We start from the raw sequence: 576716 nt of genomic DNA, 5'->3' as shown, positions 1-576716 counted from the left end.
AGAGTCTTGTACTTCGTGTCCCAAGGTGGGTGGGCGGTATTATCATTGTAAAGTGTTTAGGCTCGGCTAACCACTAAGCAATAAGCGGGCTGCAAGGGAGTCTGCCCAACAAGAACCACATGAACAAAAGTCGAACAAATAAAATTGGAGAAACTAAAACAATTTAAATTCGTAATAAAAGGGTCTATTGCTATAAGAGGGTGGCGTTTGGCTTGTTCAAACAATAATGAGATATGAATCGGACATGCTTAAGGTATGTCAGAAGCAATTCTCTGACACCTGTGGATACAGATAACAAAAACTGCGAGAATGTAAATGAATTATTTAAAAAGAAACATTTAAATAGAAATCGAAATTATTTCAAGAAGGTGATGGTAGGACCTCTTGTGAGTCCGCGCGGGTAGGTACCACCACCACCACCTGGCCTATTTCTATGGTGAAGCAGTAATGCGTTTCGGTTTGAATGGTGGGGCAGCCGTTGTTAATATACTTGAGACCTTAGAATTTATATCCCAAGGTGGGTGGCGCATTTACGTCGTAGATGTCTATGGGCTTCAGTAGCCAGTTAACACCAGGTGGGCTGTGAACTCGTCCACCCATCTAAGCAATAAAAAGAAAAGTTGCAGTGAATTTTTTGTATCCATTTTTGTTATGCTTAAAAACATGTGTAGCCGACTTAACCTAATAAGGGTATGGCTCTAATAAATAATAATAAAAAAATTAAAAAAACATGTGTGTGTCTTTAATAAAGGAAGTTTGTTATTTATTTATTACACGTACTTATGGTCATTTTATTTAGTTTATTTGGCATGTAGCACCGTGCCCTTGGCATGGCTGATCTCCATGAGCAACGGTAACCACCGTCATTGTTTATGATAATCAAAATTTTAAAAAGATTTCCGGCATCGGTTTTCAGTATATGCGCTGTTTTCTAGTTTAGATTATTAGATTTGATGTACGACAAGATTAAAACATTTAGAACTAATACAAAATAATATGGACGTGTACATAATTAAAACTAAATTTAGGGTTCAATCACGCATTTTTATTATAATTTTCGAATCCTTTACAGGCTCTGTAGTCGCTTACAACGATCCGTCTCTTAAATTATGTCTGCTATCTGTAAAAATCGAAACAAATTTACCATAGAACGCATAGTTATTTTACTATTTACAATACGAAAATTCACAGGTCCTTATCTTTATAATATTGAAACAGAGAGTGCTAGATCAAATAGACATGAGATACAGATCGCGTTTCCGAGGTTCATGTTTGTACAATTGTGTCTTGCCTGCGGAAGTCGAGGGCGGAGCGGATGTCAAGGAATCACGATGGGAAATTGGCTCAGTTTGCTTTAGAAATTTGAAAGGTCATGTTACTGCTCTCTGTCAAGATTTTTTAAAATATTTTATAAAAATATGTTTGCCACAGCATATACAGAACCTTTGCAACCCTATTAATTGAATTGTTAATTTCAAATGTATCGAAATCGTAAGTAGGTTTTTTTATTGATTAGGTGGATGGCTCACCCGCCCATCTGATGCCAAGCGGTCACAGCAGCCCATAGACATCGACAACATAAATGCGGCCGACCACCTTGAGACATGAGTTCTAAGTCTTATTTTTTTTTATTGCTTCAATGTGTGGACGAGCTCACAGCCCACCTGGTGTTAAGTGGTTACTGGAGCCCATAGACATCCACAACGTAAAATGCGCCACACACCTTGAGATATAGTTCTAAGGTCTCAGTATAGTCACAACGGCTGCCCCATCCTTCAAACCGAAACGCATTACTGCTTCACGGCAGAAATAGGCGGGGCGGTGGTACCTAACCGTGTGGACTCACAAGAGGTCCTACCACCAGTAACTACGCAAATTATAATTTTGCGGGTTTGATTTTTATTGCACGATGTTAAGTATTCCTTCACCGTGGAAGTCAATCGTGAACATTTGTTAAGTACGTATTTCATTAGAAAAATTGGTAACCCGCCTGTGGGATTCGAACACCGGTGCATCGCTCGATACGAATGCACCGGACGTCTTATCCTTTAGGCCACGACAACTTCAAAGTTTTTATAGTACAACAGCTTCTCCACCCTTCAAACTGAAACGCATTACTGCATCACGGCAGAAATAGCCAATGTGGTGGCACCTTCCCGTGCGGACTCACAAGACGCTCTACCAGCAGGTGTCTCGATTTTATTTACGTAACAATGACATTTTTACTTTTTTCTTCTTCTTTCTTCATCTTTTTCTTTTGCCAGAATCGCTAAATAACGTTTAATACGACAAAATAGTGAAAAAGTAAAAGTTTTACCATAATAAAATAATTTAAATCTCCCCTTATTATAATTAATACAAAAAACAAACTCTCAACAAGGAAGTCAGCGTCAAATTTTTTCCCACTTCCTCAGAACCCTTCTGAGGAAGTGGAAAAAAATTATACCACAAATCTTATTCAACAATACGGTAGCCACATGCCTATTAGTATAAATAGAAACATAACAAATGTAATGAACGTAATTCCCGTATAAAAGGGTTACTTAAAATAAATGGGATGAACAAACAGTCTTATTCTGGTGCATGTATATATTACTGTCTTAATTTATTATAGGTTTTATCGGTTTTTATATTATTTGGGGGTTTCCTCTTTTTTTAAATATACCAAATAAATATTACCTAATCGTAATTAATGGACCAAAGGTAATAAATTTTTATCTGTGTTTTTTTCCTCTCACTAATTTAATTTTTAACATTTTTTGGTATCGATAAAATGTCTGATTTCATAATTTTTAAAATATTTCTATGTATATTTATTTATATTTTCTTATTTTTCTAATTATAATACGTTTTGAATTTTTGTAGTGTCGATTGTACCTATAATTGAGATGACATCTGGCACGTAGTTCTTGTCAATGATTTATATTGATGATCACTTTGCTGGTGCAACTAAATAAATATATTTCAATAATCAACATACTTGATTCTAAGTTAAACGGGCTTACAAAAATTGTTTTTTTTTTTGGCTACCTATCTGTCAGTAGCCTAAAAGGACTGAGGAGGAGGAAAGGACCCATAGACACAGCCCATTGAGTTCCTCGCGGATCTTCTCTCAGGGTCGCGTTTCCGATCCCATGGTAGATTCTGCGAAGCATTGCTCTTTCTAGGGCCAGTGTTGGCAAAACTTCCGGTTTGAGCCCCTAGAACTCACCTACACGCTAGGGTAACGTGGTAGTAGGTAGGTAGAGGATCAGTAGAGGTAGGAGAAAAAAAAGGACTATTCTGGCTTCGCCGTGACTGGTGAAGGAGCTCACAGGGCTCAGCCTGAAAGAGTGTGCTAGCATCTGCCTAAGCGAGAACAGTGCTTCGCTGAATCTACCACCGGAACGAAATCACGACCCGCTGAGAAGATCTAGCGAGAAACTCAGTGGGCTGTGTCCCCGTAAACCAAATACATATTGTTAATGTGGATGCTTACTTGGACCGGGATAGAGCTCGAATCCCGTGGTACAATAGTCACGAACATACTTGAGACCTTAAAACTTATATCTCAAGGTGGGTGGCGCATTTACGTTGTAGATGTCTATGGGCTCCAGTAACCACTTAACACCAGGTGGGCTGTGAGCTCGTCCACCCATCTAAGCAATAAAAAAAAAAAAAGAGCACTTACCAAACGGTTCAATGATGAATATCGAATATAAATTTTAATATTTGACCAAAATTAACTGGTATTTGTGCATTTCATGTTACTACTCGTATTTGTTGATTTGGTGAGCTGGTTTATTTAAGTACAGTAAAAAGGGAATAAGCGTAGTTATAGTATTTTCATCGGTGCTCGCGTGTGGAGACATAATTAGTACTACCTTTAAGGTTTAATTTCGCGTGTATTATTTTTATTTTCTTATTGCCGACTTTTCGATTCAGCAGACACCAACTCACCCATTACAGTCCGGCGACTCGTGAACGCCTCCCAATCAAAGTTTTATTCGGTTACAAATCGATACGTGGTTAGCGCATCCGCGCGAGTTATTGTCTATTGAAACATTGATTACGATTCGTTTAACAGAATAAGCGCTTGTTCGTTCGCTCGACTGTTCTATTTGAGGTATGTATGATTTATTATTAGTCGGACTTTTGTTTATTTCATTATCGGAATATTGTTTGAAGGTGTCCTAAATTGATGTGATAGTTTTTGTAGTGTTCATTAAAAATTTTTTTTTTTTATATTGCTTAGATGGGTGGACGAGCTCAAGGCCCTGGTGATGTGTGGTTACCGGAGCCCATAGACATCTACTACGTAGATTGAGATATAAGTTCTAAGGTCTCAGTATAGTTACAACGGCTGCCCCACCCTTCAAACTGAAACGCATTACTGCTTCACAGCAGAAATAGATCGGGCGGTGGTACCTACCCCTGCGGACTCACAAGTGGTCCTACCACCAGTAAAGTAAGTAAGTTGGTTTAGATAAAAAAAATTAATGAGTAACTAAGTAATGTTGATTGCATGTACTAAAGTTCTGAGTTCAGATGAAATTTAGACATGTTAGAATACTAATTTGTGCAGCTCTTCACCATTCAATCTCAATGTACGCACGCGAACAAAATTTCCTGACACGAATTGTATTTACTCATTTCAAATAAAAATGTATTAGTATTTTTTTAAGGTTCGATGTGTCGGTGTTAAGTGCTTCCAAGATCTCAGAGAAATTATTAACTAAACAGGATTTCGATACCTATCTTAATCAGAACACGTCAAACAATTTGTAATAAACATCTAATTCAACTTTGTTAGAATACAATCATAAAACAACGCAAAAAATTAATATTGAGACGATAAGGCACAATCACAAATAAGAGCCTAAAACAATATACCTACCTAAACGACCTTCCCACAGAAACTCATCGTCCAGATGTTCGAATTTTTTATAAAATAAAACGGAAACGGAAAGACATGAATTACGTCTCTCTCGTTCTACAATTTAAACATAGCTCTCGCTCGCTTCTTCCTACATATTTTTTTTCGCAAAGCACAGATTGTTGAATCGTATGCCACCTGCTTTATGGAAAAAACACTGGCAACTGACGTTCAAATGGTGCACCAGATATTGCAGGTTTATTTGAAGTTCAAATTTCGAAGGTGAATAAAAATATTTTTTACGTGTGGAATTTTTTAATTGACGGCATCTATATAGGCTACTATGTAGATACACCATCAGTTTATTTAGATTTATCCCTAAAAGGTTCTATTAATTTTTCAGGTTTATACGAAAAGTTTGTCATTTCACCAATTGTTTCTAATTACATACACCTGACGTTCATATGTTTAGTTGGTAGAAATTCCTCGTTCTTTTTGAATGGTACACAATGATAGTGAAATTCTACTGACAGTATTTCGTCACGAATTAGGCGCGGTAACTTCCATTCCGCCATCAAAATATTTGCCCAGTCCATACCGTGGGTCTCCAAGGCCAAGTAACTGGGCGTCACTCTCGATAGAGGGATTAGATTCAGTCCCCACATTCAGTCAGTACACGACTGAGCCGCGTCGATTCTACCCCAGTCGACTCTACCCCGACTCTAACTCAGTCGACTCTACCCCAACTCTAACTCAGTCGACTCTACCCCATAATCTCTAACGAAGTAAATTGTCAAATTCTTCGAAATAAGGTGACAATCTACAAAACTTGCATGCGTTCCGTCATGAACTATGTAAGTGTAGTGTTTGCTCAGGCGGCCCGTAAATACTTAAGTATATTATATGAACTGTTTTCAGGTCATTCAATCTTGTTTCTGCAGGATAACCGTTGGGTCACCGAGGTACGTGAGGATTGTCGATGTTCACGATGATCTAAATTTAGAATCCATACCTACTTACGGTATCTTAAGGTAGCGTCAGAACGTTACTTCGACAAAGAGGCGCGACACAATAACCGTCGTCTTATCGTGGCCGCCGCTATTTACAACTTCGACTCAGGCGACGGGGCAACGCAAAGCTGCCGAATAATGTTTTGTCGGATCCCTCAGAGCCACTCTCGATCCTTTTGGGCTTTTCAAACACCGGTCACTGCCCTTTTTTTTCATCTATCTATATCTATATCTATACTAATATTATAAAGAGGCAAGATTTGTTTGTTTGTTTGTTTCGAATAGGCTCCGAAACTACTGGACCGATTTGAAAAATTATTTTGCCATTAGAAGCCGACATTGTCCCTGATGAACATAGGCTACTTTTTTTTATTATTTTTTTTATTTTTATTTTTTGGTTTCATGTGTGTTTTAATGTTTCCGAAGCGAAGCGAGGGCGGGTCGCTAGTTGCTTATATAGGTGTACGAGCTCACAGCCCACCTGGCTGTTAAGTGGTTACTGGAGCCCATAGACATCTACACCGTAAATGCGACACCCACCTTGAGATATCAGTTCTAAGGTATACCGAGATAGTTACAACGGCTGCCCCACCTTTCAAACGCAAACGCATTACTGTTTCACGGCAGAAATAGGAAGGGTAGTGGTACCTACCCGTGCGAACTCACAAGAGGTCCTGCCATCAGTAAATGCGCAAATTTGCATAATTTTGCGGGTTTGATTTTTATTACACGATGTTATTCCTTCACCGTGGAAGTCAATCATGAACATTTTTAAGTACGTATTTCGAACGGGATTCGAACACCGTTGCATTGCTAGATATGAATTCAACGGACGTCTTATCCTTTAGGCCACAACGACTCACATAATCCTCATCAAACAGTTTGACGAGCGAACTAACCCATAGACACAGCCCACTGAGTTTCTCGCCGAAACTTCTCAGTGGGTTGCGAATCCGATCCGGTAGTAAATGCTGCGAAGCATTGCTCTTGCTACAGCTAGTGTTAGCAAATTCTCTCAAGTTGAGCCCGTGAACTCGCCTACCTGTCCGCGCATAACTAGAATAGTCCCTTAATGAAATTCTAATGATTCGCCATTATTGCCTTATGATAATGCAAGTAACATACTATTCGTAACGTACCTAATCATTTGTCCTCGACAAACCTACTTAGAACCGAAATAACATTTTAAAGATTTTCCTTAAAAGTTAAGCTTATTCTAACAAAGCGATACTAAATTTATGCTTATATGTATGTATTATGTTTCGGAGTCTTAAGATTGTGATATTTTGCTTATAGAACAATTTATATAATAAGACAACTTCTGAGCGAAGAATTGGTATATAATAGGATGGAATATGGATAGGTATGGAAGGAGAAAAGATGTTGCGCCGACCCCAAGTGACTGGGAAAAGGGCAGAAGAATTATGATGATGATGAATGATGAATAAAACAACTGCTTAAAACGGTATATTAATTCATTACACTTTATCAACCCTAATTTCTTCAGATAAAATGACATAGCTTTCACGCATTTTGAAGCCCTAATAAAAACGTCGCGAGCTCCTTGATGAATCAACCTATCTCGCTTGTCTTAAGAAATTCACAAATACATCGACATCCGGTTTCGCCGTGAGAGCGGGCGGCACAAACAAACGCTGTTGTCTGATGTCACCGTATCTACGTGATAGATCACTTGCAGTCAACGACCGAACATCGAGACCCACTAATATTTAGGATAGGAACACATCAACTCATATTCTCACTTGTTTATGACAAGCTATCACGTGTTAAGAGTTCGCATTTTCAGCAAGGGACTAAAGCGGTTAGGAAAACAAAAGAAAATAGCAATGATGTTGACATCTGAACATTTTATTTGGCTGCTTCTCTACACAGTTCGTCAGTTACGTGAACTTTGACCCTCAAGGACTTTGGACCATAGATGAGACAAACAGCCAGCATTGGTCAGGGAGCATGGCATTCCCCCCGGTGAAGGTCAAGACGGTCGAAGTTTCAAAGCCTTCGATTCGCCTCGAAGGCTCCGTCGGCTGGGCGTCCTTGGGGTGAGCTGCGCTGTCTGGTTGCAGTGTTGACCGCGGTAGCCCCCTACCTCATCCGGGCTCTGACCTCAGAGGGGATCGGACGCTTGGGCGAAAAGTGCAAGGGAGTCGTTTAGTGGGTGGGCCCTAAAATTCCTTGGGCCCGCGGTCTGCTCCCAACATCTTACAGATCGTCAAGTCCCATATACCCCGCGCGCCTCCTAGGCGCGGGGACCTCGTAGGAGGTTCGGCCTCCGGCCAGAAAAAAAGGGATCATGGCATTCCACCATCCGGTTGTAATGTAGGGAAAATACACAGCGCTAACTTATTATTTATTGGGAGACCTCATCCATTACTAAACTGAAAATATTACCGTCATTGCTTGACTCACTCTTGTTAGAGGAAGAGTCGTGAAATTCTTCCAGCACCCGATTCTGGAAAAATAGAAAACGTTCTTCTGCACTGATATTATAATTACAATGATCTGTAGATACAATTTGGTTCTTACGTCGATTAAGACACGGCTTTGCTTCTCCTGTGGTAGATAAAGCTAGAACGTCTGTCTAAATTACCTGCAATTCTTTCCCTGCTTACCTGTATCACCTGCGTCACCAAATTCACTCGGACTGCGAGCAAGCATACATTGTGCCAGCCGCATTTCACAAATGTTGCCATATTTTGAACGTTAAATCTAATTAAAACCATATGACGCCTTTAAAACATACATTAAAATATTCGACACGTCTCTACCAACCCTTTGATGTTGAAATCATAAGATTAAAAAGGGTAGTCTGTCAGTTTGTGTATGATTTATGTTTCAGTACAAATCAGTTCTACGTACCGTTAATAGGTGAAGACAGGAACTGAGCTTTGTCTTAAAATAAGTATTGGTGATGGCTTTTATTAGAAAATATGCAGTACATTTTAATTTACATAGATTAACTAAGGCCGCTACGGTTTTCTGTGATCTTGTTTGACATTAACAGCATCCCTATTTTAATAGGACTTCGTTACAATTTTATTTATTCATTTAATTACATTTTGCAAAACACTCTTTATTGTTTTTATAAAATAGAAAGCGTAATAAAATATAAAGCCTAAGTTGAGTACTTACAGCGTTAGCTATCTGCCAGTCAAAGTTCCTTTCAAAATTGGTCTTGCCATCTCCGAGATTGACAGGAACAAACAGACATTAAAAAAAGGGTTGTTTTATAAATAAGTTCCAATTTCGACTTTCACATGCATTTCTTAAAAAAAACTGTTATTTTGACATTGCAAATGTACACTTCTATTTTATTTATTTGTTCATAGTACATTAACGTCATCTAGTGAGTCCGGTGTGTGTTTCGTCGCCTTCGTTGTCCACATACAATTCTTTTTTTTGTGCCGGGGACGATGCTTCTACGAGGTTCCAGCGCCTAGGGGGCGCGCGGGGTATGCGGGACTGGACAATTCGCAAGATGTTGTGAGCGGACGGAATCATCATATCGAAGTATTTTTTTAATGTTTGTTCATTGTTACGTAAATGCATTTTAATTTTGTAAAATTGAATATTTTTGTGGCGGGTAGCCATCATACAACGCAAGATAATTGACAGATGCCTGAATCTCGCTTACGACATTTTCAAGATAAAGCGCATATATACAAGTTCCGAACAACAACATTCGGACCGTCGGTCTACCGAGCAATGTCACCGGCTCGGTGGAAGATCTTCCCTTCGTCGTTAAGTATTTCCAAACTGGTGACCTGCGACGAGATATGAACACGCAACCTTCTGATTCATCATCAGCGCATCAAGAACTTCGGCTACCACAATCCCCGCATTCTCGCAGATAAAAACACGTCATTGACAGTCGTCCCACAGCAAGCCAGCATCGCAGCCTCAACAGGACCATCGCAGCCGACTCACCGCGCTTCCTGGTCCTACGGCACGCAACTTCACTGCCTCAACACGCCGCTACAGTTCATCGCAGCCCACGACCGGATCATCAACGCTTGGGGTCACACATCTCCGGCGTGGCAGCTCTGCATCACATGGACTACGCACGACACGCACGCAACATTCAAGCTCAGTCTCGACTCACCGCAGACTTCGAGCAGCACTGGCGACAATCACGCAGCATTCAGCTCAGTTTCGACTCACTGCAAACTTCGAGCAGCACTGGCGACACGCACGCAGCATTCAAGCTCAGCCTCGACTCACCGCAGGCTTCGAGCAGCACTGGCCCTTGCAAGCTAATCTCAGCACGGACAACGCTAACTAAAAAAATGACACGACCTCCAGTCTCGGAGGGGAGTGATGTGGCGGGTAGCCATCATACAACGCAAGATAATTGACAGATGCCTGAATCTCGCTTACGACATTTTCAAGATAAAGCGCATATATACAAGTTCCGAACAACAACATTCGGACCGTCGGTCTACCGAGCAATGTCACCGGCTCGGTGGAAGATCTTCCCTTCGTCGTTAAGTATTTCCAAATTTTTATTATTTGTGAATTGATTTGCAATTGTCCTTGAAGGCACACGAGCATACGGCCCACCTGATGTTGGTGATGAGTGGCTACCCATGGACTTCAGCAATGCCAGGGACAGAGCTAAGGCGCTGCCTACCGTTAAGTACTCTCCACAAGCCTCGTTTGAAGATGGACATGTCATAGCGCTCGGGAAACATCGTGGAGGGGAACTCATTCCAAAGCCGGATGTTACGTGGCAAAAAAGATCTCTGGAAACGCACTGTGGATGACCGCAGTGGCTCCAGGTAGTATGGATGAACTCTACTCTGATTGCGATGGTATTTTGAGCATGTATTCATAGATTACAATAAGTGCTTATTTATAAGTATGAACGTATATTAAATTTACTTATCCATAGCTTTCTCTGCATCACCTTCGGCAGATTGGTAGGGAGCGTCTCAGACCGCGATTCTTTTTAATAAACTTATTTAAAATGCACAGAGTGTAAACCGAATTTTTTTTGTTTAATTGAGAGCGGTTACTTGATATTTTCCTTCTGATTTTTGCTTGAACATATTTTCTTCGATTGAACACACTATTATCTATATTAGATAGCCATAACATAGAAAACTAGTTAGCTGTATCCTTGGAATTATTGAGGTCCATCGGCGACACTAACCATTCACATCAGAGCTACGATAGTAAAAAACATAATGATCTACGCGTTAGCTATCAATTTAAAACATAGTAAATGTCCATTTGAAAAGACTTCGTAAGTTTTGATTTACAATAAAAAATTTACAATGAGAAATAAATGTAAGTGAATTCGCTTCTCCCCTTATTTTGTGTAACACCTGTTGCGACAGATTTGCCAAGCTTTTAAACGAGGGGGTTTCGCGAAGGTTGTTTTATGCAAAGCATAGATAGCGAAGAAACGAAAGTTTAATCCTCAGTTGCTGAAAACATAATGACTGATTTTTGTTAATTGATTTCCAGTCTCGACTATATAAATTTAAAGATATTTATATAAAAAAAATGTAAAGTAGACGTGTTTAATTCTATTATTAGGCTCCTCGACAGCCCACTGAGTTTCTCGCCGGATCTTCTCAGTTGGTCGCGTTTTCGATCCGGTGGTAGATTCTGCGAAGCACTGCTCTTGCTAGGGCCGGTGTTAGGAATACTCCGGATTGAGTCCCGTGAGCTCACCTACATACACGTTAGGGTGAAGCTGAAATAGCCTCTCAAGGCTATCAGCATAGGTAGGAAAAAAAAGGCTCGTCTATTTTTAACATTGAACGCTTTTTAGATGCTATACGAGTTTATACGTTGATGAAAGTATATTAATCATGATAGAAAAGGGTTGTTTATAAATAAGAATACTTAAAGATACAGGGAAAGAGGGATGCTCGTCAGTGTTTCCGCCGTGAACGGGTTGCAGACACATGCGCCACAGATTTCCGGTAAAGACGTTCCGATACCGAAGCACCTGGCCGAAAACAACTTAAAAACCGACCCCTTTAAATACTTTTTGTTAATAAACCCTTTCAAATTGTACCAAATACGAGACCCCTTTGCAGCTTAAAGAAGATTCCTTTGCCCCTTTAATTTTTTACATTCGATTCATATGACGCGTTCTATTTTTAAAATCATTGCGAAGTTCAAAATGGACGCCGAATTAGGTCTTCGGTTTTTTAGCGTGCATATGGTAGATTATTTTGGGTTATTTTTAGTTTATCATGTGCCGCGACGCTCGCGACAGACGCTGATGTCATTGTTTTTACATGTTTACTTTGGAAAGAGCTTACGATCCGATCCAATAATAGAAAGTATATTTTTTTTGTTTAGAATGAAAACTTTATTGATAATTATTATGCAATAAATATTGAATTATCCGGATATAATTTATGCAATCTAAAATATTGGTGCGTCAGAATACATACTTATTAGTCATTGAGAATCAATGATTCATGCATTATCAAAAGAAATCCATTTCGATGATGGAGTGTGATGTGTTTAATGTATTAAAAAAAAATCGCGTTTGTATGTTATTTGACTGAGACAGATGCGGTTGTCTGGCTAATGGATTGGCGATAGGTGAAAGTGATGCGAGAGGTTGTTTTGCACTTTGACCCGGCCTTAGAGTCTAGCGGGACTATTCTGGGAAATAAATTTTTAAAGTATTTAATTTTGGAATAGTCAATGCGAATGTACGGAATTATTAAGCAAAATATGCATATGTCGGTCAACTAGGACTACGGAGTAAGAATGATATTAGTATCATTGCCTTGTCTTTTTAGTCCTACCCTGCTTCCTATAACAGGTATGGGCGGCGCTGTTAGCTCAAAAAACTGGGTTTTGCCGTCTTGCCTATTTCTGCCCGACAACAGTTAAGAATTCTTACAAACACTATTAAACACGGAACAACATACGGAGAAGCTCAAAAGTGTTACGGCAAAAATAGATAGGACAGTCATAGCTATCATCAGAACAAAATATAGTGTTCTACCACCGCCCAATTTGGGAATTCTAAGAAAAACAAAGTAAACAGGCCTATCTTGAATCATCGTGTAGCGTTGTTATTTCACTCGAACAGTAATAAGTATCATTGTGTATTTACAAACATCAAATGAAAAACCCTTCGTAATTTGTATACAAATTCTCATATGTTTATAATTTCTCGGGAGCGTTTCAGTGCGTCGATTTTATTATTGCCAGTTTTTTCTGCCGCGATCGGATTTCCCTCAATCGATAAAGATTATTTGAATTGTAAAGTTTTAGGTATAAAATGTTACTTCTAAACCTTTACTGTTTGACTAGTAAGTAATCATACACAAAAATGGAACATCGTATTGTAGATTTGTTTTACTGACAATCTTTGTTGAAGTGAAAACTTCTTTAGAATCGTTGTGATTTCAAACCGGATGCAACGGAAAAAACGACAGGTAAGAGACACAAATACAAAAATGTGTAGGATGAAGCCAGCAAAGAATGAGACAGAAATATACATACTATTTAATACAGCGCCATCTGTGAGATTTTTTAATACTAACGTGTGTATGAAAGCTCTTGTTAATTTAGGATTATACGTGAAATTAAAATATCAATTCACAGAGGGCGCTACCTTACAATTATTTACTAATGACAAAATTTTACATATACTTAAGACGTTTAGGATAATTTTATTTTAATTTTGGAAGGTTTCACTTCTACCACGTGTGAATTGCACACATTTTTTTTTTTTTTTTTTTTTTTTCAAACCTTTATACGGTTTCTGTTGTATTTGAAACTGTGGATATTCACGAAGAATAAATACAGTAGGCGATTGATGCCTGAAAATACGACCACAATTACTTCAGAGTTCGAATGTTATGGCCTCCGGAATGAACGCGTGGCGGCTGACTCGTTTCTAAATCGAGAATATTATAAATAAAATGTGATTCAAATGCATTCATTCAATTTTAGATGACACTGATATAGGACGGTAACTTCGGCTTTTTATTTTCGTTTCGTAAGCGGTTAGGCTTAAAAGTGAGATTGAAATAAATCTAACAAACTTACACTTATATTTTTCGTAATAAGCACAATTTCTTTAACGATTGTTTTCAAATTAAAACGCATGTACATAAACCGGCTGAAAATCGTGACTCGTGTTACTGAACTCATTTTTCAAATAATGAATTTACCTTTTGAAGTTATACTTCTTTAGGCGCGTTATGAAAAATTGATGAGAGTGAAATTTTACGATGCGCGCGCACCGTGACACAAAATTAACAGAAATGAAGTTGCCCAATAAATCGCTCATTACAATACGACCGACGTAACTTGGCGAGTCTGAATATAGCCGCAGGTGAACTTTCCGAACCGTACCGAGAATTACCGAATTTATACGATGTCAAGAAAAGGGATGTCCAATATGCGTGTTTGAGGATGTTGTTTAATTGATTTTTTTTCAAATTGATTAAAATTGAAAAATAAATAAATAAATTTAATAAAAATAAAGTATAACTTCTTACGCGCGTACACAAGTACACGCACCCTTTTTAATTCTTATAAAAGATTCGTTCGCAAACTAAATCACGTTCACAAAAATTATACATTCGTTTGTCGTTTTAATTCGCTATCAGAATAAGGACGCAAGTTATAAACGTATATTAAAGTGCAGTTATAAAACTAATAAAAGATATACATCTTAAGTTTGATCAAAATCAATCTGTAATCGTGAACTGTGTCCGTTGTAATGATATTCAAATATTAACAAATCGTTTTCCACATAAGAGAATGAGTAATCACAGAATAAACGTCTATGTTATTTTTTAAGATTGTAATTCTATAGTTATTCTAAGAAGGATGTTCTGAATATGCGTAAAAAATGAGTATGAGATTGTCATAACTACATTTCGTTTAAGGCTTAACAGTATATTAATAACATCTATTTTTATTCTATTAGTTCATATATAAGCTGTGTGTGTGTGTTATTAATATTAACGTATTTAATACTACGATAATCTACTAAATACTACATACACACATGTGTAATAAAATAATGTGTGTTATTTTGATCATATATTATATTGCAAAATAATACAACGTGGACTAATGTTATTATAATAAATAGTAAATACGTTATCATAATAAATATTATTAGTGTATTAACCACATTTAATTTACAAAATACTGTCATTAACGCGATAAATACCTAAGATGTTAATGTTGTATCATACATGTGTATTAATATAATATATAGTGTACTATATTGTCAATTTAGTAAAATAATAAAATTATTTAATACTGTATTACATAATATTGATCATTAAAAACTAGCGTAATAACTATACTTTATATTATTACTATACTTTATATCCTATATTACTTAGTAGTGTTGTAGTAGTGCAGTGTGAAGCATTGCTTTTATTCCAAATATTATTGAAACTTTGTCCTATGTGACCGCCCTACTGCCTGATGCTTATGCTTATGCTTACTATAAAGTCAATGATTATCTATAAGATTGCACAAAGTGGGAATGAGTTGCTCGCTCCGGGCATTTCAATATTGTAATAATTGTTATGTTATAATTACTTATTGTAAAAATGAATGTTTAAAAAATGTAATATAAAAAAAAACTAATATTTAAAAAAAAAAAAAAGACATGCCCGCTGAGTTTCTTGCCTCAGGACGGAGGCTAATTCTTGTGAATTGGTGGTAGTTCTTTTGACGTTCAACAAGTATGTACATTCATTTATGTTGAATAAAACTTTTTTGATTTGATTTGATTTGATGCTCAGATTAACTTCGTGACACTTTACATTCATTTGACGTAAATTTCAGTTTTCGGTGTATGTATGTAACGTTTTGTTGATATATATAAGGCCGTCAGTACCGAAGTGGCCAAGCTTACCATATCCATAGTATGGAGGTAATGAGGTATGAATTTACTTTTACACTGTTTCGTAGGCAAAGACAATGCGCGCAATAATAATGTTTACAAATTCATCTGTTATCTATGGGTTAAACTACGGACTGGCCGGTTTTGCATCAAATCTTTTTTATGTTTTTAATAAATTACAATATTGCACGAATATGAAAAATTGTGGGTTAGGCTTTAGTACTTTTGCGCTGGCGGCCTCATATGTACCCAGATGTGTGTGGAAAATCACTAAAAACCATTTTTATCACGGATATTATCGATTATACATATGTATTTGAACGATGTTAACTTCGCAATAACGATTTGTTTAATGCGAGTGAAGCCACAAGCGCCCATTAGGTCGATACGTACATTAGACATACTCTCTACAACTTTTGTATCGATAGCTTTGCAAAACCGTTGGAACGAATCGTATTGTGTTTATGCCTGTTTTAATTGGTGAAAGCGTTCGCACAGGTCCGTAGTAACTGCGGACTAAAAGTTTCGATTTTGCATCGAAACCTGGATTCTTGTGAATTGCAATGAAACGTTATTATTATTTGATGTTTTTTTTATGAACTGTGATGAATGAATTGTATTTCCCTTTCGCTGAGGAGAAAGCACAACTTTTTTTATTATTATTATTAATCAAGGAGCTGGAGGATCGTAATAAAAAATTATGAGTTAAATTTGTGGATTTTATTATTTCAGATGTCTGTAATATTTCGAATAACGCCATTACTACTCAAGAAGAAGTAGCTCACATGTACCCGGTAAATGTGAGTTACTTTTGATGGGGTAGGCAGCGGTTTGGCGCTGTCCCTGGCCACTCACCATCAGGTACGAAGTATGCTCGTTTGCCTACAAGGGCATTAAAAAAAAAGGTGCAACCTGCCGAATTAACCAACTGGTAAGAAGTGCTAGGTAGGTTACCTGGATGGCATTTTTTTTTCCTACCTGTGCTGATAGCCTTGAGAGGCTATTTCAGCTTCGCCCTAACATGTAGGTGAGCTCACAGGGCTCAAACCGGAGTGTTGCTAACTCTGGCCCTAGCAAGAGCAGTGCTTCGCAGAATCTACCATGGGATCGGAAACGCGACCCACTGAGAAGATCCGGCGAGAAACTCAATGTAAAGGCAAGGGTCGCAGACGTACTATCTGATTATGAATCGGAAAAGCAAGAACACTCTAGTCTAGTCAGTGAAGCAGACATTGCAACGCATGGTCGTATTCCATTACAATTGGAATTCAGGAGTTTTATCAATGATATTCAGTATGCGAACCAGACGTATTGGTTCATGTTTCATACGTAGCCTTCCTGTAGTATTCCTGATAGCTATAACATTGGAGACAGTGCTGATTTGGGTTAAGCGGTTGACTTGAATGCGATATTTTAGTTCAAGTTCATCCTGTATTCACACAATAGTACATATGAATGCAGAGCTTAAGGTACAGTTATTCGATGTTCTGACCTCCGACCTATCCGCTACACACGTGTCAATAATAATTATTAAACCGCTATTTACTTCTAAGTAATAAATGATTCGAAGGTTACGATTGTCGAAAACACATTCTCTGGTTCGATGATGAAGATTAACGAATTTTTATAATTTATATTATCGTTGGGCGGTGGAGCAACAAACAAAGGAGGAGATTCCGGTAACTATTATTATCAAAGATTACTACCTTTCCGCATAAACCTATTTTAATATATTTTATTATAAATTTACTAGTGGTAGGACCTCTTGTGAGACCGCACGGATTGGTAACACCACCCCGCCTATTTCTGCCGTGAAGCAGTAATGCGTTTCGGTTTAAAGGGTGGGGCAGCCGTTGTAACTATACTGGGACCTTAGAACTTATATCTCAAGGTGGGTGGCGCATTTACGTAATGTACTTGAAGTTATCTTCACTATTAGAATAGTTTATAAGAATTACAGCTATTAAATCTATCATTATCAATGCATCGTGTCACCGGTTATCATTTGCCTACGATACCGACACGTGCTCTCACAGCTGCCTCCACAAAAGCCGGGAAGTGCATTAGAATCTTGCTTCCTACCAATAGCAGGAGCAAGTTCGCTTTATAGTGCACGTGTTCGATCAGGGATAGCCTTGATATTTTAAATACACCATTATTTCGAATGACGAAGGCTTGACGAGGCATTATAGTTTGAAATTGTAATTCAAGTTTAATTGGTTGGTTGTTTTTAATTTTTTTTACTCACATTACTAATGGTAGGATTTATTGTGAGCGAGCAAATGTAGGAGTTGCTAACCTGTTTATTCCTGCTGCGATTAAATCTTTACTTTCGGCTTGAAGGTTTAGACCACAGAAATAAATCAAGAAATAGAATAGAAATAAATCACGAAATAAATCTTGATATTATTTCTGCGGCTTAGAGCATCGGTGGGATGGGGGCATAGCAATTGAAGCTTTGATTTCATTTACCAAATTGGGTAGTGGTATTGACGTTGCGATGTCTACTGGTTTCGCCAACCCCTGAACACCAAACGAGAAGTTTACTGTAGATAACAATCCAAAATATATTTTATAAACATATTAAGTACATATGAAATATAAATTTAATTAGAGTAAAATGTTTTTTGCATGCAATGAAAGCAGGAATTTGTGGCTCAGTTTAGAAGTATTACTTCTGGTTTAAAGGTAGGGGTTGCAGTTTCTCAGCGCGTAGCTTTGTATTATACCTAGTATCCTCGCGTGCTTGTAATGGTTGGTGGTAGATACGATTTAGAATAGCTGTAGAGACATTCGCGTAAAGGTTTTGAATAAGCCAATGAAAAATACATAATAATTGGAATAAAAGAAATAAATAAATAAACATAAGTAAGTTTGGGCTAGCCCTAAACATAATACGTACGACTTCATTAAAAAAAATGAATTAGAGAAACACAATCATAGCCGCACGTGTTCAATGGCACATGTGCAGCGAAAATTCTTTTTAATATCAAAAGGACGAATCGGAAATCCTATTCGTGAATGAACTCTATACAATTCTTTGCATCACCTTTCATCCAGTTTGATTTGAACCCGATGATACAATTTCCCGCACAATTTTACGGGTCCAAATGTAATGGTATACCAAAACGTACACTTCCGTTAGTGAGTGCTCATTTTGAGATTTAGTTATGTTGGTATCAAAATTGTTAATATCAGTGGGGACCAATCTAGAGAGCCGGGTAGTCGTCAACCCATACCGAATGCGTTTTTTTCCTACCTATTCTAGTTACCTCATGGGGTTATTTTAAATTCACCGAACTAGTAGGTAAGCTCACGAGGCTCAAGCTGGAAGTGATGCTAACACTGGTCCTAACAATAGCAGTGCTTCGCAGAATCTACCATCGGATCGAAAACGCGACCCACTGAGAAGATCCGGCCAGAAACTCAGTGGGCTGTGTCTATGGGCTAATTCACTCGTCGAGCCCTTCGTCGTAAGCGGTGGGTTCGGTAAGGACGGTAACCGGCTAGTGGCTCCAGTGACAAGACACAGAACAGACAAGATTGGTCACATATTATATAAGCGTCTAAATAATCACACAATAGGGCACGTAAGAAACTGTACCAACAGTAGGATTCATTAAATTAAGTGTAATATGCCTCGGCAGGGTCTGTTATCTATAAACTGGGCTCCCTCATCATTATGCGTGCACATGACCTTGTCGATATCCAATAGCGGTAACCAACACTAACCATAAGTCGGAGCTTAGCGCTATATGGTCTGTCATGATGTTGTTGTTGCTGTAGTCCCAGGGTACCCCGCTGGTACATAGCGCCCTCACAAGTTGTCTCCACTTGACCCTGTCTTGGGCTTGCTCCTTGATATCACTCCAGGTCACGTTGGCAGGCCTCATCTCACTCTACACGGTGCCCGTCATACCTTTTAAAAATAGCTACAAAAGTATAAATATGTGAAATATACATGTAATTCCAAGATAATAAATCCAAGGAAAATAAATCACTTCCTACATAAGCATAAGTGTAATTATTATTACAGTAGTCTATTTTAATTATCGATATGTTTAAATAACCGTACGATACGAGCATTTTAATTGAAATAGCAATCTAATTCCGCACATTGAGTGCTCGACGTTTTGTAACAAACAGCTATATTGAATTGTAAATAAAAACCAGTGCTTATTCGATTTTATTCTAGAATTTATACCAGTAACTATGATTGATTTATAGACTGGCAAAATTAAACATTTTCCAGTTATTTTAAATTTATTTCCTTCAAGACTCACGGCTCAGAACATTAATAATAATATAATAATAAATATTTACTAACAATCACGCCACGTTAACTGGTCCCGTGATAAATTCGTAAAGAACTTGTGTTACAGGTACCAGATAACGGATATAAATGTAAGATTTTTATTATACACATACAATATATATTTAATATACATCCATAACCCTGGAAAATACATTTATATTTATCATACAAATATCTTCCCTTGGCGGGATTCGAACCCGCGACCCCCTTGTGTAGTGACCATGTCACTTACCACTACACCAGACGGCCGTTTGTTGTTGTTGACATTGTACACTTAAACTTTATTCGATGTTTTGTCGACGTTTATACATAATAGCAAAGGGATAATGAAGCATCTTCCTAGTAGGACATTTTGAAAATTTAATGCAGAATTTCATCCTGTATTTTTTTTCACTTTAGATATGTATCGTGTATTGGTCATAAAATTATGTGAAAATTAATTTCTTTCAGTACTATCAAAGCTAATGTATAAAAACAATATTTTAACAGAGAAGCAACTATAAGAACCCAAGGTCCACAGCATATTAAAAACAAAAACACGGTAAGGAATTCATAGTCACAAAACTACTATTATTTAAAAGCATAGTGATCTAATCATCATCAATATCATCATCAACAGCCCACAGTCGTCCACTGCTGGACATAGGCTTCTCCCAATCTACACCACTGAGCCCGGTCTGCGGCTCTCCTCATCCACTTCTTGCCGGCCACCGTGCGGAGGTCATCGCACCATCTAGCCAGGGGGCGTCCCACGTTACGACTTCCGCTGCGCGGTCTCCACTCGGGAACCCGTGTGCTCCAGCGATCGTCAGTCGTACGGCATATAATAATATGATCTAATACCCCCATCCTAATATAATTCAATAGCTGTCTTAAAATCCAATACTTCAAAGCGCATGCGGGATTAGATTCGAATTTCACTTTTTTGCAATTAACGAAATGCAATGTTTTTTTTTTTTTTTATTAAAAAATATTAGAAAATTGTGAAAAAAGTCTAAAAAATGGAACATATGGGATTCGATACTGCGTCCGCTGTCGAGACAGCCTAAGGCGTTTTGTAGGTCGATCGCAAATCTTGATACATGATATAATAATTATAACTTTAACTGCAGCCAAATAGACGATAGACAGTCAGACAGAAGATCTAGAATTTACCGCCTATTGTACTGATTACCATTGTGTTGCAAATGATGTGGCAATAAAAACCAGCAGCGTAACGACAAGTTCTTTTATTTGTGCAAGAATGCAGAAAAGTAGTTAGAAATGGCTGGCATGGCTTGTTTTATTAACACTATCCCCCCTTCGTTGGCTTTGGCTGGCGGCGGTGGCGGTGGCTATGGCGGAAGGGGGCGTGTTAATATGGCTTGGCGGCTTGGCTGGCGGCAGGGCATGACAGCTGACGTCACGTCCGTTACATTCGGCCATCCTGCAACAATTGCTCCCGCAATGGGGAACACACAAAAACATTTAGTTCTCAAATAAATCAATAAGGTCTTCAGTTTCGAGCTGCTCATCGGAACTACTAGCGCTATCGGACACATGGGCTATACTTTTATAGGGCTTTAATGAATCTGTTGATACCAGGCCAGTGAAGTTTTTATAACTTCGTAAACCTTTTAGATATACTTCTAATTCGATAACAATTGTTACCTACTACTTTAGTTACTACATACGGACCTGAGTACAAATCGTCTAATTTGGTATTAATCCTAGCGGCGCTACTAACCAGTTGGCGCCTGTCTCTATGATACAAAATGCCTTTTCTTATAAACATGAGCTTTTTTTTTATATTAATGTTGTGTGTACTCGCTTGTTTTATCCTAGCTGCAGCTATCTTACGCCGTGCGTCAACAGTTTCTGGTTCGAGACCAGGAATCGAAACATCACATATTGACCTACCAGAGCGCGCAAAGATTAAATCACAAGGCTTGTAGCCGCTGTTACTTTTAATTGTGTTGTTTGTGCCTCAATTAATGGAGTTCACTAAATTATTTGAAGCTTCACTAGGATCAGTTGCCCGCAACACAAAATTGTATGTTTAGTTTGTTCAACCTGGCCAATTAGCGCGCGGACAAGCAATACCGTTTAACGTATGCCTAAACTGTTTATCTTCTGATATATTTTTTTAAAGTACCTACTCGTAAAAGCTTTCCCGTAGTCTGTCACCACGTGATTCGGGTATCTGGACAAACCCTATTAATATATTTTTCAATGCACGAATGGTCCCGATTAAATTTACAGTACGCGTTAGTTCAGCTATCACAAATTTAGACAACGCATCTTTCATTACGATCATGTACTGGTTGGTGCCCTTTAGATGTCCTACAGAAGGGCATCATGTTATATATTTGTACCATGCGCATAGTATCAGATGGTTTAGAGATCGGATATAGACAGTCTTCTTTTTTTTAACATAGTTATCCTTCTCATGTGTACAATAAAGACATGCTGCCACGTATTTCCTAATAAAGCGTGTCATTTTAAGAAACCAATATTGGCTTTTAATCAGAGCTAAACGATGATTTAGATCCACGTGACAAATGTCGTCATAGTGCATTTGTACAATTTTCCATTTAGCCGAAGGGACTGCGAGTCTATTTCCCTTAAAAAATTTTCGAACTAGTTCATTCATAATTATCTTTAACATCAGCGCGACTTCGTCCGCGTGGAATATAGTTCACAAAGAATGCTTTATTTTAGTACAAATTGATTAGCATAAAAAAAACGTTATAGTGAGCCAACCTTAACATATGCTATCGCGGACATTTTTTTTTTAGATCTTTTAAAGGGGTACAATTCTGTCACATTATTTTAGCGAAACTTTAACAGTTTCTGCAGCGCACTCACCGGAAGCTCTCAAAAGGGAAAATAACCCGATTTTGAAACATTACTTACTGGTACTTCGCTTGTATTGGTCTTAGCTGACCCAGTGATGGTCTTAGCGGTGCTAGCGTTATATAGCCTATAACCTTTCTCAATAAATGGGTTATTTAACACTGAAAGAATTTTTCAAATCGGACCAGCAGTTCTTGAGATTAGCGCGTTCAAACAAACAAACTCTTCAGCTTTATAATGTTAGTATAGATTGCTTTATAATCGAACTAAGCTTTTCGTCCTGACATTGCACAGTACAGAATCAATCAGTAACTAAGACGATTCACGTTCATCATGTCAACAGGATGCCTATTAAGCGCGTCTACAAATTTTCCATACGTTCACCAGGTCTATACTCAACACTAATGTCATAATCTTCTTTCAAAACTCACCATCGCGCAATGCATGGTATAATGTCGCGTTTGGTAAGCGTAGCACAAACCACAGTACAATCAGTTTCTACTATATCATGTTTACCTACTTCATAAACACGGAACCTACGTAGCGATTGTATGACCGCCAGGTTATGAGCTCTTAACTATGATACACATTCTTCCTTCCTAGTAACCCGGCTAAAATAGTATAACAGGCCGCAGTGAGTTGTCAGTTTGTTTTTGTAATAGTATACCAGAAATTCCTAAGTTACACGCATCGGTTTGTATTTCTGTAGGAAGCATAGGATTATACAGAGCTAGCACAGGTTTGAAACGTAAGCTGTTTTTCAGTTGTTCGAAATTCGCGTTTTGTTCACGGCCCCACACCCATGATTTATCTTTTTTTTTTTTTAAACCAATAAACTGTCGCACACTATAAGCATTATTTGGCACAGGACACTGCGAAACGGCCGTCAATTTTTGTTGCACCCGGCTGTATACCGTCTGAAGATATTTCATGACCTAATAAGTGACTTGTTCCTCCAAGAATGAGCATTTACTCATATTTAATTTTAAGTCTCCACCATAAAATTTCCCAAGTACTTTCTCAATAATTATTGAACCCGATTTTATACCAACTGAGGGTAGATGTAAATCGTTTAAAATTGCTAGTATCTCGATTTGACCTACATTTATTTTTACCCATTTCTTTTCTACCCACAGACTCAATTATTTTATTTATTAAACGCATTTAACTACCCCACCTAGTGGAATAAGGTGGAGATAAAGAAGAAACGCATGAATACAGATGGCGCATTTGCTAAACCAAAAGGAATTCTAGTGTACTAGAAATAATGACCTTGCGGTGTAATGAAAGCAGTTGTGTGTCTGGCACAATGCTCAATTGATGGTAGCCCTGGGCTAAATCTAAACTCGTGCAGTACTGTTCGGTGGATACTTTTATATTTTACCATAGCGTTTAACGCACGATAATCAACGCATAGCCTACTGTCGCCGTTCTTTTTCTTAATAAGACCACTGGTGAAGCATGACTAGATTCAGATTATTTTATAATGCCGATGTCTAAAAGTGGCGATACACGGGCTGATCACTAGTAAGCTTAATTTGCATTTGAACTAAATTGGCAATACCTAAATCATGTGTATTCGTAGCAAAGCAATGCTTATACTGTATTTTTTTTAATCTGAATGACTCCTAATATTTAATGGCTCCTTTTAATTTTTTTTTATTTCTACCCACAAATCTCGAAATATTTGTAATGGCATGGCTATGGCAAGTAGAAATGCAACACACCTGGCTGTTTGGCTGTGGCTCCTCGCAGCTGTTGGCCCTCAGCAGGACCTCGCCCGGCGGCCACAGGATGGTCTCCGAGCCCATGTTGATGTCTTTGATGTAGCTGTCTTCGCCGTTCAGCAGCGTCGCAGGCAGGGAGAAGGAAGCTCGTAGCCGTGAATCTCGTGAAGCGCCGTGAAGCTCGTAGTGCCGCAGTGGAGTAACCACGTTGCTGCTCTTTTAGTTTCCCTCTACGTGAACCAGAATGATGGAAGGACAGGGCGGCAGGCGCTTTTGGTCCGACTACGTCGAAGTCCCTTTGATTTGATTGTTCCAGGTTCTTCATCCTGTAGCTCAAGTATCGCCTTGTGGACCTCTTTCTGAAGCAATTTTTCAACACTTTCCTCGCCAGTGAAATAGGAGCTTCATCTTCTTCAAACTTGTCAGAAGACCGAGACATCTGAGCGTGTATATGACGTTGTTTCATTTCTTTATCCCACTTCTGATTGTTGCAAATGATGTGGCAATAAAAACCAGCAGCGTAACGACAAGTTCTTTTATTTGTGCAAGAATGCAGAAAAGTAGTTAGAAATGGCTGGCATGGCTTGTTTTATTAACACTATCCCCCCTTCGTTGGCTTTGGCTGGCGGCGGTGGCGGTGGCTATGGCGGAAGGGGGCGTGTTAATATGGCTTGGCGGCTTGGCTGGCGGCAGGGCATGACAGCTGACGTCACGTCCGTTACAATTGTTTGTTGACTGACATTCAATGCTAACCATACTTAGTGTGCAAAGATGGATAATCTATCTATCTCTCTCTCTCTCTCTCTCTCTCTCTCTCTCTCTCTCTCTCTCTCTTTATAAATGAAATAATAAATGAAACAATGCATAAATAAACAAACTCTATATATGAAATTAATAAGTCTTAAGACATCTTTTAGAACAGATTTTAATTACTCTAATCGAATAAAGCGAAATAAAAGGTTATGATGTTTTCATTAGTATACGGAGTACACGTCGCATAGACATATCGGCTTCATAAATTTCTAACCCGGTATGCGTGTAATACCCGTATGTTAACACACTTTACGTTATTACACATGACCCAGTCACGAACCTGCGAATTCTTGAATAAGCATGATCTTGAAAGTCGATGCTACTTGGGCCGCAGACTGTAATAAATAATGGGTTGTAGCGGTAAAATTCTCACAGTATGCGTTACTGCGTACATTTAGAGGTCACACTGCAGCTCGCAAATCTTGGAAATAAATATGCTTTCTAGATTTTCAAACAAGTTTTTTTTTTATCTAATAACGATCTAAGTTTAGTTTTGATACATCTATCAAGTCTCAAAACCATTTGTTCCGTGTTTAATCACACAGTAGTGACAGCACGACAGAATCACACATGTTTTGATTTTTTTTTGTTGGCAAAAACACAAATATTTTTCGGAAATCCATTAAAAAGCTCAACAATAAATCATGTTGCATCTGCCGTTGGTATGTCGTTCTTTTTAAAAACCTTTTGTTTTCAATACACGTATAGACTCGGAGTATATTCACAGATCATATATCTTCGTGTATTTTTGTAATTCATTATTTTGTTTTGACCAATTCTGTTACATTACATGAACTAGGTGTTTTTTTATTTAAAAAAAAACAATACTTAAAGTACTCTTAAGGCAACCTTGAAACAGCACAGCTGAAAATATAGAGAAACGTAACTCCCAGCTCTTGATTGGTTTAAAATAATTGATAGGATGTTGAAAACACCAGTTTATATTTTCTCTCAGGAATTCGCAGCCATTTACTGAAAAAGTTTTACTAACTCACAGTATTCTCTATTTCTTGTTACGGTAGGAAGTGGCTTGGCTCTGCCCCTGGCATTTCTGACGTCCAGGGGCGACAGTAATCCCTCAGCATCAGGTGGGGTCTATGCTCGTCTACCTACCCGGACAATAAAAATAAATCAAGAATACCTACTGACGAAACAAGATTATTCCAAATCTTCAAACCGCTTTTTTTTCCGAACTAAGTTACGAGAGGCCATTTCAGCTCACGGGGTCAAACCTGACGACGTTGCTAACACGAACCCCAGCAAGAGCCGTGCTTCGCAGAACCTACTACCGGATCTGAAATGCGACCCACTGAGAAGATCCGATTAGAACCTCAGTGGACTGTGTCTGAGGGTTAATTTACTCGTCGAGTCCTTCGTCACAAGCGACGGGTTCGACGAGAACGATGACTGGTTCTTAAGGTACCTAAAAGCACCTTTAGTGGATCGGGAGGATCCGAAATTACGTGTTTGGGGCGACGTCGACTGCTTTCCATTCTGTCCGCAGGATCGAGAATGTCTTCAAACCATTGCGCGTTACTGATTCGCGGTACAAATGAGTAGGAAATAGGTCGGTGGTACCGTAGTACGAGTCAGTACGGTCGTAAGAGCTTAGAAGACTAAATCGCCCAAAAAACCTAGTTAACCATTCGATTACCCAACAGTCAGCTCGTTACTGGAGTCAATGTAACCGAATGGTTGAGGGATTGAGTTTGGATATGAATTAAAACTGTATCAATAAGAAAATTTATTATATTGTACTTTTCTACCCACCTATGTAAAGCTCACCCTCTTTAAAAACGGTTAGCTGGTAGATAACTCAATTGTTGAGTTAAGCTCGCCATTTTATAACTTTTCACAATTATTATATTTTATTAACTGTGTGTACAATAAATAATAATGAAAAAAAAACAGTAGCTAATAATATCCAGATGTCTATTGAGTTACATGAGCTAAATGAAAATTGGACGTTTCAGATAATAATATTAAATTTCGTTTCGATAATAACTGTAGATTTTGTCTCCCAAAATATTTTTTTTCTTATGTTTGTGAACTAGCTTACAGCCCACCTGGTTGTAAGCGGTTACCGGACCCCATAGACATCTAAAACGTAAATGCCGTCATCTACCTTGAGATATAAATTCAGTATGGTTCTCAGTAAGGTCTACCCTTAACTTACTGCTTCACGGCAGAAATAGGCAGAGTGGTGGTACCTACCCGTGCGGACTCACAAGAGGTTCTATCACCAGTAAATTAAATAACCACTAGGAAATAAACTTTTACAGTATTTTGAGGACAGCATTGACGTTGAGTAGCCGTGAGTATAGTCCCCCTGATGTTCAGTGATCACCGTCCTCAATCGACTCTACCAATGACAGAAGCACGGCCAGGCCTGTCGTAACGGATTTTTTTTTTGTAAACGCACTACATCAAAGTACACTAATTTTTATATTAATTGATTCTAATTACATCTCTAATTGCAAGTGCGCGGGAAACGCTCGATAGAAATAATTTTGATACAAACAAATAAGGTACGTAATGATACTGTAATTGTAATATTTTATATTTTAAGTTTAAAATTTTTTGTCTTCACTTCATTCGTCTCGTGAGAATTATGATTGGTTTTTTTTTTTTTAATTTGTGCCCATTTCGTGTGATACAATTTACTAATGTTCCATAAGAACCTCAATAGATCTTTTAGCACCAACCTATAAGTAACGAATGCTTTTAAATATTATTCTGTAAGCGTTCGAACTTTGAGAACCTGTCAAAATGAATAGTGAGTCAGTTTTTTGTTTTTGCTCTTATACAGAGACGAGCATACGGCCCACTTGATGGTGAGTTCAGTCAGTAAGTATCTACAGTCAGCATCATTGCGCCACTTTGAGAAGGCGGCACGACATGAAAACCCTGTTGTCGTGGCCGCTGCGAATTACATACCCGATCCTGTAGACCGAATGGTCAATAGTCGACGTCGCCCAAAACAAGTCATTACGGATCCTCCCGATCCCGCTTTTAGGTACCACAAGCACCGGTCACCGTCCTCGTCGAACCCATCACCTGCGACGAAGGGCTCGACGAGCGTATTAACCCATAGACACAGCCCACTGAGTTTCTCGCCGGGTCTTCTCAGTGGGTCGCGTTTCTGATCCGGTGATACATTCTGCGAAGCACTGTTCTTGCTAGGGCCAGTGTTAGCAGCACTTCCGGTTTGAGCCCCGTGAGCTCACCTACATTTTAGGGCGAAGCTGAAATAGCCTCTCAAGGCTATCAGCATAGGAAGGAATAAAAAAATATTTAAAAATGGTGAGGAGTTACCGTCGCTCATAGACTTCAGCAATGCCATGCAGAGCCAAGCCGCTGCCTAACGTTAAATTTTCCATCTTCAAACAAACCAGCATTGGCGCACGTACCTATAAATAATATTTCTAAACATTTGTGACTTCAAGAAACACTCATCTCGGTCACAGAATATCTATGTGATATTCCCACGAGCGGAAGAACAATTACCCAGTGTATAAACTTTAAACTAAAATGTGTAATGACCTCAGAAAGTTTTTGTACATACATATCGACGCTTGAAACGCAAACGTGACTAAGCGACAATGCGTGAACTTTACAGTAGAATAATTTCAAGTTGAATTACCTGAAAACAAAATTTATTTTAATGAATCTAGCTGTAGTAGAATCTAGCTAGTAGCTGTAGGATTGAAATGATTTTAATAGACCTAGAAATATATATTTTTTGCGCATCGAATATAGTTATTGCCTATCATTTATGTACAAAGCAGTTATTGTCGCTTAGTCACGTTTGCCTTTCAAGCTTCGATATCTTAAAAGCAAGCAAGCATAGCATTTTCTTCGGTCTTCGCGAATCGAAGATATAATTAAAACTACTTTTACGATTTAATCTCGCTTTTTTTTTAATTGCCATTACTTTATTTACGCAGTTCGCATACTTTACGGTTTTCTTGCTCACGGACGGTCATGAGCCTTCTACGCTTTTTAATTAAGCATGCTATGTGTTTAATAATATTATAGAAGTCTGCTAATATGCGCACATCGCGCAGAAACTATACGATTGATTTCGATAATATTTTGGCTTTACATATTGCTCGCATATTACATTTTAGCTTCTCATACTTGGCAATTATTTAAAAAATATAGATATCTTTATTTAATTAAAAGAATTATGAACCTTCATCTAGAATATCCTTAACAAGATGCGCTTATTTAAGTAGTTCTATACAATAATTTGTTAACTCGGTTTTTTTGTTTATGTTATCTTTCATTCTTCTTCTCTCTTTCGTCAAGTCTTTTCCAGCTTCCTGCAAATAATTTGAAATTGTTTTACCTAGAGGTGGTGATAGCCATATATCTTATACCTTTAAGCGAGCAATTCTTGTTTACATATATAAAGCTATATATAATCTGAATCTCGGAAACGACTCCAACGATTTTCATAAAATTTAGTATACAGGGGATTTCGGGGGCGATAAATCGATCTAGCTACGATTTATTTTCAGAAAACGTTGTTTTATTCGTGTTTTCAATAATCAACTCTTCCCGACATCTATTGGCGAATAATAATACTACCTTTCTTAATTGAGGGCAACTAACCGCTTTGAAGACACAACAAGATGGCGTGATCAAAAAACAAAAATCGAGCAAAGTCGGTCATCATCTAGTTATTCATATAAATAGCGTAAATTATTTTCCAGTTCGCACTACAGTTATCTTATAGTAACTACTTAATAACTAATTTAACTACTAAAGAAGAAAATAAACGCATGCATAACAAATTTTTTAAATAAACTGTTTTTTTTGTATTATAAAACTTGAGCAGCAATTGTTTCCGCTTAGCACACAAAAAAATGTTGACAAGTAATTTTAGTCACAATTACCCTCGTAATTGCAAGTTCAAGATGGTTCAAATTTTCGGCAACACGAAAAAAAACAAGTAATTTAAACAATCGCTAAAACAATGAGAAAATTACCTTCCGAAACAATCGTCGCTTGAGAATGAATCGAGAATTTAGAAGTATTTACTATTTAGAAATTTATTTATCTTAGTAATTATAGTCGTCTTATATAAAACACTAAATACTATTTACCCAGAATTTTGGTAAAGATTCCGCATTTTTATTTTAGACAGACCTCAATCTTTCGCTCCTTAATTTTAAATATTAAAAGTAATCTCACCTATATACGTACTCGTATATAGTTAAATCTGCCACCAATTTATTTTGTGAGTATTGATATTGTTTCGTGAACACAAAGCCTACCTGTTTCTGTCAATAAGCAACCGTGCTTTCAACATTAAAAATGTCAACCGACAGGCATCTGATTTTGATAACATGTGTACAATCACTTTTTTTTTTCTCCTACCTAAGCTGATAGCCTTGAGAGGCTATTTCACCGTAACCTTAATTAGTATGTGAGCTCACGGGGCTCAAACCGGAGTGATTCTAACATTGACCCTAGCAAGAGCAGTGCTTCGCAGAATCTACCACCGGATCGAAAACACGACACACTGAGAAGATCCGGCGAGAAACTCAGTGGGCTGTGTCTATGAGTTCATTTACTCGTCGAGCCCTTCGTCGCAAGCGACGGGTTCGACGAGGACATTGACCGGTGCTTGTGGTACCTAAAAGCACCGTTAATGGATCGGGAGGATCCGTAATGATGTGTTTTGGGCGACGTTGACTGTTTACCATTCGGTCTACAGGATATCATGCAAAACTATGACAGGGCGTTGAGATGCTGTTTAATTCTTGTCTGGATATTTTCTGTAAAAGTAAACCTTTAAAGTCTTGATCAGAAAGATCGAATGAAACCTAACAATCAAAATACAGCTCTATGACACCGTTATAAGATCAATAAAGAGTTCGATTCTAAACCAGTGTCAGCATTCATGAAGCTTTGACATTTTTATATTTCAAAAACATTTCCCACGATTCACCCAAGGATTGTTTTATAAAATCATTGTAAGTTGTTCGAAGTGATTCACGAATTGTTTAGGTAATAAGACGTCTAGTTGAGTAATGAGGATTGTTTGGCAAACAAATATATTTGGTGGGAACAAATTATTGAATCAGTAATGTGTAAATTATTTTTTATTTAAAGAGAGTGTGATAGGTATTTCTATGACAGTATTTTCTATTTTTTTGTTTTCGTCCTCAATTGTTCTCTGCACTGCCAGCGAGCACTGCTAAAGAGCAGATAAGGGGATATGACATGTCTTAAGTAAAATAGTTTTAGGCAGTTTTAAAATTTTACATTAAGCAGATAGACATTTTATTTTATATATGATCTCATAAAATTACATATCGAGAGGTAAAAAGTTATTTGGTTTAAGTGACATTTTTGCAACTTTACAAGAGAGCTATTTAAAGTTTAAAATTCCATTGAAAGCTCTTTGCATGGGGTAAACTTAATATAAGTTCAATTAAAAACATCGAATAGTTGATGCTAATCTATATATATAAAAATGAATTGCTGTTCGTTAGTCTCGCTAAAACTCGAGAACGGCTGGAGCCACTTGGCTAATTTTGGTCTTGAATTATTTGTGGAAGTCCAGAGAAGGTTTAAAAGGTAGATAAATATGAAAATGCTCGGAATTGTCTCGGAATCGTTTGTTTTAAGTTTATTTTATACAAAAGTTTAGGTCTTTTATTTATCGATTGAGGCACCACGAAGTCTGCCGGGTAAGCTAGTACCAAATAAAATGTAACTTGACAAAGACAAATTCTCGCGTATTAAGCGAAATGTCGCTTAAGACTTAATAGTCTTTAACCCCTCGATATGAAACAAGCTGCTAGAGTATTTACAGCGAACTTTTTCACGCAACACTCTCGCGATAGTTGCTTCTATAAAACAACGAATTGTTTTACGATCCTTAAAATCGGAACGAGAAACGAAAGCTAGTTCTTTATGCCCGAAACGAATTAAGAACTTTCTATTTATTTTATGATATTTTACGAACGTTTACCTGAACAGACCGAGATCAGTTTTCGTATACAAAAGAAATTGTTATAGTATTCATTATGAAAGTTTTTATTTTTATTTTATTTTTATTGCTTAGATGGGTGGACGAGCTCTCAGCCCACCTGGTGTAAAGTGGTTACTGGAGCCCATAGACACCTACAATGTAAATGCGCCATCCACCTTGAGATATAAGTTCTAAGGTCTCACGTATAGTTGCAACGGTTGCTCCATCCTTCTAACCGAAACACATTACTGCTTCACGGCAGAAATAGGCAGGGTGGTGATACCTATCCATGCGGACTCACAAGAGCTCTTACCACCAGTAATTACGCAAAATATAATTTTGCGGGATTAATTTTTATTACACGATGTTATTCCTTCAGCGTGGAAGTCAATCGTGAACATTTGTTAAGTACGTATTACATTAGAAAAATCTGTACCCGCCTGCGGGATTCGAACACCGTTGCATCGCTAGATACGAATGCACCGGACGTCTTATCCTTTAGGACACGACCACTTCATTTTGGGTGGACCACCCACCTTGAGATATAAGTTCTAAGGTCTCAAGTATAGTTACGTTACGTAAGTATAGTTAAATATCGAATATCGGAAACAAATCCATTCACCAGATTTTGTTTTACGCAAAATATATATTTTTTTCATTGCAATAACAGTAATTTGAAGATTTGTGACACGAATATTTTGATTTGATAATAAGGACAAAAAATGTATATTCTCCGAAAAAATACATAGGAGTCTATAATATTATTAGTTCGTTCGTCACTTAAGTTTCCTATTAAGCAAGAATTACATTATTAAAAAATATCTTGCTTCTTATCATATTTTCCGTTAAAGTAGAAATTGCATTTTTTTTTCTCTATACAAAAATTATCAAATCATTATTATTCAGAACTTTAGCGTAATAAAAACGAATATAAAACTACGATTATTTATTCATAGCAAATAATACAGATATAAAAGTTGGGTAGTTGTGGGCTAAAACGATAGTTCAATGTACTTTACCATTCAGATTCATGTGCCTCCACGGTGACTCCGCATTCAGTTTTTCAGTAAGGAAAGGTTAATATGGATGCTCGCATTTTATTAGATAAATCATAATAAATGAATATATTTGTATTACAAAATCATATTTGTTAAAGGTGGGCACGAGGTGGACCGACGATCTGTTGAAGGTCATGGGAATCCGCTGTATGGAACCAGCGCGGGACTGGTCGTTGTGGTGAGGGTAGGGGAGGTCTATGCCCAGTAGTGGACGTCTTTGCGAAACACTCCTCTCAATAGAACTAGTGTTAGCAAACGATCTCAGATTGAGCCCGTCCTCACCTATCCGTCTGGGCGTAGCTGGAATAATCTTTTAAGCTACCAGCGGTAGGGAAATAAATGACGTTTTTAGGCTGAAAGATAGTAGACGATTTGTAAGAGCAATATTTTTCATTGCTAGCTTAAGCTAAAGTGGAGCGATCATAGAACACTTTGAACATATTGACCGATCCAATTTGGATTGGCATTGCAATATTGGAATAATCACAAATATAGCCGTGCTATTGCTTATACAAAACGTGTTGTCTTGATTAGAAATACATCGGAGAACATAGAATGCCCTGATTTCTTCAATTTTAAGCGAATTCTTTGGCTTAATTTTTTTTTAATAGTTTAATAGCTGTTTGTAAAATTTAAATTTATTACAGTTTAATCTCAACTCAACGCAATTGAGACAACGACATATTGGGGCTAGGGGGCGTTATTTGGTCGTGAGCTTCAGTAATCACTTAATACTAAGTAGAGTTTGGGTCCATCTGAGGTTATGAAGCTAATGAACTATATCAGGCTTAACCATTAACAGTTTTTCATTGTTTTGGTTGTTCATGTTATAATACGTAATATAATATGTTGTTAAATATTTTTTCGAAGATAAACGTCTACATACGTTTGTAGATTTAGATTTCGGCCACAAATAAGATCATTCTTCAGCAGCAGTTATAAGATTTGTAACTCACGCATTCCTATTTTTGATGATTACAATCAACACCCCCACATTTGAATATATAAGTAAGTTTCTCATAATACGGCGTGTTCTGACGGCGGCCTGCGCGCTTGAAGTCGATTTTCAGCTCAATTCAAAACCAAAGCTATTACTCACCTTTGACAAATCGGCATTTTGTTAATGTATACTTATAATATAACCGTGTTTTGATAACATCTAAAAAACATATACGAATAAAATTAAAATTTCATAAATGTGTCCGATTAATGTGACGGGGCATATCCTGAACTCGCTAACCGTTTCATCCCGAATGAACTCCGACCGTTTGGCTGCGACCCGAATGCCATAAATCTTTGCGCTACTTCCATTGTACCCGTCACGACTTCCAACGAACAGAATTCACGAATATGACATAATGGAGATTTAAGGAAACCTATTCAATGTTCTCAATCTTACATGATTTTAGCCAATTAGAGTATTGAACTAATAGAAAAAACTACATGGGTGGAGCACAGAATAAGAACTTTGCCCAAATAAGTGAATATTAACTAAGCGATCTACATAGAAGATTAAAACTATTTTTACGGCTTAATCTCATTTTTTTTTCAATTTCATTATTGCGGCAGTGACTGCATCAGTGTCTATGAAACCTGTATAACTAATATAGGCAGAAATAACGTAATGATAATAAAAATGCGATAGTAATTAGTAAAAATAGTTTTAATTATGTCTACAACTTGTAAAACCTAACCAACAAAAAATAACATCTACATAGATATTGTTTCTTTAACATATTTTGAATTACAGTGCTGTGAAGTTGGAGAATTAATTGGACTGCCACAGAGAGATGCCTTTTTTTTATTGCTGTAGGTCATGCGAACTTACGAGTTACAGTGGTTAATGGAGCTATGTACATCGTAATGCTGCCATCTACATTAAGAGTTGGGGAGCAACAATTAATTGTACTGCATTAAAAATACCCCATCCTTAAAACCGGATCGAATAATTATTTTGCGGAAAAACTGCTCATTTCCTGATGGCTTTTCTCACCGCTTCGAACGCACAACGCGCTCTAAAGCGTCGAACGCAGTATCTTGGTATAATACTCAAAGAACGCTATGGTCATCGTCCTCGCCGAACCCGTCGCTTGCGACGAAGGGCTCGACGAGTAAATTAACCCATAGACACAGCCGGCTGAGTTTCTCGCCGGATCTTCTCAGTGGGTCGCGTTTCCGATCCAGTGGTAGATTCTGCGAAGCACTACTCTTGCTAGGGCTAGTGTTAGCAACACTCCGGTTTGAGCGCCGTGTGCTCACCTACACGTCAAGGAAAAGCTGAAATAGCCTCTCAAGGCTCTCAGCATAGGCAGGAAAAAAAACACTGTTATAAGCTCTCCGTTGAATCCCTTGATCGTATCATTACGGGTAGAAAAAGAGTAACGTCATAATAGACCTATACTATTTATGAAACAGACTGGAGCAGACGGGTTCTCGAGTGGAGACCGCGCAGCGGAAGACGTAACGTGGGACGCCCTCTGGCTAGGTGGTGCGATGACCTCCGCACGGTGGTCGGCAAGAAGTGGACGAGGAGAGCCGCAGACCGGGCTCAGTGGTGTGGATTGGGAGAGGCCTATGTCCAGCAGTGGACGACTGTGGGCTGTTGATGATGATAATGATTATGATTTATGAAACAAAATGTACCTACATACGCACATACTTGAAAGATTAAAGTCATACTCACATCAAAACATTATTTGAGAATTACTTTCGTAGACTTCAGATTCGGAAAAAATGTTCATCTTCATTTCTAAACTGACAACGCGAATCGTTGATAAATAGAAAACCGTATCGCATTATTTGCCATATCAATTTACAGTTACAATACAATGGATGACATGTTTGTTCGTACGTGATTTATTTCCCTGACAATAGCCGTGTACAGACATATAATACAACTCGCAACCGAACTAATACGCTTTGGGATATGTCTTTGTATGAATATGAATAAGTTTAATCCGTATACAAAATTTATTCTCCCTTATAGACAGAAGCCGATTTTAGTTAAGCTTATACATATATTTCACAGATGCTAGTTTTAATTTAATATTTTTCTGAATAAGTATAAAGAGCAGATTAAAAAATAAAACTAGATTCGTTAAGTAGGTACTTGTGAATCGAAAAAGAAAATTGAAATAAGTTATTGTGAAAGAGTTTTCAGGTTTGATTATTTTTTATATATGTATATGTATAGATTTTCAAATTTTTTGTACCTGCTCAAATCAAAATGGCCAAATGTAACGAGGAAACCAATTGCAATTTTCGTTGAAAATAAAAATAGTCATAACATTTGGGCTTTATCAATAAAAAATAATTCATTGATTTACAAAGTAATGCCACAACCTCAATAAAGATCGTAAGCTTTTTCTTATCAGGTTGCAAAGCTGAAACAAAGCACAATGGATATTTAAAAAGGGCAGGATGCGAACAAGTGACCATCGTACAAACACACAAGGTGACAGGAAGAAGTAATAACCTACAAAATGTTTTCGCAAATCAAATAAAATCAAAACGTTGTTTTGCGACAGGTGGCGCTGTAAAAGAGGGGAGTGAAATAGGGTTGTTTGTTTAAACCACAATAAATAAAGTACCGAAGGATCAATTCGATCTTTCTACTGTCAATGTACATACAACAAATTTTGATCGGAAAAACGAAATATTTTTTAAAGCCTCCTCCTCCTCCTCCAATCGATGGCTCATTGCTGAACTTTGTGATGCGTCAGTCTGTGATCCTCTTGTAACATAAGATCGAAACACGAACATAATATACCATTTTGACGTTCATAACCCGATATACTGATTTAAAAAAAATTGGCTAATCAGTATAGATCATTCGGCCTTCATATAAATACTAATTGAAACATCTGTTTGTTCCTTGACTTGTGTTTAACCGGACAAACAGACAGATGCGGGCTTTGTTATGGTTACCTGCTTGTTTGTTCGTCTTGTATCAGTGCAATATCCTGGACTGGTACGCTGGACTGGTAATACTTGTGTGAGTTCACTTGCATGAGCTCTGCGGTCTGTGGCGAGCAGTAAAACTTTTTATTTCGTTTACACAATTACAGTTGTTAATTGATAGTATTTAAAGTATGGACTCTTTACTGGAATACGAACGTGGTAAAACCGTTGAATATTTACTGGCTTACATCTGAGCCACCTTTTAATTAAATCCGACAGTCGATCGCATTTTACACTTGGATATTAACAATTTCAGGATATATTTTAAAGAGAATAACTTCTTTGTTATGGCCTCCGGTGATTTTTACTGGTGGTAGGACCTCTTGTGAGTCCGCACGGTTAGGTACCACCACCCCGCGTATTTCTGCCGTGAAGCCTAATGCGCTTCGGTTTGAAGGGCGGGGCAGCCGTTGTAACTATACTGAGACCTTAGAACTTATATCTCAAGATGCGTGGCGCATTTACGTTGTAGATGTCTATGGGTTCTAGTGACCATATCACACCAGGTGGGCTGTGGGCTCGTCCACCCAGCTAAGCAATAAAAAAAATATAGATATTATAAAGAGAATAACCTCTTTGTTATGGCCTCCTTCGATAACTTAATACCATATGAACCACCAGATATTCCGCTCATGTAAGCTTATAGATTTTTTTATCTTGCATATTATTGCTTAACCGCTAAAACTGCATAGTTCGATTACTTTCACAGCATTCCATAAAAAAATATTCCCATTGTTTCTTTCGTCCATTACATGTACGTACTTTTGACAAGCGTTATTCATCTGCATTTTGCCATGGTATCGCCTTGAACTGATAGTGAAAGTTTGAGAACGAAATCTGTGGGTAAAGATTCGCAAAACGCGCAAAGACGGAACGCGTGGGAAACAACATCATAACATCCGTTCCTAATAATTTTGTATTTATTAATAAATATGCACTTTTGATTTAATATTTGTGACAAAAACATATATAATATTCCTATTTCCTTCTTAGAGAAACTGTCACGTTTGTAAAATATGGACGCTGCTTAAACAAAAAATGACATTAGACTTTCAAATAAATTTAATTTCCAGCATATCATGTTTCCTGTCAAAACAAAAATCCAAATCTATATTATCGTCGTATTTTTGGATGTTATACCTGGTCGATTTTGTTTTGTAACAAAACCCGACCTATTCGCGTCATCGGTTTGCCCATCAAACATATAATTACATAAAGCAGTGACAGATTAATTCGCCAAAAAACGAAACATAATTAAATGCAAGATTCTAATCTGGCAAATCGTCATCACGTTTGTATTGTACTGTTTTGAATTCAATAAAACTCATCTAATACCAAATAATTTAAATGCTATTTAGTGTTAAACTTAGAGAAAACAGTAACAAAATCAATCGTTAATAACTTAAATTAGCGGTTTCTATGCCTTCTCTTCTTCTTAGTCGAATACTTCGTTGCTGAAGGTCGTGTCCTTGAAAGCCCTTCGTGGCTCTTTGTACCCTCAGCTTCCATTAGCTTCGGTTTTCGGCTTCTCTCAGGGCGTTCGCAACAGAGAGTCCAGTGAGCGCAGTTATCTAATCCGACCAACGGTTTGGTGGCCGGCCGGCGGGTCTTTTCCCTTCTACCTTGCCCACCACAATCAATCTTTCAAGTCTGGTGGCCGCCGAGCCATGTAACCAAAGTAACCAAGAGCCTTCTGGTAGCAAATCGTCGACAGTCTCGTTTCTATACGAAGTTGCTCGAGGACAGATTTGTTTGTTCTCTTGGCCTAATTCGACACAATTTATTTTTACTGGTGGTAGGAGCTCTTGTGAGTCCGCACGGGTAAGTGCCACCGCCCCGCCTATTTCTGCCGTGAAGCAGTAATGCGTTTCGGTTTGAAGGGTGGGGCAGCCGTTGTAACTATACTGAGACCTTAGAACTTATATCTCAAGGTGGGCGGCGCATTTACGTTGTAGATGTCTATGGGCTCCAGTAACCACTTAATATCAGGTGGGCTGTGAGCTCGTCCACCCAACTAAGCAATAAAAAAAATCATGATAAATGTTTTCATTTACTTGAAGCGATAGATATTTTGTTCGGAAAGTGGAACTAATTAGTTTTTTTTATATTCTTAATATATCTTCAGTAAACACAGTCTGATTTGAACGTGCAAAATAGTTTACGAACAGACAAAATAAACAAGCTTGCAGTCCGGTGTACCTTGATTTAAGCAAACCATTTATTAATCGCTCACTAGACATAATGCACCGCCTTATAATTACCTCAAAATTATAAATCGTTTTTCCTTTTAAAATAATCTCTATGACATTTTAACGTAATTTATCGTCAATATTATGACTGTAATTGTTTTTTTTCTCTCTTATTTGTCTTAATGTACAAAATGTTCCTTGATGTTTATTTCGTGAATGTTGTATCTTGTTTTTTTCGTATAAGCGTATAAACAAATTTCATTTTGGTATGACAATTAACAGTTTAACTATTTTCAATGAACGACATGCTGAAAATTTTTCAGAGACATTCGTTTCTTTCTCCTGATGTGCACAACTTTTAATTACTACCCAGCGGTGGTGTAATCCGATAGTTATGTCCCAAATACTACAAAATCAACGTCACCGCATATTTTAGCTGTTTATTTATCCACAATACTATTGTCTCTTTATGTTTATGAAACATTACATTCCAATATGGCGGCCAATGACGTCGCTATGATGAAACGATGACGTCACCTTCACGGAACAGCCGCGTGCGCTGAAAGATTTAGTTCTTAGTATGGCAACACTATGCGTGTTACGAAACCTAAGCAATATGCATTCATATGATGGATTTTAATCTATGTTCAAACTATTTATTCTCAGACTCAGAAGGAATTTGTAAAATACCTTTCTAAAGCTTTAAAGCCTTTGCGTGACATAATACTATGGTGTTCCCTCATCTTCAGCTATAGACTCATTTTCAGGATGTAGATAAATTTTTTTCTTAGCTAGGTAGACGATCTCACAGCCCACCTGGTGTTAAGTGGTTACTGGAGCCCATAGACATCTACAATGTAAATGCGTCACCCACCTTGAGATATAAGTTCTAAGGTCTCAGTATAGTCACAACGGCTGCCCCACCCTTCAAACCGAAACGCTTTACGGCAGAAATAGGCGGGGCGGTGACACCAACCCGCGCGGACTCCCAAGAGGTCCTACTATCAGTAAGATACCTATATATTACTTCGTATCTGTTCCAACCAGCGCATTAGACTTCTGAAATACGCCATACTCGCAGCACTTCAGGTCACTTTGTCATCCACACAGACGAGGATAGGCAGGAGTGACGCAGGATAATCGAGGAGAAAGTTATTAGAGGAGGCCACGAGACTTTTAGCATTGAGGATTATTGACGCAAGGAGGATAGTACTTAGTTGTGGACTTTATGTATGTCCATATCACTACATAGTATAAAACAAAGTCGCTTTCTCTGTCCCTATATCTGTCTATGTATGCTTAAATCTTTAAAACTACGCTACGGATTTTGTTGCGGTTTTATTTAATAGATAGAGTGATTGAAGAGAAAGGTTTACCTATATGTATAATAACATCCATTAAATAGTGGAGAAATCAATAATAAATTACAGTTTCCGAAGCAAAGCGAGGGCCGGTCGCTAGTCTATACCTAATAAAAATGAATTGCTGTTCGTTAGTCTCGCTAAAACTCGAGAGCGGCTGGACCGTTTTGGCTAATTTTGGTCTTGAATTATTCGTGGAAGTCCAGAGAAGGTTTAAAAGGTAGATAAATATGAAAATGCTGGGAATTAAATAAAAATAACAATTTTGTTTTTCCTTTGATGTGTCCCCGTCGGGCGGATTTCTTTTGTTTGTTTTAAGTTTATTTTATACAAAAGTTTAGGTCTTTTATTTATCGATTGAGGCACTACGAAGTCTGCCGGGTCAGCTAGTATTTTATAAAACTAAAACCAATGATTTTTCAAAGATGTCCATGCTCGATTTGATGTTATTCCTCGAACGTGTAAACACGAGATCGCTATCAGCACACTGTACACGTTATCTCGTACAAGCACTGGCAATAGCAGCTGCCAATACAGCTTTATTATAAAGGTGTTTGAAGGCGTACGTCTGTCTGGTCGTCACTTGTGCTTACGTAATACGATATTTACAATCTGAGCTCAGTTGCAATGTATGTGCTTGGTAAAAAAAAAAAGTTTTTCTACTTGTCTCGCTAGGAACTTTTTATTGCACTATGTGATTGAAACATCCCATAGAAACGAGACTGTCGACGATTTGTTACCAGAAGGTTCTTGGTTTCTTTGGTCACATTGCTCGGCGGCCACCAGACAACCTTGAAAGATTGACTGTGGTGGGCAAGGTAGAAGGGAAAAGACCCGCCGGCCGGCCAACAAACCGTTGGTCAGATCAGATAGCTGCGCTCACTGGACTCTCTGTTGCGACCGCCCTGAGAGAAGCCGAAAACCGAAGGAAATGGAAGCTGATGGTACAAAGAGCCACGAAGGGTTTTCGGGGACACGACCTTCAGCAATGAAGTATGCGATTAAGAAAAATGTGATTGAATGTGTTAAGGAACCCACAAAGTACTGGTGGTAGGACCTCTTGTGAGTCCGCACGGGTAGGTACCACCGCCCTGCCTATTTCTGCCGTGAAGCAGTAATGCGTTTCGGTTTGAAGGGTGGGGTAGCCGTTGTAACTATACTGAGACCTTAGAACTTATATCTTAAGGTGGGTGGCGCATTTACGTTGTAGATGTCTATGGGCTCCAGTAACCACTTAACACCAGGTGGGCTGTGAGCTCGTCCACCCATCTAAGCAATACAAAAGAATAAAAAAAAGTAAATGCCCCCACTAACCTTGAAACGTGACATCAAAATAACAATTGCATTGTATATCAGATGTTCCACCCTTCACACCATTGTGGTGGGAATAGGCAGACTAGTGGTACCTACTCGGTCGCATTTGTAATACGCTCAGCCACTAGTAATTCCATTTTCATGCATACTAACATGAAGTGAGTTATGAGTTAAGAGATTAAGATAAAGACAAGAAGATTAAGAGAGAGAGAGAGAGAGAGAGAAAGAGGTTAAGAGATACATCAAGTGGGCCGTATGCGCGTCGGTCTACAAGGGCAATAAAATTAAAAAAAAAACATTTAGGCCACTAGCTTAAAACCACTGAAGTCATAATATACGAGCGTAAAGGCCACCGGTGTTCGAATCTCGCAGACACGTACTAATTTTTGTTATGAATATGTATTTAATAAAATTAAATGTTCGCAATTATCACACATAATTTGCGTAATAACTGGTTGTAGGGCGTGTTAAGGGCTCGTACGGGTAGGTACCACCGACCTGCCTATTTCTGCCGTGAAGCAGGAATGCTATTCGGTTTGAAGGGTGCGGCGGCTGTAGTACTGTGAAACAAAGATTTAGAAGTCATGTCTGAAGAACGATGGCAGCATTTACGTTGTTGGTGACTATGGGCTCCGACGACCAATTAACACCAGGTGGGCAGTGAGCTCGTTAACCAATAAAAAAGTGAAGATTTCTTTAATTAACACAGCCCAATTAGCGGTTTGACGTCCAACCCCAAGTAATTGCAGCAGCATGCATCGATAGAGCTGAGTACATTAACGATTGGATGTCTATGGGATCTGGTAGCCTCTTAAACACCAGGTAGACTAAACACACAGTAGATGCACTGGTGGTAGGACCTCTTGTAAGTCCGCGCGGGTAGGTACCACCACCCCGCCTATTTCTGCCATGAAGTAGTCATGCGTTTTCTGTTTGAAGGGTGGGGCAGCCGTTGTGACTATACTGAGACCTTAGAACTTATATCTCAAGGTGGGTGGCGCATTTACCTTGTAGATGTCTATGGGCTCCAGTAACCACTTAACACCAGGTGGGCTGTGAGCTCGTCCACCCATCTAAGCAATAAAAAAAATGCACATCAAAAGCAAAAACTAGCTTTATGTATACGCTACGTCACTCAATGCGTCGAAATATTAGAATCTCAAACAAACTTATCACTAATAGACACATCGGCAGCTGTCCATCATAACAACCGTTATAAAGGTGTTTGAGGTAATGCGTTTCCACAATAATGCTTGATCCGACACTATCTTATTGTAGCATCTCTTTATTTTGTTATATCGAATTTATAACGCTGTTATTGAATGTACAGCTCGCTAGAAAAGTGTTTTGTTTTAATAGATATCTTTAAAAAAATGTACACGACAAAGCACAAACAATTAAAATAATGTTGCGGTTAATTCAAGAATTACAAACATAACAATCACAATTATTGATGGATGTTGCAAATTCTCAATTTCTGGGAACACGAGACATACACTTGAACATGCTTCGGATATATTAGAGATATTGATAATTATTTACATTATTGTGTTACCTACATCGTTTAGAATATTATTTTTTTATTGCCCTTGTAGGCAGACGAGCATACGGCCCACCTGATGGTAAGTGGTTACCGTCGCCCATGGACTTCAGCAATGCCAGGGGCAGAGCCAGGCCGCTGCCTACCGCAAAATATTCTAAATTCTATTCTAAATATTTCTTATTCAAAAAATTTTGGATATTTTGTAAATTTTAAAAGGATTAGTGACCTTTTAAAATTGTAACCATGTACATACGTGCTTGTGATTGACGCCATAATTGCAAATTAGTTTTGAATATCGATGATAAAGAACAAGAAAATTTAGTTTTAATACCTCTTTTAATACTTTTCTCTATTGTTTACAAATGTATTTTTTAATTGAGATTTTTATTTGCCTACACTGATTTGACGTTTGAAATCTATATTATTAAATGCAATGAAATTTTAAAATGTTAACACGCTATTCCTAATACCGGAATAAGTAAATACTTAATTCACCTAAAACTTAGTAACCGTATTTTATACTTGTCTGTACTTCTAAAGCATTTTTAAATTGATCTCTCCATTCGAAAACAAAGCTGGAATGAATTGCAATTCGCATGATCAACAATTTTTTTTATTAAAATTAAATTTTTACTGACAAATAACGGATTCTTAATGAAGTTATCATTTCGAGATTGGATAACTGACGCGGGTCAATCAACTTTACGATGTGGCGTGGCTGAATCGTATCTGGGCGGTTTTTTGAGCCTTGACCGTGGCCTGCTAATCATGACAGAGCTATTATTACCCCTACCTGGTATTCCAGGGTAACTCTTTTTTTTTGCTTAGGTGGGTGGACGAGCTCACAGCCCACCTAGTGTTAAGTGGTTACTGGAGCCTATATATATCTACAACACAAATACGCCACCCACCTAAGTTCTAAGGTCTCAAGTATAGTTACAACGGCTGCCCCACTCTTCAAACCGAAACGCATTACTGCTTCACGGCAGAAATATACAGGGTGGTGGTACCTACCCTTGCGGACTCACAAGAGGTCCTACCACCAGTAAGTAAGTACCTCACGCATATATCTATCTAACTAATCTACCTATCTAATCACATGCAGCCTAAGAGGGTATTCCAGCCACGCTCGGTTTGGTAGCTGAGCTCACGGGGCTTAAACTGGGAGAACTTCCTAACCGTAGCCCAAAGAAGAGTAATGCTTCGCAGAATCTACCACCGGATCAGAATCGCAACTCACTGAGAAAATCCGCTGAGGAGCTCAGTAAACTGTGTCATTGGGCTTGTTTTCACGAGGAACCCTTCGTCGCATTCGACAAGTTCGACGAGAACGCTGACCGGTACTCGGAATGCCTAAAAGCATCGATAGTGGATTGGGGAGGATCCGAAGTGACGTGTTTTTTTTAATTGCATAGATTGTTGGACGAGCTCACAGCCCCGGTGTAAAGTGGTTACCGGAGCCCATACGGGTAGGTACCACCAAGACATAGACATCTACATATCATACAGATCATAGACATCTACAACGTAAATGCCGCCACTCATCTTGAGATGTGAGTTCTAAGGTCTCAGTATAGTTGCACCGGTTGCCCCACCTTCTAACCGAAACGCATTACTGGTTCACGGCAGTACCTATCCATGCGGACTCACAAGAGCTCTTACCACCAGTAATTACGCAATTTGCGGTTTTCATTTTTATTTCATGATGTTATTCCTACACCGTGGAAGACAATCGTGAACATTTGTTAAGTACGTATTACATTAGAAAAATTGGTACCCGCCTGCGGGATTCGAGCACCGTTGCATCGCTAGATACGAATGCACCGGACGTCTTATCCTTTAGGACACGACCACTTCATTTTAGGCGACGGCTATTGTTTACCCTTTGGAACGAATTTTACGATGCCCTACTATCTCTGCCCGTTCGAGGCTAATAATCTACTATGGCATTACGGCCTTATTTCTCCCGACTCTGTCTGTGGTCTAAACTAAAATGGGGACTTAAGCACCACTACTAATTATCATTATGAGCTAGCTAACACTAATTAAACAGGATTGAATTTGGTAATTGTGCCCGCAATTATGCTTCTTAAGACAAGATATGTAGAAGAAATTGCAGGACAAAAGAGTTTTCTTATTCGTGAAGACACGAAGTGAGTTTTGTTCCCATAAAGCACATCGTTAGTGAGATCACCCGCCAGAACAATATAGGAAGTCGTCGCTTAGCCGTGGCCTGGAGTTGGCTAGTGGAACGGTCGTTTACTTGTTTCAATACAGATTTAAAGATAAAAATTTGGTAAAAAAATCTTTTTTCGTCACTGAACCATAATGATATTTTATAAATAACAAAAAATAAAATGAAATAAGTTGTTTGTAAATTACTAATATAACGGTATTACAAAATTCAATTTTATTGTATTCTCGATACATCAATTATTATTCAGTTAATTTTACTGGTAGTAGGACCTCTTGTGAGTTCGCGCGGGTGGGTACCACCACCCTGCCTATTTCTGCCGTGAAGCAGTAATGCGTTTCGGTTTGAAGGGTGGGGCAGCCGTTGTAACTATACTTGAGACCTTAGAACTTGTATCTCAAGGTGGGTGGCGCATTTACATTGTGGATGTCTATGGGCTCCAGTAACCACTTAACACCAGGTGGGCTGTGAGCTCGTCCATCCATCTAAGCAATATAAAAAAAAAAAAAAAAGTTGTGAAGTTTTTGAACGAAACACAACATCTCTGTAGCTTTATCTGTTTAGGCCCATAGACACGGAGTTTCTCGCCGGATCTTCTCAGTGGGTCGCGATTCCGATACGGTGATAGATTCAGCGGAGCATTGCTCTTTCTGGGACTGGTGCTAGTAAGTTCTCTCAGGTTGATTCTGTGAGGCCACTGACCCGTCCACACGAAGTTGGAATAGCGCCTTAAGCTCCCAGTGAAAGAAGAAATGTTTATTATAAATACAACAAAAAAAACTTCAGAGGTGTCAAGGGACACCCGGGTGGAACGAAGTTCCTTTCGATTAATTTGTGAGGGAATTGTAATTTTTTTTTTTAAGTTATAATAATAAATTACGGCATTATGAAGAAGAAAAAAACAATACTATGAACTAAATTACTATTGTTGAAACGCTATCTCGAGAAACTGTACTCATTACGCGGACCAATCGGTTACGAGCAATGTCACGCGATAAGCGCCTACACGTTGATTGGTCAGAATGACGGATCTAAAAAGTGTCGTGACAACTTTTCGTAAGAATTTTTTCCGTCTAGCCCCCTTTCACAACGCGCGATAAGGAACTTCGTTCCAATACTCGACAACGCCTTATTTCCACAATTTTTCTTCTTCTCAGTCGTTTGTACTCTTGATAGAATGGTCGTGGCCATCAGTGTGCTTAGTGCGAGTTTTTTAACGTGCTCGATAACGTTAAAGTTAACTCAAATGCATACAACTTAGACTTAACTTTTACGCTATCGAGAACGTTAAAAAACTCGCATTATACGACACACAATTCGGATGCTAGTTCACAAGACGTCGCCATTCCATTTCCACAATGCGATCGGTAAATTATTACTTAATGGTAAAGTCCTCTTCACTCGCCAGTTACTTGGTCACGGATACTGCTCGGCGCTCGGTGCACGCTCCAAGGAGTCCAACGTTGTTGACTTCGTTCGCTGCCTAGCTATTTACATTCTTACGATACGATGTACATTATTTACTAAAATGCCACCGAAAATTTATTTATGAATTCGTCTCTTTGGTGTAAACCAAAAACATCTTATGTGACTGGACCTCCAATCCGTTAAGCTACAAATTACTTGGTCTAGTAAATGTTATTTTCTTTTTTGGAACGAAGTTCCTTATGGGACGATGCGGAGGGGTACCCTAACCGGGAAAAATGTCCGTAGCATCATCGTCATCATCATCATCATCAGCCTTTATCTGCCCACTGCTGGACATAGGTCATAATGTCCGTAACGTAAGATTTTTATTAGTAATGCACATAGTGTACGACTTAACTTTGTAATAACGTACAAATTAGTAATGCACACAGTGTACGACTTAACTTTGTAATAACGTACAAATTAGTAATGCACACAGTGTACGACTTAACTTTGTAATAACGTACAAAAAACTACATTTTTTTTTTCATTTATTGACCTCGATCTCAGAGCGTTCGTTTGCGCAATACACTAACTCTTATGCAAACAACCGTGAATTAAGTGTACCACAATAAGTTCGCACGTTACCGAATGACCGTGGGTTGGTGCGAAACCTCCAGTTTTATATTCTTTATACCTAGAATAGAACTTAAAATTAATATTTTTATAATAAGAAAATTCGTTCCTATCCGGTGTCCCACGAAACCACACATCTTTTTTTCTCTAATTTACGAAGACGGACCGACGAAGTACATGGTTCAATTAATTTATTTTTCTCTATTACCTTTTTTTCTTTTGAACAGACACACGTATATTGCAGTATATGCATGCGAAAACCGGCCTAAAAATTATCCCGAGCTATGGTCGTAAAAATAAACACGAGACAAGATAAATATACCCAGAACACGAATACCACATAGATTGCGGAAACTTTACTGTGACCGGGAATCGAGTTTGGAACCCTAGAATAGCAGTCCAGTACACTAAACAATTGACCATGCTCGTCATATCGCACGCATTAAACACCCAGAATGGATTACGTAAATAATACCTACTGTCCTTGAATATAGAACATGAATCAAGCTCACGAAAATAGCTACATTGTATACGGTACACTATCTTCGAAATACAAGATGGTAAGTATTTACTGGAAACGCAACTTAGCTGTTTTAGACACAAATATTAGTTTTGATTGTACATTTGGTGGATAAGGGTGCGGGATTACGTGAGGTGTCGGCGTGGCGCGTGCCCTACACGTGGTCAAGCGCGTGCTAGAGATGACCACGAGTGCTCAATATAATATACATTAATTTGACTATCATAATTACTCAGTTGTACAATTTCTTTAAAATACATTCTTAATAACGAGCTCAGGATGAGTCGATATACGTATATAGGGACATGTTAGATTATAATTGCATATTGGTGTATGAACAAAATGAGGTAATAATTAGGAAATTAACGATCATATTGAAGCATACCATCACAATACAATATTTTAGCGCCATAAATTAATATAAATGCCGCGTAATATGATACACCGATGATATATCGAAAGATAAATCGAGTTAAGATCGTTTTAAAAAAAAATCCTTTAAATAAAACTATTAATGATAAAAATTCAGTGACAAAATGAAATCAATTAAGCGCTATGCGACAAGGCAATAAAGTCACGAAGCGATGTTAAAATATAGTGACGTTTAAAAATTATGCAAAAGCAAACAAAACTGCACATCACTATCTGTGACGGGGGCCGGCGGAAGGGAGGGGTACCTAGCCTTGGATGCGCACGCGCAGCTGCCCTGCTATCACCTGCCTCCCGCCATATTGGACGAACAAGTACGAAAACACTCAAAACTCTTATTTTAATTTGAATAAAGAACGAAAAGATTTTTTTTTTTTTTTGGAGCCTTGTAGTATTTAAATCATTAACACAATGTCTTAAATCTTTTAATCAAACACGAAGAAGATTTCCACATTAGCGAAAAAACAATGTTAATTTTGCGTGGAAGCAACCTGACATCACTAATTTTCAATACAATTAATCACAAGATAATCAATTTCGGACAATGTTACTGAACATGTCAACAAAAGCATCAACGTATGAATAGCTCTCTAAACGGTCCAACGTTCGTTCAAATGAGCTTAAACTGGTTGGACAAATTGGATCTCTTTCATTAAATTAATAATCACATTAGCAGCAGCAAAGTAACGACGACCATTGAAACGAATGCACTTGACAAATGGCGGGAAAGTTTTGAATTGATTGTTCCATTAGACGTTGGATGTGTTCTCGTTTTAAAATTGAATAATACAATAACATGATGGCTGACTTTCGAATTTTATTTAATTTGATAATCTTTAGATTCATTTTATGTATAAGTTTCTTTCTTTGTACACGTTTTCAAAACTTAATAATTCTGTAATTAATAATACCTTACTGTAAACAATCTTCAATGGTTGCTATTCAAGACATTTAACTGAGTTTTTCGGGAAACCTACCCAATTGTTTTAATGTTCTACAGATAATTTCATTACGTCATTACTATTGCGAATGCATCTCATTTAAAATAACAATTTTGACATTCCCAAAGCAACAAATCAATAAAAATCTAAATCGTCTCTTACTACTTCTATAATTGATTAGAAAATGAAAAGCACGCATATTACAGACGCATTACCATAATATATGGATTTTAGTCCTAATTGAATATTTCTCAAATGTCACCAATAAATAAGTAATTAGATGCCGGAAATGTTTTTTTTTTATCCTTTAATTTAAATTTTAATGCGCGGGATTGCACTTTTGACATATCTAGCGTTCCAAATTCGAAGTGCACGGAACACCTTGCCAGAAACAAAAAACGAAAATATATAGGCCACTGCAAATGGCAGGTGCTCGATTTTTGTTATTGAATGCTTTTTGGTACTAATGCGTTTGTATAAAATTTGGATAATACTAAATTATTGTGAGTCATTTGTAGATAACACTTAAATTGTGTATTCGTTTTGTTCATTAAAACAAGAGGTCTCTTTGAAGCTTCATTTTTACGAGTTCCATTTCGAGATCTATAATCGATCCAGGTAATTGATCAGTTTGATATTTATAGCGCATTTTTTCCCCGTCATCTACTAAAGAAACTTATTACTTACAGCAACACTCGAGGATATCTTCAGAAAGATAACATTATAGGTATGTAGACACTATAGGTAGGTGCGTCACAGAATCTATATATTAATACTTGAAGCAAAAACTTTACTCACGAAAACTACGCGGACGGAGGAAAATTATTTTTTTTTTGCCCCTTACATAACATAGAGGAGTGCAGAATGCAATTTTTTTTTAATTATCCATAAAAAATACATTAAATCAATTAAAAAAAACATTACACATACTATGTATTTGTCACACACACGCATAAATACTCATTTGTTTTTAGTCTGTGGTCAAATTAAGAATAGATTATATTGATTGTCTTTATTATTATTTGTCTATAGTGTAGCGAAATCTGTGATTAAAGAAGTTATAGTCTTTGACTATATATAATTATTGTCAAACTTATAATTTCAATTAAATAAACTCGTAGTCGAATTTCGACTACTGGGGGCTACTAGTTTTGGTAAAAAGTCTTCCTATTCAATCCCAATCCCTTAAACTTTCTATATCTGCAGATCGAAATAAAACCAAGAAAAAACTTACAATTACTTTAAAGAATTAACTGGTTGTTATTGCGGAATTTCCTTTTCAGATCCAATCTGAACATTTCGTTGTAAATCGTAGCTGATTAATCAATAATTCTTGTAAGTAATGTGAGTCATTTTACACATGTTGAATCCCGCTGTTGATATTAAAACGCGGAGTTGGTAAAGTAAATCTTTGAGATATTTCTTTATATCTTGGTTTTTATTGCGCTTGTAGGCAGATGAGCATACGGTCCACCGGATGGTAAGTGGTTACTCTCTGAATAGTGCATGCTAAGTACTGTCCGTAAGATCTTCGGAGACGCGCAGTGGATGCTAAATTAAGTTAAGTTTGGTGGCAGCCTAAGGGGCTATTCCAGATTCTCAAGGACAGGGTAGGTGCGCTCACTGGCCCAACCTGAGAGAATTTGCTAACACTAGCCCAGTGCTTCGTAGAATCTACCACCGGATCGGAATCGCGATTCAGTGAGAAGTTCTGGCGCGAAACTCAGTGGGTTCTGTTAATGGGTTAGATGAGGTCGTTGTTGAAGACTATATCGACGCTTAGGACAAATGTGACTAAGCGACAATGCGTAAACTTTACAGTAGATTAATTTAAAGTTGAAATACCTGAAAAAAAATATATTTTAACGAATCTAGCTGTAGGCTTGAAATTATTTTAATAGAACTAGAAATATATTTTTGTTGCGCATCGAATATGGTTATTGCCTATCATTGATGTACAAAGCAGTTATTGTCGCTTAGCCACGTTTGCCTTTCAAGCGTCGATATGCTCTTTAACTTTAAGGCTTAGTTTGACGACTCAATTGCAGTAGTCAAATATTAATTTGTTAAATGTTTTTTTTTGTCATAGACATTAAATACCGCCGCCGAATACCGTGCTATTGCCGGATTGGACCCATACCTTCCCGGGAAGATCCTGAAAGGCGAATAATGAATTTATTGTATCTACCATCTTAGGCCAACGTTCCCAAGGCGCGTTTACGTCAAACAGGTGTCCGGTCGTAGCATGATATGATCTAATAAAACATTGTATAGATCTGAAAAGTTAACGTCAAGCAATGACCCGGTTAATAGCGCTGAACCAGCCACGGCCTGATCGACTGACGTGTGCGTTAACAAAGAACGCAACAAATCATTCTATTCAGTAACTAACTAACATAAAAATCGCGTACTATTTTTAAAATTCTTTTTATAAATCAAGCTAAGGCAGTAGAAAACTTTAAAGGGGTTGAGGAGCTTAATTTTTTTTTTTTTAAGAAAATCTCTTTTTTTATCGAAGGGTTGGAGGCAGATGTCTCGGGACAGATGCGTTAAAACGGCTACCGATTTAACACTGTACTTCGATTACAAAGACAGGTCTGTTTTACATGTCCGTGTCTGTTACAAGAAAAAAAAATTTGACAGATCGTGACAGTACATTAGGTCGTCAACTTCAAACTGGAGCAATCTCAATGCATTTCTCACGTGTACGAGAAATAGCAGTGGTTTGAATTAGAAATGAAATGAAATTAGTTTATATGCTTAAGCGGCACTACAAACAACAGTTGTCTCTGTTTAATGTTTTAATGAATCGACCGGCAGCGGCAAAAAATGAAATAAATCTTTATAGAGTTATATGTGAAATTATAATCTGGTGTTTTTGTATTGACGATTCGAATTAGATAGATAGTTTAACTCTTCCAGGTAATTACGGGTTTTCATTAAGCATGGTTGGTGCTAATGGTGCGCCGTAATTAAATGGCAATTAAATAAGACACATTGTGATTCTAAACAGGTGCGTATCAAAATTACCGCCTATTTCGGCCGCGATTGAGCAATGCATATGGATTTAAATGGTAAGGTACAATCAAGCCAGACTTGGATCTCATGTCTCAAGATGTTAGGCCGCATTGCCCGTGAGCAACACTGTACTGAATAAAATCCTTTCATACTATCTATAATCAACGAAAAAATAAATAAATAAATCTAAAAAAATCACACCCTGTACGCACGTGACTGCACAATTATCAACGACCTCTACGTAATACGTATTATATTTCGATGACAGCAATATAATTTACAGTGGCCACTCTTTACGAAAGCTCGTGCGGACACGCACCAAGTCTTCGCACCTGTATACGAACTAACGGAACGCAGCTTCGAAAGCTCGACTTGTAATTACTTAAAAAATAATTTATCCAATTAATTAAAAACGGACGACACCGGATCCGGTATGCGCATAGATACGCGAAGAATTCCTTCGTAAGGTACGTTTAGGTGGCACGCCTATTGTGCGCGGTTGGCCGGAAAATTAGCCTCGCTTCTTAGCTCACTAGATCCTGCAAACTGCCGGAAACTTGACGGATAGTTCGTTCTTTTTTAACACCCACTTTGGAAAGAGAAACTCGCCTGAACGACGGGGACGTGCAATATGCACTCGGACTTATGCCAGTGTGTGCGACGCCATCGCGAAGGGAATATTAATATAAATAACGTTCTCAATGGTTTTTTTTTTTAATGAATATGGATTGCGAAAGATAAAATTAACGTAGGTCTGTTGAGTTATTTTCTTCTTTTTGGAGAATTAACTCAATGCAACTTTGTATCCGAATAAGTGGTTATGTCTTGTATAATGGAATTTTATTATTTTTAACTGCATTTGTTATTCAGCCAGAGTGTTTTATATGTATTTATAATATGATCGTTATCTTAGCGTTTTTATTTTAGCTAATTATAGAATGAATTATTTCTGCAAGAAGCATAGAGGTTAAATTTAACCGACTTTAGCGTTTTTCTAATAAATTAAGTTTATTTATAACACGCTCCGGCTCCGCTCGGGTCTTTAACAAAAATTTCAACGATATTTGACGTTGTTTTGTTTTTAAAAATAAAAGAGCACTTAATGCGGCATAACTATAATAGTTAGACATATGCTGCCGCGACGCTTTTTGTAAATAATAATGTGCTCTACAAAGTCGTAGTACATTATTTTATTCTATAATCAATAGTTTTCGCAGGGCACGCGATGTAAAGAATATTTTAGGTAATTTTTTTACACCTTGGGTTACATTATTGGAGTTTTAGTAAGGATCCCTAATTTGTTTCAAAAAAGATTTATAGCCTATGCCTCTCGGGAATAGTGTAGCTTCCAAACAGTGAAAGAATTTTTCAAATCAGTTCAGTATTTTCGGAGCCTATTCAATACAAACAAACAAACAAATATTTCCTCTTTATAATATTAGTATAGAAGTATAGATTAGAGGGTAAAATTGTAGTCATGCGAACGTTTTAACGTTGGGCAGTCTTTATGCAATAGAATTGATACTTTTATCATAGTGGTGAGTTCACAGTGTGAAGTTTCCGACAGTCAGATGGACCATAAGATCATCTACACATATAAAGGAATTTGTTATTATTTAACCTTATATTTTTAAAAGCATGTTGCATTTAGGTGCAGACGCTAACAATCAATTGACGACAGGATTTTTTTTTTTATTGCCCTTGTATGCAGGCGAGCATACGGCCCACCTGATGGTGAGTGGTTAGCGTCGCCCATGGATTTTAGCAATACCAGGGGCAGAGGCAAGCCGCTGCCTACCGTAATTTATGTTAACGCGCGGTATTGCAGCATAAAATGGACAATTTCGATCAATTAACAAAGGTACAATAATATTTTGGAATGCAGGCAACGATCGTTTTTTTTTTTGCAAGACGCACACATACTAACACGTTCAAATGACTTACAAAGTTCTCTTTTATATTACAATTTTATTATAATCATAAGCATTACGTAGCTCCTTAGTACAGCTGTTTATGTTTTGTCAACAGGTTATTGAACTCGAGATTTTAAGACATAAAGTTTCGCGATTTAGCAATAATACTTTAATAAATTCTTAACAAAGTAGTAACGTGCTTAATAGAGACATACTACTGTGAATTTTCAGTCGGTTTAGTAGCAATTTTTTATACCTCATCGTTGGTAAAGAGTTGTTCCAAGTACGCGCAGACGGAAGTAGCAAATTCTTTAAAATGTCAATAGACTGAGTTGCGTTTAGAAAATCTATTACTGGTGGTAGGACCGCTTGTGAGGCCACGATGCCTTCATAGATATACGTATCCTTTGATTTTACGAGCAAATTGAAGATACAATATGAAGTACAATTACAGCAGGATGTTGTTCCGTGATATCATCAATCGGGCGCCCTCATTACCAAATATTGTATTGTTTGCCAACACACCGAGGACGGTGGCGATGAGTTGCCCTGGGTGGTCTCACCCCCCAAGTCGACACGTGCTGACGAGCAGTGCTCTGTCACATCCTGGCTAATTTTATCAAAGTAAGAAAAATCGTTTTAATTTTTTTTATTGCTTAGATTGGTGGTCGCGCTCACAGCCCACCTGGTGTTAAGCGGTTACTGGAGCCCATAGACATCTACAACGCAAATGCTACCACCTACCTTGAGATATAAGTTCTAAGGTCTCAGTATAGTTACAACAGCTGCCCCACCCTTCAAACCGAAACGCATTACTACTTCACGGTAGACATAGGTAGTGTTGTGGTACCTATCCGTGTAGACTCACAAGAGATCCTACCACCAGTAAACAATAATATAACGGTTGTCCTGTCCCTTTAAACCACAAAAGATTCGCTTCGATTATTGCTTCAGAAGTAAGCAGAGTAGTGGGTACCTATATGAGCTGGCCTACAAAACTTCCTACCACTAAATTGGGCTATATTAAGCGCTTAACATAAGTAGGCCGTGAGAATGCTCACGTATTTATTGCACGCTCCTATTTATGTCATCAAACAACTAGAAAACTCTTTAACATCTCATGAGGAAACTAGAAATTCTACAATAGTCTTAACGTGTTTCGAATATTCGAGAAACAGTTTTGTTCGTGAAAAGCTGCGCCGCCTCAAAAAACAAGTCAAAAGCTGCACAATAAAATACGACATCGACGCGCATCTGTCTAAAACTTGGCTAATCTGCACCATCTATTCACGGTAGTGCCAAACAAATCATGCACGCCACAGTCTATTTTTTTTTATCGCATCAATTTTAAACAACTTGTACCCGCATGCGATTTTTTTCCTTCTAACCAGCACGTGCTATATGCGCGGCTTCCTTGAGCCGGTGGTGCCCATCTGTCGCTCAAGCTGTGGCTTCAGAGCGAATACCTGACCGAAAACCGCACACCGCCGCAGCCGAAGTAAAGCGAAACATCTTGGCGTCTCCCAAACTTATCCGGGTAGTGTAATTTGCAATCCGATGCTGTGTACCTGCGGTGCACATGGCGCGTTTCTTTCTATACAGTCGGCTAATGTTTCCAAAGTGTTGGAAGCAGCTGAGAAATACCAAGGTCTGCGCCGGCACGTAGGTACTACCGCCACCTGAATTCGCGGACCGTCGATTCTTGAATTGAAATTGTGTCAATGTTTTATACTAACGTCCTTGTAAGTCACACATGTCCCTGACGAAAATATATCCTGAGACTTATCTGGTTCACGTGCGTACGTATGTGAATGAAATTTATGTAACTGCTTTAGTTTTGTCAACAGTACAATCTTAGTTTATATTCATGTTTCGGGACATTGTAGCGTTGTTTATTTGGAAAGGTGAAGGTCTCTCGACGAGATCGCTGGGAACTTCGATTAGAATATGTAATGAAATCTGTATTTATCTATGTATTTAAAGGCGCGTGTATTTTCTCTGTAGACTCGGATTGTTTTATTATTCTCAGACCTAGCAGGTGATACTGTGAAGTTTGAGAACGATTGGATCTAAGTGAAATCAAATAAGTCAAAACAAAGTGGACCGGGTTTGGCTAATACCTACTCATATAAAAATTTAGACGGATATTTCGCGTGAAGAATTACTAATGATTTCATTTATTTAACAAGAATGCTCTTGCGGTATTGAAATTTGAATTATTATCTTCAATCTGTATTGCTACATCACACATGAAGTATTTCGCTGATAACCCCAGCATCACCTACCCAAACGGCGGTAGCTGGAATATCCTCTTAGCACTTTGAGAAGGCGGCACGATATGAAAACCCTCTTGTCATGGCCGCCAGTAATACGCCAGTATTACATACCCATTCCGGTGGACCGAATGGTAAACAGTCGACGTCGCCCTAAAAACGTCATTACGGATCCTCCCGATCCATTAACGGTGCTTTTAAGTACCTCAAGCACCGGTCACCGTCCTCGCCGAACCCGTCGCTTGCGACGAAGGGCTCGACGAGTAAATTAACCCACAGACACAACCCACTGAGTTTCTTGGCGGATCTTCTCAGTAGGTCGCGTTTCCGATCCGGTGGTAGAATCTGCGAAGTACTGCTATTGATAGGGCCAGTATTAGCAATACCCCGGCTTGAGCCCCGTGAACCCACATAGCTCGGTGAATCTAGATTAACCCCTCGAGGTTACCAGAATGGGTAGAAAAAAAGCCTCTTAGCTTACCAGCGAATAGGTAGGGAAAAAGACTCCAGCACCTTTCCAATATCGACACTATGAGTATTCGGTAGTATATTACAAGAAAAAAAGCATGAAAATGAAGAAAATTTTAGTAGCACCACGTGTATTTACCAAATTTATCAAATAAACGTTCGTAAATTTTGAGTTAGTTACACGGAGGTGCTCCATACAACGAAACCGCATTATTAATTCCACTTCAAATGACAATAATGCTTCTCATACTCAAAAACCACCGTTACGCTATACAAATTGTTTTTTTTTTCCATCAGCGCATCCTGCGCGTTCACAATGCTTCATAAGATCACGTGAAAACGATACCATCTTGGGTCAACAATCGATTGTGGTCTACAGCCGTATTGTGGATACCGAGATATCGATCGATATTGAATCGAGCAACAACAAAAAAAACGATTTAGTTTATTGCGTTTCATTTGGGAGTGTCGAGTGACATCTGATCAACTCCATTACAGTTTCGTCCATTACAGTCTTATTTATGATCAACATTACAATTACATGCTATTAAAATTGTTGAGATAACTATTATGACGTCCAATGTTCGCTTTGAAAAAATATCCTTTTTATTACACCTATTAGCAGTCAAGAAATCGCTTACAAATCTGAAGCTTGTCGATTTAGGGATTAGCCAACTCATTGACGCAAAGACCACTTGAACTTTGAGACTACGTTACGTGCTCGATTGATTAGTTTCCATGACTACTGTACAAAGCAGTGGATTTTACTGGTGGTAGGACCTCTTGAGAGTCCGCGCGAATAGATAGGTACCACCACCCCGCCTATTTCTGCCGTGAAGCAGTAATGCGTTTCGGTTTGAAGGATGGAGCAGCCGTGAGACCTTAAAACTTATATCTCAAGGTGGGTGGCGCATTTACGTCGTAGATGTCTAAGGGCTCCAGTAACCATTTAACACCAGGTGGGCTGCGAGCTCGTCCACCCATCTAAGCAATAAAAAATTCAAAAAACTGGATATATTGTCTATATATTCTTCCTGCAAGTCCCTTAGGTCTATATACGTATATACCGTATTATGAAGACGAAAATTTAACTTGGAGCAGTTAAATTATAACGTTTATTATATGTTTATTAATTTATTGTTCCTTTATTTCTCATTTTACGACACTGACAGCTAATAGAACTCTGAAGGTAAATTATTATTATAATTAAATAACTAAGCCCGTAATGGCACTACTAGAATCCAGCTTATACCATTTTAGAAAATAAAATGATGTAATAAACAACATTCATATGTAATTTGTAGTGTAATTACTCATATAAATTATTTAGAAGCACAATCGATAGCCTATTTTTAAAACTGGCAACCGTTCACTCGTTTACCATTATGGAACTGTTTTATCGGACCTCAAATAAACATTATCATTGCACTCGAAAAAAAAAAAAATACAAACACGGTGTTTTAAAAGAGTTTTCATGGAAATGAGTGGTCTAACCCCATTTATGAATATACGTAAAAGCCCAGGAAAGTAATTTGTGATTATAATTTTAAAAAAATGGTCTACTGCAATTATAAACAAGAACCCTGGTAAAATAATTTAGCTCAAAGGTTGACTGCAAACCCAAAAAATATTTTTTTTTTACAATAATATCATTCTTCCTTTCACTATATTTAATTCAAATTTATTTTCTATTCTTTAGTTGGATTTTCTATAAAAGCGTATTTTGTTAGTTTTTTTAAACTATTATTTATTTCATAGATGCGTTGAGGAGCCCCCCTGGTGTTAAGTGGTTACTGGAGCCCATAGGAATCTACAACGTAAATGCAGCCACTCACCTTGAGATATGCGTTCCGAGGTCTCAGTATAGATACGCTGCGGTGGAACTTTCCGGTGCGGACTCAAAATTATTATTTTATTAATATCATTTATCATTATAATAATAATAATTATTATTATTTTCGAAATTTTAAAACCTTTACATTTTTTATCGATACCGACGACTACGACAATCAGTAAGCCATAAAAGTAGCTTTAATTAACATCTGTATTCAAAAATACGGCTACAATTAATACTCAATACTTAATAAATGTCTGTAATTCCTCTAACGCATCTCTGAAATCGGATAAAGTAAACTCCGCTCGATTAAAAATGTTAATTAACATACAAAAACATGTAATAGCTTCATTCATTCAGAAAATATCATTTAATACATTGATAACGTAATCGAAAAATAATAATTACACAATTAGGTTCTTAAACCATGTAAAACCTTAAACGCTAGTGTATAAAGGCTATAATTGAAAATATAAATAATATGAGAATATAGCGTGACATGAGGCAGTTTTTTACACTGATTCGAAGAAAAACGTTAACTTTTGGTTAACTTTAAAACCTATCGATATTTGGTAAATTTAATCACAATGTAATGAAGATCCAGTAGTTCAAGTATAACTCATTATAAATTAATTTCATTTGAATAAGAAACACAGATTTTATGAAATGTTGTAAATATTATATGATAGGAAACATAGCAATGAGAAACGTATTAAATTTTATGGATTAAATTTTTTATTACACTATGTTATTTGAAAACAAAAACGGTAATAATCTGTCGTTAAGGATATAAACGTTTTAAATCAGTCTGTGCAAACATTACAGTCTGCTTACATTCGGTCAATACACATAGATAAACGTTAAAAAAAAAACTACTTACAATACTGTTCATTCATTACATTGCATTATTTCAAACAAAACCACGTTGGTAAGCACGCGACGCGGCACGTTGCTTCAATTTTTCGACAGACATTCGACAGATCGCCATGAATCCAATTGTTTAACCGTTAAATGTAACGTTATTTTACAAATTACAATTAGTTTAATTGAATTCGTTCTGCCGATGAAATTTTGGAGCAAACAACTAGATTTTGGTGCGTCAAGACTTGTTGCGGATACATTATTTTTTTAAATCTCTAGTATTACGTTTTGATTTTCGGGAATTTTAGATTTTGGTATTTTTTTTTTGGCTTTCTCTTGTTTTTGTTGTCATAATATTACGAAAGTTTTACGGTTTTCGTGGCAACGGACAACTTACAGATTGTATTATAATCCGCGCGGGTGGTTACCACCACCCTGCCTATTTCTGCCGTGAAGCAGTAATGCGTTTCGGTTTGAAGGGTGGGGCAGCCGTTGTAACTACATATATGTATTTTTTTTATTGCTTATATGAGTGGACGAGCTCACACCCCACCCGGTGTTAAGTGGTTACTGGAGCCCATAGACACCTACAACGTAAATGCGCCACGCACCTTGAGATATAATTTCTAAGGTCTCAGTATAGTTAAAACGGCTGCCTCACCCTTCAAACCGAAAGGCATTACTGCTTCACGGCTGGAATAGGTAGGGAGTTGGTACCTACCCGTGCGGACTCACCTACCACCAGTAATTACGCAAATATGATTGTATCGCAAAAAATTCGTATTAAAAAGGTCGAATGTCATTCGCAAAATAGTATACTCGTAGTAATAGTACCGAGTGACATGAGAAATCGAATAGATTTAAAAGCTTCAAATAAAATGCTACAATTGCGATCCCTTTGCGTTAAGACTTTCTAAAAAAAACTTACGCAACTCAGGTAAAATCCTTGAGGCACGTGGTACGCTGTTCCCACGATCTTGCATAAGCGCAATAAAAGATTTTTTACGCGATAATCCTTATGGAAAAAAAAATCGCAAAATCGACCCGCACACGTGTGCTAGGCCTTGGGAATCAGCTGATCGAGAGTACAATTGAAAAGTGAAGCTCCGTCTTTTGTCATTAAGGTTAAGGTTGAGAATTGAATGAAGGTTTTGATTACGAAATCTCACATTTGATTTTATTAGGAAACTGCACAGTGCCTTGTACGTTTGTGTAGGTAATACACGTGCACGAAAACGATAGGTGAAAATAGAATTCTATACCAATCGCTTTTTTTCCATTAATTTCCTTAGATTCATTTTAGGTTTACCATTATTAGGTTGGTAGTTCGTCTAAGCTTAGTCACCGGAGCCCATAGATGTAAACAATGTAAATACCGCCACTCGTCACGAGACTTAAGTTCTAAAACTCAATTTTACAGTACAGTACTCTTCCACCCTTTTCTTCTTCTTTTTCTTCCCCTTATCCCACTTAGTGGGCTCGGCATAGCAAATTTTTCTCTTCTATTCTCTTCTATCAGCCGTCAGCTGAACACTCACTGCTCTCTCTCTCATATCGTCAATCACACGCTCCGTCCATGTCTTCTTGGGTCGACCTCTTCCCCCTCTACCTTGCACTACCATTTCCATACATCTACAAGTCACACGCATCTTCTCTCTACTTATCACATGTTCACAAGGCTCTCCCACCCTTTTGACCAAAATATAATAACTCTATAAATTTTGTAATCAATGAAATCAAACAAATTTCAATTTATGAGTCTCCCTGAACAATGTCACTCCTTCTCAAGTCGTGCTGCTTGATGTCTGAGGATTGTGACTATACCCAACCATGATGGAGATATCCTGGCGATGTTGTGCCATCTCATCGTGTCTTCGGCTACTCGGAGAGCATCACAGACCATGGAATCAAGGATAGTGCGAATCTGACCAGGTCAATGCATTGGACTGTGCCTCCGCGATCTTTCTCTTCTACTTTACCAGTAACCACCTGTTAATCAAAATGGTCTTCTTTCCTGGAAATGTATTGGAAGTACCCTAGGATTCTTTTGAAGCAGATGCTAGAAAGTCTTGTTTGATTTCGGGTTCAACACGAACCTTAGCAAGAGCCGTGCTTCGCAGAATCTACCACCGGATCGGAAACGCGACCCACTGAGAAGATCCGGCGAGAAACTCAGTGGGCTGTGTCTGTGGGTTAATTTACTCGCCGAGCCCTTCGTCGCAAGCGACGGGTTCGACGAGAACGATGACCGGTGCTTGAGGTACTTAAAAGTACCGTTAGTGGATCGGGAGGATCCGAAATGATGTGTATGATGCAATGAAAACGTTACACACCCATTGTTTTACACTCAAACAAAACCGAATCACGTTGTTTATTGATGGTACTGATCTCATTACACAGTCGGTCTCTGTTTATTATCTGCCTCGTGATGAAACTATGTTTAAAAATAGAGGAACCCTGAATATTAATAAAGCAGGAGAAGTGGTGTTAGTGGTGAAAGTATTTAATACAAATAGACATTTAGCAGGATATATATATTGGAACTTTGAATGTAAATTATGACTGATGTATATTAAACCACCATGCATTTTTTTTAGTTTTAGTTTTTTTAATTATTGTAAATAGAATGCTCGATGTTTTGAAGTAAGCTTGACGTTTAATCGATTAGCAAAAGCATATGAAACGTTGTGACATATTTTTTTAAATCGAAATTCTAGAGTCTACATAAAAATTGACCCATTGTACTGACTCGTAAGCATTATCAATCAAGCAAACAGCCGTTTCTTAATTTTTTCTTCACTATTTCTCAGGTTATCATCGTAGATAGAGAAAGATATAAATTTATAAGCACGCTAGAAAGAGACATAAAACAGGATCGATTTAACTGATGCAGCTGCTGTATGCAGTCAGGTAGTGAGGCTTTATGTCTGTGGGAACCTTTGCCTTCTGGTTTAAAGAAGTTTTTGTAAAGGAGATATTAAGAAAATATAGTACCTTGTGAAATACGTAGGAATAACAGACTTATTTCTGTTATTGATTTTCGTATACAGATCCCTGAATTAAATCGTGTTAAAGCGGGTTCTTGACACAAGAAACTACGTCTACTTTAATCAGAAAAAGATGATGAAGACATTTAAGTATTCTTAAAATACAATAGCAGCATAGAACTCCGTGCTCTTAGACCAACTAAAAACAGATCTGATGTCTTTAACGAATGAAAATTGAACAATATTGTAATGTACAAGAAAGTTTCCGCAACAAACTCCGAAACTGTAATTAATCAAAATGTTCTCGACTCGTAAAAAAATGATAATTTTTGTTTATCTGACTTTCGCAAAGTAAGGCTTCGAATGTTTGCGATGGCAGTAAGCTATGTATGTACATATATGTGTTTATAAAAGTCCATGTATGTGTTCGCTATAGATAAAATGTGGATGAGCTCACAGCCCACCTGGTGTTTAGTGGTTACTGGAGCCCATAGACATCTACAACGTAAATGCGCCACACACCTTGAAATATAAATTTTAAGGTCTCAGTACAGTTACAACAGCTGCCCTACCCTTCAAACCGAAACGCATTACTGCTTCACGGCTGAAATAGGCAGGGAGGTGGTACCTACCCACGCGGACTCACAAGAGGTCCTACCACCAGTAATTACGCAAATTATAATTTTGCGGGTTTGATTTTTATTATACGATGCTATTCCTTCATCGTGGAAGTCAATCGTGAACATTTGTTAAGTACGTATTTCATTAGAAAAATTGGTACCCGCCTGCGGGATTCGAACACCGGTGCATCGCTACATACGAATGCACCGGACGTCTTATCCTTTAGGCCACGACGATGTCTGATACAAACTGAACTGCTAATTCTATTAAAGATGTTATGAACAACCAAGCATGCTAACTGTACCTCCTCCTCCTTGCGTCGGTTTCCTCATTACTGAGGGTCGTGGTCATGGCCTTGAAACAGATTGTTTTTTATAGTGCACCGCCAGCTGTTCCTATCTGCAGCTGAGTGCAGAGCATCGTGCACTGTGGTATCCAGGGCTGCACGAATCTGGTCCGTCCAACGGGTCGGGTTCCTGCCTCTTAGTCGCTTGCCCTCGACCTTTCCAGTGACCATCAATTTCTCTAAGTTGTCACTGTCTTTCCTTGCGATGTGGCCAAAGTATTCAAGAATCCTTCGCATGCAAATGGTGGAGAGTCTAGTCCGGATCTTCAACTGAGCTAGGATGGATAAATTGGTGCGGCGTGCGGTCCAGGGAATATCCAACATCCTCCTCCAGCACCACATTTCGAAGGCATCAATCCGATTGCGGTCAGCTTTCTTTATAGTCCATGTCTCTGCTCCGTATATGAATATTGAAAACACTAGTGTGCGGACTAGGTTGCTCTTGGTGTTCATAGAGATATTTTTGTACTTCCATATTTTGTCCAGCTGAGACATGGCACCTTTTGCCATCCCAATCCGTCTACGAATTTCCGGTTCACAAGAGCCATTGTTGCTGATGTTGGAGCCCAGGTAAACAAAGTTGTCCGTTACTTCTAAATTAAGTGTACCGCTGAGCTCCAGTCTGCCTGTGCGATCAACGATCATGACCTTTGTTTTAGATCTGTTTATCGCGAGTCCGAGGTCTTTGCTAATGCGCTCCATCCTGTCCAAGAACTTGCTCATCTCGATTTCGCTGGCTGCCAGGAGAGTGGTGTCGTCAGCGTAGCGTAAGTTAGAGATTTTACAGCCTCCGACGGTAATACCAGCATCCCATCCATCGCATGTTTTCCTGACGATGTATTCGCCGTAAATATTGAACAGGATGGGTGACAGGATGCAGCCCTGCCGCACGCCCTTGTGAAATTTGAACGAGTCAGATGCAGTCCTATCGATTCTCACTACTCCCTGGCTGTTGTAGTATAATGACTGAAGGAGTGCAGTAAGGTGGCGAGGGACCCCCAACTCTGTGAGGACATCCCACAAGCAGTTCCAGTCAACACAGTCAAAAGCCTTACTATAGTCAACGAAACACATGATGACCGGCGTGTCGAATTCGTAGCACTTTTCCACAATCTGTCTCACGTTCAGTATTTGCTCCCTCGTGCCCTTGCCTTTTACAAATCCAGCTTGTTCCTGCGGGATCTGCCAGTCCAAATAGTAACGAATCCTGCTGTTTATTACATGCAAAAGAACTTTGCTAGCGTGAGAGATGAGGGCCAGGGTGCGGTAATTAATTAACTGTACCTAGTCAGGTCATAAATTCTGTCACATGTTTAATGTAAAATAATTGAAACAAGTTTATTCATTATGTAACCATTCATATACCAAAATGAACTTAACAAAACATAGATTCTTATGACTTTAAAGTTTATTCAAAATGACCTCCGTGATTTTGAATACAGGCCTTCAATCTGCGCGGTCAGTCGTCTATCGCAGCACGAACGAGGTCCATGTCAATATCGGCGGCTGCCTTAATCAAGGATGTCTTTAGTGACTCCAAATTGAGATGAGGCTTTGAGCACGCCTTTTCCTCCAAGTGTTGCCATATCTTGTAATCTAACGGATTCAAATCTGGACTGGAGGAGGGCCAGTCTTCGTGCCGGATGAAGTCGATTTCACGCGCCGCCAGCCAGTCTTGTGTGCTCTTCGCTCTATGAGCTGGCGCCGAATCTTGTTGGAATACCCAGTGCCTGTTATTGAACATGGTATGAGAAACAGGTTCCACAAGGTTCGTCAGGACTGTATTTTGATACACAACTGCATTCGTTTTTACACCTTTCTCACAAAAATGTACCTCTGTTAAGCCCCAATAAGAAACTCCCAACCATACCATGAGCGAGGATGGAAAATGACCTCGTTGGACACGCGGAATACGGTTGCTCGCTTCTTCACTACTGTGTGCGTACACCTTATCATTTTGTTTGTTGTAGCTCTCTTCTATGGTAAAATTTTTTTCATCCGAAAAAAGAATTACCCGATATTTTTTTCCCGCGTACCGCTTCAACAAAGCGCGGCATCTCTTCAGTCTCAGGTCCATTAGACGAGCATTCAAACGATGTCCTGTTTTTCTTCGATATGCCCGAAGCCCTAAGTCTTCATTTAACACCCTTTTCACCGTGGTTCTGCTTAACCCCATCTGAAGGGTCAACAGTTTCTGCTTACGTTTGGGATTTCTTTGAATTCGCGCCTTCACAGCTTCTATCACTGCTGGAGTCCTAACAGACCGAGGGCGACCACTTCTTGACCTGTCATCTACACTAGAGTCTTCATTGTATCGTTTGATGGTACGATAAACGAATCTTTTGGTTATATTAAAATTTTTCAGTATGTTAAAAATTTGAATTGGCGCGTAACCGCAACGATGCAACGCAATAACTGCAACACGGTCTTCTTTAAGCGTCCACTCCATATTTAAAAATGAGTAAAATTCTAAAAGTATACATTTTTATTTTCATGAACAATTCGAAATTCGAATTCAATAAACTTTTTTGTGGCCAGCATTCTAAAAGAAAAGTTTTTACTGTGTGACAATACTTATGACCTGACTAGTTATATATGATTAAGGTTGATGAGCACTATTAGGTACCCATAGGATAGGATAATACCGGGATAGAACAGATCGGATCGAGGTTAAATCAAAGATCGGCCAGCAATTCGGGCCGGGTGTAACTATATCGATAAATTATATTCTATAAGTTAAAACAGTTGGTCGTGGCACTCGCCAGCCCATTTTGTTTTGTCTCAATCTTCAATAGGATCCAGCGCAGTATGCAAAATTAGGACTAACAAACATTTAAAACACAGGGGTACATATTCGGTAGGCAGCGGCTTGGCTCTGCCCCTGGCATTGCTGAAGTTCATGGGTGAAGGTAACCACTCACCATCAGGTGGGCCGTATGCTCGTCTGCCTACAAGGGCAATAAAAAAAAACGTGTACACATCTACGTACGTACATACGTACGTAGATAAGGGAATGTAATTGAAACGACTTTTATGTTTTAATCTCGTTTTTTTTGTTTACTCTCAGTCGTCCAATGACCACGAAAACTTATAACATTCGATACTTCCGAAATAGTCGAATAATAGAATAGTAATAGAAAACAGAAGATCTTGTTTTCAAGGTGAACTTTACTTTAAAGGCGATTGCGCCAAACGGATGCCACATACAAATGATCTTCGAGCTTAATCGCTCAATCAATTAACATCGCTCATTATTCATTCCGAGGAAACAATAAAAAAATAAAAGTGAAACAAATTCATTAACAATAGAGACCGAACTTTCTAATCACCCATCATCAGTCAACACATTAACGTCTGCTAATCAAGGAAATGAAATACCTATTAAACAGGTTATAAAAAAAAGGACTAAATCAAAAACAAAAGACTACGTAAAAGTGTCCGGTCCGCGCGAAGTTGGAATATTCCCTTAGGCTATCAATTAAGTAGGCAAAAAAACAAAGTAAAACTGAAATAACTAGGGTTGAATTTTACCTATGAACTTGAAATCTCGTGGCCGTTATTTTTAATTTACAAGGATAAGGGATTCATATATCATATGTACAGTCATAAGTCATGTTCCTTATCTGTTTAAGTTGAGCTCGATACAGAAACACCTTCGGCCAATCAAAGCGTAACATCTGCCGTAGCGCGTGCGCACATCGATCGCAGACTTGCACTAGTGTGTGTGTTCCTTACATTTTTTTTTTTGTAAATCTATTCCTTTGTACGCTAGCTTCTTAGATTTGGCAGATGGCACGTGCTTCTTTTCGTACAGCTGTCGTTTTGAACCATTTTTTCTTGTTTTTTTTTTTAAATCTCAAGATTTTTTTCGGTTTTCCCGTATGCCAGCGACATGTGTCACTAGGATGCAAATATGACTATGAAAAAGGTAGATTCGGAGCACATGGTGTATGAAAAAAATAAATCGTTCGGCACAAGTGCTTTGTTGAACGTTCACCATCTGCCGGCACCTTATTGTGTTCGTCTGGGATAAACATCTTCGAAATTAAATCCGATAAGACGAGATGAGTCTCGCGGCTGCTGGCTGAAAATGACGGGTCAACGCAGAGCGGCCTTAGACTTTTCATTTCGGATCCTCCTCCATCCACTCTCGGCTCTTTTAGGCATTCTAAGCGTGTATCACCGTTGCCATCTAACTCATCAATGCGACGAAGAGTTGGGCACACTACCTAATCCATAGACACAATCCATTAAGTTTCTCGTCGGACTTTCACAGTAGGTCGCAATTCTAATCCGGTGGTAGATTCAGCGAAACACAGCTCTTGCTAGGGCAGATTTTGGCGATCTCTTTCAAGCTGAGCTTACCAGGCTTACCTTGGCGAAGCCAGATTCACTCCTCATGGTTACTGTCAATTAGTTAGTTCAAAAAAAAACTTTAATGAAGTTCTTAACATCATATTTAGTATGAGCGATATAGACTTACAGGAAGCCAGAGGTATCAACTTTACATCCTGATATTGACCATTATATTCAATATATTATGCTTCCATCAATCAACTTTAGTAAACAAAGTAAACTCGTACTGTTCCGAGTCACAATAGTATGATTTAGCTCAAGAATATTTAATAGTATTTACAAATTAATAGACTCTTTTGAGACACTTAAATTCGAATCAGTGTGTAGTAAAAAAAATGGTAATATAAAATTAAAATATTTGGCTTAAAAAGGCCAGCGACTTTAATATATTATATTATAATGAGTAACGAGGTAACCCTTAAGAATTGAATCGATTGTAGAGTCTTCCGTGATGTGTATGTAGTATTAGTTTTTTATTATTATTAATATATAAAAAAACATTTAGTAATTTTGCATTAACCAACCATTATTATCACGGAAATATTGACTCATACTCATAATACCACATAACTACCACATACTAATAGCAAATAGTACTACATAATATAAATTAACACGTATCCGGATAGGTCCTTACACAAAGGAGAGTTAATTAAACATTGACTAAAACGCCACTGAGGATTTGTGACAAGAGCCCCACGTGTAATCTGACCCCAAGGTCACAATGCACCATCATTCGCCAAGTGCCTGAGACAGGAAACGCCACAAAGCGGCTATTGCGCAAAAACCCAATCTCTTCTGCCTACTTCCGCCGGATACGGAACCGCTTGCTCGCGAGGAAGCGAAAAAAAGTTTGGCAAAAGAAAAAGTTCGCAATGGGTACTGGGACGCAACGCAACGCAGGTTGCTTTGTGTGGTTCTGATTGGTATTTTCTTAATTTGTAATCTATATATTCTACTTAATAGTTTTATTTTGCTTTCAGCTTTAATTATTGCAAGTCTAACCAGGGCGTAATATAAACCATAATGGGTAGCTGCCTACCTATTTCCGAAGTGAAGCAGTCATGTAATAATACTTTTTGAAGGACGGGACGATTATTACATTATAATTACATACTTAACTTAATTTACTGGTGGTAGGACCTCTTGTGACTCCGCACGGGTAGGTACCACCACCCAGCCTATTTATGCCGTGAAGCAGTAATGCGTTTCGTTTTGAAGGGTTGGGCAGCCGCTGTAACTATACTGAGACCTTAGAACTTATATCTCAAGGTGGGTGGCGCATTTACGTTGTTGATGTCTATGAGCTCCAATAACCACTTAACATCAGGTAGGCTGTGAGCTCGTCCACCCATCTAAGCAATAACAAAAATTGTGATTTGGCCTTACCTCAAGCAGAGTGGTGGAATTCAGGCAATAAGGTAGATTATCTTCTTATTTAAAAAAACACTTCTATCGAGTGTTTAGTGATTTATGTGAAGTTTTAAATATGACACATTTAACACTAATTAATCTAGCCAATAGTTACTAAAATCCACAGAAGTAATTTAACCTATCTAGAAGCGACATATTGTTTTTTTTTTATAATTTTTGAACCAAATAAAGAATTAATCTGTAAATCTTCCTTTTCTCTGTTATTACACTTGACTCCTCACAATTTGTTATTATTCTTCTCTGTCAACCGGCTTGCTGGTACACTCCTGGTGTGAATAGTCACTGTAAAAGAGAATATAAGGAAGAGCTAATGTTTTCAATTTGAGTCCTCCAATAAGTCATTTATTGGAAATTTCTACCATTGTGAACATTATAGGTTCACTTAAACCAAACATTTCAGATAATTAATTCAAATTTATGCTTCAAATTTATGAACCGTTTCTTTTTACTTCATTTTATTTCGTTTTGTAAGTATTGCACTCACGAATGCATTACATCCGCATCCAATTTCAAAGCGTAATGTAATGTTTCCAGCAATAATGTCAATGTAAATTATTACGAAATTACGCAGTTATGAAAATAATATTTGTTCGACAATACCATAAGGCTAAAAGGAATACGTATACAGCCCAATCGGCTGACATTAAAATCCAATTTTAAATATGGAATGCGATCGTCTCGCGGTAACGACGGCCGGTGTGCACACGCGTCTGTCCGCCATATTTGGACGACAAGAGCCTTGTAAAAAAATACCTACTAAAATATTCTTGTGAACACATCTCTAAAGACTCGCTAATGTTCACTTTTAACAGGGTTTCAATATTGCTTACACGAACACGTATGTACATATATAAACATTCATTTACAATAAATTTAGCTGTCTCCATTGTATTTATTGTTTCGGTGTGGTTGTCTTTATACGTGTAAAACATTTAAGATATAAACTTAAGTATAATGTTTAGTTCCCATGGCAAAGGGAATCGAAATTTCGGAGCAAGACGACAGTGTGATTTATTCCAGATTATTTACAATCGTTAATGGATGATAATCAAAATGGCCGTGATCCTGAACGCAAAAATTGTTCATGAACATTCTATTTTCAGAAGCAAGTTTTTTCTTCGCGAACTTTTCAAAATCATAGACGGTCGCGAGTGGAAGTCTTTCGTGAACGTGTCTTGTAGAACACAGGATTAGAAATAGCTACGTCACTCGGTACAAATCACCTTATGCGAACACGTCCTAATATTGAAAGTATTGAAACGTGAATTAATTTTATTAATAACCGCTACGGAACCTTTCACTTCAGCAATGTTCCAATATTTTTTCACTTCACTCAATCTCTATGTACGTGACACTGCTACGCTTAATTCGAGTAAATTATACTATAGTGGGAGTTTTTACTCAGCCAGATTGAACCGGTTTAGTTTTTGTAGACATTACACGATTATCTATGCACGCGGTGGGCTGTTTCTACTTGTTCGTTTTATTAATCCTTAGATACTACTAAATTATAGGTCCAAATTAATTTGAAAAATAATGCCACTAATACGAAGGTTCTTTGTTAAAAAACGGACGCATCGAGTTATGATGTCTATAATGATCAATAACCCTTCATCGATCGTGAGGTAGTGATAAAAAAAAACAAATTACCGCGTCGTGATTCTACCACTTAATAATCGTAGTATAAACCCCGGTATCTCACGACTACTTTAAAAAAAAAAATAACCCATCGAAACAGCTATAGGTGTCCGTTCGAAAAAGGAACGCACTGATTTTTTTATAAAGCTGCGAACGGCCAGCAGGTGTATTAAGGATTTGGTGAAGGAGTTTCGAACAGAAGGCCTTTTTCCCACGCCCCCGCTCGTATTTGAATTTGGAATAGCAGCTCGAAAACCGGTATTAATGTGATGTTGGTAAAAATGGTTCTTTGCATTGTCATCTGTTTAAATAACTTAAGTTATGATTGCAAATTATAGTGTTCAAAAATTACATATTACCTAGACGTAATCTTGAATCTCGTTTATTACAATAAAATATTCAACAAACACAATTATATTTGATCTTAACCCAGGAAGTACATACTTGCTACGTACGCAATGTCGAGCCTTGGTAACAGTTGTTTTAACATTCCTTTAATGAAACGAAAAATACCATACCTTATTTTTAAATAAACTCCTCTACTAGCTGGCTGTTTCTTGTGAGTCCATCCTTAATTATCACAGACAATAAAAAAGTTTGAAAGCATAATTTACCGTGTGTATTTTCGAATAAAAATTAATTAAATGTACAAACAATTAGCTCAACACGCTCGATCTCATCTACAGCACTTTATTTTATCAACTTAGCGAAATTTTTATGTTTATATTTTTCTTGTTTTATCTCGGCGAGTTTTGCCTTTACATTCAAGTTGGAATTGAAGTCACTAAGTAGAAGAAATATGGATGATTGATTATAAGGTAAAATGACTTAAACTAGGCTAATGACAATTTTCGTCGTCGCTGTCGTCGCCGAACATACTGTGGAAGAGCAACCCGGTCGGCGGTGTATCGCGTTCCGACCCGGCAGGCTGATTCTGGCCCAGCGGGGTATCCCGGAACATCAGTGGCATCGCCCGGACGGCCTGGTAGGGCCGCCGTACCGCGAAGACCGGCATCGCTGGTCGTCGACTATCGCCTCGACAACCCGTCGGTCGGGCGTCCTCGGGGTGGCACCGCGTGTCTGGTTGTAGTGTTGACCGTGGGAACCCCCCTACTCTGACCGGGTTTTGACCCCGGACGGAGATCGGACGTCGGGTGTAAGAGGGCAGGGGAATCGTTTAGTGGGTGGGCCTTAAAATTCCTTTTGCCCGCGGTCTGCTCCCAACACTTTGCAGATCGTAAAGTCCCACATACCACGCGCGCCCCCTAGGCGCGGTGACCTCGTAGGAGGTTCGGTCCCCAGTCCGAAAAAAAAAAGGCTAATGACAATTTGTCAAGTACCACATATCCCGCGCGCCCCCTAGGTGCGTGGACCTCGTAAGAGGTTCGGCCCACGGCCCGAAAAGAAAAAAAAGAAAAAAAAAGCTAATGATAATTTATACAACATATAATATATACATACTCGTATGAGAATTATGTTTATAATGACAAAATAAGTATTTTAGATTAATCGCATAACATATAGCTAAAAAACTTAAAAAATATATATAAAATATATATATATATGTCGGCACACGTCAGTGATGGCTGAGCGGTAGTTTCGTCATCACTCGTATTCGATTGAACTCAGTTTAGTCAATAAAATTTTTCAATAATAATTATTGAAACTCAACACACACAACTTTCACAATGACAGGATAAACCGACAGTTTCGTTGCACATACCGACAGTCCGACTGACTGACTGACTGACTGTCAGAGACTCACTGCTGAGACGGACGGAATCACTGTCTGACACGAATGCCACGACTCTGTCCACGTACCGCCATTTTATACTGTGGCGTTACGAAGTCTACCCTTCATTTTGTGATATTTATCAAAACAACATTTCATCATTTAAAATAATAATCAAAACCACCGTCTTAATATTACTAAAAGTCGTTATCCACGACAACTAAAAGTCGTTATCCACGACAACTAAAAGTCGTTATCCACGACATATATAATATTTAAAAAAGTCGTCGTGGCCTAACGTGCATTCGTGTTGAAGCGATGCACCGGTGTTCGAATCCCGCAGGCGGGTACCAATTTTTCTAATGAAATACGTACTCAACAAATGTTCACGATTGACTTCCACGGTGAAGGAATAACATCGTGTAATAAAAATGAAACCCGCAAAATTATAATTTGCGTAATTACTGGTGGTAGGACCTCTTGCGAGTCCGCACGGGTAGGTACCACCGCCCCGCCTATTTCTGCCGTGAAGCAGTAATGCGTTTCGGTTTGAAGGGTGGGGCAGCCGTTGTGACTATACTAAGACCTTAGAACTATATCTCAAGGTGTGTGGCGCATTTACGTTGTAGATGTCTATGGGCTCCAGTAACCACTTAACATCAGGTGAGCTGTGAGATCGTCCACACATCTAAGCAATAAAAAAAATATATGCATAAGGAACAAAAAGATTGCTTCTTTTTCATTAAGTTCATCTCTCGTTTTAACCTATCGACACCGGTCAGGATAGTCATAGTCAGAGCGAAGTTATAAAATTATTGTAATGTCGTCGGCCCTTGATGCGTGTGCAAAGATTTGACGACTCGAAAACGGAGAAAACTACCTTAAAGATCCGGTTCCATACAAATAAACATATTATATAAAGAGCTAAAAAAGAGTGCTGGAAAAAAAAAACAGTTACAGTTATTTTTTTTTTTTTCCTACCTATGCTGATAGCCTTGAGAGGCTATTTCAGCTTCACCCTAACGTGTGTAGGTGAGCTCGCGGGGCTCAAACCGGAGAGTTGCTAACACTGACCCTAGCAAGAGCAGTGCTTCGCCGAATCTACCACCGGATCGGAAACGCGACCCACTGAGAAGATCCGGCGAGACACTCAGTGGGCAGAGTTGTTATGTCGCAGTCAATTCATTACTGCTTCGCTTTCAGCACTTACAGTTAAACATAAATACTGTTTACTATTATCATTTCCATACTGGAGCAGAATAGAAAGGATCATAGTGCGGGACTATCGATACGTTAATTTCATAATTCGCTCTCTACTAACAAAATGTTGGAAGGCAAAGATTTTGGTGTGCAAGGCTGCGCGCCAAGTACGGCGGGTCACCTGCGCCCGCGCCACCTGCCACGCATCTGACACAGATGCCGCACAGTGACTGTATAATATCGATATTAAGATATCGATAATTTTTAATCCACCCGTAAAACAATCGAAACGTTCAAATAAATAAGTTTTTTTTTATTACCCGTTGTAGGCAGACATGGACCTCAGTAATGCCAAGGGCAGAGCCAAGCCGCTGCCTACGGTTAAAGTATAGGCATCTTGTAATATAGTTAGTTATGCATAATGAACGATAGTGAAAAATCTCAATGTGTTCAATTACTGGTGGTAGGACTTCTTGTTCTACTGGTGGTAGGACCTCTTGTGAGACGGCACTGGTTGGTACCACCGCCCTGTCTATTTCTGCCGTGAAGCAGTAATGCGTTTCGGTTTGAAGGGTGGGGCAGCCCTTGTAACTATACTGAGACCTTAGAACTGATATCTCAAGGTGAGTGGCGCATTTACGTTGTAGATGTCTATGGGCTCCAGTAACCACTTAATATCAGGTGGGCTGTGAGCTCGTCCATCTAATAAAAAAACATAAAAAAATATGTATATGCTGTAGATCGATTTATTATTTTGGAATTCTTCCTAATTTATTATTACTATATTTCTATGCTTATTGATGAATAAACCAAAACACTTTATTTTTATTTTCATTTTTATTAACATTTAGAACTCAAAAAATATAATCATAAACTTTTATCTCTGCACAAACTATAGGTATTTTGTAATATAGTTGTGCAAGTAAACAACGATAATATAAAAACTCTATGGTTTCAATTTTTTTTTTTCTCTTTTGTTTTAGTGTCTCGTAGCGATCTGTTTCAGTTAACAATGAGCTATTCCTTTGGCTGATTTTAATCTTAGTAGTAATATATACAGAATCAGTTGTCCAGTGACATCTTCATCTTTTGTTGTATGATTTAATTTCTGTTTCAAATATTGAACCAGAATATAGATAGCTGCAGAATAGACAATAAATTTATTTGCATTAGTAAAATAATAAAATAATTAAAAACGAATGAGAAGTTATTCTGAATTCTTGCACAACACTAGTTACCGCTTCACGCATCTCGAGGCACATGATGAATGCGCTTTACGCTGCACGAGTTGCCCTAATGGGGTTGGCAACTGTCAAAGTGGCGCTGGTGTGCATTGTTCCCATAACATTCAATATTTGTATTGGAATTTTTTATTAAAAATTATTTTAAGCACAATGACGCGTTGTTTTGTACCAATATGCTCAGAAATTGGAGTACATCAATTCCCGAAGGACAAGAAAATTAGAAGACTGTGGTTAAAGGCCATTTGACGCGAAAAAAGTACTCCCACAAAAAGTTCGAGGTTATGTCGTAAACACTTTGTGGAATCTGACTATGAAAACATTAGTAAATACACAGGTATGCTTCTTTCTGTCAAATATTTATAATGCATGACTAGGTGTAGCACACATCTTTGTTCTCTTATTAAAAAAATCCAATAATAATTAGTTAGGCATACTATTAGTTGCTAACATATTTTGCATGTAGATTTATGCTGTAAGGAACCTTTTAACAAACACAAAATCAGACTGGAGGAAACACATTCCTCATGAGCTGTTGTTCATTACCAGCTGTTACTATTGAAAGTTCTATCTAAATCGCTGCATCCATTGCAATAACAAATATTTTGAAACTATGGTCATGTTTCCTTGTGATAGTATATTTAAATGTTATTCTTTGTGTTGTAGGTGTCAAACATTAACATAAATATCTGAAGAAAGGTGCTGTACCATCTATATTTTCATGGAATATGAAACCAGTTTCTGAAGAAACAAAAAGTAGAGAAGTTACTTATGTAATATTAGAGAAGGAATAATCAATAAAAATAATTAAAAATATTCCTGATTTTTTATTTCGACAAGTGTGTATAGTTATAATACAGATGTTTTTCATACAATGCTTCTTTGAAAATATTTTCATAAAAGATATCTAATTTATTTAACATATTAATTATAAAATTATTGTCTTTTTCAACATAAATCACTTTGATGTCCTTGTAGGTGTAAATGACCAAGTTGCAGTATGTTTTGCTTGAGCAGTATAACTGTCCTTGAATTTGATAATAATATGGGCAGGTTTTTTTTTGAGACAATATCCCGTTACATTGTTCTAAGTAAGGCACCGTTGTTATATTTATTTCATGTTTTCTGCTAGCGTATGGACATTTCACTTCAATTATAGCTTCTTCGCCCAACACACCATCAGGAGATGCAGCAAGATATGGGCGATCTTGGCTATTGAAAATGCCACATGGTTCCACTAGCAAATCATATATATTAGCATATTTTGCTAGAGCATTTTTTTCATTTTGTTTCAAAATTAAAATTTTGGTCATGTAGCTCTAATCTGAAAAAAGCAAAATAATACATTAGTTGGTAGGTAATGTGTGTAATATGAGCAATTCTTTTTGCACATGCTACAAGGAATAAAGTTCCTAAGGTACACAATTTAATATTATTATTATAATAGCTACCGGAAACAGTTTGAGAGAAGTTTTCTAAGTTAAAATAAAACATCAACATTGTACCTTTCGACAAAATCCACTTTTTTTCTTCGTAAAGATGCAACACGTTTTCTCAACTCCTCCTTTAATTCTTTAACTATCCAGTTGGAATACATGTTGTAAAACTGTTTAGCACTACTTAGAAAGTAATAAGAACCGTATCAAAGTCACAAAATGCCGAAATATCACGAACGCAAAACACACAAAATGGCGGCTCTCTGTGACAAGGGAACAAGCTACGCTGGCGACATCTGAGAAAAGCTTTAACCGGCCAACCCCATTATTGTGTTCAGTCGAAACGTCACCGATCATAAAGCGCTTGAAGGCTGTGTTGTTATACAGAACGATTGATTAATTGAGGAAAATACAACAAGTGATCGTTTTTAAGGCAGGTACATTAATGTCCGTTCGCGCGTAAATTTAAAACATCTTGAACAGATAATAAATACTTATTACATGTGACCTATTCTACAATAACTTTATAGTTGTAATCTTTGTTACGTACCTATTCGATTTATTGATTTTTACTGGTGTTCGGAGGGCTATTTTTGCTTTCCTTAATACAAATTGATATTACCGAATCAGAAAATTAATCATTATTAACATTGCAATTAATTTCGAATTTATCACGAAAAGATTAACTCCATATTTAATTTGAAATAAATAAGATATAATCTATGATTCTCATTTCAAAAACCTCTATGGAATCTTTCGAAAAAAGAACAGTTCAATCACCTCCATTCATTGCACGCGATTACGAAACAAAACTAAAATGTGAATTGTCAAAATTAATTAAGTCGTATTCACACGTATTCTTTGGAACTATTGACAGAACGGTACGTTGTCAGTAAACGAGGAGTGCGTCCGGCTGAATAAATACGTGTATGTAACGACTTAATATTTTGAACATGGAATTTAATTGAGATGTTTCATTTTTGCGGTGCCGGTACATTCGTTAGTGGAATGCGGGTTAGTATGGAATTTTTCGAACACAGTTTTTGTTTAAATAAGTTTTTTTTTTTTATTTCATTTCGAAACTATTTTAAATTGCTTCTAATAATGTATGTATACATGATAATCTTCTTTTTTTCGGTAGATTCTCAAATATAAATCACAGTTTTTTTATATACGCAGCCAGTTCACATTTATCAATTTCTAAATGCGATTGGTCTCCCAGTTTTTATGAAAAATTCTAACATTTGTTTTTCTCAAAACTATTACTGCATACATTTAATTTATCCGTGGTTCGCGATCTGGATGTATGAAGTTCTAATATCATATTTGTATATTTCCGAAATAACAGTTCAGTTCAATCTTCACGTGTGATGTTCCATTATACTTTAATAAACAGTTTTCGGCCAATAAATCTCATTTTTACGATTTTTCTAACTATTATGGGCAGACCAACTGATGTTAAGGTTTTACTTGGTCCATAGACACCACGTGAAGTCTGTCTCGTGTCTGATCTTGTAGTACTGTTACCATCCTTTATTCCGCTCTTCAGATTCACAACCGAAGTGTCGCAATATTATATGTCGCAATTACTGGTGGTAGGACCTCTTGTGAGTCCGCACGGGTAGGTACCAACCACCCTGCCTATTTCTGCCGAGAAGCAGTAATGCGTTTCGCTTTGAAGGGTAGGGCAACCGTCGTAACTATACTGAGACCTTAGAACCCATATCTCGAGGCGGGTGGCGGCATTTACGTTGTAACCATTTAACACCAGGTGGGCTGTGACCTCGTCCACCCATCTAAGAAATAAATAAAAAATTATCAAACGGCTAACTATAATCGAAAATAAAAATTCCTCGCCACAACAAATGGACGACACCGATCGAAGATATGTGTGTTTAAATATAGGATAGTGTTGAGGGCATCTATGTTGTAACATATAAGTTATCGATCCTATAAAGATATTTATGTAACGGCCGTCTGGTGTAGTGGTAAGTGACATGGTCACTACACAAGGGGGTCGCGGGTTCGAATCCCGCCAAGGGAAGATATTTGTATGATAAATATAAATGTCTTTCCAGGGTTATGGGTGTATATTAAAATATATGTATGTGTATAATAAAAATATTGTATTTATTTCCGTTATCTGGTACCTGTAACACAAGTACAAGTTTATATTATGTAAGGACGGTAAGTGTTTGCGAGCGCTTGTAATTGAATGTGAAGCCTTGAACATCCTTGATACGCCTGGAGCTAGATAGAAAAGAATTGCGTACACTGTTTCAGCTATGATATTTAGTAACTATGCAAGTCCAAACTTACATCGGTATGTAATGATAGTGTTTTTTTTTGTAATATTCGCTCAGATTCGTACGCTATTGAGCTTTTTACATTCCAAAATTCAACGAACCAAATCTACGATTTTCTCTTGTGTCATTATAGATACCGGGAACACATTCGAAACACGAAGAGTACATTAAAAATCCGAAAATCAAATTAATTAGTTTTACAAAGATACCAACACCGATAGACTATTGAATTCACCTAGGGGTAGGTACAGTAGACACCTGAACATTTAGTTTGCAAATTTGTCTTATTAGGAGGGGATGAGTCGAAATTAGTGACCGTATCAAATATTTTTTCAGTGATAACAACTACTAAAGCTCGTCAATGTAACTAAACAACACAAAAAACCGCTTAACAAACACAAGAGAAAAACGGTACTAAACTATTTTGTATTTGCCCGCCTAAATTTTAAAAATTACGTGTGAAATGCTCCGAGGTAATATTCGAGATGATACTTCCATTTCCTTTTTACCATTACACTCCCGCCAACGAGGCAGACTTCATCCATACTATGTAGAGCCTCAATTGTAATCCACAACGCATTTCCAGATATTTTTGTCAGGTATTTATATTTATTAGAGATATTTTTTTCTAGAATGAATTCTCACCCGTGATCTTCCTTGAGTGCTATAGCATGTCCTTCTTCAAACGAGGCTTGAGAAGAGTTCAGGCGGTGACTGTTTTGCCCGTGTGACTTAACACGTCCATAAGCAACGATGACTGTTTACCATCACATCGGTCTCATACTCTGTTACTCTTCTATATCGCACATTTTATATTTAAATAGATACTTACTAAAACCAGTGGTAAAAATGCATATAGCATTTATTCTCAAGACACACTTCAAAATCCAGTTTTTTTTCATAATCATATAAAATAATATTATTAGTCATTAAGCATGTCCTGAATACGTTATATGTATGCTATTAAAATCTTAGCTTATCTTGAGTTGTTCAACAAGTTTTACTATGAACGCATCATAAAATACATTCCGCTATAAAGTTAACTTTAAAAACTTAAAGGAAGAGACTAATTGCATAAAAATAAACCGTATTCCATTTACACTGAAGTAATTTATGTAAATTAGCATCTAAAATTCAATGCTTTCTTTAACGATATCTTGAATGAGAATAATTTTTAATTATTAATTAATAAATTAAACATTCAGTGTTAGATCCCACGGATAAAATACGAGGGGATTTTTCGGCCAATATAGACTGTAAATCATTCAGAAGAGACCTGCCGTTGACCTAGTATGAACCTAATTTAAAATGTTTCGTAACGCTAAAATAGTTCGTTATTAATTAATAAGATCTATGTATCTGTGAGCTACGACGTATATTTATTAATGAGTCGACGGACCCGGACCCGGTCTGGACTCACGGACTCTATAGGCGTCTGGACTCCCGGAGATGTCGGAAAATGATTAGCGCCACCCACAGCAAGCCACCAGTCTTAATAGCTTACAAATACTGGCTATCCAATCCTTCAAACCGGAACTTATACACTCAAAGTTAGAAATCGAGGGAGCAATGGTACAGATCTGGGTAAGCTCACACTTAACCCACTTTCAAATATAACGCAAGTTGATATATTTGATGTGTTTGTTCAATGTTCCTCCTAGACGAAAGACGTCCGATTTTTTAACTAAATCTCTAAATTAAAGGTTTATTGACTTATCTAACATTTTTTATTATAATTACATTATAACTGACACTTTGACATTTCAGGCTTTGACGTAATCACTGAATTTGCTGATGTGCAGCTGTGACCACACGTGACCTGTGACGTAGCGAGATGGTCTGTTAGCATAATGTTTACAAGTTGAGGTTCAACAACAAACGCCTCAGTCACCCGCGTGACCAAGAAAACTGTAAAATATGTCATGCCAATGAAAAATACGAGATTAAATTGTAAATTTAATTTTAATTATGTCTGCGACACGCAAAAATCGAAAAAAAAAAGTGTGTGTGTCCGCTCCGACGCACGACTGGAGTTTACTGGATATAAAAAATTAAACGAAACAATACGAGAAATAGTTCTATATTACGACAACACGATACACTACAGATTATTAACAAATTAACGAGACACAAAACAAACGACTAACAAATATATGAAAATACAATAATGAGAGAAACGCGCGATCAGTACGAGGCTTTGTGGCGGACTGCCGGCGCATGTACTAGCATGTCACACGAAATGCGCATAACGCATTTCGTGTGACATGCTAGTACGATTTTGGTCCCCATAATTTTCATACCCCGGGCCTATATATGTAAATCGATTCTAAAGGAGTAAACTCCAATAAATTCTATCTAAATTATATATTTTTAAAGCAATCTGCTAATAAAATACTTAGAATACCGAACGTATTAGAAGTCATTAGAAATCAAGTTCAATCATTAGAAGTCAAGTATTAGAAATCATTACTGGTGGTAGGACCTCTTGTGAGTCCGCACGGGTAGGTACCACCGCCCCGCCTATGTCTGCCGTGAAGCAGTTTATAATGCGTTTCGGTTTAAAAGGTGTGGCAGCCGTTGTAACTATACTGAGACCTTAGAACTTATATCTCAAGGTGTGTGGCGCATTTACGTTGTAGATGTCTATGGGTTCCAGTAACCACTTAACACCAGGTGGGCTGTGAGCTCGTCCACACATCTAGGCAATAAAAAAATAAAAAAGTACCTCAAAATAATATTGAAAATTACGAGACACGTTTAAATTCAGATTCGAACGGAAATCAGCAGGTTTGTAAAAAGTTATCTTTGAACAAGACGATAACATACTTATTTTATTATATACGTATGTACATATCTATTGGCAAACACGAGACATTTTTTGATCATTCCACGGTAACGTGTTACCAATGTTTGGTTTTAAATATGACAAGTCACTGAGGCTGTCCGGGCTTTTTTTAACTAAGTCACACAGGGAGTAATGGAATCTATTTTTAATAACGAAACTGGAATCATTAAACTACCTTAATAAATATAAAAAAAAAAACAACTGCTTAGAGTCGATATAGAGCTTTCATACTTCGCGAGTAACAATAAAAATATATTTCACACTAGTTTTGACAAGATTCAGTTCTCTTCAGTAGAGTTAAAAAATGTTTGTATACATTGCGAGCATTCAGAAACTAGCATTGATATGTGAATATTGTTTTCTCATTATGTAATTATTTAAATTTTCTTCACTGTGGTCGAAAAATATGTATATTTAAAATGTAAATTACATTGTCTTGATGATATATTGTCATTACCACTTTCGCTTCGGAAAGCGTTATTTCAATGACTGACTATCGTAATTAGCACGCTTTTAAGAGCATCAAACAAGTCTTAATAATCCTCAGGACAGGGTCTTGTCTATGTCCTTTTACTGATAACAAAATCGAATAAGCGATCCTCGCTCTCGATGGCAATAGAAAAAAAAAAGCTACAACAAAATGATGACGATTTTAGTCTCCGGTAAACGCTTAAAACCAGAGCTCATTCACCCATCTAATCAATGCCATCTCAACGTAAAGAAAATACGTTATCACGAACCGAGATAATGTACTCGATAAAACAAATCGATATAAAAATGAGAAAATAAATTACTTTCTACGGTTTTCGGGAGTCATAGACGTAATTAAAACTACTTTTAACCCTTTGACCATGAACCGTCGATAGATCGACTCTCTATTAATTTGTATAAAGTGCGGAACGTCGGAATATCGACTATTGCGCAGTTTGATTATAGGCATTAGTATCGACCTGTTCGGACGTGTTTTAGCGCGCGCATGTTTAAGCTTTTTAATAAGCTTAAAACATTTATAAATATTATAATTATTTAAAAATATATTTCCGTGAATTTAGTATTAATTTTTGTATTTATTTTTAATTATAGCTTTTTATAACCTACTTTTTTTCAAAAATAATTTGGAATATCTGAAAAATATGTGAAAATAAAATCAGCACTAAAAGAGAGCTAATCTGCCTATATGTACTAAAATTTTAAATCAAAAGACTAAGAGATTATGTGATATAATATTCCCTTATAGCATTAACTAATGTTAAAAAACTAATTAACCTCGTTTAATATGAGACAATTTATGATACAAAATTACGCAGTCCTATTGTTTTACATTGTTTCATACCCCAATAACGACGTTACTTAGTTACGCGAGCAATCTTTCTAATTAAAAAATGTTTATCAGATAAGTCCCAAGAAATTGCATTCAAGCCACCCTAAGTTTTACTTTACGACAGGGGGCGGAGCCGACATCCGGTCTTATCACTTCCTGCGATTATCGGCCACTGTTTAATTACACGAATATCTTGTGATTGATAAAACTTTTTTTTCATTATTGATTATCTGTGGTAAGGAGGCCAAGTGCGGAATCACCTGGGTTGAAATGTTTATCTGTCATAAATCGATAAGAAGCGATAATTATTTAGGTATAGGTACATACATTTGATAATTTTAAATCAGGTGCTTTTGGTGTCGGGTGTATTATGCAATTCCATTAAAACTTATTCATAGTCATCATATCCAGCGTCATTGCAATGATCGCCTGCAGTGCTTCTAGCATTTCTGATGCCCATGAGCGAAGTGACCACTCGCCAGCAAGTCGACCGTACCTGTTTACAAATTAAATAAAAAAAATTAAACGAAAGCAGACTGATTAATCTTTTAATCATCATCATCATTATCCTACCCGTCTCCCAGTTACCTGGGGTCGGCGCAACATGTTTTCTCCTTCCATACTCTTCTATCATATACCATTTCTTCGCTCAGTCCCCTCTTACCCATATCGTCTTTCACGCAATCCATCCATTTCTTCTTAGGTCTACCTCTTCCTCTATATCCTCCCACATTCATAGTTAACATTTTCTTACCAACCTCATTTTCAATTCGTCATGTGATGACATGTCCATACCATCCCAAACGCGCACTTCTCAGCTTCTCTGTCACAGGTGCCACTTTCAGACTTCCTCTAACATATTCATTCCGTATTCTATCCATTCTCGTTACTCCACACATCCATCGCAACATTTGCATCTCTGCTGCATGCAATTGATTAATCACTATGCATGCAATTGATTAATTGAACAACTGATTAATCTTTTAATATGATCCCAAATATAGTTTAGGCCGTTTGGCGGGAATCCGAGAAGTGAGGTTATGTGTATTATGTAATTTGAAATTAAATAGTTAATTTACGGTCGTTCCGGTTTTAAACGAAGCCCGTACATATCATAATGTGAACGCTTCCTTCGAATTTCTGATATGAGTTCTAAATCACAATTATACAGATTTGCGGGTCAACCTACAAATCAGAACCGGAGAAATAGGCAGTGTGGTACCTAGTAGCTTTTTTTTATTGGATAGATGGGTGGATCAGCTCATAGCCCACCTGGTGTTAAGTGGTTACTGGAGCCCATAGACATCTACAACGTAAATGCGCCACCCACCTTGAGATATAAGTTCTAAGGTCTCAGTATAGTCCAGGCTGCCCCACCCATCAAGCCGCAATACTGCTTCACGGCAGAAATTGCCGGGGTGGTGGTACCTACCCGTGCGGACTCACAAGAGGTCCTGCCACCAGTAAAAACCTACCCGCATAAGAGGCCCTACAATCCCTACAACCAATAACCCCGTCTATTAGTAATCAAATTGCATTGTGAAACATTCTCAGCAAAGAGCTCTGTGACATCACACAATCATGTAGGTAAGTGCCGTTGAAAAAATCAGACAACGAACAAAAATCACATCCGTGAAACAGAGATAAAATCCAAATAAAATTGCTCTTATCCTAAACCCCTTGACCTCAAAGAACGTTTAATAAATAAAGTATAACAATAATTCGAGCCACACTTGTAATGGCGTGTCAGTGTGACGGAGTTAGAAGGTTGTTACTCCGAACCTTGAACTTTAAACGTTAGGTACGTCCAGATTTTTTATTAACTTAGTTTTTACAAGTACAAAAAATACAAATAAAAAGTTTTATTCGCGAATTGGGATTTCCTTGAATGCTAAATTTATTTTAGCTGCTAGCGAATCAACAAAATTCATGTCAGCATTTCTATGGCAGATCTTTCAGAAAAATTTATAAAACCTAAAAATAGTCAATTAAACAAAATTGACATTCCGAATAAAATGCACTATAATTTTCCTGATGTCTGTTCTCAAAATGGCGCACGCTTAACCGTGCCATAGATAAGTATTAAATAATATTTCAAAACTACACTTAACACTACTACTTAGCAGATGGATTCAATAACAAAAAATAAAAATTTTAACGATATTACAGCAGAAAAAAACGATAAAGTATTTGCAACAATGTATTTTATGTATTCAATTATTATTGAAATCGTTATCATAATAACCAGTTTTTGAGTACTATCCTACCACGTATAACCTTTACATCAACTTATTTTCATTCATGTCAACGAAACATAAAACGTAAATCAACCTCATAATGTCTCAGCTCACCAATTAAGTTCAGGAGAAAAATGAGTCACCTAGCAAATTAAAAAGGTTATATGGTAAAGATATTTCTTACTTAAGAATATCTATATATTGATACGTGAAGCAAAAACTTTGTATCCCTTTTTACCAAAATTGCGCGGGCGGAGGAGCATGAAATTTCCCACACTTATAAGAGTACTAGCGACTCGCCCTCGCTTCGCTTCGGAAACTGTAATTTATTATTGATTTCTCCACTATTTAATGGATGTTATTGTACATATAAACCTTCCTCTTCAATCACTCTATCTATTAAAAAAACGCATCAAATTTCGTTGCCTAGTTTTAAAGATTTAAGCATACATAGGGACAGACAGATACAACGACAGAGAAAGTGACTTTGTTTTATACTATGTAGTGATACAGAGAAGGAGTGCAGAAAGCTAATATTTTTTTTAATAATGCATGAAAAATACATTAACTCTATAAAAAAAATTACACAAACTACCATGTATTTGAGCCAACACATATACTCTTTATTTATTGTCAAACATTTGTTATTGCTTAAAGTCTGTGGTCAAATTGAGAATAGATTAATATTGTTTGTCTTTAATGTAGTCTTGGCGAAATCTGTGATTAAAGAAGCGGTCATCCACAGTGCGTTTCCAGAGGTCTTTTTTGCCACGTACCGTCCGGCTATGGAATGAGCTTCCCCTCTACGGAGTTTCCCGAGCGCTATGACATGTCCTTCTTCAAACGAGGCTTGTGGAGAGTATCAAACGGTAGGCAGCGGCTTGACTCTGCCCCTGGGATTGCTGAAGTCCATGGGCGACGGTAAGCACGCACCATCAGGTTGGCAATAAAAAAAAACTGAGATGTCGTTTAAAAGAATTTAAGAATGCTTTTAATATTTAAAAAAAAAAAACATCACGTACGGTGTGTTCACAAACAGTAATATTGTTTTGACGATTATTAAGACGATAAAAATTCAAATGGAATAATTACAATTTATTAATACTGTTTTCATTGCATATAATGCATAATTTAACAATATATCTACGTAGTTTTAGACGAAAAACATGCTAAATAGCAGCTGAACAATAAATTAAGACTCTCTTTTTTTTCTTGGCGATGCTGGTCAGAAAGTTAAGCCAAAGTAACAAAATTGTTGTATTTTCAAACAGTATTTTATACAAATAACAATTTTCTAATCAACTAACTAATTTTCAAATCAAAAAAAGCTCGTCAAAATTATGTTGCAATTTTAGACAGATCAAGCTAGTAAAACAAATCGACTTCAAATAAAGCCACAAAAAATAGCACTATTGACCATAGCATATGACGGTAAATTTCTTACCTGGTATCTATCCCAAACAACATTATGTACAGTGAGGTCATCAAACACACATGAATAATGGTTATTGACTCTGTAATTGCGATTCTTAATTAAATTGTTATGCTGTATGTACATGTAATGAAGTTACATTTAAGAAGATTTTTTTTTTGCTTTTCTTTATATTGTTGAAATGTTTTTATTTTTTATTTTCATTGAAATTAATGAGCGATGAACTGCGTTAAGGATAGTAACGCCATCTAGCGGCGAATAGCGTAAACAAAATCAAAGTTAGATATACTCCAAGTTCTTAATTTCATAATTAATTCCATAAAGAAATTCACCTTCTAAAAACACAATAACAATTTGAATTGTATGCATTTAAGAAGATGCTGGTCAGAACTAACCACGAACGTCCTTATCTTTTTTTTCCCTTTAAATCATAAAAATATTTAATGTACGTATTGTTAATTCTGAAATTTCATGGCTCCGGTTAATATGCTATTAATTTACGAACTCATAAAACTAATTAGACGGTAGCATTTTTATTTTAGAATAAAACTGTAATAATTTATCAGCTCTAGCAGCGGCGGACCATCACAAAACATTAGAATCAGGCTACATATTGCATTTAAATAACTTAAGCTCTCCCACCTGCCAACAGCTCCGATCATAAACAATTCAATTAGGTGAATTAAAGAAATCTCTAAACACTCACTTGTCGTATCATCGGCGTGTCGCAGTACGCAGGTGTGTATGCAATCTGACATAATACGCCAGCTGGTACTGAAACATGTTTATCTGTTTTGTTTAAAAATGTGTACATAGTTCTGTGGACGAACTCACAGCTGACCTGGTTTTAAGTGGTAACCGGAGCCCATAGACGTCTTACATCAGACAACGTAAATGCCGCCACCCACCTTGAGATATGAGTTCTAAGGTCTCAGTATAGTTACAACGGCTGCCCCACCCTTGAAACCGAAACGCATTACTGCATCACGGCAGAAATAGGCAGGGTAACGGTGCCTACCCGTGCGGACTCACAAGAGGTCCTACCACCGGTAATTACGCAAATTATAATTTTTGCGGGTTTGATTTTTATTACACGATGTTATTCCTTCACCGTGGAAGACAATCGTGAACATTTGCTAAGTACGTATTTCATTAGAAAAATTGGTACCCGCCCGGGATTGGAACTGGACGTCTTATCCGTTAGGCCACGACGACTTTTAAAGGTTTTTATTGAAGGCCGCTGCGGTCGTCCATTTTGAGAGTGAAAAAAAAGAAAGCAACGGATAGGAGCTGCGTCCACCAGTGGCATTAGAAGAAGAGTATCATCCTCGGGAGAAGTACAGATCCGAAGTAGAAGCAGAAGCCAGACCAGCATATATCGACAATCAACAAACACATCATCCTTGCTTCGTCAAGCAAGGAACCTACGCCTGAGGACCGATCCGTGACTCCGTAAGGGGACGCGAGAACCCGACGACCATATATTTTACAAGTTGTAACGTACAATATCTTAAATACAGCGTTCATTGAACATAGATTATTTTAAAGAAAATATTACGTGAACAATTATAATAAATTTAATCGACAAACTGATTTCGACCGTTACAAAATTAAAAAAAACAACTGTTAAACATATAACTATCAAATCAATTGTAATACAAAGTAATCAGTCATCGTAAACTCAACCCCACTGTGAATTTTAAAATAATCATAAACATATCATCTGACCATTTGTAACGACTAGTGGTTTTTTTGAACAAATTGTTTGTTCCGTCTTCGAGCCGAAAGGGTTGGACGTTGGCTCACCAAATTGCAACTACCCATGTAATTAATTTTGGATACATTTATGCAGTCGACTGTCAGTCATTATATTTATGTTTTAAAATTAATTCAAGCATGAGGTACTAATTCCAAGGAGTTATTTCAAAAATCTATGAGATGAAATTAACTTAGTAAATAATGTAAAGTTACCTCCACATCTTTCGTCACGACTAAAGCTCACTTTGTTTCCAGCAGATTTACCGCCAGAGGAAATAATCGTTCTGGACGTAAGCATCAAGTTTCCCGAAGTGCCTATAATTTTAGCCATAGGAATTCAGAATAATACTGGTTTAACTTGCGATTGTGTACATAGAATTTATCGACATTATCCTAAATGTGTTATAAGAAAGGTTTTGTAGTAATAAAACGTGTACTTTCTGTTAGTTAATTAGGAATCCTGACGCAAAACATTGACTTGACACGGCACATTATTTAATCAATAAAAAAAAACACTCATAATTAATATCAATATGTAAATTCAATATCGAAACAATTAATACGGTGGTTCCTTTTCGCATAAACATAACTCGTGTCCAACTGGTTGATCGGAATCTTTTCTTTTTGTCGCCTTAATAACGGACGTGTTTCGGCCATCAGCGATAGGGGTGAATCTTGAGAGTTATTAAGGGGTGAATTCTGTATGCATGACTGCATTTACTTCCGATGTACCTACAGTAATTTTGTGTACTCGCGTGACTGTCTGTGCATAATTTATATGCGTGTTGATGTAGTTTTTTTTATCATTACATTCTGGGATCTCATGATCTCTCTTCACATGTTATGTAGTTGGAGTCCATAAGCATGATCGATCCACGTGTAAAATGAGATCAAATGCTCAATTTTTGGAGTTTACTCCTTTAGAATCGATTTACATATATAGGCCCGGGGTATGAAAATTATGGGGACCAAAATCGTACTAGCATGTCACACGAAATGCGTTATGCGCCTGATTGGCTCCTGATTGCGTGATGCGTGCGCGCGCCAATCAAAATCGTACTAGCATGTCACACGAAATGCGTTATGCGCCTGATTGGCTCCTGATTGCGTGATGCGTGCGCGCGCCAATCAGGAGCCAACGCGCGGCCGCGTTATCGCAGGTGACGCCGGGCTGCTGCGCCGGCAGTCCGCCACAAAGCCTCGTACTGATCGCGCGTTTCTCTCATTATTGTATTTTCATATATTTGTTAGTCGTTTGTTTTGTGTCTCGTTAATTTGTTAATAATCTGTAGTGTATCGTGTTGTCGTAATATAGAACTATTTCTCGTATTGTTTCGTTTAATTTTTTATATCCAGTAAACTCCAGTCGTGCGTCGGAGCGGACACACACACTTTTTTTATTCCACGACGTTGTCCCACCCTATATACCGGAATACATGACTGCTTCCGAGTAAAAATAGGCAGGATACCGGTGTGACGGATAGCCCACATACAACGCAAGATATTTGACAGATGCCTGAATCTCTCTTACGACATTTTCAAGATAAATGAATTTAATTTTAATAATTTACATTTCTGAAATGCATTAAGTAACTAATTTTATTAAATAAATAATTTAATTACTGGTGGTAGGACCTCTTGTGAGTCCGCACGGGTAGGTACCACCGCCCCGCCTATTTCTGCCGTGAAGCAGTAATGCGTTTCGGTTTGAAGGGTGGGGCAGCCGTTGTGACTATACTGAGACCTTAGAACTATATCTCAAGGTGTGTGGCGCATTTACGTTGTAGATGTCTATGGGCTCCAGTAACCACTTAACACCAGGTGGGCTGTGAGCTCGTCCACACAACTAAGCAATAAAAAATAAATAAAAAACTAAACACGCATAGTAAAAATTATTACACCTGTGTTTTTTTTATATATATATTTGTATATAATATTCGCTTAACCATTTCATTTTACTTGTATATTGAGCACCGTTAATACTAGTTTTAAGATACTCCTGTAAAAAAACTCTCCACGAGACAGGCAGTGCCTAGTGTAGAGAGTTTTTAGCAAGCTGTTATGTGTAAATGTTTTCAACGTTAGTAAATAAATTATTATTATATACAAGTTACGAGCAACAACATTTGGACTTAGAGGCGCTCGGGTAGCTATTAGCAAATCCTCACGCTTTTTTACAAAAAAAACATTTTTTCTTACACTATTTTTAATTCAAATTTATTAAAATTTATTTTCTATTTTTAGTTGAATTTTCTATAAAAGCGTATTTTGTTAGTTTTTTTTAATTATTATTTATTTTGTTTTTATATTGGCGCGTCGTCTTCGAGAGAACGGTTCACGTTCACCCTGTATATTTTGATGTAAGGACGGACTACACCACGTGTACTTACTGAGGCCGTGACGACCGGCACTTCTAACGTCGTCTAACAGCCGCTCAGGGCACACGACACAGTAGCCTGCGCAGGGCCGAACTGTGATCCTTAATATAAAGCTATTTTATAAATATAAAGCTATTTAAAGATTCTCAATATAAAGCTATTTTGGATTGTTTGTTAGAGCTATTTAAACCTCTATTTTGAAACATTCTTTATTGGTGCTCCACTTGTATTGACCTTACCGCGATATTATATAGCCTATAGACTTCCTCAATAAATGGGCTATCTAACACTGAAAGATTTTTTCCAATATTATCCAGATATTCGTTCGCAAACTAGCACAAAACAACCGTAGGCATACACACTCACACACGCAAAAAGGCAATAAAAATGTTCATACACGCTAGTGCTTGATAAAATCGATATTCTTTATCGATAAATTATCTGATGAATGAATGGAGAAAATCAAACATGAAATAAATATTGAAAAAAAAAACTATTTTACTTTTATTAATTACAAATAGTCACTGTCGCTGGAATAAAACGTATTTGTTAAGCAGTTGGCGCTTGCTATTAATTGCGAATGAATTTTTCAAAACTAAGTGTATTCTGACTTTTTTTATGGTAAAATCATTTTCAGTAAAAATTTTAGGGCAAATAGTACTCGTCTTTGTCTCCAGTTTCCTCTACCTGTCACGTCAATCCATTGTTCCCTGGTGTTAGGTTCTTTAGGAAACCTAAAATTTTTAATTTACTGCATAAGTCAAATAGCATTTTACTTAGATTTTAATACGTCTTAGACAATATAGTAAATACCCGCAAATGAGAGGTCTACATGTCCCTTTATATTATACCTTCACTTTAATTCAATGATAATAATTCAATAATAATAATACATATTTATTTTACTCAAAATACGTCTCACTAAGAATATACTAGGTATCATTAATTAAATATAAAATAATGCAAAAATTATCCATGTCAAATGTAAATATAGTCGAGAATTCTGTCGATGATTTTATTTCACCACATGGTCACCTCACTATCGACAAACTGCACCACGGCCAATCAGGGCAAAGGCCGAAATTTCAAAGATTGAAGTGTAGAGAGCACAATGCATGTAGTACATTGGAAGCTGACTTGGTCATTGCGTTCATTGGGCGAGTACACATCGCGCAATGTATGCTATTTATAACTTGCTGCAATAATATTGTTAATGTTTGGAATTTCATAATGCTCAGTATATTTTTATGTTTTAGACAAATAATATTGTAATTAAATGGTAATTTCGACTTACCGATCGAAAGATATACCTCCTCGCTCTATACTTGAGGTCTGATTTTTTGTTTTATAAGTTATAAATGCACAACACGGCATTATAAAGCGGAGATCTGTTCGCCAAAGTAGTCCGAAGCGCACTAAACGCGGTGAATGAAGGAATCGGTCGAGTTATGTTTGTACAATCATAACTGTGGCACGCTTGCCCCGCCTACATTACCATTCCAACCTTATTTATCTATTCCGTGGGTATTACAGTACTCACGATTAGAACTTCATTACTGAACCGGTAGATGGCGTTGAAGAAGCTAGATTTCGAGATTTTTTGACAAACAATTTTTTAATTTTTCGTAAAAAAAATTTTTTTTTTTCTTAGTAATCTTCTAATACCTCCAAGAATATGTGTACAAAGTTTCATGGTGATCGGTTGAATAGTTTTCGCGTGAAAGCGTAACAAACAAACTTACATTCACATTTATATATTAAGTAGGGATGTTGATGTACATAATAATATGTGCGTATTGTGTTCCTTTTTTTTTGTTTTGTTATTTTGTGTAAACTTAAATTACTAAATTTCTTACATATTAGGTTTACTGTTTTAGCTATTTTTTTAAATATTATATGTTTATTTTGTACTGTTGGTTTCCCAAAATAAATAAATAGTTTTTAATGATAATTTTAATAATTAGTTAAAAAGAAGTTTCAAGCTACTTAAAAATTGCTGTTTGTTGTCCTTCAGACTTGAAGTGTAGAGTGCGAAAGACAATCTCAATCGCAACTGACATTTCGTACTACCCTCTTTCGTGCTTCAAAATAGGGTTTGTGTTTTGAAGAAAGATCTAAGAAGTCAGTTATTTTTTATTTGTTTTCTAGTCTTAAAAAGTAATACACATACATCGTACGGTAAGTAAATATTTGCTCTAGGATTATTATTCTAGGATAAAACTAGAAAAGACTATTGTAGAGATTAAAAATTAATTGCTTATCATCCTTATGCGACATAAAGTTGTATACAATGACGTAAACGCTACGTTTCGATCATCGCTAAGACTCTATCTTCAGCAAAAAAAAATAATTAATCCTAATAAATGTAACCTAACTCTTTTTCTCTTAGCCCATTAAGTCCGGTCAACTAAAGCTGCCATATTATCGAATAACTGCTAGGGAAGCAGCGTAGGGAAGTCCCCTGGATGGTTGCGACACGCATCGTAACAGCGATCGAACATTTTCTTTTTGCCTACCTATTCGCTGGTAACCTAAGGGGCTATTCCAGCTACGCCCGGACTGGTAGGTGAGCTCACAGGCTCAACGAGAGAATTTGCTAACACTAGCCCTAGCAAGAACAGTGTTTCGCAGAATCTACCGCCGGATCGGAATCGCGACCCACTGAGAATATCCCGCGAGAAACTTTTTTTTATTTTTTTATTGAAGGATTACTGGTGGCCCGGAGGCCTTTCCAGTTTCACCAGGACAGGTGGGCGAGCAAAGGCTCAGCCAGGAGTGGTGGGATTTGCTAACAGCTACCCGAGCGCCTCCAAAGGAGACCTAACAGCTCAAGAGTAGCTGCTTCGCGAATGAATCTACTACCGGATCGGAATCGCGACCCGCTGAGAAGATCCGGCGAGAAACTCAGCGAGCTGATTCATGGGTTAGGTTCCACGGCGAACTCTTAGTCGAGTTCGACGAGTACGGTTACCGAGGTCCCTAAGCCTGCTCCTAGTGTTAGAGCTGAAGGCGTGTAATGCAAAGGTTATTGGATCTGATGGATCCGTAAGGACGTGTCTAGGGCGGCGAGAAACTCAGTGGGTTGTGTCTATAGGTTAATTTGCTCGTCGAACTGTATAAGCCGAATAACAAAGACGCAATCGAAGACATGTTATGGAATGTGTATATGTATGGAATGTGCATATGTATGGAAATTTAAGTACGATCACGATAGATTCCCAAATCCGTCCCCCTTAACAATAAATGTAACAGATCGCAGCAGGCAAGTTTTTTCACAACTTGGACAACAGTACAATAAGCCGGTAGGTGTCAAACGCAACCCTTTCCAGACATATGCCGCCCGGTGCATTTCCGATTGCGTTACGACACCGTGGATGCGCTTTGAATAGAAAATAGTTTGTACAACGCACGGGCTTGTATAATTTTTAATTGAGGCCGTTTGAAATATCAATTGAAATTAGGCATAAAACAAAAACCAAAAAAACTCTTCAAAATGTTCCGTCTAAGTAGTATAATGTGATAGGTAATTTATCTTTATGGCGACATGAGGGATGGCAGATATCTCATTTCCTCATCATCGGGTTACGTGAAAATTACAATTGGTTCACTGTAATGAGTCTTTTATCTATATATTAATACGTGAAGCAAAAACTTTGTATCCCTTTTTACGAGAATTGCGCGGACGGAGGAGTATGAAATTTTCCACACTTATAGAGAAGAAGAGTACAATGCTAATATTTTTTTTTAAATAATGCATAAAAGATACATTGAATCAATAAAGAAAACATTACACACACTACATACCATGGATTTGACGCACACACGCATGCATACTATTTATTGTCAAACTTTTGTTCTTGACGTCTGTTGTCAAATTGAGAATAGATTAAATATTGTTTGTCTTTGTTAATATTTTTTATAGTGTAGTCTTGGCAAAATTTGTGATTATAGAAGTATAAAATACAATCATAATAGTGTACAAACTTACAATTCCAATTAATTATAGTCAAATTTCGACTACTGCGGGAACTCTAGTTTCTATTATTTTATTTATTTCTTTTGCGTATATTTAACTACATATAACAGAAATATGTTAGGTCTTTTGCATTACCTGTTAGTTTGGATTTTAACTGAGCTCTGTTGATTCTGGCTTAAGTTAAGCTATAATTTGAACTTACAAAATAAAGAGCAGTGAAAAATTTTTTTTCGAACTATAGTTGCACGAAACCATTATCGAAAAGGTGGACTTCCGCGACATCGGTCTAAACGCAATCTGTGGTCGATTGCACATTTGCACTACAATGATGCATTGGCACGTTTTGGACAATTCCAACAAAATGTGTTCAGGAAATCGATCTATATGGCTGACTGGTGCATTGTTACATAATGGTTCACAGACTGACAGTGATTTTGTGTTTATGAATGTAATTAGACAGTTGGTAGGTAAGTAATCGTGCCATCTGGATTTGTTGAATTGTGTCAAATGTACTGCAAATGTTTTCATAATACTTGTAGATTTAAATTCAAAATGTTCGTTACTTTTTTATTTATATCTGTTTGTAAATAAACTGAATAAAAGATTATCCCAACAAATTCTATGTAATCTTTTGTTTATAAATATGTAATTCTATATTTAAATTTCAATGGCCTTCGAAGGCAAACGAGCATACCACATAATGGCGAATGATAACTGCGGTCCATGGACATCAACACTGCCAGGACCATTATCTACGGCGTGTTTCTCATAATGTGAATCATGAGACTATATATAGAGTTATAGCACTCAACTAAAAAAAATCAGCCATTTGAGAAATTGAATGATATTACGAAAACATTAAAAAAACTTGCTTAGAACACGCCAATTGTTAAGAAAAAAAAAAGTATTTCTGACAACACTACAGTGTCATAGTAACCGCAAATTGTCCGACGAAAAACCACAAGCAACTAACTCATTTCCCAGACGAACCTAATTATTCTGCATCGTCACACAAATGCCATTACGTACGACAGCCGTTCGAATATTAGGCCGCTAACGTATCTAATGTCGCAGTCTCACTATGGCCCCTAATTACAAGGCCAAGGACTCAACGCATAACGATCCCAGTGCGGGGACACTCATTACCGAACATCGATAATTAAGGTATCGATAAAGAAACCTATGAATAACAATGAGATTCTGTGACATTAAACATTTTAGTTTTTGTAAAAGAAAAAAAGACTTTGATTGACCTGCGTGATAGTTGTTTACGTTGTAATTATGTATGTGATTTTAGAAAGTTTTTTTTTTTTGGTAATTTTGATATGGGAATGTTTTTTTTCGTTGTCTTATATTGTGACATGTAAGTAGTTGAGTCTTCGAAATTGTTTTACATCCTAGCCGGTAAATTGTTAATATCTCGTTTACTTTTTACCGGGCTTTTAGTGAGAGAGTTATGACAACAATCTTGGGCGTCGATGCGGGTGGCTGCATATTTGAAATGATATAACTATATATGAATTGCTGTTCGTTAGTCTCGCTAAAACTCGAGAACGGCTGGACCGATTTGGCTAACTTTGGTCTTGAATTATTCGTGGAAGTCCAGAGAAGCTTTAAAAGGTGAAAAAATATGAAAATGCTCGGAATTATATAAAAACAAACAATTTTGTTTTTCCTTTGATGTGTTCCCCTTCGGACGGATTCCTTTTGTTTTTTTTATTTATCTTTTCTATTTCTTTTATTTATCGATTGAGGCACTAAGAAGTCTGCCGGGTCAGCTAGTTTGAAATGAAAACGAATGCCATACGGGGCGAGCTGTTACCCGAAGGTTCGAATAGGTTGTGTGATTAATTTCGTGAGACCTTATGACCCTATGCCCGTTTCTAAAAACCCCGTTGATTACGTATGCAGATGATATGTATATACGAACGACATGAGAAAATCAAATGTTTGCCCGGACTTTTTTTTAAGTTTGAGAGATTACTGGTGGCCCGAAGGCCTTTCCTGTTTTACCAGAGCAGGTGGGCGAGCAAGGCCTCAGCCAGGAGGGGTGGGATTTGCTAACAGCTACCCGAGCGCCTTCAAAGGAGACCTAACAACTCAAGAGTAGTTGCTTCGCGAATCAATCTACTACCGGATCGCAATCGCGACCCGCTGAGAATATCCGGCGAGAAACTCAGCGGGCTGATTTAGGTTAGGCTGCACGTCAAACTCTTTGCCGAATTCGACAAGTACGGTTACCGGAGTCCCTACTCCTAGTGTTAGAGCTAAAGGTGTCTAATGCAAGGGTTATTAGATCTTGCCCGGACTATTGATGAGATAAAGCAATTAGCATGATTTGACGAACTGTACAATCTAACATTTCTGGTATAAGGTGAATAAAATTAGCGGGTAATTTTATCTAATGAACCAGTCATGTTATAAATTTCGTCTTATTTTATATTATATAAAGAGAAAACATTTTAATTTATTCTTCAGTGTTCGCAAGTCCCAAGTGTTAATTAAGTCGTACCCGTAATTAAAACTACTGTTACAGTTTAATATTGGATTTTAATTGTCGTTATACTATTCCCGACGTTTAGAATAACTTCACAGTTTTCGTGGTCACGCACGAAAGTTATCAATCAGTAACACGTCATAATAAGAACAAAAAACGCAAGAGAAAACAATTAGCAACAATACAACTAATTAATGTTACAGCTACCCGCTTATTTACAATTTCCGATAGCATGAAATCATTACGATTGTTAAATAATGTGGGGGACAGTGATCATTCAAATCATCGCAAAAAGAATATCTTAATTCATTGGAGAAAATTTAGTACAGAGACTTGTAGTCCAAGGTCAAGTAAAAAGCAGATATTTGTACCGTCATTCACTAATAATCTTGACAGATCTTGTTAAATTTAAAAAAGTAAGCAAAACTATCGATCGAAGTAGATGGAAAATAGCTAGGAGGTTCGTCAACCAAACACTAACCACCAAGCGCTACCATTATGAGCACCATGATCAAGAATATATCACTGAAGAAACAAAAGTCTACCAAAACTATATCCGCACGAAACTGTCGAGGTATCGATTTAACGTATCGCATCACTACATAATGACGCAAAGGGGTAGTGATTGTCACACGTGCTAATACTAACATAGTTAGGCACTCAGGTAGGGTCATTACGGGTCACGGCACATTTAATACGTGACAATTGCATGGAGACAAAATTGCCTCATAAAAACTCTTAGCATTTTCATGTTGTAATTTACCTAATATTTTTGATGTATAATATTTTTCATTTTAGTGGTTTTTTTAACCAACTTCAAACAGAACGAGGTTAGCAATTCGACTATATTTTTTTATGTGTTTCTTCAGAACCTTTTCTAGGTGAACCGATTTTTATAGTTATTTTTCATTTAAAATCTGGTACTTCATGCAAGTACTGGTGCAAAATTTGACCAACAGTTTTTTAAATTAGGTACCTATTCTTAATAATGATCATTTCATATGACTTAAAATTCTTATTTTATTTTGTAGCAGTCGGTTTTTGTTAAAAGTTTGTATTAACCTGTTCAGTAGTAACATTGATATACGTGCAATTTTGTTTTTTTTATTTTTTGTATATTTATTTATACACTAAATGGCCACCTACATGGACATTAATTTTTTTTAATGAATATTCACTATTTTCATCATTTTTGTTACTTGTTCAGTAACATTTCAATGTAAAATGAACTAAGGCAGTAAAGAATAAAATATAATTCATGTTTTTTGTACTTAAAAAAATCGTCCTTGAAGAGGTTAAGTAGACAAAGGAGTTATATACGTTTTCACAATATGAACACAACGATTTTGAAATACTCCGAATGTTTGAACAGACCGAATCGCAATTTACGTCTTTCGTATTTCGGATAACTTGATTAGTCTTCCACCGAATACCAAAGCCTTATCTAAAACTAAAGGAAGAGAAGCAAATGTAAAGGGATCATTATGCTGGTTCGTTTTGTCTTAAGACTTGTTGATGAAATTAAACGCGGTTCTGATCCATGTATATCTTCGGTGAGCAGAAAAAATATGAGAGTCGGAACAGTGATAATGACAAAGACATAGCTGTAATAGAGTTTTTAGATAAATATAAAGATAATTTTAGAAATATTTTATCAAAACAAAACAATCCTTCAAAAGAATGTTTTGAGACGATTGTTCCGATTCCTTTGCGTTAAGCTTTTCGATATGCTTTTAGAGATCATTTTCTATGATTATCCAGTGGTGGGATGAAATGCTCTTGATTCAAACGAAGATTGAAAAGAGTAATTAGCTGTGGGAATATCGTATCCCTGACACAAGCGATAAACAAATCAACTTTTTCACATTAATTAATTTAAATTGTTAATGGGACTCATTCTTAATTCCAAGGTAATAAAATACATAATATGAACAAATCACACCAGAAAATATAGCGTTATCGTACTAAAGAGTATGATAACGCTATATTTTCTTCAACCTTGACTTCAAAAGCTCACAATGGTAGGGTTCGTGAACGAATCAACTCGAGGCCATTGTTCAGACTAAATATAACGTAGGTGAATCTAATCAAGTTATACAATTAGTTAATTAGACCTTAATTGTAGGTTCCACGACTCGGTGTAGGTGGCAGGTGCCTAACTAAAGCTAGGAGTATACTATTAAAAGTTATTATTATTGGTTTTGATGGATCGCGGCTTATCCAAGACGGTTTTTTCTTTATTGCTTAGATGGGTGGACGAGCTCACAGCCCACCTGGTGCTAAGTGGTACTGGAGAACACAGACATCTACGACGTAAATGCGCCCTCCACCTTGAGATATAAGTTCTAAGGTCTCAAGTATAGTTACAACGGCTGCCCCACCCTTCAAAGCGAAACGCATTACTGCTTCACGGCAGAAATAGGCAGGGTGGTGGTACCTACCCGTGTGGACTCACATGAGGTCCTACCACCAGTTTGCGAACTACAGCGCTCAGTCAGGAGGGGATGAATTTGCCAAGAACTGCCTGAGCGTCCTTACGATTTCTTGCTTATCGTTATCTAACTATCATCCCACAGACCTCCACTGCTAGATGTAGACCTCTTCGAAGACTCGCCACAACGACCGCTCCTACGTTGTCCACATCCAGCGAATTCCTCTGCCCTCCAACAGGTCCCCTTGCTGCTTGTAGGAATCCTACCCAAGTTGCATCTTCGGCTTCTCGTTAAGTCAATTAAATTGTAGATTTGTGTTACATGTTAATTGCATTTTAGTGAAGGTCTCTCAATACGAAACCACAACTATTACGCTGCATTATATAAACCTGTTGTAGGTGTTTCATTCTGACACAACCCATTACTGTGCTTTGTCGGGATTTGATTTGGACTGCAATTAAACAAGCGGCTTCCTTTGTGACCTAGCTCTGCTCATTACAAAGCTTGGCTGGGCATGTCAGGATACAATTTAATAGGTCAAGTTAGAAAATAAGGTTTTTGTTTTTCATTGCTTTAATCGATGGACGAGCTCATTGGCCACTTGGTGTTAGGTGGTCAATGAAGCCCATAAACATCAATCACGTCAATGCCATTACTCACATCCAGACATGAGTTCTAAGTCTCAGTTTTTACAGTCCAACCTCTGCCCCACCCTTCAAACCGAAACATAACTGCTTCATAATCCTTGCTCGATATAGAGACTCAACAGCATTAACAGCAGGGCGGTCGTACCTACATGCATAATAAAACAGACGTATGATGTGGAGGTAGCTCTCATACGTGGCCTTTTTTCTGATTAAGTTTCCCTGAAGCCATGTCTTTGCTAGACCATATGTCAATAAATATATCATTGATTTGATAATGAAGAGTTTGAATGAGGTATCACTATATAGTATAAAAGTCGCTTTCTCTATCTGTATCCCTATATCTGTATGTCCCTATGTATGCTTAAATCTTTAAAACTACGCAACGGATTTTGATGCAGTTCATTTTAATAGATAGAGTGATTGAAGAGGAAGGTGAATATGTATAATAACATCCATTAAATAGTGGAGAAATCAATAATAAAGTACAGTTTCCGAAGCGAAGCGAGGGCGGGTCGCTAGTCTACCATAATTTGAAAAAAAATTATTTTCAACCACACATGTGTCCTGAGCTTAAACTATCATGGGACGAAACAAATACATTTTTTTAATATTATCATTTAAATTAGCCGTTTACATGCTGATCGGTCGAGTACTCACGACAGACTCGTAAACAATAAGGCACGCGACACACGCACGTGCCTCACGACAGTGTGGTCGTGCCCTTACGTCGTGAAGTGCGTGTGTCGCCGATTATTGATAAAACAATCGTTTTCATAGACATTTTACTAATAAATAATTTATTAGTACAATGTTTATGTCAACGTTAGATTACAATTCGTTGGAGCAGAATCACAAGAATCTATTATATTTATAAATACATAGTGTGTGACGCTAATAAGGAAGTCACCGGAATCCCATTGCCTAAAATAAGAAAATGCCAACATCAAAATGATTTCAATTTAAAACAAAATCTAATTTAGAACTCTAAGGGTCGGTAATAAAGTTTAAATCACTAAAAGAGTTGTTGATCTAAAGCTGCTAGAGTACAAATAAAAAATTAACCTAATTAGGCAACGAACACGTGAGAAGTGTGAAGAGACGAATGTCATCTGTCATCGCCTTTATACTTTAAAAGGAAAGTAGTGATTTCAGGAAGCATGTTGACTGTACGAACATTTAGATTTGATTTGAAATGTAATTATTACTTTTCTTTGAAAGCGTTTTATGACCTGATAACTAAGACCTTTAGGTCAAGGTATTTATTACAGGGAGTTGCACTGCATGCTTAGTGTTGCCAATTAGTGTGTGTGTGTGTTTTTTTTAATATTGACACGTTTTTTAAATATGCGATAGATACATACATGGCGAATGTAATTATTATAATAAATTTCCACGAGCCATAAACATGCTGTTTCACAACAAACAAAAATGAATGTAGATAAAAACTACAAAAATCTTAAATGGGTCGTTTCAATATAAAAGGCTATACAAATGTATAATGTTAATTTATATTAAACATATTTCATACTCACAAATCTTAGTAACAAAAATACGTATTCTGTGACAACTGCAAAACCGCTCGTACATTTCCCATTTCCGCTCCAATTAACACTTTGTTACGATCCACTAAGCTTCGCGTAACAATAATTAACAACCGACAACATTGTTTACGACGGCCAAACGACATCGAAGTGTAAACACGTTGGCTCCGGACCAATTACGGGGGATGTCGCCAAACTAAATCACAGTTTATGAGATCAAATGCTTTGTCTATGGTTTGCACATGAGAAGCAACAGACACTACACAAATTAAACAGTACCTTTCGTGGAAATAAACGCCCACTTTTCAAACGAGGTTTATTACTTCTTTACAGTATGCTATGGCTTGGCTATGACTTAGCTATTGCTAAGGCACGGAAACCACGCTGACTACTCATCATATGGGCTGGATCGTGTGCTCATCTGCGTTTGAAGGTAGTAAAAATAACGAACTGGCATTTAACATGCGCAAATTTATGTAGCAAAATAAATGATTTATATTTACTTCTCATCACTGAATTAAATCACTATTTTTTTATGATTGAAAGATTACTGGTGGCCCGGGGGCCTTTTCAGTTTCGCCAGGACAGGTGGGCGAGCAAAGGATCAGCCAGGAGGGGTGGGATTTGCTAACAACTGCCCGAGCGCCTCCGAAGGAGACCTAATAACTCAAGAGCAACTGCTTCGCGAATGAATTAAGTCACTAACTGAACTGTATTTTACATCCGATAGCTTCATACGAACAAAACACATAAAAATAGCAAAGTAGCCGCTTCTTATTTAACAATGCCACAACAATAACAATAGCGGCTTAAAACTTTCCGATACCTACTTGTAAATGTACATTTTTAAACGTTGAGATTACGTAGAACAGATAAGACGATGTGTGTAGGGCAAATTATGTGCCACACTATTTATTATTATGAGGTAAAAATACACAAAGATCACACGCGACAGGCAGATGTGTTTAAAAACCCCAAACCCAAATTAGTCTTACGTAATGCGAATACATTAATATTACTTAAAAACCAACCGCAAACCGACGAGAAACGCGATTTTTCACAGTCGAAAAACAAATATGGCGTCCGTGTATAATCTGCGGTTTTTTGCTGCGCTGTACCACCCAAGCAAACAAAGAAAGGCACGGAGACATTTGTTTTAAATTAAACAAACACATTCTATTTTTGCGCTTAAAAAAACGATAGATTTGTACGAAGAAAATTATTTAATACGCAATATAAAAAAAAATAGTTCTTATGATGTTTTCATCTTCTTTTTATTTTTAAAATAAAGCTGTTGTTGTGAGATTACTTTTTATATGTATTTTATATTTGTGTGTATGTGTCCCATCATTCAGTACAAATGAGTCAGTAATACAATCAGTTTGACTACGGATTTATCGTAAAAATAAAAAATCTAACTATGTAAATGGGATGAAAAGAACCGATGTCACATTATGTATAAAACGCACCATTCAAAGTCTCGCCCACAAAAAATTGTTTTACAATTTCATGCAGAGCCCGCAATATACCTAATTAAATAAACCATTAAACGAATAAATCTAATTAAAAAAACCAAAACCACCTCAAATAATATTAATAAAATAAAATAAACCGATTAATATAACTGAAAGGTAGAAATTACATTGTTGCACTTTTGTATAAGTAAGTGCCAGTCTTGGGATACCAAACCCAAAAACAGTTAGTCAGTAGCACCAGTCTGTCTCAATTGTTATTTGACAGAAATTATAATAAGTGTACGTGATTCAAAAATAACCTTTAATACCCTTCACCAAAATGCTCAAGTGTTATTATTGAATGAAACCTCTACATACATTCTGCTTGTATTTTTCACTTTCTGCAATTAACTTAGCGTTGCCAATTCTAAGGGAATTTCAAATTGTCAATATTATGTAAAAACAAATAAGAATAGGTTATAAGTTGCAGGAAGCGTGACTGTGGCCCTGAATAATGTAAGTGTTCCGCCGAGAGAGACCTTATAAACTGTTTCCAGAAATAAATGCCTCCTAGTTCTGTTTGAACTATAGTTCCGTTCGTGCGAATTGACCGTGTGTTTTTATGACGTCCCAAACCTTTTAGGAAATACATGTTGATTATTTCTTTAACAGAAGTTATTATTACTATTATTATTACCGCTGTCCACGACGGAAGTTAGAAAAAAGCTGTTAAATAAAGGTGTACTTAAGGTTAGGTTTTCACACTCGCGAAGCAGCTGCCCTTGAGCTGCTAGACTCTAAACGGAATCACTTCCTGGCCGGATTCAAGATAATGAAACTATAAAGGCGTTAAGGATATAAGCAACCCCTCCAGCGTAAAAAAAAGAACTGACTAACATATTTCCTATAGTAATTTCCATCAATACTCTATTCTCTTTTTTTTCTTTTTTTTCCCTACCTATGCTGGTAGCCTTGAGAGGCTATTTCAGCTTCTCCTTGAGGTGTAGGTGACCTTACGGGGCTGAGACCGGAGTGTTGCTAACACTGATCCTAGCAAGGGCAGCGCTTCGCAGAATCTACCATCGGATCGGAAACGCGACCCACTGAGAAGATCCGGCGAGAAACTCAGTAGGCTGTGTCTATGGATTAATTTACTCGTCGAGCCCTTCGTCGAAAGCGACCGGTTCGGCGAGGACAGTGACCGGTGCTTGAGGTATCTAAAAGCACCCTTAATGGATTGGGAGGATCCGTAATAACGTGTTTAGGGTGACGTCGACTGTTTACCATTCAGTCCACAGGATCGGGTATGTAGTTACCGGCGGCCACGACAAGAGGATTTAATGTCGTGCCGCGTTCTTGCAATGATGCCGACTGTAAATACTTACTGACTGAGTCAAGCTCCAGGTCATCATGGAGATCCACATTCCTTAGGAACCACGGTGCTCTGACGTTTATCCTGCAAAAACGGGATTCTTTTGCCTAGACTTTACTATTAAAGGTTTGCGTTGTGGATTGCCTATCACTATGAATCACGATACTATTATAAGTATAATAAATACCTTGTAATATATTAAAATTCGTCAACATCCAATACGCATTATGCCTTTTATAATGTAATCCCGAGAGTTAGCGATAACATCGACATCGTCTGAATGGAAAGGGACACGATACTTCTCCACATTGTAGTCTGTACGCTGCATAACTTAGTGCCGGTGATTCAGGACGCAATCGAAAATACTTCATACGGTGATCCAATTAGAAATATGTACTTGATTTTATTCATATTCAGCTTCAGCATATCGCACCTTTGCAATTTAAATTCTAAAAACTAAAGAATTTCATACCGACATCTCGTTTTTACCATCGCACCGCCCGCCACCGGAGTAGAGTTCATCCATATTAATTGGAGCCACTGCGGTCATCCACAGTGCGTTTCCAGAGGTCTTTTTTGCCACGTACCATCCGGCTATGGAATGAGCTCCCCTCCACGGTGTCCCGAGCGCTTAGACATATCCTTCTTCAAACAAGACTTGTGGAGAGTATTAAGCGGTAGGCAGCGGCTTGGCTCTGCCCCTGGCATTGCTGAAGTCCATGGGCGACGGTCACCATCAGGTGGGCCGTATGCTGGTCAGCCTACAATGGAATTTAAAAAAAAATTAAGAAAATTAATTTTATACTTCGAGTGGCTTATAAACATTTATTCTATCAGTTTATAAAATTTAATAGTCTTTTTTAGTTTAGAAAAAAATCTACGTACTTTTTCCATTTATTAAATCTGATGAAATTAAGCACATGCCTTAATACATTAAAATACTAGAAAAACCAATTCTAAGGGTGCGATATATACAACAAGAATGTATTTTTTTTCCTACCTAAACTTATAACCTTATGGGCTATGGCAGCGTAACCGAATGAGTAGGTGAGCTCATGGGGCTTTAATCTGAGGACAAGAGTGTTATATTGATATTGACGCCTTTGACATTCCCGGTTCTGCGGACAGAACGGAAAGCAGTCGATGTCGCTCAAAACACGTCAATTCGGATCCTTCCGATCCACTAACGGTGCTTTTAGGTACCTCAAGTACCGGTCACCATTCTCGTCGAATCCGTCGCTCGCGACGAAGGGCTCGACGAGTAAATTAACCCTCAGACACAGCCCACTAAGTTTCTCGCCGGATCTTCTCAGTGGGTCGCGTTTCCGATCCGGCGGTAGATTTTGCGAAGCACGGCTATTGCTAGGGTTCGTGCTAGCAACGTCGCCAGGTTTGAGCCCCGTGAGCTCACCTACTAGTTAAGGTTACGCTGAAATAGCCTCTCAAGGCTATCTGCTTACGTAGGAAAAAGAAAAAAAAAGATGCCTTTGACATTATTTATTTGTTCCCACATATTCGTTGGTAGCCTAAGGGGCTATTCCAGCTTCTCGCGGACTAGGTCTAACATTTGGTCAGGGAAACAGAGCCGCGTCCCCGGGCACCCGAAATCAGCACACTTCCTTCATAGTTGTAAGTTATCTTACGCGAAATAGTATCTTGTTCGGTTTACGAAAGTCTCAGAGGTAATTAAATTACTTTTTCGGTTTATTCTCGCGTTGGTTATTTTTTTTCTGTCATTTTATTATTTTGGACGTTAGACGTATGTAACACTTAAAGTAGTTTTAGTTATATCTATACATATAAATAAAATTGGATTGTCTGTTTGTAATATTGAAATAACCGCTTTTTACTACATGCATATGAATATTTATACGGTACATACACCAAAATAACATTTTTTACAATTTTTGTCTGTCTGTCTGTTTGTTCCGGCTGATCTCTGGAACAGCTGGACTGATTTTGACGGGACTTTCACTGACAGGTAGCTGATGATAAAAGGAGTAATTTAGGCTACTTTTTTTAGACTAGCTTCGCCCCGCGACGATAATAACCGCAGGTAACATCGCGGGACTCAACTATCAATAATAAAATTTAATGTTTCCGAAGCGAAGCGAGGGCGGGTTGCTAGTCTATACTAATATTATAAAGAGGAAAGATTTGTTTGTTTGTTTGTTTCGAATAGGCTCCGAAACTTCTGGACCGATTTGAAAAATTGTTTTTCCATTAGAAGCCGACATTGTCCCTGATGAACATAGGCTACTTTTTTTTTATTTTTTTATTTATTTATTTATTTTTGGTTTCATGTGTGTTTTAATGTTTCCAAAGCGAAGCGAGGGCAGGTCGCTAGTTTAGAATAAAATTGATAAAATGTGAAATCGATTTCATGAATTTATCGAAAATGTTATTATCCTAGAGCAAATTCAATTAAAGTGACATGAAAGATGATTAATTCATGATTTAAGGACGTACTTAAACAAAAATCTCAACACTTAACGAAATCATTCTAGGGGCGCCTGGTACGTGAGATATTCAAAATTGCATGGATCTGAACCGATACGATCAACCCTAAACAAAAATAAACTTTGCAGCTTTTACATTAAATACGAATTTCGTTTGTTTGTTAACTTTTAGAATTGAAAAAACTATGAGATTTCTTTCGAGAAATTTAGTTTGTATTTCTATATCGATAAGTTTCAAAACCGCGTGAAACTAGTTCGTTCATTAATTTAATTTTAAATAATTTTGAAACTATGTTATTAATGCACGTACACAGCACGGTGACAGATACGGATTAAGATATTTTATTGTTTGAATAATGTTTGCAATACAGATCTTATATATACAGACATGGCAGCAAAGAGATAAAATTAGTCAGCTATATATGAACTAAATACCGAATAACATTTTTTGTTAGACTCGACGTAATTATATTTATTGGTCGACCACAGAAAAAGTTTTGACATTTTAAAGATTTAAATTCAACAAAAAATACTAGCGTTTTTACGGATAAAAAGTAGCCAAAATTAATTAATTAGTGTGATTAAAAAATAAACTACCGTCTTAAAAAATTAATATTAAATTTTTTATTTTAAAATATATTAGTAGAGTAAATATGTTTATATAAATAGATACAAATATAAAGAACAGAAACATCTGATTCCACTAATTTAAAAATAAATTAAGGCTTTTTTTGACAGCACATTCTAAATCTTCTGACGTCTAAATTAAAATATGACATTTCTATAATTCGATAACCGAAATCAACGCACGTGACCAACAATACCATATTATGCATTAAATACATTTGCACAATACAATACACGTATCACGATTTGTGATAATAACTGAATATTTATTGAAACGACACTAGCAGATGTCATGTATAAATCTTTTGTCACTACATATAATGTTCATGCAAAACGTCCGTGCGTATGTATGTATGTATTCCCAAAATTAATGTGTCTGATAACGTGTTTAAGATTTTAACTGTTGATTGATGATGAAATAAATTTATTACAGTAATTAATTTATATTATAAGCGTTATTGTAAGCTACGACAATAGTCGAAAATAAATGACAATGAGTGCATATCATATAGCATACTGTAGAGTATATTATGCTCAGTTAAATATATTATACATTATTGGATTGTTCATGTACACTTTCAAAGCCATAATCATAACGTTATTAAGAAGATAAAGTTCTAATATAATATTATATATCATCTAATATGGTGCACTGACAGAAGTAAAACATTAATCTGAAATTAAATTAGAAGCACCTTCAATAATTGGTAGAAAAACACAGATTGAAAACTTGAGGTCTTAAGAGTTTTTCTCTATTTGGATTTGCTCGTACATTTCAGGAACCAGTCTCATTTCAATTGAATAAGGAAAATGTTGTCGCATTACCATAGATTTAACACATGTCGTTACAATTTTGACATTATAGTATTAAAAATATACCTTAATACCACTAAAATATTTCGTTTAGAATTTAAACTAAAAAAAATCGGTTGTCTGTAAAGTCGGTTTACTGACGATAGTCGAACGTGACAACGTCATAAGAAAATACTGACGGAATGGTTTCATTTTTCAAAAGAAAATTTTAATTTTATTTGTTTGATAGATATTTTGTATGGATATAGCGAAGAAGGTAAATGGAAATGACTCACTGAACTTCATACTTGACGAAAACATGTAAATGTATTATTGTATAGCAGCTGTCCACGCGGATGCATCGCTCACTCAAGTAGGAGAGAGACAGATGTCGAACGTTGCCGAACGCGGAGGCCGATTGTGCCTCTGACGCTCGTTGCGCGCTCTCGCTTGCACTTCAAGCCTTAAATGGAACGCCTCAGAGCGAGGTAACGCCGCATGAGTCATATTTTTTCGTGCGTGCAGCCGGCTCCATCGAATTATAAGACGTATTCACGTCAAAATGTTTAAAAAGTTCCTAGTATTATATCCTAGTATTATATTCCTACTATCATAAAACTTTACACTAATGACAGCGTTACGATTATAAGTAGCAGCTCGAAATATATTTTTTAACGTAAAAACCTAATCGAACTTCGGGATCTAAGTACGAAATTCGCAAAACGATTTGACATCATCAATTAACTGTTTAAATTCATATTTTATCTGCAAACATCCGTCTTTGTTTATTAATATAGTATTTCGGAACATCATGAACATGTTAGTGAAAAAATAAATTTTAAAATAATTTATATCTCCGATAATCCATTACAATGGCGAGCGCCACCGCAGGCACACGTGTGGCTGAAATCGCGCGACAAAAACGTAAAGGGTTAGTTGTATTGGAAGACATAAGCTATACGCTATCAGAGTGAACTTCGTGACGTAAAAGAATTCGATGACTGTAAAGCTTAAGGTCGCTTCGTAGACGTATATTCGGTCGGTATCTTTAATAATTGTTCAGCCAAAGCCAATCGACAAATGAGTAGGTTAGTGATTTTAGAATATACTATATTTATTATAAAACATTGTATTATTTAAAAAAAAATCCAAAAATCCAAGAAATACGAATACAACCAGCCATCAAGAAATTTGTTATTTATGTTAAAACAGATATTACTATTATTTCATGGCCAGATCTTAAAAACCACACTGTCGTGAAAAACTTAAACTTACACTTGATAAGATATCCTTAACTACCCATTGCTTTGCTGGGACAAGTGGAATAAAACTTAATGACATTATTAACTGCCATTTTTAGTGCGTTCGTAAGGACCACACGATAATGACAATGTCCGTGGACACTACAACGCGAATTCCGTACAGAAAATGTACAAGATGGCGGCGGTAACATTTAGATGGTGGTATTTATTTATTTCTAGAATAATGGGTAAATAAATAAATTTAATATCTTTCAGTACGACAGTGAGTGCTCCCGGCCGCTAAGCTGTACCATGGGATGGGCGGTCGTTGACCTCGACTGAAACAGTCAACCTTGACCGTTTTGTTTACTCGTACTCCTTGCGGGATATCCGTGCTTAGAACCAGATAATATGCTCGTCACATAAGGTGTTATTCAGTTAGTAGACAAGTCGTTCGAGCCGTGTACAATTTAATGTTTTCAATAATATGTTTTTTGATGGTTGACTGTATTCAATCATAGTGTTCCTTGTGTGTCATTTCATTAATAATATCGATAATAATAATAATAATAATATACAGATAAAAAAATCGAGTTTTCGACGTACTTGCAAGTACATACCTCGTCGGCGGGTTGTTAAGAGCTTATTCAAACTTCTGTTCGACAGAGTATTTTATTAAAATGCTTAATTTAAAGAAGTTACAAGTAAACGTGACGCCTATTAAAATAGTTTTCATAAAATTACGCATTAATTGTCAACTACTTACACGATATCTTCCCTAAAGGACCGATACCAATGGTATCGAGTTACAATAATTAAATAGGTTAAAAATATTTCACTTCAGGGCAAATGGAAATTTAAATTGTATAAGATTTAAATGCGTTTAAGTATCCACTAAATTAGATTTTGAATTTTTGTATTTAGAATTTAGATTTAGAATTTAAAATCCACCATTTAGATCAAGGAATTTTACTTGATCTAAATTATTTAAAATACACGAATGAAATAACAAAATCATAGGTAACCCAAATATTTGGCATGTCTGGTAAACATATTTACGTTTTATTGCAAGTGGAGGTCGCGTCCGTGATTGGGATCCCCCACGGACCGTGGGAACCTGCCCACGTGGCGACCACCGCGGCCTGAGTCCTGTTTAGACCAGTCGCGAATACAAGACCTCCTCCACAATACTTTAGATAAGAGGATAATGACATCTATAATCTCTTGAACAACTGAACTCCACATTAGCACATGTTAGTGTGAATTGTAGAAGTCGATCGATAAAAAATACTTAATTTTTATTAGCGTTTTAGTATTGTTACGCCGGTAAGAGTAACGCCATCTATCGCCGAATAGTCGAACGAATGTCGAAGGATCTAGTAGCATCTAGAGCGCTCGAGAAATACAACGCCTTCTATTGTCAGATAGCGGAAACACACAATACTCGACTTTTGTGGAATATTCTCGACGATTATAGGGATTTCGTCTCGACTATAAAAGCGTTGCAGTGATGGCACGCAGTCAGTTAGTAATCTAAGTGCTAATCCAGTGTTAACTTTTAATTCGGTAGAATTTTTTATTTATTCCGAACCCCAGCCCGTAGCAGTATCATAGTCAGATAAATGTACGGTCCATCTGATAGTAAGCTAGCATGCCCTCATTTTATAATGTTAATTGGCCAATTTGCAACTTGCGAGTTGTGAGCTCATTTGTCCTCAATTACACGTGTAGAAAGTTAGAAAAAAAAAACTTGCACACTAAACTTATACTTTGAAATCATTGAAGAAATAAACACATGTGTTCCAACGCTTTAATAGTTTCTGACATCTTGACAATCACAGCACATATTTCCAACGCTTACTCCAGACAAAAGAAAATAATGTTTACAAAAATGTCTTCTAAGCCAAATTCTGTAGGTACAACTTTTCGTCTTTCTGTAAAGACTGTTAAATGTTTTAAATAACACATTTGTGGCAGATAATATCGCTAATTGTTTGAAAATTATCAATAGATCTTCTAAAAAACTAATAATCATACAACCCTTGTCTTAACAATATCGAATATAACTTAAAAAAAGTAAAAAAAATCGTTAAATTGTTGACCTGTTGTCCTTAAGTGATTCTCAGTCATAAATGGCCGCGGTTGATATTCATATCAATCTACGCATCGAAGTGTGATAGACTATTTGGTTCAAGTGACATTTCTCTTTATAATTAAAGGTCCGCTTTATTTGGTACTAGCTGACCCGGCAGACTTCGTAGTGCCTCAATTGATAAATAAAAGACCTAAACTTTATTTGATTCCGAGCATTTTCATATTTATCTACCTTTTAAACCTTCTCTGGACTTCCACAAATAATTCAAGACCAACATTAGCCAAATCGGTCCAGCCGTTCTCGAGTTTTAGCGAGACTAACGAACAGCAATTCATTTATATATATATATATATATATATAAATGAATTGCTGTTCGTGAATGAATTGTATATATATATATATATATATATATATAGATTAGCATCTACAACTCGATGCTTTTAATTTAACTTCAATTAAGTTTACTCCATTCGAATAACTGAAGAAGTTTTTTTGTTAGCATATTTTTTCAAAATTTTAATATTTCAATGAATCTACTGTAAAGTTGCAAAAATATAAAATAGCCTTGTACCCCTCGATATAAAAGTAGATGTTAATTTGTATATTCCCTATAGACTCCGAAACGGCAGAACCGATTATAATAAGCTCTCCTCCACATTGTTTCCCGAGCGCTATAACATGTCCTTCTTCAAACGAGACTTATGGAGGCTTGTGCTAGGCAGCGGCTTGGCTCGGCCCCTGGCATTACTGAAGTCCATGGGCGACGGTAACCACTCACCATCAGGTGGGCCGTATGGTCGTCTGCCTATAAGGCCAATAAAAAAAATCGTTCTAACGTTCGGATATAAATCAAATCATAGATCGGCCAGCAAAGCGTGCCGGGCTTAAGTAAAGTTTTTAAATACAATAAAGCCAAATTCTAATGTTAAGTTTTAACTCACCATATACCTGTACTGTCGGAAATATTTTGCCTATACCTCGTAAATTCTACTAAAATAGTAATCTTAGTATCCAAAAACAATCCAAAATGAAGATTATGTTAAGATTACCGCTAACGCAGTAACGCTCAAGCAACCTACTTAATTGAATTCATCCAAACAAATATTCTAAATCCAGGAACCTGAATTACCCTCAATACTAAATCCTTGATACGTTCAAGCAACTATACCTAATGTTAAAATAGTGCTGTGAAACGATATTTATTGTTATTGTTGGCATTTTGATATAGCTTTAGATGTTATTTAAATTGAGCCCCTTATATAAGATAAATAGCAAATATTTGTGTTAGTCGTGTTAATGGGCTCCAGTTAGCATTTAGCACCAGACGAACCGTGAGCTCATTCAAGGTAATAAAATCATAAGAAATTATGAATTTTAAAACAGAAATTTATATTTTAAATGTATCGAATTTGATAAGAAAATTCTAGAAACGGATAGTGGTGGTATTGGGTAAATTCTATGTCCAATATCTTATGGTCGGTAATGGCAAACCAAGTATTTAACATAAGTTATCAGAAAGAGGTCGCGGTTCACCTCTAGTGGAAAATCATAGCTCGAAATCACATGATGAAAGGTTATTACTACAGTTAGCTTTCGTATAATAAATATAACATCCATGCTAACATTTATGTAGACCAGGAATCAAATATCTGGAACATATTTACATAGTTAGGTATAGTTAGTAAATAACAGAAATCTGAAACGATAATAGAACTAACGGAATTCAGAGAGTTTTGTTAGTGTTGAAATCCTCACATAACAATGTTTCATAAAATAATTTGAACTTGAATAGTCGATAAACTTTAGTATATTTCATCTTACCAGTTACAGCTTAGCTAGAATAGCCCCGTAGACTACCACAGAATAGGTAAGAAAAAGAATCTACATCAGAGTCGCACGTCCCCTGTAGGTGGCGGCTTCCCCCCGGTGAAGGTCACGGGTCGACCTGAGGGCGTCGATGTCGCGCGTACCAGAATCTAGCTCGCCCCCGAGGAGTAACAGAGCAACCGGTTGGCTGTGTATCGCGTCCCGACCCGGCAGACTATTTCTGGTCCAGCGGGGTATTCCGGGACACCAGCAGCACCGTCTGGGTGACCTGACGGGCTGCCGTACCGAGACGGCCGACGTTTCAGAGCCTTCGATTCCCCTCGAAGGATCCTTCGGCTGGGCGTCCTTGGAGTGAGCTGCGCCGTCTGGTTGTAGTGTTGACCGCGGTAACCCCCTTACCTCATCCGGGTTCTGACCTCGGAGGGGATCAGACGCTTGGGCGAAAAGTGCAGGGGAGTCGTTTAGTGAGTAGGGTCCTGAAAAAATCCTTGGGCCCGCGATCCCGCAGTCGCGGACAAGACCCGCATACCCCGCACGCCCCCTAGGTGCGAGGACCTTGTAGGAGGTTCGGCCCCAGTATAAATAAAACATTTCGTAGAATATAATTTCGTTTCCCTAAGAAGATTATTATAATACAATATTAACATGTCACAACTAACGCCATCTTTTAGCGAATAGATCAAATTCATGTGCTGCTAAAAATCGAGACCGGTAAAAGAACATCGTACGGCAGAACTGTTGTCCTAATGAGTCACGATCTCCCAATTGGCTAATTAACGCAAGGAAGAATATTAATTTAAATTTCAAATAAACATTCTCATAAAAACAACTCGCATCTGCTAATAATTTACTTTATCATTTTTATAACTTTCCATTTCTTAAAATAGGTAATGGAAGTGACTGATTTAAGTAACTGTTAAGTGCGTCCTTACAGAATACGCAATAATACATTTTAAGTATACATCAAACTATTTTAGATTAAATCACGCCTTCTCGATCCTACGAGACTATAAATAGGTTAAGCACAGACATTCGTCTAAAAATACGTATGGCAGTTTTGTCCGATGCTCCATAGCAGTAGTCTTGTTCCTAATTTGAATTCTACTGGTAACTCTATAATAATAGTGTTCTGTTGGCGCGAAAACTATTTTTTAATTTCTTCATTATCTTCTAGAAGTCACAAAGTTGACACATCGAAATTTTAATAATTTAATTATTATTTTTATCTAAATGCTACACTATACCAAAGTCATAAAATAGTCCAGTGTGCTTAGTGCGAGTTTTTTAACTTTCTCGATAGCGTAAAAGTTAGCTCATGAATGGGATCGTTTGCGTTTGCCGCTAGGGGCGCTGTTCTAACTGCATATAAAATTGAATTAACTTTTACGCTATCGAGAGCGTAAGAAACTCGCACTAAGCACACTGAATCCAATTTGTTAACAGTCTTCGACTGCGTACAGGTAAAAATAAATTTACCATATTTGTATGTTCATATCATAAGAACTCACGGTTTAAATCTACCGCTTTCCACGATAATTTTATTAGGACATTACTCGTATGTCCTAGGTTTGTTTTGTTTGGGATAGTGACCGTTTCCAATGAACTTTCGAAATTTAATGATAATCTTTAAGATTGGCACAGGTGTTGCGCCACTGAAATTGAGATTTCAACCTTAAGACAAGGGGTAAGGGGCAACCGTAACACAAGTATTCACATTGCTGCATTACAGGGTTGAGATGAGCCATAAGATTATCAACTTAATCATAGGTGGTATTTAAGGAAATATACAAAACTGTATTCTTAATGCCGCATTTTTAGTACGCGTGTATCATCTTGTAAATTGCACGTCTGTCTAAAAAAATTATTATAACAATGTAACAAAAACTTAACACTCTAATTTCGTGTTCACTGTTTACGCGATCACCAAAACTAAGTAAAGTACTCGAAACTTAGAAAATTATTTAATAACAATAGGAAACCCGAGATCAAACCGTAAAAGTAGTTTTAATTATGTCTACCACTCGCCAAAACCGAAGATAACACTCTTTTTTTTTTTTTTGTCTGGAGGAAATCGCCGGACTTCCGCCCTTCACTGAGGATGGAGGGCGGAGCATGTCGGAGTCGAACCGACTAAAACCTCCTGTCTCTCAACAACCAACGTCCAAACTTCGCATGAGACAAAACTCATGAAAAGGCAAAGGGGGGAAAGTGAAGCGTTTAGTGCGGAGCACATCTCTCCCATCACCATCCCCCTCGGGACGCCGGACTGGCGGTCGTCGGCGCCACGACCACCAGCCCTCTCGGTAAGATAACACTCTAATAACAAGATCACAATTATGCAAGATTTAAAGCTATCCAATGTAATTTTCTAAGAGAACTCTAAAAGTAACTGTCCAATCTTTGAATCGTCAAGAAACTCGTATGTCATTGGAAACACACATCAACTGCATTAGTATGCAGGAGCGTCCCGCGAAGACACGACCAGGATTTACTGTTATTCCGACCCGCGGATCTCGACCGACTGCTGTTTACATCTCTACGATTTAATTATAAACACTGAAATTTTACTTTTACATTAACAATGTATTATGGAGTTACACAAAACGTTTCATTGTACAGAAGTCTAGGTTGTTTCTGTTACATGCTTACACGAAGTCAGTGATGTGTCAAAAAAAATACGATAACAAAATTAACCCCAATTTATACCGACCCGCTGATCTCGACCAACTGGTATTTACATCTCTAGGATTGAATTATAAACACTGAAATTTTACTTTTACATTAACAATGTATTATGGAGTTACACAAAAAGTTTCATTGTTCAGAAGGCTAGGTTGTTTCTATTACATGCTTACACGAAGAGTCAATGATGTATTTTAAAAAAAATACGCTAAAAAATGAACGCCAACACATATTAATGTTATAATAGTGTTGGTCACATTTTGAGTGCCTTCTCAATTATAGGTTTTTTTTTTTTTTTTATTGCCCTTGTAGGCAGACGAGCATACGGCCCACCTGATGGTGAGTGGTTACCGTCGCCCATGGACTTCAGCAATGCCAGGGGCAGAGCCAAGCCGCTGCCTACCGCTTAATACTCTCCACAAGCCTCGTTTGAAGAAGGACATGTCATAGCGCTCGGGAAACACCGTGGAGGGGAGCTCATTCCATAGCCGGATGGTACGTGGCAAAAAAGACCTCTGGAAACGCACTGTGGATGACCGCAGTGGCTCCAGGTAGTATGGATGAACTCTACTCCGGTGGCGGGCGGTGCGATGGTAAAAACGAGATGCCGGTATCATCTCGAACAATTCCTCAGAGCACTCCCCATGGAACAAACGGTACAAAATACAGAGGGAACCGAAGTCCCTCCGCAGACCCAGAGGTTCCAAACGATCCGTGAGACCGGGATTATCGACAATCCGAACGGCCCTCCTCTGTATGGAGTCAAATGGAAGAAGCTGGTATTTGGGAGCCCCGGCCCAGAGATGGGAGCAGTACTCCACGCGAGGCCGGACTTGTGCTTTATAAAGCAAAAGCCTTTGTCCAGGCGTGAAGTACCGCTTCGCTCTGTTGAGGACTCCCAGCATTTTGGACGCCAACTTGGCTTTGCCTTCCAAATGACTCCGAAACTGGACATCGCTCGAAATGTCGACCCCAAGTATCCCAATACTCTCGGAAGGTTGCAGGGATACTCCTTGGAATTGCGGCGCCATGACAAAGGGGTCCTTCTTCGCAGTGAACGCGCAAACTTGTGTCTTTATCGGGTTGAATTGAACCAAGTTCAATTCACCCCATTTGGAGACTCGCCCCAGAGAGTTCTCCACTTCAGACACAAGTTTTGATCGTCTCTCTTGCACCAAGCTCCGAGAGAGATTCTGATGGCCGATATATCGCGCATCCCCCGTGCTGTCATCCGCATAGCAATGCATGCCATCAATAGACAGCATGTCATTGATATACAGGATGAAAAGCGTGGGGGAGAGCACCGAACCTTGTGGAACGCCAGCGTTAATGGTCATGGTATCAGAACAGTCACCGTCTACAACGACCGTGATGCTCCGCCCATCCAAAAAGCTAGCGATCCACTTGCAGAGACCCTCGGGGATTCCGTAAGATGGTAGCTTCGACAGAAGTGCCCTATGCCAGACCCTGTCGAAGGCCTTCGCGATATCAAGGCTCACAGCAAGGGCCTCGCCCTTGCTCTCCAAGGCTTCAGCCCACCTGTGAGTAAGGTATACAAGAAGATCGCCAGCTGAGCGACCGTGACGGAAACCGTACTGTCGGTCACTGATCAGCTGGCGATCCTCCAGATACTTCAGGAGCTGTATATTAATTATTCGCTCCATCACCTTGGAAAGCAAGGAAGTTATCGCGATAGGCCTATAGCTCGATGGGTCCGACCGGTCACCCTTCTTGGGGATAGGGTGGACATGGGCAGTCTTCCATGAAGACGGAACCCTGTTAGTGCAATAAGAGAGGCGATACAAACGCGTTAGCGCAGGCGTCAGCTCAGGGGCGCACGTTTTCAGAACCACTGCAGGGATGCCGTCTGGCCCGCTCGACTTGTGGACGTCCAGGAGTCGGAGTTCCCGCCTGACTGCACACTGTGTAAAGCAGATCTCCGGCAGGGAACTATCACACCGGAGGATGTTCGGTGGTGTGGCACCCCCGTCGTCCACAGTCGAGTTTGAGGCGAAGAGTTTGACCAGAAGGTCAGCCTTCTCTTTCGCACTATGGGCCAGACTGTCATCGGACTTGCGTAGTGGTGGGAGACTAGACCTGCAAAAGTTACCTTCTGCAGCTTTGGCGAGCGACCAAAAAGCACGGCTCCCAGAGGGATAGCTCTTCAGTCGCTCGCCAATTCTAGCAACGTGCTCCGATTTCGCCCTGGCAATAACCTTCTTGTAGGACCTGGAAGCGGCGTTATATTTCCGCCTTTCCTCTGAGATGTTAGGATCCCGACGTCTCCTAGCATCATCCCATGCAACGTATGCGGACCGCTTGAGGTGTGCAGCATCCCTGCTGGCATTGTTATACCAGGGTCTGCTGCGACCCCAACGGGCACTTCAGAGGAGGGGATAAACAATTCCATCCCCTGGAGCACCACGTCTTTAAGACGGTCCGCACAGACGTCAGGATCAGCAGAGGAAAAGCAGAACCGCCCCCATGGGTAGGATGCGTAAAACTCACGCAATCCATCCCAATCTGCTGACAAATACTGCCAAACTCTTCGATACCTGGTCGTCGTTCGACGACTAGGACGAGAGAGTGGTGTGGCAGCACGGATAAGGCAGTGATCAGACGATCCAAGTGGAGCGTCGACCACCACACTGTATCCGGCTGGATCGGTGGTCAGCAGAAGGTCCAACAGAGAAGGCTCGTGCCCCTCAATATCTGGGACACGGGTGGGCTGTGTCACCAGCTGGGAGAGGCCGTAGGCCAAGGCGAAATCGTAGGCAGCCCGACCCGGGAGGTCAGTGGTTCTGGACCCCAACCACTCTTGGTGGTGAGCGTTAAAGTCTCCAAGAACCACCACCTCCGCAGATGGGTACTGCTCAAGCACGCGGTTAGTCCCCTCTTGCACATGCTCTATCAGAGCTGAACCTTCATCACTGCTGTGGGACCTGTACAGGCACGCGTAGACTCGGGTACAGCCCCCGTGATCTACGCGCAGCCACAAGAGGGACAGGTCCCGTTGTTCGAGGCTTCGTAGACGGCGACAACAGACATCAGCCCGGACGAATACACACACCCCGGCTTTACGCAGGAAGTTGTGCTCCAATACGTAGCCGGGGTATTCAAGGTACGAAGTATCATCCGGAGCAGATATCTGCGTCTCCGTCAGAAAAAGGAGGGCAGGCTGCGCCGTCTCAAGATGGTGGTGTACGGCGTCGAGGTTGCTATGTAGACCCCTTACATTGCTGAAATCCACATTAAATGTGGAATGGGGAATCGCCGAAAAAACCCTTTTCCTTTTTCGAACTTTCATTTTTTTATTTTTTTGTTTGGAGAGTGGGATTGGGCGGGGTAGGATGTTCGAGGCGAAATCGTGACAATACCTGAATAAAGCGCGGAGCACAGTACGTGCTCGACCACGGGTTGCGTGAGCGACTGACGCAGGGCATGGAAGGGCCCCCAGTCCACCCTGCGTGCGATCGCCGGGATCCACTCCGGTCTCCGACTCCGGCACGACGACCGCACGACAGGATTTTACACCGGTTGGCGGGACAGCTTCCCGGGGCGGAGTTTAGTAGTGACACCCGGGTTCAGGTCCCCAACTGACCGGCGGGCGGCGGCGAACACCGTTTCACTGGGTCTCCCTATACCCCCGTCAAACAATCACGTCCCGCGAGCTCACACGCACGTCTACTCCGCATGTTCCAGGTATCGCCAAGATTCACCCCCAACAAGGAAGAGGAAAGGGAAGGAATAACACTGGCTCTCCAACCCACACGCCGGAACACAGCTAAGCTATGTGGCGGCGGACTCTAGTTGGAGGGTGGTCGCCAGCCAGTCGGACAAGTCCTACCACCGATTATGTATTCGGCTCCCGTTTTGCACCACCCAGGGGTCACTTGTAGGGAATCGCGGGTTAAACCTACGGAAGCGGGAAGCAATCAACCCCCATTATATATTAATACAGTAAATTATATACAGGTTCTGTCCAATCATAATAATCATCAACCAGCAGACGTCTGCTGTTGGACACAGGCTTTCCCAAAGCTCGGCATTATGACCGGTCCTGTTGCATCCAGTGGATTCCCGCGAACTTCAGCAGGTTGTCGATCCATGACCAAAGTAAGACTAAGAAGCATAACTACATACAAAGTAAGACTAAGAAGCATAACTACATACAAAGTAAGATTAAGAAGCATAACTACTAAGAATTAAGAAACTATAAATGTCAAACTGACACACACCATTAATAAATTACATCAAAAACAGCCTAATGGATGGGTATCGAAGTAACAGTCATTCATTCAGTCATGAATCGTTGCATAAAAAAAAATACACCGCCAATGAACAAAAAGGAAACAAGACTAACAAGATTCACGTCTCGCAAAATTCACATCGCCTTGATAAGACACAATAAAACCTAACCTAATTTCTTTCAAACAGATGTGAAAAATTTTTCACCACAATAACGAAAATTGAGTTAGTAAATTGACCGTACCAATAATGGTGACCTCGTGTAATTAAGTCATTCAGTGCCAGACAGACGGACAGACCCATGGGAACCGGTGGGCAGCCGTTCACACGGATGAATCATGCATAGCGTATTACTGTGTCATTTTAAATTGATCTATTGTTATGTAAAAAAAACGTAATTTTCGTTTTCGAATGTTTGAACGCAACGAAATTTTTATTTCGTAATCATTTTACTTTGACACTAATAATGGAAAAGTGGCCGGATCTGTCTTAGTTATAACGGCTCGTGACTTAATGGAAATCGAAAATTTAAAAAAAACCGCAATTTTTATTCCCTTTTTAGTTGGATACTAATATGATAATGGCCTCAATGAGTGCATCTCACGCTTCAAAAAGAAGAGAACGTAGAGTTCATCCATACTACCTGGAGCCACTGCGTTCATCCACAATGCGTTTTCAGAGATCTTTTTTGCCACGTACCATTCAGCTTTGGAATGAGCTCCCCTCGACGGTGTTTCCCGATGGCATTGCTGAAGTCCAAGGGTGACGGTAAGCACTCACTATCAGGTCGGCCGTATGCTCGTCTGCCTAGAAGGACAATAAAAAATTATAAAAAAACTCTATAGACAAGCTAGATAAGCTCCAAATCGTGTGATCCTACGATGTCCTTTGATGTTTACTTGATAACGGTGACACTGAATACGAGTACACCGTACATCTTATCCTTTAAGGAACAATATACATTAATTAGTATTACATCACAAAAATTAGTACCTGACTAAGGGATAAATACCGGTAAGAAATACGGCAATAACCCTGTCTGTTATTATTTCAAGCCACTTAAGCATAAAAATTGTATTATCCTCAGCCTCATCATAGCCTCAGTGACCGTTATGTCACATAGCAATTATGCTATGGGATTGGGATCACTACATAGGCACCTACATATACAAATCTTTGATACACAGACCTTGTTTTATTTTTTCGATAGGTACATTGGAAAGACAAAGGAAACTTAGCCCATTTTGCCATTTGCCAAGACCCAGGGCTGTCTCTGTGTTGGGAAAACTTTATTACATTAAACTAATCTGATTATCAAAATGACATTGAATGAAATGAAGTGGAGTTTATCGAGGATCGAAGAGACCGCAGAAATTGGGTGAGATATACTAAAATTACCTTGAGAGCTATGATGGTGAATATTTTTACAGACCGATCAATGACGCGTTTCTCAAGCTCATCATAGTGGATATTGACGAAATTCAGTATGGAAAAGTTTAAACCCTGTAAAAGAATATAGGTTTCCATACCACTGCCAGGCGGTCTCCGCGTCATAAAGTATAATGCAAGAGAAATTACTAGCGGAAAACTTTCTACACATACTGTTTTTGTCTGATCAATATATTTTACGGTTCAAAAATCTCTTAAGCGATTGATTTGAAATTCTGCTGCTGTTATAACAAGCATTTCTGTGAAGGTTTTCCTAATTTATGAACATAGTTAATTAAAGTATTCTTCACGCAAATTGTTTCAGTTGTAAAATGGGAGAATTCCATATATTCAGCGTTAGTAACAATAATTTTGGTCGGTGTTCCAACTAATATACATTATTTTACTTACATATTATATTTTCTTTATTATCTTCGTATTTCCTCCAGTTTTCGCGATTCTTATAGACATTGAAAACAAACAGTTTCATCTCGGATATAATTTTATTAATACTGTAGTACTAATACAATTGTACTGTAGTAATAGTACTAATTTTACTGCTGGTAGGACGTCTTGTGAGTCTGCACAGGTAGGTACCACCACCTTGCCTATTTCTACCGTGAAGCAGTAATGCGTTTCGGTTTAAAGAATGGGGCAGCCGTTGTACGGTAAAAACTGAGACCTTAGAGCTTATGGCTCGAGGTGGGTGGCAGCGTTGTAGATGTCTATAAGCTCCAACGGCGGAGCCAGGGGGGGGGGGTCATGGGGGTCATGACCCCCCCCCCCTGAGCTAGTTCCAGGACTTGAACTAACTTGGACTAATTGAAGAACATCATGATTTATATATTATCTATTGTTATCAAAATTAAATTATAAGTTCTTAACTTGCCCACGACTATGTGACCCCCTCCTGGCGCCAAAGCTGGATCCGCCCTTGATAAGCTCCGGTATCCACTTACCATCAGGAGGGCCGTCGTCCGCCTATTTAAGCAATAAAAATATATATTAAACGCAACAACATAGAATGTTGACACAGGGCAACAAGTTAAGATAGTGTCCAAAAAGTGTTTTGAATGCAGTGGCCGGATTAGGGCGTGAGAAAGATCTTTTACGGTCGATTACCGAGTTGACGTGTACGCCCACACATGCCTACGTAACGTTGAGAGCATGCAAGTAACGTCCGTGGCCTAATGAGTAAGATGTGAGTAAGATGGTCTATGAGTATTGCTTTGGTCTTGTATCTAACCGGTTAGAGTTCATGCGTTCACGTCGAAAATCAACTCTATTGTTGGCTCAATTTCTCGTTTTTATTTGTCATGCTCACGCTTCAGTGACGATCGTCGTAGTACCATCATCATACCTTTAGAATTCAAGTAGCTTAATCCAAAATTCTTCTTTTTTGATAAACGCCAAAAATATGATTAAAATAATGTAGGATTGGTAAGAACGGAACGTATGAAAAGAGTGTGAAACGGAACATTAAGATGTGAGTGAGAGAGAACGGAAAGAAAGGGAGAAGAGAATGACAGAGAAAAAGGAAAATGGCGAAGACGGTTAAAAATGAGCAAAGGCGTAATAAAAGTGTTAATTCATTTTTAATTATTATTATAACAGAAGATTTTGGAACACTGGAAGTTTTATTTTATGCGCTGCAATCCCTATTCTACAGTAATGTAATATTTTGTTTTGAGTTTAATACTTTAAGCCTTAAAGCGCATAACTTAAAGCTTAAGATATGCGCTTGATTCAAAAGAGACGGAAAGTGTACTTAGTCTTTTTCTAACTAAAATTTTAAATTTAAAAAATTAATTGTAACAACTAATATAATACATGTTTATAAATTGTTCAAAGCTTAAAACTCATTTTCTTAAAATTGTATATGAAATCTTGCACCTTTAGAATTGAAATGGCTAAACTATTTTTTTTTAGGAAATGAGTTTTATACTTCGAACGTCTTATGAACGTGTATCAGTTTATTAGAATTAAACAGTCTCTTTTAGTCCAGAAGAGGACAAACGTACTCTTTCCATCTCTCTCTCTCTTTGAAATCAAGCGCTTATCTCAAAGTAACAATTATTTCATTACATTTTTGGCGTTTCCCAAAAAAGAAGATTTTTTGTTTAAGCCAATACAATTCTAAAGGTGTGATTTATCATCGTGGTGTATCAACAAATGCTTAATTTCATACGTTTATCGACCGTCACAGCGATTGAACTGAACTTATTATTAGGTTACAAAAAACGAAGTCTTATTTATCAGACCATTAAGCAGTGATAAAGCACTCAATTCATCATTGTGAACAGAAATGCCACAGCTAATTCGACGACAGAAGCACAATCGTGCTTGTAAAGCTTTTGTGCGTTGTCACGGACCGTGCGAAAAATCTTTTTCATTTGATTGTAATTCAGCCGATTTCAAAAATGGACGCAATTTTAAATATATGACGTCATTTTGGCAAATTACCTGAAAAATATCATCAGAACGTACATATCTAGTTTATTGTTAATGATATTACATTTTCACAAACAACGTTTTCTCTTATTTTCATGAAAAAATTACCATGACCCACATAAATTAATGAAAATGGCCTCACGGAAGATTCAATTTAGATTCAGCTGCTTAAGGCTAACCGGTCAACAAACAAGTTCATGGCCACGTGGTTACTGGAGTTCATGTGCATCAAAAGTGAATTTTGTCGCCCACTTTTTTTTTTTTTTTCCTACCTTTGTTGATAGCCTTGAGCAGCTAATTCAGTTTCGCTTTGACGTGCAGGTGAGCTCACGGGGCTCAAACCGGGCGTGCTACTAACACTGGCCCTAGCAAGAGCAGTGCTTCGCAGAATCTACCAGCGGATCGGAAACGCGACTCATTGAAAAGATCCAAATCAAATCAAAAAAGTTTTTTTTTATTCAACATAAATGAAAGTGCGTACATACTTGTTGAACGTAAAAAAGAACTACCGCCAATTCACAAAAACTAGCCTCCGTCCTGAGAAGAACTGGCAGGAAACTCAGCGGGAATGTCTTTTTTCTTTTTTAAATATTAGACTTTTTTTTAAATATTCACTTTTACAATGAGTAACAATTATTGCAATATTGAAATGCCCCGAGCGAGCAACTTATTCCCGAGATTTCCCGATTCCTCATTCATTCAACTCATCCGGCGAGAAACTCAGTGCGCTTTGTCTATGGGTTAATTTACTCGCCGATCCCTTCCGAGGACGGTGACCGGTGCTTGAGGTACCTAAAACACCGTTAATGGATCGGGAGGATCCGTAATAACGTGCTTAGGGCGACAGTCGCCCACTTTAACGTGACTTTGAAGTCCGAAATGCATTCAAACTACCTACAACTATTCTACCAGTCAAACCGGCGGCGCGGAAACTGAAACAGCACATTCGCGGGAAATGGCTCATGCGTCATAACTAAGAAACTTTCTAAGCGGAAATATTTTAATGTTAAAGCAACATTGACCTTAAACTTAGTTTTAATTACGCGCTCGTGAAAACTTCCGTGTGAACTGCATTTTAACTTGAAAAGAAAGTGCCCTTCTTAATGACAAGCGAAGGCATAACAGTTGTTAAAAAAAACCCGACCCAAACACAGATTCACGCCATACACATATTCTGGTAGGCAGCGGCTTGGCTCTGCCCCTGGCATTGCTGACGTCCATGAGCGACGGTGACCACTTACCATCAGGTTAGCCGTATGCTCGTCTGCCTACAAAGGGAATAAAAAAAAATGTTCTTCTTCTTCCCAGCGTTTTCATTAGGGTTCGCTTTCCTACCAAAACTCCTCCACACTAAAACTTCACGCGATACACTACAAAAATCAAAATAAAGAACAGAATTATTACATTCCAACATCGACCAGTTGCGTTTCATAAAGATTCGAATTACAAAATGTATGCATCATGTTAAGAATAAAAACGGTAATCTTCGCGTTCGAAGACACTAGAACGTTCGCAATACGACGACCGTTCCCAGCGAACGACGCAACCTCGCATTTACTTACATAATGCAATTGCAAAACAGCAATCGTTCTAAACAACACTCGCACTAGCGGTCTGCTAGTGCTAACTGGCGACGCGACAAAAAATCATCTATCGAAACCGTACCTTAAATCCTTGAAGGGCCCATATTATTGACTGCACGTAGCCGATCTTGAGCATTCCGACAGACGAGCGTGCGATAAAATCACCAGTGAAGGAAGTAAACGCAAAAGAAGATTAAATGAACTATGGCTTGCTATGAACAGTTATCGATTTTAGTGCTGTGCATTTGTTTACACCGTTCTCTACAGTTGATTCCGTTGCGTGAGTATCATTCAATTAACTTTGCGAGCGTCTATCAAATATATTTCGTTGATTCCCAAATGCGGGTAAGTGTAAAAACTTGACATACAAACTTGACATACAACGACTTCAAAAATCGAGATATTTTTAATATCATTTTTCTAATAATAATAACAATACTCGTAGTAAGAATAGTTGTACTAAATTTCATCAAATCTGCAATACAGTTGTATTGACATAGATAAAATATTTAAATTCAAAAAATGAAACGTCATAAAATCACATTTATACAGCCATAAAATCGATTTACAGTTCTCGTGGTCACAGTAAACTGTCTATGAAAATCATCTAGGGCTGAAGAATGTTTTACTAATTTAACACTGGTAACATTTCAATAATTAAATCGACTTGTTGGTCCTGTGGTAGGTACATGTTACTTTGAATAGTGATTTAGGAACAACTTTTTACTGGTGGTAGGACCTCTTGTGAGTCCGGGTAGGTACCACCACCCTGCCTATTTCTGCCGTGAAGCGGTAATGCGTTTCGGTTTGAAGGGTGGGGCAGACGTTGTAACTATACTGAGACCTTAGAACTTATATCCCAGGGTGGGTGGCGCATTTACGTTGTAGATGTCTATGGGCTCCAGTAACCACTTAACACCATGTGGGCTGTGAGCTCTTCCACCTATCAAAGCAATAAAAATAAAATACAAAAAACGTAATAATATCAAATTGCCATTGTCTTCTTAGCGGAATACATACATCCTTGCGCTGAGCTGAGCGACGAGTGCTTCACCAAAGCGACCCTCGATGCCATACCAGGGATAGTCAAGGGCATCCCTGAGGCTGGGATCCCGCCACTAGATCCCTTATACTTGGACAAAAACATCAGTATTGTTCTACCGGGCAATTTGAGGATGACCTTTCACAATGCAAAACTCGTTGGACTGAGTTCGTGTGTGCCAGATAAAGTGTCGTAAGTTTTTCTGGTATTGTTTTAATTCTTATAAATCATCTTATGGTTCACCTGATGGATAGTGGCCGTTGCCCCTTTTTTTCTACTTAATCTTACTAGATTTAGTATTCGTATTTTATTTATACGAGGTTACTACCTCGAGGGGTTATTCTAGATTCACCGAACTAGTTGGTGAGCTCACGGCCCGTGAAAAGATCCGGAGAGAAACCCAGTGGGCTGTGTCTGTGGGTTAATTTACTCGCCGAGCCCTTCGTCGCAGGCGACGGGTTCGGCGAGGACGGTGACCGGTGCTTGAGGTATCTAAAAGCACCGTTAATGGCGACGTCGAATGTTTACAATTCGGTCCACTGGATCGGGTATGGCCGTTGCCCGTGGATATTAGAGACACGTGACCTCCAATATCCCGAACCAAAAACGAAGTTGCCCACCTACCTGGAAACACAAATGGTAATAGCCATTATCTTAGTCTCCGAAGCGGTCTTTGATATGTCGCATCATAGCATGCTCTACTCAATTGTTGAAAGTTCAAAACAGAAAAGTTCATTACTGCCCTGTCTAATTCAAGCGCTGTACAATTAATTAATTAAGCTTCGCCTCTTCCGAACTTTGACCTGAAAGCTTTGTTTACATAAATCTATTGTGCATTTGTTTATTTAAATAGCTGCGAATACCTCCAAACTATCAGGTACATGCAATTATTACTAATATCAGATTTAGGACAAAAAAGTCCTGCTTGGAGACTTTTGCTTGGCTTGACTTGTAAAGGAGCGAAATTTTTCACCATAATCAAAGACATTAATTTTATAAAGACATAAATTATTTTGATTATTCTGGCCGAATAACCAGACTAATATCACGAAAATGGAAAGGATGATTTTATTTTCTAGTTTGGTTTATTATTAAATTTAATAATGTTTGGTTTATTTTTCTTAGTTTTAAACGACTTGCAATTACTATTTTAATTATTTACGTTTGGCTTATTTCGAATTTAGGAATGTAATTCTGCGACCTTGTACATTGAACCGTTTAATCACTAACACTCAATCATGTACCACCATCAAAATATTTAAAGTCAAACAAAGCAAAAAGACCTTCCGACTGAATAAATATTAGTACTACATATTTTGTGGACGCGAATAATTATTAACTTGTCAAAGATTGCAAAATCAAGCACACGAACGCACTCATTGCACCTAATAGGTTTCGAAATAACTCAGGGCCATTGACGGAGTGAAGGAAAACTCATGTCGCTTGTGACAGACTTATTATGAGCCTTTTGACCTACGAGTATGCCTCTACAATTTTAGCTTAAGCTGGAGGTTTGGCAATTACAGGACGAAAATTAAGTACATAGACATCACACAAAATAAATGCCACTAGACACCGCTTACTGCCATTGTAGGTAGACTTACATACGGCCCAGACGGTGAACGGTTACCATCGCCCATGGACGTCAGCAATGCCATGGGCACAGTTAAGTTGTTGCCTAACGAAAACCGTAATCAAACATTTCACTAAGGGCGTTAAGTTTAAAATAATTACTCACAAGTCCTTACGGATCCATCAGATCCAATAACCCTTTCATTACCAGCGGGTCGCGATTCCGATCCGGTAGTAGATTCATTCGCGAAGCAGCTACTCTTGAGTTGTTAGGTCTCCTTTGGAGGCGCTCGGGTAGTTATTAGCAAATCCCACCCCTCCTGGCTAAGCCCTTGCTCGCCCATCTGTCCTGGTAAAATTTTAAAAGCTTCCGGGCCACCAGTTACCTTTCAAACATAAAAAAAAACAATTACTCGTTAATAAAGGCTATTATAAAGACTGCTATAATAAAGACTACGTTAAAATTTACGAACGCGGCCACTGTATGCAATCCTTTCGTAGTGCATGCGATATTGTTGGGGATGGTTTTCCAATAACCATCAAACAGTGTGAGTGCATTTTATGGCCTCGTAAAGAAGTTCATACGTCGCATTACTCAACCATTAAACTTGTCACTCAACTAAGGTACTTTTTATAATCATAAATTGGAAAGAATTATATTAAGTTGACATGAAAACTTTGAGTGAAATCTGACTGAGTTACAGTCTTGGCCGCCCCAGGCCCCAGGTTACGTAGTAACAATAATACAGTATATTTTATTTATAAAAAGTACAAAAGTGATTTTGCAAGATTATTGTATAAGAATAATTGCGTACTTTAAGTTATTTCTTGTTATCATTATTGATTTTTTTGTCACGATTGACCGTCCCTAACATCTGGACGCTCTAGGCCCGGCCTCCTGGGCCTTAGGGCAAATCCGCCACTGGAAGGCACGCTATGATAATCCATCATTGAAGTAAACCTTTTGAATACAGTTCTCGTCGGGACAAACGCTTGTTCATATTTGACATGCACTGCAACTTCACCATACGCGGAGTCTACAGTCTGCTCGGGAGGCTGCTATTGTTCAATCTTGACACTGAAGGGGGAGCTAAGGTTAAAATCTGTGAGTTCTTTTGCAATCAATACTTAAGTACATATTGTGTAGTTCATTTGTTTGTTGGTTGTGAATGTATGTGACATTGAATTGGCGATAGATCGCGTGTTAAGCGAATATGTCGCACCAGTTCAGCAAATCAGTAAAACGTTATGATTTGAAGCGGACTTCTACCTATTCTCTCAAAAGTGCTTATGTCAGCTTTGTTACGCTTAAAAGCTAAGGCAGCTTAATACCTGTTAAGTAGAGAGAACGCTCCGTTGGTCCGATCAGATCCGCACCGCTTTAGACAGTACAGTGTACGGCGCGCTGCATGACGCCGTGGACAGGGGAAAGTGGAAAAACATCTTAAGATTGAAGCTCATGGGTGATGGTGGTCACGACCCTCAGACACGAGGAACACGATTCGAGGAGGAGGAGAGAGAACGCCTGTCCATTCGCAACAAAAGACACAAAATACCAAGATGAATTTAGGCATTTCCATCTCTTTTTTTTATTGCCCTTGTAGGCAGACGAGCATACGGCCCACCTGATGGTGAGTGGTTACCGTCGCCCATGGACTTTATCAATGCCTGGGGCAGAGCCAAGCCGCTGCCATCTATACTATATTAACATTATAAAGCTGAAGAGTTTGTTTGTTTGAACGCGCTAATCTCAGGAACTACTGGTCCGATTTGAAAAAATTTTTCAGCATTAGATAGTCCATTTATTGAGGAAGGCTATATATAACATCACGCTAAGATAAGAGCAACAATAAAGAATGCTTCAAAATCGGGGTCTTTCCCTTTTGAGAGCTTCTGCTGCGTGCGCTGCAGAAACGGTTAAAGTTTCGCTAAAATTAAATTTAGCGTTATGCCAAAGTAACTACTCCACGCGGACGAAGTCGCGGGCAAAAGCTAGTATATGTATAAGACATGCTACCGAACGTGGTAATAGTTATTTATGTAGCTGCAAATTGTAGACACCGGACCTGTGTAAGTATCCAGTGACTTCAAGAAGTCTGTTTCACATTTTCGTCCCGCGATTTTGTATTTGTTACAGGGAACCAACATATTCGTTTAGAGGTTGCTGAGAGAGTTGTGATCAATGAAGAAGGCGTGGGGCATTACAAGATCAACTCGTACCAATACAAGGCAGATTACGGCACCGATCTCAAACTGAACTTGACGAACTTAATTCGAGGGAATCCTGAAATAAGTAAGCCAATACATAAGAATCGGCACCGAAAAAATATTTCAATGATTATACGTGAATAAGTTTTTTTTTTATTGCTTTGATGGGTGGACGATCTCTCAGCCCACCTGGTGTTAAGTGGTTACTCGAGCCCATAGACATCCACGGCGTAAATGCGCCACCCACCTTGAGATATAAGTTCTAAGGTCTCAAGTATAATTAATTACATTAGATGAACTCCCTCGAGAACAGTACTTTCTTACTAGATAAAAGGTAGCCTATCTTATTATCGGTACCTTTTTTTTTTTATTGCTTAGATGGATGGACGAGCTCACAGCCCACCTGGTGTTAAGTGGTTACTGGAGCCCATAGACATCTACAACGTAAATGCGCCACCCACCTCCAGATACAAGTTCTAAGGTCTCAGTATAGTTACAACGGCTGCCCCACCCTTCAAACCGAAACGCATTACTGCTTCACGGCAGAAATAGGCAGGGCGGTGGTACCTACCCGCGCAGACTCATAAGAGGTCCTACCACCAGTAATTACGCAAATTATAATTTTGCGGGTTTGATTTTTATTACACGATGTTATTCCTTCACCGTGGAAGTACATCGTGAACATTTGTTAAGTACGTATTTCATTAGAAAAATTGGTACCCACCTGCGGGATTCGAACACCGTTGCATCGCTAGGTACGAATGCATCGGACGTCTTATCCTTTAGGCCACGACGACTTCCCGACGACGAAATGTTTCCATTTTACTGTCGCACGACATTAATGAACTAATGTAATATTTTCTTTAGGTGCGAACATTTTGAAAGTCTTGAACTCAGACTCGCAAGCGTTCGCTCAAGAATTCGGTGGCCCGATCCTTGATTACGCGATAGACTACGCCATGAACGTAACGCAGCGATTCTTCGACGCATTCACATACGACCAACTGACGCAAGTTCCATTAACAGATGACTTCTTCGAGAAAGAATAAAACAAATAAATACCAATTATACACGTTTTTTTTTTTAATAGAATATGTAGGATTGGTAAGAACGAAACGTATGAAAAGAGTGTGGAACGGAGCGTTAAGATATGAGTGAGAGAAAACGGAAAGAAAGGGAGAAGAGAATGACATACAGAATGACAGAGAAAAGGAAGATGGCGAAGACGGTTGAAAAATGAGCAAGACGTAATAAAAGTGTTAATTATTAATTATTATTAGAAGAGAAGCTTTTTATTTTTTTATTGCTTAGATGTGTGGACGACCTCACAGCCCACCTGGTGTTAAGTGGTTACTGGAGCCCATAGACATCTACAACGTAAATGCGCCACACATCTTGAGATATAGTTCTAAGGTCTCAGTATAGTCACAACGGCTGCCCCACCCTTCAAACCGAAACGCATTACTGCTTCACGGCAGAAATAGGCGGGGCGGTGGCACCTACCCGTGCGGACTCACACACAGGACACAAGAGGTCCTACCACCAGTAATTACGCAAATTATAATTTTGCGGGTTTGATTTTTATTGCACGGTGTTATTCCTTCACCGTGGAAGTCAATCGTGAACATCTGTTGAGTACGTATTTCATTAGAAAAATTGGTACCCGCCTGCGGGATTCGAACACCGGTGCATCGCTACATACGAATGCACCGGACGTCTTATCCTTTAGGCCACGACGACTTCATAAGCTTTTGGAACAGGGGAAGTTTTATTGTATGCACTGCGATCCCTATTCTACAAATATTGAAAACTGTTAATTTACAATCTGAAACGCCTAAACTAACTTAACTACAACACAATACCATAGTTCTGCCCTGAATCAAATGTGATTTTCGTTTATGGTTGATTAGCCATTACATCACGTCCAAACCAAGACCACGCAGACGAAGGTACGGGCGGCGAAAGAAAGAAAGAAATAAACATTGCATTTCATTGAACAAAACTCTTTACACCCTGTAGGAGAGTCGAAACTCATCATTAAACAACACGAGAATAAGGTCCTAACATTGAACAAAAATCTTGCGACGGAGGTCGTATTGCTTATAAGAAGAAAGGTTGCAAAGTAATCAGAATGGTTGATGTCAATCAATACTAGAAGTATTCGCAATTTGTGTAACAATACATCATAGGTATAGGGTTATATACTTAGACAAAATATCTCACATAGGTTTTATGGAATTTTGCCGACTTACCTACCTTATAAATCTATACATGTAAATAAAATTGGAGTGTCTGTTTGTAATATTGAAATAACCGCTTTTTACTACATGCATATGAATATATATATGGTATATACACCAAAATAACTTTTTTTACAATTTTTGTCTGTCTATCTGTCTGTTTGTTCCGGCTATTCTCTGGAACGGCTGGATCAATTTTGACGAGACTCACTGATAGGTAGTTGATGATATGAGGAGTAACTTAGGCTACTTTTTTTAGACTAGCTTCGCCCTGCTTTAATTTAATGTTTTCGAAGCGAAGCGAGAGCGGGTCGCTAATATTTTATAAACATACGAGACATAAAATCAGTTTTCCATTTAAATACTTTTTTTAAGTTACATGTTTACGAAGCAACTTTTACTTTCGGTTCAGTCAGAAATTCCATTTAAACAAAATTTAACATCGGATTAGAACAACATGCATTTTCAAATGGAAAAATGATGTAAATATTAAAATTTGAATTTGTGATTTTTGTTTTAGAATAAAGTTCGAAGGATAATGTCTGCGCGATTGCCGTAGAGGAAGAGTCACGCGACCGAAACTCCAGTTGTTTTGACAGTATCTATTATAACCACGTTTAAATTATAGTCTGCGCATTACAGACTTTGACCTCTTGCTTCAAGATCGGTGCGATATTAATTTTGTAGAGGTTGCAGTTATTACGATTCAATAATAAACTAGCTGTACCCGTCCGTTTTGCTGGGCATTTAAAATTAACATTATTATTTCTCACCCCCACAAAGATTCTCATCATTAACGTCCCCGCAACTGGGGACGTTAATGATGTGTACGAAGTCCAACACTCATACAAATATTAGCCTATCCATTAAGCACATGTATTTTCTACATGGATACCAAGTTTCAAGTCAATCGGATGCATGGTTCAGTAGTTATAACGGAACATCCTTAAAGACCACTGTAGATTTATATACCTATAGTACGGCATCATGCAGCGCGCTGTACACTGTACTGTCCAAAGCGGTGCGGATCTGATCGGACCAACGAGTATGGCTGCGGCCTCTAGATCTGTTGCCTTCAACTTTCCCTGTGATCATAAGTTTTTCCAGGTTATCGCCGTCTTTCGCCGTGGACAGGGGAAAGTGGAAAAAGATCCTAAGATTGAAGCTCATGGGTGATGGTGGTCACGACCCTCAGACATGAGGAACACGACTCGAGGAGGAGGTATTAGTACAGAAAAAAAAATTTAAATGCCTAACCGATGGGACATCCGTTATACTCTTCGTGTATACTGCTTATATAAGGAACATTGTGTACAAATTCAGCGCTGTCTTGCTTAGTCGTGCGCACATGGCTTATGTTGCAAGCCAGATTTTGTTTCTTTTTACTCTAATAAATAAATGAAATAAAATAAAAAATAAATCTAATCCCGTATTTTGCTAGTCGGGTATCGGTTTTTGTCGACAAACGATATCAAATTAAAAGCGTATAGTTAATATCAATCCAACTTGTAGAATTTATTAATTTGTTTAATCATCAAGGGAATGGATGTTATTAGGACTAATCACGCGTAGCCCCGCCCGCCGCGCCGTACTCATTCTTTCCCCGAATCATTATTGTTTTGCGGTCCGAAGGTGGGTCAGTCGCCATAAAACTCAGTTGCTACTTTAACCTCATTTCCCGACTTTTGTGAAGGCATTCGCATTATGACGTGATATGTGTATGGATTCTAATATGACATGAGGTACATTATAAGCCCGGCCATCCTTAAATATTTATATACGACATCAATTAGAATCTTCGGATAAGTACATAATCACAAAAAAAAATTGATCTTAATAAGTTAATACTCTGACACTCATAAAAATAATAAATCGAAACAAAAGAACAGTCACTTAGGAAAGGTGCAAAGTAATTCTCGAATTTTGGGTATGAATATAATTAAGAATCGCGAAACAAATGGGAATTGGTAAATATTGAACTTGTTTTAACATTTAGTACAAAAAATAGTAGTGTTAATAATAATTGATACTAGATAACTTGGGAATAAACTTCGAAAACAAAAATCAAAACAAAATTTTCGAGAAACTACAGAGCATTACTGGTGGTAGGACCTCTTGTGAGTCCGCGTGAAGCAGTAATGCATTTCGGTTTGAAAGGCGGGGCAGCCGCTGTAACTATACTGAGACCTTAGAACTAATCTCAAGGTGGGTGGCGCATTTACTTTGTAGATGTCTATGGGCTCCAGTAACCACTTAAAACCAGGTGGGCTGTGAGCTCGTCCACCCATCTAAGCAATAAATAAATAAAAAATAACATCAAGACTCTTAAAAAAATAGTTCAGAAAACAAAAAAGTATTCGTATCAATCTTTATTGTTGCCGCCATTCAATCAAGTTATTCATTTGTAATGTTATTGTTACATAGCACTGAACAAATCCGGTGACCGTCCTCGTCGATCCCGTCGCTTGCGACGAAGGGCTCGTCGAGTAAATTAACCCATAGACACAGTCCACTGAGTTTCTGGCCGGATCTTCTCAGTGGGTCGCGTTTCCGATCCGGTGGTAGATTCTACGAAGCACTGCTCTTCCTAGGGCCAGTGTTAGTAACACTCCCAGTTTGAGCCCCGTGAGCTCACCTACACGACAAGGAGAAGCTGAAATAGCCACTCAAGGCTATCAGCATAGGTAGGAAAAAAAAAACTGAACAAATAAAGCTAACAAAACAACAATGTAAAATAAAAAATTATTCGAACAAAACAAACAAAAAAATTCACAAAAACAGAAAATGTAAATAGAATTTTTACATTAATTGGACCGTATAGTCACGAGGCTAATTACGTGAACACATCGAGTGAAACAATTCAATTAGAGTGGTACTGCACTCCAGACAGCACCTGAATTATTATTGTATAGTGGCTTCGGTACTGGTGAGAACGAAAATCTTTACAAACTTTCACGAAACAATAATGATATATTATAATAGCAATAAAAGTTATAGCTTATAAAAATGTATGAACAAGTAGGCCGATTCTGAGAGTAGCTTTTTTTTCAAATGGCAAAACATCGTGAGATATAATTATTAAAATATTACAAGGCGTAAACGCGAAATGCTTTGTCCTCGTCGCAAAACTCAGTGCCGACGATTCTTAGCGGGCACTGCTCGACTTTTGTGATTTGATATTACAGAAATAACTTGCGGAGAAATAACCCGTTGCCTTCGAGTCGAGAACACAAATAGTTATCTCGTGCCAATTCTGGTTCCCTAAGAGTTTCAGGCTCTCTGTATGCCGATTAGAGAATTAGTGAAGGAGACCCTAGAATATAACTTTTAAGCTGTTCTATACGGGTCTTTTGAATGAGCAACTGGATCATAGACAACCGCTTTCCCCGACCGACACCGATTCTGACCCAACAGGACTGGAGGTAGGTACAATTTGCAGTACCGTCTAGACTGGCGTTGCATACTTCGCTAACCGTGAGGCTAATTGGTCGTAGCACCAACGACTTCGGTTAGGCATTCTGTGGGAGTACGGCAGCAAGGGCTCATTGGCTCGGTCTAAAAACTGTCGCCAACTTAGCTGCTTTCCGCTTAGACACGGCCTATTTAGATACTAGAGAATGGAATCTTCCACTCTAACATTTGCCCAATGCGTAATCCAATTCAAGCGATTTCCACCTGATTAAAAAAATCTGCACTAAGCACGTCGCTAAGAACGACAATCGTTCGGTTTCCGTAAATTCAACAAAATTAATAACACCAGAAATTTAAAACGGCCAAACACTTTTATTGTCAACTGCACAGAAGCCATTAACGAGCCCAGACTCTAGTTATTGATCTGGCTAAATTTGCAGTAGCGCCAACAGCCGCCCGACTTGCCGGGGATAATGGAAAATCCATATTCCACGCTGCGGGTGCGCTATTATATTAACGCTATTCTATGGCTGTCATAGCTTTATAACAATGCTTAATTTGGCTAGGCATTGCAGCCTGAAATTCGCGATGTGATGTTAATTCCACAAATACTTTTTTGATCTTTTTTAAATAATTTTAAAGGGTTTATTTTATATACTGGTTTATAACAATATCTTTAACCCGCAGGAGTATTTAGCAGGACCTGCCATTTCTGCCTTCTTTTTAATCCTACCTAAGCTGATAGCCTTTAGAGGTTAGCGTAACCGAGCGAGCTCACGAGGCTCAAACCTGACGTTGTTGCTAACACGAACCCTAGCAAGAGCCGTGCTTCGTATAATCTACCACCGGTTCGGAAAAGCGACCCACTGAGAAGATCCGCCGAGAAACTCAGTGGGCTGTGTCTGTGGGTCAATTTAGTCGTCGAGCCCTTCGTCGCGACCGATAGGTTCGGCGAGGACGCTGAGAGGAGCAGAGCCAAGTCGTTGCCTACCGCTAAGTACTCTCCACAAGCCTCGTCCGAAGAAGGACAAGTCATAACCCCTCGGGAAACACCGTGGAGGGGAGCTCATTCCAAAGCCGGATGGTACGTGGCAAAAAATATCTCTGGAAACGCACTGTGGATGAACGCAGTGGCTCTAGGTAGTAGTATAGTGGTCATAAAAGCTTACCAATTAATTCTCATAAAGTAACATTAAAATGTAATCTTGGGTTTTTAAAGAGGTTGTTTACACCACTTATTAGCGGACAAAGCTAATATTATGATTATGATGAATAGCGGGTCCAATCGTGCAAATTAGTGGTACGACGTATTCTGACCTCTTACGGATAGGTACCTCGGTCCTTTAAAGGATAGGATAGCCGTTCTATTGTAACATCTACCAAATCTCAAGCTTGGAAGCTGCAACTACGTTATATTTGCTTTCTATTTGTTCCGGTGACTACCTAGCAGTAGACCTAGCACCAGTTCCGTCGTAAATTTAACCATTTATCATAATAAAAAATAGCTTATTGTGTTAAAGAGTACTCCTTATAACAGTCGATATTTCGATTTCGTGTTCCACGGAAAGAAGTGCTTGGGTCGTAACGCTATCTATGGACTCCGTTGACCTCAAACCACCACAGCATCGTGTGATTTATAACAGTCTTCTGTGGGACAACATAAAAAAAGATGCTAAAAAAAACTCGTGACAAAACTAGCTATCTAGCCGCGTATTTTTAAGCCCTCTATAATAACAGCAATCAAGCGATCATCACGGCAATCGTAAAACACACCCCAACGACAATTAATCTTCACTACATTTTCGCACCCTATGTTCCGTTTAAAAAATAGTTTTCCAGGATATGTCTTTCGTGATGTGCTAAATTTGGGGCTGCGATGACACACGCTCATGAAGATAGCGTACTTTAATGAATTTACTAGAAATGTCACCTCATCGTATAATAACGCAACTATTTATCGAGCTCTCGTCATCGCAGTGAGATAACAAAGATACTCTTTCTTAACACAAACGTTTTCATCAAAAAGGCCTGCATAATCTTAATCAAATAAAAAAAATCCATAAATAATGTTACATACGTATAAAAAACAACACATCTGAAATATTTTTTGAAAATTGTAAGTACATCACTATATTTTAAATTTTACTATTTTAAATAGCGACTTAACCTAATAGATGTAAACTCTACTAAAGAAAAAAAAACAAAAAAAAAAAAAAACAATAGCGTAGCGTTAACTGCAGGCTGTGTGATATTCTGTACTCTGTGATAGACTGAATTGACGTACCCAACGTAATTAAATATTAAACGAATAAAAAGTTTCTGTTTAGTAATATATATACGTATACAGTGAATAATATTATCCGTTTACCTGTAATTTTAAGACATGCATGCGGTCATCTCAATCGTACTTTTCAAAGACCTATCCATGAAAACAGGAAAATATCTAGGATTTCTATTTATTTCAAAACGATGTACCGCCAGCAATAGCCAGTAGAAAACCAGGAACCGACAAATACCAAAAGGTACGTAATGAAATAGAAGAGACTCATATTTTTCAGTTCAGTGTAGATTTTTTCGTATAATGTAAATATGTTTTCTTATTTAAAAAAAAAAGAAAATATTTGATAAAATCCAAAAAAAAAAAAAAAAAAGCCCGCTCAGTTTGTTTCGCCGGTTCTTCTCAGAACTGTGGCTTTTTTTGGAACCGGTGGTAGAGTTAACATTTTCTTTTACATTTTGACATTCAACAAGTGTGTTTTTGATGACATCCAAGTTGAAATAAATGATTTTGAATTTGAATTTGAATTTGAATCAATCGTAAACAAAATGCATCTATAAAGGATAAAATCGATACGAGAAATGGGAAGTCTTCCAAGTATTACAGTAATTGCTGAAGCCATAACTATGAATTGACCTCTCCATCAACAGCCATCCTCTCTGATGCGTATACTACAAATATTATTGATACTGCTTTTAGGGTTAGATCATACGGTTTTTTTTGCAATTTCTTGACCACCAAGATTTTTTTGATGGGTTTTTATGACCTGGTAACTAAGACCTTTAGGTCAATCTTATTTTCATTTTAATGATTTAAAAAAAAATGAAATATGATATTATGAAATGAAATGACGTTGATTAATGTGAAACATGGCATCAAATGAAAAGAAAACGAAATGATATGAAATAAGATGAAATGGTGGCATTTACTGATACTTTTTCAGTGGGCTTTTTGGAGGATCCCGAGAAGCTACGTTCAGCGGCTTTGTTTCATTTTCCCACATTTGTGCTCTTTCACAAATACTCAACAGTTAATAAACCACCGTTATTACACATTTAAACCTGAAGAAACACTAAATACACAAAATAAAACAAATCACACAACTTCACTCCACGCATTCCCGCCAAAAAGTCGACCACGAAGATGTAATTTGAACACAGCGGATGTGTATGTGTGTGTCATACCAGAACTCAAAACGTAAAAAATTTAAGATTGTATATTACAGGAATGTTTCTTCTTTTCTTCTTCGTCGTTCTCTCATTACTGAGGATCAGTGCCGGGTTAAGCAAGCGCGGGGCCCGTAGCAAATTATTTCAAAGAGCCCTCGATCTACTATGGGTTCTTAAGTATAAAGTGGTAAAAAAACAAATCAATAGTCTATACGTTTATTTGCCATCTATAGGTTACAATTTTGTGGGTATTTAGTAAATTACTATAGGCGCTGTTAGGCTCTGACAAGTACAAAAAGTCAGAGATGAGATTTTCTGGCTATATAGAATATTCTGGCTGGCTATATATCCGGCACTGCTGAGGATCGCGACCACACGTATGCAAATATTTCTATGAATATCGATCCGGTACGAGGTGGACCGCTTGTTAGATGCTGCCTTCAACTGTCTTCTAGTGTCAGAGTATTTCGTTGGCGCCCTGCCTTAGGTTCGTTTCCGCTCCAAGACCAAGACAGCTTTTCCAGACTGTACTTTGGAGACGGCAGGATATGTCCGGAAAAGCTGAGTGTTCGAACTTCAGTAAAGTTTACAATTCCATGTGTATTGCACAGCAGCTTGAACAGGTTTGTACGACGAATCGCTTATTTCTTCCTTAGGGCTTTAAAGCGTTTTAGTTTCAAAGTTAACGTAATCTTAATTTCAATTCAAACGAATTATGAATTTAAACGAATTTATATATTACCGAAAGGAATGAGTTCCGTACTACGCTAGGCTCTAGAGTCTAGAAAATACATTATGCCATATACATATCTTTCTTATATCTTTAAACGAGCAATTCTTGTATATATATAGATATAATATCTGAATCTCGGAAACGGCTCCAACGATTTTCATAAAATTTAGTATACAGGGGATTTCGGGGGTGATAAATCGATCTAGCTACGATTTATTTTCAGAAAATGTTGTTTTATTCGTGTTTTCAATAATCAACTTTATCGATAATTTTGATTTTTTCTTTAAAAAACCAGTTCATTTTTTGGAACGAAGTTCCTTATCGCGCGTTGTGAAAGGGGGCTAGACGGAAAAAATTCTTACGAAAAGTTGTCACGACACTTTTTAGATCCGTCATTCTGACCAATCAACGTGTAGGCGCTTATCGCGTGACATTGCTCGTATCCGATTGGTCCGCGTAATGAGTACAGTTTCTCGAGATAGCGTTTCAGCAATAGTAATTTAGTTCATAGTATTGTTTTTTTCTTCTTCATAATCATCATCAGCCTTTATCTGCCCACTGCTGGACATAGGCCTTCTTCATAATGCCGTAATTTATTATTATAACTTTAATAAAAATATTACAATTCCTTCACTAATTAATCGAAAGGAACTTCGTTCCATCCGGGTGTCCCTTGACACCTCTGAAGTTTTTTTTTTATTCTGTCGGTAAGATCGAAAAATATTATTCATATTTCATCATTTAGCAATATTAATTCGTATTTAAATATAATTTCTAAAAAACACAATTTCTCAACCAAAAAAAAAAACGCGCAAAGCTCGGTCATTATCTAGTGTATCTATTAAACGTGGGTGAGTAAGAAACACCGACGTAAAATCGTCCAGGCGCGTCTTTCGTCGGTCTTATTTTCGATGTCTTGGATTATTGGTTGAAATCCTTGTCACAACGACTTAGTTATTTTCTAAAAGTTAATAGTGCTGAAAACGTAGATTGGGTACATAAAAAACTATATTATGGTACTGTGAGAATGTACATTTATCATTTTATATCTTTTCCCTCTCACTTTCAAAAGACAACTTCGAGTCGACGCAACACATGTGATACACAATACACAGGTATCTATTACGGAATTCTAAAACTGTACAAAGAAAAAAAACATGTCACGGAACACTTCATAAATAATTTTTGTCATAACAAAATCGTCACGTAAATGAAACGCACGTTTTTTGAGTTACGCTATTTTTAACGCTTTGTCGGCTTGCCACCCCAGCATGTAGAGGGCAACACTACTTAAAAAATATCCCCGTGTTTGAAATTGAGATGTTTTAAAAAGTCTGACATAACCTAAGCTCAATATTTAATAGTGGCCTGAATGATTAGTCTTAAAATTCTTTTTTTTTTTTGCGTATAAATATAAACTTAGATGACATAATTGTCATATTTGTTGAACTCAAAACTAGATCAGCCCACCAGAGAGTAGTTGTAGAGAAACAAATAGATCTTTCTGTCACTAGGTAGTCTTAGTTTAGACCAGGAAGCGAGAAAAACTACCTGTGAATATTTCGCTTCCACACTCCCTTAGCGCTACTGTTATTTCAAATTCAGTAAAACGAAAAAGCAAAAAAATAAATTATAATAATATCTGTGAATGATGGCCCATAGACATCTACAACGTAAATGCCGCCACCCATCTTGAGATGTGAGCTCTAAGGTCTCAGTATAGTTACGAATGACAGCTTCGCGGCATAAATATTCAGAATGCGGATTTACAATACGCCTTTTTTTTGTTTTTTTACAAAGCAAAATCGACTACCGATGAAACTTCATCGAGCTCCACCACACCGAGTCCACGAAACCTACGGTACCGCATAATACGCGCCGCCTTACCATTAGTCAAATACAATGACTACTAAAGCATTTCATATTAGAACATAGTAGTCATCAGCTTGGCTCTGCCCCTGGTATTACTGTCGTCTATAGGCGACGATAACCACTCACCATCTGGGCCGTATGCTCGTCTGCCTACACGGGCAATAAAAAAATCCTCTGGCTGTCTGGAACCCTCAAATTAGTCTGTACTTAAATTGCATGCCGTGAAATGATATACTGGCATACAATAGACTTCATTGAGCAACGTTTTAAACGTAATGCGATTATATGTAATAAAGTACCTACATCCCGAGACTCCCGTAATTACCGGCAAGGTGAACAAACTTAGGTAATCGCACATCGCTCGTAAGCAATGCGGGAATGCAAACATTGTATGTTTATGGCATCCATTTAACATTAGATCTACTTCTTTTTCCTACCTATTCTAGTAACTTCAAGGGGCTATTCTAGATTCACCGAACTAGTAGGTGAGTTCACGGGGCTCAAACCGAAAGTGTCGCTAACACTGGCCCTAGCAAGAGCAGGGCTTCGCGGAATCTACCACCGAATCGGAAACGCGACCCACTGAGAAGATCCGGCGAGAAACTCAGTGAGCTGTGTCTATGAGTTAATTTACTCGTGGAGCCCTTCGTCGCAAGCGACGGGCTCGACGAGAACGCTGACCGGTGCTTGTGGTACCTAAAAGCACCGTTAATAGATTCGAAGGATTCATAATAACGTGTGTGTTTAGGGCGACGTCGACTGTTTAGCATTCGGTCTACAGGATCGGGTATGTAATTCCCGGCGGCCACGACAAGAGGGTTTTCATGTCGTGCCGACTTTTCAAAGTGGCACAATGATGCCGACTGTAGATACTTGCTGAGTGACTCAAGCTCCAGGTCATCATGGAAATCCACGTTCCTTAGGAACTATTGTGTTCTGACGGTTATCCTGCAAAAACGGGATTGAATGATTTGAAGGGGTTTCAAGTTGGTGCGAGCCGCGTGAGCGAACACTACAGTTGCTTAAGTCATGACGGGGCGTATGCAAGTATTATTAGAAAAACGTATTATATTAAAATTTATACTCGTTTTGTTGAAACATTCAACTTTACTTCGTTTTTAAAGTACATATTATATTGTTTCGTTGCCATTTATTATTAATCGTATCGTCGTTATCGTCAGGCACAATTCATATTTTTGAGCACTAAAATATTCTGAAGTTAATAAAGGAGACCGAACCCTTAACAGTTTTTTTGACAATTTCGGGAAGCGGCACGTGGGTAAGACATTCGATACACTTTTTTCGTTTTTTTTAGACGTGTTATCCCTTAGCGAAGCTTAAATTCCTGTTTCATAAATTAGGGTGGGATACACTTATCTTTCTGTAGAACGATACTTCATATCACTCACAGGACAGTGGTACTCAAAGTTCTATTAAATATCTATCTACCTTCTATCCTATGTATTTAAAGTTTACGTTTTTTGGATTCCGATAGACTCCGCAACGACTGTAATAATTTCGATTTCAATTTGAGGAAATCTTCAGATTATAATATCGAGTAATTCTGTGAAGTTTGGTAGCGATAGAATCAAAGTCAAATTAAATAACAAAAAAAATTGGCCAGATTCGCTAGTTGAATACTTTACTTTAGAATTTAGAATTATAGAGGACTATGATTCTAAAGTACGAAGTCGTCGTGGCCTAAAGGATAAGACGTCCGGTGCATTCGTATGTAGCGATGCTCGAACTCGACCGGTGTTCGAATCCCGAAATACGTACTCAACAAATGTTCACGATTGACTTCCACGATGAAGGAATAACATCGTGTAATAAAAACCAAACCCGCAAAATTATAATTTGCGTAATTACTGGTGGTAGGACCTCTTGTGAGTCCGCACGGGTAGGTACCACCACCCCGCCTATTTCCGCCGTGAAGCAGTAATGCGTTTCGGTTCGAAGGGTGGGGTAGCCGTTGTAACTATACTGAGACCTTAGAACTTATATCTCGAGGTGGGTGGCGCATTTACGTTGTAGATGTCTATGGGGTCCAGTAACCACTTAATACCAGGTGGGCTGTGAGCTCGTCCATCCATCTAAGCAATAAAAAAAAAATAAAAAAAGTACTTTAATAATTTAATACTCAATTTACTTTTTACTTTCATTTAATACTTTACAGTAGCACTTTACTTTTATACCTTACTTTTAATACTTTAGAATACTTTAGAATATTTCAAGGTTATGTCCGTCAAAGAGAAAAACTTTAAATAAATATTAGCAGTAGTGATTTTTATATGTAGATAAATTTTATTATCCAGAAACAATACCCCCTCCTTAATTTTCTCGCTTTATTCAATAAAAAACTTGTGTTTTCTTTTATTTTTTATAAATATTTAAATTCTATATTATAATACAAACGTTTGAGCTAAGTTTAAGAACCTCATACAACATCCCTCTGACAACGCTTCCATCTTGTAAAGACATCCGTCATTCCTCGCTTCAAGACGATTTAGCCACCCCGATGTCTCACCTACCCTACTTTATTATTCTCCATTTAAAGCAGACCTTCGGGAATGCCGTATTTTATATGACGAAACGGTTTTAAGGGAAGTTCATTTTAAAATTGATGCATTTAGCTGTGTAATGTGCCATTTCCGATTCCGATTTTTACGTTCATCTCTTTTAATTCGATGTTTTTTTATGATTTGTTCAAAGTTATTTTCTTTATGTTTTAGTAGTGAAATTTGTATCTTATATGTAAGTTCTAAATAGGGTGTTATTAAAGATAGAGTAGATAATTGGAAAATCATGGATGTTTTCACGAAGTAGTCGTGGCCTAAAGGATAAGACGTCCGGTGCATTCGTATCTAGCGATGTAACGGTGTTCGAACCCCGCAAGCGGGTATCAATTTTTCTAATGAAATACGTACTTGACGAATGTTCACGATTTACTTCCACGGTGAAGGTATAACATCGTGTAATAAAAATCAAACCCGCAAAATTATAATTTGCGTAATTACTGGTGGGAGGACCTCTTGTGGGTCCACACGGGGCTACCTCCACTCCGCCTATTTCTGCCGTGAAGCACTAATGCGTTTCGGTTTGAAGGGTGGGGCAGCCGTTGTAACTATACTAAGACCTTAGAACTTATATCTCAAGGTGGGTGTCGCATTTACGTTGTAGATGTCTATGGGCTCCAGTAACCACTTAACACCAGGTGGGCTGTGAGCTCGTCCACCCATCTAAGCAATAAAAAAAAAATCTTTATATGCTGCAAATGATCCAACGGCCACTTTGCTGGTACACGGTTACCGTCGCTCGTGGACACTATCAGTACCAGGGGCACAGTAGGATGCTGCCTACCTCGGAGGACTCTTTTCAAACTTTGTTCAAACTGAGACGTGCTGTAAAACTCAGCTTGTTCCAGAGTCAGTTGGTACGCTGCAAGTATTATCCCTTAAATCGCACTGACGAGGAAGCCTTAAACTCTGGCTCTGGCTAAAAGAAAATGACGGAACATTCTCAAATAGTTCCTTAAAGCATGGCTCAATATGAACAAAAGCTTTAATGTTGACGTGCCTTTAGAATCCAGTATCCGCTTTTCATCACATAAGCCACATTAGTTAACAAAAAGTATTTTAATCAAGAAAGAATATTTAGTGTATCTTACTAATTGCCAAACGCACTTCTAACGAGTAACACGGCACAGGAATGTCGTTAACCATTGCAAAAACACCGGAAATCGAATTCCCGTTCGACAATCCAGAAAGACGTTAGGTGATGATGTATGTCCACAAAAACAGTTGTCATCGGTTTTTGTTAATGTCCCACGATGATGTACGAGCCGAGGTGCGAAGGTGGAAAATCACATCGTTTGATTTATTTAACGGAGGGTTGAGTTTTAAAATAGATATATCGCAATTCGTTTGATAGGTGAATGTAGCCTGGAGAGGCTATTTCAGCTTCGGCGTAATATGTAGGTGAGAAGGGGCTCAAACCGGAAGTGTTGCTAACACTGGCTCTAGCAAGAGCAGTGCTTCGCAGAATCTACCACCGGATTGGAAACGCGACCCACTGAGAAGATTCGGCGAGAAACTCAGTGTGCTGTGTTTAAGGGTTAATTCGCTCGTCGAGCCCTTCGTCGCAAGCGACGGGTTCGACGAGGATGGTGACCAGTGCTTCGAATGCTTATAAGCACCGAAAGCGGTTCGGAAGAATCTGAAATGACGTGCATAACTTACAATGCTCAAAGCAAATTGCTAAAACATCACACACACTCCATCTATGTTTTTTTTTATTGCCTAGGTGTGTGGACGAGCTCACAGCCCACACCTACAACGTAAATTCGCCACACACCTTGAGATATAAGTTCAAAGGTCTCAGTATAGTTACAACGGCTGCCCCACCCTTCAAACCGAAACGCATTACTGCTTCACGGCAGAGATAGGCGGGGCGGTGGTACCTACCCGTGCGGACTAACAAGAGGTCCTACCACCAGTAGTGTCTTCTTCGGTCGACCTCTTCCCCCTCTACCTTGCACTACCTACCATTTCCATACATCTCCTAGTCACATGCATCTGTGTTAAGAACCGATATGCTCTTTATGGTACTAACTACAATTACGGTAAAACAGTCTGAATACGTGAAAATTGTTAAAGGTCACAAATATTGGGCAAATAAATTGGGCATTAAAGCCACAATAAACAACACTAGATTTATGTTAGATATCATTTAGCTACCCGTTATGCGTTCTAGCGAGTCTGTCGCTTATTAGTATGGAACATTAGTTGACGGTGATAATGACCGCTTGTTCGCCTGTGTACGTGACGAAGACGAACTCGAAGCTTACAAAGTATGGAGAACACTTTTATGCTATTAACATTGTATTAAATCGCTTTCGTATAACGCTCTCTGTAAATTAATGTACTTCATTTTGTAACTTAACTTAAACATTTTCTGGTTTCGATCATGTCGCGATTGTAAGATACATCCAGACCAATATGTAACAGAAACTGTGATAGCCTTTCTGCGGTTAATAATTTCCGGTCTGAGCTCAGAAAATTATTACACACTCAAAGTAGATACCGTTGGTATGCTGTAAATTAGACTCACTACTGAACTGTCTATTAGTCACTGTCTACAGGAATAAACTCCTCATAAACATGTTTCCGGAGCACGCACCTCTAAAAAGGTTTAGTATAGTTTTAATTAGATAACTCTGCGTTTCACATATTGATTTATGTTATATATATTTTTTTTTAAATCTTTGGTTTTTTTTAATTAACTACCTATTCGCTAGTAGCCTAACGGACTATTCAAATTACGTTCTGGCTATCAGGTGAGCTCGCGAGGCTCAACTTGAGAGTGTTTGCTAATACTGGCCCTAGCAAGAGAAGTGCTTCGCAGAATGTAGCACCGGATAGTAATCGCGATCCACTGAGAAGATCCGGCGCGAGACTCAGTGGACTGTGTCTATGGGCTAGAGACTGTATATAATAATAAATTAAAATGTACATTAACAATGCATCTCTGTACAAGCTTAGCCGGTGCCGAGACGGCGCGGGGCGTGACCGCTGGTAACGGGGCCATCGCGTTAGCTCGGTCATCCGCACACTCGCCGTTTTCAGTTCACTGAAATGCACATCGCAATATTTACATGTATAATCAGTTTACTCATTTACGAATTGTTTTATTTACATAGCCGAAGCCGAATGCGATTCGGGAGAAGCCGAATGCGATTCGGGAAAACCCGAAAAACAGGGCTGCCACTGCCCGAAATTCGAGGTCCAAATTTAACCTTGAATAACCCATTTAAATTAAAGACATTTGCGTATCTGTATATCGTCACAAACTAAAGACTACATTTATGTCGTAGGATATCATAATAGCTACGTATATGTCAATGACTATTAATTCCTGAATGACTCCCATCAACGTCCATTGATAAACAGACATTAACAATTCTAATATGGCGCCCTCAAGACTTGTTTGATTGCAAATTTTAGTACTCTTGTACGAACTCATTAGAATAAATTATCGTAAGCGATTCTAAGTTGTAAGGTTAAGCCATACGCTTCCCGCATAATTAATACAGGTGGTACAAAATATAAGATTTTCAGATTTGAACATTTAATTTTGATGGTGCGTTGTGCTGTCTATTTGAAAAATAAAGCGCACGAATACGTAATCGACGACTAATCCACACATTCGGCACAAGTTATTTTGAAGTGAATGGAAACTACATCGAAGGATTTCGTTACACAGATAAATACAGACCAAGTTAATGAAAGCGTGTTAGTAAATAGACGCGTGAAATCAACGTATAGGTGGAAACTCGAGGAGCGACTGCCAGCTACGTCCTGATTCATGAAAAAATATTTAACACAAAATGTAAAATGTACCGTTAGTTAAGTATGTTCTCGAAAGAAAAACCAAATAAACCGCCAAACAAGAAGCCCGATGATCGTCGAACCGGTAGCTGCCGATCTGTGAGTCTCTCTTCCTACTTTCTATAGGCATAAAATGTCGATGTAATCCTAAAATGCTTAGTTTAGTAACCGAATATTGTTTTCCTTGTTATTTTTAAATTTTAATATAAGTAGTTTATTTCTTGTTTGGCATAGTGAACGATCTCTTTACAGATATAATAATTATTATCATCTTGTGTCTTCCACTCTTGCTAGACCGGAAAAAACCTGATCATATTCAAAATAATGACTAAAGTTAATTTGCTTGATTGAAAAATCAAATTTGTTAAAAAAAGCATCGTAATTTTTTATTGTTTCGTTCTTGTACCATACACGAAAGCTAGCGAATTTCTCCACGTCCGTCCGTGTTTGAGGAAAATGTGGTTCACACGATGATTCACACGCCTTTGAGTAATCATCGCGAATGTGAATCAAATTTTAATTTTATTAACAGCCCGTACGCGAAATTAGAACTATAATGTTGCAATGGAGACCTAAAGGTATTGGTTAAATTCATCCTTATTAGGAAACAACCTACCTTTAAAAATTTCAAATTGTGAAATAAAAAATTACTAGAAATTTGAACTACAAAATTAGTCCGTATGTAAGTAGTTAATATAGGCAATTTATATATTTTTACCTTCATACTTTTCCACATTTTACGATGGGATACAACAATTAAAAGCTATCTTTAAAAATAAGGGCTCATATCCTCGTTGCATCAAAGCTATAGAAAGATTTTTTGTTTATGTCCATACCATGGTGATGAGTTAATAATGTTTACATTTTATTAGTTAATAAGTATTTTCGTTATTACATTAATAACGCAACCAACATCCGTACCCAGCAAGCTACAGAAAATTGAATCAAATTGAAGTACTCTATCTATGGATGTAAGGTACATGCTTCTAATAAACGTCAAATGAAAACAAAAGACGTCAGCGGCGGATGAATAAAGCACTTTTTATAAAATGTACCCGCATTGAAAAAAAATATCGGTGTCATAACGCAGCGTGTTGTCGCGAGGATATGGTAATTATGTTTAGCGGCAACTAGAGACCTCCCTCGACGTTACACGCTCTGTGGAGATGTCGTATGTGACGAGATATTCGAGTTACAGCAAAAAGTTACTTAAACGTGTTTAAAAAGTTATGACTTTTTTGCAAGATTTAATCGCTTAATTCATTTTTGTAAAAGAGGAAAGGAATTTTAAATTCTAATCTTAAGAAATAATGATTAATCTATACTAATATATCAATTTACAGTGGTTTTTACGGATGTTCCGTTATAACTACTGTGTGCTTAGTGCGAGTTTTGTAACGTTCTCACTAGCGAGCCAGTTTGCTCAAATTTGTATGCAATTGGAACAGCGCCCCTAGCGGCAAACGTACTCGGTGTTATTTTGTGAGTGCGAGTTCATATTAACGTTGTGATCTCGTAACCGAGTAATTTTACCGAAATGAGTACTACGAATGACATTTGTGCGAGTGCGTGTTACAAATTAGTGGATTTTAACGTTTCGATCGAGTATTTCTTTAGTAGTTTTATTTTTCCAACTAGAGAAGCAAAAGTATCATGCCATAGAGCCTAATCTTTTTTTATGAAAAATGATAATATGGAGTGAAATGGATTTGATTAATTTGAAACATTAATCAATTGGCATGGAATGACATGAAATGAGATTAGATAATATGGGATGAAATATAATATCAGTAAGATGCTGATTATTTACTGAGATTTTTTTCAGTGGAGTTTTTCGAAGACTTCGAGAAGCTACGTCCAGCGGTTTTGTTAAATTTTTTTACATTTTCGCACTTTCACAGATACTAAACAGTTAAGAAACCAACTTTATTTTGTTATTGCATAGATGGGTGGACGAGCTCCCGGCCCACCTAATCTTAAGTGGTTACCGGAGCCCATAGACATCTACAACGCAAATGCCGCCTCCCGCCTTGAGATATTAGTTCTAAGGTCTCAGTATAGTTACAACGGTTGTCCCACCCTTCAAACCGAAACGCATTACTGCTTCACGGCAAAAATAGGCAGGGTGGTGATACCTACTCGTGCGGACTCACAAGACCACCACCAGTAATTACGCAAATTAATTTTGCGGGTTTGATTTTTATTACATGATGCTATTCCTTTACAGTGAAAGTCAATCGTAAACATTTGATAAGTACGTATTTCATTAGAAAAATTGATACCCGCCGGCGGGATTAGAACACCGGTGCATCGCAAGATACGAATACACCGGACGCCTTAACCTTTAGGCCAGGACGATCTCAAAATTACACTTATACACGAAGAAATATTAAATACGCATTAACTAAGAAACATTAAATAGACAAAATAAAACAATTCACACAATTTAGTTCCTCGCGGTCCCTCCAAGTTGTCTTTTCATCTTTTTTTCCTAGTTGTTCAATTGTAAATAAATAAATCAAAATCAAATCGAGTTTACGTTCTATACGGTGAAAAATGAAGAATTGTGAGTGCGAGTTGAGATATGCTACTCGATGCGCAGGACGTTTATTCACCGAGAGCAGCAATAATATTATTTCTCGTATATTGGTAGCACGTGGTGTTTTGGCATTAGACCGTCTAAATGAAATACAACGTATTTTAACAGTATTTTAATGGGAACGTACTACTTTCAAAATTATTCGGGTAATGTCACGTGTTCAATACTATTTTGTACCTTTAGAATTAAAGTGGCTCAACCCAAAATTCTTAGTTTCTGGTAAACTTCAATATTGTAATACAATAATTGTATTTTTTTAGTTTTTCGGTTTAAACAGGCATGCCATTTTATTTGAAAAAGGCAGAAAGAGTACTTTGTCCTTTTCTAGACTAAAAGAGACTGCTTAATTTTATAAGCTGATAGAATAATATAGAAAAGAATAATAGGATACCCTCTAATCGTCACATTGGAAAAGGTATGGCTTTATCATTTTATCATTTAAATTATTTTTTATTGACTTATAAAACTATTATAATATTGTGTTCTTTTTTTTATAATAAATAAATTTAAATTAAACTTAAAAAAATAAATATTTACAATATGTAACTATATCTATAACTAATCCGTACTTGTCAAAATCCTCATAAATTGTCAATATTCTTAATAAAATTCCTATTAATAATATACAAGTGCAAATGTTGAGCTGCTTGCCAGAAATGATATAATAGTGCTTTGTTTTTTTGTTGTTTCCTTGTAGGCTGCCTGTAATAATCTAAATCTGTGTGAAAGGCAATAAATGATTTTATTATTATCTACTAATGGTAGTCCAGTGGTTGAAATTAGACCATAATTTATTTAAATTTTAAGTTTGAACATTATTATAGTTCTATTGTCACCTTTCTATTATCATAATTTCTATAATAATCATTGCTCTATGTCGCTAAGGCTACATTATAGAAAAATAATATTAAAGACAAAAAATATTAATCTATTCTCAATTTGACCACAGATTGATAAATCAATAAACAAAAAAAGTATAAATGCATGTGAGTGTGTGTCAAATACATGGTATTGTGTGTAAGGTTTTTTTATTGATTTAGTTTATTTTTTTATTGTTTATGCACAATTAAAAAAAAAGGTAACAATATGCACTACTTCTCTATATTCTCTATAAGTGTGGGAAATTTCATACATCTCCGTCCGCGCAATTTTCGTAAAAAGGGGTACAACATTATTGCTTCACGTATTAGATAAAATGTAGGTTCTTAATAATAATACATAAGTGTTTTGAAATATAAAACTAATCTTAAATTTTTTAGTTATACCACTTCCATTCTAAGGGTGCTATTTCGTAAACAAACTTTGCCGTAATACGTAACCTTTAAAATACACGGAAACTGCCCAGCATAAACATAATTTTTTAGTAACTTTAATAGAAGTATTAGAATTAGAAGTTTATTATAGAATTTATTTAATTGTAATTACATATTTAGACATACTTAACATAATTAATCCTGGAATAGGTAATTATTTCAGCTTTTTTTAATTAAAGAAATTATGTTTTATATAGGTTTAATCATTTACCCGTTGAACGTTTATAAAATGATTGTATTTACGGTAATAGTGTTAATGATCTTCATTAGGTGGCCCAAATATACTAAAATTATTACGAGCATCCATCCTTACTTATAAATGTGTAAAGAAACAAAATTATTATTACATTATTCAAATTTCTACATAATTTATAAATTTATATCTGTATATATGTATGTGTAAATATGTATATATGTGTGTGCGCGCGCGCGCGCGCGTGTGTCTGTGTGTGTGTGTGTGTGTGTGTGTTTGTGTGTATATATATTTCAATAGATAGGTATATACACAGTGTGCAATTAATTTCGAAATTATTCTTGCCCATCTAATGGTTGTCTGGAAGAGATCACTCTTAGTGATAAGACCAAGAATTGTACTCTTTTTTTTTGTTAATGTTGTTTCGCAATATTTATTCATTTTGTGTACAATAAAGAATACTCTATCTCACTCTCTCTTTCTCTCATCAAACAATTCTTTAAAAAAAAGCAATGATTTAATAAGAATTAAATGAAAATGCAAAGAATTCATATGTATTTACAACTAGCTAGACGTCTATAAAATTTTCTAAACGAAAAAATATATGTGTATAAACCATTAGAATAGATAAAACCTTAAAAAACAATATTATTATTAAAAACGAAAGAAAAAATCTTGAAATTGTATTGGTTTCACAGCAAAATTTTTAGTGACTACTTAACTTGCTTGAAAGTGAAGAAATACTCTCAAAATCCATTAATTTGTAACTCGCACTCGCACATACAATAATCGAGAGGCTCACTTCGGTAAAGCTATTCGATACATGAGACAGCAACATAAACAAACCTTCTCTCTCCCACAAAATGGGATTCATAAGTTTACCACTAGGTGGCACTAATACAACCTCACACAAATTAAACATAACATTAACATCGACTGAGTAATTAAAAAACCTCGCACTAAACACAGGTACATTACCCATTACCCGACTAACTATAAATATCGTTAGAAAGCTTGGCATTACAATTAAACGCCTTAAAAAACAACCTTGCGTGCTACCAATATAAGAGAAAAAATTATCGCTTCTCAAGATGAATAAACGTCCTGCAAATTGAGTAACTCACACTCAGAGCTCCGCACGTTTCACCGTGAAGAGCGTACACTCGATGCGAGTCATTCGATTCGATTTTTGAAACTCGCACTAAGCCCACTGAACCATGCATCCGATTGACTTGAAACTTGGTATCCACGTAGAAAATACATGTACTTAATGGATAGGCTAATATTTATATCTGTGTTGGACTCCTTGATAATAATGACAATAAATAATAATGTTAATTTTAAATGCCCAGCGAAACGGGCAAGTACGGCTAGTATTCTTATAAAGTGAGATTTAATTTTTTTTAGAGGTCCCGTAATTTACTTTTATATTCATTCCAAGATATTCACAGAATAGCTTCTCTCTCGACCTCTTGTAATAAATCTACGTTGCGCAATAAACATGGAAGATTGACGTATTAATCGCAACGGGCAATTAGGAAACAATGGTTAGATACACATGTAGTCTGTAGACAGGTAATCACAGCTATTGTTACATCAACTCAGCCTTGACCCAGAGACGACTCACTTGTTGCTTTTTGTATCACGTAAGAATATCTCTGTGCGTATTATGACGCAGGTTTAATTTGGTTGTTTAGTTAGGTTTATGTATGTGTATGTCTTTATCTTTTTTTTTATTGCTTAGATGGGTGGACGAGCTCACAGCCCACCATAGACATCTACAACGTAAATCCGCCACCCACCTTGAGATATAAGTTCTAAGGTCTCAAATATAGTTACGACGGCTGCCCCACCCTTCAAACCGAAACGCAATACTGCTTCACAACAGAAATAAGCAGGGCGTTTGTACCTACCCGCGCGGACTCACAAGAGGTCCTATTTGTAGGCAGACGAGCATACGGCTCATCTGATTGTGGTTGGTGTCCGTCGCTAATGTACGTTAGTAATGTCAAGGGTACAGACAAATCGCTCACTACCGTGCCTGCTTTAAAGGGCTGACTGTCTTAAATGGCCTGTTACTCAATCTGCAAAGGGTACAAAAACATTTTTTTATTTATTCTAATAGGTTTTTTTACAAGCGCTCAGGACTTAGTCTGGGAGAATGAGATAGAAATACTTTTGAAGGCTTTACTACTACCGCGGACTTAGCCTGGGAGAATATACATAAGATAGAAATACCTACTTTTGAAGGCTTCACCGAAGGCTACCGCGTGCAAACTGTGCATTTTTTTTTCCACAAAACATCGTTTTAAGCAGTTTAGTCAATTTTGCCGGTCTAAGTGGTTACGGTGGGATCCATAGATATCACAATCAGAATGGCGCTACCCAACCTGAGCTATAAGTTTGAAGAATCTACTACATTAAAACCTGTTTTTTTTTCAATTACTTAATCCCCAGGCGTTTTTAAAGCATCGTGAATTTATCACCGCGGAGTTTCATCGCATTTGAGAAGTATCGACAAGAATATATAGGATTACTCTTTCTTTTTTTTGCATAGACGGGTGTAATAGCTCACGTCAATCTGGTATTGAAATTACCGAAGCTCGTAAACGTCACAAGATGAATACCGTCTCGACCTTGAAATATGAGATCTGTCTCATTATATAGTATAACGGCTCTCGTACCCTACAAATCGGAACGCATCACGGCTTCGCGTCAGATATAAGAACAAACGGTGGTACTTGCAATAGGTATACCTAATAGGTTGGGGAAAAAGTCTTTTCGCTTTATATTGGTATCATTAAGTTTAAATTTTAATGAAGATAATTCCAAATTCAAATTAGGAAAATGTGTGATTTTTATTTATTTTTAGTCCTGTCAAGATGAGTGAATCTAATGAAGAAATCCGATACATTTAAAAATTTTACTACAAAAAAGATAAAAATGCAACGCAAGCCGCGAAAAAAATTTGTGATGTTTATGGACCTAGTGCAGTGTCTGTGAGAGTAGCACAAATTTGGTTGAAGCGTTTTCAATCCCGAAATGTTGATGTCACAGATACACGTCGCTCTGGTCGCCCTATTAATGATAAAATGGATGCCATTTTTGAAAAAGTGGAGCAAGATCAGCACACTAAAGAACTGGGAATTGACCACAAAACAGTTTTGGCGCATTTGAAAAAAACTGGGTTCACAAAAAAGCTCGATATCTGGGTACCTCACGAGCTCACTGAAAGAAACATAATGAACCGTGTACTCATTTGTGATTCTTTATTACGACGTAATGAAACCGAACCATTTTTGAAGAAGTTGATAACTGGAGATGAAAAGTGGATCACGTACGACAAGAACGTACGAAAAGGGTCGTGGTCAAAGGCCAGTCAGCCTTCACAGACTGTGGCGAAACCCGGGTTAACTCGCAACAAGGTGATGCTGTGTGTGTGGTGGGATTGGAAGGGCATTATTCATTATGAGCTGTTACCACCAGGCAGGACCATCGATTCTGAACTCTACTGCGGACAACTGATGAGATTAAAGCAAGAAGTTGAGAGAAAGCGGCCGAAATTAATCAACAGAAGGGGTGTGGTTTTTCATCCTGATAACGCTAGACCTCACAAATCTTTAGCAACTCAGCAAAAATTAAGAGAGCTTGGCTGGAAGGTGTTAATGCATCCGCCGTTTAGTCGTGAGCTTGCACCTTCAGATTTCTACCTGTTTCGGTCTCTTCAGAATTATTTAGGCAAGGTCAGGTTAACATCACGAGAGTACTGCCAAAACCAATTGTCGCGGTATTTTGATCAGAAGCCCCAAAATTTCTATAGCAATGAGATCATGTAGGTAGGGACCTACAAGATGGCAAAAAGTTATCGAACAAAATGGTACCTACATACTTTAGTTAAATGTAAATAGACTATATTAAAAAAATTTGTGAATTTTCTTAAAAAATGCGAAGAAACTTTTTCCCCAATCTATTATGAAGTTGCCATTTTTGGATACTGGCCATTTCAAAGCTAGTTTATGTACATATAGCTGATACCTAATTAAATTTAAATTCAAATAAAAAATTTAAAAAATTCCATTTTTAAATTCAGTCATTTGTTTACTGATTCGTTTTTGGTTTTTTCGGCACATTTGTATATATTTCATAAATACTAACACTATAAAAATACATGTAATTAGAGAATACGAGTTCCGATGCGGTACGTAGTAATGTCCCTACGTGACTTCTTCAAGAAGGACATTGAAAAATTACCACTGCGCTAGCAGTAATGCATCGTTACCATCGGTTCCTATTTTGATTAATATAAATAGAAATTATTATAATAAAAATTATACATATTTGTTTATACTAAACAGCAATTTCGTAGGTAAGCCCTTGATTTAATATGAACATCACTAAATGATCTATCCGTCCGTTAATCTTAGATCTTAGACCAATATCTTAGATCTTTTTTTGTTATTTCAATTCTTTTAGAGTACGTTTTAATAAAACCGTTTTTTCAGTACCCGAACTAATTAAGAAAATAAAAGTCATCCACAATTTCAACACGGTCGTTTTATTAATACCTGCATATTAAACATATTTGCGTAAGTAATCTAATTACTATATTATTTACATAAATATTTTTTTTACACGTAAAACTTCAATCTTCGTTGATTCGTTTTGTTATACGAATACAAAAAAATATATATTCTAAAGTTATTGTGGTTTCTTCTTCTTCTTCGGCTATCGCAAATTTTAGACATGAATTTCTTTAACACATGCATGCCCACGTAATGTAATGTAATTTTAAACTTATTTTGACCCCAATATTAAATCTAAGGCGAAAATAGTCGACCATAAGAATTGGCGTTTCCAGATTTCGTAGCCAAACGTCCTCTGGTATAGTAGTCAGTATATTTCCCTTGTTCAATTTTCCTCAAGAAGAAATCTCCTGTTTCCCACTTTCCTCCTCCCCCTTCCCTTCCCTCCATCACCTTGATGCTGAAGGCTGCGACTCAATGCTCAAGTTAACTCAGTAAAGAAATGATGTTCTATCTACTCGCGCTGTTTGATTCTCTTACTGTCTCTTTCACATTTTCTTTTTCTACCTAATCTGAGAGCCTTGAGAGGCTATTTCAGTGTAACCTTAACTAGTAGGTGAGCTCAAGGGGCTCAAACCTGAGGAGGTTGCTAAACGAACCCTAGCAATCCTTTACAATATTGATTACGATCACATTAACTATATAAAGATTATTTACTACTGACATTTGCTTATGGGAATATAAATTTTTTTTTTCATAATAAAACCATTTCACATTTTAATGAAGAAAGTTATTTAATTCCCAATCTATCTATCTATCTTTTAGCCCTGAGATGTCCCATGCTGGACATTGGGGTCTTCCAAACCTTGCCACAAGGACCCGTCCTGCGCTGCTTGGACTGAGCGGATTCTCTCAAACCTCAATAGGTCGTCGGTCTACCTTGTCAGAAGACTAATTACCAATATTCTTAATCAAATATGTTTGACTTTTTTCTCAATTGACGTCATCATCGACTTTATTATACTTTATTCAAACAGATACTTTATTAATCTATATTTTTGTATAATCTGTATACGTGAGTTTTTGTTTGATGACTTTTTGGCGGGAACGCGAGGAGTGAAGTTGTGTGATTTGTTTTATTTTGTTTATTTAGTGTTTTTTCGGGTTTAAATGTGTAATAATGGTGGTTTATTAACTGTTTAATATCTGTGAAAGTGCACAAATGTGGGAAAACGAAACAAAGCCGCTGGACGTAACTTCTCGGGATCCTCCAAAAAGTCCACTGAAATAATCTTAGTAAATGACCACCATTTTACTGAGATTATATTTCATCCCATATCATCTCAATTCATTTCATTTAATTTCATCCCAGTTGATTAGTGTCTCAAATTAATAATCTTCATTTCATTTCACTCCATAATATCATTTTTTATAAAAATATGAATAATATAAATTAAAATAAGACGTGACTTAAAGGTCTCAGTTACCAGGTCATAAAATCTCTTAAAAAAAATGAGTTTTTGTTTTACTCCTAATAATAACCCCAAAACAATTTTCACATTTCGACTCGAAACATGAAGGCAGTAATGACTTGAATATTTTTAAGACTATATTATGCGGTCTATAACAATCCAAACATGTTTTCAGAGATCTTTTTACAGAGATTGAACGGGTGATATAGGCAATGGCTACCACTTTTTTATGCCATTGATGACGTCACTACGTTGAAAAGCAATGACGCTTTCAATTAATTATTAAAAAATAACCAAGGTGAGCTTTTAAAAAAAAAATTGAAATTACATTTTTAAATTAGTCTATATTAACTAGAATTTTTTTAATAACACAATTTACTTAATATACCTATTGATTTTCAATCAAGCAATTTCACTCGTGTAAGTGAAAATTCGAGTTCACATCTCTCAGATCAAGTGGCTGCATTGTGACAACTATGACCTCTAACTACATTCAACTCAAAAACAAAGTTCATAGCGAAGTTTTGGTATCAAGTACATTACGCATGTTGCACATCTCTAGCATCATTACTAAGCTTACCGTTCTGATCAACAACACCAATAATACAACAAGTCAGGGTATGTTAAGTTATAATTTATGAGCGCGTTATTTCATTAAGCTGTCGCCGGGGAGGGCGGCCGCGTTTGGACAGGAGCCGGAAGCGAGCGAACCCTCATCCGACACCGGACGCTCCTGAAAAACAAATGTATAGTGAATGTTTGGTAAAATGGTGGTCATTTACTGAGACTTTTTCAGTGGACTTTTTGGAGGATCCCGAGAAGAGGTCCAGCGGCTTTTGTTTCATTTTCCCACATTTGTGGACTTTCACAGATACTAAACAGTTAATAAACCACCGTTATTACTACACATTTAAACCTGAAGAAACACTAAATAGATAAAATAAAACAAATCACACAACTTCAGTATTCGCGTTCCCGCCAAAAAGTCCCCAGACACGACTAGATGCTATTGGTTAGTTAGCGTTAGTGGGGGAGGCGGTTGTGGTACGTACCGGTCAGGGTGGCGGCGCGAGCGGCACCAGCAGGGGCTCGCGGGGGCGGCGCGGGCGGCGGGAGGGACCACGCGGCGCCGCACTGCGCAGCCGGGGACGACCTGCAACACGCCCACGTCACGTGCAATGAAAATATATCGATCTCTCTCTTTTTCTCTCTCTCCCTCTCTCTTTTACGATGACGATCGATTATTTGATAGCTAACAATAACATTAAAATGAGTATTCGCGAGTCATAAACAAAATCACAAGGTAGTCTTACGGTTCAATCTCGCGTTGTTTATTGTCATTACTATATTATTAGTTGGCACAATATTCAAAGGTCGATGAATAATAAATAACAACTAAGTCGTCCGGTGATAATCTAAACGACGAAAATAAAATAATTAAAATGTAACATTGTACCGTTAAAGTAATAAAACAACGAATTAACTTCACGATTACTGTGTAAATCTATATATATAAAAATGAAGTGCTGTTCGTTAGTCTCGCTAAAACTTGAGAACGGCTGGACCGCTTTGGCTAATTTTGGTCTTGAATTATTTGTGGAAGTCCAGTGAAGGTTTAAAAGGTAAATAAATATGAAAATGCTCGGAAATAAATAAAAATAACAAATTTTGTTTTTCCTTTGATGTGACCCCGGCGAACGGATTCCTTATATTTGTTTTAAGTTTATTTTATACAAAAGTTTAGGTCTTTTATTTATCGATTGAGGCACTACCAAGTCTGCCGGGTCAGCTAGTAAACAATAATTATTAAGATCTTCTCCCACAATTCCCCATGTACAAGACAAGCAAATTTTTTATTATTGATTACAACACTATAACGATATTACCTGGTCCACGTCGACCGCGACTTGGTTCGACCGGCACCGGTACCTCGGGCTCGAGGGGCGCATCGGACTCCAACAACGCTGCTCCTGTACGAAATAATGATTCCTTTATCAATTTCCTATTCAATACATTTTTTGAAGTGAAACTTCTAATGTGACTTCCAACAAGGTTGCTTTTTTTTATACTTATTTTAGCATGAGGATGATAGTTTGAGGATGACCTTTCACAATGCGAAACTCGTTGGACTGAGTTCGTGTGTACCAGATAAACTTTTTTTTCTGGTATTGTTTTAGTTCTTATAAGCCATGTCATGGTTAACCTGATGGATAGTAGCCATTGCCCCTTTTTCAACCTATTCGAGTAACCTCGAGGGGTTATTCTAGATTCACCGAACTAGTTGGTGAGCTCACGCGGCTCAAACCGGGAGTGTTGCTAACACTGGCACTAGCAAGAGCAGTGCTTCGCAGAATCTACCACCGGATTGGAAATGCGACCCACTGAGAAGATCCGGCGAGAAAGTCAGCGCGCTGTCTGTGGAACAAAGTTGCGTTAAACGTTTAACGCTACCATACTAGAAAGGGACAGAGCGAGAGTGAATGTGCGGCACTCGAACACATGCGCATAGTGTACCTGTTACAGGCCATCGCGAGCGTTAGCAACGAGTAGCATCCAATATTCTAATTAAGTATTTAAAAAAATATATACATTTATTTTTCTATCTATAATTTTAATAAAATAATTTAAAAATGAAGAAAACCATAGAAATCGAAAAATAAATTTCACTTCATTCACGTACACCAAGTTGCACGCGCACCGTTTTTTTTTATTGCGAAGACGATTGAACAATTCCGTGAATTTCTCGTCGATTCTTATCGGTGGTGAAGCCGTGAAGACTTAAGAGCACCAATTCGATTATTTTTTTAATTTTTGGAACTAAGTTCCTTATGGGACGATACGGTTAGGGTACCGGGAAAAAACGTCCGTAACGTAAGATTGTTATTATTTATGTATAGTCTTAGTATGATGTCTATACAATGTTTAATGTATAGTCTACGTGATGACGGTTATTATTATTATTATTTTTTATAAATCATTGTGAATAAAATAAAGTTGATAACTTTGTAAAGTATATTTTTTTTTATCTATAAAAAAATCATAATAAAAAATGTATACCCGAATAATTATTTTCTTTATACCTCGAATGGAACTTAAAATTAATATTTTTATAATAAGAAACTTCGTTCCTATTCGGTGTCCTAAGACACCACACATATTTTTCTTTTGTTTTGATGATACAACACCCTGTATAATGATTTACACGTACCTGCGGCGAGCGCGTTGTTGTCGGGCGCGGGCTGCGGGCGGCGCGAGGCGCAGTGTCGGGAGCCGCGCGGGCGGCCGCGCCGCGACCCGCGACTCCCGCGGCTGCCCGACCACGACGGACGGAACGACGGCGAGTATGCTGACAAATGACGTCACAGATTTAGTACCAAATAGGGGTTCGTAAGTTTTCTTAATAATGTAAGAGGTCAAACGAGTCAAACGACATTACGATGCAGTCGTCGTGGCTTAAAGGATAAGACGCCCGGCGCATTCGTATCGAGCGATGCGAGCAGAAAGGTACTAAATTTTTCTAATGAAATAAGTTAAAGTCCACGGTTAAGGAATAGCATCGTCTATTTCTGATGTGAAGCAGTAATGCTTTCCGGTTTGTAGGGTGGGGCAGCCGTTGTACTGTTACAAGTGAGACCTTAGAACGCATATCTCAAGGTGGGTGGCGGCATTTACGTTGTAAATGTATATGGGGTCCGGTAACCACTCAACACCAGATGGGCCATGAGCTCGTCCCATCTAAGCAGTAAAAATAAAAAAACTTCAACTATAAAAAAAAATTCATATAAGTATATCGCGTCGCTGAGTAAAAAAGTTGAGAGCCGCTGGACTAGAGTATTTAAAATTAAAATTTGTTATACATATCGACGCACGTGACTAAGCGACAATGCGTGAACTTTACAGTAGACTATTTTAAAGTTGAAATACCTGAAAAAAAATATATTTTAACGAATCTAGCTGTAGGATTGAAATGATTTTAATAGACCTAGAAATTTTTTTTTTTGCGCATCGTATAATGTTATTGCCTATTATTTATGTACAAAGCAGTTATTGTCGCTTAGTCACGTTTGCCTTTCAAGCGTCGATATGTACTTAGAAAGGCATGTCAGGTAGTGATATGTGTGGGGGGGGGGCAACTCACAGGTGGGGGTGGGGGGCTGCGAGGGCACGTCCACTACCAGACCGTCGCTCTCGTCGTCGACTTGCAGGGGGCTGCCGGGCTCCGACGCGGAATCCCTGGGCCGTTTCACTTCCACCGGCGGCGACGACTGCACAAACACGAATCAAACTGTATTCGATACCACTTGAATAAAAGTTAAATTTCCTTTTTACACTTAAAATAGGAAGCATGAAAATAAAAAATAAAAAAAAAGATTACGAAGATCGAAGATTACGAAGAACACGCAAGGTTATCCAACCCCAATTTAGGATTCTCTGTGTTATCGGTACCGCAGACTGATAAACGTATGTATATATGTTTAAATATAAACATTTATTACGGTAGGCATCGGTTTGGCCCCTGGCATTGTTTAAGTCCATGGGCGACGGTAACCACTTACCATCAAGTGGGCCGTGTGCTCGTCTGCCTACAAGAACGATAAAAAAAATGTATTTCTTAGTTGGCTAAACGAGCTCACGGCCCACCTAGTGTTAAGTGGTTACCGGAGCCCGTAGACATCTACAACGTAAATGGCGCCACCTACCTCGAGACATAAGTTCTAAGTTTTAACAGTACAACGGCTACCCCACCCTTCAAACCCAAACGCATTACTGCTTCACGGCAGAAATAAGCAGGGTGGTAGTACCTAGATACCTTGGGCTACGCAAAATTAAAATACAGATAATAAACATTCAGACAAAGAGCAAACAAACCTGTTCATCGAACTAATGTCTGCCCGATGTGAGAATCGAACCCACGACCTTCGGCGCAACAGTTAGAGCGACTAACCACTGCACCAACGAGTCATAAGGGATTTTTCTTTACTTCCCTTGATCTTGGTCCATATGTTAGGTTAAAGTAATAAAACTATTTTATTATCACCTGGTCTTGAAGTTGCCGAAATATTCGTTGTGCGACTCCGTTAGGTAGGTGGATAATTGAGCTGATAAAAAGCGAGACACGAGCGACATTATTGTGTACTTACAATAGCACTGGGCAGGATTCCGAGCTTTCTCTTGCGTTCTCTCTCTTCAAACATCTTCTTCTCTTCGGACTTCTGTCGATCTGAACGGAAAAATATTTAATTTAACATTGAAGATACTATAAACTGTTTTTCCATGGATTTTTTTAACTTAACTTTTGTTATTTCTCGACATGCGATATAATATTGTGTACTAAAAAATGTTATTACGTTGTTCTACCTATGGACTCCGGTGAACGCTTTAGGTATTTTTAATATCCTAAGCCTGCTAGGTCTACTCTAATCTAGGTCCCTAAGCCTGCTCCTAGTGTTAGGCAAAGGTTATTGGATCTGAGGGATCCGTAAGGACGTGAGTTTAACATCTGTGAAAGTACACGAGCGTGGGAAAATGAAACAAAGTCGCTGGACGTAGCTTCTCGAGTTCTTCCAAAAAGTCCACTGAATAAGCCTCAGTAAGTTTACGGAGACTTTATCTCTATCGTTTCATTAATTAAAGTTTCGTTAAGTCTCTAATTAACCAACATTATCATAATTTTTCATATAACAGAACATAAGAAATAAGGCTTGGCTTAAAGGTCTCGTTGCCGGGTCATAAAATCATTTAAAAAAATGAGTTTATATATATATACCGATCCTCACATTTGAGTTCAATTTCCTCGTCGTCCAACAGCAGCGATACAACTTCCTTAGGTTTCAAGGTGTCCGGTTTGAAATTGCCACCGCTGATCACCATTCTTTGGATCTAAAGCAAATTATAACGCTTAGTACATGTACACTGTCTAAAAATCAATCACAGTAAAACCAAAGTGATGATTGTGGATCGAACCAACAGCCTTGAACTAACGGGAACGCTGAACCTTGACATCGTGAGCGACTTCGTCTACCTAGGGTCTAACATTAATAACACAGGATCATGCGAAAAAGAGATAAGGAGACGTATAGGGATGGCCAAAAATGCAATGTCCCAGCTGCATAAGATATGGAGAGACCGTAACATCACGCGAAAAACTAAAACCAAATTGGTGAGTTCGCTAGTTTTCTCCATATTCAGTTATGGCGCGGAGACCTGGACAATGAAGAAGGCCGACAGAGACCGAATAGACGCTTTTGAAATGTGGTGTTGGAGAAAAATGCTACAGATTCCATGGACCGCCTTTCGCACCAACGTGTCTATTCTGAGAGAGCTTCATATCAAAGCCAGACTCTCCACTATATGCCTTCGTAGGGTGCTGGAATTCTTCGGACATATTGCTCGTAAAGAGGGTCACAATCTTGAACAGCTGATGGTGACAGGAAAGGTAGATGGCAAACGTCCCAGAGGACGCAGTCCCACGAGATGGTCGGACCAAATACGATCTTCTCTGAGCATCAATTTCCATAATGCCCTTCATGAAGCAAAGGATCGCGGCAGATGGAGGGAAGTCGTATGGGAGAAACTGATGCAGCGGGGGAGTCTCGACCCTCAGTAATGAGGAAAACGACGCGAAGAAGACATGTACACTAATAACATCGGTAGCCGCTTAACGACAGCCGGACAATGAGTTCGTTAGCTACAGTACCCAATATAATAAATGCTTACAATTTGTATGTATTATCTATTGTATTGTATTACGTCTCATGCACTTTACTAACATGACCGAAATAGACAGATGGTACCTGCATTTTTCTATTGTTTCGTATCTAGATTTCCCAGCACTAGTACCTACCTACGTTTCCTTTCTAGGCATATCAAGATTTCCCATCACCAGCACTTACCTACGTTTCGTATCTTATATCAAGTTTTTCCAGCACTAGCACCTACTTTGGTTTAGTACATACCTCACCGCGGCGTTTAAACATTAAATTACCTCACTCTTCTCCCTGGCCCGTTGCATTATTCTCTCCTCGATGGTTCCTTTACAAATCAGCCTGTAGACTGTGACCTGTTTGGTCTGCCCCAAACGATGAGCCCGGTCCATGGCCTGCTGATCAACTGTCGGATTCCAGTCCGAATCGTAGAATATAACCGTATCGGCAGCCGTCAAGTTGATGCCCAGACCTCCGGCTCGAGTGGACAGAAGGAACACGAATATATCCGTCCGGGCCTATAAGTGAAATGCTTTCTTATGATAGTGACGATACTTGAATACAACATGCATCACTAATATTATGATCTTCTTCGACTGGGTTGTTCCTTTCAAAAGATCGGTATCGTAATTTGGTTTTTAAATCAATTGTACTAGTATTTTTTGATCCAAGTAAACAATATTAGTTAGTTTTTAGGGACTTTAATTAATATATTTTACTGTTTATATCTATTTTTATAAATATTTATAAATATTTTAAAAGAATCTCAACCCATGACGTCACGTATGGCTAGTTGTGGGACTAGTCTATTATGGCATAACTTATTTAACGCATCGAGCATTGTGACCACAAATGACGTCACAGATAATGAAGGTTCATTCAGACGCGTCCAAGTTTCATTATAGTTATATTCATACCTGGAAATCAGCCACCATGTCCCGTCTGGCGGAGATCTTGCTGGAGCCATCCAGCCGCATGTACTTGTGTTTACGATGCCACATGTATTCCTGTACACGAACAATATTTTTCACATCTTAAATCTTATCACAACAAAAGTACATTTTGTGTATTTCACCATGTATTTGACACACACACACGCATGCATACTATTTGTTCATTGTCAAACTTTTCTTATTGCTTATAGTCGTCAAATTGAGAATAGTTTCAATATTGTTTGTCTTTATTAATATTTTTCTAAAGTGTCTAAATCTAAAGTGGAGCAGGAGCTAGGGGTCTTGGGCATGACGTGGGAGGAGCTAGAACAGACTGCCCAAGACCGATGTAAATGGAAAAATTTGATTAGAGCCCTACACCCCAGCAGAGGGTAATAGGAAAGAATGATGATGATGATGAAAGTGTAGTCTTGGCGAAATCTGTGATTATAGAAGTATAATAGACTTTGACAATAGAATCATAATAGTGTATTTATAATTTCAATTAATTATAGTTGAATTTCGACTACCGGGTGACCAATAGTGTTTATTAACACAGAACTTATTACCTCTAACAAATCAATCATCTTCGTCATTTGACTGTAGATGAGAACGCGATGGCCGCGCTCCTTTAGCCTCTTCAGAAGCGAGTCCAGAACCGTCAGCTTTCCAGCGTCGCTCACCAACTGGTTCTTATCTATTGGAGCGGAATTTAATGGTAGACGTAGTTGTAATTCACACAATTTTTTTATTGCTTATATGGGTGGACGAGCTCACAACCCACCTGGTGTTAAGTGTTTACTGGAGTCCAGACATCTACAGCCCCTTTTAACGAAAATTCCACGGACGAAGGAGAATGAAATTTCCCACACTTATAGAGAATATACAGGAGTGCAGAATGTTAATATTTTTTTAATTGACAATAAATGGGCCACTAAATCAATTAAAAAAAACATTACACACACTACCATATATTTGACACACACAGACGCATTTATACTCTTTTTTTTGTTGTTACAGTCTGTGGTGAGAATTGATTAATATTGTTTGCCTTTAATATTATTTGTCTATAGTTTAGTCTTGGCGAAATCTGTGATTATAGAAGTGTGATGATAGTCTTTGACAATAGAACCCTAATAATGTTCAAACTTATAATTTCAATATATAGTCGAATAAATTCAATATATAGTCAGTATATCGATAAATAGTCAGTATATCGATAAGTCAAAATAAATCCAGTTTTCTATCGACCAAAAACAAAATTTATAAGAAATCACTTGCTATTTTAAAATGTTTGACATTCGTGCTAGTATTAGTATTAATAAATGTTAGTTGATGTATTGGTAACTGATAAAAATTCAAACAGCTTAATTCAATACACTAGCATTTTGTTTAATGATTTTTTTGCAGTTAATTCGGGATTTTTTTAAACAAAACGAAAAATATTCAATATCTCGATAACGATACACTTTAGTATTAGGGACATTCGGGTTAATTTTGTTGGAAATTATATGTATTATCACATCCGAAGAGGAATACGTCGAATTACAAGTCACCCTGTATAGTCAGTATTCAGTATATCGAATAAATTAAATATATAGTCAAATTTCGACTACCGGGGGTCCACTAGTTAAATTAGTCTGCCATACCGGGTACTTGTATAGTCGCCCATCCGTAGGGCGGCCTGCTCGCCGCGCACAGCCGGCCCAACGTCTCGCACCCCGCCCTGCACTCGGCGTGCCGGTGCCGCGTCATGTAGTACGCGAAGCTGCGCGACGACGCGAACGGAGTCAGCGTGCTCGCGCAGACCTGCACCCAACGTTCTCTCCATTTTTTAATACGCTTTTATTAGCTTCAGACGTATGTATGTTAGTATGTAACGGAATCTTTGAACGTGATTTTGACCCCCTTCAAAACGTCGGATTAGCTCGAATTTTGGTATACTTATTAAGGACCGATGACAGTTCAATATTAAAAAAAATTGAAAAAATAAGTTGAAAAAATTTTAATTCAACTAAAAAAGGAAAAATAAATAATAGTTTAAACAAACTAAAAAAATACACTTTAAAAATGGGGTAATTTTCAGGATATTAACAAAATAACCCTTCTACTCACATCTGTTCATAAAATATTTATAACTACTGATACCAGGGCTTGGCTTGGCTCTGCCCCTGGCATTGCTGACGTCCATGAGCGACGGTGACCACTTACCATCAGGTGGGCCGTATGCTCGTCTGCCTACAAAGGCAATAAAAAAATAATAAAAAACCATACCATGCACCCCACGCTTTTTTTTACAATAAAATCATTTTTTCTCACACTATTTTTAATTAAAATATATTAAGATTTGTTTTCTATTTATGAGTGGGTTTTTCTGTAAAAGCGTATTTTTTTAGTTTTTTTAAGCTATTATTTATTTTCGCCTACCTATGCTGATAGCTTTGAGAGGCTATTTCAGCATCTTGACGTGTAGGTGAGCTCACGGGGCTCAAACCGCATGTTGCTAACACTGGCTCTAGCAAAAGCAGTGCTTCGCAGAATCTACCACCGGATCGGAAGCGCAACCCACTGAGAAGATCCGGCGAGAAACTCAGTAGGCTGTGTCTGTGGGTTAATTTACTCGTCGAGCCCTTCGTCGCAAGAGAAGGGTTCGACGAGAACGATGACCGGTGCTTGAGATACCTTAAAGTACCGATAATGGATCAGCAGGATCCGTAATGACGAAACATTCTCATCATACACAGAAAGCACGTACGACAAATGAAGACATGAGTGGATGAAGGGGATTCATCGCATGCAATTTCTAAAAATAGTCTTTAAGCTTAGGAGTTTTAAGGTATAAATATGGTTTATAATAACACCTTCATTCAAAGTAAAAACATTTTTTTTTTTAAATTGTACTTAACCCCTTCACCCACTCACGTCTTCAAATATGATAGTTTCAAGACGCGGCAGTCAGTGTTGCCAAACACAAGAAATCATAAACAAACATTTTACTAATTCAAAATAAAGAACTAACACTAAAAAATTAATTAATCTGCATAAAGTTAACAGCTCTGTCCAATGGTGTTGAAGAAACGTGCATTAAAATTTAACTGTCAAATTACCTTCTGTTGAGCAGCGTACAAGAAAGCGGGCATCGGTGTTGCCATAACAGGGAAAACTTCAGGTGGCCGTTCCACGTGCTCGAATTCTGGTATTTCCTCAGTCTTGACTGCCACAACCCCTCCGTCTTCTGTCTTTATCTCACTCAGCATATCTGACTGAGATAGGGAATAATGAAATTATATTATAGTTCCTGTTTTTGTGCACTGCTTTGCTAAGTTGTTTAAAGACAAAAAATTAACAATTAATAACAATTACGATGTCGAGATAAGCGAAGCGGTATTTCAGAGACATTCAAAAGAACGAGCCCTGAGTTTCTTCCCGATACCTCTCACTGGTGGTAGAACCTCTTGTGAGTCCGCGCTGGTAGGTACCACAATCCTACCTATTTCTGTCGTGAAGCAGTAATGCGTTTCGGTTTGAAGGGTGGGGCAGCCGTTTTAACTATACTGAGATCTTAGAACTTATATCTCAAGGTGGGTGGCGGCATTTACGTTGTAGATGTCTATGGGCTCCGGTAACCACTTAACACCAGGTGAGCTGTGAGCTCGTTCTCACATCTATGCAATAAAAAAAATTATGTAAAATCGTCACGATTTAAAAGTCCCTTTAAATACTTTAAAACATTTCTAACATTCACATCGTCTGTGTATCACTAAATTTCGGAGATCGCTTGACATCAGACATTCTGATCATTTACGAAAATCAATAAACGCTAGACACCTCACTAAAAACCAGTGGTACTAAAAGTCTCGAACCTGTGTCCGCTTAACATTTCTTCGGAGTCGTAGACTTGATTAAAATACATTTTTTACGAAATAGTGAAGCGCAACCGCTGACTATCGCTAAATACAATACGGTCGGGTAATGACGCCATGAGCGTCATCTGTCGTACATTATTACTGTTAAGAAATGACAATCGAACATCACATGAGATGTCACTGCCAACGTTGTGGCAAATGTCATTGTCATATTCATGAGTGAACGCTCTGAGTAAGATATATAGTCTGCAATTGTAATTATCTATTTCTATATCTATATACAGTCAAACCTGGATAAGCGAGAACTGGATAAGTGAGAAAACTCTATAAGTGAGAGTAATAGCCAGGACCCGTCATTTTAAGCTCCCAAAACCTCAATTAGAGAGAAACAGAAACCTCTGTAAGAGAGAGTCGTTTTTCCCTCATGTACCTCCGTAAGTGAGACTGCTAGTTATCTATACCTCTATAAGCGACAGTCGAGCTTTATTTATTTATATTGATATTATTTAGGAGGAACTAATGAAAAAACAAATTACAAATTTAACATCTACTATTTTATGACTCATTCTTAACTTTTGTGGAACTTCTTTCTATTGTTTTTGAATTGTTTTCTCGTCAATATTGATCCTATTCTATTTCGTGGAACTAAATAACGTTGTTATTTTATCGCATTCTTTCCGAATGGACACGTGTGCCTCTGTACCGTCCTGTTTGCCGGACTTACTTAGTTTATCGTTAATCAATTGCGAAGGAAAGTTCTGTTCTGCATCATGTCAAAACGGAAAATTAAAGTACTGTCATTAAGTGAATAGTGAATGCGTTTGAATCCAGAAAATCGCGAAATGAAATTCAGAGGGAGCATTAGTGAGAAACTCGGGTTAGTGAGAAACCTCTATAAGCGAGAATGAGATTGTGCTCCCTTGAACTCTCGCTTATCCAGGTTTGACTGTATATAAAAATTAATTGCTGTTCATTAGTCTCGCTAAAACTCGAGAACGGCTGGACCGATTTGGCTAATTTTGGTCTTGAATTATTTATGGAAGTTCAGAGAACGTTTAAAAGGTAAATAAATATGAAAATGCTGAGAATTAAATACTTTGATGTGTCGTCGGACGGATTCCTTTTGTTTGTTTTAAGTTTCTTTTATACAAAACTTTTGGTCTTTTATTTATCGATTGAGGCACTACAAAGTCTGCCGGGTCAGCTAGTTTTAAATAAAAACCAGAATTAAAGAGGTCCAGTTAAAAAACTTGCCAGATTTTCATTAACGACAGAATACCACTAATTGGTTTAAGATCCAAACAAATAATTCAACTGTCTTTAAATTGCGCGTCAATTTGTTACATCACAGATTTCTAATACACACCTGCCCGTTATCTTTCAAGTTCCTCAGACGCATCGTCCTGTGCTCGACCGTTTCCGGTACGTAATGCAACACGACATCCGTGTGTGCGAAGAATGGACCACCTAAAATTGTAAATAAATCAATAGTTTTATTGATGAAAAAGTCACACTGTATAACAATACCTATCTATATATTAATACGTGAAGCAAAAACTTTGTACCCCTTTTTACGAAAATTGCGCGGACGGAGTTTCCCACACTTACAGAATACAGAGGAGTGCACAAAGATATTTTTTTAAATTGTGTTTAAAACATGCCTTTAATCAATAAAAAAACATTACACACACTAACATGTATTTGACACACACACATACATATAATTATACTCTTTGTTTATTGTCAATTTTCAAACTTTGTTAATGTTTAAAGTCTGTGGTCAAATTCCGAATAAATTAATATTGTTTTTTTTTTTTATTGCTTAGATGAGTGGACGAGCTCACAGCCCACCTGGTGTTAAGTGGTTACTGGAGCCCATAGACATCCACAACGTAAATGCGCCACCCACCTTGAGATATAAGTTCTAAGGTCTCAATTATAATTACAACGGCTGCCCCACCCTTCAAACCGAAACGCATTACTGCTTCACGGCAGAAATAGGCAGGGTGGTGGTACCTACCCGTGCGGACTCACAAGAGGTCCTACCACCAGTAAAACTTTTTTAATGTTATTTATCTATACTAATCTATAGTGTAAGTTTTGGCGAAATCTGTGATTATATTATAGAAATATAATAGTATTTGACAATAGAACCATAATAATGTTTAAACATACAATTTCAATTAACATTATAGTCGAATTTCGACTACTGTGGGACCACTAGTATAGACTAATTCTCTATAGATATTCTTATAAAGCACTAGCGGCACGCTCCGGCTCGGCTCGGGTCTTTAACAAAAATTGCAACGATATTTGACGTCTTATTTTTTAAAATAAAAGAACACATGCTGTCGCGACACTTTTTGTAAATAAAAATGTGTTCGTATCGTAGTACATTATTTTATTCTATCATCAATAGTTTTCGCAGGGCACGCGATGTAAAGAATCTTTTAGGTATTTTTTTACACCTTGGGTTACATTATTGGAGTTTTAGTAAGGATCCCTATATTTTTTTTAAATAACTCGGGAATAGTGTAATTTCCAAACGGTGAAAGAATTTTTAAAATCGATTCAGTAGTTTCGAAGCCTATTCAATACAAACAAACAAACAAACAAATCTTTCCTCTTTATAATATTAGTATAGAAGTATAGACAATTAATTTGGCTACGAACCTTCGACCCACAGCGGATCGGTAAACAGCAACTCCTTCCACAACAAACTGTCTTCTTTTCTCTTCTTCAACACATCTCCGTTGGGACATATCAAAAGCATGTTCTTACTATTAACTCTATAATAATCAGACGTGGTCTGGGCGCTAATGTTTTCGCTGTACCACCAGTCTTGTCTGTGTCGGAGTTTTTCGTATTTCTCTAGACATTGCTCGATGTGTAGCATGCTGAAAATTTAAACTAAAATAATGATGTTGATTTTTTAAAGTATCCCATATTAGTGTGGTATTTTAGGTATTTAAAAAAATAATGAATTAGTTGATAAAATTGATGCACTTTATGCTTTGTGATATCAGCGCCACGCGAACGAGAGAAACGTTTACACCACGCTCTCCCTTTTTTAATACGTTTTTATTAGCTTCAGACGTATGTATGTTAGTATGTAACGGAATCTTTGGACATGATTTTGACCCCCTTCAAAACGTCAGATTAACTCGAAATTTGGTATACTTATTAAGGACCGATGGTAATTCAATATTAAAAATTAAAAAATAATAATACTTTAAAAAACTCACAAAATACGCTTTTATAGAAAATCCAACAAAAAAATAGAAAAAAATAATAATAAATTTGAATTAAAAATATCCTGAAAAGCACCCCACGCTTTTTTTACAATAAAATCTTTTTTTCTTACACTATTTTTAATTCAAATTTATTTAAATTTATTTTCTATTTTTTTATTTAATTTTCTATAAAAGCGTATTTTGTAAGTTTTTTTAAAACTATTATTTATTTTTCTTTAGATAAACTAAAGTGTTACGTCATTTTAAACATAAATACTCTCACAAAAGAACTTTAATGACCATTGCGCGCGAAGTAACATACGAAAGAAAGCACTAGAAACATTTTTGTTCGCAGCTCTGTTGTTGACATTAACAATGAAGGGGGTTGGGGGGGGAGGTACCACTCACGCGTGCAGCCAGCCGCATGACGTCAGCAAGTGTAAGTCCCGCGGCGACACGTCGACGAGCCGCGTGAAGCCGAAGCAGCCGCCGGCGCCGACCCCGCTCTGCACGTGGCCCGGCGTCAGTATCGACAGCCGGTTGTATAGGAGATGGCGTTTTGAGGGCGTCGAACGAATCAGGATGCAGTCTTCGACCACGAGCTTCGGCAGGTGGTAATCGTCCAGGAGCATCGTGAAGGGAGACCTCACGTCGCGCCGCTCGAACAGCTCGGGGTGATTGCACACCTGCGATCGGTAGCAAATAGGTTTCGTTCTATTTAATAATACTACGTTCAGCGGAATATGCGATTGCAACTTAAGGTAGTTTTCCAATTACAGAGCATAATGCGACTCAGTGACGCACAATGCCGAATTATGCTGAAGCTTAATTGGAACGTGAGTTAGTTTTCAAATGCATCAGCAGAGTGCGCTAAGTTAGCACAGTTTTAATTAACATTGATTATTTCTAAGAAACTACGACGAAACGAAAGCCTTACAATTTTTTTCAACATTAAAAAATATTACTAACGATAATATAAACGAAATTTCGATCAATGCCAACTTAAAGAAAAAACACTTGTCAATTTTCTGTCACTGAGTCGGTATCGATTGCACGCATCACGCGAGAGCAGTACTTTTGAGTGCTCGATTGTGCGAAGCGTTGCTGTAGTTGGAACATTCAACGTTGAGCATTATGCCGCATAATGCGCTCTTGTGCTGTAATTGGAAAACTACCTCAGTATGTCGTCTACATATCTAGTAGCGGCACAGATGTGATCATTTTTATAGGTAAGGGGCGTCCACTAATCACGTGACTTGTTCTAGGGAGGAGGGGGATCAAGCTAAATCTTTCCAAATATTTATCAGGGGGGAGGGGGTCTTAGCAAATATCGCGTAATTTTTTTTCTAGCAGAATACGGTGTAAGCTTGCGTAATAAACTATTACTAAAATAAAATATGGCCAAATCTGCTCTACAGGGCAACGTCGTTAATATATTTTAAATTACGGTAATTTTCACAAATACTAGTATTTGCTAGTCTTCAATAAAAGTAATAGAACAAGTTCTGTTTTTTTTTTCAATAATCTAACACGTTTACAGCCAAAACATAAATTTTAAAGAATCTCGCGTGAGATTAGGGGTGAGATGAGGGAGTTGAGGAAAAAAATCTTAAGAAATCTCACTAAGGGAGAGGGGTTCGAAAAATTCTTAAAAGTGCCTCACATAATTAATGGACACCCCCTAATCAGAGTAGACACAAAAGTCGAGAAAGTCAATTAGGTTAATTTAACTCATTTTTTATATTAACTCAGTACTTTACTTACCTTCCTGAACTGCATAACCAAATTCATCAGATTCGATGTGAAATTTTTATCAACATTGTGACCGGACTCAGCACCCACAGAGAAATGTAATAATTCTTCGATCTTTATTTTCTTCTTCAGAGCTGTATAAAGTGATTCATTGTATGAAATTTAAACAATAACAGTAATTTTAAGACCTGAATCTTACAAAGTTTTTCTTTTAAATTTATGTAATTTCTCTAATTATATAGCAAATGTTATGAGTTATGTTATGAGTTTATTTGTAACTTAAAAGACTCACCTATGTACAACAGTTTCTGCCTTATAGTCAAAGGGCAGTGGACCATGATCTCTATTTTATCAGACAATTCATTCTCCACATCCTTCTTTATTCGACGTAACATAAACGGTTTCAAAATCATGTGCAGTCTGGATAGATGTTCTGAAAGAAAATAATCTCTTCAAATTACGGGTTTTAACTCTATTACAAAATTGACACTATCCATACATTGAAACAAATCTGAACAAGTTTATTTATTTATTTATAACTTCATATACTAGAAAGTATAAAGGCGGACTTAATGCCATAGGCATTCTCTAACAGTCTACCTTAGGGGAGTGCAGAGATGAAGCTTGGTTCTGACTGCTGTTAAATATATGAAATACGGCCATTTATTAACATGATTGGCGCGCCACCTACGGTACCTACAACAGAAACTCTTCTTTGAAATTGAAACTATGGCCGTTTTCCAATTACAGCACAAGAGCGCATTATGCGGCATAATGCTCAACTAAGCTTCAGCATAATTCGGCATTGTGCGTCACTGAGTCGCATTATGCTCTGTAATTAACCATTACTTAATGGTAGTTTTCCAATTACAGAGCATAATGCTGAAGCTTAGTTGAGCATTATGCCGCATAATGCGCTCTTGTGCTGTAACTGGAAAACGGCCTATAACTGCGTATTAACTCGATCAGATAAATGAAGAGTGAATGCATACAACACTAACAAGCCCGACAAATAATCACGTTTAATTACATTAAGATGATTTAAATTAATTTATTTCATTACAAATGAAGTAAATGAACATTGAAAAAGCAGCCTGTATTCGTTTATATGGCAAAATTGTTTAATGTTGTCACAAAAAAACACTTATGTTAAAAATACATTAAAAATGATTTGCTTTTTCGAATAAATTTTAATATGTGTAGATTTGGACACTTACTTTCATCTATAGTGCTTTTATTTTCTGCATGACTTTCAATGTCTTTGGAGAACCATTCATTAAATTCTTCATGTGAGTCAAATAATGTTGGCATTATGAAATGCAATAGAGCCCATAGCTCGGCCATGCTGTTTTGTATCGGAGTGCCTGTTAGAAATTAAAATTGTCAATTTAGTAATTCAAAACACATTATAAATATAAAATTTTTAGTTTTGCTCAAAGACATTTTTAAATTTTAAGTTTTCAAAAAAAAAAAAACATAGAAGCTTAATGCAGTTTATAGTTTGCATAAGTTTATCCTACTATATTGACGGGAGGCATAGCCTGCGACGCGTCGGGTTGATCACTATAGCATTGTTTTACTAATACGTAACTTGAGAAGAATTCTCAGAGGCAAACTGCAACTTGCCTACTTTACTCAAGAAGACAATCTGAGTCCACCTGGTTTTAAGTAGTTACTAGAGCCCATAGGCACACATAAAGTCCAAATCTAAATTGTATAAAAATTACGGAAATTATAGGTAATTATTACGAGTTTTTTTCATTACAAGATGTTATTACTTCATCATGAACATGTACATATTTTATTTAAGTAAGAAAATTGGTACCCGCCAGCGATATTTGAACGCCGGCACTTTCGCTTCGCTCGATATGAGAACACCGGGAGTCTTATCCTTTAGGCCAACAATTAGCGTCGGTAAGCCATACAGCTACATCATCGTCCGCATCAATCAAAAGACCTGGTGGTGGTGGGACGTCTTGTTAGTCCGCACCCTAACGCCTCCTTTCTGCCGTGAAGCAGTAATGCGTTTCGGTTTGAAGGGTGAGGCAGTCGTTATAACTATACTGAGACCTTAGAACTCATATCTCAAGGTAGGTGGCGGCATCTACGTTGTAGATGTCTATGGGCTCGTCCAACCATCTAAGCAATAAAAAAAAACAAGATTTGTATTTACCGGATAATAACAATCTGTTCCTGCAGCTGAACCCAAGTAAGAGCTTCCATCGCATACTCGCCGAGCTTTTGATGGCTTGGGCTTCGTCCAGTATCATGTACTGCCAGGACACGCGATTCAAATACTTGAGATCGGAGACGACTATTTGGTATGACGTCACGACCACGTGGAAAGCGGCCGCTTGCGTGTGCAGGTCCTTACGCTCCCAGAACTGACGGAGGATTTTCCGTTCGCTTGGACTTCCCCAGTACGGGACCTGATTTAACAAAAATAATAGCCTCAGAACATCATTTTATATCGACATTAATAAAAATATAATAAACGCGAACATATATCATTCGAAGTCGTCGTGGCCTAAAGGATAAGACGCCCGGTACATCCGTATCGAGCGATGCGGCTGTGCCGGTGTTCGAATCCCGCGGATGGCTACCAATTTATCTAATGAAATACGTACTTAACAAAAAATTTCACGAATAACTTTCAGGTGAAGGAATAAATAAGGTAGGACATGTTGTGGGCCCGCACTGGCAGGTACCACCACTGCCTATTTTTGCCGTGAAAATTAATGCGTTCCGGCAATTTGTTTGAACAGCATTAGAATTCAATCATCAACATATTACAACATATACAAAATATCTCAAAACTTACTAATTTTACAGAAGATTGTTTTAAACGTTTAACATGTAATATTTTTAATATTAATCATATTTGCAACTTTTATTTTTTATTTGTTAGCAGTTACATTATCTGTCTTTTAAAATAAGTTAAAATTATGTATTAATTTTGTTAAAGTAGTCAAAACATAGATAAACAAAAAAAAAACTAAAATACGCTCTTTTGACAGTATCTATGAGAAAAATACTGGTGATACCAAATGTTTACGCATATTAACTGAATTTCGAATATTTTGGAAATTGTACAGTTTTAATGCGAAAAGGCGATTTGTTTGTAAACTTACTACTTTAAAATCTGGCACGAATCTCTGCATCTCTTGTTGCCAGTTGTGGAGCGTGGAGGCGGGAGACACGACCAGGAACGGGCCCCACACGCCCAGGCGCTCGGCCACGTGGCACAGGAACGCTATGCACTGCACCGTCTTGCCGAGGCCCATCTCGTCCGCTAAAATGCCGCTGATGCCCTGCCATTATTAAATAGCATGTAGGGACCACAAATGTCCCCATAGCAACTAACAATTATATGTATGTATTAGCGGTAATTATATTGCAATGATGCTTTTCTTTATTGCTTAGATGGGTGGACGAGCTCACAGCCCACCTGGTGTTAAGTGATTACTGAAGCCCATAGACATCTACAACGTAAATGCGCCACCCACCTTGAGATATAAGTTCTAAGGTCTCAAGTATATTTACAACGGCTGCCCCACCCTTCAAACCAAAACCCATTACTGCTTCACGGCAGAAATAGGCAGGGTGGTGGTACCTACCCGTGCGGACTCACAAGAGGTCCTACCACCAGTAATTACGCAAATTATAATTTTGCGGGTTTTATTTTTATTACACGATGTTATTCCTTCACCGTGGAAATCAATCGTGAACATTTGTTGAGTGCGTATTTCATTAGAAAAATTGGTACCCGCCTGCGGGATTCGAACACCGATGCATCGCTCAACACGAATGCACCGAACGTCTTATCCGTTAGGCCACGACGACTTCAAAACCAGTCTCGGGATTGTCGGGCTGTCGATAGCACGTTAGGTTGTAATCCCAATATACGTTAGTCACTTAACTGAACACGTGTCTTATTAATCCTTGCCCGATATAGAGACTCAACAAACACATTCATCTTTCATGTATTTTTAGTTGTTATTATTGAAGTCGTCGTGGCCTAAGGGATAAAGACGTCCGGTGCATTCGTGTTGAGCGATGCATCGGTGTTCAAATCCCAGACGGGTGGGTACCAATTTATCTAATGAAATATGTACTCAACAAATGTTCACGGTTGACTTCCGCGGTGAAAGAATAACATCTATACTAATATTATAAAGAGGAAAGATTTGTTTGTTTGTTTGTTTCGAATAGGCTCCGAAACTACTGGACCGATTTGAAAAATTCCTTTTTCCATTAGAAGCCGACATTGTCCCTGATGAACATAGGCTACTTTTTTTAATGTTTTTTTTTTGTTTGTTTCATGTGTGTTTTAATGTTTCCGAAGCGAAGCGAGGGCGGGTCGCTAGTCGTGTAATAAAAATCAAACCCGTAAAATTATAATTTGCGTAATTACTGGTGGTAGGACCTCTTGTGAGCCCACGCGGGTAGGTAACACCACGCTGCCTATTTCTGCCGTGAAGCAGTAATATGTTTCGGTTTCAAGGGTGGGGCAGCCGTTGTAACTATACTGAGACCTTAGAACTGATATCTCAAGGTGGGTGGCGCATTGACGTCGCAAATGTCTATAGGCTTCAGTAACCGCTTAACACCAGGTGGGCTGTGAGCTCGTCCACCCATCCTGCACCCCACGCTTTTTTTACAATATATTTTTTTTTACACTATTTTTAATTCAAATTTATTAAAATTTATTTTCAATTTTTTAGTTGAATTTTATATAAAGCGTGTTTTTTAGTTTTTTTAAACTATTATTTATTTTTCATTTTTTAGTTGAATTTAATTTTTTTTTTATATTGAATTGTCATCGGTCCTCGATAAATCTACAAAGTTTGATTTAATCTTGCCGTTTAAAGTGGATCAAAATCGCGTCTAAAGGAGTCAGTTAGAAACATACATACAAGTGAAGCTAATATAAAGCGTGCAATAAATGTCAAGGTCGATTTCCTAAGGTCTTCGGCAGGAGAGACGGCGGATACCTGATCGTACAAGTTGGCCAGCCAGTTCATTCCCTTGAGCTGGTAGCCCTTGAGCGTCCCGCGGAAGATGTGCGGCTGGTCGTGGTCGCTGGCGCGGCGGCGCGGCTCGGCGGCGCGCGCGCTCGCGTCGAACAGCTCGGTGCGGGCGCGGTCCGCGCGGAACGCCTCGCGAGCGTTGCGGGACGCGCGCGCCTTCATCTCTTCGCTGCCAAATTAAATTAAAGGCTTCGTCAAACAGAACGCGTACTTAGCGCGCATCAAAGCGCTAAGCGGACGGCGCGCTATGACGCCGAGATGTGTTGTACTACTATGGTAATATACTGTCAAACAAAGCGCCAGCGCTAGCAGTACGCAACGCTCTATTGCGTCGTTAGGACGCATTGATGTCAGGCGTTGTAATTTTTTACAAATTTTATTTTAGGGTCCGAGTGAATGTGTATTAAAATACTGGATAATGCCCGAAAAATTTATAGAATTATAGTCGGATTTTTAATTAGACGAAGCCAGCTGACAGTAGCTAATGTCACTTTGTGAAATAATGTTGCTATATTTAAAGTAATAGTGATGCGTTCAGTTCTCGTTCAATCACATGAATGAACAATGAGTGTGAAGAGTTAATCATTAATTTCAAACTATAAAAGAATATTATTTATATTTTACAATAAAATTGTATTAAAGTGCTCCAATATATGTTACTAGTAGTATGTAACTACAATCAGTTTTTTTATTTTCATTACATACCTATAATTGTTATATTTTATACATCTATAATTTCAACTATATAATGCATTGGAAATAGGACAGTCTTACAAGCTTCCTCGCAATGTTTTTCTTAATGTTTAAAACACTCGGTATTCAGTACAGGTAGATACTATAGGAACATAATATTTCGTCGAAAACTCGTTGGTATGTACAAAGCACGCCTAAAATACGAACCCCGTACCCGATATCGGCAATTCGGCACACCACTATTCACTAGACAATCGAGGCAATTTCAATAATTCAGGAGTTTTTTCAATCGTTCACTTTGTCACAACACTATTTTTATTTCATCAAAACCTGACAACACAGTAAACGTCAGTTTACTTCGTCTAATAAAAAATCCGACTATAGTTAGGAAATACCCATGTTTATACAATGCCACATCTGAATCACTCGAACACTTAAAACTTTTTAATTTTCACACTGCTATCGAAAGGCACTATGATTTGGCGTTACGTTGCATCAAGGAGCGTTGGGCTCATCTAGTCAATTTGTGTGACATGAAAAAAGCGCGACATTAAAACGCAGCGCTAAGTACGCGTTCTGTTTGACGAAGCCTTTATAATATTATATCTTTATAACGACGACAAGATTGATTATAAGATTTTAAAACGGACACGTGTTGGGACATCATTGTGAATTGTTTTATTTTATCATCTTTCAATGATTTACGTTGTCAAAACGTCAACAGATAAAGTACGTTGCAAAGTATATCCTATAGGAAATGTAACCCAAGGAGGGTTGACGTAAAGCAGGCTACCGGTCAAAAATCTTAAGTAAAATACTTGTGCCCCATGATAAGAAACACGCCCGACTCCACATAAGGTGGGGTATGGGCCAGAAGGAGACACATGATCTAAAAACTACTTATAGAAAATCTTAATTAAATTAAAACAAGCGTTTTAAATAACAAACAAATATCATAACTCAATATTTTTTTACGTTAAACTTATTATTATGTTATTAATGTTATTATGTTTATAATACATATAATTCAATATACAATGTAAATCATTGTTCATTTATAACTAATCGTAAATTTTTGTGTAAAATATTTTCATTTGCAAACAAATTTTTGTTATATTATAATAATGGTTTTAAGAAATTATTAGGGAATGGTTGTAAGAATAAACGATTTTTTTAACATTTAAAATATTCCATTCGTATGTGTCAAAGAGATTATATTATTGTATTACAGCTTTCAATCTCACCTGTCATAACAATCTATAGAAGCCAGCCTGGGATCTCGATCTTCGTCCAGTTGCCTGAGTATATGATCGGCTCCCGTGTCGCTGTCCTCCACTGCACTCATCTTCCGCTGCATGAAGTGAGCGTACAGCTCGGTTTGTGTTATCAAAAAATTCAACTTACGACGTTGACGCTTTGCTTCCATCAATTCTACGTCCATCTGTGAAAACAAGCACTTTTGAGGATCACTGAGTCAACCGAAGACCAGGTTTTTTTTTTAATACTTAGATGAGTGGTCGAGCTCACAGCCCACCTGGTGTTAAGTGGTTACTGGAGCCCATAGACATCCACAACGTAAATGCGCCACCCACCTTGAGATATAGGTTCTAAGGTCTCAAGTATAGTTACAACGGCTGCCCCACCCTTCAAGCCGAAACACATTACTGCTTCACGGCAGAACTAGACAGGATGGTGGTACCTACCCGCGCGGACTCACAAGAGGTCCTACCACTAGTAAAAAGTAAATAAGTAAGTTGTCCGGGGCTGGACGGCGCCCGCGCGTGCAGACCTTGCGTTGTTCTTCGGCTTCTTTTTCCATCCGCCTCCTGGTCTCTCGCTCGGCGCGGTCGTACCTGCGCCAGTAGGCCTGCATCTCGCGACTCAGCCGCTTGCAACGCCACACGGTCTCTTTCATGTTCTTCTGACTCTAGAATTTTTTTTTTGCATTTTCAAACCCCTTATTTAGGTAACTAGGTCTGTACATTAGAATTAAGAGATACACCAGTATAAATCACTACATAGTATAAAACAAAATCGCTTTCTCTGTCCCTATATCCCTATGTATGCTTAAATCTTTAAAACTACATACCGGAATTTGATGCGGTTTTTTTAAATAGATAAAGTGATTGAAGAGGAAGGTTTATATGTATAATAACATCCATTAAATAGTGGAGAAATCAATAATAAATTACAGCTTCCGAAGCGAAGCGAGGGCAGGTCGCTAGTAGATATATAATAGATAGATAATAAAAGTATACAGACATAATTTGTCTTGTTGTTTGTTTTTAGAGGACCAAGAAAAAATAATTTATCTCATATCTATTCCTTATTGTTTAGGACGATTCACAATTGATGATTTCGCCATGTAGTTGTCGATTACGATTTATTGCTTAAATGCTCGATACTACACTTTTTAATGTTAAAGGCGAACTTTCCAGAAGACATCATCAAATGAGCCAGCCATAGGCAAATGATAAATTATGAAGTTTTTCCATGTGTTTATTTTTGCCAAAACCGAACACAGGTCCAATCTGATTGATTGGACCTGTGTTCTGATGATCAAATTTGTTAGTCAACAGGAAATAAAGATACAAATATTTGCTTTGTATTCTCAGACTAATATCGAATGGGTCGAAAGCTTATCACTTCATCTGAACAAATAAATAAATAAAGTACATAATTACCTGCATAGCAATATGCCGCCAATGCTTACAACACAAAGTAGCTAATCTTTTCCTCTGAAGTGTAACTTCTCTATGAGTGGCCGCTCTTGCTCTTTGTACTTTACCCAATTCCTTCTTTACGAGTAAAAGCCAGTGTCGACGCCTTCGTGCTGTTAGCGCTTCGGGACTCTTCAACGTCGACAACTTTTTACGACCCCTATGTAACATATATTAAAAAATCCCTTAAATTACATAGTATAAAGGAAGAAACTCCACTTTTTTCAACATATCATGTCAATTTTGTGATATTTTTTGCATAAAATTAGGATTAACTTTACATTTACAAAATATATATATTACATTGATATTTATATATATACATTATTTAGTAAATAGTATATTTTTTACATTGACAAATCTTACCTGGCCCCCTGTTTATCATTAGCTATGCTAAAATCATCTGGGTCATTCTCTTCCTTCAGATGCCGTAACTGTTCCTCCCAATCAACTCCATCTGGCTGAAATTAATAATATCTTTGTTTTATGAAAAACTTAATTATGAAATACAAGATTACTATTAGACTTATTATTGTCTTTGTAGACAAACGAGCATACATCCCACTTGATGATAAGCGGTTACCGTCGCTCATGAACGTCTTAATGCCAGCGGCACAACCAAGTCAAAAAGAATAATGCTATGAGCTTTTTTTATTGAAGTGATCTATAGAACTTATGAAGTGACTATATCTTATGAAGTGACTATAGAACTTATGTATATAACCAAGTAAAGGTAGTAGTTATTCATACAAGTTCTATTGCGTTTTTTAATTTTTCATTACTTCGTTTTATACACATAATACTACTACAAATAGTTGATTTTTTGGTGGTTAACTACAAAGGGAAATTCTTCCACTGAGAGGGTGAGATTGCTCAAATCAATGCAAAATCAATGCGACAGTCCAAATGCTTTGGAGCTTGTATATTATATCCCAGCTTATCTTAAAAATTTTGTAAGCAAGATTCAGGCATATGTTAGATATCTTGTGTTGTATAATAGCTACTGCCACAATTTTTAACCCAAACTTGTCTTGAACTACTGCAGAGACAAATGGGTTTTGGAGAACATTTACTTAATTTGTTATAATAAATTGTATTTGGATATTAATAAATTGGATTTTAAATTAGAATAGCCATTTTGGCAGGTATTGTTACTTAACTCACCAAATCATTACTTTCATTACACCGTGCATCTCGAAGTCTTCCCCTTCTAGATTTACTAAAGCCCCTAGTAGACCCTCTCTCAGATGGACGACCTCGACGGCCTCTACTTCCCGGTAGTTGAGGCATGGGTCGACTGACACGGCGTTCAGGGTACCGATCCACAGTAGACAAAACACCAGCCCCATAGTACATGTAGCGGGTGTTCTAATTAAATGAAAATTTTCGACACTTTGTTTATTACTCAACTTGTGAGAATGCTTTCCAGCTGCATTACTTCTATGGCAATTTGATTTAAAATTATAGACAAATTTTATTGGTAAGACTTGCATATTAAACAGTTTAGGGTTCTATTTATTCTTCAAGGTCAGCATCATTCACTTAGTGGTTTTCGTGTGAAATGATTGCAGATGTTTAACTCTCAATGTGTGAAGACAAAGGACTATAACAATATTTATCGGTCTGGTTTAAGACCATAATGTTCTATTTTAAAACTAGCCTTGTATTTTTTTCTACTTATTTCAATTGATATTCATCCATTGATAGAAACAAGTGCCATGGTAAGAGATGATGTAGGCCCACACTGGTAGGTCTTAGTGTGCCTCTTTTTACAAGAAATAAGGTAATCACTTATCATCAAATAAACCTTTAGTTTCTTTTATTGGTTTTATTAAGATTATTGAGCACCTATTTTACCTGCTTTTTGTTGTCATCACTACTATTTTTTTAGAGTAATTATAAAAATAGTCACATTAAATATCTATAATAGTACTAATTATAAATAATTCAGAAATAATTGAAATCATAAATATCTGTCATAGAGGTTTATTTAGTGATGTCTTTATTTTAAGTGCTGTCTTGTCTTAAAAAAATCTTTCACTTACTGTAGGATCTTTATAATAACGTCTAGCATATCTGTTATGGTATCTCCTTTCTTTCAATATTCTTTTTAATCTAAGCTCTTTTGACTCTGTTGTTTCATCATCTGTACTTGTTTCGGATTCAGAAGAGAGAAGAACATCTCTTATCCACTGTCTTTCTTCTCCAACGGAAGAGAAATTGTAGAGGCGAAGTCGGTCACTTTGTCGTTCTGTAAAACATTTAATTCGGTTTTCACAATTGATGATTTTGTGTGAATTGATTTATTAGGTTTGTAGTGCTGTGTATGATTAACACTGACCTGGTTTCGTTGTGACAACACCGTGCAGAATTCGGTCATTCCTGGATATTTCATTAATTAAAGATTTAGAATCGTCGTCGCTGTCGGATTGATCATCAGAATTCAGTATCCTCTCTACTTGACTAACGAACGAGCGTATATCCAGTGCAGCCTCTAACCGCTGTATATGTACGGGCCGAGCAACCTCATGTTTCTTCAGCACTGTATTCCTGGCGAGCTTTTCAGACATTGCACTTTAATATACAGGGAAACAATAAATGCCGTGAACCACAAAACTTACGATGACCTTCCCTTATTTAGTTTAGTCATTGGGATAACTGAAAATTAGGAAATATTACGCCTATAGTCGGATTTTTAATTAGACGAAGCCAGCTGACAGTAGCTAATGTCACTTTGTGAAATAATGTTGCTATATTTAAAGTAATAGTGATGCATTCAGTTCTCGTTCAATCACATAAATGAACAATGAGTGTGAAGAGTTAATCATTAATTTCAAACTATAAAAGAATATTATTTATATTTTACAATAAAATTGTATTAAAGTGATCCAATATAATAATATGTTACTAGTAGTATGTAACTACAATCAGTTTTTTTTTTATTTTCATTACCTATGTACCTATAATTGTTATATTTTATACATCTATAGTTTCAACTATATGATGCATTGGAAATAGGACAGTCTTACAAGCTTCCTCGCAATGTTTTTCTTAATGTTTAAAACACTCGGTATTCAGTACAGGTAGATACCATAGGAACATAATGTTTCGTCGAAAACTCGTTGGTATGTACAAAGCACGGCTAAAATTCGAACCCCGTGTCCGATATCGGCAGTTCGGCACACTAACTATTCACTAGACAATCGAGGCAATTTCATTAATTCAGGAGTTTTTTCTTTCGTTCACTTTGTCACAACACTATTTTTATTTCATCAAAAACTGACAACACAGTAAACGTCAGTTTACTTCGTCTAATAAAAAATCCGACTATAGAAGAAGTTATACTACTTTTCTAAGATAAGACGGAGAAGAGCATATATTTTTAATATTACATTTTACACAGTATTTCTAGTTAGTAGGTATTTAATATTTCTTATTGATACGTGCTGAAGCTGGGCAGACTGACATTTCTTAAAAAATAGCTAGAGTTGTACCTTTAGCTCCTGAGTGAGTGATTTAAAAGAGCTATATCAGTACGGACTACGGATTACGGATGTGTGACGACGGGAACATAGGATGATTACGGATGTAATGTGTCACTCACCCGAATATAGCACCGAATTTATCAAAGCTCATTGACGGCTTCATAAGGAGCATGGAATGTTGAAGTCGGCGTGGCTAATAGGCTTATTACACTTGGCTGAATTCAGACGACTGAATTCAGTCGCTACTGAATTCAGTCAAGTGTAATAGCATTAAGTAAGTTAGTCTACTGAATTCAGTAGCAAGGATGGTTTCTGACTGAATGAATCATTTAGAAGCCTAATTAGAAACGAATTAAGGAAGGTGTAATGAAGTGTAATCGCATTTAGTTACTAAATGGTTTCATTCAGTCGTCCCATAGCTCTCCGGGCGTAAGGACGTTTTAGTTTGTTTTTTTGCTTCCGAATAAAAAGTATGAATTTCGGTCGCCTTTATTTAATGTGCCAGACATTTATAAATAGCCCGACATGTTTCAGGGATAGTTTTTGTCATCAGGGGATGGGATATTGAAGAACTAAATTTTAAATCTTGATACGAATTTCCTGTTGCAAGAAATCTTAATGTTACAACCAATCTTGCTTTTGGACTTATACTATCGGAGGATTAGATATGTAATAGTTATATAATAGATAGATAATAGACTATCGTAGGATAGTATCCTGCTTTTGAATAAACGGTGTCACAAGGTGTAATATTAAGTCAAACGATATCAAATCCATTTATAGATAATTTTTGAAGTCTTTTGAAGTCTGCTGGTTCTAAATCACTCATAATGTTCATATTTGCTAACGTTCTGCACAGCAATAAATATTTCTTCGCCGATATTCTTGTTTTATTTTTTTTTATTTTGAGAAATTGAAACAAAAAACGAAAACAAAAATGATGTGGTATCGTGGGACACCAGGTAGGAACGAAGTTCCTTCGGCTAATGTGGAATCCACACAATTTGCAAAAAAAAAATCGTGCTCAATTTTATGTAGGTTTTCTTGATTTTTCTCTTAAATTTTGCTGATTAGTTTTTATTTAAGTACAGGAAAGTATTTAGGAAATTCAGTATTTTAGGAAATAATAAATTACGTAAAATAAAAAAAAAATCGTAATTCAAATTATCAATTAAAATAACAAAATATGTCTCTTTATTTTTGTTTGACAACATAAAATTACATAGAAATAGAAATAATTACAAAATATTTTTTTATAAATAAACTAATACTTATGTACGTATTTAATTCTTTTGCACTGAATAATTTCCCACTATTATCGCTGTCAATTGTATTCCAGTCACTTGTTAGTTTACTTGCCATTGTTACTATATTTATTATTGTTTTGACGATTTGAAATTATATGAAAATAAACGTGGCTACTCACGAGTAAAATGTATCTATAATGTGAGTATTCGCCACGTGCTTGTCCATGAATTCATGAGTATATACTATGCATTGGCGGGGTGGAGTGGTAATAGAGAGAGAAGGGATGAGAGAACGAAAAGAAAGAAGGAGAAAGAGAAAGGTATTTTGGGAATATACGACGAAAGGAAAGATCTTCCACCGAGCGGGTGATATTTGCTCGGTAGACCGACGGTCCAAATGTTTTTTTTTTTTTTTTTTTCCTACCTAAGCTGAGAGCCTTGAGAGGCTATGTCAGCGTAACCCTAACTTTTGTAGGTGAGCTCACGGGGCTCAAACCTGATGACGTTGCTAACACGAACCCTAGCAAGAGCCGTGCTTCGCAGAATCTACCACCGGATCGGAAACGCGACCCACTGAGAAGATCCGGCGAGAAACTCAGTGGGCTGTGTCTGGGAGTTAATTTACTCGTCGAGCCCTTCGTCGCAAGCGACGGGTTCGACGAGAACGGTGACCGGTGCTTGAAGTACCTAGAAGCACCGTTAGTGGATCGGGAGGATCCGAGATGACGTGTTTTGGGCGACGTCGACTGCTTTCCATTCTGTCCGCAGGATCGGGAATGTAGTTACCGGCGGCCACGATGAGAGGGTTCTCGTGTCGTGCCGCTTTATCGAAGTGGCGCATTGACGCCGACTGCATATACTTACTGGTGGACTCTAAGTCCAGGTCGTCATGGAGGTCGACGTTCCTGACGAACCACGGGGCTCCGACGGCTATCCTGCAAAAACGGGATTGAATGACTTGGAATGATTTTAAGTGTATGCGGGCCGCGTGAGCGAACACTACACTTGCATAGGTCATGACGGGGCGTATGCAAGTTTTGTAGAGTGTCACCTTATTTCTAAGGGACATTTTACTTCGCCTACATATCATCGGGTAGAGACGTCCTAGAATGAAGGCGGCACGGTCGCGTACCGTCTTGATGTGGGGGCGGAATGTCATCCTACTGTCGAGGGTGACGCCTAAATATTTGACCTTCGGGGCCCACGGTATGGGCTGGTCGAACATCGTGATCGGGCGAACGGCGGGGGCGGGGGTATTGACGCGCCTAGTCGGGAGAGGGATGCTCAGCGTGGTGTTCGGAGGGCGACCCCTTTTGAAGAGCACCGCTGTGCTTTTCGTGGGGTTGATGTCGATGCGCCACTTCCGGAACCCCTGTCCCATGGTGGTAGCTGCGGTCTGAAGTCGTCGATGAAGCAACGCCTTCTTCCTACACGAGTAGTAGATGGCGGTGTCATCGGCGAAGAGCGCCAGATGGGTCTCCGGAGACCGGGGTATATCATTGATATACAAACTAAATAGTAACGGGGAGAGGGCGGAGCCTTGCGGGACTCCGGCTGTGACGTGACGGGGTCGGGAACGCGTTCCCTCGACTCGATATCGGAACGAACGGTTCGACAAGTCTCGTATGATGAGCACGAGTCTGTCTGGCACTCCCATGTTATACAGTTTGTATATCAAACCGTTGTGCCAGACTTTGTCGAACGCCTTCGCTATATCGAAGAAGAGGGCTCCTGTCGGAATGGGGCAAATGTTGTTATTCGGAACTTGTATATATGCGCTTTATCTTGAAAATGTCGTAAGCGAGATTCAGGCATCTGTCAATTATCTTGCGTTGTATGATGGCTACCCGCCACAGTATTATACACTACTCGCTTGTGTATACGACTGTCGCGCCTGCGCACGTCTCATTTAACGGTTTTATTCCATGGACTTTTTCTTACGGTTTTACTATCACATTTTTTTCAGTTCGGTCGCGCAGCAAAATCCCTGTCTCCTCCAAGCCTGCCGTAAGGAACTTCGTTCCAACAAAACAAAACAATTTTTTTTGTTGTTGTCTAGACAATACTGGGGCCATCCTCTTACGCACACTACACGTCTTACTTCGTCGCGCTTAAGCTGACAATTGATTCTAAATTTGCTTCTGAATTCAGTCGACTAAATTCAGCCAAATGTGATAAGCCTTTAAAGGATAAGACGTCCGGTGCATTCGTATCTAGCGATGCAACGGTGTTCGAATCCCGCAGGCGAGTACCAATTTTTCTAATGAAATACGTACTTAACAAATGCTCACGATTGACTTCAACGGTGAAGGAATAACATCGTGTAATAAAAATCAAACCCGCAAAAAATATAATTTGCGTTATTACTGATGGTAGGACGTCTTGTAAGTCCGTACGGGTAGGTACCACCACTCAGCCTATTTCTGTCGTGAAGTTGTAGGTAATGCATTTCGGTTTGAAGGGCACGGCAGCCGTTGCACTGTTAAAAGTGAGACCTTACAACTTCATGGCGCATGGTGGGTGGCGGAATTTACGTTATGGATGTCTATGGGCTCCAATAACCACTTAGCATCAGGTGGGCCGCGAGATCGTCTACCCTCCTAAGCAATAAAAAAAAAAAAATTAAAGTCTTCAGTTTAAATTTGTATTCTCAAAATAAATTAATAGTTTTTTTATATCTAGTTTTTGTTTTAAATCATGGTTTCCAAAACCTTAAGATTAATAGTATATTAATCATCTCATATGCAAATAAAGTGCTCATAAAATAAAGTGCCATTTTTTTTCTGAAATTATATTTCGATTGTCTTACATGACATTACAAATACTCATTTAATCCAAATTATACTGTCATTAAGTTAAATTTAATAAAAATTATACTACTATTACGCTGGCGCTATGACCCCGAAGTGGGTCTTGGCCTCCGACAATAAACTTTGCTATTCATCTCAGCGCTGCGCAGTACCTTGCCAGTCCGACAATTGGACCTCAGGTAATTTTCCTTCCACAGCGTCAGACCAGCGGTACTTGAAAAATGTGACCATTCGCAAACATAATAATATATCCCATGCTCGTTAACGGTGCTAACTATTCAGTCATTTTTTACTGCTTTATATAGCATCTTGAGACTGCACTGTATTGTTGATAGTTATGGGCTCCGGTAACCACTTAACACCAGGTGGACCGTGGGTTCACCTGACTATACAATAAATGATACAATATGCAATATATATACGATATACAACTTTGCAGAAAAACTTTGTAAGGTCTAAAAATTCTTCTATAATATGAAAATAGCTTTTGACTATTAATTTAGTTTCTTAATTTAGAAGAAGGATATCAATTTTGGACTGTATTTCGATTTATCAACCAGTGAACTTTTTGGCGGGAACAAGAAGGGTAAATTTACTTGTATCGCTTTATTTTCTCAATCCAGTGTGTATTTCAGCTAAGCGCTAATTAATTCTGTAACTATGACAATGCGCATATATGGGAAAATGATACTAAATCGCTGGACGTAACTTCTCGGGTTCTTTCAGAAATTTAAAGAACTGTTTAATTTCCAATATGTTAAATTTGAATGATATTAAATCACCTACAAAACTACATACAGGTACTACTACATATAGGCACTTCATTATATTTTCGTAGTTGCAAACTGTTTCAAGTCGATTCACAAAAGATCTATGGATTTTACCATTGCCAACCAACTTCACTAACATCAATTGGCATAGATAACCATGGGTGCCAACCAATTCAAATGAAACAGTACCATTCCAAAATTGAATGATTGAAAATCTGACAATTCGCTCTAAACGAATTATTTATAGAAACACTTTGAAAAGTTGTATATTTACTAATAAAAAATATACAATAAATTAATAACGCAAAAATAGAATTATAGCATATTTATCCATGTAATACTACTATAAAAGTTTCTAACCTGACTATTCATGTATGTCCGCAACTATTTAACCGAGCAGGAATTGGATATAATCCAAAATGGTTGCCATTTGTTGTGCTTTCAAGTGATTTTTGACTTAGTGTGTTAGTAAGTGATGTTATAAATATGTGTTATTAAGTTGTATACGAATAGCTCAATTACTTACTCTCAAAATAATAAATTACGTATTGGTGTAAAAGTTTTCAAGTTTTTATTGGTGTAATTGCTGCATACAAAGAAATATTACAGACAGACATCCTTGTGTTAAAAAATATGAAATATTCTTATTGAAGTTAGAGTCGTCGATGTTTAGTGAAAGGACATGTTTCTTTATGTCATGAATCCTTCGAAGACTAGTGGATTCTGATCACTGCAACAAATTATAAACTTTGACACGAAATAAGCGCGGGATTCGTGTAGCTTGGTTTGTTTGGCGTCATAAACAATTAAATTTACTTTTTCTAAAAGCAATATTATTTCTGATCCCTTCGGATGGTCACAATGACGTATTCAACCTAAATATTACATAGAATTGCTTATTGAATTTATGATTTAACATCGGATACCTACCCATATAACTACATAACCTAAAAACCAATAAAGCCGGCTGTTTTGTCGCAATTTCTATCAAGCTATCAAAGAAGTTTTCAAGTATGACGTCTACGTTTCAGATAAATGCTGTATAACAATATAATTTTTCGAAAACATGGATGATAATAATAGTGCACAAAAAAAATCAGATGAAGACATCACGACGGGCCATGGGGATGAAACGGAAGAGGCCAAGTTTGCTAACCAAAGCCCTAATAGCCTTGAACAATCTAGTGAAAAAACCGAAAGTGAAGTTAGTGCAGTGAAAGACATTGAGTTACAAAATCATGTTGACCACAGAGAAAGTACTGAGGAGAATGTTATTAAAAATGTTAGGAGTGATGCAGAAATGACTAAAGATGAAGTTGGACTTTCAGAGGTTGATAGCCAAGATGAGTATAAAAGTGGTATGTATTGTGTTAATCAGTAATAAGTAATAATTTATTTACATGGCAAACGAATGCCCATTAATTTGTTAATATTATTGTAATTATCCATCAAATAAATTCATAGAGAAAGGAGACACAGGAGATACACTCAAAGAGGAATCTTTGAGTCAGGATTCATTAAGTCTGGAATCTAAAAACCACCATAACCAAAAGCCTGAGTTCCACAAGGACGATGACACTGAACCAGATAACAAGGACAAAGAAAGTGATAAGGATGATGATAAAAATAAGGAAGATGAAATTTCACCAGAGTTTGAGAAAGCTCCTAATGTTTCTATGGATGAACCACAGGAAGAAGACCACACACAGGTAAATTGCTTTAAATATTTATGGACCTTAAAAATTTTGTTTTGTTTATTCTGAATTTTAGTTTGCTTTTATTTATCTTTTGCACTTCTTGGGTAGAGCAACCAGGACTTGACCTTGACTTAATAAAATTAATTTAAACAATCTGCATAATAATTAATAAATATTAAACATATACAGTATTGTATAGAAAGCAGTGTGGCTCAATTCCAAAAAAAAGCACACATGGTTTGTGTGTTTACATCTGCTGCTTTCACAATTCATTATACTCAAACAAAACATGAACTTAAACAGTCAGTGATATTGGTTTCTCGTTTCTAGTAACAGGTAATTAACTATCAGATGGGCTGTGATGCTATATATCTGTTTATGATAATAATACAATAAATATATACTACATAAAGTTATGGTGCTAAGACGTCCGGTGCATTTGTGTTGAGCGATGCACCGGTGTTCGAATCTCAGGCGGGTACCAATTTTTGTAATGAAATACGTACTCAAAAAATGTTTACGATTGACTTCCACGGTGAAGGAATAACATCGTGTAATAAAAATGAAACCCGCAAAATTATAATTTCCATAATTACTGGTGGTAAGACCTCTTGTGAGAGCGCGCGGGTGGGTACCACCACCTATTGCCTATTTCTGCTGTGAAGCAGTAATGCATTTCGGTTTGAAGGGTGGGGCAGCCGTTGTAACTATACCTGAGACCTTAGAACTTATATCTCAAGGTGGGTGGCGCATTTACGTTGTGGATGTCTATGGGCTCCAGTAACCACTTAACACCAGGTGGGCTGTGAGCTTGTCCACCCATCTAAGCAATAAAAAAAAATAAAAAAATCATAAGTAACAATTTTGTATTACAAGACCTTTCAATATAAAATAAACTAATATATAAAATAAACTAATAATAGAGAAATAACAGGTAAAATAGAAATTAGGAAAATCTCTGTTCATAAGAGGTTTGAATTGACAATGACACAAATGGTTATCTCTTTTGCAGGCATTGGATCCATTTGATGCTCTTCTCAAAGATACATCTTCATTACCTGAGAAATCAAAGACTGCCAGTTTAGATGCATCTATTAACATTGATGATGAGGATGATGATATCAATGCTGATGACATTGATGGGGACTTAGGAAAGGAAGCTGAAGATGATCATGCAGGTAAAAAACATATTTTGTTTCCCTTGAAATTAAATGTTCATTCCAAAAAATATTAGAAGATTGTGATGAATTTGCAACATAAACTTTAAATATAGACCGTAGTTTGTGTTTGACCTCTGTAAGAAAATATTTCTTAAAATATAAATATAAAAGAAAATATGAAAGGAATCTGAAAATCTGAGGTTCATTTTATTGTATTCTTGATTGAATGAACTCATGGTCCATATGACTTGAGGGATGAGGTTAAAGTCTCAATTATATTGCTTCTGTAATGTTTCACTCTTCAAACCCAAACACATTACTGCTTTGCAACAGAAGTAAACAGCATTTGTGCTACAAAATTTGAAATATGCAATTTTGTAATATTTGCAGGATTCCTTTATGTTATTTTTAACTGTAGGAATTACATTATGTTATACCTTCATTGCGAAAAACATTTGTATAAAAGTAGATAAGTATGTATTTCCTTAGAAAAACGATTTTTTTTGTTAAATAATCTTATTGAATAAAATCATTTAGGGCAATCAATTGATGACAGCAGTGTGTCAGGAATAGCTGAAGAGCCTGGTGCTGATGAAGAGGTCTGCTTATTACCAGACACCGAGCGGGAAATCTCAGAAGCAGACAAAGCTGAAGCCGAAAAAGTATTAGCAGAAAAGAGGAAACAGGCTGAAGGTAAATCAATTGTTAAAAAACAATAAAAATCTGAGAACAGAATATCCTGGGCTGGCTGAATGCCGAAGATTCCTGCACTCAAGGGGCGCGCTTATTAGTCCGCGGGAATAGTTAACTACCAAACGAACATCCTGCAGTCTCGTCCGATGCAGGACCCAGAGAGGCAAAACGGAGTTACCCCAGTCAACAATACAACTAGATGTGTGAGTCACCCCAAGGAGGCCTGGCCAGTCTAGCGAAGCTAGGACGGTCGCCAGCGACAAGTCCGCTTCGATCTGTGCGACGAGGACACGGCGCTGCCCCCATCATGGCGGGGCAGGCCTGTGCTCCGCTTTCATTGACATAATAGTGTTACAACATGATCGGCTCCGTCCCGGAGACTGTGCAGGCATTGACCGAAATAATAGTGGCCAATTAACACATACCTCAGCTGAGAATCCTGCCTATTTCATCATTCAGCAATTTTAATTCTATTTAAAAAAAATTATTAGCCATTCGTACAAAGCAGTGTGATTTCTACTTTGTGGTGTGAAAAATAATTTGCTGTTATGGGTCGTCCTATCTTCTACATCCACCAAAAAATATTAAAATAGGACTTAAGTTATCATATTACACTGAAATCAGTTTATTTTTAAAACGCATGTACCAGCGGTTACCATTTGACTCCATACAGAAGAGGGTCGTTCGGATTGTCGATAATCCCATTCTCACAGATCTTTGGAACCTTTGGGTCTGCAGAGGAACTTCGTTTCACTCTGCATTTTGTACTGTATGTTCCATGGGGAGTGTTCTGAGGAATTGTTCGAGATGATACCGACATCTCGTTTTTACCATCGCACCGCCCGCCACTGGAGTAGAGTTCATCCATACTACCTGGAGCCACTGCGGTCATCCACAGTGCGTTTCCAGAGATCTTTTTTGCCACGTACCATCCGGCTATGGAATGAGCTCCCCTCCACATTGTTTCCAGAGTTGCTATGACATGTCCTTCTTCAAATGAGGCTTGTGGAGAGTATTTAAAGGTAGGCAGCAGCTTGGCTCGGTCCTTGGCATTGCTGAAGTGGGCGATGGTGACCACTCACTATCAGGTGGACCGTATGCTCGTCTGCCTATAAGGGCAATAAGAAGAAACTGTGTTATATTAAAATGAATTATTTTAAAATTAAATATAATATTTTAGCTGAAGCTGCATCACTAGCAGTACCCAAACAGGAGCATGAACCTAATGCTGAAGCGAATTCTGATGAAACACCTGCTGATAATGCGGATCAAATTGAAGCAGCTGAAGATCCTGCACAGGAGAATGGAGGTATATTGAAAATTAATGATTGAAAGAAAAGTATTTCTTTTCAACTTTTTTTAATTTGGCTGCTTTAAGCAATTTTTACTATAGAAAATTGTATATATTGTAGTAAAAATTCCGGTCACCGTTCTCGTCGAACCCGTCGCTTGCGACGAAGGGCTCGACGAGTAAGTTAACTCTCAGACACAGCCCACTGAGTTTCTCGCCGGATCTTCTCAGTGGGTCGCGTTTCCGATCCGGTGGTAGATTCTGCGAAGCACGACTCTTGCTAGGGTTCGTGTTAGCATCGTCGTCAGGTTTGAGCCCCGTGAGCTCACCTACTAGTTAAGGTTCCGCTGGAATAGCCTCTCTAGGCTACCAACTTAGGTAGGAAAAAAAAAGTAGTAAAAACATATATTGCAAAATGAATTAATGATTTAGTGAACATTGGTTCAGTGATCAATTGATTGAATTAAGAACCTCTAAACCAGGTGGGATGCGAGCTCATCCACCCATCCAATTAATAAAAATAAAAAAAACAAGTGTTTATTAACAGTATATTACTTTTTATAGATAAAGACAATGAACATGATGAAAGTATAGATACAGAGGAATCCACAGTTACTAATATTATTCAGGAGAGTGCTCCCACTGAAGGGAAATGTGTTCAATGCACTACAGTAAAGCCATGCTACTTCCGATTTACAAAAAAAGGAGATACTATGTTGCTGTGCAGTGAAATGTGTGAATCAAGATATGAAACTCAAAATCCAGGACAATATAAGATAACCCAAAAAAAATATTTAATTGAAGAAATAGTTCCTAACTATTTATCATGTTCAGAGTGTGAGGAAATGAAAGTTTGTTATTTCTATTACAATTACGACGGCGAAGACACGAATTATTGTTCTCTAAGTTGTTTATACAGTATGATGGCCGATGAGAGAGAAAAGTATACATATAAACGAAGAAAAATAGTCGCACAAGAGGTTGAACCAGTTGAAGGTCAATGCTGTGTTTGTAATCAGATGAAAAACTGTAAATTCACGATAACTAAGTATGGGGAAAAACTTTTAATTTGCGAAGCAAATTGTATTCACACTCTGAATTCAGAAGAACAAGGCAGGTATATTCTTAAAATGCTTAGGCCTGTTAGAAAGCAACCAACAAGAAAAAAAGCAAACCCACCTCTGTTAAAATTGAAGGTTATCAGCAATGCCACAGACAAGTACTTAGATGAAGCATATAAAATTCAAGCAAAAACACCTGCCATGGTTCAAGCCGCTAGGGAAGAAAGGGATAGAACATTTTTACGTAAATGTACCTATTGTTATATGTTACTTGATGTAAATGAGAAAATGTTGGTTTGGGAGACAATGGACTTTTGTGGTGAAGTGTGTTTAGGACGATATCAGAATAAAATTGGATCTAGATGTGCAAACTGTAAGAATCCAGTGCTGCATACAAGCTTGGGAAAATATTGTGTCAGATTTGGTTATGACATCCGACAGTTTTGTAATTCGGCATGTTTAGAAGAGTTTAAGAAAGGATTGAAGATATGTTGTTATTGTCAAAGAGATATCTCTTCTGGTCACCAAGGTTTTTTGGCTCCTGTTGGTGATAAAGGCCAATTCAAAGACTTCTGTTCTCAAAACTGCATGGGAAAGTTTGATCAGATGAGTAAGAATCCAATACCGCAGGCGGTGTGGGCAAAGTGCGCCGTGTGTTCTTTAGAGAAGGCCACAACGATTGAGGTTGAAGTTTCCGAAGAAGTAACACAGAGATTATGTTCAGATCCATGTTTTGCTGCATTTAAATTTGTAAATAATATATTTCCAGGTGTGTGTATATCCTCTTATAAATATATTAAATAATCACAGTTTTCAATGTTGCTACCAATGTGGTTTTCTATTTAAAAATATTCCTATTTACAGATCAGTGTCGATGGTGTAAAAAGTACTTTGAAAGAAAATTGACAAAATGTTTTTCGATATATGACGACACAGAGGCGATATGTTTTTGTTCAAAGTCCTGTCTAAACGTGTATATAAGTAACACTCGACACATAGTTCCCTGCAGTTGGTGTAAAGTGAAAAAATACAACTTTGATATGATAAAGCGGATACCGGCAAGCGGACAAGCAGTGTTGATGTGTTCTCTTAATTGTTTGAATCTCTACCAAGTTTCCATAAATGCTGTATCATCGAGAAGGTGAGCTCTTACTGTATCCAGATTTTTAAAAGATACCTTGAGAAAATTACCTGTCAATGAGATCAGTTTGCTTAAAGTTCCTTATTGTCCTTTACTCCTGTGCTTCATGGGCTTGATAAAAGGTGCTAAGAAATTCATCGAAGTCTACGTAAAAGCACCTGTCGGCGAATAGAAGTGTATCTGGTGGTAGGATTGGTAGTGTTGCAGTCAATACTCATATATTTGTATTGATATCAGCTTCAAATTCTTCTGTGGGCACTAATTTCTAAAACCAAATATGTACCTTACTCGTGTCCACGAACGTCGGAGATCTTGTTATGAATATCTATGAAAGTATGATGATTGCAAAATTGCGTTATTACTGAAGGTAACCACCCACATCACTTGCCTACTCACTGCAGCAGTCATGTGTTCCGACTTATGACAATACGATTTATGTCTAAAGGTTAGCGATATTGATAACAACGCGGGCCCTATACTCTTCTGCCTATTGGTAACAACAAACAAAAGAAACTCAATCCTTTAATTTAATTTTCAGAACCAAATGTGACCTGTGTAAAAGAACGTCATTAGCTCAATACCATTTGACAATGTCTGATGCGACAGTTCGAAACTTTTGCACGTATCAATGCGTCATGTCATTTCAGGTAAGATTTAAAAGTATATGCTAAAACAAGGATGCTGCTTGTTTCCGATTACGTCATTAACTCTCTGTTATCATGTAGGGTCAGTACTCAAAGCACACACCTCCACTACTCCCCGGCGAGTCAATCGATCAACAGAAAGCGGTCCCGACAGGCGCACCGAGGCGAAATTACAATGCTTCTGGAAAAATAATAGTAAGATAATAAGAGATTTAATAACAAAACACTGCAATAATCACAAGATATCAGAATTTTTACATTATAAGCGAAATAAAAAACCTAACAAAACTTATTACAGCACAACGAACAGCCAGTGAAGGTTTACCAGTAATCTCAAACGTGCAATCTCTGGCCAGTCCGAGTCCCTCTGTGGCCATCACCCGCGGCAAGTCCAAGCGGCTCGCCCAGCCCCCGCCCGCAGCCGCGCCCCCCGCCGCTCCCCCCACCCCGCCGCCGCCTCCTGCGCCACCCACACCGCCGCCGCCGCCCCCGCCCAAGGTCTACAACCACGTCATCGTCAAAACGCTACCTCCTCGAGAGGTGGCCAACAAAGGGACCATGTCGAAGCCGATGATGGTTTCCAAAGGTGTCTCATGTCGACCCCATCCCTGTACGAAGGAGTGCCAGACAGACTCGAGCTTAGAACGAAAAGTTTTGATCCCTGTCCCGGTTCCGATATATGTGCCGGTGCCGTGCGTAATGTGGTCTCTGCCGTTCCCTGTCCCCGTACCCATTCCCATTCCGGTACCCACTCCGGTCTTCATTCCGACGACGAGGAACTCCGCTAAAGGAATAATGAAGGAAATAAACAAGATACACGACAAGATGCCCACAGATCCATTTGAAGCGGAGTTGTTGATGATGGCTGAAATGGTAGCAGGGGATAAAAGAAAGATCAAAGTGATTCAGATACTGATGACGATAATGGTACGCAAAAAATCATTTAATTTTAAATACATAGGGATGAATTTGAAATGCTTAGAGATATATTATCATTTATATATTGAGACATTAATGTACTATTAAAATTCATGATTCCCATTTAATTTTCTAATATTTATTTTGTTTATTATTTTGGTCTCACTTTTATAATTTACTACAATTTTTATCAACAATGCTACTTTATATTACTTTACTAGAAATAACACAAAAATGTCAATAGACAGTTGATGATATGCTTTTTGAATTTGAAGCAGAGTTCAATTACCATGTTTTGGTCAAAGATACAAAAAAAAGGTTTTTAATAATAAATAAATTATTTTGATCAGCGGAAGAAGGATTCAGCCCCGTAGCAGGCATGGACGGTAATAACGCTTTCGGAGAGGACATGCTGCAGATGGCTTTAAAAATGGCCACGGAGTACGAAGATCAACCGGTCGACTTAGAATCTGCAATGACAGCTAACACGATCACTCCGAGCTCACATCCCGGAATGCCTGGTGAGTGCTACACTATGAAATTAAACTCTTCACAAGTATGGGATGATGGCAGTTGTATATTAAACAAAGAACGCGAATGCGTCACCCTCGTTTGCGCCAAGTAATTTATTAACTGACTTTGTAGGAAAGAGACAAAACGATACTTGCTCATTTGAGAATTGTTATCGTCCGATTTTCATAAATATCTGTGGCATTTTCAAGCATGTGTTTGAGTGTACACTTGCATATGGCCTGTTTACATTTTTATTAATGTGAGTGGTGTCATGTATTGCATAGCAGTTTAAAACAGCTTATGAAGTGAAAGGATGTCTAAAGCTGATTCATTTGATGTATGCTGAAAATCATGGTGAAATAAAAAAGTGTATCATGATATTTATAAAAATAAAGGCACTATATGACATACACTAATCTGTAATAACATGAACGAACTGTGTACATATATTAAACGCCTACACTAATCACTTCTAATAATCATTTGGATTAAATTGTTCCAACCTACCACTCATCACAGTGGACCATCACTTGAGAAAAATGAGGGCAAGGAAGGAAAGAAAAAAGAAAGTAAATGAAAGTTAAAAAAATTATAAGAAATTCATTGGGTGTCTTTCATAGTAGTTATTCTAGAATCTTAGCGTTTTGAAGTCTGAATAAGCTTATCAGTATACCACATTAACTGTAATTCATAATTCTAATATAAGAATTACGAAGTACAACAAACATAGACATATCACTAGCCGCGTTAAGAGATAAGGTCGTAATGGAGGAGCCTCGCCCTGGGGGAACAACCTACTTGATCACGGTATCCCCTACGCCAGGCCTTTGCTTCCTGGCTGAGCCTTTGCTCCTGGCTGAGCCTTTGCTTCGTGGTTGAGCTTGACCTTTGCTCGCCCACCTGTCCTGGTTAAGCTGGAAAGGCTACCGGGCCACCAGTAATCTTTCAATCATAGAAAAAAAAAGATAAGGTCGAAGTGTGAATCGTAAGGAATAATTTTACTAGTGATAATAATTGTGGTTACAGGTCTAGAGGGTGACGGCATGCACCACCACCACTTGATGGTGATGGAGCAGCAGCGGGCCGTGGCGGCGCTGCGTGCGGCGGGGGGCGCGGCCCGCAAGCGTGTGCCCGCGCCCGCCGCGCCCCCCGCCGCGCGCCCGCAGCGCTCCGGCAAGAGGCGCCGCGCCGACCCGCCGCCCCCGCAGCCCGACCCGCCCAGGGAACCCGCAGAGAAACCTGACGCCAACATGTGCCTCAAGGTCCGCCTGGTGCATTCTTAGATATCTCGATTACAGATCTTCGACAGATTTGTGCCTTTTTTTTTAAGGTTTGAAGGGTGGGGCAGCCTTTGTAACTATAATTGAGATCTTAGAACTTATATCTCAAGGTGGGTGGCGCATTTACGTCATAGATGTCTATGGGCTCCAGTAACCACTTAACACCAGGTGGGCTATGAGCTCGTCCACCCATCTAAACAAAAAAAAACAAAAAACTAAAGTATTTAGGCAATTTTTCAACAATTGTAAAATGATTGAACTATAAATTAATAATAGATTTTGACGAATTATAAAAAGTATATGTAAATAAATCGAATAAAATTTCAGTACACGTTCGGCGTGAATGCGTGGAAACAATGGGTGATGACGAAAAATGCCGAAATCGAGAAAAGTTCGATACGACGGAAACCTTTCAAATCGGAGATATTGCAGCTGACTGCAGATGAACTGAACTACTCCTTATGTCTGTTCGTGAAAGAAGTGAGGAAACCGAACGGCAGCGAGTATGCTCCCGACACTATTTATTATTTGGTTTTAGGTAAGAAACTCTTGAACATGCTCTGCTAATGGATTTCTAAATCATCGTTTTTTGGTTAGAATGTGGTAAAAAAAAGATGTGTGGTGTCGTGGGACAACGGATAGGAACGAAGTTCCTTATTATAAATATATTAATTTTAAGTTCTATTCGAGGTATAAAGAAAATAAAACTGGAGGTTTCGCAACGACCCACGGACACTCGGTAACGTGCGAACTTATTGTGGTACACTTCATTCACGGTTGTTTGCATAAGAGCTAGTGTATTGCGCAAACGAACGCTCAGAGATCGTGGTCAATGAATGATAAAGAAATGTTATTTTTTGTACGTTATTACAAAGTTAAGTCGTACACTGTGTGCCTTACCAATTTGTACGTTATTACAAAGTTAATTCGTACACTGTGTGCATTACTAATAAAAATCTTACGTTACGGATGTTTTTTCCCGGTTAGGGTACCCCTCCGCATCGTCCCATAAGGAACTTCGTTCCAAAACTATAAAATCTACATATAAATGGGTAATGACAAAACACACTTGACTACTAGTTTCTCATGTATTTGTCAAATTAAATTCTTATTCTTGTAAGAGACTTGTAACAGATGCAGTTTGAAAAATGCAAAGCTTGATGGTATGTGTGATTGTACTGATTAAGCCACGACAGAGATAAATTGTTATATGTTAGGTACGTAATAAATTGAGATAAAAAAAAAAAGAACAGTATGAATCATTCAAATGAGTATTTAATATATTGCAATTGTTAATTGGTTTTATTCTCTTTTACAGGTATACAGCAATATTTGTTTGAAAATGGTAGAATAGACAATATATTTACGGATCCGTACTACGAAAAATTTACGGATTGCTTAGACGAAGTCGCTAGGAAATTTTCAGTATTGTACAACGATTCACGTAAGTACATCCATTACTTGAATGTAAACATAGACACGCCAATGAAGAACGTAGAATCAGATGGGTTATATGTAAATGCCATGATTGAAAACATATATAATAACAAATTTGCACGTCGCTTCACGTATTTCGTCTGCCCATTGTGTGTTTGTTGAGTACGAAGATATAAGTATTTGAAAAGTTGAAAAAGTTTACAATGAAACTTTAAAATGTATAATAAATAAAATATATAAATCCTAGAACAAATATATACGATTTTTTTTTTAAATGAGACTACTGTTTTAATACAACTGTATAATATATACGGAGTATGTTTGTTTGGTCTTTTTTAAAGTAGCAACGGATCATGATTCTTTGCATGATCTTAGAAAGAGATTTTGTTCCACAGCATAACTTACTTTTTGCCCCAAATAATATTGTCGATTTTAGTATCAAAATTTTTACGCTACTGAAGTCACGATCACACCTAGGATTTCAAGAAAATGATTGATAATGTCTATGCTTTTTATTGCAGAATACATAGTCACACGTGTAGAAGAAGAACACCTATGGGAAAGTAAACAGTTGGGAGCACACTCGCCCCATGTACTGCTATCCACATTGATGTTTTTTAATACGAAACATTTTAATTTAGTGGTGAGATTTAAATGATTTTTATGTCTAGTTTTCATATAAACATGTCACTAAACTTTGTTATAAGCAAGCAATGATCCGTGTCCAGCATGAGCCTAGATACATCTTTGATCTGATTTATGAAGTAAAGTTTTTTTTTGCGGTAGGCAGCGGCTTGGCTCTGCCCTTGGCATTGCTGAAGTCCATGGGCGACGGTAACCACTCACCATCAGGTGGGTCGTCTGCCTACAAATGCAATAAAAAAAAAAAAAAAAAGTAAACAATTGAATCTTGTATCATTTTTAAACTGGAAACTAGGCTATTTTTGTAAAGATTACAAAATCTATTTAATAAATATCTAAATACTAAATAGGTTATACAATGTCACCATAAATGCTATGTTTCAATATTGTTCCATTGCCTGTAAAAGGCTACTAGGCTAAATGTATTAGCAATAAAACTTAATTTAACAAGGTACATTTATATCAACTATTAAATAAAACCTTTAGAAATGTTTCTAAACATTGTTCTTACAGTGTTTATTGGAATCCGATCACTAGCGTTTTCAAAAGTCTCGCCACGTTGTCGCAGATGGCCTGTGCAAATACGCCATCGCCTCCGCACACCAAACACACACCAAAGTTTAAAATGTTCATGATTATCTAAGTTGTTTCAAGTTGAAGACTTCTTTGACTCTAGTCTTTCAGGATACCGTAATATTGAAATTGACAAATTCTAAAGAAATAGTCTAGATATTTGTACAGATATTTCGAGCAGTACAAAGTAAAAGGTCCATGATAATTCATATACATTGTTGTGATGACTTACAGACCGTAGAGGAGCACATGCAGCTGTCATTCTCTCATATAATGAAACATTGGAAAAGAAATCCTAACCAACCTGGCCAAGCAAAGATACCGGGCTCAAGAAACGTGTTATTGCGTTTCTATCCTCCACAATCAGCATTAGGTAAGTTGTAAATTTGTTTCTCGGAAATGATATGAGAGAAACTAAACCAGTAGGCGTATTGTTTATTTGCAGGACTATATGCTAAGGCTGTCACAATTCCGAGAATTAGTGTTAGATATATTGACAAATTGCAATCATCGTCATACGATCTTGTCTAAATTATATCTGTTAGTTATGTTGCGATCCATGCTAGTGTTGTTATGGTCATACTGGTAATAACTAACCTGATATCATTATAATAAACAAGTACTTATTTATAGCTATGCTCAGAAAATTAACATAATTTTCCATTATTTATTGTTTCAACTTTGTAAACGATTAACAGAAGCCCTGTATTTTAACTTTACAGAAGCAAATTCAAGAAAAAAGAAAGTATATGAACAACAAGAAAATGAAGAAAATCCACTTAGATGTCCTGTAAAACTATACGAATTTTACATTTCGAAATGGTACGTTTTGCTTGAACACATTGATTGTGACGTAGCATCGCGTATAAACAGTGATCACGTCTCTTACTCAGTTTTAACTTTAAATTTAGACATAAATATGTATATTTAATGCCTCCTATGTCAGACTTATAGTCCAACCGATGGTATAATGTCGTTATCGTGGCTCATGGACATCTGTAATGTGTGAATCTCTGGAGACGTCACAGCGTCCAAGGTAGTGGTAAGGTTGAATAATATGTGGAATCATGAGGCATTAAAATTCACTGTCAGTGAGCATTGTGATTCTAATTATCATCTCAAACAGTTCCTCATAGCATGTTTTGGCTGTGAATTAAAGTTTGTTTTTGAGGAGTTACTATTGACAGGCCGCAGTAAGTTACAAAGTGATTGTGTTTAATATCATGGGGTCGCTTCCTGTTCTGCCGGTTTAATGAAATATAAAATTATATATTCAACTATAAGTAGGCTTTTTACATCTGTGATGAATGCCAGTAAAACTTACGAAACAAGTAAGCACAGTCTCGTCCAAACACCATGAATGTTCATATAGATTTTGTCACTGACTGGAAATCCAGCTTGAAACCTGTGGATGTCAAAGAATATTTCAGAATTTGTAAATAATCGAAGACTAAAAAAATTTAAAGAATTCATTTGCTACAGACATTTTGAATTGAAATAATTTCAGCCCAGAGTCGGTGCGCACGCGGAATGACGTATTCTACCTGCAACCTGAGAGGTCCTGCGTTCCTGACTCGCCAGTTTGGTATTCCACGCAGCCGCTCGGAAAGAACGCCCTCGCTAAAATGCTGCATAGAGTGAAGATGGTCAAAGAAATCAATATTGCTCTTCTCACTAGCTAAGGTATAATTTTTTCTTTAATTTTTATAAGTTTAAAACTATACTTGATCTGAGAGTCCGTATTCTGTTTTGACGACCCAAATACACCACTCGCATTAGCGATATATAGTGAAATATTAAGAGTGTAACTAAATACGTTTCTGTCTATCTAAGAAAACATAAATCTTAATCTTATTAACATTCCACATTCTCTTAATATTCTCTTGCCCTTTCTTTTATTTCTCATTTTGAACAATTTTAGTAACATATGCTGAAACTGCAGATTTAAATTATTTTTTTAAAGGAAGAACTACAGTTGACCTGAAGGCCTTTCATAGTTTTACTAGAACAGGTGGGCGAGCAAAGGCTTAGGCTAGGAGGGGATTGAATGATGTAACTGGCATTGGAGGCCCTGTCCATTAATCAGGACGGCTAAACCCGAGGCCTCAGTCGAGTGCAAAAAAGTGACGTAACTTTAATTTAATATAATATTTGTTGCAGACCATATCCGACAATACAATTCTTGGCGTACCATAGTGCTCCGATACAATTCGGCGACATCTCTGCATTTGGTTCAGTGGTCGTATCTCTCTCTGGAACCCTGTGTTGTGACAAAATCGGGACTTTGTACATTTTTACATTTTTTATATCAATCCAACAATGACTAGCAAAAAATACGGTATTAAGTTATGTTTTTATAATGTTGGAATGTTTTAGATGTAAGATATACTGCGCGGGACTGTTTTAATATGTACAGTTTGAATAGAATAAAATAATATCACATTTAGTTTTGTTTAAGTAATTTTAGTTTCGTGTAAGATTATTGTTTGTCTTCACATTAGGATTCTGTTAGTTGTCTGTCAATTTAGGTTCCTTTAAAACTGTATATACGCATAGCGGTTTCATGAATCATGTGATTTAAAAGGGAGGTTTTTTTTTTGCAATGTTTTTCTTTATCCTTCAGTGCCAGACGAATGAATTCTACTAAAATTAATATTACGAAATTGTAATGTCGGTATATACTAATATATATGAATAGTTTATAAGCTAAAAATTCCATATTTTTGTGTTTAGGAAATTACTTTTATTTTATTTTAGCGTTCATTCTATTACGGGAATAATTAATTATCTTAAAGTTCTCGCAAATAGGAATCTTATTAAACTAATATTATAGTTTAGAGAAAGAGTCAGATTCGTATTATATTTTTAAGTAAAAATGCGTCAGCTATTATTTAGGTTAACTGCTGTGTAAAAAGAGTATTGATTCTATATATAAAGCTTTGTTTTATTTGTCCTTTTAGCTTAGCCCACTGAGTTTCTCGCCGGATCTTCTCAGTGGGTCGCGTTTCCGATCCGGTGGTAGATTCTGCAAAGCACGGCTCTTGCTAGGGTTCGTGTTAGCAACGTCGTCAGGTTTGAGCCCTGTGAGCTCACGCTGAAATAGCCTCTCAAGGCTCTCAGCTTAGGTAAAAAAAAAGTCATTTTAGTTTACAAAAGAATAATGTTCAAGTGCTGTTTCAAAGTGCGTAGCTTAATTGACTATGAAGTAGTTTTCCTAAGTGCTATTCTTCTAAGTCGCTGTCTTCATTGCTGAAGGTCTAATTTGAAATGTGGACCACTCGATGCACAATGCTTCCCCATGTCTTTCAGTCCTCTGCGGTCTTTATAGCCTCGGTTATTTGCAGGCCGGTGAGCGTCTTTACCAGATCAGACCAGCGGGTAGGTGAGCGTCCGCGTGATCTTCTTTTGTCAACTTGACCAAGTGCTAGTGCTATTAACTGCCTCCTAATGAGGACCGTCTTGTACAGAGAACAAAATGAAAAAGTGTCCACCTACCTGTAAACAGCACGTTATTGTTTGAAGATTCACCGAAGTAGTGTTGCTGTAGAAAATGGAAATTGTATGAATATAGCAGTTTTAAACTGAAGTTTGCTGGGTTGAGATATTTAATATTCTTCGTCACTTGTGTAGTTAAAAAATAAGCAGGATTTAAAATCTCTGCTAATTAATACTATTTAAGTAGGCAGTGTTTGTCTTTTTTAATATAACACCCTATTCTAATAATTTATGACGCTGTTTTTAAAATCTCTCCAATTGCTTCTTTGGCGCCATCTTATTTGGCTATTTTTCAGCGCTCCAATTTAATACACTGAGCTGGTCCTCGTTAATTGGTAGGATTGGAGGGTAGTCTACCGGCTGCATTCTGAATTTTGTTTTACGTTAATTTAGTCATCTAAAGCAAAGGGAATATAGTCCTCATACCCAACCCAAGTGATAAAGTTAAACGCGAGCCTTCAATGTTAGGCGCTAAAGTCATAGGGAGTCGTAAATGATAAGACTTCGGTAAACTCGTAAATAAGCGATCTCACTACGATCAAATCAACGGGTAGGTGCTGTTTTTTTTCTAAAGAAAGGCTTGCTTAACTTGTGTTCACGAGTAATTTCTCGAGTAAATTAACTCTCAGACACAGCCCACTGAGTTTCTCGCCGGATCTTCTCAGTGGGTCGCGTTTCCGATCTGGTGGTAGATTCTGCGAAGCACGGCTCTTGCTAGGATTCGTGTTAGCATCGTCGTCAGGTTTGAGCCCCGTGAGCTCACCTACTAGCCACGGTTATGCTGGAATAGCCGCTCCAGGCTAGCAGCTTAGGTAGGGAAAAAAAAGTAATTTCTACGATGACAATAACTGTAATAAAAGTGGGAGAAAATCACAATTTATAAAATTTCAGTATTGGGTAGTGCGCCTTGCACGGACAAGCGTCATACTGTATATTTATCGCAAATTAGTCATGCGTTTTGAATTAAAAAAAATACGACCTGCAACATGCTACTAACGACAACTGTTTTTGTAAAGAGTACCCCATTAAGAGTTGGTAATCTTTCATGTAAAAATTTCCAATTTTTTTCAATTTAGTGTAGATTTCTGATTCTTATCTCGGGATAAATGAGCAATATAACATCGGCCCTTTTGAAGCTCAGCGGCTACAGCAATCCATAGACATTATGACTGGCGAGAGTTTAGGCGAAAGCCAGCGTGCGGTAAAATATTATCATCAATTTCTTTACATATTTATTATTACGTTATTTGTATAATTCGAAAATATTTATTATAAGACTGAAGATTACACTGTAACGCAAACTCATTAAGAAGATATTGATTCAGAAAATAATAAACCATTCGCTGAGATTAAAATTAGCACAATGCACTATTCTTCAGAGCAAATTGACACTATTGACAGTTGGTATTTTTCTGAATGAGTGTAATGAGTGTATACAATGTTGAATGTACGAAAATTTACAAAATAGTACGGTCACCATTCGCCATCATCAAATGCGTTTTGCCTTTCCGTGTTGAAAAATTAACGGTTTGTGATTAACAAGCACTTTAATATTATGCAGTTGACATGAAAATTCCTCCTAATAATAAAGAGGTAGTTCCGTTTCAATTTTGGCGGGACTATCATCAATCACATCGTTTGTCGAAGAATAGTTCAATCTGTCACCTGTCGCCCCTGGCCTCGAATTCTTATTTCTTACATTTTAGCCGTTCAATATAAAATTAGCAGTAGAATTGGTGGTGACCATTAGATGTGGACATTGAACGATGTGTTACTTGTAAGGTTTGATATGGATAGGCGAGTTTACTCTGATTACGAAGCAGACGTGTGCGATCCTTTGGGTTCAGTTGTTGAGTGGTCAAGACAGGGGCCGGCCCGCATCCTGCGGCGGCGCTGTCGAAGTGAGGGTGTCGACCGTTCACCGTACGAGGATGTTAGTCGCGAACGCCGCTCCGCCGACGGAATACCACGCCAAAACCGGCAGTCTAACAAAAGCTTCTTCACGCTGAACGTTGCTGATACGTACCACGATAGATTTCGCCACGAGTGCTCTCCCACTGCTGAGAACGGAGACTACATGGCGCACGATCAGGACAGATATCATAGGTGAGCTAAAAATTTATTTCAATTTATTTCCGATTTTTATTATATTTTGGTTCTTTCTAACCTAAAAATATTTATTATTTCTTGTATGATTATCTTAATATGGTAAAATTACACAGTCACTTTAATTGTAACTAAAATATTGTCGGAAGATTCAATGATTCACACACATTAGTTTGTACTCAAATAAAAATGTCTTTACTGAATCTTAAATATTGATTGAAATATGTTTTGCTGACAATACTTTGTCCTTAGGAACATTACATTTACTCTAACCTACAAACAATATGTTACTGGAATACTAATGAATCAAACATTTATTTTTAGCTATCAACCATCAAAATCAAGATTTTATAGAGCAAGTCCAACCAGACCATTATTAGTAACCACCTTATCCAATACCAAAGTAGATGACAGATTGCCCAAAGTCGAAGAATTGTTTGAGAAACTTGACCAAGATATGATGGATGTCCACAATACAAAACAACCATTAAAGTCAATATTAAACAATCCTTTTTTAAAGTCACCACCTCAGGGTATACTAAAAAAACCAAAAAATAAGGTTTATCAAGATTCAAAAACTAATCTGGAAGGTCGCAGAAGGCAGCGAGCATCAAGTGAATCTGATAATTTATATTGTAACTATCATGTGGCATCTCCTATACCTGGATATGATAGGTAAATTAAATTTTTTATTGACTTTCACAATTACTTTCAGGCATCAATAATTATGCAAAATTCAGTTGAATATCTTATCTTTCTCCGACTAGTAATCTAGTTGGTCTCATGTATTCATTCATTCGGCATTAAATTAAAATTGTTGGTATTGATTGTTCTTAAATGTGAATTGAAAATTTTAAATCTAATGCTGCTTGAAAATGTAAATAGTACATAACTTAAAGAATCCAAACAGGAATTTAAGTAGATTTGTTATTAAAGTAATGTTCCACTTAAATTTGTTTTACAAACAGTTACAATGAATTAAAATGATGGATGCTGGTTTAATTTAAATCTTAGGGTTGACATAGTGATGACAATCAATACAATTTGTAATTAAAATATGTAGCTGAAAAAAGCACTTACTTAATTGTTACATATTATACTATTGTATATTATACTAGTGACAATTACTTTGAAGCAATTGCTTTTGTTCAATTCAATAATTTAGATGTCAGAAAATTAAAGAGATTGTCATGTAAATAAATATGTTGAATTTATTACAGTCGCCTCGGGTACATTTCAAGCAATGTGAAACGGGCAAAAGACAATTCTGGAACTGGTTACTCTTATGGTACTGCTGTAGCGAATGCAGGTCCTCGCTGCAAGAGTCCCACATACTCAAAGAACTTGAGGTGTAGCTGCAAAGATAACATGTCAAGAGATCATGTGCAAGTGTTGAGGACTACTGCTATTAACAGCGACACGGTTGACGTTCAGCCCATTATTGAATTGGTGAGATTTTAGTTTTTTAATTTCATTGTAGATGATTGTCAAGTTCCCACAGGTGGCGTTTTCTCATGTTGTTTCTTTTATGTTTTTTTAAATTAATTTATAATTTTTAAACAATCTCCTAAATGACATTTGACATTTGACTTGTATTTGACTTTTGCTACTGTCTAAAATAACTTAACCTGAGTTACAAGAAACATACAGAACAAAAGAATACTAATCTAATAAACTGGAGCTTGCTATTTTCAATAAGCGAAGTATTGGTTGTAACTTATTATGAGTCAAAGTATTTACTACCATTCTGCCCATGTCTGTCCCAAAGCAGTCATACATTGCAATTTTGAGAAAATAATGCCTGTATTACAAAAATCATGTCTGGAGGTTAGCGTTGATATAAACTTTGCTAAGCTTCTGCTTAAACTCTGGTAAATTAATCAGTTTGTTTATTTGCACATCGACTATTTAAAAAAAACGGAAGTACTCTTAACTTTACATCATAAGTACATGGTATAAAAATGTCATCAATATTCTGAAGTAATGACTAGGAATATGATCTGATAGGTATAATTAGAGTTCCCAATTATATATTAGCATGGTTAGCAGAAAGTACATAAAATGTAATCAACAACATGTCATAATTAGACAAAATGCTTGAACATTAAAATCTTGCATAACGTAAGGTTTTTTATCGAATCATCATGTAAGGTGTCGATGTAATCTACACATTTCTGCAGATTTTAGTTGATTCAGGTTTTTGTGTATTTTGTGAATAATTCTTACTCAAGAAATTGTCTTCATCTAAATCAGATTTTATAATTAATAATAAATTTATACTGCGCATGTTGACTGATACTTGTATGTTTTCATAATGGTTCTTATCACAGAAAACTTAATTTAGATCAACATAGAGTAGCAAGCACTATATATAATAATAACATCAATCCTTATGTTGGCTATATAAGATTGAAATGAATTACTATTTTTTGCTAAAAATCAATAATTGTGGTGATAATAGATAAAATGATGTGAGGAGTGTTCAGCCATCATGAGGGAAAAAGTATACACATTTGTCAGAACTTTGCAGATTTATTTCATTGATCTCTTATAAAACATTTCATACCTATTGTATTCTTCACTAAGCGTATTGCTTATAGTATGATTTTAATGAACATGTACGCAATTGTGGTTTGTTTCTCTCTCTAACAATATCTTGCATTGTCACTTCAAAGAATCTGAATAAATTTAAAATCCTATTTTCAGCTGTACTCTAACAAATCACATCAACAATTCAAATATTTGAATAACTAAATATTACATGTAGACTGTAGTCTGCTGTTAGGCAATGGTTAGATTAACAATTTTGACTATAAATCAAACAAGAAAATAATAATTCTGAAATGTATCATTTACTTTACATGGTTTACTGTTTTCTAATACTGTACGAGATGCTTATTATTATTAAAACTACTTTAATCTACTTTACTATAATCTACAGTTTAATCTCGCGTTTTGATGGTTGATTTTATAATTTTCAACATTTTGAATATATTTTAACTTTTTTGATCACCATTCATTAAAATGGGTTTTTTTTGGGTAATAAGCCATGTGTGGATTCGTTGACATCTTTGAATTGTGCATAATATAGTCCAATCTATTTAGTTATAAGAATAAAAATTGTTTATATGCGTCCGACCTAGGCAACGAGGTAACGCAGTCTTGTCGGATCCCCCGGATCCACTCTTGGTTCCTTTAGATCTCTCAAGCACTGGTTACCGTTCTTTTCGAATTCCCACATAGACATAGTCCACTGAGTTTCTTGCCGGATCTTCTCAGTGGGTCGCGATTTCGATCCGGCGGTAGATTCTGCGAAGAACTGCTCTTCCTAGGGCCAGTGTTAGCAACACTTCCGGTTTGAGCCCCGTGAGCTCACCTAAAAATTAAGGCATAGTTGGAATAGCCTTTTAGGCTACCAGCGAATAGGTAGGGAAAAAAACACTGCTTGTCAGGGTTATGCTCTTAGCACTCTAGCGCGCTGCCGTGGAGTGAATAGAGCGACCGGTCGACGGTGTATCGCGTCCCGACCCGGCAGGCTGGTTCTGGTCCAGCGGGGTATTCCGGGACACCAGCGGCACCGTCTGGGCGGCCCGACGGGCTGCCGTACCGAGACGGCCGACGTTTCAGAACCTTCGATTCGCCTCGAAGGCTCCGTCGGCTGGGCGTCCTCGGGGTGGCGCCGCGTGTCTGGTTGTAGTGTTGACCGCGGGAACCCCCCTACTCTGACCGGGTTTTGACCCCGGACGGAGATCGGACGCCGGGTGTAAGAGTGCAGGGGAGTCGTTTAGTGGGTGGGCCCTAAATTCCTTGGGCCCGCGATCTGCTCTCAACACCTGCAGATCGTTGAGTCTCACATACCCCGCGCGCCCCCTGGGCGCGGGGACCTCGTAGGAGGTTCGGCCCTCGGCCCGAAAAAAAAAAAAAAAAAAGGACTTAATCGCATGGCATAAAATGTCTCTTACGTCAGAGATTGAAGTATAAACGCTGGACATGTATTTAATTTTTGAATCTTGTGTGAGATTGTCCGTTTTTAGTATTTTTTGCTTTCTTAAGACTTGCATAATGGAGCTTACTTTTGGAATTGTCAAACTATAATGTAAATGTCCATGAAAAACTGCTGTCTTATGACATGTATATACAATGTATTTGTATGTATCAAAGTGTCGTTTAAAGGATAAAGCGTTGCATTATGCATGGTGGTAGGGCGTATTTTATATATTCAGTACCCACTGGTAGATGTCACCAAGCTGTCTATTTCTGCCGTGAAGTGGCTATGCATTCCTTTTTTAAGGTAAAGACAATCCTTATCACACAATTAGGACTTCGACCTTTTATCTCATGGAGGCATGATAGTAGGACCTCTTGTGAGTCCGCGCGGGTAGGTGCCTCCACCCCGCCTATTTATGTCGTGAACCAGTAATGCGTTTCGGTTTGAAGGGTGGGGCAGCTGTTGTAACTATACTGAGACCTTAGAACTTATATTTCAAGGTGGGTGGTGCATTTACGTCGTAGATGTCTATGGGCTCCAGTAACCACTTAACACCAGATGGGCTGTGAGCTCGTCCACCCATCTAAGCAATAAAAAAAAGGCATTCAGGTTGTGTTTTATCTATGTGTTCCGGTAACCACTTGTCAAGTGGCCCGTTCGCTCATTCACCCGTCAATGCGATAATAACAAAACAATTATTGATTAATCCGCAGCTTAGATTAAAATCGTAATGCATCCAATTAACTTCTGACTAACGGGGATTCGCGTGCACAAAGTTGTTTGGTTCAGAACTGAAGTTTCATAACTAAGCTAACTGGGTCAAACGATGTCAGATTTATGTTTTGTATTCGTAATTATTCAACAGGAAGCTTGCATTTGCGATAAATTAATAAATTTTGTTTATTTTAAAAGATATATTTATATTTATTATAAAACTAGCTGACCCGGCAGACTTCGTAATTAATGCCTCAATCGATAAATAAAAGACCTAAGCTTTTGTATAAAATAAACTTAAAACAAACAAAAGGAATCCGTCCGACGGGGGGGACACATCTAAGGAAAAACAAAATTGTTATTCTTATTTCATTCCGAGCATTTTCATATTTATCCACCTTTTAAACCTTCTCTGGACTTCCACAAATAATTCAAGACCAAAATTAGCCAAATCGGTCCAGCCGTTCCCGAGTTTTAGCGAGACTAACGAACAGCAATTCATTTTTATAGATTAAAATTAAATACTAAATACTATTTACGCATAAAACAAATTCTTTTCCAATTAAGTTCTATATTGTGTTCTGTTTATTTTAGGAAACGTGGTGTGTTATGTAATAAAATTGTTTTTTTCCTTTTATATTTTCGCAAAGCGATAAAGCTATTGATCATGCCACGATACAAAAACATAGATCAGAAATTCATCGTAAAGATACTTAAAATGTTCGCTTGTTTGGAGCGCGGCGTCAGCTAGTTGACGAAGATTTAATCGCCCGACAAAATTGTAATGTTTCAAAACACGTAACAATTTGTAGGCGCACAATAATAATTAAATTATAAATCGCGGAAGCCGTGGAATTTTTCACTAGATATTTTCGGGTTTCGCTAAGAGGTGACGATGATTTTATTACGGTACCGTGACGTGTACAATAGTTGAGGCGTTATGCAAAAGTGAACAATGAATGTGTGTCCGTTTACTTAATAACACATGTGCTCGGTGCACTACTAGATCACACCAGACAGTTAGACGCTAGCGACGGAACGAAAAAGTTGTCAACGCTAACGTAATGTCGTAAATATTACAAAAAAACAATTGGATAAAAATGGGAATCATTAAGCAGTTATTCAAGAAATTTTATGAAAATGTAAGTATAAAAAAATGCCCTCGATATTTATTACTTTAATACTGTTCAATAACACTTATTGAATACACATGTTGTTTTTATTTTTTTTTATTCTGATTTATGTTATCATTAATCTTACGATAACACACTTTTGTTTGTTTATGTGTATACTCGTGATACGCGAAAAAAAAATATATATTTGAAAAAATTGTGTATTTATGGAGCGCGTGCATGACCTAGTTTACAAATATAAAGAAAACGTTATCTTTGATAAGTTTTTACTTTATTGTTTTGAAATATTCAAGTAGCAAATATTAAAATAGTAGCAAGTATTCAAATATTCAGGTACACTAGACAGCTGTTACCATAATCGTTGCGCGCTAATGTGTAGATCAATTCAAAATTCGTCTTCAAATAGCGAAGGTCGTGCAGTTCTACGACTTACGACCCTATATAAATGCTCACCACTAAATATAATTCTTAAGATCGCAGGAATTGAATTTGTTTCCATTGCGTTCAACTATACATGGCAGTAAACGACAAATCTTTACGAGTAAATTAAAATTGTATTTGAAAAATTTTATTCTGTCGCTTTGTACTCGCGTTAATCATACAATAACATACGTTCTTGTCTATTTCCGAGTATCGAATAGTTTAATATTTTACAGCGATGGCTCTATCTGGAGTCTGTCGAGAAACTTGTTGTTTAGGGTAGGGCCAATGGTAAGGGATCTCGAGGACGAATCCCCATGCGCTGGACTGATCAGATGAAAGGCGTTACTGAAACCTCACATAACGAGTGCGTGCGCCACGCCTCAGTTCGCAAACTATGGAAAACATTGTCAAAAATAATAAACAAGAATTCCACATGACCACGACTGCTCTTCCAAGAGCCACTATGATCATGTCTCTCATTACCATGTAGTTCTAAGCGAATACTACGGTTAGTCTGTGTCTCCGGTACATTATCAACGAATTGAAAATTCGCGTAAACACCAGAACCTCGATACTATACCTGGATAGCTACGTGCAGTATTTATCCAGCTTGAACTTTGGCAATTTAGTATTTTATTGATTCAAATTTAATTGCTGAGAGTTATGTGAATAAAGTAACCATCAAATTTTTTTTTACGCACCTAATCCCTGGTAGGTGAGCTCATGGACTCAACCTGAGAGAATTTGCTAACACTGACCCAAGTAAGAGCAGTGCTTCGCTGATTGTACCGCAGGAGCGGAATCGCGATCCACTAAGAAGATCCAACGAGAAACTTAGTGGTTTGTGCCTCTATGGTCCAGTTGGTATGGCAAATGGATATTGAGTTTGTGTTCCTCTAAATCGAGTTTGTATGTAACTAATGGTGTTAAAATAAAAAATAAAAACTTATATTATCCTCAAAGAGCACAAACAAAAACGTCATCGTAATTTCTCAACTCATTTATACATTTTTAAAAAGAAATGACACGAATAAATCAAGATCAGAATGACGACCTTATTATATCACTGGAAATTAATATTAGTCATCTAACGCACACTATGAGTCGTCTCGCAATCAATTATTTTAAAGAAAATTTCATTCTGAATTCAAAACAATAGAGCTGATTTTCGGAAATCTCAATTTTCATATATATTTTTTTAATTTGAGCTTGAGTTTTACATAAGTGCCAGTAACGAACGTGGGCGTGTGATACTAGCGGTTACTGGTTACATCTCGTATGAAGACATCATAGTACGTTTAATTTCGTGTACTTTAGTTTTTATTGTACCAACGGTTCAAAAGTTTTGGCTTAATGCCAGTAAAGCAAATGTCAATACAATGCATTATCACTGTAACGCGCGCGCCGATTTGTTCTTGTACCTATTAATTGTTTTGAAATTAAAATCTCATAATATTCCTATACTGTTCTCCTTAATATGGATGTGTTTCTTAAAAGGTGCTGTGGATTTTTTAGTTTGCAAAGTGATTTTGGAAAAAATATATATTTCCGAATAGTGTTAGTATAAAATGTTTTTTACGAATCTATATTTGATTAAAAAAAATTAAATAAGAATTAATTAGTAAAGCTTATGGTTTATCCATATTATAAACAGATTTAGAATATTGAGAACATTGTAATATTTAAAAAAAAAATTTTTTTTTCTTGACTTTAAAAACACGTTCCTGAAACATCACGAAACTTGACCTATAAGTTCACCCTTGACACGTTTAGTGTAATTTAAAAAAGATACAAGTGTGGGGGAACAAGCCAGAGGCGCGCATACCGCAATGGCTGCCAACTCTCAGGACACTCCAGCTAAAATTCACCGGTAAATTACTCTGTACCACGTGAATAACATATATTTCTGTCGACCCATTTACATGAGCGCTATCGGATTCCTTTTTGCCGTTATTTCGGTCTCACCTGTCACGTGTGTAAATCGTGAAATGAATAAATATCTATAATTTTTTTTTAAATCAAATTTTCCGTGACTTAACCCTCATATATCGTACGTGTTTCCATACATAGACTTGTGTGGTCGCGTGTTGTCTAATGTCCACTCGTCTGACATTGTAGATGTTTCTAGTGTTGTCCACGTTTTGAAGCCGTAAGTCGATAATGTTTTTAGAGGAAAATTCCGTTGTTTTCGTAAAAATTGGATGTCACGTGTTGTTATTGCGATTTTTAAAGCGCTACATAAACACGTGGGCCGTCTACCTGTTGACGCATTAGATGTTTTCGTAAGCTATGCTCTCGAAAAGAAAACACTACGAAATTATCTGACTTATAGTAATTGAAGACATCAGTGACGGAAGAGCTTAAGTACCGTTTTTAAGTTTTTTGAGTTTTTACATTGAATGAAGGTGTTATGTGCCTGTAAGCCATATTAGACCTTAAAACTCCGGGTTTAAAGGCTATTTTTAGTAATAGCACGTGACGAAGGATTTTTGTACGAAAAAAAAGTACAAGTAATAAAAGTTTTGTAGGTATACGACAAAGGGAAGATCTTCCACCGAGCGGGTAATATTGCTCGGTAGACCGTTGTATATATGCAAGCTTATCTAGAGAATGTCGTAAGCGAGATTCGGGCATCTGTCAAATATCTTGTGTTCTGGCAGCGCCAAAATTGGTTGCCCGTTTTCTCAAAATCAACAAATTGTATCATATCCCCTACATCCGCTCATGTCTTCAATTGTATGTCTATTAATTCTGATATCTATTGATTTGTGTGTTTTGTCTCCAGCCCGGCCAAGACACGCCGACCCCGACTTGCCCGACGGTGAGCCCAGCCTTGCCCGTCAGCTCAGTCACGGCGATACCAGTTAAAAAATCAATAAAGACAGTCAAGAAGAAAGTTAAAGCTAAAATTAAAGTACCCAAGATGAAATCGAACACTAAAGTCGAATGTGCCGTTATCGGAGGGGAGATGGAAGAGTGAGTAATCTCTTTTGTAACTAGTCTCTTTTTTTATTACTTAGATGGGTAGGCGAGCTGACAGCCCACCTGGTGTTAAGTGGTTACTGGAGCCCATATCTACAACGTAAATGCGCCACCCTCCTCGAGATATAAGTTCTAAGGTCTCAGTATAGTTACAACGGTTGCCCCACCCTTCAAATCGAAACGCATTACTGGTTCACAGCAGAAATAGGCAGGGTGGTGGTACCTACCGGTGCGGACTCACAAGAGGTCCTACCAACAGTAAAAACAGACAAGTATTTCCTAGAGTTCCTATGTACATTGATATAAGGGCGATTCCAACTTTGAAACGTAAACGACCGATTAATTCACGGTAAAAATATAATGGATATTAAGTTCCTTACTGCCGTTAAAACCCACTACATACACTACTGTTCATAGTAAATGATAATGGTAAGAGTTAGGTAGAAGCGTAGGATGAAGTAGGGTGTGATTTGATGTCAGCAGCAATCGCTTTAATGAGGCTGAAATAAATTCCCGTGTCTTTTTAAAGGATCATATTATTTTCGGTTTTTGCAAGTCGTAGAATAAATTAAAGCTACTTTTACGGCTCAATCTGGCGTTTTTCAAATCTCATAGTATTATTTCCGACTTATCGATACTTTACGATTTTCGTGGTCACGGACGATATTCCTATATGGCGTTATCTGTTTATGACACGATGAAAGATTCACCACGGTCACCGGTAATATGAAGTTCAAACTAAACCGGAAACGTACGTCATTGAGCTGTAAAATTTTATTCTAAAACGATTCCAGCGTGTTATGTATTTAAATGCGGGTGCATTACGTATTCGGCTTCTGCTGTCATACCATTAATACCCAAGCAGGGTTGACGTCAGGTAGACCGCCGGTATAATTCCAAATCCCTAAGCAGCAATGATAAGAGAACACGCTGAGCCAACCCTAAGTAAAGTGGCATAAGGGCAAGAACAAGAAGATACCTTTAATATTTTGTTGCCGTAGTAAACAAAATTCGTGCTTTCGGCAAACAATAATGTTGCACCAATTATGTACTGATACGGAGTGATTAATTAGTTTATTGTTGACAATTGCTTAAAGCCTTGGATCATCACAGATTGTATCCGTGGTTTGTGTCATTTATAAAAATGTTAATGCGTAATTAGTAAAATGAATACGAGGACGATGGATATGAAAAAGATTGTGTAAAAGAGGATATGCGAGTGAAGGGTTTGCCGAAGGACCGCCGTTGTGCAGTTTATCTACAGCTCACTGCCGTTTCGATAAAGCGGCACGACACGAGAACCCTCTCATCGTGGCCGCCGGTAACTACATTCCCGATCCTGCGGGCAGAATGGAAAGCAGTCGACGTCGCCCAAAACACGTCATTTCGGATCTTCCCGATCCACTAACGGTGTTTTTAGGTACCTCAAGCACCGGTCATCGTTCTCGTCGAACCCGTCGCTTGCGACGAAGGGCTCGACGAGTAAATTAACCCACAGGCACATCCCACTGAATTTCTTGTCGGATCTTCTCAGTGGATCGCGTTTCCGATCCGGTGGTAGATTCTGCGAAGCACGGCTCTTGCTAGGATTCATGTTAGCAGCATCGTCAGGTTTGAGCCCGTGAGCTCACCTACTAGTTAAGGTTACGCTGAAATAGCTTAGGTAGGAAAAAAAAAGCTCACTGAGTTTCTCGCTGGATCTTCTTAGTGGGTCGCGTTTCCGGTATGGTAGTAGATTCAGCGAAGCGCTGCGCTTGCTAGGACAGATGCTAGCGAAATCTCCAAGGCTGAGCTCCGTGTGCTCGCCTACACGTTCAGTGAAATTAGTTTAACCTCGGGAGGCTACTAGCAGTGGCAAAAAAAGAAAATTACAATTCAAACTTCATGTTCGGAAGACGAACGACGCGGCGACGTGAATCATACGGTAGTGACAAAAAAATGTCCGTTTAACGAACTGGCGTCTGCTATTCATCATTTCTTTCGCGAAACAGTCATGCGTTCTGGTTTAGGCGGAAAAACCGTTACAGAGTATAATTGAGACTTATGTAACTCATGTCTTGGGGCGGCTGGCCATTCACGCTGATATCTATAAGCTCAGGCCATAGCCCATTTCTAAAACTATAGACAGATGGCCAGAACAACAGGCCACGGCTTTAGAAATCGGCACACGCATCAACAAATATATGAATAGCACCATAAAAATGCTGCTTTAGTTGAACGATTGGGAATTGGCTTAGCGAATAATATACAATTCCATCAACAGTGCACTCAGTCGATCGCCCTCCCCCGACATAGAAGTGTGGCATATGGATACAGACCCGATACCTATAGAGATAGGTGATATAGAGAAAGTCGTACTGAACAAGAATGAGTCACTCGAAGAGATCTCAGTCAACAAACTGTCCACAAAGCTAAACGGAACTGTCGTTACTCCTAAGAAAAATCCATCAAAAGGTAAGCTTTTTTTAAATTTTTAATTGCTTAGATGGGTGGACGAGCTCACAGTCCACCTGGTGTTAAGTGGTTATTGGAGCCCATAGACATCTACAAAGTAAATGCGCCACCCATCTTGAGATAAAAGTTCGAAGGTCTCAGTATAGTTACAACGGCTGCCCCACCCTTCAAACCGAAACGCATTACTGCATCATGACAGAAATAGTGGTGGTACCTACCCGCGCGGATTCACAAGAGGTCCTAACACTAGCTTCGACTGTCTATTTGCTTGTGTCCCTGCAACAGTTTAAATTTCACTATCCAAGTGTATTAAATAATACCTGATGTTTTAACTAATCTATACAAATATATAAATCTACAGTGGTTTTTACGGATGCTCCGTTATAATTACTGACCCATGCATCCGATTGACTTGAAACTTGGTATCCATGTAGAAAATACATGTACTTAGTGAATAGGCTAATATTTATATGAGTGTTGGACTCCCTACACCAGTTGCGGGGGCGTTCATGATGAGAATCTTTGTGGGGGTGAGAGATAATAATGTTAATTTTAAATGGCCTGCGAAGCGGACGGTTACAACTAGTCATTGAATATAATTGAATTAATCTTGGTTACATCGTTTCAAAAATAAAACGTACTAGCCTGTTTAGCGTGCCAACGAGCAGTGATAAAGTATACATTCATAAACTAGTAACAATTTAATGCACCGAAAAACGTTAAATTGAAAACGTTCCAATGGAAAATGTAATGCAAACGAAATCTTTAAATCCACGATAAATTATTGAACGCGTCACGAACGCGCAGCGAGCGACACAGCACAACCGACGTTAGATTTTAAATATTCGTATTTTTTTTATTTTTTTTTATTGCTTAGATGGGTGGACGAGCTCACAGCCCACCTGGTGTTAAGTGGTTACCGGAGCCCATAGACGTCCACAACGTAAATGCGCCACCCACCTTGAAAAACTTTCGTATGTATTAAATACAATTTTGTTGAAACCGTTTACTACGCATTACAGAGAGGATGAGCAAGGAGCAAAGGTTTCTGACTGCTTTGCATACGACAAATCCGTTTAAAACGATACCGTCACGCAAAGGTTAACCGCCCTAATTCGTATTTAACATTATTTACGTAGTCACTAAGCATTATAAATGTTGAATTTTCTATAAATTTCATTTGTCGGCGTGATTAAAAAATATTTTCGTTTTGAGACAGACATATCTAGTTTTTGATCACATTTTCGAATTTTGCAAAGTCGTAGTGTATGTAATTTTTGTTTTTTTTTTTTATATACCTATGAAGCTTGTAATTCGTTACGTGAATAGTATTGATTGTTTGTTAAAAAATATAGTTGTATGTTGTATAGTTTTGTTTTAGTTTATTATATTGTTGTGCTGTGAAGTACTATGTGATGCTCTTAATCATTTTAATTAATTTTAGTACTTGATATTCCTACGCACTTGTGTTACATAAATTGTTTTCATCTATCAAATTTCCCTTATATTGGTTACTATAATGTGAATTGAGAATTTTAGTAAGGAATTATTTAAAAAAAATTCGAATGTTCTTATACTCATTTACACTTCTTTAACTGTCACCCTAGTGTTAACTTTCATTTTAAAAAAAAAACTTTTTAAAGTGCAGTGACTATTATTATTCGCGTCCATATTAATTATAACATAATTAATGCTTACAGAATTGCCATTAATCATCCCAGAATCGATCTCAAGCTGTCTCCGACCGTCTCTCTTCCCGCGAGTCCCGCCATATCTGCGATTCATCGGACACGAAGACTGCACTCCGCTGAAGGTTCCAGCTCCCATACAGAAGCATCTGAAATGGAAGCTCACCACGATAACGCCTTTAGTCGTGAAGAAAACTTTGACTAATTCTGGCTTTAGACTGGTTAAGAGCGAATGTGACACGTCAGAGTGTCCGCAAGAAGGTATGTCTTCTATTTGCTATCATTAGTTCAAAATTTTTCATTTTAAATATAGGTATTGAAATGATGAAAAAACAAACATTTCACAAAAATAAATATAAAATAAGAATTAAACACTATCTGCTACATTGGCCGGTCTTTGATCCTACTTCGATCTGATATCTGAAAAACTTAACAGGACCATTCGCTTGCCCAATCTGAAAATTAACTTAAGATTTCATTGAAATTGGTTCAGCCGTTTTGAAGTCTATAGGGAATATATAAATTATTTCTAGGAAAATAAATAACCTATATACCGACTGTAGCGCCATCTGCCGGGCTAATTTGTGAGTCTAAACCATCCAGGGTGCCACCCAAACGCATACAAAAAAATCATTCAAATCAGTCCAGCCATTTAGGAGTTTAGTGACAAACACGCACAGAAGAAATATATACATAAAGATTGATATATACACATTATCGGCTATATATATATATATATTTGTATGTTAATAGAATTAATGTAACATTTTCAGAGACCGTAGAGTGGATAGGCATATGGGGCAAACATATGAAGTCAATAATGTTTAGAGCCATAAAAGATGGACAGAAGATGAATCATTTCCCTGGTACCTTCCAAATCGGCAGGAAGGATCGATTGTGGAGGAACCTTCACAAACTTTGCACTAAGTATGGAGTCAAAGAATTTGGTATTATGCCGAAAACTTACGTACTGCCACATGATCTCAAAATGTTGAAGCATGACTGGGAAAAGTATGCCGCTAACAATGAAAGGTGGATCATAAAACCGGTAAGTTGGTTTTGTACAAAAATGGTGCACGGAAAGTAGAAAAGCTATTTATCAAAGATTATAATATCTTGTATGTGATATCGCCCGAAATTTTTAAATTTCAATTACAATAAGATAAGAGATTTGACGGTTTCTTATTGTATGGGTACGGTTAGCAGATTTCCAGAGTCGATTTGAAACACTCATCATGTAAGAAATTTAATAAAGTTCTCAGTAAAGCCGCGACAATTTTCTTAGATTAATGGCCTTTTGTAGAAACCCCCGAAGTCATATTTTGTAATAATTTTCCTGTATTTTTACAGTTTCCAAACACACTACAATCACTTTTAAAATTTCTTCCAAAAAGTTATTTTCAAATAAACCTTTTTTTTTAGCCTGCATCAGCCCGAGGCACCGGCATCAAGGTGGTGTCCCGCTGGACGCAGATCCCGAAGAAGAGGCCGGTCGTCGTCCAACGCTACGTCTCTAAACCGTATCTAATTAACGGAAGCAAGTTCGACATGAGGCTGTACGTGCTCGTCACGTCGGTGCACCCGCTCAGGATATATCTGTACAAAGACGGCCTTGCCAGGTTCGCGTCGGGTAAGCATAAAAAACAATTTCTTTTTTTTTCTATATATATATATATATACACCATTATTTTTTAACTAGTACAAAAATTTTAAGGACATATTAGGGAAGACATTATTATCACATATGTGATGGAAGAATCTCATAATACCTTTAAATAGCAAAGTTATTATCATTTGTTTATTGTAAAAAATCTCACTGAAATCATGGACATATTATTTTACAATCCATTCATTAGTTCATTGAACTTCAGCGATGATATTCCATCCTACTCATTCGCATTCGTACTGTCGCACTTGTGACGAAGGTAGCCTTAGACAATAAAATGAAACAAAAGAACATGTGATGTAGATACCTACTTTATTTAATTTTCTAAATTCTAACCTCTCCTTCATATTCATCCGGGCTTAGGACCGGCAAAATTACCTTTCTACAATTAATTAAATACGTATGTGATTAGAAAACAATAAACAAATATTAAAATAAAAGAAGGTATTCTGTACTAAAAGAAAAGAGAAATTTTGGCATATTTGTGAAGTTAGAATCAGGTGCTATTTACAATAATTATTTACATAGGTATTATTTGCTAAACTTACAAGTATTTCAATTGTCCTTCGAAATGTCCACCACCATTGTCAACACACAGATGGGCTCGTTTCATTAAATTGTTTTTAACGAGAGAAGTACGCTTCTCTGTCTTTTCACTTCCTGAATAGCGTCCAATATGCGCTGTTTAATCATTCGAGCCTAATTGGCTCGCTTCTGTACACACGTCTCTTAATTTCACTCCACAAAAAGAAGTCCATGGGCGTTAATTCTTGAGATTTCCTGTAGTGATATGGATGTAATCCAGCCTTATTAATAATCTTCCAGGCACAGGACTGGCTGATGTTAAGCCGTCGATCAGCGTCATTTGTACTCCGCTGGGGATCCTCTTCAAAATACGCTAGTACGATATCGTCGTACAGATTTTGTTACAAAGCCGGTCTTCCTCGTTCTTGACTATGTGACCGTGCGTGGAATGAACCGTGATCAAGTAAACGCTGGTAATGTGGCTGTCGAGCGTTCGGGTGTCTTCCCTGTACATACGTACAGCTGCACTCGCGTTTTCTCCACTCAAAAAGTACGCACGAAGCATAGCTACATACTCCCGTGATGTGAACTGATAAGCCATCGCGTCAGGGAAAACTTAAATAAACAACTGTTGCAACGTAAAAAAGCATGCGCGCACTTCCGCTAACAATTTAGCACTGTTTTTGTCATTGTTGCGTCGGGGCGCGGCGCGGGCGCAGAGGGACAAGGGGTGGCGGGCTTCGACTTGAGTTTCCCGGAATTTATCAATGGAGCAGCGCCCCGTAGGTACCCAAACCCCGCCGCACGTACCTACTATCGGTCATGGATTGATTTCTTTATAATTATTTAGCGTTTACCAGTTATTACGTATTTTTGTGGACAGTTTTCAGACTTAGTGTTTTTCATTTTTTAACTACACATATATGATTAGTTAAAGGTACTTATAGCCCAGTTAAATTTTTTGTACTAATTAAAAAATAGGGGTGTATATATATATATATTTTTTTTATTGCTTTTACCTAAGCTGATGGTCTTGAGAGACCATAGCAGCGTCACCGGGCGAGTAGGTGAGCTCACGGGCTCAAACCTGACGATGATGCTAACTCTAGCAAAAGCCGTGCTTCGTATCTACTACCGGATCAGAAACGTGACCCTCTGAGAAGATCCGACGAGAAACTCAGTGGGCTGTGTCTGTGGGTTAATTTACTCACCAAGCTCTTCGTCGCAAACGACGGGTTCGACGAGGACGGTGACCGGTGCTAGAGGTACCTAGAAGCACCGTTAGTGGATCGGGAGGATCCGAAATGACGTGTACCACATTATTTTGATGGCGCATCATTATTATATGATGATTGAGTGATGAGGAAAATGATTGTAATCAATATTATATTAAGAATTTAAATTATTTATTAAATATAATAGGTAAATAATGATTGTATTTTATTTTGCTTTCAGTAAAGTACAACGATGAGTTGACATCTCTGAACGATAGGTACATGCATTTGACTAATTACTCAATAAACAGGCTGTCCAAGAATTACACACCAAACGAGGATTTCGCTTCTTGCGAGGGACACAAATGGTAAGTGTTTATAGTTTTATTTACAAAACCCAACAGGTTTTATTTCTTGAAAATACCGCGGATGCTACTAAAATAATTTAGTTGAACGCTACTTTAATCAAGTACGTGTAACGTCATTCGGGGCTAAAATAAAGTGACAAGTTAATCAGAGATATATACTAAATATATACTAAAACTACTGAACTATTTGGTGTTTGACATTATATCGATCAAACAGTTAGATTTCAGTTAGAAATCATACTTTGGCTTGAAAAGTAGGACAGCCGATATACAAAATGATTTATCCACTTTATGTCTTGAGGTAGGGAGTATACACATTTGTGATCACTCTTACCCTAAAAACCCACTTAACATTAGGTGGGTTGTAAAGTCGTCAGGCCATAAAGTGCATTTTATTTTATATTCCACATGATAATGTATTTTTTAGGACATTACAAACTCTATTCCAATACTTAAAGACTGAAAAGGACGTTGACACGGAAGCCCTGTGGGATTCCATGAAGGATCTCGTTATAAAAACCATAATATCGGGCGAGGCGAGCATCAGTTCGCTGACTAAAGCCAACATAACGTCGCGGTACAACTGCTACGAACTGTTCGGGATCGACGTTCTGCTGGACGAAGATCTCAAGCCCTGGCTCTTGGAGGTAACCTCACACCCCGCATACTATTGCTCAATATATCTATCTACAGTAGGCGCGCGAGTTCATGTCCATCCTGAGGAATGCGGTAGTGCTGTGACCTAGTTAAATATGGTAATGTCGATAATAACTACCGATTTAGTCAACAGCTTTTAATTTAGTTTAATGTATTGTAACTTAAAGTAATTTTGCAAATTATGAAATAAATGAATAAATAAATATTTACTAACAATCACGCCACGTTAACTGGTCCCGTGGTAAGTTCGTAAAGAACTTGTGTTACAGGTACCAGATAGCGGAAATAAATGTAATATTTTTATTATACACATACATATATTTAAGATACATCCATAACCCTGGAAAAGACATTTTATATTTATCATACAAATATTTTCCCTTGGCGGGATTCGAACCCGCGACCCCCTTGTGTAGTGACCATGTCACTTACCACTACACCAGACGGCCGTTAAATAAAATAAATGTGATAAGTAATTACTTATTTATTTCTAATAGAGATTTTTTTTTTTAATTCCAATTCAATCACTATCAAATGAAAAGACAACCGACAGATCAGACTCGGAATCAGTATGTATCTTTTTTCAATAGGTTTTTCTTTCTACCTGAACTTGTTGGAAGCGGAGTAGTCATGGTTAAATAATACAATAGCTTTTGCGTTTGTCAAGGACAACACGACGTCAGACAAATGCGGGGAGGCGGGCGAAGGTGGGGCGAGCTGTCCCCCGCGGGTCGCCTCGGGCCCAGATGGACATAAAATCGCGCGCATACTGTATTTATTTTGTTTGCATTTAGTACTACAAAACTGAAGCATAGAACACGTTTTTCACTGGTGATAGAACCTCTTCTGAGTGCGCGCGGGTAGGTACCACCACCCTGCCTATTTCTGCCGTGAAGCAGTAATGCGTTTCGCTTTGAAGGGCGGGGCAGCCGTTGTAACTATACTTGAGACCTTAGAACTTATATCTCGAGGTGGGTGGCGCATTTACGTTGTAGATGTCTATGGGCTCCAGTAAGCACTTAACACCAGGTGGGCTGTGAGCTCGTCCACCGATCTATGCAATAAAAAAAGAACAAAAAAGTCCCATGGATGCTGTCCCTTTCTTCGTCCATTTAACTTGACCTACCGGCTATGGTTGCAGGTGAACATCTCGCCGAGCCTGCACAGCGCGTCGCCGCTCGACATCCACGTGAAGGGGCCTCTGGTCTCCACGGTGCTCAACATCGCGCAGTTCCAAGTGCCCAACAAAACCAACTTGGAAATGTTGGTTAAGGATAAACCACACCAACTGGTAAATATTCAGATTTACATCAGTCACTCGTGTTATACATATATATAGTCTATCATTATTGTCGGCTATCGACCGACAATCCTTGACAAAAATTGTAAAACTAGATATGTCTCGAATGTCCTATGTCCTATGTATATATGCCCAGATATGTCCATTGTAGAGAATGAGCAATTGATCCCAATTAAATTGTATATAAAAATGATTTAAAATTTTGTAATTTCGAACAATTAATTATGTCATGTAGCATTAGCACTCAATGTAGTTCTTAATTTTATTCTCGCCGGTGCACTACATAATGAATGTAATTAATCTTAATTCTTAGGCTGGACTACCATACGATGGCAGATTATACACGGTGTATTTATCCAAAGAAGAGAGAGACAAGCATATAATCTATACTAATATGGATGACAGAGAATTGGTAAGTTTATTTAATGTGCAACAAAAAAAAACTAACAATAATTTATAATATGTATTATCTCATAATATTTTTAATAATTTTTATTTATAATTTTCATTTATGTTAATGAAGAAATTTTTCCAAATTCAGAACCACTATTATTTTTAATAATGTGTCTGTATTATGGGGATTAACGGACATAAGTACAACTTCAGATAAATTGTAATGTAAATTGTGTTATAGTTTTTGTTCTGTTGTTTTGTTGTATCTTGTTTATTTATATGAATATAATCATGTATGAATAAATATATGCTTTCAGTAAATATTATATGCCTTTAGTATTTGATTTGATTTGAATGGACTCACAAGGGAGGAGTTTATCCACCCCGTCCCCGTTGCTGGGTCCCTGTTGTGTAACGGCGGAGTTGTTGCTTGCAGTACCTGCGCGACATCCTGTCGACGCTGACGCCGGACGACGTGCGGCACCTGGTGCAGGCGGAGGACGAGCTGACGCAGGGCGGCGCCATGGAGCGCGTGTTCCCGACGCGCGACTCGCACCGCTACCTGCCCTACCTCGCCGGCCCGCGCTACTACAACCGACTCTTCGACGCCTGGGAGACCAGATACGGGCACAACAGGACCGCCGGTGAGGAACCCTGCGTACCTTTTTATTCATTTATTGCTTAGTTGGATGGAAGAGCTCACAGCCCACCTGATGTTAAGTGGTTACTGGAGCCCATAGACATCTACAACGTAAATGCGCCACCCACCTTGAGATAAGTTCTAAGGTCTCAGTATAGTTACAACGGCTGCCCCACCCTTCAAACCGAAATGCAGTACTACTTCACAGCAGAAATAGGCACAGTGGTGGTACCTATCCGCGCGGACTCGCAAGAGGTCTTAACACTCCACTCCACTTAACACCAGGTGGGCTGTGAGCTCGTCTACCCATCTAATAAAAAAAAATGTTTTGTGATGTAGTATCTACTAGCGACCTGCCCTTGCTTCGCTTCGGATACTATAATTTATTGTTGATTTTTCCTCTATTTAATGGATGTCATTATACATATAAACCTTCCTCTTCAATCACTTTATCTATTTAAAAAAACCGCATCAAAATCCGTTATGTAGTTTTAAAGATTTAAGCATACATAAGGATATAGGGACAGAGAAAGCGTCTTTGTTTTATACTATGTAGTGATAATGCGGTTATAAGAGGCATGATGACTAATTTTCAAAATCTATTCTATGATATTCAGAAGTATAAATTATATCAAAAATATATCATATTTCTGTAGAAAATAAAGGTTTTCATGCAATAAAATGAAATTTAAATTTTCTATTTCGCGCTAAAACAGGAGACATCTAAAATTCTGGAATGTACCTTGCTTAAAATTACAAAGAGCCCGTGATCTTACATTGAAGTTCCCAAAAGCTGTTGTAGAAAAACATACTAATATTCTTGCTAACAAGATACTCATGTGTCTAAAGAAAATTAGATTAAATAACCAATTTAGAGAGCTTGCTGATGGATTTTGTGGAACTTCTGTTTTGAAAATGGTAAACTACGATTATAAAATGTATTTTAGCGACCGGTAAAGCGAAAACAATAGTTTTTTTGTTAAAATTGCAGTGATCGCGCGTAAGCTCAAACGAAACAAGATGACGTTTACTAAGGCGTGACGTAATTCGCTCTGATTGGTGTTTAAGCTATCATGGCTGATTGTTGTATTTTGTAGATTTATTTTAACAAATAAATCATAAATCTCGTCATTCATATGAAAATAAATACATTTTTCAAAATCCTTGAATCCTGTTTCATTAGATCAGTTAAATATTTTGGCGATACTTGACTACTGTCATCATGCCTGTTGTTTGGTTGCAGGCATCGAGCTGCTGCGCAACCTGTGCGACATCGGGTACCACCTGGAGGTGCCGCCCGTCCCGCTAAAGGTAACAGTGAGCTCGAGGTTCGATTCTGTGCGCGTTCGCATCGAGCGCTGGGTGCACGCGGTCTTGGCTTTCGTCTCGCTCCTGCTCGCGCTGTGGCCCCGGTAGGGGAGGGGGGGGGAGCTGTCGTAACTGCATCAACAACCAATGTACCATTGTTCGGTATATACAAATTACTTAAAGGCTCGACGGTAAGCACTCGGACTTTTGAGTCAATTCCCAGCAATCTAGAAAAAAACTGTAAATAACAGTTCATTCTAAAATCGACTGGTTTCGTAAAATGGCGGGAAACGGGACACTTTTTAAGTTCGACATTGATTTTTATCATTTGTTTATAGGTCCGGTAGTTTAAATTTTAATTTATAATGCATTAAGGTATAGCTTATTAATGAATAATCGTAAAAAGCTACAAAAACTCGCTTGTCCCTGTTCACCCAGGCGTTGGGTGAATCTAGTCGCTTAAGGGGGCAATGGAGTTTTTCGATAGGGCTGGCGCTATTTAGTTGTTAAGTAGGTATCTAACTTTAGGTAAATTAACTTTGTAATATCTTTAATGAGTTACAAAACCTTGATGACTAAACTATTTAATATTTTTAAACACTAAATAAGTAATTTTCAGTTCAGCAAAGTTAAATCTAACAACTCAAAAAAAGTATTGTGACATCCCAGATTTGTCCCTAACCTCTAGTCACTATTTCTCCCCAATCTATTGTACGCAGTAATAATAATGTCCAGACACGCGCAGTCAATAAGTGCACTAGTAGGGGAACTCTACCTCGGTGAGGGGTATAACTTCTCACGTCTCAGATAACTCCCAATTAACAATAACTATATAATTAGCACAAGTTAAATTGTGTAATATTTGACTAAAAAACGAAAAAAATGTTAAAAACTATAAAGATAGGTTATTCATGATCGATAGCACGCTTTAGGCTTAAAAATAATTTTAACGTAAATTGAAACAATGAGTTTCTCGCCGGGTCTTCTCAGTGGGTCGCGTTTCCGATCCGGTGGCAGATTCTTTTTTCGTTTTTTATTTATTGCTTAGATGGGTGGACGAGCTCACAGCCCACCTGGTGTTAAGGGTTACTGGAGCCCATAGATATTTACAAAGTAAACGAGTCACACACCTTGAGATGTAAGTTCTAAGGTCTCAATATAGCACAGCTCTTGCTAAGGTCTTATGGTCTTGTGTTAGCAAATTCCCTCAGGATGAGCCCGTAAGCTCACCTATCCGTTCGGGCGTAGCTAGAATAACCTCATAAGCTACCAGTGAATAGGTAGGAAAAAAAACATAAGGTAATATGAAAAAGAAACTTGTTCTGATGGTGTTTAATGTAATGCCAGTAACCACAACGTGAATTTGGTTTAGTCGGTGTTGAGCAGTTCCGACAGCTCGGGTTAAATTATCACACGTTATTTTTTATTCGCCATTATTGTTCACTGCATACGTCTCTTGTCTCTGGTGTGGGTTTACGAGTTGATATCTCGTTCTGGTTGTCTGTGGTTTATGAGATAAAAACAAAAATTTGCGAAATGTATCGTAATATTCTAACGGATTAAAACTAGAACGAAAGATCACATGTAATATTTTCGTTTAATATTTATCGAAACATTGATCAGGTTATACTTATGCGTCAATTGTAATCTTGACAATACGATGTATTTTAATACTAAACACAATAAGTCTATAGTCCATTTAAAGTAAATAAATATAGAATTATAGCAAAATAAGCAAACAAAAAAATAAATACGGAATTTTTACGAAATTCTTACAATTCTAAATCTCAATGTATTAACTATGTAATTGGAAATCGCAATATTGTGAATATTGTTAAGGTTATAATTCTATGACGCTTTCCTTAAGTGTATTTACCCATTTATTTATGTATGTATAATATAAACACTTTGTTTTTAACTATTAAATAGGGAATGTTACGAATGTAGGCATTTAAAAGGAATACTATATTACATTGCCATTTTAATAGGTTATAAAAAATATAGGAACCATAAACAATTCGAGTGTAATGCTGGTCCGACGTGGAGAGCTTTTTAAATGCATCCAATAACGACTATACCTTAATAATACATAGAATCTCGTAAATGAAAAAAAAGCAATGCTTTTGTGTTCTTGTTTTTCATTGTCCTTTAAAATGAATACGTTATTAAATAAAGAATTAAACTTAACATTTGTGGGTCCAGGGAAAAGTGACAAACGCGCTCAGGCGAGCCTATTTCGGTTGTAAGCACGTCGCTCACAGTAAGTGTGTAGTATGCAGGCGGAGGGTGGCAACACTGAGCCGGCGCCGTGCTCGAATAGACTTTTGAGTGATTACGTCATAGACAATAGAAACCGATCAAAATTGTGTTTTTGGCTAGAGACAATAATTGTTTATAGATTTTATCGCTAATGTTATAGAGCTAGATAGATATATAGTGATGTTCCAATGAAATAGGAAGAGACGTTTATTTTTATTATGAATTTTATAAAATTAAAATAACTAGTTTTGTTGTTTTTATACCCTTAAATCCGAATTAGCAATTATTGAATTCGCATGGATCCGAAATTTGAGAAATTATCAAATGGTTTTATGAACATTCTAAGTGAATATTTGTCATTGTGTAGAAAAAAAATAAAATCGAATCTCACACAGACACGTACGTGCCTACTGTATTTCGGAAGGTACCGTTTAGTTGTAGTTACTAATATTTTTGTAAATTTTTTATTAATAGAAATTCTGAAATATTAGTTTTAGATTTTTTTAAATGATGACTTAGGTTTAATGGCGTATGAAAATATTATACTTTTATTGATCAAACCTTATGTGTTGAAGTTAAAGTTTTAATTCGTAATTCAAACAGTAGTGTAATTGTGTAAAGCTATAACTATTTGTCATGTAAAATTTTAAAATATTGGCAGTGCTAAGAACTATATATATTTATATATTTATACACGTTTATTTCTTTTAACATATTTAATTATTGTAATCATACGTATATCTGTGTTATTAACGAGACTAAACATCTAATCATGGCATGATATTCTAATCTATATACTAACACAAATTACTTTTGGTTTTAAAATTTTAATTCATACAGTCATTACTATTGATTTGTGTGCTTAGTGCGTGTTTTTTAACGCCCTCGATAGCGTAAAAGTTAGCTCATATATTTTGTATGGGATGGGATCGTTTGCCTATGTTTGCCGCTAGGGGCGCTGTTCCAAACTGCATACAAAGTTGGGTTAACTTTTACGCTATCGAGAACGTTAAAAAACTCGCACTAAATACACTGGTCATTTTAATCACAACTACTGACTTCACAGAGTAGTTAGTCTTCAATGTTGGTCTTCTTCTGTGGCTAGCTTTGTTGCTTTTTTGCATATATTTTTTTTTATTTTCATTACTTCATTACCATTTTCACTTCACAAGAACGGCGACATAAACCACTCGGCGGTGTGCTGATTGAGAAATCTGGAATTTAAGTTCAACTATTATATACCCTAATACTTATTAAAAAAAAATTTGAATTCTGTTCATACCATCAATGCAATTAGCAAAATATATTTCCACTCGCGTTATTATATTACTTTTTCAAAAAGTAGTTTAAAACAAAAAAAAAAGGTTAATATTATGATTTTAGTGCAAATCATTAATTTCACACAAATTCAGTAATAAGTCATATTATTAGAAAAGCTTCTAACCATTAACCGCTTGAGCAAGTAACTCCCGGTTAAGAGAGAGAGTAATATAGTCATTTTCTTTTCAAACTGTTATAAATATGTTTTTTAAAATAAATCATTTGTTTTTCGTTTATTCTTATTTTTAGAAATAAATCACTATATCATATATAAACATCAACAGCACACTTATATTTTAGTTTCGATGTGACGATTCACAAACCACTTAACTACTTTTTTTAACTTTTAAAATTTAAGATTGTGTTTAGTTAACAACAGTTTGCATACATTTTTTTTTAACTTAAAACGCCCCACATACTGATCAAAACTGCTAAATGTAAATATTGCTTCAAACAGAAACATCTTTTCGAAGTAACTTGATCAGATAGTCTAAAACGGTTTTTACCGAACTAATTTACTATATTAATAATACGTTTCAAAGAGTCTTGAAAGTATTGGAAGCATTGTCAATATGAAATAGATTAAACGAGCGTGAGATTATAATAAATGAGTATTCTTAAAAGAGTTCACGATTTTAGGAAGATAAAGAAATTAAAAGTGGTTTATGAGACGTCACAGTTTAAATCGAGTGAGTAACGTTGCCCTCTCCTCCGTCCCGTCCCGTCCCGCTCCCCCCGGCGTCCCCGTCCCGCCCCGTCCCGTCGCGTCCCGTCCCGTCGTCGGTCCGGTTGTGTAGCGGGCGGCGGCCGAGCTGAGCGCGTTGGATCGTTGCAGAATGACGTGGATGCGCCGTCGCCGCCCGTATCGGAGCGCCAGTCAGCGGGCTCCGTCTGCTCGGCGGGCGCGGGCCTGTCGCTCGCGGCGCCGCCCCCGCTCGAGGCGCGCGCCTAGCGCCGGCGCCGCTGCCTCCCCGCCTACATGATCATCATCAGCTGCGACGAATGAACAGCCCGCGCCTCCAGACCGTACGCCGTCTGCGCGCTCAGTCTTGTTGCTGACGTCACTCGTTAATAGACAACACACGGCACAGATAATCCTACGCAAACCAAAATAAACTAGTTTTGGCGTTGAACAACTTTTTAAATGAACTGTGGTGTCTGAGCAAGACTGAGCGTGTAGAATGTGCTTTTATATTAGTGCTTCTCAATTAGTTTGATGAATATTTCAAGGTCGATGGCTTCAACTTGAAGAACGAAATAACATCATTACGTTACCTTTTATTTTGCTTAATTGGTATCCTCGAAGTGTTATCATTGATTGAGAAGCACTGATCTATATTATAAACCATTGTATCGACGATGTTACCGTTCGAAGTAACGATTTCTTTTTTGTCATGCGAAACATTACGACCTGAGATTTTTTTTATCGATACTATATTAATGTTTTGTGACAACAAAATTGTGTTGTATTTAAATATAATGTGAATAAATAGTAAATTTTTTGTGTGTTCGAGAGTAATTTATATATAAACAAAAAATGCAGAGAAGTTTGCTCATCGTTACTCATGTGGGATGGCCAACGAAAGTACGGTTAAGTTTGGTAGAGTGAGCGCTGAAAGCTATATCGATATACGCAAAGAAAGATCGAATCAATTTTGGAATAGAACACATTAATATCACATGTTAAGATTAATATTGATGTATCGATCTTTCTTTTAATGAAATCGATTATAGAATAATCATGAGCGGATATCGGCAGTGGACAGATCGAAATCGATTGTGACGTATGGACTAGCAGAGAGCTTATTTTATAAATAAAAATTATAAATTATACGATTAGTAATTTAAAATGTGAAACTCGAACAATTTCGACGTCCCTAATTGAGATAATAAATAACATTAGAGTTGAGGAAATATGTTGGCCGTCTATCGAAATTACTGGTTAAGAAAAAAAGTACAAAAACAAAGATTGAACAGTAAGAATTGCTTTTATGCAAATTAATAAATTGAGACTGTCGAAATTGACGATTAATACAGTAAGTAAATTAGAAGTCAAATATAATGAGTTGTTAAGAGCTTAGAGCTTTTATACAGAATATACACATTCCTGGTCACCCTTGTTTAGTCTAGAGATTGGTAAAAGTGTTAAATGTATCAGTTAACGAAATATAAAGATTACAACGTAGATACGTCCGAAAAAATGTAATTATACATAATAATAAAAAATTATTTAAGTATTTGAACCAAATGACTTAAATTTTTAATTTTTACAAATTGGATTGTATGTTTATTTATGTGCGTGTAATCTGATTTAAAAACTCAAAATTGTATTGATGTTAACTATAGAGCTTTTTTAAAAATTGAACTAGAAACCTTCGAAACTAGGATAAACGGACAAATTCAAAAGTCTACATACTACATATACATTTTTAATTATCGTGCAAGAGACACACCTAAATACTCACAGTCATTTTAAAGTTAATAACTAAGTTTTTTTTGTAAAATCATTAAGTATCTTCGTAACTCATTAATTCTAATGGATCTGCTCATATTACAAATAAATAAATTATTTAGTTGATGTTTTAGCTATTAAAGTTTTTGATGTGACTAATAAAACACGAGAGGGTTTTGTGTAATGTGCGCTTAACGTGTGGACTGTAATTAAGTAATTGAACAATACACACATATTTAAGTCTTAGTTTTTTTTTATTGTCCTTGTAGGCAGACGAGCATACGGCCCACCAGATGGTGCGTGGTTACCGTCGCCCATGGACTTAGCAATGCCAGGGGCAGAGCCAAGCCGCTGCCTACCGTATTGTTTAGTGAATACAGTAATACATTTATTTTAGTTTGAAATTTTCATTTAGCTTAAATATAAAATAGTGTGTTCGAATGAGTATATTTGAGAATGAGTTTCGTAGTTGTGCGTATAATTGAGATCCTAAACTGAATGTGAAACTTTGTTAGGTGTGTCCCGAGTTACAATGTGTTCATTGTATACCTAGTGTTGCTAGAGTAGAGGTTAATGCTCGTGTCTTTGAATCGTGTTCAAGCGTCGATAACTAAATCGATCTAAATCTGATGTAAATATTTTAAATTACTTTTTAAATGGTAATCAAATAATATTGATTGTTTTCATTCCTGTGCGTTGACGAGATCTTTAAATTAATAAGTTAAGATTCTCAGAATTACTTTTGAATTATCTATGGATATCGATATTTTAAAATAAAATTAGTGTAACGAAATATTTTTCAGTGTAAACAATAAATATGATTGAAATATGAACTTATTGTATCAAGATATTGCTGAACTTTTTAATACCATTTTTTTGGTTGTTTTTATTTTTTTATTTCCCTTATTGAACTTTCTAATCCATTGTGTATTTTATTTTTATTTTTTGGTTAGGTAACAGATTTCAAGGAATAATAAAAAAAAAACATGGATGCAGCGCAGCCTGAAATATATTTCACATGTCTTCTACTGTGTAAGGGAGACCTTGTTGGAAGCAATAAACTACCGCTTAAACGTAAATGGAAGACGATATTAATTTATTTAAAATTCATATTAAAAAAAAGTATTGTTAAGGCATTATGTGAAACCGTAATGTAAACCATAGTTGATATTTTTACACTTACAATGTTGAAGGACGTAATCGAATATCTATCTCAGATGTTTTGGTATCAAGTAGTATTTTAAAAATAGGATTCTTTGAAAAAAATAATGCAAAAGTTGGAGATGCCGGGGATCGAACCCGGGGCCTTTCACATGCAAAGCGAACGCTCTACCACTGAGCTACATCCCCGTACAACATATTCTTCTAATATTCTCATCTAATACTTGACCTCCGCTTCATTTTGATTATTAGACTGGTTTGAATGTGATATTCCTTAGCATCTACCTTCGGTACATGAAAGTGTGCCGTTTAATTTATTTAACGCACGATCTGATTGTAGTCTTACTTTCATGTAAATGTCGTGCAACAAAACAAAAGTAATGGTAACCGTAATTGCTGTTTTCTCGCTTTGAATAGCAAAACAGTTTTTCTCTTTGAACAAATGGTTTTTTGTTTCTATTTCAATCAATATGTACATACTAGAAGGGATCCGTTTATAGTATTTTCTGAGCATACAAGGTCTCGTGATCTTGTTACTGATAAAAAGGCATTAACTTGTAAATATTTTAACGATTTGATTCTGCAGTTTGTGGTCGTATTTATGGATAATTACGAAGTTTTGTCTGATCTATTGATTTTGAAAAAAATACACGTGTAATTCTTAGCTTTTAAATTCAGAGCTTTACTACGAATATCGGTTTTAAATTTGCGTTTAAATAGATAAATGAGCTCATTCCTTAGGTGATCTTAAGTGGTTATCGGGATCGTTTGCTTTTTAATGTAAATGCGACCGTCCATGTCGAAATATAAGACTAACATAATATTTATTCTTACATTTTAAACCGATTGCTTCGTGATAGGTATAGGTAGCCTAGAATAAGTATCACATTAAATACCGTTGTTCTTATTTAATGCATTCTAAAAAAGTTTTATTATCACAAGACGACAATTAAAAACACGAAGTCAATTTTACGTTCGCAATCAAAGTATGTGGATCATGATCAAGTTTTTGTTCAGCTCTAGGTTCCCAGCATGTGTTCTATCTTTGATCTGTGCAGTATATCTCACATCGTTCGTTTTAACTAGGTAATAGCGCGTGCCGTTTCAGTCTAGGCACTTAATCTAGACTGGGGATCGGTTTGACGGAAATATCTGTCTGGTCTTATATCCTATTCGAGAATATCGTAAAAAAAAGCGATGATGTTATACTTCTTCCCATGGATCTTACCTTTATTAAATTGAAAGTAATCATTAAATTAGTAATCGTTAATATCAATCATTATGTTTAAACTATTCACCAGGATAGAGTATATTTTTCATTGATGTAGGTAAGATTTGTACATTTAAAAAAAAAAAAATTAGTCTATCGGACTATTTCAACTAAACTTTCAGCAACATTAAGATGTCGTTCGATTTAAGAATTGTACATGTATCAAGGATCGATGACAGTACAATCACTTTATGTACCTACCATCCAGCAACAATTTTGTTCGACTTGCTGTTTAAGCGTATTTGGGTCGACTATTATCAAAGCCGGCAATCTGACTTTTGGACAATGATTGGTAAATCAGAAAAACGAATTATTGACTTTGTATTCCATTGGCAGTCACAAAACTCTTCGGAACGACATCTTAGATAAATAACAGGTTAACTATTAACCTTTATTTAATGCAGGTTTTGAACCGTATTCTTTGAAGGAGACGATTATATTAAAATCAATCTGTATTGACATATCAATAAAATTTTTTTTGTTCAAATGCACAGATTGCTTTGATAATAGAAGACTCATTTTTTTAAGCTTTAAACTACTTACTTATTCTTAAAATGCTTCGATTGCAATATTCTTATTATCTTTGTTGTAAGCTGAGCGAAGGGCTCACTTGATGGTTAGTAGTCAACATTACTACTCATGGACATCAACAATGCCAAGGGAACCACTACCCACCCCGGCGTCTAAGAAAAACTTTGAATAGAGCCATTTCCTTAATCACATCAGAATGCATGACAGATAAACCTTGTTATGTGTTTAAGTGACCAGAATGTTTCATAATAATCATAATAGGAAAGGCGAAATCAAAAAAATCAACTTCACTTATTTACACAATTTTATTTAAATGAAATTTCATTTTAACAGATTATACTTATCTAATGATTAAAATAAACATCTATGATAATTAAATATTTAATCAACATTTTAAATATTCGTAGATCTTTCGATAAGACTAGTAGTTGTTATTATAATACTGTATGTATGTCGATTATACAGTTAATAAAAAGCACATTGATACATTTCATACAACGCAGAAAATAATTTTATTATCAGCGCAGCAAACTGCCCCCATCGATAACATAAATGGATCCTGTAATACTTTTCGCTTTATCACTGGAAAGGAAGGCGATTAACGCAGCAACTTCATCGCTTTCAACAGGCTTTTTTAGAGGCATGTTCCCTACAACGTTTTTTACGAACAACTCTAATTGATCTTCAGTTAATCCGATTCCTTTCAATAAGTTCGTTTTTACAAATCCCGGGTTAACAGAATTCACTCTAATGCCATCTGGTGCTAATTCTAACGCAACACATTTAGTAAAGTGATCTAATGCGGCTTTCGAGATGTTATAGGCTAAAGCCATTGTACTGGGCTTTGTACCCGCTATACACGACAAATTCACGATACATCCTTTAGTCTGTATTAAATGCGGAACCGCCAGCATTGTTAATCGATAAACCGACCTCAAATTAGTCGACATAACGTCGTCATAAGTTTCCATTGTGGAATTTTTGATGCCGCCCATACCGATCACTCCGGCGTTGTTTATCAAAACGTCAAGTTTTCCATAATGTTCAATGGTTTCATTAATTATTCTTTGGGTGTCGCCGTCATCGGTGACATCAGCAGTGATAGTGAAAGGTTTGATTCCTTTCGATTTTTCACAGTATAACGCGATTCGACGTAAATTATTTTCTTTTCGACCGACAAGTACTAATTGTGCCGATAATTTCGAAAAGTGAATAGCTGTGGCCGCACCTATACCCGAACTTGCACCGGTTATCAACACAACTTTTTCGCCAAATTCCATGATTAACAGAAAAAATGCTTGTAGTTTCAAGGTCAAACAGCTGAGTAAAGCGTCGCGTTTGCGCGGTCGGAATGAACGACAGAGTAAACTAAAAAAAATTTTCGGTGTTGCTAGATATTAAAAAATATTAATTCCTGTTTAGTTTAATATTATTATTCTTTAAGCACATAGTATTTGAATAGTCTATATAGTAGTAGTATATTTGTAAATGCTCATATTTTATTTGTTAGGTTTACTAGAGTAATTAAGCGATGTGCAAAAAAAAATGTGTGCAATTCACACGTGGTAGAAGTGAAACCTTCCAAAATTAAAATGCAATTATCCTAAACGTCTTAAGTATATGTAAAATTTTGTCATTAGTAAATAATTGTAAGGTAGCGCCCTCTGTCAATTGATATTTTAATTTCACGTATAATCCTAAATTAAATTTCACTACAAGAGCTTTCATACACACGTTAGTATTAAAAAATCTCACAGATGGCGCTGTATTAAATAGTATGTATATTTCTGTCTCATTCTTTGCTGGCTTTATCCTACACATTTTTGTATTTGTGTCTCTTACCTGTCGTTTTTTCCGTTGCATCCGGTTTGAAATCACAACGATTCTAAAGAAGTTTTCACTTCAAAAACTAATCTAAAAACAATTAATTACTGTATCTAGCTGACTGAGTACGGTTCATAGTTTCTAATTCATTACCAGGATGTGTACTTATATGATAAACATGTTACAGATGAAAATATTTTTCTACAGTTTTCTACCAGTTGGTACAATTTGCTTAGAATCTGGTATACTTTTTGTAAACAGCTGATTCGACCATGTGATAAGATTCGGACAATTCGGTCCTCTTGTAAACAACCTTACGGTTCACCATTCATTATGAAGCTATTTTCGAAGTTCTACAATAGTTTGTTTTACCTTGGGAATTTAGGTTGAAATCTGTTGCTTATAACGACTATGCCGTGTTTCAGAATGAAACACGTTACGAGTTCGCTGAATATTAGTGATTTATGTGTGTGTCTTTAAGCATGATCTCGATGACTGGCTGACTGCTTTAAATTTAAATAGACCTTGACACGCAGTAGCCGAACTCAGTATCCATTAACCACGCAAATTTACAAATTTTGCGATTTTTATTTTTATAACATGGTGCAACACCTTTATCGCGTTAATCATTCTCGATGCTAAGTGTGTTTTTCCTTAGAAAACTTGTAACTGTTTGTGTAATTGGAACTTCGGTGGAGTCGTATTGTATTGTTAGTATTTTGTAAGAGCACCTGTCGTCTTTTAGGGATGAAGATTTCCATCATCAAGACTTCAAACTCTAATGTTTTAAATTATTAGTCTGAGAAGACTGGTGGTAGGACCTCTTGGGAGTCCACACGGGTAGGTACCACCACCCCGCCTATTTCCGCCGTGAAGCAGTAATGCGTTTCGGTTCGAAGGGTGGGGTAGCCGTTGTAACTATACTGAGACCTTAGAACTTATATCTCGAGGTGGGTGGCGCATTTACGTTGTGGATGTCTATGGGCTCCAGTAACCACTTAACATCAGGTGGGCTATGAGCTCGTCCACCCAACTAAGCAATAAAAAAAAAAAGAAGAGCTATTTGATTAATTAAAGAACTTAATTCTGCTTCAAGTAGTTTAAGACTTGAAATTTAAACTGAATTGATTTAATTGGTTCTTTTTAAACAAAGCCGATGATAAGATGAATTTCAATAATGCACCTGTTGCACAAACTCGCATCATGCATCATCGATGACATTAAACAGTTTTAAAATAGGCAATGTATCATGCTCTGTCTTTGAATAACCGATAGGGTCGTGTGCCCTCCGAGTTGACCTCACTTGAAGCAACGAAATCGTTTGGTAAAATATTGTCTAAACAAACGTGACTCAAATATATGGGAATAGAGAAATTGTATTGAATTGTTTCAAATAAAACCTTTCGAATCCGCTTTGTTGAATTTACTAACGAGATACATTTTAGCGATGATATCGTTATATTGTATGTTTGTGTTGATTTTTAATATTTGTTTTAGTGCGTATTAACCTGCCTATTATATTTTAATTTTTTTGTGAATTACGACTAAAACAAAATCGATTAATCTATATATAAATAAGTCTATGTACCACGTTTTCTCAGTGGGTCGCGTTTCCGATCCGGCGGTAGATTCTGCGAAGCACGCCTCTTGCTAAGGTCAGTGCTAGTAACACTCCCGGTTGAGCCCCGTGAGCTCACCTACTAGCCGGGTGAATCTAGAATAACCCCTCGAGATTACTAGAAAAAGAAGAGTAAAAAAAGTACCACGTTACACCATTGTCAATGTAATACAATATCTTCTGTTTAGTAAAACCGTTTATTAATTAATTCGGAAATAATTTTTATTCTTTCAAATAAGACAAAAAAAACAACAATTTAGTTCCTAATCTCGTTTGTTAACCGATGTTTGTAGCTTTAGTGTCAGTTTTTTTTTGGCAAATGAAAAAATGTAATCAGGTACTAATATAATGAAACTAAATGTGTGCAGTGATTATTATTTGAATTTGAATGTGAGAATTTCGATTAAGAGGCGAACTCTAATTTGTATGAATGTTTTTGAGATTGGTTAGGTGCTAGTAATTTTCGAAACTTCCTGATAGTTTTCTGATATTCCTGGACGTTCCAATGACATTGAGACTTCAAACATAAGTTTTAATGGTATTAGGCGGCTGACATTTGGTTTGTGAGCTGGCCCGTGAACTCTCCTGCTAGCCTTACCTAGTAAAAATAATACAGGCAAAGTCCGGGCCAGGCATTTCTTAAAGTTACGTAACTCATACAGTGAAAATAGCCCGTTAATTTCTTTGTTACTTATCCGCGTGCCTGCCTTAGAACGTTTGCCTCATTGTTCAAGCTAAGCCTGCGTTGTAATTTATTTTTAATGTATGTTATATTTTTTTGTGCAGTAAAGTATCGTTATTCTTGTCTAAAGATTCGTAGCGTACATCTAAATCATTTAAGATCAGTTTCTGGGCCAACCCATTCCTTTTAGAACGGCATTTGCATATAAAACATTCCAATATATCAATTCGGCCACGAATGCAATTTGTGAATGGTGCCCATAAATAACTATTTCCTGTTTGACACATGGCGACCCCTTGGTTGGGCTGGCAGCTCCGCGGTCTATGTTTTCCCGCCGTTATTTGACAGATGCGTTCCGAATTTGAAAACCGAAAGGATTTCTCGAGCGGTCCCACCAGGCCGCTCAAATCAACTGTGAAATTCAATTGTACGTCCATAAATTTTGCCGTTTTGAAAAATGTTTTAGTTTTCCTTTTTTAGTTTCGTCGTGCGCAATATATTTTCCTCTATACGCGTTTGATAAGATTTATTCGTGTTGTCGATTCCGGTCGCCGTGAAGTATTGCAGGATGAAAAAAACGATGCCTAGGATAATGAAGCCAATAAAATAGTACTTAAATTGTAAAATATTGCAGGATGCACTATTGTTATGTCCATTTAGTTATCAAAAAGTTTTGTGTCCACATTGACTAATAAAATCTATGGTACGTTGACAAAATTTAAAAGTACTTTTTATACGTGCATTATTACATTACTTAAACTAGTTTTGAATCGATAGTATTTTAATTAAGTCACGAATGCAGCTGTGCTGTTTTTAAAAAGAGTGTTATCTACCGTGTACGTTAGTATAGATCTAAAATTTGATGTGACATTTTTTAAGGAGTTTTTACCTAACTTTGTGATACATATTTACTTAGATATATGCCACTAAGTAGTAGAAATGAAATTAAGTACGTTCCTACTCGAATAAGTGTGATTAGAATTTACGCAACGACTGATCTACGATTCCCTTATTAATTACCTATCGATTACAAAATATTTTTTTTGAATTAAACAAACAATTCGACTGTTTTATAAGTATGGAGAATAAGGCGTAGACATAGCCTAGCTCCACAGTATCATTTATTACCAAAATAAATATCAATCGTGCACTGTGTAACTACAATATATGTAATATTATAACAACAAAAAAGGATTTTATACAAATAAATTTCTTTCTTTGCCGTCTTCTTAGATTGAAGATTGCTCGGTTTAGTAAGTTGCCGTATTTCTAATCCAGATATAACATGATCATAAGTTAATACCGTAGAATTTATCTACTTATGCAGAATGTAGCCCATAAATAGATTTTATTTACTATTTATTTATAACGGTAGGCAGCGGCTTGACCCTGCTCCTGGCATTGCTGAAGTCCATGGGCGACGGTAACCACTCACCATCAGGTGGGCCATAAGCTCGTCTACCTGCAAGGGCAATAAAAAATTAGTATATAATCAATAATTCCTTTTTATAAATATTTGCGCGGGTATTATATCTAAGTAATACCGTATAAGTAATGAGTGGTAAAAACGTTTCTCTTGTTTGGCACTCTTACTCTTCAATATATTCAGTTATATTCATTTTTTTTATTAAATCACAAACAACTACTGGTGGTAGGACGTCTTATGAGTTCGCACGAGTAGATACCACCACCATGCTTATTTCTGCCGTGAAGCAGTAATGTGTTTCGGTTGAACGGTGGGGCTGCCGTTGTACTGTTAAAACTGAGACCTTACAACTCATTTCTCAGGGGCTCAGGTTACCATTTAACACCAAAGATCCGTGAGCTCATCTACCCATCTAAGCTACAAAAAAAAAAACAATTCAATCAATTCCCGATTGATGATATCAACGCCATTTTTCTTCCTAAACCGAAGGTACGCTTCGGGGCATTACATAAAACATTCAGTTTTATGTGCTTCGGCGAGAGATGGCGCTATTAACGCAATGTATGGAGACTCCTCGCTGATGTATTCGCAATCCCGCAATTGCACTGTTTATACATATTTAGCACTACACTTTAGGTTTATTTCGTGAAACGTGGATATTACTTAAAAAAAACCGCTTAAAGCAATTTTATTGTTGAATAACTTGTTATTAATATATAATATAATATATATTTTTATTGGTTAAATGGGTGCACGAGCCCACAGCCCACCTGGTGTTAAGTGGTTACCGGAGCCCATAGACATCTACAACGTAAATGCGCCACCCTCCTCGAGATATAAGTTCTAAGGTCTCAAGTATAGTTACAACGGCTGCCCCACCCTTCAAACCGAAACGCATCACTGCTTCACGGCAGAAATAGGCAGGGTGGTGGTACCCACCTGCGCGGACTCACAAGAGGTCCTACCACCAGTAAAATATAATATAAAACACTTCGAATAGTTCGTAGCTTGTCTCGATTTATTTACAGATATTTTTACAGTTTTTATCATTTTTATCATGTCGGCGACTCATAAAAATCTTCGAGAACAGTATTTACAATTAATTAAACTATTTGTAAAGTTAACAGTTGTTCGTGACATCCTCAATTTCCGAATGAGTTCGTAAAACACACAGGGATGTCCAGACACTTGACTTTAAATTAAGAGTTCACTAAGAAGGAAAAGTATTTAAGCATAAATTAACAATTGAATATTATTCTCCTGTTGTTTTTTTAATTTTTTTTATTGCATAGTTGGGTGGACAAGCTCACAGCCCACCCGATGCTAAGGGGTTACCGGAGCCCATAGATATCTACAACGTAAATGCGCCACCCACCTTGAGATATAAGTCTAAGTCTAAGGTCTCAGTATAGTTACAACGGCTGTCCCACCCTTCAAGTCGAAACGCATTACTGCTTCACGGCAGAAATAGGCGGGGTGGTGGTACCTACCTGCGCAGACTCTCAAGAGGTCCTACCACCAGTAAAATTGTGTTAAAGTCCTGTGATTTCGTTTTCAGAAGGGGTTAAATGGCATTTCTGTTTAGTAGTTTTAATTCTACATAATTTAACGGAAAAATCTTAGTTATTCGTTTATTTTTGCGAATTAGTTTCAATACTCAACGAAAACTCAATAAAATAAATGTAAACACTTTGTAATTAAAACAGAGTACGTGAATTTCTCTCAATTTTCGAGCGATCCAATAAAGAAATTCAAATGAGTTACGCCCAAGAATAATTGCTTGAACGACCACCATAGTGTTGGGAACATATCGATTGCTCACATAAGCCCGTATCGATGATAATAGTATTTAAATAAATAAAACTCATTACCAGCTTATTTAAACATTTGTAATTGTAAATAATAATGTAAATTTAATTAAACAAACTGCGTTAATCTTATAAAAATCCTGAAAGTTTATTTACTCCCGATCTCAATGTGCATATGGAGCATACAGTTTATGTCTTAAAATTAGACACAGTTTCGAATGATTTCATTTTTCATTATAAATAAAATCAAACATCTCCCATTTTCCTAAACAAAATATCACATAAACTATTTTTATCCCTACCTATGCTGTAGGTGAGCTCCTGGGACTCAAATCGGAGTTGTTGCTAGTACTGGCCCTAGCAAGAGCAGTGCTTCGCAGAATCTACCATCGGATCGGAAACGTGACCCACAAAAGATCCGGCGAGAAACTCAGTGGTCTGTGTCTATGGGTAAATTTACTCGTCGAGCCCTACATCACTATTCGCACGTAGTCCCCGGCGCGGCTATTGTAAAAAAGTTTTTATTGCTAATTCCTCCCGTTCCCGGGCTCACCTTTCACATTACGGTCGCACTGTCAATCTGTTTGTCGACAAACTTCGAGCAATTCGTGGCTGTGTTTTATTACGTATTCAGAAGTTTATATTGTTTGTTGAATTAACACTACGGAGAGCGAGTACACTGTGTAATAAAATTATAGTAAAATATATAAAAAAAAATTGACCCTTATTGACGGCAGGCAGCGGCTTGGCTCCACCCCTGGCAATGCTGAAGTCCATGGGCGACGGTAAACACTCACCATCAGGTGGGCCGTATGCTCGTCTGCCTATATGGCAATAAAAAAAAACCTGTAAATATATACTAGAAATAAAGTCATAAATATAAATTTATTACATTAATATTTGATATAAGATTTCATAAGTTTTTTTTCTGACACTTGTGTCAAAATCTAGCATATAATATTTTTTATTTCACACTAAAATGCGCACACATATTTTCAGTGCAATTTGCACGATCCTTACCTATATTCCTACCTAACCCCATAATTCCTAACCTTCGAGTATTCAGCTAAATATCTTAACAGATGTTGGAGAGATACCTACTTTACAAATTAATATCATATAAAATAGCTTTTATAAGTGAAATTTAGTATAAACATAATTACATATCATGCCGTGAAGCAGTAATGCGTTTCGGTTTGAAGGGCGGGGCAGCCGTTGTACTGTTAAAACTTATGTTTCGAAGTGGCAGTTAAGTTGTAGATGTCTATGAGCTCCGGTTAACACTTAACACCAGGTGGGCAGTGAGCTCGTCCAACCATCTAAGCAAAAAAAGTTAGTTTATATGAATAACTTAACTGTTTTAACTGCTCAGTTACCAATTACCAATTCCAGTTACATACTGATATAACTGTCACGTACTCCTGAGGATACCACAGGTTCGAAATAGCTGATCTAAGCTAATGAAAAAAAAAGTATTATAGTGAAATTTTCATTGAATACATATTTATTACCAAAATTTTACTGTAAATCAATTTTATTATTGTAACGAAATCCGAACGTAAAATGGTATCTTGTTGCTTAAAGCGATTTGTGCCAGACAGCCAGATACGGAGTTGAAAAAAACGCAAAATTGATGTCCCAAAGAACTGTCTGCTAAATACTTAAAAACTTGGAGATGCTGGGGATCGAACCCAGGGCCTTTCACATGCAAAGCGAACGCTCTACCACTGAGCTACATCCCCTCATACATGTCCTAATACAAAATTACTTTTAGATAAGCAACATTGTAGATGTATGTCTAGAACAAACGTCGTCATTACTTTAGATTTTTAATCCACATCAAGAGTAGGTTATTGTTTGGAATCTAAGTTTTAGGTTTTAGTCTTCAATGCGTTCGCGCACTGTTCTCTCCAGTTGATACTCTGTTACATAGGTGATCGCGTTTACTGTTGTTGGATGAATATACGAAATGATCTTGAGGCGGGGCCGATAGTGAGTTAAATGCCTTTCAAATTGGTATCAATACTTCTATAAAATTACGAAGCACTGCATAATAAAGACAACAAAAAAAGAGCGCAACGTCGGAGGGTAGGGCTGAGCTTGAAAGAGAGGATCTGGAGGTTCCAATCGGACCTGTACAGGGTGACGTCACAGACCAAATGGTATCTCCATCGGATCACACAGTTCAGTATGCACTACTAGAAGCTATTTTGTTTTTCAACTTGAAGGGTGGGACAGGTCTCAAGGTAGGAGACGGGTTTCAAGCACTTGATAACTGCCAGGAAAATCGAAATTAAATCGAAACCAGGAGAATTCTTCTCTTTGACGTCGTCGTGGCCTAAAGGATAAGACGTCCGAAGCATTCGTGTTGAGCGATGCACTAGTGTTCGAATCCTACAGGCGGGTACCAATTTTTCTAATGTAATACGTACTTAACAAATGTTCACGATTGACTTCCACAGTGAAAGAATAACATCGTGTAATAAAAATCAAATCCGCAAAATTATAATTTGCGTAATTACTGCTGGTAGGAGCTCTTGTGAGTCCGCGGGAGTAGGTACCACCACCCTGCCTATTTCTGCCGCGAAGCAGTAATGCGTTTCGGTTTGAAGGGTGGGGCAGCCGTTGTAACTATACTTGAGACCTTACAGCTTATATCTCAAGGTGGGTGGCGCATTTACATTATAAGTGTCTATGGGCTCCAGTAACCACTTAACACCAGGTGGGCTGTGAGCTCGTCCACCCATTTATGCAACAACAAAAAAAAGCTTTTATGACTAAATCTCAATTTTAGTTTATTTATTTGTTTTTTATGCTATTGATACATACTGACCGAGAATTGAATCCGGACCCCGTACCAATGTGGCGCTAAGTCAGGGCTACTAATCATTCGACTGAAAAGACCATCGAATAATGCTTCAGAAAAAATGATCACTATTGCTCAATGTATTCCATAACAATGAATAAAATATGTCTAAGTGTTCATTTTAATACGCTTTTATTAGCTTCAGACGTATGTGTGTTAGTATCTAACGGAATTTTTGAACATGATTTTGACCCCCTTCAAAACGTCGGATTAACTTGAAAGGCATACTTATTAAGGACCGATGACAATTCAATATTAAAAAAAAATTTGCAAAAATTGAAATTCAACTAAAAAATGAAAATAAATTTTAATAAATTTGAATTAAAAATAGTGTAAGAAAAAATGATTTTATTATAAGAAAGTGTGGGGTGCTTTATCAAAATAACCCTTCTACTCATATCTGTTCATAAAATATTTATAACTACTGATACCATACTGGATAAAAGTGTTTTTTTTTTTGTTTTTTTAATCTATTTTTTATTATACTAACAGATATTGCTTTCAAAGTTAAAGTGTCAAAGGTAGACAGTGTAGTTAAAAAAAAATTAGGACTTTGGAGATGCTGGGGATCGAACCCAGGGCCTTTCACATGCAAAGCGAACGCTCTACCACTGAGCTACATCCCCGCATATAACTTTAGGCAAAACTTACACTTTTCCACAACTTTTGTTTCGTCAAAACAAGTATCATACAAGCTGTGCAAACTCATTAGTGAATCAATTCATACAAGCAAAAGTACACGATAGGTTTTTAAAACGAACATTGCTTAATACGGATTTTTGCTGGAGATAGGCGGAAGATCAGGATCTCGTTGGTATTAATTAGTCATTAAGGCCCATGGACATCATATAAGGGAATGTCTCTAAGAAACTTTAACACTTAAATAGTTGTGCCACAATGCGTTCCACTAATGAATTCTGTCAATGTTGGTATTTTAAAGATACACTAGAGGTCCTTCGAAATTCGACTATAATTAATTGAAATTGTAAGTTTGTACACTATTATTATTGTATTTTATACTTCTATAATCACAAATTTCGCCAAAACTATACTATAAAAAAATATTAATAAAGACAATCAATATTAATTAATCTATTCTCAATTTGACAACAGACGTCAAGAACAAAAGTTTGACAATAAATAGTATGCATGCATGTGTGCGTCAAATACATGGTATGTGATGTTTTCTTTATTGATTTAATGTATCTTTTATGCATTATTTAAAAAATATATTAGAATTGTGCACTTCTTCTCTATATTCTCTATAAGTGTGGAAAATTTCATGCTCCTCCGTCCACACAATTTTCGTAAAAAGGGATACAAAGTTTTTGCTTTACGTATTAATATATAGATTTCGTTTTAGTTACTTGTGGCCCATAGTCATGTAACAATGCCACCGAGATTTCGACCTCATGTCTCAAAGTGACCGTATTCACGTTGTGATGTCTATGGACTCCGAAAATTACTTTATGGTCATTAGGTCGTGAGGTCGGATGTTCAATCAGAGTAATAAATTTATTTTTTAGTTCACTAACACTAATCGAATTTACTATTTTTGCTTGGAGAGTAACGAAGAACAGTTGATATTAAAAATGAGATTTTTTTTTTGGAAAAGGACATCTTTCGTTCGTAAAATAAAACACATTTAAGAAATGGTACCAAATATATAATATAATGCTCACCAAATAAGATGATGATATCCGTTACGTATTTACGCAAATCCAGTTAAGCATTAAATCATGGAAATGTCAAGGGTTCGACTTCATTGGGAAACTCATAGCATTCCTGGAGCACTATAAAAATATCTTCACGTTCATGATGAGGGCTTTAACCCTATTAGTCAGCGTTTGTGTCGTTAAAAGGGGATGTTAGGGGGTAATAAATAATAATTATTTGAGTTTCCTTTCATAGATGGACCTTTTTTGGATCGACGGTGAGCTTGGCCTGGTCTTAGAACTATTGGGGCTTTGTAGGCTGCAGATTCTGTTTCTGGATTGCTTCCTGTATACATAGTGTGAGTTTTTTGTCTTCTCGATCACGTGAAAGTTAATTAAAATTTGTATATTTTTATTTTTTTATTTTTTATTGCTTAGATGGGTGGACGAGCTTAGGGTAAAGCTGGAAAAGCGCCCCTAGCGGCTAACGTAAAAACACTGTCCGAGTCCATACAAATTTGGGTTAACTTTTACGCGCTCGAGAAGTTAACTCGCAGTAAGCACACTGGTTCGAGGGCATCACCATTGTGGGCTGTAACGCAATTGATACTACAATTTTTCGTCAGATTAAACCGATGAGTTGTGAGTTTCTCTGTCCATTTTAGGCAGTAAAAAATATTATGGTCATATACATGTTTTTTTTTATAGCTTAGATGGGTGGACGAGCTCACAGCCCAGCTGGTGCTAAGTGAGCACTGGAGCCCATAGACATCTACAACGTAAATGCACCACCCACTTTGAGATATAAGTTGTAAGGTCTCAGTATGGTTATAATGGCTGCCCCATCCTTCAAACCGAAACGCATTACTGCTTCACGGCTGAAATAGGCAGGGTAGTGGTACCTACCCGTGCGAACTCAGAAGAGTTCCTATCACCAGTAAGTCCTACCACCACATGTGAGTGGGTGGTTCATTTTTTGGTTAGGGATGTGTTTGTTTGTGTTCCGGGAATTGATAATAAAGCAGCTGAAACTGTCACCTACCGCATAAAGTATTTTAATTAGACCTCATTTGAAAAAAGAGCATAAACACCGTTTCAAGGAAGGACTTTGTGTCTTTAAGTTTCTAGGGTCATCGTTTTCGATTATATGCGCGTTTTAATTTGAAAGGGTAACATCGGGTGGAAAAACCGTGTCTGAATTAACGTACGATATTGTTAATAAAATAAAAGCGGTAATGGAAAACGTGCAATCACTTTCATTACGCAATAGACGCACAACCTAGCATTGAATTATTGTAATTAAAAAAAATAGTTTTTTTTTGTTATTTCGCGATCTAAGCAAGTTTATTTATAACGGAAAGGGAGAGATGCGATTAGCGTACGAACGAAACCCGACAATTTCCAATTTCTAATAGTAGTAAATTCCAGTCATTTTATTTACCAAATGATTAATTTTTTTCATTCAGGTTACAGAACTATCTTTGTTCCTCGAAATTTTATCAGAAGTAAACAAATTGTTTAAAAATACAAATACATCAGTAATAAGAATTTATTAGTAAAAATAACTGGTGGCTTGTAATGTCTCTTTAAACACTATTCTACGATTCATGATTGAAGCCTACATTTTGTTAACCGACTTTAAAAAGCAGGTTAAAGCTCTCATTTCGACTGAATTTTTTTGTGTCCTTACCACAGAATTTTTTTCTAAATCTGACTAGAAAGTTTTTTGTTGTCCTTAACAATGCACTTTTAATTTTTTTCCTTAGCTATTCGCTGGTAGCCTAAAGGGCTATTACAGCTACGACAGGACGGGTAGGTGAGTTCACGGTCTCAACCTGAGAAAATTTGCATCTATGACGTAAATGCGCCACCCACCTTGAGATATAAGTTCTAAGGTCTCAGTATAATTACAACGGCTGCCCCACCCTTTAAACCGAAACGCATTACTGCTTCACGGCTGAAATAGGCAGAATGGCGGTACCTACCCGTGCGGACTCACAAGAGTTCCTACCACCAGTAACCATTGACAGTCTGAGCTATTGATGATATTTTCATTTTATTTTTCAGAAGCTGCTTTTCTTTTCTGTTAAATTTCTTTATTATTTCTTGGATTATATCGCGAATCTAATTGCGAAGGTGTATTATGCTAATTAAGTCGCACTCCCGCGTAGCCTGCCGAACTTAGATCGATTTACACAGCCAGCCGCGTTTGGGGTGACTCCGGACGGGGTGGTCACGTACAAACACGTGACTAGCATTCTCCTCCACCGACACACGCGGTATATCCTTCGTGTAGGAAACTTTGTGTTTTGGGTGCGCCGGAGACAACGAAAACATTGGAAATTTCATGGTAATGTTAAGTTTTTCAAAGATGTTACTGGTGGTAGGGAATCTTGGGAGACCGCACGGGTAGGTACCGCCGCCATGCCTATTTCTGCGGTAAAGCAGTAAGGCGTTTCGGCTTAGAGTGGGGCATTAGTTGCACTGTAAAAACTAAGACTTAAAAGATACTTTGTTGGTATATATGGGCTATGGTGACCACTCAACACGCTTGGTGTTAAGTGTCCATGGTGGCCATGAGCTCGTCCACTAATCCAAGGAATAAAAAGTATGATTCGGTTTACGGAGAGTACGGGGTGGTAGGCAGTGGATTTGTTGTGCGCCTGGCATTGCTTACATCCATGAAAGACGGAAACCACTCACTATCATGTATGTGCCTGTATGTACGTCTTCCAAAAGGGGTAATTAAAATATAATACCTGCATATTAAACTATTCTTTACCCTGTATGATATTTACTTGAAACTATTTGGACCAGCTCTGTACAGTTATCAAATCGTTCTGTCTTTGTGTTCGTACTTTCTTTTTAAAATAAAACTATTCATTGTACATAATTTTTTTTACTAATTAATCTTAGAGTTCCAATTTGTTAGCTAAACGAATGTATTAAGTAAAACCTCACGAAAATAAATATCTAACTCCGCTTACACCAGAAGTTCTAAACAACAACACGAAGTAATGTTTCTAATAAAACACGTACACGACTCCCAAAAAAGGCCTATTATTTCCACAAATTCAATATTAAACGTATAGGTAGGTACGTATACGTAGGATTGTGTTGTAGTCGTCCGTAGCTCACGTACAGTCTACGTGATCGGCATCGGGTTGGCTTTATGACGCCGAGCTCCCGGCAAACTCGTGAAAAACTCAACAAATTATAAGTTTCTACTCGTTTTAATTCGACTTCTTTTTCGTTTACAGGCACAAAACGAGAAAAGCGCATTTAAAAACGTTAATGTAATCTAAAACCAGTTTTGGCACAAAAGTTACCTGTGGTTATTACGGGCAGAAGATAGGCAGAGGCTTGGCTTGCCCCTGGCATTACTGACTTCCATTACCACTTACCACCAGCTTGGCCGTATGCTCGACTGCTGCTGAGCAAGGGTAAAAAAAATAATGGAAAATAGCTGTGCCATCAGCACATAATTTATACTTGAAAACAGCTCAATAGAATTTTCTAAAGTTAATTAATTAATAATACGAAGAAAGACGAGCATGTTGTTTGAACGTTACTGGAAAAAAATTATGAAACGAATTAAATTATAAATAATGTGAATTTGGCACCGATGAAAACGTTCATACTTTAAACATACATACTTTTTTATTTTACTGAATAAACAAGACCGAAGAAGCCATGAATGGAGTGTGTGAATGACGATATGAGATATAGAGGAGGGAGTGTTGAGATGACGGCTGATAGAAGAGAATGGAATAGAAAAATTAGCTGTGCCGACCCCACCTGGTGGGATAAGGTGGAGACAAAGACGAATAGAGATGAAAATAAACAGAAAAGACTTAGGGTCATTGGAAGTCGTTTGGTGCTCTAATGTCCTAAAAATATCCTTGGGCCCATGGTCTGTTTCCAACATCTACAGGCCGTCAAGCAAGTCCCACATAATCCGTGTGCCCCCTAGGCGTGGACACTTCGTAGGAGATTCGGCCCCCTGCCCGAAAAATAAGGTCATTGACAATACAAAGCTCGAGATTAAGCCGTAATGAAAGTTTCAATTTTGTTTACGACTTATGAAAACCGAAGAAAATACAATATCAATAAAAGCAACGGATCCTGTAAGTACAATTTTAGCATGAAAGTTTCATAGCCGATAAACATGTTAATTGACGAATAAGGGTCTTAAAAGTCGAATTTTGGTAAACATGTTCGTTCCTAAATACTTTTTACTACAAAATTTACTTTAATTGTACGGCTTATAACATAATTTAAAATCAAATGACGCGCGGGGTCAGCGGCCTTGAGGGAGCGCGGGAAGCGGCTGTCACCTGACTTCGCTTTACAATGAGGCTTCGGAAATTACCTTACCAAATTGTATAGTAAGGTCATTTCATATGTTGTATTTAGTACGTATAACTTATTTTTATTTTTTATTTTTTATTACTTAGGAAAATCAACACGAACTTAAATAAGCGGTATTATACTCATCATTCTACATTGTATGACGTCTCACAAAGAGTTTAAAGCACTTCATAGACATTAAACTAAATTGAGAAGGCACTGTTACGTCACGGAAGCCGAGTTTCGGTGACAGTAAAACTTTTAACAGCAGATTCCTACCCTGACATAGAGGGGTAATGTAGGTGTTACTATGCAGGGCGCGTGGCCAGGTAAACGGGGGCGCAGGGTGGTTATTCCATTACCACCCCACAGCTTTGAGTTCAAGACGAGGTTATGTTTCGAAGACGTCTTTTTGGTGTCTATTGACAGAAAGCAGATATGATTTTATTGGTTATAATTTGAATTCCCTGAATCTTACCGTGAAGGCGAAGATAGGTTTGTATTTTTCAAAATTTAATTTGTTGGTAACGAAACTGGGTTACCAACGTGAAGTTAAAAAAAATGCTATGATAAAATTCTTCCTATTCGTACACTCTTGACAGAGTGGTCGTGGTCATGCATCAGTCGGATCCTGCGATACCGATGCTCTCGCGATGCGACGCCGTGTGGCACGATGATAAAATTAAACGTTGCTTAATACATTGGGTAAATTATTAAGGATGATTTTAAAGTTATTATAGAAATGATTTCGTTTACAATCATTTAGAAAAACAAGATCAATAAACTATTTAATAAACTGTCCCAGTATTTTTTTACTTTGAGCTAGTCTATAAAATAGTTGAATTGATTCTGGTCGAATTTTAAATAGGTAGATAGTTTATCAAATTATACTTCAGTCTCTTTTTGCTCCGGAAGTAATAAGATTCGAGATAGAAAACCGGAAAAGGAAATGTACAAGTCACCTACCTATGTATATTTATTCAGTTTTAAGGTAAAGTTCGTTTATAAGGCACTTTGAGGATTTTTCAAGGATTATGGTACTGTAAGCTAGTTTTTATGCCGCAAATTTGAATGATCCCTATTGTAATACTATGTAGCAAACGTTTGTGTTACAGATTAAATGCGACTTCGCAGCGAGGCACATCGAGTATAAAATTACAACATAAAAACATAACATTTTGGATATCCAAGTAACAAGCTAAGACAAAAAACAGCGTAGCTAACCGCGGACAACAAATTGTTTTTGTCCGAACCAGGGGTGGACAGTGGGTTATTTTTGCGGGGATTATTATTAAAAAAGCTACGATGTAAGTGCCATACAATTGAAGAGGAGTGACGCAAGTGACGATAGTTCTACGGGCCATTAAAATAGCGTTTTCAGATTTTTTACTTTCAGAAGATGGGAGACAGAGCTTACGGCTGCTATCTGGTGTTTATTGAATACTAGCGACCCGCCCTCGCTTCGCTTCGGAAACATTAAAACACACATGAAAAAAGTAGCCTATGTTCATCAGGGACAATGTCGGCTTCTAATGGAAAATCAGTCCAGTAGTTTCGGAGCCTATTCGAAACAAACAAACAAACAAATCTTTCCTCTTTATAATTAGTATTATAGTATAGATCAATTTAGATGGCGGATCGACATAGATTCGCTGTTGCCCTGAACATGTCATTTCGGATCCTTCCGACCTACCATTCGTGCTTTGAGACACACTAAGCACCGGTTAGCGTTCTCGTCGAACCTGTCAACGAAGGGTTCTTCGTGTAACCCATCACAGCTGCTTGAGTTTCTCGTTGAATCTTCTCAGTGTGGAAGATTCAGCGAAGCACTGCCTTTGGTCCCTACCTAGTGTTAGCAAATTCGTCAAGATGAGTCCCATTAGCTCGCTTACACGTTAGATGAACCTATAACCCTTCGACGTTACTAAGATAGGTAGAAACACAAAAAGGTGTTCTTCAAACAAAGCTTGATCCTTTTCGATACGTAACATCCGTTGTTAACGGTGAACACATATTACTAGAGGGGCTGTGTGTCTTTATTTAGACCGTGAGCAATAAATGAACTTTGAAGTAAAAAATATAGTACATTTATTTAATATACTTTGTACACACAGCTGTTAGAAGAAACACGACAATAAGGATACAGAGTACAAGGGCACTACTTATTTCATGTTGAAATCTCTTCCAGTAGGCTTGCAGGAGGAAAGAAGAATTAGGAACACAAACCTAGCGCATACAGTAAACATTACATTATATAATTATATATAGTATAATTCAATTTTTCAATATTTTCCGATCGCTTTTTTCGTTGGCCGATCTAATGGCCACTGAGAGTGCAGGGCTGTAATGGTAGAAAGACATTTGCGGAGCTACTTACTCCTGCCCGTCCATTTCGGCATTGTACGTCGTAAATCATTACTAATCCCGGCCGGAGAGTTTTCAACGTTTCTTTATTTTGATCAGTTGATACATCTTTACTAATGTCGGCTGTTGTGACGTTAGTGTGATGTTATAGAGTTTTTGAGAAGTTACCTACTGGCCTTTATCATTCCGCGAACCCAAGAAGCGTTCGGTTTGAAAGGTGAAACAATCGTTATAATAAATACAATTTACTTAAATTTAATATAACTAGAGGTCCTGCAGTAGTCGAAATTCGACTATAATTAATTGGAATTGTAAGTTTGTACACTATTATGATTGTATTTTATACTTCTATAATCACAAAACTACATTATAAAAAATATTAACAAGACAAACAATATTTTTTTTTTTTTTTTTTTGGTCAGGAGGAAATCGCCGGATTTCCGCCCTTTTCTGGGGATACTGGGCGGGGTATGTCAGAGTCGAACTGACTAAAACCTCCTGTCGCTCAACAACCAACGTCCAAACCTCGCATGAGACAGAACTCATGACAAGGCAAAGGGGGGAAGGTGAAGCGTTTAGTGCGGAGCACATCTCTCCCATCACCCTCCCCCTCGGGACGTCGGACTGGCGGTCGTCGGCGCCACGACCACCAGCCCTCTCGGTCGGCAGACTGTCCGAAGCCCGCCTAGATGGCGCCGGTTAGAGTGGGTTACCCTACGGAATACCCCGCTGGGCCAGAACCAGCGTGGGTCGAGGATAGCCGGCCTTCCATCACCCGGATGCTCTTGCGTAAAACGCGTGCAGAGCAGCTTGCACGTCGTCTTCTTAGGCCCCCTCGCCGGTCCCCAGACCGACATGTGAGGGGACCCGAAACACTTAGAGGGCCAGGGCTTGGGCGAGATCCGCCTCCCTGGCCCCCGCTCGACGGCGGCGGGATTGTGCGTCTCTCACGCGCCCCGCCGCCTCCTTCTGCGAGATGGTGCACTCGCAGAAGTCGAGCATCGCCTTCCACGACTCGTCGTCGCCGAGCATCGATGCCACAACACTCGGCAACGACAAGTCGGTTCCTATTTTTGCGACGAGGACACGCCGCCACCCCTCCCATGCGGGGCAGGCGACGAGCGTATGCTCTGCCGTGTCCAAGTCGCAACCACAATGGTGGCACTCTGCCGTCGGCTCGGCTGTGATCCGGTGCAGGAACTCACCGAAACAACCATGCCCAGTGAGCACCTGCGTGAGCCGGAAAGTGAGGCGTCCTCTGTCACGATTCACCCAATCCACAAGGACCGGGCGAATCGCCTCGACGGTCCTACGACCAGCCGAAGGATCAGCCAGTCGTCTGGACCATGACTCCAGCACGGACCGCCGAGATTGGCCCCTCCGCGCTCTGACCACACTGGGGCTGGGACGCGCCACGCCCCGGGCACGAAGGTCAGCCCGCCACTTATAGTCAGCGGCGAGCGCCTCTGCTTCCAGAACCCAGGGCGGCGTCCCAGCCAGTACACACGCCGCCTCAAAGGAGATGGTGCGATAACCGCGATGGTGCGTTGCGGCCGTTGCAGCAGCTTCGCCACCCCCACGGCCAGGGACTGGCCCCACACGGGCGCCCCGTATAGGGCCATTGATCGCACCACCCCCGTATAAAGACGGCGCGTCACCTGGTCAGGCCCCCCGACGTTGGGCAGAAGCCGGCTTAACGCGCCGGCCACCCCCAACAAACGAGGGACCAGGTTCTGAAAGTGAGCACGGAAGGTCCAACGACTGTCCAGAATGAGGCCGAGGTACTTCAACTGCACCCCGACCCCGATACGGACGCCTCCAACCACGATATGGGCATCGACAGGTGGCACTCTCCGGGGCCTGTGGAACCACATGGCCTCGGATTTACTGAGTGCCACGTCGAGGCCCAATCTCCTAATTTTGCCGACGACATGCGCCACCCCAGCCGTAGGAAGACGGGCAGACTCAGCAAAACTCCCCCCCCGGGCCACGACCAACGTGTCGTCTGCGTAACAGATTACGCTCAGGCCCGGGAGGAGGGCACCTCTCAGCACCCAGTCATACCCGATATTCCACAAAAGGGGGCCGAGCACCGACCCCTGTGGAACACCGCGCACGACCGGGAACCGGTGCAGGATCCCACCGTGTCCGGTACACGTGACCGATCTGTCCTCTAAGTAGGAACCCACCAGCCGGCGAAGGTAGGGGGGCACTCTATGTCGTTCCAGCGCCCCCCCTATCACGGACCAGGGCAGGGTGTTAAACGCATTGGCGATATCGAGCGACACCGCCAAAGCCACCCCACCCCTGGAGACGGCCTCCTCCGAGAGGGCCCGCACGCGAAGGATCGCGTCTACCGTTGAGCGGCCCTCTCGGAAGCCATACTGCTCCGCCGACAGATCGGGTCCCACCCCGACTAGATGCTGGATGATGCGGGCTGCCAGAATGCGTTCCAGCAGCTTGCCCACCTCATCCAGCAACACGATGGGACGGTACCCGGCGGCAGTATCCGCCGGGCGCCCCTCCTTTCTCAACAGCACGAGTCTGCCCGTCCTCCACGATGAAGGAAACCGTCCCGACTCGAGGCAGGAGTTGTAAAGTCTCAAGAGTCGGTCCCCTAGGGCACCAAGAGCCAAGGCCCAAACCCGGCCATGGACGCCATCCGGGCCGGGTGCAGTGTCCTTCGCGCACATTTTGCGAACGGCCACACGGAGCTCCGCCCCCGTTATATGGGGCACCTCAGCAGGGGCTTCGCCGTCGTAGTCCGGCGGCGCGTCCATAGCGGGAGCGACAAATCCCTCCCGCTCCTGCGGGAACAGCGCCGAGACGATGTCCCGCAGCTGCTGAGGCTGGAGACGCTCCGTGATCGGGGGGGCCCATGGGCGCATTTTATTGCGCACCATATGATAGGGCCGCCCCCACGGATCCTCATCCAGCGTCTCCAAGAGACCCTCCATGTGTTGGTTCTTGGCTCTTCTGATGGCCAGCTGCAATGCCCTCTGCGCGACGCGAAATGCACCGTGCAGCCGGGCCTCTGCTGCCGCGAACGCAACCGGATCGTTGCGCCGCGGCAGGCGGCGGCGGCGATGTCTGGCGCACTCGCGCCTCGCCCGAACGCACTCCACGCGGAGTTGCGCAATTTCGGGCGACCACCAGTACGCCTGGCGATTAGGAAGTCGAGGGCCGATCCGGGGCATCGACGCATCACAAATGCGACGCATCGTGTCCCGGAACCACCCCGCCTCGCCCTCGACCTCGACCGGGTGTGGACGCATGGGCGCCCACGCCGCCACTATAGAGGCTTCCATCAGGAGCTCCTTATTCAGGCGCTTCAGTGCCCACTTGGGGAATGACCGAGACGCACTACGGGGGTGGTCCCCGTGGACGTCCGCGACTGTGGAGCGGGCGGAGAGATCAAACCGAATATATCGGTGATCTGACAGCGTCTCCGCCCCCTCCAAAACCTTCCAGTCGCAGATACGGCGTGCGATGGCTGGGCTCGCGAACGTAACGTCCACAATAGACTCGCCCTGCCACCGCACGCACGTCGCAACCGAACCTCTATTCAACAAACAGAGGCCGGCCGCGTTCGCCCACCTCTCCAGTAGCCTACCACGAGCGTCCGAGCGGGGGGAGTCCCATGCGACAGACTTCGCGTTGAGATCCCCCGCGAGAATCACTGGACGGGGAGCGAGGCGGCGAGCAATCGCCCCGATCCCGCCCAGGAAATGCCCGAACTCGACAGTAGGCCTGTTCGGAGAGAAGTACGCCCCGATCACGACGGTCCCTTCCAACTGCACCGCGACGAACCCTTGGCCCCTGGTCACCATCGCCAGGGGGGGGATCGCCGCGTCTCTTCTTATGGCTATGGCCGCCAGGCCGCCATCGTCCCCGAACCAGCAATCATTTGCCGGGGGAACGAAATATGGCTCGGCGACCACAGCCACATCTATAGACCACTCCGCCATACTCTGAGACAGCATGTCCTGAGCTCTGGCGGAGTGGTTCAGGTTTCCTTGGAGGAAGCGATAGGTGCGGTCCATTACTGTTGGACCACATCCATCGCTCCCTCCCCTTCACCGCTGCCCCCACCCTCCGGCACCGGCGCCGCAGCGGGGATTACAGCGTTGGCCAGTGCTCCTCTGGCCAACTTTCTCTTCTGCCGGCGCTTTGACTTCCGGTGCCGGTTGCGTTCGGTGTTATCACCGGACGGGAGGCACGCCTTTCCTCCCGCTCGGTGGTTAGCCCCGCGCCCGGCCGCAGCGCACAAAGCGCAGTGCGGGGCGGCCGCGCAGGACGCCGCTTTATGGCCCGGCTGGCCGCAGCGGAAACACAGACCGCTGCGGTCAACCGAGCTAGTGCACCTGGCGAGACCGTGTCCGGTGCTAAAGCACCGGAGGCATCTCCAGGCGCGTGGTTCAAGCAGGCGAACGTGGGCCGCCATCCAGCCCACGCGCAGCCTGCCTGGATTCCCCGACGGTCCCCCGGGCGGAGGAGCAGCCAGGGAGGCAGCCGTCTCCAACGGGCAACGCACCCACACTGAGCTGGCCCCGGTATAACCACGGCGCAGCTCACCCACGGTCACATTCTCCGGTGCACAGTTGCCCTGGGTAGCGACGGCTGCTCTCACCTCATCCCTGGTGGTGCAGTCGTCCAGGCCGGTCACTCTTAATTCCGCCATTTTTACCGGCCTGTGCACCCGTACCTCCTCTTCAGGCAAGACCAGACGGAGCTTCGCCGCCAGACGCTCCGCGATGCCGGGACTATCGGCACCGGGACATTCTAACAGCTTGGCCCCATTGGCCGTCTGCCTGCTGCGGAGGCCTTCCTCCGCCCCAATCTCGTCCAGGTTGATTGCTTCACGCGCCCGGGCCATCACATCATTATACGTCATGCCCTTGGCCTCAGCGGCAGGCAGTAAAGTTATAACCACGGCCGCTGATCGCGGCGCCCGCGACGACTTCTTCCCTTTTTTAGTTTTATTCTTTTTCTTGACGGCTACAGGTGCTCGACCCTGTTGGGGTGCAGCCTGAGCCGCCATGGCCACTAGCGCTCTACCCATTTGGGGAGCTCCCAGTGAGGCCTTTTTGGCACCCCGCCGGGCCACCACGTTCCACCCCTCGTCCATGTTTGACGGGGGCGGAGGCAGCGGACGGGACTGGGGTGCTTGTGATGGAGGCTTCGCGTTAGCACCGCCCCCTTGTTTGGTTCGATCTCGTCCCGGGCCCGACCTGGTGGCCGGAGCCCGTACGGGAGCGGAACGGGTGGCCAAAGCACCCGACACCGCCGGTTGTCTAACGTCGGCCGAAGCAGTCACTCTCGCCTCGAGAGCCGCTAGCCTGCCGCCCAGCTTTTCTACTACAGCCTGGACGGTGCGGTTGATGACCTCGTCCAGGCTGAAGGTCTTCGGTTCTGGCGGAGCCAGCATCCGTGGCCCCGCGAGTGCTTGCTGCCGCTCGGCGGCGGTCGTCTCTCTAGAGCGCGGCGACGGGAGACGCGGACGCTCCTGTGCCGCACGCGGTGGTGGCAGCACAGGCCACTGATCACCAGTCAGCGCCGGGAGACGGGAGCTCCGAGGGGCTCCAGCGACCCAGGACGTCGCTGCTCCATCATCGGGCCGTTGCCGAGCTTGGAGCTGTGCTCGAAGTCTCGAATTCTCCGCCATCAGCTGTACCACCTGGTCATTGGCAGAAGCAACTGATGGCAGAACTTTCGAGACCTGCGAGACCACTTCTCGCAGTTTACGGCCAGCGGCTTTGGTCTTGGTGCCATTGGCCGCGTATGATTTCACGGTCTTCATGGCCCTGTCTATGACCATGGCAGGATCCTGAAGGCCGCTCTCTTCCTCCTCTGTCGTCTGCCCATCCAACGAGGCGACAGACATTGACACTGATGATGGCGCCGGTGACGGCGCGCCCCTTTTCCGGGCGGGTCTCCCTCTAGGGGGCGGCATCTCCTCCGCAGCAGAGGCTGCATCGGAGATTACCAACACCTTTTCCGGCGGGGCATCTGCGCCAGAGGATGACGCTGGCTCCCCTACCCCCTCACGAGAGGAAGCTCGCCAAGACTTCCTCTTCCGCCTAATCTTCTTGGCGGTTGTCCCTTTCGGACCAGCCGCCTCGCCTTCGCTGACGAGCGCAGAGCGCGTCGAGCCAGCGCTGTCACACCTCGGTTCGACGGGTTTTCCGCTGCCCGTCGCACAGCCCCCTTCACCGTGGCATGCTTTGCCCCCCCCAGAATACGCGGGGCAGCATGCTTCCACCGAGGTGGAAGCACGGAGGGATTCTCCACCTAGGGTGGTACCCTCCTGGGGTAATTTTGTTTTAAAGTGTGCCGTCATTTTTTGGTCCTTTGTTATTTAACCAGGGGTCGGTCCCCTGGGACGGCCCTTACGACTGGACTCCCTCCAGCCACTCATCTCATCACCGGGCACGTCACAGGCTTAAGATTAGGGCATTTTTTATAGAGGTACACATCCTCGCGGCCCCTGCTAGGCAGCGGCCCCCGTCCCCTACTCGGTAGGGATTACGGTATGCTTCTACGAAGCCACGCCGGTAAACCGGTACCCCCCTCTGGAGGGCCTTCCCCTGTAGCCGCCAAGAGGCAGCCGGGGACATGGCAACCAGCGACCGGAAGGGAGTGCCCTCCGGTTCACTTCTCATCCACGTGGGGTCTACCATTACTGACAGACCCACACGTCTGACCACGACGTGGCCACGCCGGCGTACCGGTACCCTCCTCTGGAGGGCCTTCCCCTTTAGCAGCCAAAGAGCTGCCGGGGACATGGCCTAGCGTCCAAGAGGTCTCCAGAAGGGAGCCCTCTCCCGCTTCACGCACCCTTTGTCCAGCAAAGGTGGGAAAAGGGAACACCGTGTGCAGTCTTCTTAGTTCGCGGCACCCCTGTGCAGACAACGCTGCTCCACGGTATCGGGGTGCACACTTAAGCCCCACCGCCGCGACAAGGCGAGACCACGTTGTGTGGGGTAAACAATATTTAATCTATTCTCAATTTGACAATAGACGTCAAGACAAAAAGTTTGACAATAAATAGTATGCATGCGCGTGTGCGTCAAATACATGGTATGTAGTGTGTGTAATGTTTTCTTTATTGATTTAATGTATCTTTTATGCATTGTTTTTAAAAATAATAGCATTGTGCACTTCTTCTCTATATTCTCTATAAGTGTGGAAAATTTCGTACTCCTCCGTCCGCGCAATTTTTGTAAAAAGGGATACAAAGTTTTTGCTTCACGTATTAATATATAGATATGTATATAATATGAATGTATATATTATATAGTTCAATTAAAATCGGATTCACTTAAAATCGAATTGTAATAAAAATTGTAGTGTTTTTATTTTAGTCTAATCTTAGACTTGTATAGCTCTACTAATGTTTGTTCGTGAATTATCTTCTTATCTATAGATGTGAGTTGGTTTTTACGTTGTTATTATGCATACTACATTGAAGGTTGGAATACATATACGAGAAAAAGTGTTTGATTAAAATTTGTCGTTCAAGGTCAGTTAGTACGTAAACAAAGGGACCACCAAACAAATAAATATATTGTTCTCAACAGCTTTCTTCCGGACTAGTATGAATAAACTAAACAGCGACTTAGAACTTTATAAACAAAAATCTGCCTAATTCCCTTAAACCAGAAATTTATGTTTGTACATAAATAGGCAAAGACAAAATATTTTTTGTAAGGTGCCATTTTCTCTTTCTTCTTTTGCTTAGTAGCTATTCACGACCTATCATAAAAAAATACGTAAAAGCATAGCTTTTATTAAAAAAAAGTCAATAACACCTCCTTTTGTCTTAACTCTTATTGACATAAATCTAATACATAAAATAAATCTGAATCTTGATACATTTGTGAATAGGTACGCTAGATACTACACGGCGAACACTAGTAGATAAATAATTATGTATTGGAAACGTCTGTAACGATTTGAATCAAGTTGTGTACTTAGTTTATTGCTTGGGTGGGGGATGAGCTCACGACCCACCTAGTGTTAAGTGGTTACCGGAGTCCATAGACATCTACTAGCCCACTGAGTTTCTCGCCGGATCTTCTCAGTAGGTCGCGTTTCCGATCCGGTGGTAGATTCTGCGAAGCACGGCTCTTGCTAGGGTTCGTGTTAGCAACGTCATCAGGTTTGAGCCCCGTCAGCTCACCTACAAAAGTTAGGGTTACGCTGATATAGCCTCTCAAGGCTATCAGCTTAGGTAGGAAAAAAAAAAAAGACATCTACAACGTAAATGCCATCATCCACCTTGATATAAGAGTTCTAAGGTCTCAGTATAGTACAACGGCTGCCCCGCCCTTCCAACCGAAACGCATTACTGCTTCTCGGCACAAATAGGCAGGGCGGTGGTAGCTCTGTTAGAAATTTGCCTTAAAACCTAAAAACAACGTGAATTTACGCAAAAAACATTTCTTATAAAAATGATTTTAGATTAATAATTATATACGTCAAATCATAAATGCCTGTGGTACTTGAGTTATCTACCTTCTAGCTACTATAAAACTGTATTTTTTATAGGTGTAATAATATAAATAAATATACAAAGTTCAAATATTGCAAATCGATAGAGTAACTCAGCAAGCTCGGGTATTAAGAACAAAAGCCCAGAATTGGCATCTTTGTCAACTTCGCTTAATAACGCTTCTGGCTCCCTTTTTCATCATCACTTACTTTTTACATCAACAATTCTAATAATGCCGCACAAAGCAATGTAACACTTGTGTTTGGTAGCACAGAGGTCTATTTCGTTTGAAAAATATTGATTGCCATCGCGAAAATCTATCAAGCTGAAATTATTCTTATGAGTATCGAATTAAAGTAGAAAATTGATTTGTATGATTCAGATCAAAGAGCTGAATGATCAGTAGAGTGACCAGTTCTTGTATGTAGTTTTCTACTCACTTATTTTGTCCATACTAAGACAATATATTCGATGAATCCGCGGATCTTTTGTAAAAACGCACGAGTTACCTATAGGGTTGTCATGTTCTCAATTTCAATTAACAACATTAAATATTGATTTTTATTTTCACTGTCTCATAAAAAGCAAATAATCAATACAGCCAGTCAAAGAAAAGGAGCTATTTTATAGAATAACATGAGGCCATTACGAATTTTCAGACGCAGAGTCAATTTTCTACAAGTCGTGGTACGGGAGAGAGTATTCCCGCAAAAAATCTTTAAGCAAAAGCCTTTTATATCTCAAGTTGGATGGCGCCATTAACATTGTTGATGTCTATTGAAACCGGTAATTATTTCCACCATTCTGAAGTTAAGAAACTTTGATTTTTATCTCTAAAAATCCTAAATCGAAGCCAAGAATCAGTTAAAAATAAACTACATGCGAATTCGTATAAAACTAACCTTTTTTATTTAAAATCGAGTGTGATCCGAAACCTTGTGTTTATAAATCGACAATTTCAGCAGATATTTTACATGTTGATACTGGTGGTAGGTTGAGAGTCTTTAGCTTGGACTCAAGTACCACTAACCTGCTGCTTTTTGTTGTGATGCAGTAAAGTGGGAAAGTCGTTATAGCTATTTACTGGTGGTATGATCTCTTGTGAGTCCGCACGGGTAGGTACTCCGCCTATTTCTGCCGTGAAGCAGTGATGCGTTTCGGTTTGAAGGGTGGGACAGCCGTTGTAACTATACTGAGACCTTAGAACTTATATCTCAAGGTGTGTGGCGCATTTACGTTGTAGATGTCTATGGGCTCCAGTAACCATTTAGCACCGGGTGGGCTGTGAGCTCGTCCATACATTTAGGCAATAAAAAAAAGTAAAAAAAGATGGCGGCATTCGCGTAGTGATATTGTTACGCGGTAACCATTTAAGGCCAGGCGCGCTTTGAGCTAGTTCACCTATTAGTATAATTTCAATTCAAAACAGACTAAAATGAATTTTACGTTCTCGACAACCCTATAATAAAAATGCAAGTTATACACCTTGGATATAATGTTAAAAATATGTTCGCTTAATGTACATATGATTAAATCACATTTAAAATTCGAATCTCTCTCTCTCTCTCTCTCTCTTTAGTTATCGACGCGTCTTCAACATATTCATAATTCATATTCAGTTTTTACACGGTTATGTTATCTTATCGAAAACAGCTTCTTGAAGTATGTACTTTTGACTAATTAAACGGTCGTGGTTATGCAGAATGTAGTCAGGATCGTAGTCGGACACAGGGTGGGCTATCCCAATAATTCCGCTGATTCACGTTTAAATGGAGGTGCTTGGAGTTATTAAGGGCCTCACTCTACTACACTCACACTAAAACTCCAAAAATAATATCTAAACAATAATTTTCTACTTAACTGAGCATACACCATTATCGTTATCATTTTAACTTGTGATGATGAGTGTTATGAGATCGCGCGAGTTCTTATCTTACAATTTAGCGGTAGGCAGCGTCTTGGCTCTGCCCCTGGCATTGCTGAAGTCCATGGGCGACGGTAACCACTCACCATCAGGTGGGCCGTATGCTCGTCTGCCTACAAGGGCAATAAAAAAAAATCTAATTGAATTTTTTAACTTTTTTTTTATTGCTGTGATGGGTGGACGGGCTCGCAGCCCACCTGGTGTTAAGTGGTTACTGGAGCCCATAGACATCCACAACGTAAATGCGCCACCCACCTTGAGATATAAGTTCTAAGGTCTCATCTCAAGTATAGTTACATAGTTAACCATCGAACTATCGAAATAAGCAGTCCAAATCAGCAAATTTTTGAAGTCGTCGTGGCCTAAAGGATAAGCACCCGATTTATTCGTGTTGAGCGACAGCGCCGGTGTTCGAATCCTGCTGGCTGGCACCATTTTTTTTAAATGAAATACGTTCGTTAACTAATGATGAAGGAATAGCATCGTTCAATAAATATAAAACCCGCTAAATTATAACTTTTGTAATTACTGGTGGTAGGACGTCTTGTGAGTCCGCACGGGTAGGTACCACCATCCTGCTTATTTATGCTGCGAAATAGGAATGCTTTGTGCCTTGCCTTTCAACAAAATAATCACCTTATCATGAAGATGAAATAGTAAGTCAAACCAACTGTCGAAAACCAGGACATTGCTATATCTGTGTGCATAGACACATCATGCGGTCTCCCAGACATGAATTAGAGAAGCTTGACTTTTGTGGTCGTCGTGGCCTAACGGATAAGACGTCCGGTGCATTCATGTTGAAGCGATGCACCGGTGTTCGAATCCCGCAGGCGGGTACCAATTTTTCAAATGAAATACGTACTCAACAAATGTTCACGATTGACTTCCACGGTGACGGAATAACATCGTGTAATAAAAATCAAACCCGCAAAATTATAATTTGCGTCATTACTGGTGATAGGACCTCTTGTGAGTCCGCGCGGGTGGGTACCACCACCCTGCCTATTTCTGCCGTGAAGTAGTAATGCGTTTCGGTTTGAAGGGTGGGGCAGCCGTCGTTACTATAAATGAGACCTTAGAACTTGTATCTCAAGGTGGGTGGCGCATTTACGTTGTGGATGTCTATGGGCTCCAGTTACCACTTAACACCAGGTGGGCTGTGAGCTCGTCCACCCATCTAAGCAATAAAAAAAAAAAAAAAAACATAGTTTTAGGTCGCATAGAGGGCAAGCGCGCCGTGGGCAGAACACCAGCCAGATGGCCAGATCTAGTAAGGGAAGGACTTGGTGGTAGCCTGTACTATGTGGTCCATGCCACCCATGATCGAACACTGTGGAGGTAAGTCACATGTGGTCACGATCCTCAGCAGTGAGGGAACGATGAAGAAGAAGTGTGCATAGAAATGTAAATGGCATAATTTATACAATAAACAGACGGTTTCTACACTATTCAAAATTCGACGAATAAATTAACTAAAGTATAGTTAATTGAAACCTAAATATTTGAAACGTTGGAAATTAAATAATTCTACTAGTGAACGTGGGATTTAGGGTAAGTGATTTATTTATTTATTGTGGCTGATAGATAATAGTAAAATAGTTAATGATTAATCAGCTGTGACGCTAATCTAAGCCAAAATCTACAGTAATGTTATTAATATATTGAACAGTATTAGTAGACTTTATAGATTCAAATTTGGAATGACAATTCTTTCCAAAATGGACGTCAGACTTCATTCTAAGCGGGCATTAGAAAAATTGTAATTCACGAAATATTTGACACCAAGCGTCAAGCAAAACGTCGGATTCCTGCGATTTCGGTTCTGGGCCCAAACTTTTCGTTTCATTGTTAAACTTTTTACTCACACAAAAGCAAAGCGATCCGGCCCGTCCGGCATCCGATCCGGTATCGATCTGCCGGAATGTAAAGACAGAACGTCACATAGTAATTGTATATAATTGGTATTTCTCAAGAACAATGACACGAGATTACTGTATGAGTCAAATAATTACGTTAATGTTTTTTTTAGGCTGCGCGCTTGTTCGCTTTGACAAAAGCCGTTCGATGTTTTGTTTGGTCGCGAATCGAATTGTTTGAACGGCCATTGTGACTCGATGAGTTTAAATGGGACCGCCTTTGTAATGTGTGTACTTGATTTAAGCACTTTAAAAATCAAATACGTATTGTAAGTTTTCTTCCGGCTTAAGTTATATTACTAAGATGATGTGCCGGCTGAAGTTAGCTTATCATGCATTAGTAAGGTTATATCTTTATCTTTGTAGAATTTCTGTAAATAAAACTGTTGTTGAAGAGATCGCTTTTAGCGATAAGACCGCCTGTTGTATAAGTATATATGAGAGTAGACAGTTTTAAAAAAAATGTTAATTGTGTTTTGATGTGCATTAAAGTGTATTCTTTTTCCCTCTCTATGGTTGCAAAGTATCGAGTCATTACAAAGTAAGGCAGTAAGTACCGCTACTATGTAATAACCAAGTAAGCCACTGTTCAGAAAAAGTGATTTTATTTATCTCTTAACTTAAAATTAATAAGGTATTTAATAATAAATAAATAAATTCATAGCGTATATACTCGACATTAACTTACAACGACATACAAAATATAGTAACTAAAACCCATACGTCAAAATGAATTTGACACAAAATTTTTGGCGGGAAGGCGAGGAGCGCTATTGTTTGAATAGGTCTATTTTATTAATTTAGTATTTCGTCAGGCTTAAGCGTGTAATAATAGTGGCTTGTTCGACAATTAGCATTCGTCACAGTGTATATAATGTGTGGGACAACGAAATAAAGTCACTGGACTTAGCACCTCGTGTTTTTTAATTCTCCTCAAGCTTCCACTGTTAATTTCAATTCATCTCATTACGCATCATATCGTTTTATTGTATCTCATTTCAATTTCATTCCAATTTTTTTATATTTTTCAAACACAATATTTTTTATATTTAATACACATCACTTAACAAACTCACGTTTAATACACAATAACACCCCGAGATTGCCATAGTGAAAAAAAAGAAAATGAAGACATTTGAGTGATTAAAATTAAAATGTAAACTTTAAAATTAATTTTATTATTTTCAGAATCACAACTTTTAAATTACGTTGAAGTATTTCAGATTGATTCGACAAAAATGTGTAAAATTATATTATGATTAATTAAAAGCCATCCTCACCAAAGAGGATGTATTACGATGAAGTTTTTTTTTAAATGTAGAATATTTATGCATCTAGAATGTAGATCTATAATGCCACAACTTCCATCCGAAGCTATCCGAATCTCGGAAACAGATCTATATGTTTTCAGATCGCATTATCGATCCGTTTTTACGTGATCACGTGAAATGTCGGCGTTCTAGTTTTTGCGTTGGAACTGTTTATGTCAGAGCCCACCCGAAGGATCGTTTCCCACTTTATTTAAAGAATTAATGAATAAGAATTAACCTAGAAAAAGCATTGTTTGAATTAATACATGTCTTATCGGAGAGATTTCAGAGATAACATCAATAATGTAGTGTCGGTTTGTGTTTTGATTTATTGGTTTGTCTCTTTATAGCGTTGCCGGCTTCGGTACGGTGTGCGCGTCTTTGGATTGTTCTGTGACGTAAAAAATTGGTACGTCAGTGATTTTCTATTTGGCGAGTTCGTTGCTTTTAACGATCTATCAAAGTAGCTGTTATGGTATGAGTAATAGAATGTTCGGAGTAAGGATAATCATGAATTATGAAATAAAATGATAGTAATAGATAGACGAAAAATAACATAGATAGATATACATACATAGTTTTACGAAACCGAAATTTGTCGAAAGCTTTTTTCATCTTCTTCTGTATATACCTGTTTACTGGTGGTAGGACCTCTTGTGAGTCCACACGGGTAGGTACCACCACCCTGCCTATTTCTGTCGTGAAGCAGTAATGCGTTTCGGTTCGAAGGGTGGGGTAGCCGTTGTAACTATACTGAGACCTTAGAACTTATATCTCAAGGTGGGTGGTGCATTTAAGTTGTAGATGTCTATGGGCTATGTCCAGTAACCACTTAACACCAGGTGGGCTGTGAGTGCGTCCATCCATCTAAGCAGTAAAAAAAAAAGAAAGTAGGCCGTGAAGTCCGTTTAAATGTAAAATTTTACCGTTTAATTGTATATTAAACAAACCATCTCCCTTGCAGAGTATTAAATTCAAATGCTTTCCATACAACTGTCTTATCTTCGTACATAAACACATCAAAACTTCATTACAATATGATCGGTAAGCTTGTGCCGGTAAATAGCATTAATTGGTGCATCAATAAGGGGCATCGGACTATCTGATCGGTTTAATTAGTGGGTACATTTAATTACATTATAATTACGATCGGACAATGCCACCTGTCGATCGGATGCCGAACTAACGATCGATCGATACAAAGTTCGAACCATTGATGCATTCAGCTTTTTGTTGAGTGGTTAAGGCGTGTGTCGCGCTACTTGTGTTTGGATCAGGAAAATAAATGATGAGTTTTTATTTTGGTGTTGCTTTGCGTGCATATTTTGAGTACTTTAGTATTAATTATTATTTAGAACTACGTTTTGCAAACACATTGTGTTAACTCAGTACTAAAGTACAAACGTAGGTATGATAGGAAGTTAGTGGCAGTGAGAGACGGTCAATTCGTTTCGGAGCTTAGCTAGGACTTATAAAACAAAAACAAAAAAAAAACAGATCAAAATAAAGTGCAAGCTGGCATTTGCTTAGAAAAAATGATATTATAATGTGCAGCATGTGCAACAGGCGTTGCCCTGGAGCGATGGTGACTGACTATCGATGGATACCATAGATGGATATTTACCATCAGTTGAGCTGTATGCTCGTCCAACTACGGTATTAATTTTTCCTACATAAGCTGGTAACCTAGAGGATTAAGTAGCCTGGTGACGTAAGCCTGGTGACGTTGCTAACAGTGGTCTTAGTAAGAGCAGTGCTTCGCAGAATCTACCACCAGATCGGAACGTACCCGCTGAGAAGATCCGGCGAGAAACTTAGTGTTTTAGTCTACTGCGTCCAAAAAAAATAACTACTTAATTTAAAATCAGGTTAATAAAATCATTGTAAGTATTTAAATATGAGTAGGTACTGCGGAGCTTGCTTGAACTTTGACCTTGAGGGTCAGGGAAATTAAAATAAATTTCACAATCGCAAATGCATGAAAATATGTCAAATTATTATGAAAAAAAAACAATGAAATAATTGTACTTTGTATTGGGTATGAGCGTCCTCCGTCGTGGTCAACGCCATCTGTTGATTCGATAAAAAAATCGCCTCGCCCCTATTGATACGACATTGACGGATTCGGGAATCGTTAGGGTTGTTAACGAAAAGTTTTAAAATTGAGATTATTATAAATTGATAGTCAGTAATTCGTTAATTTTCGCGAAACGTTTTAAAGCATACATAAGAAAACTATTATGCATTATGTGTTTCAGCTTGAAGCCGTTGTACTGTAAAATTTTAGAGCTTAGAACTCATGTCTCAAAATGGATGGCAGCATTTACGTTGTTGACGTCTATGGGCTCGAGTAATAACTCAACATTAGATGGGCCGTGAGCTCGTCCACTCATCTAAGCAATAAAATGGATTTGTCTTTTGTTCAACATTTCGCCGCAACTCTATATCGAGTTCCATATAATAGTCCCCGTTTCTATATATCATTTCCATAGAGTATAAGGTAGCCATACCCAAAACTGAAAAGAAAATAAGGTATTAAATCACCATGAACGGGAAAAAATTCATTGCTAAACCATAAAGAAAGTTCATATTCCTTGAACCCGTAATGCACGTCAGGTGAATTCAATTTGATCTAATAGGGTTGGTTCCTACCATGATGTGTGAATGATGATATGAGAGAAAAAGGAGTGAGTGTTGAGATGACGGCGATAGAGGAGAATGGAATAGATAAATTTCGCTGTGCCGACTCCACTCAGTAGGATAAGGTGGACATAACGAAGAAGATGGGTTGGATCCTACAACACTCTTCTACTTTTTCAAGTGCCATCTTCTGATATATGGCAATCATAAACTTAAAATATAATATAACGGAATTAAATTGTTATTGTGTAGTCGTAATGTCTCCTCAACTCATATCAAATCCCTATGAAGCGTGGTAAGACGACATGCTGAGCTACCCCACATAACTGGAGTAAGGACAAGAAGTGGAAGCAGAATAATAAAGAAGGGGTGTTTTTATTACAAGATTATGTAACGGACGTGACGTCAGCTGTCATGCCCTGCCGCCAGCCAAGCCGCCAAGCCATATTAACACGCCCCCTTCCGCCATAGCCACCGCCACCGCCGCCAGCCAAAGCCAACGAAGGGGGGATAGTGTTAATAAAACAAGCCATGCCAGCCATTTCTAACTACTTTTCTGCATTCTCGCACAAATAAAAGAACTTGTCGTTACGCTGCTGGTTTTTATTGTCACATCATTTGCAACAATCAGAAGTGGCATTAAGAAATGAAACAACGTCATATACACGCTCAGATCTCTCGGTATTCTGACAAGTTTGAAGAAGATGAAGCTCCTATTCCACTGGCGAGGAAGGTGTTGAAAAATTTGCTTCAGAAGGAGGTCCACAAGGCGATGCTTGAGCTACAGGATGAAGAACCTGGAACAATCAAACCAAAGAAATATCGACGTCGTCGGACGAAGAGCGCCCGCCGCCCTGTCCTTCCATCATTCTGGTTCACGTGGACGGAAACTAGAAGAGCAACAACGTGGAGTAACCCACTGTGCGGCACTACGAGCTTCACGGCGCTTCACGAGATTCACGGCTACGAGCTTCCTTCTCCCTGCCTGCGACGCTGCTGCGCGGCGAAGACAGCTACATCAAAGTCATCAACGTGGGCTCGGAGACCATCCTGTGGCCGCCGGGCGAGGTCCTGCTGAGGGCCAACAGCTGCGAGGAGCCACAGCCAAACAGCCAGGTGTGTTGCATTTCTACTTGCCATAGCCATGCCATTACAAATATTTCGAGATTTGTGGGTAGAAATAAAAAAAATTAAAAGGAGCCATTAAATATTAGGAGTCATTCAGATTAAAAAAAATACAGTATAAGCATTGCTTTGCTACGAATACACATGATTTAGGTATTGCCAATTTAGTTCAAATGCAAATTAAGCTTACTAGTGATCAGCCCGTGTATCGCCACTTTTAGACATCGGCATTATAAAATAATCTGAATCTAGTCATGCTTCACCAGTGGTCTTATTAAGAAAAAGAACGGCGACAGTAGGCTATGCGTTGATTATCGTGCGTTAAACGCTATGGTAAAATATAAAAGTATCCACCGAACAGTACTGCACGAGTTTAGATTTAGCCCAGGGCTACCATCAATTGAGCATTGTGCCAGACACACAACTGCTTTCATTACACCGCAAGGTCATTATTTCTAGTACACTAGAATTCCTTTTGGTTTAGCAAATGCGCCATCTGTATTCATGCGTTTCTTCTTTATCTCCACCTTATTCCACTAGGTGGGGTAGTTAAATGCGTTTAATAAATAAAATAATTGAGTCTGTGGGTAGAAAAGAAATGGGTAAAAATAAATGTAGGTCAAATCGAGATACTAGCAATTTTAAACGATTTACATCTACCCTCAGTTGGTATAAAATCGGGTTCAATAATTATTGAGAAAGTACTTGGGAAATTTTATGGTGGAGACTTAAAATTAAATATGAGTAAATGCTCATTCTTGGAGGAACAAGTCACTTATTAGGTCATGAAATATCTTCAGACGGTATACAGCCGGGTGCAACAAAAATTGACGGCCGTTTCGCAGTGTCCTGTGCCAAATAATGCTTATAGTGTGCGACAGTTTATTGGTTTAAAAAAAAAAAAAAATAAATCATGGGTGTGGGCCGTGAACAAAACGCGAATTTCGAACAACTGAAAAACAGCTTACGTTTCAAACCTGTGCTAGCTCTGTATAATCCTATGCTTCCTACAGAAATACAAACCGATGCGTGTAACTTAGGAATTTCTGGTATACTATTACAAAAACAAACTGACAACTCACTGCGGCCTGTTATACTATTTTAGCCGGGTTACTAGGAAGGAAGAATGTGTATCATAGTTAAGAGCTCATAACCTGGCGGTCATACAATCGCTACGTAGGTTCCGTGTTTATGAAGTAGGTAAACATGATATAGTAGAAACTGATTGTACTGTGGTTTGTGCTACGCTTACCAAACGCGACATTATACCATGCATTGCGCGATGGTGAGTTTTGAAAGAAGATTATGACATTAGTGTTGAGTATAGACCTGGTGAACGTATGGAAAATTTGTAGACGCGCTTAATAGGCATCCTGTTGACATGATGAACGTGAATCGTCTTAGTTACTGATTGATTCTGTACTGTGCAATGTCAGGACGAAAAGCTTAGTTCGATTATAAAGCAATCTATACTAACATTATAAAGCTGAAGAGTTGTTTGTTTGAACGCGCTAATCTCAAGAACTGCTGGTCCGATTTGAAAAATTCTTTCAGTGTTAAATAACCCATTTATTGAGAAAGGTTATAGGCTATATAACGCTAGCACCGCTAAGACCATCACTGGGTCAGCTAAGACCAATACAAGCGAAGTACCAGTAAGTAATGTTTCAAAATCGGGTTATTTTCCCTTTTGAGAGCTTCCGGTGCGTGCGCTGCAGAAACTGTTAAAGTTTCGCTAAAATAATGTGACAGAATTGTACCCCTTTAAAAGATCTAAAAAAAAAATGTCCGCGATAGCATATGTTAAGGTTGGCTCACTATAACGTTTTTTTTATGCTAATCAATTTGTACTAAAATAAAGCATTCTTTGTGAACTATATTCCACGCGGACGAAGTCGCGCTGATGTTAAAGATAATTATGAATGAACTAGTTCGAAAATTTTTTAAGGGAAATAGACTCGCAGTCCCTTCGGCTAAATGGAAAATTGTACAAATGCACTATGACGACATTTGTCACGTGGATCTAAATCATCGTTTAGCTCTGATTAAAAGCCAATATTGGTTTCTTAAAATGACACGCTTTATTAGGAAATACGTGGCAGCATGTCTTTATTGTACACATGAGAAGGATAACTATGTTAAAAAAAAGAAGACTGTCTATATCCGATCTCTAAACCATCTGATACTATGCGCATGGTACAAATATATAACATGATGCCCTTCTGTAGGACATCTAAAGGGCACCAACCAGTACATGATCGTAATGAAAGATGCGTTGTCTAAATTTGTGATAGCTGAACTAACGCGTACTGTAAATTTAATCGGGACCATTCGTGCATTGAAAAATATATTAATAGGGTTTGTCCAGATACCCGAATCACGTGGTGACAGACTACGGGAAAGCTTTTACGAGTAGGTACTTTAAAAAAATATATCAGAAGATAAACAGTTTAGGCATACGTTAAACGGTATTGCTTGTCCGCGCGCTAATTGGCCAGGTTGAACAAACTAAACATACAATTTTGTGTTGCGGGCAACTGATCCTAGTGAAGCTTCAAATAATTTAGTGAACTCCATTAATTGAGGCACAAACAACACAATTAAAAGTAACAGCGGCTACAAGCCTTGTGATTTAATCTTTGCGCGCTCTGGTAGGTCAATATGTGATGTTTCGATTCCTGGTCTCGAACCAGAAACTGTTGACGCACGGCGTAAGATAGCTGCAGCTAGGATAAAACAAGCGAGTACACACAACATTAATATAAAAAAAAAGCTCATGTTTATAAGAAAAGGCATTTTGTATCATAGAGACAGGCGCCAACTGGTTAGTAGCGCCGCTAGGATTAATACCAAATTAGACGATTTGTACTCAGGTCCGTATGTAGTAACTAAAGTAGTAGGTAACAATTGTTATCGAATTAGAAGTATATCTAAAAGGTTTACGAAGTTATAAAAACTTCACTGGCCTGGTATCAACAGATTCATTAAAGCCCTATAAAAGTATAGCCCATGTGTCCGATAGCGCTAGTAGTTCCGATGAGCAGCTCGAAACTGAAGACCTTATTGATTTATTTGAGAACTAAATGTTTTTGTGTGTTCCCCATTGCGGGAGCAATTGTTGCAGGATGGCCGAATGTAACGGACGTGACGTCAGCTGTCATGCCCTGCCGCCAGCCAAGCCGCCAAGCCATATTAACACGCCCCCTTCCGCCATAGCCACCGCCACCGCCGCCAGCCAAAGCCAACGAAGGGGGGATAGTGTTAATAAAACAAGCCATGCCAGCCATTTCTAACTACTTTTCTGCATTCTCGCACAAATAAAAGAACTTGTCGTTACGCTGCTGGTTTTTATTGTCACATCATTTGCAACAATTATCTGTTCTCCACTTCCCTAGTAACCTCCATTAGATAATAATCTCAAAAATAATAGTATATATTTGTACAGTTAAGTTTTTTGATAATGATATTCTTGTTATCGTGGAATCATGGAGATGATCACGGGTCTTTGATTTCGGTTACGAAACATTTGTTTTATGAATGATAGATTACTGGTGGCCCGTAGGCCTTTTCAGTTTCACCAGGACAGGTGGGCGAGCAAGGATTCAGCCAGGAGGGGCGGGATTTGGTACCCGAGCGCCTTCAAAGAAGACCTAACAACTCAAGAGAACCTGCTTCGGGAATGAATCTACTACCGGATCGGAATCGCATCCCACTGGGATGATCCGGCTAGAAATTCAGCGGGCTGATGCTTAGGTTAAGTTGCACGTCGAACTCTTTGGCGAGTTTTACGAGTACGGTTACCGGGGTGCCTAAGCCTGCTTCTAGTATTGGAGCTAAATGCATCTATGCAAGGGTTATTGGATCTAACGGATCCGTAAGGACGTGGCTACAAAATTGTGAAGGCGACAGTTCTCAAGACAAAGAGGGTTTTTAAAATCCTTATTCCTTGTAGACGTTTTGGTTGGAAAAGGGCTTAATAGGTTTGCTGTAGGTTTTGACTATGAATCTGCTAATTATTATTGTTATATTTAAGTAATTCGTTCAAAAGTTATATACGTTCTTTATAGAGCCAACCCTAAGATAATATACATGACAGAGACGCCGCACTGACATGTTTACGGGCCAATTATTTGTATGGATTCCGTAGCAATAATGATTTCTTGCGTCGGACCGTCCGTCTGTCTCCGTCGTTTCATACATTCAAACTTTTTATATTCATTTTGTGCTTTTCGATTTTACTTTCGTGTGAGATTCGTATTTGAATGAACCTAATTATCACCTTTAAACTTTCATTTTTGTTTTTTTTTTTTGTTTCAGTTAGCAAGGAAGTCCGGTATAGGAATTATGAGACATTATGCCCTTGATTTTTTGAAATTTCGTGTAAAATTTAATCCCTAGCATGTCCAGAACTTTTTTAAAGACTCATTTAGAAAAATATATGCTTTTTTATTGTGTAGTCGGATGAATGAGCTCGCAGCCCAGCTGGCGTTTAGTAGTTATGGGAGTCCATAGACATCTCTTACAGTCGAAATCTGAATTATAGTGAACATAATGATTCTATTTTTAGGAATGAACTCTGCTCACGTTGCGATTGCTCGGTAAGTCGTGATGAAAGAGTAGGTATTTTATAAAAATATTATTATTATTCCCGGAGAAGTTTCAAAATTATCTTCGTATGAAATTTTTAAATTGATTGGCTTTAGCTTTTGGAATTATAAAAATGGAGATGCTGGGGATCGAACCCAGGACCTTTCACATGCAAAGCGAACGCTCTACCACTGAGCTACATCCCCGTATAAGCTGACGAAAGTAAAAATTACAATATAACATTTTAATAGTTTATTCATTTTAAATTAATAAAATATATTTTATACTTTATTTATAAATTTCTCTGACATTACTTCCCGATTATGTTTCTATTACCTTTTATTTCTCGTCAGAGAATTATAAAATTGGATCTTCATTTTTTCAACTGTTATTGTTGTTGCTGAAGTCCTAGGGTACCCCGCTGGTACATAGGTCCCTCACAAGTTGTCTCCACTTGACCCGGTCTTGCGGTTGCTCCTTGACATTACTCCAAGCCATGCCGGCAGTCCTCATCATAGATAATACACATAAATTAGTTGTAGATAAGTAACTCAAGCACTCAACAAAAATGTTTACGGGCGTCGGCCACTAGATGGCTTCGCTTCGATTAGTTTTTCATTACTCCTGTAGATGGCAGTAACATATTACCTATCCTATATTTTATTTTTAATAACTGATTTTGTATATTATCAGATATGTACCACAAATGGATAAAATTTAATCAATTTGTCTATAACAAATAAAAACTTGTATGATTTATTATTTTTTTATTTTCTGTGTTTAGTTATACAATAATTAAATGCCTTAACTTTAACAACATACAAGTTTAGGGGCGTCTGCTACAAGACTTCGCTAGTATCGCAGTTTCAGGGCCCTGGTCCTCATGACGGTCTCCACGGTGCGTCGCCAAGTGTGTACAAGGCAACCAGGTCTTCTGCCATGCGGTTGCCAGTCAGTCATCATGCTAAATTTTTTCAAGTATCGCCATTGAACATTTATTTTTATTTGTAATTAGTTATTATGTGTCCATTTTAAAATACTATTCCCTAAAAAGCTATAAAAAAATTTAGATATCAATCTCAAACTAGAGAGAATTGGATGATGCTTGAAATATAGATATAAAGTAGAAAGAGATGTTCCGGCCTAGGTTTCACTAAAAATGCAAACTATTCAATTTGGCTTCTCTAAAAAACTTGGAGATGCTGGGGATCGAACCCAGGACCTTTCACATGCAAAGCGAACGCTCTACCACTGAGCTACATCCCCACTTATATTCATTGTTTTATATAGGCTTTGTATAAAAAAATAATGTGACAATTATACAAAATAATATCGAATCGATCATCATCAAGTAAACTAGTCTGATTAGTTGCAGTCTATGCAAGTGTTGTGTTCGTTCACACGGCCCGCATGCGCATAAACACCCCCCCAGGTCATCCGTTCCCACTTTCGAAGGATAGACGTCAGAGCACCATGTTACGTGAGGAATGTTGATTTGAAACTTAGCACCGATACGTCAGAACGGTATTTTAACAAGCGGTGCGATACGTTGACCCTATTATCGTGGTCGCCGCTAATTACGTATCCGACCGAGGGACAGGAAACGCAAAGCTGCCATCGCCCGAAACATGTCTTATTGAATCCCTCGGATTTACTCTCGGTACTTTTAGGTTCTTCACGCACCGGTCATCGTCCTCGTCAAACTCGTCATTTACGACGAGTCACGTCCGTTACATTAAGCGGGTCGCGATTCCGATCCGGTGGTAAATTCTGTAAAGCACTTGGCAGTCTAAGGCAGTTGCCAGTATTAGCAAACTCTCTCAGGATGAGCCCCGTGAGCTCACGTACTAGTCGTAGCGTAACTGGAATAGCCCTTAGCCCCCCCCCCCCCAGCCATCAGAGAATAGGTAGGGGAAAAACTAGTCTAAAGCCGCCCTAGTCTAATAATTAACATATTGAATTCATGTGAAACCTGTGTAAGGTCACAAGCTGCCACCTACTTTCTAAGTCTACTTACTACCATAATCTGTGCCATAATACTATCGGTGTACTGTAAAAACGGAGACCTAAGAACTCATGTCTCGAGGTGGGTGGCGGCATTTACGTCGTAGGTGTCTATGGGCTCCGATAATCACTTAACACCAGGTGAGACGTGAGCTAGTCCACCCATTTAAGCAATCAAATAAAAATACTACCAATCATTAAAATTATAATTTTTAAGGTTAGATTTTCATTACGCTATATTGTTCCTTTATTCTGAAAGTCATACATAAAAATTACTTAAGAACATATTTCCTTGGAAATATTGGTGTTTGGTAGTAGAATTCGAACACCGGCAAGGTCGCATCTCTCGATATACGGTAAATGCATCGGGCGTCTTATTCTTTCGGCCACGACGACTTTACGCGCGATCTCTAGAATCACTTTTCGAAATTTAGTTATAACTTAAATCGAATACCACTCGATCTTTTTGAGGTGTTTTCATATTATTTGGAACCGCTGCGTTCATCCACAGTGCGTTTCCAGAGGTCTTTTTTGCCACGTACCATCCGGCTATGGAATGAGCTCCCCTCCACGTTGTTTCCCGAGCACTATGAGATATGCTTTTTCAAACGAGGCTTGTGGAGAGTATTAAGCGGTAGGCAGCGGCTTGGCTCTGTCCCTGGCATTGCTGAACTCTGTGGGCGACGGTAACCACTCACCATCAGGTGGGCCGTATGCTCATCTGCCTACAAGGGCAACAACAACAAAAGTGATACATCAATACAGTAGAGAACTCCCAAGCTCTGCCGTAGAAATAAAAAAAGAGTGGTCGTGATAATGGATGAACGAGGTCGCGGACTGGTGCTTAGTGGTAACTGGAGTCAGTAGACTGAGATTTGAAACTTAACCTCGAAATCTCAATTTGCTGTTTGAAGTGTTACCTTCATACAGGCTATTTTTTCATCGTAAAATCGTTCCTAGTAGTCTAAGGGGCTATTCCAACTTCACGACGAAGGGCTCGACGAGTAAATTAACTCTCAGACACAGACCACTGAGTTTCTCGCCAGATCTTCTCAGTGAGTCGCGTTTCCGATCCGGTGGTAGATTCTGCGAAGCACGGCTCTTGCTAGGGTTCGTGTTAGCAACGTCATCAGGTTTGAGTCCTGTGAGCTCACCTACTAAAGTTAGGGTTATGCTGAAATAGCCCCTAGGGCTATCGGCTTAGGTAGGAGAAAAAAAAAAAACCAACTTCACGCGGACATGTAGGTGAGCTCACGGGCTCAACATGAGAGAATTGCTAACAGTAGCCCTAGTAAAAGCAGTGCTTCGCTGAATCTACTACCGGATCGGAAACGCGACCCACTGAGAAGATCCAGCGAGAAGCTCAAATTATAATAAAATTAAACGCTAATTTTTACTGGTGGTAGGACCTCTTGTGAGTCCGCATGGGTAGGTACCACCACCCTGCCTATTTCTGCCGTGAAGCAGTAATGCGTTTCGGTTTGAAGGGTGGGGCAGCCGCTGTAACTAAACTGAGACCTCAGAACTTGTATCTCAAGGTGGGTGGCGCACTTACGTTGTAGATGTCTATGGGCTTCAGTAGCCCCTTAACACCAGGGCTGTGAGCTCGTCCACCCTTCAAAGCAAGAAAAATAAAAAGAATATTCATTTTACAAGCCTGTAGTTTATTTATACATCCAGCGTTAAAATAATTTGGTGTGCTTTTTCGAACTCGAATCTACCACAAATTCCCAATACACTTTCTAGACTATTCTTCGAAGAAAACGTATTTTCAGTTCGTTTAAAATAGTAATTAAATTTATAGTTGAAACTTAAAAGATCGTTTCATTTTGTTTGATATTTAAGTCAATGTCACCTTATGTTTTCATTCTTAATGAAGTATTCATTTCTAATTACTAAACAGCTGTCATGATGCCACGTAATTATAACTATTTATTCGTAAGTTTGTACAAATGTTATGTTTTTTTTGCTTAACTTTTTTTACTGTAATGGCATAAGGGGATGTAGCTCAGTGGTAGAGCGTTCGCTTTGCATGTGAAAGGCCCTGGGTTCGATCCCCAGCATCTCCAATTGAGTTTTTTCATTTTATTTCTGTGCGATCTAATGATTTAAGTTACCAGAGTCAGAGAAAATGCTGCCAACCAACATTGAATTGTAAAGCAATAATTCGTCCATTCTGACGTATTTCCAATCCGTGACCCAAATAGACTGGCAACACCATTGGCTCTAATACATTTTTTATGCAAACAGGCACTAGGTCTTCCGTTAACATAACGAGTGTCGTCAATTCATCCGCCCATGTGTGATATTTTATAGCTTTTGTTTATATATAAAAAAAAAGGTTTCCAAGAAAAACACCTAACATATTTAGGCTCAATTTCCTATTTATGAGCGTCACGTTATAGTCTAAGAAAGAAGTACTTCTTTTTCTCCACCTGATCCCACTAGGTGGGGGTGGCACAGAGAATTTTCCTATTTCATTCTCTTCTATCAGCCGTCAGTCATCTCAACACTCAATTCTCTCTCTCTCTCATATCGTCATTCACATACTCCATCCATGCCCTCTTCGGTCGACCTTTTCCCCCTCTACCTTGCACTACCATTTCCATACATCTCCTAGTCACATGCATTTTCTCTCTACGCATCACATGTCCATACTACGCTAACGCAAAATCAAGCTGTCAATCAAGAGAACAACTGGACCGATTTGGCTAATTTTGGTCTTGAATTATTTGTGGAAGTCCGGAGAAGGTTTAAAAGGTAAATAAATATGAAAATGCTCTGAATTAAATAAAAATAACAATTTTGTTTTGCCTTTGATGTGTCCCCCGTCGGACGGATTCCTTTTGTTTGTTTTAAGTTTATTTTATACAAAAGTTTAGGTCTTTTATTTATCGATTGAGGCACTACGAAGTCTGCTGGGTCAGCTAGTAAATAATATTTTCTTTCCGGAGTGTAAGTACAAACCCAGCTTCTCCGACAAAATCGTGAAAAATACTTCAGAGTTATTTCAGGAACACCTTCGGCTATGAGTCGCGCAGGATCGATCGATATTTACGTGACTGGTGTACAAAGTCGACGCTACTTACGCTACCGACTGTACTTCGATTAGGGTTGTCCGTTTTTTTTTTTATGATGACGGAATTAAATTTTTTACGTACGCATTTGATGCTGCTGATCGACTTGGTGGTGCTGTAGTTAGCGCCCCTGACGGTTGCGTTGAGGGTCGCGGGTTCGGTTCCTACATCGGGCAATCGTTATATGATGAATAGGTTTGTTTGCTCTGTTTCTGGGTGTTTGTTGTCTATACATGTATATATTTAAAGGTATATAAGTATGTTTGTCAGTCTCTGGTACCCATAAGACAGGGAATTCTAAACAGGACCGGGCGACCGTATGTGAGTTGTTCCCAATTATGAATTATTATTATTATTAAAATTATATTATGATATGCAAAATAAAACTTTTTGGAACAAAGTTCCTTATGGAACGATGCGTAAGGGTACCCTAACCGGGAAAAAACGTCCGTAACGTAAGATTTTTATTAGTAATGCACACAGTATACGAAGTTTTGTTTATCATTCATTGATCACGATCTCAGAGGGTTGGTTTGCGCAATACACTAACTCTTATGCACACATCCGTGAATGAAGTGTACCACAATAAGTTCGCACGTTACCGAATGACCGTGGGTTGTTGCGAAACCTCCAGTTTTATTTTCTTTATACCTCGAATAGAATTTAAAATTAATATTTTTATAATAAGGAACTTCGTTCCTATCCGGTGTCCCACAACGCCGCACATATTTTTTTTATAATATAAATTAAAACAAGTTGATGCTCACCTGGTGAGAAGTAAGTGGGAATGGATATAATGCCTGTATCTGTCTTCACACCTTAATAAATTATTATTATTTGTTATCGAAATATCGCTAATCTTCAGAATATAACGTGTGTTAGCTCTAGCTTAGCTGTATAAATAGGCAAGGTACTGATAGTACTGCTAAATACGTCACGAAACAATCATCTGGTTTAAAAGGCCGGACGATCGACATATAATAGAATTGAAACATTAATCCCATATCTTAGAATTGTCTTAGGATAGGTGCGGGCTTTTACGTTACCCATGGGCCTTGGTAGCTACTTCTTACCGGTATACTGCTCAGTGGTAGTCATATTAAATGATAGAAGATCTTATATGATGGCAATCTGCTATACCGTCAATCACAAGACACTATTAAGCATTCCCAGCTACTTTCTGATACTATTTCTTGATTCTATAGTAGTGTGAATGCCTTTGTTTTCCTACCAAACGCCTACGCGTCTTCTCTTAATTTCTATGAACAATCGGTTCGACCTCAAATCTTAAGATGGGTGAATGTATATATGTTGCCATGTAAATGTTGTAGTCGTTGTGGCCTAACGGATAAGACGTCCGGTGCATTCGTGTTGAAGCGATGCACCGGTGTTCGAATCCCGCAGGCGGGTACCAATTTTTCAAATGAAATACGTACTCAACAAATGTTCACGATTGACTTCCACGGTGAAGGAATAACATCGTGTAATAAAAATGAAACCCGCAAAATTATAATTTGCGTAATTACTGGTGGTAGGACCTCTTGTGAGTCCGCGCGGGTGGGTACCACCACCCTGCCTATTTCTGCCGTGAAGCAGTAATGCGTTTCGGTTTGAAGGGTGGGGCAGCCGTCGTTACTATACTTGAGACCTTAGAACTTGTATCTCAAGGTGGGTGGCGCATTTACGTTGTGGATGTCTATGGGCTCCAGTAACCACTTAACATCAGGTGGGCTGTGAGCTCGTCCACCCATCTAAGCAATAAAAAAAAAAAAAAAAAAAAAAAAAAAAAAAAAAAAAAAAAAAAAAAAAAAAAAAATGAGCTTCAAGCTACTTAGCAAGTTAGTACTGGATGGATCGTGAGCTGGTCACAGTAAAAAAAACCTGAAAACGCTTTGGTGTCTTAAAATAAATCACTTAAAAGAGAAACTATATAGTTAAAATCTACCTTGAGCACGCAAAAAAAATATATGTATTTTGTACTGAGTTCCGAAAAAGAATAGATTATCTTTGTGAAAATTATAAATACATTTTAAAATTCTGAAGACAGCAACCCTATTTTGTAGCTGTAACACAGGAAATAGGGTTGCCGCGAATAATTTTAAATACGCTTTAGATTATAATATGAAAATATATTTGGAAAGTTTGTGGTAAAATAGGTGGTCTCTACAAGTGGTCTCTACCATATTACCTAGTGTCATTGGTGGGATAGCACGTCGAATCTGAAGTAGATACTTAGTGTGGCTGTGTCGCTGACATTATCTGAACTTATTAGAGGCGGTATTCCCTTACGATCAGCTGATAGGCATATACTGGGCGCACTACATCTTCCAAAGGCCAACTGGTAACGGATTCAACATGCTAGATGGAACTCAAGATTTTGCCTTTTTTTTTTTTTATTGCTTAGATGGGTGGACGAACTCCCAGCCCACCTGGTGTTAAGTGGTTGGTTAATGGAGCCCATAGACATCTACAACGTAAATGCGCCACCCACCTTGAGATATAAGTTCGAAGGTCTCAAGTATAGTTACAACGGCTGCCCTACCCTTCAAACCGAAACGTACGACTGCTTTACGGCAGAAATAGGCAGGGCGGTGGTACCTACCCGTGCGGACTCACAAGAGGTCCTCTCTCGTCTAACACAACTAACTCGGGCGAATTACTGGGAAAACTGAAAAGTGCTCTATAATATAGATCTATATCTCTCTGTAATATAATATAGAGTCTATATAGTACTATTTAGTTTTAGCTCCTGTTTAAGGTATAAGTCCACTCGGGCAGATACCATTCTTCTTCTCCTTCGTCGCTTTCTTCATTACTGAAGGTCGTGTTCCTGAAAAATTACCGTGACCTGTCTCGTGAGCTGTTTCCATCTCGTCCGGTCCTCAGCTTCTCGAATGGCGGTTGCGACTGGCAGCCCAGTTAGGGCGGTTATTTGATCACACCGGTGGCTGGGTGATCGGCCGCGGGGTCTCTTTCCTTCTACTTTGCCCATCACAATCACTTTATCCAAGTTATCTGAGTGTCGGCGGGCAATGTGACCGAAGTAGCTGAGGATCCTCTGGTAACAGATTGTTGAGAGCCTGACTCAGATGCGAAGCTGATACCATTACAGATACCAGATTGCAGATACCATTACCATGCCCATTTATGTCGCAAAGCAGTCTCGGATTCAGTCTTGAGGGTTGGGAAAACCGTTAGATACAATTGAGGCTTCGTCGTTGCTTCAACTTACTAGCAGCTTTCGCGTTGTCATGTTTATGAGCTCTAATAACCACTTAACACCAGGTCGTAGCTTCACGAGTACGAGATTACGCGGTAGGCAGCGGGCTGGCTCTGCCCCTGGCATTGCTGAAGTCCATGGGCGACGGTAACCACTCACCATCAGGTGGGCCGTATGCTCGTCTACAAGGGCAATAAAAAAACAGATTATCTATGAAACCATTGAGGTACCTTTAAAGTACTCAATGATTTCTCTGTAAAGTTTTTCGCTCACAAAGCCTTTCAGTGAAGTACTTTTCCTGTATTCATTTCGACCCCTGCTTAATCGATCGCCGAGAACGCAAGCTGAATCCTAAATGTCTTTATTTAACAAGCTGTATTTTGCTATTTGATTGGAACTTATTGCCTAGTATTAAGGTTGATTTTATGTATACGCATAACGTTTGTAAGTTGGTCACGGTCATGGTCTCCTGAAGGCCAGTCAAGGACAGCTGTGATATTATTTAAGACGGATATGTAAAAATAAATAATTGATGATCTGTTTTATTTTTAATCATGATGATTAAATATGAACCAATTTTTATTGTGGGTATTTTTCATGTGTTCATTTTGTGGTATGTAAAGAATGTGTTTAGTAAATATAATTTATAAAATGAATTTATTTTAGAATATTACGTGAACTAAAATTTTCTTGTGAAACTAAATATATCTAATAATCAGCTTTTTTTATAAAAAAAAGTTGTATAGATCATAGTAAATTTTAGTGTTTAAAACGTATTTAGGTTATATAAAAATTATTAAATTGGGAAAATTACATTAACCTAAACCTTTTCCTTGCTTAAAGACAAAGCTGTAAGAAATAATCAAAGTTTAATCACGCGATTATTTTAATCATTCGAAATAGTTCTGGGAATATTTTACACTTTTTCTAGTTACGTTCTGCTGAATCAACGTTTTGAAATGGACGTACAAGTAGACAGCAAAAAATAAAGCGAAATATTTTTTTTATTTCAAAAGGAATGAGAAAATTTAATCACGTTTGATTAAAATAAATCATCAAACTTTAATCACTCTCGTAGCTCGTACGTCGTAGCCGCTCTACGATCGTAAAGCATATTGTAATATGGTATTAAACTACTTTATCTTTATCGCTTCGAGTACGCCTACACGCCTGATAATGGCCACGCCTTTCAAACGCGCCGCCACCCAATCGCGCCGTGGGAAAACGAAGCTCAAAAGTCGGAGCCGACTTATATCCGTTCCTTTCGCACTCATGAATGCACATTCCAGTATTCTGTTTAATATTTAAAAAAAAAAAATTTTGTTCGTATCTTAATTCGAATCGAAGAATATCTCGTGTTGGTTCAATTTAGTAAAATTAGATATCTTTGCTAAGTTTGTGTTTTTAAGTTTTTTTTTTTAAGTGTGTGCCTCGGTTGGCAAATTATGGAAAACATCTGTCAAGGCTTTAATAAGCAAGAATTCCACATGACCACGACTGCTCTGCCAAGAGCAACCGATTATCATGATGATGTTAAGTTTGTTGGAATTTTGATATGAAATTTTGAATACGTCGCGTTGAGTCGTATTAGGTGTGAAGTTTTTGACCTTGAAAACCAGCAGCTGGCAAATTTGAATGTCCAGTGCACAATTAGCTTTCACCTATATCCTGTGGTACACTTTTACTAAGCATCGTGGTGGATATAATGTGGATGTGTTCTGTGAAATAGAAAAATCTATTTACATAATTATAATTATCCAATTATGTTCGTATTTTTTTATTTAAATGTTCATCCATGTGACGTCATCAACAAAGTGTCGTTTTTGAAACGGAGAATGCTTTTTGAACAAAAAAATTTTTTTTTTTACATTCAAGAATTTTTCATAAAAATTCTCAAGTTGCATAATGACTGATGATATGATTTGCAAATCCAACTGTCGGTAAGTGACCTCGTCCATAATAGTACTGCCGTGAAGCAGTAATGCGATTGATTCAAGGATAGGAGAGAAGCACCATAAAGTGAGTGTTCTACGTACTTAATGTTTAATTCAAAATTTTCAAAAAGTTACTTTATAAACATGACCCTCCTTCTGGAAAAGTCGGGAAAAAACATAGAATTCAAATACTAAATCATGCTTTCAACGTTTTAAGATGATGAGAAATTATCCAATATAACATAGCCTGTTTGTCACTATATGTTCTTAGTTAGCGGAGATCAAGTTATTCTGGGTCGGACCCTGACGTGCGGGAGTTTTGAATCTTCGTGGTGAGTTTGGTAAGTCAGAAAATGAATGCTTGGACACGAATATGCCAAAGAAAAGGGGTGACAAATACACAAACAACAACAATATCCTGTGCCCTTTACGAAAAAAAAAATTAATGCCACTACGTAAAATTAAATTTGTTCATAAATGGCAGTGGAAAAAAAACGCATTTACCATGAGAATTATAGTTTTCTTTCGAAACTAACTAGATTAGGTAAAATATTACCAAAACAAAATATCTGAGAAAGATCGTGAAAAGAGAATTTTAAGTTCATATTTTATGTTATGAATATTTATGAAAATATACTTCAACTTATTTATTTAACTACTTAAGTTTCGGTTCCCAATTAGTCACTTGCAAATAAAACTAATTAACATCAAGTCAATGGGTAAAGATAGTATATTTCTTATAAAAAAAACTACATTAGATGAAGATATATTGAAAAAAATATGCAAAAGTAAGTTAAGTAGATAATTGAGAAAAATTCTAAAGTGTCAATCAACTCTGACAACGTATTTAAGAGAACCGTTACGATCTTAGTCATACTGCTATTTCAGTGCAATTAACTTAACCATTCATGAGACCTTCAACTACATGTGGTTCTTCATCTCGATCACATGAGTTTAATAGTGCTGAAGGAGGCGAGGAAGGTCAAGTTTCGTTAGCCATGTATGTGACAGTTAAGGTTTTGAGGTTATGTCACAGCTTAGAATTTTAATCGTGGGAATATCTGTCATTTTCCGAGCACGTAATGGTATGTGAAATGAGGGCTCGTTATTTATTTAGGCTGTGAATTTATGCTAGTTTAAATTGTATGAAGCCTCAATTATTTTTATAACATATTATTTTTCTAATTTTAATAGATTTTTGTACACTTAAAAATGACAAATAATTCGATGTAGGTTAGTTAAGATATTCTGTACATGTTTGTAAAAATGTTCACACCGTGCGACTGAGTAATAAAAATCGTGCGTAATTAGGGCACACCCCCAAAGCGGGACCGTGTACGTGACACGGACCGGCATCACGTAAACGTAACCCAATTACACGGGACGTGATGTACGGGAATCCGACAGCCGGTCTCGCTGGCTGCTCGCTATTTCGTATGCTCGCCGTATGGCCAGGCCGGTTCGACGCACACATCCACGCGGTATAGTTTTGATACCAGATCCTCTCAATGACCGCTGGACCGACAGACTCGGCACACGTGTCCTCGTTACGATTTCACCGAAACGCATGTAAATAGTGGAACGTGCGCGCGTTTCGGAACTCGTGCGCGCGGGAAAATTTTTTGACAGTTGACGTGCGCTATTTTTTGTGGCAGTGACTCCGCGGGCCGTTCCAGATTCAAATTACGATTGTGCTCGAAATACATACAAAGTGAGACATTGTGCTAATAAATATTTAAACAAAAATAGTGATTTCACCGGGAAACCTAAAAAGGTTTATAGATATGAATGAAAAAAGTTTTAATGTGAATAAAAAATTTTATACAAGAATTCATTTATAATAAAGCTGTAGGTACTTCTAGCGATTTATTTTTGGTTCGCTTGTTTATATTATACGTATGCAAAAAAGAAAATAAAGTATTTACTAATTTTCGCAATGAAATTTTTTATATTCTATTCGATTTTTTTCCACAAATGTAAATGTTTAAATACATAATTATCAGTCCGACAAAATTGTTACGTTTTTCTAAATTAATGCTCATTTCTGTTAGAAGGCTGTTCTAAAATAACCATAGCTTTACCGACATCATAAAATCTTTAAAAACGTCAAATTCTTGCGCGTTTTAAACAAGATCAAACAAATTTATTAGTTAACAAACAACTAAAACCTGTAGTCCCTTGAGGTTAACACAACATTAACGTAATGTTTTAGAGTTGTACAAACACAGACTAATAGGTGCCGATTTGACGGACGAAAATAAATGATCAACATGCGTACACGCATTTGTCGTAATATGGAAATAATAATCTTGATGTTAATTTTGAGTCATATCGATTGTTAATCATTGAACGAATAGTTTTGATCCCTATGCTTTTTTTACTTTTTTTTGTGTTCTAAGAAAACAAAGGATATGAAATTTAGTAATTGGATAAAACGGTATTGTCTGTGAAAAAAAACGGTAGCAGTAATGCTTTTGCAATCGCGATAATTAAGAAAGGGAATCATTTAATGACAATAATAAACGTAAAGATAAAACCGTAAAATATCTTTAAGTTTATTGTTGTAATTGTATCGAAAGAACTACGAATAAGAAATTTAACGATATTTGATATTATTATGTTTTGTTTGCACAATAGTATACAATAGAAGAATATTTTTCGATTAATAACCGAAATTGACTCTTAATTACTGAAGACTTAGATTCATTTTATGTAATAAATTTTCTCTTTTGTCATTGGTTTTTAGAAAAAAAAACTGAATATATCAATAGATTTTTTATTGATGACATAAAATACGAGAAAATTAACTGCTTTATTTTATTACTATTAATTCAGGAATTTAACAGTTAGAAACTAGGTTTTTTACTTATTATATAGAGAGTCGGATATATTGGCGTACGGGACAATCTCTAATGAATGAAAACATGATATTTACATGTTCATTCTCTATGCATACTTAATACATTCATCCGACTGTGACTCTGCTGTTGGTACTTATAATTTACGATTGGTGACGCACTTTTGGGTTAAAGACGTATCTCATACAATTAGCTTTATCGAGTTTTAGGATAACCGACAAATCGTGAGGTATTTTATTTTTTATTTTTTTTATTGCTTAGATGGGTGGACGAGCTCACAGCCCTCTACAAAGGAAATGCGCCACCCACCTTGAGATATAAGTTTTAAGGTCTCAGTATAGTTACAACGGCTGCCCCACCCTTCAAACCGAAACGCGTTCCTGCTTCACGGCAGAAATAGGCAGGGCGCTGGTACCTACCCATCCGGACCTACCACCCAGTCCTACCACCAGTAATTACGCAAATAATAATTTTGCGGGTTTGATTTTTATTACACGATGTTATTCCTTCACCGTGGAAGTCAATCGTGAACATTTGTTAAGTACGTATTTCATTAGAAAAATTGGCATCCGCCTGTGGGATTCGAACACCGGTGCATCGCTAGATACGAATGCACCGGACGTCTTATCCTTTAGGCCACGACGCAAATAGCAATTACACCGATATGAATAGCATTATTATTATTGTAACCAAAAAAATACACTATGCTGTTTGTTCGTCGTTCCTGCAGGAAGCCCAGCAACGGATCTGCCGCGGAGTATTGTAGGATAGCCGTTGTACTGTAGAACTGAGGCTTAGAACTGATTTCTCATGGCGGGTTTCGGCATTTATATTATTTTTATATTTATATTAGCTTCGGTAACCTTAATATCAGGTAGGTCCACTGAGTTTCTCGTCGGATCTTCTCAGTGGGTCGCGATTCCGATCCGGTGGTAGATTCATCGAAGTACTGCTCTTGCTAGGGCTATTGTTAGCAAATTCTCTTAACTTGAATCTGTGAGTTCACCTACCCGTCTGGACGTAGCTGGAATAACCCTTTAGGCTAGCAGCTAATAGGTAGGAAAAAAACTAGGTAGGTTGTTTGTTCGTTAAATTTTCGAGATTTTTTTTTCCTACCTAAGCTGATAGCCTTGAGAGGCTATTTCAGCGTAACCGTGGCTAGTAGGTGAGCTCACGGGGCTCAAACCTGACGACGTTGCTAACACGAACCCTAGCAAGAGCTGTGCTTCGCAGAATCTACCACCGGATCGGAAACGCGACCCACTGAGAAGATCCGGCGAGAAACTCAGTGGGCTATGTCTGAGGGTTAATTTACTCGTCGAGCCCTTCGTCGCAAGCGACGGGTTCGACGAGAACGGTGACCGGTGCTTGAGCTACCTAAAAGCACCGTTAGTGGATCGGGAGGAGTCGAGATAAATAAAAAAGGATTTATTTATATCTTTTATCTGGAAAAGAGACACGTGGTACATTTTTCTTAAATTATACTTTCAATACAGGTGAATCTACAGGTCACATCTAGTCTTATTTATGACTGAAAAAATAAATACAATTTATTCAAGTCACAGTCCAAAGTGGAACCTATTATGTACTCTTAAATTATAGTGTAGGTACACACGTTTCAATGTTCGTTAACTAATTAATTCAAATCCAGTCTAATGGGTCGACTAAGTTGTAATTTAAGAGCTAACTAGAGAACCTTGTAATGTGGATAATTGTTCGTAGGTACATTATAAGTTGATCGAGGCCAATCAAATTAATTTTGACGTTTGTAGTGTTAATATTTTATTCGGATTTCGCGAGACTTTGAATTATTTAAGATCACTTTTACGTTTTAGTTCACGCTTTTAATTTACAACTAGCTGACCCGGCAGACTTCGTAGTGCCTCAATCAATAAATAAAAGACCTAAACTTATCTATAAAATAAACTTAAAACAAACAAAAGGAATCCGTCCGACACATCAAAGGAAAAACAAAATTGTTATTGTTACTTAATTCCGAGCATTTTCATATTTATCTACCTTTTAAACCTTCTCTGGACTTCCACAAATAATTCAAGACCAAAATTAGCCAAATCGGTCCAGCCGTTCTCGAGTTTTAGCGAGACTAACGAACAGCAATTCATTTTTATACTTACCTATAGATAACGTGATATTGACTATATTCAAATATCGACAAATGTCCCTGTTAGTCGACAATTACACAAAAACTGTAAATTGTTCGAAACATCACCAATATAATAATAATAATAATTGTTAACAAATCACGCAAGGCCATCCAGCACCAAATTAGGATTCCCTGTGTTATAGGTACCAGAAACTGGTATAAATACTTACTTTTTAAATATATACATAAACACTCAGACAAAGTGTAAACAGACCTGTTCATCACACGAATGTTTGCCCAATGTGGGAATCGATTCCACGACCCTCGGCGCAATAGTCAGAAGGTCAGGAGCGCTAAATACTACACCACCGAGTCAGTCAATAATATGCATTTTAAATAGAAAACGCGACATTAAGCTGTAGGTGTAGTTTTAATGTTGTTGAATTACTTACGGCGTATGAGTAGATTTGTTGTTAAATTATAATATTTTTTAAGTCATGACTGAAAAAGGTTTAAGCAAGCCACCCCTCCATACCAGTGTCGGTGTGCTTAGTGCCAGTTTTTTAACGTTATAGGTAGCGTTTTTTTTTCCTACCTAAGCTGATAGCCTTGAGAGTCTATATCAGCGGAACCTTAACTAGTAGGTGAGCTCACGGGGCTCATACCTGACGACGATGCTAACACGAACCCTAGCAAGAGCCGTGCTTCGCAGAATCTACCACCGGATCGGAAACGCGACCCACTGAGAAGATCCGGCGAGAAACTCAGTGGGCTGTGTCTGAGGGTTAATTTATTCGTCGAGCCCTTCGTCGCAAGCGACGGGTTCGACGAGAACGGTGACCGGTGCTTGAGGGTCGGTAGCGTAAAAGTTAACGCAAATTTATATGGAATTGGAACATTAGCTTACGTTTGCCACTAGGGGCGTTGATTCAACTCCATTCAAATTTGAGTTAACTTTTACGCTATCGAGAACGTTAAAAACTCGCTCTAAGCACACTGTATGTTTACCGACGCTTATAGAATATAGTGAATGGGCAGATCTGTTCACGGTCCGACTAGCGTTTAACGGGGTCTACGGACGTCAGCGCGATTCTCTTTTTTTTTTTGCTTAGCTAGGTGAACGAGCGCACATCTCACCTAGTTTTAAGTGGTCACCGGAGCCTATACACATCAACAACGCAAATACCACCACACATCCAGAAGACATTACTTCTAAGACAGTTTTTACAGTACAACGGCTGCCTCACCTTTTAAACCGAAATGAGTTACTGTTTCACGGCAGATGCCGGATAGCGGCACCTATTCTTGCGGACTTACAAGACGTCCTACCACTAGTAAAAAAACTTCCGATGCAATATTCAAGTCTCAGTGGTTACAGTAGAAAGGTTATCCGAATATTCCAACCCGAACATATGATTGTATTGCAACATAAATAAAAAAAACCCTAGTAGTGTGAGGGCTTAAGTTATGAGATTTATTTGTTTTCAACATTACTTTTTTTCCTTTTTTTTGTTTTCAACATTATTATTTTTTACTTTTTGAAGTCGTCGTGGCCTAAAGGATAAAACGTCCGGTGCATTCGTGCTGAGCGATGCACCGGTGTTCGAATCTCAGGCGGGTACCAATTTTTGTAATGAATTACGTACTCAATAAATGTTCGTGATTGACTTCCACGATGAAGGAATAACATCGTGTAATAAAAATCAAACCCGCAAAATTATAATTTTCGTAATTACTGGTGGTAGGACCTCTTGTGGGGCAGCCGTTGTAACTATACTTGAGACCTTAGAACTTATATTTCAAGGTGGGGGGCGCATTTACGTCGTAGATGTCTATGGGCTCCGGTAACCACTTAACACTTAAGCAATAAATAAATAAAACCTCTAACGACAATATTATACTTTTATAAATTCGCTCTAATATCGTGAACAGTATTAACAGGATAAAAATTTTAAAAGTATAAGATTAATGATTAGTTCCTTTTGCTAATTAAGCGTCCATTTTTAGTTTTTTTATCTGTATTTATTATTATTAATACTTTTATAAACACGATCTAGGCTGTCGTTTGTGTATTTAGTCGAAGGGGAGTTATGTAGAAAGATGTTATATAGGTAGCTGACATCATTGCTACTATGGACAGATAAAGGTAGCAGTAGGAGATAGGGCGCATACTAATGTATACTGATTGGTAAAAGCATTATAATCCGATGCCATGTTTAGTAATTTTTAATAGTATTCATAGCTTAGAGCAATCTGGCTTCAAAATAAATATCAATGCCGATAAAATGCCGATAATTTAGTAAGAATAATTATCCGAATGCCAAAGGAGAGTAATGTCTTTTTATGCCACAATGTCTAATTCATCTCCTTTTCTATTGATTTCCTACAGAAGTAGCCTTACCTGAAGGTATTACGGGTGGTAGGACCTCTTGTGAGGTACCACCGCCCTGCCTATTTCTGCCGCGAAGCAGTAATGTGCTTCGGTTTGAAGGGTGGGGCAGCCGTTGTAACTATACTGAGATCTTAGAACTTGTATCTCAAGGTGGGTGGCGCATTTACGTTGTAGATGTCCATGGGCTCCAGTAACCACTTAACACCAGGTGGGCTGTGAGATCGTCCACCCATATAAGCAATAAAAAATATATAACAAAAAGGTAGAATTACCGTTTGCCATAGACATTGCCAGGATCACTGGGCTGTTTATTGCTCAGGACTCTTCACAAACTTCATTTGAAGAAGGACATATCCTAGAACTCTTAAAAGACCGCGAATTTATTTATAGAGTCGGATAGTACGTGGCAAAGAAGATTTTTAGACACGGTCTTAATACCGAATACTCCTTATGATCGTTTGGCATCGATGCTAGTAATAGACATGAACTTTTTGTATCACACGTTATAACCACTATTTGATTATTAAGCTACGTTAAATGCGGAGAGTTATTAGTTAAAACATACAAAATTTAACGCGCTTAAGTGAAACGAGTTTACAGTTTGGTGCAATATCAAACATTTGTTGATCGTTTCCAGAAAACTACGTTCTGAGTGTGAGCTCTACATAGAGACAACGCGTTCCCATCGTAGAGTGCTTGGATAGGGTTATGCGGTAATGTGACAATTAAATTTTCAAAATATATTTTTTTAACGCCTGTCTGGTGTAGTGGTAAGTGACATGGTCACTACACAGGGGGGTCGCGTGTTCGAATCCCGCCAAGGGAAGATATTTGTATGATAAATATAAATGTATTTTCCAGGGTTATGGATGTCTATTAAATATATGTATGTGTATAATAAAAATCTTACATTTATATCCGTTATCTGGTACCTGTAACACAAGTTCTTTACGAACTTATCACGGAACCAGTTAACGTGGCGTGATTGTTAGTAAATATTTATTTATTTATTTATTTATATATAATATTAGTTCACGTTACTCGAAACGAATAGAAATAATAACAATATTGATTTGGTCAATGCGAGTTTTTCATAGACACTGGTCACTGGTCAATACACCCGGCGCCTTATCCTTTAAGCAACAACAAATCTATATATTAATACGTGCAGCAAAAACTTTGTACCCCTTTTTATGAAAATTGCGCGGACGGAGAAGTATGAAATTTCTCGCACTTATAGAGAATACTAGCGACCCGCCCTCGCTTCGCTTCGGAAACATTAAAAAACACAAGAAACAAAAAATATAAAATAAATAAAAAAAGTAGCCTATGTTCATCAGGGACAATGTCGGCTTCTAATGGAAAAAGAATTTTTCAAATCGGTCCAGTAGTTTCGGAGCCTATTCGAAACAAACAAACAAACAAATCTTTCCTCTTTATAATATTAGTATAGATAGAGAAGGAGTGCACAATGCTAATATTTTTTTAAAATAATGCATAAAAGATACTTTAAATCAATAAAGAAAACATTACACACACTACCATGTATTTGACACAACACATACATAAAAATATATTCTTTGTTCACTGTCAATTGAGAAACTTTTATTATTGTTTAAAGTCTGTGGTCGAATTGAAAATAGTTTAATATTGTTTGTCTTTAATGTTATTGCTCTATAGTGCAGTTTTGGCGAATACTGTGATTATATTATCGAAATATAATAGTGTTTGACAATAGAACCATAATAGTGTTTAAACTTATAATTTCAATTAATTATAGCCGAATCTCGACTACTGCGGGGCCACTAGTTCATGAATAATTGACAAGACAAGACTGCAGCTATGTAGGAACGGAGAGATGTTGCCGGGGTCATTTATCCATGTCCCCTGATGAGTAGTAGAAGGACAGAAAATCGTCAGTGTAGGATTATATAAGTAGTAAACTCAAACTCTATTAGGTGAGTTGCATTAGTAATTCCTGTTTTTGAGTAGCCGTACCCAGTCATAGCCTTTATCTCATAATTTCATCTGTTTACTGGTTTTTTTTAAATGCTTATATGTGTGCACGAGCTCACAGTCCACCTGGTGTTTAGTGGTTACTGGAGGCCATAGACATATACAACGTATGTGCTGATACCCACCTTGAGATATGAGTTCTAAGGTCTCAGTATAGTTACAACGGCTGCCTCACCCTTCAAATCGAAACGCATTACTGCTTCACGGCAGAAATGGGCGGTGTGTTGGTGCGGACTCACAAGAGGTTCTACAACCAGTATATATGGTTGATTGTACTATTATCAAATTTGTTGACATGTTGAGTTTGACACTAAATAGAGATTTTTTTTAATTTTGCGTACTTTATTTACAATTAATTTCAAAACAGATTTTACATATTATCATATAGTATTAATATAGTAGTTTATCGATCGTCCGTGTTCACGGTAACTGTAAAATATTTGGAAATAATATAGTGATATTAATAAACGCGAGATTAATCAGTAAAAATATCTATAATTATTTTTACGATCGAATGCCGAAGAAAATACAGAATATATAATAGTATGTATAATAATATAGTATAGCTTCTTGCCTCTTCAGTAAACAAGTTCTCCTTGGTCCATTTCATTTTTTTTGTATTATTTGAATATATAATATATAGCATATATCTTGACTCAATCTAACTTTTCTATAAATCACGTATTTTATGGATCAACAGCACTGAAGTATAAAACCTACTCATTATGACTGGATATCACTAATAAACAGGTCAATAATTATGTAAGACAGCTCATAATATTAAAATAAAGGTCTATGATCAACATGGTAAATATATTATAATTCAATTTGACAGTTGACGACAAACTTTATGCATGTTTCAGATTGTTCAAATTTTTTTTATAAATATTTAGCCATTATTTTGTATGGTGCCGCTTCTCGTACAATAATCACAGAAATTCAAAACCAGTTTCCATCAGATGCAAAGAGTGAATGAAAAAAAAACGAAGAACAAAAATAGTACGTCATAAATTTAAAATGGGGTGAAACCAAACTCTATTCTGTTGTGTGTATTTAAAATTCACAATTCTTCAATAAACGTTCCATTGTTTTTATATATGTATAAATAAATAAATAAATATTTACTAACAATCACGCCACGTAAACTGGTCCCGTGATAAGTTCGTAAAGAACTTGTGTTACAGGTACCAGATAACGGAAATAAATGTAAGATTTTTATTATACACATACATATATTTAATATACATCCATAACCCTGGAAAAGACTTTTATATTTATCATACAAATATCTCCCCTTGGCGGGACTCGAACCCGCGACCCCTTTGTGTAGTGACCATGTCACTTACCACTACACCAGACGGCCGTCTAAATAATAAATGTAATAAAAATGAATACATAATGCATAGAGCCATCGAAGTCATACGTTTGATTAAACACTAGGCCGTTATGATAATACTCGTACTAATAGTTAACATATTAATCGCATTTTAATGTGTAAATATGGGGTTTACATTAGGAATACGTGCAGTACGTTGGAATTTAAGCACAAAGGGTTTTTGCTCTAAGAGTCAGTTAAAGGTTTGGAAGGCAATCTTTTTTGCTCGTAATTTCCAAAAAAAATGAACAAAGTCTATGTTTGTCATTTTCTTTTTTTGCTCATTAACATTTTTCAAGTATTCATGATTGATAGAATTTTATTTGTTTTGAACAAATGTTTCTTTAAGCAAAATAAATCTGATTAAATCTATTTATTCTTTTTTTTATAATGAGTAAATATGATTAGAGTTTGAAATATTATTTGGTACATTAAAATGTGATGATAAAGAATTATAAAGTTATCTTCTTCTGTTCTTCCAGTTTTACGAATTACCTAAGACGAGACTATCTCCATTCCATTTTGTATTCATCATCGAAATGCCCTCCGGTTCTGGTTCATAAATATTTGAACTGAAAATAATGTTGGAACTAAAGTGACATATATTTTAAAACGAACAAAATGAAATTATCACGTAGACGTTGCAATTAACAAGAAATCTTCGAAATGAAGAGGTGAAGTTTAACATTGACTAAGCAAATAATGAAACTGTGAAGTAAGTGGTATACGATTTGAAATTATATAAAACATGAGACAGTGAGTGCCATGGAGCATCCTGGTGGCTTTGCGTCATCTCCGTGGGCGGCCATGCTGGGACACGGCGTGCATGGCATGATGCAGCATGACTACACCCATGCGCATGCGTCTATGCCTATGGACCTGCACGTGCCACAACCATTCCCGTATTATCGGTGAGTGATAACTTTCAGCTTCTTTTTTTAAATTTAAAGTCAAAAGTTCTATATAAGTGACAATAAGGTAGGCAGCGGCTTGACTCTACCACCAGCATTGCTGAAGTCCATGGGCGACGGTAAGCACTCACTATCAGGCGGGCCGTATGCCCGTCTGCCTATAAGGGCAATAACAAAATTGGATTGATTTAAAAAAAAATAGACCGAAATCGATGAGGCTATTTAAGTTTAAGACAGGCTGTTAGCTCAGCTGCTTTTGATGACAGCAAAAACATAATGATACCATTAAGTTTTGGATACGTATCCAATCTCAAATCTTCTACTAGACTAGAAAAAATGTAGAACAATTTTCGAAATGTCGATTTTAAATTTCGAAAATAAAATCACTGAATTTTCACGGAAGCAATTCAAGTTGTACTTAAATTGTTAGTTTATTGACGTAGCTTACAAACGTTGAAAATAACATCACGATTGACCAAAATCAAAGCAATTAATGCTTAATTAACAATTATAACACCACCCGATCAGTTTAGCACATTAGCATGTTCTGTAAGGACCATTTTCCCTTAGCATCCTCGTTAAAAAGTTGTACAGTTCGATTATGGTTCGTTATTAAGGTTGGATGCTGCTGACTCGCGTGTTTTTGTACTCAATAAGATACAAGGCATAATGTTCCAACGTATGTAAGGACATCGGTATCAGATGGTTCTTATAAAGAATTCATTTTATATTTCTAATCAGAAGGAATAGATACAATCGTATCAAACAAGTATCATGTAGATTTTTCAGTGACTATGAAACAGTTTATTAAATAATTAAATTAATAAATAAATTCAAAGAATGACTAAGAAGACCATCTGTTTAAAAAAAAAAGTATATATACACATTTTATCTTTGTTATCAGGTATAAAGCTTATACTTTTGGAACATAACGTGACCGTCAATAATATGTTTCAAAAACAAAACTTGCAGTAAAATGTCAAATAAACATTTCATAATTAGTTTTTCCAGAATCAGGACTGTTATAAGAAAAAAATATCTCTTCTCACAGCCTTTTATGCCCTAATACAAGATATCTGGCTTCCAAATAAAGAAACTAGCAAAAAGTATTTCCTTCTACATTTTCTTGTATTATTTCATTTCTATTATTATCTGTTGAAAGAAACATTAAATTCTAGAGTCAATTAACGAAACCTGTATAAGTTCATAACTAGACATAGGACAAAAAAATCGATATCCCTTTCAAATTATCTGGATTCGAATTGATTTGGTCTGTCTCCGTCTCGGCTAATGTCGTTCGCACTATAATCTTGCGCGTGCACATTGGAATTATCGATCAAAATGGCGGCGACCATGTCATTTGCCGCGTTCGATCGACGCCACAATTTTTGCCCAAAATTTAATTATAAAGATCTCGATATGCGGTTTACGATATGCGGTTTACGATCTTAGTTTTTTGAATGGCACGATTGCAAATTCTTTTTTCACGCTTGCTTTTGGTTTTACTAAAGTAAATGAACGGAAATGACGCATAAACATTTTGGTTCAGTTCGTGTAGGTTTTTATTGAATCATAATATTCTTATTTTTTCAATTTATGGACAGCTACTATAGAAATATGTTCTCAAAGTATTAAACATGTACATGAATGATTAACTTTTCTTGATTGACATTGTATTTTATCGAAAGAAAAAGATCAATAAATCACATTTTCGCGAAAATCGATTGCAAACAAAACGATCGATTTAATCATGGCATCGAATTAGAATTACAAAATCGGTTCTTATACTGACGTCTGTATTCGGTATTGAATTGAGAAACGTTTCATTAGTTCCTGGTGTCGATTGGTCCGGCCAGACTGTATTTTCTTAGCCCTTTTCTGTTTATCATCAATAATTAATGATCAAACCGAATTCCCCGGCCAAGATTCGACGGCATATCGAATTTTAAAAGCATCGGAAAGAAGGAATTTTGGAAACGAAACATTCTAGTTGGTTTCCAATTGGTTTTTTGCGTTAATTCCCTAATGGTCTGCATGAATTTACATATTAATGTGCGGTGTTTCTTTTAAATGCAATTTGTCTTTTGTATGGTGCCTTAAAGGAATTACAACTCCTACTATGGTTGTGAAGATACATCAATTAAGCATACCAATATTAAAATTTTGATTTAACAGCAAAACAACTATGTTGCTGACAGTTCGATCTTCCCAAATGACAGTTGGTAATAATTGGTATACAATACAACAGCTTAGTTCTTCGAAAACAATTAATGGAGTTTTTGCGTTCGTTCCCCGTGACCACACATTTGCAGTAATTTTAACCGAGCTAAATACACAGTACAACCGAATACGGACCGTAAAAGGCCTTGAGAAGACTCACAGCCGTCATAAATCGATGGTCGACTTAAAAAACCGCTCTATCTGCAATTGCCGCTTTAATTCCCCTCACTGTGCTTCGATCGTAAAATACGTCACAATTAGTCAGTTAAAGACTTGTTTTATTTATAGTAAAAAGTTTTTCGACTCTAACATATGGATCGAATTTCTTTCCAAATGAGGTCTTATATGTGTAGATAAAGGTAGTGTGCCACGTTGATTTTCGTTTTAATGCCAATTTGCAGAGTGAATCGATTACGTCGAACCTAATTATCGGTGTGGATATTTCGTAATTTGAATCGATAAAAAATCGATACGCGCCGAGAAGAGGTTATACCGGTCAGTTACTAACCACCGTCCACCCGGTATGGAGTTGCATGTGTTATTTTTATCTCTAGTCTCGATTAATGGCAATAAATGAGTTCTTGTTCGGTGCTTGAAATATATAGAGAAACAGAGATGTGAAGTATGTACTATTGAAGTTCTTTTTTTCAAAATTTATCTTCACCTTAAGACTTTGTTGCCCATATTAAAAGGATACTTGGTCAACGAGAAGTGCTCTATAGGCTTTGTGTGTGTGCGTGTGTGTGTGTGTGTGTGTGTGTTTTGTGTGTGGTGTGTGTGTGTGTGTGTGTGTTTTTATTTATTCATTTATTGCATAGATGAGTAGACATTCTCACCGACACCCACCTTGAGATTATGAGTTCTAAGGTCTCAGTATAGTTACAACTGCTACCCCACTCTTCAAACCGAAACGCATTACTGCTTCACGGCAGAAAATGGGCTGGGTGGTGGTACCTAACCGTGTAGACTCACAAGAGGTACCACCACTAGACAAATTTGTGTGAAAAAATATGGCAATATCTTTTGATCTAATTGACTGAACGTTTGTACTTTTGTGACTTTCTTCCACTGTAGACCTTAGTATTTGACACTAACTTCAACTTAATACCTTTTCCTTTACCCAAAATTGTTGAAGTGTTGACAGATAAGACTACAAATTTTTATTATATCAGCTCCATTTGAAATCTTTAAATCCGAATTATCAAATGAAAATCGTTTATAAATAAAAATATGTTTGTGTATATAGACATATAGATTTATAAATGTAGTCAATGCTGACAAATAAGTGTTTAATTTTTAAAGATCAGTTTTTTTATCTATGTTTATGCATACTATTGGTCCCGCAGTAATCGGAATTCGACTATAATTAATTGGAATTATAAGTTTGAACATTATTAGGATTCTATTGTCAAAGACTATTTATTATACTTTTATTATCACAGATTTCGCCAAGACTACACTATAGACAAATATTAATAAAGACAAATAATAATTAATCTATTCTCAATTTGACCACAGACTGTAAGCAATAAGAAAAGTTTGACAATAAACAAATAGTATGCATGCGTGTGTGTTTCAAATGCATGGTAGTGTGTGTAATGATTTTTTTTAATTGATTTAATGTACTTTTAACACATAATTTAAAAAAATATTAACATACTGCACTCCTTCTCTATATTCTCTATAAGTGTGGGAAATTTCACATTCCTCCGTTCGCGCAATTTTCGTAAAAAGGGGTACAAAGTTTTTGCTTCACGTATTAATATATAGATGAGTATGAAAATCCACGTAAAGCAAAATTAGAATTTGCGATTGTAAAAGTTGGCTGACTAAGAGCGCTAAGCAATGGGTGACGTAACAGGCTGAGCGCAGCAAAATAATGTACCTAGCTAAAATCGTGAGTTTAAATACAACTTCACTTAGCAAATAGCATCGTGAATTAAAATCAATGCTATAAATATGTGTGGATAAATACTGGTAGGTGTATTTGAAGTCGTCGTGGCCTAAATGATAAGACGTCCGGTGCATTCGCATGTAGCAATGCACCGGTGTTCGAATCTGCGGCGGGTACCAATTTTTCTAATGAAATACGTACTTAACAAATGTTCACGATTGACTTCCATGGTGAAGGAATAGCATCGTGTAATAAAAATCAAACCCGCAAAATTATAATTTGCGTAATTACTGGTGGTAGGAGTCCGCGCGGGTAGTTACCACCCTGCCTATTTCAGCCGTGAAGCAGTAATGCGTTTCGGTTTGAAGGGTGGGGCAGCCGTTGTAACTGTACTGAGACCTTAGAACTTATATTCCTTCTGCCCATTTCTATCGTGAAGTAGTTCTGTGTTTGATGGAGTGAGGCATTGGTTCAATACTCGAGACTTCAAAGTTGCTTATCATTAGGGAGGTCGTGCGCCGATTCACCTGCTGCATATATATAAGTTAATTAGTCTTATTTAACGATATGTAAAGTAGAAGATAATTGTTTGAGATTTCAATACTTACTAGGTATAGTAAATCAATTTCAATGAGAGTGCGTCGGGTAAAATTCTTATAGTTAGGGTTGTCAGAATTTAACAATTTTGTTTGGGTTTAGTTTAATTTATTTTATGGACTTATGAAATTTAACCGTATTATTTTTGAAGCCCACCTGATGGTAAGTAGCTACCGTGGCTTATGAACGTAGTCAATAAATTTTTCGAAAACATATGTACATGTGTGGTCAATAGAAATTGTAGTTATTTTATTTCTGTCGCGGTACGACTTTTTGCCTGTTTGCTCAGTATACGGAGTAGGAAGAATGTTTTTTTTTTATTTCCCTTGTAGGCAGACGAGCATACGGCCACCTGATGGTGGTTACCGTCGCCCATGTACTTCAGCAATACTAGGGGCAGAGCCAAGCCGCTGCCTACCGTTAAGTACTCTCCACAAGCCTCGTTTGAAGAAGGATATGTCATAGCGCTCGAGAAACACCGTGGAGGGGGGGTTTATACTAAAACCGGATGGTACGTGGCAAAAAAGATCTCTGGAAGTGCACTGTGGATGAACGCAGTGGCTCCGGGTAGTATTGATGAACTCTACTTCGGTGGCGGGCGGTGCAATGGTAAAAACGAGATGGTGGAGATTTACTGTCAATTTACTAACTTTTTGTTACTCGATTATATTCCTCGTCCGTTAATATCCGAAATTGTTTTAAATATTGCTTTATTGATAAACAGCATTAGCTATGACCCTGTTACTAAGCATCGCGATTACGCCCGCCATATGTCAATAGCTTAATTGCTCCATAGAAATTAATTTCACCATATCGCGAACTGTCCCCTTAGCGGATTGCCACTGAATCGCGGGAGTGATGGCGCTAGATATTGATAATATGGTAGCCCATTCAACCGGGCGATAGTCAAGCTAATTTATTATGTACCTTATCTATGTGGAAGTGGTTTGGAATTCAGGTGGCAACATAGAGCTTATCTGTTTCGTAGAACATTGGCGTGAACACAGGCTGCAAAAGGCGTCAATATATACATATTTTAAAGTTTGTTTCCAGCTGTTTTATTAAGCATAGTTTCAAGTTTCAAGAGAAAGAGGTTCTATGTTTGATGTTAAATTCCAAAAATGCAATTGTGGTTCTGTGACGTATAAATTTAACTCTAGAGGGACGACCGATGGAATTCCATCAATTAAACGCAGAACTCATTTTGTGACCGTTTTTTTCGAAAAGAGCGCATTGTAAGTAAAGACCATTTTTATCTGATAAAGATGTACATACATACGCTAGCCGTGGTCAGTTATTTTAATTGTTACATCTCTTTATCAGATTATTAAAATGCTTCGCTAGTTTGCATTAATGAATTTTAAATACCCATTATTAAGTTTTTTTCTTCGTTTAATGCAAAGCAAAAATGATGACTTCATCATGATGATTTTCCTGATGGCAGGACACGTTGTCGGTGAATATCCACTGCGATAAAGCGGCATGACATAAGAATCCTCTCATCGTGGCCGCAGGAGACTACATAGCCCATCCTGCGGACCAAATGGTAAACAGTCGACGTCGCCCAAAACACGTCATTTCGGATCCTCCCGATCCACTAGCGGTGCTTTTAGGTACCCCAAGAACCGGTCATCGTTCTCGTCGAATCCACCACTTATGACTCAGTGGGTCGCGTTCCGATTCGGTGATAGATTCTGCGAAGCACGGCTCTTGCTAGGGTTCGTGTTAGCAACGTCGTCAGATTTGAGCCCCGTGAGCTCACTTATTAGCTCGGTGACGCTGATATGGTCTCTCTAGACCATCAGCTTAACTAGGAAAAAAAGTAGGCTGCATATTTTTAAGCATAAGCAGTAATGCGTTTCGGTTTGAAGGGTGAAGCGGCTGTTGTATTATAAAAACGGAGACCTTAGAACTCCTGTCTCGAGACGGGTGGCGGCATTTACATTGTTGATACCTATGGCCATAGCTACAAAAAAAGAAACGTTAAGTGATTCTGCGGCTCATGTTTAAAAAAAAAACAATCTGTAGTTCGACATTAGTATATTAAGAGTTTTAATGCCAAACTAAAAGACAATAGGCAAATGTTGGAATCTGTCTTCAACTGTGATGTGGTTTAAATTCAATTGGTGGAACTTATATCTCAAGGTGGGTGGCGCATTTACATTGTAGATGTCTATGGGCTCCAGTAACCACTTAAAACCAGGTGAGTTGTGAGCTTGTCCACCCATTTAAGCAAAAAAAAAAAAAAAATTTTTCGTTGCTTAACATTCTTATTGAAAGTCAAAATAAACCATCACATGTTCCAAGAAGAGACACAGTACTGAGAAGAACCGGCGAAACAACTCTGAGAGTATTTCCCTTTTTATTTTTATGAATTAACTATTATTACTTTGTCGATATAATTAAAATATCGAGACATAAAAAACGATACTTTTCGATTCTCGGTCGATGTCAGTCAGTTGTTATAAATATTTAATGTTCTAGTTTCGGTTTTATTTCTTCATATCTCCTATAAGTATAATTTCTGTGCCCATAACACAGGAGAAATTATTGTTGAAAATGCCCAAACATCTAGCACTAATAAGACCTCTATAATTAACTCCACATATTTTACGCATGTCATATTAACTTAGTTAAGTTAAAGGTAAGTTAAAAGAGGAAATGAGAGTCTTGGTTCACAGTTAACTTGGACTTGCTTGAACCGGAAAACATTCTGTCGATCTCTGACTAAATTTTTTTCCAAACGCACTCGCACCACACAACTCACTCATGCATACATAACCATACAACCACCCACACAAACAGCACATGCATACAAATGTGCTGGTATAGTTTTGTATATTTATTGTAATACAATATATATTTATTTCTTTCTATTTTGTAGTTGTAGGTCGCAAATAATATCTATGTGTATTAGAAAATTTGATGTAATGATTTTATGTGTTCCACGGTTACATGTGTCATAGGTGAAACCGCCGGGAAATTCTTTGTTGGAAATAAATGTTCTTATTCTTATTCTAATAGTATTATGGGTATACAGAAACAATTAAGCTACATAATATATAATTTTTTATTTTAGCATGCGCTATTATGACTTATGTTTAGTAAGTTCTTTGTGGTGCTTATCTGAATTGAATTGTACGAAGAAATTCTGCGTTTTCACGTTCGATACTAAAATCTGAAAAATAATTTAGATCATTATCGCTGCTTTAATATAAAATTCGCCCGTTTACGCTAATTAATTGGAGCCATCTTCAAATAATTCCAAATCTTCATAACCTCATATTTGGAACACATATATGTATCTTGAAATCATCCCCCATATCTATACTAATATATAAACCTACAGTGGTTTTTACGGATGTTCCGTTATAACTACGGAACCGTGCATCCGATTGACTTGAAACTTGGTATTCAGGTAGAAATACATGTACTTAATGGATAGGCTAATATTTATATGAGTGTTGGACTCCCTACACCAGTTGCGGGGGCGTTAATGATGAGAATCTTTGTGGGGGTGAGAAATAATAATGCTAATTTTAAATTCCCAGTGAAGCGGACGGGTACCGTTAGTGTATATACCTAGTCAGGTCATAAGTATTGTCACACAGTAAAAACTTTTCTTTTAGAATGCTGGCCACAAAAAAGTTTATTCAATTCGAATTTCGAATTGTTCATGAAAATAAAAATGTATACTTTTAGAATTTTACTCATTTTTAAATATGGATTGGACGCTTAAAGAAGACCGTGTTGCAGTTATTGCGTTACATCGTTGCGGTTCCGCGCCAATTCAAATTTTTAACATACTGAAAAATTTGAATATAACCAAAAGATTCGTTTATCGTACCATCAAACGATACAATGAAGACTCTAGTGTAGATGACAGGTCAAGAAGTGGTCGCCCTCGGTCTGTTAGGACTCCAGCAGTGATAAAAGCTGTGAAGGCGCGAATTCAAAGAAATCCCAAACGTAAGCAGAAACTGTTGGCCCTTCAGATGGGGTTAAGCAGAACCACGGTGAAAAGGGTGTTAAATGAAGACTTAGGGCTTCGGGCATATCGAAGAAAAACAGGACATCGTTTGAATGCTCTTCTAATGGACCTGAGACTGAAGAGATGCCGCGCTTTGTTGAAGCGGTACGCGGGAAAAAAATATCGGGAAATTCTTTTTTCGGATGAAAAAATTTTTACCGTAGAAGTGAGCTACAACAAACAAAATGATAAGGTGTACGCACACAGTAGTGAAGAAGCGAGCAACCGTATTCCGCGTGTCCAACGAGGTCATTTTCCATCCTCGCTCATGGTATGGTTGGGAGTTTCTTATTGGGGCTTAACAGAGGTACATTTTTGTGAGAAAGGTGTAAAAACGAATGCAGTTGTGTATCAAAATACAGTCCTGACGAACCTTGTGGAACCTGTTTCTCATACCTTGTTCAATAAGAGGCACTGGGTATTCCAACAAGATTCGGCGCCAGCTCATAGAGCGAAGAGCACACAAGACTGGCTGGCGGCGCGTGAAATCGACTTCATCCGGCACGAAGACTGGCCCTCCTCCAGTCCAGATTTGAATCCGTTAGATTACAAGATATGGCAGCACTTGGAGGAAAAGGCGTGCTCAAAGCCTCATCCCAATTTGGAGTCACTCAAGACATCCTTGATTAAGGCAGCCGCCGATATTGACATGGACCTCGTTCGTGCTGCGATAGACGACTGGCCGCGCAGATTGAAGGCCTGTATTCAAAATCACGGAGGTTATTTTGAATAAACTTTAGTGTCATAAGAATCTAGGTTTTGTTAAGTTAATTTTGATATATGAATGGTTACATAATGAATAAACTTGTTTCAATTATTTTACATTAAACATGTGACAGAATTTATGACCTGACTAGGTATAAATTCGAACACGTTAGCATATGAAGTAATTGAGATATTTGGTAATCCACTTAATGTCACATATCATAAGGACAACATTAAGGAAAACACAGATATTATTCCGTTAGACTTATTTAAGTCTATATGTGTAAGATTGTTTATTATATTACATTGTTATAATACAGAAGATACTCATCAGAATAAGTATTATAATGATACTAAATTCGCAAACAAGGAAATCGAGGGAGTCACTTTATGACCGCAATGTCAACAAGACGTGTATTTGCGTGACTGTGAGAAAACGCGCAATTTGCGTTTACATATTCTGTGCGGTTCATTTGCAAAACTTCCTTGTTTATTTTATAATAAGATTTCATTATCATTAGGCATTTGTAAGTTAGTGAGCGGAGAAGGCCATTTTTCTTTTCGAGATGCTAAGGCTTGGCACGGGAAATATTCTTTCATAGATTTTCAATGACATATTCCAATTCATTTAGTCTATCGACGATAGATACTAACTGTCTTTTTTTTTAGTAAGTAAGAGTTTTACATAGTTTAGACTATTAGACTATTGTAGAAGGTTTATGCCTATTTCTCTTGCAAAAAATCCATGCAGTCTGATTTGTTTGCAAAAAAAAACGAATAATTCCACCTCGTATTTCGAAGTAGGAAGGATTCCCATCAATTAGCGGTTAAATTAGTCGACTCGTCTGAAAAATATCTAGTCTGTATATTGTTCTGCCTATCTGTGACGGTTATAAAATTCAAAATGGATGATGTTGAGATGTCACATTGACAGAAGCCTTGTAAATAATGTACAAATAGATCGTGTTGTAAGTTTTTTAAGTCTAGTTCTTTTAACAGAAAGAAAAGCAACGTAATAGATGGCGCTACGTTAAGAGTAATTTTATAATTTATCCAATTATAATACTTGAGAGCTGTTAATCGGCAAAGGAATTTTCCTGTAGGGGATCGAAAGAAAAAAAGTGTAAATAAAAGAAATACGAAAAAGGGATGCAGGGCAATTGAGTACAAATGAAAGGGCACCGGACTGAGCACGAAATTAGGAAAATATTTGGAACAAAACATACCGTAGAGTTGCGTGTAATAACTACATTTCTCTTTGTTTGTGTTTTTTTTTTCTTGTTTGTTGATTGAGTTGTATTTCCATTATATTAATAGACTGTTTGAGTATTTTAGTACAGGATTCAGTATTTTATTCAACTATATTATCTATCTATCTATGTATAATCAGACAACAAGATTTACATAATTTTTTCATTCGCCTCACATCATCAAAATACTAATAGAAAAAATACTTATAATACACAATACAATGGAGAAAATGAGTACCCACGGGTAGTTGTTAAATGAAAAAAAAGGATGTGTTATGTCGTGGGACACCGGATAGGAACGAAGTTCCTTATTATAAAATATTAATTTTAAGTTCTACTCGAGATTTAAAGAAAATAAAACTGGAGGCTTCGCAATAACCCACGGTCGTTCGGTAACGTGCGAACTTATTGTGGTACACTTCATTCACGGTATAAGAGTTAGTGTATTGCGCAAATGAACGCTCCGAGATCGTGGTCAACGAATGATAAAAAAATATGTTATTTTTTGTACGTTATTACAAAGTTAAGTCGTACACTGTGTGCATTACTAATCTGTACGTTATTACAAAGTTAAGCCGCACACTGTGTGCATTACTAATAAAAATCTTACGTTACGGTCGTTTTTTCCTGGTAAGAGTGCCCTTCCGCATCGTACCATAAGGAACTTCGTTCCAAAAAAAATGAACAAAAATATCTAAAGTTACAATGTCGACTCCGCTACGTTTCCGTATTCCGATTTGCAGAGACTGCAGCGCCCCAACAAATGGGCTGTAAGAATTAAAAGGTGCTCAGCACGTCGGTGCCGTGTCGGAGGCGTTACGTTCCCGTTTCGTCTGTCGCCCTATTACCTATTTGCTTATTACGGCACTTTTCATGGTAAAAGGCGCGGACTGCGTTTGATAAACATAGAAATGATTTCGTTGATTTTTATTAGTCGAAGAAGTCATTAGTAGACGAAGAAGAAATCTAGAAGTCAAACTTTTCATAATAAAACAGTGCAAGCTACGATTATGCGGACTGTGTTTTGTAAACATAGAAATGATCTCGTTGATTTACTGACATTAGTAGACGAAGAAGAAATTTAGTTGTTAAACTTTTCACAATAAAACAGTTGAAGCTACGACTTTGCAGACTGTGTTTTGTAAACATAGTCTGCAAGGATAGTCTGCATAGATCTCGTTGATTTACTGACATTAGTAGACGAAGAAGAAATCTAGGTGTTAAGCTTTTCATAATAAAACACTGCAAGTTACGAGGAACATGGCTATGACAAGCTTTTATCAAAATCATCGAATGCTTTCAGGGAAAAATCCATCAATCCATCAGTTCAGGTTTCTTGAAGAATCTCTTCTTTGGTATCATTTTCGAAGTACTCGTGACCAGAGTCGATTCAGCTCATCTGAAATGTCAAGAGAGTATTTTCATGAATATACATTGTTCAGTATAAAATAGAACATTAACCGATGCCATTAGTATGAGAAAGTAAAATTTTATATACAATTTTACGGTTTTCACAATTTGCGGGATTAAATTTTTGTCGTCATAATCGAATAGCCTTTCCCTTATAAAATGATGAAAAATTGGATCATTATTATTTTAAAGGAAAATCGTATCTTGTAAGCTACGTGTTCTATGATAAATATTATTTAGGATCGGATTCCAATAAGATCCGAGTAGATAATATTAAATCGATTCATAAAGCGAAATCAAATTATATTTATGTTTAACATTACTCGTGGCGAGGTAACAGCGACAAAAGTCACACATTTATTTAACCCTATTTGTTTTATTGAATAAATAATATTATTGTGTACGACAGAGCCGAAGTTAGGTGGTTTTTGTGGGACTCTATTTAAAGGTTCCCCCTCGTCTATGCTAATATATAGTAGTAGGTACATTGTTTCATTATAGTAGTTTATTCAAATCAAAATCAAAAAAGTTTTATTCAACATAAATGAAAGTACATACTTGTTGAACGTCAAAAGAACTACCGCCAATTCACAAGAATTAGCCTCCGTCCTGAGTAGAATTGGCAAGAAACTCAGCGGGCTTGTCTTTTTTTTTTTTTTAAATATTAGATTTTTTATTTTATTTAAAAAAAATTTTTTTTTTAAATATTATGTTTACAGTAAGTAATTATAACATAACAATTATTACAATATTGAAATGCCCGGAGCGAGCAACTCATTCCCACTTTGTGCAATCTCCTAGATAATCATTGATTTTATAGTAAGCAGTATATTATTGGTTAACCTCACAAATTTCATTTAAATTATTTGAAATGCTGTTTTTTATTTTCCAAGAGCTCGAGTTTTAGTCATTGTGTATGTTTTCCGACTCTTTAAGGTCTGTTATTTTATTCCAACATCAATATTATATACACAAACAAAAATATGTGTTTAAGAACCTCGTCATCATAAACATAAGTAATGTCATTACTCTGCTATAATATTATTCTGCTGAATATTATTTCAATTAATCATAGAAGGATTGCTTTTACTAAAAAAAAATTTATTTATTGCTTACATGGGTGTGGACGAGCTCACAGCCCACCTGGTGTTAAGTGGTTACTGAAGCCCATAGACATCTTACAACGTAAATGCCGCCACCCACCTTGAGATATGAGTTCTAAGGTCTCAGTACCGTTACAGCGGCTGCCCTACCCTTCAAACCGAAACGCATTATTGCTTCACGACAGAAATAGGCGGGGTGGTGGTACCTACCCGTACGGACTCACAAGAGATCCTACCACCAGTAAAAATAAGTCTATATCTACAACACACTAGAAATTACTTTAATGTTTAATTTGTTCAAGAGCATGCTATATCCAACCTTAGTGTCAAACTTTTAGTGTCAAAATATGTTACGTGTTATCTCCTAATTAGGTTTTGGAAATATATAGTACAAAAAATATGGCACATATTTTTTTATATGTGATTACGCGCCTATTTGAAAATTGTTTTCGGCGGTAAACATTAATTTCTTTAGCGTTACGTATCATTTTGTGGATAAATCGAAATGTTACTAAATATCCTCTGATTATCAACCTATTTTTATTCTTCTTTTGTTTCAATCATTGGGCCAATATTAGTAACAATTGAATATCAATTTTAAAGTGCAACAAATCACCAGTGGTATTTGATTTATTAGGACATTTTCAGTTTACAACTTAATTACAACAATAACAATTGAACTTGTAAAGCCATACACATTTATATTGCGGCCCTGGTGTTCGACTTTGGGTCTCGCAATATGATTAAAGTCCTTTGCCTGTGTAAAGACAAATAGCCTAGCTGTGGGGGGCGGCGCGGAGCCAACACGAAGCCATTTCGCTATTTAATTCGTTTTATTAAGAACACTTGTATTATTTTAAATTTCGATCGTCAATTGATGTCTTCAAGTAATACTATTCATGTCGGGATTTTGAGATGACATCCAATGTTTTTAGTACATGTAAGTGAAGTGTGGGGATGTGACCAATTTTTCTGTTTATACAGCTTCAGATCTAAATCTATCCTTGAACACAATGTAGGTATAACGTGTTAGATTAAAATTACTATTAAGTATAGGTACGTTTCGCTGGATACCCTTACACCCTTCAAATACACGTACAGACATATAATAATGTTGGTATCTTATTCAATGGTTTTTAATTGTTTACGAGCTAACAACCCACCTTTTTTTTAACGCTGGTGAATCCATTTACGGATACCCGGTCGAGGGGCTTAACAGACCGGGTTCGGATTCCGGCGCCTTCAGAGAGGATGAGGGGGAGAGGAGAAGAACTAAGATCCTCCACCTCCCGCAATTTCTCACAGGAGATTACGCCTTGAAAAAGGCACGCGAGGCACTTGCCCCTTGTAAGTCGTCGTTGCCTAAAGCCGGTGCATTCGTGTTGAGCGATGCACCGGTGTTCGAATCTCAGGCGGGTACCAATCTTTCTAATGAAATACGTACTCAACAAATGCTCACGATTGACTTCCACGGTGAAGGAATAACATCGTGTAAATAAAAATCAAACCTGCAAAATTATAATTTGCGTAATTACTGGTGGTAGGACCTCTTGTGAGTCCGTGCCGACCGTAGGTACCACCACCCTGCTTATTTCTGCCGTGAAGCAGTAATGCTTTTCGGTTTGAAGAGTGGGCCAGCCGTTTTAACTATACTTGAGACCTTAGAACTTATATCTCCAATAACAACTTAACAGCAGTTGGACTGTGAGCTCGTCCACTCATCTAAGCATTAAAAAAAAAGAACCGACTACCGACTAAACCTCATCGAGCTCCATCACACCAGCAGTTGATGATACCAGACAGAGAGTGTTGCTAGCCACTTTAAGATAAGAAGTTGATGCCTTTTTCATATTTTTTACCCTTACTTATTCGCTGGTAGCCTAAGAAGCTATTTTAGGTACGCTGCGATCAGTAAGTTAGCTCACGGGGGTCAACCTGAAAGAGTTTGCTATCACCGGCCATTGCCTTGCACTGGCAAGAGCAGTGCTTCGCTGAATCTACTATCGGATCGGAATTGCGACCCACTGAGAAGATTCGCCGAGAACCTGAGTGGGTTAACGACGTCTATATTGTTATATCTTGTACCTCGGCCTTCGAGCTAACGTCGTGGCTTTCAAGAGATTATTTTTATTCTTTCTGTGTATGTTTACAGCTGTACCATATTATTGTTTAAACGAAGCTAAAGAAACTGAAGTTCTTGTTATTGAAGCAATTTATTTTAGTGAACAATCTACGAGAGCTTTTGTGGTTTAGAACCATATACATATACGACGTAAATGCGCCACCCACCTTGAGATATAAGTTCTAAGGTCTCAAGTATAGTTACAATGGCTGCCCCACCCTTCAAACCGAAACGCATTACTGCTTCACGGCAGGAATAGGCAGGGTGGTGGGAAGGCTGCGGGTAGGTTGTGCTCCTGGGATCGCGGACGTCCATGAGTGACGGTACCCACTCACCATCAGGTGGGCCGTATACTCGTCCGCCTAAATAGTCATTAAAAAAATATATCTATCTACAGCGTTTTTTTTTGTTTTTTGTTGAAATAATGTCCGTATAAAATGTTTAATTCAAAAACAGTTGCAGTCGTTAATTAAAATAACCACACAGATAATAAATTACTTTCGCCTTGTCTCAACAGATAGCGCTTCCATTCACAAATTATTCAAAATTACTCGATAAAAATATCACTGATTAATTGAAGCCACTCTGCTTGGAAGCCAATCGTTAACTCTCCAATTCTACTTTGGAATCCCGGCAAATTATTTTAAGCAATTTTGAACTTTAAATTTTTTATATAAAAACGAAGGTTTCGTTATTAGGTGTAAAAAGATGGTCGGAATGTGTGAAATGCTCTACCACAACAAAACGGCATAACTACCGATTATTTGACAGGATATAATCGTCTTTATGACGTTTGAGGTAAGGTTTGTAAGCGTTTGATGTAGTTTTTAAGGTTACATGTCAAAATTTTGAGGCATTATGGCGCGCGCGCCGCCCGCCAGCAGAAAACGAGGGGAATACGTTACGTTCGGTTTCACGCTGTGTTTGTCTCTCGCACTGCTTATTTATTCGTCCTTGCCTTCGCAAAATGAATCTACATTGTATTAAAGAAATGATATCTCACTGCAAGTTTTGTTTTGATAAATTTATTTTCGGACCGATTTCTAGTTTTTTTCAGTGGAATTAAAAATTCGTTTTAATTATCACGTGATAAAATTTAACTTGGTTTTTTTCACACTTCCTTCGTACGATTGTATTTTTTTAAGGGATTTTATGACCTGGTAACTGAGACCTTTAAGTCATATCTTATTTCAATTTATATTCATATTTTTATGAAAAATGATATTATGGAGTGAAATGAAATAAAATGATATGATATGGGATGAAATATAATCTCAGTAAAATAGTAGTCATTTACTAAAAAAATTTCAGTGGACTTTTTGGAGGATCCCGAGAAGTTACGTCCAGCGGCTTTGTTTCATTTTCCCACATTTGTGCACTTTCACAGATATTAAACAGTTAATAAACCACCATTATTATACATTTAAACCCGAAGAAACACTAAATAGACAAAATAAAACAAATCACACAACTTCACTCCTCACGTTCCCGCCAAAAAGTTCCCGTACAATTGTATAAGTTTGCTGTTAAAGATACATCACATCAAGGACGACAATCAAAAAGAAATTGTCATTGTCAAAAAGAAAAAAAAAGCGCTAATGTCACATAGTTGTCTGGGCAAAAGTAGGTTTCCCTATACAATGGGAACAAAAGACTGATAAACATACTTTTAACGTTTAAATATATAAGACATAATTTAATAACAGAATATTATTCATATACCTACCGGAATTTTGGTGAGAAATTTATATAATAAAATAACTATTTTAAATCTAAAAGCAAGCAAACATTAAACGCTATTGTCACATAAAGGAGTTTTAAAAGTTCGAATCATGTCATCATTAAAATAATTGTAAGCATTACCTACAAATTTTTCTTATTATATTACAATTACAATAAAAGTGAAATAATTAAAAAAAAACGAATTAAACATGCCATAGACATAATTAAATTTTTACGGCTTAGTTTCGAGTTTTTGTAAGTCATCCATGACTACGAAATCCGTAAAATTTTAAAACGTCAGAATGAAAAGAATGACAACAATAAAAGCGAGATTAGATCGTAAAAGAAGTTTTGAATATGTTCACGAATCGCGAAAACCGATGAAAATATTATTCAATAGGAAGGTGCGTATAAATACGATCCCGCTAAGATCGTGTTATTTATGTCTCGTAAGGTATCAGATGCGGATAAAACGAACACAGAACTTACATACTTAATTAGTAATCTTAAGTTTATGCGCCAAAGATTGTTATGGTAATAACCCTTTTGTACGTAGCGCCTTAAGTGGCGTCCTCTTCGATTTGTTTACGATTAGATTATTTATTAATTAAGTTTTATTTATACCTCGTTTGGTAATTAACGACCTGTTAATGATAGTGGCCGTTTGGTTTCAATGTGAGCGGATGTTTTATTGAATGTTGAATTTTGGTTGTATTTTAAATTTTTCAGTAACCCCTAGTTTTTGTTGTGGAAATAAATATCGAAGGAGCTTATTAATAAGTACCTACATATTCGTATTTTATTAATGTAACTTCATATTTAATCACCGAACGTAATTTCAATTCTCCATAATATCAATAGTTTTTTGTAAGATGTAAGCAGAAGTGAAAAGTTTGAAGAAACTACTTTATTCTACTCACTGTAATTTCAAAGATCTCTTCGCCTCTGTATATTAGTGGGCTGATAACGGTTGCCATTAGATATATACCGTTAGCAGGTCGATTTTTGTTCGAAGAAAATTAACTTATTATAAATCAATAACTAGTAAGTGTTGCGGGTTCTAAAAAAAAACCAATCTGTCATTCGTATCGAGCGCCATTACGGAACAATTTCGCCACCCGCAGCCAATCAAATGGTGCGATGAGATTCTACACGTACGGCCGCGGTTTTGTTGTGAGCGTTTAAATATTAAAATATCATTTGTGCGAATGGTAACATTGTGTTATGTATTCATCGATTTTTACAATGTAATATATTTTTTATTTATTGCTTAGATGGGTGGACGAGCTCATAGCGCACTGGTGTTAAGTACTTAATGGAGCCAATAGACATCTACAACGTAAATGCGCCACCCACCTTGAGATATACGTTCTAAGATCTCAAGTATAGTTACAACGGCTGCCACACCCTTCAAACCGAAACGCATTACTGCTTTACGGCAGAAATAGGCAGAGTTGTGGTACCTACCCGTGCGGACACAAAAGGTCCAGTACCACCAGTAAAGGTATGTATATACAATATGTACATACATGCTTTCGTATATTGTAGTTCATACAAGTTTGGTTTAAATGTTTGTATTATATGCTTATATTACAGTTATTTGTAAGAAATTTATTTTGTCAGCTAAAACGGCGTAACAAAGTCTAATGAACATAACTTACCCAACCGAGATCAATTGCTTCAAGAATATATATTTAAGATGCTGGAACCGACACGTAATGGATCGTAATAAATCTTTATCTAATATATTAATTAAAGGGGGAAGTACAGACTCCGATAACAATGGTTTTGGAGCGAGATTTCTCATCACCGGCAAAGTGGAAGGAAAGAGGCCTAGGGGGCGTAGTCCCATGCGCTGGTCCGATCAGATTAAGACGACTTTGGAATCCAGCATCAATGTCACTATCCACTGCCCGGAGGATAGGAGTGAATGGAGGAACATAGTCCTAACAAAAGTGCTCAGTAAAGGTCACGACCCTCAGAACTGAGGAATACGACGCACGGGGGAGGAGGATCGAGATGCAATCTGTTGAAAATTATAATTTACTGCTCTTAACGTATGGGCCTATGTATATATGTAGCCCGAGTAAATAAACAACGATAGTTTATATTTGGGTTCAGGGAATGCTATATTTATACCCTGAATATCATATTTCCCGCTGTAAATGACACCGTAACCCATTCGATATAGAGGCAGGAACGCACCGCCCTGTAATTCGAATGCTTACGAACATTACCCGGTATGGCGACTATTATAATGTATTAAGGAATATTATTTTATGGCCATAGTCATGGTGCGCATTATGGGATGATTCGATGGCATCTCGAAGAACCACGCACCTCTGGCTTTCTGACTAAACATGCCAATATTATGATGAGTATTTAAAGTTTTGTTCATGTACAACGAAACATTCGCTTTGAATTTAGCAAACATTCTATTAATAAAATAATATAAAAGATGTTTTTTTTTTCAAATTATTTTAGTATTTTTTCCAGTTATTCTTAGAATAAAATAGACGAACATTAAAATGTTAACGAACTTTCTCGAACACTACGAAATTAAATCTTGTATTTCCTACACAAAGCGTTTCACTAGCCACCGCGTTCTGGTCCTAGAGTACTGATAACTGTAACAATACGCTTCACTTACCACATTTCAAATGTTCCGAAAAACTTGAACCCTGACCTTTAAAAAGCATTAAAATAAGTAATAATATTAAGAAAAGTAATAAATTCGCGTGTGAACGCACTCATTACGGTACCGAGGTGTGATTCAGTCGTGACTGACCGTATAATGCCGGCTATTTGATTGTACGTGTCATTATTATTAAGGCAATTATGTATGCGGCCCGATGTTTGATTGTACCTAGGTTTATCAGCTTGTTTTGATTGAAAATTGAAGGTGTTGACGGAAATAGCGGTCGTGGAATTCGTAATAAGGCTCTCTGTACACGTTGGATACGGTTTGTTTGTTTTTAATCAAGTTAAGATTAAATTGATAGCTACAAGCTACAAGTAATAATCGTAATAGTCGAACATAGGTGAAGATCTCTTCAAGTGGGTGTCGTAAATACAAGTAAGGTTCACCAGAGAGTGGGCAGCAGCGTTCTCTAAGTAATAAGCCAACGTATTGCGATTATCAACCTGTACTTGTTGATAGTACTGTAAATATGCCATTGCTGACGGCCATGGGCGACAGTATCCACTCACCATCAGGTGGGCGGTATGCTCGTCTGCCTACAAAGGCAATAAAAAAAAGAATTTATACCACCGTTTTGCCCATTGATGCCTCGATCACATCTATCTTTATTGTTTTGAAACGCGGTTAAGCCGTTATGCCTCGCACTTGAGACACATTGACTTAAATTGGGTAGTGATATCCATGGATTTCGCTAATAACTTAATAACAGGATCCCCAGAAACTTATCGAGTTTGATTTAGAACTTAATTCAGTAGAAAAAGGTAGAAAGTTTAGACTTCGGTAAGAAAGACGTAGGGCGGTTTTGGTATTGTATGCGATATCAATGATAACAATAATAATAATAATAGTAATGGATTTATTATATTTTACATTTTAAACTAACAACATCAAGAATTAAAAAAAAATTGTATGAAAAAAAAAGAAGAGTAAAAGCTACACTTCTACTACAAAATGTCTCTTGTCTCGGTGTGCGCTTCGGCAAAAGCCTCCTGCAACTCTTTCTACTGCTTTCTGTCTGCTGCTATTCTAAACTAAAGGGGTCCAGAGGTAATTTTTAGTTCGTCCTCCAATCTTCTTGGTTTGCTTTCTTCTTTTTTTTTCCTACCTAAGCTTGAGAGGCTATATCAGCATAACCTTAACTAGTAGGTGAGCTCACGGGGCTCAAACCGGACGACGCTGCTAACACCAACCCTAGCAAGAGCCGTGCTTCGCAGAGTCTACCATCGGACCGGAAACGCGACCCACTGAGAAGATTCGGCTAGAAACTCAATGGGCTGTGTCTGAGGGTTAATTTACTCGTCGAGCCCTTCGTCGAAAGCGACGGGTTCGACAAGAACGATGACCGGCTTGGTTTGCGACCTCGGTTCCTCGCACCATCCCTTGGGTACCATACTGTTACCTGTTTGCTCCATTTTTCCTTTTTGAAGCGGAACTTATGCCTTGTCCTTCTCCATTTGAGTTGATCAATACGTGACAGGATATCTGTTAATTTCGTTTTGCGCCTGATCAATAAGACATCTTTAAATATAATATATAGGGCTTTAGAAATAATAAACCGATTCCGGTGTAGGCTTTTATGTTATTTATCGCGCGGTACTCATACAGTATCTACAAAGATATTTCAATCTCGGATTACGTACCGGTGTGAGAGGTCACGTTGAGAGCGCGAACCGTACCGATTATAAGGTTTATATCGACTGTGATTTTACGATTGATGTTGTAAGGGCTGTTGTGGATATGCCTTTTATTAAAATTACATCACGAGACAGCTGCAAGGCGAAATTTTATTACTTTTGTTAAGGAACGAATTTTAGATATAAATATTTTTTTTATTGCTTAAGCAGTAGCAGTAATTAAGTAGCTATGAGAGACCATAGACGTTTACAATGTAATTGCCACCATTCGCCTTGAAACATGAATTTAAAGACTCAGTTCTATAGTACCAAGCCTACTCCACGTTTCATACCAGGTTGCATTATTGCTTCATTAAAAATAGGCCGATTGGTGATTCCTACACACGCGGGGTAATAAGACCTACCACCTTTAATTACGCAAATTATTATTTTTGCGGCTTCGATTTTTAATCCACGATGTTATTCCGTCATCTTGGAACTCATTGACTTCAGGTACATAATAATATGTTCAATATAAAATTTGGTAACTGGCTGCGGGATTCTAGCACCAGCACAGATCAGTCAGTTTATTGGTTCGGTTATGTATAACCTAATTAACTAACCTCAAGACGTCCGTTGACTCGAAAGTTTGTATACGTATCAGGAACCGATGATAATACCAAAATTATAACTTGGCTTTAAAAATCTGAGTGATATCAACAGAATTAAAAAAAAGAATATTATAAAGAGGAATAAATAAAAGAAGAATAATAAAAGTCAATTGTTAGTTCGGTTTGCTATTTAAGCATGTTTTCTAGTTTTTAAACTACATACACATATATATTATTATTTAAAATATTTTTTTTGTTTATTTTAATTAATAAATGGCAACTTCAGCCTCACGCCTCAAGGTCACAAACCAAACGATCCTTAAGACGAGAGGAACAGTAAAATTGTCTGCTCATTGACATTTAAAAAATACTGTAATTTTTGTAATGCACATCCACTATAAGCCATTATGATCAAAAACGTATAATTTGCAACGCAATTGTTATTTTCCGAAGCTAAAAACTACGTTACACATGTGCGGTAATTGGTGGAAAATTATTGATTGCTAGTAGAAATCTTCGGGTATACGCGATAATTTGGGGCTCGATGAGAAATCGTTGTTTGTAAATAACTTTTCACTTTTGTTTTTTATTCTAGGAATACGGAGGCTTGACACTGAAGTCAAGAATAAATATTTATTTTGTTTAATCCAAATACGCAGTCAAAGTTACGGCCCGTTTGGAGTTCTTTTTCTTAAATTGATAGCCTTGAGAGGCTATGTCAGCGTAACCCTAACGTGTAGGTGAGCTCTCGGGGCTTGAGCCAAGAGGCGTTGCGAGAATGGTTACCGGTGCTTGAGGTATCTAAAAGGACCGTCAGTGGATCGGGAGGATCCGAAATTACGTGTTTAGGGTGACGTCGACTATTTACCATTCGGTTGCGGTCACGACAAGAGGGTTTTGGTGTCGTGCCGCCTTGTCAAAGTGGTGCACTGATGAAGACTAAATATGCTCGTTTGGAATTACATACGTGGATAGCGACATATACATAATAACATTACAGGCTTTGACAGATGAGCTTGTAGTCTCAACTGTGTAACTGCTATTCTACCTTACAAACTGAAGACCTGTGGGCTTAGTGTTCGTTTTTTAACGTTTTCGATGGCGTAAAAGTTAACTCAAATTTGTATGGAGTTGGAACAGCGCCCCTAGTGATAACTGAAGAGAACGTATTTTATATACACTTGTATTGCGGCACAAGCAAGTAGGGTAGCGGTAATCGCTCACAATAAACACTAGCAGCACTGACTCTAGAATAATTATCTAGATTTTTTTGACAACCCTACGATTTCTTTATTAACCTATCGTATCTATTGGAAAAAAATTAAGTTCTATTTACATAACAAAGGTTTCGTCGATGCTCAATATCAGATAGCCCGTGAACTTGTCGGCTTATCTAAGCTGATAGTAAAAACTTAGGTGTCATGTATCATCCTCTGTATTTATTTATATCTTATCTCGGTTGAGGTCCACAACGGTAATTGGCGGCTAATTGCTTTCCCGTGTAATCATATACAGTGTAACACTTAGCTATTGTTGGCTCGGGAATGTTTGCCTTTGAAACGTTTGCATTGTACAGTATTAATAACATTGCTCAAGATTAAATCTGTAATTAATGTTAGATTTTCTAGTCTCTGTCTATAATGTCTTTGTTCGTTGGAGAGTCTGCACAAGTACCTACGTTTTAGTTTGAAGTTATCTCCGGATCGTGTTTTTTTACCGTTTTTTTTAACCGCTTATGGCACTATAATTAACTTTTATATGTAATAATGTGATGACAATAAAAAGACGCGAGAAACCGTAAGAGTACCTAATTAAAATGTAAAATTAAAATTTTTAAAAAATAATAATGTAAATAAACAAAACTTAATAATAACCACTACGCTTCATTAAACCTTTATTATCCATGTATAATTATATTTTGTCCCAAACTTTCATTTCCCATATTTTATCTTAAATTGTTTTGGACATGTCATGACATAAATTATACAGTAAAGAGCTTGATAATTTTATTTCGTGCCAAATTACATGCTCGTAATTTTCACAATCGTAATTATGTCATTGACAAACTGGCAATGAAATAATGAAGTGTGCTCATAGTTTCCAATCGCTCTAAAAACAACTTAGCTTCCGAGAGTTCTGAAAAATATGAATGAGAAATATTTTTATTTTGTTATTGCTAATACGGGTGGATGAAATCACAGTTAAACCTGGTGTTAAGTCACCGGAGCCCATAGCCATCGTCAACGTAAAGGACGCCACCCACCTTGAGATGTGAGTTCTAAGGACTCAGTTTTAAGACGGTTTTTTTTTTACTACCTAAGAGAGTCTGAGAGGCTATCAATTGGCTATCACTGGTGGTAGGACCTCTTGTGAGTCCGCACGGGTAGGTACCACCACCCCGCCTATTTCTGCCGTGAAACAGTAATGCGTTTCGGTTTGAGGGTGGGGCAGCCGTTGTAACTATACTGAGACCTTAGAACTTATATCTCAAGGTGGGTGGCGCATTTACATTGTAGATGTCTATGGGCTCCAGTAACCACTTAACACCAGGTGGGCTGTGAACTCGTCCACCCATCTAAGTAATAAAAAAAAAACTATGTTACGATATTCATTTGCGCTATTTATCGTGAAAATTATGTTCCTAGTATTTTAATAGTTGTATTTCATAATGTAACATAAATTAATTTAAGACGCATTGTACGTGACCCTGGTCACGGTCAGTCCACAATGATCTCAAGAAGCCTTTAATATGTTTGTAATGTCCGACATCAAAGTCTGAAATTCCTAAAAGCCGAAAAGTGACGTATACAAATATAAATATATCCGTAACATTAAACGCTGTTAGGGCTGCACCACTGCAAGATACACAATTTGTTGTTTAATCCTTGATATAAATGTAAATCTTTTAAATAGGTAAATAATGTGTCCAGTTCCCAGCGTTGTAACGTTATAAATTGTCGTTGTTAAATCAATATCGGCTCTGTGCACTTTCTCTTATTCTTTTCTCATTCATTATTATATTTTTTCATCTAATATTAACATTAGTTACTCGGTGATTTGGAAACAAACTGAACTTCAATTGCTTTCTTTTAGTGTTGCTAAGCTTTATGGGATAAAATTTGGGTATTAACAACCTGCTACTAGTCTGTTTTCGAGTGCATATTATGATTTGAGAATCTTTTTTTTTTCTGTTGGTATACGAGGTCACTGCTGTCATTGATGGTAAACAGTCGTTACACAAAACACGTCCGCTCTCGGTGCTTCTAGGTACTTCAAGCACCGGTCTCCGTTCTCTTCGAGCCCGTCGCTTGCAAAGAAGGGCTCGGCGAGTAAATTAACCCACAGACACAGCCTATTGAGTTTCTCGCCGGATCTTCTCAGTGGGTCGCGTTTCCGATCCGGTGATAGATTCTGCAAAGCACTGCTCTTGCTAGGGCTAGTGTTGGCAACGTCCACACGTTAAAGTCCCGTGTGCTCACTTACTCGTTCGACGAATGTTGCACGACGAGGTGTAACTAGAATAGGTAGAAAAAAAAAAACCTCTTTGTATAAAGTCCGTAGACATCATGACGTGAACGCCGCCACCCTTAGATATGTTATTGAAGTCTCGACAGTGCTACGTAACGGTTCTCATCATTCGAACTGGAATGCACGAGCGCCGAACTAAACATGATATATATTACTAATACAAAATGGAGTAATAAAAAACGTAATAATTATTTTATATTAATTATTGCCAACCCTACCGGTCATGTTCCACAGAGCTCAACACACTGTCCCAAGCTGGCTGCGAATCGCTATACAAACATTACGATAGTTTGCTAACACAAAACTTGTTTCGAAAACTGGCTAATTGCTACGAAACTTAAAAGTCATGTTTTAAACACATCATTACTTTTTGGAAAAATTACCAGAGTTCCTTATTTATTCATAGATGATTTTTATGTTCGCTAATATCAAAATAGAAGTAACCAGTCTATTTGCTCCCATTGTTTTGGGTAAGATTATATAAATTATATTACCTATAAATTATTATATAGATTTTACTGCTCGATATCAATGCGTTTAAGGAACAATTCTTTAGACCACAACGACTGATTTTTTTTTTATAAAGTAACGCAATTAAATGAAAGAAAAAACACAAATTTTCGAAGAAACGGTTCATATTTAAATGATATATTTAGTTTACTAGGTTAATATTTTTTATTTGATGCATTTCATAATCGATATTTCTTAATAATATTTATAATAAGCGGTGACGTCATGTCATTCTTCTACATATTTTTATATTATGTAGATACTTACTTAATAAATCTTCACATCAAGGAATAACATCGCGTAATAAAATCAAACCCGCTAAAATTATAGTTTTCCGTAGTTATTGGTAGTAGGGCGTCTTGTGCACCCGCACGGGTAGGTAGGTACCCGTATATTGCCTATTTCTACCGTGAAGCACTAATACGTTGGGTTTGAAGGGTAGGGCAGCCATTTTGTTGTGTTAAAATCCCGATCCTACCTACGGACTGAATGGTAAATAGTCGGCGTCACCCTAAGCACGTCATTTCAGATCTTCCCGGTCCACTAACGGCTTTTAGGTACCTCACGCACCGGCCACCGTTCTCGTCGAACCCGTCGCTTGCGATGAAGGGCTCGGCGAGTAAATTAACCCACAGATAGAACCCATTGAGTTTCTCGCCCGATTTTCTCAGTGGGTCGCGTTACCGAAGCGGTCGTAGATTCTGCGAAGCACTGCTCTTGATCGACTGCAGGTATTTGTAAATAAGTGCTTGAGGTCGATACTCCGCATATTCTGGCCAGTCACTATCTCTAATAAAGACCTTTGGACTAAATGCGACCAAAATCCCATCGCGCAAGACATTGCTCATCGGAAATGGCGTTGGATAGGACACACTCTACGGCGCAGCGGAGTCAACGCAGCATCAATCGCGTTTGAGTGGCAACCGCTTGGCAGGAGAAGACCTGGTCGCCCTGTACACACTTGGCGACGCACCGTAGAGAGTGAGATGAGGACTGCCAACGTGACCTGGAGTGATGTCAAGGAGCAAGCGCAAGACAGGGTAAAGTGGAGACAACTTGTGAGGGCCCTATGTACCAGCGGGGTACCCTAGGACTACAACAACAACAACAACAACTGCTCTTGCTAAGGTTATTGTTAGCAACGTTATCAGGTTTGAGACCCGTGAGCTCACCGACTCGTTAGGTTACGCTGGCATAGCCTCTCAAGGCCTCCAGCTTAGGTAGAAAAAAAAAACAAATTAAAAATAGTCCTCATTCATATTTTTCAGAACTCTCAGAAGCTAAGTTGTTTTTAGAGCGATTGGAAACTATGAGTACACTTCATTATTTCATTGCCATTTTTTTTTAATTTAATATGTTGGCCAAGCACGTTCCTTGTGTCAATGGTTGTTCGTTGCTTCCCTCTCGCGGTAAGGATGTGTGTTATTGTAATATTATGCAATAATATGTACGCGCGTGCTATAAACGCGTCAAACGTGTTGTGAATTTGTAATAATTTAAATTCGCTGTCATATTATGATGTGGTTTGTTCACCTTTTTCGATTTTTTTTTAAATTAAACTGGCGTTGGTCGGATTGAAGTTTTGCGAACTCAATGTCTATAGGCTGATGACGACGATGAACAGAACTTTTTATAAATCTATATATTAATACGTGAAGCAAAAACTTTGTATCCCTTTTGACGAAAATTGCGCGTACGGAGGAGTGTGAAATTTTCCACACTTATAGAGAATATAGAGAAGAAGTGCACAATGCTAATATTTTTTTAAAATAATGGATAAAAGATACATTAAATCAATAAAGAAAACATTACATACACTACATACTATGTATTTGACGCACGCATACTATTTATTGTCAAACTTTTGTTCTTGACGTCTGTGGTCAAATTGAGAATAGATTAAATATTGTTTGTCTTTGTTAATATTTTTTATAGGGTAGTCTTGGCGAAATTTGTGAATATAGAAGTATAAAATACAATCATAATAGTGTACAAACTTACAATTCCAATTAATTATAGTCGAATTTCGACTACTGCGGGACCTCTAGTATAAAATAAATTGACATCAATATTGAGTACGGTAAGGTTTTTGAAAATATTCGATTATCGACTAGGTAATTCAGTACGGTTCTTTGTTTTTGCTGTGTGTGTTCAAATAGTGATTGAAGATCAACACATTAAATATGCGAATTAATTGTTCATACACTTTAGATTAGTGTTTAAAGTCATGCAATATTTACTTGTTAAGTAAATTCTTTTATGGATCGTAGAACGAAATTTTAGTAATATAGTAGATAAGATATAGATGAAGTAGAGAAGAATAGTAGGTAAGATCGCGTTAGAAGATTATTTTTACCATTATTTTTACCTTTCTTTAACAGGTCTTCTTAATTTTCCATTAATATTACCAATTTTATTGTTGAATGTACGGAATTGTATAATGTTATAATATAAATGTTTTTTATTTTTTTTTTCCACATTGGGTCATTTTTTTCATTTGATAACACGAAGACAAAAAATTTATTAAGTCATAGACGCAACCAAGAATATTCTATAATTTTTTTCATATCCTTTCTAGACAGACACGCATACGGCCCACCTTATGGTGAGTGGTTACCGTCGCTCATAGAGGTCAAAAATCCCAAGGACAGAGGCAAACCGCTGCCTATTTTACTGCTAAATTATCTAAAACAAGATACCAGCCTTCTCACGAATATCACAATATTGACACAGTTTTATTTGCAAAATAAAATTTGTAAAATGCCTTTTGAAGTAAGAATTGATGTGAGCGCCCTAAAAATTGATAGGCCTCATTACCATGTCAACTAAAGGCGAGGGAAAATCTCTGCTCGCGTTATAAAATGCAAAATGGCGTCACCGGTGTTGACAATTGCAATGTTCCTTTTGGAACGAGCTCCGTAAACCGAATTCGATTAGCTTTTATGGCGTTTAAGTTTCGAACGCGTTCTAGAATCGCACGTTCTTAGTTTAAATGTGTGAAATTCAAAAGTAGATTACATGTTCCATTTTCAATTTACACTGTACATTCGAAGCAAATGTTCGCTTTTTAAAATTATAGGAAGTAATGTTAGAGCTCTTGTTCGTGTTGGCAGACTTTAATACCTTTTTTATATTTGTCTGAAATATATATTAAGGTTTGAAATTAAATATAAACAGTTCGATTTCATTCGACATTTTCGTTGATATATTATGTTCTTCCTTCGCCAATATCCTTATATTCACGTTCTTTCATAAGGCGTTTTGCGGGGATGTAATAAAGAAGTTTACGATACGCGTCGGAACTCATAAGGATCGCTCCACATTTTTCATTCGACAAATTTATTAACTCGTACGATGTAGGCAACGATGTGTTTTATTAAAAAAAAATCTATGAAGTGCAAATTATTAGGAGCATGTTTTGGATGTGGTTTGAACGTTATTTTATTAACAAGGTCTTCGATATCGAAATTAGCCCAATTATCGGTTTTTCGAGACGCCTAGGTTATTTTATCTGGACCTCTAGGGCGACCTCTAAGTGAGATCAAACTCAGAAGATAAAACTTTTTCGGTCCGCGTTTTCTCATTAAAATAATAAGAAGCACGGTTATGGAAATCCTTCGGACTGCGTTGTGACTGTTCGAAAGACGATGTGTCGGTGGTAATGATGACGATAGATCTTCCTTAATAACTCTATCTATTTGAGAACTTTGTGGTAGTATCAGCCTAAAGAATATAAGTTTATATGCTACATTTTTTAAGGGATTTTTAGACCTGGTTACTAAGACCTTTAGGTAATGTCTTATTTTAATTCATATTCAAATTTTTATGATAAATGATAATATGAAGTGAAATGAAATGAAGATGATTAATTTGAGACATTAATCAACTGGTATCAAATTAAATGAAATGAGATGATATGGGATACAATATAATCTCAGTAAAATGATGGTTATTTACTGAGATTTTTTCAGTGGACTTTTTGGAGGATCCCGAGAAGTTGCATCCAGCGGCTTTGTTTCATTTTCCCACATTTGTGCACTTTAGCAAATATTAAACAGTTAATAAACCACCGTTATTACACATATAAACCTGAATAAACACTAACACTAACGTCGTCGTGGCCTAACAGATAAGACGTCCGATGCATTCGTGTTGAGCGATGCACCGGTGTTCGAATCTCAGGCGGGTACCAATTTTTCTAATGAAATACGTACTCAACAAATTTTCACGATTGACTTCCACGGTGAAGGAATAACATCCTGTAATAAAAACCCGCAAAAATTATAATTTGCGTAATTACTGGTGGTAGGACCTCTTGTGAGTCCGCACGGGTGGGTACCACCACCCTGCCTATTTCTGCCGTGAAGCAGTAATGCGTTTCGGTTTGAAGGGTGGGGCAGACGTTGTAACTATACTTGAGACCTTAGAACTTATATCTCGAGGTGGGTGGCGCATTTACGTCGTAAATGTCTATGGGCTCCAGTAACCACTTAACACCAGGTGGGCTGCGAGCTCGTCCACCCATCTAGCAAAAAAAAAAAAAAAATAGAAAAAAAAAACAAATCACACACTCCTCGCGTTCCCGCCAAAAGTCCTTTAAGCTACATTCAATTCGTTGACCACAGATTATACAATAGCTAATCTGTAATTTTTCGTGATCACAGAAATCGAAAAATAAAAATTAATGATAATAAAATATAAGCGCGAGATAATACCGTAAAAATTATGTCTGACTCGTGAAAGAAAACCTATGAAAGCATTAGATAATATATCGGTTTTTGTTTAATTTAATGGGTTTTGTTCAAAATACGAATTCGCGGAATATGAACAGCAAGCACCACAGAGTAAAGATCTTAAAGATATTCTCAGTTTCCGGTGCACGCAGAGTCGAGTTCCGCTTTAATATCGGAAGAGGCACGCGTCTCGCATACTGATGGGGTATTACGCTGTAATTTGTTGGAGTGGCCCGACGCGTCCGATTCCGCCATCTTTACTATTTTAAGATATGTACATTCAAATTCTTGAAATGTTTTGTTTGGTACCCCTTTTACTAGTTCTTCGCTTTTTGTCGCCTTGCTTGTATTTGATTAATCGGCTTACAAAAAAATATACGTTCCATTGATTATAGAGGTTCATTGATATAATAAAATTCTGTCTAGTCATATAATGTAATCATACCTATAATGTTCAATTTCATAATCTTGCTTGATTCACGATAAAAATATTGTGCGCGTGCACGAAAACTCAGTACACGTGAAAGAAGTGAAACTTCTTTTGCGGTGTGTATTATTGTGGTTTTCTTCATTTTGCATCCTTAAATCAAATTACTATTGTAATAGGGCATGCTGTGTGTAAGAGATACGACCTAGCTCATTTTGTCCTTTCCCTCCCACCATGGTCGAGCGGTTCGCGAGACGATGTCTATTTTCTCACTCTTCATCATCATCATCATCATCAGCCTGCGGCAGTCCACTGCTGGACATAGGCCTCCCCCAAAGCTCGCCACTGAACCCGATCTTCGGTTCTACGCATCCAGTTACTTTCTCACTCTTACTCTTTCTGAATTGTATTTTTTCTCTCTAGTCAAGTCTAGTCGTAAGGCAACTGTCGCCAGTTAAAAGAATTTTCACTTCAACGATATATTATATTGTACTAGGAAACATATCGACGCTTGAAAGGCAAACGTGACTAAGCAACAATAACTGCTTTATACATAAATGATAGGCAATAACCAGATTCGATGCGAAAAAATTCTTTTTTTCTAGGTATATTAAAATCATTTCAATCCTAGAGCTAGATTCGTTAAAATATAATTTTTTTCAGGGATTTCGACTTTAATTTAGTCTACTGTAAAGTTCACGCATTGTCGCTTAGTCACGTTTGCCTTTCAAGCGTTGATATTGTTATAATATTATAACGCTTTAGTTTAAACGTAGGATAGAATTCCGTAATGGCGGGAAGGGAATTTCGGCAGATTCGATATTCGACTTACAGCGTATATAGGTAAACGTAAATGCGACCACACATCTCTAGAAATGGATTCTAAGTCTCGATATCTATACTGACTAGGCAGTATACACGACAAGCACCGGTCACCGCCCTCGCCTAACCCGTCGCTTGCGACGAAGGGCTCGACGAGTAAATTAACCCATAGAAACAGCCCACTGAGTTTCTCGCTGGATCTTTTCAGTGGATCGCGTTTTCGATCCGGTGGTAGATTCTGCGAAGCACTGCTCTTGCTAGGGCCAGTGTTAGCAACTCTTCCAGTTTGAGCCCCGTGAGCTCACCTACATATTAAGGCGAAGCTGAAATAGCCTCTCAAGGCTATCAACATAGGTAGGTAAAAAAAAAAAAAATACGACTGCTTTGCACCCGAAATAGGCAGGTTGTTCGCAGCCGTCTATGCGAGCGAACAATACCATTAGTGAGATTGGGTTTTGTTCAATTGCTTGAAGCTCATTATTATCACTGGAGATAAGTTTTTAACGTCCTAGATGAGAAGACGAGGTCAAGGCGTACCTGGTATTGATGAAGGTTACTAGAGGCCGCAGATCCCTCACGGTGCTTCTCGAGGGTATGTCCTTGTTCAAACGTGTTTTGAGGAGAGTTTTTAGTGGTAGGCAGCGGGTTGGTATTGGCAGTAATGATTTCCATGGCGGTAACTAATTCACCATCAGGTAGGCGGTATGCTCAACTGTACGTGTAGTATATATAGTATAGAGCTAATACAAAAAAAGAAAAAAAAAAGATTTCAAATCACCAACTTGCTACTTCAATGGTAATTTTGTAATTGGCCGTATGATCGGATATTGAGAATATAGGCAATACTATATATGGTATAATACAATAATATGGTTACACGTGGGCTCACACAAGTCTTTACCCATAAAAATGTAATACATTTTTCTTTGTTTCAGATATCGGGACGAGGCTCTTTGTTGGTCTGACAGGTAGGTAATTTAAGTTTCTATAAGAATTTATTTTAACATATGAACAGCTGTTGGGGAAAAGTTTGTCAAACATAACTACCGGGGAATACGCGTTATATTCGTCAAAAGTAATTCTAATCTACCCACACAATTGACGAAAAACTGCAAGCCAATTCTCGAATTCGACAACAGATCCCCTTTCAAAAATCCAATTGAACAATATTTCTATATGTATTCCTAAAGGCAAAGCCTTTTATAATTAATGCAAACAATATATTTCCACTACGATATCGTAATCTGGCGGTCGAAGTGTAAATATTTGTATAGAAAAGGGGTCCCTTATAATCCGCAGTGGTCATCTTATTAGTTTTGATGATTCAGGACTTTGGGGATTATCGTGTTACTGTTTTTCGTTGTTGAATACATAAATTACCAAAGAAATTTAGAAAAGAAAAAAAAAGCGAGATTTTCAAGGGATTTTTTACCGGATAATTTATATGCGAAGTGATATCTTGTTCACGTTCCTTCTTGTTCGTTGCCAGTTTAAAGCTAAATTTTAAAACATAGTGTTAAAGTCTAAATTAATCAGAATTAAAATCTAAATTGAACCAAAAAAACAATAAAAAAAACTGAATCAAATGGTGGGTTTAAACGAGAACCATATTGAGTTATGGAGAAATGCATTCAATTGTGCGGTGCCTTTATTGGAGCGGTCAGTGGCTTGTGGCGTGGCTCGGATAACAATAGGGATGGGAATGGCAGGGTTGCTTGACCGATAAACGCTATTTAACCGAAACTGGCTATCAAGTTTTTTAAGCTTTACTTAATCAAATAATCTTTAGCGAAATATCAATCTAAAAGTCTTCAACTACGAGTTCTAGCACCTTCTTTGAGGTCGTGGGCAAGGAATCAGGATTCGGAAGATGCAATAAGCTACTTTAAAATAATAACCAAATACCATATGTTATAATTAGTTGTTGTACAGTTGTTAGGATGTTTTCGTACACCCAAAAGTGCTAATAGGGCTGAAGACTAATAAAGCGGATAATTTGGACTCAGTACAGAATTCTAAAGTGGTGAATAAATTGGTTAGTGGCTTGCTCAAGCTTGTGGGGAAGGAAGTAGTGGCCTTAAAAAACGTGATGACAGAGACACGTCAAATGAAAGGCGAATTGATAGAAAAATTCGGATTAAACATCTTCAGTAGCAAAGAAACTGAAATGAGAAGTAGAGAAATAGGGAAGGAATGAAACAAATTGTAATATTTCGGACTGTTCGTGAACGGAGAGGTTTCACGGGTGTCCATGAAGTTAGAGATGAATCAGAGAAAAAACTAACACTAATACAGACAGATAATAGCAGAACACTAATAACGGATAATTTTGACTCAGTACAAAATTCTAAAGTGGAAAATAAATTGGTTGATGATTTACTCAAAATAGTGGGGAAGGAAGTCGTAGCCATAAAAAACGTGACGACAGAGACAGGTTAAATGAAACGCGAATTGATAGAAAAGTTCGGTTTAACCCGGCTTCAGTAGCAAAAATCACAATAAAAAGGAAGAAGCAGGGAAGGACTGAAACAAATTGTAATATTTCGGACTGTTCGTGAAGCGAGAGGTTTCACGGGTGTCGATGAATTAGTGAAAAAACTGTGGTGTATTGTGACATTTATTCGGCCCAGGCATTGTTTCTAAACAAATCATCGCAACCCTACAACGCGGTCAAAACGTCCTCTTCCGAACTTAGGGTTAGGGTAACCACAACGAGTTATGTGACCGGACAGCGCGGTTAACCGGCAATTACCGGCGATCCGGACATAATGGCCGACCGTTGCGCGGACTCTGATCGTTGTTTAATTGTTTTCATGATTTTGTACATGTATTGTAATGTAGTTCTTTTAATGATTTGTTGCTTTTATTAGTCAAGAGGAAGAAGAATAATTATTTAAATGTGAAGGACTATTTCAAACAGCTTTTTACGATAAAATGCTTATTTTAACTGGAATTAAAAAAATAACTACATACTGCCGTTACACTAATTGGGATGAAGATGAATTGATTGTGCTTCTTTATAAATTATTTAATTTTTTAAGTAAATATTAAAAAAAAAAACATCAATATAACGTTGAAATAAGCTAATGGTATTAAGCATAATTGAATAAGATAAAAGAAAAAAGTTTTAGCACATATAATTTTTTTTTTGTGAAGGAAGGATTTCTGGCTTGGCTTGAAGTTGTCGTGGCCTAAAGGATGAAGACTTCCGGTGCATTCGTGTTGAGTGATGCACCGGTGTTCGAATCTCAGCCAGGTGCCAATTTTTCTAATCAAATACGTACTCAATAAATGTTCACGATTGACTTCCACGGTGAAGGTCGTGTTTAAAAATCAAACCCGCAAAATTATAATTTGCGTAATTACTGGTGGTAGGACCTCTTGTGAGTCCGCGCGGGTAGGTACCACCACCCTGCCTATTTCTGCCGTGAAGCAGCAATGCGTTTCGGTTTGAAGGGTGGGGCAACCGTTGTAACTATACTTGAGACCTTGGAACTTATGTCTTAAGGTGGGTGGCGCATTTACGTTGTAGATGTCTATGGGCTCCAATAACCACTTAACACCAGGTGGGCTGTGAGCTCGTCCACCCATCTAAGCAATAAAAAAAATAAAAAAAAATCTGGTGATCTGGTGGCCCTTTCCAGTTTCACCAGGATGGGTGAGCGAGCAAGGGCTCAGTCAGGAGGGGCGGGATTTGCTAACAGTTACCCGAGCGCTTCCAAAAGAGACCTAAAAATCAACAGTAGCTGCTTGAATGCGAATGAATCTACTACCGGATCGGAATCGGAGAAACTACTAGTTTTATTATGTTGGGAGAAATGCAAATACATTCTAAAGAGATATCCATTATGTGTTAGGCTCCTCAAATATTTAATGTTTCAAAAATAATAAAGTTTGATTGTGCAAAAGTGATTTTACAAGATTCGGGTCGCTAACGTCTTGGTTTTGTTTGTGCATGCGCAAGTACTACTTTAGTTAAACGAGTTAAACGTTCCGAGCTGACGGTAATTTGCGGGATCTGAGTAAGCTATAAATCATGTTAAATTTATTTTTCATTGCGCTTTCGGGGTACGTAGACTTGTCTAGATTATAGAGGTTCTAAATGACAGAATTAGAATGACGAAAAATATGACGTTTTATTATTAGAACAAAACTTAAAGAGTGTTTTTTTGTATTAATTTTAACTTAATTTACAAACGTAGTGTAGTTCAAATGGTATCAGTAGTTATAAATATTTTATGAACAAATATGAGTAGAAGGGTTATTTTGATAATATCCTGAAAAACACCCCACGCTTTTTTACTATAAAATAATATTTTCTTACACTATTTTTAATTCAAATTCTCTTTCTATAAAAACGTATTTTGTAAACAAAATTAAACTATTGTTTTTCAATCTGAAGAGATACTGAATACAGTAAAAGCTTTTTATTCGCGGGGTATATGCTCCGTAAATATGCCGCGAATACAGAAACCGTGAATATGGAAAGGCGAATTTACAAAAGATATTCTAGATGTTTCTTGGTCTGTGACATTGATCTTATTACCGGAGATCTCAGTATGTTATCAGATGGTAAGAAATTAGCCGCACGTCCTCCATTATGGGACCCGCAAGCGCACCGAGCAGACTGCCCACAGTGTATTATTGTTATTAACGAATCCTTGCAAATATTTTCTGAACTTCTTTCGAAGATACTCCCGATTTTAGGATGTGGATTTTTTTCAACGCTTCTTATATTACTTTGAGATAGCGGACCGGTGTGCTTAGAGCGAGTTTTCTAACGTTCTCGTTAGCGTAAAAGTTAACACAAATTGGTATGCAGTTGGAACAGCGCCCCTAGCGGCAAACTTAGGCAAACGTTCCAACTCCATACAAATTTGATATAAACTTTTACGCTCTCGATAACGTTAAAAAACTCGCACTAAGCACACAGATCAGTACCGGATCGGATTAGATGTCGATTATTATTTTTGTGCTGATTCTTTATATTAAGTAGTAGAAAATCGGGGATTTCGAAGTGCTATTTGCCAGAAAATGGTACATTTTCAGTTTAAAATTGTTGAATCAAGACCCTCGAATTGTTTGGGTGGCTATCGTGAGGTTCGAGGCTGTCAGGATTAAGAAAACGTATTGAGCCGCGGCGATTATTGCCTTTGGAGAAATTCATGTATGCATGGCTACAATAGCATATAGAGATCAGCAATGCTCTACCTGCGCTTACGACGAATAAATTAACCCATAGACACCGCCCATTGAGTTTCTCGCCGGATCTTCTCAGTGGGTCGCGTTTTTTTTTTGTTATTGCTTAGATGGTTGGACAATCTACAACGTAAATGCGCCACCCACCTTGAGATATGAGTTCTAAGGTCTCAGTATAGTTACAACGGCTGCCCCACCCTTTAAACCGAAACGCATTATTGCTTCACGGCAGAAATAGGCGGGGCGGTGGTACCTACCCGTGCGGACTTAAGGGGTCCTACCACCGATTGTGGGAGCAGATCGAGTTGAGTGCTACTTGCTTGACTGGCGTGTTTTGAATGTGCGATATTGTAAAAACAACTCTAAGAAGCACATTGTATAAAACAGAGGCACAACTAAAATCCATGGGATAAGCACAGTTCCTCCATTCACCCCATTCCCATAGTATGGGCTCAAATAGGAATATCAGATATTAGCATAGAATAGAAATAAATTGTAGCTGGAAAAAAATATGTCGAATTTTGTCTTGAAAGACAAAATACGCGAATATACACATTTTTGATGGAGAAGATGCCGTCGGTAACTCAAAATTAAACACTACGCGGGCCATTTATCAAGCGGACATTAATTATGATTGATACACAATTTCGTAATTAATAATTCTAGTGATGGGCATCAATAGTTTTTGCGGTGTAACCTTTTATGAGCAATAATCGATTCATAATATCGATTTCTTTTTAATTTTTTTCCCTGCAAATAGCGCTAATTATTGACCAGGCTACCAAGACCTTAGCTATTAATTATAATGCCGTAGAATATATGTCTTTAATTGTTGGAGATCAACAGGTGTTAAGAGTACTTTGACGTTTTACGATCCATCAATATTCAACCTTCAATTGTTAGTGTTTAATTGCATTGCTAATCTCATAACTATGTTTTTTTGAGTGAATTAGATGAACTAGAGGTCCCGCATTAGTCGAAATTCGACTATAATTGATTGGAATTGTAAGTTTGTACACTATTATGTGTGTATTTTATACTTCTATAATCACAAATTTCGCCAAGACTACCCTATAAAAAATATTAACAAAGACAAACAATATTTAATCTAAGGCGTCAAAAACAAAAGTTTGACAATAAATAGTATGCATGCGTATGTGCGTCAAATACATGGTATGTAGTATGTGAAATGTTTTCTTTATTGCTTTAATATATCTTTCATGCATTATTTTAAAAAAATATTAGCATTGTGCACTTCTTCTCTAGATTCTCTACAAGTGTGGAAAATTTCATACTCCTCCGTCCGCGCAATTTTCGTAAAAAGGGATACAAAGTTTTTGCTTCACGTATTAATATATAGATTTGGCTTAAAATAATAATTTTATAATTTAAAAACTTTGATATGGGCCTTTCCCTTATGGGTGTTGTAAATATAGACACGTGACAGAAGCTTTATTTTTTCCCTACCTATTCGTTTATAGCCTAAGGAGCTATTCCAGGGTAAGTGAACTCACGGGTTCAACCTGAGAGAATTTTCTACCACTACCCCTAGCAAAAGCAGTGCTTCGTAGAATTTACGACCGGATCGGAACCGTGACCCACTGAGAAGATTCGGCGAGAAACTCAGTGGGCCGTTTCGATGGGTTAGTTCGCCGATTACGATGAAGAGTTCGACGAGGACGGACGGACAAGAAAGCAAAATAGCTTTTAATAGCAAAAGTTACAGATATGGAGAGAGAGAGAGAGAGAGACAGAAAGAGAGGGTGAGAAAGAGATAGAGAAAATGTCAATTCTGATGAACTGGATTTTTAAGTGGCGCCATGTTTAGTCCCGAAGCGATTGTTTATGAGACGAATGAGACATCAATTCTCATTCAATTTTTTAAAGTTGAAATGAGCTGTTTTGATCGGTGTTCAAAGTTTTACAATTAATTTATGTGCTAATGAATTACTAAACGTGTAATATCAAGTGAGATACTATAAAAAGGGCATTGAGTTTTAATAAAGGAGAATACTTGAATTGGTAAATTTATAAAATGTCGCAAAAAATGCACTTACCGCACCTATGGTTTGTTAAGCACAGTTTCGGGCTCGTGTGGAGTACTGCTCCCACCTCTGGACCTGGGCTTCCAAAAGCCAGCTACTTTCATTTGACTTCGTACAGAAGAGGGCCGTTCGAATTAGCGACAATCGCGTTCTCTTGAATCGCTTGTAACCGCTGGGTTTATGGAGGAACTTCGGTGTTTTGTACTGTCTGTCCATGGGGAGTGCTCTGATGGATTGTTCGAGATGATCCCTCGATCTCCTTTTTACCATCACACCTTCCGCCACCGAGCAGTGTTAATCTATATTATCTGGAACCGCTGCTGTTGTTGTTGTTTTCCTACCTAAGCTGATAGCCTTGAAAGGCTATTTCAGCGTAACCTTCACTAGTAGGTGAGCTCACACCGGGCTCAAACCGGAGTGATACTAGCACTGACCCGAGCAAGGGCAGTGCTTCTCAGAATCTAGCACCGGATCGGAAACGCAACCCACTGAGAAGATCCGGCGAGAAACTCAGGCTCAGGGCTGTGTCTGTGGGTCAATTTACTCGCCGAGCCCTTCGTCGCAAGCGACGGGTTCGACGAGCACGATAACCAGTGCTTGAAGTACCTAGAAGCACCGTTAGTGTGTGGTGTGATGTGGTGACAGGTTCATGAGTGGAGACCGCGCACCGGCAAACCAAACGCAATATGAGATGCCCTGCGGTTAAACGATGTCATTATATCATTATCCTGCCCTTCTCCCAGTCACCTGGGGTCGGCGCAACATGTTTGCTCCTTCCATACTCTTCTATCATATACCATTTCTTCGCTCACTCCCCTCCTACCCATATCGTCTTTCACACAATCCATCCATTTCTTCTTAGGTCTACTTCTTCCTCTGAATCCTTCCACATTCATAGTTAACACTCTCTTAACAACCTCATTTTCATTTCATTTAACGCTGTCATTATCATGACCACAAAAAACGAGTTTGTACTGTAAAATTAGATTCAATTTTGCCTACGACCCGCGAAAGCCGAAAAAAAACATATAACTCATTTTTAGGATATGTAGTTTCGACTTTATGAGCTCTCTCTTCTTTTTCTCCACCTTTTTCCACTAGGTGGGGTCGGAACAGCTAATTTTTTTCTTCGATTCTCTCCTATCAGCCGTCATCTCAACACTCACTCCTCTCTCTCTTATATCGTCATTCACACACTTTATCCATGTCTTCTTCGGTCGACGTCTTCACCCTCATCACCCTCTACACCCTCTACTTCTCTCTACTCTCTTCTCTACTCCTCTCCTCATTTGTATACTTGATTTGTATATCTACGCAACTCTTTTAATAATGAGAAAATACTGGATCGAGGTGTTATTAAGTTTGTTTAAGATTACCTTTTAGATGGTTTTCAAATTGTAGTTTACTTGCCTAGTGTCGTATTTGTGTACCTACGGTGAACGGACGGTATAAACAAAATAAAAAAACTAAATTCAAAATGAATTTCCATAAGCTGTAATAATAATTGAAGCAGATGTCCAGCGGAAAATAAATTTGCCCCGACATAAACACGCCAATTTACAAGTAATAATAGCTTTACCCTGTCCCACCTACGCGAATAACATATCTTCTGTCCTTGTCAAACGTCCACAAGGCTCGTTACTCAAAGAACTGATAATTATATTAATTTTACTTCATATGCCTATTATGAAATGATTGTAGTCCACAGTATTGTTGAGCTCTTGTAGATTTTATTGCAATATACGATACATTATGATTTTAATAAGCTGTTCTACCATATGGTCTAAAGATTGCTTGTTTGACCTATGTAGTTTGCCAGCAATCTGGTGGCTACAGTAATTCATGGACATAAATATTATCAGGGTGACAAAATAAATACTACTATATACGTATCAAGTATATAATTCATTCATAATGCTTCTTGTAATAATAGACGGACCGACGATCTATTGAGGTTCGCGGGGATACTTCAAACGACGAGTAGCTAAAAATAATTAAAACCGAATCGAGAAGCTCTGTACTTATATCCCTATACGTTTTTTTATATTATTGCATAGATGGATGGGCGAGCTTACAGCTCACCTGGTGCTAAGTGGTTACCGAAGCCCATAGACATCTACAACGTAAATGCGGCCACTCATATTGAGATAAAGTCTCAATATAGTTACAACGGCTGCCCCATCCTTCATATCGAAACGCATTACTGCTTCACGGCAGAAACAGGCAGCGTGGTGCTACCTACCCGTACGGACTCACAACAGGTCCTACCACCAGTAATTACGTAAGTTATAATTTTGCGGGCTTCATTTTTATTACACGACTAGCGACCCGCCCTCGCTTCGCTTCGGAAACATTAAAACACACATGAAACCAAAAATAAAATATTTTTTTTTTTTTTAAAAAGTAGCCTATGTTCATCAGGGACAATGTCAGCTTCTAATGGAAAAATAATTTTTCAAATCGGTCCAGTAGTTTCGGAGCCTATTCGAAACAAACAAACAAACAAATCTTTCCTCTTTATAATATTAGTATAGATGTTACTCCTTCACCGTGGAAGTCAATCGTGAACATTTGTTAAGTACGTATTTCATTAGAAAAATTGGTACCCGCCTGGGACCCGAACACCGGTGCATCGCTCAACTCGAATGCACCGGACGTCTTATCCTTTAGGCCACGACGACTTCAAATAAATTAGTATTTTCTGTCAATCTATCCTTGCCCCCTGTCTACCATAGAAAGCCTTGCATTATAATATAAACTGAGCCATGTTTTAGATAAATCGTGTGCAGAAGCGCACGCGCTGTACCTGCAGTAACTGTATTGAGATGATATTAGTGTGTCTCGCACTGAGAACTTATGACTAAAATACTCATATTGAATTCTAACCTATTCTTGTATTACCGATTATATTACCTCTTATACGAGTAGACTCTAAGTTTATACTGTGGAATGCCTAATATATTGAAGACATGCTAGTAATAGCCTTGTTTCTAATGTTTATGCGTTATCCGTGTGTAGTAAGAGTCCGTCTAATCCTAGTTTGAAAAGATTTCAGTCAAGACTCAACCCACTGAGTTTCTCGGTGGATCTTCTCAGTGGGTCACAATTCCAAATTCGGTGGTAGATTCTACGAAGTACTGCTCTTGCTATGGCTTAGTGTTAGCAAATTTTCTGGGGTTGAGCTTTGTGAGTTCACCTTACCAGATTTTGACTGAATTGTGGGAATACTTTTTTACCTCAGCTTAGATTTGTGTAGAGAACAAAATGCATTTGGAAATTTTATTCATTTCATTTTATTGTTCATTTTCTTCTTATCTGATGTTATTTTTTAAGCTCATTTCTGTAATTACGCTACGTAGATTTAGAAAATGAAACAATGAAATTACTTAGAACATCATAATCAAACCATATCGATTCTTATAATGTTGATGTTGGTAATACATCGTTAAAAAGTGTAAGTATCAGCTCTAGATAATTTATGTAGCACTCCACTTGTACGGCTGAATGCTAGACTAGACTATTGTTCGAAATGAGACACGATTATGTCAGACCAGGACAAGCTTGTGGGTCATTACGAAAATGAATCATCAAATACATTTTTGTATGAACACGTCTGATCTGGTTTTAAAAAATGTCGGCATTGTGAAACTTGTATTGGTATAACATATGGAAACGGTCTGATCCGTGAACCTTACATAGTCATAGGAGATTCATTAATTTAATATTTTTTTTAATTCGTAGACAGGTGAATGAACTCTCTGCTTACTCGATGTTAAAATAATTCCGAAGCTCCTGGACTTCACAACATGAATGAGGTCACCGAACTTTAAACTTAAGGTCCAACTCTAAGTGTTATTGGTTGTCTTACCTTTCTTTTTTATTGCCTAGATGTGTGGATCACAGCCCACCTGGTGTTAAGTGGTTACTGGAACCCATAGACATCTACAACGTAAATGCGCCACACATCTTGAGATATAACTTCTAAGGTCTCAGTATAGTTACAACGGCTGCCCCACCCTTCAAACCGAAACTCATTACTGCTTCACGGCAGAAATAGGCGGGGCGGTGGTACCTACCCGTGCGGACTCGCAAGAGGTCCTACCACCAGTAATTACGCAAATTATAAGTTTTGCGGGTTTGATTTTTATTACACGATGCTATTCCTTTACCGTGGAAGTAAATCGTGAACAATTGTTAGTTACGTATTTCATTAGAAAAATTGGTACCCACCTGCGGGATTCGAACACCGTTGCATCGCTATATACGAATGCACCGGACGTCTTATCCTTTAGACCACGACGACTAAACGACTTACCTTTTTTTTAATCTTTACATTATTAGCATCAATAGAGTGGCGTTACATACATCTCTATGCCGCTTTGACTACACTAATGCCCCACAAAGGCCTATTAAATAGTTCAAGTGAAACGTAATTACTGTGAGCCGTCAATGCAAGTTACATAAAATATTCCGATCAAGGTATTGCACATGTCGTTTACAATACAACAATCTTAAATCGATCATTCATTTAAAACAAAAGTCGAAAGGCGACCTGTTCAAGAGTTTAGCAAAAACGCATTGCTCTGAGACAGCGGCTCTAAACTTTATGACGACGACGATTTTCAATAACGCGCTGTATTAATAATTTGATTTTGGTATTTTCCATATAATTTTTCATCATTTTCATTTTTAGTGATGATACCAAAAAAATTTTATTTTCATGCTAACGCAACAGGTTTTGCCTGTCGTGAATTATCTGACTATTTTTAAGCCTATTGCGGTTTTTTGAATAAATAATTAATATGACTACTTATCTGGTCAAAGGGGCCCATTTATATGGTACACCACAACTTTAAAACATTGCGCATTATAAGTTGAAGTCTCCATTAATTCAGTATCGCGGCTATCTCGTGTTTTAGATTGGAAGGCATTATTACCTTCTTACAGAAATAGGTGAAACATACCAAAACAATACTAATACAAAAAATATTACCGATTCGCCTGATCTGTTGTTCAAAATAGGAATTAGGGGCAGGATTAACAGATGCTTAGTAGGGAAATAAAGGGATCCCCAAAATAGTACAATAATGGAAATAGTAGCACGAAGCTGCCGGGCTGCTTTAACAGAGTCTTGTGAATAACAGTAGGGCATATTGTCATCATTGAGCAGAAGTGCATAGAACTTTTACTGGTGGTAGGACCTCTTTACTGGTGGAAGGATCTCTTACTGGTGGTAGGACCTCTTGTGGGTCCGCGTGGGTAGGTACCACCACCCCGCCTATTTCTGCCGTGAAGCAGTAATGCGTTTCGGTTTGAAGGGTGGGACAGCCGTTGTAACTATACAGATACCTTAGAACTTATATCTCAAGGTGTGTGGCGCATTTACGTTGTAGATGTCTATGGGTTCCAGTAACCACTTAACACCAGGTGGGTTGTAAACTCGTCCGTCCACCCATCTAAGCAATAAAAAAAAGTGTTGTATTGAGCGTTAGAAACAATTTTATTTGAAATGCTTAATAAGGTACTTTAAGAACCAGTAACCACTTAACACCAGGTGGGCTGTGAGCTCGTCCACACATCTAGGCAATAAAAATAAAAAAAGCTAGTAACAAGTAGCTACCAGACCCCATAGACATTACAACTTAAATGCCATCAACTGACCTAAGACTTAGATGTGGGGTTGATATCTCAATTCTATTATATTATGCTTGTCTTGCTCTTCACACGAAATGCTAGCTTCGTGGCATAAATAGACACGATATTGATATCATTCCAAGCCCAATATACGCCCTGTTAAGCATAAAATATCGATTGATAATCGCAGTATTATGATAAAGCACCCATAAAATGTTACTGTCCGTTTTTCAACGAATTCCTAAGTTGCCTTTTACGATTCCCACACGATGAGACAGGGTGCTGTTCTGCTGGTGCTGTCTAGGCCACATGGTTAAAAATACTGTTTTAGTTTGACTGACTTAATATTAAATTATTAGCATAATACCAAGATTCCTGACAAAAGTTTGCGAAGCGCTGACCGAAGTCGTGCGTCATGACAACGTTCGGAATCCGTCCGCATCAAAAACCGGGAATGCAACAATAGGCGGATAGTATCAGTATTTACTGATTTTTCGGCTTAGGAACTGTGTCCGTTTTGCGACTCACCTTAATTGATTATTTGAAATTTTTATTGATAAGGCTCCGAATGCCGTAAAGAATGTATGTGTGCTTATGGAATGGCTAATGCGATTTTAATTTACATTTATTTATGTTTTTGAAAGTGAGTTTGATTCTCCTTTTATTGATTGAATTCTCCTTTTATTGATTGAATTCTCCTTTTACATCATTTTGATTTGTAGATCGATAGCAAAATGCAATTACGAGGAAATGGTCGGTGCATCATTTGTGTGTATCTTTCGTTATTAGCAATTTGAAATTTTGTTACGAGCTATGTGACACGGTCATAAGAAGAACGTAAAATAACTTAAAAAAAAAATGTCACAGCTATGTACTATATTACAACAAAATAATAAATAGTAAAACAATAATTTAAATTTATCTAACTTCTGCATATAGTAGCTTTAAGGTCTGCTATTATCCCCTTTAATTTATTGTTCATGAAAACCTGCAAATTCTTTAAAGAATAATGCAAAGGACAATATTCCCGACAGTGCAATCGCAATACCTGGAAAATAATTAAAATCGATACTTTGAAACTAATCGATTCGATGACATCCAAGTGAGACTTACATTTTTTTCTGAACAATAATAGAACCTGTCATGTGCCAATCTACAAACACAATAGTGCTTCAGTTAAAGCTCTTATGTCTTTGGCTTAAGACAGAATATTCTATAACGTAATGTGGAAAAAAACCTTTTGGACGCTCGCTTTGATAAAATGACAAATTTATATCTGCAGACGCTCGCGATGTTACGTGAAAGCAGTAAGGTTGTTTTTCTTCTTGTTCGCAATTAATTTTAAGATGTATTTTGTAAAGGGTTAAAGCATCTTATCCGGCAATTATCTGGTGGTTGATTCTGTTGATACAATGACGATTTTCATCGGCAGTTGATCGCAACGATTCATGTTATTATTAAGCTTTGCCGTGTTTATTAAGAGTCGACGATTACAGATAAAAATATATTTGTAATGTATTTATTGAATCGTAAAAGGTTTTTCAAACGTTATAGGTTCTTACAAACTCTGTTAAGCGGCGTACTGTATAAGTTTGGGCTAGAGAAAAAACGCGGTTTATTCATAACCAGGGAAGCTTGATAAATTAAAAATAATCAGATGAAAGGAATATTTTTGAAACAAACAAAAGAGCAGCAGCGGCTTAGCTCTGCCCCTGGCATTGCTGAAGTCCATGGGCGACGGTAACCACTCACCATCAGGTGGGCCGTATGCTCGTCTGCCTACAAGGGCAATAAAAAAAAACTTAATTTTGTTTAGAGATACATTGTTATATTACATTATTTAAATTATATATTTTCCTTTCGGCTTTTCGAAAATCATCTGGCCAGAATGGTCTGGAACCCATGAGTTCGGAATATTTACTATTTAGCCAATATTAATTATTTTTGTTTTTTAATTTCAGATCTAAAATGACATGTGTTTTTGTAACGGGAGTTCAAATAGCGTTTGAAATTTGTCTTGTCAAATAGTTCAAACTTAATCTTATGATAAAACACAACAAAAGCTAAAGCTCATTAAAATAAACATAAAAATGACACATCCAACGGTTAGAGGTTCGATAATTCATGTTTTAGTGCAAATGGCAGTTGCTATACTTATTTTTTTTTTTTAAAAAGCACACATTTCTAATTCCTAGAAAACAGTTCAACGAGCACACGTAATAACGTCTCGCTATATTTGTCATTTGTTGTAACCGGCGTCCGTCTATCATTAACTGAACTTTAAGAGAAAGAGCTGTTTTAGTTCCGCGACGTAAAAGCATTCGTGGTATCGTTGTGTCATTTAATGCCTTTTATATTTGTTTTTTTTTATTCTTTAGATGCGTGGACGAGCTCACAGCCCACCTGATGTTAAGTGGTTACTGGAGCCCATAGACATCTACAACGTAAATGGGCCACCCACCTTGAGATATAAGTTCTAAGGTCTCAGTATAGTTACAACGGCTGCCTCACCATTCAAACCGAAACGCATTACTGCTTCACGGCAGAAATGGGGGGGGGGGGGTGTACCTACCCGTGCGGACTCACAAGAAGTCCTACCGCCTTATATATTTTCAGATTCTTTTTGTGCTAAGAAATTTCATTTTACTTTTTAATCATGCTACGGACATTTTCAAGATAAACTTGTCTGTGCAGAAGTTCAAAGAACATATGGTCCATCGGCTTATCACACGATTTAACTCACTCGGTGGAAGATCCCTGTTGTCGTATATTTCCAAAATCTTGTGCTGCGATGTGACAACTGAAGTTTTTAGAGGACAACCTCAACGCGTTAATAATGACACTAACACAGTTTGGGTGGGGTAAAGTTTTGATTGTCTCAATAACCGCTGTCCCATCATTTCATCCTAGTAAACGTGACTCCTTCCTTACTTTTACTAAAAGCCCTACTACCCGTGCGCTAGTGAAATATAAAAAAAAAAAACACATTCCATCGGCGTAGATTGTGCAGATGTATGTAAGTTATAATATAGACTAATACCGGAATCGTTTTTAAGCTATTGCATAGCTTTTATCGCGGGCTTTGAGCGCGGCGACCGAATCAATAAATTTCGTAACGAAAATAAAACCTAACTACGCCTACCATGTAGCTCGCGTTCAGCACATTCACACGTTGCTCTTGTGTAGTGTTTGTGAATAAGCATGACGTCGCATGCGCATCATGAAAAGCCTGCCCATCTCTTTCTCGCGCAGTCTAGCTTATGAATGTGAGGGTGATAGTTAACGTTTTGCTTTTGTCAAAGTTTATAAATATAGCGTGGTCTAATTTCTTTTTTTTATATTAAATTATTTTTGTCTAATTATAACTGCATAAGTTGATAAAAAATGCTATGCAATAGCTTTACCGTGGCATTCCCCGTGGCACACGTGTTTTTTTTTGGTTCTTTCACAATGCATTGACAAAGAAACAACATGAAATTAAGTTTCGTTTCCTAACTTTAATTATATCTAATTAAACACGTAAAAGGGACATGTAACCAATGCAATGCAAAAACTGCACTAAAAAATAAAAAAAAATAAAAAAAGGAAAAATCATTTCGTTTTAGATAAACCCAACAAAAAAAAAGCAGACAGTTTTGTTACGTAAATAATATAGAATCTAAAGCGGCTACATCAACTCGAGTGCCCCTTTGTTTCGGGCGTCGACCGTCGTTTTCACACTGTACCCCGTCTCAGCCGCGACGCACAAAGACGTACCTGTACAAATGTAAATTTCCATTATACCCAAACGCTTAACATGCAGATTGGGAACGTTAGACCGATTGAAGGTTTCAAAATGTCCGAAACACAATGAACTGTTTTTAAAGAGGGTTATTAATGTTCCGCAATAAGTTTACTGTGTTTGGGTCGGTTTTATATTGACGTGTGACATGTTAGCCGCGTTATTTGCATGTTTGCATACAGTTAAGTTTGTGTTAATGTAACTTGGAAATGCGCGTGGGAAACAATTAAATGAAAACATTGGTGATCTTTTCTATGGAGATTTATTAGCAATTTTTGAGCGATATTAAAATACTTTATTGCTTTAAATCAAAAAGAACCCTTAATTATTTGTAAATTAACTATTACTTAATCTAAAATCGATTTAAAGTTATACAACAGTTAACAGTATTTACAGCAAAAAGTATGTTTACATTCCGTAGCATCCTATAAACGTCATAACGGCCCTCCCCAATAGAAAAGAGTATAGATTACAATAGTCTAAATGGTCCTTATCATTTCTGCAGTCCTCGGAGATATATACGAGCATAGGTCCCGTACATCAAGCGCGTAATATAATGGCGTTGAGTGACAGCTCTCGTCCCAACCGAACGTTTTGCATTTCAAATTCTGCCATTGTATGCACATTTTTACCAACTTATTACTTCTAGGTACGGTCGACATGCGAGTATTTACCGCATTATTTTTCTCCGCGTCTGATGAAAATATAATAAAATCTATTAAATACTTAAAATTGAATACTTAATTAGAATTAAACTTGAATATATTGTAAACCAGTACGTATTAAATTCAGCTATCAGCTTTTAATTCGATTTTATGCTGATAATGTGTGCTTCATCTCCTGATGATTGCAGGTAGTTGATGATTGTAAGTAAGCTCAGAGGTTACAACCTAGCAGGACTATTAAGAGCAATGCTTAGCTGAATTTACCAGCATATCGGAATAGCGTCTCTCTGAGAAGATTCGGCAATAAGCTCAGTGTTATGTGTGTGTTTATGGGCTATGTTGCCCATCGAAGTTGCACCCCGCCTATTTCTGCCGTGAAGCAGTAATGCGTTTCGGTTTGAAGTTAAAAAAGTGAGACCTTACAACTCATGTCTCAAGGTGAGTGGCGGCATTTACGTTGTAGATGTCTATGGGCTCCGGTAACCACTTAACATCAGGTAGGCCGTGAGCTCTTTCACCCATCTAAGCAATAAAAAAAAGTCGTCCAGTCCCGTCAAATGCGTCCAGTAATCCAGGATTCGTTCTGGATGTCCTGTCCAATATACCTACGCTGTGACTCGCACTATGGGCTCACGAGTGATGTGTGAACACTGAACACTATGAAAGCTGAGTGAAAAATAATATTGGCGTTCTCAGCTTTGATGATTACTACACGTTACATTGCAATGCTGCTAGTAACTTAATGTCTATTTTATAGAAATTAATGTTTATCCAAAGATTTGGCTTCATTGTATATGTTTTATTTCATTATCTTTTTTTGTGGTACTTGATTTTTATAAAATAAACAAACTAATTATTTGCAAACGATGAAGGCAATCAGATAATTCGTCTTTTTTTTTCTCCTACCTATGCTGATAGCCTTGAGAGGCTATTTCAGCTTCTCTTTGACGGGTAGGTGAGCTCACGGGGTCCAAACCGGGTCTGTTGCTAACGCTGGCCCTAGCAAGAGCAGTGCTTCGCAGAATCTACCACCGGATCGGAAACGCGACCCACTGAGAAGATCCGGCGAGAAACTCAGTGGGCAGTAATTCATCATTTTTTTATTCAGTACTTATTGAGATTTTGGTATTTATGTAGGTATATAGGTATTTTGTTCTATACGTATATTCTCAATGATAGATAGAAACTGACGAACTGAGGGAAAATATTTTTTTTAAATAAAATTGTCATTATTTTTCAGTTAAGCTCATATGTTGCTATGAACTTCGAAAATATTTTCTGTTGAGTGAAACGGATTTTAAGGATAGTTTATTTATGTAGATATAGGTAATTCTTATGATTGATCTTAAAAAGCAAATTTATTTAAGATAAAGTAATGGTTTGATGCAAAAAATAACCACTAATTATTTTAGATCTCAACTTTTATGAATTTGTTATTTTTATTATATAAAAATAAATATTATATTTTCTCTACTGGCTGTACCACTGTGTAACGAAGCGAGTGCGTACGTATTAAATTGTCGTGATGCCTATTTTTGTTTAAATTGTGACTGATACGTACAGTTATAGGCGCGCTTCGACTAACGAATGGCTCTAAACTTCTCACAGGATTACATTTTCATCAAAGTTATATTATGTGTTTTTGTTAGCGCCTCCGAATGGGAAGCTAAGTTGGTTGGTTGAACTATATAGTTTAGTTTATAGTGTCTCAATTTGGAAGGTTTATACTGGTGGTAGGACCTTTTGCAAGTCCGCGCGGGTAGGTACCACCGCCCGGCCTATTTCTGCCGCGAAGCAGTAATGCGTTTCGGTTTGAAGGGTGGGGCAGCCGTTGTAACTATACTGAGACCTTAAAACTTATATCTCAAGGTGGGTGGCGCATTTACGTTGTAGATGTCTATGGGCTCCAGTAAACACTTAGCACCAGGTGGGCTGTGAGCTTGGCCACCCATCTAAACAATAAAAAAAAGAGAGGTAGAGCCCACCTGGTATTAAATGGTTACTGGAGCCCATAGACATCTACAACCTAAATACGTCACCCATCTTGAGATATAGGTTCTAAGATCTCAGTATAGTTACAACGGCTGCTCCACCCTTCCAACCGAAACGAATTGTTGCTTCACGGCAGAAATAGGCAGAGCGGTGGTACCTGCCCGTGCGGACTCACAAGGTCCTACCACCAGTGCCCTTGCCAAAACATTCTACTTATTTCAATCTTTTGACCTCCTTTGAAGTTTCTTTAATTACTGCAAAGAATCAAATATGACGTAAGGGTTAGGGTTTAGTAAGTTTACGGAGTGAACACTTATAATTATGATAAGTTCAATAGCACAAACATGGCATGCAGAGAAAAATATTAACTTAAAGCCAACTTAAGTAAGATCTCGAGTAGAAACTTCAATCCCGGGGACAATAAGCCGCGTGTTAAAAGTTTCAAGCTTAAATTTTAAGTGAGAAACTTTGGAATTTGCTTAATACTTTAACGAATCGGGTCGCTTCCTGAGAAATGCATGGGATATAATTATGCTATGTTAAGTTTTTAATGTTTGAGAACATTCTGACGTAGGTTCGATAATATTAAGTTGCGACCGGTCATTCTGTATAAATAATTTCAGTCTTTTATCGATAATGAACCTAAACTAAATGAACCTTAAGTATTGTTTATTTTAACATGAATTTTCTACATCCCGACTCCTTTTGTCAACGAATTCTTAATACTAATAGCTACTATTTGTTTTTGATTATGTTGTGATACTAATAATCGCATGTAATATAATAATATCACATCGCGAACATCTTAACAAAACCACAATGTGACAATGGTGTTTTTTGTGGTCGTGTGATGTACGCATTGGAAAATAAAGTTGCGGTGAAAAAACAATATAAACATCATTGTGGTTTAAGTTCGCGGAGTTAATGTTGGATGTTGGGAGCGTTGAACTTTTGTGATCGCGATGTAAGCAAAACAAAAAATAATCTTCTTGTTTTTTTTGCTTAGATGGGTGGACAAGCTCACAGCCCACCTGGTGCTAAGTGTTTACTGGAGCCCATAGACATCTACAACGTAAATGCGCCACCCACCTTGAGATATAAGTTTTAAGGTCTTAGTATAGTTACAACGGCTGCCCCACCCTTCAAACCGAAACGCATTACTGTTTCACGGCAGAAATAGGCGGGGTGGTGGTATCTACTCGTGCGGACTCACAAGAGGTTCTACCACCAGTAAACCAGTGATACAGTATGTACTCTTTTTTTACCCAAAAATTTCTCAGCAAGCTTTCTATTGTGATGTCTACAGCTATCACAAAGCGTATGATTTTTTTAAATTACCTTTGTTTTTTTACCGGCAAGTGAATGAGCTAACAGCCCTTCTGATGTTAAACTATTACTAGAGCCCACACACATCAACAACATAAATGCCTTCACCTACCTTGAAAAGATTGTTCTAAGTGGGAATACATGGGGTTACGCAAATTACAATTTTTACGGATTTTTATTACATCTGTTATTTCTCCGGTGTTTGTCTGTGTATTTAATATCTATTTATGTATAATATATATTTAAAGGCGTATGTACATATGTACATTAGTTCTCATAGTACAGAGAATCCTAGTATGTCTCCATTTTTATCTATATATATAAAAATGAATTGCTATTCGTTAGTCTCGCTAAAACTCGAGAACGGCTGGATCGATTTGGCTAATTTTGGTCTTGAATTATTCGTCCAAATATATAAGTCCAGAGAAGGTTTAAAAGGTAAATAATTATGAAAATGCTCGGAATTAAATAAAAATAACAATTTTGTTTTTCCTTTGATGTGTCCCCCATCAGACGGATTCCTTTTGTTTGTTTTAAGTTTATTTTATACAAAAGTTTGGATCTTTTGTTTATAGATTGAGGCACTACGAAGTCTGCCGGGTCAGCTAGTTATTATCATAAATAATAAAAATTATTAAGATCAACGTTTTTAGTAGGTTACCTAAATACCAGACTTAATAATTTAGCACTTGTAAACAAATTCGATTGATAAAGTTCATTGCGTGTGGGCGTTCGATGTATTGTGTTTTTAAAGTAACATGGCCTTGTCGTAAACAAGTCTGAAGGTATTTAAAGTTCTTTGTTATTGTTATTAAATAAAAATATTCCGATGTCTTTTTTATTTTTATTGCTTAGATGGGTAGACGAGTTCACAGCCCACCTGGTGTTAAGTGGTTACTGGAGCCCATAGACATCTGCAATGTAAACGCGCCACCCACCTTGAGACATAAGTTCTAAGGTCTCAGTGTAGTTACAACAGCTACCCCACACTTCAAACCGAAACGCATTACTGCTTTACGGCAGAAATAGGTAAGGCGGTGGTACGTACCCGTGCGGACTCACAAGAGGTCCTACCACCAATAAATATGTCTCTTCGTGTTAAGTCGAAACTTAATTTCTTTTTAAATCTATAGATATAGTATGTATTTTCTTCGATTTTCACGAGTCGGAGGAAAATTAAAACTACTTTTTTGGTTTGTTTTGTTCTTTTTTTCATTTTATGTATTTCGCTTTTTTTATAAATCATAGAGCATTTGTAATTTCGGAAATAATATAATGATAATAAAAGACGTGAGATTAAACCATAAAAGGTGTTTTAATTAAGTGTACATTGGATTTATAAGGATTATAGGACGGAGTTGATTTGTGTATTTTTTTGGAGTCTTGAATTCTTTACTTCTGTACTATATTGATATCACGAATGACCTTATGTCTCTGTTGAGAATTATTTGTATAAATAAATACTTGTAGCACCAAAATCAAAGTTAACCAAATGAAAAAATTGTTTTCGTGATAAAGATGCAATATATACTACATATTATTTTGTTTTGATGGTATTCAAAAGCCGTCGGTCTATCTAATCTCGTTACTACTATCGTCATTCACTGCGGCTCATGAACAATGACGTCAATACCCGCTTCTACGCCAACTGTCGCCAAGTGCTAATTTTGACAAACTATCATCGGAATTAAGGATAATGACGCAACAATTCAAATTCATCCTGGAAGCGTCTTGCTATCTCGCTCACACGTCGGCACTTTACCAATAGTCTTGTGACTCCAATTGTGTTCGACAACAACCATTGCCAATCAATACACTATTATCATCGACCACTATCATTTCAAATGTTTCCAATGTTATTATTCCTAAACGAAGATAAATTTTTGATGAAAAATTAATTCAGCTCGTCGCGCTTATGTAACTTACAAAAGCGTTAAAACTTTAATAAATTTTAATTAAACATGAGTCAAGATTGTCGAAAAAAAAAAACCTGACGTTCAGAGTCCAAGCACCGGGTACATACATGTCTCATTGAATGCGTAAATCCTCATTAGTCGCCCCCCAAGGTTTACGAGCCCTGATCCCACGGCGACAGTAAACTCTCCGCAACTACACTCCGCGTCGCGTCACCCCTGACTTTTGTTTGAGAAATTTCATTTCAAGAAGATACCCCGTGTGCCCAAAAATATGTTTTATGCGAAAATGATCGTTTCTTTAGCTATCTCGTGCCATTACGAAAACGTGTAACAATGTTTTTCTTTTTTTTAAAACCACTAGATGATGACCGAGCTTTACTCGGTTTTTTTTTGATAACGCCATCTTGTTGTGACTTTAAAGCGGTTAGCTGCCCTCAATTAAGAAAAATAGTATTATTATTTGCCAATAGATGTCGGGAAGAGTCATAAAGTTGATTATCGATAAAGTTGATTATTGAAAACACGAATAAAACAACATTTTCTGAAAATAAATCGTAACTAGATCGATTTATCGCCCCCGAAACCCCCTGTATACTAAATCTTATGAAAATCATTGGAGCCGTTTCCGAGATTTATATATACCTATACAAGAATTGCTCGTTTAAAGGTATAAGATTTAGAACGAGACGCTTAATGTTTGTCATGAAAAAGCGTACAGTTAAACGTCTTGCTCGCAAGCTCAATCACGATCGATATCAGATGGACGTTCATAATAAACGGGTCCGTTATGCCCAGATTAGACGCCAAACATAAGCTACAGATGCTGTGTGAATGCCGGCAAAAGGGAATATGCGAATGAAGACGTGGTTTAGGAAACGGGAATCCAAGAACAGACTTGACCTACCATCGCTAACATTTATTAATAATAATATTATAATCATAATAAAGGCGTGATATTTGAAAACAACGTGCATTACTAGTAAGCATTAGAGACCACTCATTAGAGACACAGACAGAGAGAAAATCATACCCGCAAATTATGCGCAAATTATAATTTGCGTAATTACTGGTGGTAGGACCTCTTGTAAGTCCGCATGGGTAGATACGACCACCCGACCTATTTCTGGCGTATAGCAGTAATGCGGTTTAAAGGGGGGGCAGCCGTTGTAACTATACTTGAGACCTTAGAACTTATATCTTAAACTGGGTGGCGGCATTTCCATTGTAGATGTCTATGGGCTCCGGTAACCGTTTAACACCAGGTGGGCTGTGAGCTCGTCCCCTCACCTAAGCAATAATAAAGTATAAAATAAAAACACTAAAAGAAGAAGATTACAAATTGTTTTAAGATTATTTATGTGCTCTTCTTGTATTTCATTCGACTTTCGCCAATCGAAGACGAAATAAAACTTACATACGACACTCGGCTGTGACCACGAAAACTATACATTACAGAGAAGAAAGATTACAGAAGAAGAAAATAATACAAATTACAGAGGCTACAATAGGTCACAGTAGTACATAATTCAATATCGGGAATGACTGTTGTTCCTATCAAATTATCGGTTAACCCGCCTTTAGAACCGGAATTTAATCACATAATTACTTTGCTGTAGGATTTAGGCATGATAGATATTTGCTTTACACTTAATTCGCAGTGGTCGGTATGTTTGATATCATTAAAATGATTAATGACTCATTTAGTCCCGCATGTTTTTTCTTCTTGGATGCATTCCATTCAGATGGAACCAACAAGAGGTGGGCCATGGCCTTGGTGTTTGATTATTAGCTGATATCAACGCTTCGTGAGAACAGGTGGAATCGGAAGTAGGGGGTCGGTGAGCGGGGAAGTATCATGGGTAGCTTGAGGCAGCCAGATTCTTGGCTTTTGTTTGATACCTGTAGTGCTAGTATGTAAGTTCGTGATGTTTATGAAAAAAGGGTAAGAGTTTTTGTTCGTCCGCCTAGTTCCACTAATCTTGCCCTTTCCGAATTCTGTCTCATTAAGAGTATCCGGCACAAACCACATCTCCATGATGGCTGATGATCCAGAGATTCAAGGAAAAGGTCCGATAGAAAATGAAGCACCTAATATATGTAATAATAAACTTAATGTACGACTTCTCAACACTTTTCACAAGTCGCAGAACTAATTAAAACACTGTTGGCTAATTTTAGACAATATAAAAAATCTTCAGCTTAATGTATTTAGAACATTGAAGTTTTGTTTTTCACTGCTATTGTAGGTAGACGAGCATACGGCCTACCTAACGGTAAGTGGTTCCCATGTCCGAGTCGCTGCCTACCATTGAGTACTCTCCGCAAGCCTCGTTTGAGGTAGGACATGAATTTGAAAATAAAAATAACGAACACGAGGTGAATCCATAAAAGTATTTTAATTGCTACCGCCAATTTTCTTTAGGGATTTTAAAGCCTCATTATTCGGAAAACGGTCAACAATTTATTGAAAAAAAAAAAATGTAAATTTTGTTTTACATCGAGCATCTTATTATAGTGGTTCAAACTTCAAACCTCATCGCCGCGAGGCCTGCGGTACTATCGATGTTTGCTCAGATAATATGAGAAATTGACAAAAAGAAAAAACTTAATTTCATTTAACAAGGACAATTTGCATATCAAGCTCGGAAACTGGTAATTAGGAGTAAAGAAATTTAACATAATAACGCGAATATTATGGTTAAGGTTTTGTTTAGTAATTTTATAAGTATTGAGAGCATGAATTTTTTGAATGCAAACTTAAAACTATATGTAATATGTATTACAAAATCGAACGAAAATTAAAAAAAAAACTTTTAATTTTTGTTGTATCATACTTTCATTCATACATACATTCACTACATAAAATTTTAGTAGCAATTATTTTAAAAGCTATTTTACTGGTGGTAGAACCTCTTGTAAGTCCGCACGGGTAGGTACCACCACTCTGTCTATGCCTGCGTGAAGCAGTAATGCGTTTCGGTTTGAAGGGTGGGGCGGCCATTGTAACTCTACTTAGTACTCATATCTCAAGGTGGGTGGCGGCATTTAAGTTGTAGATGTCTATGGGCTCCTGTAACCATTCATAAATGCAATAAATAAATAAAATATGACCTATGAACATTCCTTCGCAACACTCGGCGACTTTTGTCCACTACTAAATACGGACATCATTGGCGGAATAATTAAAATTTTAATCATAACTACATCAATTAATTGAGGTTAATTGAAATATGAAGTTTTTTGTGCGTATGAATTTTTAACGAAATAAAACTTCATAGTTAAGGATTAGTTAAGGAGGCGTTTAATTTTTATTTACGTCAAGTTAAATACAAATATTTCCTCGTCTCAATGTGGAATTTAACCACGAGTTACTTACATAATTTGCGTATAAATAATTGAGAGTACGCGTGTCGCTCATCGCCATTACATTTATTATTCACGCTGTGTTGCCCGCCTTCTGTCATATTATACCCCATATTGGGGAAATATTGGACGTTTGTGACGCGAATGAGAGCTTTCCTTTTGTTTTTTCTCTGTAATGTTGTTATTTATTTGTTTACATTTACGTTAAAACTATAATAATTTTATGGTTTAATATTGCGTTTCTATAGTAACTAGTGGTCCCGCAGTAGTCGAAATTCGACTATAATTAATTGAAATTATAAGTTTGAACATTATTAAGGTTCCATTGTCAAGACTAATAATAATTCTATAATCATAGATTTCGCCAAAAGTACACTATAGATAAATAATATTAAAGATAAACAATATTAACCTATTCTCAGTTTGACCACAGACTTTAAGCAATAACAAAGTTTGACAATAAACAAATAGTATGCATGCGTGTGTGTGTCAAATACACGGTAGTGTGTGTAATGTTTTCTTTATTGATTTAATGTATTTTTTATGCATTATTTAAAAAAAATGTTAGCACTGTGCACTGCTTCTCTATATTCTCTATAAGTGTGGAAAATTTCGTCCGCGCAATTTTCGTAAAAAGAGGTACAAAGTTTTTGCTTCACGTATTAATATATAGATTACATTATTTTTATCGTTTCGAACACTACAGTTTTCGTGGTCGCGGCGGACTGACTCGATCAGTTTAATCCGTAAGCATGTAGCAACGTGGTCAGCGTCCATGGAGTTCTTACTCCTTCTTAAGTCAGTCTCCTTCTTCAGTCGTCGTCGTGGCCTAAAGAATAAGACGTCCGGTGCATTCGTATCGAGCGATGCACCGGTGTTCGAATTCCGCTGGCGGGTACCAATTTTTCTAATGAAATACGTACTCAACAAATGTTCACGATTGACTTCCACGGTGAAGGAATAACATCGTGCAATAAAAATCAAACCCGCAAAATTATAATTTGCGTAATTACTGGTGGTAGGACCTCTTGTGAGTCCGCACGGGTAGGTACCATCGCCCCGCCTATTTCTGCCGTGAAGCAGCCGTTGTGACTATACTAAGACCTTAGAACTATATCTCAAGGTGTGTGGCGCATTTACGTTGTAGATGTCTATGGGCTCCAGTAACCACTTAACATCAGGTGGGCTGTGAGCTCGTCCACACACCTAAGCAATAACAAAAAAAAACTAATCTTTACTCTAGACTAATCTATTCCAGCATTAAGTAACAGTTCAAATACAAAAATCAGTTTCCATTGAATGTCGTTAGCGTTACAGAGCAACACGTTCTAATTCCAAACTTGGTCAACAAGTCGGAAGTCAGCTGTTCCAAACTCGAACTCCTTTTAATTAATCATTAGTACGTCCCTCGATTGTTATTTGATTACGCACACATATTCGATTCTGCGCTTGTGTTCCGCTATGGAATGATGCAAAGGGGAAGTTCTGAATTTTCCGGCACCCATGTGCAATGTCACCGCACTAACACGTGACGCGTCGCGACGAGCGCAGGCCTACGCGTTCCGAATTCGAAAAAAGTTTCGCGCTCACCGAAAAAGTTTGCTAGTTGTAACAGACTTGTGCTCTTCAACGTTTGAGTCGAGAGTCATAATTAATCTGTGGCAACCCAACATCAACGTAGGACATACGTACATGTACTGATAATACTTGTTTTTTGTTCTTTTCTATAATTCGTTCGAACTTATTTTACAAACAGGAAATGGCACGCGCAATATTAATTGTTTTACTTAATAACTTTCATTACAACTCTTGAAAATTTGTCGAACTATTCAGTTCGGAAAATGTTTATTTACAAATTGATATCATTACGATGGGAGATAAATGTTTGTTTACTACAATACTTTCGCCAAACAATCTTGTTAGTGTCCGGGCATTAGGTGAAGTTCATTGAAATACTCGTACTCATAAGAATCAAAGATCATTAAAATGAATTAAGAGTATTCTATGTTTGATTTTATTAAGTTTTCAGTTTAACAACGTCATAGATAATCGGGCATGATATAAAAAAAATGTTTTTTTAAAAAGTTTATAGGGCTTCGCGAGGGGAACATTGATTTAAATGTAATCACGATACAATCATTAAAAAGATACAATTAACAATTATGTATTTGCTGTTTCGAATGTTTAAGAGAATAGTTTTATTGCTTCGTTTATACTCTGGTAGGGTTTCAAATAAAGAGTGCTCTATCAAAAAACAATAGAACAACACTAAATTTTATAATTCGAATTATTTCAAAAAAGTATCGTAAAGTTGTATAAAGCGAATCGATAATATATCGGCCCATTTCGTCTAACTTCGACCGTGGTGGACTCGATTTAATATCATTCGATTAGTCGCGGTATTTGTCGTTTCGGGAGAGTTTTCTTGGAAAGTCTCGATGTGGGGGTTCTGGCTTTTTGTTTGCGTGCTTCGTAATTAATTAAGACATTTGTATTTGAAGTGTTGAATCATTTTTTTTTTCTTAAGAATTCGACTTATTTAATAGGACGCAATTTTCAAAATCTAAAAAGAACCTTTATTGTAAAAAGTGGAACACTATTTCGAATATCTCAATAGACATGACACTATTTGATTGAATGTCTCGACGGTTATGCCGACATTTACATTAAGATGTCCACTGTCGTAACCATTAGCAGCAAACAGCGCGTGATGAGCTAATCTTTTTTATTTCAAAGAACAATCTCACGGCCCACGTGATCTAAAGTGGTTACCTTATATCTGAAGTGGTTACATCTTGATGGACGTTACCGAAATTCAAACGGGAAAGGAACAATGCTCCGTGTCACAAATACTGGTGGTAGCTACCCAGTTAGAGTATTGGTCAATTTAGTGTTATTTTTCCCTACCTATTCTTTGGTACTCTAAGGGATTATTCCAGCTACGTGCGGACGTGTAGGTGAGCTCACGGGCTCAACCAGCGAGAATTTGCTAACACTAGCTCCAACAAGAGCAGTGTTTTACATAATCTACCACTGGATCGGAATCGCGACCCATTGAGAAGATCCGATGAGAAACTCAGTGGGTTGTGTCTATGGGTCAATTTAGTGAAATATATGCATTTAGAATTAGAATTTAAATTTTAAAATTGGATAAGGATTTTTATAATAGACATTTTCAGAAAATTTACATTTTCGTAATTCGTAATTTTGGTGATGCCTATTCTGTTTTGATACTAGTACCCTTAGTTACGATAACAGCCCCTCACAAAGGCTCTCGTTTTAAAAGGTTTTCTGAAATTAATACTCCTTACACCGAAACACAAAGGTTATTTGCACCGAAGAAAGATTCTTTGTCAAAACGATGAAGCACTGCTCTTGCTAGGGCTAGTGGTAGCAACGTCCCTAGCTTAGCTCACATATTTGTCAGCTGAATCTGATATGACCCCTGAGGTCATTAGAATAGGTAGAAAAAAAAAGACAACTCCCTAAATACGATTTGACCGTAATATTCATTTGATAACAAATCATGTTCAACAATCGGGTTATACAAATCAAAGCACCACGGTAGCATTTCCATGACGAACGAAACCGCGTGCGTCCGTTTGAAAGGAGCCGATAGGAAGAGGCAGGACACAATCATATCGAATCAGAATCGAGACGAATCGTTAGCTTAATCGATACGGTCTACATCATCGATTTGTCGTAATGTGTAAGGCATAGTCGCGCTGATCAATTTTGATACTTGTTCGATTGATAGACGCGAAATAATAGGTTTCCAAGTACTTTTAACCGTGCTTTGAAAGCATTTTAATACTGGGTTTTTTTTTTTTTTTTTTTATTGCTTAGATGGGTGGACGAGCTCACAGCCCACCTGGTGTTAAGTGGTTACTGGAGCCCATAGACATCCACAACGTAAATGCGCCACCCACCTTGAGATATAAGTTCTAAGGTCTCAAGTATAGTTACAACGGCTGCCCCACCCTTCAAACCGAAACGCATTACTGCTTCACGGCAGAAATAGGCAGGGTGGTGGTACCCACCCGCGCGGACTCACAAGAGGTCCTACCACCAGTATTTACGCAAATTATAATTTTGCGGGTATGATTTTTATTACACGATGTTATTCCTTCATCGTGGAAGTCAATCGTGAACATTTGTTGAGTACGTATTTCATTAGAAAAATTGGTACCCGCCTGCGGGATTCGAACACCGGTGCATCGCTTCAACACGAATGCACCGGACATCTTATCCGTTAGGCCACGACGACCACTAATGGGTATTATTGTAATACTCTATAGTAGTATTATTACTGTAGTATATTGAGTGTTTGCACATCAAATAAAATTGTGACTTTATTAAAGAACACTGAGATGATCCTGATCACTTAATTTATTGGTGGTAGGACCTTTTGTGAATCCGCGCGGGTAGGTACCACCACCCTGCCTATTTCTGCCGTGAAGCAGTAATGCGTTTCGGTTTGAAGGGTGAGGCAGCCGTTTTAACTATACTGAGACCTTAGAAATTATATCTAAAGGTGGGTGGGCCCATTTACGTTGTAGATGTCTATGGGCTCCAATAACCACTTAACACCAGGTGGGCTGTGAGCTCCTCCGCCAATCTAAGCAATAAAAAAAAAACTGGCGAGAAATTCAACGCGTTATCAGTGCAGGCTCACATTACGCCCAGCCATAAGTAACATCCTATTGGATTTGCTTTGATTTAACAAAATAATTTGTTTAATTAAATACATTTGAAAGTTCACTCAGAAAATATATTATTATTTTACAATAAAACATGTAATAGGTATGTACAATATAATAGGTAGACACATAATAGAATATGTGTATTTTCTCGTAATCGAACTAGCGGAGGCCAATCAAAGGCAATTTCATTATGTATCAATGCGCGTCGCAGAGCGCATGCGCAGCAGGCGCTAACGACATCTGTGAGCCGCTAAGTGGAACTATTGTCAGATTCGTCTCGCCCCTCGAACGGAGCGGTCGGCTTTTCTGTCAACTAGATGTTATTTAGTAACGGTTTCGGTTTATTTAAATGTTGGAATGCGAACGTTTGGCGGCATCGAACTTAAAAGTTTTTGTCATCAGCTACTTTGTTAGTTTGTGTGATTGTTAATGGGGTGATTTGAATCGGTGAAACGAGGGCTATCGTTAATAAAAAATAAATAAAAGTAATGACTGTTACATTGATGAGCAATATTTAGAAGTTGAAGTCTGTTAGAGAATGTAACTTGAGTTAAAACATTTTAATAGGCAATACTAGAAAATCTACCAGACTTACAATTGTCGTATTAAGCTGCTGCTTTATATGCACTATGTCACTTTATATAATATATGCATTTGGCCTATGATACCAGTCCCTACTTTAGTTGGCGATTAGATAAAACAAATAAATATTAACTCAGGCAATTACAAGAAAGAACATATAAGACAGTTGCTCGTGAATATGCAGTAGGAAACAGATACAATTATATTTCATTGCATAGAAGTATAGAGAGATACGTGGAACAATAAAATGTATGCAGTACCGATGATGAAGTATTACAATCCTTATCACTTGGGCGCAGGGTCTTATTTACCTCACACGTCTGATCCGTATTGGATGTGAGTATACAAAATGTTTCAAGTTTAATTATTTCTAGATATTGTATTCGGAAAATAATATTGTATTAATTATGCATAAAATTGATTGTCCGAGTGAATGCATGATTTTCAATAAAACGGGAATCAACTGTGTCAAAATGTTACATTTACAAAATTACAATAATAAATAAATTTGCTGAAGTCATTCTGCCGAAATCCAAGAAGAATGGTATTAAATAGATAGTAAGTAGTAGCAAGCAAAATATTATATTGTATTTTGGCAGGAGTGAGCTCAAGTTTATTTGTAAATCATGTGTTCGAATCAAGGGAATATCATCATAAGGCAAATCTTCTTAATTTTAATGTCATTGTCATTGTCAAGCAAATTGACGCCCACCATATATAAATAAATATGGTATCTAGTAGTCACGGATAAATGACATGAAGGGCATAGAACACGAACAAACAAATAAAACATACGTACGTAAGCATAAACATAGCCATATACAACAAATATACTTCTTCTATTTCCCTATCAGCTGTAAACCTTGCATACAAACATATGATAACAATAATAAAAATTCTAAATAAAAAGAATATATATGTACGTAAGATATACTTACGTAAACTTGATCAGGTTCTGCAATTTCATTTAGAGAGTATATAAATAGCCACACAGTAATATATTATAATATAAAATAAATGGTACATTTATTGATTTGATTTTCTTGGTGTTGGTTTTTCTGTTTGTCCTCATGTTTCAAACAAAAATGTTAAAGTTATCGTTAGAAACAATACACAATTCGGAATTTTAAACTACTATATATTTATTAAATTATTATAAATATATGATGATATACAAATGAGTCTTATATCTTACGGTTTCAAAATAAAATAAATATTTTTAGTTATTTTATTTTTAATTCCAAAATATTTTTTCATTCGTCATAATACTAGAAGACATAGTATTTGAGAATATGAGATGATTACACGGATTACGTAACAATCTACAAACGCGTAGCTTACGAGTATATCTATCATACTAGGTAGAAACTAGACAATGCACAACAATATTATCTCACGCTTCTCGCACACCTCAATGTGCTTAGTGCGAGTTTTTTAACGTTCTCGATAGCGTAAAAGTTAACTCATATTTGTATTCCAACTACATACAAATTTTGAATTTACTTTTACGCTATCGAGAACGTTAAAAAACTCGCACTAAGCACACTGTACACGCACACACGCAACCTATACGAACAGAACGTTGATTTCCCTGCTCGCAATCCCCGTAGTTTTTATACGTCGACTATAATTTTAGGTATTCATAAGAATATCGTTAAAAAAATATAAAATCTAGTACTGTTGTTTCAGGAAGCCGTCCGTCGATGGCATCGGCAACGCGGCCTCAGTAAACAGCCGGTAAGTTCAAACCCACAAAATAATATTCATGCAAAAAGAAAAGAAAAAAAAAAAAAAAAAACGTTTCCAAACACCGCCCAAAGCGTGTTACCCTAAAACCAATCTACATCGCGGATCGCTCCCGAAATCGATTCCGACGAACGAATATTTTCAAAACAACCTCAAAATCTCGATACATAATCCAATCACTAAAAATGGTAATTTCTGGTTCTCACGAACGAAACAAAGGGCTTAATAGTGTAAAAAGTCGGGTTAATATTAAAAAAAAAAAAAAAAAGAAGCAAAAAGACAATTTCGAATCGCAATTACGTCGGTCGCGGAGGTATAATTTTGTATCGCTTCGTATAAGAATCGAGTTACGGAATAAAACACTTTTGTACATTGATAGAAACGATTTGCCGTGTGTCGAAGACGAAGATCGGTAACCTATGATTTGTCGATGTGATTGCTAGCCGATGTCTTTTTAATCGATTTTATATTCAGATAAATCGTATGCATCCGGTGGCTTATTTCTGATAATCGTTTTTCTGGACATCGTTGTAAAATTGTAATAAAATTTTTGAACATTAATTACAATTGATCGGTACAAATCTGAAAATCGAAAAAACATTGTTTGTGTATTTCGACTAATTTATTGCTAACTAAATGCACTGTTTGAAGATTATTACAAATCTTATTTTAGAATTTCTTTTATTGAGTTCACACATTTACCCCGTATTAACCGTATCTTATAGACATTATACACGCAAGTGCGCTGCCATTTACCTTCAGACATGAGATGGTTGTTATATTCCATATCGGCGGACTCTTTGACCAAACAGGAACAGATGTTTGCTTTGCGGCAGAAATAGGCAGATTGGCGGTATTCACCCGTTCTGACTCTACGATCTACCAGTAATAACACAAATTTAACGAAAGCGTGTCAAATACGCATTTCCGAAATGCCTTCGGCATTTTAGCTTTAGTCTAGTTACCTCTCTGGAGACAAGTGCACCAATCCTTCAGACTTCAAATCAGTATTACCTCACTGCACAAGTTACGCTAACACAAGAATATTAACATGAAAATTCTTTTTTAAAATTCGAATTATATAAAGAATTAAATGAGATTAATTATTAGTCATGTTTGTCACAACCCTAATCATTACCGATACAGATTCTTGCTACTTAGAATGGTTGTGCTTCACTGTAGTTCACTTCCAGATATTATTTTTGGTTTTTTTTTCTACCTATTCGCTGGTAGGCTAAGGGGCCATTTCAGCTACGTCCGGATGCGTAGGATTTATGTATCGTCTCTTTTTAGATGAACTCCCACGGTGTCGCTGCAGTATTAGAACGTTTGCCTTTTCAAACATTTTTAATGGGTTCCTTGTAAATAGTGAGGTGTTTGGTTTTGTTTTCCTGACAGTGTCCATGTAAGCTCGTCTACCTATAAAGACAACAAATAGTTACCATCGAATAGGCAGGGAAAAAAAACAACAAATAAAAAAATCCATAGATGAATAAAAATAGTACTTTAATATCAAAAATATCAATAATCGAAAAGTTGTTGTTCATAAAACAAATAATGGAAACGGGTTCCGCATTAAATTCCGCAGCCTACCATAATAAGAACTTTTAATTTGTTCGCATTAATAATCTTAAATCTAAATTTGTTCCTCTGATGTGAGATAGAGGCTACCTTTTTATTTTCGGTATACATTTATGCCGACACTTAGTGCTGTGTGCATTTTTATTTAGAAATGGTTGGATCGACACATCTTTAAACGACTTTTGAAAAGAAACTTGAGCGATAGGGAGTGCTTAATTCCATGATTAATATTTTCTGCGTGTGAGACAACTAAGAGAGAGCTCTCCGTGCCTTTTCAATTCAAACGGAAAAAAAATGATTATAAATCCTTTTTTCTAGTCTACGCGTAAGTGATCTGTGACTAGCTCATACTTTAGATCAGTGATAATCTGTGATTTTAATTGATATTTCGTAATTCATCCATCGTGTACAATACGGTTTCAATTTGCATATCTCATTACAAATTCACTTACTAATTTGAATCAATTTATAAGGATTTATAATCGATATTAAATCTTTTATACAGTACTTGTACTACGAATGTAATTACGCGGTGCCTAGTAAGGGACAATCGATTACCGATTTGAATCGAGACATCGATCGATGTCGATTCCTTTTATTTATTAATTGTTGTAACAATTGCGATTGTAAGGTTATTATTTTAGAATTTTTCTTATTAGAATTTCACGGAATACAACAATATACTTGCTAATGTATTTAGACTCTTGGTTTGTACCTACGTGTATTGAAGTTTTAAATTGGAATTTATATCAACTTATATCTCTAGGACCTACATTATGTTTCGATAACCACTTAACATCAGCTACCCACAGATAATCTATATACATAAAAATCATTGTTGTTATTTATAATACATATGTTCCATATAGACTATGAAATGGCTTGTCCAATTTCATCAATCAGAAATCATCAGAGTGTCCTTTTTTTATTGCTTAGATGCGTGGACGAGCTCACGGCCCACCTGATGTTAAGCGGTTACCAGAGCCCATAGATATATACAACGTAAATGCGCCAACCACCTCGAGATATAAGTTCTAAGGTCTCAGTATAGTACAACGGCTTTCCTAAGGGATTGTTCTTTGAAATGTTGGTAACCATTTGGTCAAAGTCAAATCAAAGATGGGCCAACAAAATCGGCCCGTGTTTGAGTAGTCAGAACATAATAATTTAGTAGTATATAGACCAATTTTGTATCACCTATGAGCTAGTTCTAATTTATACCCAAGCAAGTGAATGGACAAGATTACCAGGTACTGCAATCAGGATTCAGGAGGATTCGCAGTGTTTTTTTTATAGCTTAGACGGATGGACGATATCACAGCCCACCTGGTGTTAAGTGGTTACTGGAGCCCATAGACATCCACAACGTACATGCGCCAACCACCTTGAGATATAAGTTCTAAGGACTCAGTATAGTTACAACGGCTGCCCCACCCTTCGAACCGAAACGCATTACTGCATCACGGCAGACATAGGCGGGATGGTGGTACTTACCTGTGCGGACTCACAAGAGGTCACACACACGTATTTCATTAGAAAAATTGGTATCCGCCCGCGGGATCCGAACACCGTTGCATCGCTAGATGCAAATGCACAGGACGTCTTATCCTTTATGCCACGACGACGTGTATTCGTTAAAGTGAATAATAAAAATAGCAGTTTTTTTTTTAAATATTTAATTCCGTAACATAATCAAGCAAGGTAACTAACTAACTACATACATTTTTGCGAATGCGCTGTACTTATAATACTTTTATATCCAAGAAACTCATTTGGTAGCGGGCCAGGTAATTTTTCACGGGAAATTGCCATAAAGTAGGGAAAAGTTCGGATGCTTGTAGTCTGATCACGTGCCCTGGAGATGGAGTGAGACGGGAACCGCGAATTCGGGATTAGCATGGCCCCGAAAGAGACAGAGCATACAGGGCTATATTTCTTGACTGGGTTAAAGATAGATAACCTTTGTATTTATTATGTGTATCGCTGATTTGAGATCGATGTAGGATGTTGATAGTTTTTTTCAGTGTTACATTGAAAATCTTTCACATTTACCAAATTAAAGGCTACTTTTAATTGAAATTGTATTAAAACTTATGATTACTGGTACCAGAAATAGGTGTCAGCCCGGAATAACACCACCTCATCAATTACCGTGGGTGTTGTCAAAAGCACGTTTTCTCAGTACAAGGGTATTACAATTGCCGGCCGGTATTTATTGTTCGAAGGCTGAATTTTAATGGCATTTTATTCCTACCTATTCGCTGGTGGCCTAAAGGGCTATTCTAGATTTGCGTGGACGGGTAGGTGATTTCACGGGCTCATTTGGAGAATATGCTAAAACTAGCTCTAGCAAGAGCAGTGCTTCGCAGAATCTCCCACCGGATCGGAATCGCGACCCACTCGGATGTACCGGCGAGAAAGTCAGTAGACTGTGTCTATGGGTTAGTTTTCTCGCCGAAAGTCATTCCTCATTTTTAATTAAAATTGAAGTCGAAAATCTTGTCGTACTGTCATACCCTTTTAAATGCAACACATAATTCATTCGGTAGAAATAGTGGTACCTGCTCTACCGTGGTCTCAATACGCCCTAGAACCAGTAAATACGTAACGAACATACTAGTACTGAGCGAATGCTGCTGTCCAATCTCCAGTCAGCCCCTAAAGTCAGCGTTACGACAAACTCGCAAAAATATCGGGCGATACCACACAGCCGGCTTAAGTTCGAAGTACACTTTCGGATCTGGGCATCTTATCAGGTCATTCTAGTTCTTCTGACCAGTCTCCGTGCGTCATCATCATCATCATCAGCCTGCGGCAGTCCACTGCTGGACATAGGCCTCCCCCAAAGCTCGCCACTGAACCCGATCCTCGGTTCTACGCATCCAGTTACCGCCAGCTGCCTTGTGCAGGTTGTCGCTCCATCTGGCAGGAGGGCGTTCTACGCTACGTTTGCCGGTTCGCGGTCTCCACTCCAGAACGCGTCTACCCCAACGGTTATCGGTTCTGTGACATATGTGACCAGACCACTGCCACTTCAGCTTACTAACTTTAATCTCCGTCTAGTGTCCGCGCGTAGAAATACCTTTTCATCCGTCCAGAAGGAACTGAAAACAGAGCTATGCACGTTTAGAACCGGGCCCCATATAAGCCGAAAAAGAATGAACATTTCTCATCCGCGCCAACGGTTTTGTGTACGAGTTTCGTCCTCACGGAATCAGTCACGGCACATCAAACGGATCTATTACAAAGCGAAACGGCGGCGAAAGCGAAATACCTACACAAAGACACAATGGAGCCAGTTCATTCGTATGCAAATACCTACTTATTGAAGGAGTATAGTGGTATTTCAAAGTCTTTTCACTGATTCTATTTCGAGTTTTTAATAAGGATCTCGTTGACAGCTTACGTTTTAGGTTTATTTTAGAGCTGGTTCGTCGAGTCTTATATATCACTGTGTTGTGAATATTTATCTTGTTATCTGTTCTGTAAAAGTAAAAATCAAATGATAGAGAGGTTTTTTTACGCGCGCAAAACCCCCTAAACTGATTTGATTTCAATAATAAAAAATCGTATCAAAAAATTGGTCCTTAAAAAAACAATATCTTCATTTAAAATTAAGATATTACAGCTAATAATCGCGTTTACAGAACTAATCGATAGATGGCGTTAGTCGGTATGCAGTCGCGGATAGAATATTACGGAGGCGAACTTAAATTATTATTACATAGCACACTTTTGTATTACTCTAGCTGTATAGAAGAACTTACAGCTGATCTGTTGTTAAGCGATAACCAGAACTCATACACGTTGCCAAGGTGAATGGAGGGGGACGTGATCCCTTCTCCTCGTTTGAGACAAGAAATCCATCATTAATTTACCCAAACAATTAGAGACTGGCACAAGCAGAGACTGGCGTTCTTTTTTTCCTACTTATTCTGATATCCTTGGGAAGCTATATCAGCGTTACCCTCACATGTAGGCGAGCTCTCGGGGCTCAAACCGGAGGTGTTGCTAACACTGGCGCTAGCAAGAGCAGTGCTTCGCAGTATCTACCACCGGACCGGAAACGCGGCCCACTAAGAAGGTCCAATGAGAAACTCAGTGGGCTGTGTCTGTCGGTTATTTTACTCGCCGAGCTCTTCGTCGTGAGCGACGAGTTCGGCGAGAACGCTGACCGGAGCGTTCTTTGAATATTATTCCGGTATACTTCGATGGGCTGTCGGTAAGTTTTCGTTATAGGTCGTATTGTGAGGCCATAAGTATAGCTACCACCACCATTGCTGTGAAGTGATCATGTGTTCCGGTTTGATAGGCGAGATCGCTGCTAAGCTATTGAGTAATCTACATCTTGATATATGTATGTTGGCACCACTAACCAAGGGGTCGTGATTTCATTCACCGCGCAATAAAAATGAGGTGTCAAAATATATGTAAAGAAAAACCTTTATTATTTTAAATTATTTAGTTTTTAAAAGAGATTAGGATTAGAATTTAGGATTTTTCTTCATGTCCTTTCAGTGTCATGGGGTGAAGTATCTATCATGGGGTAAAAAAAACGTTCAGTTTTATATAGTTATATAGTTATATACTGTTTACTGTTAAATTTTTAATATTCATTTTAAAAAAGATTAAGTGCTTTAAATGTTGTTTCCTTATTATATATTACATATAATAGAATACGCAGTTAAGCCTTTTATTATTTATTCATTCTGAAGTACTCCATATCATTATATATAATAATATACATACATACTTAACTATTATACAGAATTTAGTTGATGTATACATGCGTATATACATCAATTAAATTCTGTATAATAAAAATAATAAAATACACATAAATAAGTTAACAGAAGATTTATGGAGTTCTTTATTAAGAAGTTTGACCCCTCGAGTATGGACTTTAATTTTAAAAACTTTCAAGTGATAGTGCATATATGGATGTACCTCTTTATTTAAGCTGTTGATTTGATTAGTGTAGCTAACAGTTTTTTTATTACTCTGTAAATGCTATTAAGGTTTTAATGTGTTTACGGGACCTCTTAGATCAGGAGACAAATGTCTTGAGTGGTGAGTTTGTAGTCTCACACACTGCCGGATAATTTTGTTTGTCCTCACCAGTCAAAGCATAAAATTATGTTGATCGGTTGTGATGCCTTTTATGCAACCTGATAAAAATCCCTCTGTTATAAGCGACATTATGAATAACAATTCCTGATCAAAAACAATAAACACACACAAACACACTAAAAACAATAAATATTTTGTCCATGAAACATTTGGTCATAGCAAATAGCAATAAAAGAAACGAAATAATAAAAAATTAAATTAAGTATATCCACAATATCCTCTCGTTTAATAATTAAAACACAGATTCGTATTTTGGTGGATTAATTTATGCGTTTTTTATTTTATTTTAAAGGCAGCGCTTTTAATTTGTCCGCGTCGAGTGTTTTGCATAAATTCCTTTGTTTTTTCGCGTGAAATGAACGTTTTAAATACCCAATTAGAGGGGGTGGTAATTTACGCTCCCCTAATAAGGAAATTTTGCGATTTTTTTCTTGTTTCGCTCAATCGAAAGTCAATTTGAATCCAAACTACTGCTTGTATGTATATTGTCTACAGCTAATTGTACTGTGTAATGTTATATACCGTGAATAAGATTAAAGTGAACTCGAGATTTTTATTATTAACTAGCTGACCCGGCAGACTTCGTAGTGCCTTAATTGATAAATAAAAGACCTAAACTTTTGTATAAAATAAACTTAAAACAAACAAAAGGAATCCGTCCGACGGGGGACACATCAAAGGAAAAACAAAATTGTTATTTTTACTTAATTCCGAGCATTTTCATATTTAGCCACCCTTTAAATCTTCTCTGGACTTCCACAAATAATTCAAGACCAAAATTAGCCAAATCGGTCCAGTCGTTCTCGAGTTTTAGCGAGACTAACGAACAGCAATTCATTTTTATATATAGAGATATATATAAACTTTTAGCTGTCATAATTTTCTTTAAAGCTTGAATTGTGGATAGGACTTATTGAACTTTTAACTCATGTCATATTGGAAAATATGGATATTCGAAACTGAGATTTAGTACTCTTGTCTTAGGTGTTGGCATTAATGTCGTTAACGTCTAAGGGTCTGGTAATTAGTTAACACCAGACGGGCTGTCGATTCTTTCACTCATCGCAACACGCAAAGTTGAAGACATGACGGAACATAACTGAATTACGGATTTACTATTGTTAATATAATAATAAATAGGATACAAAAATCAAACTCTAAAATTGATTAAAGGTTGCCTATTTTATTTGCCTACCGTAATAATCATCGACTTTTCCTTTATAGACTACCGTTGACAATGCCATTAACAATGCCACTAACGTTAACTATTGTTGATTATTACAAAAGTAAGTTTATCTAAAGATTCGGTACTTTCAGAAATTTGTTTTAGCGCTCATGTGTTTGAACTACGCAGTGATCTTCTGAAATAGTATTTTGAGTACGGGCTTGATTTTTCATATCAACATAAAAAAAATCTTTTTTTTTTCCGTAATAAATGACCAACAGAAACTATAAAATCTGTCAAGCGAAACCTATAACTTAAACAACAATATTAATAACATAATCTTACAACGAAATGCTTTCACATTTCAAACAGCCCGCTTTCTGGCACCCTCAAAAATTATTTTCGCAAAATACCTCGTCGAGTTAGAGAAACTGACCCGTAGAGGTTTGAGTATAAATATCAAATTGCCTTGGTGCTGTCGTGTTCGGGAAATTGCAGAGACCTCCGGCTATTAGTCCGGGATTAGCGGAGTGATCCCGGGATATGATGACCAGGGCCATATTAAAATGGGATTTGGTCGGCCGCAACGATTCATATTCGGTATTGTACAATTTGACTTCGAATGGACCGAATCAGTTTTGTGGTGCAACAATAAATAAAAACCAATCATCGATCGGTTTTTTTTTCTCTTTTTTTTCCCTACCTATGCTGATAGCCTTGAGAGGCTATATCAGCTTCGTTCTCATCATGGTTACAAACCAGCTTCGGCAACGGCAACCGAAATTTTCTGTTCAATAACTTAAAAGCTAATGCCCGCGCCAAACGTGTAGGTGAGCTCGCGGGGCTCAAACCGGAGTGGTGCTAACACTGGCCCTAGCAAGAGCAGTGCTTCGCAGAATCTACCACCGGATCGGAAATGCGACCCACTGAGAAGATCCGGCGAGAAACTTAGTGGGCTGTGTCTATGGGTAAATTCGCTCGTCGAGCCCTTCATCGCAAACGATGGGTTCGACGAGGATGATGACCGGTACTTGTGGTACCTAAAAGCACCGTTAATGGATCAGCAGGATCCGTAATGACGTGTTTTGGGCGACGTCGACTCGATCGGTAATGCGTAACATCCTTCTTCGCCTCGACGACTGCGCCAGCTGAGCGATATTAGGATGACCTGCGTGTCTGGTTGTAGTGTTGACCGCGGAAACTTTCTTACTTTGCTTGGGTTTTGTCTCGAGCGACGTTAGTGGGAGGTTTTTTTATTGCTCAGATGGGTGGACGAGCTCAAAGCCCTTCTGGTAGTAAGTAGTTACTGGAGCCCATAGACATCTACAACATAAATGCGCCATCCGCCTTGAGATATAAATTCTAAGGTCTCAAGTATAGTTACAACGGCTGCCCCACCCTACAAACCGAAACGCATTACTGCTTTACGGCAGAAATAGGCAATGTGGTGGTTCGTACCCGTGCGGACTCACAAGAGGTCCTACCACCAGTAAAGATCCTGGCCTTTACTGTGTCCGCTTATCGAGTTCTATGTAACCGCGCGTCACGTGGGTGCAATACCTGGTGGGAAGCTCGACATTCGCTCGAAATAGAATCCATTTATAAACCTGTGCTGTGTTAAAATAAATGAAAAGTAACAAAAATAAACAACACAATGTTTTCATAAACAAAAATGGCCGCGACTCCGTCAAAATTGTGTTTCACGTCATGTTATCTCGCGACCTCGACTAATTCCCTTATAAATATTCATGGTTTCTTACTGCATTATGCTCTCGGTATTGTGATACTTTGATTAAGTGTCGTCTGCCAGATGAATGGGGGCCAAAGAACGTATAGTTTTCTTTGGGGTGGTTTTTTTTTACCTTAAAAATAATCCTGCTGACCAAGTGATGGTCTCTTTCGGTTTGTGACTAATCGCTGGGCTTATTATTACAAAAGTGGTATTACCCACAGCCCACAGCATACACATCTAGTGTGAGAAACGGACAAACCTTTTTGCTTAAATTGAGTACTGTTGAATACCATCCACGTTTTTCAGTAACTATCACGGAATACCGGAATAACAGTAATTATTTAAAAAAAAAAGTGCGTGCGTACAAAGTACACATGTCAGAAGTGAAACTTTTTTGGCGAACTAATTTATAAGTCTTGCTTATATTTATACAAATCTAAAACTTTAGATTTCCGAGACTTAGAGGAAGGGAAAAAGGAAGATATGTTCCCGCCAAAAGTCTGTCAAATGTCAATCTCAAACCTCAGTGTTGACAGTCACATTATGTTTAGATTTCTAAATTGTAAATGACTAATATTTTGCCAATTGAATTGACTAATTTAATTTCATGCTATTTGATTAATGTTCCAAATTCTTTTCATTTCATTTCAATTCCTATTAACATTTTTCACAAAAAAATTATAAAATATTAGGCCGTATGGTATGGATACATTTGCCTTTCCAGTTGGAAAAATACAACAACTACTACTACTGACATTTGACAAGTACTTAATTTCAATAGTAGTTTGATGTCACTTCCGTTGCATACCTGCGTGACGTTCTGTAAAAATTTTACCCTCATGCGCCTAAAGAAGTTTCACTTCAAAAATACTTATGCGTAGCTTATCTAGATGATATTATGCGAAAAGGTGACCCTGATAAAGATTGTATAAAGTTGAAACTCGATCAGATAAGGACTTATGCGTCATATAAAGACGAAAACATACGATCGTATTGGATTTAAGAGCAGAGGAGGTCACAGCCCTTTTGAAGCCAAGTCCAAGTTACCGTTGCATTAGAATCAAGACATTCCCGCCCTTCAGACCGCAATTTATGATTGCTTCATGGTCGATATGGAAAATATAGATAGACTTATAATAAGACGACCTTACAATACTATGTCTTAGACTCTAAGACATAGTAGACATAGTAGTGTCTTAGAATCTAAGACACTAGTAGTATGGTAAGTCTTACCGTACTATGAACTACAGGAGAAAATCACCGGGTATTTTTTGAAAAAAAAATTCTTTTTTTTATTGTTTAGTTGGGTGGACGAGCTCACAGCCCACCTGGCGTTAAGTGGTTACTGGAGCCCAAAGACATTTACAACGCAAATGCGCCACCCACCTTGAGATATAAGTTCTAAGGTCTCAGTATAGTTACAACGGCTGCCCCACCCTTCAAACTGAAACGCATTACTGCTTCACGGCAGAAATAGGCAGGGCGGTGGTACCTACCCGTGCGGATTCACATGAGGTCCTACCACCAGTCTTACCGGTTCTTTTTTTTATTTTTTTTATTTATTGCTTAGATGGGTGGACGAGCTCACAGCCCACCTGATGTTAAGTGGTTACTGGAGCCCATAGACATCCACAACGTAAATGCGCCACCCACCTTGAGATACAAGTTCTAAGGTCTCAAGTATAGTAACGACGGCTGCCCCACCCTTCAAACCGAAACGCATTACTGCTTCACGGCAGAAATAGGCAGGGTGGTGGTACCCACCCGCGCGGACTCACAAGAGGTCCTACCACCAGTAAAGAAATAGGCAGGGTGGAGAAATAGGCAGGGTGGTTATAGAAATAGGCATGGTTCTTGGGCATAGTTAAATTTGCTAATCCAATTTTGTTAAATGTACAAATTGATCACCATAATCATAAAATTGCATAAACAAACAGGTAATTTATGGGGCACTTTCAACCCTATTCTATTAATTAGGCGAATAAAAATGATGAAGGCACTGTCAACGCCCCTTCAAAGTTTTTGATGAGTGCGATGTCTTGCTTTAACAATGCGACGCGACGTACAGCGATGCGATAAGCGCGGTAATCAATTTTTCGATAAAAATTACTTACTAGCTAATGAGGCACAGAATGAGACTTTGACAATAAATACTAAAAGACTTTTTTTTACGACATATTGCTAGTATTCTCGAAGGGTTATGGTAGCATCAACGGGCTTATGAGCTAACAGAGCTCAGACTGGAGGCTTTGCTAACACTAGCCCTAGCAAGAGCAGTGCTTTGTTGAATCTTCCACCGGATCGGAATCGCGACCCACTGAGAAGATCCAGTGGGAAACTCAGAGGGCTGTGTCTATGGATTAATTTTCACGATCGACAAAATAAATATTCTTGATATTTTTTAATCTTCGAAACACGAAGACTGTGTCGCGGTCATCACGTAGCGCGACTTCTAGTCTAGCAATGAATTCGTTTTCAGATATTATTATCGAAATGTTTTTTTTTTAAATTCAATTAAATCGTACCGCGCAGCACCGCATCCACTACTAAACTGTCGAGTTTAATGACGAAAACATTCGAAATGTTTGATTTTAATTAACCCCCGTTTTATTAACGACGCCCGGCCGTCATGTCGCACGTCATCCTTAATCGGCGCCGTTTTGTCTTGCAACGGAACGCGCCCTTTATTCACAACACCTTGTTAACGAAAACGTGTTTATGCTAATTACGTTTATACTGTAAATTGATCGTTTGGTGAATTTTAAGTTTAAGAGCGAAACGAACCTTGAAGATATTTTATTGTAAGTATGTGGGTGTGTGTCACACACAACATATTATATACCGAAAACAAAAAAATATGGAAAAAAAAAACAGTAATGCGTTTCGGTTTGAAGGGCTGGGGCAGCCGTTGTAACTATACTTGAGACCTTGAACTTATATCTCAAGGTGGGTGGCGCATTTACGTCGTAGATGTCTATGGGCTCCAGTAACCACTCAGCACCAGGTGGGCTGTAAGCTCGTCCATTCATCTAAGCATATTTTTTTTATATCAAACAAGTATCTATAACCACATGTGGATCGAATTACTTAGAATGCAAAAATGAATGTTTTATGTTAATTAAATTATTATACATACCCGTCCTTACGGATCCATCAGATCCAATAATTCTTGCTTTAGACGCCTTCAGCTCTAACACTAGGAGCAGGCTTAGGGACTTTGGTAAGTCGTCGAACTCGGCAGAGTTTGACGTGCAACCTAACCTAAGCATCAGCTCGCTGATTTTCCCGCCAAATCTTCTCAACGGGTCGCGATTCCGATCCGGTAGCAGATGCTTTTAATAAAAAACGGTAGGCAGCGGCTTGGCTCTGCCCCTGGCATTGCTGAAGTCCATGGGCGACGGTAACCACTTACCATCAGGTGGGCCGTATGCTCGTCTGCCTGCAAGGGCAATAAAAAAAGATGCATTCGCGAAGCAGCTACCCTTGCGCTGTTAGGTGTCCTTTGGAGGCGCTCGGGCAGCTGTTAGGAAATCCCAACCCTCCTGGCCGAGTATTTGCTCGTCCACCTGTCCTGGTGAAACTAGAAAGGTCTTCTGGCCGCCAATAATCCTTCCTTCCCAAAAAAGAAATATTCTATTTAGTTTGACATAGGCAACTTCATTAAATTTCTCTATCTGTTGAAATTTGGGTATATTAATGGAGAAATAAATACAAATAAGAATGAACTCCACCTGTAGGGTTGCTAGCTATGCATTTTATTAAAACAACAAAATAAATAAGATTAAAAAAAAAAGGAATTTGATTTTTCCTTAATAATTTCTAAAATAATGATATTTAAGGAATTTTGAAAAAAGATCCTGAAAGAGGAGGAAATTTCCAATAAAAAAGTCCCAACTCCCGGAATTCTATCTCTATTATTTATAAAAAAAAAATAACGCTGAAAATAGCGCTCCGCGAGGTCGCTACGGCATAGGCGCGCAGTCTAAAAAGTCGGTATATCACCTAAAATAATTTTTTTATAGTATTAAATAACAATTTAAAAATTTGAATAAATAATGGTGTAATCTAAACACTTGAAGGAAAAAAACCTCGGTGAAAAAAAAATTTTACATCGATTTTTCAAAAATTTACACCATTGTTAATTAACTAACTTTTTTCCAATCTCTGTTTTTATAAATTACGGTATAAAAGTTACAATAATTCATCTATAAATTTTTCCCTTCGTGGAGCTCTTATCATTTAAGTACTTAATAAAGTTAAGCAAAAAAAAATTTTTAATCTTTATTATTTTGATAATTATAATTTTTTTTAATTAACAAAAAATTTAATTTCTAAAAAATGTTATGAAAAAAATTTTTTTTTTTTAATATCTTAATATTGCTGTTTTTGCATCTACCATAGGTTTTAATTAACATTTAAAAAAAAAAATTTACGCTATTTGTTAAGAAATTGTTTATAAATAAATAGACTATTTTGGGATTTAAAAAAAAAAAAGAATTATCGTCTTATTGTATAGGTGAAATAAAGATTTAGAAAAAAAAAAAAATTCTTAAATAAATGTTTTAATTGTTTAAAATCGTTTTTTTCATATTTCAATTGTTTAAATAATTAGTTAAGAAATAATTTTTTTCTTAAAAATCATCATTGACTCTTTTCAGCGGATTAACAAAGAAATACATTTTTTTATAAATAATTTCATTGTTTATTAACTTAACAATTTGTTATAAAAAATTAATATTAATCGTTATATTTTTTTTCGAAAACTACAAAAAATTATAAAAACAACCATACATAACAAAATATAGAAAAAAAAATTTTGTATTTTTTACAGCATTTTTAGATATTATATGATAATTAAATTACAGCCGTTACATAATTTGTCAAGTTATAAGTTGTTATAACTTTTAAACTATAAGAGATACGGTAAAGGACACTCAGGTCATTTTTATAAAGGATTTCTTTATCTTTAAAATAAATTCAAAATCGATCCTGTAACTATTGTTTATCAGTTGTTATAAGCATTTGATAAATAAATGAAAACTGATCGATAGCAGAATATAAATGAGGTAAGTATAAATTAAAACTAGTATATTATTTAAACAAAATTATATATTTCTATGATTTATACGTAATTAGAAAGATACTTTATCATAGAACAAAAAAGTTTTTGGGTCCGTAGCTGTATCTATATTATTCAACAAATTATAAGCTATGAAATTTCAAAAAATATCAAAGAAATCATAATTTTTTATAAACAAATGCTTATAACTGATAAACAATAGTTACAGGATCGATTTTGAATTTATTTTAAAGATAAATAAATCCTTTATAAAAATGACCTGAGTGTCCTTTACCGTATCTCTTATAGTTTAAAAGTTATAACAATTTATAGCTTGACAAATTATGTAACGGCTGTAATTTCATTATCATATAATATCTAAAAATGCTGTAAAAAATACAATTTTTTTTTCTATATTTTATATATATGGTTGTTTTTATAATTTTTTGTAGTTTTCAAAAAAAAATATAACGATTAATATTAATTTTTTATAACAAATTGTTAAGTTAATAAACAATGAAATTATTTATAAAAAAATGTATTTCTTTGTTAATCCGCTGAAAAGAGTCAATGATGATTTTTAAGAAAAAAATAATTTCTTAACTAATTATTTATACAATTGAAATATGTAAAAAAACGATTTTAAACAATTAAAACATTTATTTAAGAATTTTTTTTTTTTTTTATATCTTTATTTCACCTATACAATAAGACGGTAATTCTTTTTTTTTTTAAATCCCAAAATAGTCTATTTATTTATAAACAATTTCTTAACAAATAGCGTAAAAATTTTTTTTTAAATGTTAATTAAAACCTATGGTAGATGCAAAAACAGCAATATTAAGATATTACGAAAAAAAAATTTTTTTCATAACATTTTTTAGAAATTAAATTTTTTGTTAATTAAAAAAAATTATAATTATCAAAATAATAAAGATTAAAAATTTTTTTTTGCTTCATTTTATTAAGTACTTAAATGATAAGAGCTCCACGAAGGGAAAAATTTATAGATGAATTATTGTAACTTTTATACCGTAATTTATAAAAACAGAGATTGGAAAAAAGTTAGTTAATTAACAATGGTGTAAATTTTTGAAAAATCGATGTAAAATTTTTTTTTCACCGAGGTTTTTTTCCTTCAAGTGTTTAGATTACACCATAATTTATTCAAATTTTTAAATTGTTATTTAATACTATAAAAAAATTATTTTAGGTAATATACCGGCTTTTTAGACTGCGCGCCTATGCCGTAGCGACCACGCGGAGCGCTATTTTCAGCGTTATTTTTTTTTTATAAATAATAGAGATAAAATTCCGGGAGTTGGGACTTTTTTATTGGAAATTTCCTCCTCTTTCAGGATCTTTTTTAAAATTCCTTAAATATCATTATTTTAGAAATTATTAAGGAAAAATCAAATTCCTTTTTTTTTAAATCTTATTTTGTTTATAACAATCGCAATTTTTATGTGCTAATAAGCCCTTAAAAAACATTTTTGTAGACATCATTCCGCATCCAATGAGCTATCGTACATATTTTTAGGAGCTTTATGTCTATTTAACACGTTTTTGTACTTGTTGACTAGACTAAGAAGGTAAAAGAGACAGCTAATGAATGTTTGACGTATAGTTTTTTTTTAAAAGAGAGGAGGAATGGTCAATGTGGGAAGTTACAAGACGCAATGGTGGATAGAAGTAGTGAAACTCAAAAGACGGAAGTCGAGTATATATAGTATATTTTTACTATATATAAATACGTAATAAAAATTAGGTTTGTGTGAAGCAATCAAGTGTTTTATTGGCCCAAATAAAAAAATATTCACATATTATATTTAGATTGCGTTATTCATATCAAAATTTGCAACGTTCATAAACAACAAATTCATCAGATTCCAAACCTTGACATTCAAATATACAAATTGGAAAATGCTAATTCCACTGTTTCTCCTTGGTGTATTCACTAGTCAGGGAAGAAGGCTTGGTGCACCGTTATTTTCATAGAATAAAACAGAAAGTTCAATGCTTTGCATATTAATTGTAAAGACTACGATCTTCCAGAAGCATCCGTATTTTTTTCCTACTTTTTGTATGTTTCTTTGTTTCTACGCCCACTTCATCGGAACTACTGAGAATATTTTGACGAAATTATTTATGAAAATACTTTGAAACCTGGGAAAAGAATGTCGACTATCTTTCGTTCCATTGCGTACTGTTCATGCTAGTCTTCGCAAAGAAGATAGTAAAATATATCGACGCTTGAAAAGCAAACGTGACTAAGCGACAATGCGTGAACTTTGCATTAGACTAATTTAAAGTTGAAATACCTGAAAAAAATTATATTTTAACGAATCTAGCTGTAGGATTGAAATAATTTTAATAGACCTAGAAATATTTTTTTTTGTGCATCGAATTGGGTTATTGCCTATCATTTATGTATAAAGCAGTTATTGTCGCTTATTCAAGTTTGCCTTTCAAGCGTCGATATACTTTATTACACGTAAAGAAAGTGTAATATTGCACGCTAAATACAATATTTGAAAGACGTTTATTACACGTTTCCAAAAAGCTCCAGAGTAAAAAGCAATTGAATAGTTCAAAATTAACGCGACGCGTCTACAAACTCAATAGTCTTTGTAAAATCTTGATACATCAAAGCGGATTTAGTTTTAACATACGAACTGCGAGGGCTGGGGTCGGCGCAGACTATAAATAATAATTCTAGCAGCGAGCCGCGAGATAAATCGACATATGCTAATACTATACCCAAATTATTTATCGAGGGGTGAACATATTGACTTGGAACGTTGCGAATGAAGATTTCGTTTCGCGCATGTAATCTGTAAATGTTTTCACTGATGATTTACTATACTTGCAAATCGTTTTGAATGTAGAATTTTTCAAACGTTTTCTATGGCTGGTTTTTATTTTTTATTTATTTTTATTGCTTAGATGGGTGGACGAGCTCACAGCCCACCTGGTGTTAAGTGGTTACTGGAGCCCTTAGACACCTACGACGTAAATGCGCCACCCACCTTGAGATATAAGTTCTAAGTACTCGAGTATAGTTACAACGACTGCCCCGCCCTTCAAACTGAAACGCATTACTGCTTCACGGCAGAAATAGGCAGGTTGGTGGTACCCACCCGCGCGGACTCACAAGAGGTCCTACCACCAGTAAAATATGTATATATATGTAATGTAATCTGTAAATGTTTTCATTAATGATTTACTATAGTTGTAAATCGCTTTGAATGTAGGATTTTTCAAACGTATTCTCTGGCTGGTTGTTCAGAGATTGAAGAGCTGAATTGTGTATTATCGTAACAACGATAACTCGAGACTTCAGGTCTCTTACATGACACATTTTTGAAGTCGTCGTGGCCTAAAGGATAAGCGGAAATGACAGGGTGGTGGTACCTACCCGCGCGGACTCACAACACGTCCTACCACCAGTAAAAAGTCTTCTTCCAAGAAAGTCTTATGGAAAGGTACGATAAGCACTTATGAGGGATGTTCATTCTTTTAACTCTGTCCTATCGTAAAATATATTCTGCATCGCAATGTACTACAATATTAGGTATTAACTTCAAACATTAGCCACGACAGAGTTCCTCTGAAAATTCGTTCGCATGAAAAACTATCCAATTTAAAACGTCGTTAAAGTCTTTCATAATTTAGGCTAAAGTAAATCAAACGGCGCGTTCTCTGTCGGTCCATTTGACATAATACGAGCGTTGATCAAAATCGCCAACTAAATTGCCCTATTTGCATGTTACTTCTTCCATCACATTAAACATTACTTTTGTGTTCATATTTACTGCTTTTGTTACGATCGAGCCAATAAGGGATTGCTTGGTGCAGGTCTAATTTAAAGGTTTTTTTTTTTGTAGTATAGTTTGACACAATTTAGTACGGGTAGTGAAGTGATTGGTTGCTGTAAGGAAGATTCTCGGCATCAACACTTGGAGGGACGCACTAGGTTTTTTAATATGGGTGCCCTAATTTTACTACGCAACTGCCTCTAACGTGGCTTTTTTACTGCAGAAATAGGTATCGTATTTTATTTATTGCGTAGACGTGCGAACCTGTGCCAGCCTAGGGCTCGCCCGATTACGCTATATCTTTACTGTCAGGATGCCCTGGCACCACCACTCTGGCTATTTCTGCCGTGAAACAGTAATGCGTTTCAGTTTGAAGGGTGGGGCAGCTGTTGTATTGTAGACACCGACACTTGAACTCATGTTTCTAGGTGGATGGCGACGTCTACATGGTTTATGTCTATTTTCTCCGGTAACCCCTTAACAGCCGGTGGGCTCATTCACCCATTTAAGCTATAAAAAAATTGCTAACATGATCATAACGCGTATTGGACCAATCCAAAAAATGGTTACACTGCTTGCTCATATGTCTACGTAATGACCATCATAAAATAAAGTTAAAATTGATAAAGAAATAAAAAAAATATTTAAAAAAAATTAAAGAAATACTCTTTTATAGAAAATCCAACTAAAAAATAGAAAATAAATTGTAATATATTTGAATTAAAAATAAGGTAAGAAAAAATGATTTTATTGTAAAAAAAGCGTGGGGTGCATGGTATCAGTAGTTATAAATATTTTATGAACAGATGTGAGTAGAAGGGTTATTTTGATAATATCCTGAAAAGCACCCCACGCTTGTTTATAATAAAATCATTTTTTCTTACACTATTTTTAATTCAAATTTATTTTCTATTTTTTAGTTGGATTTTCTATAAAAGCGTATTATGTTCGATTTTTTTAAACTATTATTTATTTCTCATTTTTTAGTTATATTTAAATTTTATCAATTTTTTTTTAAATATTGCATTGTCATCGGTCCTTAATAAGTATGCCAAATTTCGAGTTAATCCGACGTTTTGAAGGGGGTCGAAATCATGTTCAAAGATACCGTTACATACTAACATACATACGTCTGAAGCTAATAAAAGCGTATTAAAAATAGAAACGGAACGAAGCAATAACATCGTAATATTAAATTCCGCGTAAAGCTTTATAGATAAATAGTAAAGTACTGGGATCAAGCTTACAGGTAAATGAATTAAATACAACATTAATAAATCGTAAATCAGTTACTTCGCGATAGATAAAATTCCCGAGATTATAGTCAGCATATTCTTAAAATACCGTATTGAGCATTTCAAATAAAGTTGTTTTTAATGCTCAATACTACACTTTTTTATTGGTTAGATGGGTGGACGAGCTTACAGCCCACCTGGCGTTAAGTAGTTACTGGAGCTCATAGACATCTACAACGTAAATGCGCCACCCATCTTGAGATATAAGTTCTAAGGTCTCAGTATAGTTACAACGGCTGCCCCACCCTTCAAACCGAAACGCATTACTGCTTCACGGCAGAAATAGGCGGGGTGGGGGTACCTATCCGTACGGACTCATAAGAGGTCCTACCACCAGTGATTACGCAAATTATAATTTTGCGGGTTTGATTTTTATTACACGATGTTATTCCTTGACCGTGGAAGTTAATCGTGAACATTTGTTAAGTACGTATTTCATTAGAAAAATTGGTACCCGCCTGCGGGATTCGAAAACCGTTGCATCGCTAGATACGAATGCAACGGACGCCTTATCCTTTACGGCCGTTTTCAATAACGTATCTGAGTTTTCGGATAGATAGCTATCTCCGAATATCAGCAAGAGCGTATCTATCCTTAGTTTGCGTTTCACAATCACGGATAAGTGCTATCTCTCTTTAACCAACAGTAGATAGCTTCTTCCCTCCGATTTATCTGAGCCTCTTGATACGTTTCGTTCTACTACAAATACGAAACAACATCAGGATCAAGACTTATTTTATTTTATTCTAAATTATAACTATAATTTAACCAGCATATTGTAGACTATCACAAACACATTTGTTTATAACAAAAAGTAATAAAAACATATGTAGATTTTTTTAAATTGGACGTATTGCTATTTTTATCCTAGTCGAAATTATGAAACGAAACGTTTTGACAGTCCGTTTGCCAATAAGCAGTGATCAGTTTCTTTTGTTTGTTTTTCTATTGTTTACCTACTATATTAGATGATGACTTACCTCCAAAACGCTTTAAAACTTTCGTTTATAATTCTAAGTGTGCTTATAATTAAAGAGCTACAGTGAAATAAAATGAATTCTGTAAGTATCTATGAACTACATTGATAATAATAATTTTACTTTGAAAACTTTGAGTTCAAGTTTAGAAAATATATCTTTTTCAGTCAAGAAAGGCAGCACCCATGACAAAAGATGAGACGATGATTCTAGCAGAATTTGTGGCGGCGAAAAAACATTTCAATAATAAGGCAACAAATGCCACAAACAATAAATTGAAGGAGCAGGCTTGGCAAACCCTTGTAAATGATTTTAATTCGTCGATTCGTCGTTTCCCACGAACTCCATCGCAGCTTCGACTAAAATGGGAAAACTTAAAGAACGCTACGGCAACATAAGAAACAACCTTAGTAAGGTTAGTATAATTAGTTGATTGTTTGTCTCTAATAACACATTGATAAACATGATTTTTTCTTCAGGTTGCCGTAGTATTTGAAATAATTATGCTCTTTGTTACAGGCTGGAGGTGGTAAGGATTGCAGATGAAATTTTGGATAAAGCATGCACATTGTTGTAGGTCACACATAATATTTTTAACACTTTTACAGCCAAGCGGAAACAAGATGGAAGAAAAGAAATGCAAGGCTAGCATAGGGACAATACATTAGCAGAATATCTAATAGCAAAAAAGAGACTTGACTTGGAAAATAAAGAAAAGGAGATTGTTGTAGCAAAAGTTAAGTTAGATTTAGATAATTTAAAAAATTAAAAATTACTTAAAAGGAATATTAAATTTCATAAATTAAGTAGGCAATAATAATTTTATGTTCGATAGTTTTTTAAGTATATGTACAAATTCTAAATTAAATATCTTTTATGTACTAACTACCATGTAATTATCATTTTGGAAAATAAAAAATAGTCAAATTATCTTTGGAGTTTATTTTATAAATTATCTTTGGAAGCAATTATTTATAAGTACATAGTTGTATTTCAGATGTAAGTTTTGAAAAATTGTTACGAACAATTATATTATTTTCCTGTAATGTATCTGCGACTGAAATTTCTGATTCTAATTCTTCTAAATTCATACTTCTGACGATATTATGCAGCATGGCAGCTATAATAACAGCTTGCATGTTTTCTAGTTTTAATCTACTTTTCAATGATATACAGGGAGTCTTCTTTTACAAACACCAATGCATCTGAAAATTATACATTATTCGCTTAAATTATTTTACAATACAGTATAACAAGCTCTTAACTAAAAAAAAAGATTACCTCTCTATAGTATTTCTTGTTTTAATATGTGATTCATTTTAAATCGTTCCGATTGAGTATGTGGGTTAATTAATCACGTTAAAAGATAGGGTTGTGGGGATAGCCTCTATCGGCAAGCAAATAGCAATTTCCAAGTCCACCTTGTTATCAATGTTCTCTTGATATGTAGATAATTTATTATAATAGTGTCATATTAAATTCATATAAACACCTAAATATATAATATAAATAAATAAAAATATAATAATAATATATAATAATAATAATATAAATAAGGTAATATAAATAAGAAATACCTTTTCAATCGGAATGGTTAATTATAGTTATATCATGAGTAGACCCAGGCCATCAAGCAACAACATTTTGAAACATCAATGATGCATTGCACACAAATTACACATTCAAAATACTCTTTTTCTATTTCTAAATTCCTCTCCTATATTTGAATCTGTAACACAAATATAAAATGTAGAGGTATCAGTGTGTAATAAGAATGAAGGTAAATAGCCTACCAGGTTATTGTATTAGTATATGAATGTCATTTAGGGCACCATGGGAATCCAGCAGTATTATAGAATTCCTGTTGAGTGTGATTTTGTAACACAACAAAAATTAGGTATAATTTTGCTATTGCTATAAACAAATATAAGTTGTAATAACGAGTACTTTTATGGTTAAAATTTATCTTACCTTTTTGACGTTACACTCAAATATGGTCTCATTAAATTAATCAATTCATTCACAACACCTTTGCTCAGAAATCTATAGTCAAATTCGTAATTATTGATCTTCGCCATGTAATTCAGACGATCTTTATTTTCCTAACCATATGATATCGGCCTCACTATCACTATCTGCATCACAATCCATTATCATTTGAAATAATTCCATATCACTATCATCACTGCTACAATATGCCAATATGAAGAGAAACAATTATTAAATTATAGCGATTTACTTTCGAAAGATAAATATGTAACCGGCCGATTTTGACAGATAAGCGAATGCCCATACTAGAGATAGCGCCGCCTACCGGAGAGTTACTTAAAACTCATATTGAAACGGAAGTAAGCACGATTTGTATGAGCGTTCTATCTTTAGCAGGCTATCCGTCCTCCCGACGATGGATAGATAAATCCGATAGGAACTGCTGCCCGTCGATAGGTTATTGGAACGTAAGTAAGGACAAAAATATAGATTTGTCTATCTTTAGTAACCGAAACTAGGGATAGATAGGTTATTGAAAACGGCCGTTAGGCTATGACGACTTCAGCCAAACGAGTATCTGAGATGAGTGAAATTTTATGATTAAATTTTATTATCGAAATTACACGATTAATTCTTCTTGTTTATCTGTAGTTAAATAGTTATTACCTATGTTAGTAAATGCAATTTGTTTAAAATTTTATTACTTTATAGGCTAATGGACAGCAACTTGTACGCCGCTACCCACAGTTAGACAGAAGGTTGAAGTTCCAATTTTATTTACGACTGCTGTCCCACTTTTTAAACTGGAATATATGGTGGATTAGTATATAGTATAGGAATATATAGTATGGTGTATGTATATACTAAGGTATAGTATAGGTGAAGTAGTATATAGTATGGTAGAAGTATAGTATATGAGTATAGGATACGAAATAGGTGAACAGTGGCCTGACTTGTGGGTACTATAAAACACCCTTCCCTATTTTTTATATATCGTCTTCTCGCATTAAAACTGTATAATCTCAAAAATTACTAATTTTACAGGAAAGTGTTTTAAAGGTTTAACATGTTATATTTTTAATATTAATCATCTTTGCAACATTTTTATTTTTTATTTTTTACCAGTTACATTAAGTATTAGTCTTTTAAAGTAAGATAAAGTTATGTATTAATTTTGTTAATAGTAGTCAAAAGATAGGCAAACAAAAAAAAAACTAAGCTACGCTCTTTCGACAGTATTTATGAAAAAAATACTGGTGATAGCAAATGATTCCGCATATTAACTCAATTTCGAATATTTCAGGAAATTGTACACTTTTAATGTGAAAAGACGATATCTGTTCCTGTTTATATATGTATATATTTTGTTCTATTTTACATTTTGTTATTTAACAATTAAACTTTCATTTTTTATCTTTAGTACTGTTTTTTTTTTATTATCTTTTTTTTTTTTTTATTGCCTTTGTAGGCAGACGGGCATAGGGCCCACCTGATGGTGAGTGGTTACCGTCGCCCATGGACTTCAGCAATGCAAGGGGCAGAGCCAAGTCGCTGCCTACCGCTTAATACTCTCCACAAGCCTCGTTTGAAGAAGGACATGTCATAGCGCTCGGGAAACACCGTGGAGGGGAGCTCATTCCATAGCCGGATGGTACGTGGCAAAAAAGATCTCTGGAAACGCACTGTGGATGACCGCAGCGGCTCCAGGTAGTATGGATGAACTTTACTCCGGTGGCGGGCGGTGCGATGGTAAAAACGAGATGCTGGTATCATCTCAAACAATTCCTCAGAGCACTCCCCATGGAACATACGGTATAAAATACAGAGGGAACCGAAGTCCCTCCGCAGACCCAGACTTGTATCTATTTCAAACACTGTAATTAAGATATCGAGATATTTATTTTATTTTTAGTTATGTTTATTGTTTTCACTTGAGCATTAAGGTTATGAGAATCAAATCAAATAACTCGCTTTTGGTCCCAAATATGAAAACGACCCGTATCGGTTCGGTTGTAGTCGTCGTGGCCTAAAGGATAAGACGTCCGGTGCATTCGCGTTGAGCGATGCACCGGTGTTCGAATCTCAGGCGGGTAACAATTTTTCTAATGAAATACGTACTCAACAAATGTTCACGATTGACTTCCACGGTGAAGGAATAGCATCGTGTATAAAAATCAAACCCGCAAAATTATAATTTGCGTAATTACTGATCTCTTGTGAGCCCACGCGGGTAGGTACCACCACGCTGCCTATTTCTGCCGTGAAGCAGTAATGCGTTTCGTTTGAAGGGTGGGTCAGCCGTTGTTGAGACCTTAGAACTTATATCTCAAGGTGGGTGGCGCATTTACGTTGTAGATGTCTATGGGCTTCAGTAACCACTTAACACCAGTTGGGCTGTGAGCTCGTCCACCCATCTAAGCAATAAAACAAAAACCGCCTCTTATCATTAAAGCCTTGAATATTTTGCGAGCAGTATACGCTTATCGTTATAAATATTTGCATAGAACTCGATATCGACTTTCCCTCACAATAGGTCAACATTTGAACTCTGAATGCCTCAGAACATCAAATAAATACATACATACGTGCAATACAATTCATGTCAAAGTTCATCTTAATATCAGACATTAAGGTTTTGCACATTAAAACTAAGATTGTGCAATCAATTTTAATACTTTACTGCTTTGAAATAACCATCAATCTTGGTTGACAATACGTAACTATAAATCGATGTTCAAGTGAATCGTTTGCAATGTAAAATCAACTAAACCGCTTTGGTTTAAAGATCTGTTTCGTTTGATCGTGAGGAATTACAATCATATGGATGTGAATAATTGTAGAAATTATTAGTCTTCGATAATAACTCTATTTCAAAACAATCGTATTAGCCGAAATATTATGTAATGCTTGTGTTTGTGTTCTTATAATAATGTTCACCTGACTTTATAAAGCAATACGAGTTTAAAATGTATTTAATAAAACTATTAGCAGCAGTCATCTCTACCAACTTAAAATTAGAAAAAAGTTATTCAAAAGTTTTTCCAATTCAAAGACATTAATATGGTTAGTTTTACGCCGTATATCGCATATTGGGCGTTCAACCTGCCATGTTTCTCTCGGTCCACGTAAGCAGTAGCAAAATGTGAACTCTCTGTGTGAGAATAATGACCAATTTCATATGATAATAGTATATGTATCAGCCGGCAAATCTCAAAATACAAAAAAAAACCTGACTTAGGCAAACAATGTTTGACGGATTAATTTATGAAAAGGTCCGATATACTTATAGTTTATCAATGAGCAAAGATAGGTATTATTCGAGAAAAAGACAAATTTCTAAAGCACGCTAAAGATAGTTCGTTTGTTTTTCATACACCATAATAAATATTACATTGATTCGATGTATAAGTTAGTTTTTTTTGTTTTCATCGAGTTTTTTAATTAATATTAATAATTACGTAATGCAAAAAATTATTACAAGGTATATAAGTCAAGACAAGTCCACCAAATCTGAATTGCTATTTTCCTGGACCATTTTGAGAACCAGATAATATTTCGTCATTAAATATCATTCATAAACCTATCACCTACCATTTAGCATTAATACAATAACACTCCAATACAAAACAGAACACAAAAGTCAGACAACTACAAGAAGAAAAAAACACCGAAGTTCTCACTTCATTTAAGTACGTTGATCTACAAAATCGCGTTGGCATCAGCATTAACATAAAGTCGCTCGACCCTCCGACACGTAATAAAACAATAATTAAATCCTCCCGTTGTGGAGGGCTCGAAAAAAATCCAATTTGCCTTTACTGCAGTCCCTAAAGCCTTGTTCGGACTAGGCGAGTATTTTAGTCGAGTAGGTACCGAGTAATTTAGTAGCTAAATGTGTCTGAACACCAAAAATTTAGTCGAGTAGGTTAGTAAATAATTTATTCAAGTCAATCCATTTTGTTCTATTTTTTCGGGCGAGTAGCGCCTCCAACCACGCGTCCTTGCTCACTGGCTCACTGACTAAACAAGTCCGAACCAGTTGATTAGTCGAGTTCATTAGTGGCACTTGTCAAATGGGTATGTTTGCGCTGAATTTGAGTGTATTTTCGTTAACAGAAAATTCACACAACTTTCGGACATTCTTTTTTTTTTTTTTTTATTGCCCTTGTAGGCAGACGAGCATACGGCCCACCTGATGGTGAGTGGTTACCGTTGCCCATAGACTTCAGCAATGCCAGGGACAGAGCCAAGCCGCTGCCTACCGAATTCACAAACACTACTCACTTGTGTACTCTACTGGACTGTAATGCGAACAATTTCTGTGCAGTAGCGAGTAGTTTAGCCACTAAATTACTCGTTACTCGACTAAAATACTCGCCTAGTCCGAACAAGGATTTAGTGACGAGAGTTGTGTAAGGCTTTATGTTTGTTGAAAATCAACAATTATATCGTTTGAAACTAGAAAATTAAATCTATTTGCGGAGTGTCTTCACTCCTTAACTCCACTATACCTTTTTCCCAATCTAATTTCTTCAAATTTTTTACCTTGTGTAGACCCTGATGGTATTACGTATTGCCACACCATACGAGTTGTAAATCGCGCCGTCTTTCACTAACTTATATCACCGGAAAACATACACTTAACGGTTTCTGTAACTAATAAATGTCAAATTAATTTTGTATTCTTTTGGAAGTGATCAAGAATTTATTTGATTGTTCCATCAACTACATATGATTTTTACTGAAGTTTGAAGTCTGCAGAAGGAGCAGATAGTATCTGGAAGTCTATTAGTCTAATATTAAGATACGATTCGATAGTTTTTGTTTTGTTGGTGTTACTGCGATCAATCAGGTCATGAAAGAATATCATTTGTCGTCACCTGATACATAACATTGAATTTAATTTATCGCTCAGATTCTTAAGTAAGCCTACGGCCACCTGCTCTTAAGTGGTTATTGGAGGCCATAAAGAGTCGATGTCTTAAAATACGCGATAACACAAGTAAATAAATAATCGTCTTTTTTTTCCTACCTATGCTGATAGCCTTGAGAGGCTATTTCAGCTTCTCCTTGACGTGTAGGTGAGCTCACGGGGCTCAAACCGGGAGTTTTGCTAACACTGGCCCTAGCAAGAGCAGTGCTTCGCAGAATCTACTACCGGATCGGAAATGTGACCCACTGAGAAGATCCGGCGAAAAACTCAGTGGACTATGTCTATGTGTTAATTCACTCGTCAAGCCCTTCGTTGCAAGCGACGGGTTAGACGAGGATGGTTACCGGTGCTTGTGGTACCTAAAAGCACCGTTAATGGGTCGGGGTAATCGAGTACCAGGTGAATGTCATGTTTATTCACCGTCACTCATTTTGCCTATTTACATGTTATGGAATTTGCCAATTATGTTTTTTCTCTTTAAGAAGCTATAAGTTCGAATCTTTGAGGGCTCATACGAGAATTTCTCATATTATATCAGTACGTACATATACCTATAATTACTTTTTTATTACTTAAATGAACTTTATGCTTTACAGTAAATTTTTTGCCGGGAATATTACAAACAAAGCCAATAATACAATTACTATGAAATTATATCTCATTAATGAGGAAACTTGGAAGCACCTTTCAGGTTGTCATATGTCCAAAAACAAATTTCTTGAAGAAGAACGCGTTGGCGCAACGAAGAAAGTGCGAAGTTGTTAACGAAAGCGCCGGGAGTCGTTAACCGTCATTAAATGTCATTAAAACAGGCCTAAACTGTCATTAAGGCGGCCGTAAACCGTTGCCGGAGTTAACCGGGCCCGCCAGGGATTTTTCGTGTACAGTGCACCTTAGGAAAGTTTACTAGTGGTTTGAAGTAGGCAAGTACACTCAAGTAACTTGGATATTCAAGTAAGATTAATTAAGTTCGTAGCTTAGGTAGCGTTTGTTTCGAATGCTTTCGACTCGACTTTTGATGTCACAAGAATTTGTGAATGTATTTTTATTGTATTGCGCTTTATACTTTAATAAAATCTACATTGATTCTTTTTGTCTATTGTTGGGAATAGCAACGCACTTTCTTAAAATATAGCTTTAATTCCCTTGTTTTTGGGTTCACGAAATCAAAATCTAAGCAATAAAAAAAAACATGTGTGCAATTCACACGTGGTAGAAGTGAAACCTTCCAAAATTAAAATACAATTATCCTAAACGCCTTAAGTATATGTAAAATTTTGTCATTAGTAAATAATTGTAAGGTAGCGCCCTCTGTGAATTGATATTTTAATTTCACGTATAATCCTAAATTAAAATTCACCACAAGAGCTTTCATACACACGTTAGTATTAAAAAACCTCACAGATGGCGCTGTATTAAATAGTATGTATATTTCTGTCTCATTCTTTGCTGGCTTCATCCTACACATTTTTGTATTTGTGTCTCTTACCTGTCGTTTTTTCCGTTGCATCCGGTTTGAAATCACAACGATTCTAAAGAAGTTTTCACTTCAAAACTTCAATTAAATTCATTAGATCACTAGTTTGTAAATGATATAGTGGTTGACAAAAGACAATGAGAGGCAAAACAGTGAACTACTATTCCCCTCATTTGTCAACCAATTTTATTTTTTGGTTCGTTTCTATGATGCCCTTTTCTTCTTCAACCCGTGTCCATCATTCGGTGAGTGTAGGTCTTTTCATATGCACTCCATTCTTTTCGGTCTCTTGCCTTTCGCATCTATTCCCTACCAGCTATTTTGATTAGTGTGCTCAGTGCGAGTTTTTTAACGTTTTCGATAGCGTAAAAGTTAGCTCATGTTTGTATGGAATGGGACCGTTTGCGTACGTTTGCCGCTAGGGGCGTTATTCCAATTGCATACAAAATTGGCTTAACTTTTACGCTATCGAGTACGTTAAGAAACTCGCACTAAGCACATAGGTCGTCGGTCCGTCTTATTGGTTGTCCGCCGACATTACGACGTTCAATGATACAATTTAGTACCATTTATCTTCTGTTGCTTCATTTTTAGTAGCTATTTATAATTGTTAGTGCTATGAATAAAAAAAAAATTTGAAATTATTTATCATAAATAAAATGAATATATGCCTTGAGGTGTACGTGATTATGGTTGAAATTCGATCATTGGTCGAACATTGGTAATAATAAAACGGTGAGTAGTTTATAAACACAACGCAGGACAGTACTCCGAGAATAGTTCAGCACATATCCCGTTATGGGGCCATAAAACGTGCCCGCCCGTTTTGTGGGGTCAAGATGACCGCACAGGGTGCCCACTTTCAATAATTTATACAATTGATAAATAATATATATAGAGACGGACGGTGGCTCCGTCGGTTTTATTTCATGAGTTTTATGTTGATGTTCCTTCATCTCGGACTAGGAGATATATGTACATATAAATAAACTTTAACTTGCAAATGTTTTTAGCATATTATGAGTTTATAATAAGCTGCAGTTTGGTTTGATGCCCGCGACTTTTGCAGGAATAAACCATAGCTTTATACGACACGTTTGTTTTAATGTAATGAGAAATTACAGAGCGACTTTTTTATGTTTTAATCTGAGGAGGAGTTCACACGATATCTAGAGCGATTATTCGCTTCTTAGTTTTTATACACTACCACCTTCTTAGCACGCGAAGTCGAATTTTTAATTTTCCCACAAATTTTTTACTAGTGGTAGGACCTCTTGTGAGTCCGCGCGGGTAGGTACCACCGCCGCGCCTACTTCTGCCGGAAGGCAGTAATGCGTTTCGGCTTGAAGGGCGGGACAGCCGTTGTAACTATACTTGTGAAATTAGAACTTATATCTCAAGGTGGGTGGCATATTTACGTCGTAGATGTCTATGGGCCCCAGTAATCACTTAACATCAGGTGGGCTGTGAGCTCGTCCACCCATCTATGCAATAAAAAGAAAGAAAGATGGATATTGCAAGAACAATTTCATAGCCGAAATAAACAGTGTGATGAAGCTAGCGTGAGACACATTATTGTGTCTTCGAAACAAGAACTCTCCAATGCATGTGTCAAACAAATATATAGTATGTCAAATTTGGATGAATTTTATTGACTTAAAGTGTTCAGCTTAGAAGTCCACTTGATTCTGTCATGTTTGCCTAACAACTTAGAATACAGGAAGAGAAGGCTTTATGCGATAAGTTGCCTGTTGTATTTTTTCGCTTTTTTTATCGTAATATTTTTTTATGACGCGCAATATAGTCTATAGCAATGTCAGGCACTGTAAAGCATAATAAGAAACGCCTTATAAAATGCCAATGTCGGGTGTCATCGATCTCCAAATCTGTAAGCATCTCCGACTTCCGAGGAATATGGTTTTCATTCACGCGAACGAAGCGCGCATTAAGCACACGTCAAGAACTCAATTCACCGATAGAACGGAAAGGGCATCGGAGCTCTGTGAGCTTTAAAACCAATGACACAAGATTCTTAATTGTCTGCACCAAAATTTTGACAAAAAGACGCCTTGGGGGTATTTAGATAAAAAAATGACCTTTAACGCCTACGCGTAAGGTTTGTTTTGCATATTTATGGTATTGAAGTGTGAAAAATGTTTTTCTTTATATCACGGATGCATTGTCACGAGCCGATATTGGATGTTATCGGAATTCCAACTTGGAGTTCCATTAATTTATATGTCTTTGTGATTCGTCTATTGTGCTTTAGTGAACGTCTGCCAATAGGTTAGAGTTTTATTGGAAATTTTGAAATTATTGAGGAGCAACGGCATTTTCTTGTTTGTTCTCATTGTATAAACGAGTGAATCAGCTCACGGCTTACCTGGTGTTAAGTGGTTACTGAAGTCCATAGACATCACAATTTGAATGCCGTACCCCGAGAAACGAGGTCTGAGTCTCAATTTTACTGACTAGACCTCAGTACTGCATCGCGGTTGCCTACTGAGTTTTTCGCTGGATCTTCTCAGTGGGTCGCGTTTCCGATCCGGCGGTAGATTCTGTGAAAAACTGCTCTTGCTAGGGCCAGTGTTAGTATCGCATCCTGGTTTGAGCTCCTACAGCTTATCTACACGTTAGGGTTATGCTGACGTAGCCTAAAAAGCATCGCGGTTATAATAAACAGTTTTCGGCCCTATAACACGTTCTACCATAACTAACGTTCAACCTTAAAATTTCTTTACATTATTATACAGCTTCGATCTTATTTCGCCACGCGTATCATAAGGATTTTTTTTCTTAAGCCGGTCACAAAACAAAGCCCGTATTACCGAAGATCACGAACAGAACTGCCACATATATTGACCGCTTCAATTTCAGCTGAATTGAATACAACCCCGTGAATGACCCCAAATGACCCTCGATATACACAAACTGACCGAAACTAACATTTATCCTAATCCTTAAAACAGTAAATTCGTAGTCAATTGCTTTTTCGTGTGTGGTACAAGTCAGAGACTTGTCTTCTACTAAGCTAGGTACCTATCTTTGTTTGGATTACAGTTGATCCGAATATTTTTATTAATAGTTTAAAATACCTCACTTTAGTTTATAATTTTAATAACACGATTCAACTGTTGACTTTTTTTATTCGTTGTTAACCATTTTCCTTGAGTTTCGATATGTATCAAACGTCGATCAGTTCAATGTTGTTGTAGTTATATGTTTATCTAATGCGTGAAATCTAGTAAATTACTTGGTATAAAAGGTGATGATTTCACTATTACGTACATATGATACGGCATTCTTTTCCCTACCTATTCGCTGTTACTCTATATTTATATTAAAATTATTACTCTAAAGGGCTATTCCAGCTAAGCGCGAAAAAGTAGGCGAGCTCACGGGCTCAAACTGAGAGAACTTGCTAACACTAGCCCTAGCAAGAGCAGTGCTTCTTAGAATCTTCCACAAGTTCGGAATCGTGACCCACTGAGAAGATCCCGGGAGAGACTCACTAGATTGTGTCTATAGATTAGTTCGCTCGTCGAAGAATCTTGAAGAGCCTAAAAGCACCCAGAGTGGATCCAGGGGATCCGACAAGACACGTTTCGGGCGACGACCGTTTTTCGTTGTCCTGTCGTCTAAGTTGAAGTGCGGTAATAGATTAAGTGAAGCGAACTCACCCTTAATTGAATTAATACGGTTTTTTTATGTTCCTTATCGCTGGTGCGTACTTACAAAATGAAATTTTAATGTAATTTGTGCATAATTAGTTTGCTGTTTGTTGAATGAACGATCGATCACGCCTACCTGATGGTATGTAATGGTTCTAATTATTGGAACGCAAATTTAGCCATCCACTTTGAGACAAGTGGTTTGTACATCAACTATAATATTGATATATTTATGTAACGTAGCTACATAAATATCGTTAATACCACCCATCTAAGCAATAAATAAAAAACTTTTTTAAAGACCAATACTGTTACAAAAATCGCTTCATCCTGTAACTTTGTCCGCCGTCCGGAACTATTGTCTTAACCCAAAATCGAATCGCCTAAAAATGCATCAGATAGTCGGCCCCAGGGGTTATGTCTCATAAACTGCGCAGTATCCTTGACCATTCGATGGAATCTCATGTGTTTGAATTGGTTAGGATTACTTAGGTCCATTGCATAAGTGGCTTGTTTTCGAAGAAGGCCTATTGTAGAGATCTTATCCATCACAATTACATATTTGATATTTAGAGATCTTACAGATTTACCGAACGATTTTGTTAAGCTCAAAGGTTTTGTTAAATATACAAAATTGAACATTTCAATGATAAAGGGGGTGTTTTAATTAAAAATAAGTATGAATTTTATCCCACATCCGAATATGCATACAATGCAAAATTTGCCGCTGGGTTTTTTTCAGTTCATGTAAAGGAATCTGTGAACAAGTACGCAGTTTTAAACATCTGTAACAGTAGTGTGATTAATACAGAGAAAAGTAAGATAAGATAATAAGAAGATAAGAAGTCGTCATGGCCTAAAGGATAAGTAAGACGTCCGGTGCATTCGTATTGAGCGATGCACCGGTGTTCGAATCTCAGACGAGTACCAATTTTTCTAATGAAATACGTACTCAACAAATGTTCACGATTGACTTCCACGGTGAAGGAATAACATCGTGTAATAAAAACCAAACCCGCAAAATTTATAATTTGCGTAATTACTGGTGGTAGGACCTCTTCTGAGTCCGCGCGGCTAAGTACCACCACCCTGCCTATTTCTGCCGTGAAGCAGTAATGCGTTTCGGTTTGAAGGGTGGGGCATCCGTTGTAACTATACTTGAGATCTTAGAACTTATATCTCAAGGTGGGTGGCACATTTACGTTGTAAATGTCTATGGGTTCCAGTAACCACTTAACACCAGGTGGGCTGTGAGCTCGTCCATCCATCTAAGCTATAAAAAAAAAAAGATAGATCGATTAGATTCGTGGTTCTCAAATTGTCCTACAGCCTACCAAATTAAATAAAAATATGAAGAATACCTAATACAGTAGACCGATATCCCCTTCGAACTAGTGTTATTTATATTTTTCTGTTTACCCTTAATATCCGGATAGTTCGACCGGACGAGAGCCGGGAAGTTTGAGGGCGGCTCGGTCAGATCGGCGAATTATGTAAAGTGTCCAGTCATTACGGCCCATCTGCACTGACGGCTCTATCTCTGTGTAGTGTAGAGAGCTTGAACGAATTTGATACTTTTATTTTTTACATTTTTATCTTCTCTTTTATGACTGATTTATCAACGAGGACCCTTAATATACCGCTAGGCCTACAAACTGGACGGTTGTTGACGTATTTTAGTTTAGAAGGCCATAACCAACCAAAGATAGATTTTATAAATTTCCTCCCCTAAGGCCACAGAAAACCATTAAATCAAAGTCCATTCAAATGTAAGGAGTATGTAATTTGTTATACCTTCGAAATAATTTATAAGTACACGGGAGAATCTCAGGGTTTCTTTTCTAAGCTATACATCTAGAAGGGTGAATGACGGATTGAAAGTTTATACACGAAGTTCGTCGCGTTCAAAAGAAGAAGGAAGAAATCCAATAAAAATATTTTTAAAAATTTTTCAATGGAGCTCTAGTCACTAGTTATTTTTGAAGGCAGATTAATTGACGTCTCAGTCATCATTTCCAAATCTAAAGTAAGTGTATTAAATACGCTACCGACTGCAGTCACCAAGTACCGCAACTCAGTTATTTTTTTGATGAATTTTCTTACTTTCAAATTTTTGTTGTGTTTTCCTGATTTCATAATTTTCAGCCTAATTATTAGTCGTAGTATTGTCTAAATACACACTGTGCCCATTTTAAAAATAAGGCCAAGCAATAAATTCAAAAGTTGCACTTCTCACCATAATAATATATAGAAATGGACGTTCACGACTCACCTGATTTTAATTATGAAAGTGCTATAATAAACTTCTGCTACTTACATTTTAGATATCTAAACTCTTACAAGTTAATTGAGTTGTGATATAAAGTGTAAAGTGGAAAGTATCAAAACGCATCGAGCCTCCCATAGAATTATGATAGTTCGCCACGTGCGAGTTACGGCTACCGGTCAGCTGGAGGGTAGTTTTATTAAGAATTACAATTATTTATTTAGAACAATCGCCCTACAGCAGTCCCCGCTAACGGCCACACAGGAATAGTTCCATTCGTGAGATCAATGCTTTATTAAAGTGAAATAGAATTTCGCTAACCAGTGAGCCTCTCCTCTTCATCGGTTTCATTCTTAATGATAGTTATTGAGTTACCTATTTAGTTACTTAGTCGTCGTGGCCTAAAGGATAAGACGTCCGGTGCATTCGTATCTAGCGATACAATGGTGTTCGAATCCCGCAGGCGGGTACCAATTTTACTCATGAAATACGTATTTGACAAATGTTCACGATTCACTTTCACGGTGAAGGAATAACATCGGGTAAATAAAATCAAACCTGCAAAATTATAATTTGCGTAATTACTGGTGGTAGGACCTCTTGTGAGTCCGCACGGGTAGGTACCACCGCCCTGTCTATTTCTGCCGTGAAGCAGTTATGCGTTTCGGTTTGAAGAGTGGGGCAGGCGTTCTAACCATACTGTGACCTTAGAACTTATATCTCAAGGTGGGTGGCGCATTTACGTTGTAGATGTCTATGGGCTCCAGTAACCACTCAACACCAGGTGGGCTGCGAGCTCGTCCTCCTATCTAAGCAATAAAAAATATATCGAATTTTCAATATCTTATACACTGAACATTTCTCCGTTATTGGTGATTGGGCTGTTCTGTTGAAATTACTCTCGCGTCACTTTTGTACCTTCATGAAACTTCGCTGAAGTGCGAACAACAAAAAAATTCACCTTAAGCCGATAACTTTTTTTTTTTATTGCTTAGTTGGGTGGACGAGCTCACAGCCCACCTGGTGTTAAGTGGTTACTGGAGCCCATAGACATCTACAATGTAAATGCGCCACCCACCTTGAGATATGTTTTTTTTTTTTCCTACCTATGCTGATAGCCTTGAGAGGCTATTTCAGCTTCGCCCTAACGTTTGTAGGTGAGCTCACGGGGCTCAACCGGAGAGTTGCTAACACTGACCCTAGCAAGAGCAGTGCTTCGCAGAATCTACCACCGGATCGGAAACGCGACCCACTGAGAAGATCCGGCGAGAAACTCAGTGGGCTGTGTCCATGGGTTAGTTCGCTCGTCGAGCCCTTCGTCGCAAGCGACGGGTTCGACAAGGACGGTGACCGGTGCTTGTGGTGCCTAAAAGCACCGTTAATGGATCAGGAGGATCCGTAATGACGTGTAATGGCTATGACTCTTTATAAGTATAGCCGTCGTCATGGCGTCTTAAAAAACATTTAACATAAGCTGCATCCAGTCGAGATTTGTTATTTATTTAAGCCTTGTTAAGAAAAATACTCCCAAATTTAAATAATAGCAATTTAGATTTTTGAACGAAATTACTCTGTATGCGTATAATTTAGAAAACTGAAATTTAATGGCGCGTTCGGAAGCACCCAATTTCCTTAACGAGTCAACTATTCGGAAGGCAACTTATCAAAGCAAACAGACTCGTTATAAAAGCACCCGATATTATGCAAATCACATTATTATTCATACTGTTTTTGCGAAGGGCCCCGATGAGATTGTGCCCCTAATCTTGGTACATATCGCAAAGTTATCCATTCACTTAACAAAATTACTTGCCATTCAATTTTGTATCTTACGCGGCGGCGATAGGAACGATTTGAATTTTAATTATCGGTTTCCGATCGACAGCCCGCGTTTCTTACTACTCACCCATAGATGGCGCCAGCGGCAATGCAAATTTTCGATAATGTAATTTCTCGCGATGAAAAATTGGGGATGAAGAAAATCTAATTGGGGAAAACATTTGTAAGTTATTCCAACTTATTATAATGTAATAAGATTACGGTGCCTGCTTTATTATTTCATAATGTCTGTTTGATGTGCGTGCGACTTAGTGACGTACGTCTTTACGGAAATTTGAAAATGTGGTATTATAACGAAATGACTTTTCGGTCGCGAAAATTAAATAAGAGAGTTTAATAATAATTTGAACATAATAGAATAGGAAGATATGATAATACCACGTTTTAATAATTCGTGAACTATTTGTTACTATTAGTAAAAGGCAGTAGAGTATTTAAAACGAACAGCCATAAATACTGTAAAAAATTTACAACCAAACACAATTCTTGTAATTTATTAAATAAAAATAAAAGTTTTATCAAATTTTGCTAATCGTTACTTTTTGCTAAACTTTTTTTTGTTGATTAGTGGACGAGCTCACAGCCCACCTGGTGTTAAGTGGTTACTGGAACCCATAGAAATCTGCAACGTAAATGCTCCACCCACCTTGTGATATAAGTTCTAAGGTCACAGTATGGTTAGAACGCCTGCCCCACCCTTCAAACCGAAACGCATTACTGCTTCACGGCAGAAATAGGCAGGGAGGAGGTACCTACCGGCGCGGACTCACAAGTGGTCCTACCACCAGTAAGAATAATTCGTGAACTGTTACAATTAGTATAAGGCGTGAGTGTCTAGTATTTAAAACGAACAGCCATTACTATAATTATTACCATTACCATAATACTGTTAAAAATTTACAACCGAAACACAATTCTTGTAATTTTTTAAATAAAAATAAAAGTTTTATCAAATTTTGCTAATCGTTACTTTTTGCTAAACTTTTTTTTTGCTGATTAGTGGACGAGCTCACAGCCCACCTGGTGTTAAGTGGTTACCGGAGCCCATAGAAATCGACAACGTACCGCCACCCACCTTGACATATGGGTTCTTCTAAGTCTCAGTATAGGTACGACGGCTGCCCCGCCCTTCAAACCGAAACGCATCACTGCTTCACGGCAGAAATAGGCGGGGCGGTGGTACCCACCCGCGCGGACTCACAAGACGTCCTACCACCAGTAATTACGCTAATTATAATTTTGTGGGTTTGCTTTTTATTTCGCGATGTTATTCCTTTACCGTGGAAGTCAATCGTGAACATTTGATAAGTACGTATTTCATTAGAAAAAATTGTACTTGCCAGCGGGATTGGATCATAGGTTCATCGGTAGATACGAATGCACCGGACGTCTTATCCTTTAAGCCACGACGAGTTCGACGAATTTTGTCGTCTTCGAAGGAAGAGGAAAAGCATGCTCTCGCTGATCGTTGAATGCTTACTGTAGCTTATGGACGAAGGCAATACCGGAGGCATAGCTAAGCCGACATCGACTTCTAAAAATTCGTCAAGGCTAGTTTCAAAAAAAAAAAACTGCCCTCGAGACTTGTCGAGACTTGGATAATCAAAATTAATGATTTATATAAAGTATGTAATGTTACTAATTACTATTGTATTATCTATTTCTGTTGGGAAACATAAGTGTCAGTTTGCTGAGCAAACTATGTATTAGGGCAGGGGTGGTAGATCGCGATCGACCTGTCGATCGTGGCTATTAGTTCAGTCGATCGTGGCAAGACAAAAATATATAAATACATAGAGCAGATTGCGCAACGTAATCACCAATTGCTGCACGCATCATCTTCATCCTGTATCATTTGTTAATGAGTAATGGTCACATTATTTATCCTCTCTTCTGCACAATAGTTCTCTTTTACTTTATGATTTCAGGTTTATTTTAATCTTGAAAGAAAATATGCTACTTATCTGTGTACTAAACTACATTGTTTCATTAAATTTCAGGATAGGTCATTGGTAGATCGCAGCGTGTTACGTCAGTAGACAGTAGATCTTGGATCTAATCACGTTGGCCACCTATGTATTAAGGGTACACGCATTACTGCTTCGCGGGCTACATTATCACGTGTTATTGTTGAATGTGTGGGACAGCTCTAGTGCTATATTACTGAGACACGACCTCACTGTGCTTAGTGCGAGTTTTTTAACGTTCTGGATATCGTTAAAGTTAACTCAAATTTGTATGGAACAAAGTTGGAACGTTTGCCGCTAGGGACGCTGTTCCAATTTAAGATCTTCTTATTTGAATTTATTAATTGCAGAATTTTATTGATGTGTTGTTTGATAAAACAACATTTGCATAGAAGGAGGAAGTCAGACTTACTCACGAGAAAAAATACGATGTATTTCTAATCATGTATACTTAGTTATTGTTCCCAAAGTCTAAGCTGCTGTAATAGAATGATTATTAAAAAATACCCTTTATTCTACAAATTTCTGAGACGAACCAGCCATTCGTCAAATTTGAAACGTAGGACGGTCATATCCGTGCACTTAGCAATTGATAATTCGACTTCGTATCTCTAGGTGTGCATCGGCGATTTCACATTGTTATTATATAAGCTCTGGTTACTTTGCTATAAGGAATACTTTACTATTACTGGTGGTAGGACCTCTTGTGAGTCCGCGCGGGTACCACCACCCTGCCTATTTCTGCCGTGAAGCTGTAATGCGTTTCGGTTTGAAGGGCGGGGTAGCCGTTGTAACTATACTTGAGACCTTAGAACTGATATCGCAAGGTGGGTGACGCATTTACGTCGTAGATGTCTATGGGCTCCAGTAACCACTTAACACCAGGTGGGCTGTGAGCTCGTCCTCCCATTTAAGCAATAACAAAAAAAATGAAAAAAAAAGTAAGCGTTGTGAAATGGGTTAAAAAAAAGTAATTGGAATTTCACCTTAACTGCATACCGAAGATATTGTTTTTGGAATGCAAGAGATTGATGCTTAATTAACGAGACATCTAAAAGAAAAAAAAGTTAATTACATTTTAGAATGTTTTAAGAAATAAAAGACACGTTCATGAGTTTTGTTTTTGTGTTTGTTTTACCGCCATCTGTTAGTTAATTGGAAAACTATAATAAGTTTCTTGGTTTGTCTGTCTGATAAAAGATGGCAGCACCACAACTTTAAATTCAGTGTTTGTATTTTATGTTGTGCTGTATGTATGTATATTAATGAATGAAATAACTTGTTTCAGATACTTTCCACAAGAGAACTGGTTGAGTAAAATTTTATAAGTATATTTTCATTACTTTTGCTTGTTTTCTTTCACTAAATGCGTTTTTTAATGAAATAATTCAGTCTCTTGGTAGCAATTTGATTGCTGAGAGGTTTTAAATGTTTTTATTAAGCATATTGGTGATGAATATCCTGATCAATTACAATTGATTGTATTAATTAAAATTATAGAAATTAGACACATCTTAAACTTTATTTAGCTAGCACTTATTTGTGAAGCCGGATTTTGATGAGATGAATAAAAAAATTGAACCCGACGTTATTTCTAAACTAAATATGTTAGTGTGATATTTTAAACAGTTTTTGTGTATTATATCGAGCAATTTTAATTGCAATATAATCATTCTGTTGACAACAAGTTTTAATTCCTTCGATAGTCTTAAAAACGAAAGAAGTTTATTTTAAGGTCGATTAAGCATTTACCCTTCCATTGCTAATGAGATGTACTTACGAAGAATTAAAAGCGAAATCATTTCTATCCTTTTCCCGCTGAGCTTGAAGTTGAAACGTTCGAGCGAGACAGAAAAAATAGATCAGTTTTATATTAAAAACGGTTAGGGTTAGCACTTTATGTTACTGTCGCGTACAATAGCCCGTGTAATGCTGTTTGACTATTCATTTGATTAGACTTTTTAAATTTTGTACGTTTATTTGAAATTTGGCGCGTTTTTTTTTCGAATTTAAAATAGGAATTTACATCGATGGCTCCTCTGTTTCTCATAATTATACTCTTTTTTTGTATTAGCTGTATTAGCGTATCGTATTAGGCGGTTATTATCTCTTTTTTTATCGTTATTAATAAAGTAGGTACCTAACTGACACCATTTTTAATATTTTTGTTAGGTGATACGTATTTCATTTTCATTTTTGTGGTTAACGTATCTACACTCTTTTTCACGCTCACAATTGTTTTTATTGCTATGTAAATAAAGTCGAGAACAGTCTTTAATAATAATTGTGATTGCGAATTTAACATACGAATTTACATCGATGGCTCCTCTGTTTCTCATAATTATACTCTTTTTTGTATTAGGTGTATTAGCGTATCATATTAGCCGGTTATTATCTATTTTTTATCGTTATTAATAAGGTAATATAAATTAGGTAACTGACGCCATTTTTTAAATATTTTTGTTAAGTGATACGTATTTCATTTTCATTTTTGTTGTTAACGTATCTACACTTTTTTCGCGCGCTCACAATTGTTTTTATTGCTATGTAAATAAAGTTGAGAACAGTCTTTAATAATAATTGTCATTGCGAATTTAACATACGAATTTACATCGATGGCTCCTCTGTTTCTCATAATTATACTCTTTTTTGTATTAGGTGTATTAGCGTATCATATTAGCCGGTTATTATCTATTTTTTTTCGTTATTAATAAGGTAATATAAAATAGGTAACTGACGCCATTTTTTAAATATTTTTGTTAAGCAATACGTATTTCATTGTCGTTTTTGTTGCTAATGTATTTTTTACGCTTTTTTTCGTGTTCACCATTGCTTTTACAGTCCTTAATTGTGATTGCGGCTTGACTCTCCCCGGTATAATGCCTTGGCAACACGTATGAAACATATACGGTAGGTACTTAAGAGTAAATCAAAGAAACATTGTTAAACTTTTTATCAGCCGTCTAATATTCGAAGCGGCTACACCGTTTTCTAATAAATTATATTTTTTTTTTCGCAAATGTGTTAGTTTCGTGAAAATGTATTTTTTTTTAGATTTTATTAATATGAACCGAAATTATTGACGAAGCCACAGTAAATCGCGGCGGGGTTTCGATTATAACGAACTAAATTCTACGTAGGTTTATTGGTAATATCTCTCTGTCTCGTTCACGCAAAGAGTGTGTCCTTCAACAATGCTATATAGGCGCTCTTGAAAATTGACTTAGTTAACTACATTATAGACCCTATTTAAAAAGTAATGAAAATGCGAAAATCACAGTAGGAGCTCGTCAAATAATACCTACTTTGTATAATTAATTGACGGTTCTAGTTTTTTTCCCTACCTAGTCACTGGTAGCTTTAGGGGCTATTTCCAACTGCGCGCAGACGGATTCTACAGTAATAAAAACGTTTCTAACTTTCTTCAAGTCGTCGTGGCCTAAAGGATAAGAAGTCCGGTGCATTCGTATGTAGCATGCATCGGTGTTCGAATCCCGCAGGCGGGTACCAATTTTTCTAATGAAATACGTACTTCACAAATGTTCACGATTGACTTCCACGGTCAAGGAATAACATCGTGTAATAAAAATCAAACCCGCAAAATTATAATTTGCGTAATCACTGGTGGTAAGACCTCTTGTGAGTCCGCACGGGTAAGTACCACCACCCCGCCTATTTCTGCCGTGAAGCAGTAATGCGTTTCGGTTTGAAGGGTGGGGTAGCCGTTGTAACTATACTGAGACCTTAGAACTTATATCTCAAGGTGGATGGCGCACTTACGTTGTAAATGTCTATGGGCTCCAGTGACCACTTAACATTATTGTATCCATCTTCAACTGTTTAGGAGTCAATATAAATCATTTAAATCCTGGATTTATTGTGATTAAGCTGCAATTGTCCCTAGAAAATGTTAATAACTGTAATAACATTTCCAAATATGTAAATAGTATTATTATTCAGTGACAAATCGAAAGGACTTGGTATGTAAGACGTCTGCTGAATTAACATATAAATTGTATGTTGTCGATGCTGAAGACTTGTCGCGGTCTGAAGGGGCAGAGCGTCTGAAAACTTGCATAAGGACATTTAAATTGGTTTAAATGTTATCCCTCTATTATTCCGTTGACTATAGACGACTAACAATAATACTAAGTTCGTATTGAATTACTTTTTGTTGGTATTTTTTATTAAGTTTAGTTTTTTTCTTTTCTTTTCTTCCTACCTATTCGCTGGTAGTCTAATGTGCTATTTGAGCTATAGGCTCACGGGTTAAACAAGAAATAATTTGCCAACACTAGCCCTAGCAAGAGCAGTGCTACGCAGAATCTGCCCCTGGATCAGAATCGCGACCCGCGCATTTCCGGCGAGAAACTTAGTGGGTTGTGTTTATGGGTTGTACTACGAACGCTTTGACGAAAACGGTGACCAGTGCTGGGAGAGCTTAAAAGTACTGAGAGTCGATAAGCAGGATCCGATAGCATAGGTAATGCAGACTCTGAGTGTTATTGGAACATGATTTTATTGGCCGCAATTTTTTTTAAGGCAGAACGTATTTACGGACGTTCCTGTCTATTTCTGCCGTCTTGGAGAATGGGATACCCGTTTTAGAATACAATTGAGAATTAGACCTCACATCTTAAGGCGTTTGGTTAAATACACGTGATCTTTGGTAAAACGACAACCTATGGGTCATTCAACTAACGGAATCAAAAGTGTAAGATCCATTGTTGTGATGCTTGGGTCCGTCAATTTCGTTCTTTTTTTATCAAAACGGGTAGCTGTATTCATATTGTCCTCCAGCTAGTCTAGAACGTTTAAAATCGGGTGGGCCACGCATTCGGTCTACGCTAGTAAAAATACAGAAAACGGTAATCTATATTTTCAACACCACAAACTTCACGAGCACACTAAAGTTTATCAAGAACAGATCATAACTTTACAAGCCGTGTTAAAATTCAAAACGCGAGATTTGACAACCCTCGCTTCCTTTGATGTTGAGCCGCCCGCGAGATTATCTCTCTTAGACTAAGGATTAGGGTTAGCGAACGCAAGCTGTTTATTACGTAGTTATCTAGTTCGTGAGAATTGTGTTTGTGTTTTTTTTGGCTGGTGTACCGTTGAATTTTTGTCAAAAATAATTTGGTGATATTTCATGTACTGAATATTGTGTATATGTATATGATGAAAGTATATTAGTTATAAAAAAACCAACATATTATATAAGCTAAAGATTTACGCACCAGAAAAAAAAAGTTACATTGTTGTCTATATTTTTATAGACATTACAGTAAGCACTATCTTTTTGTAATAATTATCACTTTTCTTATTTATTCCAGTTCGAATTGAATATTTATAGTTAAGACAAGGCAACGTCTCTCGGGTTAGTCGCCAATATTTTTGTTTTGCCTTAAGCGTCTTATTCTTTTTCTTTTCTTTCCACTATTACTTTCGTTACTAAAAGTATCTAATTGTAACCCTGCGTCGAAAATAATAAAGATGAATTTACCGTATGGCTCATACCAACAGAATTTAAAAAAGCAACTTAAACGACCATAATGGCATTTGGATCCGGAACGAATTGCAGATTGTCAAGTCTATTAAAGATTTATTTATTTATTTTCTGGGGTGTGTATTTTATATAATATAGACCGCAAAGGGTTCTAGGATACACAGCCAAATTTTATTTCACTCGGGAAATACTTTTATGATTTTATTTTACGCTATAAGTCGTGCTCTCTGTACCAAAATTCTCAGGTTTGATATTAAGCGCCTACAAATCTGTATTCAATATTAGTGAAAACCGTTATATGTTCACTGGTGGTCATGGTCAGAACACTTTGTCGGTATATGTTGTGACCAGTTCAAGTTTGTTGTCAGTCAAAATTCTCGATGAAGAAACCGATGATTGAATAGTAATTTTTAATGGGGTGAATTGAACTTGGTTCAATTCACCCCATTGAAAATTGAATGAATGAATTGAATGAAAAAGTGCATTGAACTTGGTTCAATTCAACCCGTTAAAGACACAAGTTTGCGCGTTCACTGCGAAGAAGGACCCCTTTGTCATGGCGCCGCAATTCCAAGGAGTGTCCCTGCAACCTTCCGCGAGTATCGGGATACTTGGGGTCGACATCTCGAGCGATGTCCAGTTTCGGAGTCATTTGGAAGGCAAAGCCAAGTTGGCGTCCAAAATGCTGGGAGTCCTCAACAGAGCGAAGCGGTACTTCACGCCTGGACAAAGGCTTTTGCTTTATAAAGCACAAATCCGGCCTCGCGTGGAGTACTGCTCCCATCTCTGGGCCGGGTCTCCCAAATACCAGCTTCTTCCATTTGACTCCATACAGAGAAGGGCCGTTCGGATTGTCGATAATCCCATTCTCACGGATCGTTTGGAACCTCTGGGTCTGCGGAGGGACTTCGGTTCCCTCTGTATTTTGTACCGTATGTTCCATGGGGAGTGCTCTGAGGAATTGTTCAAGATGATACCGGCATCTCGTTTTTACCATCGCACCGCCCGCCACCGGAGTAGAGTTCATCCATACTACCTGGAGCCACTGCGGTCATCCACAGTGCGTTTCCAGAGGTCTTTTTTGCCACGTACCATCCGGCTATGGAATGAGCTCCCCTCCACGGTGTTTCCCGAGCGCTATGACATGTCCTTCTTCAAACGAGGCTTGTGGAGAGTATTAAGCGGTAGGCAGCGGCTTGGTTCTGCCCCTGGCATTGCTGAAGTCCATGGGCGACGGTAACCACTCACCATCAGGGGGGCCGTATGCTCGTCTGCATACAAGCGCAATAAAAAAAAAGAACTCTTATTAACTTCAAATCGAATGCCACCATGCAATTTGAGACGCGCGCTGGAAGTCTCCCTTCCAATCTAATAACTGTGAAGATTTTGTAGCAGAAATATGAAGGATTTATAGTAGAGGAGGTTTCATACCTTACATGTGTATGCTTACAATATATGTTCGGGTTTGAACAGTAGGATGAACTTTTTGGTGGGAACACAAACAAGGGATGTTGCGTGGCAGAGCCGAGCCGCTGCTTGCCGCTTAATACTCTCCACAAGCCTCGTTTGAAGAAGGACATGCCATGTGGAGGGGAGATTATTCCAAAGTCGGTTGGTACGTGGCAAAAAAGATCTCTGGAAACGCACTGTGGATGACCGCAGTGACTCCAGGTAGTAGTATGGATGAACTCTAATCCGGTGGCGGGCGGTGCTATGGTAAAAACGAGATGACGGTATCATCTCGAACAATTCCTCAGAGCACTCCCCATGGAACATACGGTACAAAACACAGAGGGAACCGAAGTCCCTCCGCAGACCCAGAGGTTCCAAACGATCCGTGAGGATGGGATTATCGACGATCCGTCTTTTCTGTATGGAGTCAAATGGAAGAAGCTCGTATTTAAAAACCTTATATTGTGTTAATATAAGGTTTTTATAAACTCGACACTGGCAACAATGGAAGGAGCTGATTGCCATACTGAAAATATAAAGAGAAAGAAACATAGAATAGTTATTATTGCAGAACAATCGAGACATCGATCTCATGTTTCTAGGTATTATTTACTATGCGAACGAGCCCACGGTGCTCTTTGTATTAAGTGGTTACCATGCGCTTTCGTTTTAGTCCATGAGCTCAAGCAACAGCCTAATAATAGCCGTTGACGTCTAGTGGTCAGATATCATCTAAAGATTTTAAATTTCAACTAGAATTTGGCTTGCTATGTTAGTATGTTACGGAATCTTTGGACTTCATTTATACTGACTTCAAGACGTGCGCTTAATTTGAAAATTTGCAAACCCATCAAGAACCGATGGTGATACAATAATTTTTTATCTTCGCTTTTTTTTTCTAACGCTGATAGCCTTGAGATGCTATTTCAGCTTACGCGACCTACTGAGAAGATCCGGCGAGAAACTCAGTGAGCTGTGTCTGTGGATTAATTCACTCGTCGAGCCCTTTGTCGCAAGCCACGGGTTCGACGAGGACGGTGACCGGTGCTTGTGGTACCTAAAAGCACCGTTAGTGGATCGGGAGGATCCGGAATGACGTGTTTAGGGCGACGTCGACTGTTTACCATTCGGTCTACAGGATCGGGTAGCTTCGCTCTAATATCCTGACCAGTATCAACAGGATAAAAGAAAGAAAAATATTATTAATCGTTAGTTCGTTTTGCTATTTAATTCTGTTTTTTGTTTTTTGTTTATTAAACTACATCTATAATTAAAAATAAACAATTAAAGAATTCGACAAATGCTTCGACCATTCAGCCGTGTACACAAATACGGCGATAAATAAAGCGGTGCGCAGGCAGGTGCGTAATACGCGAACACTCGGGGGAGTGTGCCCGCGCCCTTACCGACATAAACAAAAAAGGATTGGTTTCTTTATTATTTTTATTAGTATACTTTGTCTCTGCAATGCACAGCGATGTAGCTTCACATACAGGCTGTTGTATTTCGTTACGCGACTTGAGAATAATTTTCATTAGTTTGATGAGTTTTTAGCATGTTTAATGAGTTTTTAAAAGGGGGAGGTCTCAATTCAACTATATGTTTTTTTATGTTTGTTACCTAATAACTTTTGACTGGGTAAATCGATTTTGATGATTCTTTTTTATTAGAAAGTTGACGCTTCTCGTGTGATCCCATTTCAATTTAGTCCAGATCTGATAATGTTATCCATGAGAAAACCATATAAGTCTTAAATTTGCATTAAGTACGCGCGCGACAAATAGATGAATAACTCAATTACTCAATATCAAGCCAACCGATTTCGATGATTATTGTTTTTAGTGTATATTAATTTGTTTTGGAATGTCTTTTTTTTCTATTTGAAGTCGGGTTTTGTTAAAGCATGGGTCTATTTACAATTATTTAATATGTAAATAGAAGTAAAAACTAGACTTCGGAAAGACATAGAGCTGGCTCAGGCAAAATTTACTCTGTGATGACTGATATAGGGGTTCAATAGTTAGCGCTCCTGACTGCGTTTCTTGAAGATAAGCTTGCATATATACACGTTCTGAACAACAACAACTTTCAGACCGTCGGTTTACTCAGCAATTTTACCCGCTCGAAGGAAGATCTTCCTTTCGTCGTTATACTAACACTAATATGTGTGTTGTAAAAATTAATAGCTTTAGCATTGAGAAAAAACATCACCCTGTAAGTTGAGTAACCCTCCAGTACTGAGGTATGTTACACTAAGCACCTTGCTCACAAAACGTAAAATGTAAAAACCCTATAACCCCCTCTAATGACAATTTAAAACTCAAGAACTTCCCGTTTCGGGCCATTTGCTACCGACAGTATTGTCTTCAAGCCGACCATTATTATAAGACCTATCGCGAGCAATAATATTGGTGCAAATACTTTTTTTTTTTTCGTGCGCACTAATGCTTAATTTGGCGTTATCTGTTAAAAAACGAATTGTTTTTTACTATTTAAATAACAATATTAAATACGTTTGAACTATTTTTTGTACGAACGAAGCGTACTAATAGTTTTTTAATTTGTGTAAAAATAAAACTATGCTTTTGCCCTTAACATCTGGGTGTCTTTTAAAATCTTTATTTTTTACAAATTAAGATATCCAGGGGTGAAAGGCTGTTTGGTTTAAGCTACATTTGGCATAAAGGTCCGTTTTATTCGGTATTAGGATAAACAATTCGATGTTTTTAATTGAAGTTCAATTATGCTTACCTACCCCATTCAAATATATCTGCTTGTTGACCGTTTTTTGAATGTAAATTGTGCCTTGGTGTTCGATATCAAATCAAATCAAATTAAATCAAAAAAATGTTTCAAATCAATTTTTTATTTATTTAACATAAATGAAAGTACATACTTGTTGAACGTCAAAAAGTACTACCGCCAATTCACAAAAACTAGCCTTTTTTTTTTTTTTTATTGCTTAGATGAGTGGACGAGCTCACAGCCCACCTGGTGTTAAGTGGTTACTGGAGCCCATAGACATCTACAACGTAAATGCGCCACCCACCTTGAGATATAAGTTCTAAGGTCTCAATTATAGTTACAACGGCTGCCCCACCCTTCAAACCGAAACGCATTACTGCTTCACGGCAGAAATAGGCAGGGTGGTGGTACCTACCCGTGCGGACTCACAAGAGATCCTACCACCAGTAATTACACAAATTATAATTTTGCGGGTTTCATTTTTATTACACGATGTTATTCCTTCACCGTGGAAATCAATCGTGAACATTTTTGTTGAGTACGTATTTCATTAGAAAAATTGGTACCCACCTGCGGGATTCGAACACCGGTGCATCGCTCAACACGAATGCACCGGACGTCTTATCCGTTAGGCCACGACGACTTCAACTTCTCCGTCCTGCGAAGAACTGGCAAGAAACTCAGCGGGCATATTGTCTTTTTTTTTTTTTTTTCATATTAGATAAAAAAATAATTTTTTTACAATGAGTATTATAACGTAACAATTATTGCAATATTGTGAAAAAATAGTGAACACCTTTAACTCGCTTAAGCGAATACGCGTACCCGCTTCCAAGTCAGCGGGGCTTAAGATAAATTGGCTTGTCGTTTTACGATTGTCTGTTATTGTCTCCATAGTACAGACAAGCGTTTTTATTATCTGCGGGGCGAGTTGCTTGGGAGCCCCTAAAGTGTTGTCGGGCAGGTCGATCATGATGGGGCCTGTAAATGTTTTGTGGAGGCATAAGTTTAAAATGAATATAAAATTTGTCTACATTATACATATTGTTCTTTTTTTTTTTCGATTTTCGCGAGCCGTAGACATAATTATAACTATGTTTACGATTTAATCTTGCATTTTTACTGTCAATGCAGACTTTAGATGTAGCCTTTTTTATTGCTTATATGGATGGACGAGCTGACGACCCACTTGGTGTTAAGTGGTCACCGGAGCACGATTTAACATCGCATTTTTTTCGGCAATGCCGGTTTTTAATGTAGTCTTCTTATTGCTTATATGGATCGACGAGTTGACGACTCACCTGGTGTTAAGTGGTCACCGGAGTCCATAGACCTCAACTGCATTAATGCCACCGCCCAACTTGAGACATGAATTCTAAATCTCAGTTTTCACAGTACAACAGCTGTCGCACCCTTCAAACCGGAACGCATTACTGCTTCACGGCAGAAATAGGCGAGGTGGTGGTATCTACCCGTTTGGACTCACAAGAAAGAAGACGAATTCTTAGAAGTTTTAGAAGTCGCCGTAGCTTAAAGGTTACGGCGTCCGGTCCAACGATGTTCGAATTCTGCGTGCAAGTACCAATTTTTCTAATGAAATACGTACTCAATAAATGTTCACGATTGACTTCCACAGTAAAGGTATAGATAGCATCGTGTAATAAAAATCAAACCCGCAAAATTATAATTTAGATAAATATATTAGATTATATTAGAATATTTTTTTCATCATGATCGATTATCGATTTTGTTTTCTGATTCATCATCAAATAATTTGATGATACTGTAATAGTACCGTGCTCTATTTTCGTTATCGATTTTGTTTTCGGATTCATTATAAAATAATTTGATGATGAATCAGAAAACAATTTTTGATGATGAATGAATTAATTTGATGATGAATCAGAAAACAAAATCGATAATCGATCTTGATGAAAAAAAATTGTCGCTTCCGATCGTTATCGGAATAATTCCCTAACGCCGCGCCGTGTATATAAAAATGAGCTGGTAAATTAACCAAGAAATATTACATATTTACGGAATGTTCAATGTTCGAATTACGTAACACAACATAATATTTTAGCTACACCTGCGATAAAGTATGTGATTAAATTCAAAGGTGGCAGCAATGACATCAATCAAATAAATTATTCTGATCAGGAATCGAACCCGCTACCGTTTCCTGTGTCGGCCAACGAATGCTGCTAGGAGGTGCCTTATATGTAACGCGAAAATTACTTCGTTCATTAAACCTAAGGAAGTCTTTAGATACAAACGCATACGGGATGTCGATATAGTCACGCTAATTTGAACTTAAGAGAAAGGAGGTAAACTGAAAAGGTTAATAGAAAAGAGGTAAATTTGGATGGATGATATTCATTGCCGCTTCTCTTTCCGCCGTTTTGAGAGGGTGTATTGTGGTATTCAACCACAAAGTACTGGATATATTTCTGGCACTGTTCATTATCGTGGACAAAGGCTTTGATGACTTTCGGAGTAGGAATTCTCTTTCAGTATTGTTTTATTAGCTCTAGAAAGATGATTCGACTAATGGTGAGTTATCACCGTTTGTCATGACCGTCGTCTAGAGGCACAGCCAAGTTACTACTTACCTCTGAATACTCTCCACAATCTTCTATGGAAGAAACAAATGTCATAGCGCCCGGGAAATAATGTGGGGGAAATTAATTTCAAAATAAGCTGCTACGTGTCAAAAAAAAAGTATTGAAACGCAGTGATTCTATGTTGTATAGATTCTAGGTAGCTATCGATGATTCCTCAGAGCCCTCCCCATATTTCATAAGTCACAAAACACAGAGAGAAGTGAAGTCTCTATGTAAATCCACAGGTTACAAAAGTATTATCAGCCAGTAGTATTTTTCAATGATTTAGGTGCCAAGACCTCGTGGTCTTATAATAATATGTGAGTATTTTATTTGTCTTCTTCACAAAACTTATATGGTTTTATATTTTTCTTGCCTAATTGTGGTGTTGCGATTCCTTGGTTTCGGCATGGCTTTCGAATGTATTTTTAAATTCTGGCACTAAGTGGACGTATAAGCTCACTTACTAGTTGATATTATGTACGTACCGGGTCATAGAGCTCACGACATTAATACTCACCTTGAGGTCAACGAGTCTTAAACAAGAATGTATAACTGTTTTCTGGAAGAAATAGGACAAATTAATACGGACCCACAATACGACACACCTCCTACTTGCGTCGATAATCGTCAATGCTGAGGGTTGTGGCCTCCTCTAATAACTTTCTCCTGGATTATCCTGCGCCACTCCTGCCTTATCTTTAGTATTGAGAGTAGAGCGTATCTGGTCCAAACGATACACCTAATGTTATAAATAAGATGTCTATAACTCAATTCAGTTCCTCTGTTTCTTCCACCGTCTTACTGCTTCTAATTGCTTTAGGTGTTTCTTCAGCAACCCTCCAATCTTGAGCGCATTAATATTAACCCGTATCATCCCTAAAACGCAAACCCATAAATAAACATTAGAAAAAAAAACCGCAAAGAGATACTATTAAAATATTCATGTTCAATGGGGTTTCGGGGTTCTGTAGAGTAAATTTATTGTGAGCCTGAGACTAGGATTAGTGATTCGTATCGGGCGAAGCGGACAATGATGACATGAACTTAGATTTTCTTTTAGGTCAGTGTAATTTTTATGTTCCTTCTTTATTTAATAGGATTCGTAAGCTACTTGTCAAATATGTTCTACGGCGGAGCATACGCTCGCTGTCTGCCCCGCGTGGGAGGTGCAGCGCCGTGTCCTGGTCGCAAAGATAGGACCTGACTTGTCGCTGCCTGGCGTCGTGGCGTCGATGCTTGGCAGCGATGAGTCATGGAAGGCTATGCTCGACTTCTGCGAGTGCACCATCTCGCAGAAGGAGGCGGCGGGGCGAGTGAGGGAAAGCTCTCCTCACTACGCAGAAACCCGCCGCCGCCGAGCAGGGGGTCGGGACCGGGGTCGTATCCGTGACCTGGCCCCCTAAGAGCTAGGGGTCCCACCCGTTGTGTGCGGGGAGAGACCCAGACGTGGGGTGGCGTGCTTTGCACGCTCACCCGCAATAGGAAGCCGGGTGATGGTAGACCGCGTTCCTCCGACCGCTCTGGGGGAAGGTGTAATGTGCTCTGCGTCAACCCTGTCCCGCCGTTTCAATAGCCCCGACTGGGCTCCGGCCCGGTCCGAGGTAGGGCGCCGGTTGTGAGCGGCAGGAGTTTTTAGTGAGGTTCAACTCCCACATACCCCACCTGCCGCGCGGGTGGGGATCCGGCGATTTTCTCCTGTGGAAAAAAAAAAAAAAAAGCTGCACGTTAATTAAACTAATAATTAGTTAAATATTTCATTAACTTTCTGTCTTACTAATCCTGAGAACTGGCACAACCTACTGAGTTTCTCGCCGGAAGTTCTCAATCAGTCGTCATTCGGTGGTAGATATAGCGAAGCATTGCTTTTTGTCAGTATTAGCAATACTCTTTACTACCTAGCCAGCGAATCTGAAATAGCCCCTTGAGGCTACTAGCTATTAGGTAGGGAAAAATAGAACTCATTAACTTTCTGGACATTGAAGAATATATGACGATTCTTTAATCCACTTTTGACGTTGTGTTAGAGAGAGATAGAGCTACTATTTAAACAGACTTGTCGTATAAAATAAACGGAACCTTTTTCCATTTTTTACGTTCGCCCTTCACAACGTTATATAGAGTTCGCACCTCCGACACTTACTTAGCGCTGTGGCCACATATTTTTCATCCTCTTTTTTTTTTTTTTGCGTATAATATTTACATTATTCATTCGCAAATTTATTTCTCAAGGATTACAAATATGGTAATGCGATTCCGCCGAGACGGGGTTGGTTTTGTCTTTGATTTTTTTTGTTGTTGTTGTTTGTAAATGCTGTGTTGATTCGCTGATACAAGACTTTTCTGTTAATCAAGTAGATATCTCGTTACTGTAAATAAAAATTAAAGTGCCTATAAAACGTCTAGAATAGACGTGTAAAAGAAGTTTTAGCTTTGAATACGGATTTTGATGTCAAATTAAATTATTAATATTTAAAACAATAAAAAATATGTCTTGCAACAGACAAGAGTTGATTCAGCTCCTATTGAAGTAGTACATCTTTTAGACGTTCATTTCTAGATCATTCTAAAATTAGTTTCGGAGCCATTTTCGGAGCCAGTTATTGCATTTGAAATAATACGCAAAACAGACAGAAAGAAAACTCTTTAAATATTTTATTTACAATAATGAAGATGTTACCTACGAATTTCAAATCATAAAATCCAATTTTGATAGCGTTCTAGAATAAGATTCGAATTTGAAAAGAAAAAAAAACCTTATTTTACTAATATATCGCTGGTCCAGAGATAAGCGACTTGTACATACATACTTTGGAGTTAACGAAAATATTCATAGTTCGTATTACACAAATCCGTGTCCATCACTCCGTGTGACGGCGTATCGCAAAAATCTGACATGACAAATGATCGGTTCACAGCCCGGCCAAACTATTATGGACCCACCTCCCCTAGTTCCTATACGCATGCTACTAAGAAACTGGGATTTGCTTTAAAGTGAGGGTTCAACGTGCGTTGGACGCATAATATCCGCTCTGGAAGGGACTTTTGATAAACGTTCGTATAAAGTGGCTAAATATGAACTTGTTTGTTTGCATTAACTTACTATAAAAATTATTCTAGTCTTATCAGAGGCTTGTGTTAGAAACTATTTTGTTTGTAAATTAAGTTCAAAGATTTTTATCTTTGTATGTTCCAAGTATTGTCCGAAATTTTATTCGACGAATACCCTGTTGATCAAATTAGTGTGCTGTGTATGTCCTAAGCCTAATTTTCTCCTCGGTCCATTGTTTGCTAAAATCATGAATATTTTTGTTCGTTACTTTCCAGGAATTAGGCGGTAATAAAAAAAAAAAAAGCTTTGGACTGATGCATTACTTTTATAGTTATTTCGGTGTGGAATGTCCGCGTCAATGGCGCGCACACTGAATATTTTATATGCAATATAAAATAAATAGACTGATTAATAAGCGAATCATGACTCGCTACCGTCCGACCGCTCAATATGGCCGGTGTGTACTATTTTTGAAATGTGCAGTAACGGTACGCGTCCGTGATCGCGTTACAATTCGAAATTTGAAACGTTCGGAGAAATTCGGCCGCGAATTCTCGGCCAATCGCATTGTTGCCCGCGTATATTTGCATCGTTTCTCCTTTTGAATATTTAAACTTGTTTGGCGCAATCTCGTGCAGTAAGCAATGCGTCACTCGTTTTTGTCTGCTCAAACTTGCAACTTCGGTTTAACTTAAGCATCAATAGATGGCGTTGGCACTTAATGCTGACTCGCGCTAGTGAGATGTCATCCAAAAAAATTGATATCTCTCAAACAATCTTTGAATAACAACTTTGCGCAGAGGCAATATCGTAACCAATGAGGTTTATCCGAGGTGCGATTATTGCTAGTTGAAAACTTTACCAATACCCCGCCTTGTGGACGTGAAAAACCGTCCGCTATGGCAATTTTTGGAAGGCCGTTAACGCCTACATATAACGTTCGAAACATTAGGCGGACAAAAACATCTGAGCTGAGAAATGGGGCTTAAATAATTGAATGCTTCTTTTCACATTCCTATAATGTAATTCAATTATTCATCCTATTACAGGGTTTTTTAACAATATACACGACCCCTTTTTCATATCACACTTCGTTAACAAGGATTGGTATTCCTTCCAGAACTGGCTTGTCTCCAATAAAGACTGTATTTAGTAATTTCATTTCCATTAAATTGATAATCTTTTGAGTTCATGAAGCTTCATTTTAATGTACCCAATACTATTTAGAAGTCCGCTGTCCCCTATACATTTTTCCGTGGCGAAAAGCCAACGGCGCTTTCTATGATAATTATGTGTCGCTCGGAACTGAATCGTGTGTAATGACGGGTAATCGACAATTTGTCGCACCATTGATAGGACGAGTGCGGACCAAAAATATACGATAATAAAACACATGTTACGGTTCGAACAGAGGTAGGGGAAACATAATTAGTGAGACCTTTTTTCGTGGACATTCGCTGAGTGAGTCCTATCCAATCTGCATTTTAATGAAAATTGCGCTAATATTACACAAAACCTTGCATTGCCATTGTCCATATTCAATGATACCTATGATTTAAGTGCTCTATTGTTTATCAGTTTAATAAAATTTACTGTACAAAATCACGTAAGCACGGAACGTGCAAAGCAATCTAATCCGCAAGGGAACACAAAGAGAATTACACTTTTTTCGCTGTGCTGATGGCCTTGAAAGGCTATTTCAGATTCACCCTAATGTTTTGGTCAGCTCACGGGGCTCAGATCGGAAGTGTTGCTAACACTGGCCCTAGCAAGAGCAGTGTTTCGCAGAATCTAGCACCGGATCGGAAACGCGACCCACTGAGAAGATCCGGCGAGAAACTCAGTAGGCTGTGTCTGAGGGTCAGTTCGCTCGTCGAACTCTACGTCGACGAGTTCGACGAAGACGGTGACCGATGCCTGAATAGCCTAAAAGCACCGAAAGGGGATCCGGGGATTCGACAAGACATATTTCGGGCGAACATTGATGACGTAAAGTCACGCGGAAACTAATAGAATTAGAACTTGATCGTGTTCGCAAGTTTTTTTTTTTATTGCTTAGATGGATGGACGAGCTCACAGCCCACCTTGTGTTAAGTTGTTACTGGAGCCCATAGACATCTACAACGTAAATGCGCCACCCACCTCGAGATATAAGTTCTAAGGTCTCAGTATAGTTACAACGGCTACCCCACCCTTCGAACCGAAACGCATTATTGCTTCACGGCGGAAATAGGCAGGGTGGTGGTACCTACCCGTGCGGACTCCCAAGAGGTCCTACCACCAGTGATTACGCAAATTATAATTTTGCGGGTTTCATTTTTATTACACGATGTTATTCCTTCACCGTGGAAGTCAATCGTGAACATTTATTGAGTACGTATTTCATTAGAAAAATTGGTGTATCGCTACATACGAATGCACCGGACGTCTTATACTTTAGGCCACGACGACTTAATTTAAGAATCCTGGATATTTCCTAAATAGGGCGGAGTTAAACTTGGGCCAGCGAACAGAGTCGGTGTCTGCATTTATTTTGTCCCTTAACAAATTGTGATGCACGTGATTCTGAGCACGGACAAGACGCGACCTCTGCGGCCGAAACGAATAAAGTGGTACAGGCAATTTCGCGGCACAAATAACGTCTGAAAAGAGGGTTTTTTCTTTTTTATTCTAAAATTAAATTTGCTTAAATAAGCTTAAATAAATCTCGTTTTTGGAAATCGTATATTCTTTAAAATAAATTATTGTTTAATTACCTTTCATTGCATTTAGATCAATAAAAAATTAGGAATTAATTTTTTTTTACGTCGTATCTTTTTCGTGCAGGTGGGTACTTACTTAAAATTATATGTGTTTTAACAATTAACTTTATTTTATTTTTAGCGGCAGTAAGACGTCTTGTAAGCCCACACGAGTAGGTAATAATACTCTATCCATTTCTGCCGTGAAGCAGTAATGCGTTTGAAGGGAGGAGTAGACGTTAGACTGTAAAATCTGAACTTAGAACTCATGTCTTAATGTGGGGGGTGGCATTTGGGTTATAAAGGTCCATGGGCTTCTGTAACCACTTGACACCAGGTGGGCTGTGAGCTCTTCTACCCGTCTAAGCAATAAAAAAAATCACAATAAGCCAATATTTAATATATCACGCAGCAAAGATTTATTTAAGCTGGCCTATAGTAGGGTAACCCGAAATATTCGCATAGATAGCATTCTAGGTGACATGGGAATTTTGTGAAATAAAGATTCAACAACATTCTCAGAGTCTAATAGCAGCGCAGTCCAACCGTCAACCGGCATTGACTGATATCGAGTATATTGTGAGCCAACAAGGTAGGTTAAATGAAATTGAATTAAACTTACTAAAATTAAAATTGTCAACTACTAATATAAAATTAAAATTAAATAAAGGAACTAAAACTCGCGGTAAGCACACAGATCATGAGTTCGTTGTACAATAATAAAAAATAAACTTGCAAATTTTCAGTTGCTTCCTTTATCAACCAGACTCCGGGGACTCTAGGGTTGGATGACAAACGACTAGTAAGAAATTAAGTCTCGCCAGTGAAAAATGATTCTCACTGTGGACATTAAAGACGACAAGGGACCCTAACCGTTCGGGCTTCGGCCATTATACTGAGCAAATTTACAGTTCAACGGGTTATTAAATGTCCTTGTCAAATATTTTTCATAAAACATTATTATTTTAATTTTAAACTCGATTTAAATTAGAACTGTGGTTACAATTAGCGCGTTGATGCAAAGCTCCTTCTACTTTGAAAACTGATAAACAGCTTTATTTTATATCAGCAACCCGCCTTCGTTTCACTTCCGGAACTTTAATTTATTATTGATTATGAAAATGAGATGTCAGAATTTTTTCGTACTTACTTGACACTTATCGTTATATTTTTGGTACTTCACACTATATCTTTATAAATTATAGCCTATGTGGTATTCTGATGTGTCAGCTATATCATTGTAAAGTTTCATTAAAATCCATTCAGTAGTTTTTGCGTGAAAGAATAATATTTTTTTTATTGCTTAGATGGGTGGACGAGCTCACAGCCCACCTGGTGTTAAGTGGTTACTGGAGCCCATTGACATCTACAACGTAAATGCGCCACCCACTTTGAGATATAAGTTCTAAGGTCTCAAGTATAGTTACAACGGCTGCCCCACCCTTCAAACCGAAACGCATTACTGCTTCACGGCAGAAATAGACAGGGTGGTGGTACCTACCCGCGCGGACTCACAAGATGTCCTACCACCAGTAACAAACATACATCCTTACAAACTTTAGCATTTATAATATTAGTAGGATATTTCGTCAATAAAAGTGGTAAGAAGTGGCTTTTGGACTGGCAGACTTTTATGTCATAGAAAGTTGACCGAGCTCGGTCCATAGACATCACAACATGAATCCCACATTGAGATATGAGGTCAAAGCTTCAACTAATTGCAAATCGACTCTCCCGACTTTAAAACCTGAATGCAAGACTGCTACGCGGCACAAATTATCAGAATGTTGTTTGTTACCTATGATTTTATCCCAACCTAGTCAATAACCAATAACCCAATAACCAATAACCTCTGCTAACAGTAAATACGATAGCGTATAATGCTCAGAGGTCACTGCTGTCCATTATTCGTGGACCCCTTAGTCGGATTTTACAACAACCACTTGGAGAGGTGGTGGTGCTATTCTAAGTCGAAAACAACCGGCGTGAGTAGAACTCTGAGCTATTGTTTCTAATGTCACAATCATAATCTTATTACCATCACACTACCTACCATTAGTGCCGGGATCATCTATAAAACGAAGGATTCCTCGGTAGGCAGAAAACAAGGTTCCCGATATTGTTGATGTCCACTAGCGACGTCAACTAGGCTGAGAAGCCTTCAACGCTAACAAAAAGTGTTTATCTATACTTACTATTATAAAGCCGAAGAATTTGTTTGTTTGAACGCGCTAATCTCAGGAACTACTGGTTCGATTCTTTCATTGTTAGATAGCTCATTTATTGAGGAAGGCTATAGGCTATATAACATCACGCTAAGACCAACACAAGCGGAGCACTAATAAAGAATGTTCCAAAATCGGGTTTTTTCCCTTTTGAGAGCTTCCGCTGCGTGCGCTGCAGAAACGCTTAAAGTTTCGCTAAAATAATGTAGGACAGAATTATTTCTCTTTAAAAGATCTAAAAAAAAGTCCGCGACAGTATATTATGTCTATGTTAAGGTTGGCCCACTATAACGTTTTTTATGCTAACCAAATTTGTTCTAAAATTAAGCATAATTTCTGAACTATTCGACGCGGACGAAGTCGCGGGCAAAAGCTAGTTTATGATATAAAAATCATAAAATTAATCGTATTAAAGAATGCTACAACGAAAAAAATACATTTCACAAGAAAACAAAAAACACAATACAATAACTCAAATGTAACACTTTTGATTGTATCTAAAAGCTATTTGCGGATAATATATGACTCAATCCGAGCGAAAATATACGAAGGACGAACTCAAAACTATTATAAAGAAGTAAATTAATAAATCTTGTGGCATGAACTTTTTTGTTGTTGATAATTTGTTTGGATTTTAAGTGATTCATTGTTTGTTTGGGCTCTAAATCGAATTGGGTTCTGTAGATAGTCCTTTCGTGCGAAACACCTGTATAACTATAATTGAAATTTCTTTTAGGGCTTAATATCGATTGGACTTTTTGGCGGGAACGCGAGGAGTGAAGTTGTGTGATTTGTTTTATTTTGTCTATTTAGTATTTCTTCAGGTTTAAATGTGTAGTAACGGTGGTTTATTAACTGTTTAATATCTGTGAAAGTGCACAATGAACCAAAGCCACTGGACGTAACTTCTCGGGATCCTCCAAAAAGTCCACTGAAAAAATTTGAGTAAATGACCACCATTTTACTAAGATTATATTTCAACCCATATCATTTCATTTAATATCATCTCAGTTGATTAATTTTCCAAATTAATCACCTTCTTTCAATTCATTTCACTCCATATTATCATTTTTCATAAAAAAAATATATAAATTAAAATAAGACATGACTTAAAGGTCTTAGTAACCAGGTCATAAAATTCTTTAAAAAAAAAGTTAATCTCGACTTTGTTATTACACGATTTTTTTTACAGTAAAATATTTTTTTCTTACACTATTTTTAATTCAAATTTATTAAAATTTATTTTCTATTTTTTAGTTGGATTTTCTATAAAAGCGTATTTTGTTGGTTTTTTAAAACTATTATTTATTTTTCATTTTTTAGTTGAATTGCAATTTTTCCAATTTTCTATTTTAAATTTTTTTTAAATGTTGAATTGTCATCGGTCCTTAATAAGTATACCAAATTTCGAGTTAATCCGACGTTTTGAAGGGGGTCAAAATCTTGTTCAAAGATACCGTTACATACTAACACATACATACGTCTGAAGCTAATAAAAGCGTATTAAAAAAAGGTAGCATTTCCATCCCGTTTCTCGGTTGCAAATATCGGTCTATATCTTTATCAAAGACATTTGGGTTTCTGAATGTTATAGTTCGGAACCAGTGAATTTATTCAACAACTTAACAATAAAATGACATATATTTGTTTCGGAACAGCGACATGAATAATGAAAAGATTAATAATCTAAAAAGTGTCGTCAGCTTGAGTGCGCAAAAAAAAAACACCAAAAAAAAGATATAAATAATACTTTCTGTGCCTATAAACAAAACGTAACGATAAAAATTCCAAAAATATGTCTCGCATAAAATCGAAAAGGACATTTACAGCGTACAACAGAACGAATATTAATAAATAACACAAAACAAACACGAGACGATTAAGCTATTAAAACGCTACCGTTTTTTAACACTGTAACCGTTCCCGGAACATATAAAACCATACAACGATTTGTTTATATCGCATTAACGAGAAGAGCCCTTTTAATAAAGTAATAAAAGACTGTGGAGAGGACGCACGGGAGTTTAATTTTGCTATTAATATTCAATTTTTAACTCCAAAGTTTGCTACTTCAAAGAAATATCTCAGATGTGGATCTTAAATAAAAGTATCTGCTTACTAAATTTCCGAGTAGGCGTTCGAAGGGTTGCTGGAGGTCTGTGTGCGTCAAACCGCCGATGTGTGCGTCGTGTGAACCAACAAATTTCCCTGCACCTACAATTAATGAATTTGTAAATATAATTGATTAACGAGTTCTAAATTAGCCTAAGTAAGTACCATGAAATAGTCATGTGTTTCTATTTGAAAGACGGTCATCATTGCTGTCCCAAAACATGATCTATCTTCACGAAAAACAACTGGTTTCTCTTAAAGCTATGTCCACTTCAATAGTCAATTTTTGTTTCCTGCTATGGTGATAGCCTTGAGAGGCTATTTCAGCTTCACCCTTACATGTAGGTGAGCTCTCGGGGTTCAAATCGGAGTGTTGCTAACACTGGCCCTAGCAAGAGCAGTGCTTCGCAGAATCTACCACCGGATCGGAAACGCGACCCACTGAGAAAATCCGGCGAGAAACTCAGTGGGCAATAGTCAATAGTTTTACTATGACTCCATTTGTGACGTTTCTATTTACTTATAAATAAATAAAATTAGAGTGTCTGTTTGCAACAATAAAATAACCACTTTTTACTGCGTTTAAATGCGTAAGTATGTATACTTTGTATACCACAGCACATTTACCAAAATATATTTATTAAATTGTCTGTTTGTTCCGGCTAATCTCTGGAACGGCTAGATCGATTTTGACGAGACTTTCACTGACAGGTAGCTGATGATATAAGGAGTAACTTAGGCTTCTTTTTTTCAGACTAACTTCGCCCCGCGGCGTCACTCGCGGTACGACAATAACCACGGGAAACATCGCGGGACTCAGCCACTGATAAATATAAATTACAACGGAAAACAAATAGAAATAATTTGGTTCATCCAACTATCCACATCCTACACATAGGTCGTTTTGTGTAGGCTTCACACAGATCTAGAGCTGATATATCGTACATATCTGAGACTTCAATCATAATGACGCGTCGCGTAGGTGTACTCGTGATTGTCACGCGTGGGTCTTTAACGATTGTGGTCAGTTAATGGACGGTTCAGAAAATTTGTGTGTTTACTCATATACAGGGTGTAAAGTGACCGTGTTTGGAGCCAACATTGGGATGAGCTACTGACTTGAAGGATATAAAAATGAAGATTTAATACTAAGCAACCCTCGACTTTTTAAAGCGCTATCGTGCCTGGAAAACGCGGCGTTATCACTTGTCTTTAAATTCTGTTCCAACATGAGGGTTTGATCACGCTGGTTTGTTGTGTTTACGTTGTTGTAGATGTTATTATGAAAATTAAGCTATGCTGTTTTGACTTCACATCTCAAGCTTTTGACAAGGCGCTGTCTATGAGCTGTGAGTTCGTACACGGGCGTACGTATTGCATTAAAAAAAAAGCTATATCGCCGGGCGGCCTATCGTCTGTCGCATTCGGTAAAAAATGACGAGGACATCCGTCAGAATTTTAACGAGGCTCCTTCAGGGAACCAACCCTTGTACCTGGTCGGTTTTGACAACCGCTATCATTAGATCATAATGCTGCGGGCAGATTTACAGCGTCGTAAACTGCGTCGCTCGCGCACCGTAATGTCTTGTTGACAAAACGGGCGCCTACGGATCATCTAATACGAAGTCGGTTGTAACATGGATATGGATAATTCAAATATTTAATTATTTCTTAAATTTATTTACCTTTCGTTGCACACAAAACTTGATGTAACTACACCATTTTCTTACTGTAATTACACAAATACAATCTATGGTTATATTCATAATGTTTTTTTTATTGAAATCTGTTTACGAAACTGTTAATGAAGGAATAAAACAATATTGATAAATGGTATTTACCCGTAAGTATCCTAACACGAGTTGTGAATAAAAACTAGAGAATGTCTTATCCATATTATTCTTGTATTTCGTGAAGCATCAAATCATCGCTCCTTTCTTATTCACATTATACTAGAACTTACACTATAAAAAAATATGTAGTGACTTTGGATATTAATAATTTAAGCTCTCATTGAACATTTCTTGCCTTTTTTATTTTTTATTGCTTGTATGGTTGGACGAGCTCACAGCCCGCCTGGTGTTAAGTGGTAACTGGAACCCATAGACATCTACAACGTAAATGCGCCACCCACTTTAAGATATAAGTTCTAAGGTCTTAGTATAGTTACAACGGCTGCCCTACCTTTCAAACCGAAACGCATTACTGCTTCACGGCGGAAAAAGGCAAGGCGGTGGTACCTGCCCGTCCGGACTCACAAGATGTCCTACCACCAGCAAATAAATGCTGTTGTTTCAATATACAGTTTCAAGGGCAGCCACACGTAAAGGCTTCAGTAACCCCTTTATATGGAGATGGCTGTGAATTCGCTAGCCAATTTTACTACCCAATAAAAAGATGTTCATAAAAAATAATAGTAGAAAAACAAAATTATTGTTGTCATTTTTAAAACAGTGCACAACAAGAAATTCATAAGTCATTCGGAACTTAACCCCCGAAATGCGACAGTGAATTAAAAGTGCCCGCCCTCGTAAATACTTCGGGCACGGCATACCCGAGCTATGATTAATGCCCAACGAAATTAAAATAAGTGCGATAATGCCTATTTTATCTCGTCCGTTTTTATTTACGGCACTCGCGTCGCGCGCTTCCCTTTTAGATTTACAAAAAACTTGTATATTATTTTGGCGCTGATGGTTTTTGTCATTAGTAAGTTGATTTGAGAACGTTTTTCGGTTGATCGATTTTTTTTAATGTAATTAATTTTGTTCCTTTTTTTTTATATGTTTTTTCATCGAAATCTAATTACATTTAATTTACATTTGAATTGTGAACTAAACTTTAGTATACAACTTGATTAACGAGTTTAATGAATGAATTAATTAATCAAAGTAAAATTTTTGACGTTATTTATAAAAGATTAGAAAAAAAAAAAACGTTCATCCTTCTGATATTAAAAATAATACCGATTACGAACTTAGATAGTGTGAATAATAGTTTTTTTAATTATACTTTTTTTCTGCCAGTGGCCAGATTTATATAACGACCGATCACGGAAAATATTATATCAAATTTTATTACACGATGCTCTTTCGTTGCTATAGTGTAGTTGTTCACGAATACGCGTGCGTACATAATTATATTAATAAATATATATCAATCTACGGTGTTCTTACAAGCGAATACACATCAGATGTCAATGCAGTTAGAAAGCCGATGCTTTAACTATTGTGATCAATGTCTTTAGGAAGCGAAGTTGTTTTTAAACAGTGTGACGTCATCAATGTCGTCACCATCGTCGTCGATTCGGTGTGCCTAATAAAACTATCGCTGCGACCAGGGACGTCTTAAACTAGGATGGGGCCCTTGGGCACACAAGAATTTGAGGCCCTTTTGGAAAGTAAAAAAAGCGAATTATAATAACATTTTTTACTGAGTATGACCATTTATTATAAGTAATCAAATACAGTATTATGTAATATGTCATTAATGATATTAGAATGCTGCTTGGTTTTTTGGTTACGATTTCGATAACGATTTTTTTCGGGATTTCTGTTGAGCAAAATATTCTATTATAGGCATAGTATATGATTACTGATTAGTGAAAAAAGTGTAATGTGCCCGAAAAAATGCTTTGAGAATAAGCGTGTGAGAGAAATTGTCGGTCTTTCGGGGCCCATTGAGAATGGGGGCCCTGGGCACGGGCCCCGTGTGCCCTTATGGTAAAGACGGTATTGACTGCGACCGTTTATTAAGCGACGATGGTAGTGCTCATGCAAAACTACAAATTAATACGTCCTTACCTGTACAGTACTGCGACAAAAAAAAATCAACTCAATTGGATGCGTAGACATAGATGACGCACAAACAAATAAACACAATTTTTTTTTTTTTTTGCTTACGTTGGTAAACGAGCTCACAGCCCACCTGGTGTAAAGTGGTTACTGGAGCCCATGGACATCTACAACGTAAATGCGCCACCCACCTTGAGATATAAGTTCTAAGATCTCAGTATAGTTACAACGGCTGCCCCACCCTTCAAACTGAAACGCATTACTGCCTCAAGGCAGAAATAGGCAGGGTGGTGGTACCTTTCCAGCAGGGACTCACAAGAGGTCCTACCACCAGTAACAAATAAAATATAATAAGTTTAAATTACATACAATGTATGATTTTTTCGGCATTAAATCGTATTGTTTTTTAATGCCCGAAAATATACACAGGCTGTGAAACTTTACAGTGTAGTCACTCAAAACGTCGTCACCCACTTTATATTAGCATTTTCATTAAAAATTCGTCGAAAAAAAGGCATCTCCTTGGTGCAGTTAAAAGAATAGGCAAACGAGACCCCCGGGTCTCCTATACCCTGCTTGTACGAAATTCGCGAGATTTATTTGAATAAATTATTTGTACCTGCAGCGAAGGGTTGTTAAGGAAATTTATGGTTTTATACATCTTTGAAGATTTCTTTATTTATATTTCATGGTTCTTTCAACTTCATCGTGCTGATGTCAAGGAATTTTAATATTGAACGTTAAATTTTGTTAATTTATAAATTTGGTGAGATGTGGTAAAAATCTTGTTTTAAATTCAGCACCCGCCGTGATGGTTCATAATAACAATACAAAATTTGGCGTGAGTTTATAATTTAACGTTAAACAAAATTTATGATTCCCTTGAAAGCGTGAGTGACATCATCGCCGGTTCAGAGAGATATCAACACAATGGGCGAAAGAGACCTTTAACAGGAAATAGTTTATATTCTTAAAACAATTGCAATAAACGGGTTGATGGTACTTACGTATATCAAGATACAAAAAAACAGACCGTATCTCAACGTAAGTAGGTTTGATTTCATAGAACGCGATTCGTATGCTAAATCCGGAATCAAAAACAGAAATAACGTCCGTAACGTCATCGCGTTTAGTACGAATTTTGATTTTCGATAGCGATATCTTATGTCCGTTTGAAACGGGACGCTGGCTATTGGACATTTCGATTTGGAATTCTGCGCGCGAACTCTGCTGATAGATCGGCGAAGGCTCACCGCGTGGACGGACCGACAGGCCTCGCTCGCGGTGCATTTGACCAGAAAAATTGGCGTACGTGGCCTCTTATGTCCGTCTTAGGGTTAAATTCGTTGAAGTTCCGAATATTTTAACGTTTTGTATATGTATTTCCTTTCTGTTGCTTAGGTCGGAGAAGGTACTTACTACTTAGGCTTAGGTGCGGCCTATGCATGCAGCAGAGATGAGAATGTTATGATGGATGTGTGGAGAATAGATAGAATACGCAATGAATATGTTAGAGGAAGTCTGAAAGTGGCACCTGTGACAGTGAAGCTGAGAAAGGCGCGTTTGGGATGGTATGGACACGTGATGAGACGAAATGAAAATGAGGTTGGTGAGATAATGTTAACTTTGAATGTGGAAGGACATAGAGGAAGAGGTAGAACATGAAATGGATGGATTGTGAAAGACGATATGTGTAAGTAGGGAGTGAGCGAAAAAATGGTATATGATAGAAGAGTATGGAAGGAGAAAACATGTTGCGCCGACCCCAGGTGACTGGGAGAAGGGCAGGATAATGATGATCCTATCAGAGATACCCTAAGCGATCTGCAGACATGCGATTGAATTCTCAATTGTGTAGCGGCATCCCCACTCTTGAAAAAGGAACGTACCTATAGCTGATGCGTAGCGGGAATCGGAACGATGTTGGTATATATTCCTGGGCTTTTTTTTTCTACTTAAGCTTATAGGCTTGAGAGGCTACGTCAGGGTAATCCTAATAATATGTAAGTGAGCTCTCGGGGCTCAAACCAGGATCATTTAGACATTCTACAACGTAAATGCCGCCCACCCTTGAGACATGAGTTGTAAGGTCTCCATTTTAACAGTACAACGGTTGCCCCGCCCTTCAAGCGAAAACTCATTACTGCTTCACGGCAGAAATAGGCAGGGTGGTGGGTATAAAAAAACATAAGAAAAAATAAAAAAAAGCGTTAAGACCACAATGTCATATGTCAATGAATAGTGAATAACAATAAGCGTATCTAAGTTCATACGCTTTAATATTTACCAACTAAGAATTCAAAGTTTATTATTTTTCTTTTTTTTCAGATTTATCTTTATCCTTCTTTCTTCGCCTCTTTTACAAAATTACATTTCTGTTTTATTTACTACAAAAAAAATAAAAAAAATTGTGACGCTCTTCTTAATTTAATGATAAATTATAATTCGCTTTATCGAAGCACCTCTATATAAAAAAAACTAAAGGAATAACAAATTTAAAACGTAAACAAGCTATTGTATAAAAAATAATAATAATGAAATAGCAAAACAAAAATTACGTCGCGCGCAGACGTCACTTCTACCCCATTCCGTTAAAGTCATGCACGGCTGATTCTTATATTTATACAGTCTTTGATATCTTCATCTTTTTCTCGCATTGGATATCACGGCTCAGGGAGAAAAAGGAAAAAGAAGTTGCTCGGAAATATTTCACTTCATCTGTCAGAATTGATTTCGCGATAATACGAATTTCTTTCTTACCACATTCTTTTTCATATCGACGCTTGAAAGGCAAACGTGACTAAGCGACAATAACTGATTTGTACATAAATAATAGGCAATAACCATATTCGATGCGCAAAAAATATATATTTCTACGTCTATTAAATTCATTTCAATCCTACGGCTAGATTCGTTAAAATAGATTTTTTTTCAGGTATTTCTCATGTATATTTTAAATTAATTTCAACTTAAAATTAGTCTACTGTAAAGTTCACGCATTGCCGCTTAGTCACTTTTGCCTTTTAAGCGTCGACATTAAAATAACATTCAAAATTACACTTAGAATTATTAACTGAACTTATAGTATGTACCTACTGCTTGAAACAAAACATTACCTATCCCCTTTTGTTAGGTATTGGGCCCATTTATTAGTTGATTTAAAACAAATGACGATGTCACAAAAATTTACACTTTATTGCAAATATATTCATAATTATATCGAGTGCATACCTGTTTTAAGTAAGTTTACTTAATAATTTTCGTACAATGCTTGAGTTTTAATCTATACTAATATTATAAAGAGGAAAGATTTGTTTGTTTGTTTGTTTCGAATAGGCTCCGAAACTACTGGACCGATTTGAAAAATTCTTTTTCCATTAGAAGCCGACATTTTCCCTGATGAACATAGGCTACTTTTTTAATTTTTTTAAATTTTTTTTGTTTGTTTCATGTGTGTTTTAATGTTTCCGAAGCGAAGCGAGGGCGGGTCGCTAGTCCTTAATAAATGCAGTCATACTCGCGACATTATAAATATTCTAAAAAATTCCAATGTCGCCGTCCAGACGGTATGACGTGATTCACTTTAGTATACTTTTATATGAAAATATCAGTTCAGCTACTAGCTATTATTACTGTACGTTTTCACAGAAACCAATGAAGCGATTTTACATAATATGCACATTTTCTCGGACTGGTGGTAGGACCTCTTGTGAGTCCGCACGGGTAGGTACCACCAACCCGCCTCTTTCTGCCGTGAAGCAGTAATGCGTTTCGGTTTGAAGGGTGGGGCAGTCGTTGTAACTATACTGAGAGGTTAGAATTATATCTCAAGATGGGTGGCGTATTTACGTAGTAGATGTGTATGGGCTCCAGTGACCACTTAACAACACCAGGTGGGCTGTGAGCTCGTCCATCCATCTAAGCAATAAAAAAAATATGCTTCAGGGCTTATTAGATTTTCTACTCTTCATAAAGTTTTCATATTTGTTCTTTGATCCCTAAACTCCCGAAGCGTCAAAGAAATATCCATCAACGCCTTATACATTCGGTGTCAAAGCACCTAATTTTGCTTTACCGTACCATTCGGATTTCCCGATGGATTCGGTCCTTACGAACAAGACAGCGGATATATGTCGGCGCTTAGTGCGAAAGGGACAGCGGTATGGTCACGGACACGATTCAGATGATTGGTGTACGTGCAACGTCGACCGCGCCTCTACGTGACTTTAGAATTTGAGACGATCTTCTGATACTACGTGTTATTGATTTTGATACTTTACAAGAAACTATTTTGTTCATTGATAAAGCAATTGGTTTATCAACTTGTTTTTTTTTCCATTGAGTTCTAAAGCACAATTTATCGTTTAAACAAAGAAACCATGGATACATATAATGTTTTTATAAAAAAAACACTATTGTGGTAATAATACAGGTAATTTAAGTAGTTACTACGATGCGTTAACATTATTTGGCTACATTACAATATGCATTTTTACTTCGTAACACGCTCGACACTAGATTGGCTGAGTATTCCATAACAAAGAATCACAAAATTTAAAACAAAGTATCATCAAACAAATGAAATAACAGAGTATCACACCTATCCTTAATTTCTAGGTATGCATACTTTCCTAGAGGTTGCGCCGCAAGTCTGGTTGTAGTGTTGACCGCGGGAACCCTGGTTGTGAGAGAGTGCAAGGGGAGTCGTTTAGTGGGTAGGGCCCTAAAATTCCTTGGGCCCGCGGTCTGCTCCCAACACCTTACAGATCGTCAAGTCCCACAATCCACATACTCCGTGCGCCCGCTAGGCGCGGGGACCTCGTAGGAGGTTTGGCCCTCGGCCCGAAAATAAATAAATAAAGGTATGCATACTTATCTACTTACTTATCTATCTTACTTATCTCTTAACTAGACCTTTAATTCATTGTAAATTCTGTTATTCTCCATGTTATCGAGGGGTAAAAGGCTATTTCGTTTAAGTCACATTTTTGCAACTTTACAGGAGAGCCATTTAAAGTTTAAAATTTGAAAAAAAAATTATAACAAAAAAACTTCTTCAGCTATTTGAATGGAGTAAACATAATTGAAGTTCAATCAAAAACATCGAACTGTTGATGCTAATACCAAATAAAATGCACCTTTAATTACAAAGATAAATATCGCGTAATAACCAAATAGCCGTTCACCCCTCGATATGAAAATCGTAGCCCACTGAGTTTCTCGCCGGATCTTCTCAGTGGGTCGCGTTTCCGATCCGGTGGTAGATTCTGCGAAGCACGGCTCTTGCTAGGGTTCGTGTTAGCAACACCTTCGATTTGAGCCCCGAGAGTTCCCCTACTAGTTAAGGTTCCGCTGATATAGCCTCACAAGGCTATCAGCTTAGGTAGGAAAAAAAAGGAAAATCGTCAAGTATCAAGATGTTTCGTCTGCAGTTGTGAATCGAAAGGCGTTCAGACTATGAGGCTGTTCTAAGCTAATGGCTACTGAGTACAGACTGCGACTCCCGTTCATTCATTGTTTTGTTTGGTCATTTATTGATTCAATGGCCACTGGTATTCACGCTGTGCTATTGTTTTTAGGATTTGTATTATAGACAAACGAATGTTAGATAATAATTTCTGAAGTGAGTTTTCTATGATAATAAAAACTAAAGTTTTTTCGTTTTCAAATTTGACTATATAATGTCGCTTATTCGCGAGAATTCCGTTACGATATAGCTATTTAATTTTACAAGAATATTGGTACTAAATCAGTAGTGGTAGGTTCTGATATGGGTCCGGACTTATTTATTTATTTGGGAAACCAACAGTACAAACATATAATATTTAAAAAAATAGCTAAATCAATAACCAAACATGTTTCCACCATCAAAATTACATCGAAATACGGCCGTCTGGTGTAGTGGTAAGTGACATGTTCACTACACAAGGGGGTCGCGGGTTCGAATCCCGCCAAGGCAAGATATTGTATGATAAATATAAATGTCTTTTCTAGGGTTATGGATGTATATTAAATATATGTATGTGTATAATAAAAATCTTACATTTATTTCCGTTATCTGGTACCTGTAACACAAGTTCTTTACGAACTTATCACGGGACCAGTTAACGTGGCGTGATTGTTAGTAAATATTTATTATTATTATATTTATTTATTTACATATATGTAGAAAGTGAACAGAGAAAAGAAATTTAGAAATTTAAGTTACAAAAAAACAAAAGCAACACAATACGCACATATTATTATGTATATCAACTTACACTATACATTTATAACACTAATCGGACTAAATAACCTTATAAATATCCCAAAATAGCTTTTCTATATGCTATAAGTGGCAAGCAAAAGATGTCAGCATTACAGAACTTGTATCATACAACCTACAAGACCTCACCGGTAGGTACTTAGTGGTAGGTACCACCACCGGTCTTGAGGCTGCCATGTGTTCTGTTTCGATGGATGGCATATCCGTTACGCAATAAAATTGGGACTTCCTACTCTGGTCCCTAAATTGAAGGTGATATTCCCGCTGCTGTGTGTTTGGTATCCGATAGTCATCAAAGACTAGATAGCTGAGCGATTAAGTACGATAAAAATACGTAGTGTAGTGAAAATAGGCATCTAGGCAATAGGAACCTTTTGCATTTAAAAATAGGTTACAATTTAAAGGAAACTGAGTTGTTATTCCAATGAGAATTGAGTCTATTTTTGGGATCCGTCTTTCATGCTATAACACATATAAAACCTTGATAGACGAAGGTGTAAAGTTTTTAGAACGAGGTACAATGGATTGTGGCGGAGCTCTCGATGACTTGAAGGGATTGGACATGCATCTCAATCGTTCTCTATCCATTCACTATCAATTATCAAAGAAATATTCAATCAGACTGTGTACCATGTAAAGACGCTCACTTAGTGAAATATTGTACAAGAAAATATTACTTAAGTTCTAACTATTTTTACTACCTATTCAGCCCAGGTCACATCGAGCTAACAGTCCTTTGAAAAATTAAATTGATTTGGGTATTCTGGATATGTTTTTAATACCTTTTATGAGCTAATACAGAATCTTTCACTATTAATGCAGAAGTCATGTTTAGAATAGGCACATTTTTTTTGTTCCTTAATTTTTTTTCAATAACTTTTTCGAGTCACCCACAAGATTGCTCTTGTTATTTTCGACTGTGGGGTGGATGTAGAGTTAAAAATTACTAGACAGTGCAGAGGTGAAACAATTTATATTATTCTTAAATAGCACTAATAAGTTATTTTGATCCATCCTCCTATTTTTTATAAGTAAACTTTGGAACGTAATATTTCAAAAACTTCTAATGTACTTAAAAATACGCACACAAATCTTGAACCGATGACAATACAACAATTTTATATGGCCTAAAATTTTTTCCATTAAAAACGTATTAAAAAAACAGTTTTTAATCCGGTTAGTTTTTAAACTACTTTTACGTCCTAAAACTTGAAAACATCGATGCATTAATAAACCTTTTGTTCAAGCACATAATGCCTTATTTGGTTAAGTTGTTAACCTAGAATCTTTCATTACTAATAATCATGTTTAGGCTACATGTAGAAAAATCCCGGTGCATTGCTGGCTGATTTTTTATTTGACTTTGATCCGATTTTTACCAAACCTGTTGATAAGTTTGTAGATTTCTTGTAAATTTCATCAAATGCGATCTAGCCCTTTCAGTCTTTTGGGTCCTTGAGAATAACGACGAAGGGAAGATCTTCCACCGAACTTGCTCTGTAAACCCATGGTCCAAGTATTGTTGTTCGGAATTTGCAAATATTCAAGCTTATTTTGAAAATTTAAGTGAGATTCAGACATCTATTGAATATCTCATAAACCTATGGCGGTACTGCCATAGGTTTACACTCATCGACTTAACACATTAGCAAAATACATAAATTACTAAGAGTAGTAATATGTATATCGTGAAAATGGCCTACGTAGCCCACCGCCAGGTTTTAATATCGATTTATCATAAATAATAACAAACATAAATAAATAAGTAAAAGAAAAAATTGGTGTCCACTCTACACCGTCTGTAGTCTGTGTTCGAGTTGCCGAAGTGTGCAACTGTGGGTCGGCAACATTTTTGCCGCCTGTCAACACGTCATCAACATGTACTCTACCGCTGTAGGGTTCCTTATAAATTTTAAATACAAACGATACTTTTAAGAATTCTTTTTTTAAACTATTATTAAGTTATACTTTTTAAATGTGATAGAGTTTTTAGTGATTTTGATGCGTTTATAATGCTGCCTCTTTTTTTAGAAATAAGGATTAGTGGTGTCCCGAAAGCCTTTCCAATTTCACCTGGACAGGACTATATCTAACCTATTCAATTTTATCCATATGTTTAAACGCACAGTGTTTATACCTAGTGATGATAATATACAATACTATAAAACGCTATGTGATATGATAATATAATTTATGATGAAACTTTAATACGTTTTATTTATTTCTAGATCCCGAAAAAAGTAGGTTGGTTAAGTTTTTTTAAATTATTTATTTGGACTTTGAATTTCAACTTGAACAAAACAGGATTTAGTACACGATTTGATTAGATACGAAATGAATGATCAGAGATATTTCTTTGAGGATCTTACTTGCTCTAACAGATTGCATGTTCGGTTGTTAATCAAAATCTTATCTTCTATTATTTTTTGTATTGCTTAGATTGGTGGACGAGCTCACGGCCCATCTGATGTTAAGTGGTTACTGGAGCCCATAGACATCTACGACGTAAATGCGCCACCCACCTTGAGATATAAGTTCTAAGGTCTCAAGTATAGTAACAACGGCTGCCCCACTCTTCAAACCGAAACGCATTACTGCTCACGGCAGAAATAGGCAGGGTGGTGGTACCTACTCGTGCGGACTTACAAGAGGTCCTACCACCAAGCTGCGATGATATAGACGAGGCCAACAGCTTTTGAAAGAGTCAGCCCAGACATCTTCGAACACTCATACATCAATTCTATACAGGCGAGAAACTTCATTGGAGACTGACTGGTGATTTTGCATGAATGAGTTAAAACTATGCATCAATTAGGTACTCAATGCGATATCTTGTGCAAAAGCAATCCCGTCTAAGTTGTCAACAGGATTTTATTGATTAACACTATAGAAAAAATTCAAGCGGGCGTTGTTGGGGAAGTGGGTTGAAAGATCAGGGTCTTCCCACTACTTATATAAGTACCTCTCTAAGGGTTGAAGCGTCGGTTCGTCCGTCCAGTTCTTCAATTACAAGATAAGATATAACTACAAAATAAGGTACCTAAATTGATTCGGCTTTTCGTGATCGTATCCAGGTCAGTTGATGACTTTGCTGTTCTCGAAGTCCTCACGCTGGTGGCGGCGGCGCTGTGTGGTGTAACACTAGTGCTGATCTAATGTTAGTGAAAAGAAAACCCTTACTTATAATACATTATTCGAAAAACTGCCGAAACGAAACAATGTTACGCTAAAGAAAAATTGTATGCAAATTATCCGAGAGAGGTCGGGTTTATGCTGTAGGTGCCAAGCAGGATTAGGATTAATTTTGGCATAAAATAGGCAATGGAACTTATGGGTCTTGTATTAATTGGCTATCGAAGTACGTGTGATATCACACGTTTTTTTTTTTTTTTTTTTTTTTTTTTTTTTATTGCCCTTGTAGGCAGACGAGCATACGGCCCACCTGATGGTGAGTGGTTACCGTCGCCCATGGACTTCAGCAATGCCAGGGGCAGAGCCAAGCCGCTGCCTACCGCTTAATACTCTCCACAAGCCTCGTTTGAAGAAGGACATGTCATAGCGCTCGGGAACACCATAGAAATTTAGTAAGATGGTTGTACCTATCTGTGGAGGCTCAAGATAGGCCATATTTTTAGTCAAGTAACTTATTATATATATTTTTTTACTATTTGTAATAAAAGAGAAAACATTTAACGTTCAAACATAGGATAAGATAGTATCTTAGTGCAATATTTATTATTCAAAGCACGTAGTCTTAATGTGAAAAATAAAAATGTCTTGTATAACACCGTCCAAGGCAAAGGTGTCCATGAGCTAACGCGGCCAATTGAAAAATTACCCTCGCGTTATTACGTTTCCTAGTGTTCTTTAAAAATGTACGCCCCTTTGCCGGAAAAAAAAAGAAAAATGCATTCAACGTAGCGAGAAAAATGTTACGTAGAAATACTTAGGGGAGGTGTTAATGTAATCTTTTTTTAAATTCGAAAGTAGCAATTTGTACGAATTAGGAAAAAGAACATTTCTTAACTCAGAGTCGCTTGCTCAAATTGTTTAAAATGGGGTTGCCATACTGTTAAAATAAGCTTACGAAGTGTAAAAAGTTTGTATTTAGTATTTTAAAAGGATTCCTTTTGGTGCGTAAGCAACATCTACATTATTTCTTCCATCAAAATTAAGTTAAATTAAGAGGTCATGTATGGAGGTCAGTTATGAGCCGGGATAAAATTAAGATCACCTTTATAAGATTTGATGTTCACAAATATGTAAAATTGTTATCGTTACTTATGCATCTTCAATATTTCACAAACGTGAATGATTTGAATTTAGAATGAGGCAATTGGAAGTAGGTGATATCGAACACGCTAAGACGTATTGTTGTGAGAACTTTGACGCGCAACCCCAAGGCCGAAAATCGATTAAACCGTCATTAATTTCAACACGGAGCTATTAAAATGTAAAACTTAAGGTTATTATCGCCGCGTCCTCCGTTTCGATTGTTAATGGTCGAACAAACGCCTTATATAAAATTAAAATCGGTTCCTCAATGACCGTATTCGCGTCGTACAAGCTTAATAAAACAATTCCAATGGTAATGAATTGAAACAATAGGAAAATTCCTTTGATTGACGCGCTAACAGCGCATGAGTTGTTTGTTGAACTGACTTTAAGAACGCGGGCCCATGTATATTTCCGTGGACACTAAGCAAATACCGGTAGATGTAATTGTTTGTGTACAATAATATTCACTGGATTTCCTGTACTATTTTTTACGAATCGTATTTTGGATAGTCACTTGCTGACAAGATTACTACCCAATTACTGATAGGCTGCTCAAAAATGACATTAATTAATCAAATTAAATTAAATTCAGCACGTTAACGATTTTTTTTAAATTCTGTAAAGTTTTTGATTAGAACCAGATTTAGGAGTTTTTTTTACAGTAATAATATTGCTGTACATCAACTTGTTCTTTTTTTAACTGTTTACTGTGTTTACTTTTTCTCTGATGCCTTTATTTATTTGATTGTTATCTACAACTTATTCTATCACGATAATCTATATATATAAAAATGAATTGCTGTTCGTTAGTCTCGCTAAAACTCGAGAATGGCTGGACCGATTTGGCTAATTTCGGTCTTGAATTATTTGTGGATGTTCAGAGAAGGTTTAAAAGGTAGATAAATATGAAAATGCTCGGAATTAAATAAAAATAACAATTTTTTTTTCCTTTGATGGCCCCCGTCAGATGGATCCCTTTTGTTTGTATTAAGTTTATTTTATACAAAAGCTTAGGTCTTTTATTTCTCGATTGAGGCACTACGAAGTCTGCCGGGTCAGATAGTCATAAAATAAAATTATCTATTGCATTTTGTGTGAACAACTAAGTTACTTCGAAATTTATCTAATTCTGAAATGAATCAATTTCTACATTGACGTTGAATGTACAAACTGAGTTATGACTTATATTGCAAATTAATTTTAATAGATTATGGCACGTTAATTATTATATTAAGGTAAATGCTAATATAATTGAAAGCTGCAATCTGTTCAGTCCATGTCGTGAGTTTGATTGCTTTTCAAAGGAATTACATAACTAAATTAGTTGCAATCATCTAAAGATAATTTAACAATAAAAATTTGGCTGAGTAATCAGTCAGCACTCGAAGGATTTATTCGAGACAATCCCTTCACATCTCATTTTTATCATAGCACAGCCCGCCAGCGAAGCAGAGTTCATCCGTAATATCAGGAATCTCCGCATTTATCCTGAATAGAAATCTTTTTCGCTACGTGCCATCCGGCTCTGGAATAAGCACCCTTTCACTGTATTTCCCTCGCGTTATGACATATCCTTCTTCAAGCGAGTATTAGGTATGTCCACGCGGTGACTACATACCAAAAGTTAGGCTGTATCGGTTGTCTGTAAAGTCGGTTTACTGACGATAGTTGAACGTGACAACGTCATAAAAAAATACTGATGGAATGGTTTCATTTTTCAATTATCTCAATTATCGTTGCTATAAACAATTGACACGACATTCACTTTTCATTGAACTTCATACTTGACGAAAACATGTAAATGTATTATTGTATAGCAGCTGTCCAGGCGGATGCATCGCTCACTCAAGTAGGAGAGAGACAGATGTCGAACGCTGCCGAACGCGGAGGCCGATTGTGCCTCTTTGTCGCTCGTTGCGCGCTCTCGCTTGCACTTCAAGCCTTAAATGAAACGCCTCAGAGCGAGGTAGCGCCGCATGAGTCATGTTTTTTCGTGCGTGCAGCCGGCTCCATCGAATTATAAAACGTTGTCACGTCAAAAAAATGCTCTACTACTTTAATTAAATACCATTTCGCACCAGACAGGTCATTGTCCAATTTGGAATACCATTGTATCGGATGAGGATATCATTCCATCTTCTCGCAGTCAAAGACAAGCAGGAACTTTTAATATAAGCTTAGCAATGGGGGTTGTCACTGACGTTCGTGACTAGAATACGCGATCGGTAACTATAGCCTCACATCCTGTTTGTTGAGCGATAAATTATTGTGCTCGAATATTTTTGGTGTTGAAAATTTTCGTGTTGTTCATTCGATGATACGGGCTTGGTAATTAATATGTTCAGTCGCGAGAAAATGCGGAATGATAAAAATAAAAATAAATTCATAACTTTTTAAGTCGAACGAAAATTAGGAAAATTTTGAGTTTTCGTTTGTTTTCATGATTAATCCGTAATCGAAGATGATAAAAGCTTTTCATGGGCTGATATGAAAATTGGACACATGGTTATACAATATCTTTGTTTTTTTGATGCTTTACGTTATTTCTTCGCCGAATAACAAACAACCTGTTGAAAATCACTCAAAACTTAGAATTGTTTTTGTTATAATATCCTTTAATTTTTGTGACCAGTGTATTTACAACTAATGCAATTCGTCGATTGATTATATTACGAGATAAATCTTCTTTGAAGAACCACAAACGAATGTAGTTCCAAGTGTATCTAATAAACTATGCGCGAATACATAAAATTTACAAGCGACATTACGTCATCGGAAAAAAAAAGTTGATTGACGAAAAAGGACGAGTTTCGTATCGAAATTGACGTTTTTATTTTATTTAGTAGGTAAGTGTTTTCGCATTATGCAAGTCTAATACTTAAAGAATGCTACTGCTCATTTTCTTCTTCTTCTTCTTCTGTCTTTCACCCTACAAACGTGAAAATAATTAACAGGTTCCGGTCACTGGTGGTAGGACCTCTTGGGAGTCCGCACGGGTAGGTACCACCACCCCGCGTATTTCCGCCGTGAAGCAGTAATGCGTTTCGGTTTGAAGGGTGGGGTAGCCGTTGTAACTATACTGAGACCTTAGAACTTATATCTCGAGGTGGGTGGCGCATTTACGTTGTAGATGTCTGTGGGCTCCAGTAACCACTTAACAGCAGGTGGCCTGTGAGCTCGTCCATCCATCTAAGCAATAAAAATAAATAAATAAAAATCGTCCTCGTCGAACCCGTCGCTTTGCGAAGAAAGGCTCGACTAGTGAATTAACCCATAGATATAACTCACTGAGTTTCTCGCCGGATTTTCTCAGTGGTTCGCGTTTCCGATCCGGTGGTAGATTCTGCGAAGCACTGCTCTTGCCAGGGCCAGTGTTAGCAACACTCCGGTATGAGCCCCGTGAGCTCACCTACATGTTAGGGTAAACCTGAAATACCCTCTCAAGGCTATCAGCATAGGTAGAAAAAAAAACAGGTAAGAGATAAAATACGATGCTAAGGCACCCCTCAGTTTAAAAAAAGTAGATCTCACAATAATTGGCACGATAAGTTAAATAGTTCTGATTATAACTAATAGTGTCACAACTGACTGATATTGTAGATTTACTTTCAATATAAAAATACATAAAATTCAGTCTTGACTTATGACTGTATTCGTAGAAAGCCCTGACTATTTAAATGAACCTGAGTTCACTCGAGTGCTACTATGACATAAAATATAAAATTTAATTAAATATACGTACATACATTAAAAAGTTTACATAAATTTAAAATGTTTGCGAAAACGTCATAAACTCCATCAAGATGTCAAAAATGCGCGCGTCATAAAGGGCAAAGGGTTTCGAGATCATATCGCCTCGTTTAAATCTTAACCCTTTGCTGAGGGGTAGTTTTATTAATTTATTTACACGTATATCTTGGCTTTATTGTACAAATTCCGCCGTAATTGTCCCCATATGCAAAGTTAAGTGTTGCCGTTTTGATTTTATCGTTGTTTAATACATCGTTCGGGGGTCGCAGTGGTGTGTAATGAGTTAAACCTCTTTGGATGTTTGCGCTTTTAATTACTTTTACGAATACTTACCTAGTAGCTTAAAGGACGGACAGAGTTTTTAATAGACAGACTCGTAGGCCAATAGACATGATAGTTTTTTTGATACGCCTTTTTTTGAGAGGGCATCAGTACATCGCGTAAAGTATAATTAAGGTACCTCTATTGCCTTAACAGCCTGCTGGTAATTTTTTGAAATTGTGATGTCATCAAATATTTACAATTTAATTAAAATATATACAGGTATCTATCTATCAACGTTACCTCATGTAAACAATAAATAGACATGCTTTAACAAAAACGGACTTCAAATAGAAAAAATATATTCCAAAATAAATTAATATACACTAAAAACAATAATCATCGAAATCGGTTGGCGTGATATTGAGTTATTCATCTATTTGTCGCGCACATACTCAATGCAAATTTAAGACTTATATGGTTTTCTCATGGATACCATTATCAGAACTGGGACCACACGAGAAGCGTCAGCTTTCTAATAAAAAAATGTTGTCAAAAGCGATTCACCCAGTCAAAAGTTGTGAGGTTATAAACATAAAAAAATACAGTCGAATTGAGAAGCTCCTCCTTTTTTGACGTCGCTTAAAAAGCGCTGTCTTCAAACATGATATAAAAGACTTGGTTCGATTAGAATATTGGCCGCCCTATCTTTTAAGTTTCGTTATTGAGTTGTGGCAGAAATAGATTGTAGCGCTACTGCATCGTGGAGGATTACGATGAAGACTAAAGTTACATTCTCATTGTAATGATAACGAATCATCTGATGATAAATATCAAGTAGACAAGTAGTCATCAGGAGCTAATCAACCACAGAATTTAATTGAATAAACCTTAAGCGAGAATATGTATGAAATTTGGAAGTAGTGAAATATTCACAAACACTACATCGGCGTGAAGTAAACACAATAATGTGCAGAAATATATCTTTAGTATAAGTTTTATGATGATAAATAAGATAAAATATTTACTTGAAGTCAGCTGCTGTCGTTAGAGCAAGAAAAGTAAATTGAATACCGTGAGTAATTGTGCAGTGTATATGCATACATGTACATATAGCTAGGTCCGAACATGCCAAATATAATTTAAAAAAAGTTTCTATAAACAAAAAAGAAAAAAAAGTTAACGTAGACAAATCGCTCCTAAGTTACTTCGAAGAGGGAAGTTATAAAGTCAACGAATACAGTTGCATCATATAGCTTTCCCTAAATTAAAGGAAGTTCATAACATTGGCAACACAACGTCATCTAGGGATGAAGCAATTAAAATTAGAATATCTTAATTCATATCGAAGTATCTGGGTTGCCATCTTAATACGTGTTCGTACCCTAATTCTGGGGTAATGCGCAGATAAACCGATGTGTGCAAAACTTGGACATGTTTGTGTTTAAGTGAATGTTTATGTTGAGAACGTATAATGCAAAGGGAATGCTTATCGCTGTATCGCTGCGTATTAGGATTTTAGGATTTCATATATTAAGTCTTATAAAATGTTTTGATTGATATTCATACGTAAATTCGTGTTGATATCAAATACTAAGCTTCCTTTGCTTAAATGCACAATAAATGACTTATTTTACCTCTTAATAATGACGTCAGATTCCGTATAATATATTTTTTTAAATTACTAGGTAAAACTGAGTAATTTTAAAAACGGAATTCAATTATCATTTACATCTTACTAGAAGAGATTGACCGATCAATGTCCTCTTGTGAGCCCAGACGGGTAGGGACTACCACCCAGACTATTTAGTCTATTTAGTCTGGGTGGTAGTCCCTACCCGTCTGGGTAAAAGAAATCTGCTGCGAAGACTTAGAGCACATGTCTCAAGGTCAGTAGCGGTTTTTACTCTGTTGATGTCTATGGGCTCCAGTAGCCACTAACCACCGGGCAAGTCGTGAGCTCATTCACCCGTTTAAGTAATAAAAAAGGGGACGTCATATGTATTGTTGACAGGGAGCCCTGTTATAGTTCTGAGTGTGTGGCCTTTTTATTCCTTGAAGGAATGGGTGGATCTGAAATAAGAAGTGTCGCTTTTATCAAGCCAGACAAATCGCAGTGCAAGGGGAGGATTATTGATAACGTTTGATGGATAGGTACTCTGTAGAATTATTTGTGAATCTGCATCAATATGTTGACTGATGCAACTTGTTTTAATGTATTAAATTTATTTTGCCTTTGTAAATTGTCATTAAAATGCGTAGATCGAGTCTAGTCTACGAATAGAATCTTTTAAGTAATTTTAAAATAAATTTCCGATAGACTTTTTTGTTATATTATATTTTAGCGCTTTAGAACATGTGTCTCTGTTGTTCGTCCTCTGAAGGCCAGCTAGTACTGAGGTGAGTTTTGGCAAAACAAATTCAGTTATAAAGTGCTTTGTAAATCACTATGTGGATTTTAATTTTTTTATTGCCCTTTTAGGCAGACAAGAACACGGCCCACCTGATGGTGATTTTGTCATATTTTGTGGATTTTGTCTCCTATACTCTATTCCAATTACGAAGTCCCATGAGACATATGTTATTATTTTGTTATTGTGTGTGTGTGTGTGAATTAATTGTATAATGATTAAGACCATGGTGTAATGATCGTGTATTTTTTGAATGATGTTTACGACCATGAACAAAAAATGATTATTATTTCAAATGATGCGAAATGTGACGTTCTAAGAAGTGTCAAAAGGGACTTCGTAATTGGAATAGAATCTAATATCCGGTTCTTTCCAACGAGCCATAGATTCAAAATCACTTGTGATTGTTCTTGTGATGCGCTATAGGTACTACGATTTTTTAAATTGATTGATTTTACTTAAAGTTACATTATGAAGCTAAGGGATATTATATGATACTAGCTGACCCGGCAAACTTGTTTTGGCATATATATGACGGCGTTAACGATATTTATGTTATACAGCACGTGCAATAGGAGTGACTCACACAAGCGAGGCGCGCCGGCCGTGTCGTTCCACTCGTAAACAACAGCTGCAACAGAAGTGACTCATAAGCCAGCTGCGCCGGCTAGTATAAAAAGGCGGAACGTGCCTTGAAATGAACATTCGTTCGACTGCGTTTGCCCGGTGCACTTACTATATCGTTGTTACGTTGTGTGATTCAGTGACTGTTGTACGTACTGGTTAAAGTTGGACAAGTGTTAAAGTGAATTGTCAAGTTAACATATTGTTGATTAAATCAGAAACCAAAGGTGACTTCGTTTTACTTGGTGTTCAACAAGATAATATCTACCCTCAAGCTTACATCAGAAGTGAGATCAGGACTCTACTCTCACTGGCGTGACGTGTTTGAACATGTTCGAAGTACAGCAAAAAAAACATGATGCAGATCAGAATACTAGTAGTGGTACGCCACAAGAGCGTGAATGCAGCATACGTAAGTCGTGTAATAACGTCTCTGTTACCTCGATGGAAGATCTGAGCCACGAAGAAATCGTCACATCTTACGTTCTGGCTCATGTTGCCCAGTTTGACTGTCGACTTCATCACATGGCATTTACTAACGGAAATACAACACGTAACAAGCTATTGCAAGAAATTAAGGCAAGTGCAAATCTCAAGTGAAACTTCGATCGCAATAATGGATCTGTCATGACGAGTGGGTAGTTCCGACACGAATCGTTTTTAAGCCAATGACTACTGCTAGAGTTACATGGCACTAGTACAGTAAACCAGGACATGAGACTGTGAATTGTCGCTGAAATTTTAGAATCTACTCGATTCAATACCAATAACACTACACGTTCGATGACTTCGGGCTCCAGCAAGCAAGCAAGCAGACAAGAAAGCAAGCAAGTTTCCGTGGGGAAGAAAAATTGACACATCTGAAGTCGTCGTGACCTGTAAGATAAGACGTCCGGTGCGTTCGTGTCTGGCGATGCGGCGGTGTTCGGGTTCCGCTGGCGGATGCAGGTTTTTCCGGTGAAGTGCGTGCTTGTGCGTGCTTGACATGTGTTCGCGGTTGGCTTCCTCAGTGTGGGAGTAACATCGTGTAAGAGAGGTGGAACCCGTAAAATTATAGTTTGCGTGGTGGCTGGTAAGATTTGTTGCGGTAAGAAGTTTGCATGGTGGTAAAATGTCTTGTGAGTCTGCACAGGTAGCCGGAGGTGAGACTTCCGCGGTCGCGGCCCACCCAGTCCGCGAGAACCGGGCAGATCGCCTCGACGGTACGGAGGCCGGCTGACGGGTCCGCCAAACGACGAGACCACGCCTCCAGCACGGACTGCCGATATTGGAGCCCCCGCGCTACGGCTGCACTTGCGCTAGGGCGCGCCGCCTCGTAGGAGACTGTGAGGTATCATTGAATAACTGCGATCGCGCGCTGCCGGCGTCGCAGCGCGGCGACGTTCTCGTGGGTAAGGACGTGGCACCAGACGGGTGCTCCGTATAGTGCCATCGACCGCACGGGTACCATCACCCTGCCTATTTCTGCCGTGAAGCAGTGGTGTTTTTCGGTTTGAAGGGTGGGGCAGCGGTTGTAACTATACTGAGACCTTAGAACTTCTATCTCAAGGTGTGTGGTGCGTTTACGCTGTGGATGTCTATGGGTTCCAGTAACCACTTAACACAAGGTGGGCTGTGAGCTCGTCCACACATTAATACGAAGAGCATAATCAAACTAAATTAGATACGAAGTTTAAAGGGCCGTTTAAAGTAGTTGAAGTATTGGATGGTGTCGATTTAATTTTGACTCTCACACATTCACTTAAGGCTCGAGCTGCTACTTGCCTCACAAAAATACAGCCTGCAAAACCTGAACAACCTCCTCATCCGTGGGCGCCCGGCTCTCGCCTGCAAGTCGGCTGTTACGTGTGCGGTGATGCGAGCCATGTAGCTTCTGGGTGTTCCATGCGCTACAAGAAGAAAAACGACACTGCTCCAGGTGCTGTGGCAGGTCCAACCAGAGACGTCAACGTGTGTTCCAGAGCTTCAGTGTGTTACAGATAAGTGGTTTTGGCTCCCCCTTTATGTTCCATTCAGGGTCAGACTGTAGTCTTATAAAACAAAGCCATAGTAATTTATTCAATGGTAAGCGGTTTCATGAACAAGTCACCGTAGTCACCCTAGACACGTCCTTACGGATCCATCAGATCCAATAACTCTTGCATTAGATACCTTCAGCTCTAACACTAGGAGCAGGCTGAGGAACCCCAGTAATCGTACTCGTCGAACTCGACAAAGAGGTCGACGTGCAACCTAACCCATGCATCAGCCCACTGAGTTTCTCGCCGGATCTTCTCAGTGGGTCGCGATTCCGATCCGGTAGTAGATTCATTCGCGAAGCAATTGCTCTTGAGTTGTTAGGTCTCCTGCGGAGGCGCTCGGGCAGTTGTTAGCAAATCCCACCCCTCTTGGCTGAGCCTTTGCTCGCCCACCCGTCCTGGTGAAGCGGGAAAGGCCTCCGGGCCACCAGTAATCTTTCAATCATCTGCAGTTTTGGAAAACGATAGGTATAAGTTGAGATATGTAAATGGTTCTAGTGTACAAAGTTCCCCATGAAAACTTACGCGAAGTACCTCGAGGCCCGTCAGGCCTACTAGAAATTTCTGAAAATTATAGTGACGATGACGTGACGGCGTACACAGATGGGTTAATTAATCTTGTTCGTGAAACTGATCTTAATGATGATGACTCTATCACTGACAATAGAAGCGACATTTTTGTCCGCAAATAGCGATACAGCAAACATAGTCTGTGGGTAGTGATGCAATGTCTGTAAGCTCAGGCACCTCAGGTGCAGGTGTTGGAAATGTAGAAAACGATGGTCGGTCTCGCACTATTTCTGAAGAAATTCCGTATAAATGTTCTGGTTTAAGAAATGTTTTAACAAACGCTACCGTACACGCAGATTAAAAAAAAAAAAAAAAAGAGAATTGTATGTGGCTAGAGAGATGTTAATCCGGACTAGCAAAAAAAAAAAGAGGAAAAAAAAAAAAAAAAAAAGGTGTGAAGTCATTGAAGGGTCTGTCCGGTCCAATGGCTTGGCTATAGGGATTTTCATCCAGATTAGCCACAACAATTAGCTACAGGGATTGCGATTCGGTCTAGCATTATCCGGTCCAGTTCGAAAAACTGAAGGGATAACAATTCCGGTCTAAGTTAAAAGGGACATACTTACATACCTGAAGAGTTTTAAATGAACTGGCCCAGGTATGTAAGCAGTCTGAAGGTTATTTATAGCCAGTATAGGATTTTCTGAAGAATTATGCGAACCGAACCGTACTAGATTGTTAATATCATAGACCACGTTTTAAGTTGCATCCGTTAATGTCAGGATGAACGAACACGTTTGTTGTTCACAGACATACCATAAGAATGCGCGCACGAGGACGAGCGCACGTCAGTATGGCCGTGACGGCGTTAACGATATTTATGTTATACAGCACGTGCAATAGGAGTGACTCACACAAGCGAGGCGCGCCGGCCGTGTCGTTCCACTCGTAAACAACAGCTGCAACAGAAGTGACTCATAAGCCAACTGCGCCGGCTAGTATAAAAAGGCGGAACGTGCCTTGAAATGAACATTCGTTCGACTGCGTTTGCCCGGTGCACTTACTATATCGTTGTTACGTTGTGTGATTCAGTGACTGTTGTACGTACTGGTTAAAGTTGGACAAGTGTTAAAGTGAATTGTCAAGTTAACATATTGTTGATTAAATCAGAAACCAAAGGTGACTTCGTTTTACTTGGTGTTCAACAAGATAATATCTACCCTCAAGCTTACATATACGATTTCTAGGGAATTTCTGGTGTAGAAAAAAAAACTAACTTATTGTAAGTTTGTAAGGATGTGGTAAATGAGTGAAAGAGGCATGTAGCGCTGTGAACGATGAGGGAATATAAAAATAATAAAACCTCATTCAACCACATTATGCCTCACTATAACAAACAAAAAAATAAAATCCAAACACAGCCCTTATCACTTAGGGGCATAAAAACAGATAGTAGCCAATTCTCAGACCTACTGGACATGCATATAAAACTTCATAAAAATCAGTCAAGCCGTTTCAGAGGAGTATGGTAACTAACATTGTGACCCGACAATTTTATATATAAGATAATACAATCCGAACCTCCATGGCTATGAAGGTGCAAAATCCGAATTCCGTTTTATTAAAAGTGGATGAAAAGCTTAACTGAATGCTTTTTATAAAATCACGTGAAATTCAATACTGCAAACAATTTACTGCCGTCACGAATTCTGTCATTTTTTAATTATGAACCCTAATGATATTAAATTATGATATAATACAATACGAACCTCCATGGTTAAGGAGGTGCAAAATCCGAATTCAGTTTTATTAAAACAGGATGAAAAGTTTAACTGAATGCTTTTTATAAAATCACGTAAAATTCAATACTGCAAACAATTTATTTCCGTCACGATTTCTGATATTTTTCGTTGAATAAAATTTAGAAACGTTTTCAATTGTCAAAACGAAATGTGAAAATCGATCGATTCGCTTAACAGTTCGCATGGATTATGAAAAAAATTAAATCGATATTTTAATCGATCTATTATGTATTTAGAAAGGAACTCGTCGTAACATCCATAAAAACACATTAAGGTGAAAGGAAGTGGTGCTGGAATTCAGAAATAACAAAAATTTGAATTAAAATTTTTCAGTATCTCTTTCAGTTCACGATACCTATTACACGGTGACAAAATAATAAATATTGACAACATAGTATAAGAATTTTTATTAATTTAAAAATCTCTTATAAACGATTTGAATCATTTGAATATTATTACCCCATAGAGTTACTACCTACCTGATGGTGAGTGGTTACCGTCACCCATGGACTTCAGCAATGCCAGGGACAGAACCAAGCCGCTGCCTACCGCTTAATACTCTCCACAAGCCTCTTTTGAAGAAGGACATGTCATAGCGCTCGGGAAACACCGTGGAGGGGAGCTCATTCCATGGCCAAACGATCCGTGAGAATGGGATTATCGACAATCCGAACGGCCCTCCTCTGTATGGAGTCAAATGGAAGAAGCTGGTATTTGGGAGCCCCGGCCCAGAGATGGGAACAGTACTTCACGCGAGGCTGGACTTGTGCTTTATAAAGCAAAAGCCTTTGTCCAGGCGTGAAGTACGTATCTGATATTAAATAAGAGCCGAAAGACATCACAACGCAATGAAACAAAGATGAGGTTAAAAACTGAATTGCGTAACCAGACCGTTTTTGCGGCAAATGCTGGTCAAGCCTATCCTCGCGGACTCACACATCCCTACAACTAATAATAATTACGTAAATCAATATTTATTTCGGAATTGATTTTTAGCACCTACTCCTTCTCAATCTATAATTACTTAAATTTTATGTACTTAAAAAAGGATTAGCAGTGGGAATAAACGTGAAATAGATAGAATTGTCACCGCATAGTATCGTGACTTGAGAGAGACTGAAATTTTTTATTTCAAAATTTTTATTATTTCTGAATTTCGGCACCGCTTCCTTTCACCTTAATGTGTTTTTATGGATGTTACGACGAGTCCTTTCTAAATACATAATAGATCGAATATCGAAATATCATTTTGCATATTAATATAATAAATTCTAAGAATGTACGTTCGAATAAAAATATCCCAGGAGAGTTCGCGTCAACAAGAGTTCATTGAACTGAGCGGCAATTGTTCTGAAGTGTTGAGTGCAATGTCAAGATCGTGGGCTTCAGGCACCTGTCGCAATCGATACTGTAGAAAAAAATGGAAAATCACGAATTATACAATAAGAAGGCGGTTTTCTGGCTGTTACGCGGGCTCGGGCGGTACCTGAGTCATAAGCGGAAGCGATTTAAGTCCAACTAATTTGAGAGCAGTGATATTTTACATAATGCGTTGCAGTAATGCGTTTCGGTTTGAAGGGTGGGGCAGCCGTTGTAACTATACATAGATCTTAGAATTTATATATCAAGGTGGGTGGCGTATTTACGTTGTAGATGTCTATGGGCTCCAGTTACCACTTAACAAACAGGTGGCCTGTGAGCTCGTCCACCCATCTAAGCATTAAAAAAAAACATATCTTTAATATCGAAATGGTATTTAGGTACATACATAGAGGTATGGTTTACTTGAAAAAATAATAAAAGCTCCAAATTGAAATACATATCTAACTTTAAAACTCATTCAAATCTGTGCGCTATGACAAAATGGGGGTTTGGTAAAACTAAGTGTGTTTTAGTGTTTTCAAAATTCAATGCGTGAAATAAAATTATGTTTGAAGGAAAAAAAAATCATTAAAAAAATCCAGTTATAAGTTAATCTCTTCTTCGGTTCAGTTCGCTAGTTTGTAATCTACATACATATATTTTTGTTTACATTTTTTGCCCGCTATCGCAACCGCCTCTTACTAAGTTCGAGCCCGGCGTACCATCGCGTCCGCGCTTCAGACCGTTCCTTGCGTGACCGTGTCCATCAGCTAGATCACTTTATTGATTATCACCATGGGATTCTTGCACTTGTATTGGTATCATTCGACTACTCTAACAAGATCCCTCATTTACAGTCTACACGTACAATGCGAGTTTCTGTTTTAATTTGTCCAATAACCAAATCTAATATGGCACTCCATCAATAACAGTCATAATGTGACTTGAGTGTCCTCGTAATTTGGTCACGTTGTTTACCGCAATCCTAAACGAAAACAAAGTTTAAGAACGGTTCCGTGTCCATTGAGAGTGCGATTTTTTGTTTTGATTTGTGAGAACTAGTCAATAGTAACGTTTATCGTCGAATTTTAAAAGAATTACAATAGAAAAAAAACATGGTAGCTTTCTATTATGATGCTTTAGTATATTAATCGTATATAAGATACAGACAGTAGTATTAGTAATGAGATTTGTTCCAATAAATGATTTGAATTTCAAATCAAGCGTGACAAAGTCGCATGGACTTTTTGTATGGAGTATGAATTTACTAGACCGTTATTTACTGCTACTATCGTCTCGAACCCTCCAGGCAAGCGTCTCTTATATCCCCAATTCTACTGGCATTAGACTACCAATTGTTCCACTGTAGATACAGATACTCTCACAATACTATTAAAAGGCTAAACTATAAAAAGGCCTGCGGTACCAACATCTCTCTCAAGCAGTTAAAAATAGAAAAGACTCAACGTCTATCAGCCTGCCTACAAAGAATGTTGCGGTATGTTGGTCATATTGCGCGCAGGGATGCCAGCAATTTGAAACGACTTGTGGTGACCGGTAAAATCGAGGGCAAAAGGCCTGGGGGTAGAGGTCCCAAACGATGGTCAGAACAAATAGCGGAGGAACTAAAAATGCCTGTCAGCGATGCACTCCACCTAGCTACAGAACGGGATCGATGGAGACAGCTGGTTGACGGAACTAAACGGAGTCTCGATCCTCAGCAATGAGGGACCAATTGAAGAGAGAGAGAGAGTATGTCTCCATGTGTAAGAAGATATTCGGTTTAATTACTTAGAAAATGAACAAGTCTCTTAAATTAAAAATACCGATCGAGAAATACACTGTTATTTTGGCGTATGTCAATGCAATAGCTATTAGCTAAAAATTGAGTTTCAACGTCATAACATCTTTCAGTACGGGGATTAGCTTTTTTGACATCTTATTTCCCGCCAAAAGCATTGTAAAAGAGAATAAGTGGTTACAATTATTACCTAAATCTTGCTCGATATTTTTTTATTGGCCTCGTAGGTAGATGAGCAAATGGCCCACCTGATGGTGAGTGATTACCGTCGCCCATGGACTTCAGCAATGCCAGCGACAGAGCCAAGTCGCTGCCTAAAATAAAACCATTAAAGAGAGTAGTTATGTTATTATGAGTTTTTGTACCAACATAAAATACTTGGACAACCAACATTACAATAATATTTGATCTAAAAGCCGTCGGCGCAGAACCGCAAGATATCGTTTTCAAATTACTATGACAGAGTAGTTACGACGCGGTCGTCGTCGTCACTTTCTCGTTAAAAATGAATGTAAAATGAAAACATTCTAGTATTACGGGATTTTTTTCTGACAGTGGGATATCGCATATCGTGGGATATCGAAAGGGGGCTTTAAAAAAAAAACGCGCTACTGTAGCTACTAGCTGAACTAAAAAATTACAAAATAAAATTTCTAAAAATTCTATAAGTTTAGTAGTCAATTGTTGTAAATATTTCATTGACAGATATAGGTAGGAATAAATGTAATTAGCAAATATTTTAAAAGCTCCACACGATCGCAGTTGAGTCTCAGAAGCTCGCTCAAAGTCAACCCCATCTTGAAAGAACATACTGAAGTACATACCTACCTACAAATTGTATTGGATAATGTCGATTTCTCAATACAACACCAGTAATAGCCAAGGTCATCTTGTACCTCAATCGTAGAAGTTATTCGTAGAAGTCATTCGAATTTGTAAAGTTATCGAGTGCATGAGGCCGTAAATCTGCGTATCGATAATTGAAAATTTCATGAAAAAAATATGATCTAAACAAGTGGCGGCCATTTTTTTCCTACCTTTTCTAGTAACCTTGAGGGACTATACTAGATTCACAGAACGAATAGGTCAGCTCACGGGGCTCTAACCTCACGAGGTTGCTAACACTAACCTTAGCAAGAGCAGTGCTTCGCAGAATCTACCACCGGATCGGAAACGCGATCCACTGAGAAGATCCGGCGAGAAACTGATTTCCCCAAAAAAATCGATTTTATTTTACTTCCCCAAAAAATCGATTTTATTTTTCATCTCGTATTGGAACACCCTATACCTAAACATAAATTCGGATATTGAAAAGTTGAAAACAACTAGACACGAACGGAAAAAATCAATGTGGAATCGAGATATTAAAAAAAAATCAACTAACTCAATAACTATGTAGCTCTTTCATCGACCCTGAAATTAGTTCATGAACGATATAAATCGGGATCTGCTCGATTGCAATGGATCAGCTGAGCCAAGGAAGGCCACAGAAACGGGGCCCCTATACGTGAGTGAACTTTAACTGCGACTATTATTGATTGGACCAGATCGAGGGAACACGTGTTAATACACTGTCGGACATTATTCACTAGTGGTAAGATCACGTAAGCATTTGAACTAGGATCGACGTTTCAGCCACTAATGGAAGGCAGGAGACATATTGTGCCAATACTCTAGACGACAGCCGAATAATAAGAAAACATTCTATAGGGCTGCTTGTAATGAAACTTCAATAACGAACATTCAGCTGTGAAATGACGTCATTTGTGGCTAATCATTGTTTATCAGTGTACGATCGTTTGTTTTCACTCTAAATGATGTTGCGCGTAAAGCGATAGCTTTCAAGCAAGCTTTATAAAGTTTTTGGGCAAAAAAAGAGCTGTTTGTTCTGTTGCTAATGAAATTTCGATCTTATGTCTTATAGCTTGAAGATTGCTTTCGCATTGTGTTCTGATTGCCGTCTTTAATGGTAAAAACTACTCAAATTATGACTGAGATTCAACTAGAGATTGTAGCATCTGTAAAAAAAGCTTGAATACAGCATATTACTTTATAAATTCGAAGTCATGTATATATTGAGTTGGTGTTTTTCTTGTAAACGTTAGCTTTATGAAATGTTGTATTGTAGAAATTATCGACCATGATGATTATACATTAGGTTGCTAGAATTAAATGGAAAGGCGTTTTTTTTTTCAAACTTAATACCTACTCGTACCTAATTTTAGTCCGTAAATCGTGCTAGGTGTGAATGTTATCTTAACCCTCTAAAGTACGGCGTTATCAATCAATGAACCAGTTCGCAGTATAGCCGTCCCGGACCACGCCCAACGCAAACATTCATTCAACCTATTCAACCTACTCGTATTATTCAGCAGTGAACTGAACACGTAATACTATCCCATCAACGGTACCCAGATGCTATAATTAAAAATCATTACGCGGATCCGGACCCAGACCGCAACAAGGCGCATCTCGCTACTGGCGCGCATCCAACCTACAACTCACTTATTATATTCTATAAGCGCGAGCTATAAACGTATTCCTGAACATATCACGTAGTCGACTACTACCAATTTCAACCAATCAGCGTGCGACAATTCAACTTAATAGGTCAGGCCACGCCCAATCACGTAACCGCCTATTACGGGCCGTGTAACGACGCAGGCTTTTAACTCGCCGATGACGTCCGATCGATGCCGCGTGACGCGTCGCGCGTATAGGTGCGTCCCTCTCTGATTGCCGAACGGAGTCAGCTCCCGGGTGTCTGGGCTGAGTGCGATAGAGTCGCGTTTGGCGCGCGTGCTTGGTTTCAGTTGCACGTTCGTGCCCGTAGGAGGGGGACGCATGCAACTGTTTTCGATAATCGGCCGCGCGTTCTGTACGTGAAAATCGGACAGTATCCCGCCAGTCACGTCCGCGTAAAAACGGATATATGCCCAGAATATTTATTAAGTGGGTGGCTGTGCGTGACTTTTCCCCTGTGAATAGCTAGCCCCGTAAATGATCGGCCACGAAAATAGAACGGGCGTTTGTTTGATAACTGAAAACGTCTTCGCCTGAAACGTTGTGCCAACTCCGAGGTCCCGCGACTTCTGATTTCAAAGTGACATTTCCTTATTGGACAGTGACGTTGTATAGACTGTGTTGAATTTCGGGCCAAAGGATCGAAGAATCAAAATCCCAGAAATTGTGTTTATAAATTTGAAAATGGAACAGTTTTGAATTTATCCGCTGACCGACACATCTTGATCGTTTGCGTGAAATTAAATATGGGGTATGCGCGGGAACTTTTCGGAACTGTAACACCGGAATAAAGTTTTTGTACTGAGTGTTGTGACGATGTTGCCGTATCAAGCGGTAGCGATGGACTACGCGGTGGCATCCGCTGGTTTTCATCACCACCAGCGGCCCGGTGGTTTGCCCGGAGTGATGGGGCTGCCCGGGCCAGGATCCGGTTTGAATCCAGGCCTGAACCCGGCCTTCACCCATTCCTGGTTCGTACAGACAAGCCCGGATATCTGTCGGCAGCAACAAGCATCCAACCAATCGCATCTCGAACCTGGGCACGTTTCTTTTTTTCTTTTATATTTTTATTTAATAGTTACTTTTGTTCTACCGAATGACTTGTTAGCGTGTAGCTTTTATTATTTAAAAACTTTAAACACAAGTTATCTTGAAACGCTAACAAGTTGTTACGAAAGACCAATTGTAGTGTTGTTATCAATTGTTTTGTTTTTATTTGCTTTTTTATTTAATTTCGCATGTGCTTCTATGAGTTTCCTTTAAATTTCGTAAATATTACATTACTTTTACTCTTACGAGGTCTAAGTTTTAACAGCGTCAAGTGATTTGTAAGCAGCGATATTTCGACGTTATGTGAATGACACGAGAGAACAAAAAAAAAAAAAATGCTAAATGACCAAACGTAAAACAGCGAAATTACCGTCGAAAATATGTTTTCTGATTGTTATCGCGGCCACAGTGTAATAACAGTCAGTGATGAAGTTTTGTCATTGTACGTACTCTTACATAATGCACACAAAAAAAAGAGCAATAAAGAAACAATAGAAATGCGTCCGTTTGCGACACTTGTATTTCTACTATCAAAGTTTAATGTGAAAAAGCTGCTTTTTTCGAAGTCCTAACCACCTAGTAATACGCAGAGTGAGTCAGGCTCACGAATGCTCACGTTTGACATCCTGAATTGTACCGCTAGTGAAACGCTCTACAATTTCTCTCACACCTAATTCCTCGCTGTCAACATATAATAATTAACCGCGTACAATCTAGCCTACTGCGATTTTGAGTCTAAAGTAACTACTACTCACAATTATTCATATCGTATTCATCATATTTGAAGGCTTTGAAACGACACTTGTATTTCTACTATCAAAGCTTAATGTGAAAGAGCTGCTCTATTTTCGAAGTCCTAAACACATAGTAATACGCAGAGTGAGTCAGGCTCACGAATGCTCACGTTTGACATCCTTAATTGTACCGCTAGTGAAACGCTCTACAATTGCTCTCACACCTAATTCCGTGCTATCAACATATAATTAACCGCGTACAATCTAGCCTACTGCGATTTTGAGTCTAAAGTAACTACTGCCCACAATTATTCATATCGTATTCATCATATTTGAAGGCTTTGAAACGACACTTGTATTTCTACTATCAAAGCTTAATGTGAAAGAGCTGCTCTATTTTCGAAGTCCTAAACACATAGTAATACGCAGAGTGAGTCAGGCTCACGAATGCTCACGTTTGACATCCTGAATTGTACCGCTAGTGAAACGCTCTACAATTGCTCTCACACCTAATTCCGTGCTATCAACATATAATTAACCGCGTACAATTTAGCCTACTGCGATTTTGAGTCTAAAGTAACTACTGCCCACAATTATTCATATCGTATTCATCATATTTGAAGGCTTTGAAACGACACTTGTATTTCTACTATCAAAGTTTAATGTGAAAGAGCTGCTCTATTTTCGAAGTCCTAAACACATAGTAATACGCAGAGTGAATCAGGCTCACGAATGCTCACGTTTGACATCCTGAATTGTACCGCTAGTGAAACGCTCTACAATTGCTCTCACACCTAATTCCGTGCTATCAACATATAATTAACCGCGTACAATTTAGCCTACTGCGATTTTGAGTCTAAAGTAACTACTGCCCACAATTATTCATATCGTATTCATCATATTTGAAGGCTTTGAAACGACACTTGTATTTCTACTATCAAAGTTTAATGTGAAAGAGCTGCTCTATTTTCGAAGTCCTAAACACATAGTAATACGCAGAGTGAATCAGGCTCACGAATGCTCACGTTTGACATCCTGAATTGTACCGCTAGTGAAACGCTCTACAATTGCTCTCACACCTAATTCCGTGCTATCAACATATAATTAACCGCGTACAATTTAGCCTACTGCGATTTTGAGTCTAAAGTAACTACTGCCCACAATTATTCATATCGTATTCATCATATTTGAAGGCTTTGAAACGTAATCTTGTAGAGTCGACCGAGTCGTCGAGTCGAAGCGTGGTCGGAACGAGTTACATATAAAAACTAAGATTATTATCGCGTCATGACAGTTGCCGTACCACGCAGTATTGTAAGCACACTGAAACGCGACGGATCACGTAAATTATTCGTCTTTCAAATCGTATCTGGTATTGTTTTGATCGTGCCATCCAAATTAAGGGGAGGCTTCTGCCTAATAAGCGCGCATTGTCGAAAATCTTTCACTTCGGTAGCAAGGTGACATTGCTGCGTGGAAACTTCAGTATTAAATGAATATAGATTAAGTCGAAATGTTGTGTGTGGAGCGCGAACTAAGAAAAAAAAATTGCGTTTAGAGAGAGAGAGAGAATAATAAATAAATAATAATAAATAAATAATAATAAATAATTATAATATATTTACTAACGATCACGCAACGTTAACTGGTCCCGTGCTAAGTTCGTAAAGAGCTTGTGTTACAGGTACCAGATAGCGGAAATAAATGTAAGATTTTTATTATACACATACATATATATATATATATATAATATACATCCATAACCCTGGAAAAGACTTTTTATATTTATCATACAAATATCCTCCCTTGGCGGGATTCGAACCCGCGACCCCCTTGTGTAGTGACCATGTCACTTACCACTACACCAGGCGGCCGTTAAACTATTATATTATAACATTTGCACACTAAAACACAATTTACATTCAAAAAACAATCAAAAAAGCTGATACATTTGTACAATAGGCGGTCATATCGCTAAAAGCGATCTCTTCCAGACAACCGTTTAACTTACAGAAATTCTTTTGCGTTTATTATAAAAAAAACATTCGAAAATTTAAACGTTAGTACTTACATATTTCTAACTGACTTAAATATTGTATTTCTCGAACAAAGAATTGCGACAACAAAAATAACTACGCCAATTGTTAAAAATTATCTATCTAGTCACAAAGATTAATATCACTGGTTTTTATTTTTGAGCAACGATATCAAAGCATCAGGTTCACCTCGGCAATTTGTCGTTTAGGTAGGTAGGTACCTACGTCGAAAACTGCCGTAATATATTTGCTTTGTAATGAGTTTTGTGTGGTTCACGAATTCAACGGTGCTAACACGTTGTTTCGTCGCGACGAAGACTAATTGGTGTTTTAAAAAAAATGTTTTAATAAATTGTTTGTCAAGTTCGTGTCAGAAGTTCGAGATTTTAAATTTTTCTATAGGGGATTTAATAAATTGATGCTTTAATTTAGTACGTGCTGGATTCAAATCAAAAGTATAATCATAACGTGTTTCCTACCACAATTTCATTAACATAGAGATTAGCTAAATAAGATTTGTTTTACATAGAACAGAGAGAGATAGAGAGAGAGAGAGAAAGAGAGAGAAACAAAAACTACAAAAACAAATACAACTTCAACAAGATCTTCCATAACGCCTACGCATAAATAGACATGAGCGCATTTAGCTCGAACGTACTACCCTATTAGTACATACATAAAGTATCAAGATCGTTCGGTCGCGGCACACGGGTCACTTCAAAGGCCGGCTCCATTGACGACTGTTAGTGTTACATTTATTACGCGGTTACAGAAAACTTGTATCGCAACAACTGGACCGGAGGCCTTGACTTAACTGTCGACGAAAATGCTTTCGCTCGTTCAAAAAATTACGTGCGTTTCGTATTTTAAAAAGCCAAATTTTTGGTTGGCTTTTATAATATTTCTAATAAATAAATAAATATTTACTAACAATCACGCCACGTTAACTGGTCCCGTGATAAGTTCGTAAAGAACTTGTGTTACAGGTACCAGATAACGGATATAAATGTAAGATTTTTATTATACGCATACATATATTTAATATACGTCCATAACCCTGGAAAAGACATTTATATTTATCATACAAATATCTTCCCTTGGCGGGATTCGAACCCGCGACCCCCTTGTGTAGTGGCCATGTCACTTACCACTACACCGGACGGCCGTTAAATGTTTCGTAATACAAATAGAAAATTAACAAGTCTCTTAAATAAAAAAATATTGATTGAAAAATACACTGTTATTTTGGCGCATGTCAATGCAATAGCTATTAGCTAAAAATTGAGTTTCGACGTCATAACATCTTTTAGTACGGGGATTAACTTTTTTGACATCTTATTTCCCGCAAAAGGGTTGTAAAAGAGAATAAGCGGTTACAACTATTACCTAAATCTTGCTCGATTTTTTTTATTGCCCTTGTAGGCAGACGAGCATACGGCCCATCTGATGGTGAGTGGTTACCGTCACCCATGGACTTCAGCAATGCCAGGGGCAGAGCCAAGCCGCTGCCTACGAAAGTACTGTTTCACTAATAAGCTATGGTCATGCTTTGCAGTGGGTCGCGATTCCGATCCGGTAACAAATTCAGCAAAACACCGCTCTTGCTTAGGCTGGTGTTAGTAAATTTTCTCAGGTTAAGCCTGTGAGCTCACCTACCCGTCTGTAAAAAATTGTAATAGACCCCTAGGCTACCAGTGAATAGGTAGGAAAAAAAATTACTCGTGCTACCTTGTGCTTATCGAATGATTTCTTAAGATAGGTCAATATATAATTGCTTTTTTACTCAACAAAGAACTAAACTTGTTACACTTAAGTCTTATAGCTACTTAAATGCGGCACGCAGAAGTCTGTCTTTGTTAGCATTAAACTTTAAAAATCACGTTTTGTTTAAGAATTATTTCATTTTATTTGATAGTATACTTCCGTTATATTGTCGTCGTGGTCTAAAGAATAAGACGTCCGGTGCATTCGTATGTAGCGATGCACCGGTGTACGAATCCCGCAGGCGGGTACCAATTTTTCTAATGAAATACGTACTTAACGGCTCACGATTGACTTCCGCGGTGAAGAATTACATCATGTAATAAAAATCAAACCCGCAAAATTATAATTTGCGTAATTACTGGTGGTAGGACCTTTTATGAGTCCGCACCGGTAGGTAACACCGCCCTGCCTATTTCTGCGGTGAAGCAGTAATGCGTTACGATTTGAAGGATGGGGCAGCCGTTCTAACTGTATTGAGATCTTAGAACACATATTATCTCAAGGTAGGTGGTGCATTTACGTTATGTCTATGGGCTCCGGTAACCACTTAACACAGTTGAGCTGTGAGCTCATTTACCCATCTATGCAATAAAGTAAAACATATATATTATATTATAATTGGGTATCACTTGAATTGTATTTTTTTATTTATTGCATTGAACCTAGCCCCTCTGTAAACTGGCTTAATATTTGCGGCCGATATAAGTCTATAAGATAGTCTTATTAGAAGCCTCTTAACACTGTATTCACATCGTAGCTTCACCTACATACTACGTCCAGTGTAATAACAAAGAATTGAAGTCTTCCACTTTTTACGTCATCACAAAAACCTGAATTGACTCAATCTCAAAACAAGGGCCCTTTCACACTTCATCAAAATATCTAAAGCACACACAAAAAATAACTAAAGAGAATTTTATCTGAAAAAAATAAAGAAATCTAAAGAGTAGGAACATCCGCTTAACAAAAGTATTTTGATTGGAAAATAAAGAGCGTGAATAAAATGTGTAACACGTCTTTAAGTTAAATGTTGGTTATAATAACCCTTCTGTGTTGTTTAAAAATGTTTTATGATCAAAACTCAACACACTTTCGTCACTTATATAAGTTATACAACAAGTTTCACTGACAAACGAAATTCTTAGACAGTGGTGCTTTTAAAATCGTTAATCATACATAAATTGATCTTTAGTAATTATTTGCATAAGATAAAAATGTTGTTTTTCCCTACCTAAGCTGATAGCCTTGAGAGGCTATTTCAGCGTAGCCTTAGCGAGTAGGTGAGCTCACGGGGTTCAAACCGGAGTGATGCTAACACTGACCCTAGCAAGAGCAGTGCTTCGCAGAATCTACCACCGGATCGGGAACGCGACCCACTGAGAAGTTCCGGCGAGAAACTCAGTGGGCTGTGTCTATGGGAATGTTGTTAATATCTGTTACAAAAACATAAAAAGTACAGCAGCGAAATAATCTTCGCCTCTACATTGTTGTTTGTCGCAAAATCATGACAGCTCATGACTTGATTTAAAATAAATTGATAACAATATGAGATGAGTAAGCGACAACGGTTTATGTAAATTACTTAACCTATTCATTATCAAGAGAACAATGTGTCGTTCATTCGGTCGTATGTGAGGTTTTTAAGTCATCATTGAAATTATTATATTACAAAACGTATTTATTTTTTTGTTACACATATATTACTATCTTCTAAAGCTGAAAGCTTGTAAACAACTTTTCTAATAGTCGAGCTATAATATACAAAATGCAATTCTAAAATCGATGTTCGTAAATCACAAAACCTTTATCGGTTCAGAATAAAAAGCGCTGGCATTTTCCCCTACCTATGCTGATAGCCTTGAGAGGCTATTTCAGCTTCGCCCTAATATGTAGGTGAGCTCACGGGGCTCAAATCGGAGTGTTGCTAACACTGGTCCTAGCAAGAGCAGTGCTTCACGTAATCTACCACCGGATTTTAAACGCGACCCACTGAGAAGATCCGGCGAGAAGCTCAGTGGGCTGTGTCTATTGGTTAATACGCCCGACGAGCCCTTCGTCGCAAGCGACGGGTTATAATGCCCGGTGCTTGTGGTATCTAAAAGCACCGTTAATGGGTCGGGAGGATCCGTAATGACGTGTTTTGGGCGACGTCGACTATTTACCATTCGGTCTACAGGATCGGGTATGTAATTCCCAGTGGACAAGAGGGATCTCATGTCGTGCCGCCTACTCAAAGTGGCGCAAAAGCGCTAACAAAAGCATGTCATAATCCGTACATAATAATATACAGTAAGTTTGAAACAAACAAAAAAACAATTCACGTTACGAAAAACTCAATATCAAATATCCGGGTTAAATAATAAGTAGGCATTATCTGTCTACAATGCACTCGAGATTGGTGCTCTGGTGTCAACAAAATTAATCAGACGCCCAATGAATAATGCGCAACCCATTTTTGACTCTAACACGTCGCATTAATGATATTTTTCGGGTCATCAATAAGCAAAATTGGTTTGGTTTAACCTCAGACGGCCCTTCTTCTGTGTATGGATCTATTACAAATTGTCTTGTTGTTACTTTTTTATCGCATGCCCGTACAGGCTGTTTTATTGAAAGTTACGTTTTTATTTTCATTTCATTCATTTTCAGCGACATTAAGCAAATTTGGGAATGAACAATTCCAAAAATCTTAAAAAGCAAATTAAAAATTCCGTGAACCTGTTTAAAATTGGTTTATCATTTACTCACTGTCTATATGTATATATAAATAGCAAAGTTAAAACAAGTACAATCTTCTCCTTAGTCGACTGATTTTCTTATCTGTTTTCACAAAAGAAAAGAATGTAGAGGTATGTAACACATCAAACTCAATCTTGATGTATTACTGTTTAAGGTCTAAATTCGATCATTGAACGAACGCTAGCATAATTAAATCTGTATTGTAAAAGTAAGAAAGGTACTGAAGAAAGAAGAGGTTGGTTGGTACGGTTCTCTAGTAAAGCTTATAGCAAACATTCAGCCATTTTATTGCTTAAATTTATGGACGAGCTCACGGCTGGCCTGAATTTAAGTGATTACCGGAGCCTATAGACATCAACAACGTCGTCACCCACCTCGAGACTTGAGTTCTAAGTCTGAGCTTTTACGGTACAACGATTGCCCCACTCTTCAAACGGGATCGTATATTGCTTTGCGACAGAAATAGGCAGGATGTTGATACATACGCATGCGGATTCACTACACACCAGAGTAAGTCGATAGGAATACATCGGCTTCTAACCAAAGGTATAGATTGGCCTTCAAAAGTCCTTTTATGAGACAAAACAGTTAAAATATAAAACCTCCTGTATCGCCCAGTAGTCAATCAGTAGCTACCATAAACGCTGACTCATGACGATTCGTCGCGCACTCCATCCATTCCAGTTTTTACCGCGCCGATAGACGGACAAAACTTCTCGTAACACTAGGCGATATAACTATTCCGCTGCTCTGTTATGATCGAAGACTTAGGGTCAACGTTTTGGGTCGCGTTTCCATTCTAAGCCAGCCAAATGTTTCATATGGGTAACAAACCTCAAACACAATTTGCTTTTACGTGCGATTTTCGATTATCGATTATAGTTCGGTAGGACCTCTTGTGAGTCCGCGCGGGTAGGTACCACCACCCTGCCTATTTCTGCCGTGAAGCAGTAATGCGTTTCGGTTTGAAGGGTGGGGCAGCCGTTGTAACTATACTGAGATCTTAGAACTTATATCTCAAGATGGGTGGCGCATTTACGTTGTAAATGTCTATGGGCTCCAGTAACCACTTAACACCAGGTGGGCTGTGAGCTCGTCCACACATCTAAGCAACAAAAAAATAAAAAAAAGTTCGACTTCAAGTTGATCTTATTCCTAGAAAATTAGCTGAGATGTAATCGTGAATTTTGTTGTATAAATAACAAATAAATATTTTAAAACGCTTGAATTGTTACTAATATTACTTACAATACAATAAAATCTTAAGAAAAAGCCCTTAAAAACTATATCGATTACCGCTAACCACCGAATTATCCGTCATTATAGAATCGAATAAGAGTCGAAAAATCGATTTTTGAAAAAAATAAAATATCAAACAGATCAACCGATTTGTGTCTGCGGTTACACCGGTTTTTATTGCTTTTCTTTCAACATTTTTATAGGTAATTGTGCAATGAAATTACAATCTCCGTTTTCTTAACATTAAACTTTTTTATTTATAGACTATTTGATTATATACTTTGATATTTAAATAGGGTCTGCTGCACATTGACAATAATAAGTATTATCAAACTTCTCGCGTATAAAAGTTCTAAAACACCAAAACTGATTAATATACCTATAGGAAATTTAAAGTGATTGATACTCTCATACGTTCATGATAGAATGCACTCGGAGTAAACAATGTATCGTAATCGATTGGTCAGTTAGATTTAACCCATGACAAGTGTCCCGAAAATGATCTATTAGGGCCCTTTTACCTCATCAATGAACTTTTGTAGCGACCCCTGTTGTTTTAATTCTTTCTTTTAGGGTTGAATTGAGCGGGGGTTGAACTCCATAATGATGGATTCGGATTTTTGTGTCGAATCTTTTATGGTATGTTTTGGCCTTGGAAAACTATAAATGGGATGTTGAATGAGCGATTAAAATGATAAAGTCAATGTTGTGATACTCTTGTGTTGTTTACAGCAAATAAGAAATACAGATCTAGGGTTTTGTGTTGTGGTGGTGGGAATAATATGATGCGGAGAATCAATGCAGGGGTACTTAGGTATGTGTCCAGAGTAGGGTACAGTACTGAACCAGAAGTTCTCAAAACGTCCAAAAGTGATTTATAGAAGGCCCTCAAATTATTATCAAAAGATACACGTATAGGTACTACTCGTTATCTTATCATAGCATTTATGGTAGTAATATTTTTACCATAAGTTTCTGTCTCGACGGATGGTGGCATATTATGATTGTTGGAATGATGGTAATAGGTTGATATAGACACACAGTGTCGGTTGGTCATTATTGCAACGCACAGATGACGGCATTTAAGTTGTAGTGCTATGGAACGCTATGAGACATCGGCCAATTACGCTAATGAGATCTCATAGCCAATCAACCAAGATACTGACATAGGTTTTGAAAGTGGTCCCGCGACTGATATATCATATAGATCACAATCAGTATGTAATTTGGAGGGATAATAAATATGTTGCATCAATTTTCATTGTTTGACCAAAATATTTGGACCATGGACCTATCAAATGAGAGATCACTTTTGTTGCATTAAATAGGGCAGAAGTCGTGGAAAGAAAAAATATGTCGCGCTATGCTCTTGGGGGATGAAAGAAAAATAATTAGAAGGTGATAGAGTAAGATAAATACATACCTACTCTACAATAGAATATTTTTTAACGATGAAAATGTATTATCTTCGCATTTTCATCCGAAAACTCGAGAAAACTCTGCCCGGGGCGCAATCAGCCGACCCTAAGCCCGATTATCTCAAATAACTATTATTGACTGCTACTTTCAATTGGCCCCGAATGCAGAGAATTCTTTGTATTGTTAATCTACTTTTAGTTCTACCATTTGCCAGCGTTCACGACAGAGCATTTTATATTTGAAATTGTGTTTTTTTAGTAATAACTTAACCTTTCCTATACCTTTCTTAGTTATCATAGGGTTTTATGAGTAATAAGTGTACTAATAAAGGTACTGTATTTTAAGGTTAGGATTCGATTACCTGGTTTTAGGGATTAGGGATCTGGATGTCAATATTCCTGTTTCATATGAGTTCTCGACACCAGTAACACTGATAGCGTGAGGTATTTGAATATGGGACGTTCATTAATTTTTTGGTTTCAAACAGCAGAGAACAATATGATTTAAAAGTAATTTAAGATCAGTCTTAACCTTTGCAGCAGGCACTTGGAAGGAAAAAATTGTAATGATATATTATAACGTATGTCTGATAGTTATGTGTTAGGTTTTTTAAATAACTAACATAGATTACAAGGAATTCTTACTAACAAAATGCTATGGTTTTTTTTTTAACTGAAATAATGTATTAATAATATAATAAGTAATAAATTAACATCACAGCATCTGATAGTGTAATGTCTAGAAATGGTATGTGTAAGCTCCGGTTAACTTTCAAATAAATACAATTTTAAATTGGGCGATACAAAAAAGTTCCTGGTCACATTTGGAACTAATCAATACTAAAATATAATCATTTTTTTATTCTTACTCTGTGTCAAGGGAAACCACGTTTTTGTTACTCTATGAATCCAGTCTTAGATGTCAGTAGCCGACCCTAAACCCTATTATCGCAAATAACTATTATTGGCTCTCAATTGGCTCCGAATGCAGGCCCGTTTCTTTGTATTGCTAATTTCGCAATAGTTTGTATGTGGCATTAGGGTGCCTTCTCCTTTCGCACCTCTAGGCTTTTGAATGAACTCCAGTTTTGATTCGGTTAAATGAGTCATCTACTAACATAATCCTTTTTTTTTCTGATTAGCTAACCGCCTAAAGGTACACCGACCAAATGTTATTACGCTTTACAATAAAATATAGGTTTTAATTCATTGTGGTTTTGTTTCCTAACCTAAATCGACTAATCAAGTTTATTGTCAAACTTTTTGATTTCTAAATCGACTAAACCCGAATCCAAGTTTAGATAGGGACGTATTAATAAAGACATCATCATCTAATTTGGTTCAGCCGTTTTGAAAATTAGTTTGTATACAATTTTATTATATAAATTATAGTGGCGAGTCATTGCGAGACACGCTAAACAATATCGAAACTAAATCGAGAGATTCCGCAAAACACATGGGGTACCTATTCGCAAATCCCGGCTATTTCGTTCATCAATAACCACATTCAGAAATCCATCGGTATTTGTATAAACGAAACAATTTTCCACTTTCGCAACGGCCCGTGGACGCAATTTGCTAAACGTCTTCATGTCATTAGTCATACTCGTACCGACGCATCCAAACAGATTGGTCATTTTTTTGTAGGGGCGCGTGGAACATGTATTGGGATTTGGGTTTTGGATTGGGATTGGGATTTTTTTTTTTATATCTTAGGTGGGTGGACGAGCTCACAGCCTACCTAGTGTTAAGTGGTTACTGGAGCCCATAGACATCTACAACGTAAATGCGCCACCCGCCTTGAGATATAAGTTCTAATATATCAGCATAGCTACAACGGCTGCCCCACCCTTCAAACCGAAACGCATTACTGCTTCACGGCAGTAATAGGCAGGGTGGTGGTACCTATCCGCGCGGACTCACAAAAGATCCTACCACCAGTAAAAAATTGTGCTATGCGTTTTTTTTTGTCACTACGTAGAAGCTATTTTAATATCTTGAGATCCGGAGAAAGCTTATCATATGATTGTCAACATGTTGGGTTTTTTTAGATTCAAAGGAAATGGGGGATTCATAATAAGTTTGAGGTTTCTCGATAATAATGATAACTGTTCCATCTGCTCAAAGATGTTCCGTGTCGATATTACATTAAAAAATATAGGTATATTTCTTCGTAATAATCGGTCAGCGGTGCTTTGTTTCGTTGAGAACATTATATTTTGTGGTTTCTATCCGTTAATGTTGATCTGGAAGTATCATAAATGTTTTATTGCTACATTTAATAGTTTCACAAATAACTCCTTTAATGTGGTTGTATTACAAATTATTTGTGCATATTTCATTGATATCAAGTTACTAATGCTTGATCTGTGTTAAAATTCAATTGCCATTAAAACAATTGAATACCGTTTTAAGGGAGACAGTTTTTGTTACTCAATTTTTGTTTGTCGTAGTTCTATTATCAGGTCACGAACCAATTAATTCTTCACTTATACCATCCATAGATATTAATTAGCAAACGAATGTCATCTTTAAAACGAGATGCCGCAGTTTCGAATTATAGGTATTGCAACCTTCACGAAAATTTATTGCTTAATTTGGATAGGATAATAATTAAATCTATAATAATGTATTGTCGTTAGTACACCGCAACATACCTGCTATATTTTAAAGATAATACCGCCTATTGTAGAAATGTATCTGCTTTTTGACTGTTTTTTGAATGTAAATTGTGTTTTGGTGTGCAATAAAGTGTATTATCTCTCTATCTCTTTCTCTCTCTCTCTCTCTCTCTCTCTCTCTCTTTCTCTAAACAGATATAACTAATTTATAAATATTAATTACGTCGTTGCATTCAATCAACATTTCGGCTTATTGTTATTCGTATCACGTTCCAAACGAAAATTGGGTATGACGTGATTATGAGAGCACTAAAGAGTGGCAATTTGGCGTCCGTACAATACGCCGGTCCCACAGGGCGGGGGCGGGTCGCGTTTATTTGTCATTGTCCACGTTATTGTTAGATATTAGCGAATCTATCCGCTTGTGGCAATGACCTCACCTATATTCCTAACTATTTCTCTAATTACTTAACCCCTCCAGATCCCATATTAGACACTTTTAGCGCAGGTTTCCAGCGTAACTTAAAATTAATATTGAAGTCTCAAATGGATTATTAACGCGGGTGTCTTAAGTGATTGCTTTGTGGAAAACAGACAAGACTCTGGTACCGACGCGAGCATTCTTTTTTTTATTGCTTATTTGGGTGGATAAGCGGTTACCGGAGCCCATAGACACCTACAACGTAAATTTCGCCATCTACCTTGAGATATACTTAAGTTCTAAGGTCTCAGTGTAGTTACAACGGCTACCTCACCCTTCAAACCGAAACGCATTACTGCTTCACGGCAGAAATCATTCTCGCTATATTTCTGTCACAAGTGATCTTTTTTATAAAAAAAATTATAATTAATTAGTATGTTAATCAATAGCTTCATGGTAATTAATTAGTGAATAATTCAAACAAAGTGGAGTTTTTAAATCAATTTTTAAAAGATCGAAAACTTGTTTAAAATCTGCTTATCACCGTAACATTAACATTTGACACCAGGGCTGTGTAGTCTTACGAGGATGTCGTTCGGAAATTCGCCAAGTCACATTAGTCTCATCTCGAGTCAAGCTGCCTCACGGGAGCGAAGCGTCACGGTTACAAAACGAATGCTTTCATTTCGTGTTAGGGTTCCGCAGGCAACGGCTAAAAACGCAAAAAAAAAACACGCGATATCTGTTTATCTGTCTGTCTGTCTATCGGTATGATCAGTTGTCTTCTACCTGGAAACTGTTCGGGTAGAGACGATAATTCGAAAGTGCGTATTTCGAAGATAAATCAAAAACTAACTAAGGATATCTATATATTAATACGTGAAGCAAAAACTTTGTATCCCTTTTTACGAAAATTGCGGGGACGGAGGAGTATGAAATTTTCCACACTTATAGAGAATATAGAGAAGAAGTGCACAATGCTAATATTTTTTAAAAATAATGTACAAAAGATACATTAAATCAATAAAGAAAACATTACACACACTACATACCATGTATTTGACGCACACACGCATGCATACTATTTATTGTCAAACTTTTGTTCTTGACGTCTGTTGTCAAATTGAGAATATATTAAATATTATTTGCCTTTGTTAATATTTTTTATAGTGTATTCTTGGCGAAATTTGTGATTATAGAAGTATAAAATACAATCATAATAGTGTACAAACATACAATTCCAACTAATTATAGTCGAATTTCGACTACTGCGGGACCTCTAGTTATTATAATTGAGACAGTCAGCGCAAAAGTCACTTACCCCACATTTTTTTCATATTTGTCCTTATTTAAAACCTATTAAAACAATACTTATCCCTAGTTACACTGATAGATAACAGATGGCTTTGTAAGCATTCTTTTTACGCGTATTGTTTTTGCCTACGAAGCAGTGTAAAAGTATATTCAAACCTCATTATCTCTCGTAATTATAGTATGTTTAGTCCACTTTTGCGCTGACGGCCTTATATATAATATTATTATGGTTGTCACTTCCTACATGAAAGTTATTTTGTAATCTTTTTTTTTTTCAGTGCACGCTGCTAAAACGTTCCTTATCGTTTTGTGATGAAAAATTATTGCTGTTAGTTATTTCTCTATCTATAGTAACTAGAGGTCCCGCAGTAGTCGAAATTCGACTATAATTAATTGGAATTGTAAGTTTGTACAATATTATGATTGTATTTTATACTTCTATAATCACAAATTTCGCCAAGACTACACTTTAAAAAATATTAACAAAGACAAACAATATTTTATCTATTCTCAATTTGACAACAGACGTCAAGAACAAAAGTTTGAGAATAAATAGTATGCATGCGTGTGTGCCACAAATACATGGTATGTAGTGTGTGTAACGTTTTCTTTATTGATTTAATGTATCTTTTATGCATTATTTCAAAAAAAAATTAGCATTGTGCACTTCTTCTCTATATTCTCTATAAATGTGGAAAATCTCATACTCCTCCGTCCGCGCAATTTTCGTAAAAAGGGATACAAAGTTTTTGCTTCACGTATTAATATATAAATATGTTTGATTTTTGTTTTTTAATACAAATTAAACGATAATTAAAACTACGTTCAACTGTCGATAAACAACACCTTAATCATTGGTGACCACAAAAATTATGAAGTATTAGAAGAAAAAATATTTATAATATAATTAATACGTATTCATGAATATCCAATTTTGTAAGGTCGAGAATCATAACCGATCTCAAATTCGTCCCTACGATCTCGAACTATCGCTCTAATGAATACACGTCCCGATATGAAACATTATGACTCGTGTCAATAATCCGAAAACGTAATAAGCAGATGACATTTTCATTTCCTACGTCAAATATTACGATTGTCGCCCTTACGCTTAATACGTTTCTCTTCGAATGAAAGAATATCATTTTAGTTTATTTATTGTTGATGAAAAGAGCAAAGCCGTAACGGTTATAATAATTGACGACAATAATACAATATTTGCTTTGGGGAATTAATTATTTATTTTCTCGCTTCTAATGAGTTTTAGGTTTAGGCGAACGGACTACGCAGAAGCGGTAGTTTGGAATGACTCTCTTTCTCATTAACAATCAGATCAATCGTATCAAAATTGTATCTAATAAAAGTATTAATTTCGAGTATTCTTTTTACTATTCGGGAATGTAATTTGGGAGGCAATTAAATTTTTTTAAAACTATAACGTAACACGGTGATATGTCTACTAAAAGAAAAAAAATTATATTTATAAATTACATTACGTCATCATTATCATAATTCTTCTGCCCTTCTCCCAGTCACATGGGTTCGGCGCAACATGCTTTCTCCTTCCATAATCCTCCATCATATATCGTTTCTTCACTCACTCCTCTTAGACATATCGTCTTTCACGCAATTTATCCATTTCTTCCTAGTTCTACCTCTTCTTCTCATAAATTACATTACGTATATTATTTGAGTCCGCACGGGTAGGTTTCTTCATCCTGCTTATTTCTGCCGTGAAGCAGCAATGCGTTTAGGTTCGAAGGGTGAGGCAGCCGTTGTAACTATACTGAGACCTTAGAACTTATATCACAAGGTGGATGGCGCATTTACGTTGTAAATGTCTATGGGCTCCACTAACAAATAATAAAAATAATAATAATAATAAAATCTAAATTTTTCTGCATCGGAACGTAAGAAAAGAACTAGCAGATAAGGTGTGCGAGAATGCGTCGATTTACCCGTATAACCCTCCTAGTGACCGTGGGGTCCGCGAGGCCCCTGGGAGCGGACGCTTGACTAAATTCCAACGGTTCAAATATCCCAGCTTTTAAAGAAAACTCGACGACCCTTCACTATAGGGTGTAAATTTCCTTTGAGAAGTTTCCGTCAAGAAAACGGACCTGAACAAGTCACGATTAGATTAAATGGGACGAGAATGACCGTATATATTTTTTGGAATTTATTTCATGAGCTATATCACTAAAGGCATATATATCAACGCGTGATCAGATAGTTTTCTGTTTATATTTTTTATATTTTTTTTATTGCTTCAATGGGTGGACGAGCTCACAGCCCACCTGGTGTTAAGTGGTTACTGGAGCCCCTAGACATCTACGACGTAAATGCGCCACCCATCTTGAGATATAAGTTCTAAGGTCTCAAGTATAATTACAACGGCTGCCCCACCCTTCAAACCGAAACGCATTACTGCTTCACGGCAGAAATAGGAAGGGCGGTAGTACCTACTCGTGCGGACTCACAAGAGGTCCTACCACCAGTAAAACCTACCATCTGTAAAAGTATTTCTTACTATATACTTATATACTAGAGCTGAAATTACATAGGCAAGTATTTTTTCTTAGCAAATACGAGTTAAAATATCGTGCAGTAAAAATCAATAAAATCACTGTTTGCAGTTAGCGATGGTTGGTTATATTGTTGTACTTACAGTAAGCGAAGCTATCATGCTTTTCAACCATTAAGAAACAGAATAGCTTTTAAACGAGATAACAGAGGCTTAGACCTCATGTCTCAAGGTGGGCGGCTTTCACATTATGACGTCTATAGCTTTTCATAAGTACCGTCGTATTCAATAACTGAATCCCTGCCTATTTCTGCCGTGAAGCAGTAATGCGTTTCGGTTTGAAGGGCGGGGCAGCCGTTTAATTTAAAAAACGGAGACCTTAGAACTATATCTCAAGATAGGTGGCGGCATTTATGTTGGCTCCGCTAACCACTTCACACCAGGTGGGCCGTGAGGTCGTCCACCCATCTTAGCCATAAAAAATAACAAATAAAAACTGACCCGTGATCTATGAATTGACTAAAAAAAAACCAAAAAATCCGTAAGAGCAAATGTCCCATAGATACAGTACTACACCATCACTTAAGCCATCTCTTAAAAAAATCAAATATTCAGAACTACCAAATCAATTACGGGTTTTCTCAAGGAATTCAACCCTATAATACAACCATAAAAAACCTTTAAGAACATCATAATAAGTACTTATAACCCTAAAACGATAATAATTCTCGAAATTATTAAGGATCATATTGTTGTCACCCATTTTGTGTGCCCGAATAGAACTCCACTTGAGTTCTTCTATGGTAAAAGAACCACTTTACTTGACAATGGGTTATGTCATATTTGATACACTAAATACTATTATTGTGCGGTAAATTATCCCTTTTGAAATTCAATATTCTTCATCGAATGTCTTATTCCGTTGAGGCTTTTAAATTGGGTATACGTCGATATTATAAGGCGTTGACAAATAATTTGTGTAATTTCTTGCGGTAATGCTTATTAAGCCGGTACATTAAATACTCCCACCTCAAGTCACAAGGTGGGTAGCGGCATTTTCGTCGTGATGTCCATCAGCTTTCATAATCGACCAAAATCGGACGAGCCATGAATGCTTTTTTACATTTTAGAATAATAAAAGCCTTATGTCTTCTAAATAGCGTTTTTAATTGCTTCAAAAACATATTAGGATTAATTTTTGAGTGGCCATCGTCGTTCATTGGCATTAACGATGCCATCAAAACGTATTCCCGAAGTCTCATTTCAAACCTCGTCGATAAGAAGACGATATAAGATATAAGATCATTCAATAGAAATCGATGTAAGTTAATTTCTGTGAACCGTTGCACACATTAGATGGATTTAAAACCGCGACAATCGATGGTGTTTAGACTCGTAAGCGCTCAAGTAGAAAATACTCCAAAATTCCCATGGATCGTCTGAGCTATACACATTATTATTGTGTGCATTCGGAGGGTTAATCGGAGGTGTCGACATTTCAATGTTATCCCTACTGATTTTATTGATGCTTTTGCTACCTGTGACATTAAGGCGTAATCCGTGAGGTTTTAAGTGACAGATGTTGTTTGATCTTTTATTTGGTGAAAAGGACATGTTTTTTAATAGCGATAATATGAACGGTTCGTTTCGTGGTGTTTCACAGTGGCCTTATAGGTAAGACGCCCGGTGTGTTAGTCGACTTGACCTGCAGCAGGTTATTAACGACGATTATGTTTTTATTGAACTAGATGGACTAACTACATTGACCGGAATCTATAGAAATTTCATTATTGACGCCACCCATCCTTAGAAATGGAGCGCGGGACTGTTTAACGCAGATATAGCCTGGATCTATTTTTTTTTTATCCTACCTATGCTGATAGCCTTGAGAGGCTACTTCAGCGTACCCTAGCTTGTGTAGGTGAGCTCGCGGGGCTCAAACCGGAGAATTGCTAACACCGCCCTAGCAAGAGCAGTGCTTCGCAGAATCTACCACCGGATCGGAAGCGCGACCCACTGAGAAGATCCGGCGAGAAACTCAGTGGGCTGTGTCTGTGGGTTAATTCGCTCGTCGAGCCCTTCGTCGCAAGCGACGGGTTCGGCGAGGACGGTGACCGGTGCTTGTATTGCCTAAAAGCACCGTTAATGGATCAGGAGGATCCATGATGACGTGCTTTGGGCGACGTCGACGGTTTACCAAACGGTCTACAGGATCGGGTATGTAGTTTCCGGCGGCCACGACAAGAGGGTTCTCATGTCGTGCCGCCTTCTCAAAGTGGCGCAGCGATGCCGACTGTAGATACTTACTGACGGGGTCGAGCTCCAGGTCATCGTGGAGGTCCACGTTCCTCTGGAACCATGGTGCTCCGACGGCTATCCTGCAGAATCGGGATTGTATAACCTGAAGGGGTTTCAAGTTGGTGCGGGCCGCGTGAGCGAACACTACGCTTGCATACGTCATGACGGGGCGTATGCAAGTTTTGTAGAGGGTTACCTTATTACGGAGGGACAGTTTGCTTCGTCTACAAAGCATTGGGTAGAGTCGTCCTAGTATAAACGCGGCGCGATCGCGTACCGTTTTTACGTGGGGACGGAATGTCATCCCTCTGTCGAGGGTGACGCCTAGGTATTTGACCTTCGGGGCCCACGGTATGGGCTGGTCAAAGAGAGTGATGGGGCTAACGGCGGAGGTGTTTACGCGCCTATTGGGGAGTGGGGTGCTCGAAGTGGTATTCGGAGGGCGACCCCTTTTGAATAGCACCGCTGTGCTTTTCGTGGGGTTAATGTCTATTCGCCACTTCCGGAACCACTGTCCCATGGTGGTTACTGCGGTCTGGAGTCGCCGATGAAGCAACGACATCTTCCTACACGAGTAGTAGATAGCCGTGTCATCGGCGAAGAGCGCTAGATGGGTCTCCGGAGACCGGGGTATATCGTTGATATACAAACTAAATAGTAACGGGGAGAGTGCGGAGCCTTGCGGGACTCCGGCAGTCAGATGACGGGGACGAGAACGAGTTCCCTCTACTCGATATCGAAACGAACGGTTCGACAAGAAGTCTCGTATGATGAGCACGAGTCTGTCTGGCACTCCCATGTTGTACAGTTTGTAGATCAAACCGTTGTGCCAGACTTTGTCGAACGCCTTCGCTACATCGAAGAAGAGGGCGCCGGTCGGGATTTGTTTACGCCTATTTAGTCCTATCAGAATGTGCTCCGTGAGGCGGTGCACTTGTTGTACGCACGAGTGTTTGGCGCGGAATCCAAACTGCTCGTCTATTAGAATTTTATTCGCGGTAACGAAGTCCCAGAGGCGTTTCCGAAGGAGCCGTTCGTAAATTTTGCCTATCGCTGGGAGGAGACTGATCGGTCGGTAACTAGCGGTTTCATTATTCGGTTTGCCCGGCTTGTGTATACCGATAACGTCTGCTTCTTTCCATACCGCCGGAAAGATGCAGTGCGTCATAGCGGCATTTAAGATGGTAGCCAACATTGTTATCAGTTGGACTGGTAAGAGTTTTAACGCGCGGTTGCGGATGCCGTCGGAGCCGGGTGCCTTCTTAGGTTGAAGGTTGTCTATTACTTCTCTAACTTCGTCAGAGGTAATGGGGGGTAACGCGTCCGAGGGTGGCAGGGAAGCTCTGCGCTCGACCTCCCTGTCGACTGCCTCGGTGTGTTCGGGGTCCGCGTATTGAGTGCTGGTGGTGCACTGCTCTTGCAGTGCATCGGCCAGCAACTCTGCCTTGTCATCGTCATCGAAAGCCGGTGGTTGGCCTGAAGGGCGTACGAGAGGAGGCATAGTAGCGGTAGTTTCGGACTTGAGAGTCCTTGCTAGTCGCCAGTATGCTTGATGAGAGGGCGCGAGTCCTTCTAAGTAACTATCCCAATTCTCATTTCGGGCGTCGCTTAGGCGAGATTTTACATCCCGCTGTAGACGACGCATCCGAATTCGGTTTGAGTGCGTGGGAAGTTGATCGTAGGCCCGGATTGCCGCGTTTCTAACTCTTAGGAGGTTCCTAAGTTCGGGGGACGGTCTGATGCGGTGGAAGCTATCCTCCACATCGACTTCTTTTGAGGATCTTATGATCGCGGAAGAGATGTGATCCGTGATGATGTTTATGGATTCGACTGTGTCCTCGGGGGATGGGGTTGAATCCGGGCCGCAGGGGAGGATTGGTGGAGCGGCATCGGCTAAGCATTTGCCCAGCTTCTTCCAGTCCACCATGGTCCTCGTAGCTGTGACTGGGTTGTGGGGGCGACCGAGCTGCATAACGACAGGTCGGTGGTCTGAGTCGAGCTCTGACATTGCTTCGATGGAGCGTAAGCGCAGAGTTACGTTCCTCAGCAGTGCCAGGTCTATAGTGCTCGGACGGAGCGCGATGTTATACGGATAACATGTTGGAGTTGGGGGACCGACTACTTCGAAGGTAAGGTCGTCTATAAACGCGTCGAGACGCCTACCGTTTATGTTTGAACTGTGGCAGTTCCACCTAGTGTGGTGGCAATTTAAATCGCCTGCCAGGATGACGGAGTCTCCCATGCCGAACAGTGACTCGATGTCACTGCTCAGAAGGGGCTTGTCCGGGGGAGATAGACGGATGCGATGACGATCGGCTGGTGTCCCGTCAGCGAGATACGGCACACTGACGCCTCGATATGTGAGAGCGAGGGGGTATCGAGAGGGACAACGTGCAGGGCCCGCCTATAGTAAATGGCAGTCCCGCCTTTGGAGGCGGTGAGTCTGTCATTCCTAACCATGACGTAATTCGCGACTTTCGGGTCACGACGCGAGGGCTTCAGGCAGGTCTCCTGCACTAGCAGAATATCTACAAGATTGTCGCGGAGGAATTCGTAAATTTGATCGCGTTGTCGCGCGAGTCCGTTAGCATTGTAGAATGCTAACGTAAGGGAATATGGTTTCTCTCTAGCGTTTTGCGCCATTGATTACCGGTGATTTTAGAAAGTACGGGCCACGGACTCGTAAACGTCCATGTATTCGAACGCGGCCGCGAGCCGTTGTTCGGGGTTTACCGCCCTTCGCATCGCGTCTGCGAACGATCGCAGACGGTCGAAGTTGACCGCCGTGACGAAGTCGCGCACGAGCGTGAAGTCGTTGACGGCTGAGGGTTGCGGGGGACGGTACGCGGGCGCGGGGGGAGGTGCGAGCAGGGGCTGCGGCGCGGGACGTGTCGCGAGCGGGGGCTGGGGTGCGGTTTGTGTTCCCGACCTCGTATACGGCAGCGGTTTGTTCCACGCCGAGACGGTGGGAACCGCAGCCGGTACGAAGGCGGGTTTCGGTGCTGAAGGCACCGAAGTCTTTGGGCCGACGGTACGGGGGGCTGGGTGGGTCGGACGTTTTCGCGGAGCCCTAGGACATCCACGGTAATTCGCGGGGTGCCCTTGCTTAAGGCATAGGACACAGCTTGGAGGTTCGGTCGCGGTTTCCCTAACTCGAGAGCAATCTACCGTGGCGTGATCGCCGAGACACTTCACGCAGCGGGGGCGCGCGTGGCAATTCCGAGCCGAGTGGCCATATAGTTGGCATCTGTGGCACTGTCCGGGAGTGCCACGTCTATGGGGGGCTTCAATGGTAACCCCGGATAGGCCACATACTGTCGCGAGACATGCGATCTTTTTCTTGGCCTCCGGGGTTGGTTCTAGAGCGACTAGAACCATGTTATATGGTTTTTTGTCGCGTCCGTTGTGCATCCGGTGCACACTTACTATCGGGAGGGACTGAGCGGTCAGATCCTCCCTTACGTACTCTATGTCGAGTTCCTTCGGAACTCCGCGTATTACTACGCGGAGCTCGCGGTCCTCCTGAAGAGCATAGGTATGGAAACCTATGTTCTCCTTTCGGAGGTACGCGGATAGAGCCCTATGGTCGCCCGGCGTTGCGACCTTTATTTGAATCCCATGCGCGACGTTACGCGCATGGGTATAATTTATTTTGTTTGCCTGAAGGGCCTGGGAGACGCGGTTCCATGCTGACTTCTCCTGGAGAATCAGCGGGGGCGGGGCGACAGTTTTTTGCGCGGGTGCGGGCTTGGGACGCGGCGGTGGGGTTGCGCGGCGGCTGGAGTCCGACTCCGGTGTCACGACTACCTGCGGACGGGAGGCAGTCGCTGATTTTGTTTGTTTTGTCGTGGAGCTCCGGGACTCCACGGCGCGAGTACGTTTTTTCCCGCGTTTTACCGTTTGGAACCCATCCGAGGTTCCGGGCTGCGGGCTCGTCGCGGACTCGAAGTCCATCTCCGATCCGGTATCGGAGTCTGAACCTGAGTTAATTATTACGGACGACGCGACGGATGAGATTGGCGAGAATGACGTCGCGGGTGCGTTAGGCGCTTCGTTGGCGCTAGGCGCTTCGTGAGTCGCTACGTGCGTACGTGCGCTCAAATTGGGTTTGGGGGCGGGGCCTGACTGCGCGGCTCGAAATGACGCGGCGAGGGACGCGGGCGGGGCGGGACTCGCGCGGGCGGCCCTGTAGGCCGCGAATTCGGCCGTGAGGTTGGATAGCACCGGGTACTTCTCGGCAAGTAACCCGAGAAACCCTAAGAGCTCTTCTTCCATTTTTTTTTCGTTTTTGCCCGGGGGGGGCGTCCCCGGGACTTAAGGCACACTCGCCGAAAGGCGAGTCCCCTGAGTAGGAGTTCACCCCCTGAGCTTTACCAGCTCCAAGGGGGGGGAGTGCCTTTGCCGTGAAAACGGCAGTCGGCTAGGATTGGGGTGGAAGTTTGTGAAGGTGGGGCCCCCCTGGGTTGTGAGAATGCCACAACAAGCGGTGATCTCAGGGGGGGTTAGTCTCGAAAGAGACTGTTTTACTCGCCGAATAAATAAATAAATTTAATAAATGATATGAGTGGATGATAATGTGAAGTCGTTACGAATGCACAATCGACAAGTTCGAGTTGCTTTTACGACACAAGGTCGCGACGCCAGCGATAGTGCGTCAAGAATTCGCAACAATGCCGCGATCGATGCGACAACGACAATGCAGCGAAACTCAAGACACAAGATCGCGACGGCAGCGACAGTTTCTCGCAAAAACACGTCCGGACTGTAAGGTGATGCAATCGGAACTGTGGATCTATCTCTGAGGGTCATCAATATATCCTACCACCAGTAAAATTGTGTTATAAATGACCTGGTGTTATTCCTTCACCGTGGAAGTCAATTGTGTACGACGTATTTCATTAGAACAATTGGTACCCGCCTGCGGGATTCGAACGCAGGTGCATCGCAGGATACGAATGCATCGGACGTCTTATCCTTTAGGCCACGGCGACTTCAAGGTCACTAGTTTGAGGTTATTGCATCAGAATCCGCCACCAGAGAAGATTTGACCCATATTACATGAAAATGCTGTTCATTCGCAATGCACTTCGAAAGGTTAATGTTCCCACGTACCACTGCTTAGCGATAGCCACAAGGTAGCGTGGTCCGGTTCAACTAGTGCCTACCTAGCTAATAAAAACATTGTTTTCTTTTATATTTAAAAGCAAATAAGTTTATACAAATACGTAAGTAGCTCAATACCATTACGTAATGTGATATTGAACTATGAGCGTGACCCGCTCCCCGGGGAGAGCTAATTTCCCGACCGGGCACAACTCAATTTTCCAGGACACATTAACCGTACGACACGGTTGCGTATACGTCTTTTACGACCGGTACTAAGTTCGATTCCGGCTTCTTTCCTGCCGGTGTCTCCTGTTTCAATTTGCAAGGGATTTTTTTTTCTTTTTCTAACGCACAAGGAATACTAAAACTTACGGTACCTAGTTTTAGGAGTGTGTTCTCTGTGCGCCCTTAAAGTACATAGTGCGTTTTAGAAACGAAACATACCAATCAACACTGACCAGTACATGTATAATGCTATAGTATTTTTAGCTCTAGGTCTATGGCCGCAAGGTGCAATTCGGTTCATTTGTTTGCTATGAGGGTCAAGGCGTTAGTTGCGGGTTCGATTCCCAGGTGTACAGGGCGTCGGGGCACGTACATCGCCACTTAAAGACAGCCGATTCTAAGATGAAGGGAGTTCGTCATAAAAATGGGATAGGACAAAACTGAATGGAGTTTACCTTGTTATTATATTATTTATTTTATACAATGTACAGTGATTAATTAAAGGACTAATCTTCTTGAATTAAGAAGCCCTAATTAAAAAAAATGGATAGAATACATAAAAAAAACATTTCAATTTAAGTTTTTTTTGTTTTTATTGCTTAGGTGGGTGGACGAGCTTACAGCCCACCTCGTGTTAAGCGGTTACTGGAGCCCATAGACATCTACAACGTAAATGCGCCACCCACTTTGAGACATTAGTTCTAAGGTTTCAGGTATAGTTACAACGGCTGTCCCACCCTTCAAACCGAAACGCATTACTGCTTCACGGCAGAAATAAGCAGGGCAGTGGTACCTATCCACGCACCAGTAATTACGCAAATTATAATTTTGCGGGTTTCATTTTTATTACACGATGTTATTCCTTCATCGTGGAAGTCAATCGTGAACATTTGTTGAGTACGTATGTCATTAGAAAAATTGGTACCCGCCTGGGATTCGAACACCGGTGCATCGCTCAACACGAATGCACCGGACGTCTTATCCCTTAGGCCACGATGACTTCAAGTTAGATAGATGGACATTTAATAATTAATATTCATGGCTCTATTAGTTGGTTCGTTCACGCGTTGATTATTCGATTTTAGAAACTCAATTTGTTATTTCGGTGAAGATTTCTGGTACAGTACCTACTAGGGAAGTATGAATGGCATGTCAGTGGTTTAAAAAAAGGTGTTTTTGGTATTGTGTTTCGTGGTGGTTAAAAGAGAATATGAGCAGGATTCAATATCAATTTAAATGAAGTAAGCGCCTTCAAATATTAATCAATAAAGAGGTAGATTTATATAAGTTTTTTAAAATATAAAGCATACGTCATCTGTCACTTAGTGATGTTTTCAAGTTACATCTGTAATTCTGAGGAGAAAAATAACCGGGATTCACTCAATGTTCAGTAGCATTTTTAAATCCCTACTAATAGCTCTAGAATATTTAGGAACAGTAGCGATTTGAGTACTTCTCGTCCTCAGCTCGCTGAGTTTCTCGTCAGATCTTGTCAGCGGGTCGCGATTCTGATCCGGTAGTAGATTCATTCGCGAAGCAGCTACTCTTGTGTTGTTAGATCTCTTTTGAAGGCGCTCGGGTAGCTGTTAGCAAAGCCCCCCATTCCTGGCTGAGCTCTTGCTCGCCCACCTGTCCCAGTGAAACTGGAAAGGCCTCAGGACCACCAGTAAACCCTCAATATAAAAAAAAATAACTTCTCGACCCTTCGTTGGCTTTAATTTATATTTAAACTCCCCTTTAAACTGACCAACGCCCCTCGACTCCGAACCTTAAATCAAGCGGAATCTTATAGTTTTATGCCGTTTACGTAGTTATCGGCAAACAAGATCGGCACACAAAGGGTTTTGTTTACATTTTCTTTATATTTTAAACGTTATTAATCCCAAGGAGGCCATTAAAATGATAAGGACCGGAATTCAGTACGGGGTTTTGAAACGATATCAGTTTGAATCGCGATTTATATGTTATTGAATCCAAAATGTCATTTAGCTGATTTGGATTTTTTGCTAAAAACAATTGACTGTTTGCACGTATTAATTAGTACACTGGAGGTTTATCTATATTTCCCTTTTTATATTTAGTAACAATGTCAAATCAGATCAAACCTGTTTGATTTCTTTCATGTCAAATGTAATACAAATACACTATATATTAGAGATGTTTTCAAGATTTTTGACGTCTGTCTTCAGTCTTTATTAAGCTTGAAGTCACTCGACATCTGGACGAAACCGGACGTCTCTTAACGTTATAAAGGAAGCACGTTCTATTACAAAATGGCCTTACTCAGGTGACAATAAACCGGGCGACTCATGGGGACTGGTGTAATCGCGTTCGATCGTAAACTGGACCCATCAAGAGTTCGCTTACTGAGCACTGTTTAGCGCCCCAAGCCGTAAAGTTCTCGCTGATGTCGAGGCGGCGAGCTAGCTTAATGTACGAGGAGCTGGTTAAGCGAATGCCCTATTCCTTTATCTTATTCGAGAATCCGTCAAGTTAATTACGCTTAGTTTATCAAACTTTAGATTATGCCTCAGAAGACTATCGTTTTTAATACGCTTTTATTAGCTTCAGGCGTACCTACGTATGTTAGTATGTAACGGAATTTTTGAACATGATTTTGATCCCCTTCAAAACGTCGGATTAACTCGAAATTTGGTATACTTATTAAGGAGATCGGTCCTTAATAAGTATATCAAATTTCGACAGTACAATATTTAAAAAAAATTGAAATAAAAAAATTAAAAAAGTTGAAATTCAACTAAAAAATGAAAAATAAATAATAGTTTAAAAAAACTAACAAAATACGCTTTTATAGAAAATAAGACAATAAGAATAAATTTGAATTAAAAATAGTGTAAGTAAAAATTATTTTATTGTAAAAAGCGTTATAAATATTGGGTGCACGGTATAAGTAGTTACAAATATTTTATGAATAACTACTTATACCCCACGCTTTTTTGTTGGATTTTCTATAAAAGTGTATTTTGTTAGTTTTTTTAAACTATTATTTATTTTATCTTGGGTAGATAATATATATGTGTGTATCCTAATCATAGTTTATCTTAGGGTGTTACAACTAAAACTTGGTGACTTACCGCGACTATAACATGCTCATTTCCCGCAATTAATTGCATACTTATTGTGGTGTAGAAAATATATCTCGCAACCCAAACTAATTTAAGATTTGATAAGGTATCATTGGTTTAATATCGTACAATATAAATGGCTTTATTTCCTACATAAACAGGTTTATTTCCTGCCTTGTCTCATACCAGGCAGGAAATAATAGTATAAGGAGAATATTGCTTTAGAATATTTTTACTATTGACGAGCTATTAGTACGCGCGGATAATTTAATTCAGGTTTTTCGTTTTTGTTTTCGCGTGACTTAGACGTAACACTACTTATAGGTACTGCTTAATCTCGAATTATTATCATTACATTAAATTGCAAGGTTTTGAGAGAGGAGTTGAGAAATGCGCGTTTGGGATGGTATGAGAGAGAGAGAGAGTATTCTTTATTGTACACCAAAAAACAAATAAACAGTGCGATACATTAAACACAAAAAAGTACAATTGGCGGATATAAGTACAATATGGACATGTGATGAGACGAAATGAAGATGAGATTGGTGAGAGAGTATTAACTATGAATGTGAAAGGATATAGAGGAAGAGGTAGACCTAAGAAGAAATGGATGGATTGCGTTATAGACGATATGTGTAAGAGGGGAGTGAGCGAAGAAATGGTATATGATAGAGAAGTATGGAAGGAGAAAACATGATGCGCCTACCCCACGTGACTGGGAGAAGGGCAGGAGAATGATGATTATATTTGCAAAATTTTAAATACTTTACAGTTTTCGTGGTCACGAACGACTAAGGTGTTATTTGTCGAAAGTTGAACATTTAGCTAACAATCGTCTATTTTTCTATTTCTACAGTGTATTTAATTTAAGTTTTGTAATGTAATCTAATTTAAATTAATTTATGTTAAACCGTGGATAATTACAAGCGTCATAAACAATACGAGATTAAACCGTAAAAGTTTTTATTATTTTAATACAGTTGATGTTTCGACGACACGTTGTTGATGTCTACGATAGATTAATCTACTCAGATGAGTACAATGCTAACTCGGTAGAGAAATATGGGTTACTATAATATAATCTATACTAAAAGCAGAAGAGCTTGTTTGTTTGAACGCGCTAATCTCAGGAACTACTGGTCTGATTTGAAAAATCCTTTGAGTGTTAGATATCTCATTTATCAAGGAATGCTATAGGCCATACCACATCACGTTAAGACTAATACAAGTGGAGCACCAATAAAGAATTTTTCAAAATTGGGGTTTTATCCCCTTTTGAGAGCTTCCGCTGCGTGCGCTGCAGAAACGGTTAAAGTTTCGCTAAAATAATGTATGAAAGAATTGTTCCCCTTTAAAAGATCTCAAAAAAAGTCCGCGACAGCATATGTCTATATGTTAAGGTTGGCTCACTATAATGTTTTTTATGCTAACCAAATTTGTTCTAAAATAAAGAATTATTTGTGAACTATTCCACGCGGAGGATGTCGCGGGCAAAAGCTAGTTATAATATATTTATGATGTGGATTGTCATGTTATAAATCATAACCATTTTTCTTGTGACTTGGTAAAAGTGCAGAGAACTTACTCTTACTTATGGTAGGCAGCGGCTTGGCTCTGCCCCTGGCATTGCTGACGTCCATGAGCGACGGTGACCACTTACCACCAGCTGGGCCTTATGCTCGTCTGCCTATTTTTTCTTTTTCTCCACCTTATCCCACTAGGTGGGGTCGGCACAGCTAATTTTTCTCTTCCATTCTCTTCTATCAGCCGTCATCTCAACACTCACTCCTCTCTCTCTCATATCGTCATTCACACACTCCATCCATGTCTTCTTCGGTCGACCTCTTCCCCCTCTACCTTGCACTACCATTTCCATACATCTCCTCTATGCTCGTCTGCCTACAAAGGCAATAAAAAAAAAGAACTACAGAGGGGGCAATGTTCGACTCCCTTCTAAAATTGACGCTTTGACACTAATGTTGACGTTTATATGATTGGATTGTTTTTCCTTTGTTCTTTTGTTCGTGTATTAATGCGGTTTTCGCCTTTCAAATACTTTCTGATTAATAGTTAACTTGATATGGAGAGTTCTTACCACGAAAGTACAATTCTTTTGTAAATTAGCCATCGTATAGACGCATGATTAGGTATTCCGTAACTTTGACCACGCTACTCACTGATTGTTCTATAATTCTCATTTTGTATATTGACAATTGACATGTAAACATTGAATTATAATAGTACTTTGTTAGCTTAAAAATTATCTAAAATCGATCTCGTAATGAAATATTTTTGTAGGTAGTCAAAAATGAATACATTATTATTTTTAAGGCCGTAACACGATTCGTCAACATCACAAGAAATAAAACAAAGGAACATCAAGTTTAAAAAAAATAAGTAATAAAACATTCGTAAGATAAAAAACAGAATAAGAGAAAAGCACATTTTTAAATGTAAATGATGAGTTCGGCGTGTCATTAACCCCGCCCGCGGCACGTGGGTGTGGCCAGACTCGTGTACACCTACCCGTTATTTTGTAAATTTTTGATTGTACTTATGTAAAATCCGAAGTTCTATACAGAAAGATTCCTTAACGAGGAAAAGAAGCGAAGTTCGTTGTAACTTCAATATATTGCTAAATGTGACTTGCGCTGTGTGATCGGAGGCATTATTGATAATCATTTTGTCAATTTTACGTTCGATACTTCATAGTTGTGGCCGTATGAGGCGATGGTGTACATTGTAAGAATTCGATCCAAATTTAATACATAAATTCAGTGGGTCTTCTCTACTTCATCATCGATTTCACTAATAAAATGTAGTGTGTGTTCAAATTACAATCAGCTCATTGTTTAAATGCTATTCCGCTTCTGAAAAGAAAAAAAAATGTAGAGATTTAGTCCCGAATAAAAACACCGTTTTTTTTTTGTTATTCACACCAAAGCATCTCCTTTCACCCGATACAATGCGTTTAGGTATCTTCATATCAAACTAACTTCCATCTTCTTTTACAGTATCCTCGAGCTCCGAAAAGAGAAGAGTCGTGACGCAGCCCGCTCGAGGAGAGGAAAGGAAAACTACGAGTTCTATGAGCTGGCCAAGATGCTGCCACTACCGGCGGCCATCACCAGTCAACTGGACAAAGCGTCTATCATAAGGCTGACAATAAGCTACCTCAAGTTAAGGGACTTCTCCGGACACGGGGACCCGCCGTGGAGCCGGGATCCACCTCCTTCCAGTAAAGCTTTGAAAGGTACGCACTTAAAAAAGCACCAACTGGCATTTCTATAAACCGTTAAACGTAAGCTCACTACATTAAGCTCGCCCCGATTAGTCGATTTACTTGAATAAATGACGATCGATTTTGTTGGCTATCCAAGAAAATCTTGAGGCCACTCAGCCCAAATATATTTTAATGTGAAGGAACTGATCTTTAATTACAATTTCGCACTCTCTAATTATATCAAAATCACATATTGGAATAACCCCAATTTATTCCTATAACTGCAGGATCCTTTGCATTATAGACAAACATTGTGGCAACTTATGCTTGCCAAGTTTTATTACTAATATGGCGGAAAACAGAAACAAATAATTTCATTTCTTGTTTACACCGTTGTCGTAATGAGATCAATCCAATATTCGCACGTGTGATAGTTTGATTTAGTTCGAGAATGGCAGGCCTTGGTCTGGCTCTGTAATCTTCAGCCACCGGCATTTCACATATCCCGCGCATCTCTTTATGTGCGGCAACTTCATAGGTGGTTCGGTCCTGGCCCGAAAGAAGGCCTTAGTCTGACAAAATTAGCAATTGGCGAAGTCGTCGTGGCCTAATGGATAAGACATTCGGCGCATTCGTATCTGGCGATGCATCGGTGTTCGAATCCCGCAGGCGGGTACCAATTTTTCTAATGAAATACGTACTTAACGAATGTTCACGATTGACTTCCACGGTGAAGGAATAGCATCGTATAATAAAAATCAAACCGGCAAAATTATAATTTTCATAATTACTGGTGGTAGGACTTCTTGTCCGCTTGTCCGTGTGAAAAGTCCGCACGGGTAGATACCACCACCCTGCCTATTTCTGCCGTGAGACAGTAATGCGTTTCGGTTTGAAGGGTGGGACAGCCGCTGTAACTATACTGAGATCTTAGAACTCATATATCAAGGTGGGTGGCGGCATTTACGTTGTAGATGTCTATGGGCTCCGGTAATCACTTATATCAGGTAGGCCGTGAGCTCATTCATCCATGTAAGCAATAAATAAATAATTAAAGGAAATAAAGTGACTACTAGAAGGTAATGAGGAACCGGTTGCAGTGGCTTGAAAGGGGCCGTAAGTTCTGATGAACAAAAATTGTCGCCATCATCTAGCTATAGTCTCAGATACTCTGAGCGATATATGAATTAGTAGATACATAATTCAATAACATTCGTTCGATAGTTCGTTTCTTTTTTATTATTATTTTAGCTGCAAAAATCTTTGTATGTTTATTTTGTCCCTTTCTATTCTTACTTAAAATCCCTGTATTAATTATCGGGAAATCAGGCAAGGCTATGTTATGTAAGACACAATACACTATTACCTAATTGGACATTTTCAAATTTAGCACTGTATTTTTTTTTTGATAACAAAGTATAATACGTTTATGACGCTAAATTGACTTCATTGAATTTCCCTTTGAGTAAACGTAGCACAACGCGTCCCCTTTCCTTAAAACTATGCAAAATTATAGAGTTGGTTTAAAATAACGCTGGAGGGTCCACAAATCAGATTTGCCTTCGTCAAGTCATTGTCGGTCGTAATGTTATTACTGTCGCCCTAGTACTGACGGCAAAACAAGTTTCGGAAACTTCAAAAATAATAATAAATAGAAACGTAACATTTGAACATTTTAGAAAAGATTTTTTGTGTATTTAGTATAGATTTGCCAGTAACCAGCTTAAATATAGATTTTGATAATACATTCTTAGATCTTAGATACGTCTAAGTTTTAAATATTTTAGAATTTTCTTGAATAATGTGGGTGGACGAGCTCACAGCCCACCCGGTGTTAAGTGGTTACTGGAGCCCATAGACATCCACAACGTAAATGCGCCACCCACCTTGAGAATAAGTTCTAAGGTCTCAAGTGTAGTTACAACGGCTGCCCCACCCTTCAAACCGAAACGCATTACTGCTTTACGGCAGAAATAGGCAGAGTGGTGGTACCCACCCGCGCGGACTTACAAGAGGTCCTACCACCAGTAATAAAGAATAAAGGTATTTGAAATGAGTCTAAAGATGTTTATTTATAATAAGGTGCCGATGTACTTTATTAAAGTACTTCCTTGAAACGTCACACATGACTTGGACCAATTAGTATCATCTTAAACTATTAAATGTACCCTGTTTTTTGTAATACCTAATTGAATTTTGTATCTACATATACGCGTTTGCTCCATGAGAATCCATCTCCACACTAAATAGGCGTTATATTTTCAAGGTTACAGTATCCACCAATTCGGATTGATGGTTTAAAAAAAAAAAAACATTGGGCAAATTGCAATAAAAACTTCAAAGAATTCGAACGATGACACACCAACCTTACTCACCGCACATACATTGCCAATACCGAAAACACGTCGTTGCCAAAATATCGGGAAATTCGCTTGCAACGCACGCTGCTTTAAACCGCTTTTTTACCCACAAACATAGGGTAAATCACGAATATTGACAAGCGAAGTGCGCACATGAACGTACCTCGGGGACACTGATTCACCGCATACATACAAATATTACCTACGAGTGAATAAGCGTTCGTTGTTCGAAGTCAACATTGCACATGTGTCGGCATAAGCACGGAGGAGATTTGCGTTTAGGAAACTTGATTGTTTTTTTTCTTTTCTTTCCCTTTTTATTTATAACCTAACCTGAGATAATGTGCTAACACTGGCTTCGTTTTTTTTCCCTACCTATGCTGATAGCTTTGAGAGGCTATTTCAGCTTCACCCTAACGTTTGTAGGTGAGCTCACGGGGCTCAAACCGGAGAGTTGCTAACACTGATCCTAGCAAGAGTAGTGCTTCGCAGAATCTACCACCGGATCGGAAGCGCGACCCACTAAGAAGATCCGACGAAACTCAGTGGGCTGTGTCCATGGGCTAATTCGCTCGTCGGACGGTGACCGGTGCTTGTGGAGCCTAAAAGCACCGTTAGGGGATCAAGAGGATCCGTAATGACGTGCTTTGGGTGACGTCGACGGTTTACCGTTCGGACTACACGTAGGAAGAGCAGTGCTTTACAGAATCTACCGCCGAAGCGGTATCATAACTCACTGGGAACATCCAGCGAGAAACTCAGTGGGCTGGGGTTAAGACAATGTAATTTACGAATTTTATCAATCAATAACTCAATAGCATCATAAGATTGGCTTGTGTTTTTTTTAAAAAAAACGTTACGAATTTAGAAGTTTCTCGCACCTTTCACTTAGGCTTGCTGTCAATTATAAGACATTCAATTTTGTAAAATGAATCTCAAATATCTGGAATGTATTTTTAATAAGGCACGAATATAAGCTCCCCTCCACGGTGTTTCCCGAGCGCTATGACATGTCCTTCTGCAAAAGAGGCTTGTGGAGACTATTAAGCGGTAGGCAGCGGCTTGGCTCTGCCCCTGGCATTGCTGAAGTCCATGGGCGATGGTGAGCACTCACCATGCTCGTCTGCCTACAAGGGCAATAAAGAAAAGAATTGTTTTAATCTTTCCCGTCGTCTAAATTAGCAACTAAGTTTTAATGGGCTGTTCGTAACCTACGCTTTCGTTTGGTTCAGAGCTCTTCGCTTGTTTTCACTTCAGAGACCTAGCTGGTTAGCGGCATAGATGACTAAACTCAAGGGTTCTAACGTATTGAATGTGCTTAATCAAGGGTAGTAGGTATCCGATTTAAATTGTCTAAAACTTTCCAATCCTAAACCAAATTCACAAGAAAGTAGAAAATAGGTTATTAACTCAACAATGAAATATCTGTACTAATAATATATAAATCTAAAGTGCATCCGATTGAGTTGAAACTTGGTATCCATATAGAAAATACATGTACTTAATGGATAGGCTAATATTTATATGAGTGTTGGACTCCCTAATAATAATGACACTTATTAATAATGCTAATTCTAAATGCCCAGCGAAGCGGGCGAGTACGGATAGTTAATTCTAAAAGTGTCATTATCTATATGAATACCAAACCTTGGCTTAATATATTTTTCGACATTCGTCAACTATAATCTCGCAGAAACAGACTTCAATGTGGCTTTTTTAACCCACACACTACCCTTAAGCTCGTAACAAGTGTACCAATAAAACGCCCTATACGAATAATACAATTTTCGGCCCCTAATATCCTTAATGCGACCGCGCGCCGAATCTGTACGTATGCGGCTGTCACTTTAACTCGATTTTCAAACCTTACTGCATCACAGCAAAAGCGTTTGAGATAACAGAACATTGACAGGGACATAGAATGCAATACACACACTAGGACATAGTTATTATTAAAATTAACTTTAAGCTTAAAGGGTTTTCTATTGTCGCCATATTATTCTCGACGTTTCGAATGATTAACAGTTTTAGTTAAAGTTAATCGTAATTATATCTACGACTTGCAAATACTAAAGGCATGTGGCACTATGTGGACTACTTAGTCCATATTTTCGTGTTTACATCAACACTAATTAAAATAGCAGAACATATTGCTTAAGCAAAAGTTAAATTAGATTAAATAATAGATCGGTTGTGAAGAAAATTCTATTTTGCTATTAGCAAAGGTTAGGCTTTGTTATTTGATGTTATTGTAGCGGCTATTGGAGCCCAGAGATTTGTCGATAAAAAGAGTACCCCAATAAGTGATATATTTCCGCTGGACTACACGTTAGCCGATCAGAGTTAAGAATAGAGAGTTTGATAGAATTATATGTTGAGTATAATATTCTAGACATATAATGGGAAAGAACTAACAGATTGGATGTTCAAATCTTACTGTTTAAGATATCATCGCCTAAACCACTAAAATATATTAATTGATGTGTTTTTAGCTTTAAAACACTGATGTTCGAGAAAGATTGTGGTATTTTAAAATCTGGAGTATATCATATCGTTTATCATACTAAATTAACAGATATGTGTTTATAAATTGCTTTTCACTAGATGCTACGATTTTATGGCTAATGGCTCTAAAACTTAACGCCGCAGTCCAACTGGAGATTTGACTGTCGTCACTTGTGTTGTCATAATTTATTATATATCACTCAATAATAAATGAAGTAAATGACATGTTGACTTTCTTTTATGATTTATTTGTACAAAGCCTTAAATGCAATAACAACCATCCTTTGTTTCTATAAATACTAGAGCAGATATAACAAAACAGGTTCCCCCATCAACGCGGTCAAACAAAACTTTGATTAGCGTTTGTTTAAACTTCGTCTGGGAGCCGTAAAAAAAAAAACTTATCACGTAATAAGGTTACGAACAAATTCATCTGTCAACACCGAAATTGTAAGCCACACCGCTAAAATATTTAATTATTCGACGGCAGCCCCCAAGCAACAATGCGAGGACGGTTGTACAGTAAAATTTTTAATCTAATCAATTAACAATCAGTGCAAGCGATATACCGCTTGTTAGTACTGATTATTTGAGGAACGTGACTCGGTTCGGTTATTCAAATTTGTACTGGGGTTCGTTTGACGGCTTCGACCGGCCCGTTTAATTGGTTCGTCTTGTGGTTAACAAATGGTTTAATCAACGGTATTTCAGTTTGGTTGTTCGGGAAACCTGCCCTTAACGTAACAATGCGTGTATGTGACGCGTATATATTAATTAATATTTATTTAATGAGATATTTAGGAAATTAAATTAAAATACAATTAAACATCTTGAGGAAGTAATGATTAATTTTTGTTAAAAAAAAAAATTTTTGTTGCGTAGATGGATGGACGTGCTCACAGCCCACCTGGTGTTACGTGGTTACTGGAGCCCTTAGACATCTACGACGTAAATGCGCCACTCACCTTGAGATGGTTTACTGGTGGTAGGACCTCTTGTGAGTTCGCACGGGTAGGTAGCACCATCTCGCCTATTTCCGCCGTGAAGCAATAATGCGTTTCGGTTTGAAGGGTGGGGCAGCCGTTGTAACAATACTGAGACCTTAGAACTTATATCTCAAGATGGGTGGCGCATTTACGTTGTAGATGTCTATGGGCTCCAGTAACTACTTAACACCAGGTGAGGTGTGAGCTCGTCCACCCATATTAGCAATAAAAAAATAAAAACTTCACTTAAAATAGGTTTGAGCAGTTTAATCCCGTTTAAATTGTAAACAAACATACCACAAAAGGTCAATGCATTAAATAGCATGTTTCAATAGTGTATTTAACATTCAATAAATGCCTTTGTTAACAAAATTATCGACGTCCATCCGCTGCACTGTCCATTGTCAACCTCAGGAGTGATTCAATTAAAACGCCATGTAAATAATTGTATTATTCGCAATTGTGGTGTACTGTATTCGTTTTAATATGCTTTAAAATGTGAACATATGTGATGGGAGTACACAGAGCCGAAGATTTGAAAAAGAAAAAATATTAGTTGGAATGAAAAACGATGTTGGAAATCCTAGAAGTCATTGACCTAAGAGAGTTGATTGGGTACGACGATTTTATGTTTCTTCTTGATATTCGGGAATATATTATACTATCTCGTTTTGTTTGATAGAACGCTAAATATGCATCTAATCTTTATTATACCACACAGCATGAAGCATAAATCACAATTGAAAAAAAACTCAAAAAATATACAAGAAATAATAATGTTATGTTAATAATATGTAGTTATAACCGAAGTTCATCAATATGACAACGTGCCTACCCACCCGGAAACATGTTTATTTTTTATTTATTGCTTAGATGGGTGGACGAGCTCACACCCCACCTGGTGTTAAGTGGTTACTGGAGCCCATAGACATCTATAACGTAAATGCGCGACCCACCTTGAGATATAAGTTCTAAGATCTCAGTATAGTTACAACGGCAGCCCTACCATTCAGACCGAAACGCATTACTGCTTCACGGCAGAAATAGGCAGGGCGGTGGTACCTACCCGCGCGAACTCACAAGAGGTCCTACCACCAGTAAATGAAGTCCTTCATGTCAGTACATGAAGTCCTTCTCAATTGTTTTGCATCATATTTTAGTAAAAATGCACAATAAAAAAAACGATATAAATATAAAGTACTTTATCTTACGTTTGAACATATCAAAACGCGCAACATAATTCAAATGGAAGCAATATTTCTCAATACGAGAGACACGGCAGATAAATTCGACAAATTAACTTTTGGGTAAACACATGTTTCGTTCCCCATATTGCCGCGTGGCGGCAGCACAGTTGATTTATGGCAATAGGGCGCGATATCTCGAACCGACTAGACGTGTGATTTTTCAAATAGTTACTTTATCATGTGTAAATCGAAAAAACGCCAGTTACGCTTTTGGAAAAGAGAAGATTTGCTAATAAAGCTCGCAATAGAAATTGTTGTAAATGAGCCATTTCGGTTGTCACCAAAATTATGTTGTATACGAAATAATCTAGAATATAAGATCTATATCGAACGAAACCTAATTCTATTCAAATAGATATCACATAAAGACGATCCCTCAAATAAACTATCCGATAAACGAAAATTCCTTGACCAGTTTTCGGAGTTATAATTCACGCTCCTTAATACCCGGCTTCTCCGTAAATCATAGCGGCGCACATCTGCCGACGAAATAGAAAAATAACAATAAATAAAGGGAAAATTTTCGTCCGGGTGGCGACGCGGCCCGGCACGATTATTGGACATGTGTTTTTAGTGCGATTTCTTCTTTTGTTTTGAAATTTTTTCTTAAAAAAAAACTAGCGAATATACCATAGAATATAGTGTTTTGTCTTTTCACTTTTCATTTTCTTTAATCTGTCCATTTTATTAAATATGTCATGACCGATGTTAATATTTTAAGTAAAATTTAATTTATTTTAATAGAAGTGGATGGGGAGAGCCGCAGACCGGGCTCAGTGGTGTGGATTGGGAGAGGCCTATGTCCAGCTGTGGACGACTGTGGGCTGTTGATGATGATGATGATGATGAATTTATTATTTGGATACGTACACCCATGTGCTTGGTTAAATTATGAAATACAAATTTTGTTTGGTGTTTGGTGGAGAAATATTTTTCCAATGTTTAGAATAATTAGAATTTACCGCAAAAAGAAGACGCTTAAAAAATTTATTATTATTCTTAGAATTATTATCCTCTCACACAGAATTATCAGTAATAGGTATCCAATGCGTTCAAGTTTCACTACAGCAATCCATCAAAGGAATTTACTTCACAGCGGAATGCGTTCGACTCGATCAGCTAACCCTTCTGCTAATCCGGCCTATAATGAACCGCCCGCCTTGGCAACCATTAAATACTGCCGACGCTTTCTTTCTTGCTATTTGTATGTTAATAAAGATATCAGACGGTACGTGATGAAAATATTTTCATATACTTTTCGTTTTGTCGTCTAAGCCTGCTGCTGTGGGAAATATATTGAATAATACGTGGAGATTGGCGAAGTGAGTTTTCTTTTTATTGCTTTATTGGGTGGGCGAGCTCACAGCCAAACTGGTGTTAAGTGGTTACCGGAGCCCATAGACATTTACGTAAGTGCGCCGCCCACCTTGAGATATAAGTTTTAAGGTCTCAGTATAGTTACAACGGCTGCCCCACCCTTTAAACCGAAGCGCAATGCTGCTTCACGGGAGAAATAGGCGGGGTGGTGGTATCTACCCACATAGGACTCACAAGAGGTCCTACTACCAGTAGTTACGCAAATTATAATTTTGCGGGTTGAATAAGCTTTTATATATAAAACGAAAGTCCGGTCTGATGATGTGTCCAAAAAATTACCTTTACATATTATTGATTGATATGAATATTGCATTTATATTTTAAGATTTTACAAAAGTAAATTCGCTCTTCGATTTCGAGAATACTTAAAAATAATATAACTATTAGTACTAAGTTATGAATGTCTAGTACATTAGAAATTGTTTAGTTAAAAAAATTTCAGTAAATATGTACGGTTGAACACGAATTGGGTTGAGTTCGAATTTTACAAATAATCAGATTATTTTATTTAAAGATATTTTAAAGACTGCTAATTTAAATAAAAGTTGATGAAATGAATATACAATTACTAGACGCAGATGGGCAGGTTTTAAACTCGCACTGGCCTATATTATCTTCCTGTTAATTTTTGCCTTCCAAGCATTCATACGATCTGGTTCGAATCATCAAACACTCTCGATACAAAAGTCATTGATACTTCGATCTTCTCTGAAGGTTGCTAGTGGCATCTACATTGTATTGTCTGTTCCGGTAAACATGAAAAAAAAAACGATTCATAACTGAATAAAAGAACCCGATAAAAACTACGAAAAAATATTTCACAACAACATTTAATTACAATCAATAGTTCGAAAAAAAAAAAAAAGTCGTTTTTCCCTAGGAGCAGACGGCGCATCACAATCATTCGACGTTCTGTATTGACAGTACGTGCACTGAATTCGTTCGTTTTCCGGGATTTTGTAGCTATTTTTATTTCGTATCGATCGGGGTCCGACGGGCCCCCGCCGCGATTGAAGGGTTGTCCGCCCGTGTAATTGCCCGGTTACAATTCATTATTCCTGGACATTGTTGTGATTTGCTGGTGCTTTCGGAATCTACGCATTTGTGTAGCGTGAAAAAAATAAACCAATAAGTTTTTCGTTAGTAGACCATTATTAGGTAATTCAAAAATATCACATTCATTGCAAGAATGATCATACAATAGATAAGAATATTTAATTGACTATTTAACATGTCATAATTTTCTTTCCCTTCTTATTACCTTTTAAACCTGAGACGTTTAATTGTTTTCTTGTGAAGCAGACGCTCAATAAACTTATAAACCAATAGTACATTCGTCATGTATTTAGATCGTCCACATTTACTGTAGTGTCTTCCACAAAGGGCAGTAATTCTTCATTAGTTTGGAAGAGTTCCGGTCAAGGGCCCCGGGGGATGGCAATCAACTGCTTCTATTATTTTTAAGGGATCGAAGGAAGTTTCGACCTTATTGATGAATGTCTTACTAGCGGAGAAAAATTGTATAGCTTTAGCGGTTTCACATTATGTGCTGATATACGAAATCAACCAAGTGGGAATGGTGTCGTAGAATGATAATTTAGCTCCATTTTAAATTGTACACTTATTTATATTCCGTTGATTACTTAAAAAGGTCAAATCAATGCTGGCAGAAAATTGTAAATCATATAACAAATACATTAACAACACAAACGGACGTCTGGTGTAGTGGTAAGTGACATGGTCACTACACAAGGGGGTCGCGGGTTCGAACCCCGCCAAGGGAAGATATTTGTATGATAAATATAAAATGTCTTTTCCAGGGTTATGGATGTATATTAAATATATGTATGTGTATAATAAAAATAAAAAAATTTTTTCGTTATCCTGTAACACAAGCTCTTTACGAGCTTAGCTTACGGGACCAGTTAACGTGGCGTGATTGTTAGTAAATATTTATTTATTAAAACATTTATATTAACGTAACGAATTATAGATATATTTAAAAAATAAGCGTGTGAGAGAGAGAGGGAGAGAGAACATACTTTATTGCACACCAAAACACAATTAATTTTAGAAAACAGTCAACAAGCAGATACGTTTGTACAATAGGCGGTCTTATCGCTAAAAGCGATCTTTTCCAGACAACCGTTTAATTACCCGAAATTCTGGACAGATAAAGATACAGATACAGATACAGATAAAGATACATAACAACGCATTATTAAAGAAAATACATACATACAATAAATAGCGTGTGGTGTATCAACAAAATAAAATAACATCACCAATGGGTGCCACCGTCTTTTCTTTTTCTAATGCAAAGGAATTATGCGTTCCTATATTTACATACATTTATACTTATATTCTTGTATGTATGGAAAATAGGCCGCTGAGTTTCTAGTCGAATCTTCTCAGCGGGTCGCGATTCCGATCCGGTAGTAGATTTATTCGCGAAGTAGCTTGCCCTTGAGTTGTTAGGTTTCCTCTGAAGGCGCTTGAGCAGTTGTTAGAATCTCTCCTGGCTGAGCCCGTGCTCGTCCACTTGTCCTGGTGAAACTGGAAAGGCACTCGGGCCACCAGTAATGCTGCCTTCAAAAAAAAATGTATGGATAAACAATTGACATTTACACCTTATCTCTCCAACTGGTTCTGACAATCATTCACCACGAGGTGCTCATCTAAGTAATCGAATCATTAATATGTATGGAAACTAGCGACATCTTGTAGCGGATGCCCCTAAACATATATGTTGTTAAAGTTAAGGCATTTAATTATTGTATAACTAAACACAGAAAATAAAAATTTAATAAATCATACAAGCCTTCATTTGATATAGATAAATTGTTAAATTTTATCAATTTGTGGTTTCTGAAAACTTACAAAAATCTTCATTAAAAGTAAAATATAGGATAGGTAATACGTTACTGCCACCTACAGGAGCACTGAGAAACTAATCGAAGCGAAGCCATCTAGTGGTCGACGCCCGTAAACATTTTTGTTGGGTGCTTGAGTTGCTTATCCATAACTAATTTATGTGTATCATCTATGACTTTACACTTTAAATGGCATCTTCATTCGACAAAAAACCACGTATATCCGGGAATACACACTAACGCGAACCCTCCCGTATTAGGCGTGAGTTTTATTTAATTTCGCCACTAAGAAAACACAGGCCCTTGAACAAATGTTAGCATTGACCGGCGCATGTCGAAATGGACAAATACCACTAAATTATTGCTCACCCAGCTCTAAATATATCGAGATATTCGACGGTACGATTCAACAAGGGGCTTCTCATCACACCGATGCTGTGACGTGACAGCATCGCGAATATAGGCGAATGTATCAAACGTAAAATATATATTGAAATTGGTTATTTTTAATTTGATTTTGTCGTAATTACTAATGTTTTAATTGAAACTGTAATTGTTTACGACTGTCTCTCCCATCACCCTCTCCCTCGGGACGCCGGACCGGCGGTCGTCGGCGCCACGACCACCTTACCACCGCACTGCACCGCTTAGTGCTAGTTTTTTAACGTTCTCGTAAAAGCTAACTCAGTATGCAGTTGGAACAACGCCCCTTGCGGCAAACGTTTCAACTCCACACAAATTTGAGTTAACTTTTACGCTATCGAGAAAGTTAAAAAACTCGCACTAAGCACACAGAACAGAGCTAACATGTTTTTGTAATACTAATCTTCGTTTAGTTTTGTAATTAATTATTCGTGCATTAAGAGGAATTATATAAAATTTATTTATAACTACTGAGGGTAAATTTTTACTAAATGAAATGCTTTTTACTATAAAAGCAACGGTGTAACAGACATGTCTTCATTTTGTATCAAATTGATCGGGTGTCGGGGACTGATTGGTGGTTCACAACGTAAGGGTGGATGGCTTATTAAATTTACTCACTTGTCCACTCGAAGTTATTGTAGATTTCCTAAGAGAGGTTCTTAGATGTGTAGACGTACTATAAAATTTTCAAATAAGAAAAAGATTAAATATCATAAACAATACATTTTTTGAAGAGAAACTTCTTTAGGTCCGTTGAGACTAAAATTTAACTCGCGACAGATTCGTTACGGCTAGAGAGAAAAGATACAATTTAGGAAGAGCGAGAGTGAGAAAATAGACAGAGCGTCTCGCGAATCACTCGATTGTGGAGAGAGGGAAAGGACAAAGCGAGCTAGGTCGTTTCTCGTCTCGTCTCTTATACACAGCATGCCCTATTACAAGAGAAATTTGATTTAAGGATGAAAAATTAAGAAAACCGCAATACTACACACCGCAAAAGAAGTTTGGGAATATACGACAAAGGGAAGATCTTCCAGCGAGCGGGTGATATTTGCTCGGTAGACCGACAGTCCGAATGTTGTTGTTCGGAATTTGTATATATGCGCTTTATCTGGAAAATGTCGTAAGCGAGATTCAGGCATCTGTCAATTATCTTGCGTTGTATGATGGCTACGGTCACAGAAGTTTCACTCCTATTACCTGAACCAAATTGCACGCCACAATTTTTTTGATTACCCGATTTGCAAAAAGATCCTGGCTATTTAAGCGGCTAGATTAGAATTATAACATATTATATGCCTTGAGGCAAGAGTTCGATGTTTGAGCTGCTACGCGACAGATATCTGTGAAATAGTTCCCACACGTGTGAATACAATACGCGCCACTAATTACCCTATAAATTTTGCGGGCTTTATTTTATTACACAATATTCTTCATCGCGGAAGACGTCTCTGAACAATTGCTATTTACTTTGAATCTAACAGGGGATTTGGATCGCAGTGCAGTTGCATCACTCCAGACAAAATTCATTGACTTATGATTAGTAATACTTTTTTTATTGTATGGACGAATAACCGAATTAAGTGTTGACCTTGAGCCTCAAAGGGCTCACCCTGCAACTTGAGATCTATATTTCAATTGTGTAGAAAATAAGTTAATTATAATCATTTTTTTAGACGATGTTATTGTAAGTACTGGTTTCAATAGAAAAATTTGTACCCGCCAGCAACAACGCCGCCACCCAATTTGAGACATGAGTTCTAAGTCTCAGTTTTTACGCATTACTGCTTCACGGCAAAAATAGACAGGATGGTGGTACCTACCCGCGCGGACTCACAAGACGTCCTATCGTGAACATTTAATTTTGTTAAGTACGTATTTCATTGGAGAAGTTGGTACCTGATATTGGTACTGCGGGATTCGAACACCGGCACGGTTGCGTCGCTCGATACGAGTACACCGGGGGTCTTATCCTTTAGGCCACGACGACTTAAAAAATTGACAGCTAAATCGATTTCAGTGTCCATGTAACACGTAACATGACAGTTCATTTTGATGCAAATATAATCTCGTTCTCATGAAAACACTATTCCCCAACTATAGTTCTCTTTTTTTATACGAACGTAATACTACTAACATATTTTAGGCGTTCAGAAATCTGTAAATCCACTTTTCATTTTAAACATTAAAAATGTATAGATTTTATTTATGATCTCTTTTTAATAATTGTAGTATGGACGACGGGGCCTGAAGATTAAAACAAAAAAAATATATGTACTTTCGAATGTTAAAATCAACTTTTGCAAGAACCAAATCTGACTATATGGTTCTTATTAGTGTAGGATTTCATTATGGCTCGAACGTAGAAAAATGACGTGAAAAGATTGTTTGTTACGCTTCATTAAAGGGAGCTCAAGCAACAAATACTCGTTTGCAATGACGATTTCCAAGTTAAGGGTAACGACACACCGGCGGTAATGAGAAAATTATACGGAGTCTTACTGGCTTTAATAAAAATTTGTTCCATCCAGGGGTTGATGAAGTAAAATAAATGGTCCGCTGCTCTGCGGCTTTGTGAAGATTTTCTGTCGATTCTCAAGCAAATTACTTTTTTTTATAACATAATGCTTTTAAGTTTTCGGTCAGATGCCTTTTCGGAATATACCAGATCAGAATAGGTCAGATGCATCAGTTAATTTTCAAAATTTTAACGTAGTTTCGAATGTACGGAATTTTCTGATCTTGGTAGAACCGCAAGTATAGTGACCACTTCTTACCTGTTTCCGGTGCTTCCCACCACGCGTACCATTTTGATTAGTGGGGTAAATACATCATCAACAATATATATGTACTTTAAATTTCGACTTTTGTGTCCACCACGGTGGCGATATTAAGATTAATTTTATTCCACTAAATTACTAGACGGACTCACAGCCCGCTTGGCATTAATTCATGTCCATAGACATCTTAATATTAATTATGTAGATATGACGCCTTAACTGAATTGTAAGTAGATATAATTGCCACAAATGGACAACATGGTTGTACTTACCCAGGATGACGTCAAAATTCACCCTAAATCCACTAATACTATTCCTATAATATAATTAAGAGGTTGTCTGTAAAGTCGGTTTACGGTCGATTGTTCCGCGTTCTCGCTTGCACGCTCAGGCTCAGGCGGAACGTGACACTTTTTCGTACGTGTAGCCCATGTTCATCTATTTTTTTATAAGACTTTATTACGACAACACTCGTAAAATATTAATCCCGCTAGTTACATTACCGGCAGTTCGTCAAGTATCTTATACATAATTGAATTGCACGCCTCATCTGTAGCAACAAAGCAACGTCGTACCTGACATTTCACACAGACAAAAAAAATGTATTTTCATGATTCGGTCAAACGACCATATTTATCCGGCGAGATTCGCAGATAGTCCCTGTACTTTATTACGATTTAATTCAACAAAACAGAGAGCGCTTGCCTTTGATACGCCGGCTCGCATGCGGCTACTGTAACCATGACACTATAGAAGAACGAAAATCATTTGTTTTTACCATTACCTGTAATTAATGTATTTATGTTTTTTTTTTACACTCAAACATGGAGTTTTATATTAGGAATGCTCTTTTAACTTTCGCGGTATAATAGCCGGCAAACTTCTTGAGCATTTGTTGACGTAGTGGGGGTAAGTTTGCGCATGGTACACTCACGTGCAAAAACATTATTTACTCTGCGTCATAATGCAATTAAATTATTAAAATCAAAATATGTATTTATTTATATATTTATGAGAACATCAACAAAAAATATAAGTTAATAATTGTAATAATTTAATCTTGGGGTAAAATAGATATTCCTTCTATTAAGTCAAAACTAGAGCTGTTGCCAGGTCTTGGTTCAGTTGAAGCGAAGCTGGTATTTGTAATTTTTTTTTTTTTTTCGTTATCAAAATCTTGACCATCATCATCACTGTTTTTATCACCCGAGTTGCTATCATCGTGATGAGTCGACATAGGGATCATCGGTGTAGTTTACAACTCGGTCGGTTCGGTCTACTTTTTTGTCTATAATTAATTATTTTTTTGAAGATATTGGATTCGTAGTAATCGAATGTAACTTTTTTCAATTATCAGCTTCCGATTATTTTCTGTTTTTTTCCATCTGAAGCCTAGCTCTTTCATAATTCGTCGTAAACTTCATACCGAGCCATTAAAGTTTATATCTTCTTTAAATTTTTTGAAGCCTTTCTACGGTACGGAGTTTCGCTGCTTGTTATGTAGTTATTATGATTACATCTTTTTATTACAGATTGAACGAAACTATCCATTCCGGTAACTTTCTTCTTCCCTGATCTTTTCTTACCCGGAGTCCGAAACACGGCGAGCAAGCCAGAGCCTTTAGCTTAGTTAATAATGCACCTAACAGTACTCACGGATGTTTTTGTTGCTTCCGAAGTCTGTTTTACTTTTTCCCATATAATTCTTCCCCTGTTTTATAATGAAGCAATATACGTCGTACACAATTTTTCTACCCTTTCTTTTGAATACTACACCAGTTTGTCGCGGCATAGTGTATTTTTTATAAAAAATCAACAAACACTCAACAAATAGCAATGGCAACAAAGTCAACAAGCAATTATAACAAATAACTTAACGATTAATAACGATAGACTTTTCACTGTACGCAAGCGTACTTTTGGGAGCAAGCGGAACAAGGGCGCGGTGCGGGACGCAAGGTTCGACTGATCTACCAATAACGCGCTCGATACGATTTCCCCTGCCGTCGCGCCTCACCCTCACCACCAAAGTGATCTAAAATTCGGTTCTGCGCAGTCAAGGTCATTTGCTCAAGAAGTTTGCCGGTTACTATACTAATTTTTAATATTTTGATAGCTAATAAAATTGTATAGTCAAACGGATACTTAATAGTTACGGAAGCACTCATTGTGTGAAGTATGCTTAGCAGCCGACTCGCTCTTCAAGCCGATATGAATGAGTGATTCACGTGAAAATTAGGCATGATAGTGGAACTTACCCACGTCAGTTTACTTTATCTACTCTAGTATTACCCTAGTTTACCCTATTACTAGTAAAATCGTCCAGTGTCGTAATAGCTCAAGGTTTTATTTTCGTGTTGGGAATAATAATGAATAAGAAACGATTGTAAAGAACATTTTCTTTCTTATTTACAAATCTTTCTCCTTCTCTCTCAAGAATAATTTATTACACTAAGTGATTTTCTGTCTCCACTAAAATTAATGCAAAAGACATCGTTAAGAGTTGTTTATTAAAATAGAACTGTCATTCAATTGAATATGTGTGTATTCGGACAATGATCGGAATTCCGTCATAACCACTGACACAATTTTCTTTTAACCGACTTAAAAAAATGAGGATATTCACAATTCGACCATATCTTTGTGTGTGTTACCTCAGAACTTTTGTCTAAGTCAATCGTGTTTTATGATTCTTTTTTATATGAAATCTGGTGCTTCTCATGTGGTCCCATTTAATCAAGCTCTTATCCTTAATTATGAATTTTCAATTAACTTCGACTACATTGATATATTTTTTTAGATTTTTTTTTTGAATTTTTTTATTGTCTTTATTGTAGGCAGACAAGCATACGTCCCACCTGATGGTGAGTGGTTACCGTCGCCCATGGACTTCAGCAATGCCAGGGGCAGAGCCAAGTCGCTGCCTACCGCTTAATACTCTCCACAAGCCTCGTTTTAAGAAGGGAGAATGAAGATGAAGTCGGTTCCCTTATTTCTTAAGTTTTTATTACATTTTGTCTAAGAAGTTGTGCAAAGAAACTAGCTATTTTCAGAACAATACTGATAACACTACGAGTGTCATTAGTGATTACTAAACAAATTAACAAGAGATCTTGACAAAAACGAAGAAAAAAGGCACAGAAAGCCTTGCTTTTCTTTTTCGAATAGAAAAAAACTACATATTTACAAAAAATATATTAATATTAATTATTGAAGCTAGTTATCTAATAAATTGGTACAACATTTTTCAAAGCCAAGCTCTACATATTGTCAAAATACCAGGGGTTGTTGACGCACGCGCAGTCTAACAACCCTATAGAATACTGAGTTGTATGTAGTTAATAAGCCTCTATGTCACAATCTTTCAATCTACGTCACAATTCTTTGGGAAGCCTTATCAATAATTGAACTAATATCGCCTTGAAATGTTATATGTATAAACTGATCTCTTGACGTAATATTATATATCTTTTGTAAACAAAACAGTCTCTTTAAAACTAAAATCGTGGACTCTGTACTCTCGGATAAAGTCATAGTTAGAGTATTTTTGTAATGTTCTCTTTTGTGAAACGTACTCGCGATGCGCTGAGGTAGTTACTAACTTATTATTTTTGTAAACACATAAATCTATGGAGTGAACTCTACTGATAAACGTGTGTTAGCTCTTGTACCAGTGCGCTTGTTTGTGGAACACTGTTAAAAACGTCTTTGGTTCTTTTGAAATATACTTCCAGTAGCTCGAAGTTTATTTTAAACTAGCGACCCGTCCTCGCTTCGCTTCGGAAACATTAAATTTTATTATTGAAATAGTTGAGTGTTGCGCGATGTTACCCGCAGTTATTGTCGTATCGCGGGTGACGCCGCGGGGTGAAGCTAGTCTAAATAAAGTAGCCTAAGTTACTCCTTATATTATCAGCTACCTGTCAGTGAAAGTCTCGTCAAAATCGGTCCAGCCGTTCCAGAGATTAGCTGGAACAAACAGACAGACAGACAGACAAAAATGGTAAAAAATGTTATTTTGGCGTATGTACCGTATGCATGTAGTAAAAAGCGGTTATTTCAATATTATAAACAGACGTTACAATTTTTACGTATAGATTTTCCTACATATTTTCTACTTCATAAGTATTTATGTAAATTGTTTTTATTTTTCTTATGAGTACATTAGCAAAGTTTTCATTATATAGTTCATATTTATATATTTAAAATTTTTCAAGCAATAAGTACATCGTGGCTAATTTTTCTGAATCCATTATTGTCCACCTTATGGTTGTTTGGAAGAGATTGTCCATTGTACTTTTTTAATTGTGTTAATTTTGATGTTCAGTAAATCGATCTCTCTCTCTTTCTTCTTTTAAAAAGAAAGGGGAGAAAAAAATCCGGAAATACGCGTTTTTAGATGAATACCAGTAGGTTCCAAGTTCTCATCAATTTTTGCTGAGAAGCACTTATACGCGTTGCATTTTACGGTAAGATATCCGTTTTTTAATGTTGACCCGGTTACCGTCCTCGCCGAACCCGTCGCTTGCGACGAAAGGCTCGGCGAGTAAATTAACCCATAGATACAGCCCACTGAGTTTCTCGCCGGATCTTCTCAGGGGGTTGCGTTTCCGACCCGGTGGTAGATTCTGCGAAGCACTGCCCTTGCTAGGGCTAGTGTTAGCAGCTCTCCGGTTTGAGCCCCGTGAGCTCACCTACTAGCTAAGGTTACGCTGAAATAGCTCTCAAGCTTAGGCAGGAAAAAAAATCTATCTCTCTCTCTCTCCTAAAGAGAGAGGTAAGAAAAGTCCACTAAAATACCGTAAATAGGCGTTTTAAGAAGCGCAGCATGAGCGCGAAGCATTTTACGGTAAGATATCCGTTTTTCAATGCTGAGATTTCGACCACGTATCTGGGAGTAGGTGACAGCACCAGCTGGTCCTATACTATATCCTTTTGATTGTTATTATTTGTTATATTCGAAAGCTAGTTCAAATAGCCAACTACATATCACGCTGTTGGAAGTTCATGTTACAATCGGACTGGTTACATTAAGTCGTCAATCGTGATGCAGAAAATTAGACCTTAATTCAACAATATTACGTAACAGATTAGTGTCTCGTGGATCGTCGTGTCCGTGTCCAACAATTACCGACGTCACGACACTCACGAATACCCATTGAATGTCCTTGTCTTCTTGTATGGTCACTTTCGTTACGAGCGCTTTCGATGGTGAGCTTACACGATCTTATGAGCTCGAAAATGTATTTGAATTAAAAATTTCTTTCGACGCGGCACAAGTTAGTTGTTGGAAATACTATCGAGCGTAAAGTGTGATGAAGGATGATTAGGTATTAGGGACTCCTAGGCCTAGAGGTAGCCTCTTCATCGTTTTCCTCAAAACGAAGACAAATAGAAAAATCCTTACACTATAGCAAAGATATTGAAATCCAAACATAAATAATGGTCTAAGGCTTATTTATGCTGCACGCAATGTATTCTAAATGAAGAATAGCGCACGAGCAGGGTCAACGGAATCGTACGACACGAAATAGTTACGTAAGAGCACGCATTATGAACTTCTTTTGTGAGTCTAGCTGAAATCACAAGATTTCCAATTGCGCTTTAGAGACCCTAGGCGAGGTATGTCGGACTTGAAAACCTCTTGTCGTACAACTCAATCGAGGCAAGCCGGGAGCAGAGTGATCTTTCGCGAAGCTCCTCACTTTTTGTCACTCCCCGCCCTCAGGGGCGTCGATTAGGCGGTCACCGGCCTCCTCACCATAATCGGTGCCCGTATCGACTAATTTTTTTATTGCTTAGATTGGTGGACGATCTCACAGCCCACCTGGTTTTTGTTACTGGAGCCCATAGACATCTACAACGTAAGCCCACCTTGAGATATAAGCTCTAAGGTCTCAGTATAGTTACAACGGCTACCCCGCCCTTCAAACCGAAACGCATTACTGCTTCACGGCATACGACTAATAATATGCCCGTTTATTCCCCAAATTTAATTGATCTTTTTACACGATTTCTTCATCGTACATCATCACACTTCACGTTGTAATCCGTTTAATACGTCGACGCTTGCGGGTAATGATCACCAGCGACCATATTAGTGATTCATCACTGTCACATGACTCACGCATTAAGTCGCTAGTCTAGACTTCAGCGATAGTGATTCTAAGTCACGATTTATGCATTCTTCAAATGCCACTTAGTTTAGTAGCATACAGAGTAACATAGCTTAGATTTTGGGTTTCATCGAAGTTTTTGACGTTGCTTGTTTTTAACTCATTCGTTTTTATATTGAAAACAATAGTAACCTATGCTAATGAATACCAAATTTAGAATCAATTCAAAGATTACTCTTTAATAAACTAAGAATATATAACGAATATGGTTTTTCTGTGTAAATTAAAAAAAATTATCGTAAAATAATTGTGTTCGCGAGTGTACACGGTCAACGTATCGGCAATTTGTTTATTTAAAAATAATAGCCGTTTGATAAAGGAAGTTTGTATATACTTGCTCGTCTGTTAAATTAAGCACTAGATGATGATCGAGCTTTGCTCGGTTTGTTTTTGATAACGCCATCTTGTTGTGTCTTTAAAGCGGTTAGCTGCCCTCAATTAAGAAAAATAGTATTATTATTCGCCGTAAGATGTCAGGAAGAGTTGATTATTGAAAACACGAATAAAACAACATTTTCTAAAAATAAATCGTAGCTAGATCGATTTATCGCCCCCGAAATCCCCTGTATACTAAATCTTATGAAAATCGTTGAAGCCGTTTCCGAGATTCAGATTATATATATATTAATATACAAGAATTGCTCGTTTAAAGGTATAAGATAAGATAAGATATAAGATAAGATTTATTTTATTCTGCGATCTATCATGACGACTATGAATAAACAAAATGTAGTTTTAATATTAAGTGGCTCCCAGCCGAAACCCGTTCTTTGAATAAAAACAATCACGAAAAAAGTGTTAAAACGCTTTTTCAGTGGCATAGTTTTATTGAAAGAAAAACAAAAGTGATAACAGAAGTTAGGTACTTATTATATAGATTAGGTCATGATGGATTACTAGGTTAGATGGAAGTGCATGATCCAAATTTCATCCAATTGTACCATCTATGGTGTGAAAGGCCGAGATAAATCCTTCACTGTCGATATTTGAAGGTTTTGTGCCTCTGGGCTTGGATGCTCTCTGTAATTTACACTATATGAACTATTTGGGGTGCTTTGAGGAATTGTTAAGAAGATCCCATCACTTTTATTTACTACACCGCACACCCAGCTACCAGAGTTCATCTATCAGAAAAGGCTGCGTTTACCCAAAGATCGTTTCCAGGGAACTATGCCATATGTGAACGTAATGAATTTCCTCAATGGTATTTTTGGGTAGTATCATATATCCTATTACAATTGATGTGCGAAGTGAGACTTCAGCGGTGGACAGCGACCGGGCTGTGAATCCTGGCATGGCTGGTTTCAATAAACGAGGCAGATTGTGGAACCCCGGTAACCGTACTCGTCGAACTCGGAAAAGAGGTCGACGTGCAACCTAACCCATGCATCAGCCCGCTGAGTTTCTCGCCGGATCTTCTCAGTGGGTCGCGATTTCGATCCGGTAGTAGATTATTTCGCGAAGCAATTGCTCTTGAGTTGTTAGGTCTCCTTCGGAGGCGCTCGGGCAGTTGTTAGCAAATCCCACCCCTCCTGGCTGAGCCTTTGCTCGCCCACCTGGCCTGGTGAAACTGGAAAGGCCTCCGGGCCACCAGTAATCTTTCAATCATAAAAAAAACGAGGTTGTTCAAAATCAGAACCGTACTTTCTTCATTGAAGGCATTCAAGTAATCTTATTTTGGAGGATAGAAAAATTCTGCTCAAAGACCGCAAATGTGCTATACAGGACCTAGTAAAGCCCCTAAAGTCCTGATAATTTCAAGGAAAAGAATACAAAAAAAAACAGTGTTTGTTCGTTTCTGACATTGAGAAAGATCCCTCGCGGCGTAGCTACCGTGCATATCATGTAGATTGTGATCACGCGGTGTCGGGTTGCGTTCCGACTTATTTACGATTACACTAGCTTTTGTTTAAAGCTTTTGTCTCGAGAACCGGGAAAATGTTTTCGTTTTATAACAATGTGTTAATAAAGTACCATACGCATGAGTTTACTGTAGGTCATGGTTGTAATTAAAAACATAAAAATATTATCGTAATATAATAACAAAAAAATTATCAACGAAATTTTTTGTTTGTTGGTATTTAACCTGATCGCGTACCGTTTGTCCAAATAACTCAAAACAGTTATTGTTAGGAAAGGTTTCTAATAGTGCCATGATTTTAAGATAAGTATCCGAATCAAACTAAATGCTACATGATGCTAATAATAATGATGTATAAGTGCAATAAGCAATCACTAGCAATATCCATCAACGACTCGTTCTAAAATATGTTTGGCGGTAACGACAAAAGGAAGATCTTCTATTGGCCTAGTGAAATTGCTCAGTAGACCTACTGCAGACTGTTGTTCGGAACTTGTATTTATCCAAACTAGAAAACATTGCTAACAGGATTCAGGCTTCTGTCAAATATTTATCGTGTAACAAACGATGGCTATATACGGTTTTGTCATTCCTAGTATATGTACCTAATTACCAAGAATTTATTGGTGGTAGGACCTCTTGTGAGTCCGCACGGGTAGGTACCACCACCCTGCCTATTTCTGCCGAGAAACAGTATGCGTTTCGTTTTGAGGGGTGGGGCAGCTGTTGTAACTATACTGAGATCTTAGAACCCATATCTCAAGGTGGGTAGCAGCCTTCACGTTAAAGATGTTTATGGCCTCCGGTAACCACTTAGCATCAGGTGGACTTTTGTATTAGTACTTTAAACACTGCTAGTTTTAGACAGGCAGACGATTTCGTATTGAATGTTGGCAAGGCCTATGGATAGAGATTTTCGCAACCTGTTGAAACCATGAATGTTGGAGTGTTTTACTGGTGGTAGGACCTCTTGTGAGTCCGCACGGGTAGGTACCACCCCCCTATCTATTTCTGCGGTAAAGCAGTAATGCATTTCGGTTTGAAGGGTAGCCGTTGTAACTTTACTGAGACCTTAGAACTTAATGTGAGTGGTGCATATGCGTTGTAATTATCTATGGGCTCCAGTAACCACTTGTGAGCTGGTCCACCCAACTAAGTAATAAAATAAAATAAAACCACAACGCATCAGTTTGATTGTTATAAATTAATGGACGTGTTTGTTTCAGGGGCACAGAATCGTCGAACAGCGGCTGGTCTGGCGATGGAATTGTTCGAGCAGCATCAGGGTACACACATATTACAGGTATCTAACAAACTCACGTATACCGGTGAAGCGTATTGTAATCTAGAAAGGGTGCTACAAGCATCTTTGGTGATTATTTTTTTACTGAACGTTTTTATGATTGTAAGATTACTGGTGGCCCGGAGGCCTTTCCAGTTTCACCAGGACAGGTGGGCGAGCAAAGGCTCAGCCAGGAGGGATGGGATTTGCTAACAGCTGCCCGAGCGCCTCCAAAGGAGACCTAACAACTCAAGGGCAGCTGCTTCATGAATGAATCTACTACCGGATCGGAATAGCAACCCGCTGAGAAGATTCGGCGAGAAACTCAGCGGGCTGATGCATGGGCTAGGTTGCACGTTGACCCCCTTGTCGAGTTCGACGAGTACGGTTACCGGGATCCCTAAGCCTGCTCCTAGTGTTAGAGCTGAAGGCGTCGGCGTCTAATGCAAAGGCTATTGGATCTGATGGATCCGTAAGGACGTGTCTAGGGCGTCGACGGTGACTGGCTCCTGCATGATCAAGGTTCGGGGTGTAGTCAGCGGTGGCAACGATAAAGCGATTATCATGAAGGCATGAACGTGTTATCAGATGTGGATCGGAAGCCTTTCCATTTTCATCAGGATCTTTTTTTTGTGATCGGCCGTAAAGTTTTAATTTATAGACATCATTGAAGGCAGTTTAAAGGCAATTTATTTATTGCGTAGACGCGCGAAAGAACTCACGGTGCATCAGCTGTTAAATAGTTTCAGGAGCTCATATTTACTCGATTGCTTAGCAATTACGCAGATTACATTTTTTACGGATTTTATTTTAATTACACGGTGCTATTCCTTGATCGTAGTAATCATTCGTAAACATGTGTTAAGTAACAATAATAATAATATAACTCTTTATTTGACACCACATGTACAGTGTAAGCATATAAAACAAATAATAGACGGTGACTAAAGTACGTAGTTCATTAGAAAAATTGCTATCTACAAGCTGAATTTGAACACCGGGCGTCTTATGTTTTAAGCCATGACTATTTATTAGACTTGGCTTGTTTGCTATTAATTTCTCCCTAGGATTCAGCAATACCTTGTTGTCTTATCTAATTCCTGGTTTCTACCTATAGTACCGGCAGTAGCATATCCAAGCTCATATGACATGGTTTCTCTGTTGTGCTTATTTTTACCGCGGAACAATCATGCCTTCTGTTTTGAAGGGTTCACTTATGGATGGTCAATGGCAATTGACGGACGATCGGGTGATGAGACAATAAAATATTAACATTATAAATACCAAACAAAACGACAACTTTAGAATTACAAACAAACGTGTGGCACTCGGGAACTGCCGCGGTAAAGCTATTGCATAGCATTTTTTATCAACTTATGCAATTATAATTAGACAATGATAATTTAATATTAAAACAATAATAAAACAAGACCACGCTATATTAAACAGTAATAAAAGCAAAACCTTAACTGTCCCCTTCACACTCATAAGCTAGACTGCGCGAGAGAGAAATGGGCAGACTTTTCACGATGCGCATGCAGTGTGACGTCACGCCACGCGCTTATTCACAAACATTACGCAAGCACAACGTGTGAATATGTTGAACGCGAGCTATATGGTAGGCGGAGTGAGGGTGTAAGGTTTTTTTCGTTACGGAATTTTATGATTCGGTCGCCGCGCTCAAGGCCCGCGATAAAAGCTATGCAATAGCTTAAAAATAATTAATAAACTCTTTTGAAATTGTCTATATATAAATTCACGGTGTGTTGACTTTCATCATAACAAAAGCAAATTAAGCGGTAACTTCGAACTTGAACTTCCATTGCGCAACGAATGGCCGACTTAACGCTTTAACAACGAACAAAACACACAATGGACAGGCAACAATACAGAACATACGATCGCTTACAAAATCCCAATTCTATATTTCACGGATTTCATTGAGAATTTCGTAACGTAATTTAATTGAAGGCACACATTTTTTGGGACAAGCTCCGGTAGGGTTGTGAAAAAAACTTCCATTATTAGAACGTTAAATTATAATTTTGCAATCGTTTTCTGTGTCGTTATAATGTTGTGGGCGATTTTCTATTATGCGGTTTTCTATTATGTATCGAAAATTGTTGTGTACGTGATTCCTTAGTTCTATTTATTTTTTTTACGAACTCCGCAATCGTTTGGGGTACGTTTTGTACGTTTTGTTCGAGAAATAATAACGGGAGCGTGCATGATAAATCGCGATTCTGTTGTTACAAAATAAAAGTGAACTTGGCACTGGTCGAAATTAAGATATCGACCATGAATAGACATGTCGCTCAGTGGATTATGACGTTAAGAACGGTTTTTCACGTCACCGACCAAAGCTTTCACACGGCTTAGTGGCGCATTGCACTCGTTTTTGAGTTCAAGTTTTTAAAACTTTAAAGTTAGGTCTTTCACAAGTTGATCTGCTTTTAATGTTCCCGATACCGGACGTGAGGTGATTTGGTAATTTGCACCTAAATATTTTGTTAGTTAGAGTCTCGAAATTTGGGAATAAGGTAGAGTTTGCAAAAAAAAACCTTGTAATTTTAATGGATTTATATTTTGAGAACGACTGTAAAAAGATTAAAAGACTTTTTGATACTTCTTTTTTCGTATTCGGGAAGACAGATTAGTGTTTGTTTCTCGTTGTATTATGAATTGAGGCTACATTTAGATAAGGATTCTCTTGTTCGTCGCTTTCTTCATTACCGAAGGTCGTGTCCCTGAAACTTGAGCGTGGCCTGTCTCGTGAGCTGTTTCCATCTCGTCCAGTCCTCAGCTTCTCGAATGGCGGTTGCGACTGGCAGCCCAGTTAGGGTGGTTATTTGATCACACCAACGGCTAGGTGATCGGCCGCGGGGACTCTTTCCTTCTACTTTGCCCGTCACAATCACTTTGTCCAAGTTATCTGAGTGTCGGCGGGCAATGTGACCAAAGTAGCTGAGGATTCTCTGGTAACAGAGTAATTAAATATTTCAATTATTTTTTTTGTTTATTTTTTTCCTTCATGAATGATTAAATTACGCCAAAGAAGTATAACTTCTTAACTCTTATATCTTTTTTCTTTTGGTCCTCAGCCTCAAGATTAGACTGTTGCAATTACTAACTGAAAGAATTAGTATTTTGAAAATGATCACATATATATTTGTATAGCATTCATAGCGTCTAACTATTAAACCTAAAACATCTGGAAATAATTGTATTGTACAGTTGAAATCCTAATCTCGTGTTTTCTGAGTAGGTAACGATTGAACAGATTATTAAATTGGCCGCGCCTACACTTTGCAACTTAGTAGAGAAGATGTCCATGGGCCATGAATTAGATGGCCCGTGCACTAGTTTACCGAACTGCGCTAAAAAATAAAAGAAAAAGCTCTGAAGGCTGTCTAATGCTGAATAACCGAATGAAATCCATAAAATTGCTTTTCAAATTCTCATCTCATTGTCAAACGAGAGCCACGCAGAGAATAATTCGTAAAATAAAAAATGGCCCAATTGAATTGCGGCCGTAATCCGAAATTTGTATTTTTTGTTCAATCACCGTCGTACGTTCCGAGTTGAAATTTATCAAAAACGCTTTACAACAACTCGACACTACTATTTTGTCAACCGTGCATCTCATTAAAAAGTTTGATGAATTCATCGCTGCGTAGTTGAAACTGGAACAGACACCGTTTTAAACGTCATACCTATATATTAATATCTATATATTATTACGTGAAGCAAAAACTTTGTACCCCTTTTTACGAAAATTGCGCGGACGGAGAAGTATGAAATTTTCCACACTTATAGAGAATATAGAGAAGAAGTGCACAACGCTAATTTTTTTTTTAAATAATGCATAAAAGATACATTAAATCGATAAAGAAAACATTACACACACTCCACACACACACACGCATGCATACTATTTATTTATCGTCAAGTTTTTGTTCTTGACGTCTGTGGTCAAATTGAGATTACATAAAATATTGTTTGTCTTTATTAATATTTTTCTATAGTGTAGTCTTTACGAAATTTGTCATTATAGAAGTATTCTTATCTTATTCTTATCTTATCTTATATTAGAAGTAGTCTTTGAAAATAGAATCATAATAGTGTACAAACTTACAATTTCAATTAATTATAGTCGAATTTCGACTACTGCGGGATCACTAGTTAAAATTAAGTGGCATGTAGAACTTTATACTTCACTAATTCACTAATTGAATGCATACAGTTAAGAAATTATATTTTCGATCCAGAAGTGTTTGTGAATTCATGAGTATAATATGTTTTATTTATTTTTGAAAGTTTGTAACTTTAACCTCATCTCCTAAAGTACGCGTGTATGCACTACAGCATTCAAATTATGATTTGGGTGATCACATACTAAATATTCTTACCAACCATCTCATGGTTATTTTACTTGCTGTTCTAATTTCTGATATTTCGAACACATTCCATTTTCGTAGCTGACTTACTAGATATTACCTACCTACACATTTATTTCGAACAGTCTAAAAATTAATTTTATCATAAATTTTAAGATGCCGCTTCCAGTTATAAAGTTTAGATCGACGATAGTAATTTTGGCTCGTGTTGTTCATTTTTTAACTATCACGCGGTTGTTTGTTTATGTTTTTTTTTCTTTTTTTTTTGTAACGGCCAATGTAAAATTGAACTTGATCGTTCGGTGTAACTATTAATTTTAAAAGTACGATTTCGTACCGTTGACAGATTCATTCGATTTTTTATTTGAGGACTAAAAGTCTCACTGTTGTTTTTTAGTACGCTTTTATTAGCTTCAGACGTATGTGTGTATGTTTGTAACGGAATCTTTGAACATGATTTTGACCCCTTCAAAACATCGCATTAACTCGAAATTTGGTATACTTATTAAGGACCTATGACATTTCAATATTTAAAGAAAATATTGAAAAAATTTAATTTCAACTACAAAATGAAAAATAAATATTAGTTTAAAAAAACTAACAAAATACGCTTTTAAGGATATCATCAAAATAACCCTTCAACTCATATCTGTTCATAAAATATTTATAACTACCGTGTCATGCGCCCCACGCTTTTTTTTACAATAAAATCATTTTTTCTTACACTATTTTTAATTCAAATTTATTAAAATTTGTTTTTTTATTTTTTAGTTGGATTTTCTATAAAAGCGTATTTTGTTAGTTTTTTTCAACTATTATTATTTATTTTATTGATTGCTCAGGAATTCCTATATTGCTATGTTTGATATATCGAGATGTGAAATGCTATTTGCTTTGAACGACATTTCGCTTGATACGCGACATTCATTTATGTAATCAAAGGTGCGTTTTGTTTGGTATTAGAATCAACAATTCGATGTTTTTAATTAAACTTCACTTATGTTTACTTCATTCAAATAAATGAAGAAGTTTTTTGTTATTATATTTTTCCCAAATTTTAAAGTTTAAATGGCACTTCTGTAAAGTTCATCCATCGATATGTTAATTGATGATAATTGAATATGTTGTTTGTACAGCTAAGAGGAATCGCAGTCTTTTAGACCACGAAAAATCCCTGAGTATGGTATGATCACTTAACGTTTTAGCTTTAATTTTGTCTAGGGTAAATGAACGAGCTTCTTCCTAGTCGGTATTGCTCTTCACCGAGTGGTCGTGGTCATAAGTTTAAGCGCTGATGGCAAGATGGCAAGCACATTACCAATTGAATGTCGCAATCCACCTTTAGAGATTACAACGAAATCTCTATTGTACTGTATAACGTCTCGTCCCACCCTTCAATGTGGAACGCATGAATACTTCGCGGCAGAAATAGGAAGGACGATGACACCTACCCGCAACAATAGAAAATACGCTAATTTACAAATTTCACGTGTTCGATTTTTATTAGACGATATTATTCCTTAATACTGGAAGTCCTTCGTGTCCTTACTGGATTCGAACATCGGTCCAGTCGCAATGCTTGTAACGAACGCACCAATCTCATTATTTAGACCATGACGTCTTAAATAAATTGACGACTGTTTTGCGACCATTACTGATTGATTGTTTTGCAACTTTAATCATGATTTTATGCTTTTGCTTGCGCACTCCGCACGAGGCAAGCGTAATTCAAATACGTTACTCAAGAACTCAGATAAATTTTAAAGCTATTAAATATAGCGACCCAACCTTACTTCGCTTCGGTAACGTCTAATTTCATTACGTACTAGCTGACCCGGCAGACTTTGTAGTGCCTCAATCGATAAATAAAAGACCTAAACTTTTGTATAAAATAAACTTCAAACAAACAAAAGGAATCCGTCCGACAGGGGACACATCAAAGAAAAAACCAAATTGTTTGTTTTCATATAATTCCGAGCATTTTCATATTTATTCACCTTTTAAACCTTCTTTGGACTTCCACGAATAATTCAAGACCAAAATTAGCCAAATCAGTCCAGCCGTTCTCGAGTTTTAGCGAGACTAACGAACAGCAATTCATTTATATGAAGATAAGATGGTAATTTTTTTTCCTACTCACCTTTATATTTTTGGGTAATGCATACTATATTTTTATAAATTATAGCTCATGGATTATTCTGATGTGTACGCTATATTATTGTCAAGTTTCATCAAAATCCATCGAGTAGTTTTTGCGTGAAAAAGTAACAAACATGCATCCATACATTCTTACAAGTGTAAGCGTAATTCTTCTTAGGCGTTTATAATATTAGTATACATATTAGTATTTTGTACTATTCTTTAGTATTATTTATCTTTAGAAGCGTACATACATACATTGCAAGAAAAATATAGTATAGATAAGATAATTTAGATGAACCTGTCTGTCTATCAAATCATTATCACAGTTAGGCACGCGAGATCTTTGACGACTGGCTTCTAAGCTTATATAGTTAGTTTGATCATCACCCAAAATTCATTAAATCGATTTAAGCAGAACTATTTATACCAGCGTTCTCACTCATTGACCGTAGCTTGAACATAATAGTTGACACAGATATTAAGAATAATTTTATATGTAATTTTTTCTGTTTTTTTTGTTTGTTTTATTCGCATTTTAAAAAAAAAACATACAAATTTCTACAAACGGCTACTTAATTATTATTATTTAAAAAAATGTGAGTAAATCGTACTTAATTATTTTTCTTAACCATAGCTCAGAAAGCCATTGAAATAATTTAGTTCAAAATCAAGAAAAACTACTTTCAAATAAGTTCGTATTTTTCTTGGTGAGTATACGAGCTTTCCTTACTCCAAACAGCGCGATATTAATCCCGCAATCTAATTAGAGACATGAAGTATATATTATAAAATGTTTGAAATACTCTTAAACTTTTTTGTTTATTTTCTCCCGTGTCTATCAAAGTTGTTATACAACTTGAGAACTTGTCTGTCCACGAATGAGCTTTAATATTCAAAGCTTATAAAAATAAAACAAACACATTTGTAATTTCATTAAAAAAACAATGATTGATTTCAGCAATGAATATTAAAACAAATCACATTCTTAAGCGTATTGTTATAAAACAGAACTACTAAATTATTTCCCGACGTGCGTTTTAAATTGACAAATAAGAGATTATTGAAATTAATCAGAAAATCGTCTTAAGGCTTCGTCAAACAGAACGCGTACTTAGCGCTGTGTTTTAACGTCTCGCTCTTTTCATGTCACACAAATTGACTAGATGAGCTCAACGCTCCTTGACGCAACGTAACGCCAAATCATAGTGCATTTCTATAGCAGTCTGAAAATTTAAAAATATTAAGATGTCGAGTGATTCACGTGTGGCATTGTATAACCATAGGTATTTTATAACTAATTCTATCAATTTTTCAGTATTTTCAGTATTTTAATACACATATACTCGGACGCTAAAATAAAATTTGCAAAAAATTACAACGCCTGACCTCAAAGCGTCCTAACGCCGCGACAGAGCGTTGCGTACTTATAGCGCTGTGGCTCTGTTTGACGGTATGTTACCATAGTAGCTGACGCGTGCTAATTTTTTACAAATTGTAATTTTCGTTGTAATTTTTTACAAATTTTATTTTAGCGTCCGAGTGAATGTGTATTAAAATACTGGATAATACCCGAAAAGTTGATAGAATTAGTTAGGAAATACCCATGTTTATACAATGCCACATCTGAATCAATCGATATCTTAATACTTTTAAATTTTCACACTGCTATCGAAAGGCACTATGATTTGGCGTTACGTTGCATCAAGGAGCGTTGGGCTCATCTAGTCAATTTGTTTGACATGAAAAGAGCGCGACGTTAAAACGCAGCGCTAAGTACGCGTTCTGTTTGACGAAGCCTTTAATCGTTTGAGAACTCGAAATCGTTGAGTCAGTATAACGGTTACCATCCGTCGAGACGGTCAACGTTATTCGCACGACCATCCAATTAAACGCCTTTTGAGATTGTGGAAATCTCGTAAAAATTTCTTTTCACTAATAATTTATTGGCGGTGGAGCGCTTTGTAAGACCGCTTGGATTGGCACCGCAGGACCGACTGTTTGTCCCACGAAGCAGTCATGCGTTCTGGCTCGAAGGTTGAACAGTAGTTATGCAAAAGAACATCTGTGCAGTAAAGCTTACTATAAAGTCAATGATTATCTAGAAGATTGCACAAAGCGGGAATGAGTTGCTCGCTCCGGGCATTTCAATATTGCAATAATTGTTACGTTATATAATACTCATCGTAAAAATGAATATTTAAAAAAAATCTAATAACTAAAAAAAAAAAAAAAATTAAAAAAAAAAAAACATGCCCGCTGAGTTTCTTGCCAATTCTTCTCAGGACGGAGGCTAGTTTTTGTGAATTGGCGGCAGTACTTTTGACGTTCAACAAGTATGTACTTTCATTTATGTTGAATAAATTTTTTTTTGATTTGATTTGATTTGATTTGATTTGATTCAATTAAAACTTCCAACTCATGTCTCAAGATGACGGCGTTCACGTGATGTCTATGAGCTTCTAGTAACTACTAAACACCAGTGTGCTTAGTGCGAGCTTTCCTTCGTTTGCCCCTAAGGGCGCTATTTCAACTCCATACCAATTTGAGTTAACTTTTACGCGATCGAAAAGTTAAAAAGCTCGCACTAAGCACACAGCTATGAAAATAAAATATTGTTTAGTAGCAGCCACCTAGCTTATTTTGAATTGATAATGAATTAGGGTTGCCTTTTTTTAAGTCGTTGTGGCCTAAACGATAAGACGTTCGGTGCATTCGTATCTAGCGATGCGACTGTGCCGGTGTTCGAATCCCGCTGGCGGGTACCTATTTTTCTAATGAAATACGTACTCAAGAAATGTTCACGATTGACTTCCACGGTGAAGGAATAACTTGTTTTCATGTTATTTTCAAATATACTTTTTTGTCGTACTGTTAACATTTAAATTTTGCCTATTTTTCCGCTGTTTGTAAAATGGCTGTAACATGTCATAGTTTGTTATAAGAGATTGCTGCCAGTACTTAATTATATACATGTTAATTTTAAGCTTGAATGTTTTTTGTGTATTGCTGTTGGTGTGTCTAAATAAATAAATAAACATCGTGTAATAAAAACCAAACCCGCAAAATTATAATTTGCGTAGTTACTGGTGGTAGGACTTCTTGTGAGTCCACACGGGTAGATACCACCACCCTACTTATTTCTGCCCTTGAAGCAATGAGTTTCGGTTCGAAGGGTGGGGCAGCCGTTGTACTAACTTACTTAGTACAACGGCTGCCTGCTTAGTACATACTTGAGACCTTAGAACTTATATCTCAAGGTGGGTGGCGCATTTACGTTGTTGATGTCTATTATGGGCTCCAGTAACCACTTAAAACCAGGTGGGCTGTGAGCTCGTCCATCCATCTAAGTAATAAAAAAAAACCTTAATGACCGAAATAACATATATGTATATATATGCATTTTTTCATTATTTTTGTTTGTTTGTTGCAGTCGCTGGATGGGTTCGCGTTGTCAGTGGCAGCCGATGGCAGATTCTTGTACATATCCGAAACTGTCTCTATATATTTAGGATTATCACAAGTGAGTATTGGATCGGAAGTATTGGAAGCTTAGAAAGAACATTCAGTGCATTGTTCTAATTGTATTGAAATATTGTAAATTTAATAACACTACAATCGTAAATTGAAACGGCTAATGTGACTATTTACCGTCTAGCGGGCCGTATGCTTGTTTGTCTACAAACACAATTTTTTTTTAAATCGTCTAAATTTGATTACGTCTGTGGCGTCGCATTGTCTTTATTTTTAAATCTACGCACCAATAGTAATTAAAGTCTTAAATCAAGCCTTGTGAGATCTTGATACGGAAGGCAAAAAACTTTCCCTACAAGAATTTCAAATCGAATTCCTGTTACTTTATACTAAAACTAGCCGTACTCGCCCGCTTTGCTGGGCATTTAAAATTAAAATTATTATTTATAGTCATTATTATTAGGGAGTCCAACACTCGTATAAATATTAGCCTATCCATTAAGCACATGTATTTTCTACATGGATACCAAGTTTCAAGTCAATCGGATCCATGGTTCAGTAGTTATAACGGAACATCCCTAAAAACCATTGTAGATTTATATATTCGTATAGAGTAGACGAAGATCTGATGACAGTTCACAGTTGTAGCATTAAATAGTATTTGAAAATTGCTAACGGTTTTTGTCGTTCAAAAAAAGAATCGCTCAGAAATATTAAAAAGTTCTGATGAGGGTTCATTACTAACATAAAATAATTTTTGAAAATTGCGAACAGCTTTTGTCGTTTAGTAAAAAAATCGCCCAAGAAATGTTAATAAAACTGAAACTTTCAACCGAAACTTTTCAAAAACAGAAAGTGAAAGAGAGTTAAGCTTTCGGTACACAGGCTTTATAGTCGAGTAGATCTGACTCCGGCGGCGCTGGAAAGACATCCGGTGTTATCTGAGATACCAAGATGTGAGATAACGTTGACACGTGTTTTGATATTATGTCTCGAACGTGGCTCTACTTTTGTTTCTCGATTTTTTTTTACGGTTCCATGAACCTTTGCTTCAATCTGATGAATTCATGTAAACATTTTATAGTTCTGAATTCTTATTGACTTTTTTAGTTTATGAAAAGAACAAAATAAAGTATTTTTATTTAATGTGAAATTAATATTTTAAAACACTGCACGATTTTAATAAAAAAGCTGTTTCTACTGTCAAAAACAAAATAGCAACGTTACCAAAATAAGTTAAATAAACGTTACGAAATTAAAAGGATCTCAACGGGAAGTAACGAAAACCGAGAAAATTCCAACATGGCTGCAGGCTTCGGGGGTGGTGCGAGCGAGACAGACTGAAAGGGGGAAAGGGACGATAAAGATGCTTGTCACGTACTGGACAAGCGCGAGCGTGCTCCACATCCTAATGCCTCGGAGTCTCACGCACACGTACACAATACAACGTCGTAACACCTTTCACACATGTTCAAAATAAGTCTTCAGACACATAAAATACATAAACTTCCTGGTAAATAAGCAGGTCCTTATGAGTTCGTGTTCGCCGATATTGAATTCTGTTTTTGCGGGGCGGTTGGCTGTATTTGGTGAGCGAGGGCTCTTGTCTTCCTATCTTGAAACGAAAATTATACAGCCTTCTTACCCCAGTCCCATTTTAAGTCTTATAATCAATCAAATAAGAACATTTTGACTGTGACATATTTTACTATTGACCAAACAGCACAGGTAATATAATTTCTTAGCATCAATCATTGAAGCAAAATTTATTATACAAGGTTTTTTCCCATGCCTATTCGTAGCGTAGGGGGCTATTGCAGCTAAGTTCGGATGGGTAGGTGAGCTCACGGGCTCAACCTAAGAGAATTTGTTACCACTAGCCTTAGCAAGAGCAGTGCTTCGCTGAATCGACCACCGGATCGGAAACGCGGGTCGCATTGAGAGCTGAGAAGGTCCGAGGAGAAACGCAGTGGGTTGTGTCTATGGGCTTGGTTGAACGTTGATCTCTTCGTGGTATTCGACGAACGGGGCTAGAACGTTGACCGGTTGGAGAGCCTCAAAGCACCGACATATGCAAGACACAGGAATACTGTGGAATCTTCCGCTTTGCAAATGTTATCTATGAGAACTATGAAAGATTATTCCTGCCACATAATTTCCATGCTTATCGTAAAGTCTGAATGACCAATCGGCGAATCGGTAAACACCATAAAATCCACGGGATGTTTCCGAGAAACGACCACCTCAACTTTACCATTGTCTCATAGTGTATTCACATGCAACGGCTGACTACGGATACACGGACCTTGAATGAGTAATGAGGTCCCACAATTATATTTGATAAATTTATAGACACATTTGCATACCGTGAAAGGGACAATGTGAAAGTACTATTTGCATATTACTTTTGTCATATCTTTGATTGATACATTCGATTATGTTTCCACGAAGTTCTACAACTACATTTGTGTCTTCGAAGAATTCAATTTGTATAATGTTTAACATTTTTCATTGTTTTCCCTAACGTTAAACACGACCGAATTCATAATTTCATTATTTGCATTATCCATTGCTTTCTCATTATCTTTATCTCATTATCTCTAACATGCTTTGGCTCATGCTGAACAATGTTGGTATTAAAATAATAATTTTGCTCTTTCTCCGGTTCTTCCTCGTTAGACGGAAGGCGTGTGTCTATGAAGCCACCTGCAAAGCGATGAGCGATAAAACCATATTCATTCATAACGACGGTAGTGTACGTGACGTTTTGGTCATTCAGAATTGCTTCGTCTTTCGTTTTGGGAGATTTGTTTTTTTATTGTACCATTAAGAGAGTCTCGTTAGGTACCACGTAATACTGGTTCATTTTATTATGTTCCATTGTTTCGACGAGATCGAGAAATTTGATAATTTCAGGAAGAAGATGCTTTTTGGTTATTACCGTTTTTAGAATCAAAATTATATTATGATGACTTGTATGTTTCATAATTCGAACAAACGATCTTCAAGTCATTCCCTAACTGGTATTTACTATTGGGGGGTGTTTACTATTGGAGGGGAAAATATTCAGAATAATAGAATAATAGTTATCGGGACAGATCAGACACGGTTATATGGCCCCAAATTATAATAGGATTCCCTGAATTATGGGAAAATAAGAAATTGAGATAAACATTTAAATAAGGTTAAATATATTACCTATAAATATAAATAATAAACAGCCAGACAATGAGCAAAGAAACCTGTTCACAACTTAAGACCCTAAGCCCAGCAATCTGACACTAACTTAGAAACTAACTACTACATCATCAAGACAATCAGAATCTTAAATGTAGATTTTAAGAAAAACCCCATTTAAAAATAAATTATAGAAATACTAAATAATAAATAAAAAAGCGTGGGGTGCATGGTATCAGTAGTTATAAATATTTTATGAACAGATATGAGTAGAAGAGTTATTTTGATAATATCCTGAAAACCACTCCACGGTTTTATACAATAAAATCATTTTGTCTTACACTATTTTTAATGCAAATTTATAAAATATTATTATTTTCATTTTTTTAGTTGGATTTACTTTAAAAGCGTATTTTGTTAATTTTTTTAAACTATTATTGATTTTTAATTTTTTACTTGAGTTTTTTCAATATTTTTTTCCAATATTTCTTTTAAATATTGAATTGTCATCGGTTCTTAATAAGTATACCAAATTTCGAGTTAATCCGACGTTTTGAAGGGGGTCAAAATCATGTTCAAAGATTCCGTTACATACTAACATACATACGTCTGAAGCTAGTAAAAGCGTATTAAAAAAACCTATTTTTCGTCCATAGGTAGAAATGACCGGTAGCAGTATATTCGACTACGTTCACCAAGCAGATCATGCTGAGATTGCTGAGCAGCTAGGGTTATCGTTGGCCGGGAGATCAGGAGGTGCGGGACTGAACAGTCCCGCGTCGGGGAGCGAAGAAGGAAGTCAACATGGCACAAACAACCCTGATGGTGAGATATTTTTCAAGTCTACTACTTACAAAACCGTTCTTTTTTTATTGCTTAGATGGGTGGATGAGCTCACAGCCACCTGGTATTAAATGGTTACTGGAGCCCATAGACATCTATGACATAAATGCGCCACCCACCTTGAGATATAAGTTCTAAGGTCTCAAGTATAGTTACAACGGCTGCCCCACCCTTCAAACCGAAACGCAACTTCACGGCAGAAATAGGCAGGGTGGTTGTACCTACCCGTGCGGACTCACAAGAGGTCCCACCACCACGTATACATAATAATATACTAAGTTTATTTGCATGAAGAATCAGACAATTTTATGTTCGCAGTTAATTGTGTATCGCACGCACTTAAAAAACTACGAACCGTTTCAACTGTTTAAGCACTTTAAGCAGACAAAAAACGTCCAAAACACAGCTGAAAACAGTAATTCGACTTACTAACACCGTTACTTTTTCTGTCTAAACGAGTGTCACATTTAGAGAGGCCACAATGAAAAATACAAGAGCTTCAAGTCCGCGTTTCTTCCCAACAACAAAAAACTCCCCATTCAGAATTCAATTAAACTTTACGTATTTCGGAGGCCGTTGCACCCATTTCAATCAGCGACAATACCGATCCAGAAATTTCACTCAATTCGAATTGTCCAGTGCCGCCGATAATAACTTGTAAACCGATTGAAAATTAAATTACGGAGTCTTCACGGCGCGTTGGGAACTTATGAAACGGTCTATGGGGTGTCAGCACGCATCTTTGTCCAACAAATTAATATTTAAGTTCTATGGGAATTTTTTGAGGTGGCCATTTGATCGTAGCGCCGTCGCGACCTTCGCCTGTGCTGTAACGGCGACGTTGAGAAATCAAAGTCCATTAGTTTGTTCACCTAACTTTTAATGAATTGGGCGCTGGCTTCAATTAGCCGTCGGAATAAGCAAAAAACGCATTCGTATAATAATTTTTACTGTCAATCGTTGTTCCCGCTTCGCTGCATTCAAAAGCGTTTTTTTTACGCGCCTCCGACTAGTTCTCTCAAAAAACTGTGTTAAGGTACACGCGGTTCGAATTCTAAGCGTTTTCTACAGATTGCTTTATATAAATTGCACATTCCATTGGCGAAGCCACACGGAACTCGCATCTTAATTCGTGACACGCGAATAAGTTGGTCAATTTGTATTTGTTGACCTGCAATCGAATCACTAGTTAATCTTGAATAAATCGCATTCCTAAATGTGTACTTACCGCCTTTACTGGTGATAGGACCTCTTGTGAGTCCGCATGGGTAGGTACCACCACCCCGCCTATTTCTGCCGTGAAGCAGTAATGCGTTTCGGTTTGAAGGGTGGGGCGGCCGTTGTAACTATACTGCTTTAGAACGTATATCTCAAGGTGGGTGGCGCATTTACGTTGTATATGTTTATGGGCTCCAGTAACCACTTAACACCAGGGCTGTGAGCTCGTCCATCCATCTAAGCAATAAAAAAAAGGTTACTTAAACTTTGCTTCATAATTAAAAACTCATAATGAACTATTTAAACATACTCGTAATAATAACGACCGTGAAGTTGATTTTGACCAAGCTCTTACGAACTATTCCAAATTTTAATTTACTAACGAAAATCGAAGGGCTGAAATCGATTCCAATTTGATCGGTACAGTAATGTTATCGATAAAAAATCAATCAGGATTCGGGCAGTTTGACAGTCCGGTATTGTGATTTGACGGGCGTGGTGAAACGCAGTCATAGAATAGAGGCCCGTAGAGAAATGAACATATTGTCACTAGATAGCCGTGGTGTTGTGGCTCTGATTTCGTGTGATGATGTCAGTAAGCTGATAGGTGGCAGTGGTTCTAAAATTTCGATATGAAAGCTGTACAATGTTGAGCGATTACGTTTGTCATCTTATAAATATGTTAATAGAAAACCTGTGAGCTACACATGACACGAGGATTCATTCCGATTTCAATAGAAATTATGAAACATAATGATGTAAATAAGTATTACTTCATTTTACTTCAAGAGTATACATACGTATTTACAATGGTATCAATATAACCAAAAGAAAGTGCTCCAAGCAAACCTCACTTTAATTCGGAGATGATATTTAAATTTGGTACCCGGGTTGTTATTATTATTTAAAATTCAACAAAGTTTCAAAACTTAACGTATTTTAAATAAGACTAGTCCAATTTATTACTATTATTTACTACGTTAATATTTGTGTAATCTGAACAATTTACTGTATTTTTCTGTGTATGTGTTTTCTATGTGTGAGTAGCATGTACGACTAAGCGTGTACGCATATTGTGTGAGGTTATTTTAACGAGAAATTTGTTTTAACACGATCATATTACGTACAATTAGACAATCTGTGGCAGTAATTTTATTTTACGTTTTACAAACTTCCAGGTAAAATAAATCCTAGTTGCCCAGTGAGTAACTCATCAGATCTCAGTGGGTCGCGATTTCGACGCGGTGGTAGATTCTGCAAAGCACTGCTCTTGCTAGGGCTAGTGTTAGCAAATTCTCTCAGGTTGAGCCCATGAGCTCACCTACCCCTGTGGGCGTAGCTGGAATAGCCTATTTAGCTACCAGCGAATAGGTAGGGAAAAAAGTCCTAGCTAGCATAGTCACGTGCATTATGATACAGCATGGAGTTTTAGCTGTAATCGTACCTATTTGGCGAATTGGGTGAACGTTAACGATAGGCGATATAAGCGATAGGAAATTAACTGCAATTAATTTTAGTTCATCCTCGAAAACTTCAGTCTCTTAGCTGATTTGTCGGTCCGTCAATTGCGATACAGTTTTGGAAGTTACATAAGTTACATAAGTTTCCAAATAATATACCTATAGGATATATTACGTACGTGATATTTAAAAAAATGTCGAAGCGAGAATACTACTATAAACTAACTAAGGTTAAATATTTATAGGTTAACTCAATCTTCGTGTTTAGTACAAAGACGTATTTTGTATTATCATAACTTATAGCCCACTGTGAAAGATTAATGGTTAAAACAGTAGCAAACGAATCGAGTTATCTAGGATACATAGCGGTGAATTAAGTGAGTTGTCGAATCATTGTTATATTTCGATCTTTTTGTGAATAACTGGACAACCACAATGATAGATTGATCGAGTTCGAAATAAATGGAATGGATTTAGGTGCTCAGATGGAATAATTTTAAAAAAAGTCTAAAAAGTTAATAAATATATTTTTATAAAAATAAAATTCGAAAAAAATTACAGGATTTGAGAGCCGCTGGAATTTTCTCAGAAACTAAAATTTAAGTTGCATGGAATCAATTAAACCGTGGTTTCGAGACTTGGTCCCAACGGTCGGACTGCATGAATCTTTTAATTAGTTTCCTACTCAATCAATCGGGTCCGGAGACTCAGTGATTTCGGTTTCAATAGGTGGCTCGAAAATTTCGGCTTATCGCAGAGAGGATAATGGAACTGTAAAACGGCAGAAAGATTTTTCTAGAAATAATAACATTAAATTTTAATTTAGAACCGAATTGCCCACAGCAGGTATGGAAGCCGCTATGGGCAAATACTTTAAATATAAAAAAATATACCTGCTCTGGTTCGATTTGACTCGAATCTCGTGCTTAGAGTGACCAATCGTTAGACCAATAAAGCGATCAATAATTGATTTTACCAAATAATATTTAAAATAGCAGCTCTTGATCATTAAATGACTAGAACTCTTCATAATACATCGAAATCTTAGTAAATAATCAACAACTCTAATCATTAAATTAGAATTTAATTTAGTGTTCAGTGGTTTTATTGTGCCCCTTTCATTGACAGTCTTTTTTCCATACCTATTCGCCGGTAGCCTAATGGGCTAGTCTAGCTACCCTGTTTCTGGTAGGTGATCTCACGGGGCTCAATCTGAGAGAATGTGCTAACACTGACCCTATCAAGAGCTTTGAAGAGTCTACCACCGGGTCAAAATGAACTTTTTAATTTTTTTATTGCTTAGATCGGTGGATAAGCTCACAGCCCACTTAGTGTTAAATGGTTACTGGTGGCCATAGACGTCTATAACGTAAATGCGCCACTCACCTTGAGATATAAGTTCTAAGGTCTCAGTATAGTTACAACGGCTGCCCCACCCTTCAAACCGAAACGCATTACTGCTTCACGGCAGAAATAGGCGGGGTGGTGGTACCTACCCCTGCGGACTCACAAGAGGTCCTACCACTTTAGATGAGTGTAAGTAGGAGTATTCAAATATTAGATGAGTATAAGCTCAGTTATATACAACCCGTAAATAGTTTTTCTTTAAAAAGCTTTAGAAACTCAAGAAACGAAGGCAGCAGTGTGAACCAAATCAAAGCAATCACGGCAGAAATGGGCGGGGTGGTGATTGATACCTATCTGTGCGGATTCACAAGAGGTCCTACCACCAGTAAAAACTGTCTGCCTAATTGACAGCAGGTCCTATGCTCGTCTGCCTACAAAGGCAATATAAAATGACGATTGTAACCTTTAATCCCTTGTGTTGTAACAGTGTCATCGCAAATGAGCCTCGCAGCTAGTGGCTCTCTATATCGGGGAATGGATCGGGCTTTCTGTGTCCGCATGAAGAGCACCCTCACAAAACGCGGATGCCATTTCAAATCATCAGGATACAGGGTAAGAGGAACACGAAAGATCTTATTAAGGTGCAATCTTCACGCAATTCAAACATTCGTACCAAATAAACAACGTTGCTAAATTTTGAGTTATTTTACTGTTGTTCGGTGTTTTTGGCGCTATTCAGCCACGCGTGCATGATGTCTCCACGTAGGTACGACTATGAAAACTTGATGACATTTTACTTGTTATCTTTACGATCAAAATGAGAAATGAGCGGTCGCTGAATTTTCATTTTCGATTTAGGTCGGAAGATACAAGGACGGTGAGTCTGCGTCTTACGGAGAGAATGGTAATTGGCGGGTAGGTATCAATCATGCAGACAAGAAATCCTATATTTTTTTATTTTGTGTTCAATTTATATGTAACTAGTGGTCCCGCAGTAGTCGAACTTCGACTATAATTAATTGAAATCATAAGTTTGAACATTATTATGGTTCTATTGTCAAAGAAAATAAATTATATTTCTATAGTGACAGATTTCGCCAAGAAAGATAAACAATATTAACTTATTCTCAATTTGACTACAGACTTTAAGCAATAACAAAAGTTTGACAATAAACAAAGACTATATGTGTGTGTGTCAAATACATGGTAGTGTGTGTAATATTTTCTTTATTGATTTAATGTATTTTTAATGCATAATTTGAAAAAAATAATATTAGCATTCTGCACTTCTTCTCTATATTCTCTATAAGCGTGGGAAATTTCATACTCCTCCGTCCGCGCAATTTCCGTAAAAAGGGGTACAACGTTTTTGCTTCATGTATTAATATATACCTAGATTATCTTTATTTGTGTTAGTGTTTAATTTTTTTAAAAACAAAAAAAGGTACTCCGGGAAAGCTGCCTATTTTATAAGTCGTTCAAACGAAAATGAATTTGCGTGATTTAGGCGATTTTCCGTCGTTTATCTACTCGGAGAATCCTTTCTCAACGTTTTATTGCCGGTTACATTATAATAAATGGACCGGTTGTACTTTATCCGTCTTAGATCACAAATATTATTGGTTAGAATTATTGTGTAGCCTGGGGTGCCCCAAGGCGTCGTTATAGCGCCCCATAATTTTTGCCTTAACTCCGTGTTAGGTCATAAAACGTGATTATATCACAAGCGACTTGCGAATACCGCGAGGAGACCGTAAGATTGTCCGTAAATTGTTTTCTAGGATGTACGTAAATGCTCTTTTTATTTCGGTATCACTTACACGGCCATAACTTTTTTTGTTGGGGAGCGACATTATTGTTTCAGAACGTTTGTTTTACGAACTGATAAATGTATTGGCGTTACCATTAGTTGTCGTTTGGTTCATAATTTTGCGGTAATCTTCATCTTAATGGCTCATGCGGTAACTCGGGTTTCGTTTGAGCAATTAATGCAGTTCGTTTATCACGTCGCATGGGTTGAGCGCTTCGAGCAACCGTTACATTGGTTTAATTGGCAAATTAGTTGTACAATCTCCGATTACCTGGTAATTATGGTACGTACGTGGCTTAACTGTGTAACACATACAGCTCACGAAATTTGCTATGATAAATAATTTCATTTGGCTTTCTGAGGATCACGTTTCGTATTCAAAAAGTTGTTACAAGCTCGCGTTCTTCTGCCAATTTATTATTTCATCTAGAAGTTTTAATGATACAAAATATTTTATACCTTTAAACGAGTAATTCTTGTATATATATATATATAATATGAATCTCGGAAACGGCTCCAACGATTTTTATAAAATTTAGTATACAGGGGATTTCGGGGGCGATAAATCGATCTAGCTACGAATTATTTTCAGAAAATCTTGTTTTATTCGTGTTTTCAATAATCAACTTTATGACTCTTCCCGACATATATTGGTAAATAATAATACTATTAAGCTATTTCAGCAGATAGCGTTGTTAAGTCACCTGACGCCAATGAGTGTTTGGTTTAAGGTTAGACCAAGAAAATGAATTGTTTATTTATATTATTTGTGTCTTTTTCATATAAAATATAAAAAAAATACCGAGCGAAGCTCGGTCATCGTCTAGTGTACGTATGATGTTTAGACGTAAAAATTGTAATGAACACGTCTGATGCGATTTAATGAGTAAAGATGCTTTAACGTTTCTTCATTTTCTCTTTTGATTCCAGGTGGTTCTCATGCTGTGTAGACTCCGGCCTCAATACTCTTTCTCGCACAGTCGGAAGTCACCGACAGTCCTACTGGGAATGGTGGCGCTCGCCATAGCACTCCCACCGCCCTCCGTCCACGAGATACGACTAGAATCCGACATGTTTGTGACCAGAATCAACTTTGACTTCCGAATAGCTCATTGCGAACCAAGGTACTAGGATTTTTTAAATATACCGTATAACAACATGTTGTGTAGGCAGCCGCTTGGCTCTGCCCCTGGCTTTGCTGATGTCCATGAGCGACGGTAACCACTCACCATCAGGTGGGCCGTATGCTCATCTGCCTACATGGGCAATAAAAAAATCAATTTTCGAATAATTATATTAAACTAGCTGACCCGGCAGACTTCGTAGTGCCTCAATCGAGAAATAAAAGACCTAAACTTTTGTATAAAATAAACTTAAAACAAACAAAAGGAATCCATCAGACGGGGGGGACATGAAAGGGAAAACAAAATTGTTAATTTTACTTAATTCCGAGCATTTTCATATTTATCTACCTTTTAAACCTTCTCTAGACTTACACAAATAATTCAAGACCAAAATTAGCCAAATCGGTCCAGCCGTTCTCGAGTTTTAGCGAGACTAACGAACAGCAATTCATTTTTACATATATAGATAGCAGCATGATGTGTAGGCAGCGGCTTGCCCCTGGCTTTGCTGACGTTCATGAACGGCGGTAACCACTCACCATCAGGTGGGCCGTATGCTCGTCTGCCTACATGGGCAATACAAAACAATTTACGAATTTTCAAATAATTATATTAAATAGAAGTCACACGTCAACGATGGTAATTGTCATCCACTTTGAAGCGTGAGATTTATATTTCAGTTTTAATTACTTACGTTTGTTCCACCCTCCAAATTGGAAATTGAATTTCGCGCCCGAAATTGCCTATTTCCTATTATAGTCGTATTGACCTGTGCGAGCGTACAATAAGTACTACCACCATATATGTCAGGCGATCGCAGGACCTTAGTGTAATAACGAGATAAGCTGTTGCTGCTCAGATATGTCCCTTGATCGCCTTTTACAACGCTCGCAAGGAAGAGATGTGGTAACGATTCGAGAACAACAGATTCTAATTTTACATAAATTTTCCAGTAGGGTATCCGAGCTGCTTGGTTACACAGCAGAGGAGTTGACCGGAAAGAACCTCTACACGTTATGTCACGGAGAAGACGCCAACAAACTTAGGAAATGTCACTTAGATTGTAAGTACATTTTTAATATCTATATTTCCCGGAAATGAGTAAACAAAGTTCCATGGAAACGATTCCTCGTTTTTAATTGGCTTTGAAGGCTAACGAAGTTATGGCCCGACTGACGGTAGGTTGTCGTCGTGGCCTAAAGGATAAGACGTCCGGTGCATTCGTATATAGCGATGCAACGGTGTTCGAATCCCGCAGTACCAATATCAGGTACCAATTTCTCCAATAAAATACGTACTTAACAAATGTTCACGATTGACACACAGTGAAGGAATAACATCGTGTAAAAAAATCAAATCACAAAATTATAATTTGCATAATTACTGGTGGTAGGACTTGTGAGTCCGCGCAGGTAGGTACCATCATCCTGCCTATTGTTGCCGTGAAGCAGTAATGCGTTTCGGTTCGAAGGGCGGGGAAGCCGCTATACTATAAAAACTGAGACTTAAAACTCATGTCTCAAGTTGGGTGGCGGTATTTACGTTGTACATGTCTATGGGCTCCGGTAATCACTTAACACCAGGTGAGCCGTGAGATCGTCTACCCATCGAAGCAACAAAAAAAGGGTGGTCCCCAAGACCGAAGGTACAGTTGAACGATTGTCAAAAAAAAAACTAGCACACATACACATAATGTACATATTTTAGACTGTTTCACTTTGTGCCAGTGTAGAGGATTTTGTAATGTATTTTTTCTTAGACCGACCCTTATTAGACCGTTTAAATGTAAACTTAAAACTCATTTAAATCTTACGCGACCACGAAAACTGTAAAGTATACAAAACGTCCGAAACATTCTAATGTCAATAATAAACGCGTTATTAAACCGTAAAAGTGCTTTTAATTATTTCTAGGACTCAAGGAGATCGAGGAAATTCCGTTTCTTGAATGTAAATCGTTATCGCCGATCGTTCTGATTTTAACTTCAGACTTCGTACATCATCGTTGTACACCGATGCCTCCCATGACCCAATAATGTCGTGGTGAAATCCTTCTGTCGCAACTATTGATTTGTATTCATTGCGTTTTCTTTAGATATCCATGTCAAGTGGCCTGGCACCTCAAGGCGTGTGCGTTACGAGGAAAATTTACGTGTCCGTAATGTTTGGATGTTTGTGGGAATTTATTTTCTTTCATCAAGTTTTGATTTGGTTCATATCTTCGCCTTCGTTTCTTGAGTTGCTAAAGCTTTTTAAAGAAAGTCTATTTACGGGTTGTATATAACTGAGCTTATACTCATCTAATGTTTGAATACTCATACTTATACTCATCTAATGTCGTCCGCACGGGTCCGCGCGGTACCACCACGCCGCCTATTTCTGTCGTGAAGCAGTAATACGTTTCGGCTTGAAGGGTGGGGCAGCCGTTGTAACTATACTGATACCTTAGAACTTATATGTCAAGGTGGGTGGGGCATTTATGTTGTAAATGTCTATGGGCTCCAGTAACTACTTAACACCAGGTGGGCTGTGAACTCGTCCACCCAAATAAGCAATATAAAAAAATAGTATACATCTCTGTTGTTTGAATAAAATAATAATGTTTACCTATAAAGATACCCTTTTACAATACTGGCCCTTTGAAACGTAATCTATGTATGGTTAGCAATACTAATTTTTAAATTCAAATTGTATTTGTTTATTGATTAGTCTTTTGTTTTCACTATATTTTTGTCTCTTTCATTAATACAAACACTATAAAGATACGAATAATTATGGAATGCCAGTTCCGTCGCGGTAGCAATGCCGCACAAACAGCTAGCTAACTACACCAGTGATGTTGTCGTGTACGGAGAGAACGTTACAAATAAACTCACGACTCGTTATTGGTTTTAACGCTACCGAAATGGAAATTTTCATACAAAAAAGATGTGTGGTGTCGTGGGACACCGGATAGGAACGAAAATATTAATTTTAAGTTCTATCCGAGGTATAAAGAAAATAATTATTCGGGTATACATTTTTTATAATAATTTTTTTATTGTTAAAAAAAACAAAAATACTTTACAAAGTTATCAACTTTATTTTATTCACGATGATTTATAAAAAATATACAATAATAATATACAAAGAAACAGCTATTTATATGAATAATAGAAACCGTCATCACGTAGACTATACATTAGACACTGTATAGCCATCAAAACCCAATTGACCCAAAAACCCAACCCCATTGTCGAAGGAAAACCAAAGTCAAACAACAACGAATTAAAGGCTATAATGGAAACTGACCGTATACTCAATCTATGGCTGAATTAGTAGCAGAAGCTTTCAACGTTAGCATAAAAACAATATTGGTTAATTTATGTTAAATTAGCTAGGTAAAAGAACTTGATAAGTGGGTACCGCACGAAATAAATGATCGCCAGCGTGATGTAATCTTTATAGGTTAAAGATCTAAAATAGCAATAATTATTAGTTTTTTCTTCATATTTCTTTTTACTATACACCTAGTTACTGTGTGAGTTTCTAAATCATATCTGATGAGTTTTTATCACTGAGAAGGTTACTTTTTTTGCTCTATTAACGAAAGTTAGGCGACGATCGAGTAGATGCACTAAATCGAAGCCCATTGAGTTTCTCGCCGGATCTTCTCAGTGGGTCGCGTTTTGGATCCGGTGCGTTTGCGATCCGTTGGTAGATTCTGCGAAGCATTGCTCTTGCTAGAGCCAGTGCTAGCAACACTCCCGGTTGAGCCCCGTGAGCTCACCTACTAGTTAAGGTTACGCTGAAATAGCCTCTCAAGGCTATCAGCATAGGTAGGAAAAAAAAAGAAAAAAAAAATTTAGAGTATCAATCCAAAGCCATTGATCCCGAATGGGAATTCAATTCACGATTGATTTTAGAAAGCAGTATACCAATCACTATACCTAAAAGGAAAATAATTTCAGCGGCGTCTAGGACATTTTTCATATTATGTTCAGACCAAAATCTCAATTCACATATGTAGATATTAAACATCAGTCAGAGATACAATTTAGGTGTGCCGCCGTGCGCCGCGCCGGGCTGGCTCTACGAGACTTTGTGATTTGAATAATAATTTTTATATCATCATTTTTGTTTCCTTTCCCTTAGTAGAGACGTGGGAAATGTCGTTTCTTAATGTCCTTTGAGATTGTTACGAGCTTTATGATGAATATATAAAAAAAATATCTAGTTTCCGTATGTAGATTCTCTTTACTTTTTTCATAATAGTAATATAAAATATTTTCATCCGCTTTGTGAGTTAAATTCTATGTATATTTCAAAGTCCCGTTGTTTTTGTTTAATCGACCAAATCTTTAGTTACAAATTTTAATGACAGACTGAGTCATTTGTTTACAAAACGTTTCCTACTGTTTTAAATGGCTTTCACGGTGCTCTGTAGCTCGTCATTGGTCTCGATAGATTTCCAAAGAGGGCCCGTTTTGTATTCTAAGTCTGCATCGTCTATAAGGAAAATCGTGTTAACTCCGCGTATGATAAACCGACCTTCGTTTATAAACATAGTCACTGATCCGCTATTGTTGTCCAAACGACTTTGACAATAAGCTCAAAAGGCGACATGAATGGAAGAGCCCATAATCCTGACGTAATAATCCTGTGACCAATCGAACGCATAACAAGATGGCCGACGTTTGTAATGCCAATCACATCGGGGCGTTAACGTCACGCTACCTAGCACCTTACCATTTGATAGCTTTACGAGACCATCAATTTGAATTTAAAATGTACATCTATGTAGATGCCGGTCAAATGTGGACAGTCCTATCTCAGAATACCAATTGCGTGAATTAACATAAAAGTCCGGGTGTACGTTAGAAAGCGGGTAATTTGGTTACAGCCGTGGACGCGGCTTGGGTACCTGATGGCATTGTTGACGACAAAGAAGACAATGATGATGCGGCGGTTACAATAAAAATCAATGATTACACTCGAAACTTCCGACAATGAGCGAGCACACAGGAATTTTCGCTTCGATCGTAAAATGTTAAATTTATTGTTTTTTATCGAAACTGGAAACATTTAAATTTGAATTACAAATTAAAAACCAAAATTGTTACTAGATACATAGTTTTATTGAGGCATCACAAACATTTAATATTAGTTACGTAAATGTCCTATTAAATTGCCGTTTATGTTCCGAAAAGTAGCGTTTTTGTATGCGCCTCGTCAATAGAATTTATTTTTGAAATTGTATTCTTTTCCTTGCGTCTAATCTATCAGTTTTCTTGCTCCACGACGATACTGAAGAAAACCAAAACGCATCTCTGTCGATAACAACTCTAGCGTTGCTTCATTACGGATCCTCCCGATCCATTAACGGTGCTGTTAGGTAACTCAAGCACCGGTGACCGTCCTCGTCGAACCCGTCGCTTGCGACGAAGGGCTCGGCGAGAAAATTAACTCATGGACACAGCCTACTGAGTTTCTCGCCGGATCTTCTCAGTGGGTCGAGTTTCCGATCCGGTGGTAGATTGGCTCTTCCTAGAGCCAGTGTTAGCAACACTCCTGGTTTGAGCTCACCTGCAGGTTAAGGCGAAGCTGAAATAGCCTCTCAAGGCTATCAGCATAGGAAGAAAAAAAAAATCAACAGTAGGAATCTGATAGATAATCCGAATAGCTCTTTCAACGTTTTCAAAAAACCTTTATTAATATATACCTATAAGGTTTTTAGTTTGAAAATAAACAAGAGCTTCAACATAAACAAATAGAAAATGAGCCTCGTTACAAAATCATTTTCACTTTCTGGCTCCGTACCAATTCCGTTTGCATAGTGAATAATTAAAAAAAAAAAAGCTTGCCAATACAATGTGAAAACACGACCAAAAATCGTAATGCTTCTAATGACTCACGTATCACAATACACGTGTTCATCACTATGTCTTTTGTTTTCATAATCAATTGAATATAATGAATGCCTATTCTATATAATTTTTTTGTATCTGTATATCATCGTTGTATTGTTCTAATTGTTTTTAAGGACGAAGGTCGCGGATATTTTTGTTTTCGTTAGTCAATAGGGTTTCTGATTTGTGTGCAGTTTTCGTTAAAGTCTTAGTACATTATTTCATGACAGCCCACTTAGTTTTTCGCCGGATCTTCTCAGTGGGTCGCGTTTACGATCCGGTGGTAGATTCTGCGAAGCACTCAGGGCAGTTAGGGCAGTGTTAGCAACACTCCCGGTTTGAGCTCCGTGAGCTTACCTACACGTCAAAGCGAAGCTGAAATAGCCTCTCAAGGCTATCAGCATGGGTAGGAAAAAAAGCCGTACTTACTGTAGCTTTCAAGCTTCGGAATGATGAGGTACCCTCAGTACTGTAACATGTTTACTAAAACAAACGTTTTTTAATGGAAGAACTCCACGGTAGGTAGCAACGGTAGCTTTAACACAAGAATCATAGTACCTTCAATTCGTCTATTTCTATTGGCCATTTAAGCAAATTCTGTAATAACTTCTAAATCCATCTTTACATAGGTACTTTTGTACACATCGTCGAATACGTCTGCGTCTAAGTGCAATGATAGATCATTTCAAAATAGTTCAGCTTGCATTACTTCTTTTAAATGAAAAGTAATCATTCAAAAATATGTTTGGTGTATATAATTCATTTTATTTATATAGTAAACGATATTTTTTACTACACTGTATCGATAAAAACATGTGTTCAACGAAGCGAAAACTTGACAAGAGCCATGTACAAAATTAAACTAATGACATTTTTTTTTTAAAAACTCAAACTAATTTGTGGCAACAATTATAGTGAAAAATTGCGGTAAATTAGACGTCTTTTGAACATGGAATACGTTTCAATGGAGTGTTAATAATCTGATACACAATTAAAACGTTTTTTATTAAAATTAGGGAAACTGTGTTATTTATATGTAGGGGAAAGTGGGGGAATTGGGAACACTTAACTTCAAATGTTCAAAACTAATAGAAAAAAGTCATAAACATAATCAACTTTCATTGAATAGTAAGCTTTGCTTACCTATCTACTTATTGATAACGAAAAAAATCTCCAAAATCAACGTTTTATTAAAAATATTAATAACCTAAAAAAACAATAGCGTTCCTTTTTACCCGATACCATATGGGGTAATTGGGATCGTCCCGCGGGGGAAATGGGAACGGTACGGGGTAAATAGGATCGACACAATAAATCTCGATAATAACTACAAATTGTTTTATCAGCACATATCTCATATTAACCTTGACTAGTCTCGCCTGCAGTGCATTTTGCAGGTGCCCAGGGTTTATGTATATGGTGCACATGATCCAATCTTCTGTCGGTGGTGACTCATATTTTTCATTACACATTATGCAGTAAAACTCTTTTTTTTATTGCTTAGATGAGTGGACGAGCTCACAGCCTACCTGGTGTTAAGTGGTTACTGGAGCCTATGGATATCTACAACGTAAATGCGCTACACATCTTGAGATTTAAGTTCTAAGATCTCAATATAGTTACAACGGCTGCCCCACCCTTAAAACCGAAACGCATTACTGCTTCACGGCAGAAATAGGCAGGGCGGTGGTACCTACCCGCGCGGACTCTTAAGAGGTCCTTCTTCTTCTTCCAGTGCCTCTTCAATCCTGAAGGTTGGCCGTTAGCTTTCTATATTCGTTTTTATCTGCATCCAGCCGGAACAGCTGTTCAACGGAGGCAATACCGGTCCACTCCCGGATATTCCGGAGTTAGTTAGTCCGTTAGTTAGCTTCATGGAAAAGTCAAGAGGTCCTACCACCAGTAATTACGCAAATTATAATTTTACGGGTTTCACTTTTATTACACGACGTTATTCCTTCACCGTGGAAGTCAATCGTGAACATTTGTTGAGTAAGTAATTCATTGGAAAAAATGGTACCCCGGCCTGGGATTCGAACACAGGTGCATCACTCAACACGAATGCACCGGACGTCTTATCTCTTAGGCCACGACGACTTCAACTCCTTCGTTTTCATTTTCTAAAGCCTTCTTCAAATTTCTTACGACTTTACTCTTGATTTTTAGCTTTTTCTTTGTAGTATATTGCAAGATCTTCAATTTTGTATTTAGTTTCAGTCTTACGTACATAATTTCGAGACATTGCGGGTAATTAAGAACGCAAGGGGTAATTAGAAATGTTCCCAATTACCCGCCTGATGCCGTTCCCAATTGCCCGAAGTAGTCAATATAAATCAAAATGGCCGCCATGCTCAGTAGAATTGTTGGCGAACTTCAAGTCGCGTAAGGTTTGAAAACATATAGTACGTACATGATAGTAACTAAATAGTGTGCCTTTTGAACTCAAAAATATTATAGTAACATCTATTGTAACACATGACAAAAATTACATCATAAACGTAATAAACATTGTTTGATTTATCGTGACAGCATGCGCGCAGCCTTTCACTCTCACTATTGCCTACGAACTGAAGGGCGCTGGAAGTATGCATTGAAAAATATCGGGATGATAGTATAAGGGGAAGTAGTACTTTCCTAGGTGTTCCCAATTCCCCCACTCTCCCCTATTCTAGACAATTCTAGATTCTCCTAAATTTGTTCTTGTTTTCTAGTATTATTAAAAGGTTATTAAATTAACTTTTATCGTTGACGATATATTATATTTATATATATCTACATAAACATATTTTTAATTAGATGAGTAAAAACAACTCAGAATCGTCTGATGTTATTGGAGTGTATAGACCCGTCTATGCTCAGAGCCACATGGGGCAGCAATCGCAAAGTCTCACGACTAGATCGATGTTGGGCTATACTTAATTCCGGTATTATTTTTTTGCTTAGATGGGTAGACTAGCTCTCCATCCTCCTGGTGTTTTGTGGTCACCGGAGCCTATTGACATCTACAACTCACTATAGTTCAGCGGCTACTACACCCTTCAAACCAAAACGCATTACCGCTTTTCGGCAGAAATAGGCTTGGGTGGTGGTACCTACCCGTGCGGACTCACAAGACGTCCTACCACGAGTAATATAAAAGTACAAAGAGGTCTTAACACAACCACTAGTAGTAGCTGCAAGTAGTGCCGGATAATACTTGCGCGGGACCCGCATCAAATGTACCTACCACAGCAGGTCCTAAATCATATTCCGAGAACGAAGGTCTACCCGTGGTCATGGCGCTTGCATATGCCAAATAATAGCGTTTATAATTATACTGTACAATCACAATAAGCTATTAAGTTTATAGCTATATAGTTAATATAGATATTCTCATAGTTAATGCTGGCCATACTGTAAATCCCCTAACGGTGTGTGATTTTTGTGTTGAAAATTTTTGGATATAGGCGCGGGGCTGGTAGCTTTCGCTGCTTCCAGCTGATGGCTAATCCAGTAGTCCTCAATTGGCCCTGGAAAAGTTAAAAAAATGCTGTTTTGTACATCACTTGATCCGGGGAACTTTTGAGCAATTTTCTCTCTTCTCTGTCTCCCATTAAGTGGGGTCGGTACAGCGAATTTTTCTGTTCCATTCCCTTATATCAGCCGTCATCTCAACACTCACTCCTCTCATTCTCATATCGTCATTCACACACTCCATCCATGTTTTCTTCGGTCGACCTCTTCCCCCTCTACCTTGCACTACCATTTCCATACATCTCCTAGTCACATGCATCTCCTGTCTACGCATCACATGTCCATACCACGCTAACCGTCCGCTCTTTAATTTGTCAATCACCGGGGCTACTTTGTCATAAAAATTGTTTCAATTTAAAAGCGACAAAGATATTATTTTAGTTACTCCTTATATCATCAGCTACCTATCAGTGAAAGTCTCGTCAAAATCGGTCCAGTAGTTCCAGAGATTAGCCGCAACAAACAGACAGACAGACAGACAAAATTAGTAAAAAATATTATTTTGGTGTATATACCCTATATATGCATGCTATATATGCATGTAGTAAAAAGCGGTTATTTCAATATTACAAACAGACACTCCAATTTTATTTATATGTATAGATTTACTACGCCCTCCCCTTCGAGGTTCATTGTCATGCGTTTTCATAGAGATCAATTAACTTAGTTACCGTTTTTGTGTTGCAGTAATGAACAAAGGCCAAGTACTGACGCACTACTATAGGATAATGAACAAACTTGGCGGCTACACGTGGATGCAGACCTGCGCTACCGTTGTGTGCTCCTCTAAAAATGCTGAAGAACAAAATATTATTTGCGTCAACTATGTTATTAGGTAAGGGTGGAACACTGCAGGCGGAACACTGCATCTAATATCTGTATTCTGCTAAGTAAGAATTTTGTTCCATCCAATCTTCTTTTTTATTTGACATAAAACATAAGATATGTTTCTATTTCCAGCGGCAGAGAGTACCCCAACACAGTAATGGACTGCTGCCAACTTGAAGAAAGCGTGCAAGGTGTCAAACGAGAGGAAACGACCGGAGATCCCGAAAACGGACCCCCAGACACCGACAACACGGGCGGTCCGCCGCCCACATCCAGGCATCCGGCAGAGAGAACCGAACCTCCAACGAACAGCGAGGCAGCTTCCTCTGCACCGGTCAACGCGTCCGACGTAACGCACCTGACGAGGCTAAACGACGCCCAGCCTCTACCGTTACACACGACCCCGGAAAGAACTTCCCCAATGCCCGCTAGAAGACTGAAAAAACGAAAACAAACAACCGACTGCGACGAGGACGAGGACGAGAGACGGAAATCCGCCTCAAACCCAGCAGCTACAATTTCACCCGCGGACCGCGACATGACCAAAACAGCCAACTTAACAATACCCGAAGCAGGAAACGACGCCACCTCGGTCAGAGATCTAGAGAACGCAATGTCGAAGCATCTACCGGCTCTCGACGGAAAAGAAATAGCTCATCGACCGACCGACTTCTCAACGGATGCGTTACTGAAACAGCAGCAGCAGAAGTCGACCATACAATGGATAGGGACCCAAAACCATCATTTGATGAACCGTCAGATACCTACCAATCATCCGTCTTCGACGCCAGCGTCCGCGTTACTGAGGCAGCTCTACGCAAACAGAGAGAGCGTTATAAGAAGCAATTTCCTTGGTGACGGCAGAACTGGAGGCTACTACTCGAATGACGGCCAGTCGGGACCGTTACCGACGCCGCCAGGAAGCGAAGGGTCCGGTTATAGCGAACAGTTAGGTCACAAAGGAACTGACATAGGCTCGCTGGCGTACGGAGGATACGCGGAGTACCATTCAGCAATGACGCCGCCCGGTTCAGTTTCGCCGAGAGACAAACAACAATACGCTTTGTCGTACGACAATAGCGCTTATTCGGAAGCGTTAAGGCACTCGTATTTGGGCGAAGCGCCTCTACCGTTGAAGCCTCAAGCGTATTCGGCGGTACCGGGCGCGTTAGATTACGCGTCTCCATTGGACCAATCCCAGTTCTTCCATCCGCCTTCGTCGTTCCATCTGTACCATCCCCAGGCGCACGCGGCCCACCCGACCCACTCCCACCAGCCCGTAGACAAGACAGCGCCTCCTAACACGAACTGGTACTCGACGGGGTCATAGTGTCCGCAATAATTTCCGTCGTGTCAATCAAAATTCAAAGTTATTTTGTTATGTTTTGTTTTCCAATGTTGTTTCTGAGGATCGATTATTATTTAAGGCTTACTTTAGAAACAGCTCAATTTATAGGTTGTATATATTGATATTTAAGTCTACTAATATGGTATACGGCTAAAGACTACAAAAAAATACTCAAACAAACAAACCCTTCATTCATTTTTCTACTTTTATGATCTATTTTAAATGAATGTGCCAAAACGTTTTAAGTTATGCATTTATCGTAAAGAAACAGTAACGCCCAAAGAAGCGTTAAAATATTATGTAACTTTAAAATGAATAATAATAATTGTACTGCGGTTTAAATATAACATTTAAACAATTACTTTTAAAAATGTCGATCATATGAAAGGTATTTAGTGGGAATCTTTTACTATCAGTTGTGGAGACTAGAAGTAAGGGAGACACTCTGTGTATGGAAATACTAAAGGGGTGTAATTTCAAAAATAAAGCCAAAAGTTTTTATAGTGAAATTTTCAATTCGACCCACTTCACTGCGTTTTTAACTGCTATATTCATATCAAACCACTTTCTACGCTAGCAATATTTTTGTGGGTTTTTGTTATAATGTGTTGCTTATGCTGCTTTTACGATGCTTTTTCGACTTGCCCTCCAATTATATGTCTTATCAAAGTCCTCCTTACTTCTACTATCTTTAACATCAATTTCAGATTTGAACAAAAACTGATAGGAACTATTAGGAACACCGATAGAAAATGCAATATTTATTAATGACAGAGACAGTCTACTATGAATGTTAGGCTAAGGGATCCCGGCCATGCTTTACTGTGACAGTCGCTCGCTTAGTCGATTCTGACTACAGTACCATTGGGTCCGATTCCATTCTCGGCCGCCAGCATCGTTGTTAAACATGTTTGGTATTTTATGCATGACTTCCGAGAGTATTCTTGCTTTGGACTGTTAAATGTGGAACGTAGATTTTTTTATATTTTATTGCTTAGATGGGTGGACGAGCTCACAGCCCACCTGGTATTAAGTGGTTACTGGAGCCCATAGACAACTGTGACGTAAATGCGCCACCCACCTTGAGATATAAGTTCTCAGTATAGTAACAACGGCTGCCCCACTCTTCAAACCCAAACGCATTACTGATTTACGGCAGAAATAGGCAGGGTGGTGGTACCTACCCGTGCGGACTCCCAAGAGGTCCTACCACTAGTGATTACGCAAATTATAATTTTGCGGGTTTGATTTTTATTACACGATGTTATTCCTTCACCGTGGAAGTCAATCGTAAACATTTGTTAAGTACGTATTTCATTAGAAAAATTGGTACCCGCCTGCGGGATTCGAACGCCGGTGCATCGCTACATACGGATGCACCGGACGTCTTATCCTTTAGGGCGCGACGACTTCAAAATGTTGTTTCATGAATGTTTGTAAATTGTGTACATCATAGACGATTTTTTGACTAGGACACTTCTTTAGTGCCGTTGTGATTTGAAATTCGATGAAACGGAAATGACATACCAAAAGAGAAAAATATCTATACGATTTAGCTTGTGAGAAAATGATATAAAATTTCCAGTTTCACTTATATTGCGTGTGAGCATTTTCTTAGTATTATTTTATGAACAAACAATAATATATTCTGGATATATTAGAACGGTATTCATTCCACTAGCTGTAGATACTACAAACGTTTTGGTGATACATTTATTCCACACTGAGCTATAAACGTAGCTTTTGCATATCATTTAAATTTAAGCTTTTTGTAAATTGTTGTATTATAGTTAGTAAACGATCGCACCGGGGTGCGTGTTAAAACTATTTTGTAAATTAATAGTTAAGCGTTATATTTTTTCTTTCGAAATAAGATTTCAATGTAAATATTAGAAGTCCATAGTCTTTAGTTATCAAGGAAAATCGATCTTATTTAATTTTCTACTTTAAAATTTGTTGAAAATAGTTTTTTTTTAATATGTCTATTATCACTTATTATTATGTTATTGTGTACTGCAATACTGTACCTATTTGGTTTCGAATTTGCTCAAAATTAAGCGAAAATTTTAACAGCAACACTGCCCTATTTTCGGAATTAAATTATTTATTGTAAATCACTAGTTTTCGCCTTTCGACTGATTCTATTAACGGACTGATTGTCTTTTCTTTTCGTTTTTTTTTTTACCATCTTCAAAAATATTGTTTTCAAAGTTAGTTTACTTTCAATTTTAGCATCGAAATGAATAAGAACTGACATAAAACATGACAAAACATAATTAAATACTCAGCACATTCCGTATTATACATGCCAAATATGTTTTAGGATGAAATTTTGACAACAAAAAAAAGCGCGTTATTTTATTTTGTATTAGGTTTTTTTTTTTTTGGTAATTTTATTACTTCGAAACTGTGCAATACGCGTGGATCAATCGTTCGTTTCGTTCAATTAAAATAAGGCTTCGTTATCGTATCGTATTTATAAGGTTAATTCTTAAAAAAAAAATGTAATAAACTGTAATTATTAAACGAATGGGATAGGCTTGTAATGCAGTTGTCTGTTGTTTTTTTTTTTTAGAAAAAAAAAATCTTAACTTTTTATTTTTTAATCGTGAACAAAAGGAGAAAGTTTTTTTCTCTCTGAATAAATAATTAAGAATTTACAAATGTGTTTCTTTTGTCACGTAACATGATACTCGATGATTATTCTTTTGTTTTCTATTATCTCCCTGAATTTCATGACGAGTAGTAAATACAAGTTACACGCTAGCATATGGTAGTACAGATAAGCTAGTTTAATAAGCGGCACGTAAGTTGGCAAGGTTTTGGAGTAGTGGGGGTAATGTCGCGCATAGTGCACATTGCAACAAAAAATGGTCACTTTTATTGCCCGCATATAATTTAATTTTATTTTATTTAATTTTTTATTTGCCATTATTTGTTTTTAAGCCTGTGTGTTTAGAAGAAAGTTAAAGAAAAGAGAGGAATTCGTGAAGTGTATTAGGTGTTATAAATAAAATACAATTAAAAGTTAAGAAGTTTATTTAAAAAAAATATACTTAATATTAAAAATTATGTGTCGCCGTCGTCACTATCACTTTCTAATAGTGCTACCCCTTGGATTAAATTTATGGTAACACCTGAGCTGGTGGAAGGAGTTGGCTCCTCATCGTTGACATAACGAAGAGTCGCTGTCGTCACTGGCGTAAATAATAAAACGCTCAGTGACTAAATCGACTATATGGTCATTGGTATTTGGTCCGGCAATGCAAACAAATTTAAAAGAATAACACTCCTAACAAAAACTTAATTTAAAACAATAATCAACTCGTAACAAAAACTCAATATAAACAAAGGGTTCCTACAATTTAGTAGGCGCATGTGTAATCAGGTGCGAACGGAACGTGGACGCGGTGCGGGAGGGGAGGGTCGACTGACTCACCAATCGCGCGCTCAGAACGGTGCTACGTCTTTCCCCGCGTCCCGCTTGACAACCAAAGAGACCTAAAAAAACGACTTCTGCGCATCTAACGACTCTTGCCAAGTTACGTGCCGGGGACTATAAGGATTTAGGTTTCTAGTTGTACGTAATTGATATAGATGGGTGGACCAGGTCACAATCCATTAGATGTGATGTGTTTACCAGAACCAACAAGTATCCCACCTTAAGGCAAAGGTCCAAGTTACCGTAACAATAATGGAATAAAAACGATTATTTTTAGTTATTAATCGATTATTCCTCCTATATCTGCCTTTTCCTATCGAGACATTAAATGTTCTGCTTTGAAGTGATTACAATGACCGCTTAACATCAGGTCGAACGTAAGCTTGTCTTTCTACGTTACTCCAAAAGCAACGCTTTGTAGCCAATTCATACGGGAGCATTTATTAAAAAAAAACAATAATAAACCTGCTTTACCTTTATTAAACAATACAAACAATATTTATTACAAGTACAAATGGTTTAGTGAATAGAAAATCTAAAAATTATGTTAATACGGAACTAGGTCTATTACGTTTTCACGCCCAAACCACAGAACCGATTTTAACGAAATTCGGTGTGGAGATAGTATGAACCCTGGGAAAATGTAGCGCCCACACATCTCACGTACGGCTTATTTTTTTACCTATTTATTGGTGATCTATTTTAAAAGACTATTCCAGTTACGCGCGGAAGGGCGCAAAAAAAAGTGAGTTCACGGGGTCAAGCTTCCCGTGTGCTTTCCTTTTTTGTATCGATAGCGAATCTTACTATACGGATACAGACCGACCAGGGTCGAGACGGGGTTATGTCGGACATAAGCGCCTCCAAAGAACTAGAGGGATTCCAACTGATCCTACGAGACTACGTTTTTGGAAAGGGATAAAAGAAGAACATACTATCGACTAAACCCCAACGAGCTACTCCTTTCCGACTAAAACGGTACCCACGGTACCGTAAAGATGCGCGCCGCGAGTCCGTCTACGCCGGGTCTCACCCAAGTGGACGGACAGGATCTTCACCAAACGCCCGGCGCCCGCCGCCCCAAACAGTTTCGGAAGCAAAAGATCAAAGTGGCTGTCAAAAGGCCACTTATTGTTCAAAGTCCCAATTAATTGAGTTTCGGCTGGACAGCAATTGAGACCTCTTCGATGATGATTGTCGGGCCTAGGGGACCGCCCCCGAGCCACCTGAATACACACGGCCTCTGAATTGTGGAGGGCGACTTCAAAGCAGTTTCATTATTTTCGCCACGACCGTTACCACTGCAGCCGCAACTAGTATCGATGCCGAACGGTAGTCCTCTACGCGAGCCGTAACCAGCGTATCGTCGGAGTAACAGACGACGTCCGATCAGAATCTCCACGCAGATTAGCCCCGTAGAGCACCCAATCGAAGCCAATGTTCCACAGGAGCGGAACCAGAATCGACCCCTGCGAACCCAGCACGATACCGCTCTGTGCTTTCACCCCATCCGCTTAGGAAATATCACTATGTCCCACAGGAGCGGACCCAAAATCGACCCCTACGAACCCAGAACGATACCGCTCTGTGCTTCCATCCCGTCCGCTTAGGAAAGATCACTATGTCCCACAGGAGCGGACCCAGAATCGACCCCTACGAACACAGCACCATACCTCTCTGTGCTTCTACCCACTCCGCTCAGGGAAGATCACTGTTCGACCTGCGAGGTGATCCTCAATCAAGGTCTCGATTGTGGTGGGGACGCGGTAAAGGAGAGTGCTACTCTAGCAAGCTAAGACGCCCTACCGAGAGCAGTGCTTCGTAGAATCTATTTCCGAATCGGAATCTCGATCCAGTGAAAAGATCTGGTGAGAAACTCAGTGGGTTGTGTTTGTGGGTTAGTTGGTTCATCCAAATCGACGAGTTCAACGAGGACGGTGGCCGGTGCTTGAGGGACCTAAAAGCACCGACGGCAGCTTTGGGTCGCCTCGTCGCCTGGGTCGGATATGTGGAGCACGGGCTCTTTGCCCATACAGGGATAGGGCCTTCGTTCGTTCCGAAGTTCGACGTTCGATAAGACGTGGCTCACGCAAATAAATCTCCAGGCTTAAAGTTAGTAAGTACTATTGAAAATCTGTACAGTGCAATGAAAGTAATCAAGTTACTGATTTTTTTAAAATTCTCAATTCACTGCGTGCTCACAGAGGGCACTATAACATAATAATGCATTATAATAATTATTTACATATTTTTAGTCTTGTTTTTGGACGGATTCATATTTATAACTTATTAAGTATACAATATACATTAAATATAATAATAATATAATGATTTTCTTTATTGCTCTGGATGGGCAATATACTAAACGTAGTTATGAACAGAATGCGGGTTTTTATTTATCAGATATTTAAAGTTATATGGTTTATTTTTAAATTTGAAAATAGTTAATGAACACGTATTAGATAGGCACTTATATATAGTCCAACCTAGTAGGCCACAAATACCATTTCAGAAAAACAAAACAATAAACATGTTTCTTTAAAAATCTTGATAATTCTGCTTTCATATGCATCTTAATTTATATAACAAAATATTTCACAGTCAATTTCACAATATGTAGTTTTTTCATGACAATGTCACAATGACAGTTTTTACTGTTACCAATTGTAGAACACTTTATATAATTCTGATGTGATATTCATTATGTTTCCAAGTTTTTTAATCTAAGCTTTTACTTTTAAATTTCAAGCAAAAATGTAATCAGGCTGCATTCCATATATTGAGATTCAAAGCAAATTTATAGCATTTTTTTCACCTTTAAAAATATATATATGTATTTTGTAATGTGAGAGGTAGCTTAAATCTAAAATTACTAATATCTAAATCTGAGGTTAAAAAGAAACTTATTAAATAAAAAGAACACATTGGAATTTTTTGATTAAATTTGAGTACGTATTATGAATTAATGGCCATAGATTTTCTTTAAAGTGTAACTTACGCGTTTAGCTTGCATTTGTTTACTTAAAAAACCTTAGTAGATGTTTTTTTTCTTTCCTTAAATAAAGTAGGTCATAGAAACTTAATATTCAACTAATATTTCAATATTTGGAGATTGCATTTCCAATATTATTTGGTACTGAGAAAACACGCACAGCCAACAGTATATCTGGAAAAAAAAATGTCTTCATTATTAAAAAAGAAAGCGTTATTATTAAAAAAAAGGACAGGCATTTTAATCCAGTGTTCACCAATTCCAAATTTAAATAAAACTTTAAATCTTGTTTCAATTTCAATGGCTATGAAATCACAACCTCTTTGTGCTAAATACATAGTTGCAGTGACCAAGCACTCCACATTTAATAGTCTTAAGCTAGGATCTTCTTCTAGGTTATTGTTTATAGAAACATACATCCAGACTTGTATCATACTCAATCACTACGTCAACTTTGAAATCTCTATCAGGAAGAGTCTTGTAAAAATATGTACTGTGTCATCAAATATGGTATGTTTATTTATGTATATGTTTAAAATCGTACATTAATTAGTAATACACATTATATAAATTCAAACTTACATTATATGCCATCCATAAGAAATCAGCCAGAGCTGCAAATGTGGCGTCCAACTGTAATGAGAAAAATTTGATTAAATACTTTGGGCCAACAAAAAATAAATTTTCAATGAATCAAGTAGAGTATGCAATGTTTTTTTTTATTTCTTGGGTGAGTAAACGTGCTCGCGGTCCGCCTGGTGTTAAGTGGTTACCGGAGCCCAGAGACATCTATAACGTAAATGCCGCCACCTACTTTGAGATATAAGTTCTATATCAAAATTTATCACAATTTTACAGTCATTCCTAATCACAAAAATAGTATGCCAAATCATTCCAAAGGTCGATACTAAAAATGAAAATAATAAATGCAGGATTAAGCGGTTAAAGTAGTGGTAATTATAATTCATCACTGTTCAATTATTATTTTCCTTTTTTTTTATTGCTTAGATGGGTGGACGAGCTCACAGCCCACCTGGTGTTAAGTGGTTACTGGAGCCCATAGACATCTACAACGTAAATGCGCCACCCACCTTGAGATATAAGTTCTAGGGTCTCAAGTATAGTTACAATGACTGCCCCACCCTTCAAACCGAAACGCATCACTGCTGCTGACTCACAAGACGTCCTACCACCAGTGATTACACAAATTATAATTTTTGCAGGTTTGATTTTTATTACACGATGTTATTCTTTCACCGTGGAAGTCAATCGTGAACATTTGTTAAATACATATTTCATTAGAAAAATTGGTACCCGCCTGCGAGATTCGAACACCGGTGCATCGCTCAACACGAATGCACTGGACGTTTTATCCTTTAGGCCACGACAACTAGTAAACAGTAGTAGTTTCCTTACATAAATATAATATCCACCCAGCAGCCAAAGACCAAAAATTAATTGAAATACTATGATGAATCCCATTGTTGCGAGCCATGGTAATATAAAACCTCTCATCCATATGTTGATGCCTATGACCTGGAAAATCGAAAACATTTTTTTTTATTCATGTATGTTTATTTTCAATTCACTAAAATGTAACCACTGAATTATTTTATTATTTTAGCACTGAATCATGAATACCAGTAGTGGAGATGTAAGTCAGTTGTTTGGTTTAATAGCTCGCACCATTCTAACTACAACCCTACTGATTTGTAGCAGAAACAGGCAGTGATGCTGAGCCTCTTAAGGGCTTATTATTCTACACTTCCATTTTATAATAAAAAATCAGAAATTTATATTTGATAACAATAAAAAAAATGAGCACTCATGAACAACCATAGCATTACATACATTTGATTAATGTTATGTTATACACGTAAGAAACAAGGATCCTTTTAGTCTGATAATATACTTTTTCTATATAACAAGTTTTTTGTAAGGTGTATCATACAAATATTTGTTTGTTATGAGCTAGTTTCAGTTTTGAGTAAGAAAATACTTTCACTGGAAAACGAATACATTTCACTGAAAGAGTAGTAATCTACAGAGTAGAAAATGTTTATAAAAGGCCGTAAAGACAACCGTGAATAAATACAGTGTCAATCAATATAGTGTAAGAACCAAAATATTTCATTTATATTAATTATTTTAATTGTTAAAAGTATCATCAGTGCTTTTTTGGAGTCTGGAATATAGCAAATGCACAAAGAAATTTTAACTTCAAACTTTTACATCAGCAGATAGAACTAGACTAATGCTAATCTTCTCGTACTTTAATCCAATAATAATATCAAAATATCTTTTCAACTTACCATTAAAATTGAAAAAATTATCAACAGCGTCAATATTATTATAAATATTGTTCCAAATATTTGTAAGGCTGTAATTAGAAAGTTTTAAGTTAGTTAGGTTCCTTAATTTTAGTTTAATTTAGACTAGACAGTGCCGTGTGGTGTTCTGAATTTAAATTTATATTATGTTCTTTGGTCACAATTTGGAATCATAATTTTGCTGGGTCAGGTTTAAAAATGAATAGGTATCTCAATTTTCACAGGTGTTTTAAGTTTCTTGCGTTTTATCTAAAATATGAAGTAGTACACGCCGGATTAGTTAATATCGCAGGTGTAGGTAGGTGAAATGTTTGGAATTGTTTCCTTATGTTACAAAAATTACTTCGATTTTTAAACTTACATCCGCGAACATCAGCTTCAAATAATGGGTTCCACAGCTGCGTTGAATCGCCTCCGTCCATTTGGTATCCAATGAACGTAATCAGCACTATGCTCATAGCGGTACTATAAACCGCTACCAACTTGCTTCCCATTTTAGTATCAGTGGACCAAATGCAAGGAGACCAACACGATTCCAGCACAGTCATTTTGTTTTTTTTTAACTACCTTATTCAACGTTAAAAACTATTCCCATGAAGCCTCTGGAAGTAAAGAAAGCTATGTTTACCACGAATTTATGTTTGTATGCCACACCTAGAAGTGATTATAAATGTGTTCTTGCTTTGCGTATTGCACATAGATTATAAATTATATATGAACTTACAGCAGACTTTAGTTTATAACAAAGCTTTGTGTTGGTTTTCAATTAGTTAATTAACTGTAAGTGTATAAAATCGTTATTATTTTTGTTTGAAAGAAAGCTCAATGAAGTTCAAACTTTTAATGTGGCATAGACAATACTATGTACCACAGTTTTTTTGGTACAATTTTTCCTTATTAGAAAAGGCAAGGGGATCAAAGCCCATACAGCTTTGTCTGTTCTATCTACCACAGATAATACATCTTAAATTTGAGAACCAATACCTATGTTGCGAAGTTAGACAGGCCAAAGAGGTACTGCCCATAAAACTAAGCTTTTATAATATTTTATAGTCCTGTCTGTAGTTTAAAAATAAAACTATTACGGAATTAAATGAAATGCAATAAAAAAAGTGAGATAAGACAATACGGGAAGTTCTGGATGGTACGTGGTAAAGTAATCTCTCAGTTAATAGCTGTTAATAGCAAGAGGTAAGTAGACTTTTTGAAAGAATTCGAGAAGCCTTGTCCAATAATTTTAAAGCATTTTCCCAAACTTGTGCAATCTTACAAATGTCAGAAAATGGTGCAGAAACTTTGCGTTCCAGTTGGAAAAATGGACTATTACTCAAAATAATGTATTGTGAAGTTTCAATCCGAATTCATACTTTAAATTTACTGTTGTTACGCTCGTTCGCACTTACCTTGTTTGCTTTATACCCCAGCTCTAAGGCGCTGTTGAAGCTTCCTGAACGTTTTTTGGGCTATTCTATGCGATTTTTAGTAAGGTCTCTATTTATTTATTCGTTTGCGTTATGCAGGATACAAGTAAGGAGCACCATCTCAGTGTCCACTCACGGTTGGAGTCCCGCAAGGCTCCGTTCTCTCTCCGCTCCTATTTAGTTTATTTATTAACGATATTCCCCGGTCGCCACCGACCCAGCTAGCCTTATTCGCTGACAACACAACCGTTTACTACTCAAGTAGAAACAAGTCCCTAATCGCGAGTAAACTCCAGAGTGCAGCGTTAACCCTCGGACAGTGGTTCCGAAAATGTCGCATATACATCAACCCAATCATCAATCGGCGGAGGGACTTCGGTTCCCTCTGTATTTTGTACCGTATGTTCCACGGGGAGTGCTCTGAGGGATTGTTCGAGATGATACCGGCATCTCGTTTTTTACCATCGCGCCGCTCGCCACCGGAGTAGAGTTCATCCATACTACCTGGAGCCACTGCGGTCATCCACAGTACGTTTCCAGAGGTCTTTTTTGTCACGTACCATCCGGCTATGGAATGAGCTCCCCTCCACGGTGTTTCCCGAGCGCTAAGACATGTCCTTCTTCAAACGAGGCTTGTGGAGAGTATTAAGCGGTAGGCAGCGGCTTGGCTCTGCCCCTGGCATTGCTAAAGTCCATGGGCGACGGTAACCACTTACCATCAGGTGGGCCGTATGCTCGTCTGCCTACAAAGGCAATAAAAAAAAAAACCAGCGAAAAGCACAGCAGTGTTATTTCAAAGTGGAAACTCACCGCTTATTTCCTCCCGCATTAGGAGGAGAAATGTCACACCCCCGATCACCCTCTTCGGCAAACCTATACCCTGGGCTAGGAAGGTCAAGTACCTGGGAGTCACCCTGGATGCATCCATGACATTCCGCCCGCATATAAAAACAGTCCGCGATCGTGCCGCATTTATTCTTGGCAGACTCTATCCAATGATCTGTAAGCGGAGTAAAATGCCCCTTCGGAACAAGGTGGCACTTTACAAAACTTGCATAAGGCCCGTCATGACTTACGCGAGTGTGGTGTTCGCTCACGCAGCCCGCACAGACATAGACACCCTCCAATCCCTACAATCCCGCTTTTGCAGGTTAGCCGTCGGGGCTCCGTGGTTCGTGAGGAACGTCGAGCTACGCGACGACCTGGGCCTCGAATCAATCCGCAAACACATGAAGTCAGTGTTGTTATCGTTGCCGCCGCTGACTACTCCCCGAATCACGCAGGAGCAAGTCACCGTCGTCGCCCTAGACACGTCCTTACGGATCCATCAGATCCAATAACTCTTGCATTAGATACCTTCTGCTCTAACACTAGGAGCAGGCTGAGGAACCCCGGTAACCGTACTCGTCGAACTCGACAAAGAGGTCGACGTGCAGCCTAACCCATGCATCAGCCCGCTGAGTTTCTCGCCGGATCTTCACAGTGGGTCGCGATTCCGATCCGGTAGTAGATTCATTCGCGAAGCAATTGCTCTTGAGTTGTTAGGTCTCCTTCGGAGGCGCTCGGACAGTTGTTAGCAAATCCCACCCCTCATGGCTGAGCCTTTGCTCGCTCACCTGTCCTGGTGAAGCTGGAAAGGCCTCCGGGCCATCAGTAATCTCTCAATCATAAAAAAAAACCATCTCAGTGTAGAAAGTGTCCACTGAAAGGAAGCCAATTAAGGTGGCGCTATAATAGAAAGGGGAAAGATTTTAAAAACAGCGCCATAAACCACCTTTCATTTCAATCCAGCACACGTCACTCTGTGTAGAACTGCTATATTCATATTATTTGCACTTCCTACCTTAGTACTATTTCGGTTCGTCCTCCTTCAATAACTTTTACTAAACTAAATACTGAACTAAATTTTTTTCAACTTAATCCCTTTACAAATTGGCGCTATTTACCTCTACCCACCATAGGTTTTGTGTTTTATTATAATGTCATTATTGCAATCTGTATTAGTTCCGCAATTCGCCAACAGATGGCGTCGCTAGATACAGATGTAATGTGATCGATAGAAATAAATATATGGTTTAAATGACACGAAATATAAAATTATTGACACCATAGCCACATTGCTATAATTTAAGGACTAGGAGTTATAGCGAGCCTATTCAAATTGAGGCGATTACTCAAGATTTTAACAAGAAAGGCACTGTTCAGGGGAAATTGCAACTTTGAGAAACATTAACGACTCAAGCTCTATCTAGAAAGTCCTTTACAACACACATGTTCGGTCTCACTCTATGTCTGGACCGAGGCTCCAAAATACCAGCTACTTCCAGTTGACTCCACACAGAAGAGGGCCGTACGGATTGTTTATAGTTGTTTGATTGAGTGAGGATTTGATCTAGACGATCCTTTCATCCAATCAGTAGACATCCAAACTCTCTGGAGCCGCTGTATACCTACCATCCGGCTCTAGATTGAACTCCAAAAGAGGCTTGGGAGGATTTCGCAGGAGTTAGCCACGGCTTCGCTGTGATTCTGGTATTGCTGACGCCCAAGAATGACGACAACTAGCGTAAACGTTAACTTCAATTTGAATGCAGTTGAAACAGCGCCCCTAGCGGCAAAAGTAGGCAAACGGCAAACTTGAACTAAGTACAAAGTTAGGCCGGTACTCTCCTCTGCCTGCGAAGGAAAAAAGCTATTAAATGGTCATTAGGTTACTTAAATTGCAAAAAAACTTATATACCTAGTTAAAGTTTTAACAGTCTCACCTAACATGGTTTTAGACACACGCTATCATCAGTCATTCTCCCTTCGTTGTAGGTTTTTGTTCCGAAAACAGTAAACGTAATAGTAAAATAAAAACAAACATTGAGTTACAATAACAATGACCAGGCAACTTGTTCCCGGAACAACCCGTTATGACGTAGTTACGGTATTGTATCACTAATAGCGATACGCTATGCTCTTCACGGCGTACTGTTGTATGGAATTGTGTTTGTGAAATTATACCACAATACAACATATTAATAGAATATAATAATTTAATGTGACGCAGTAGTACAAACATATTATATTATATTATAATATAATAGATCGGAAGCTATACATATCTGCGATATTAAGTTCGCAAAAATTAATTTTACCTATGTTTTTTTATTGCTTAGACGAGCTCACAGCCCTCCTGGTGTTAAGTGGTTACTGGAGCCCATATACATCTACAACGTAAATGCGACATACACCTTGAGATATAAATTCTAAGGTCTCAGTATAGTTACAACGGCTGCCCCACCCTTCAAACCGAAACGCATTACTGCTTCACGGCAGAAATAGGCGGGGCGGTGATACCTACCCGTGCGGACTAACAAGAGGTCTTATCACCAGTTAAAATTTGTATATCGATATCTGAGAAACTCTTGATATAAATTTAAGTGTAACTCAAATATGTGACGGAAAACCACATTCAAATTTGCTCAGTTTCTATAATTATAATATAATCTAACGTATGAAAATATAATCTGAGATACACAATAAAAAAAAAAGATAATAACGTTGTGCATTTTGGATGTACAAAGTCGATAGAAGTTCTTATATTTGCCATTTGCCAAATCTTCATAATGTTGTAATTTGAGTATTTACTGAGAGAGACAGCACGGATCGAAGTGTCGGGTAGTTTGTTGCTCAATTGTAGCTACATACATATATTATGTACATATCTATATAATATGCCAATTTCTAATGCTAACCAACTATATAGCCACTTGTGACTGCTTCGTAGCGCCTTCAACTTATCTCAGTCAATGAACTCCAATAATAAAACTAATGGCACTCGGGGACTGCCGCGGTAAAGCATAGCATTTTTTATTAACTTATGCAATTATAATTAGACAATAATAATTTAATATTAAAACAATAATAAAATAAGACCATGCTATATTTATAAACATTAACAAAAACAAAACATTAATTGTCCCCTTCACACTCATAAGCTAGAACGCGAGAGAGAGAGATGGGCAGACTTTTCATGATGCGCATACAGTACGACGTCACGCCGCGTGCTTATTCACAAACATTACACAAGCGCAACGTGTGAATGTGTTGAACGCGAACTACATGGTAGGCGGAGTGGGGTGAGCTAGATTTTATTTTCGTTACGGAATTTCTTGATTCGGTCGCCGCGCTCAAGACCCGCGATAAAAGCTATGCAATAGCTTAAAAATATATAGGTTTTTTAGTTCAACTGAAATATTACAATTTCACGTAGCGCATAAGCTTTTACCAGTATACGCCGCTTTTAAATTCCCAAGGATATTCGTTGCGTCGATTCAAAGATAAATAAATGCAGTGAGCAACTGTGAATGAACGATAACGTGAGATTATCTCTACAGTTCATTATTAAGCAATGCTAAGAGACAATGACAGTATTGCTAACCGCTTATCTCGTGTTACGCTATAGCGTTTATCTTCCGTTGGGACAGCGACTGTTGTCAGAACGCCAATACTGGAACCCCGCGGTAAAAAAACTGTTTTGAAGAGAATTAAATTGTAATACTATAGTTTTACGAGAATGCTTCTATTTATTTTAATTAGTATTGTGTTTATTTGACGCAATAATTGAGCCAATTTTTTTTTATTGCTTAGATGGGTGGACGAGCTCACAGCCCACCTGGTGTTAAGTGGTTACTGGAGCCCATAGACATCTACAACGTAAATGCGCCACCCACCTTGAGACATAAGTTCTAAGGTCTCAGTACAGTTACAACGGCTGCCCTGCCCTTCAAACCGAAACGCATTATTGCTTCACGGCAGAAATAGGCAGGGTGGTGGCACCTACCCGCACGGACTCTCAAGAGGTCCTACCATCAGTAAATGCCAAATTAGCAAAAAAATACCGACAATATTGTACCAAATTTATTAATAGGTCTGGTATAGATTTTGTGAACTGCAGAACTACGCTCAGGCTTAATAAATAAATATATAATAAATAATTTGTTGTTTAATAAATTTAAATATAAAATAATTGTTTGGGAAATTTTAAATCTTAAATTGCTTATTTATTTATTTAAAATTTTAAAATAAAAATACTAATACTAATGTTTATTTTTGTATGTTGTTTTTTTTTGGAAGTAGTTTATGTAGATCGAATAATAATTTGTACCAAACAGACATCCAAACAAACAAAACAGACAGGAAAGAAGTGAGTTTTAATAAAAACATCGTTTATTTGTTCTACACAAATAATCCGTTACCCTACTGAGTATCTCGCCGGATATTCTCAAATGGGTCGCGATTCCGATCCGGTAGTAGATTCAGCGAAGCATTGCTCTTGCTGGGGTTGGTGCTAGCAACTCCTGTCAGGTTAAGCTCGTGAGCTCAACTACCCGTCAGGGCGTAGCCGAAATAGCCTCACTATCAGCGAATAAGCAGGATGAAAAAAGACAATTATCCGGGTTTCATATATTAGTAAAAGTTTATTATAAATATTTCAAAAAAGAAAGCACTTCACAAATGTAATCTCTATATATAAAAATGAATTGCTGTTCGTTAGTCTCGCTAAAACTCGAGAACGGCTGGAGCGATTTGGCTAATTTTGGTCTTGAATTATTCGTGGAAGTCCAGGGTAGGTTTAAAAGGTGAGAACATATAAAAAATCTCGGAATTATATAAAAACAAACAATTTTGTTTTTCCTTTGATGTGTCCCCTTGATGTGTCTTTTATTTATCGATTGAGGCACTACGAAGTCTGCCAGATCAGTTATTTCAAATATAAAATCAAGCATGACCAAAATCCAATCCAAAATTAAGTTTGATCGCAACCAATAGTAGCGGACGTATGTACATTGCACAGCAGTGATTCCAATTTGTTTACTCTCAATCCCCATTTGAAAGTGAATTATTGGAATTCGAATAAGCAATTCACTGAATCTAATTAAGTTTGTGTTCACTTTTTTCTTGCAAGAATTATTACGATACGTGTATGTTGACATGATTTATGTTACTGTTAAGCGGTTATGTTTCGAATGATTTGTTCGCAACTTTTATATACTAATATAATAATATAAATCTACAGTGGTTTTTACGGATATTCCGTTATAACTATAAATAAATAAATAAATATTTACTAACAATCACGCCACGTTAACAGGTCCCGTGGTAAGTTCGTAAATAACTTGTGTTACAGGTACCAGATAACGGAAATAAATGTAATATTTTTATTATACACATACATATATGTAATAGACATCCATAACCCTGGAAAAGACATTTATATTTATCATACAAATATCTTCCCTTGGCGGGATTCGAACCCGCGACCCCCTTGTGTAGTGACCATGTCACTTACCACTACACCAGACGGCCGTCAACTACTGAACCATGCGTCCGATTGACTTGAAACTTGGTATCCATGTAGAAAATAGATGTACTTAGTGTATAGGCTAATAACTATATGAGGGTTGGACTCTCTAATAATAATGACAATAAATAATAATGTTAATTTTAAATGCGCGGCGAAGCGGGCGCCTTTTCATTTTTAATCTTGTTGACATTGCGTGCACTTCACATATTCGCAAACTATCACGTTTTATCGAAACGACAACGACAGTTGCAAGCTATTTGTAGTGAGTGACTGATGAATGTTTTTATCGATTATGTTATCGGTCAATATATTCATTTTAAATAAACAGTGTGATTAGGGCTTTGATATTATGTCTATTTAATGGTTTTTCGTGTGTACTTACTTAATGTACTTTGTACTGGGTGTAAACTGTAACATAGTTATGGAATTATTGTTCGAATCTGTTCATTTTTAGTTTAGGTAATCTTTTACGTTTTGCCAATTGTAAAGCGTTAAGGCATAAAATTAACAAATTAATTTTTGAGGAGCACAATTGACAAACAATAATTGTTGACATTAGCGGTAGGCAGCGGCTTGGCTCTGCTCCTGGCATTGCTGAAGTCCATGGGCGACGGTAACCTTTTACCATCAGGTGGGCCGTACGCTCGTCTGCCTACAAAAGCAATAAAAAAAAAATAAAAATAAAAAATATTTGGCACATTCTGAGAACATTACTGGTGGTAGGACCTCTTGCGAGTCCGCGCGGGTAGGTACCACCGCCCTGCCTATTTCTGCTGTAAAGCAGTAATGCGTTTCGGTTTGAAGGGTGGGGCAGCCGTTGTAACTATACTGAGATCTTAGAACTTATATCTCAAGGTGGGTGGCGCATTAACGTTATAGATGTCCATGGGCTCCAGTAACCACTTAACACCAGGTGGGCTGTGAGCTCGTCCACCCATCTAAGCAACAAAATAAAATAAAAAATACATTAAAAACGTCTTTCGATTATAATAATTACGGAGTGTGTATAAAGAGGCGGCGTATGTTTTTTTTTTGACACGAAGATAATAATATTATCGTCAACTTTCGTGCGGTGTTACATCGCTATAAATAGTCGGTCGTTTATTTTTAAACTAGAATTTATGGACGTCCCAGAGGTTTGGTGGTTCAAGAATTTTCATTAGACAAGCTCCAAATAGGATTTCAAGTAATTGAATGTTGTGCCAATCTTTTGGTGGTCATTATACAGACGTTATGCAGCCGCCTCTGTTTGGCATGTCTAAATGCATATCCGATATTCAGATGTATAAGTATTTAGTTTATTTTAATGATAATTTTAGTGCAAATGTCATTATGTATCTAGCTAACGGTATTATAAAAAAAAATAAGGTTGTAAAATATAACATTATATTTAATTTGAGATTGAAATTCCTTTCACGTGTCTGCATATAGAGCTGGCATTGTGAAAAGAAACACAAAGAATCTTCGATACTAAGAATTTAAGAATTAAAATTTAGGTCAGTCGGAGATTTTAACAATAGAATTTCTGAGTACTCGTGTTTACCTATAAGTCACGCATAAGCATATCGAAGTCTCGTCAGAGGTGTCGGTGGGAATGTTCGAAGAGTTTAATTCCATTTAACTTCCTCTGGTATACCTAAATTAAGGAATCAAAGAAATCTCCAGCTTCAGAATCGCGAATAAGTCAGTAGTTGAACGTTGATGTATCATATTCGTGAAGTTCGCCGCGATATCTTTGGTTGATTGAGCCGGTCACGAACGGTTCACTCCGCCTTCAGACCGGTCGGATCGGTTTTAGGTCGTCGTCGCGCGCGCACACGCAAGTCGCCTGCCGGTACAGACGCAATCTTATAAATACATTTTTTTATTCTCCAACATTAAAAACATAAAATTTAACCCTTCATAGCTGGTGTCGAGTGAAACAGTGGATGTCTTATCATCGACCACGGCTCCAGTGTCGCATTTATCGTCCGTAAAATAAAGTGTTGTGTCAGAATTTTGCACTGCAAGTTTTGCATGTAAGAGAATCCTGTGTTGTGCTTAGTTCGAGTGAAATTTGTTTCTGTACAGCACGCGGTTCGGATTAAGTCAAGTTCATTGTGAGTTTTATCTTGATCACCGAAACTGGTACGTACTTTTGCTATGCGTATTTAAGTTTTTTTTTTTATTGTTTTCGTTTTGACGCTACCACTGATCGATAATGCATGTTGGGAGATGCAGGCGATTTGAAAGTGTATTTCACGTGTCTGGTGTGATTGTGAACGAATACAAAGATATGTAAAGTTGTAACTCAGTTAAAAGTCACGTAATCGGAATATACTGTTAATTAAGGAATGTTTTTTTTTCATTCATTATCAGTTGTGCAACATTTATTAATTTTGTTCTTGTATTGGATTACCAAACATCCTTGGGTGTTGGTGTTTCAGTCTTAGATTCATTTTGGGCTGTAACTTTGAGTACATGTTTGTACAGCATTTTTAAGTGTTCTTATTTATTGACCAGGTTTAAATCAGACCGCGTATTTATTTGATTTTAATTCAACTTTTTTTTGGTAACGAAAATATTCTTATACGATTTGAAAAGAAGTAGGAAGCTCTCAATTCGATTGAATTTCTTATGTGTGTTCCCTTGAGTGTTGAACGCTTTTCTAAGTGAACAGATTTTTATGTTATTTTCATAAAGACGATGCATCTCATTTGGTCGCACTTATAATTATCAAGATTTTTGACTAGTACTTTTTGAGATATTCTTAACAATGAATACCTAATTGCTTTCAACTACATTCAATATATTCTAATTGAAATCGTTTTTATGTTAAACAACAAACTTAAACATAAAAGAACTATTATTTATATTTGAGGTGAATTTTGTCATTTTTTAATTTGGTTATTTGGAAGCAATTTCTTCCCTGTCATTCTCTGTACCTAAGTATGTTTATATTTCGCAAAGCCTACAGTCCATGTACATTGATATTCGTATAATTGCAACGAGAATAAGGAGATAAGTACGTAATTGATAGTATGTTTGAGGCTTTTTACTAGTGGTAGAACCTCTTGTGAGTTTGAAGGGCGGGGCAGCCGTTGTAACTATACTTGAGACCTTAGAACTTATATCTGAAGGTGGGTGGTGCATTTACGTTGTGCATGTCTATGGGCTGCAGTAACCACTTAACACCAGGTGGGCTGTGAGCTCGACCACCCATCTAAGCAATAAAAAATATATAAATGATTTGTTTTGGATAACTAACTGCCAGTCGTCTCGAGAAACTAGTCTGACTTCACCATGATTAGTAGGTAAGCTCATGGGGCTTCGTCTGAGAGGGCGTCTGCTAACATCTGCCCTAGAAAAAGCAGAGCAGCAGGCTTCAATTGACGATGGCAGATTTGCGGTAGAAATAGGTACAATTGTGATCTATTTCACAATACATCCATGCCAGTGATCAGAATTGCGTAAATTTATTAAATTTTGTGAGATTATATTTATACACTTTCTTATATCTACATCTTACGTGAACAAATGAGTAGATGGTGAATAGACACACGCCAATTAAGTTAGAAAAAAGTACGTAGCATTTGAATCCCGGTTTCAACACATGAGTACTTACACCAGGTCGGCCAATTGGCTATTAACCCAAACGTTTTCAAAAGCCCTATACTGAAATCCTAGCAATACCTTAATATCATAATCATGCATATTACTTCGTAGAATTAAAATGAAGGGTATACATAAACATATGTGTTTTGTTTTGTGTTTGCTTGGATATCTGAAGGTTGACTGTCAGTTTTTTTCTGTCAAATCACACATTTGATATGGCCTTTAAATATTACTAGAGGTCCCGCAGTAGTCGAAATCCGACTATAATTAATTGGAATTGTAAGTTTGTACACTATTATGATTGTATTTTATACTTCTATAATCACAAATTTCTCCAAGGCTACACTATAAAAAAATATTAATAAAGACAAACAATACTTAATCTATTCTCAATTTGACAACAGACGTCAAGAACAAAAGTTTGACAATAAATAGTATGCATGCGTGTGTGCGTCAAATACATGGTATGTAGTGTGTGTAATGTTTTCTTTATTGATTTAATGTATTTTTAATGCATTATCTTAAAAAATATATTAGCATTGTGCACTTCTTCTCTATATTCTTTATAAGTGTAGAACATTTCATACTCCTCCGTCCGCGCAATTTTCGTAAAAAGGGATACAAAGTTTTTACTTCACGTATTAATGGACATCACAATGGATCCAATCACATGGACTCCGTATAACCAGAGACTGATATGACATACTAAACTAGTAGGTACATTTAAATCTGTAGACAATACTAGCTACCCGCCCTCGCTTCGATTTAGTGACTATAATTCATTATTGGCTTTATTGAATTTTCTTTTAAACAAATCTGAACCTGAATAATGATGTAATCTAGGATATTGTATAGCGAATTGTTCGCAGTACCACCATGAGGCTCTACCACGTGGCTCTCAGAGTATTTTGTCAGCACTGCCATTCCATTATCAACCTTTTGAACAACTATTATGTATCTTATCAATATAAATTCGATCAAAGCATTTGTTTTAAACGATATTCAGTTTTTTACATCCTCTTTGACTATATTTGCGGCACGCATCCTGTCAATGTTATGTCTAATGCCATAAGGCTACATTAGAAAAGTTAATATGGTGGTGAAGTTTTCTTAATTTTTCTAATATTCCGCGTATTTTTTTTTAAAGAACCTTCTTCTGGCAATAGATAACACAACAAAAAAGAATTATCCAGTTTGTTTCCGGCGTTATGAAGTTAAGCGCGTACATATGCTACGTAGATTCACTTTTATTTAATTAAATAAACCTTAAACACCGTAACAAAAACCCAACAAACCTGTTCGTCACACGAATGTTTTTCCGATGTGGGAATCGGAATCAAGACCTTCGGTATAGCTTTATTGTTTTCCTACCTAACTCCCAGCAGTCTTGAGAACTATGATGATATGAACTCACAACGTTCAGCCCGATAGATTTTTTTGTACCTACCCTAGCAAAACCACTAGTCCACTAAGAAGATCCGTCTAGAAACTCAGTAGATTGTGTCTATGGAACGGCCCAGCACACCGCAATTGCTTCGTTACCGCGTCACTCATTGTTAGCCCGAAACTAATTTCTTCTCTTCGTTTATTTTCATTACTGCTACAAAGTAGTTTTTTATTTTTATTGCTTAGTTGTTTGAACGAGCTCACAGCCCACCTGGTGTTAAGTGGTTACTAGAGCCCATAGACATCTACAATGTAAATGCGGCACACACCTTGAGATATAAGTTCTAAGGTCTCAGTATAGTTACAACGGCTGCCCCACCCTTCAAACCGAAACGCATTACTGCTTCACGGCAGAAATAGGCGGGGCGGTGGTACCTACCCGTGGGGACTCACAAGAGGTCCTACCATCAGTATTTACATTAATTTCCTAACAAAACTGTACGGTTTATAATAAGCCCGATTCTTATTTCTACCCCAACGTAACCCGGTCTGTGTAGTCCAGTCCAAATAGTAATTCCGATGAAATAATCGAGACTTCAATATATCAAATGACAACCGCATTTCCTTGTAATAATCACGAGTACGCTTCGATAACAGTTAATAATAAATATTGAATTAAATATATTTAAGTACTTTATTGAAGAAATTATATCTTCGTGCGGATACTAGTTCTTTTTGAATCTTCTTCTTCTATTCTATATATAAGTACATATATAAAAATGAATTGCTGTTCGTTAGTCTCGCTAAAATCGAGAACGGCTCGGACCGATTTAGCTAATTTTGGTCTTGAATTATTTGTGGAAGTCCAGAGAAGGTTTAAAAGGTAGATAAATATGAAAATGCTTGGAATGGATGTGTCCCCCGTCGGATGGATTCCTTTTGTTTGTTATAAGTTTATTTTATACAAAAGTTTAGGTCTTTTATTTATCGATTGAGGCACTACGAAGTCTGCCGGGTCAGCTAGTACGTAATGAAATTCTGTTTGTCGTTGAAGCTTAGTCACGATCAAGCATGGTCGATCGGAGATCCTACCTACTGGATATACGTCGGTTATAGTTCTGAAGCCGTAACAAGTATATGTAACACTCGGATCCCGAGTACCGTCTTTTTAATACGCTTTTATTAGCTTCAGATGTATGGATATTTGTAACGGAATCTTTGAACATGATTTTGACCCCCTTTAAAACGTCGGATTACCTCGAAACTTGGTATACTTGTTAAGGACCGATGACAAATCAATATTAAAAAAAATTGAAAAAAACATTTGAAAAAATTGAATTTCAACTAAAAAATAATACTTTAAAAAAACTAACAAAATACGCTGTTATAGAAAAACCAACTGAAAAATAGAAAATAAATTTTAATAAATTTGAATTAAAATTAGTGTAAGAAAAAATGATTTTATTGTAAAAAAAGCGTAGGGTGCATGGTATCAGTAGTTATAAATATTTTATGAACAGATATGAGTAGAAGGGTTATTTTGATAATATCCTGAAAAGCACCCCACGCTTTTTTACAATAAAATCATTTTTTTTTACATTATTTTTAATTCAAATTTATTAATATTTATTTTCTATGTTTTAGTTGGATTTTCTATAAAAGCGTATTTTGTTAGTTTTAACTTATTTAAATTTAACTTAAACTATCATTTATTATAAGTCTTTTTATCACACAGAAACATTGTAAATGTATTTGTCGCTACTGAATCTACCACCCGAATGCAACCCATTGAGAATATCAGGCGAGAAACTCAACGACCTGATCTATAGGCTAGGTTTCACGGGTACCAGCGTCCCTAAGTCTGCTTCTAGCGCTAGAGTTGGAGCCGTCTAATAAATGCTGAGGTGATCGATTGGATCCATAAGGTAATATTGTCGGCCGCTTCTCTCTACCAAACTGTTTATTCTCCATATATTCATAGCCTTTGTGACCTCATACGGTATCGCCGTACTGCGTATACGTTGGGCAGACGCTGTGCCAATGCAAAGACCTTAATTTACAGACGAGTAGTGGCATATCGTCTTCTCGTATTAAAACTGTATAATCTCAAAACTTACAAATTTTACAGGAGAGCGTTTTAAAGGTTTAACATGTGATATTTTTAATATTAACCATCTTTTCAACATTTATTTTTTTATTTTTTATCAGTTACATTATCTGTTTTTTAAATTAAGATAAAATTATATATTAATTTTGTTAACAGTAGTCAAAATATAGGTACCTAAACTAAAAAAAAAAAAACTAAAACTAAACTACGCTCTTTTGACAGTATTAATGAGAAAAATACTGGTGATACCAAATGATTCCGCATATTAACTCAATTTCGAATATTTTTGGAAACTGTACACTTTTAACGCGAAAAGACGATATATGTATTTAAGTTACGATTCTTACAGGTCCGGTAGCATTAGGCAAGCGCACATCTAACTAAACTAAGAGAAACACGAATTTTCGTGGCGAAATCAATACTATTAACTATTCAAATTAATCTACTTTTAGTTAGCAATGATTAACGATATTTTTAATAGCCCATTTGAGTGATCCGTAATTAAAACAGCGTGAAATTAAACGAATCTTTTACTTTTATTTTTTATTCGTCTGTTGGTTTAGTTTTTCTTATATACCTATGTATTATTATATTGTGGACGATTAATACACAAAATGCATGCATGTTTATCAGAATATCTATTTAATTTAATTTTCAAGTGCGGGTGGGTACCACCGCCCTGCCTATTTCTGCCGTGAAGCAGTGATGCGTTCGGTTTGAAGGGTGGACCAGCCGAGATCTTACAACTTATATCTCAAGGTGGGTGGCGCATTTACGTTGTAGATGTCTATGGGTTCCAGTAACCACTTAACACCAGGTGGGCTGTGAGATCGTCCACCCATCTAAGCAATAAAAAAAAAGTGAATTGTATTCGTAGTCATTAACTACAGACACATTATACGTGAGATAAATTATTTTGCGACGATTTTTTTTTTGTTTGCGTTTTTATAATGAAATCATAAAAAAGAGTTTTTTTTTGTTTATCTGTACGTTTTTGTCCGTTAATCAAAGCGAATGAACCAATTTTAATGTGACAGTAAGTGACGGATCGCCGTTTTGAGTCTGACCATATACAGTCAAACCTGGGTAAGTGAGAACTGGATAAGTGAGAAAACTCTATAAGTGAGAGTAATAGCCAGGACCCGTCATTTTAAGCTCCCAAAACCTCTATTAGCGAGAAACAGAAACCTCTGTAAGCGAGAGTCGTTTTTCCCTCATGGACCTCCGTAAGTGAGACTCTACGTATCTATACCTCTATAAGCGACAGTCGAACTTTATTTATTTATATTATTTAGGAGGAACAAATTACAAAACAAATTACAAATTTAGCATCTGCTATTTTATGACTCATTCTTAACTTTCGTGGAACTTCCTACCATTGTATTTGTATTATTTTCTCGTCAATATTGAAACTATTCTATTTAATGGAACTAAATAACGTTGTTATTTTATCGCATTCTTTTCGAATGGACACGTGTGCCTGTGTACCGTCCTGTTCGTCGTACTTACTCAGTTTATCGTTAATTAATTGCGAAGGAAAGTTCTGTTCTGCATCATGTCAAAAAGGAAAATTAAAGTACTGTCATTAAGTGATGAACTTAAAATAGTGAATGCGTTTGAATCCGGAAAATCGGGAAATGAAATTCAGAGGGTGCATTAGTGAGAAACTCGGGTTAGTGAGAAACCTCTATAAGCGAGAATGAGATAGTGTTCCCTTGAACTCTCGCTTATCCAGGTTTGACTGTATACCTAATGAAATTACCTATAACATTATGTATGGTTGTTGATTTAACAACCGGGAATCGTCATGTTATTCTTTTATTAATCCGGTATCCGATGAACATTTGTTTGTGATACGGCGTATTGTAAGCCCACAAAGACCGATACCACTGTCCTGCCGATTTCTACGGCAAAGCAGTCTGGCGTTCCAGTTAAGGGGCGGTCAGTCGTTCGTAATCATGTCTCAAGGAGGGTGATGGTCTTCATACACGGGCGTCCATGGGCTCCGGAAACTATTTAACGTCGGCCGCCAAAAAAAAAACTTTGATACGTTAATTGAGCAAAGCCTTGTTATGAAACAAAATTACTATATGAAATGTTTAAGTGTCACAATCGCATTAGTGGATTATGATAATAGAAAATTAAATAAAATTAACGCCACGAATTTACCAACACGAATGAGCTCGATTCATTTACTTTTTTTTTTATTTCCACTGACTAAGAACGATGTCCTATTATAACACAGCCTGTATTGATAATAAGACTTTTTTACTGCCTTTTACTGGCTTTTTACGGATTTTTTTACTACAGTAATCATTTACTGACGTCACAAGAAGTCCGCACGGGTAGGTACCACCGCCCTGACTATTTCTGTCGTGAA

General features: G+C 37.7%; 9 protein-coding genes, 5 long non-coding RNA genes, 7 other non-coding genes and 1 pseudogene across 38 annotated transcripts in view; 11 read left to right on the top strand and 11 right to left on the bottom strand.

Annotated features, from left to right (window-relative positions):
• Positions 1-21268: 21268 nt before the first annotated feature.
• On the bottom strand, positions 21269-25344 carry LOC149502613 (uncharacterized). The gene is made up of 2 exons (XM_089728634.1): positions 24617-25344; positions 21269-21480 (listed from the first exon to the last, which is right to left on the bottom strand). Exons 1-2 carry the CDS (start codon positions 25080-25082, stop codon positions 21389-21391), a joined length of 558 nt encoding a protein of 185 aa, XP_089584760.1. The 5' UTR covers positions 25083-25344; the 3' UTR covers positions 21269-21388.
• A 50633-nt stretch (positions 25345-75977) lies between these two features.
• Positions 75978-76625, top strand: LOC149502612 (uncharacterized). Its single transcript, XR_016323296.1, has 2 exons — positions 75978-76228; positions 76558-76625. It is a non-coding gene; the product is annotated as an uncharacterized LOC149502612 (long non-coding RNA).
• Positions 76626-90124: 13499 nt separating this feature from the next.
• Positions 90125-132455, bottom strand: LOC149502611 (uncharacterized). The gene is made up of 2 exons (XR_016323308.1): positions 132136-132455; positions 90125-90617 (listed from the first exon to the last, which is right to left on the bottom strand). It is a non-coding gene; the product is annotated as an uncharacterized LOC149502611 (long non-coding RNA).
• LOC114250166 (uncharacterized) lies at positions 126970-132846 on the top strand. Its single transcript, XM_028183928.2, has 5 exons — positions 126970-127236; positions 127965-128190; positions 130545-130675; positions 131708-131863; positions 132646-132846. The coding sequence occupies exons 1-5, from the start codon at positions 127161-127163 to the stop codon at positions 132825-132827; spliced, it is 771 nt and encodes a 256-aa protein (XP_028039729.2). The 5' UTR covers positions 126970-127160; the 3' UTR covers positions 132828-132846.
• Positions 132847-158509: 25663 nt separating this feature from the next.
• Positions 158510-188468, bottom strand: Ino80 (chromatin-remodeling ATPase INO80). Of its 4 annotated transcripts, none has more exons than XM_089728633.1 (29): positions 188392-188468; positions 187239-187555; positions 186943-187148; positions 186062-186265; positions 185264-185358; positions 184862-185057; positions 183967-184104; positions 183422-183618; positions 181449-181653; positions 179586-179765; positions 178628-178883; positions 177672-177818; positions 176747-176887; positions 176467-176588; positions 175111-175388; positions 174143-174366; positions 172836-172936; positions 170711-170866; positions 169253-169412; positions 168173-168300; positions 167589-167678; positions 166953-167189; positions 165745-165847; positions 165109-165188; positions 164106-164232; positions 163176-163313; positions 161854-161937; positions 161020-161120; positions 158510-160700 (listed from the first exon to the last, which is right to left on the bottom strand). In XM_089728633.1, the coding sequence occupies exons 2-28, from the start codon at positions 187465-187467 to the stop codon at positions 161023-161025; spliced, it is 4320 nt and encodes a 1439-aa protein (XP_089584759.1). In that variant the 5' UTR covers positions 187468-187555; positions 188392-188468; the 3' UTR covers positions 158510-160700; positions 161020-161022. The 4 variants fall into 4 exon arrangements, 3 of the variants coding, with proteins under 3 accessions (XP_089584759.1, XP_089584758.1, XP_089584757.1); XM_089728632.1 differs by having other exon boundaries at positions 188290-188419; XM_089728631.1 differs by lacking the exon at positions 188392-188468 and having other exon boundaries at positions 187239-187640.
• A 4925-nt stretch (positions 188469-193393) lies between these two features.
• Positions 193394-209190, top strand: woc (zinc finger protein without children). Its single transcript, XM_089728630.1, is given in 21 exon segments — positions 193394-193677; positions 194241-194567; positions 194674-194918; positions 195919-196084; positions 196604-196759; positions 197940-198068; positions 198615-199880; positions 199976-200252; positions 200791-200899; positions 200978-201085; positions 201176-201779; positions 201782-201823; positions 202165-202335; positions 203354-203589; positions 203935-204145; positions 204926-205051; positions 205566-205687; positions 206494-206632; positions 206982-207081; positions 207767-207942; positions 208420-209190. Coding segments are annotated over 19 exon segments (4674 nt in total). The 5' UTR covers positions 193394-193677; positions 194241-194275; the 3' UTR covers position 207942; positions 208420-209190.
• A 1956-nt stretch (positions 209191-211146) lies between these two features.
• On the top strand, positions 211147-240177 carry LOC114250173 (uncharacterized). 5 transcript variants are annotated; one of them, XM_089728628.1, is made up of 17 exons: positions 211147-211860; positions 212185-212535; positions 213081-213309; positions 220904-221094; positions 223364-223554; positions 224577-224654; positions 225255-225503; positions 226016-226290; positions 226665-226872; positions 228889-229015; positions 229443-229662; positions 230814-230963; positions 231286-231384; positions 231802-232009; positions 233249-233316; positions 235516-235573; positions 237728-237868. In XM_089728628.1, the coding sequence occupies exons 1-17, from the start codon at positions 211505-211507 to the stop codon at positions 237730-237732; spliced, it is 3063 nt and encodes a 1020-aa protein (XP_089584754.1). In that variant the 5' UTR covers positions 211147-211504; the 3' UTR covers positions 237733-237868. The 5 variants fall into 5 exon arrangements, with proteins under 5 accessions (XP_089584754.1, XP_089584752.1, XP_089584751.1 ...); XM_089728626.1 differs by lacking the exon at positions 235516-235573 and having other exon boundaries at positions 237728-240177; XM_089728625.1 differs by lacking the exon at positions 235516-235573 and having other exon boundaries at positions 237690-240177.
• A 445-nt stretch (positions 240178-240622) lies between these two features.
• Positions 240623-240694, bottom strand: TRNAA-UGC (transfer RNA alanine (anticodon UGC)). Its single transcript has one exon. It is a non-coding gene; the product is annotated as a tRNA-Ala (tRNA).
• A 1898-nt stretch (positions 240695-242592) lies between these two features.
• Positions 242593-243682, bottom strand: LOC114250175 (uncharacterized). The gene has a single exon (XM_028183940.2). The coding sequence runs from the start codon at positions 243584-243586 to the stop codon at positions 242825-242827; it is 762 nt and encodes a 253-aa protein (XP_028039741.2). The 5' UTR covers positions 243587-243682; the 3' UTR covers positions 242593-242824.
• A 7652-nt stretch (positions 243683-251334) lies between these two features.
• Positions 251335-251406, bottom strand: TRNAA-UGC (transfer RNA alanine (anticodon UGC)). The gene has a single exon. It is a non-coding gene; the product is annotated as a tRNA-Ala (tRNA).
• A 1678-nt stretch (positions 251407-253084) lies between these two features.
• On the bottom strand, positions 253085-253156 carry TRNAA-UGC (transfer RNA alanine (anticodon UGC)). Its single transcript has one exon. It is a non-coding gene; the product is annotated as a tRNA-Ala (tRNA).
• A 22427-nt stretch (positions 253157-275583) lies between these two features.
• Positions 275584-281644, top strand: LOC114250820 (uncharacterized; annotated as a pseudogene). The gene is made up of 2 exons (XR_016323358.1): positions 275584-275604; positions 277716-281644. The product of XR_016323358.1 is annotated as an uncharacterized LOC114250820 (transcript).
• Positions 281645-283032: 1388 nt separating this feature from the next.
• TRNAA-UGC (transfer RNA alanine (anticodon UGC)) lies at positions 283033-283104 on the bottom strand. The gene has a single exon. It is a non-coding gene; the product is annotated as a tRNA-Ala (tRNA).
• A 988-nt stretch (positions 283105-284092) lies between these two features.
• On the bottom strand, positions 284093-284164 carry TRNAA-UGC (transfer RNA alanine (anticodon UGC)). The gene has a single exon. It is a non-coding gene; the product is annotated as a tRNA-Ala (tRNA).
• Positions 284165-286899: 2735 nt separating this feature from the next.
• On the top strand, positions 286900-286971 carry TRNAA-UGC (transfer RNA alanine (anticodon UGC)). The gene has a single exon. It is a non-coding gene; the product is annotated as a tRNA-Ala (tRNA).
• A 7661-nt stretch (positions 286972-294632) lies between these two features.
• Positions 294633-553376, top strand: trh (PAS domain-containing protein trachealess). 6 transcript variants are annotated; one of them, XM_089728624.1, is made up of 15 exons: positions 294633-294981; positions 304361-304789; positions 337723-337755; positions 369683-369730; positions 409927-409947; positions 494066-494304; positions 518092-518168; positions 528117-528206; positions 531991-532159; positions 536690-536814; positions 537061-537117; positions 538943-539136; positions 540090-540199; positions 549224-549371; positions 549497-553376. In XM_089728624.1, the coding sequence occupies exons 2-15, from the start codon at positions 304644-304646 to the stop codon at positions 550692-550694; spliced, it is 2655 nt and encodes an 884-aa protein (XP_089584750.1). In that variant the 5' UTR covers positions 294633-294981; positions 304361-304643; the 3' UTR covers positions 550695-553376. The 6 variants fall into 6 exon arrangements, with proteins under 6 accessions (XP_089584750.1, XP_089584748.1, XP_089584747.1 ...); XM_089728622.1 differs by lacking the exon at positions 537061-537117 and having other exon boundaries at positions 294633-294844; XM_089728621.1 differs by lacking the exon at positions 537061-537117 and having other exon boundaries at positions 294633-294907.
• LOC149502609 (uncharacterized) lies at positions 390036-392408 on the top strand. 2 transcript variants are annotated; one of them, XR_016323305.1, is made up of 3 exons: positions 390036-390580; positions 390664-390911; positions 391016-392408. It is a non-coding gene; the product is annotated as an uncharacterized LOC149502609 (long non-coding RNA). The 2 variants fall into 2 exon arrangements; XR_016323304.1 differs by having other exon boundaries at positions 390036-390911.
• On the bottom strand, positions 391424-392743 carry LOC149502608 (uncharacterized). The gene is made up of 2 exons (XR_016323306.1): positions 392074-392743; positions 391424-391701 (listed from the first exon to the last, which is right to left on the bottom strand). It is a non-coding gene; the product is annotated as an uncharacterized LOC149502608 (long non-coding RNA).
• Positions 424788-424927, top strand: LOC114250176 (U4 spliceosomal RNA). Its single transcript, XR_003625044.2, has one exon. It is a non-coding gene; the product is annotated as a U4 spliceosomal RNA (small nuclear RNA).
• LOC149502607 (uncharacterized) lies at positions 453494-456166 on the top strand. Of its 2 annotated transcripts, none has more exons than XR_016323303.1 (2): positions 453494-453790; positions 454240-456166. It is a non-coding gene; the product is annotated as an uncharacterized LOC149502607 (long non-coding RNA). The 2 variants fall into 2 exon arrangements; XR_016323302.1 differs by having other exon boundaries at positions 454207-456166.
• A 3717-nt stretch (positions 553377-557093) lies between the features above and the next one.
• Positions 557094-560337, bottom strand: pasi1 (septate junction component pasiflora 1). Its single transcript, XM_089728618.1, has 6 exons — positions 560201-560337; positions 559838-560078; positions 559459-559526; positions 558563-558682; positions 557729-557779; positions 557094-557320 (listed from the first exon to the last, which is right to left on the bottom strand). The coding sequence occupies exons 2-6, from the start codon at positions 560022-560024 to the stop codon at positions 557234-557236; spliced, it is 513 nt and encodes a 170-aa protein (XP_089584744.1). The 5' UTR covers positions 560025-560078; positions 560201-560337; the 3' UTR covers positions 557094-557233.
• An 8688-nt stretch (positions 560338-569025) lies between these two features.
• The window catches only part of LOC114241183 (rho guanine nucleotide exchange factor 17), a 162221-nt gene continuing 154530 nt past the window's right edge, over positions 569026-576716 (top strand). For all 3 annotated transcript variants that reach the window (XM_089728617.1, XM_089728616.1, XM_089728615.1), the window contains exon 1: positions 569026-569376. The gene's annotated coding sequence lies outside the window, so the exon portion shown is untranslated. The remainder of the gene's footprint in view (positions 569377-576716) is intronic.

This window comes from Bombyx mandarina, chromosome 07 (genome assembly GCF_030267445.1).
Source record: "Bombyx mandarina strain Sakado chromosome 07, ASM3026744v2".
NCBI lineage: Eukaryota > Metazoa > Arthropoda > Insecta > Lepidoptera > Bombycidae > Bombyx > Bombyx mandarina.
Note: the sequence above shows the minus strand (reverse complement) of the source record. Positions and strands in the feature narration are given on the sequence as shown.

Bases quoted from the DNA above. Each gene is read 5' to 3' on its own strand.
- LOC149502613 (XM_089728634.1), bottom strand. From the start codon at position 25,082: ATGAAACAACGTCATATACACGCTCAGATGTCTCGGTCTTCTGACAAG. The intron at 21,481-24,616 runs GTGTGTTGCATT...CAATTGTTGCAG, and splicing joins AGCCACAGCCAAACAGCCAG to GATGGCCGAATGTAACGGAC.
- LOC114250166 (XM_028183928.2), top strand. From the start codon at position 127,161: ATGGCTTGCTATGAACAGTTATCGATTTTAGTGCTGTGCATTTGTTTA. The intron at 127,237-127,964 runs GTGAGTATCATT...TTGTCTTCTTAG, and splicing joins TCTACAGTTGATTCCGTTGC to CGGAATACATACATCCTTGC. The intron at 130,676-131,707 runs GTGAGTTCTTTT...TATTTGTTACAG, and splicing joins GGGAGCTAAGGTTAAAATCT to GGAACCAACATATTCGTTTA.
- Ino80 (XM_089728633.1), bottom strand. From the start codon at position 187,467: ATGTCTGAAAAGCTCGCCAGGAATACAGTGCTGAAGAAACATGAGGTT. The intron at 184,105-184,861 runs GTAATTATGTAC...AAAAAATTCTAG, and splicing joins GGCGGCATATTGCTATGCAG to AGTCAGAAGAACATGAAAGA. The intron at 181,654-183,421 runs GTGAGATTGAAA...TTAATTTGGCAG, and splicing joins TCTATAGATTGTTATGACAG to CGAAGAGATGAAGGCGCGCG.
- LOC114250173 (XM_089728625.1), top strand. From the start codon at position 211,505: ATGTGGACATTGAACGATGTGTTACTTGTAAGGTTTGATATGGATAGG. The intron at 213,310-220,903 runs GTGAGATTTTAG...TTTTGTCTCCAG, and splicing joins TTCAGCCCATTATTGAATTG to CCCGGCCAAGACACGCCGAC. The intron at 223,555-224,576 runs GTAAGCTTTTTT...TACGCATTACAG, and splicing joins TAAGAAAAATCCATCAAAAG to AGAGGATGAGCAAGGAGCAA.
- LOC114250175 (XM_028183940.2), bottom strand. From the start codon at position 243,586: ATGGAATTTGGCGAAAAAGTTGTGTTGATAACCGGTGCAAGTTCGGGT.
- trh (XM_089728624.1), top strand. From the start codon at position 304,644: ATGGAGCATCCTGGTGGCTTTGCGTCATCTCCGTGGGCGGCCATGCTG. The intron at 304,790-337,722 runs GTGAGTGATAAC...TCTTTGTTTCAG, and splicing joins CAACCATTCCCGTATTATCG to ATATCGGGACGAGGCTCTTT. The intron at 537,118-538,942 runs GTAGGTATCAAT...TTTTGATTCCAG, and splicing joins GAGAGAATGGTAATTGGCGG to GTGGTTCTCATGCTGTGTAG.
- pasi1 (XM_089728618.1), bottom strand. From the start codon at position 560,024: ATGACTGTGCTGGAATCGTGTTGGTCTCCTTGCATTTGGTCCACTGAT. The intron at 557,780-558,562 runs GTAAGGAAACTA...TTCTCATTACAG, and splicing joins TGGGTGGATATTATATTTAT to TTGGACGCCACATTTGCAGC. The intron at 557,321-557,728 runs GTAAGTTTGAAT...TTTTTTTTCCAG, and splicing joins TCTTATGGATGGCATATAAT to ATATACTGTTGGCTGTGCGT.